At 33.0% G+C, this 576,470-nt stretch overlaps 22 protein-coding genes, 5 long non-coding RNA genes, 1 other non-coding gene and 2 pseudogenes across 33 annotated transcripts; 12 read left to right on the top strand and 18 right to left on the bottom strand.

Annotated features, from left to right (window-relative positions):
* The first annotated feature begins 61,860 nt into the window (after window positions 1–61,860).
* Window positions 61,861–68,732, top strand: LOC140058331 (uncharacterized). The gene is made up of 7 exons (XM_072103894.1): window positions 61,861–61,932; window positions 63,175–63,686; window positions 63,991–64,083; window positions 64,326–64,874; window positions 65,277–65,345; window positions 66,099–66,209; window positions 66,688–68,732. The coding sequence occupies exons 1-7, from the start codon at window positions 61,928–61,930 to the stop codon at window positions 68,730–68,732; spliced, it is 3,384 nt and encodes a 1,127-aa protein (XP_071959995.1). The 5' UTR covers window positions 61,861–61,927.
* An 8,887-nt stretch (window positions 68,733–77,619) lies between these two features.
* On the top strand, window positions 77,620–82,643 carry LOC140058330 (uncharacterized). Its single transcript, XM_072103893.1, has 4 exons — window positions 77,620–78,181; window positions 78,680–78,742; window positions 79,360–79,464; window positions 79,610–82,643. Exons 1-4 carry the CDS (start codon window positions 77,620–77,622, stop codon window positions 82,516–82,518), a joined length of 3,639 nt encoding a protein of 1,212 aa, XP_071959994.1. The 3' UTR covers window positions 82,519–82,643.
* A 38,636-nt stretch (window positions 82,644–121,279) lies between these two features.
* On the bottom strand, window positions 121,280–124,763 carry LOC140058329 (uncharacterized). The gene is made up of 3 exons (XM_072103892.1): window positions 124,360–124,763; window positions 123,330–124,267; window positions 121,280–123,102 (listed from the first exon to the last, which is right to left on the bottom strand). Exons 1-3 carry the CDS (start codon window positions 124,761–124,763, stop codon window positions 121,280–121,282), a joined length of 3,165 nt encoding a protein of 1,054 aa, XP_071959993.1.
* Window positions 124,764–142,711: 17,948 nt separating this feature from the next.
* LOC140059654 (5S ribosomal RNA) lies at window positions 142,712–142,831 on the bottom strand (annotated as a pseudogene).
* Window positions 142,832–144,050: 1,219 nt separating this feature from the next.
* LOC140059461 (uncharacterized) lies at window positions 144,051–144,649 on the top strand. Its single transcript, XR_011847193.1, has 3 exons — window positions 144,051–144,065; window positions 144,249–144,314; window positions 144,579–144,649. It is a non-coding gene; the product is annotated as an uncharacterized lncRNA (long non-coding RNA).
* A 55,726-nt stretch (window positions 144,650–200,375) lies between these two features.
* Window positions 200,376–201,210, top strand: LOC140059214 (uncharacterized). Its single transcript, XR_011847144.1, has 3 exons — window positions 200,376–200,446; window positions 200,799–200,858; window positions 201,136–201,210. It is a non-coding gene; the product is annotated as an uncharacterized lncRNA (long non-coding RNA).
* A 7,152-nt stretch (window positions 201,211–208,362) lies between these two features.
* On the top strand, window positions 208,363–210,765 carry LOC140058328 (uncharacterized). The gene is made up of 4 exons (XM_072103891.1): window positions 208,363–208,456; window positions 208,905–209,422; window positions 209,777–209,836; window positions 210,257–210,765. The coding sequence occupies exons 2-4, from the start codon at window positions 208,912–208,914 to the stop codon at window positions 210,763–210,765; spliced, it is 1,080 nt and encodes a 359-aa protein (XP_071959992.1). The 5' UTR covers window positions 208,363–208,456; window positions 208,905–208,911.
* An 8,579-nt stretch (window positions 210,766–219,344) lies between these two features.
* On the top strand, window positions 219,345–223,351 carry LOC140058894 (uncharacterized). Of its 2 annotated transcripts, none has more exons than XM_072104675.1 (8): window positions 219,345–219,564; window positions 220,289–220,803; window positions 221,071–221,133; window positions 221,428–221,472; window positions 221,777–221,815; window positions 222,080–222,127; window positions 222,308–222,412; window positions 222,532–223,351. In XM_072104675.1, the coding sequence occupies exons 2-8, from the start codon at window positions 220,296–220,298 to the stop codon at window positions 223,059–223,061; spliced, it is 1,338 nt and encodes a 445-aa protein (XP_071960776.1). In that variant the 5' UTR covers window positions 219,345–219,564; window positions 220,289–220,295; the 3' UTR covers window positions 223,062–223,351. The 2 variants fall into 2 exon arrangements, with proteins under 2 accessions (XP_071960776.1, XP_071960777.1); XM_072104676.1 differs by lacking the exon at window positions 219,345–219,564 and adding an exon at window positions 219,724–219,783.
* Window positions 223,352–244,231: 20,880 nt separating this feature from the next.
* Window positions 244,232–249,408, top strand: LOC140059147 (uncharacterized). The gene is made up of 4 exons (XM_072104986.1): window positions 244,232–244,394; window positions 244,528–244,581; window positions 247,199–247,288; window positions 247,428–249,408. The coding sequence occupies exons 1-4, from the start codon at window positions 244,244–244,246 to the stop codon at window positions 248,723–248,725; spliced, it is 1,593 nt and encodes a 530-aa protein (XP_071961087.1). The 5' UTR covers window positions 244,232–244,243; the 3' UTR covers window positions 248,726–249,408.
* A 1,654-nt stretch (window positions 249,409–251,062) lies between these two features.
* LOC140059445 (uncharacterized) lies at window positions 251,063–397,672 on the top strand. 2 transcript variants are annotated; one of them, XR_011847187.1, is made up of 3 exons: window positions 251,063–251,077; window positions 395,740–395,921; window positions 396,799–397,668. XR_011847187.1 is itself a non-coding variant. In XM_072105374.1 (3 exons), the coding sequence occupies exons 1-3, from the start codon at window positions 394,310–394,312 to the stop codon at window positions 397,180–397,182; spliced, it is 729 nt and encodes a 242-aa protein (XP_071961475.1). In that variant the 5' UTR covers window positions 394,295–394,309; the 3' UTR covers window positions 397,183–397,672. The 2 variants fall into 2 exon arrangements, 1 of the variants encoding a protein (XP_071961475.1); XM_072105374.1 differs by lacking the exon at window positions 251,063–251,077 and adding an exon at window positions 394,295–394,472 and having other exon boundaries at window positions 396,799–397,672.
* Window positions 261,062–264,245, bottom strand: LOC140058327 (uncharacterized; annotated as a pseudogene).
* On the bottom strand, window positions 267,523–267,975 carry LOC140058326 (uncharacterized). Its single transcript, XM_072103889.1, has one exon. The coding sequence runs from the start codon at window positions 267,973–267,975 to the stop codon at window positions 267,523–267,525; it is 453 nt and encodes a 150-aa protein (XP_071959990.1).
* Window positions 301,332–304,381, top strand: LOC140058946 (uncharacterized). Of its 2 annotated transcripts, XM_072104740.1 has the most exons (3): window positions 301,332–301,410; window positions 301,751–301,850; window positions 302,264–304,381. In XM_072104740.1, the coding sequence occupies exons 2-3, from the start codon at window positions 301,835–301,837 to the stop codon at window positions 302,827–302,829; spliced, it is 582 nt and encodes a 193-aa protein (XP_071960841.1). In that variant the 5' UTR covers window positions 301,332–301,410; window positions 301,751–301,834; the 3' UTR covers window positions 302,830–304,381. The 2 variants fall into 2 exon arrangements, with proteins under 2 accessions (XP_071960841.1, XP_071960842.1); XM_072104741.1 differs by lacking the exons at window positions 301,332–301,410; window positions 301,751–301,850 and adding an exon at window positions 301,936–302,002.
* Window positions 308,392–314,218, top strand: LOC140059442 (uncharacterized). 2 transcript variants are annotated; one of them, XM_072105370.1, is made up of 3 exons: window positions 308,392–308,428; window positions 308,803–309,376; window positions 310,278–310,396. In XM_072105370.1, exons 2-3 carry the CDS (start codon window positions 308,857–308,859, stop codon window positions 310,346–310,348), a joined length of 591 nt encoding a protein of 196 aa, XP_071961471.1. In that variant the 5' UTR covers window positions 308,392–308,428; window positions 308,803–308,856; the 3' UTR covers window positions 310,349–310,396. The 2 variants fall into 2 exon arrangements, with proteins under 2 accessions (XP_071961471.1, XP_071961470.1); XM_072105369.1 differs by lacking the exons at window positions 308,392–308,428; window positions 308,803–309,376 and adding exons at window positions 310,952–311,056; window positions 311,183–314,218 and having other exon boundaries at window positions 310,192–310,340.
* Window positions 315,058–322,006, bottom strand: LOC140059446 (ADP-ribosylation factor 4). The gene is made up of 5 exons (XM_072105375.1): window positions 321,777–322,006; window positions 321,181–321,261; window positions 320,686–320,795; window positions 316,777–316,974; window positions 315,058–316,435 (listed from the first exon to the last, which is right to left on the bottom strand). The coding sequence occupies exons 1-5, from the start codon at window positions 321,841–321,843 to the stop codon at window positions 316,352–316,354; spliced, it is 540 nt and encodes a 179-aa protein (XP_071961476.1). The 5' UTR covers window positions 321,844–322,006; the 3' UTR covers window positions 315,058–316,351.
* LOC140058645 (uncharacterized) lies at window positions 322,233–325,885 on the bottom strand. Its single transcript, XM_072104338.1, has 4 exons — window positions 325,790–325,885; window positions 325,126–325,306; window positions 324,243–324,447; window positions 322,233–323,668 (listed from the first exon to the last, which is right to left on the bottom strand). Exons 2-4 carry the CDS (start codon window positions 325,297–325,299, stop codon window positions 323,088–323,090), a joined length of 960 nt encoding a protein of 319 aa, XP_071960439.1. The 5' UTR covers window positions 325,300–325,306; window positions 325,790–325,885; the 3' UTR covers window positions 322,233–323,087.
* Window positions 326,183–344,283, bottom strand: LOC140058461 (uncharacterized). Its single transcript, XM_072104082.1, has 45 exons — window positions 343,959–344,283; window positions 343,422–343,588; window positions 343,230–343,302; window positions 343,027–343,137; window positions 342,515–342,639; window positions 342,031–342,214; window positions 341,093–341,515; window positions 340,648–340,773; window positions 340,448–340,530; window positions 340,240–340,351; window positions 339,965–340,110; window positions 339,543–339,816; window positions 339,240–339,337; window positions 338,905–339,144; window positions 338,440–338,680; window positions 338,140–338,340; window positions 337,883–337,992; window positions 337,596–337,686; window positions 337,330–337,467; window positions 337,021–337,167; window positions 336,836–336,895; window positions 336,559–336,713; window positions 336,358–336,451; window positions 335,933–336,075; window positions 335,435–335,606; window positions 335,191–335,288; window positions 334,797–335,000; window positions 334,380–334,601; window positions 333,762–333,885; window positions 333,355–333,620; window positions 332,939–333,261; window positions 332,584–332,752; window positions 332,429–332,492; window positions 331,870–332,094; window positions 331,517–331,759; window positions 331,309–331,408; window positions 331,042–331,198; window positions 330,803–330,912; window positions 330,450–330,592; window positions 329,993–330,163; window positions 329,635–329,730; window positions 329,158–329,392; window positions 328,765–328,791; window positions 327,214–327,377; window positions 326,183–327,033 (listed from the first exon to the last, which is right to left on the bottom strand). The coding sequence occupies exons 2-45, from the start codon at window positions 343,562–343,564 to the stop codon at window positions 326,917–326,919; spliced, it is 6,948 nt and encodes a 2,315-aa protein (XP_071960183.1). The 5' UTR covers window positions 343,565–343,588; window positions 343,959–344,283; the 3' UTR covers window positions 326,183–326,916.
* LOC140058460 (splicing factor 45-like) lies at window positions 344,324–353,714 on the bottom strand. The gene is made up of 12 exons (XM_072104080.1): window positions 353,601–353,714; window positions 353,111–353,209; window positions 352,794–352,984; window positions 352,454–352,620; window positions 352,193–352,344; window positions 351,753–351,821; window positions 351,245–351,458; window positions 350,881–351,029; window positions 350,422–350,519; window positions 345,406–345,504; window positions 345,194–345,266; window positions 344,324–344,984 (listed from the first exon to the last, which is right to left on the bottom strand). The coding sequence occupies exons 2-12, from the start codon at window positions 353,187–353,189 to the stop codon at window positions 344,887–344,889; spliced, it is 1,389 nt and encodes a 462-aa protein (XP_071960181.1). The 5' UTR covers window positions 353,190–353,209; window positions 353,601–353,714; the 3' UTR covers window positions 344,324–344,886.
* Window positions 357,676–359,586, bottom strand: LOC140058844 (uncharacterized). The gene is made up of 3 exons (XR_011847064.1): window positions 359,436–359,586; window positions 358,561–358,671; window positions 357,676–358,386 (listed from the first exon to the last, which is right to left on the bottom strand). It is a non-coding gene; the product is annotated as an uncharacterized lncRNA (long non-coding RNA).
* LOC140059443 (tubulin alpha chain, testis-specific) lies at window positions 365,112–367,687 on the bottom strand. Its single transcript, XM_072105372.1, has 4 exons — window positions 367,555–367,687; window positions 366,635–366,857; window positions 366,360–366,508; window positions 365,112–366,203 (listed from the first exon to the last, which is right to left on the bottom strand). Exons 1-4 carry the CDS (start codon window positions 367,555–367,557, stop codon window positions 365,223–365,225), a joined length of 1,356 nt encoding a protein of 451 aa, XP_071961473.1. The 5' UTR covers window positions 367,558–367,687; the 3' UTR covers window positions 365,112–365,222.
* LOC140059441 (plasma membrane calcium-transporting ATPase 1-like) lies at window positions 367,938–436,501 on the bottom strand. 2 transcript variants are annotated; one of them, XM_072105367.1, is made up of 19 exons: window positions 436,330–436,501; window positions 406,514–406,685; window positions 406,035–406,217; window positions 404,699–404,935; window positions 393,555–393,680; window positions 388,811–388,984; window positions 385,812–385,904; window positions 383,494–383,637; window positions 382,967–383,169; window positions 382,638–382,880; window positions 382,227–382,468; window positions 381,662–381,896; window positions 381,001–381,180; window positions 378,303–378,497; window positions 377,743–377,934; window positions 376,982–377,195; window positions 373,077–373,282; window positions 372,310–372,606; window positions 367,938–371,859 (listed from the first exon to the last, which is right to left on the bottom strand). In XM_072105367.1, exons 2-19 carry the CDS (start codon window positions 406,665–406,667, stop codon window positions 371,686–371,688), a joined length of 3,492 nt encoding a protein of 1,163 aa, XP_071961468.1. In that variant the 5' UTR covers window positions 406,668–406,685; window positions 436,330–436,501; the 3' UTR covers window positions 367,938–371,685. The 2 variants fall into 2 exon arrangements, with proteins under 2 accessions (XP_071961468.1, XP_071961469.1); XM_072105368.1 differs by lacking the exon at window positions 385,812–385,904.
* LOC140059444 (uncharacterized) lies at window positions 395,915–398,366 on the bottom strand. The gene is made up of 3 exons (XM_072105373.1): window positions 398,052–398,366; window positions 397,812–397,927; window positions 395,915–396,726 (listed from the first exon to the last, which is right to left on the bottom strand). Exons 1-3 carry the CDS (start codon window positions 398,335–398,337, stop codon window positions 395,980–395,982), a joined length of 1,149 nt encoding a protein of 382 aa, XP_071961474.1. The 5' UTR covers window positions 398,338–398,366; the 3' UTR covers window positions 395,915–395,979.
* A 4,917-nt stretch (window positions 436,502–441,418) lies between the features above and the next one.
* LOC140059290 (isoleucine--tRNA ligase, cytoplasmic-like) lies at window positions 441,419–454,261 on the bottom strand. The gene is made up of 26 exons (XM_072105156.1): window positions 454,222–454,261; window positions 453,639–453,786; window positions 453,384–453,540; window positions 453,161–453,280; window positions 452,615–452,749; window positions 451,624–451,708; window positions 451,300–451,516; window positions 450,776–450,836; window positions 450,596–450,691; window positions 449,966–450,085; window positions 449,596–449,786; window positions 449,252–449,452; window positions 448,928–449,020; window positions 448,728–448,832; window positions 448,296–448,466; window positions 447,883–448,027; window positions 447,637–447,757; window positions 447,432–447,523; window positions 447,061–447,260; window positions 446,753–446,939; window positions 446,306–446,584; window positions 446,055–446,150; window positions 445,383–445,553; window positions 444,891–445,200; window positions 444,405–444,704; window positions 441,419–442,375 (listed from the first exon to the last, which is right to left on the bottom strand). The coding sequence occupies exons 2-26, from the start codon at window positions 453,755–453,757 to the stop codon at window positions 442,308–442,310; spliced, it is 3,840 nt and encodes a 1,279-aa protein (XP_071961257.1). The 5' UTR covers window positions 453,758–453,786; window positions 454,222–454,261; the 3' UTR covers window positions 441,419–442,307.
* A 258-nt stretch (window positions 454,262–454,519) lies between these two features.
* Window positions 454,520–458,053, top strand: LOC140059292 (fatty acyl-CoA hydrolase precursor, medium chain-like). Its single transcript, XM_072105158.1, has 5 exons — window positions 454,520–454,605; window positions 455,027–456,081; window positions 456,978–457,143; window positions 457,460–457,676; window positions 457,766–458,053. The coding sequence occupies exons 1-5, from the start codon at window positions 454,563–454,565 to the stop codon at window positions 457,956–457,958; spliced, it is 1,674 nt and encodes a 557-aa protein (XP_071961259.1). The 5' UTR covers window positions 454,520–454,562; the 3' UTR covers window positions 457,959–458,053.
* Window positions 458,054–458,115: 62 nt separating this feature from the next.
* LOC140059291 (uncharacterized) lies at window positions 458,116–511,519 on the bottom strand. Its single transcript, XM_072105157.1, has 2 exons — window positions 511,105–511,519; window positions 458,116–463,464 (listed from the first exon to the last, which is right to left on the bottom strand). Exons 1-2 carry the CDS (start codon window positions 511,246–511,248, stop codon window positions 460,747–460,749), a joined length of 2,862 nt encoding a protein of 953 aa, XP_071961258.1. The 5' UTR covers window positions 511,249–511,519; the 3' UTR covers window positions 458,116–460,746.
* Window positions 511,520–514,598: 3,079 nt separating this feature from the next.
* On the bottom strand, window positions 514,599–529,812 carry LOC140059172 (centromere protein P-like). Its single transcript, XM_072105027.1, has 9 exons — window positions 529,640–529,812; window positions 528,621–528,824; window positions 528,171–528,240; window positions 527,605–527,760; window positions 526,244–526,459; window positions 516,827–516,906; window positions 516,374–516,465; window positions 516,137–516,277; window positions 514,599–515,218 (listed from the first exon to the last, which is right to left on the bottom strand). Exons 1-8 carry the CDS (start codon window positions 529,807–529,809, stop codon window positions 516,156–516,158), a joined length of 1,110 nt encoding a protein of 369 aa, XP_071961128.1. The 5' UTR covers window positions 529,810–529,812; the 3' UTR covers window positions 514,599–515,218; window positions 516,137–516,155.
* Window positions 529,782–530,654, top strand: LOC140059173 (uncharacterized). The gene is made up of 4 exons (XR_011847131.1): window positions 529,782–529,828; window positions 530,107–530,163; window positions 530,307–530,371; window positions 530,461–530,654. It is a non-coding gene; the product is annotated as an uncharacterized lncRNA (long non-coding RNA).
* Window positions 530,655–530,737: 83 nt separating this feature from the next.
* On the bottom strand, window positions 530,738–567,974 carry LOC140059174 (uncharacterized). Its single transcript, XR_011847132.1, has 3 exons — window positions 567,772–567,974; window positions 552,393–552,452; window positions 530,738–531,619 (listed from the first exon to the last, which is right to left on the bottom strand). It is a non-coding gene; the product is annotated as an uncharacterized lncRNA (long non-coding RNA).
* A 637-nt stretch (window positions 567,975–568,611) lies between these two features.
* On the bottom strand, window positions 568,612–572,303 carry LOC140058888 (dual specificity protein phosphatase 6-like). Its single transcript, XM_072104662.1, has 3 exons — window positions 571,657–572,303; window positions 570,576–570,959; window positions 568,612–569,968 (listed from the first exon to the last, which is right to left on the bottom strand). Exons 1-3 carry the CDS (start codon window positions 572,054–572,056, stop codon window positions 569,580–569,582), a joined length of 1,173 nt encoding a protein of 390 aa, XP_071960763.1. The 5' UTR covers window positions 572,057–572,303; the 3' UTR covers window positions 568,612–569,579.
* Window positions 572,304–575,093: 2,790 nt separating this feature from the next.
* On the bottom strand, window positions 575,094–575,165 carry Trnat-cgu (transfer RNA threonine (anticodon CGU)). The gene has a single exon. It is a non-coding gene; the product is annotated as a tRNA-Thr (tRNA).
* Between the last annotated feature and the right edge of the window lie 1,305 nt (window positions 575,166–576,470).

Below are 576,470 nucleotides of genomic sequence, written 5' to 3'. Positions count from 1 at the left end.
CAACCCATAAGTCGGCATAGTCCGAAACATGTATAATCTAGTTAAATGTTTGTGAATTTGGTCAGTTTCAGATTCTAAAAACACCCACCTCAATACTTCTTCTGTGTCTTTAATTTTGAGTACTATGTAGACAATCTGTAATCTGTATTTTTATTTCAGATAAAATTATTCGCGACTATTACAGAACTGAACAGAAAGACGGAATCAAACCCTTAAAAATAAAACAATCGACATGGAGATTAGGTATTGATTATTATTATTTTACAGATTGTTGTAGTTCTACATACCACTAAATAGTAGAACACGCTTCCATCATTCTAAGAACTCATGTGTATTATAACTCGTACAGGGACTTATGAAAGGTATTGACCAGAGGCGTAGAGTAAATTTTGGGGATGAGGAGGCGGCTGCTACACTTCTAGGATCGACTATGTCGATTACATGGAGTTGGGAAAACAATTACCACGTTAATGTATCTGTATATTTTATAACTGACGGATTCAGACGCTACGATTGCTGGTAAAAATAGCCATGCCTACACGTCAGAAACATCGAGGCAGGTCAAAAAACATCACATAATTAACAGCTGATAAAGTTAAAATGACCAATTTATATTACAGTAGGTCTACCTTAAACTGAAACATTGTGATATTACCAATTTTCTGTAAAGTTTTTTTTTCATGAAGGTCTTATAAATCTGTACAGAAAATTAACATTTTTAAATGAGGCTAAAAACACATAAAACATAAACTCAGCGTTAATTTAATAGTGAATGACCAGTGATATGACATCTCTGTCCAATTTGATAGCTCCGGATGACGTGTCGGTCAACAGATACAGGGAATTTTCATGAATTCCTTGATTTTTTGACATAAAGAATTTAATTTACTGTCCTGGTATGCGCATGCATCGCCTGAAACAATTTCCGGGAACGTTGCGTCTATTTATTATTTATTGAGTTATTTTATAACCTAAATATTATTTTTACTATTCCAAATCTCACCAAACTATATTTTGAAAATTGTCGGGTACACATTAGTGAATATAATTATTGACTATAATATAATTAGTGAATATATTAAATTTACAATATCAAGCATAACACGGCAAAAGAAGGAATCTTTAATTTAATTGAAACGGCATCTTTACAGCTGTTTACCTGTGTTACGATAAGTTGCAAAATATTACAAAATTTAACATGTTTTCCTTCTTTATTTACAACTTAATTTAATATAATAATAAAGCATACACATTTTTTTTCGTTTCCTGCAGCTTTACGCCTAACGGCCATTGCATTGATTGTCGTCATGGTAGGTGTACTTTACAGTGTGATTCCAGATACCATATTATTAAAAGACGGTAATTAGGATTAATATTTTATTATTATGAATGTAGTTCGCTTAAGTTGTATGGCACTTCTTTAACTCTTTTTTAGATTTAGTGTTTTATAATTTTTAGTAACCTTAATTGTAAATCAATTCTTATTTTACCCTACATCCAACCCAACCAGTGGTGGCGCCAGCGGGGGGGGGGGGGGGGGGGGGCTACGGGGGCTCTAGCCCCCTCGTCGGGGAGCCCTAGCCCCCCCCGTCGGGGAACACGGGTACTTTTTGTCGGGGAATATAATATACAGTAAAAAACGTTCGCGTTCACTTCATATAGCTTCAGCGCCTAGAAAACCACGACGTTCCATTGACCGTGAGAGTACGTCAGAGGGCTATTATGCACTTTTATGCATTCATTATTGCCAGAGATCTAACTACTAAACAATAGCTAGTACGCACTTGTTTGGCGGTATCCCTTTGTACGAATCGTTCACCGTTGGGTCGAGACGCGTGATATCATGTTCCATCCAGGGACCAAAATGTGTAATGTAGTTATTTTCCAGGCGAAGTTTACCGACGGTTACCGAAGGGAACACGGGTACTTTTGTCGGGGAATATAATATACAGTACAGTAAAAAACGTTCGCGTTCATTTGGTAGCTTCAGCGCCTAGAAAACCGCGACGTTTCATTGACATTGAGAGTACGTCAGAGTGCTATTATGCAATTTATATGCATTCATTATTGCCAGCGATCTAACTTACTACTAAACATTAGCTAGGTACGCACTTGTCTGGCGGTATCCCTTTGTACGAATCGTTCAACGTTGGGTCGAGACGCGTGATATCAAGTTCCATCCAGGGACCAAAATGTGTAATGTAGTTATTTTCCAGGCGAAGTTTACCGACGGTTCGGGTACTTTTTGTCGGGGAATATAATTCGTTCGCGTTCACTTCGTAGCTTCAGCGCCTAGAAAACCTCGACGTTTCATTGACCGTGAGAGTACGGCAGAGTGATATTATGCACTTTATATGCATTCATTATTGCCAGCGATCTAACTTACTACTAAACAATAGCTATAGGTACGCACTTGTCTGGCGGTATCCCTTTGTACGAATCGTTCAACGTTGGGTCGTGATATCATGTTCCATCCAGGGACCAAAATGTGTACTGTAGTTATTTTCCAGGCGAAGTTTACCGACGGTTACGTCGTGTACTGTGTCGACGTACGCTACACTACAGCAAAAACGAATTATGTTAATTGTTCGTATGTTCACCAATTTTTTAATTTACAAGTAACCTTCTGTACCGTGGGGCACCTAAAATAAATATTTCATCCATTACTAAACAAAAAAACATGCCATTTTCGCTTAGCCAACATCTTATTATAGCTAAGTTATTAAATTTTCAATGTCCTGTATGTCATGAATTTCTCACCACCCGGAAGGCCAGATGGTACGCAGGCATACACTTGGGAGGAATAAACTTATTTCCCCGACTGAAAAAGGTCTACGCTTGCGTTTTTTAAGCCTCTGGGCCTGATGTTTCCAAAGTATGAAATGCAATTTTTTGAAGACCTGCAGCTCTAGTTTTAAACATTTTCTTAGCTCAGCCCCCCAACAATAAAGCTGGTCATATTTCGAAGTACAAGAAGTGCATTTTCCGGGACCTAACATCTCTATTTTTAAAACATTTCTTAGCTCAGTCAAAACCATGATAGGGACTTATATATTTTGTTTCATGTTTTGAAGTATAATAAGTCCAATTTCTAGGACCTCCAACTCTATTTTTCTAAATTTTCTTTAAACTTTTATTTTTTAAATTGAAAAATATGGATTGAAACAGTCATCGCGCATCGTTTTTTTGCACGCAGTATTTTATTTATGCATTATAAAAAATGGAAAAAATGGCTACCCTAAATCTGATTAAAATGACCTCAAATGACGCTAGAACGCGTTGCTTCCGGGGGCTTCGCCCCCTGGACCCCCAGCGAGGGCCCTTGGCGGCCCCCTGGCCCCCAGCCTTGTGATGCTCGCTTCGCTCGCATAGCCCCCTCGTCGGGGAATGTAGCCCCCGCGTCGGGAAGATCCTGGCGCCACCCTTGAACCCAACCCAGGACTAAGCAGTCAAGTTCACCACACCAATCTACATCGTCAACACATGTAAACTTTGATAATTGTCTTAATTTCAGATGAGCTTATTCGAAACCTTTTAAGGGCAGAACAGAAAAACAAATTAAAAGACCCGAATATAAGACCACCAACGTGGAACTCACAGTTTGAAAATTACAATATTTCGCAGATGTTTACCGATCCAATTATATATACTACTACATCAAGAAAGAAAAACGAAAAGCACACATTGCAAGAATTACTGGATATCATAAAGTCTAGAGACTCAAGAAAGGTGTTGATGACAGGAAATGGGGGAATGGGTAAAACAGCTTTACTTCGATATATATCTTACAATTGGGCAACCGATTCTGATGATACGTTTGCTGGTAAAATATTATTTCTTGTAAACGTGAGGGATATCGAGGCAGGCCAAACCATCACAGATATAATTGCCGATAATGTTAAATGGGTTTTATCTAAAAACACAGATATTTCCCCAATTAAAATAAAATCTTTTATTCAGAAATACCACAACAAATTTATTGTTCTAATAGATGGATTTGATGAGTTAAAATCTGGGGTGGATATTCCAATATTAAAATGTGAAGAACTACCATACAGCACAGTTATTCTTACTTCACGACCAGGTTTTGCTGAAAGTGTATATAAATGTTATGACATGCATGTAAAAGTAGAAGGATTCGATACAGAAAATATAAAGCATTATATTAACAGATATTTCAGATTTATTGGAGAACCATATCTGGGTCATTCATTGATTACTACACATAAGTTTGATTCAACAGAAAATTGGATTGCTGCTAACACCACTAGATCACTCTTATCATCACCATTTATATTACTTAAATTGTGTACTGCGTGGCAATATAACGATACATTATTTTATGAAGATTTTCAACATTTTTATACAGAATATTTCCGTTTAACTTTAAATCAGTATATTAACAGAGGCGATAGACCTACTACAAAACCTATAGGAAAGTTTGAGAGCATTCCACCTAATTATAAATATGCAATTTTATTATTAGGAAACGTTAGTTACATTGCTTTACAGAATAATGCACTTCATTTTACTAAAATACAATTGCTTGAAACCGTAGAAAATGAAAGTTTAGTTGACTTATCGCTGAAATTAGGATTTGTTTACAAAGATCCTCCTACTTTTCAGGATACTTTTGTGGAGACTTACCGATTTCCACATAAGTCATTGTCTGAGGCACTGGCCGCATTTTACTTGTCTAAAGAAATAGAGACTTTAGATTCTGAGGAATGTGAGAAAATAAGGACGAACACTTATTTACACATGACAAGATTTTTCACTATTAGTTTTCTAGGTCCGAATGCCGACAAACTAATGAAACACTGGTGGGTAAATAGGGCTTCTAATTATTATTCATTTTCAAAATATTTCATATATGTAAATAAAACATACCAAGAAAAGGTACTGAATTCATTGGACAACCAAATATCTCCAGAAGTGAAAATACATTTTGAATATCTAAGCAATTCCTTTAAAACTTTTCTTAGAAAAAGGGACAATTTCCACCTAATAAAATGTCTAACATTGTTTTTATACAAACTTAAAAAGGATCAGAATGCAGTATTAAATAATGTAGTGTCAATTATAAAATCAAATGAATATTCACCTGAAAAGGTGAGCAAGATTGTAGCTCACATATCAATCATACTACAACTATACAAAGCAGAATATGAAATTATGCCATCAATGTACGACAGATATTTAATAAAACTATTTGACAAATGGGGCGATAAAGCTCTTACAATTCTCTCAAATGAATGGAAGACATATCATTTAGTTGAGGAAATACGTTCGTTTTATTATATTGAAGATGACGAACAGTTGACTGGATCACAAATGTGCAAATTATTTCAAACCTTTCCTGACTTGGAATTTCTCTATATACGTTTGTCTAGTGATTCGGAAACACTAAATAATCAACGTATTAAGTCAGTGATATGGGAATGTAGTAGTACTTTTGTTAAATTGAAGAAATTTCGCCTCTCTTCTCAAAATTATTCATATGAATGGGACTCGACTTCTTTAGGTCACATATTAGAACTTGCTAAACGTTTGGAATGTTTTGGTTGGGTTTTTGTTACAATCACACAAATACTGTAGTTGATATGCGGGATAATGTAGAGAAGAAATATTCAAAGTAAATCTAAAATTGTATCTTTTTAGAACTGAATGATGTTTCGAATATCGATAGTGACATACATGTGTTATAAATTTCAATTAAAGTATCTTAGAAACATTATATTTTTAGTCAAATAATTGCACGATATTTTGATATCACCACGTAAGAATTACAGATTTAAATAGAATGTTAATCTGTCATCGGAAGAATACTATCTAATATATCATCTTATTTTCAAACTTGATACGTCTTTTTATAAAAAGATACGGTACCGTTATAAATAAAATGCTAGGTGAAGGTTATAAAAATGGTACAGTACATTATCAGACATTATTATTATAAGGCAATGTAATATCTATGAACATAATAATCTATGAACAATAAGGATAGCTCAATAATCCTATTGCATTTAGACAAATAAAACAATCAAGTGTTTTAAAAAATTTACTTTAGCTTTTAATATTAGTTTTTTTTTTAGCTATGTTTTCAATATTTAATGTCTGCGATTGCTTTAAAATTTATATTATTAATCGCAAATCTGTTTTATTATTGATTTGGTTTGGTTTTTATCTATTAGAAATATACGTGAGGTTATATGATAACAAACCATGGAATCGGTTTAACATTTTATAAGACTACACTTGCTGTGTTCTTTGTATTTTTTAATATAATATATATAGTCATTTATCAATTCATTTTACTTGCTTTCATTTATTTAAGTTGCTATTAAAATATACAAGGTGTACAATAATGTAGGATTACCATTAAACAGTTGTATTTACTAGTTATATTGTTGTTGTAAATTTGTAATTTCTATATTTTCTGCTGGTGTCTGTCTGTTTTGATCATTGGTGTCATTCTAAAGTTAATTAAAATATTCAGAAATTTGCATGGATCACCAAAAGGTTAATTTGTGTATTACAAATATCTTTACAACAATGCCATATAGATGGCTGCAGTCGCGTGCTCAAGTTAGTGTTTACCGACCGACCAACCGACCGACCAATCGAAATTGCTGAACATAAAAAAATGTTGAAAATGTTTAAAAACATTTATATTTTTAAATTTGCACGTGCGTAGCCTGTCACTTTTGACGTGCTCGTATAACGTAATTTCGAGTTGAAAAGTAAATCAAATATGATGATATTATTAAAGAAAGGCTGTAAAACAGAAATCGGGCAAAAAAAGTGCATATTAACATTTAACGCGCAGTGCGCGTGCAAAAATCTGCGCACTCATGGCAATTTTTTAACCGCTTAAAATTTCTAAAACGACTCTTATTTCATCGAAAAAAATGTTGAACATTTTGAAAATGTTAAGCGCGCGTACGCATGCGTTACATGCGCTACGCACATAATTGTATTGCCATGATGATTGATGCCCTGAAATTTATGAGTACCAAATTTGATTTAATTGTGATTCATGCTTCTGAAGATATGATTACAAACGTGATTTCGTTAAATCGTGCGTAGACCGCGTAATTTTTGATTGCGCACCGTGAAAACATAACCACATCGATTCCTGGCCATAAGGAATATACTGTGAAAAATGGACTTAGCTACATGAAACTGATATCAAGACAAGGCCATATACAAGTTAGTGTTTAACGACCGACCAACCGACCGACCGACCGACCAACCGACCGACCAACTGACCGACATAGTAAGCTGTAGAGTCGCGTTGCATCCGACTAAAAATGGAATTGTTCAACATTTTAATGAAGTGTTTCATATTCCTTGTGTCATTTTCTTTTCAAAACTATTTGAGCGTCTGATATTATACTATTTCGTCGAAGGGCATAAACACCAATTCATAAATATACGGTGTTTTTAGCGCCATGAGAAATAAATTCGCCTTTGTTGAAGTAAAGCCTTCGATATAATGTCGGACCTGGCATGCATCTGCACCACGGCAGAAAACCATAAAGGTATTGAATAAGAGTATAATAATAATATAAAAGGTGTACTAATATTAAATAAACAACCTACCGTATACAATTCGTTTTGCATCGCAATGGCATTGATTAAATAACATATGCATTGCATTTATGCTTCGTTACGTTTTGTATTGGTTTTAAATTCAATAGGTAAACCTGGAAATTAAATTTGGCATTTTTTAAGGCTACCAATAGGCCTAAACATTGCAAATTCTACAGTTTAGCGGTACTGTTGCAAAATGTAATGCTAACGAAAACAATAATTATAATGAACGACATAATTCATCTTGGAATAACGTCTTAATTACGTCATAGGCCTATTAACATTGACAACTATAACAATGCCTTTGATTAAAAAAGTTTTTTTGGATGTAATTTTGTATTATAATAATATATTTCATTGAAGCAGAGTGGAAAAAAATTTGTAGGAATTCATCACCCATGGTTGTTTTTTTGCACATTTTAAGGGCGAAATGTTTGCACAAAATATGGTTGCTTGTACAAATGACTTTTTGTATATTTTACGGATCAACATTGCTTCATAGTTAATGGAAATGGCATACACAGTTTGCAGGATAATTGCTTAATAATTGATTTTTATCAATAAAAATTATCTCAAAATTTGATCGATTTGCTATAGTTACAGAATACAAATATTTCTGACAATAACCTCTGACAATGTCATGTTATAATGTATATTACTTTCAACAACAATCTATCAAAAGTTATGTTGACTAAAACACATAAGCATGACGTCATATTAAATTCATTTGAAAGAAGTATCTGCTTTTAGGTGTGAGAAAGAGTAGGCCAACACAAAAACAATGGATGAATTGGTAATAATTTTGTTTATTCCCATAGTACGGTGGACAAACACGCCAACAGACGTGTTAATTTTATAAATCATGCAATTGATTTATTGACAATAATTCTCCGAAAACAGCAGATATGATTTGATATGGTGACAGTTACATCTGTCCCATATTGTGATGGGGTGTCTTGTGTGTGCGCTTCAATATAATGATAGTCAATATATTAATCGATCGATGACGTTCTAACAAATGGTTTAGTTGGTTGGTTTGTGTTTTTCAAAAAGTGCCCGTTGTTAACCGACCGACTATTTATACAATTTGTTCAGGTTCATTTGAACATTATTTACTTACATTGGTTTAGTTCATAGTCTTGTTTTCGTTTCAAATGGCCAATTCTCTAAGCAAATCGCTAAACTTACTGATAATATTATGATTTCCCTACTCTGCGAAGTACCACACTGTCACAAAGAATGCGTTATTGTTGAGCTTCAATTAAGCATATCAATAGACGATTAAACATTTTCAAAATGTGCCCGTTGTCAAGGTACCGACTATTTACATAATTTCTTCAGGTTCACTTAAACATTATTAAACTGTTCAGTCTTGTTTTTGTTGGCCAATTCTCAAAATAATTTAACCATAAAAGAAGACTTTAAACTTTGTGTAAAGGACAAATACGTCGGTCCAGTTTCTATACTGTAGCCGATAACACAAATAATACTGAATAAGCCTACCGGGTTCATTAGAAAAATTGAAGAAGCCGCAGGTGATGTAACTTAACAATGAATTAACAATTTCATAACCATACAGCCATGAATTTGACAGTCAGTTTAAAACGTTAGTTTTCACATTAGTAGAGCAATAATTTATTAGGATTACTAGACCAGACAATAAAAAAAAAAATTATTTTAATTGAAATTGAAATAATTAGGGCCTTAATAGTAAAAATTAAAAACAATGTCAAAAAACAACGAACAAACAAAAAAAACTACAACGAACAAATAGTATAGAAAAAAACAACTAAACCATATTTTCATAAAAGTCAAGTTAAACAATAATAAATAAGTAAAAAACAACGGATAATTTGTAAAAACAATCAAGGACGTTTTCAAAGGACGTCATTTTCATTTCATTTTGAGGGCAGTATTCACACGCGCCAACCAGAGCCATATATAGAGAGAGTTACGACATTGAAAATTAGAAGCCATTTTTGTGTCAAAGAATTCGCACGCTGAGGGCGCGCGCGTCTCTTTTGTATAGCGTTTTCCTATAGTTCATGCATTATTTTTAGATTTTTTTGTCTATGAAATAACGCTTATATTCCGTTTTTATTTTAGTAATTAATTTTATTAATGGTATTAATTTGGTAGCATATATATATTGTGTCTATAATAACAAAAGAATAAATGCTAGGGCCTACATGCAAGTCAGAATACATCAAAGCATGAACCAATACAAAAAACACACAAATTCACCCCTCTTTTTATACAGTATATGGCTCTCTGTGTGTTTTTGACACAAACTTTCAGAGACTCGTTCATCAATTCATTTGTAATAATTTTCCTTTATTAATTTAATATTGTTCATACCCTATTCAATATATTAACAAATATATCCACGACACTTTATTATTTTATTTAGTCATCAAAGCATGCATTATGAATTGACAATATTACATAATTGTTATTAATTAATAGGACGTAGTTATGGGATGTTTCGTTCCAAAATCAATCAATCGAACTTTATAATGTACTAGCGCACGCGCGCGCAATATTCTTTGCTGCAAGTACTTCTGTACGCTGTACCAAAGACCGTATAGCGCCACTCGCAAGATATGGAACTGACGCTCGAAAAATGATAATTGCATGGGCAGCAAAGATTGTATAGCGCCGCTACGCGGCGCAAGATAGGTAACTGGGTGAGACCTTTGTAATCCATGGACGCCATTCCGGCGGACAAGTTTGAACCGGAATAAAGTCGTTGTCAAGGCAATATATCCACGATGTTTCGGTTAAAGAACGAAGTTGTCTAACCAAACACATCAATGTAAACACACAGAATTAATCGGAAAGTGTCCAGATCCCAAAGAAACTTTTATTTTACTTTGTTTACATAATTTCTTCCCTTTTCCATGAATCAAACATAAAGATGGTTAACCACAGATACTTCGAGGCGGACCGCAACATTTAAACCATTTACATTTAAATCACAATAATAACCTGTCCGCCCGAATGGCGTCCATGGATTTACTGGGCGCGTAGTGTTATAAGATAGGAGCTTGGCAACAGTTACCTATCTTGCGCCGCGTAGCGGCGCTATATAATCTTTGATGGGCGCGGCAGCCATTCCGGCAAGCGGATTACCCAGTAGGCAATGCGGCACGCCACCAAATCAATGTAAACAAATATAGTCCAGGCAAAAATCACCCTCACCATGGTATAAGAACGTACCCTAATAAAATTTCACCCGTAGGTTCTATGTATATAGGTAATAACATTTCTTGATGTTGCGTCTTGCAAAACTTGGGATTTTACGAGAAAATTAGACTTTTATACCTAATTTATAACCACCTCATGTCGTATTATTGTGTACAGCGAATGCGACGAAGCGTGACTGAAATTACGAGACGCCGTTAGCGCCCGTTGAAAAATGCATTAACAAAGCTAAAAACCTACAAAACTAATAGTTTATACAATGATTTAAATATAGTTTACAATAAATTGTATAATAAAATACATAACATATAGAGAAAACTCAAATATAAACTAAAATATTTACAGATATGTGTTTAAAAATGTACAAATCAAAATGGCCTTCCATAAAATAAAGTGCGCCCTCATGAGTCATACTTTTATCGGACTTGTATATGAATGGTTATACAAGGCATAAATGTACGAAACCCGATGCGGTTTATTAGTAATTGCCTTTTTTTTACGCAAGAGGCAGAATATTTTATTTTCACAAATTTATTTATATTTTTTATCATGGAAAAAAGGATTGTATATATTTAAACACATTACAACCTCCAGTATACCATCATGATGGATAAAGTGTATATTTGTATATCTGCTGGAGCGTAATGATTTACTAGTTCTGCTGGTTTTATTTTGGACATTTTTGTTTCCACAGCATTCCTTGCGTGGATATCACAATGCATTGCATATTTTGAACTGCCATTCGCGATTATAATCTTAATTAGAGTAAGAACCAATCATTTAAGGATAATCAATTACGCGTAGGCCTATACGAAGATACTACCTCAAGTAGGCCTTTCACTTTCCTACAATTATTTAGAGCGTATCAAAGGGGCTGGTCGGGATTCGTCTAAATCAACATTTTTCATTTTCTCTTTTCACCCGCCACCACCAACCACTTCCCCCACTGCCAATGAGGAGGAGTTGCCGGTTTGATCCTCTCTGAATCCGTCTGGCCTCCACATCGTACCGATGTGTGAAGTTTGAGCCAATAAACGTCATTCATGACGATTCTTTAAGTTCGAAGTCGTCTTCCAGAATTCAAAGTATTCTAAAGTTAACGTATTTTCCCGTTTTTCCACCATTCACATTTCACTAAATAAAAGAGAGTGAGATGTGGGAGTGTGATGTAAGATTCGCGAGAAACGACAACATACTGTATTACCCAATTCTCCTTTTTTTAAGACGTGACGTAATAAATACATTATAAAGTTTTTTTGGTGGAGAGTAGTCCTACAATGATAATTATTATTGGACATTTTATACACAAAAGCATGTCATAAACGATTGGTTCACCTCCACGGCCTGACCTGAAAGTTCTAACTTGGGACGAGAAAGTAAAGTCCACAAAAAACTTTTTATATACATTTATTTCAAATATTGTTTTCCGCCGAGTCCGACGCATTTTAATGAATTTGAATAATATTTATAAAGCTTGGAAGAACACTGTAGTTTAATTTGTTGGCTTATTCAATTGCTTATAAATGACGTTTTAAACTTAAAAGATGTAGGCTATTGTCCCAAAAAGTGAAGATGAAGATTAGTTATTAAACATAAAAGAATAACAAAGTTATCCGTCAGACGTCTCAAACATAAAGAATATTCGGTGGCAGGATTACATTTTCTAAAAGACGAAATTGTCTCACACATCATACGATATGGATGAATCAATTCAAAGAAACTTAAACAAAACTAACAATCACAAGGATTAACCAATAAGAAAATATTTCAGACGACTTTATTCATTTAAATCGTATACGCGAAATGGACTGTCATATAAAAATGATTCTCACTCAAATTAACATTGACTATAATCGCGAATATACAATGCATTGTGATATCCACGCAAGTAATGCTGTGAAAAAAAAGAATGTCCAGAATAAAACTAGGTAGATAGGCCCTAACTAGGAGATCATTACGCTTTAGCAGATATACAATACGGCGCAATTTACTTAATCCATCATGATGGTAGACTGGAGGTTGTAATGTGTTTAAATATATACAATCCTTTTTTCCATGATAAAAAATAGAAATATATTTGTGAAAATATAATATTCTGCCTCTTGCAGAGGCAATAACTAACAAATCGCATCGGGTTTCGTATATTAATGCCTTGTATAACCATTCCATACAAGTCCGATAAAAGTATGACTCGTGAGGGCGCACTTTATTTTATGGAAGGCCATTTTGATTTGTACATTTTTAAACACATATCTGTAAATATTTTAGTTTATATTTGAGTTTTCTCTATATTTTATGTATTTTATTATACAATTTATTGTAAACTATATTTAAATCATTGTATAAACTATTAGTTTTGTAGGTTTTTAGCTTTGTTAATGCATTTTTCAACGGGCGCTAACGGCGTCTCGTAATTTCAGTCACGCTTCGTCGCATTCGCTGTACACAATAATACGACATGAGGCGGTTATAAATTGGGTATAAAAGTCTAATATTTTCTCGTAAAATCCCAAGTTTTGCAAGACGCAACATCAAGAAATGTTATTACCTATATACGTAGAACCTACGGATGAAATTTTATTAGGGTACGTTCTTATACCATGGTGAGGGTGATTTTTGACTGGACTAATAGGATTTACATCTACGCGATAAACAGTACGACTTTATTTTATCTTTCGCGTCAAAATGAAAGAACATCTATATAAAATTCGATTATATAAATTTACTCCATTTGATATTACACTTACAGTACATATGCGTATATCACTGTCCAACCTCAAACGGCTACAGAATAAACACTGACTGTATGGAGGACGAATTTTGTATGCAGTCGGTTGAGGCATAGTTATAAATAGTGTCGCGGGGCGCAGCGCGATGATACGCACTTCACGCCCAAGGTCGGCCGCGTTGGCCTAGGCTGGGATGATGGCTTAGTTTATGTGCGAGAGAAGCATTTTTTGGAGATGAATTGTAATAATTGCCAAATATATTGTCCAAAACTGTCTTTATAATTATTTTTTTTTTAAATTGATGGGCAGGGGGATGTTCTTTCCCCTGTTCGGACCCTCTCTTTCTATTTTGTGTGCTTCAGGCCTACGAAGTTATTTCATTGCAAGGGGAATTTTACTACGATCTGCCACAACTCTAGTATACTGTACATACATTACTAGATACAAAAACAATTGTTACATTTTTTTAATTTCAAAAAAGTAAAAGTATTAAATATTAATTTTTAAAATTCATAATCATAATTTGTTCTTTTCAACCCACTTTTATTAGCTCAACTTTCAATATTACAGACAGGATTAAAATGCAATAAAAATACTGAAAAATCTCACTTTATACAATATTAATAAATAAAGATGGAATATTATTAAATACACTCAATAAATAAATTACGAATGTATGGTTTTAGCCTTCTTAAATACAAGGAAAATTCTATTATTTTGATTTCTTGTATTACAAAAGAAGCCAATAGGCCTAAACAACAGTACTGATAATAACTGAATTCTGGTTATTTCCTTTCACTTTAAAGTATGAGGTGTGTGAAAATAGTGATTTTATTTGTAATCCCATAGGATACTGCTCCTTTTCAAGAATCAAAAATATAAACTATTATTACTATTGGCCTTTGTATTTAATTCTTGTGTAAAATACCACTTTGCACTCAATCATCTATCTTCTCAATTTTACAGTATGACGACAGACATCTTTCTGAAATAGGGAAAAATATATCATTAAATTATTTGGTCACTTTTCGAACTGTTACATAATCATTTGATTACTTATTATAGTATTTTAAAATACTATACATTTTTAAATTCAAAACAAAAGTCAATAGCCTACTATTTATTAATATTGTAAGTATTCAAAAATGTTTACATTAATTAACTAAATATTTTTCAAATAAAGATGAAGAACAAAATAAATATGAGGATCAAATTTATAATTTAAATTTATTAAAAAAAAAAAAACAAACAATAACATCCTCACGATTTTTTATTTCATTACATTTAATTATTTCTGTTAATGTTATTATTAATAAAACGCTATATTGTCTTGTACATTTTTATTAAAAACTCCTAATTCCCGAACAGCTTCAGTTTTTTTCTTAATCTTCCATCCATCCAAGCTTTGTTTGATCCATCTATCAAGACGCCAATCAATATCATTCATCCTCCCAGACTTTTTTTTATTAATCATACTAACTAAACTAGGCCTAGTATTCGGCATTAAATATGCCTAGGCCTACTACTATCTAGGCCCTAGATCGGATTGCGCAGAAACGCCTGCCTGAACTAAATTTAAACAACAATTTAATAATTTTGTTAATGTTTACTAACAAAAAAATATATATTCTAAAAACTTACCACTACAATTTACCCAATACAACACGAGAAAACTTCCCGAACAAACAATAACACGTCACACGTGGATGTGGTTCAATGGTTTATTATACACTTCCGGGGTATGTGATCGCGTAACTTGCTTGCCGGAATGGCTGCCCATGGAATTTCACTCATGCGCAGTGTATAAGAGATAGGACTTCCCTATCTTGCGCCACTTCGTGGCACTATAGTATCTTTGCGCTGTACACATCGATATTTCACCGTAAAATGTGCAATTACATTTTTTTTAAATATAAGAAAAAGTTTAAAGTATTTTCTTGCTCCTATACTTTACATGCATTAACGGAGACAAGTTTGACACAAATTGATCTGCATATCACGTGACTATAATCCAATGTCGTAACTCTTTATATATATGGCTCTGGCGCCAACCAGCAGAGCCATGTATATAAAGAGTTACGGCATTTGCGATCACGGATTTTAGAAAGTCACGTGATGTGCACGCCGGCCATGTTTGTGTCCAACTATGCATATGTAGAGTATGGAGTCGAGTCCTTTGCTTTTAAAATGTATAACTTTCACAAGGCTTTAAATATCGAATTTAAGATCAAAACAATCAATTTGTTTAAAGGTTTTTGATAAAGATAATAACGGAACTATAAAGTTACTGCGAACATGATTTTATACAACAAAATGTAAAAACAATGCATTACTAATAGAGAATCGCTGTACAAACTAAACGCGCACGCGTAGAGCGTGCATGGAGCGCACAGCCATAGCCGTTCCGTAATTGCTATTTTTTTTGTTTAAAATCATGTTCGCAGTAACTTTATAATTTTTTTATTATTTTAACAAAAACCTTTAAACAAATTGATTGTTTTGATGTTAAATTCGATAGTTAAAGCCTTTTGAACGTTATACATTTTCAAAACAAAAGACTCCATACTCTACATAGGAATAGTTGGACACAAACAGGGCTTCTAATCCATTCAAAGTCATAACTCTTTATATGGCTCTGGCGCCAACCAGAGCCGGCCATATAAAGAGTTACGACTTTGAAGATTAGAAGCCATTTTTGTGTCAAAGAATTCGCACGCTGAGGGCGCGCGCGTTTATTTTTGATAGCGTTTTCCTGTAGTTCATGCATTATTTTTAGATTTTGTTGTCTATAAAATAACGCTAAGATTCGTTTTTATTTTAGTAATTAATTTATTAATGGTATTGATTTGGTAACAAATATATATATATATATTTTCACTTGCACTGATGAAGGGCTAGTGTTGCCCGAAAGCTCTGCTAACTTTTTTGGCTGTTTTACTTTATCGTTTTAATTTAGCTTTTCGCTTTTTTTAATTTTTGTATCTCCATTGAGATCCAGCCACTGATACCCACAGAATTGTCATTTTTCAGTAATTTGCCTTTGGATTTATATAGTTTTTATAATAATGAAAAATAACATGCAAGTTAGGATACATCAAAGCATGAACCAATACAAAATACACACAAATTCACCCCTCTTTTTATACAGTTATGGCTAGCTCAGCTCTCGCTTAGTGTCAAGCTAGCCAACAATAAGCCAGCCAACAATAAGCCAGCCCACTTTTATTTTTTCCAGCCAACAATAACTATGAAACGCCGTTTGTGCATTCTTTACATTTTCATTTTTACTTATGGCTTTTATGGTATTAGGAATTAAATATTTGTGAGAAAAACGGCGGATTGTTCCTTGGATTCACTTGGTGGGATTATACTAGGGTACCCCATTAGTCGTCCAGTATAAGTTAGAGTGGGACCACTGGTCCCGTTTACTCAGCCCTCATCTTTAAAATTTGAGTGTAACTCAATTACGATTTTTAAAATATAGGCCTAGTTAAATTTGAAACTGTATTTGTGAGAAAATGGCGGATTGTTCCTGGGAGTCACTTGGTGGGATTATACTAGGGTACCTCCTTAGTCGTCCAGTATAAGTTAGAGTGCGACCACTGGTCCCGTTTACTTTAGCCCTCATCTTTAAAATTTGAGTGTAACTCAATTACAATTTTTAAAATATAGTTAAATTTGAAACTGTATTGGTGAGAAAATGGCGGATTGTTCCTGGGAGTCACTTGGTGGGATTATACTAGGGTACCTCCTTAGATAGTCGTACAGTATAAGTTAGAGTGGGACCACTGGTACCGTTTACTCAGCCCTCATCTTTTAAATTTGAGTGTAACTCATTTACGATTTTTAAAATATAGTGAAATTAGATACTGTATTTGTGAGAAAACGGCGGATTGTTCCTGGGAGTCACATGGTGAGATTATACTAAGGTACATCCTTAGTCGTCCAGTATAAGTTAGAGTGCGACCACTGGTTCCGTTTACTCAGCCGTCATCTTTTAAATTTGAGTGTAACTCAATTACGGTAAAAAATGTTAAAATATAGTGAAAATTGATACTGTATTTGTGAGAAAATGGCGGATTGTTCCTGGGAGTCACTTGGTGGGATTATACTAGGGTACCTCCTTAGTTGTCCAGTAGAAGTTAGAGTGGGACCACTGGTCCCGTTTACTCAGCCCTCATCTTTAACGTTTGAGTGTAACTCAATTACGATTAATATTTTAAAATATAGTGAAATTTGATACTGTATTTGTGAGAAAATGGCGGATTTTTCCCGAGAGTCACTTGGTGGGATTATACTAGGGTACCTCCTTATAAGTTGTCCAGTTTAAGCTAGAGTGGGACCACTGGTCCCGTTTACTCAGCCCTTATCTTTAAAATTTGAGTGTAACTCAATTACGATTAATATTTTAAAATATAGTGAAATTTGATACTGTATTTGTGAGAAAATGGCAGACTGTTCCCGAGAGTCACTTGGTGGGATTATACTAGGGTACCTCCTTAGTTGTCCAGTTTAAGTTAGAGTGGGACCACTGGTCCCGTTTACTCAGCCCTCATCTTTAACGTTTGAGTGTAACTCAATTACGATTAATATTTTAAAATATAGTGAAATTTGATACTGTATTTGTGAGAAAATGGCGGATTGTTCCCGAGAGTCACTTGGTGGGATTATACTAGGGTACCCCCTTAGTTGTCCAGTTTAAGTTAGAGTGGGACCACTGGTCCCGTTTACTCAGCTCTTATCTTTAAAATTTGAGTGTAACTCAATTACGATTAATATTTTAAAATATAGTGAAATTTGATACTGTATTTGTGAGAAAATGGCGGATTGTTCCCGAGAGTCACTTGGTGGGATTATACTAGGGTACCTCCTTAGTTGTCCAGTTTAAGTTAGAGTGGGACCACTGGTCCCGTTTACTCAGCCCTTATCTTTAAAATTTGAGTGTAACTCAATTACGATTAATATTTTAAAATATAGTGAAATTTGGTACTGTATTTGTGAGAAAATGGCTGATTGTTCCTAGGAGCCACTTGGTGGGATTATACTAGGGTACCCCCTTAGTCGTCCAGTATAAGTTAGAGTGGGACCACTCGTCCCGTTTACTCAGCCCTCATCTTTAAAATTTGAGTGTAACTCATTTACGATTTTTAAAATATAGTGAAATTTGATACTGTATTTGTGAAAAAACGGCGGATTTTTCCTGAGAGTCACTTGGTGGGATTTTACTAGGGTACCTCTTTAGTCATCCTGTATAAGTTAAAGTGGGACCACTGGTCCCGTTTACTCAGCCCTCATCTTTAAAATTTGAGTGTACCTCAATTACAATTTTTAAAATATAGTTAAATTTGATACTGTATTTGTGAGAAAATGGCGGATTGTTCCTGGGAGTCACTTGGTGGAATTATACTAAGGTACCTCCGTAGTCGTCCAATATAAATTAGAGTGGGACCACTGGTACCGTTTACTCAGCCCTCATCTTTTAAATTTGAGTGTAACTCATTTACGATTTTTAAAATATAGTGAAATTTGATACTGTATTTGTGAGAAAACGGCGAATTGTTCCTGAGAGTCACTTGGTGGGATTATACTAGGGTACCTCCTTAGTTGTCCAGTATAAGTTAGAGTGGGACCACTGGTCCCGTTTACTCAGCCCTCATCTTTTAAATTTGAGTGTAACTCATTTACGATTTTAAAAATATAGTGAAATTAGATACTGTATTTGTGAGAAAACGGCGGATTGTTCCTGGGAGTCACATGGTGAGATTATACTAAGGTACATCCTTAGTCGTCCAGTATAAGTTAGAGTGCGACCACTGGTTCCGTTTACTCAGCCGTCATCTTTTAAATTTGAGTGTAACTCAATTACGGTAAAAAATGTTAAAATATAGTGAAAATTGATACTGTATTTGTGAGAAAATGGCGGATTGTTCCTGGGAGTCACTTGGTGGGATTATACTAGGGTACCTCCTTAGTTGTCCAGTAGAAGTTAGAGTGGGACCACTGGTCCCGTTTACTCAGCCCTCATCTTTAACGTTTGAGTGTAACTCAATTACGATTAATATTTTAAAATATAGTGAAATTTGATACTGTATTTGTGAGAAAATGGCGGATTGTTCCCGAGAGTCACTTGGTGGGATTATACTAGGGTACCTCCTTATAAGTTGTCCAGTTTAAGCTAGAGTGGGACCACTGGTCCCGTTTACTCAGCCCTTATCTTTAAAATTTGAGTGTAACTCAATTACGATTAATATTTTAAAATATAGTGAAATTTGATACTGTATTTGTGAGAAAATGGCAGACTGTTCCCGAGAGTCACTTGGTGGGATTATACTAGGGTACCTCCTTAGTTGTCCAGTTTAAGTTAGAGTGGGACCACTGGTCCCGTTTACTCAGCCCTCATCTTTAACGTTTGAGTGTAACTCAATTACGATTAATATTTTAAAATATAGTGAAATTTGATACTGTATTTGTGAGAAAATGGCGGATTGTTCCCGAGAGTCACTTGGTGGGATTATACTAGGGTACCCCCTTAGTTGTCCAGTTTAAGTTAGAGTGGGACCACTGGTCCCGTTTACTCAGCTCTTATCTTTAAAATTTGAGTGTAACTCAATTACGATTAATATTTTAAAGTATAGTGAAATTTGATACTGTATTTGTGAGAAAATGGCGGATTGTTCCCGAGAGTCACTTGGTGGGATTATACTAGGGTACCTCCTTAGTTGTCCAGTTTAAGTTAGAGTGGGACCACTGGTCCCGTTTACTCAGCCCTTATCTTTAAAATTTGAGTGTAACTCAATTACGATTAATATTTTAAAATATAGTGAAATTTGGTACTGTATTTGTGAGAAAATGGCTGATTGTTCCTAGGAGCCACTTGGTGGGATTATACTAGGGTACCCCCTTAGTCGTCCAGTATAAGTTAGAGTGGGACCACTCGTCCCGTTTACTCAGCCCTCATCTTTAAAACTTGAGTGTAACTCATTTACGATTTTTAAAATATAGTGAAATTTGATACTGTATTTGTGAAAAAACGGCGGATTTTTCCTGAGAGTCACTTGGTGGGATTTTACTAGGGTACCTCTTTAGTCATCCTGTATAAGTTAAAGTGGGACCACTGGTCCCGTTTACTCAGCCCTCATCTTTAAAATTTGAGTGTACCTCAATTACAATTTTTAAAATATAGTTAAATTTGATACTGTATTTGTGAGAAAAATAATGGCGGATTGTTCCTGGGAGTCACTTGGTGGAATTATACTAAGGTACCTCCGTAGTCGTCCAATATAAATTAGAGTGGGACCACTGGTACCGTTTACTCAGCCCTCATCTTTTAAATTTGAGTGTAACTCATTTACGATTTTTAAAATATAGTGAAATTTGATACTGTATTTGTGAGAAAACGGCGGATTGTTCCTGAGAGTCACTTGGTGGGATTATACTAGGGTACCTCCTTAGTTGTCCAGTATAAGTTAGAGTGGGACCACTGGTCCCGTTTACTCAGCCCTCATCTTTTAAATTTGAGTGTAACTCATTTACGATTTTAAAAATATAGTGAAATTAGATACTGTATTTGTGAGAAAACGGCGGATTGTTCCTGGGAGTCACATGGTGAGATTATACTAAGGTACATCCTTAGTCGTCCAGTATAAGTTAGAGTGCGACCACTGGTTCCGTTTACTCAGCCGTCATCTTTTAAATTTGAGTGTAACTCAATTACGGTAAAAAATGTTAAAATATAGTGAAAATTGATACTGTATTTGTGAGAAAATGGCGGATTGTTCCTGGGAGTCACTTGGTGGGATTATACTAGGGTACCTCCTTAGTTGTCCAGTAGAAGTTAGAGTGGGACCACTGGTCCCGTTTACTCAGCCCTCATCTTTAACGTTTGAGTGTAACTCAATTACGATTAATATTTTAAAATATAGTGAAATTTGATACTGTATTTGTGAGAAAATGGCGGATTGTTCCCGAGAGTCACTTGGTGGGATTATACTAGGGTACCTCCTTATAAGTTGTCCAGTTTAAGCTAGAGTGGGACCACTGGTCCCGTTTACTCAGCCCTTATCTTTAAAATTTGAGTGTAACTCAATTACGATTAATATTTTAAAATATAGTGAAATTTGATACTGTATTTGTGAGAAAATGGCAGACTGTTCCCGAGAGTCACTTGGTGGGATTATACTAGGGTACCTCCTTAGTTGTCCAGTTTAAGTTAGAGTGGGACCACTGGTCCCGTTTACTCAGCCCTCATCTTTAACGTTTGAGTGTAACTCAATTACGATTAATATTTTAAAATATAGTGAAATTTGATACTGTATTTGTGAGAAAATGGCGGATTGTTCCCCGAGAGTCACTTGGTGGGATTATACTAGGGTACCCCCTTAGTTGTCCAGTTTAAGTTAGAGTGGGACCACTGGTCCCGTTTACTCAGCTCTTATCTTTAAAATTTGAGTGTAACTCAATTACGATTAATATTTTAAAATATAGTGAAATTTGATACTGTATTTGTGAGAAAATGGCGGATTGTTCCCGAGAGTCACTTGGTGGGATTATACTAGGGTACCTCCTTAGTTGTCCAGTTTAAGTTAGAGTGGGACCACTGGTCCCGTTTACTCAGCCCTTATCTTTAAAATTTGAGTGTAACTCAATTACGATTAATATTTTAAAATATAGTGAAATTTGGTACTGTATTTGTGAGAAAATGGCTGATTGTTCCTAGGAGCCACTTGGTGGGATTATACTAGGGTACCCCCTTAGTCGTCCAGTATAAGTTAGAGTGGGACCACTCGTCCCGTTTACTCAGCCCTCATCTTTAAAATTTGAGTGTAACTCATTTACGATTTTTAAAATATAGTGAAATTTGATACTGTATTTGTGAAAAAACGGCGGATTTTTCCTGAGAGTCACTTGGTGGGATTTTACTAGGGTACCTCTTTAGTCATCCTGTATAAGTTAAAGTGGGACCACTGGTCCCGTTTACTCAGCCCTCATCTTTAAAATTTGAGTGTACCTCAATTACAATTTTTAAAATATAGTTAAATTTGAAACTGTATTTGTGAGAAAATGGCGGATTGTTCCTGGGAGTCGATCACTTGGTGGAATTATACTAAGGTACCTCCGTAGTCGTCCAATATAAATTAGAGTGGGACCACTGGTACCGTTTACTCAGCCCTCATCTTTTAAATTTGAGTGTAACTCATTTACGATTAAAAAAATATAGTGAAGTTTGAGACTGTATTTGTGAGAAAATGGCGGATTGTTCCTGGGAGTCACTTGGTGGGATTATACTAGGGTACCTCCTTAGTTGTCCAGTATAAGTTAGAGTGGGACCACTGGTCCCGTTTACTCAGCCCTCATCATCTTTAAAATTTGAGTGTAACTCATTTACGATTTTTAAAATATAGTGAAATTTGATACTGTATTTGTGAGAAAACGGCGGATTGTTCCTTAGAGTCACTTGGTGGGATTATACTAGGGTACCCCCTTAGTCGTCCAGTATAAGTTAGAGTACGACCACTGGTCCCGTTTACTCAGCCCTCATCTTTTAAATTTGAATGTAACTCATTTACGATTTTTAAAATATAGTGAAATTTGATACTGTATTTTTGTGAGAAAATGGCGGATTGTTCCTGGGATTCACTTGAGCCCCTTTCTCACAGATGTACCTGCAATATACCGGTACAGTGCTGGCGTCGTGCCGGTATCGTTACCGGCATATACCCATTCTCATCGGACTATCGTGCCGGAAATATAACCGGTATATACCGGCTTTCTGTGAGAAAGGAGTCGGGCATATTCGGCCAATAAAAAGTCTCTGACAAAATAATTATTGAGGGCGTCCTTTATTGTTATTATTTTTGTCTAGCGATGATATGGCGGCGAATGTTAAGTTACAGATTATTATCTTCCTTTATAGCATATTTATGCAATACATGCTATGTACAGTATATTGTGCATATATTATACAGGTATAGCAATTAATTTGCCGTCATCGGCAATCTGTAAAACACCTTAGAAGGCTGTAGGCCTACAATTTACAAGGTGACGAAAGGTCAGGCACCAACAAACAAAGAGCTAATGGCCTAGCCTAGCGGCCTATAGATTATGCTACAAATTTCTTCTTGTCCCCTTATTTTAAGCAGCTCTCTTATCTCATTATCCCTCCAGTTCGACATTATTATTGTTAATTGAATTGAATAGGCGCCAAAGTGATACACTTGACCGCGCAAGGTGTCAAAGCCTCGACGGGGAACCCCGGAATATAACGGCGATACGTTCTCACAGAATGCCCGTCTGGCATTGCGGGGAATATCCCTAGAATATTACTATAGGTCTAAAGCAGGTCATGTCGATGCCGGCATGGTGCCGGCATGATGCCAAGACGACCCGTTCTCACAGAAAACGATACCGGCATGGTAATGGTATATTCCCGCAATATTCCTGGCACACAACTCTGTGAGAAAGGGGCTCTCATTTACGATTTTTAAAATATAGTGAAATTTTGATACTGTATTTGTAAGAAAATGGCTGATTGTTCCTAGGAGCCACTTGGTGGGATTATACTAGGGTACCCCCTTAGTCGTCCAGTATAAGTTAGAGTGGGACCACTCGTCCCGTTTACTCAGCCCTCATCTTTAAAATTTGAGTGTACCTCAATTACAATTTTTAAAATATAGTTAAATTTGAAACTGTATTTGTGAGAAAATGGCGGATTGTTCCTGGGAGTCACTTGGTGGAATTATACTAAGGTACCTCCGTAGTCGTCCAATATAAATTAGAGTGGGACCACTGGTACCGTTTACTCAGCCCTCATCTTTTAAATTTGAGTGTAACTCATTTACGATTAAAAAAATATAGTGAAGTTTGAGACTGTATTTGTGAGAAAATGGCGGATTGTTCCTGGGAGTCACTTGGTGGGATTATACTAGGGTACCTCCTTAGTTGTCCAGTATAAGTTAGAGTGGGACCACTGGTCCCGTTTACTCAGCCCTCATCATCTTTAAAATTTGAGTGTAACTCATTTACGATTTTTAAAATATAGTGAAATTTGATACTGTATTTTTGTGAGAAAATGGCGGATTGTTCCTGGGATTCACTTGGTGGGATTATACTAGGGTACCTCTTTAGTTGTCCAGTTTAAGTTAGAGTGGGACCACTAGTCCCGTTTACTCAGCCCTTATCTTTAAAATTTGAGTGTAACTCAATTACGAATAATATTTTAAAATATAGTGAAATTTGATACTGTATTTGTGAGAAAATGGCGGATTGTTCCTGGGAGTCACTTGGTGGGATTATACTAGGGTACCCCCTTAGTCGTCCAGTATAAGTTAGAGTGGGACCAATGGTCCCGTTTACTCAGCCCTCATCTTTAAAATTTGAGTGTAACTCATTTACGATTTTTAAAATATAGTGAAATTTGAAACTGTATTTGTGAGAAAACGGCGGATTGTTTCTGAGAGTCACTTGGTGGGATTATACTAGGGTACACCCTTAGTCGTCCAGTATAAGTTAGAGTGACACCACTGGTCCCGTTTACTCAGCCCTCATCTTTAAAATTTGAGTGTAACTCATTTACGATTTTTAAAATATAGTGAAATTTGATACTGTATTTGTGAGAAAACGGCGGATTGTTCCTGAGAGTCACTTGGTGGGATTATACTAGGGTACCTCTTTAGTCATCCTGTATAAGTTAGAGTGGGACCACTGGTCTCGTTTACTCAGCCCTCATCTTTAAAATTTGAGTGTAACTCAATTACGATTTTTAAAATATAGTTAAATTTGAAACTGTATTTGTGAGAAAATGGCGGATTGTTCCTGGGAGTCACTTGGTGGGATTATACTAAGGTACCTCCTTAGTCGTCCAAAATAAATTAGAGTGGGACCACTGGTACCGTTTACTCAGCCCTCATCTTTAAAATTTGAGTGTAACTCATTTACGATTTAAAAAATATAGTGAAATTTGATACTGTATTTGTGAGAAAATGGCGGATTGTTCCTGGGAGTCACTTGGTGGGATTATACTAGGGTACCTCCTTAGTCGTCCAGTATAATTTAGAGTGCGAACACTGGTCCCGTTTACTCAGCCCTCATCTTTTAAATTTGAGTGTAACTCAAACACGATAACATTTTTAAAATATAGTGAAAATTGATACTGTATTTGTGAGTAAATGGCGGATTGTTCCTGGGATTCACTTGGTGGAATTATACTAGGGTACCTCCTTAGTTGTCCAGTATAAGTTAGAGTGTGACCACTGGTCCCGTTTACTCAGCCCTCATCTTTAACGTTTGAGTGTAACTCAATTACGATTAATATTTTAAAATATAGTGAAATTTGATACTGTATTTGTGAGAAAATGGCGGATTATTCCTGGGAGTCACTTGGTGGGATTATACTAGGGTACCCCCTTAGTCGTCCAGTATAAGTTAGAGTGGGACCACTCGTCCGGTTTACTCAGCCCTCATCTTTAAAATTTGAGTGTAACTCATTTACGATTTTTAAAATATAGTGAAATTTGATACTGTATTTGTGAGAAAATGGCGGATTGTTCCTGTGAGTCACTTGGTGGGATTATACTAGGGTACCCCCTTAGTCGTCCAGTATAAGTTAGAGTGGGACCACTGGTCCGGTTTACTCAGCCATCATCTTTAAAATTTGAGTGTAACTCATTTACGATTTTAAAAATATAGTGAAATTTGATACTGTATTTGTGAGAAAATGGCGGATTGTTCCTGGGAGTCACTTGGTGGGATTATATTTGGGTACCCACTTAGTCGTCCAATATAAGTTAGAGTGGGACCACTGGTCCCGTTTACTCAGCCCTCATTTTTAAAATTTGAGTGTAACTCATTTACGATTTTTAAAATATAGTGAAATTTGAAACTGTATTTGTGAGAAAACGGCGGATTGTTCCTGAGAGTCACTTGGTGGGATTGTACTAGGGTACCTCCTTAGTCGTCCAGTATAAGTTAGAGTGCGACCACTGGTCCCGTTTACTCAGCCCTCATCTTTTAAATTTGAGTGTAACTCATTTACGATTTTTAAAATATAGTGAAATTTGATACTGTATTTGTGAAAAAACGGCGGATTGTTCCTGAGAGTCACTTGGTGGGATTATACTAGGGTACCTCTTTAGTCATCCTGTATAAGTTAGAGTGGGACCACTGGTCCCGTTTATTCAGCCCTCATCTTTAAAATTTGAGTGTAACTCAATTACAATTTTTAAAATATAGTTAAATTTGAAACTGTATTTGTGAGAAAATGGTGGATTGTTCCTGTGAGTCACTTGGTGGGATTATACTAAGGCACCTCCTTAGTCGTCCAGAATAAATTAGAGTGGGACCACTGGTACTGTTTACTCAGCCCTCATCTTTAAAACTTGAGTGTAACTCATTTACGATTTAAAAAGTATAGTGAAATTTGATACTGTATTTGTGAGAAAATGGCGGATTGTTCCTGGGAGTCACTTGTTGGGATTATACTAGGGTACCTCCTTAGTTGTCCAGTATAAGTTAGAGTGGGACCACTGGTCCCGTTTACTCAGCCCTCATCTTTAAAATTTGAGTTTAACTCATTTACGATTTTTAAAATATAGTGAAATTTGATACTGTATTTGTGAGAAAACGGCGGATTGTTCCTTAGAGTCACTTGGTGGGATTATACTAGGGTACCTCTTTAGTCATCCTGTATAAGTTAGAGTGGGACCACTGGTCTCGTTGACTCAGCCCTCATCTTTAAAATTTGAGTGTAACTCAATTACGATTTTTAAAATATAGTTAAATTTGAAACTGTATTTGTGAGAAAATGGCGGATTGTTCCTGGGAGTCACTTGGTGGGATTATACTAAGGTACCTCCTTAGTCGTCCAAAATAAATTAGAGTGGGACCACTGGTACCGTTTACTCAGCCCTCATCTTTAAAATTTGAGTGTAACTCATTTACGATTTAAAAAATATAGTGAAATTTGATACTGTATTTGTGAGAAAATGGCGGATTGTTCCTGTGAGTCACTTGGTGGGATTATACTAAGGCACCTCCTTAGTCGTCCAGAATAAATTAGAGTGGGACCACTGGTACTGTTTACTCAGCCCTCATCTTTAAAACTTGAGTTTAACTCATTTACGATTTTTAAAATATAGTGAAATTTGATACTGTATTTGTGAGAAAACGGCGGATTGTTCCTGAGAGTCACTTGGTGGGATTATACTAGGGTACCTCTTTAGTCATCCTGTATAAGTTAGAGTGGGACCACTGGTCTCGTTTACTCAGCCCTCATCTTTAAAATTTGAGTGTAACTCAATTACGATTTTTAAAATATAGTTAAATTTGAAACTGTATTTGTGAGAAAATGGCGGATTGTTCCTGGGAGTCACTTGGTGGGATTATACTAAGGTACCTCCTTAGTCGTCCAAAATAAATTAGAGTGGGACCACTGGTACCGTTTACTCAGCCCTCATCTTTAAAATTTGAGTGTAACTCATTTACGATTTAAAAAATATAGTGAAATTTGATACTGTATTTGTGAGAAAATGGCGGATTGTTCCTGGGAGTCACTTGGTGGGATTATACTAGGGTACCTCCTTAGTCGTCCAGTATAATTTAGAGTGCGACCACTGGTCCCGTTTACTCAGCCCTCATCTTTTAAATTTGAGTGTAACTCAAACACGATACAATTTTTAAAATATAGTGAAAATTGATACTGTATTTGTGAGAAAATGGCGGATTGTTCCTGGGATTCACTTGGTGGAATTATACTAGGGTACCTCCTTAGTTGTCCAGTATAAGTTAGAGTGTGACCACTGGTCCCGTTTACTCAGCCCTCATCTTTAACGTTTGAGTGTAACTCAATTACGATTAATATTTTAAAATATAGTGAAATTTGATACTGTATTTGTGAGAAAATGGCGGATTATTCCTGGGAGTCACTTGGTGGGATTATACTAGGGTACCCCCTTAGTCGTCCAGTATAAGTTAGAGTGGGACCACTCGTCCGGTTTACTCAGCCCTCATCTTTAAAATTTGAGTGTAACTCATTTACGATTTTTAAAATATAGTGAAATTTGATACTGTATTTGTGAGAAAATGGCGGATTGTTCCTGTGAGTCACTTGGTGGGATTATACTAGGGTACCCCCTTAGTCGTCCAGTATAAGTTAGAGTGGGACCACTGGTCCGGTTTACTCAGCCATCCTCTTTAAAATTTGAGTGTAACTCATTTACGATTTTAAAAATATAGTGAAATTTGATACTGTATTTGTGAGAAAATGGCGGATTGTTCCTGGGAGTCACTTGGTGGGATTATACTTGGGTACCCACTTAGTCGTCCAATATAAGTTAGAGTGGGACCACTGGTCCCGTTTACTCAGCCCTCATTTTTAAAATTTGAGTGTAACTCATTTACGATTTTTAAAATATAGTAAAATTTGAAACTGTATTTGTGAGAAAACGGCGGATTGTTCCTGAGAGTCACTTGGTGGGATTGTACTAGGGTACCTCCTTAGTCGTCCAGTATAAGTTAGAGTGCGACCACTGGTCCCGTTTACTCAGCCCTCATCTTTTAAATTTGAGTGTAACTCATTTACGATTTTTAAAATATAGTGAAATTTGATACTGTATTTGTGAAAAAACGGCGGATTGTTCCTGAGAGTCACTTGGTGGGATTATACTAGGGTACCTCTTTAGTCATCCTGTATAAGTTAGAGTGGGACCACTGGTCCCGTTTATTCAGCCCTCATCTTTAAAATTTGAGTGTAACTCAATTACAATTTTTAAAATATAGTTAAATTTGAAACTGTATTTGTGAGAAAATGGCGGATTGTTCCTGTGAGTCACTTGGTGGGATTATACTAAGGCACCTCCTTAGTCGTCCAGAATAAATTAGAGTGGGACCACTGGTACTGTTTACTCAGCCCTCATCTTTAAAACTTGAGTGTAACTCATTTACGATTTAAAAAGTATAGTGAAATTTGATACTGTATTTGTGAGAAAATGGCGGATTGTTCCTGGGAGTCACTTGTTGGGATTATACTAGGGTACCTCCTTAGTTGTCCAGTATAAGTTAGAGTGGGACCACTAGTCCCGTTTACTCAGCCCTCATCTTTAAAATTTGAGTTTAACTCATTTACGATTTTTAAAATATAGTGAAATTTGATACTGTATTTGTGAGAAAACGGCGGATTGTTCCTGAGAGTCACTTGGTGGGATTATACTAGGGTACCCCCTTAGTCGTCCAGTATAAGTTAGAGTGGGACCACTGGTCCCGTTTACTCAGCCCTCATCTTTTAAATTTGAGTGTAACTCATTTACGATTTTTAAAATATAGTGAAATTTGATACTGTATTTGTGAGAAAATGGCGGATTGTTCCTGGGATTCACTTGGTAGGATTATACTAGGGTACCTCCTTAGTTGTCCAGTTTAAGTTAGAGTAGGACCACTGGTCCCGTTTACTCAGCCCTTATCTTTAAAATTTGAGTGTAACTCAATTACGAACAATATTTTAAAATATAGTGAAATTTGATACTGTATTTGTGAGAAAATGGCGGATTGTTCCTGGGAGTCATTTAGTGGGATTATACTAGGGTACCTCTTTAGTCATCCAGTATAAGTTAGAGTGGGACCACTGGTCCCGTTTACTCAGCCCTCATCTTTAAAATTTGAGTGTAACTCAATTACAATTTTTAAAATATAGTTAAATTTGAAACTGTATTTGTGAGAAAATGGCGGATTGTTCCTGGGAGTCACTTGGTGGGATTATACTAAGGCACCTCCTTAGTCGTGCAGAATAAATTAGAGTGGGACCACTGGTACCGTTTACTCAGCCCTCATCTTTAAAATTTGAGTGTAACTCATTTACGATTTGAAAAGTATAGTGAAATTTGATACTGTATTTGTGAGAAAATGGCGGATTGTTCCTGGGAGTCACTTGGTGGGATTATACTAGGGTACCTCCTTAGTTGTCCAGTATAAGTTAGAGTGGGACCACTGGTCCCGTTTACTCAGCCCTCATCTTTTAAATTTGAGTGTAACTCAATTACGATTTTTAGTCGCGTGGAAGCGACTCTATAGTTCACTATGTCGGTCGGTTGGTCGGTCTGTCTGTCGGTCTGTCTGTCTGTCTGTCGGTCCGGTATCACTATGCGTTTTATCGCTTTCTGACCTTATCTTGATATCAGTTTAATCTAGCTAGGTCAATTTTTCACAGTATATTCCTTATGGCCAGGAATCAATGTGGTTATGTTTTCACGGTGCGCAATAAAAAATTACGCGGTCTACGCACGATTTAACGAAATCACGTTTGTAATCATATCTTCACAACCATGAATCACAATTAAATAAAATTTGGTACTCATAAATTTCAGGGCATAAATCATCATATGGCAATACAATTACGTGCGTAGCGCATGTAACGCATGCGTACGCGCGCTTAAAATTTTCAAAATTTATTTTCGATGAAATAAGAGTACATTTCAGGCAATTTTAAGCGTTTACAAAATTGCCATGAGTGCGCATATTTTTGATAACAATCCATTCAATTTACTTAGTTCACCTAACGTTATTAACTCTACGATATCATGACTCAGTTGTAAAGGAAATATTCGTGAAACGCGTCTGTTTGTTACTAAACACAAAGCACAATGAATAAGTCATGGTTCATTAAAAACCGGGAAATCAACAAGTACAGTTCAAGCCATAGGACAATAACAACGTGTTAAGCCTATATAAAATGTGAAATTTGCTATTGATATTGCTGAAATCCACCAGCCGTTTTACAATGTGACTTTCATTTTGATGTGTGATAGGTCAAGGTCACAACTAACAAAAAACTATTTTACTGCCTAGAGACCACAGTTTTTATCCGATTCTCACCAAACTTAGCCACAATGATCATCATAATCATATAATTGTGGTTAAATTTTGAAGGGTCAGGGTCAAAGATCAAGGTCCACAAAAAACTAAAAAAAAAAATAAATAAAAAAAAACACCTCAGTGGGACTCGAACCAGCGATCTCAACTGTGAGAGGCTGGATACATAACCATTACACCACACTGTCATCCACAACTTTGTAGTGTGCAGTTAACATATTTACAAAAATATTCAGGGGGCATTTTATGTAGGGGAATTTTACAGTAGGCGGAGGTTTGACTCTCGGAGTACCCTCTAGTTTTGTTATATTTTCGACTCTCGACAATGCTGCTGAGTAGATAGTACGCCATCATAATTACGAGGCGGATTGCCTTTAACGAATCTCCTTTTAGGAAACAGACGAGAAAAAACATATCGTGAGCATTAATTTGTATAAGCTTTTATAATGTAATTATATGTAATTAATTAACTTTATATTAGACTGATTAGGCCTAACATATAATAATAATTTGTGCAAAATTCAATATGAAATGTAGTTTAATAATCATATGTAGGCCTATAGTTAGAAATGTAGGCCTCTTTTGTACTTTTATGAAAATGCAGGCTTAGAATGTTCGTTATCATATTATTAATTTAATTCAATATTAGATTAACTAATATAAAGTTGGCATTTAGTTATGTCCTTGATAAAAATTAGTTCTCAATTTTGTTATTTACAGATTAAAAATGGATGAAAATTTAAAATTCCAAATCTTTTTGGAAAACCTTAGCCAACACTATGCTGGTAAGACAGTCCGAGAGTTAAGAATGCTTCTATATGGTATTCTATCTATTGGAGATCTAGATCAATCACACTTAGCCTTAGACCTGTTTAACAAACTTACTAGTCATGGAATTATTTCTAAAAATAATGTGGAACTGTTGTCCGACATAGCTGAAGTAACTGATCTGGCCTCAGCAAGAGATTATATAACAGAATACAAGAACAGTATTCAATGCACAGAGACAGTAAGCCTACTAACAGAATATCGTAGAGCACTGTTTAGAGCGCTTAAAAACGTTGGAAAAGGTGACTTGAAAATAGTGACTGGTTTTTACAAACTGCGTGCCTTCAACTATGACAACATATGGGATGTTGTATATCACATTGAGAAAGCCGGAGGACTGGATTCACAACAGAAGATTGAAGTGTTTGCAAAACTTCTGAACAATGTGGCACAACATATTTTACTAGGTATGTCTACCACATCTCGATAGAGAGCTTTTTTTTGTATTTGCTCATTAAAATTGTTTGAGAAAATAATACAACATTGATTATTAATCACGGATTTACCGTGTATTACATCATGAAAAATGATGGCTTGAGAGTACTTCCTCTAAACAACTAAACTATATCAAAGGCCATGCCATTTATTTAAAAATAATAAATTAAAAATTACAAAGATATTAATTCAAACTAAATTATTTAGGATTTTCATGGGGACTTTGTAGTTTCTGGAAATACTGTATATTTCAGTTTTAGTAACATTTTGGTGAAATTTAAACTTATATCTTCATTTCATTTGTGCATATGAATCTAACTTACAGCAAAACCCTATAAGCCTACATTTATCAGCTACAACAATGGAAGTTCCCACAGGTATGTATCAGACTAGCCAGTGACAAATGCAGAGAGGGTTAGGTTGCAATGGGCATGGTTGCAATACTATACCCTTAAAATGCGTTTTTTGTAGTATAAATCATTAAAACATAAACAAATTGAGGATTTATATATTATGTAGGTATTATTAAATATATATTGACCCCTGAAAAAATATTTTTTTAAATTGAATATGCCATTTTAATGTTACATAATAGTTATTCACTTTGACTAAAAATTATTTCCCTGGAAAATGTAAATTACAGCAAAAGATAGTATGTCAAACAATGGGTTTTTTTGGTTAAAATTGACTGTTTATTTTGCCTTAATTAAAACTGCAAAATTACCTATTCAAAGTCTGATTTTGTAAATCTATATTTTTCATGATTTTGGAGGACAATACATCTTTAGCCAAAGTACACAGTATTATTTTAACTAAAATTTCAAGAATCTTTTCAAACACACCCACCAAGCCCGCGATGAGGAGAAAGGGGAGGGGGATGGTTGCCGTCGGTTTTTCTCGAAATAACCGTCACGCTTTGTTAATTACCGTCCCGATGGATGTAATATAATGCAAAAGTTCCCTATTTATTATATTATAACAAATACAGTAATTTAAATAGTACAATAATGATTGGTTTTGGGTAACTTAAAGTTCCGTTATTAGTGCTTTTTAAAATTGATTACACTTACACTAATTTTATTTCACCATACAGTGCCAAATCTGGGTAACAGAAAATTTACAACCTCCCAAATTTTTTTTCATAATGAATGGAAAATGTCAACAGGTAAGATAAGAAATATTCGAAGGTGTATTTTTAGTTTACAATTCATGTGTACCTCTGTACTTGTAACTTTAGGCCTATAAATAAAGTAAATAAATATAAGACCGTCAACATTTTTTTGTTACAGTACTGATGGTCATTGCCTTCATTGTCGTAGCTGTAGTCGCATACAAACTTTCACACCCCACATTAACAAAAGGTAATACAATTTATTAATACAGACATTTTTTTGAAATTGTATTTACTAGGTTTATTGAAGATTTACTGTTTGCCAGTTTCAAATTTCGGAAAAATCGTCTTCTGTTTGTCTATTTTATTTAAACTTTTCATAAGTTGAATTGAATTACTAAATGCCTTCATTTCAGATGAGCGTATTCGAAACTTTATAACAGCAGAACAGAGTAAAACATTCAAAAGCCCATATATAAGACCACCTACATGGAGAGAAAATACATGGTATGATATTTCAAAGATGTTTACCGATCCAAAACTATATATTATTACACGAGCGGGACTAACAAAGCCCACGTATTTACAACACTTATTAGGTATTATAAAGTCCAGAGAATCGTGTAAGGTATTAATGACAGGAAATGGGGGAATTGGTAAGACAACTTTACTTCAATATATATCTTATAACTGGGCGACCGATTCTGATGATACGTTTATTGGTAAAATATTATTTATTGTAAACGTAAGAGACATCAAGAAAGGTCGAACAATCATAGATATTATCGTTGATTCAGTTAAGTTAAAGAACTTTCAGAAAAAACAGGTATCTATGTAAATGCAACTATTATAAGAACTTTTATAGAGACATACGACAAAGATTTAGTTCTTCTAATAGATGGATTAGATGAGTTAGCATCTGGGGTAGACATTCCACTGATATTTAAAAAAGAAGAATTGGAAGACATCACAGTTATTCTGACTTCACGGCCGGGTTTTACTGAAAGCTTATATAAACATTTTGATGTATATGTGAAAGTAGACGGATTCTGTACAGAAAACATAAAACCATATATAAATAGATATTTCAATTTCGTAAACAACCATAATCTGGGCCAGTTATTGATTAACGAATTTAAACTTGATTCAGTGAAAAATAATTGGGGTGGTGATCACAAAAAAGTATTTGAACTCTTTATATCTCCGTTTCTATTACTTAAAATGTGTGTTATATGGCAACACGAACAAATAATTCCTAAAGATTTTCAACATTTTTTTAAAGAAATCTTCCGTTCCATTTTAAATCAGTACATTAACAGAAGTAATGAGCAAAAACGGATATCAAACATTGACAACATTTCAACTGACTATAAAAATGCAATTGTAAAATTAGGGAAAATTAGTTACATTGGTTTACAGAATAATTTACTTCATTTTACTAAAAAGAAGTTAAATGACCAAGTAAAAAATGAAACTTTAGTTGACTTATCGTTGAAATTAGGATTTGTTTACAAAGATGACCCTACTGTTCAGGATGATTTTGTCGAGACTTACAGATGTCCACATAAGTTATTGTCAGAAGCGCTAGCCGGGTTTTACTTGTCGGAAAAAATTGACACTTTAACATCTCAGGAATACGAGAACTTAAGGACGAGCGAGTATTTACATATGACAAGAGTTTTCACTATTAGTTTTCTAGGTCCTAATGCAGACAAATTAATGAAACACTGGTTGGTGAATAGGCTCTCAAATTATTACTCTTTTTTAGAATATTTTAAATATGTAAATCAAGAGCACGAACACAATGTAGTGAAATCATTGGATAAACACATGTCATCTGAAATGAAAATACATGTTGACAATTTAGAAAATTCTTTAAAGATGCTATATTAAAAAGATTTGCATTTATTCCAACAAATGAAAATGTTTGCAGATGATTTTACAAACAAGGGGGAAATAGTAATATCTAAAACTATAATATCAATCATAGAAGAATCAAACATTGAGTCATCTGGTAATGTATGTAGGTTAGTAGCACACGTTGAAATCTTATTACGATATCTGTCAAAGCGTCAAGTACGAAACAGTAGGTATATGATATCATTACTTCATAAATGGGGTGATAAAGTTCTTAAAATCCTCTCAGACGAATGGAAAAAATACCGTTTTGATGAGGAAGTAGCTTCCTTTCAGTGGTCCATTGATGAATTCAAATATAACACTACTATTGACTCACAGATTTGCAAACTACTTCAAAACTTCTCTAATCTACAAAATCTGTTAATGAAGAACGTCATAATATAGGTGGTTCACATATTAACACAATATTAGAAGAATGTGAACATAGTAAAGCTTTGGTTAAATTGAAGACTTTTAAGCTCAGGATCTACTCACCAGCGTCTATAAATGGATCTTTATTAGGTCGTATATTAAACACTTCTAAAGATTTAGAAGATTTCGATGTGGCGTATTCTCGATTATCAAGCAAACAAATAGTTGACATGTTGAATGAAGTAGATATAAACTATCTAAAGTCAAAAGAAAATGTTATCAAGTTACATGGAAATGATCTCTCAGATATTGATACCGAATTACTTGGAAACATTATTGATTTATTAGAAACACAGCTGGGCCCTCAAAGCCACACTTGGGGTAGTTATAGTATGTCAGCTGAACAATTACACGATTTTTTAATATCACCTAGTCGTTATAGATTTAGATGGAATAGTCTTTTTTTTATGGCATTGACCTATCATCAATCAAAGGAAGTACACTAGCTAATATATTGATTATATTTCCAAAATTAAGACGTCTTTCTATGAATAATTGTAAATTAACAGGTATTATTGTTAATGACATGCTGAGTGAATGGTATAAAAATAATATAATAATCAAAAGTGACCTGATATCTATCAATGGAAATGACCTTACGAAGATTTACAGAACATCATTAATCCGAACATTTGTTTTAGCAATTGAAGGGAATTACACAACTTTAGAAATTAAAGAGAATCGCCCAATTTTAGTAATACCAAGGAATGACAAAACTTTAGCAACTGAAGATTTGAACAGTTGGTATATAGAAACTAGTATACCTATATTTAAAGCGCATTTATTTCGTCTTTTAAATATTTTATATAAAGTTTTAATATGTTTAATAATTATAGCTACATCTTCTAATTTTCTTCTATTCTTACGAGGATACATTTCACTTTTTCTATTATTAATTTTAACTATTTATATTTTCTTATGGGTAGGTCTTGTTATTGTTATTTACCTTCAGTCATAATTAATTAAGCTAAATTTATTTAAATAACATATTACGGTATTTGCGTTTCGCATATTGAATCAAAATGTCGCCTACCCAGTTTAAATACTACCTTCTGAATATCGATGATAATTCAATGATCTTATCTATTATTTGTAGTATTTTTTAAAAGTAAAGTATCAGGACAATCTTACTGTTGCTCTAATTACTAATTACTAATGTTTGTGGTGTTGTATCTATTTTAAATACAGGCTATGTATAAACATTTTTGGCCTATTATTTATCCTAGAAGTATAGGATAACTTTTGAATCTATTTTGTTTTATGTAAGAAAAATCTATATTTATCTATTTATCGTCGATCATTATCGGGCCTCAATATTTTATATTTTAATTTATAATATCGATTATATAAACCGAGGATACATTTTATTGGTTTTTATTAATCGTTTTAAATTATAAATTACTTTTATGAGTGTGTATTTTCTTTTTTTTTTGGGGGTATAATAGAACTTGATTAAATTACATTTGACTCGATTTATTGTACAATTTTGTTTATTTGTCAATGGTCTTTATATCTATACATTATATGTAATAATTGATGTTTCAATACTAAAAAATAATAGAGAACCTGTAAGTGCAAGTTTGTTATGGGAGCTTGTAAAAACAAAAATAAAAGAATTTTCAATTGCATACGGAAAACAAAAAAATAACAAGGCCAACAGCCATTAAGTCGCGTGCTACAATGCATAGTGATACCGGACCGACAGACAAACAGACCGACAGACAGACAGACGGACCGACCGACATAGTGAACTATACTGACCGAAATTACTGAACATGTTTAAAAATGTTGAAATGTTTAAAAACATTTATATTTTTTTAATTTACACGTGCGTAGCCTGTCACTTTTGACGTGCTCGTATAACGTAATTTCGAGTTGAAAAGTAAGTCAAGAAAACAGAAATCGGGTAAAAAGAGTGCGCAATAACATTTAACGCGCAGTGCGCGCGCAAAAATCTGCGCACTCATGGCAATTTTGTAAACGCTTAAAATTGCCTGAAACGTACTCTTATTTCATCGAAAATAAATTTTGAAAATTTTAAGCGCGCGTACGCATGCGTTACATGCGCTACGCACGTAATTGTATTGCCATATGATGATTTATGCCCTGAAATTTATGAGTACCAAATTTTATTTAATTGTGATTCATGGTTGTTAAGATATGATTACAAACGTGATTTCGTTAAATCGTGCGTAGACCGCGTAATTTTTTATTGCGCACCGTGAAAACATAACCACATCGATTCCTGGCCATAAGGAATATTCTGTGAAAAATTGACTTAGCTAGATTAAACTGATATCAAGATAAGGTCATAAAGCGATAAAACGCATAGTGATACCGGACCGACAGACAGACCGACAGACAGACCGACAGACCGACAGACAGACAGACAGACAGACCGACCGACCGACATAGTGAACTATAGAGTCGCTTCCACGCGACTAAAAACCAGAATAAAAAGAAAGAAAAATTACAAAAACAAATAAAAAACTTAAATGAAACAATTATGAATACTCAAAATTGTGATATAACCATTGAAAATAAAATTGAAAACAAAAAAATAGAGCTTGAAAACATTTATAATGTAGAAGCAAAAGGCGCGCGGAATACAAAATACTTTCTTGGTTAGAAAGATCCAAAAGTAAAAAGAAACACATAAAAAGTTTAATTACTAAAGATGGGAGCTTAGCAACGAGCCCAATTGATATTTTAAAGGAACAAATACAACATTTCGAAGGTTTATACGCAAAAAATGTTATAAACCCTGGAAAAATTAATAAATACCTTTGTAATTCTATTATAAACAAGCTTTCAAAAATAGAAAAAGAAAATTGTGAAGGTTACGTCACTATTGATGAATGTAAAAAGGCCATTTCAATGATGGAAAAAAATAAAACACCTGGATCGGATGGTCTAAGTGTTGAATTTTATGTGTTCTTTTGGAATAATATTAAACATTTAATTTGCGATGCGTTAAATGAAAGTTATAATTCTCAAGAATTATCCTTTTCGCAAAAACGAGGTGTAATCACCCTTTTGTTCAAGGATGGAGGAAGAGAAAATTTGAATAATTGGCGTCCCATTACCCTCTTAAACACCGATTACAAAATTCTTGCACATGTATTAAGTAACAGACTTAAAATGGTTATTAAATCAATAGTAAGTTCAGACCAAAAAGGTTATATAAAAGGCCGTTTCGCTGGTGAAAACATTCGGTTAATAGAAGACCTGCTTTATTATACAGAGTGTAATGATATCAAAGGGGCAATAATTACCGTAGATTTTAAGAAGGCTTTTGACTCTATTAGTAGAGATTTTATGTTCAATGTTCTAGAAAAGTTTAACTTTGGAATGTTCTTTTGTAACTGGGTAAAAGTATTATACAATAACGTTGAATGTGTCACAGTTAGCAATGGTTGGGTTTCAAACAATTTTAAAATGGAAAGAGGTATTAGACAAGGTTGTCCTCTATCTGCTCTGTTATTCATTTTAGTGGTTGAAGTAATGGCATCTAGAATAAGAAACAAAGATGACTATAAGGGTATTAAACTTCCAAATAATGAAAATAACATAGAAGCTAGAATAAGCCAATTAGCAGATGATACTGTTTTGTATGTTGGTAATGAAAAAAGTATTAAGTCAGCAGTCAGTGTAATTGAACGTTTTTGTGAAGTATCTGGAATGACACTAAATAAAAAAAAAAAACAATGCTTTTTGGATTGGTAAATGGAAGAACAGAATAGATAGACCTTTAGAATTAAATTGGGTAAAACACCCGATCAAAATTTTAGGCATATATGTAGGGTATAATACAGAAGAATGTACCAGAAAAAACTGGGATGTTAAATTAATAGAGCTAGAAAAGACTTTAAAACAATGGAATGCTAGAAATCTCTCAATTGTTGGTAGAATAATAATCCTGAACAGTCTTGCACTATCTAAATTAACATATGCTGCAAATATCACTGATGTTCCAAAATATGTATATACACAAGTTACAAATCTAATATATAATTTTATTTGGAACAATAAAAGGGAAAAGATAAAAAGAAAAACTCTAATTGGTGATGTTGAGATGGGAGGCATTAAAATGCCTGATTTTACTCTTCATGTTAACGCACTCATGTGTGGCTGGTTAAAAAGAATTATGAATGATGATGGTGCTAAATGGAAAAATATTCCAATGTATTATATTAAAAAAATATGTGATGTTAATGTTTTACTTAATATGTCATGTTATAACATTATTGATGTGAATTCTGATAAAATTCCACTGTTTTACAAAAATATGATAAAAGCCAACATAAATTATAACAGAATCACTAAAAAAAAACCTGAAACTTATAACGATATAATGAATGAGCAACTGTGGGGAAACCACTACGTTAAACTAGCTTTTCTACAAGCATTGGATTGACAGTGGCATTATCAGTATTAAAGACATTGTTAATAAGAACACTTTTTTAACATCAAACGAAATATTGGTGAAACTACAATGTAAAACAAACTGGTTAAATGAGTATTTGTGCATTATTAAGGCAATACCAATTCAATGGAAACGTATTATTAAGGAGGTAGATATTTTCAATTGAGATGATAATGATGAATTAGTTGGGACCAAGTATGAGATTAATACTACCAAACTAATATACTCATGGTTTGTGAAAGAATATTTCATTATTCCAATGTCACAACTAAAATGGGAAGAGTACTTCAATGATAACAACATTGATTGGAAAACTTCTTGGTTACGGAAAGTATGTAAAATGAAAGATAAGAAACTAGCACAATTCAATTATAAGATGTTACATAGAATACTGCCTACCAACAAACGGCTGTATCAAAGTTAAGGAAACACAAACGTGTGACAAATGTGGAGAAATTGAAAATGAAAATCATTTGTTTTTTAGTTGTAGATTTATTCAGAAATATTGGAGGAAAATGCTTAGTATCTTTGTAAGTTTAAATCACAATAATATATCATTTAAACAATTATTACTAGGAACGGGAGATAAGCTAATAGATTATATTTACACTTTTGCAGCATTTACTATTTATAGAATAAAAATGTTATCTGCACTAAATAAGCCAGTTGGTAAATCTTTATGGAATTCATTTAAAAGCAATATGTTATATAACATTGAATGTGAAACATATAACAATAAAGAAACAAGTATAGAAAAATGGGTAGCTTTAAGAAATACGATTATGATAATATAATTTCTAATTTGATACGATTAACAGAAAAAGAATTACAGTGATACGGGTTACTGGTGGTACTGAGCTATTATTGTTTTTTGTTATCATGTATATAAATATATTGTATAATCCGGGTTGTAAAATAAAAACAAACAAATGAAAATGTGTGAACTATTTTAAAACGGGATAGATGATAATGATGATCCTGTCAAGTGTATAACAAAATATAAGAAAATTAATGAAAAAAGGAGTAATACAGAATTCATATATGTAAAAATGTTACTTATGAACTGTAACGACATTTACAAGTTAAATAATACGATTTTATGTAATATGAGATATTCTTGTAGGCCCATTCTAACAACTACTTTTTAGGTCATGACGCTGTTGCTCATATTTTATGCATCAAGTATTACATTGTTATATTTATCGATCTATGAAACTGTGGATATACATACGTCACAAAACGACGAAAGACGAATATGGCGGACTGTTTATTAACGAAGTAGGCAAGCAGACAGCATAACACAAACAAACCGTGAGAGCATTATAGTAATAATAATAATATAGTAAGAGTAATAATTCAAAATAATGAATACTGAATGAATAATGCTGTTTTGGGACTAAATACACTTTATAGGCCTACAGTATTGAAAAATGTGCTGGTATACAGTAGGCCTACATTTTTGGCAATACAGTATTCCTGCTTTGTTAGGCTATACGATCATATAATAATTTTTGGCGTTTATTAATTGTTAAAAAATAATGTTAATAATATTTTGGTTTGGTTAGTCGCACTTTTCGCTGACGTGATCTAAATTCGATTATGGTGCGATCAAAATTCCTAACTAGTCAAAATAAGCCACTGTATGCCTAATATAGACCCTACACTGAATTTGATAAGAAAAACAATTGTTTTTTCTTTAGTAAATTCCGTTTGAAAATTGTGTATCTAATTTGTAGGTCTATCTTCTTCGTTTATAGATTAAAAATGGATGAAAATCTAAAATTCCAAATCTTTTTGGAAAACCTTAGCGAACACTATGCTGGTTATCTCCTTAACAAATATTTTAATACCTATAATCTCAACGTATGATGAACAAAATATTTATCATTCTCGATTTTATCTAAATAAATAAACTATTCTGGTCTTATATTTTAAAATTTTTTTATAATGTTCAGTTTTTTAACATTTAAACCCTCATATATACCCTTATTGCTTATTGAAGTAAAATATCGAGTCGTTAAAACGACTCAATATTTTACTTCACGTGTTATTGTTATATAGACTAGGCTACAAATATATTTATAAAAAAACAAGGCAAATATAATACTACACATTATTATGACTAAAAAAAAAATTATTGATTGAATAAAGCTCACAAGAAACTAAAAAAAAATACAGGTTTCGAGTTTTATCACTAGGACGCCAACCTTTGTTCAGAAAATGAAGGATCTAGGCTAAGCTAAGCAACAAACAGCCTGACCTATAAGCCACCAGCGATGGAATAGCTAATCTAGAGGTTACGCAGTAAGATTCCAAGATCTTTACGTTATACGTTCACTGGCACGTCAACGTAATGTCCACTTAAGGCTGGTTTCCTGTCGACGTAAGAAGTCGAATTTTGCAACGATTCTTGCGTTTCATACGTTTCTTACGTCTCTTACGAAAGTTGAGAAAAAATTGACGTCGTTGACGTTAGTCAAGATCGTGTCGGGCCGCAGAGAAACATCTGTAGTTATGCTGCTCCCGAAAGTTGAAATTTTGGCTGTGAAACACACGTCGTATGCTTACGTCGATTTTAGTGTTGTTACGAAAGTTGAAATTTTTTTCTTACGTCGGTCGGATTATGACGTATTTGAAACAACATCTCTGATTGGTGTTTCTTTTTAGAGCGGGTTTTATCATTTTTCGCGCAAAATGTTGAATGTTGTTATTGTAGCCTACCTGTCAGTGCAGCACACCAACATGTTATTTTCAGTAGATAAGCTAGGCCCTAGTATTAGTAAAATACTTAATTAATACTGTACGGTACCGTAGGCTACTAATAGGAATTGATTTGACCAAATAATCAAACTAGCCTAGGCTAGTAGGCCTATGTATTATTTGTATGAATCAAAATATGAATTAATTATCCTGGCCCTCTAGGCCTAGCCTTAAATAGTTTTCAAAATTAAAAAAAGGCAAATCATTTCGAGATTCCTATTATTATTAGACCTACCTAGGCCCTAGACTATAGGCATTGGCCTATTGGCCTATAAGCATATCTAATCGAGCATGAGATAGTACTACCGCAGTAAGATACCCATTATTTACAGGCCTATAATCTATATATAAATTTACGTAAGGGCAAAATTCGGTAAATCGCGCTTTACTTCTAGAATTTTTACTCGATGGTATATAAAGTTGGTTCGTAGGCCTACTTTCGGTACTGATTTTAACCACCTGATGTAACCCTGTTTACTAATTAAATTAAGTTAGATAATTAGTTATTGACGATTAAAACGAATTTAGGTTCAACGATTTGCCCCAAATAGGGGTGTTTTCCGATCGTGGTATACACTGTCTAATAATGGATGTCCATCTTGAAAAATACCCGCCACAAAAATGCGAGGAGGCTTCGCATTTTCCTATCTCCTCCTACGATAATTGTTTTTAATAGCTGAAAACCGGTTGAACAGCTAGAGTACAGCATCATAATGTTGAAGACAGGCCGATTTTCTTTAAAAAATACTATTTTGATTTAATATACGATTATACAAATGTATTGATTTGCGATGAATGGAACATCCCAATCTCTCAGTCTGCCAGAGTTTGGTTTAACACAAGTAGGTAAATTTATGAGCCCTTGGTTTAACACATACGGTAGGTAAATATATGGGCCCTTTGAGAATAAACTTGAACAATACTGTAAATACCTATTATAATTACCTATTTTTGGTCCTCATTTGAATCGAACATTTCTTACTGTGAATGTTCGTACTGTTAGATGTAATATAAAAATATATACAAATAAACTTATTACTGAGATTGTGGATAGGCTCTACTGTTAGATATATAAACACATTATTATATACAAATAACCTATACTGACAGTTCCTTCTCAACGTTTGTATTAATTAATAATTACCAAAAATATAAACGTCGTAGTGGTGTATCGTGACTATATTTCAATCGATTATGACAGTGACAGTTTTAACAAAGTATTAAATCGCAAATATTTTACTGTATTTAGAGGTATATTATAGGCCTATAAAACATGAAAAAAATATTTCGTTACTGAGTGCATAAAGAATATATTTAAAAATTGTTCCTCTTTGCATCTATCCGCTTTCCCATCCCTCAACCCTAAAACTCCCTGATTAGAACATGATTAGGCTAAAATTATAGTAGTAAATACATACAAATGTTATTGTCCGGCTTTATTTCACTATAAGGACATACACATTACGTCATAACTCTTGTCGCTCATTGGTTGCTTGTTACGATTGCGCTTACGTCTCTTGCGAAAGTTGACTTCAAGTCAACTTTCGTAAGAGACGTAAGAAACATGACGCAAGGGCGTTCATTCAAGCGTAAGATAAAAAATCCCGGTTTCCTGTAAAATCGGAAGAAAACGTCGTAACGCAACAATGGTTAGGTCATCGATTTCCTGTAAAATCGTTTGTCGTTACCATTTTTCTTACGTTGCGTCGATTTTATAAATTTTCGATCGTAATCGGTTTCCTGTAAAATCCGCATTTCTTACGACAAATCGACGTAGTCGCAACAACAGTGATGTTCTTACGTCGACAGGAAACCAGCCTTTAACAGTAGACTACGACCCATGTAGACATGAACGTCGTGCACGTTCACTCAAATCTAAAAGTCCCTAATATCATATTTATATGGCGCTTTTTTCTGTATAATGTTAACACGTTCTTCACAAAAGTTCGTTATTGTGACGTTGACCCGTTCAAACACGCTTCAGTGAAATAGAATAATTACTGAATAATATACAATACTCTACATACAATACTTCAAAATACTTGTTGTCGCCATTATATTCCTAGGCAATTTATTTAGCACGACAAGAGCATTAAAATAGGATCTACACAGGTTCAGGTTCAATAAATCAGTTTTGTTGCAAACTCTTCTGAATTGGATTTAACAGTAGGCATAGGCCTACACTAGGAGAAGACTCATAAAAACGTTTCGTTTCAGACAAAAAAACAAGTAGATATTAAAATGAAAAAACGATAAAGTCAACCCTGAGATGTTACGGTTCAGTGTACAGCAACCATTTTGGAACTTGTCTTGTCGATTTTGAATACGCCTACCGTTACTGTTCATCAGAAAGAAACAACAACTGGTAAAGTATAAATCAGTACATATAGTATTATATAGTTCTTGCACTAAACGTTTCGATCAGTTTACGAGGCATCTGATCAAACTTCAATCAGAAAAAATGGAGATGATCAAAAAAAGAAAGAAATACTGTTGAAGAAAATCTAATTTTAATTTATAAGGCTGTTATTTCCAATACATTGAAATAGGTCAGTGATATTGTTGGTAGTAACTGTAATGTTGATATTGATTTAGTAGGCCTAATGTAGTTTAAACTAAAGATTCTTCAGGTCAGGGTGTGTTGAACATTTGGGACTATGCATAGTTAGAAAGTTAGGCCTACACATTAATTGCTTACGTTTGAACGATTTTTCCAGTCCTTAGCTGGCTAAAATTTATAAAAATTGTTCCAAATTGTGTTAATATTGTGAGTTTTTTACTAGTAATAGATTTTTGTTTTCAGATTAAAAATGAACGAAAATGTTCTTAAATACCGCATGTTTCTGGAAAAACTTAGCAAACTCTATGCTGGCACTGAAGTTCGGAAGTTAAGAATGCTTCTATATGGTGTTATACCTATTGGATATCTAGATCAATTAGCCATGGGCCTATTTAATACACTTACTCGTAACCGATTTATCTCAAAAACTGATGTGAGGCTGTTGTTGGAGATTGCTGAAGTAACTAATCAGATATCAGCGATAAATTGTATAACAGAATACAAGAATACTGTACAATGCAGTAATAACACATCAGAGACAATAATAACCAACTACCGCAGAGCACTGTTTACAACGCTTACTAACGTAGACAAAGATGACTTACGAAATGTGATTGATTTCTATCAACTGAGTGCCTTCAACTACGACAACATTTGGGATGCTGTATATCACATTGAGAAAGCCGGAAACTTAGATTCACAACAACAAATTGAAATATTTGCAAAACTACTAAACAATGTGGCACAACATATTCTACTAGGTATGTCTACCAATCTCGATAGAGAGCTTCTTTTTTATTTACTCATTACATTTGTTTTAGAAAACAATACAATATTGTTCTACAGGTATGGAGCTTAGCCTATCTAGTAACATCATTAACAAATCCAGTGAATACTAAACATTGGGGTGCACGGGTGCAAGAGAGAGGGAAAAGGGCTTGACGAGACTCCATTTTCTGTGATTGAACATTCAAATATTATGTAACTACAAATACTGTAAGATAGATGTATGAGACACAATACAACGTGAGCTACTCATGCACCATTCATTATCATATAATGTAATGATGATATTGACCTGTAGGTGGCGCAAACCATTACAAAATAAATCATAACCGCTCCATCATCTTTGAAAAAAAAACAGTCATAGAGAATGATCTATAGTGTCACAACAGATACTAAAATGATATTATTGGTTATGAGTAAATGACGTTCTTTGGGTAAATGACGTCATGGGTTAATGACGTTATTTTGGTTTGAATTTTGTTACATATTCTATTTTTATTTCTATCCTACAGGTAACAGGAAATATAAAGGTAAACGAACTACACGTTTCAGTAAGTATAAAGAATATCGTAAATGTGTATTAATGAATTTACAATGTAACATTGACCCATGGAGGTATAATGTTATGCAATGTATTCAAAAGCCTCTTTTAATTTATTTTTTCTTTGCTGTAACTAATAATAATAAAAAAAGAAGAAGAAGTAATCATCAAATGAACTTAAACCATGCATGCTCTGTAGTAATCCTGAAATATACCTTAAATTTTAGCTTTGTTATCTAAATTTAATGAAAAATCTCCAACTTTTTTGAAGACATGTTTATATATATTGGATATAGGCCTATATACAGTACTAAAACTGACTATAATGTCATCGTATAAAATTGACGCAACTCCATCAATAGATCAAACCTGATTAATGTTCATCGAAAATCAACTGAATTATTTAGATCAGTTTTAATCATAATACACATTTGATATTTAATTTTATTGTTATAGGCAAAGGAAAACGTAAACCATATATACATAATGGTAAGTATTTTATTGTATTGAATTACAAAGTACAATCATCACCTGTGGGTAGCTGAGGAACTTAAGAATACATTTCCTAACTGAGTAAATAATAATAATGACCGTGTGAAAGTAATTACAAAAATATCAAAATCTAATTAATCATAATTTAATGAAGAAGAATTAGCTATGGAATAAATTTGGAATTTGGTTGCTTATTATCTATATATAAATTTACGTAAGGGCAAAATTCGGTGAATCGCGCCTTACTTCTAGAATTTTTACTCGATGGTATGTAAAGTTGGTTCGTACTTTCGGTACTGATTTTAACCACCTGATGTAACCCTGTTTACTAATTAAATTAAGTTAGATAATTAGTTATTGACGATTAAAACGAATTTAGGTTCAACGATTTGCCCCAAATAGGGGTGTTTTCCGATCGTGGTATACACTGTCTAATGGATGTCCATCTTGAAAAATACCCGCCACAAAAATGCGAGGAGGCTTCGCATTTTCCTATCTCCTCCTACGATAATTGTTTTTAATAGCTGAAAACCGATTGAACAGTTCGAGTACAGCATCATAATGCTGAAGACAGGCCGATTTTCTTTAAAAAATACTATTTTGATACATTTAATATACGTTTTTACAAATGTATTGATTTGTGATGAATGGAACATTCCAAATTATTTGGTTTAACCATAGAGGTATAGATTTAGATTTATGGGCCCCCTTGGAGAATAAACATAAATAGTATTGCAATGCTGTACAATACTGTTAAGGTATTAACCACTTTTGATCGCAATTTGAATCGCAAATTTCTTACTGTGAGTGTTGGTACTGTTAGATGTAATATAAAAATATATACAAATAAACTTTATTACTGTGAGTGTGGGTAGGCCCTACTGTTAGATTATAAACATATAATATACAAATAAATAAACGTTATTACTGACAGTTGCTTCTCAACGTTTGTATTAATTAATAATTAAAAAATATATAAACGTCGTAGTGGTGTATCGTTACATGTACTTTACTATTTCAATCGACTATGACAGTGAGAGTTTTAACAAAGTACCGTATTAAATCGTAAATGTTTTACTGTATTTAGTGGTATATTATTTATAGGCCTATAAAACATTAAAAACAATATTTCGTTACTGAGTGGATAAGAATATATTTTAAAATGTTTCCTCTTTGTACCTATCTTCTTCCCCCATCCCTCAACCCTTAATGTTACATACAAAACACAAATTGGGTTTGTTTAAATGAGTCCAAATAAAACAATTTGACTCATTTTGTTTCTCTCTCGGAAGTAATTCCCAGGGTGCTAATTTTGGTTGACTACATAAATCATTGTGTATATTTATTCGTTTCTGTAAACGACAATGTATTATAGTCCTGCGGTACGTACATTTGAAATCTCTATTTTTTTCTCGCTGGAAATACTGTGTAGGCCTATTCGAGAACCATCTGTGAGCACGACCTAGATGGTACGCGAGCGAAGCGTAATTTATATTAATATTTTAACTTATTTTAGAATTTTATTTTGTGAATTTAAATTTAGAACAAGTGTTAATTAAACATAACTTGGTATCTTCATGTAAGAAGCCTATAGCCATATGTATTTTATACTACTATCTTTACAGATGATATTACAAAATAAACGATACGATGGGTCGATGGGTGACAGTAGGCCTAACTACGCTGTCTAAACAAAGTTTAACGTCTTCATTTGTTTGGTTATGTTTCTTACGAGATACAACAAACGCAAAATAAAAAGTTTATTATAACATTTTATTTTAACTAAATCATTATTTTAACTCAATTGGTATAGAAGTAAATTTAATGTAAAGTAATGTAATTTATGCTTTGCAGACAACACAGTGCATGGAACGGCAGATGATATTAATGGGAAGTTTCAAAGCTTGAAAGCTGAAATCAGTAAATACTATGTTGACGGTGAAAGGCCTAGATACCAATGGTTACGATTCTGCCTCTTTGAACATTTAGATAGACGTCACTTTGACATTACACATCCAGAAATCAGTGGTGATGATCTATTCGATTATCTTGAAAGCCAAGGTTTAATCTCACCTACTAAAGTTAACCTTTTGTTAGAGATTACGAAACTTACCAGCGTTAGCAGTGCTAAAGATTTGGTAGAAGGTTATATAAACGACAATAATATTCAGTATACTTATGAAACTAAGTTATCATCATTTCGTAAGCGACTGTTTAAAGCCATGTTACTTATTCACCAAGCAGCTTTCAGAAAACTTATTGGTACGTACGAACTATATGATTTTACAAATGTTTGGGACTTCGTGCTTCAACTTGAGATTAAATCACGGCTAACAGATAATCCAAAACAATTAAAAATGTTTGCAGATTGTATTGGAACAAGGGCAGAAAGAAAACTATTTGTTGATGGTATGTATATTAATCGTGAGTTCAAAGCTTAAAATGCAAATTCTTTTACTGCAATCAAATAATTATGATTGGATATTACAATATATAAAATACATAGGCCTAAAAGTTAATTAAAAGATTAAAACATTAGGATAAAAAAAAGTTTCACTAAAACACATTACACTAATACATTGCTAAATTAATACATTGAGGGATACATTTTGTATCCACCTTTTATCTCTTTGAATTGAAACGTGTGAAGTGAACAAAATTGACTGCGGGTCAGAGGGCTGCCAAGGGGACTTTTTGAACAAACTTTTCTAGTCGGTTTAAATTTTACTATATGAAAGGGGTGGGAAATCTCATTCAATGAAATCACGTACATGTGTGACCTGGGATTATTAGTAGTAGACCTACCAAAAGCCGTGTTATGTGGATTTTGGTAATACAGACCCACATTTTGATCTTAACACGCATCTCAGTCTATACTATTTTCAGAAAGTTAAAAGAAGCTCATATAGGTATCTAACGGTCATTGGGTTTCAAAATAGCCCCAATAGGTCCAACACGGTCTATGTTAATAAAGTGTATTGGAGCCCGAGGATTCCCTTTTTAATATAGTAATACGCACACGGCACGATAAACAAATGATATACGACGGCGGAAAAAAATCAACAAAAATCCCTATTCTACAGTGTTTTTGCATTTTCATTTCGTTCTCTCTATTTTATTGTTGCAAATGAATATTTATTTTGGTAAATGTCAGTTATATTGATCGTCGCTAACAATTACCCTTCGCTTGCGCTTTGCATGCAGAAAAAGGATGTTAAAACTTTTATAATGCATTAATACTATACACACACCAACAAGTGAGCACTGTATTTGCTTGTATTTTGCACGCTGTATTTTATCTAATTTTAATCTTGTTAAATTCTAACCTCATTTTTGTAATTTGATGTGAATTTTTTACTTTACATTACCAAATTTCAATCCATTTAAATTACTGTGTTTGACAATAAATAAATAAAATATCAAAATAAATCAGCGACGTACTAAAAAGCTTCCTATTTCCGTGTACAGTACAATGCACATTTTAATTCCAACATTACATTGGTGACTGTGCTCTTATTTTTACGACGTGAAACGCATTTTCTTGACATTGTAGTATAAGCATGATCATTTTCAGTTCAGACAAACATGTTGAAGCTTAATGAATACGACAAAATGATACCAAGAACTACAATTTTGTCTTCACTATTAAAAACAGATCTAAATATTTGAATGATTTTACTATTTCAATTTCTTGATCTAATATGTCCATCTTTCACATCTTTTAAGTTTTCCACCTTTCTTGAATACTACAATTTTACTTTTTTCAACGTTTACTGTCAAGCCCCATGTATTACAATATTGTGCTAGCTTATTTAGCAAATCTTGTAAGGCGTTACAGTGTCATTTCACTAATTACTACCAGGTCGCCTGCGTATAACAAATGGTAGACATTTACATCACCTATTTGGATTTTATTTCTATTTTCAGCAGTATGTACGAAAAGCGTTAAACAATGATAAAAAAAAACGATGATAATGGTGACCCCTGTTGGATACCACGTGCGCATTTGAAAGGTTTCCCGATACTATGTCCTATTTTAACATGTGCTGTTAGTTTACTACATTGATATAATAATATTAATAATTTTGCTGGGCGATCTCATTTTCATTTAAAAAAAAATATGGGTACTATTATGCTAGTTGCCCAATGTTGCGGAAAAATAAGTGTGTTGTTTTTAATTTTTGTCCAGAATTGTTTGTTTTGCTGTTCCTCTAGTAGTCTAATTAGTTCATTTTGTGATTGCAACTTATAGTGTATTTTTTCTTTTTAATTAATTCTTTATAATTTCTTTTTTTAAATTAGAAAATCATTCAGTAAATTTGTGTAAACATTGTGGTCGAACCAATTATTACGTTGTTTCATTTTATTTTCATTATTTCCGATTTAAATTTTGTAGTTATGTGTTTGTAATCATAGTCAAAAGCTCCATGTATATTTTGTAAAGCTTCATCTATATTAGTATTATTAAGTTGTGTATTGACCTCTTCTCTGTAATGTTCAATCTCGTTTTCGTTTCATCTATTCGTGACATTTTGGTTATTTAGTTTAGTTCGATAAAATGATTTTTTTCACACCATCATCTATCGATAATTTAAACATTATAGGCATATGATCCGATTCTACTCGATTATCTACATAAATGTCCATTATATTATTATTAAAATTGTCTGGGAATGTAAGGATATAATTTTCCCCTGATGTCCTATGAAAGTAAAGAATTTGCTTATCATTATGATTTATCCTTCCATTTAAAATCTTTAGTCTATTTTCTTTACAAAAATCCAACAAATTTAAACCATATTCATTTAATATATTGTCTTCACTGTTTCTAGTTATATTTTCATCATCTTCATTATACACTTCGTGATCACAATTGTTGGGGCACTCATCCCTACTTATGAAATCATCATTTTCTCCCGTTATTCCATTAAAATCACCTACTACATATATGTTATCCTCACATTTTGCTTTAAATTCAGATAATTCATCAGAAATAGCACCATAAAAACTATTATTATCAATTGCATATGGTGAATTGGGTGGTGGTCTATATATTACTGCAATAACTATAAACATGTTTTCCAAATTAATACGTAACCATACCATGTATTTATATATACAGATAGTGAAGAAGCTGAAGATAGCACGGACGACAATGACTCTACATGCAGTGGGAAAAAAGAAGTAAACATACGAAATAAAACTACAAGAAAACACAATAAAAAGAAGGGTAAGAGTTGAACATATAAATTGAAAATTAAATGTAAAAAAAACCAATGATTCCATGATCTTACTTACCACACTTGATGAGGTTCAGGCCTATGTGACCCTAAAAAACGTAAATCGATATTTACCTGGCTCGATCGTAATGAAAGTCTCACAAATATATCTGTAAATTTACTGATTTTATGTATTTATTACAGAAATGATCTTTAAAATCTTACAAATATATCTGTAAATTTACTGATTTTTTGTATTCATTACTGGCATGATCTTTAAAATATCACAAGTATATCTGTAAATTTACTGATTTTCTGTATTTATTACAGGAATGATCTTTAAAATCTCACAAATATATCTGTAAATTTACAGATTGTCTGTATTGTTTATAAACATCAGTTTGTAAATTTACATAAATGTCTTTAATCAAACACATATATATCTGTAAAACTTGTTAGTAAATTTACAGATCAACTGTAATTTTAAAGAAACTTCCGTAAAAATCTACAGAAACGTCTGTACCTACAGAAGTTTCTGGCATCTCTGCTTCACATACTTTTTATGTAAAATTACTGAATTTTGTTTTACAGTGAGGTCGTGAAAAAGTTAAACACAATATTTTTAAAATTTATTTGGAATAGATCCGAGGGTGTTAAAAGAGGCACAACGACCACCGAATATGAATTAAGTGGATTAAAAGTGAATCGTATCTATTAGTTTATCGTGGATCAAAAAATTGACAATGAAAAGGCGCGGCACTGTGGAAAAATATTGCACTTTACAATTTGAATAAAACATATCTAGGTTTAAATGTGCTTAGGCCTAAATGCAATGCATCATTCAAAGATATTATTAAATACTGTCAAGTGATCCAAAATACAGTAAATCATAAACTATGGCCCTGTTCAGACCCATGGCGTTAGACCGTTTTAGCGTACAACGTTACTATCAAGGTCACGTTACAAACCGCAGAGAAAAAAACGAGGTGTTCAGACCCATAGCGTACGATTATCGTTACAACGGAAGTACGTCATTCGGGTTGTTTCCAGTTGCATATTCATGTGCTCTTACCCACGTGTTTTCATCATTATTTCCACTGTATATAGGCCTAGATCTCAGCCCTACAATTATGACAAAATTTGCCGTAAATAAAACATACCTCAGCATTTATTTAAGAAAAATATAGTAAAGCCAAATTTCTGTTTCTATTGTTTTTATTTTGTAGTAAAAAACATTTTCCCCAGGCTCTTGTGTTACGAAAATAAAGCAGGCCTCGTAATATGATGAAGAAAAAAATGATTGTGATTAGTCTATCCAGTCCAGTCAAAGATATATATTCTTTGGTCCAGTCGGTTGAAAATAACCCTTAACTTGCTAATAAAAGGGACACCCCTTGTTTGTTTACTGATTTTTTTAGGAGTTAGGGGGTTTTCAGCATTAAACTTGTCCAGTCTAGTCTGCCTTGTATGAATGAGTGACTTGATGTCCCACGCTAGTTTTTAGCTTGAATGAAATGCGTGAATGGCTCTAGGCCTAGCTAGGCCTAAAAGCGGATGGGATCATAGTCCCTATGTTTAAATACAAGGTGCATGTATTTATGTCATTTGTTAGAAAATATAATGGTAATCAGTTGATAATGGTTTGTAGCCTTTGTAACAGTTGTATTTGTAGTGTAGTTAGGCCTTATTTATTCTGGCCTTTTTGTTATTGAAATCCATCTCACACATTGACGATACAAGATGTCAGCCTAGGTCAAACCTTGTTTCGCGTCATAACAGGAAACGTTCTGATTGGATACAACGTTGACTTACAGTAGCGTCGTACGCTAAAACGGTACTATCAACCGTTTTCCACTACAACGCTACAACCGTTGTATGACGCGTTGTACGCTAATCCCCAACTGTTCAGACACACATTCTTTTAGCGTCGTACGCTAAACGGTCTAACGCCATGGGTCTGAACAGGGCCTTAAATAGCAAAATATGTATCAGCAAATTTATATACGGGAATTATTTTAATTTAAACAACTTATATTTTTTTTGAATTCAAGGTTATAATACACAAATAGATCATTGACGAATTCAAAATGCAATTTCACACATGGAATTAATATTGAATATGTGATGAAATGAAAGGAATTGGTTACGAAAAGAATATATATTCTAATAAAAATGAACATGTTGAAAAATGAATAAGTTAAAAATGATATTAAGTTAAAGACCCATTCCCTACAATTTGTGACGTTTTGTAAAAATAATGCATATTACTTTAAAAACATTAAACCATAGTCATTCCTTGTCTTAAATGTAAGTTGTATGGTAAATTATGATTTAACAAGAATATTTCTTACAAAAAACGCTGCTCGCTTATTGTTATTGCTAAGGTCACGTCTGGGGGTCACTTCATCACGCCTAGATACTTCAAGTATCCTATTACAAACAAAAACTTCAATGGACTTTTTCGATAATAATTCAATGACTATCTGACAGCGAATTTTAGTAATATCATGGGACTCATAAATACCAGAAATGCTTTGGGATTTGTCGTTAGACTCTTTTCCCAGACGTTTTTTGGATTCAACAGGTGGTACCTATAAATTATAGTCGAGAATCATTTTTTGCAAAAATGTCAGTGTCTAGTACTATAACTGCAGCTATGCTTTATATCTGAATGATTTATCTCTTGTGACGTAGCGGGCTAGAGCAGCAGCGTGAAAAAGAGAAAATAGCGCGCGATACATGTTGGGATTTATAGCGGGCCGCTAAAATTATTAGAATCGCCTTATTTTTCACATTTTTAACGGCGACAAAAACTATCGCATGTAGTATTTATTTTTACATAAAATTTAGTGTGTGAGCTTAAATTAGGTAAAAAAACATAGGTATAGTGTCTTTAATATGCTAAGAAATGAATGTCGTATGCTATTTTAAGAAATTAATATGTTAAAAAAAATGAATTGGGAGATTATTATTAAGATTATAATTATGTTAAGAAATAAATGAAATACGTTAAAGAAATGAAATCGTTAAGAAAAGAATATGTTAAGGAATGAATACGTTAAGGAATAAAAATGCTTAAAAAATAATGGTAAAATGTTTTGTTTGTTTTTTATAGTAGGCCTAGGTGTGGCGACGATGGTCACAATATTTACAGTATTTTTAGGGCTATTCTACATTCCCAACGATGAATTAAGACAAGGTAAGTAGGTCCGATGTTGCTTTTATTGTTTCTCATGTATATATTATATTTATTTTAATAGATGGTAGGCACAATTTATAATCTGTTTTTTTTAATATTTCAGAGGAGATTATTCGCAACTATTTAACAGCACAGCAGAAACACAAATTAAAAATCCACAAAGTAAGACCACCAACATGGAACGTAAACTGTACGAAGAGGGATTATAATATTTCGCAGCTGTTCACCGATCCAATACTACAAACCACTATAGACAAAAAAATTGAAACGCATACATTAAAAGATTTACTGGCCATTATAAAGTCCAGAGACTCATGCAAAGTATTGGTGATCGGAAATGGGGGAATTGGTAAGACAGCATTACTTCGATATATATCTTATAATTGGGCGACCGACAACGATGCTACGTTTACTGGTAAAATATTATTTTTTGTAAACGTCAGAGACATCAATGTAGATCAAAACATCACAGAAATAATTGTAAATGCTAATGTTAAGCTGAATACATTAAATAATAAAACTATAAGGTATTTTATCGAAAGACACGCCAAAGAATTAGTTGTTCTAGTAGATGGATTCGATGAGTTATCTGGGGTTGACATTCCAATGATATTAAAAGGAGAAGAACTGGAAGACAGCACAGTTATTCTGACTTCACGACCAGGTTTTACTGTACATTTAGATACATATTATGACGTACATGTAAAAGTAGAAGGATTCGCTGCAGAAAATATAAAGCATTATATTACCAGGTATTTCAAATTTATTGAAAAACCTGATCTGGGTCAGTCATTGATCAAAGCATTTAAACTTGATTCTCATGATAAACGAGTTTGGGGTGGTGATCACAAAAACATATTTGAATTGTTTTCATCGCCATTTTTGTTACTTAAAATGTGTACTTTATGGCAACACAAGCCAGTAATTCCCACAGATTTTAAACAATATTTAGAAGAAATTTTTCGTTCTGTAATAAATCAGTCTATTAACAGAAGTGATAAATCTACTACAAAGCCGATAATAGCATTTGATGAAATTCCACCTGACTATGAAAATGCAATTTTAATGCTAGGAAACATTAGTTACATTAATTTACAGAAAAATGTACTTAATTTTGATGAAAAACTATTAAATAAAAGTGTAGTTGACTTAACGCTGAAAATAGGATTTATTTACAAAGAAAATATTATTATTCAAGATTGTTTTGTGAATACTTACCGATTTCCACATAGGCTATTGTCAGAGGCATTGGCCGGGTTTTACTTGTCCAACAAAATTGAGACTTTAGATTATGAGGAATGCGAGAAAATCAGGACAAACGAGTATTTACACATGACAAGAGTTGTCACTATCAGTTTTCTAGGTCCCAATGCAGACAAATTGATGGAACATTGGTTGGTAAATAGGGCCTCAAATTATTACTCATTTTCAAAATATTTCAAGTATGTGAATCAAGAATACGAAAAAACAGTATTGAAATCATTGGACAACCCAATAAGCCTGTCTCCTAAAATGAAAAATAATAGTGAATGTTTAAATAATTCCTTTAAAATATTTCTTAAAAGGGACAATTTACACTTAATACAACTTTTAAAATTGTTTTCAGATAAACTTACAAAAAACCAGTCTACACTATTAAATAATGTAGTGTCAATTATAAAATCAAATGAATATTCATCTGAAAATGTGTGCAAGATTGTAGCTCACATATCAATCATATTACAACTATACAAAGCAGAATATGAAAATATGCCACCAATGCATAACAATAATTTGATTAAACTAATTGAGTTACTAATGCATGACAGATATTTGATAAAACTACTTGAAAAGCGGGGTGATGAAGCTCTTGCAATTCTCTCAAATGAATGGAAGAAATATGATTTAGTTAAGGAAATACGTTCTTTTTACTATATTGAAGATCACGAACAGTTGACTGGGTCACAAATGTGCAAATTATTTCAAACCTTTCCTGACTTGGAAGTTCTCTATATACATTTGTCTAGTGATTCGGAAAAACTAAATAGTCAACGTATTAGGTCAGTGATATGGGAATGTAGTAGTAGCTTTGTTAAATTGAAGGAATTTCGTCTCTCATCTCAAAATCGTTCATATGAATGGGACTTCCTTAGGTCACATATTAGAACTTTCTAAACATTTGGAATGTTTTCGTTTGTTTTTTGTATATAGGCCTATGTATAGATGACATATTTAAAGAAAAAATAAATTGCATCTTTTTACAGCTGAGTGATGTTTCGAATATCGATAGTGACGCTAATCGATAGTTATACATTTCAATTACAGTTACATCTCTTAGAAATATCATATTTTATCAATCAAATAATTGAACGATTTTTTGATATCACCACGTAAGAATTACAGATTTAAATAGAATGTTAACGATGTTAATCTGTCACCGGAAGTATACTAATATATTTATCTTTATTTTACTCTTATTTTTATCTATATTTTTCAAACTTGATACGTCTTTTTATTAAAGATACCGTTATTAAAATTCTAGGTGAAGGTTATAAAAATGGTACAATTATCAAAAACAAGTTAATATCTATGAAAAGAAATTATCCTATGAACAAATGAAATATGTACATAAAGTTGTAGCTTTGTTTATGCGTGGTGCAAACTTATATTTTCTATACATTTTTTTGACTTCTTGATTATACATTTTTATACAATTGATAGCAGATCTTTTTTGTTATTGATTTTAATTCGTTTTTTTGGTTTTTATCCATTAAAAAAATACTTGACGTGGGTTTGTTATAGGTATCGGTTTAACCTTTTATAGGCTAAGACTATGCTATAAAAGATAATGCGTGCTAGCCTTTATAATGATTCTTTGTATCTTTTAAATTCAATTCGAAATTGTAAATACAGCCATGTTTATTCTATTATTTATTTCAATTCATTTACTTGTTCTATGTGTTTTTCCATTTTATAGTTATATTATATGCTGATGATAAAAATATTAATAATCTTTTTGAAATACTTAACAGGGAATTACTTTGTGTCTCAAGATCGGTTAAGGCTGATAAACTATCGCTGAATATTGATAAAACTATTTTTTTAAATAGTTTGCAAGACACGTCAGAGGGAATAATAATAATTTAAATTGATAATATTTTAATTAAAGAAAAACAACATACAAATTTTCTTTGAATCACAATTGACATTTCTACTCAGGTTTCAAGAAATGGAGTAATGAGAAAGCTTCAATATATTTTACCAATAAATATTCTTTTTTTCATTATATAATACCACGGTTCTTCCATATTTGTCGTATTGTAATTTTGTTATGGGGAACTGTTACAAATAAATATGTTCAATGCCCATGGACTTCTACGGTTAAACTACAAAGTTGGACCATCTCTTTAAATTACAGAAATAAGCGCTTCGTATTTGTTCTAAATCAACTTATCTAGCCCATACCAAACCACTAAATAGGCCTATGATATCAATAGTTTGCAATCTGCTTTCTTTATGTACAAATACAAAAATAAGAAACTCCAAAATCATTTAATAACTACTTTATGAAACATAGTCAACTACAAAGTCATAATACACGTAATGCAAATGATTATCTTTTACCTAAATGTACACACAATTTGACCAAGAACTCTATTAAATACCATGGAGCTAAATTATAGAATTCAATCCATGTAGATATTAAAAATGCACCTATAATTTCTAAATTTAAATTAGTATACAAGAACTATTTATTTTCAAGATATGATGAACGTTAAATATATATATTTTATAAGACCAGTTAAGATCGGATAAAATGGTTTAAATAGAAATTGTAGCTTTGTTTTTTTTATGTATTATTAGTTTATGTATATATGTTTTTCTTTTTCGTATTTGTATTTAATGTTATATCTTGGGTGGCTCAAACTTAAAGTCTTTATGACTTACATGACCCTCCCCCACATGATTACTTCATTGTATTTATTATTCTGTATGTTATTATATTGTGGAAATAAATTGAATTGAGAAAATAAATTGAATTGAGAAAATAAATTGAATTACTTGTAAATTAAATTGAACAGTATTTACTAGCATTGTTCTATATTTTCTGTTGCGATCATTGGTGTCCTTCTGATAGACACTTTACAATTGAATGATAACTCTACACACTCAGCTATTACTAGCGCGGGTATTTTATTCTTTGGAGAATTCATTCATACAGGAACAAAATCGAACTGATTAATTCCTAATATAAAATTAGTGAGGCGGATGAAAACAACAGTGTGACACTGGAACATGAGATGGATACAACGTAAACTGTGGTAAGAAAAAATAGGTTCATAATTGGATGAAATAAAAAAGGGTATATTTAGCGTGAGAAAATATACGTCTTTGTTGGAGTAAAGTATACGATATGTCGGACCTGGCATCTGCACCACGGCAGAAAACCACAAAGGTATTGAATACAAGTATAATAATATAAAAGGTGTACTAATATTAAACAAAAAACCTTATTTTTATATAATTTATATCCACCAGCCTGTTATAGGCCTTATACTAATCTATTCAGTACATAACAAATATTTGTAAAACACGTCTTTTTGTTATTTAACAAAAAGCAGAATGTCATGGTTCATTGGGAATTAGAAGAATCAACAGTACAGGTAAATCACAAACAAATACAGTATAAACAACATACAGTACAGATAGAAACATAGAGATAATAATAATAATAATAATAATAATTTATTTGGAAAACGCTTTTTGAACAGCGGCACACATAATAATGGTGCATCCTTAAAACAATTAAACATACAATATAAAAATATATGAGTATCAAAATAAAGATAGACTAGATTAAAACAGATAATGCTCAGATAAAACGGAAGTTCGATAAAACCAAATTAAAAATAAACTGTAATACTAAAACCAATTAAATGCAACCCACATACATAAGCTTGGACACTAAATTAGCATATCAATTAGTATATGAACAAAGGAATATACAGTACTTAGAATCTATGTTAAGATATACACATTCTTGATACACAGTGTCTACCAGCAAAAATAATAAGGAACAATAGGAACCCAAATTAGGGACATCAATAAACAGGAAAGCATAGATTAAATTATTTCAGCTGTGGTGAATTATTTGATGACTGTAAACAGAATTGATATAAAAAAAGAAGAAAAAGAACAAAGTAAGATAACTAAACCAAATTACATACAATAAAAAATATAAAAAATCAAAATCAAAATAGATAGTGTCACTATAATATCTCTATGATAGAACATAAATCTATGATATAAATAATTAGTATAAATTATGGAAACTTAATTATTATCTATTTTAGGAGTTAGGAGTAATTGGTCAGATGTTTGCCCTCGGAAGTAAGTTTGTACGTACTAAGCACACGCGAGAGTGTTTTTAAAGTACTTAGTTTAAACTACAAAATTACGTCAGAGTAAACATTTGACCAATTTATTAATATTATTTCCATAGTATAAGCATACGTTGCATATTTATTAATAAATACTCAATTGTACTAATATAGAAACAATTTGATGTAAAACATGGAGTTAAGAACAATTTCCATGACCATACTGTACCTTGCTTTACCCTTTTTACAAGTTATTTAACCCTTGGATTTAAAAGAAGCGAAAAACCAGGTTTCCTAAATTTATTTATTAAATGTCAACAAAAGAATAATGATAACGTAGCCTATGACGCTGCTGCTCATAATTTATGCATCATTGAATACATTGTTATATCGATTCATGGCGTTGTTGTTGAATAGTTCGCCATCTTGATTACAAAAAACTCATTAAGCTCATAAACGAATCAGTTTATTTCTAGCAAACAGACGGGATAAGCATGGGGTAAGCATTTTTAATATTCCAATTCAATAATTTATTTATTTTAGACTGATTAATAGTAATTATTTATGAAAAATTCAATATAAAACGTAGTCATCTAAAGCTTTTTCGGGGTGTGGCGCAGCTGGTTTAGAACTGAGTTAGAGATAGTGTAGTAGTGCTTATTTTGACTTAAAACGGTCATAGGTACCACTTTTATCAAAATTGTTCACTACATTAGGCACTTTATCAATCCAGGATATTATTATTATTATTTTTCATACGTATCCAACAGTAAGTAACTCGCCAATTACAGGATGGATAAACTATTTTATAATTTATCGTACTTATAAACTAAAGTCTTATTTGAAAGAGTCGTGAGTTACAACCCTGGCACTAGGTCAGAGTTGAGCCCTGGGACCTTGGTATTAGAAGGCAAGCACGTTAACCACTAATCTACCTAAATTCACTTTCCAATCCCTTTTTTCAGAATGAACCTACACTAATAGACTTAGAATTATAAATAAATACTTTTTAAAGGCCAGGTGCGGGCAAAAAATTTCTATTGATCATGCATTCCAATAATTATCGATCTATAGTTTCCCCTATGTTTCATAATTTTTGGGATTTTATTTGTGTTACACGAGCTTGTTGAAAATAAGCATTTTCTTATCAGTTCAGATAGTTCAAATTACACAGTAAAATCTCTATTTTTTTGTACACAAATTTTGTAAATAGAGAGGCATTTTAAAAAGCTACGAAAAATAAACAGTGTGGTAACAAATTTTATCAGATGACTAAGTATAGGTAATATAACTTGAATATTACATTTCTGGAATTTTTATTCAACTTCAAATTTTAATTTTCATGCTATAGCAAAAATTATCCACCGTATATCCACCATCTTTTTTCACCTTCTAGGGAGTCACAAGACATGTTATTACATTAGGTTAACTACCTAACTACTGAAAAAAGGTCTTCCTGGTTTTTATGGAAGAATTTTGCAAATTTTGTATTTGGCCATATTAAGGGAAATTCATGTTTTTTTTTCTTGATTTCTGTTACAAATATTTGATTTATGTACAATTAACCAAATATTATATTTAAAATTCATGCCTGTACCTGAGCTTTAAAGTTAGCTGAAATTACGACTAAAATCAAACAACTACACAAATACTGCCTCAATAGAAAGCATGGAACATCTAAACATTTTTAGGTCTCATTGTTTGAAAATATTTTGCTATTTTTACAATTATATTTTTACAGATTAAAAATGGATGGTAATGTAAAATTCAGAAACTTCCTGAAAAAACTTAGCAAACACTATACTGGTGTGACAGTCCGAGAGTTAAGAATGCTTCTATATGGTATTCTACCTATTCGAGATCTAGATCAATCAGACATAGCCTTATATCTGTTTAACAAACTTAATGATCATGGATTTATTTCTAAAACTGATGTGAGACTGCTGTTGGACATATCTGAAGTTACTATGCTGTCCTCAGCGACAGATTGCATAAACAAATACAAGAAAAACAATTGCACAACAAACACAGTATGCCTGACAAAATACCGCAAAACACTGTTTATAGCACTTAAAAACGTTGGAGGAAACGACTTGATAAAATTGACTGCATTCTATAAACTGAGTGCCTTCAACTTCGACAACATATGGGATGTTGTATATCACATTGAGAAAGCTGGACACTTGGATTCACAACAAAAGATTAAAATGTTTGCAACAGTTTTAAACAAAGTATCAGAACATATTTTACTAGGTATGCCTACCTACCACACATTATTAGTCTAAATAAGAAGGGTTTATTATCATACACATTACACAGTAGTTTGGTGGTAATTTGCACATTAATCGACATAAAATTCCATATAAACAAAATCAAATGAACAGTTACTATCATAAAATGCCATGTTTTTTAGAATACAAATGAAATAAAATTAAAACATTAAATAAGTAAACAAAGTATAAATTACTGTTATTCGTAATTACATTTTGGTGAATTATAAGCTTATTATATTTTGGTTTCTTTTGTGTTTCTTGGTGTAACTGCATGTGAATTATAGCAACACCCTATCAGCCTGCGGTTATTCAAACACTGGAACCAACATTGGCAGCAAGACCGGCTTCAGCACCAGAACAAACACAGATAACAACAGGTTAGTGAAAGAGAGCCTTATATTAAAGATGTTATGTATTGTCCCCAAAAACCGAATTTCTCAATAATAGTAACATCAATTCGATGTTAATATTTAGTCTATTGTGAATAGTCTTTTTACTATAGTCAAGATGGTCTTTAATAATATCTGTAATTTCAGATATCAATTCCTCTATGGAATGCGTAATACATAAGAGACTAGAATCCAATGGTTCAATTAAATATTTCATCTTCTTTTCCTAGCCTTAACAACGCATCAATTCATTCAGTTGAAACAAATTGTGGCAGATTGGTTTGACCAATTTCGCCTAATCGGGATGATTAAAGTTTTGTACAAAGACTTGGTGCCAGACAAAGCTAGAATAGAGAATGCTTCATCAATGATGGAATTGTTAAACTTGTTGTGTATTTATAAAGGACTAAATCACAACAATCCCAATCTTATATACGATACCATAACTGTAACAAAACAAGATGGCGTTTGGGACCGAATATATCGGATGCCAGAATTAGAATTGTTACGCCCAAAAACAGAAGAGAGAGATGTGTCATTTAGTGAATACAGACATATGATAATGCGACTTGGCAATAGTATGTCACCAAGTGATACAAGACAGATAAGTGAAATGTATGAAGAAACATATTTAAAACCATATGAAGACAGCTGGAGTTTGATTGTGGACCTTGAACGTAACTTGATTCTCTCGGAAAGAAACATGATGAAATTCATCGAGGTGTTAAGAGAAGTTAGACTGAACCATGTAGTAGAATCTGTTAATTTCGTTGATACAAGTAAGTAAACTATGCCTACCATCCAAATCGGCATTTATATGTCGGATATTTCACTTACTTCAATACATAAGGGAGTCAAGTTTGGTTATTTTTTACCTAATATGAAGATTATAAAATCTTCTCTATTTGAATATTTTCTCAATGTATTTTTTCAAGCATAGATGACCTATAACAACGCCCATAATAATGTCATTGTTATTTCTGGACACTAGACCCTATCTCAACTACACCTATAGTAAATACACTATGAGGCGGGCGTTATGGCATAATGTCGTCTTCATCTTCGTAAATTTGATGTATGTCAACTCTTCTTCCGTGTCATAATTGAAGTGCCTTTCATAGATGGTAGGCCCAATCAATATATTTTTTAATCCACTGAATTAATAAATATTTCTATTTCAGATGAAAGTAGGTCTATTCGAGACTATTTAAGAACTAAACAGAAAGCCAAATTCAAAGAACCAAAAATAGGTAATAATAATAATTATTATTATTGTTATTTCAAATATTTGTACGTCCGATGAACTATAAAAGAATAAATAACAAGAAATATTTCTTACAAAAAAACGCTGCTCGCTTATTGACGTAACAGTTTTAAAGATATATTGTCCCTCTGGAAAATATTTTTATTTCAGATTTGTTTTGAATGTGTCATTTTATTGTCACATAATAGTTATTTTACCTGAAAAAATGTAATTTAAAGCAAAAAAATACTTATATATTGTCTGTCAGACAATGGTTGTTATATATATGGAGTTATAATTAAACGTTTCTTTTCTATTTTTTATGTGAATAAATATTATTGTTACAGAAGTTACAGAAGTGAAAAACTTTGATATGAAACACAGACTCAATTTTTGTCACTTTAGTTTATTTTATTGCTAAGGTCAAGCAAAAACTTTCATGGACTGTTTTGATTATCTGACAGTGAATTACAGTATTATATAATATCATGGGACTCATAAATACCAGAAATGCTTTGGGATTTGTCATTCAACCGTTAGAATCTTTTCCCAGACGTTTTTTTGAGTTCAGCAGCTGGTACCTATAAATTATAGTCGAGAATCCTTTTTAGCAAAAACGCCAGTGTCAAGTACTATAACTGCTGCTTGCTTTCAGTTAATAAATGAGTCATCTCTTGTGACGTAGCGGGCTAGAGCAGCAGCGTGCAAATAGAGAATAATAAAAAAAACCATAAAATTTGTCTTCGTTTATTTTGTATAGCTTGCTCACTAAAAACTGGCTTAATTGTCGGTATTTTCGCCATCGCCATCGCCATCGCCATTTTCGCCATCGCCATCGCCATCGCCATCGCCTTCAAACCTCCATCTGAAGGTAAGTATATTTATTAGAAAAAAAGGAAACACATAACATTTATATTTGGCAATCAGACGTTTCAGTCCTTTTTAAACACTATTATATTAGTCCTTGATGGCCCATCGGGACTTAATGCGTTCCATACTTGGCCTAAATGAACGGCTGTTTGTTTTTATTTTACTAAATCGAAATTTTGGCACACTAAATCGAAATTTCGACATAATGACTTAATTAATTATTTGGTAGCCAGCCACTACAAGTCCAAAACACCAAGTCCAGGGTCAAGCCCACCAAGTCCTACCCAAGCCCTACCAGTATAAAGTGTAAATTATACAAAATAGGATATTGGTTAATTGCATTTTTACTAATACAATTAACATGTTACAACCATGTTAACCACCAATCTAATTTACAGCGACAATACAATTCAAGACAATTATAGATGACAAGCATAATACATTGTTATCGTTGAATTGACAATTGTTTTAAATTTCAGATGAAATTATTCGAACATTTTTAAAAGCACAGCAGAAAAAAATATTTAGACCTCCAAATATAAGACCACCAACATGGAACAAATATGTTGGTAGGTATGATATTTCTAAGATGTTTACCGATCCAGTACTATTCACTACGTATACTGTAAGAAGAGGGAAAAAAAAACACCACATATCATTAAAAGAATTATTGAGTATTATAAATTCTATAAAACCATGTAAAGTATTGATGACAGGAAATGGGGGAAGTGGTAAGACATGTTTGCTTCAATACATATCTTACAATTGGGCAACCAATTCTGATCCTACGTTTGCTGATAAAATATTATTTCTTATAAACGCCAGGGATATCAAGGAAGGTCAATCCATAACCGATTTAATTGTTGATAATTTTAGAAAGAGTTTTTTCAACAACAAAGGCTCCCCTAACAGAACAACAATAAACCATTTTATTCAGAAATACGACAGAGAATTAGTTGTTCTAGTAGATGGATTCGATGAGTTAAAATCTGGGGTTGACATTCCAATGATATTAAAAGGAGAAGAACTGGAACACAGCACAGTTATTCTGACTTCACGACCAGGTTTTACTGTACAATTACATAGATATTATGACGTACATGTAACAGTAGAAGGATTCGCTGCAGAAAATATAAAGCATTATATTACCAGGTATTTCAAATTTATTGAAAAACCTGATCTGGGTCAGTCATTGATCAAAGCATTTAAACTTGATTCTCATGATAAACGAGTTTGGGGTGGTGATCACAAAAACATATTTGAATTGTTTTCATCGCCATTTTTGTTACTTAAAATGTGTACTTCATGGCAACACAAGCCAGTAATTCCCACAGATTTTAAACAATATTTAAAAGAAATTTTTCGTTCTGTAATAAATCAGTCTATTAACAGAAGTGATAAATATACTACAAACCCGATATCAGCATTTGATGAAATTCCACCTGACTATGAAAATGCAATTTTAATACTAGGAAACATTAGTTACATTGGTTTACAGAAAAATGTACTTCATTTTACGGAAAGAGAATTAAGAGGAACAGTAAAACATGAAACTTTAGAATTATCGCTAAAATTAGGGTTTGTTTACGAAGACCCTCCTACTTTTAATGATCATTTTGAGGATATTTACCGATTTCCACATAGGCTATTGTCAGAGGCATTGGCCGGGTATTACTTGTCCAACAAAATAGAGACTTTAGATTCTGAGGAATGTGAGAAAATAAGGACGAACACTTATTTACACATGACAAGAGCTTTCACTATTAGTTTTCTAGGTCCTAATGCAGACAAACTAATGAAACACTGGCTGGCGAATAGACCTTCAAATTATTACTCATTTTCAAAATATTTTAAATATGTGAATCAAGAATACAAACAAACAGTGTTGAAATCATTGGACGAACTAATAACTCAAAAAGAATTGGAAAAGGATTTTGATTATTTAAGTAATTCCTTTAAAACATTTCTTAGAAATGACCGTTTGCACTTAATACAACTTCTAAAATTGTTTTTAGATGAACTTACAAAATACCAGAATATAGTATTACATAATGTAGAGTCAATTATAAATACATCAAATGAACATTCATCTGAAAATGTATGCAAGATTGTAGCACACATGTCAATCATATTACAACTATACAAAGCGGAATATGAAATTATGCCACCAGTGCATGACAGATATTTAATAAAACTATTTAAAAAATGGGGCGATAGAGCTCTTACAATTCTCTCAAATGAATGGAAGACATATCATTTAGTTGAGGAAATACGTTCTTTCTACTATATTGAAGATCACGAACATTTGACTGGATTACAAATGTGCAAATTATTTCAAACCTTTCCTGATTTGGAAGTTCTCTATATACGTTTGTCTAGTGATTCGGAAAAATTAAATAATCAACGTATTCTGTCAGTGATATGGGAATGTAGTAGTACTTTGGTTAAATTGAAGAAAATTCGTATCTCATCTCAAAATCGTTCATATGAATGGGACTTCCTTAGGTCACATATTATTTTCTAAAAATGTGAATGTTTCGCTTTGTTTGTTGTTGGTTTTTTTTGTGTAAATGTTATCTAGTATAGTTTGTTGTTTGCAACATTATTTTATCTCATAAAAAAAAAATATTGTTTATATTTCTACCAAGCTAACTTTTTTTTATATTTTAAATTATTAATAAAACATTTGAAGTTATACATAGTATTAGTTGAGCAGCATGAATTATAATAGTACAATGTATTTTCTTTTACAATAACTTATTATTTTTTTTATTTTAAACGATTATCAGATGACTGCTAAACACACTATGCACATAATGTATCACTTGTTGTTAATACACAATTATTTTCTTTAACTTTACATATCCGAAATAATATTTTGTATCGGTAAAAAACGGTATTTTTAGCGTGAGAAATAAATTCGCCTTTGTTATAATATATAATGTCGGACCTGGAATGCATCTGCACCACGGCAGAAAACCACAAAGGTATTGAATAAATGTATAATAATATAAAAGGTGTACTAATATTAAATAACAACCTTATTCCTACAGTATATAATTCGTTTTGCATCCCAATGGCCTTGATTAAATAACATACCGTATGCATTATATTTATGCTTCGTTACGTTTTGTATTGGTTTTAAAATCGATAGGTCAACCTGGAAATTAAATTTGGCGTGTTTTAAAACTAGGACTACTATTCTAATAGACATTGCAAATTCTACATTTTAGAGGTACTTTTGCAAAATGTCAACGAAAACAATAATTATAATAAACAGACATTCATCTTGGTATAACGTCTTAATTACGTCATAGGCCTATTAACATTGAAAACTATAATTTGAATAATACATTTGAAATTCAGTTTCCAACTTAGTTTCTTTACTGGTGTAATCATAGAGATAATATCTATATCGTGTAATTAAACAACTGAAATGATTATAAATCAAACTTTCCTGATAGAAGATAGTAATAAATCATGATTAGTTTATAATAACAGACATGCTGTGGGTAAATGAAATCTTAATTTATAAGACTGTTAATCCAACTAGATTTGTGCACATTTCCTAACAAAATCGGCTAATACACTTAAAGGCCATGGTTAATTGAATTATTATAACAATATTTATTTATTTATAAACATATTTTACTTTGATAGCATTTACATTATAAAATGTTTTACAAATGGTCCGTGGAAAAAAATATGATAAATGTGCTTATAAATAATTTTTGTAGGCAAAAATATAGATATCACAGTTAACATCAATATTATTTGAATTACTGTAGGCCCACTCTAATATATAATTATGATGAAACCACCACCACCACGAAAATAATATTCGCTTTTGTTGGGATTATAAGTTTCCTATAGTTAGATATAATGGACCTGGAATATACCACCACACAAAGCACAAAAGGATTGATTAAGGTGATGTTGTTTATTGTAAAGTGAGCACGCAATACTATGATATAGTTGTAGTTGAATTGATAAAAGACGAATGGACGTACTGTACCATAACAGTCCTTTCAATTTATTTAGTTCACCTAACGTTATTAACTCTACGATATCATGATTTAGTTGTAAAGGAAATATTCGTCTTTGTTACTAAACACAAAGAATGAATAAGTCATGGTTCATTAAAAATCGGAAAATCAACAAGTAAAGTTTAAGCCATAGGACAATAACAACGTGTAGGCCTATATAAAATGTGAAATTTGCTGTTTAAATTGCAATGTTGATATTGCTGAAATCCACCAGCCGTTTGTGACTTTCATTTTGATGCATTAGCAATTGCAACGATAACTAAACTGTTATAAATATTGCACTTGCCGTTGTTTTCTTAAACAATGGAAAATCATATAAAAAAAATCATATGAAAACATCATATGACAAAAGCAGACATACGGTTTAATTTTCATCATTATATTACTAATTTAACTAATTATTAATTTAATTCAATACCGTATATATTAGTGTGCCATTATTAAACGAATGTTAATTTTTATATTATTTAATAATATAAAAATTAACATTCGTTTAATAATGGCGCACGCTTCCGCTCCGTGAAATTCAACAAGTTTTTAATGTAGCAAAAGTCCATATACATGGCTGCAGTCACGTGCTCAAGTTAGTGTTTACCGACCGACCAACCGACCGACCGACATAGTGAGCTGTAGAGTCACGTTGCACGCGACTAAAATTCATATGAAAACATCAAATGACAAAAGCAGGTCTACGGTTTAATTTTCATTATTATCTATATATAAATTTACGTAAGGGCAAAATTCGGTAAATCGCGCGTAATTTCTAGAATGTTTACTCGATGGTATGTAAAGTTGGTTCGTACTTTCGGTACTGATTTTAACCACCTGATGTAACCCTGTTTAATAATTAAATCGAGTTCGATAATTAGTTATTGACGATTAAAACGAATTTAGGTTCAACGATTTGCCCCAAATAGGGGTGTTTTCCGATCGTGGTATACACTGTCTAATGTATGTCCATCTTGAAAAATACCCGCAGACAATAATACGAGGATGCTTCGCATTTTCCTATCTCCTCCTACGATAATTGTTTTTAATGGCTGAAAACCGGTTGAACAGCTCGAGTACAGCATCATAATGTTGAAGACAGGTCGATTTTCTTTAAAAAATACTATTTTGATAGATTTAATATACGTTTATACAAATGTATTGATTTGAAATGAATGGAACATTCCAATCTCTGTTCCACAAGTGTCTATTCCCTCAGGCGTCGTAAAGGCAAGTACTGTATACTCATAACAGAAATTCGATCCATTTTTTTTTCAATCTGTGCTCATTATTAATTTAATAGATTTTTTTAAACGGATAATGAGCTAGAGTTTTCAGTCGCCGTATATTATGTACAAATCTTTATTATTGTAGTTAAACCACCCACGTGACATCATCACCCTTCCCTCACTGGCATGAGTCGTTGTAAAGCCAGTAGAGGATAGGCCTACGGTGCATCACATGCCCAAAACGCAGAACAACTTTGGTGGGTAGGGTTAGGAACCAACTTAAGTATGAATTGGCTCTAAGAAACAATTGAAAACCATTAAGTTGAGTTAGATAATTTAATATTTATTGACGATTAAATCGAATTTATGATTTGCCCCGAATAGGGGTGGTTTTCACAAATTGTTTTACATTATACAAACATATACACGTCGTAGTGATGTATCGTTATATGTACTATACTATTTCAATCGAATAGGACGGTGATAGTTTCAACAAAGTATTACATCGCAATGTTTTACTGTGTTTAGTGGTATATTATTTGTAAAACATGAAAACAATTAATATTTCGTTACTACATGGATAAAGAATATATTAAAAAATTATTCCTCTTTGCACCCATCCTCTTTCCCATCCCTCAACCCTAATGTTACATACAAAACACAAATTAAGTTTGTTTAAATTTGACTTAAAAAATTGGTCTCATTTTGTGACAAGTTTCTCTTTCGGAAGTAATTCCCAGGGTGCTAATTTTAGTTCAGTACAGAAATCACAGTGTCTATTTATTCGTTCCTGTAAACGACATGTATTATTGTCCTGCGGTACGTACATTTAAAACCGCCAGTTTTTTAACGCTGAAATTATTATGTATTCGAGAGCCATCTGTGGGCACGACCTAGATGGTACGCGAGCGAAGCCAATAATTTAACTCATTATTAATTTAATTCAATATATAATAATATAAAAATTTGCATTCGTTTAATAATGGCGCACGCTTCCGCTCCGTGAAACGCAACAAATTTTGAATGTTTAGATCTTAAAACATGTTTAGATATGAACATGTTTAGGTTCTAAATACATTCTAAACATGTAGTCTGTATCCAACTCAACACATCAGTGACGTATTGATTGTTAAACATGTAGAGCAATATGAAGACAAGTTTAGGTTTTAAACGTGTTTAATTTGCCATGTGTGGAGCTCATGTGTGGAGCTGTTTTTTAAAAACATATGCACGCAACGCTAAACACGTACCTAAACATGTTGACTGAATATAATAGTGACATGTTGACTGTTAAAGGAGTGGAGGAAAACAACATGTAGCTATAAACACGTTTGGGTTTTAAACACGCTAAACATATAACTAGTAGAAATAACACTGTTATTTCCGCATTCCACATTTCTCAGAGACTTTTAGAGGTTTATATTTACAAAAAAAATTGTTAAAATCTTTATTTAACTGCCTTTTGTCGAAAAATAATAGTCTAACTTCAAACACGCCAAGGTTGTTTGAATTGGTTTATTGAAAATGTCCACAAAAGTACACACATTCAGAACTACGTTACTATGACGCTGTTTTCGGACTACGCATAGTTATAATAAATAAATACACTTTACACAGTATTGAAAAAGGTGCTGGTATATAGTAGGCCTATTATTATATTAACTGGATAATTAAAAAAAATATTTGATTACTTTAATTGTTTGCGTTTGATTAAATAAAATATGCATTGTATTTATGGTTCGTTACGTTTTTGTATTGGTTTTAAAATCGATAGGTCAACCTGTAAATTACATTTGGCATGTTTAAAAACTAGGACAACTTTTGTTAGGATTATAAGTTTCCTAAAGTTAGATATAATGGACCTGGAATGTACCACCACAGACAACACAAAAGCCTTGATTAAGGTGATGGTATTTATTTTAAAGTGAGCACGCAATACTATTATATATAGTTGTAGTTGAATTGATAAAAACGACGAATGGACCTACTGTACCATAACAGTCCATTCAATTTATTTAGTTCACCTAACGTTATTTAATCTGCAATATCAATAGGCCTACTCAATGCAGAGCAAATACAATAATTGTGAAGGGTCTCGTTGTGTTACTAAATACAATGGATATGCCTAGCGCCATGGTTTATTGGAAAATGGAAGAAACAAGTTTAAACCAATAAGAATGGAATAAAATATCACTAAATCTGCACATTTCCTGACAAAATCGGCATATTAAATTAAAATAATTATTATCATAATGTTTGTAGGCCTACGTTAACATAAATATTAAACTACATTATGTTATGACTCTTTGTTCATACTGTTTTTATCATGCATTACATTGTTTTTATTTATCGATCTATGAAACTGTGGATATAGATACGTCACAAAACGACAAAATACGAATATGGTGGACTGTCTACTTATTACCGAAGAAAACAAACGCCATAACCCGTAAGCATTTTCATTGAACTTTGAAAATGTTATTTTAGACTGATAGTATAATAAGTAGGTAATATTAATAATACAAAAAATAGATGCTAGAGTCTAGAGTAGTAATATAATAATAATAATACACCATAATATTTCGAACTAGGCATAGGCTGGTAGACCTATGTGATTTATGCGGTTCTGGAAATAGTGGCACTACGCATTATATTTTCTCCTATCGGGAGCAGAAATCATGAATAATTAATGAGATTCATTATCTATATATAAATTTACGTAAGGGCAAAATTTGGTAAATCGCGCGTTATTTCTAGAATGTTTACTCGATGGTATATAAAGTTGGTTCGTACTTTCGGTACTGATTTTAACCACCAGATGTAACCCTGTTTACTAATTAAATTGAGTTCGATAATTAGTTATTGACGATTAAAACGAATTTAGGTTCAACGATTTGCCCCAAATTTTTCGATCGTGGTATACACTGTCTAATGGATGTCCGTCTTGAAAAATACCCGCAGACAATTATACGAGGATGCTTCGCATTTTCCTATCTCCTCCTACGATAATTGTTTTTAATGGCTGAAAACTGGTTGAACAGCTCGAGTACAGCATCATAATGTTGAAGACAGGCCGATTTAAAAAAAAAAAAATACTAGTTTGATAGATTTAATATACGTTTATACAAATGTATTGATTTGCGATGAATGGAACATTCCAATCTCTGTTCCACAAGTGTCTATTCCCTCAGGCGTCGTAAAGGCAAGTACTGTATACTCATAACAGAAATTCGATCCATTTTTTTTTCCAACCAACCCAACCATTTCAATCTGTGCTGCAGAGGTTGGATATACATTTTTCACGCTGCTGCTCTAGCCCGCTACGTCACACGAGATGACTCATTCATTAGATGAAATCAAGCAGCTTTATAGTACTACACTTTGACATTTTTGTTAAAATGGAAAACTCCACTATAATTTATAGGTACCACCTGTTGAATCAAAAAACGGCTGGGAAAAGAGTCTAACGACAAATCCCAAAGCATTTCTGGTATTTATGAGTCCCATGATATTACTATAATTCGCTGTCAGATAATCATTGAATTGTTATCAAAACAGTCCATTGAAGTTTTTGTTTGTAATAGGATACTTGAAGTATCTAGGCGTGATGAAGTGACCCCCAGACTTGACCTTAGCAATAACAATAAGCGAGCAGCGTTTTTTGTAAGAAATATTCTTGTTTAAACAGATAATGAGCTAGCGCTTTCACTCGCCGTATATTATGTACACATCTTTATTATTGCAGTTAAACCACCCACATCATCACCCTTCCCTCACTGGCATGAGTAGCGTTGTAAAACCAGTAGAGGATGGGCCTACGGTACATCACATGCCCTAAACGCAGAACAACATATTATACACGTCGTAGTGATGTATCGTTACATGTACTATAGGCCTACTATTTCAATCGACGGTGATAGTTTCAACAAAGTATTAAATCGCAATGTTTTACTGTGTATAGTGGTATATTATTTGTAAAACATGAAAACAATTAATATTTTCAAGTTTCAAGTTTCAAGTATCATTTATTATCATTTGTTTTAGGAAAAACATAGAAATTCTGTTTGCTCTGTTGGCGGAGCACAATATCCAACGGACACAACACGAACTCAAAAACAAAAACATTACAAAAAAAAGTGTCTACATCATATTTAAGGCTCTAATAGATCCTGGAAAGAAACTATTTGTAAATCGTGCCTTATTGGCCTTAATAGAACGAAATCGCCGACCGCTGCGCATCAACTGGAACATACTAGAGGCCGGATGAAATTGATCATCTTTGATAGCCACTGCCTTTTTCAGAAGACGATCCGAAAATATGTTCTCCAAAGGCAGTTGTGCAGATCCAATTATACGCGATGCGGTCTTGACTTTTCTATTTAGGTCACGCTTTTCATTTTCGGTAGCGCTACCGAACCATACCGTTAAAGAATACGTTATTTCGTTACTAAATGGATAAAGAATATATTTAAAAATTGTTCTTCTTTGCACCCATCCTCTTCCCCATCCCTCAACCCTAATGTTACATACAAAACACAAATTAAGTTTGTTTAAATTTGACTTAAACAATTTGTCTCATTTTGTGACAAGTTTCTCTTTCGGAAGTAATTCCCAGGGTGCTAATTTTAGTTGAGTACATAAATCACAGTGTCTATTATTTATTTGTTCCTGTAAACGACATGTATTATTGTCCTGCGGTACGTACATTTGAAATCGCCTGTTCTTTAACACTGAAATTATTATGTATTCCAGAACCATGTGGGCACAACCTAGCGAGCGTACCATCTAGTGGCATAAATTAGGACAATATAGGGGGCGCTAGACAGTTTGCATTATCATACTGCAGTGGATAATTTAGATTAATATTGTACTGTAATAGGTGAAAATTTAAGCTTTGTTACGATTTATCCTGTCTGATATAGTTTTAAATATTTGACAATTTAGTGGTTGATTAGTTGCAATTTTTGTCGACGTGATCGAAATTCGATTAAGGTGCAATCAAAATTCAAGACTATAGTATAAATCAGCCACTGTAATTTAAACCCCATTTTACCTTCTTTTATCTACAAGTATCACAAAAGTGTATCTATGGAACGCCAAAGAATGTTTAATGTATTCCCTTTATTTTCTTTTTTTTAATCAAGTGATAACATGTCATGATTGATTCTATGTCTATTTTTTTTAATAAGAAAGATAAAGATGGGTATCTAAATTGACGTTTGAAATCTCCTTTTAAATGTGCTTATTTCACATAACCCTTTCTTCAAGCTTCATCCCCTTCATCATTATCAATACACGTTCTATTTAATTGTTGTTATCAAACACAATGTATAGTTAATATTCACAACAACATCTATTCATGCTTGTTAGTGGTTACAAAACGTTCGTTGAAGTGGACCCGTTTAAATACGCTTCAGTGACATAGAATAATTACTGAATAATATATATATAATACTCTATATGCGTTTCATGCTTTTCCAATCCAACAACGTACTTGTTGTCGATAGACTTCTCTTACACACATTATTTAGCTCGACAAGTGCGTTAATATAGGGCATACACAGGTTAAATAATTCAAAGGGACTTTGGAATTTTTGACAAAACCAGGAGAAGACCATTAAATATCGACGTTGTAGCACAGAATAATAAGTAGAGAAACTGAGGCTTGAAAATCAACCCTGAGGTGTTACCGTTCAGTGTACAGCAACCATTTTGGAAACTAGTCTTTGTTAACAGATTTTTTAATACGACTATTCATCATTGTCTATCATAAAAAAACAGGTAAAGTATACATTAAAAATTGATCCTATAAATTCTGAATTGCACTAACGTCACGATTCCAAAGGTAAACTGGAGTAAAAAGTTAAAACTTGATTCCTGAATATATACAGGTATGTGTCGTCATGAACGAAGTAAATCATTCATAAGGATGTTGTTTCCCATATCTTACAAGGATATTGGATATAGTTGAAAACAAACGAGGACATTTTGTAAAAAAGGTGGTCTACCTGTATTTTTATCTTGATTTAAGGAAAAGATAATCTAATGATGCTTTGTTTTTTTTCTCTAATAGTGTTGTTGATGTTGCTATTATAAGATAGTATGAAATATTACTTACACTCATAAATCCAAGAATACAAAACTTTAAATGGCAGATTCTACAATGGAAGAAAGGTTTAATATTTTGAAAGCAGAACTAAGTACATGCTTTAACGGGAACAATTACCTTCGGTTAAGATGCATCTTGTCTGATCACCTAGATCTGTGTGACATTACAAATCCACATTTTATAGCCCACAATTTATTCAATGAACTTGAAGAAAAGGGTTGCATCACACCTACTAGTATTAACTTATTATTAGAGATTACGAAACTATTTGGAGTGAAGAAGGCTAAAGATCTTGTTAGAAAGTACATGAATGACAATGGGGTTCAGGAAGCAGTGGATGGACCAAAGTTGTCGTCTTATCGTAAGCGACTGTATAAAGCAATGAAACAGGTCAACAGTTACCCTCTTCCCTACTGGATCAATCGAGGTGGATTGCGAGGAATTGTTGCCTTTTATGGAATAGGCGACTTTGGCTACACCAATATTTGGGATGTAGTGCTTCATCTGGAAATTGACAAACGGCTCGAAAATGAACCAGAGAAAATACAAAGGTTTGCAAGTTGTCTCAATAAAAATGGAAAAGATATTTTACTTAACAATGGTATGTATTTTATTCTTTATCTCTAAAAATAGATCCACAAAATAAATGATGTTCTAAAAATATAATCTCCCATAATGCTAAATAAAAAATGTAAATAGTTTCACTTTATCAGTTATTTGCTATTAATTTTATTTCTACCTTAACTTGTCAAATTTAGGAATCACAGCTATAATATTATCTAATTCCACGTAAAAGAACAGAAAGCCTAAGTACCGCGCAGGCAGTTTAAGTCACGCTTAAAGGCCTATATAGATAAACATACAAAATGCACGAATGGAAACATTGCTGTAATGTGCACCACTCTTCTTACATTTTGAGTAATTTAGTACAAATATATGAATTATTATTGTATATTTATTTTTGATTGAACTTTCATAGATAGATAGACCTGTTGTATAGGCCCTTACTTATGTGATGGTCTTACCTTTTACTTACCGTACATGTCAATACCTCATGGGGATTGTTTGCAAAGTTTAAACAAAAACACTTATACTTCAGAACGACAGGAACAAGTGCAGGTGAGAGAGAGAGGAACACAGGAACAACCAACAAGTGTTTTTGGTGCGTAGCCTTACTGTCATATTAGGAATCTTAAATAATTACATAATTACATTTTTTGTGATAGATGTATGATTAACAATACAACATGACCTACGTGTACCAGTAATTATCGTATAATTTAATGATGATATTGACCTGTAGGTGGCACAAACCTTTAAAATAAATCATTGGCGGTATTTTTTCATAACCACTTCATCATCTTGGAAACAACTGGTCACAGAGAATGATCTATGGTGTCACAACAGACACCAAAATAATAGTACTGTATTGGTTATGAGTAAATGACGTTCTTTGTGTAAATGACGTCATGAATTAATGACGTCATTTGTATTTGAATTTTATTACGTATTGTAATTTTATTTCTTACCTACATGTAACCGGAAATATAAATGTAAACCAACTACACGTATCGGTAAGCATAAAGAATATCGTAAATGTGTATTAATGAATTTGCAATGTAACAGATGTTATGCAATGTATTCAAAAGCCTCGTTTAATATATTTTTTCTTTCCTATAACTAATAATAATAAAAAAAAAAGAAAAAGTAATCATCAAATAAACTTAAACCGTGCATGCTCTTCAGCAATCCTGAAATATACCTTAAATTTGTTTTTAGCTTTAGCGATGGTCTTTGCATTTAGTGTTGTCATCTTAGCCGTCATACTCTCATACTTATTCCACGTTTTTGCGAACAAATTTTCAGATCACATATTAACAGAAGGTAATTATTATAATATTATAATTATTATTATAATAATTTTTTTTTAATAGACGCTACCTAACGGTCATTAGAAATTTACTGTTTCAAATTTTAAAAAAATCTTCAATGTTATTAATGGTTTATACTTGCTTTTCATTTATTTCAGATGAGCTTATTCGAAATTTCTTATCAGGAGAACAGAGAAAAACATTCAAAGATCCATTTATAAGACCACCAACGTTCAGAGAAGATAACTATCATAATATTTCACAAATCTTTACCGATCCAGAACTATATATCAGCAGTACACCAAATGGAGAACAAAAGCACACATCTTTACTAGAATTATTGGATATTATAAAGTTCAGAGACTCATGTAAGGTATTGATTACTGGAAATGGGGGAATTGGTAAGACAACATTACTTAAATATATATCTTATAACTGGGCGACAAATTCTGATACTACGTTTGCTGATAAAATATTATTTTTCGTAAACCTCAGAGACATCAAAGAAGGACAAACAATCACAGATACAACAGTTGATGAAGTTGACCTAAAACGTTTTCGTAAAAAAACAGGTCTCCATATTAATAAAACAATTATAAAAATGTTTATAGAGGATCACGACAGAGAATTAGTTTTTCTGATAGATGGATTAGATGAGTTAAATTCTGGAGTTGATATTCCAATGATCTTAAAAAGTAAAGAACTGGAAGAGAGTACAGTTATTCTTACTTCACGACCGGGTTTTACTGAAAGTTTACATAAATATTATGACATACGTGTAAAAGTAGAAGGATTTGACATAAAGAACATAAAACCATATATCAAGAGGTATTTCAAATCTATTGGACAGTCTAAAATGGGTCAGTTATTGATTAGTGAATTTAATCTTGATTCAGATGATGTAACTAGTTGGGGCGGTAATCATAAATACATATTTGAACTATTTTCATCTCCTTTCCTTTTACTTAAAATGTGTGTTGTGTGGGAACACCAGCAAATGATTCCCAAAAATCTTGAACATTTGTTTAAAGAAATTTTCCGCACGATTTTAAATCAGTACATTAATAGAAGGGATGAACCTACTACAAAGGCAATAACAGACTTTGACAACATTCCCACAGATTATAAAAACGCAATTATAATATTAGGAGAAATTAGTTACATTGGTTTAAAACGAATTTTACTTCATTTTACTAAAACTGAAGTAAACACTCTAGTTAAAAATGAAACTTTAGTTGACTTAGCACTAAAATTAGGATTTGTTTACAAAGATACTTCTACTGTTCAGGATAGTTTTTTGGAGACTTACCGAAGTCCACATAGGTTATTGTCAGAGGCACTCGCTGGATATTACTTGTCTAATAAAATTGAGACTTTAGATCCATTAGAATGCGAGATAATAAGGCTTCACCCACTTTTACCAATAGTAACAGTTTTCACTATTAGTTTTCTAGGTCCCAATGCAGACAAACTCATGAAACACTGGTTGGTAAATAGGGCCTCTAATTATTATTCCTTTTCCAAATATTTCACATATGTAAATCCAAAATACCAAAAAAAAGTATTAACATTACTGGATAAACAAATCTCTCCACAAATGAAAATGGACGTTAACGATTTAAGGGATTCATTTAGAAAATTTGTTTGCAACGACAATTTGCATTTAATAGAATTACTAAATATATTTCGTAATAGACTTAGAAAAGATAGTAATAACATAACAAGAATGATATCGTCAAGTATGATGGAGTATAATAAACATTGTGAATGTATGTGTAGCATTATAGCTCACTATTCAATAATATTACAATTATATAATGCTGATACCATACAAGCAGACCTAACCCAATATAATCGGGATGGATATTTGATTAAACTAATTGAAAAACATGGTGATGAGGCCCTTGAGATTCTCTCTTTTGAATGGAAGAAATATAATGTAGGCAAAGAAATACGTTCTTTTATGTTTATTGAAGATGATTCACGCTTTTTATATAGGCGCCATACTGGCTCACGCATGTGCAAATTATTTCAAAACTTTCCAAACCTAAGCCTACTATTGATACGTTTTTCGAGAGACTCAAAGGGTGCATCACACAGTTCACTTATTAACTCAATGCTAACAGAATGTAAACACAGTAAAACATTTGTTAACTTGCGGTGGTTTCTTCTTGGGAACAATAATTTGTCAAACATCAACGGAGCTTTATTAGGTCATTTTTTAAATGTTTATAAAGACTTAGAAATGTTTGATTTAAGTAATTGCTCTTTATCAAGCGCCGAAATAGTTGATATGCTGAATGAAGTAGATATAAGCTATTTAGAGTCAAAAGAGAATTTTATCAATTTAGAGAACAATGATCTTTCAAATCTTGATAGTAATTTACTTGCGAATCTTATCAATTCATTAATTATATCTGATGTAAATGATACACTTTATGGATTTTCTTGGTTTCTTCATTCTTTATCCGCCCAACAATTACACGATCTGTTAATATCACCTAAGCGTTACAGATTTAAATGGAAATTTCTTAATTTAGATTTTGTCGACCTATCATCAATCAACGGAAGTACACTAGCTAATATATTTATTAAATTCCCAAACTTAAAACGCCTTTCTATGAATTACTGTAAATTAGTAAATTATAATGTTATAGACTTGCTAAAAAGATATTCTGGAAAGGGAATTAAAGTTGATTTAATATCTCTTGATGGAAATTACTTGTATGATATTCATGATAAATTATTATTCAAATCAATGGTTATCACACGAACAAACAGTAGTATAACATTGAAAGGACAGTCATTGGACCTTAGGCCTTATCACAGTTGTATAATACAAAAACGAAATAAACATCGACTGAACTTGTTTTTAGAAAGTTCTATATATAATCACAAAATAGCGTTCTTAAGTCTGATAACATGTTATTATCTTCTTTTATATGTATTACATAACCGAGGATACATTCGATTTTATCATTTCATTTATTTGATTAGTCTTAGTTTATTTATTAAATGTTTGTGTATATTGTTTACAGTTCTTCTAGGCCTAAGCAGAGAGTTATAAAATAATTAATTTACAACTCCCTGGCCTAAGTTAACTTGATTAATACATAAAGAGATAACTTATTTCTCCATGATTAATATTACCAGGGAGTAACTCCATGTACATTTAGATTTATTATTATCGTTTATGCCCAATGGCTTATTTATAGATGTTTATGTTTACGATATTTTATTAAACTAATTGTTTTTTTCTCTATTTCTGTTTGTAGTCGTTTTTGTGTCTTTACATCTCTTAAGTAGGCCTATTGATACTTTACTTCTGTACTCACTACAGTCACTAAAAGCTAAACGATAAAATGTGTCTAGGCCTAGGAGTTATACATCAACAAGAAAAATAAACAAATGCGCCGCTTACCGTGTGATTGAGTACTTCCTGGCTTGACAAAGGTCGGGCCTAGATTTCGTCTGTACAAAACAATAGCAATAGTAAACACATCTCAGACACGTGGGCTGGAACGCCATAAACATAAAATACATCTGTTGAAGAGAAAATGCAAATGAGCTTACTCAAGCGTGAACACAGCAATATAGGTGGCAGCCAACTCACATTACGAATGAAATTTGGATATAAATTGTGTAGTATTTAACATTTTCCAAAATTAAATTCTCAAATTACTATTTCAGATATTTATTGATTTAAAATTGTATTAACTTGTACAATTTGGTAAATACAATGTTGGTCATTTATTCACAACACACACTGGAAAAGTGTGCCGTACTCCTTCCGCTCAAAATAAAGACTGCTACAACTCGGTCAGATTTAAATTTAATTAGGCCTACAGAACACTGGGAAACATCGGTGATAAGGCGAAGTATATATTATATTAAAAATGTGTATAATTAAAATGCAATGTTGTAAATGAAAATTCGTGATACTATTTTATAATAAGAAATTCCAACTTTCTTAAATGAAATGATTCACTGTGAGCATAATGTGTACAGAAAACTAAGCAACAAAATATCGAATTTTATTTTCAATTATTTATTCTGTTATTGAGATGATATAACTAGAGTTTGAAATGAAGATTCTATAATTGTTATGTAATTAATATACAGCAAAATAATGTCATCAAGTTTACATTTGGGGAAAGAACAGTTTAGCGTTATTGAATAAATTGAGATAAATAAATAGTAAATACATATACATTATAGAGTAGTTCACAGTTGGTGTAAATAACAGGGTTTTTTTCAGCGACACTGCTAAAATGTTCAGGAGTAGTTTTAAATCTATTTTATTTTTTTCTATTCAAATTAAGAAGTGGTGGGAAATATAGAAATTTATATATAAAATGTTGCAAATATTATTATTATTATGATGATCAATTTAGGAATACTACAAACTAAAACGGTTAATTCCACAAAGAGAAACTACAACAAATGTGTATTCGATTTAGAAGTTAATATTAATTTACAAGTAATATTCAAATTCTTTTTATACAACGGCCTTTTAGATTTTAAATGAATTGGTTTATCGAAAATGTCAATAAAGTAAACACGATTATAACTGAATTTCTGTTATGCGCTTATTCGTATTTTATGCACCATTGACTATATTGTTTTATTTTCGATTTATGACACTGGGTAAATGCCATCAGAGTTACGAACAACGCAAAGGTGGACGGTCTCATATTATTTCAGAAAAACATACGGGATAAAACATACCGTGAGCATCTGTATAAACTTTTAATTAATATTAACTTTACATTATACTAAATATATAGTAATAATTTAGTTTAATAAATGTGCCTGTATAGATTCTTTAGGCTGTGTTTCAGATTTTGGACTAATAATGCATTGTGCATAGAAATATAGGCGTATACTGTGTACTGTTAGGGGAAACCAGGCCTACAATTGTATTAATCGTATTATTATTAATCATTAAGTAATATAAAATTATCATTTTAAAATTAAAGTTTCTTATGTTTAAATGTTTTAGCTTGTCTTAGATGATTATTCATGGTTCTTGCTTTCGTAATTAGACCTATATGGTCATTTTTTAGTCATATTTTTTTTACTAATAATTTTTTTTTCAGATTCAAAATGGACGATAAATACCAAATGTTTCTACAAAACCTTAGCAAACACTATGCTGGCACTGAAGTTCGGAAGTTAAGAATGCTTCTATGTGGTATTATACCTATTGGCGGTCTAGATCAGTCAGCCATGGGCCTATTTAATACTCTTAATTGCTATCGATTTATCTCAAAAACTGATGTGAGGTTGTTGTTGGACATTGCTGAAGTAACTAATCAGAAATCAGCGACAAATTGTACAACAGAATACAAGAATACTGTTAAATGCAGTAATAACACACCAGGGACAATAATAACCAACTACCGCAGAGCACTGTTTACAACGCTTACTAACGTAGACAAAAACGACCTAAGGAATGTGATTGATTTCTACAAACTGCGTGCCTTCAACTACGACAACATTTGGGATGTTGTATATCACATTGAGAAAGACGGAAAACTAAATTCACAACAAGAAATTGAAACATTTGCAAAACTACTAAACAATGTGGCACAGCATATTCTACTAGGTATGCCTACCACATCTCGATAGAGAGCTTCTTTTGTATTTTCTCATTAAATTTGTTTTAGAAATCATGCAAATGATGTCTTGAGAGTATTTCCTCTGACAACCATGGAGTAAAACTAAATGCGAAAACTAAATTATATCAAAGACCATGCCATTTATTTGAATATAATTTCAAAATAACAAAGATATTAATAAAAATAATACTGTATATTTCAATTTTAGTAACAATTTGGTGAAGTTTAAACTTTTATCTTATTTCTTTTGTGCATATTACACCTTAATTACAGCTAAACCCTATCAGTCTACATTGATACCGGCTTCAGCAACAACAATGGCAGGTATGTATCAGAGTAGCCAGTGACAGAACAACTATTCAGAAAGGGGTTAAAATGCGATGTTTTGTAGTACAAAATATTAATACATAAATAATTGAGGATTATGTAGGTATTATCAAAGATATATTGTCTTCTAAAAAAAATAATTTTTGTTATTGAATATGCCATTTTAATGTTACATAATAGTTATTCACTTTGACCAAAAATTATTTCCCTGAAAAAAACTGTAACTTACAGCAAAAGAAGTGTGTCAAAATGGTTTTTTGTTTTTTTAATTTGACTGTATATTAATATTTTACCTTTTTATAAGTGAAAGCATAATTTTTCTTCTATGTAAGTGAATAACTTAATTAAAACTGCAAAATTACCTATTCAAAGTCTGATTTTATATATTATTATTATATATATATTATATAGGCCTATATATTTTCATGATTGTGGGGGACGATACATCTTTAGCCGAAGTACACAGTATTATTTAACTAAAATTACAGACTTCGAAGAATTTTTTGAAATACACCCACCAAGCCCACGTTTACAGGGTCTAATGACTACGTTAGGAGGATGAGAAGAAGAGGGCGTCAGGTTTTCTCGAAGTAATCGTCACGCTTTGTTAATTACCGTCCCGACGGATGCGAACGCTCCCTTTTATAAATAAGTAATAAGAATAGTATAGTAATGATTGGTACAGTAGTGAGTGGTTTTGGGTAAATGACGTTCCGTTATTAGTGCTTCTTGAATTGATTACACATTGTAATTTTATTTCACCATACAGTGTCAACTCTGGGTAACCGGAAATCTAAATCTAAAACTACACGTACCGGTAAGCAATTAACAACCTGCCAAAATGTGTTTTATAATGAATGGAAAATAACAAGATAGATAAGAAATAGAAGGCGTCTTTTAGTTTACAATTCATGTGTACATCATGTACTTGTAACTTTATAAATAAAGTAAAGAAATATAAGGCCTAAACTTCAACATTTTTCTTTGTTACAGTGCCGATGGCCATTGCATTCATTGTCGTCATCTTAGCTGTCATACTCGCATACACATTTTCACACCCCACATTAACAAAAGGTAATAACATTTATTAATACAGACAGAACTTTTTGAAATTGTATTTTATAGGTTCATTGTAGACTGTTTGCCAGATTTAAATTCCGGAAAAATCGTCTTTTGTGTCTATTATACTTTTTATAAGTTGAATTGAATTACTAAATGCCTTCATTTCAGATGAGCATATTATAAGAAACTTCATAACAGCAAAACAGAGAAAAAAATTCCAAGACCCAAATATAAGACCACCTACATGGAGAGAAGATCAAGAGTATGACATTTCACAGATGTTCACAGATCCAGTACTGAATATAGAAAAAAGAAAAGTCGACGCATCATTACAAGAATTATTGGATATTATAAAGTCTAAAGACTCCTGTAAAGTATTAATGGTAGGAAATGGTGGAATTGGTAAGACAACCTTGCTTCAATATTTATCTTATAAGTGGGCGACCAATTCCGATGATACGTTTGCTGGTAAAATATTATTTCTTGTTAACGTAAGAGACATCAAGAAAGGTCGAACAATCATAGATATTATCGTTGATTCAGTTAAGCTGAAGACATTTCGTAAAGAATCTGATATGTATGTAAATAAAACTATTATAAGAACTTTTATTGAGAAATACGACAACGATTTAGTTCTTCTGATAGATGGATTAGATGAGTTAACATATGGGGTAGACATTCCACTGATATTAAAAAGAGAAGAATTGGAAGACAGTACAGTTATTCTGACTTCACGGCCGGGTTTTACTGAAAGCTTATATAAACATTTTGATGTATATGTAAAAGTAGACGGATTCTGCACAGAAAACATAAAACCATATATAAATAGATATTTCAATTTTGTAAACAACTCTAATCTGGGCCAGTTATTGATTAACGAATTCAAACTTGATTCAGTGAAAAATAATTGGGGTGGTGATCACAAAAATGTATTTGAACTGTTTTCATCCCCATTTTTATTACTTAAAATGTGTGTTATATGGCAACACGAACAAATAATTCCAAAAGATTTTCAACATTTTTTGAAAGAAATCTTCCGTTCCATTTTAAATCAGTACATTAACAGAAGTAATAAGCAAAAACGGATATCAAACTTTGACAAAATTTCCACTGACTATAAAAATGCAATTATAATATTAGGAAAAATAAGTTACATTGGTTTACAAAGAAATAAACTTCATTTTTCTAAAATACAATTACTTGAACTAGTAAGAAATGAAACTTTAGTTGATTTATCGTTGAAATTAGGATTTGTTTACAAAGATGACCCTACTGTTCAGGATGAATTTGTGGAAACATACAGATGTCCACATAAGTTATTGTCAGAAGCTCTGGCCGGGTTTTACTTGTCTAACAAAATGGAGACTTTAACATCTTTGGAATACGAGAAGTTAAGGACGAGCGGGTATTTACAAATGATAACAGTTTTCACTATCAGTTTTCTGGGTCCTAATGCAGACAAATTAATGAAACACTGGTTGGTAAATAGGCTATCAAATTATTATTCTTTTTTAGATTATTTTAAACGTGTAAATAACGAGCACGAAGAAAAGGTATTGAAATCATTGGATAAACACATGTCATCTGAAATGAAAATAGATGTTGAAAATTTCAGATTTTCTTTAAACACAAATTACCGCGGTTTGCACTTATTCCAACAAATGAAATTGTTTGCAGATGACATTACAAACAAGGGAGAAAGAGAAATATCTGAAACTATGATATCAATCATAGAAGAATCAAACATTGAGTCACCTGATAATGTATGTAGGTTAGTAGCACACGTTGAAATCTTATTACGATATCTGTATCCAAGTCGAAACAGTAGGTGTATGATACGATTACTTCATAAATGGGGTGATAAAGCTCTTAAAATCCTCTCAGAAGAATGGAAAAAATACCGTTTTGGTGATGAAGTATATACATTTCAGTGGTCCATTGATGACTTCAAATATAATACTACTATTGACTCACAGATTTGCAAACTAATTCAAAACTTCCATAATCTAAAACATCTGGACATACATCATATGGGTTATAATATAGTTGGTTCACATATTAACACAATGTTAGAAGAATGTGAACATAGTAAAGCTTTGGTTGAATTGAAGACTTTTAAGCTAATGATCTACTCACCAGCGTTTATAAATGGGTCTTTATTAGGTCGTATATTAAACACTTCTAAAGATTTAAAAGATTTCAGTGTGCATTCTGACTTATCAAGCAAACAAATAGTTGACATGTTTAATAAAGTAGATATAAACTATCTAAAGTCCAAAAAAAATATTATCAAGTTACAAGGAAATGATCTTTCAGATATTGATACCGAATTACTTGGAAACATTATCAATTTAACAGAGGCACGGCATTGCCATCGAAGCCAAACTTGGGGTAATTATAATATGTCATCTAAACAATTAAACGATATTTTAATATCACCTAGTCGTTACAGATTTAGATGGAATAATCTTTTTTTGGATGGGATTGACCTATCATCGATCAATGGAAGTACACTAGCTAATATATTGATTATATTTCCAAACTTAAGATGTCTTTCTATGAATAATTGTAATTTAACAGGTATTATTGTTAATGACATGCTAAGTGAATGTTATAAAAATAATATAATAATCAAAAGTGACCTGATATCTATCAATAGAAATGACGTCGGAAATGTTTACTGTAGGCCTACATCAATAATTCCAACATTTGTTTTAAGAGATGAAGAGAATCACAAAACATTAGAAATAGAAGAGTTTAACTATCTAAGTTGGTATATAGAAACTAATAAACCTATGTTTAAAGCGCATTTACTTTGTCTTTTAAATTTTTTGATTATAGGTTTAATACATTTATTAGTTAAAGCTGCATCTTCTTATTTTCTTCTATTCTTACGAAGATACATTTGGAAGGATCTAAATGTCCCTACTATAATCCAGGACCTCTTCTACTATTGCCTACTTCCCTACTACGTCTTCATATTTAGTGCATTCCACAGTATTTTTTTTTTACAGACGGACGAGACATTTTTGAGAATATAACGAGACATATCTTAAAAATAAAAAAAAATACAAGATTCAAAGTAGAATAAATGTATACATATATGGCCAATGTTAATTATGAAAGTCAAAAAAAGAAAAAAGACTGTATACAAAAAATTGAAAATTGTATGCGTCACGGATGGGACGGCAAATGGACATGACTTTTAAGAAGGTTTACGTATTGTAATATTTCTCCTCATTTAAAAGAGATTTTAAAATTTGTTTTGTATAATTATGTTGCCAGATAGTTGTTTTAGATAACTGAATGTTAATTATAAAAATTTAACTGCAAATTTATTAATAAATATGATTTACAGTATATGTCGTTACGGACGGGACATTTCTAACGTCGCGGACAAGACACTTTTGTCCACGTTAAAAAATTGTTTTGCTATTAAAAAAATAAAAAAATAAGTTTTTACATCAATGTAATCTTTTATTTCCAAATCAAAATATAATTCAACCTTTGAAACACTGTTTAAAAGTTTATGTCAAGTGAAAATATTAAAATTCATAAATATGAAATATTATTTATAAAATTAATTATTCGAAGAGTTATAATAGAAGCAATATTGTTAAATGTTATCAAAATATTTATTTACACTAATATAAAAGCTATGCTTGGCATATTACACAACAGTTCAAGATAGTAACACATTTAAGGCGAATCTTTAAAAATTGGCGTTGGCGTTTGACGTCTGAATTTGTTAGTGGAACCAAGTTGCATCTAAAATTTTCTTCTATCCTTGCTTGGATTTAATATCACTGTAGGCCTATTTCTATTTAAATTAAATCTTAATTATTTAGTATCTGATTTACAAAAAAAAGGTTCTTGGTTGCAAATTCACAAAGAATGAAATCTACAAAGTGATGACCGCACCAAATACTCCCATTCATACTGGTCATGTTGTTTTGGATTTTGGTATTGTTCTTTTGTGGATTGTTATTTTAAACACAGACCGGATTAATAAACAAAAGTTAAGACCTTTGTACAGTACTTACCAGCCTACAGTACAAAACACTTTTTAATTCTTAAAATAATGCAATCCCGTCCATAAAAAAAATGCACCATCCGTAACATTCAATAATTTTTTATAGTAATGTTTTTTTTAAATACATAATACAAGTTTTAAAAAACTTGTTTAATTCCGAAATAAAAAGATGAATGAAATCTATTGAAATTAAATATCCTTAGCAGTTGAAAATTAAGATTTAAAATTAAGAATTAAATAACTATTGTGGAACCATTACTTCAACAAACACAAGTGAGGAAAAAAACCCACTCGAAATGTCTAAGAAGTAACAATTATGAACTTTGAAATGCAAGTATTAAATTTATAAACAATTTAATAAAATACTTGATTGAACTTGAACTACAATATATTTATGGGGAAATGTTAACAAGATGCATGGTTTTATGAAATGAAAAGGATTTAAATGTATGTCCCGTTCTTAACAAAAATGCCTGTCCCGTTCCTACGAAAAATGTCATCAATATATTTTTGAATATGATATTTTCAGCAAAAGTTTCAAAATATTTGTATATAATGTATTGCATATAGTTTTCAAAATGAGAAAACAAAATATTAAATTGTGGTATCAATACTTGTAACTGAAATGTAAAAAACACTATAAAACTACTATTAAAATGTCGCGGATGGGACAATTATTGAAATATATATATGAAATTTAATAAACAAAATATGTATTATAAAATGCCTGACTATGTGCAATAGGAACATAGAGTAGCTATATCTGGTAAAAAAATGTTTACAAGATTCATGGTTTGTGAAATAATTAGGATTTAAATGATATGTCCCGTCCGTAACAAAAATGTCCCGTCTGTAACAATATATTTTTGAAATATGATATTTTCATCAAAATATAAAATTTAAAAAAAATGTGTTCATAATATAATGAGATATAGTGCTCAGGAGGAGAAAATGAATTATCAAGATTTTTGCATCATTACTTTTAAAATAAATGTAAAAAAAACCGCCTACATCGTCGCGGACGGGACATTTATGAATTTGAAATGCATGTATGAAATTAATATAAAAAAAAACAAAATTGTAATTAAATACTTGATTATGTATTATTGATACATAAAGTAACTATATATGTTGAAAAAATAGTAATAAGATGCATAGTCTATGAAATAAATAGGATTAAAAATGTCCACGTCAAATATGTTTTTTTCATATTTAATATTTAACTAAAAAATAAATAGAAAAATAAAAAAAAATGTTATTATAAACTTCAATATGTGTCTATTTTGAGAAATGGCCAAGGGTTACATCAAAATCAGTAAATGAAATGTTTAAGCCCATGGACCAAATACTGTGGAATGCCCCATATATAGAATCCACTGTGCATAAAGCCGTTTGTTTACCTGTCCTGACGGATGACAACTAAGACATTTATTTATTTGTCATCCGTCAGGTCATGTATTGTATGATTCTACTGTAGGCCTACATAGCAACTACCTGCTCTGACGGATGACAAAGAAATGTATTATTTGCCATCCGTCAGGGCAGGTAATTTATGATTCCATTGTACATAGTTATCTGCTCTGACGGATGACAAATAAGAAATGTATTATTTGCCATCCGTCAGGGCAGGTAATTTATGATGCCATTGTACATAGTTACCTGCTCTAACGGATGACAAATAATAAATTTATTATTTGTCAGGACAGGTGTACACAGCCGCTAACGGATGAAATTACGATATATGATGACGTAGTAGATATTTAGGTATGCCTAGAAGAAATCTTGGATTGGAGCAGGGAGATTTTGATACTTCCGATACATTTCGCTTTTTCTATTATTAATTTTAACCTTTCATATTGTCTTGTTTCATAACATTTATTTACTACTCTGATATAAAAGATAATAACGTACAAAGCAAAGACTCTGAGGTAAGAGTATGAATGCAGATGCCCTTGAAGATGAAAAAAAAAACATCTTGTGGTGGGCGAGCCTTAACAAAAAATGAAAAGAAAAAGAATAAATGAATAAATTAGAAAAACTGTATGGTAAAAGACAAGTGAGGTCAATTCATGACCATGGCTAGTATTTAGAAAAGAAACAATTTTTTTAATGGGTAGGTCTTGTTTTCTTCCTGTGATTCATCACTAATTTTTGTGATTTTGTATCTATTTTAAATATAGGCTATGTATAAAACAAACCCAATAAATAAATAAATTATTATTATTATTGTTATTTATTATATTAATAGTAGCCTACTTCATCATATATACGTCGAGTAAAAAAGTTAAATGAAAAAATTATGATACTGTAATCAGATTTTTTTTTAATGTTTAAATAAAGGTGATTCAAATGAAGCTGTTATACAGTTACTTGGTTGAACATTTTCAAACTACAGCATTGAAATGGCGTGCTTGACAATGGTTTTATGATGATTCTTCGTTTTTAGTAAGTTATAAATATAACCACACTGTTTTCATTGGTATCCAGTATGATAAGTAGTATAAAGTCCCATTTGTACTACAACGATAATGATCGACGTAAACTAGAAAATATACATGAAACAAAAAAAATTATCCTAGAATTATAAGATAACCATTTATGCTGTGTTTGATACAAATATAATATTTTCACAATCAAATGACGTCATGATTAGCTAGTACAAAAATATCGTGACGATACAACAACGGTTATATTTTTCTTATTGATCATTATGTCATTTGATTGGATTAAAGATGGTTATCATATAGTTCCAGAATGTAAACTTTTTTAATATATTTTTGTTTTATATAAGAAAACTCTATATTTATCTATTTATCGTCGATCATTGTCGGGCCTTAATATTTTTTATTTTAATTTATAATATCGATTATATAAACGGAGGATACATTTTATTGGTTTTTATTAATCGTTTTAAAAATTATAAATTAGTTTGATGAGTGTGTATTTTCTTTTTTTTTTGGGGTATAATATAACTTGATCAAATTACATTTGACTCGATTTATTGTACAATTTTGTTTATTACGCATTTTTTCCGTATGTAAATATGCGATGCGGACATCATGCATATTCAATAAGGTAGTGATATGAATATTCATGTTACACGCATTACCGACTACAAGGAAGAACACTATAAGAATGCGTCTAGTATTAACAGGCCCTACTGTACTTTACTCGTACGTACTCGTACGTAACCACTGCACTACTAAAATGTGGCTAGGCCTAATAGTTCTACATTAACAAGAATATAAGTTAATGCAAGCTTACCCCGTATTCACTCCTTGAGTCCTGGCTTGAAAAATGTCCGGCCTAGATTTCTTTAAAAAAACATCCGCACAATATAGCAATAGTAAACACATCTCAGACACGTGGGCTGGAACTCCATAAACATAACATACATCTGGTGAAGAAAGAATGCAAATGAGCTTACTCATGCGTGAACACATCAATATAGGTGGCAGCACACTCACTTTAGACGACGAAAGAAGTATTTGGACATAAATTGTGTTGCCTACTTTTATCGTATTCGAAGTTTTCCAAAATAAAATTCTTAAATGTCAACGGTGACAGTATATTTCAGATATTTATTGTTTTAATAATTAATCAGAACTTGTACAATTTGTTAAATAAAATCGTTTATTCTCAACACAAACTGAAATGTGTCGTATTCTTCTGGAAATAAACACTGCTACACTAATCGGTCAGAATAAAAAGAATTTCAAAATCGAAGAACATTTGGGAAATATCAGTGATAAGGCGAAGTATAGGCATTATATTAAAAGTCTGTATAAACTCAAATGTAGTGTTGTAAATGAAAATCTGTGATACAATTTTATAAGAAGAAATTCAACAACTTTATGTCAATGGCGAAATTTATTTTAAATCCTTTATTCTGTTAATGAGATGATATAACTAGAGCTTGAAAAGAAGATTCTATAATTGTTATTTAATTAATATACAGCAAAATAATGTCATCAAGTGACTAACTTTGGGGAAAGAACAGTTTAGCGTTATTGAATAAATTGAGATAAATAAATAGTAAATACATATACATTATAGAGTAGTTCACAGTTGGTGTAAATAACAGGGTTTCTTTTATAATAGCATAATTCGAATATAAAAATCAGATGACGTCAGTTTGCATCATAGACCAACATTTTTTTTAAATACGATGGTGGATAATAGGCCTACTGTCAGTGGTATAGGCCTACAGTGGATAATAGCCCTATAGTGGTATAGGCCTATAGTGGATAATAGGCCTATAGTGGTATAGGCCTATAGTGGATAATAGGCCTATAGTGGTATGGGCCTAACTAAAGAACGCCAAATGGTACACTGAATGTCGTTATATTTCACAATTCATATTATTGGTTTTATCATTTCTAAGATTCTCCTATAACAGTAGTCCTAATTACATATAATTGAAAATAACAATACAGAATACGTAATAAATGAAAATGATAATTTTATGTATTAGTCTACTGCCCTCAACAGGCAGTTTGTTGGCATTTCATTGTAAGATAATGATTATTATATTTCTTTAAACGAAATCACGTTACAAACAAACGTCAAAAACAGCATACGCGGGAGAAAAATAGTTTAGTTAGTTAGTTATAAATAGACCTAGAACACGAAGTTTTCAATGCCGAAAAGAAGTACAATGATTGATTAAAATATTCCACCTAAAATGTTATACTATGATCGATTCCATAAGTTGCAAAACTAAATGCAAAGCTAAAACCGACATAGCATAGAGCAAGCGTATATTTAGTTATACTATGTATGATTCAGTGAACCGGTACATTTAATGAAAAACGATCAATTCTACTGAACACAAGGATGTCGAGATTCTGTATAGTTTTAAATGTTTAATCAACCTCATCATATATCCAAAGTAGTAATACCAAAATACTAATATGGTTACAATTATATACTCATTTAAATGAATGAATATAATACTGTATATATGTGTAAAACCGGACTATAAATTCCTCATTCCATACCTATTTTTTGATACGATATTACTATAAGGCTTTTGATCAGGTTGTTGGTATTCATTAATTGTGACGTGGCTGTGTCGCTTCAATGAAATATAATAATACAGAATTAATATACTGTTAACAAAAGTACTTGTCGACAATATGTTACCGACTATTCTTACAATTTATCTAGTTAGATACGTACATTAATAGGTCTACACCACCAATGTTAAGTTATCGTTACTTTACTGAGTTTTAGATGTCAACTGTGAGATTCAGTCTACTGCACAGGAACAATTTTGCAACTAGTCTTTTGTCAAAATACTATATATACTATATTGAATATAAGCAACCGCCACCTTTGTTCACCAGAAAACATGGAAGGAACAGAAACAGGTAAAATATACTAAACATAAGTAAAAAACGAGATCCCGGTCTCAATAATTTACATTTAAATCAATTAGATGTTTATTCCATTTGTGAAAATGGACATTATATAGTGATTAAGGCGAGTGGCGCCAAATTTGGCATGAGACTTCTTTTGACCTACAAATTGATTTTTGCCTAGAAGCCAGCCAATCAGTTTTCGATCTTCCAAAATGGCGGCCAAAATCCAAAATGACTGCCTGTATTGAATTATCATATATCTCTGACTATAAAGTCACAAATAGACAAACAATGTACTGAATCATTTCATTTCATTTCATTCATTTTATTCATCAAAAAAACATAAAAATCATAAAACATGTCAAAGATAAAATGCATAAAAGATGAAAAGGATCAACAACAAAAGCTAAAAGCTTGTACAAGGTTGAAAACCTAAAAAAACTAACAGCTAAAACTATAAAAGGATATATACAATATATTAACATATAAAAATAAAATAACAATGACATCGGCAGAAATTAAGATTTGTACTTATTAATTAGATTCAACTTATACAATTTTTTAAAAACATTGATGGTGAATCAAGAATATATGTGGTCAGTAAAACCGATTCAGGAACACTTTTGTCCTGTTGTGTGCAGTTGTTAAATAGTTATGAGCCATTATATACTAAATAAAGTCATTGACCCTTGACCTTGTATATCTGACCAATGGAATTATTAAAAAGTTGCAAAAGTTGTATTTATTTTTGTGACTCCTAATGACACTACATTTATCCTTTTAAACCCAGGGGTTGAGGAGTTATAAGACATCAAATGTTACATAAAAGTCACTGACCTTTGACCTTAAATATCTCGCTAACACAATAAAAGTCTGCACATTTTTGTTGTTAATTATTCACACCTTAAGATAATAATATTAGAATTGTTAATGTTATTTAGGATACATGTCACATCCTGTACTACTCCGTGTGGTTGTTTTCTGTTGCAGTTGTTCATTATCATAATATAAATATTAGAAATAAAATAACACAATGATATGTATTTTTACTCTCACAGCTTTAACAGACGATCAATTCATACAGTTGAAAAGTACTGTGGCAAATTGGTTTGACCAATTTTGCCAAATCAAGATGATTAAAGTGTTGTACGAAGATTTGGTGCCAGATAAAGGTAAACTAGAGAACGCGTCGTCAATGATGTACTTGTTAAACTTGTTGTATACTTATCAAGGACTGAATCACAACAATCCCACTCTTATATATGATACCATTAGTGTAACAAAACAAGATGGACTCTGGGACCGAATACACATAATAGCAGGATTAGAAATGTTACAACCAACAGAAGAGAGAATGTTGGAATTTAATGAACACAGACAGAAGATAATGCGGCTAGGCAATGCTATGACAGATAGAGATACAACAAAGATAAGTGAGATGTATGAAGAAACAATGTTTAAACATTATGAAGATAGCTGGAGTTTGATCATAGATCTTGAACGAAACAAGATTCTCTCGGAAGAAAACATGAAGGAATTCATTAAGATGTTAAAAAGAAATAGACTCAACCATTTAATCAATTCTGTTGATGTGAATAACAGTAAGTAATCCAGAATATGGCAATTAATCTATCAATTTTTCATTCCATTATAATCAACCAATCAACCTTTAACTGACTATGTGTTTATATCGTTACATGATTTAAAAGTGCTCGTATGCTTCACTTTGGTGTTCAAAATAACAAATTATTCACAATAAATTTAGAGTCAACACAGTATACTATTAGTGGTTGTGTTAAATATATTTATGAGATTTTGAAATTTATTTAGGCTTTATTGGTTATCCGCTCTTGGCGGATAACCTCTTGTTATTGTCAGGATCTTTTTTTTTTTTTTTTTTTTCTATGTTATTCTTCTTTCTTTCCCAAAATTTTGTGTCACGTGTATCTCAAATTCTGATCAACATTACATCGTATAACTTTGTCAGAAGATTTACCTCTATCTGTAGAAGTGCAGGACAGCTGGTTTTTTTACTTTAGAGTCGCGCAGCGTAAGCTACGCGCGATTTTATGAATTTCGCGTATTTAACATAGACTAAAAAGCAAAAGTCATTTTGTAATGACACTTAGTGAACATTTAAGTCATATCAAGGGCAAACTTTCTATGGATTAAAAATGGCATGTTTGACATAAAGTTACGCGCGCACGCGCGTTTAAAATTTCAAATTGCGAAAAATTCATTTCTAATCAACTTTCTACGCGTTTCAGGTCATTTTGAGCATTTCAAAAATTCCCACGCGTGCGCATATTTTTTACGCGCGCGTGCGCACGTAGCGCAAAAACATCTTTTTTTTGCTTGATTTTTGTTTTTTCAGCCTTTTCTAGTACATTTACCAATTTTCAATCAATTTCGACTTAAAATCACGTCATACGAGCACGTAGAATTGAACAGTTTGCGCGCGTTTTTGAAGAAAAAGTTCAAAAATTCGTCAAAATTATGCCTTTTTTAAAACAGTCATAGATTCTAAACTCCGAGGTGAAAATATTTAAAATTTCAGATTCTGGAAGTAGATGAGTTGTTTTTCTCGAATCATGCATTGATATGGCTAACCAGACATTGTGACGTCATCGTATGGCCACCCGAATATAAAATATAGGATTTTTTTCTCTTTCGTCATAGCTCGTCAATTTAATAGAGCGCATCTCTACTTATCCTTATTCCATTTCACTCAATTTTTTTATATTGTCTAGATCAATCAATTACCTTTCGCATGATCCACCATTTTAAAAATTGTGATGACGTCATCATGTTCAAATGCGTCAATAACTTTGGTCACTTATTTTCACCTATTCTGCACTGTATGTAGTACGTATACAGTATATAGTGTTATACCGTATATACTTAGACGCGACGCAACATAGAGAGCGCACTAACATTTTTCAATGCCATAATCGTTTTATTTTTTTGCGCGCACTATTCTAACGTATGACGTGCACGTGGCTTTTGCACTGCGGATAACCTAACTCGTCCGTAGTGACGAGTTCAAATCTAGTTTTAATTGTATTTACTAGTAATACTAGACAGAAATCATTAGCAAATCCAGTGAATACCAAACATTGGGGTGCACGGGTGCAAGAGAGGGAAAAGGGTTTGATGAGATTCTATTTTCTGAGATTGAACATTCAAATATTATGTAACTACAAATACTGTAAGATAGATGTATGAGACACAATACAACGTGAGCTACTCATGCAACATTCATTATCATATAATGTAATGATGATATTGAACTGTAGGTGGCGCAAACCATTACAAAATAAATCCAATGGTCATAACCACTCCATCATCTTTGATAAACGACAAATGGACTTACTGTACCATAACAATCCTTTCAATTTATTTAGTTCACCTAACGTTATTTAATCTGCAATATCAATAGGCCTACTCAATGCAGAGCAAATAAAATAATTGTGAAGGGTCTCGTTGTGTTACTAAACACAATGAATTCCTAGCGCTATGGTTCATTGGAAAATGGAAGAAATAAGTTCAAACCAATAAGAATGGAATAGAATATCACTAAATCTGCACATTTCCTAACAAAATCGGCATATTAAATTAAAATAATTATTATAATATTTGTAGGCCTACGTTAACATAACTATTAAACTACATTATATTATGACGCTGTTACTCATGTATCATACGGTTCTAGGACACCTACCCCCTAGACAGTTACCCCCCGGATGTTTACCACCCGGACAACTACCCCCTTAGGACAACTACCCCCTTAGGACAACTACCCCCTTAGGACAACTACCCCCCGGACAACTACCCCCCGGACAACTACGCCCCGGACAACTACCCCCCGGACAACTACCCCCCCGGAAAACTACCCCCCGGACAACTACCCCCTTAGGACAACTACCCCCTTAGGATAACAACCCCCCGGACAACTACCCTCCGGACAACCACCCCCTTAGGACAACCACCCCCTTAGGACAACTACCCCCTTAGGATAACTACCCCCGGGTCAACTACCCCCGGGTCAACTACCCCCCGGTCAACTACCCCCCGGTCAACTACCCCCCGGTCAACTAACCCCCTCCCCCATCCAAAAGTAGACAAATATATAGGACCGGTTTCTGTAAAAATGAAATCATCTGTTTTTAACGGTTGTTTCGAAACTAGAGAGACCCGAGACCAGAGACCTGACACGAGACCCAATACGAAAAGGGAGACCTATGGTCTCCCTTTTCGTATATTTGGGTCTCCCATTTTGTATATTTGGGTCTCCCTTTCGTATAACTGGGTCTCCCTTTCGTATAACTGGGTCTCCCTTTTCGTATATTTAGGTCTCCCTTTTCGTATATTAGGGTCTCCCTTTTCGTATAGTGGGGTCTCCCTTTTCGTATAGTGGGGTCTCCCTTTTCGTACGTGGGACTCCCTTTTCGTATATTTAGGTCTCCCTTTTCGTATTGGGTCTCTGGTCTCGGGTCTCTAGTTTCGAAACACCCGTTTTTAACCGATTATTCTGTTTAACAGCACGCAAGAAGACCCTAGATGTGCTAGATTTAAAGTACCGTATTTATTGAAAAAACGGCCTGGGCTGTTTATTGTTTAGGTCGTTTTTAGGTGGACATTTATTGGAAGAAAGTTGTTTATTCAATGGGAGGGGGTATAATCTAATGGAAATAGACGCCGATTATTCCATATGATGTTTCATGGGAGTGACATGGTCACCGTTTATTTGAGGGGAATTTATTTAAAGATCGACGTTTATTCGGTGAGTGAACATTGAGGTCAAATATCAAAAGTGATATTATTCTTCAAGTGTACAAAAATACATATATGACAAATTTGAGACAAAAATTAATTCTTTTAAGACCAGTGGTTATCGAAGCATTGTCCTGACGCAAAAATTATTATTATTATTAGCGAACCCAGTCTTTACAGTAAATACAGGGAGTACTATATAATACGTTCGACTATCCTATGATCATGTGTGACAATCTTCAGTTTATACTAGGCTATATTTATGTTCAATCTTTTACTTTTGTTTACAATAATGAATAGTAATTCGTCAAAGTAACGAATTAAAATATAGTTATTAATTCCTATTATACACTGTTGCAGAGTCAGGTTGTTGAATGGTCTGAGTGGTTAGGGTGTTCTAAAGGGATAGTTTTCTGGGTGGTAATTGTCCGGGGGTAATTGTCCGGGGGGTAATTGTTCCTAGGGGGTAATTGTCCGGGGGGTAGTTGTCCGGGGGGTAGTTGTCCTAAGGGGGTAGTTGTCCTAAGGGGGTAGTTGTCCGGGGGGTATTTGTCCGGGGGTAGTTGTCCTAAAGGGGTAGTTGTCCTAAAGAGGTAGTTGTCCTAAGGGGGTAGTGGTCCAGGTGGTGGTTGTCCGAGGGGTAGTTGTCCGGGGGGTAAATGTCCAGGGGGTGAATATCCGGATACGGTATCATACATTACATTGTTATTATTTATCGATCTATAAAACTGCTTGAGATATATAGATAGAGACGGTACAAAATGACGAAAGACGAATATGGTGGCGGACTGTCTTACTAACAAAGTAGGGCCTATTAAACATACGCTATAAAACAACCCGTAAGCATTAGGCCCTACTTCCATTAAACATTTTAAAATTTCTGTTATATTAGACTGATAGGTATAATAATAGTAAGAGTAATACTGTAATACAAAATAGATGAAGTCTAACGCTTCTTAGGATTTAATACTTATTTACAACTAGGCATAGTAGACTGTTATATATGCACTTTATACGGTTCTAAAAATAGTGCCACTACACATTTTTAGTCGCGTGGAAGCGACTCTATAGTTCACTATGTCGGTCGGTCGGTCGGTCTGTCGGTCTGTCGGTCCGGTATCACTATGCGTTTTATCGCTTTCTGACCTTATCTTGATATCAGTTTAATCTAGCTAGGTCAATTTTTCACAGTATATTCCTATGGCCAGGAATCGATGTGGTTATGTTTTCTTGATGTTTCATCCTACCTAATAATGAGTTTATGACACCCCATGTTTTCTTTATATTACTCTTGTGCTTTTCAAATTCATTTTTGTAATAAGTAGTATACTGACCGAAATTACTGAACATGTTTAAAAATGTTGAAATGTTTAAAAACATTTATATTTTTTTAATTTACACGTGCGTGGCCTGTCACTTTTGACGTGCTTGTATAACGTAATTTCGAGTTGAAAAGTAAGTCAAGAAAACAGAAATCGGGCAAGAAGAGTGCGCAATAACATTTAACGCGCAGTGCGCGCGCAAAAATCTGCGCACTCATGGCAATTTTGTAAACGCTTAAAATTGCCTGAAACGTACTCTTATTTCATCGAAAATAAATTTTGAAAATTTTAAGCGCGCTTACGCATGCGTTACATGCGCTACGCACGTAATTGTATTGCCATATGATGATTTATGCCCTGAAATTTATGAGTACCAAATTTTATTTAATTGTGATTCATGGTTGTTAAGATATGATTACAAACGTGATTTCGTTAAATCGTGCGTAGACCGCGTAATTTTTTATTGCGCACCGTGAAAACATAACCACATCGATTCCTGGCCATAAGGAATATTCTGTGAAAAATTGACTTAGCTAGATTAAACTGATATCAAGATAAGGTCATAAAGCGATAAAACGCATAGTGATACCGGACCGACAGACAGACAGACAGACAGACCGACAGACAGACCGACAGACAGACCGACAGACAGACCGACAGACAGACCGACAGACAGACCGACAGACAGACAGACAGACAGACCGACCGACATAGTGAACTATAGAGTCGCTTCCACGCGACTAAAAATATAAATGTTTTTAAACATTTCAACATTTTTAAACATGTTTAGTAATTTCGGTCAGTATAGTTCACTATGTCGGTCGGTCGGTCTGTCTGTCGGTCTGTCTGTCGGTCCGGTATCACTATGCATTGTAGCACGCGACTTAATGGCTGTTGGCCTTGTTTTTACTCCTATCAAGTTAAGGCAGAAATCATGAATAATTATTGAGATTAATTATGGCATAAATTAGGACAATATAGGGGGCGCTAGACAGTTTGCATCATCATAATTACAGTGGATAATTTATATTAATATTGATTTAACCTATTATAATAATAATGTTACGATTTATCCCGTCTTATCCCGTTTATTTTGCCTCGAAAGTGTAGATTTATCTATACAAATATTACCAGATGTCTAGCTCCGCTGGCAATCAGTTGATACGGATGTTGTGTATGGTAGTCACTAAACTAATAATTCAGATTATTTTTAACTGTATCTATGGAATGCCAAAGAATGTTTAATGCATTCCCCTTTTTTCGTTTTTTTATGTGATAACATCTTATGATTATGATTATAAAGTATCAATATGAGGAATTACAACTATAATATTAACTACACGTAACAAATACAGAAGGGCCACGTTAATAAGTACCGCACAGGCGGCTTAAGTCACCCTTTTTGTCAAGACACACAACATCGAATAAACTATATAAATAATGTATGGATATTGAAAAAAACGAACAATGTTTCTTTAAAAAACATAAATAAACACATTAAAGATGCTAGGAATAAATGAACTCGAATTCTGTTGGTATGGTGTGTACAGGAAGTAATCTAATCACGGTCACGTTAAATAATCGTCTTTTCATGGCCAATATATTTAGTACATATCGTATTTTATTTTGTTTTCGATTTTCAATATTTAAACAATCTTGTTTTACATTATGGGATGGTTTTGTTTATATATTTATTGAAAATCGTGCAAGCAGAAGAGGTGTTATAGGCTTTTATTTATAATTATAATTTTTTTTAAATGTGATGCTGTATCATTGTCCATTATTTTTTTTAAACTATAGTTTGTGTAGGCCTATAAAGATAAACACACAAACATTGCTGTAATGTTTACCGTACCACTCTACAGTTGAGTAATTTTTGTATATTAGGGAGTTTTTGCAACCTTACGAATACGATAACGAAAACGGCGGATACGTCACACATTTGTGAAACTTTTGAGCTGATCCCCATTTCATATTCGTAAAGCGTGTGCGTGTTGACGAATATCACCAGTCATATTCGTAACTACAAAACGAGTATAGTTTTTGATCTATTTTGCACATTTTGCATTTGAATAAAGTAATTTACTAAAATGCCAGGTCAATTTTGATAAATAGCAGTTTTTAAAGTCCTCACTCGCTTTGATGTTACGCTAGGCTTAGGCAGCCAAGCACCAAGCGACACGTACCAGCGCTTCGCTCAAATTTACCAGTCATATTTTGGACGGCGCCCTCAATATTTCGTTGCCATGTGAAACAGATTTTAACTGGCTTACGAAAAACGAATACGTGTGCGTTTTTGTTATCGTATTCGTAAGATTGCGAAAACTCCCTATTTATGATGGTCTTTAACTTGTCTTTTACTTAAATGTCAATAACTCATTTGCAAAGTTTAAAGGCCCATTCACATTCAATCGTTATCGTCCTAGTGTAAATGGGCCTTAAACAAACTTATACTTCGGCACTAGAACCAGCGCCGGTACCGGTACAGGATATACGACAGGAGGTGTCGCATCCTTTTATTTAACTTAAAATGTCAATATGTCACGGAGATGTTTTGTTTATACTAATACATATGAATAGGCCTACATACTTCAGCAGCGGATCAAGTACTGGGACACGCAGGCAGTTTAAGTTACGCATTTGTCAAGACACACAATATCACTCAAACCATATAGGCCTAAATAGTGTATGGATATTGAACAACACTAACAAATGTTTCTTTAAAAAACATAAATAAATTAATTAAAGATGCTAGGAATAAATTAACTCGAATTATGTTGGGATGGTGTGAAGTAACCTAATCACGGTAACGTTAAATAATCGTCTCTTCATCGCCAATATATTTAGTTAGTTATTTTGTTTTCGATTTTCAATATTTAAACAATCTTGTTTTACATTATTGGATGGTTTTGTTTATATATTTATTGAAAATCGTGCAAGCAGAAGAGAGGTGTTATAGGCTTTTATTTTTAATTACAATTTTTAAAAAAACGTGATGCTGTATCATTGTCCATCATTTTCAAACTATAGTTTGTGTAGGCTACCGGCGCTGTTTCTAGTGCCGAAGTATAAGTATGTTTGTTTAAGGCCCATTTACACTAAGACGATAACGATTGAATGTGAATGGGCCTCATTGAAAATGAGTTATTGACATTTAAGTAAAAGACCATCACCTAAGCAGGGCCTATACAATGTTGAAAAGGTTACTCGATCACCCATGTATAAATATACAAAAATTACTCAACTGTAGAGTGGTACGGTAAACATACAGCAATGTTTGTGTGTTTATCTTTATAGGCGATAAAGGATATACGACAGGAGGTGTCGCATCCTTTTATTTAACTTAAAATGTCAATATGTCACGGAGATGTTTTGTTTATACTAATACATATGAATACATACTTCAGCAGCAGATCAAGTACCGGGACAAGCACCGGGACAAGCACCGGCACAAGCACCGGCACAAGCACCGGCACAAGCACCGGCACAAGCACCGGCACAAGCACCGGCACAAGCACCGGCACAAGCACCGGCACAAGCACCGGCACAAGCACCGGCACAAGCACCGGCACAAGCACCGGCACAAGCACCGGCACAAGCACCGGCACAAGCACCGGCACAAGCACCGGCACAAGCACCGGCACAAGCACCGGCACAAGCACCGGCACAAGTACCGGCACAAGCACCGGCACAAGCACCGGCACAAGCACCGGTATTCAATAAAAGAGGTAAATAAATTAATGTCATGCTTTCTGCATTGCTTACGAACTCAGTCTGATCAAGGCCAGTATATAAGGCATTTTGGGACACAAGTAACATAAAAAAAAATTATTTTTCAGTGTCATAGACAATATTAGCCAATATTTTGAATTAGCACCTACTAAATATTATGTTTTTATTAACTTATTTAACAATATTTGAGTATTATTCCTGTTTATAATCATAATGAAGAAAGAATTGATTATACAGTATTTTGGTTGTGACAAAGATTATGGTTTGGAATATTTACAGTTTATTGAAATTATATTTAGATTTTAACATTTTTATTTATTATTCTTTGTATTTGTATATATTCTAATGATGTTAATATTGTTAAACTTTTGAGTTGTGGATATTGTCTACATTTATATTGTTTTTTTCAATTAAAAAAAAATCATAATTTTATTAGTAGTACTGCTGATCATCATCATTGGCATCGTACTCAACAGTTTCTTAAGCCAAGTTTCGGATACACAATTAACAGAAAGTGATGAAGGTATGTATTTGTAACTATGATTTCAATAAAGCTCACTATTTTCCACGTTCAGATTTAATATGTGTTTCAACAGATAATATTCTCTTTTTGTGTGTTTTCAGATAAGACTATTCGAAAATTTTTAACAGCACAACAGAAAGAAACGTTAAAGAACGAAATGATAAGGCCACCGATATGGAGAACACATTTTGAAACTTATAATATTTCCCAGATGTTTACCTATCCAGTACTATACACTACTGTAGAGAATAAAGAAAAGAACACATCTGTACAAGAATTACTGGGTATTATAAAGTCCAGAGAATCATGTAAGGTATTGATTACTGGAAATGGGGGAATTGGTAAGACAACATTACTTCAATATATATCTTATAACTGGGCGAAAAATTCTGACATGACGTTTGCTGGTAAAATATTATTTTTCATAAACCTCAGAGACATCAAACCAGGTCAAACTATCACAGATACAATAGTTAATAAAGTTAAACTAATACATTTTCGTAGAATAGGTCTCCATATCAATCAAACAATTATAAAAACGTTTATAGAAGATCACGACAAAGAATTAGTTATTCTGATAGATGGATTAGATGAGTTAACATCTGGGGTAGATATTCCAATGATATTAAAAAGAGAAGAATTGGAAAACAGTACAGTTATTCTTTCTTCACGACCGGGATTTACTGAACATTTACATAAATATTATGGCGTACATGTAAAAGTGGAAGGATTCGATGTAGAAAACATAAAGCCCTATATTAACAGATATTTCCAATCTATTGAAAAGCCAGAACTGGGTCAGAAATTAATTGAGAAGTTTAAACTTGATTCTGATTCTAGAGATCTTTGGGGTGGTGATGACAAATATATATTAGAACTATTTTCATCACCATTTTTGTTGCTTAAAGTGTGTAGTATGTGGCAACACAAAGAACTAAACCTAGATAATTTTCAAAATTTGTTTAAAGAAATATTTCGTTTCTTTATAAATCAATACAGCGGCAGATCTGATACTACAAACGCAGTAACAGACTTCGACAAAATTCCGAGTGAGTATAAAAATGCAATTCTAATATTAGGAAACATTAGTTACAATAGTTTACAGAATAATTTAGTATCTTTTCCTGAAACAGAATTAAATAAGCTTACAAAAAATAAAACTTTAGTAGACTTATTGCTAAACTTTGGGTTTGTTTACAAAGAAGATCCTATCGTACAGGATAATTATGTGGACACCTATCGATATCAACACACGTTATTGTCAGAAGCATTAGCCGGGTTTTACTTGTTTACCAAAATTGATACTTTGGATTCTGAGGAATGTGAGAAATTTAGGACGAACGCGTATTTACATATGGTAAGAGTTTTCACCATTAGTTTTCTAGGTCTCGATGCAGACAAATTGATGAGACACTGGTTGGTAAACAGGGCCTCAAATTATTACTCGCTTTCAAAATATTTTAAATATGTAAATCAAGAGCACGAACAAAATGTAGTGAAGTCATTGGATAAACATATGTCATCAGAAATGAAAATGCATGTTGACAATTTTAAAAATTCTTTTAAGTTGCTATATGAAAAAGATTTGCACTTATTCCAACAAATAAAATTGTTTGCAGATTTTACAAACAAGCGGGTAATATTTAAAACTATATTATCAATCATAGAAGAATCAAACATTGAGTCATCTGGTAAAGTAGGTAGGTTAGTAGCACACATTGAAATCTTTTTACGATATCTGGATCAAAGTCGAAACAGTAGGTGTATGATACAATTACTTCATAAATGGGGTGATAAAGCTCTTAAAATCCTCTCAGACGAATGGAAAAAATATCGTTTTGGTGAGGAAGTACATAATTTTTGGTGGACTATTGATTCCTTCGAATATAACACTACAATTGACTCACAGATTTGCAAATTAATTCAAAACTTTCCAAATTTAAAAGAGCTCCACATACGTTATATGGAATATAATATAAGTGGTTCACATATTAACACAATGTTAGAAGGATGTGAACATAGTAAAGCTTTTGTTAAATTGAAGAGTTTTAGTCTCAGACCAAATATCCGGAGTTTATCAATGGATCTCTATTAGGTCGTATATTAAACACTTCCAAAGATTTAGAAACTTTCATTGTGGCGAATTCTCAATTATCAAGCAAACAAATAGGTGACATGTTTAATGAACTAGATATAAACTATCTAACATCATCAGACATTTTTATCAATTTAGAAGGAATTGATCTTTCATATATTGATACCGAAGTAAAGAAAAAATTAGACATTATACAAACTGTATGATACTTGGGACAGGTATTATATGTCAGCGAAACAATTACACGATCTTTTAATATCACCTACTCGTTATAGATTTAGATGGAATAATCTTATTTTGGATGGCATTGACCTATCATCAATCAACGGAAGTACACTAGCTATTATATTGATTATATTTCCAAACTTAACACATCTTTCTATGTATAATTGTAATTTAACAGGTACTATTGTAAATGAAATGCTAAGTGAATGTTATAAAAATCATATAATGATCAAAAGTGACCTGATATCTGTCAATGGAAATGACATTACGAATATTTACAGTACATCATTAATCCCAACATTTGTTTTAGTAATTGAAGAAAATCACAAAACATTAGAAATAGAAGAGTTGAACTATTACAGTTGGTATATAGAAACTAAATGTAAAACTATATTTAAAGCGCATTTATTTCGTCTTTTAAATATTTTGTATAAAGTTAGTTTTAATATATTTAATAATTATAGCTACATCTTCTTATATTCTTCTATTCTTATGAGGATATATTTCACTTTTTCTATTATTAATTTTAACCATTATATTTTCTTATGTTTTGTACCTTTAGTCATAACTAATTAAGCTAGATTTATTCAAATAACATATTACGGTATTTGCGTTTCGTATATTGAATCAAAATGTCGCTTACTCCGTTTAAATACTACCTTGAATATCGATGGATATTCAATGATCCTATCTATTATTTATGGTATTTTTTAAAGTAAAGTATCAGGAGACAATCTTACTGTTGTTCATTACTAATTGTTGTTGTTTTGTATCTATTTTAAATACAGGGTATGTAAAAGTACTATTGTTATTTATTATTATTGATATTGGCCTATTGTTTATCCTAGAAGTATAGGATAACTTTTGAATCTATTTTGTTTTATGTAAGACAAATCTATATTTATCTATTTATCGTCGATCGTTATCGGGCCTCAATATTTTTATATTTTAATTTATAATATCGATTATATAAACGGAGGATACATTTTATTAGTTTTTATAATCGTTTTAAATTATAAATTCGTTTTATGAGTGTGTATTTTCTCTTTTTGTGGGTATAATATAACTTGATTAAATTAAATTTGATTCGATTTATTGTACAATTGTGTTTATTGTTATTAAACTTGGTCAATGGTCTTTATATCTGTCCATTACGCAATGTTTTCCCGTATGTATGCAAATGCGGAAATCATGCATATTCAATAAGGTAGTGATATGAATATTCATGTTACACGCATTACCGACTACAAGGAAGAACACTATAAGAATGCGTACAGTATTGACAGACCCTACTGTACTTTACTCGTACGCGTATCATTAAAGCTAACTGTATTGTACTGTAATAAATAAAATGTGGCTAGGCCTAATAATTCTACATTAAAAGGAATATAAGTTAATGCAAGCTTACCCCGTAGTCACTCCTTGAGTCCTGGCATGACAAATGTTCGGCCTAGATTTCTTTAAACAACTTCCGCACAACGTAGCAATAGTAAACACATTTCAGACACGTGGGCTGGAACGCCATAAACATAAAATACATCTGGTGAAGAAAGAATGCAAATGAGCTTACTCAAGCGTGAACACAACAATATAGGTGGCAGCACATTCACTTTAGACGACAAAACTATTTTGACATACATTGTGTTGCTTTACCGCATTCAACGTTTTCCCAAATTAAATTCTTAAATGTAAACGGTGACAGTATATTTCAGATATTTTTTTAAATTTTCATAATTAATCAGAACTTGTACAATTTGGAAAATAAAATCGTTTATTCTCAACACAAACTGACATGTGTCGTATTCTTCTGAAAATAAACACTTCAAAATTGGGAAATATCTGTGATGAGGCGAAGTAAAGGCATATAGGCATTATATTAAACGTCTGTATAACCTCAAATGTAGTTTTGTAAATGAAAATCTGCGATACTAGTTTATAAGAAGAAATTCAATCAACAACTTTATGTCAATAGCTACCAGAATGTATCTTGTAGACGGTTACCTGAACCAGTACCAGTTAATTGAAATGCATAAAACAAATTTAATGATTCATTCCAAGCATAATGTGTACAGAAAACTAAGCAACAAAATATCAAATTTTTATTTTCAACTATTTATTCTGTTAATGAGATGATATAACTAGAGCTTGAAATGAAGATTCTATAATTAATTCTGTAATTAATATACAGCAAAATAATGTCATCAAGTGACTACATTTGATGGAAAGAACAGTTTAGTGTTATTGAATAAATTGAGATAAATAAATAGTAAATACATATACATTATAGGGTGGAGTAGTTCACAGTTGTTGTAAATAACAGGTTTTTTGCAATACTGCTAAAATGTTCAGTAAAGTTGAAAATTTAAGGGTAATAATGTTTTGAAATAAATTTCAAAATAAAATTAAAAGTCACACTAAAATAAGATTTTCTCCCATTTAGTGATTTGAATGTAATTATATTGTAGTCATTGTTGTAGTGAGTCTCATATTAACAAGGATATCTTTTTTTAATCAGAAAAATGTCCTCTCTTGAACCCACATTATAAATACACATTCTTAATTGTTGTGATCACATACAAACAAACATGGTTTTAACAAACAATTTTATTTAAGAAATATTCACAAAAATGTCATACTTGTGTTAGATAAACATACGATACGGATAGTAATTGTATACTTCTTTTTATTGTCTTTTCAACGTTCCTCATGAAATTTTTTTTTGCACGTCCACTGTGACGACTGCTACACTACGACGTCATTTTTATGATATTCCATGCTATGCGCTGCGACTGGCATGTTCACGAAGTGGTATTTGGCGCGTTCGCTATTTGACGAGTGGATGTATGACGTCATAGCTCTGCAAAAGTTTACCACTAATCATGGCGGAGAATGGTCTCGCGATGATTGGCGGAGAATGGTCTCGCGATGATTGGCGGAGAATGGTCTCGCGATGATTGGCGGAGAAGAATGGTCTCGCGATGATTGGCGGAGAAGAATGGTCTCGCGATGATTGGCGGAGAATAATGGTCTCGCGATGATTGGCGGAGAATGGTCTCGCGATGATTGGCGGAGAATGGTCTCGCGATGATTGGCGGAGAATGGTCTCGCGATGATTGGTGGAGAAGAATGGTCTCGCGATGATTGGCGGAGAATGGTCTCGCGATGATTTTCTGAGAATGTAGTAAAGTACATTAATTATATTTACAAACTGTGACTTACCGATTTTAATTGGTAATTTTAAATAAAGAGTTAATTTTAATAATTATAATAAATACTTTATGTTAACACCGAAAAACTTGTGTAATAGAATAGCCTTGATAACTCAGAAGAAAAATAAAGAGAAATCGGTCTATTAAAAAAAAAATGTATTAGCAAATATTTTAATACTGTACCTAAAATCTCAACGTATCATGAACAAAATATTTACCATTCTCGATTTTATCTAAATAAATAAACTATTCTGGTCTTATATTTTAAAATGTTATTTTTTTTTAAACATTTAAACTCTTATTTAAGATTATAATTTATTGTCTCTTTAAAATATTTTACTTCACGTGTTATTGTTATATAATAATAATAATAATAATTCAACATTTATTAGTTTCTATCAATGGTAAAACAATACAATAAAAAAAGAATGATAATTTATAATGAGAAAATACAAAAAAATACCATTAATAGAGGATCTTGCAAGAAGAGAATACTTGTCACGCAAGACCTATAAACCAAAGAAAAAAATACATTTGTATGTAATTATTAAATAAAATAAAAAACTCATGACAAAAACAGTTTGAAGGTCTAGTTTGAGTACAATGATAACAAATTACTTTTAAGTTTTTTACGAAAAGTTGGGAGAGAGGAAGAGTTAACAATACTGGTATCTAATTGATTCCAAATTAAAGGGCCAGAAACATAAATAAAGTGGGAAGAACTAGTTAATCTTACAAAAGGAATAGTTAACTGAAACTTATGAACAGTACTTCTTAAATTATGACCATGGTTGAAATCAGCAGTGTTAAATAAATTCATCATGGGAGAAGGAAGATTGTTAGAAAAATATTGAAAGACAAAAGAGGCACTTTGCAATTTATGTATATCACCTAACTTCAGTAACTTAAGTTCATAAAATAAAGGTTCAGATGGAGTAATGCGAGACGTAAAAGTAATATTTCTAATAGCACGCTTAATCAGCTTATTAAGTTTATCGAGATGTGATGGATAGTCTGCAGCCCAAATAATGTTACAATAATAAAGATGAGGTAAAATTAAAGTATTATATAATGAAAGAAGGATACGCCGGGGAAAAGTGTGCTTAAGATTATTTATAATCCCAATTGTTTTAGAAATTTTATTTGCAATATGATTCTGATGACTGGTCCATCTCAAGTTTTCCTGGATTAAAACACCAAGGAACATAGTCTCTGACGTTTGTTTAATGTTATCTCCATTAATAAATATATTGTAATCAGTAAGGTCTAACGATTGACGTTGTGTATGAAAAAGAATGTAATTGGTTTTCATGGAGTTTATAAGGAGTTTATTTGAGATGAACCAGTCATTATATTTTGACAATTCATTATTAACTATAGAAAATAAAACTTTTAAATCTGAATGATAAAAAAATAGTGTAGTGTCATCAGCAAAGGAGATGACATGGAGGGTGTCACTGACTCTGGATAAGTCATTTACGTAAATTAAAAAAAGGAGAGGGCCAAGAACCGACCCTTGTGGCACCCCACATGTCATCTCCTCCTCTGGTGATATACAATTACCAAACGAGACATATTGCTTCCTCATACTTAAGTAACTACGAAACCAGTTTAAGGTAATACCCCTGATTCCATAATTGTTAAGTTTATTAATAAGTATACGGTGATCTATAATATCGAAGGCCTTGGATAAGTCAACAAAGACAGATAACAAAAATTGTCTTTTTTCAAAGGAGTTTGTTACATTATTTATGAGATCAAGGATTGCATGTGAAGTGGAATGAGATTTACGAAAACCATATTGATGAGCAAAGAGTACGTTATTGCAATCCAGGAACTCATAGAGACGGGAGTACATTAATTTTTCAATGATTTTGGAAAAGGTACTAAGTAGTGAAATGGGTCTGTAATTTGAAAGTATATCTTGTCTACCTTTCTTGAAAATTGGAATAACTTTTGCTAACTTTAAATAATTGGGAAAACTACCTGAAGAAAAAGATGAATTAATACAGAACGTAAGGTGATTAATAATGAATGGAGAAATCAATTTAATAACGTATGGTGTAACTCTATCATCGCCACCTCCTATGAATACATATATGCAAGTTCATTACAAAGTAAGTATTATAAATAAATAGTCAATTTCTTTGCTTCTTTGCTCCGCCAAATAATCAGGTCCATGATGGTCCAACATAACATAATGGTTCTCGTATATGTACATAAAAAACGCAATGCACACGTCTACTAGGCCTTCTAAAGGTAGAATATACGATTATATAAAATAGGCCTACGTGTCAATGTGCGATAAATACTTGAATAGCTATTCAAATTACATTCTGATTGCGTCATTAGGACTATTCACGATAAGGCATTCCATCTATGTACAATGTGCCGTTACGAAAAGACGGGTGCTTGCCTGCTAGATATGCCTTCGACATTACATCCTTTAGTTGATGTTTTTTTTTTCACATCAGATAGGGGTAGGTCTTCCATGACATAAAAGCTTTTTTTCTTAATTTTTTTAGCCTTTGATAGGATAGAGAACCTTTGCGGTCTGTATAGAAATTTCGCTATTATGTGTCTGGGGACTGTTGTTTGCGATCCGGTTTTAGGCCTACCCGTTCTGTGTGCGTTTTCAATGGTAACGCCTGCTAAGTCAAGTTCATTACCTATTAAATTTGATATTTCATCTATCGGATTTTCTCCTTCCTTTTCTGGGATGCCTCCGAATCTTAGATTGAAACTCCTACTGTATCTTTCCATTTTGAGTAATTCCTTTTCCAAAACGCTGATTCTGTCACCCTTTTCTTTCAGTTCCGCTTCAATTAAAGTGACGCTAGCCTCCAGTCCAGTCACTTCCGTTTTTATTTCAGTTGTATTTTTCGAAACAAATTCCAGTGATTTTTCCATAACAGATTGTTTATTTTCTATTTCTTCCATTCTGCTGATCAATACCTGTTGATTATCTTTAATTGATTTAATTCCATTGTCAATTTTTGAGTTAATATCAGCTGCAAATTTCTGGAGCTCACTACGAAGGGCATTTATTTGTGCTGACGCGTCATTTGTAGTAGCGGCAGTTTCAATTGAGTCGGTTGTAGGCGTTGGATCGGCCGATTTTTTACTCTTTCTAGTACTCATTTTAATGATTAAATACTGTTAATGATGTGATTAAAGGTAAGATAACTTACTACTTTATGAAATCCAAAAGAATGACCAGGCGTAATTGGTGTTGGCAAAGTATAAAATATTTGTGGCGGAGCTCCGTATGTGTACGTCTTACCTTCTCGGTCGCATAGAATATAGCTACAAATATAATTTTTTTTTAATTGCCAGTATAATACTACACATTATTATGACTAAAAATAATAATATAATTGATTGAATAAAGCTCACAAGAATATACTACATATACAAAATACTACAGGTTTTGGCCTGAGTTTTATCACTAGGACGACAACATTTGTTCAGAAAATTAAGGATCTAGGCTAAGCCAAGCTACAAACTTAGCCTGACCTAATAAGCCCGTCCACCGACCCAGCGATGGAATACTAGAGGTTACGCAGTAAGATCACTGGCACGTTAACGTCCACTCATAGACTACGACCCATGTAGACGCGCTTCAGTGAAATAGAATAATTACTGAATAATATACAATACTCTACATATAATACTTCCAAATACTTGTTGTCGACAGTATATTCATAGGCAATTTATTTAGCACAAGTGCATTAAAATAGGATTTACACAGGTTCAGGTTCAATTAATCAGTTTTGTTGCAAACTCTTCTGAATTGGATTTAACAGTAGACATAGGCCTACACTAGACAAAAAAACAAGTAGATATTAAAATGAAAAAACGATAAAGTCAACCCTGAGATGTTACGGTTCAGTGTACAGCAACCATTTTGGAACTTGTCTTGTCGATTTTGAATACGCCTACCGTTACTGTTCATCAGAAAGAAACAACAACTGGTAAAGTATAAATCAGTACATATAGTATTATATAGTTCTTGCACTAAACGTTTCGATCAGTTTACGAGGCATCTGATCAAACTTCAATCAGAAAAAATGGAGATGATCAAAAAAAGAAAGAAATACTGTTGAAGAAAATCTAATTTTAATTTATAAGGCTGTTATTTCCAATACATTGAAATAGGTCAGTGATATTGTTGGTAGTAACTGTAATGTTGATATTGATTTAGTAGGCCTAATGTAGTTTAAACTAAAGATTCTTCAGGTCAGGGTGTGTTGAACATTTGGGACTATGCATAGTTAGAAAGTTAGGCCTACACATTAATTGCTTACGTTTGAACGATTTTTCCAGTCCTTAGCTGGCTAAAATTTATAAAAATTGTTCCAAATTGTGTTAATATTGTGAGTTTTTTACTAGTAATAGATTTTTGTTTTCAGATTAAAAATGAACGAAAATGTTCTTAAATACCGCATGTTTCTGGAAAAACTTAGCAAACTCTATGCTGGCACTGAAGTTCGGAAGTTAAGAATGCTTCTATATGGTGTTATACCTATTGGATATCTAGATCAATTAGCCATGGGCCTATTTAATACACTTACTCGTAACCGATTTATCTCAAAAACTGATGTGAGGCTGTTGTTGGACATTGCTGAAGTAACTAATCAGAAATCAGCGATAAATTGTATAACAGAATACAAGAATACTGTTCAATGCAGTAATAACACATCAGAGACAATAATAACTAACTACCGCAGAGCACTGTTTACAGCGCTTACTAACGTAGACAAAGATGACTTAAGGAATGTGATTGATTTCTATCAACTGAGTGCCTTCAACTACGACAACATTTGGGATGCTGTATATCACATTGAGAAAGCCGGAAACTTAGATTCACAACAACAAATTGAAATATTTGCAAAACTACTAAACAATGTGGCACATCATATTCTACTAGGTATGTCTACCAATCTCGATAAAGAGCTTCTTTTTTATTTACTCATTACATTTGTTTTAGAAAACAATACAATATTGTTCTACAGGTATGGAGCTTAGCCTATCTAGTAACATCATTAACAAATCTAGTGAATACTAAACATTGGGGTGCACGGGTGCAAGAGAGGGAAAAGGGCTTGATGAGACTCCATTTTCTGTGATTGAACATTCAAATATTATGTAACTACAAATACTGTAAGATAGATGTATGAAACACAAAACAACGTGAGCTACTCGTACACCATTCATTATCATATAATGTAATGATGATATTGACCTGTAGGTGGCGCAAACCATTACAAAATAAATCATAACCGCTCCATCATGTTTGAAAAAAAAAAACAGTCATAGAGAATGATCTATAGTGTCACAACAGAGACTAAAATGATATTATTGGTTATGGATAAATGACGTTCTTTGGTAAATGACGTCATGGGTTAATGACATTATTTTGGTTTGAATTTTGTTACATATTGTATTTTTATTTCTATCCTACAGGTAACCGGAAATATAAATGTAAACCAATTAGGCCTACACGTTTCGGTAAGCATAAAGAATATCGTAAATGTGTATGTAACATTGACCTATGTTATGCAATGTATTCAAAAGCCTCTTTTAATTTATTTTTTCTTTTCTAATAACTAATAAAAAAAGAAGAAGAAGTAATCATCAAATGAACTTAAACCATGCATGCTCTGTAATCCTGAAATAGGGCCTTAAATTTTAGCTTTGTTATCTAAATTTAATGAAAAATCTCCAACTTTTTTGGAGATATGTTTATATATATTGGAGATATATTATAAAATTGATGCAACTCTATCAATAGATCAAACCTGATTAATGTTCATCAAAAATCAACTGAATTATTTAGATCAGTTTTAATCATAATACATATTTGATATTTAATTTTATTCTTATAGGCAAAGGAACGCGTAATAATAGTAAGTATTTTATTGTATTGAATTACAAAGAACAATCATCACCTGTGGGTAGCTGAGGAAGTTAAGAATACATTTCCTAACTGATACATAATAATAATGACCGTGTGAAAGTAATTACAAAAATATCAAAATCTAATTAATCATAATTTAATGAAGAAGAATTAGCTATGGAATAAATTTGGAATTTGGTTGCTTACTATGATTTAAAATTTATATTAATATTTTAACTTATTTTAGAATTTTATTTTGTTAATTTAAATTTAGAACAAGTTAAACATAACTGGATATCTTCATCATGTAAGAAGCCTATAGCCATATGTACAGGTAAGTGTTGATCATAAAAACTTATAATTATTTTCGATAAATTCACTATCAATCATAAAAAGCAATTCATACTGTGAATTAATCATAATTATGAATTACTAATTTGTTCTTTTTTTATTGTACTTTAATCTACAATTTTGGAGTGAAACTTCACAATTAACTTTGATAAATGTTTGTTTTTTCCTTAATAGTTTTAGCACTGGTCATTGCAATCGTAATAGCTATTCCTAACATATTCTCATGTTTTGTTTTGGATCGCAAATTAACGGAAAGTGATTATGGTAGGTAACTATTAATTTTCACATTAATTCTTATTGTTTATTGCCAACAACAAAACAACCACAAAGTTAGTCGCAGGTAACGCAAATGGGAACTAAATCCCTATGGCTATGGCATATACATGGCTGCAGTCGCGTGCTCAAGTTAGTGTTTACCGACCGACCAACCGACTAACCGACCGACATAGTGAGCTGTGGAGTCGCGTTGCACGCGACTAATAATTTGTATACCGTATGTAATGTAATTTAGACACAGCACAATTCATTGACAAATCCCAAACCGTTCAAACGGGTTTTCCTAAATACCAAGACCTACCAAGACCTACCAAGACCTGTCAATTCAAAGTGTTAATTTAACGAAATATGATATTTATAGACTTCTAATAGCATTTCCAACAATAAAACCTCAATTTTAGCGCGATAGACACAAAAAATGTTAAGTTTAAGCCTACGACACAGTAGGCCTACGACATGAGAGAGCTGCGTCGAGTGTCAGTGAGCCATACTAGTTGACGCAATACGGACATTTGTGACGTAATGTATGCATCAACTCAGTTCGTTTCAAACAATTAACGCTGATCTCAGTACTGTTATTATTTTTGTATATTATTTCTCCTGTTTGTGTATGCCGTTTAATACGATCAAGACCTTTAACCAGAAATAGAAGAATTAATGTAGAATTAAGAATTAATTAATGTATACAATTTGTTGTTTTTTTGCAGACACAATAAAATACAGTAAAATTACAGAATCTAAAATAAAGTTTAAAACCATGAATGCTGATCTCAGTAGATATTATGAGGGTGAAAGATATTATTGGTTAAGATTCTGTCTAATTGACTATTTAAGTGTTAGTGATACTACAGATGCTATTGGAAATGACTTGTTTAATGCACTTGAATTAAAAGGCTTAATCACACCTACTAATGTAAGTCTGCTATTAGAGATTACGAAGCTAACAGAAGTGAAGCCTGCCGAAGATCTTATAAGACAGTATATGAAGGACAACAGACTTCAATATATTGATGATGATACAATGTTGTCAGATGATCGGAAGCGACTGTTTAAAGCCATGAGACAAGTTCATCCAGATGCATTAAAACGTTTGGTTTCTTACTACAACCTAAAACATCATAACTTACAAAATATTTGGAATGTCGTTTTTAAATTAGAAATTGAAGTACTAGCTAATGAACCATGCAAAATCAAGAAAATTCATGAAACACTGGTTGGTAATTAGGGCATCACATCATTATTATTCATTCTCAAATATCTTAAATTGTAAAAGAACACGAAAAAGTGTATCCCTCCAGAAATGAAGGTACATTTACGTACATTTTAGGTAGTTGTCTTAAATACATTAGTGGCAATAGTTTTAACTTTAATTGTTTTCAGATGAAAAAAGAATGGAATAAAATATGAAATTAACCTTTATCTGAAATTGTGGTCTTTTAATATATATTACTGTATTACCGAAAAACATCACTTGGTTTGTACTATTTATTTGTTTTATGGCCAAGTATTTCAAGTTATGTTTAACCAATGCCTTTGATTAAATAAAATATGCATTGTAATTATGCTTCGTTACCTTTTTTTTTATTGGTTTTAAAATCGATAGGTCAACCTGGAAATTAAATTTGGCATATTTTAAAACTAGGCCTACTAATAAACATTGCAAATTCTACAGTTTAGAGGTACTGTTGCAAAATGTCATACTATGTTATAATGAACAGACATTCATCTTGGTATAACGTCTTAATTACATTATAGGTCTATTAACATTGAAAACTGTGAGTGATTAAAAAAGTTTACTGTCGACGAAAACATTTCAAGAATCTTGTTAGATGTACCAATAGGTTTAGCACCGAAAATAAATTTGCTTTTGTTGGAGTAAGTTTTCTATAGTTAGATATAATAGAACTGGAATGTACCACCTCAGACAAGTACAAAGGGATTGATTAAAGTGATGGTGTTTATTTTTCATATCATGTGAATTGATAAATGAGGGACAGAGTCTCTCTATTGTTGAGAGTAAAGTCCACATTGTGACGATCATTGTTGTTTACTCTACGATAATACGCAATGCAGAGCAAATACTGTGAAAAGTGTATATTTGTTACTAAACACAGAATGCAATAAAGACTACTGTCATTGTTCATTGGAAATTGGAAGAAATAAGTAAGTAGTAGAGTATATAAATAATTAGAATATGCCTATATAATCTGCATTTCTGTTAAAATATGGGTTTATTTTTCAATTCATAAGCCATTTTGCGACTGAGTTTGCCTACTACATAATATATGACGGAATGACATTACACAAAATGACGAAAGACGAATGGTGGACTGTTATATAACGAAGTACGCCCTATCTTTTTAGCAAGCAGACGACATAACACACCGTCAGCATTTTTTTTTAAAACTTTCAATTAATATACACATTTTGTATCAGACTGATAATAATAATAAATAGTAATAATAATAGTAGGAGTAATAATAATAGTAGAGTAATAATAATAGTAGAGTAATAATAATAGTAGGAGTAATAATAATAGTAGAGTAATAATAATAGTAGAGTAATAATAATAGTAGGAGTAATAATAATAGTAGAGTAATAATTCAATAATTAAATGATGCTGTTTTGGGACTATGCATAGAATACAATAAATACACTTTATACAGTATTGAAAAAAAGTGCTAGTAGGCCTGGATAGGCAGACGGAATAACACACCGTGAGCATTATTTTGTTAAACTTTCAATTAATATACACATTTTGTATTAGACGGACAGTAATAGTAATAATAGTAGGAGTAGTAATAATAGTTAGTAGGAGTAATAATATTTCATTTCATTTCTTTATTCGAATTCATAAAATAACACAACATAAAAAATACAAAGAATGAATTCAGGGTAACACAAAAAAGTAACCAAAGGTCAAACTTATTTCCATTGTGGCCCTTAAGGATAAAAACACCATAAGAATAAACATTTACAATAAACAATAACACATGTAGCAACAATATAAATATAAATTATAATCTTTCAAGCATAACCTCTTTGAGATGTTTCCTGATATTTCTTTTGAATTGATTGATGGTTTCTGAACACTGTATCAATTTTGGCAGGTGATTCCATGACGTTATTGCCGTGTTAACAAAGGTTGTTTGGGAGTGGTTACCTATATATGGTCTATAAATTGATTGAGTTGCAAATCTAGTATTTTTGTACTGGTGAATTACATTTGCTCTACTAATACCATCATTCATAAACGTAGGGCTTAATCCATTAATAATACGATACATGTGACAAAGTTTTATCTGTTTAACTCTTAAGTCTACTGGGAGCCAATTCAGTTTGTTTAATTCATTAGCCCCAATGTGATCCCTTGGTTCAAGACCAAGAATACATCTGACCGTCTTATTTTGTGCAGTTTGCAATTTAACTTTTAATGTTTTTTTTAATCCAGAGTACCACACGCTACAAGCATAATCATAAAGGCATAACACCAAACTATTTGCTAGTAACTTAAGATCTCTGAAAGTTAAGTACTTTCTATTTCTATATAAAAATTTTACCCTTGAGTTTACTTTCTTTATAACTGATTTACCTATATAATCTCCAGTTAGATTGTTATCGAGTTCAAGTCCTAGATAACTTACTGTAGGTTTGTTTGTGATTATATAATCATTGCATGTAACTTTCAATTCTTGTTGATTTCTGAGTTTACGTTTAGATCCAAATAGAATTGAATACGTTTTGCCTAGATGCAATGACAATCTATTATCTAATAACCAAGAATTAATAGATTTTAATTCTTTTGACAATACATTTTGTATATTGGCGACACTTTTATTAGATACAACTATAGCAGAATCATCGGCATAAAGGAGCAGTTTACTACTCAATGCAGATTCCATATCATTCACATACATTAAGAACAACAGTGGGCCCAATATTGACCCCTGAGGGACCCCACATGTTATTTTTTTCCACGTTGAAAGAGTACCACAATTATCAACTACCTGCCATCTATCTGTTAAATATGATTTAAACCAACCTATTACTGTTTGGGACAATCCTAATGCTCTCATTTTGCCTAGTAAAATCTGATGGTCTACAGTATCGAAAGCCTTTTGTAGGTCTAAGACTATCATACCTGTTAAATTACCTTTATCCCAATTCTTTTTAATATGGTCAGTTAGGTGAATTAAACAAAGATCTGTCGAAAAATTTGCTCGGAACCCACATTGGAAATCATAGATAAGTGAATTAAGGTATTCCATCAATTGGTCATGTACTAGTCTTTCAACAACTTTAGAAAAAGCCGAGAGTATAGACACCGGACGATAGTTACCTACCACCGTTTTACTACCCTTTTTGTGAATTGGGATGACTCTCGCTAATTTCCATTCTTTGGGTACAATACCGGATGTGAAGGACAACTTAATAATATGAGTTAATGGTTTTGCTATTGCAGAAGCCCCATCTTTGAAGAATTTGGCTGGTAAAGTATCTATTCCGGTAGCTTTACTCGTCGATAATTTGGTCAAAGCTTTAAGAACATTATCTTCAGATAATTCTATGAAAGAAAAATCATTAGGAAAGACACCTTTGCTACTGTAAAAGACATTGACATGTTCCAAGTTATAAGTATTACTAGGAGGGTCAAGTTTGTTTACTAGCTCTCCAGCAACGTTGGTGAAGTACGAATTAAACTCTTCAGCAACTTCTTTCTTATCATGAACATATTCATTGTTGATCTCAAGACTAACCTGTTTCTTGTCATTATTATTTGATTTAGAGGTTCCAAGACCTTTAAGAACTTTCCATAATTGTTTTGGTTTGTATTTATTTTCTTGAAGTTGTTCAGAATAAAAATTTACTTTAGCTTTTTTAATTTTATAATTTACACTATTTCGGAGTTTTCTAAAACCTTTGAGATGCATCACATCCTTTGTACTACGATATCTAATTAACATTTTGTCTCTTTGCCTAATAAGATCTCTTAATTCTGAGTCAAACCATGGTTGATCTTTTACTTTAACCCTAACTTTTTTTTAGGAGCAATTGAATCAATTATACGCAGAAACTTATCTTTAAATGTTTCCCATGAAGATTGAACACAAGTTAAACTAATACAATCTGACCAGTCAATACTATTAAGCATATGAGTCAGTGAATCAGAACTGTAATTTTTCATTGATCTAACATCAATTGTTCTGTGTATGCCAGAAATGATATTAGTCCGTTTTCGTCTACAAAACGTTAAAAAGTGATCACTTAGTCCAATAGGAATTACTCCACTGGCCTTAATTTTTAAAGGATCACTGGCAAAGATCAAATCTATTGCTGAGCTATTGTTATCACTGATCCTAGTTGGTTCAGTGATAAGTTGTTCAAGACCGAAAATATTACAGAAGTTAGTCACTGACTCATAGTTGTTACGATTACAATTTAAAACATTTACATTAAAGTCTCCAAGAATAATAATTTCTTGAGCAATGAAGTTTCCAACAGTCATAAGCAGGTTTTCTAAACAGTTAAAAAATGTACCTTGTTTTGGTGGGCGATAGCATACACCGGTTAAAATTGGCTTCGACTTTGGCAAAATTATATCAATCCATTTGCATTCGATATCCTCTCTGTCCAAATCATTTCTGACTGAGTATGAAATAGTATTGCGTATATATAAACACACTCCACCCCCTTTTCCATTTCTGTCTTTCCTTTCTATGGAGAAATTTTCTATTTTTATTTCAGCATCATTGATTGAATCATCGAGCCACGACTCACTTATTGCAATGACTGATGCGTTCGTATTTTTTGCAATATCTCTAATTTGATCGATTTTGTTACGTAGACTTCTAACGTTAAGGTGAATAAATATCAAACCCTTACCACAAAGAAGTTTACATTCCAACTCGTTGAGCAGCCTATCTTCGTTTTCCAAATTGGCATTTAATAACTCTGTGTACGAAACATCAGATATATTAATAGTATCATCTTCAAATAATGAATCACTGAAGATAGGTACCATACATGAGTAGCAATGCCAGATTTGGCAAGGCGATTGTATTCTTTAATAGAGATATTCGCACATTTAATGTGGTACCATGAGTCACATCCATCGCAACAGATACCTCGTTGATTTGATTTCACAGATCCTGAACACAGCCCACATGGATCACAAGTTGTGGGTCCAGGGTTAGACGATATATCTCCACTTAAAACAAGAATCATAAACGCAAAATGTCTCAATAAAACTCCAAGTCGTATTGCCCGTGTTTTAGTTTTTCCTCCGTGACCGTGTTTACGTGGATATACCTTTTCAAAGTATGACGTAGAACATAATTTAAGTGCTGTGATTCCATGTTGGCTAGTGAAGAATTCCTTAAACGGACTCCTTGTACGCAAAACATTGGAATTTCTCTGGACATCCCTGGCATTCCATTTTGTTATCACCGCCAGCAGGATCACTAATAGAGTAGGCAAACCGGTATGTCGAAACGTAGCCATGATAAATCAACAATCTAATCCAAGTCAAAATCCATCAAGAAGAAACTTACCGGCTATGAAATGAGTCAATACGGTACCGTAAACAGATCATACAAAAAAAAAACAACGATACAAATACAGTTAAAATCCGTACACAATTTCAGATTAAAAATGCATGTAAAATTTCAGCATGAAGAAGCATATAAAAATATCATCAATATACAGACAGCTATACAAACAACATGCTATAAAAATATTTTAGTTGCTTTAAAAAATGCGAGGTTGAAAGACACTTGAACTAGGCCCAAGGAGTGCCTTTGTGCCTATCTGTGTCGGCCGGACTCGTTCAAAATTCCCGGGCTATACTGTATATTGTTCAGAGAAATGTCATGCCTAGAGAGCTCGACTGAAACACGTCCGCTGTGTATTGAATTATGCTGTTTTGGGACTATGCAAAGAATACAATAAATACACTTTATACAGTATTGAAAAAAAGTGCTAGTAGGCCTGGATACTTGGATACTTTAAATTGATATTGAATTACGGTACTCTAATTTATAATATAAGTATTCCTGTTTTATTATACGATCATATTTTTGGCGATTTAGCTTGCCTTAAAACACATTCAATATTTTGGTTTGGTTTGTCGCACTTTCGTCGAGGTGATCTAAATTCGATTATGGTGCGATGAAAGTACAAGACTAGTCAACATAAGCCACTGTAGGCCTGACCCTACATTGAATTCGATAACAACATTTGTTTTGTATTTTCTTTAGAAATTCCAGTTTGAAAATTGTGTATCTAATTTTTAGGGCTATCTTCTTCGTTTATAGATAAAAAATGTATATATTCGATGTGATGACTGACTGATCAAACTTCCACAATTAACACAACGTTGAGACAAAAGTAAACTGTAGTAGATAACAAGGCCAACAGCCATTAAGTCGCGTGGTACAATGCATAGTGATACCGGACCGACAGACAAACAGACCGACAGACAGACAGACCGACAGACAGACGGACCGACCGACATAGTGAACTATACTGACCGAAATTACTGAACATGTTTAAAAATGTTGAAATGTTTAAAAACATTTATATTTTTTGTCACATTTGACGTGCTCGTATAACGTAATTTCGAGTTGAAAATTAAGTCAAGAAAACAGAAATCGGGCAAAAAGTGTGCGCAATAACATTTAACGCGCAGTGCGCGCGCAAAAATCTGCGCACTCATGGCAATTTTGTAAACGCTTAAAATTGCCTGAAACGTACTCTTATTTCATCGAAAATAAATTTTGAAAATTTTAAGCGCGCGTACGCATGCGTTACATGCGCTACGCACGTAATTGTATTGCCATATGATGATTTATGCCCTGAAATTTATGAGTACCAAATTTTATTTAATTGTGATTCATGGTTGTTAAGATATGATTACAAACGTGATTTCGTTAAATCGTGCGTAGACCGCGTAATTTTTTATTGCGCACCGTGAAAACATAACCACATCGATTCCTGGCCATAAGGAATATTCTGTGAAAAATTGACTTAGCTAGATTAAACTGATATCAAGATAAGGTCATAAAGCGATAAAACGCATAGTGATACCGGACAGACAGACCGACAGACAGACCGACAGACAGACAGACAGACAGACCGACCGACCGACTTAGTGAACTATAGAGTCGCTTCCACGCGACTAATTATACGAAATAGCCTTTTCCTGAAGTAAATCATTCATATGTCAATGATAAGTTGTATATTTTTGGATAACAAACGAGGACATTTTGTAAAACTGGTTTTCCCTTTGTTTTTTAACTTGATTTAAGGAAACAGATCATCTAATATTCTATGGGTTGTTGCTGTCATAAGATAGTATAAAATATTACTTACACTCATCCAATAGTACAAAAAAATAAATTCTACAATGGAAGAAGGTTTTAAGACCTTGAAAGCAAACCTAAGTACATGTTTTAACGGGAACAATTACCTTCGGTTAAAATGCATCTTGTTTGATCACCTAGATGTGGGTGATATTAGAAATTCAGCTTTTATCGGACACAATTTATTCAATATACTCGAAGAAAAAGCTTACATCACACCTACTAATATTAACTTACTATTTGAGATTACGGAACTATTTGGAGTGAAGAAGGCTAAAGACCATGTTAGAAGGTACATGAATAACAATGGGGTTCAGAATACACTGGATGGACCAAAGTTGTCCTCTTATCGTAAGCAACTGTATAAAGCCATGAGCCAAGTTGATGATCAAGGTGAATTGCTATGTGTTACTGCTTTCTACGAAATAAACCAACATAACTACAGAAATATTTGGGATGCAGTGCTTCATCTTGAGATTGACAAACATCTTGCAGATGAACCAGACAAAATAAAAAAGTTTGCGGACTGTCTCAGACAAAAAGGAAAAGAAACACTAATGCTACTTATTGGTATGTACTGTATGTATCTCGTTATCATTATAATGATATCACGATCCTTGTTCTAAATAATGAAATTCATTGAGATGTTAAGAATACTTAGACCTCAAACATACATTGGAGGTATGTTAATAAGTATTGGTTAATTACCAATTATTATAATTTCCATTAATGTTAGTATTTTCCAGAAATTTGTTCTTAATTGACATGTTTTAATTAATGAATTTACTTCGAAAGGGATTTGATTTACTATTTCAATCTTTGAAGTTTGTATGTAGGCTTGTATTTTACCGGAAAAGGGCCATTAACATATGGGATTTGTAGTTACACATTTTGTTAAGTTTAAACTTGTTAAACCAATAGAAGAACCAGAAGCGAATGCAGAGGAACAACATGGGGAAGCAGAAGCGAATGCAGAGGAACAAAATGGGGAAGCAGAAGCGAATGCAGAGGAACAAAATGAGGAAGCAGAAGAGAATGCAGAGGAACAAATGGAACACGTAGTATCAATAGTTACAGGTAGGTAATTAAGCTTAAATTCCGGAGCATGCATGCTACCAATGAGCAAAACGATCGTATTGATCCGCAGGTAAACACACGTGACTAAAGAGCAAGATAACATTTTGTTGGTGTAAGTTAGTGTGTGTTCTGGTGTGAAACTAGCATGATTGTTTGATCATTTACTCGGTATTCTGTTTTGATTGCCTTCAAGGTCATTGCGAACGTACGTCTAAGCCCCCTAAGGAAAAGTCTATGCTCATTATAGCCATATATTTATTTACATCAATTGTTCGAGGAAATAATTACTTGCCTCAGAAAAAATCGAAGATTCCAAGGGTTTCACTTCCGCCGTTGTAACTCACTTCTGCCATAGCATTTTGTATACTTTGCCGTGATGTTTCATTTATAATTTGCCGTGGTGTTTCATTTTTAAGGTTGCCATGGTATTTTTTTTAATTGCCGTGGCTTTAAAAAAAATACGCATGAGACATTTTTCATACAACTAAACATACGGAACATTCATGTTCCGAAAAAAATAAGCATTATTTCAATAATGTTTCAATAATTTGACAGTATTATTTATATACATGTTATGTTATGTTATTTTAATTGAGTAACAGTTTAATCTTTTATATATATATAGTTTTACCAATGACATTAATTGCCATCACTGTCGTCATCTTAGGTACTTTGTACTTCTATGAATCAACAGGTTAGTACTTATATTTTTATGACTGGCGTAACACACAGAGATTCTGCTATTTGCCAGTTTCAGATTCTAAAATGTTACCTTCCTACGTCTTTTAGGTTTTATTTGGACTGTACTGTTATTTTATTTCATGTGAGTTTTCAATAAATGTAGTTTTTTTGTTCATTGAATAATTCCTAATTGATTTCAGATGAGATTATTAAAAAATATTTAACGGCAGACCAGAAAACAAAATTCAAAGACCCAAGCATAAGGCCACCGACATGGAGAGAAGGGTTTACAACTTATGATATTTCACAGATGTTTACCGATCCAGTATTATACACTACTGTAAAACGAGAGAAAAAAGAAAAATATACATCATTACAAGAACTATTGGCTATTATAAATTCTACAAAATCATGTAAAGTATTGATGACAGGAAACGGAGGAATTGGCAAGACAACATTACTTCAATATATAGCTTATAACTGGGCGACTGACAACGATGCAACGTTTGCTGGTAAAATATTATTTCTTGTAAACGTCAGAGATATCGAGGAAAATCAAACCATCACAGATATAATCGTTGATAAAGTTGAGTTAAAGAACTTTCGTAAAAAAACAGGTATTGATATAAATAAAACTACTATAAAAACTTTTATAGAAGAACATGAAAAAGAATTAGTTATTTTAATAGATGGATTAGATGAGTTAAACTCTGGAGTTGATATTCCAATGATATTAAAACGCGAAGAATTGGAAGAAAGCACACTTGTCCTCACATCGCGCCCAGGTTTCACTGAAAGTTTACAAAAGTATTACGATGTTCATGTTAAGGTGGAGGGATTCACTGGAGAAAATATACTTTACTATATAAACAGATATTTCAAATCAATTAACAATTATACATTGGGTCAGTCATTAATTGAAAACTATAAAGTTGATTTTGATCACACATACATGTTTCCACAACTATTTTCATCCCCATTTTTATTACTTAAAGTGTGTACAATGTGGCAACACCATCAAGTAAGCCCAGATAATTTTTCAAATTTGTTTAAAGAAATTTTCCTTTCCTTTTTAAATCAATACAAAAACAGAGGTGATAGCTGTACTACAAAAGTGATAGACTTTGAAGACATTCCGATTGAGTATAAAAATGCAATTTTGATATTAGGAAACATTAGTTACAATAGGTTACAGAATAATTTGCTATATTTTACTGACACAGAATTAAAAAATGTTGGAAAAAATGAAACTTTAGTTAAATTATCGTTAGAATTAGGATTTGTTTACAAAGAAGAACCAATTGTTCAGGATAATTTTAAGGAGACCTACCGATGGCCATATAAGTTATTGTCAGAAGCTCTAGCTGGTTACTATTTGGCTAATGAAATTGTTAGTTTAGATTCTGAGGAATGCGAGGAAATAAGAACAAACCCGTATTTACACATGACAAGAGTTTTCACTATCAGTTTTCTAGGACCTCATGCTGACAAATTAATGAGACACTGGTTGGTGAATAGGGCGTCAAATTATTACTCATTTGCAAAATATTTTAAATATGTAAGTAAAGAGCATGAAGAAAAAGTAACGACATCACTGGACAATCAAATATCTCCTAAAATGAAACCACATGTTGAGAATTTACGGAATTCCTTTAAAACATTTATTTTTAGTGACAATTTACACTGGATCAAACTTCTGACATTGTTTTCAGATGAACTTATAAAAGACAGTAATACAGTAATATCAAATGTGGAATTAATCATTCAAAGTTCAACTACAGCGTCGTTTGAAAATGTGTGTAGGCTAGTAGCTCACATGACAATGTTTTTAAGATACAATGACAAATATGAATATGCCGTTTTTGTCAATAATAAATGTTTAACAACATTACTTTATAAATGGGGTGATAAAGCTCTTGAAATTCTTTCTAACGAATGGCAGAAATACGATTATGATGAGGAAATACGGTATTTTTTGTTTTTTGAATATATTTTTAGTAACCTTTCTGGTCCACATTTGTTCAAATTAATTGAAAACTGTCCAAACCTAGAAAAAGTCGCTCTACGATTATATTCACAAAGTCAGTGTAAACGTATTAACGAGATGTTAGAACGATACAAACTTAAACAATTTGTCAAGTTGAAAACATATTTGCTCTCGAGTCAAAATCTTCCTTGTATCAATGGGAGTCTATTAGGTCACATATTAAATACTTCTAAAGATTTAAAAAATTTTGATTTGAGTTGGTGTCATTTATCAAGCAACCAAATAGTTGATATGTTGAGGGAAGTAGATACAAACTATTTAAAATCAAAACCAAATTTCATCAATTTAATTTCGAACGATCTTTCAAATGTTGATAGTTATTCACTAGCAAAAGTTATCAATGCATTAAAAGTACCAAATTATTTGAAAGCAAATGGATTGGAATGGTACCATTATCATTTATCAGCAAAACAGTTACACGATCTTTTAATATCACCTTGGCAGTACAAATTTAGATGGAGTATTCTTACGTTGGATGGTATTGACCTATCATCAATCAACGGAAGTACACTAGCTAACATATTTATTACATTTCCAAACTTAATACGTCTTTCTATGAATGATTGTAGACTATCAGGTGATATTGTCAATGCCTTTCTAAACGAGTGTTATAGAAATAAATTAATAATAAAAAACAATTTAATATTGACAAATAATGACAATAATAAAAATGTTAATAATAATTATATGATTCCATTCTTAGTTTTTAGTAGAACAAACAATAAGGTAATATTAGACATAGAGGAATGGCATTTTTACAAATATATACTTTATCGGAGTCTTAGATATAAGATAACTTTATACGAAGCAGTGCATTTTTATATTATATCTATTATAATAACCCTTTGTTCCATTTTATTCTTCTTCGCTCTGATCTACTTTCTTCTTTATTATTTCGATATAAATTATTGTATTTGTTGTTGTATTATTTTCTTTATTTATGTATATTCTGTTAAAAGATTCAATGTACATCTACCTGTAAATATATAGAATGAACATTGTAATTTAAGTATGTATGTATGTCGAGATCAATAAATCACTATAATATTCAGTATTGATATCGTACTTTTGATGGTAATAACAATACAATAACGTAATAATCGCATCACTATTTAAAAAAAAATAACAGAAACAAAAAAAGGAACATAACACATATAACATTAGAAATAGAAGACTTGAGTTGTTATGATAATATAATATAAAATAATTAATATGAATTAGTTAATGTATTTTGTTAATCTATTTTATATTTTTACATGAAAGAGGATAAGACACATTTATTTTGCTCTACCATGTTTTATAGTTTAATCTTTAATCCGTTTTGCAATATTCTTTTTCTAATCTATAGGTTACGAGGTTCTGAAAGAATAGCGACGTGTTTTTATCATTTCATATTGCTTATGTTAATCAGTAATAAGCTTTAAACATCTTTGTTACTGATAATTTGTAATAATCTATTGGTTTAAATGTGTTTTAGATAATTTAAAAAAAATCAATTGAGTGCGTGCTTAAAAAGTATCTTTTTTTTATCTTCTTGAATAATGAATGTCTTTCTATAATCTAAAACAAAAAAAACAAAAAATGTTTTTTTGTAACTTGTAACTTATGACTGTTCATATTTACGCATGCATTTCTTTAATCATGGACCATTTGTAAGAACATTATTTTTAATGAAAATGTCAACCATGTAAAATAAGTTTATAAATAAATAAATAAATGAATGTTGTTTCATTAATGTATTTGTTATGTAACGGTTTACTGGGTTAATTTGATGAAATGACAAAATGGTTTAGGTTTCAATCTTTGTTTACTATTACTATTAAACTTGTAATTTCTACATTTGTCTGTTATTGTTAGTGTCTGTTACTGAGTCTTCTAATTAAACAAAAGTTAAATATTATACAAAAACTACAGAATGGTAAACTTATAGCCTTCACTTTATGTGGCGATGTTAATACTGTAGGCCTACTATTATAACTATATTAGTGGTGTAATTTGTTAACAAACATTTCTCAATCAATTATCAGGCACATAAGCTAGTAATTGATTATTGGAAAATCAAATGAATTTTAACTGTGAAACTGACCACATCATTAAGAACTTTGTAGAAAGCATTTCATCGTCCGAATTAGAATTATTAGAATATTTCATATCATCAATCATTGAAGCGCGCGCATACAAGTTCCGACATCCACGGCGTCACAAATCATGTGACAGATATACTAGTTTGGTGAATACTGAAATATACAGTTAGTTATCAATAGAGCTGGATTACCTGCCATTAGACCTACACAGTTTACAGCGACACTGAGTACAAATAAACGGTTAAAAAGCTCAGAATTTGTAAAAGATGGGCTGATTAACGGCCACAACTACAACTTACAGGATAAAGTTTCTGTCATTGCACATTGCATACATAATGGGGATGATGTCCAACAACTTTTTTCCGTGTGGCTTAATAATTATAGTATTCAATAAAATAGATTCGAATTGTATTTACATTTTTGGTGAAGCTTTTAAATGAGTTTCTTGTTGAATCTGTGTGTACAATAATGTACTTGTACTTTAGCACCGCGACCAATAGCGGAACCAATAGGAAAACCAGCAGCGGAACGGAGAAGAGCACCGAAACCATTTTTTACAGGTAGGTAGCCCAAATAGTGTCATTTTTCCAAGAAATTAGTCAGTGACCGAGAACATCACAAACAACTAATGCACAAAAACTGCCGGAATGTAGTGTAATCGTAATCGCGAGATTAATTCTAACACGCTTTTCTTAACGAATTATCATAAGTTTTGGCTAACTAAAATGCTGAATAATTAGGTATTATTTAGGCTACAACCCACCGGATTAAAAAATGTTTCTTTAAAAAAGATGAACCACTTTAAATAGTACATATTGATTGTAATTTAATTGGGTGACTTTAACATTAACCTTTTAAAATTTCAAAAACAGAACTAATAAATACTATATTATCCATTTTTCTCTACTTTATCTAAAACACACTCGAACAACACATTGATATATCTCACTACCTGCCTATATCACATTTTTAGAATTCTTCTTCATTTTCCATTCAATCTTCAAAACATAAATCATTTAAACAGCCAAACGAATTAATTAATTAAAGATATAAATAATATATATTTAAACTTGTGTAATTTAAACATATTTGAAAACATATCTTAGAAATAAATTTGACATTGGAGCATAACATACTTCCATTGACTAAGCTAAATCTAATCTCAAAGTAACCTGGGGTATAATAAATTCGACAATAAATTCAAACACTAAGGCAATATAAAAGATTTTCTAATAATTTAGGCCTATTCTATATATACTTTTCCAATATTTTATGGTTCCAACCTCTTTAAATAAATATTGACCTCTTTCTTATCAACAATACCGTCTTCTAACTCGTTCTGAATTTGAAGTGTCTGATATAATATGGACTTGAATAAATTACTGAAAAACGTAATTTTATATGCAATTATTATGTCTGAAGCTTTCATAAGTTATGTATTCCCAACAGAGAAGGCGTAATTCGTTTACATAGTTCAATTCGCGTGGCAAAAATAATAATTTTCGAAAATGTTTTAGGCCCTATATTTTTTTGTTTACACTTTGCGGGCTCTTCAACGTCTAGTATACATTTCTTTGAAAGGCGAACGATCATTATAGTGATTCACCTCGTTTCTTTGCTATGTGGGATGTCATCTTTTTTGTTTAAGCATAATTACATTATATGGTTGTCCATCGATGTTTTACTTGTAAATGTTTAAAAAAAATACTGTTATATTATTTCTTTAGTTTTAATGGCCACTGCATTCATTGTTGTAATTTTGGGTGTTTTTGCGAAGGTTTCAGGCCATGAAGTAACAGCATTTAGTAATTATAATGATGATGATTACCAGCACTCCATGGACACAGGTAATTATGTTTAGCACATTAATAACCACGAATTTAATTTACGATAGAATAACACTGACTGTTTAAAAACATTACAATAATTTGCGTCTTATTTTGAGTATTTGTTTCTTATTTTATATGTTTCTAATAGTTTATATAGGCACAATTTATTTGCTTTTTTTTATTTCAGAAACTATTCGAAATTTGATATTAGCGGAGCAGAAAAGGGAATTGAACGACACATGCCTAAGACCACCAATGTACAGAGGAGATACATATTACAATATTTCTGAGATGTTTACTGAACCAGAGCTTTATATCATAGAGAGGGGAAAAAGAATGGGCACATCATTAAAAGAATTATTGTCTATTATAAAGTCCAAAGACTCACCTAAAATATTGATTACTGGAAATAGGGGAATTGGTAAGACAACCTTGGTTCAATTCATATCTTATAACTGGGCATCTGATTCTGATGCTACGTTTGACGGTAAAATATTATTTCTTGTAAACGCCAGAGACATCGAACCAGGTCAAACCATCACAGACATAATCGTTGATAGAGTTCAGTTGAAGTTAGATCTATGTGTAAGTAAGCAGGCAAGTATACAACATTATATAAAGAAACACAACAGAGAATTAGTTTTTCTAATAGACGGATTAGATGAATTAAAATTTGGGGTAGATATTTCAATGATATTAAAACGTGAAGAACTGGAAGACAGTACAGTTATTCTGACTTCACGACCAGTTTCATTTACTTAGCGTTTACACAGACATTGTGACGTATTTGTAAAAGTGAAGAAAGGATTTGATAAAACCAACATAAAGTCATATATAAAAAGATATTTCGAAATAATTGGAAAGCCTGAACTGGGTCAGACATTGATTACCATACTTAAACTTGATTCACTTGATACAAATACTTGGGGTGGTGAACATAAAGAAATATTTGAACTTCTTACATCTCCATTTTTATTACGTAAAATGTGTATTATGTGGGAAAGCGAGCAAAAGATCCCCCAAAATATTCTGATTTTTTTTAAACACATGTTTCTTTCAATTTTAAATCAGCACATCAGCATAAATAAAACAGAAGATACCATAGCATACTTTGACAAGATTCCGACTAAGTATAAGAATTCAATTCTAATATTAGGACACATTAGTTACAGTACATTTGTTTGCAAAACAATGTACTTCGTTTTACGAAAACAGAATTAAACGAAATAGAACAAGATGAAGCTTTAGTTGACTTCTCGCTAAATTTAGGATTTGTTTACAAAGATGACTCTACTACTGTTCAATTTGGTACTTTAGAGACTTACAGTTTTCCAGATAGGTTATTTTCAGAAGCTCTAGCCGGGTATTACTTGTCTGACAAAATTGAAACTTTTGATTCCAAAGAATGCGAGAAAATAAGAACGAACGAGTATTTACACATAGTAAGAGTTTTTACTATTAGTTTCTTAGGTCCCAATGCCGACAAACTAATGAAACACTGGTTGGAGAATAAGGCGTCAAATTATTACTCATTTTCAAAATATTTTAAATATGTGAATGAATCAGACGAAAAAAAGGTTTTGAAATCATTGGATAAACATACCTCTCCAGAAATGAAAATACATTTTGAAAGGTTAAATAATTCCTTTAAACAGTTTATTGATGATAACAATTTGCACTTTTTACAACTACTGAAGTGGATGTCAAATGTGTGTAAAACACAAAAGAAGAGGGAATTATTAGCTGGTATCACGTCGTTGGTAAAAGAATCGAATAAACATACATTTGAAAATGTGTGCAGATTTGTAGCTCACATTTCGATTATATTGCAATTACATCAAGACGAGTCATCCCTTCAAGCCATACCAATGAAGCGTGATAAATATTTGATAACTCTAATTGAGAAATGGGGGGATAAGGCTATTGCAATTCTTTCAGAAGAATGGAAGAAATACTCTTTAGGTGAGGAAATACGTTCCTTTGCATTTCATGCAAGCTTTGAACCCAGGTTTATAATAAACGGCTCACAGCTTTGCAATTTTTTAAAAAACTTTCGTAACCTAGAAATTCTCACCATAAGCAATTTACTGGATTGTCAGCGAATTGAATTAATGTTAAATGAATGTACACTCAGTGAAACATTTCCTAAATTGAAGGTATTTGCTCTCAGGGGTAACAATCTTACCTGTTTAAATGGTACTGTATTAGGTCACATAATAAATACTTCTAAAGATTTGCAATTCTTTAATTTGCAAGATTGTAATATGTCAAGTATCCAAACAGTCGATATGCTAAATGAAATCGATTTAAACTATTTAAAATCAAAAGATATTTTCATGAATTTAGAGCTAAATGATCTTTCAAAAATTAGTATTGATTTACTTGCGAACATTATAAATTCATTTTTGGGATTTGAATTAAATTGGGGTCTGCATAATTTATCATCAAATCAATTACATGATCTTTTAAGCTCACCAAGGCGTTACAGATTTGAAAAGTTTTCTCTTAATTTGGAAGGCGTCGACCTATCATCAATAAACGGAAGTACACTAGCTAAAATATTTATAATATTTCCAAACTTACAACGTTTTTCTATGAATGGTTGTAATTTAAAAGGTAAAATAGTTAAAGACATGCTAAGTGAATGTTATAAAATGGGGGCAATAAATAAAGACAATTTAACAGTTTTAAAACCAAATGTTAAACTTTATGACAACGCAATAATTCCTTTATTTGTTTTTGAAAATGAACACAATAACCAAACATTAAAAATAGATAACAGTCCAGCATCTGGCAGGACATTTATTATGAGATTAGAACTCGTTTTATTTACTGATTTTAACTCATTGGATTCAATTGAGAACCTGCAGGCGCTCTTACAGTACAGCACGATACAGCGGCAAGTCATGCGGCTAGAAAATGGGAAGCTTTCAGTCGGCGGTAAATTACCGACAGAAGGCCCACATGATGTTGATATAACGATAACTATGTACGATACGCCTGTTTTTCCATCGAAAATATTCAAAAATATCATGGTTGTTCGTCACACAATTCTTAAAACCACCAAGTTGAACGAATAACGATAGAACGAAATTTGATATAACGTTTATTATTAGTTAAACCAGGGAAGAGTTAAATTACAATTTTTTTTATAATTTAACTCTTCCTTGGTTAAACGTTATAAAATGACGGCGCACTGCTGCTATATTTTTGTTTAGCATTAACGTTATGAACGTCAGTGTAATGTTGTAACGTTATCGAGCTGAACGTTATGTCTTTGTCAATGCAATTAATAAAAACATCGTTATTCTAACGGTAAATTAAAAACATTACTGTAGAATTACCAATTTAATGTGTTATCCACTTTTGATTTTTATTAAAACAAATAATCTTGTACAATAAATTACAGTAATTTATTGGATTTAGGGCATTGTTCCTTTTCATTCATAAGACATCACTACACCTCAAATGTGTAAGACATAATATCATAATAAATTACAATGGTATAAATAAAAAAACGCACAACGGACTTTGACCCCTCCCCTGTAAACAACATATTGACCATTATGTTATTGTATTTATACACAATTTTTTTTTTAAATAAATTTAAATTTAATTGAACAAATTATGAAGATTAGTGTCAAAACGGTGTGTTTAGCTTTTTGGATATTCTCAATAATTATTTTATTACTGAATTATTACCGATACATTATTTGTTTTGTATACTGTATTTTAATACATTTATTTGATTATTCGTAAACCATTATGGTAACCATTGCTTCTTTCTCGTGAGATAATAACATAGATATGGTTTTATTATTAATCGTAACTCAAGAAAATTTATTATTTTATCTTAATAAATATCAATACAAATTGGTGAATGGAATTATTAGTTAAAGATGTATTGTCCTCCAAAAATGAAAATTAATAAAAAAAATCAGATTTTGAATAGGCCATTTTGTAGTTGTAATAATGTTAATCACTCCGCAAGGAAAAAAACGGAAACAAAATAATGTTTTCACTTATAAAAAGACAAAAAACAAACCGTTAAATTCAACCAAAAACCCATTGGTTGGCAGCCAATTTGACTATTTTTGCTTTAAATTACAGTTTTTCAGGTACGTAATTGTTTTTTTCTGGTCCAATTATTGGTCAAAGCGAATAACTATTATGGAACATCAAAATGGCATTAAACAAAAAAACTTTTTTTTTTTCAGGGGGACAATATATATTTGCATTAGGCCTAGTAGTATGTATTTCAAAATATACAAAATGAAATTGTTATTAAATGGGGTTGATAATGTTTATTTTCTTACTCATGAATACATTTTATTTCTGCTTTTAAGTCTAATTTGGTTATTTTAAGTATCTGTACATAATTTATTTGTTTGTTGTTGAAGAAAGGGCTATTAAAAATTATATTATGAATTATCTTATAAAGTTTAATAATTTGTTTCTGTTTTATCTTCTTATATATTCATTATTATTATATTAAAGAGAATATATTATTTATGTTCATTAATTTGGTATTCAACCTATTGCTAATTTCAATAGCAAATGAATATTAAGTAATAATTTTCGAAAATTATTCTCTTTTTAAATTCTGAAAACACACAGAACCAATAAAAATGGACTATAGCATAATTCGAATATAAAAATCAGATGACGACAGTTTGCACAGACCATCATAAAAACGATGGTGGATAATAGGCCTACAGTGGTATAGGCCTACGGTGGATAATAGGCCTACGGTGGATAATAGGCCTACAGTGGATAATAGACCTACAGTGGTATAGGCCTACACTACATTGGTATAGGCCTACAGAGGTATAGGCCTCCAGTGGTATAGGCCTACAGTGGATAATAGGCCTACAGTGGATGATAGGCCTACAGTGGTATAGGCCTACAGTGGTATAGGCTTACAGTGGATAATAGGCCTACAGTGGTATAGGCCTACAGTGGTATAGGCCTACAGTGGTATAGGCCTGCAGTGGTATAGGCCTGCAGTGGTATATGCCTGCAGTGGTATGGGCCTGCAGTGGTATAGGCCTACAGTGGTATGGGCCTAACTAAAGAACGCCAAATGGTACACTGAATGTCGTTATATTTCACAATTCATATTATTGGTTTATCATTTCTAAGATTTTCCAATAACAGTAGTCCTAATTACATATAATTGAAAATAACAATACAGAATACGTAAAAAAGGAAAATGATAATTGTATGTATTAGTCTACTGCCCTCAACAGGCAGTGTGTTGGCATTTCATTGTAAGATAATGATTATTATATTTCTTTAAACGAAATCACGTCACAAACAAACGCCATAAACAGCATACGCGGGAAAAAAATAGTTTAGTATAAATAGACCTAGAACACGAAGTTTTCAATGCCGAAAAGAAGTACACCAGTCAAGTCAATCAATGATTGATTAAAATATTCCACCTAAAATGTTATACTATGATCGATTCCATAAGTTGCAAAACTAAGTAAAACTAAAACCGACATAGCATAGATCGGGCGTATATTTAGTCATACTATGTATGATTCAGTGAACTGGTAAATGTAGGGAAAACGATCAATGCGACTGAACACACGAATGTTGAGATTCTATACAGTTTTAAATGTTTAATCATCATATATCCAAAGTAGGCATACCAAAATACTAATATAGTTATAATTATATACTCATTTAAATGACTGAATATAATACTGTAAATAATGTAAAACCGGACTATAAATTCCTCATTCCATTATACCTATTTTTTGATACGATAATACTATAAGGCCTATGATCAGGTTGTTGGTATTAGTCTGGTGACGTTCACGTGACATGCGTTATTGTGACGTGGCTGTGTCGCTTCAATAAAATATAATAATACAAAGTTAATATAATACAAAGTACTTGTTGACATTAGGTTACCGAATATTACTACACTATTTATCTAGCTAGATACGTACATTAATAGTAGGTCTACACGACCAATGTTAAGTTATCGTTACTTTGATCACTCTATATTTAATTTTAAAATACATCAGGAGAGGATTACACTTTCCCGAAGTGCAGCACTGAGTTTTAGATGTCAACTTTGAGATTAAGTTACTATACAGGAACAATTTTGCAACTAGTTTATTGAATAAGCCACCGCCACCTCTGTTCATCAGAAAACATGGAAGGAACAGAAACAGGTAAAATATACTAAACATAAGTAAAAAAACGAGATCCCGGTACTGTTAGGAAATAATCAGTGTAAAACGCCACTGGTTTAACTTTCCTTAGATTTATCATGGAGTAAAGAATAAGCATGAAATTACGGACGATTACACCATACTTTATTTATAGACCTATATATTGAAAGGAAAGGCAGTTTCATTATTATTTTTCAATAATTTACATTTAAATCAATTAGATGTTAATTCCATTTGTGAAAATGGACATTAATAGTGATTAAGGCGAGTGGCACCAAATTTGGCATGGGGCTTCTCTTAGTCCTACTAATTGAGTTTTGCCTGGGAGCCACCCAATCAGCTTTCGATCTTCCAAAATGGCGGCCAAAATCCTATATGACTGCCTGTAATATCTCTGGCTGTAAAAGTCACAAATAGACAAACAATATATGTGGTCAGTAAAACCGATTCAGGAACACTTTCGTCCTTTTGTGTGCAGTTGTTAAAGAGTTATGAGCCATTATATACTAAATAAAGGTCATTGACCCTTGACCTTGTATATCTGACCAATGGAATTATTAAAAAGTTGCAAAAGTTGTATTTATTTTTGTGACTCCTAATGACACTTCATTTATCCTTTTAAACCCAGGGGTTGAGGAGTTATGAGACATCAAATGTTACATAAAAGTCACCTTTGACCTTAAATATCTCACATTATCATAATACAAATATTAGAAACAAAAGAACACAATGACATGTATTTTTACTTTAACAGCCTTAACAGAAAATCAATTCATAAAGTTGAAAATTACTGTGGCAAATTGGTTTGACCAATTTTGCCCAATCAAGATGATTAAAGTGTTGTACGAAGACTTGGTGCCTGACAAAGGTAGACTAGAGAACGCTTCGTCAATGATGGAATTGCTAAACTTGTTGTATACACATAAAGGACTGAATCACAACAATCCCACTCTTATATACGATACCATAACTATAACACAACAGGATGGCGTTTGGGAGGAAATATATGAACAAACAGATTTAAAAATGGTATGCCTACGCCCATGCAGAGAAGAGAGAGCTTTGGCATTTAGTGAATACAGACAGAGTGTAATACGACTTGGGCAAAACATGACAAAGAGTGAAAAAAAAAGGTTAAGTCATATTTACAGAGAAACAATGCTAAAATCATATAAAGATAGCTGGAGTTTGATCATGGATTTTGAACGAAACATGATTCTCTCGGAAGAAAACATGAAGGAATTCATTAAGATGTTAAGAATAAATGGATTCAACCATTTAATCAATTCTGTCGATGTAAATAACAGTAAGTAATTCAAACGATGGAAATAAATTCATTCCATTATAATTAACTAAACAACAATAATATCTATGACATATTTATTTTGTCATTTTATAAGTGAAAACATTATTTTGTTTCATTGTTTTTCTACTGAAGTGATTAACTTTATTAAAACTAAAAAATAACATATTCAAAGTCTGATTTAATTAACCTTCATTTTTCATTTTTTGGGGGACAATACATCTTTAAGAGTGTTTCACTTTGTTGTTCAAAATAACAAATTATTCACAATAAATTAAGAATCAACACAGTATACAATTAGTGGTTGTGGTAAATGTATTTTTGAGATTTTGAATTTTTTTAATTTCTAACCTACAGTGTCACTTCGATCGGATAACAGGATATATAACGGTAAGCATTATGAATAACAACATTAGACTCATTTTGTGTCTCAACATATGTTTATTAATATTGTTTATTAATGTCATACATGCATTTCAAACTTATAATTCTCACGTCCATGACCTTTTATTTATTTTTTTAAATATTTTTTTTTACATTTAAGCCTCTTAAAATGTAACGATACAGCAATCCTAATATTTTATTTTCTCCACTGAGGAATAAATCGCAATAAAGTATAAACACACTTTTATTTTATTTTTTATTTTATTCAATCGAAACCAACAGATAATTACCGCCACTAACAGGTTTGATACAAACAAAGCCAGGACAGTTTAAAGCACCTTGATTGGTCCTAACATTGATCAAGGGCTTCTCTCGTCCAGTGCCCACCTTGACCAGAGGAAAGGCATAAGTCAATAGTCTGAGGCAGATACTAGATGCAGGAGCTGCCATAAGAGTCAGCAGTGCTGATTTCAAATGCCTAACGGGACCCCAGCTCCATATACAGCACCCAATATTCCCAGAGATGGTCTCCCATCCAAGCTCTAAGCAGGCCCAACGTTGCTTAACTTCGGTGATCTGACGAGAACCGGTGTTTCAACGTGGTAAAGCCGTATTGCTATTTTTTGGTTATTGAATTTGATACATTTCAAAATCATAATTTTCCGGTCCGCGATATTTTAGTTTGGTTTTTTACATTGTTAAACAGTAATGATAACACAATCTTAATATAATATTGTTTTATCCTCGTAAAGAATATACTTTATCTCAATAGATTTATATAAAATACATTGTATGAAACCTAAAAATTCTGAATATTTAGGTGTAGGCCTAAATAGGCCTATATTTTTTTTTAAAGAATTTATTATAGATGTGATATTTTCGTTACAGATTGATTTGAGTTGGGTTTTTTTACATGTAATACAACAATCTTATAATTGTCTACTCCTAATGATTACAAACAGCTGTTTAAAAACTTTTTAAAATAAAAATATTATATTTCAAATGTCATTGTTAATGTTATGGATGATGTGACATCATTTTTAACATTTAACAAGAGTTTTTTTTTCTTTTGTAGACTTTGGTAAGTACAAGAGTTAACTGAATTGTTTATGAATCACAAAACAATGTGGCTGTATTGAAAACAACAATAAAGTTTTTAAAAAACAAATAGTTATTGTATATTCAATGTATAGACGTATACAAATAATTAATGTTTATGAGTTGAATGGTAGAATATTTCATGACTAAATTGACTATTTAACGAGGTGGACATGAAATATTCTTCCCATATAACGAATACAAAACATCAGTTATTTGTTTTATAAAACACCTACTTTTATTCAAGTTATCCATCTTAAATCATTGACGAATTCTAGCGTGAAGCTAGGCCATTAAAAAAGGCAGTGTTCCAACTTTAGAAGCAGAGTAGAACAGATAAACACGATCAGTCAACAAACATTATCAAAATGTTTACAGAAAGCTGAACGTGAATAGAGCCGTACATTATCGCAATTAAATATCACTTTTCTATGAGATAGGGCTACTTCCAAATGACACGTGATGCCTAATTGACCAATCAAATTGCAAGAACACGAGCAGGCGTGTTAACAAAAAAAATACCTTTCTTTGAAACGTAATACGTACATTTTGTTATTCTCTTTTTATATAATGATTTATTCTAATCAGATGTATCCTTTTTATATAACAGTTGCTATTGCACAGTTGTTGAAGTAGAGTCGCCTAATGATATACAATAGTTTCTATTATACATTTATTTTTTATTTTAGTTATAGGCCTACATGCAGTGACAAATCAACATAACTTGGAATCTATGGCTATACCATTACTCGGTAAGTACAAGCAGTAACAACTCAACTAATGTTTATTTTCAATAAATTTACAATATCAAACATAATTTATTTATTTTGAAGCGTATTACATACTTATATTAATGACTAGAACTGCGTCTTTTAGTTTGCAACGGTCTCATGTCTGCAATTGTAACTAAATTACTTTTGTGTATTTCATTATAGCAACTTTAGTACTGGTCATTGCCGTCATTCTAGCTACAAACCACAAATTAACAGAAGGGGATAATGGTATGTATATAATAATACAATTTGATGATTTTCTAGCTATGCAGTGTATAAACATTATGCGCAGTGGTAGTGTGAACAAAAAAGAGAGTCAAAAATCAGAATTGTTACAATGGCTTCAAACGAGGCAAATGAGCGTAAGAAGGTCATGAACTTGCTGGATAATAAATGTAAAGGAGTACTATATTAAAATATTGATGGTATGGTCAAACCTATTAGGTAATATTTGCTTTTCACGAGATGAATTACAAACTTTCTTGATTTCAGATGATATTATTCGAAACTACTTAACAGCAACACAGACAAATAAATTAAAAGACCCAACATTGAGACCACCGACGTGGACCGAACATTTTGGACACTATGTTGATATTTCCAAGATGTTTACAGATCCAGTTTTAAAAACTACTACAAAGGAAGAAAAAATAAAAAGTCCCACATCTTTGCAAGAATTATTGGGTATTATAAAGTCAAAAGACTCACCTAAAGTATTAATGGTAGGAAATGGAGGAATTGGTAAGACAACCTTGCTTCAATTCATATCTTATAACTGGGCGATAGATTCCGATGATACGTTTGCTGGTAAAATATTATTTCTTGTAAACGTAAGAGACATCAAGGCAGGTCAAACCATCACTGATATGATCATAAATAGGGTTAAGGTGAATGCAAAAACAGATCCCCGTGTAAGTAATACATCTATAAAAACTTTTATAGAGAAACATGACCGAGAATGTGTAGTTCTGCTGGATGGATATGATGAGTTAAATTCTGGGCTAGATATTCCAATGATAATAAAACGTGAAGAACTAGAAGATTGCACGGTCATTGTTACTTCACGACCTGGTCCTACAGTGGATAGCGTAGAAAAACATTTTGATGTACTTGTTAATATAAAGGGATTCAGTGCAGAAAATATAAAGCCATATATAAACAAATATTTTGATTATATTGGAAATTATAAACTGGGTCAGTTATTAATAGATCAATTTAAACTTGATTCTAAATCTATATACTGGGGTGGTGATCATAAGGAAATATTTCAACTACTTTCATCCCCGTTTTTGTTACTTAAAATGTGTACTGTGTGGCAACACAAACAAACAATTCCCAAAGATTTTCAGCATTTTTTTAAAGAAATATTTTGTCTGATTTTAAAACAGAACATTAACAGGAGTAACAAGTCTACTACTACAGCAATACCAGAATTTGACCACATTTTGACTGACTACAAAAATGCAATTGTAATATTAGGGCAAATTAGTTACATTGGCTTACATAACAACTTACTTCTTTTTACTAAAAGAAAGTTAAATGAACAAGTAAAAAATGAAACTTTAGTTGACTTATCGTTGGAATTAGGATTTGTTTACAAAGATGACCCTACTGTTCAGGATGATTCTGTGGAGACTTACAGATGTCCACATAAGTTATTGTCAGAGGCACTAGCCGGGTTTTACTTGTCGGAAAAAAGGGATACTTTAACATCTGAGGAATGCGAGAACTTAAGGACGAACAAGTATTTACACATGGTAACAGTTTTCATTATCAGTTTTCTAGGTCCTAATGCAGACAAATTAATGAAGCACTGGTTGGTGAATAGGCTCTCAAATTATTACTCTTTTTTAGAATATTTTAAATATGTAAGTCAAGAGCACGAACAAAATGTAGTGAAGTCATTGGATAAACATATGCAACCAGAAATGAAAATACATGTTGACAATTTTAAAAATTCTTTAAAGACCCTATATGAAAAAGATTTGCACTTATTCCAACAAATGAAATTGTTTGCAGATGACTTTACAAACTTAGAGAGAGCAGGAATATATTATATAACTATGAAATCAATCATAGAAGAATCAAACATTGAGTCATCTGATAATGTATGTAGGTTAGTAGCACACGTTCATATTTTATTACGATATCTGTCTAAAAATCTAAACAGTTGGTATATGACACAATTATTTAATAAATGGGGTGATAAAGCTTTTAAAATCCTCTTAGACGAATGGAAAAGATACCGTTTTGATGAGGAAGTAGATACATTTTTGTGGTTTATTGATCACATCGTATATAACACTACTATTGACTCACGGATTTGCAAAATAATTCAAAACTTTCCAAATTTAGAAGGGCTCCACATACGTTATATGGGTTATAATATAGGTGGTTCAAATATTAACACAATGTTAGAAGAATGTGAACATAGTAAAACTTTGGTTAAATTAAAGCGTTTTAGTCTCGAGACCAAATATCCGGAGTTTATCAATGGATCTCTATTAGGTCGTATATTAAACACTTCCAAAGATTTAACATATTTCAATGTGGCGAATTCTCAATTATCAAGCAAACAAATAGTCGACATATTTAATGAAGTAGATATAAACTATTTAAAGTCAAAACAAAATCTTATCGAATTACAAAGAAATGTTCTTTCAGATATTGATACCGAATTACTTGGAAACATTATCGATTTATTAGAAACACGGCAGGGCCCTCAAAGCCAAACTTGGGGTAATTATAGTATGTCTTCTAAACAATTACACGATATTTTAATATCACCTAGTGGTTATAGATTTAGATGGGATAGTCTTTTTTTGGATGGCATTGACCTATCATCGATCAATGGAAGTACATTAGCTAATATATTTATTATATTTCCAAACTTAAGACGTATTTCTATGAATAATTGTAATTTAACAGGTATTATTGTTAAGGAAATGCTAAGTGGATGTTATGAAAATAATATAATAATCAAAAGTGACCTAATATCTATCAATGGAAATGACCATACGAAGATTGACAGTACATCATTAATCCCAACATTTATTTTAGCTACTGAAGAGAATCACAATACTTTATCAATTGAACGGAATCACAAAACTTTATCAATTGAACGGAATCACAAAACTTTAGCAATTAAAGAGAATCACAAAATGTTAGTAATGCCAAAGAATCACAAAACTTTAGTAATGCCAAGGAATCACAAAACTTTAGTAATGCCAAGGAATCACAAAACATTAGAAATAGAAGATTTGAACTATTACAGTTGGTATATAGAAACTAGTATACCTATATTTAAAGCGCATTTATTTCGTCCTTTAAATATTGTATATAAAGTTTTAATAATTATAATTATAGCTATAACATCTTCTACTTTTCTTCTATTCTTACGAGGATACATTTCACTTTTTCTATTATTAATTTTAAACATTTATATTTGCTTATGGGTAGGTCTTGTTATTGCTATTTACCTTCAGTCATAATTAATTAGGCTAAATTTATTTAAATAACATATTACGGTATTTGCGTTTCGCATATTGAATCAAAATGTCGCCTACACTGTTTAAATACTACCTTCTGAATATCGATGATAATTCAATGATCTTATCTATTATTTGTAGTATTTTTTAAAGTAAAGTATCAGGAGACAATCTTACTGTTGCTCTAATAAACTAATTACTAATTATTGTGGTGTTGTATCTATTTTAAATACAGGGTATGTATAAACATTTTAAAATTAGAAAAAAAATATTATTGTTATTATTGATATTGGCCTATTGTTTATCCTAGAAGTATAGGATAACTTTTGAATCTATTTTGGTTTATGTAAGAAAAAACGTTTATCTATTTATTGTCGATCGTTATCGGGCCTTAATATTTTTATATTTTAATTTATAATATTGATTATATAGGCCTAAACGGAGGATACATTTTATTAGTTTTTATTAATCGTTTTAAAAATTATAAATTAGTTTTATGAGTGTGTATTTTTTTATATAATATAACTTGATCAAATTCCATTTGACTCGATTTATTGTACAAGTTTTGTTTATTATTATTAAACTTTGTTAATGGTCTTTATATCTGTCCATTACGCATTATTTTTTTCCCGTATGTATGCGATGCAGAATCATGCATATTCAATAAGGTAGTAATATGAATATTCATGTTTCACGCATTACCGACTTACAAGAAAAAACACTAGTCTAACTTCCAATACAAGAATGCGTCCAGTATTGACAGGCCCTACTGTACATTTTTTTTGTCTTGTGTGGGTTCGTCCCACTTTTATTATAGTTCTATAAATATAAATAATATATGTATATATGCACATTTATATAATTCTCTTATTTATAAGGTACATTGTTAAAAAAATACATATCTTTTGAACAGTATATACATAAGACTAAGATTATTTTGATGTTAAGAAGTAACCACATTTACATTCATATACATTTTTAAAAATACAATTAATTAAAATATGTCGATGGCAGTAAACTGACGATAAAAATTGATTTAAAAAAAACGTACTTATGAAAAAGTTATTATTGTTGTTTTATTCTGTTCGTGTCCGTTGTCTGGGTAGAGAGGCTATAAACTCAGGGGAAGAATATAAAGAATCTTCCATTTTCACCAAGAAAAAAATGGATGAGATGAAAACGAAGAATGCAAAAGCTTGAAAAAAAAGGTGTTTAGAATGGATAGGATGGAATGATATATACGCTTAATACCCGGATGACATATCTTAAAACTAATATAGTTACTAGGCCTATATACAATGTATTTAAGAGATAAAAATAGCATTTTTTTTATTTCATTAATTTAAGGAGATTTTGCTTTATATCTCCCCATTTACATTGAGCTTTAAAGTAGTAGCACTTATACTCATTTTCAATTAAATGCTTTACTTCAGTAATAAAAAGATTCCAGATCTTTTTTTCATAGTTGTTTCCTTTTTTTTCAGGTTTTGTTAATATATGCAACTTATATATAGAGAATACAAATAATGAAATCAATTCATTTACAATTATGTTATTTGATCAAGTAATCATTGTAGTCCAAGTTATTGGGTCTTCGTTTGAAAAGCTCTTAGCTATGACACTTTTAAATTTAAGCCATATCCATTGAAATACACTGCATTTATATAACATGTGTTTTTCAGTTTCAACCTTGTTTATACATTTATCACATAAATCATTACCTGCTAAGTTCCAGATTTTCAATCGTTTTTTACATGGTAGTATTCTATGCAGAAGTTTAAAATTAAATTGAGCAACTTTGGGTATATGTTTTAGTCTATAAACTTTATAGTACCAAACATTACTCCAATCAATGTCTACCTTACCTAGTTCTATTTCCCATTTTGTTTGTGAATTTGGTATTTTTGAACATCTATTAATAAAATGATTATAGAAGACGGTTCCTTTATTTTTCATATAAAGTCGTAGACTAGGAATACTATTGTCTTCCTTTTTTGTATTACCTTTTTCAATAATTTCTTTCCACTCTTTTGGTATGGCTTTTAACAATTGCATATATTCAATTAAGGCGTTATGCCGTTTATACAGTTTAGGAAATATTTCACAAGGTGAAAGTACTCTATCATTCATGTAAATATCTCCGATTGTTTTAAACCCAGAAGATAACCATACTTTAAAATACATAGATTTATTGTTCAATACGATATGTCTGTTTTCCCATAATTGTTGGCTCTTTATTTCCATGGTAGTTTTTGGTTTTACATGTATGATATTGTTTAATTTTACAACAGACTTCATCATATTTCTATAAAATAAAGGCATACTGCCCAGGTTAGCATGCTCTTCTAAATTCAACTGTTAACTGTATATTCAATAGGTTGAAGGTAAAACTTTGGAAGGCCCTACTGTACATTACTCGTACGGGTATCATTAAAGCTAACCACTGTACTACTAAAATGTGGCTAGACCTACTAGTTCTACATTAAATGAATATAAGTTAATGCAAGCTTACCCCGTCATTCCTTGAGTCCTGGCTTGACAAGTGTCGGGCCTAGATTTCTTTCTTAAAAACTTCCGCACAACATAGCAATAGTAAACACATCTCAGACACGTGGGCTGGAACGCCATAAACAAAAAATACATCTGGTGAAGAAAGAATGCAAATGAGCTTACTCGAGCGTGAACACAGCAATATAGGTGGCAGCACACTCACCTTAGACGACGAAAGAAGTATTTGACATAAATATACGTTGTCTACTTTTACCGCATTCAAAGTTTTCAAAAATTAAATTCTTAAATGTAAACAATGACAGTATATTTCAGATAACTTGTACAATTTGGTAAATAAAATCGTTTATTCTCAACACAAACTGACATGTGTCGTATTCTTCTGGAAATAAACACTGCTACTGCTCGGTCAGAATAAAAAGAATTTCAAAATTGGGAAATATCGGTGATAAGGCGAAGTATAGGCATTATATTAAAAGTCTCTATAACCTCAAATGTAGTGTTGTAAATGAAAATCTGCGATACTATTTTATAAGAAGAAATTCAATCAACAACTTTACGTCAATGGCTACCAGAATGTATCTATGTAGATGGTGTTACGTGAAATGCATAAAATAAATGTAATGATTCATGCCAAGCATAATGTGTACAGAAAAAAAATATCGAATTTTTATTTTAAATCCTTTATTCTGTTAATGAGATGATATAACTAACTGAAAAGAAGATTCTATAATTGTTATGTAATTAACATACAGAAAAATAATGTCATCAAGTTTACATTTGGGGAAAGAACAGTTTAGTGTTATTGAATAAATTGAGAAAAATAAATAGTAAATACATATACATTATAGAGTAGTTCACAGTTCTGTATGGGCCTATATTGGATAATAGGCCTACAGTAGTATGGGCCTATATTGGATAATAGGCCTACTGTGGTATAGGCCTACAGTAGTATGGGCCTATAGTGGATAATAGGCCTACAGTGGTATAGGCCTACAGTAGTATGGGCCTATATTGGATAATAGGCCTACAGTGGTATAGGCCTACAGTAGTATGGGCCTATATTGGATAATAGGCCTACAGTAGTATGGGCCTATATTGGATAATAGGCCTACAGTAGTATGGGCCTATATTGGATAATAGGCCTACAGTGGTATAGGCCTACAGTAGTATGGGCCTATATTGGATAATAGGCCTACAGTGGTATAGGCCTACAGTAGTATGGGCCTATATTGGATAATAGGCCTACAGTGGTATAGGCCTACAGTAGTATGGGCCTATATTGGATAATAGGCCTACAGTGGTATAGGCCTACAGTAGTATGGGCCTACAGTGGTACATACTATACGGTAATAGTAATTGTAGACTTATTTTTATTGTCTTTTCAACGTTCCTCATTTAATACGGGAGTTTTTTGCACGTCCACTGTGCCGACTGTTACACTATGACGTCATTCTTATGATATGGTCGTGCGCGCTAGGCGACTGGCATGTTCACGTGGCATTTGGCGCGTTCGCTCTTTGACGAGTGGATGTATGACGTCATATCACTGCAAACGTTTACCACGAATCATGGCGGAGAATGGTCTCGCGATGATTGGCGGTGAATGGTCTCGCGATGATTGGCGGAGAATGGTTTCGCGATGATTGGCGGAGAATCGTCTTGCGATGATTGGCGGAGAAGAATGGTCTCGCGATGATTGGCGGCCGAGAATGGTCTCGCGATGATTGGCGGAGAATGGTCTCGCGATGATTGGCGGAGAAGAATGGTCTCGCAGTGATTTTCTGAGAATGGTCTCGCGATTTTCTGAGAATGTAGTAAATAAAGTACATTAATTATATTTACAAACTGTGACTTATCGATTTTTATTGGTTATTTTAAATAAAGAGCTAATTTTAATAATTATAATAAACATTTTATTTTAACACCGAAAAATAGAAATAGGTCTATTGAAAAAAACAATTTATACTAATCTCCTTAACAAATATTTTAATATCTAAAATCTCAACGTATCATGAACAAAATATTTATCATTCTCGATTTTATCTAAATGAATAAACTATTCTGGTCTTATAATTTAAAATGTTATTATAATGTTCAGTTTTTTAACATTTAAACCCTCATATACGATTATTGCTTATTGTCTCTTTAACGACTCGATATTTTACTTCACGTGTTATTGTTATATAGCCTAGGCTACAAATATATTTACAAAAAAAATTGCAAATATAATACTACACATTATTATGACTAAAAAAATAATATGATTGATTGAATAAAGCTCACAAGAAACTAAAAAAAAAATACTACAGGTTTTGGCCTAAGTTTTATCACTAGGACGCCAACATTTGTTCAGAAAATTAAGGATCTAGGCTAAGCCAAGCTACAAACTTAGCCTGACCTAATAAGCCCATCCACCGACCCAGTGATGGAATAGCTATACTAGAGGTTACGCAGTAAGATCACTGGCACGTCAACGTAATGTCCACTCATAGACTACGACCCATGTAGACGTGAACGTCGTGCACGTTCACTCAGATCTAAAAGTCCCTAATATCATATTTATATGGCACTTTCTGTATAATATTAACAGGTTCTTCACAAAAGTTCGTTATTGTGACGTTGACCCGTTCAAACACGCTTCAGTGAAATAGAATAATTACTGAATAATATACAATACTCTACATACAATACTTCAAAATACTTGTTGTCGCCATTATATTCCTAGGCAATTTATTTAGCACGACAAGTGCATTAAAATAGGATCTACACAGGTTCAGGTTCAATAAATCAGTTTTGTTGCAAACTCTTCTGAATTGGATTTAACAGTAGGCATAGGCCTACACTAGGAGAAGACTCAGAAAAACGTCAGACAAAAAAACAAGTAGAGATTAAAATGAAAAAACGATAAAGTCAACCCTGAGATGTTACGGTTCAGTGTACAGCAACCATTTTGGAACTTGTCTTGTTGATTTTGAATACGCCTACCGTTACTGTTCATCAGAAAGAAACAACAACTGGTAAAGTATAAATCAGTACATATAGGCCTAGTATTATATAGTTCTTCGATCAGTTTACGAGGCATCTGATCAAACTTCAATCGGCAAAAAATTGAGATAATGGGAAAAAAGAAAGAAATACTGTTGATGAATATTGAAAAAAAATGGAATTTTAATTTATAAGGCTGTTATTTCCAATACATAGAAATAGGTCAGTTATATTGTTGGTAATAACTGTAATGTTGATATTGAATTAGTAGGCATAATGTAGTTTAAACTAAAGATTCTTCAGGTCAGAGTGTGTTGAACATTTGGGACTATGCATAGTTAGAAAGTTAGGCCTACACATTAATTGCTTACATTTGAACAATTTTTCTTGTCCTTAGCTGGCTACAATGTATGAAAATTGTTCCAAATTGTGTTAATATTGTGAGTTTTTTACTAATAGGTTTTTGTTTTCAGATTAAAAATGGACGAAAATGATGTTAAATACCAAATGTTTCTGGAAAAACTTAGCAAATCCTATGCTGGCGTGGACGTTAGGAAGTTAAGAATGCTTCTATGTGGTATTATACCTATTGGCGGTCTAGATCAGTCAGCCATGGGCCTATTTAATACTCTTACTCGCAATCGATTTATCTCAAAAACTGATGTGAGGCTGTTGTTGGACATTGCTGAAGTAACTAATCAGGAATCAGCGATAAATTGTACAACAGAATACAAGAATACTGTACAATGCAGTAATAACACATCAGAGACAATAATAACCAACTACCGCAGAGCACTGTTTACAACGCTTATTAACGTAGACAAAAATGACTTACAAAATGTTATTGATTTCTACAAGCTGTGTGCCTTCAACTACGACAACATTTGGGATGTTGTATATCACATTGAGAAAAACGGAAACTTGGATTCACGAGAACAAATTGAAATATTTGCAAAACTACTAAACAATGTAGCACAACATATTCTACTGGGTATGCCTACCACATCTCGATTGAGATTCTTTTTTATTTGCTCATTAAATTTGTTTTAGAAAATAATAATATTTATTATTAATCACGGATTTACCGTGTAGTACATCATGCAAAATCAATGATGGCTTGAGCGTATTTCCTCTAAACAACTAAACTATATCAAAGGCCATGGCATTTATTTGAAAATAATAATTTCAAAATAACAAAGATATTAATTCAAACTAAATTATTTAAGATTTTCATGGGGTCTTTATAGTTTCTGGAAATACTGTATATTTCAATTTTAGTAACATTTTGGTGAAGTTTAAACTTATATCTTCATTTCTTTTGTGCATATGAATATAACTTACAGCAACATTCTATCAGCCTACCTTGATACCGGCTTCAGCTACAACAATGGTAGTTCCCACAGGTATGTAGCAGACTAGCCAGTGACAGAAGGGTGCAGTGGGTATGGTTGCAATTGTTAAAATTTTTTAACTTATTTAAAATTTTATTTTAAATTTAAATTTAGGCCTAGAACATAAAAATAACTGTAAGAAGCATAAAACCATATGTACAGCAATTTCAGATAATCTAAAAATGTTCCTGTTTTTAGTTAGTTGGTTAAGTTTAAACTTATATTATATTTTGATTTCTTTTTGTATTTCTATCAGCAAAACCCTATCAGCCTACAGTTATTCAAACATCGGCTTCAGCATCGACACCAACACCGATATCAATTTCTACAGGTATGGAGCTTAGCCTATCCAGTAACATCATTATCAAATCCAGTGAATACTAAACAAGATAGGGAAAAAGGATTGAACATTCAAATATTATGTAACTACAAATACTGTAAGACTGTGATAGATGTGTATGAAACACAATACAGTGACGTGAGCTACATGCACCATTCATTATCATATAATGTAATGATGATATTGACCCGTAGGTGGCGCAAACCATTATAACATAAATCCAATTGCGATATTTTTCATAACCACTCCATCATCTTGGAAAAAAGAGTCATAGAGAATGATCTATGGTGTCACAACAGACACAAAAATAATAGTATTGGTTATGAGTAAATGACGTTATTTGGGTAAATGACGTCATGGGTTAATGACGTTTATTGGGATTTTAATTTTGTTACGTATTGTAATTTTATTTCTAACCTACAGGTAACAGGAAATCTAAATCTAAACCAAGTACACATATCGGTAAGCATAAATAATATCGTAAAATAAATTCACAATGTAACATTGACCTACCACAAATCAAAATAAGAAGCAATGTATTCAAAAGCATCTTTTCTATAACTTAATAAAAAAAGTAATCATCAAATGAACTTAAACCGTGCATGCCCTTCAGTAATCCTGAAATATACCTTACATTTGTTTAGCTTTAGCGATGGTCTTTGCATTTATTGTTGTCATCTCAGCTGTCATACTCTCATACTTATTCCACGTTTTTGCAAACAGGTTTTCAGATTGCGAATTAACAGAAGGTAATGTTTATTATTAATTTTCTATTATGAAATTAGTATTTAATAGCCGCTACCTAACGTTGAAATTTGCAAAAAAAAAAGCCTGTTCGGTTTATACTTTCATAGATTGTCTTCATTTCAGATCAGCTTATTCGAAACTTCATAACAGCAGAACAGAGAAAAAAATTCGAAGACCCAAATATAATACCACCAACATGGGGAGAAAATCATCCGTATGACATTTCACAGATGTTCACAGATCCAGTACTACATATAGAAAAAAGAAAAGTCGACGCATCATTACAAGAATTATTGGATATTATAAAGTCTAAAGACTCCTGTAAAGTATTAATGGTAGGAAATGGTGGAATTGGTAAGACAACCTTGCTTCAATATTTATCTTATAACTGGGCGACAAATAACGATAGTACGTTTGCTGGTAAAATATTATTTCTTGTAAACCTCAGAGACATCAAAGAAGGACAAACAATCACAGATTTAATTGTTGATTCAGTTAAGCTGAAGAAATCTCGTAAAAAAACAGGTATCTATGTAAATGAAACTATTATAAGAACTTTTGTAGAGACATACGACAAAGATTTAGTTCTTCTGATAGATGGATTAGATGAGTTAACATCTGGGGTAGATATTCTACTGATACTAAAAAGAGAAGAATTGGAAGACAGCACAGTTATTCTGACTTCACGACCGGGTTTTACTGAAAGTGTACGTAGGCATTTTGATGTATATGTAAAAGTAGAAGGATTCTCTACAGAAAACATAAAACCATATATAAATAGACATTTCAATTTCAACTCTAATCTGGGCCAGTTATTGATTGACGAATTCAAACTTGATTCAGTGAAAAATAATTGGGGTGGTGATCACAAAAATGTATTTGAACTGTTTTCATCCCCATTTTTATTACTTAAAATGTGTGTTATATGGCAACACGAACAAATAATTACAAAAGATTTTCAACGTTTTTTGAAAGAAATCTTCCGTTCCATTTTAAATCAGTACATTAACAGAAGTAATGAGCAAAAACGGATATCCAACTTTGACAACATTTCAACTGACTATAAAAATGCAATTTTAATATTAGGAAAAATAAGTTACATTGGTTTACAAACAAATAAACTTCATTTTACTAAAATACAATTACTTGAACTAGTAAGAAATGAAACTTTGGCTGACTTATCGTTGAAAATAGGATTTGTTTACAAAGATGACCCTACTGTTCAGGATGATTCTGTAGAGACTTACAGATGTCCACATAAGTTATGGTCACAAGCGCTAGCCGGGTTTTACTTGTCTAACAAAATTGATACTTTAACATCTGAGGAATGCGAGAACTTAAGGACGAGCGAATATTTACACATGGCAAGAGTTTTCACTATTAGTTTTCTAGGTCCTAATGCAGATAAATTAATAAAACACTGGTTGGTAAATAGGCTCTCAAATTATTACTCTTTTTTAGAGTATTTTAAATATGTAAATCAAGAGCACGAACAAAAAGTATTGACATCATTGGATAAACATATGTCATCAGAAATGAAAATGCATGTTGACAATTTTAAAAATTCTTTTAAGTTGTTATATGAAAAAGATTTGCACTTATTTCAACAAATGAAATTGTTTGCAGATGATTTTACAAACAAGGGGGAAATAGGAATATTTAAAACTATATCAATCATAGAAGAATCAAACATTGAGTCATCTGATAATGTATGTAGGTTAGTAGCACACGTTGAAATCTTATTAGGATATCTGTATAAGTTTGCAGATCGAAGCATCTTTTTGATACAATTACTTCATAAATGGGGTGATAAAGCTCTTAAAATCCTCTCAGACGAATGGAAAAAATATCGTTTTGGTGAGGAAGTACATAATTTTTGGTGGACTATTGATTGCTTCGAATATAACACTACAATTGACTCACAGATGTGTAAATTAATTCAAAACTTTCCAAATTTACGAGAGCTCAACATACGTTATATGAGTTGTAATATAGGTGGTTCACATATTAACACAATGTTAGAAGAATGTGAACATAGTAAAGCTTTTGTTAAATTGAAGAGTTTTAGACTCGACACCAAAAATCCGGAGTTTATCAATGGATCTCTATTAGGTCGTATATTAAACACTTCCAAAGATTTAGAAACTTTCAAAGTGGCCAATTCTCGATTATCAAGCAAACAAATAGGTGACATGTTTAATGAAGTAGATATAAACTATCTAAAGCCAAAAGACATTTTTATCAACTTAGAAGGAATTGATCTTTCAGATATTGATACCGAAGTAAAGAAAAAATTAGACATTATACCAAGTGATATGTCAGTTAAACAATTACACGATCTTTTAATATCACCTAGTCGTTATAGGTTAAGATGGGATAATCTTAATTTTGATGGCTTCAACCTATCATCATTCAACGGAAGTACACTAGCTAATATATTTATTATATTTCCAAACTTAAAACATCTTTCTATGAATGATTGTAATTTAACAGGTACTATTGTAAATAAAATGCTAAGAGAATGTTATAAAAATCATATAATGATCAAAAGTGACATGATATCTATCAATGGAAATGACGTTACGAAGATTGACAAAACATCATTAATAACAAAATTTGTTTTAAGAAATGAAGGGAATCACAAAACATTTGAAATAGAAGAGTTGGTGTATGTAAACTAATGTAAACCTATATTTAAATCGCATTTATTTCGTCTTTTAAATATTTTGCATATAGTTTTAATATATTTAATAATTTTAACTATTATTTTCTTCTATTCTTATGAGGATATATTTCGCTTTTTATTATTAATTTTAACCATTTATATTTTCTTATGGGTAGGTCTTGTTATTGCTATTTACCTTCAGTCATAATTAATTAGGCTAAATTTATTTAAATAACATATTACGGTATTTGCGTTTCGCATATTGAATCAAAATGTCGCCTACACTGTTTAAATACTACCTTCTGAATAACGATGATAATTCAATGATCTTATCTATTATTTGTAGTATTTTTTAAAGTAAAGTATCTGGAGACAATCTTACTGTTGCTCTAATAAACTAATTACTAATTATTGTGGTGTTGTATCTATTTTAAATACAGGGTATGTATAAACATTTTAAAATTAGAAAAAAAATATTATTGTTATTTATTATTATTGATATTGGCCTATTGTTTATCCTAGAAGTATAGGATAACTTTTGAATCTATTTTGGTTTATGTAAGAAAAAACGTTTATCTATTTATTGTCGATCGTTATCGGGCCTTAATATTTTTATATTTTAATTTATAATATTGATTATATAGGCCTAAACGGAGGATACATTTTATTAGTTTTTAATAATCGTTTTAAAAATTATAAATTAGTTTTATGAGTGTGTATTTTTTTTTATAATATAACTTGATCAAATTCCATTTGACTCGATTTATTGTACAAGTTTTGTTTATTGTTATTAAACTTTGTTAATGGTCTTTATATCTGTCCATTACGCATTATTTTTTTCCCTTATGTATGCGATGCAGAATCATGCATATTTAATAAGGTAGTAATATGAATATTCATGTTTCACGCATTACCGACTTACAAGAAAGAACACTAGTCTAACTTCCAATACAAGAATGCGTCCAGTATTGACAGGCCCTACTGTACATTTTTTTTTGTCTTGTGTGGGTTCGTCCCACTTTTATTATAGTTCTATAAATATAAATAATATATGTATATATGCACATTTATATAATTCTCTTATTTATAAGGTACATTGTTAAAAAAATACATATCTTTTGAACAGTATATACATAAGACTAAGATTATTTTGATGTTAAGAAGTAACCACATTTACATTCATATACATTTTTAAAAATACAATTAATTAAAATATGTCGATGGCAGTAAACTGACGATAAAAATTGATTGAAAAAAAAAAAAAAAACTTATGAAAAAGTTATTATTGTTGTTTTATTCTGTTCGTGTCCGTTGTCTGGGTAGAGAGGCTATAAACGCAGGGGAAGAATATAAAGAATAAAGTGCAAGTCCAAGGTAATATTTTGGCTCTGTGTGTATGTGAGTCGCTTCATACCCGGATGACTTTTCTTAAAACTAATATAGTTACTAGGCCTATATACAATGTATTTAAGAGATAAAAATAGCATTTTTTTTTATTTCATTAATTTAAGGAGATTTTGCTTTATATCTCCCCATTTACATTGAGCTTTAAAGTAGTAGCACTTATACTCATTTTCAATTAAATGCTTTACTTCAGTAATAAAAAGATTCCAGATCTTTTTTTCATAGTTGTTTCCTTTTTTTTCAGGTTTTGTTAATATATGCAACTTATATATAGAGAATACAAATAATGAAATTAATTCATTTACAATTATGTTATTTGATCCAGTAATCATTGTAGTCCAAGTTATTGGGTCTTCGTTTGAAAAGCTCTTAGCTATGACATTTTTAAATTTAAGCCATATCCATTGAATTACACTGCATTTATATAACATGTGTTTTTCAGTTTCAACCTTGTTTATACATTTATCACATAAATCATTACCTGCTAAGTTCCAGATTTTCAATCGTTTTTTACATGGTAGTATTCTATGCAGAAGTTTAAAATTAAATTGAGCAACTTTGGGTATATGTTTTAGTCTATAAACTTTATAGTACCAAACATTACTCCAATCAATGTCTACCTTACCTAGTTCTATTTCCCATTTTGTTTGTGAATTTGGTATTTTTGAACATCTATTAATAAAATGATTATAGAAGACGGTTCCTTTATTTTTCATATAAAGTCGTAGACTAGGAATACTATTGTCTTCCCTTTTTGTATTACCTTTTTCAATAATTTCTTTCCACTCTTTTTGTATGGCTTTTAACAATTGCATATATTCAATTAAGGCGTTATGCCGTTTATACAGTTTAGGAAATATTTCACAAGGTGAAAGTACTCTATCATTCATGTAAATATCTCCGATTGTTTTAAACCCAGAAGATAACCATACTTTAAAATACATAGATTTATTGTTCAATACGATATGTCTGTTTTCCCATAATTGTTGGCTCTTTATTTCCATGGTAGTTTTTGGTTTTACATGTATGATATTGTTTAATTTTACAACAGACTTCATCATATTTCTATAAAATAAAGGCATACTGCCCAGGTTAGCATGCTCTTCTAAATTCAACTGTTAACTGTATATTCAATAGGTTGAAGGTAAAACTTTGGAAGGCCCTACTGTACATTACTCGTACGGGTATCATTAAAGCTAACCACTGTACTACTAAAATGTGGCTAGACCTACTAGTTCTACATTAAATGAATATAAGTTAATGCAAGCTTACCCCGTCATTCCTTGAGTCCTGGCTTGACAAGTGTCGGGCCTAGATTTCTTTCTTAAAAACTTCCGCACAACATAGCAATAGTAAACACATCTCAGACACGTGGGCTGGAACGCCATAAACAAAAAATACATCTGGTGAAGAAAGAATGCAAATGAGCTTACTCGAGCGTGAACACAGCAATATAGGTGGCAGCACACTCACCTTAGACGACGAAAGAAGTATTTTACATAAATATACGTTGTCTACTTTTACCGCATTCAAAGTTTTCAAAAATTAAATTCTTAAATGTAAACAATGACAGTATATTTCAGATAACTTGTACAATTTGGTAAATAAAATCGTTTATTCTCAACACAAACTGACATGTGTCGTATTCTTCTGGAAATAAACACTGCTACTGCTCGGTCAGAATAAAAAGAATTTCAAAATTGGGAAATATCGGTGATAAGGCGAAGTATAGGCATTATATTAAAAGTCTCTATAACCTCAAATGTAGTGTTGTAAATGAAAATCTGCGATACTATTTTATAAGAAGAAATTCAATCAACAACTTTACGTCAATGGCTACCAGAATGTATCTATGTAGATGGTGTTACGTGAAATGCATAAAATAAATGTAATGATTCATGCCAAGCATAATGTGTACAGAAAAAAAATATCGAATTTTTATTCTAAATCCTTTATTCTGTTAATGAGATGATATAACTAACTGAAAAGAAGATTCTATAATTGTTATGTAATTAACATACAGAAAAATAATGTCATCAAGTTTACATTTGGGGAAAGAACAGTTTAGTGTTATTGAATAAATTGAGAAAAATAAATAGTAAATACATATACATTATAGAGTAGTTCACAGTTGGTGTCAATAACAGGTTTTGTAGTAGATTAAAATCTACTACAGTGATGTTTTTTTTTATCTCAATAGAGGTCTTCAAATTAACAAGGCCAACAGCCATTAAGTCGCGTGCTACAATGCATAGTGATACCGGACCGACAGACAGACCGACAGACCGACAGACCGACAGACCGACCGACATAGTGAACTATACTGACCGAAATTACTGAACATGTTTAAAAATGTTGAAATGTTTAAAAACATTTATATTTTTTTAATTTACACGTGCGTAGCCTGTCACTTTTGACGTGCTCGTATAACGTAATTTCGAGTTGAAAAGTAAGTCAAGAAAACAGAAATCGGGCAAAAAGAGTGCGCAATAACATTGAACGCGCAGTGCGCGCGCAAAAATATGCGCAATTTTGTAAACGCTTAAAATTGCCTGAAACGTACTCTTATTTCATCGAAAATAAATTTTGACAATTTTAAGCGCGCGTACGCATGCGTTACATGCGCTACGCACGTAATTGTATTGCCATATGATGATTTATGCCCTGAAATTTATGAGTACCAAATTTTATTTAATTGTGATTCATGGTTGTGAAGATATGATTACAAACGGGATTTCGTTAAATCGTGCGTAGACCGCGTAATTTTTTATTGCGCACCGTGAAAACATAACCACATTGATTCCTGGCCATAAGGAATATACTGTGAAAAATTGACCTAGCTAGATTAAACTGATATCAAGATAAGGTCAGAAAGCGATAAAACGCATAGTGATACCGGACCGACAGACCGACAGACAGACCGACCAGCCGACCGACATAGTGAACTATAGAGTCGCTTCCACGCGACTAAAAAGTGGTGGGAAATATATAAATTTATATATAAAATGTTGTAAATATTAATATTATTATCAATTTTAGCAATACGTACTATTAAGCCTGTTAATATTTAATAATTATGTCTTAATATACTATTATTTATTATAGAAAGGTTTCTGCATACAAAATTCAAGATAAAATATTTAAAGTGAGCCCTTTATAGAAAAGTCAAAAAACACACTGAAAGTACAAACTTGAATTTAAATAATTGTAACGTTATCGATCTAAACGTTATGTCCTGGTTAATGTAACCATCGTTACATCGTTAATGTAAAATATCGTTATTCTAACGTAAAATTAACATAACTTTAGAATTACCAATTTAATGTGTTATCAACTTTAGATTTTGTTTGTATTAAATTGTTTACCATCGTGTACAATAAATTAAGTTATTGGATTTAGGGCATTGTTCCTTTTCATTCATAAGACATAATGTAATAAATAAATTACAATGGTATAAATAAAAAAACGCACAACGGACTTTCTTCCCATCTAACAACATATTGCACTTTACGTTATTGTATTTATACACAATTTTTGTTTTGTATGGTTTTTTTTTTTTTGGGAAATAAATTGAAATTGAATTTAAGACATTATAAAGATTAGTGTCAAAGCGGTGTGTTTAGGTTTATGGATATTATAAATATACATTTTATTTCTGCTTTTAAGTCTCCTAATTTGTTTATTTTAAGTATTTATACGTAATTTATTGGTGTTGAAGAAAGGGTATTAAAGTAATATTATGAATTATCTTATAAAGTTTAATAATGTGTTTCTGTTTTGTCTTCTTGTATATTCATTACATATTAAAGAGAATATAGTATGTATTCATTCATTTGGTATTCAACCTATTGCTAATTTCAATAGCAAATGAATTAATCATTTCGAAAATTGCTTAATAATCATTTAAATTTTGAAAACCCACAGAAACAATAAAGTGGACTATAGCCTGATTCGAATATAAAAATCAAATGACGACAGTTTGCACAGACCATCATTTTTTAAATACGATGGTGGATAATAGGCCTACAGTGGTATAGGCCTACAGTAGTATGGGCCTATATTGGATAATAGGCCTACAGTTGTATAGGCCTACAGTAGTATGGGCCTATATTGGATAATAGGCCTACAGTGGTATAGGCCTACAGTAGTATGGGCCTATAGTGGATAATAGGCCTACAGTGGTATAGGCCTACAGTAGTATAGGCCTACAGTGGTATAGGCCTACAGTGGTATAGGCCTACAGTGGTATAGGCCTACAGTAGTATGGGCCTATATTGGATAATAGGCCTACAGTAGTATAGGCCTACAGTAGTATGGGCCTATATTGGATAATAGGCCTACAGAGTGGTATAGGCCTACAGTAGTATGGGCCTATATTGGATAATAGGCCTACAGTGGTATAGGCCTACAGTAGTATGGGCCTATATTGGATAATAGGCCTACAGTGGTATAGGCCTACAGTAGTATGGGCCTATATTGGATAATAGGCCTACAGAGTGGTATAGGCCTACAGTAGTATGGGCCTATATTGGATAATAGGCCTACAGTGGTATAGGCCTACAGTAGTATGGGCCTATATTGGATAATAGGCCTACAGTAGTATGGGCCTATATTGGATAATAGGCCTACAGTAGTATGGGCCTATATTGGATAATAGGCCTACAGTTGTATAGGCCTACAGTAGTATGGGCCTATATTGGATAATAGGCCTACAGTGGTATAGGCCTACAGTAGCATGGGCCTATATTGGATAATAGGCCTACAGTGGTATAGGCCTACAGTGGTATAGGCCTATATTGGATAATAGGCCTACAGTTGTATAGGCCTACAGTAGTATAGGCCTATATTGGATAATAGGCCTACAGTGGTATAGGCCTACAGTAGTATGGGCCTATATTGGATAATAGGCCTACAGTGGTATAGGCCTACAGTGGTATAGGCCTATATTGGATAATAGGCCTACAGTTGTATAGGCCTACAGTAGTATAGGCCTATATTGGATAATAGGCCTACAGTGGTATAGGCCTACAGTAGTATGGGCCTATAGTGGATAATAGGCCTATAGTGGTATAGGCCTACAGTGGTATAGGCCTACAGTGGTATAGGCCTACAGTGGTATGGGCCTATATTGGATAATAGGCCTACAGTTGTATAGGCCTACAGTAGTATGGGCCTATATTGGATAATAGGCCTACAGTGGTATAGGCCTACAGTGGTATAGGCCTACAGTGGTATAGGCCTACAGTGGTATGGGCCTATATTGGATAATAGGCCTACAGTTGTATAGGCCTACAGTAGTATGGGCCTATATTGGATAATAGGCCTACAGTGGTATAGGCCTACAGTAGTATGGGCCTATATTGGATAATAGGCCTACAGTGGTATAGGCCTACAGTAGTATAGGCCTACAGTGGTATAGGCCTACAGTAGTATAGGCCTACAGTGGTATAGGCCTACAGTTGTATAGGCCTACAGTAGTATAGGCCTATATTGGATAATAGGCCTACAGTGGTATAGGCCTACAGTAGTATGGGCCTATATTGGATAATAGGCCTACAGTGGTATAGGCCTACAGTAGTATGGGCCTATATTGGATAATAGGCCTACAGTGGTATAGGCCTACAGTAGTATGGGCCTACAGTGGTACATACTATACGGTAATAGTAATTGTAGACTTATTTTTATTGTCTTTTCAACGTTCCTCATTTAATACGGGAGTTTTTTGCACGTCCACTGTGCCGACTGTTACACTATGACGTCATTCTTATGATATGGTCGTGCGCGCTAGGCGACTGGCATGTTCACGTGGCATTTGGCGCGTTCGCTCTTTGACGAGTGGATGTATGACGTCATATCACTGCAAACGTTTACCACGAATCATGGCGGAGAATGGTCTCGCGATGATTGGCGGTGAATGGTCTCGCGATGATTGGCGGACAATGGTTTCGCGATGATTGGCGGAGAATCGTCTTGCGATGATTGGCGGAGAAGAATGGTCTCGCGATGATTGGCGGCCGAGAATGGTCTTGCGATGATTGGCGGAGAATGGTCTCGCGATGATTGGCGGAGAAGAATGGTCTCGCAGTGATTTTCTGAGAATGGTCTCGCGATTTTCTGAGAATGTAGTAAATAAAGTACATTAATTATATTTACAAACTGTGACTTATCGATTTTTATTGGTTATTTTAAATAAAGAGCTAATTTTAATAATTATAATAAACATTTTATTTTAACACCGAAAAATAGAAATAGGTCTATTGAAAAAAACAATTTATACTAATCTCCTTAACAAATATTTTAATACCTAAAATCTCAACGTATCATGAACAAAATATTTATCATTCTCGATTTTATCTAAATGAATAAACTATTCTGGTCTTATAATTTAAAATGTTATTATAATGTTCAGTTTTTTAACATTTAAACCCTCATATACGATTATTGCTTATTGTCTCTTTAACGACTCGATATTTTACTTCACGTGTTATTGTTATATAGCCTAGGCTACAAATATATTTACAAAAAAAATTGCAAATATAATACTACACATTATTATGACTAAAAAAATAATATGATTGATTGAATAAAGCTCACAAGAAACTAAAAAAAAATACTACAGGTTTTGAGTTTTATCACTAGGACGCCAACCTTTGTTCAGAAAATGAAGGATCTAGGCTAAGCCAAGCTACAAACTTAGCCTGACCTAATAAGCCCGTCCACCAGCGATGGAATAGCTATTCTAGAGGTTACGCAGTAAGATCCCAAGGTCTTTACGTTATACGTTCACTGGCACGTCAACGTAATGTCCACTTAACAGTAGACTACGACCCATGTAGACATGAACGTCGTGCACGTTCACTCAAATCTAAAAGTCCTTAATGTCATATTTATATGGCGCTTTCTGTATAATGTTAACACGTTCTTCACAAAAGTTCGTTATTGTGACGTTGACCCGTTCAAACACGCTTCAGTGAAATAGAATAATTACTGAATAATATACAATACTCTACATACAATACTTCAAAATACTTGTTGTCGCCATTATATTCCTAGGCAATTTATTTAGCACGACAAGTGCATTAAAATAGGATCTACACAGGTTCAGGTTCAATAAATCAGTTTTGTTGCAAACTCTTCTGAATTGGATTTAACAGTAGGCATAGGCCTACACTAGGAGAAGACTCAGAAAAACGTTTCGTTTCAGACAAAAAAACATGAAAAAACGATAAAGTCAACCCTGAGATGTTACGGTTCAGTGTACAGCAACCATTTTGGAACTTGTCTTGTCGATTTTGAATACGCCTACCGTTACTGTTCATCAGAAAGAAACAACAACTGGTAAAGTATAAATCAGTACATATAGGCCTAGTATTATATAGTTCTTCGATCAGTTTACGAGGCATCTGATCAAACTTCAATCGGCAAAAAATTGAGATAATGGGAAAAAAGAAAGAAATACTGTTGATGAATATTGAAAAAAAATGGAATTTTAATTTATAAGGCTGTTATTTCCAATACATTGAAATAGGTCAGTTATATTGTTGGTAATAACTGTAATGTTGATATTGAATTAGTAGGCATAATGTAGTTTAAACTAAAGATTCTTCAGGTCAGAGTGTGTTGAACATTTGGGACTATGCATAGTTAGAAAGTTAGGCCTACACATTAATTGCTTACATTTGAACAATTTTTCTTGTCCTTAGCTGGCTACAATGTATGAAAATTGTTCCAAATTGTGTTAATATTGTGAGTTTTTTACTAATAGGTTTTTGTTTTCAGATTAAAAATGGACGAAAATGATGTTAAATACCAAATGTTTCTGGAAAAACTTAGCAAATCCTATGCTGGCGTGGACGTTAGGAAGTTAAGAATGCTTCTATGTGGTATTATACCTATTGGCGGTCTAGATCAGTCAGCCATGGGCCTATTTAATACTCTTACTCGCAATCGATTTATCTCAAAAACTGATGTGAGGCTGTTGTTGGACATTGCTGAAGTAACTAATCAGGAATCAGCGATAAATTGTACAACAGAATACAAGAATACTGTACAATGCAGTAATAACACATCAGAGACAATAATAACCAACTACCGCAGAGCACTGTTTACAACGCTTATTAACGTAGACAAAAATGACTTACAAAATGTTATTGATTTCTACAAGCTGAGTGCCTTCAACTACGACAACATTTGGGATGTTGTATATCACATTGAGAAAGACGGAAACTTGGATTCACGAGAACAAATTGAAATATTTGCAAAACTACTAAACAATGTAGCACAACATATTCTACTGGGTATGCCTACCACATCTCGATTGAGATTCTTTTTTATTTGCTCATTAAATTTGTTTTAGAAAATAATAATATTTATTATTAATCACGGATTTACCGTGTAGTACATCATGCAAAATCAATGATGGCTTGAGCGTATTTCCTCTAAACAACTAAACTATATCAAAGGCCATGGCATTTATTTGAAAATAATAATTTCAAAACAACAAAGATATTAATTCAAACTAAATTATTTAAGATTTTCATGGGGTCTTTATAGTTTCTGGAAATACTGTATATTTCAATTTTAGTAACATTTTGGTGAAGTTTAAACTTATATCTTCATTTCTTTTGTGCATATGAATATAACTTACAGCAACATTCTATCAGCCTACCTTGATACCGGCTTCAGCTACAACAATGGTAGTTCCCACAGGTATGTAGCAGACTAGCCAGTGACAGAAGGGTGCAGTGGGTATGGTTGCAATTGTTAAAATTTGTTAACTTATTTAAAATTTTATTTTAAATTTAAATTTAGGCCTAGAACATAAAAATAACTGTAAGAAGCATAAAACCATATGTACAGCAATTTCAGATAATCTAAAAATGTTCCTGTTTTTAGTTAGTTGGTTAAGTTTAAACTTATATTATATTTTGATTTCTTTTTGTATTTCTATCAGCAAAACCCTATCAGCCGACAGTTATTCAAACATCGGCTTCAGCATCGACACCAACACCGATATCAATTTCTACAGGTATGGAGCTTAGCCTATCCAGTAACATCATTATCAAATCCAGTGAATACTAAACAAGAGAGGGAAAAAGGATTGAACATTCAAATATTATGTAACTACAAATACTGTAAGACTGTGATAGATGTATGAAACACAATACAACGTGAGCTACTCATGCACCATTCATTATCATATAATGTAATGATGATATTGACCCGTAGGTGGCGCAAACCATTATAACATAAATCCAATTGCGATATTTTTCATAACCACTCCATCATCTTGGAAAAAAGAGTCATAGAGAATGATCTATGGTGTCACAACAGACACAAAAATAATAGTATTGGTTATGAGTAAATGACGTTATTTGGGTAAATGACGTCATGGGTTAATGACGTTTATTGGGATTTGAATTTTGTTACGTATTGTAATTTTATTTCTAACCTACAGGTAACAGGAAATCTAAATCTAAACCAAGTACACATATCGGTAAGCATAAATAATATCGTAAAATAAATTCACAATGTAACATTGACCTACCACAAATCAAAATAAGAAGCAATGTATTCAAAAGCATCTTTTCTATAACTTAATAAAAAAAGTAATCATCAAATGAACTTAAACCGTGCATGCCCTTCAGTAATCCTGAAATATACCTTACATTTGTTTTAGCTTTAGCGATGGTCTTTGCATTTATTGTTGTCATCTCAGCTGTCATACTCTCATACTTATTCCACGTTTTTGCAAACAGGTTTTCAGATTGCGAATTAACAGAAGGTAATGTTTATTATTAATTTTCTATTATGAAATTAGTATTTAATAGCCGCTACCTAACGTTGAAATTTGCAAAAAAAAAAGCCTGTTCGGTTTATACTTTCATAGATTGTCTTCATTTCAGATCAGCTTATTCGAAACTTCATAACAGCAGAACAGAGAAAAAAATTCGAAGATCCAAATATAATACCACCAACATGGGGAGAAAATCATCCGTATGACATTTCACAGATGTTCACAGATCCAGTACTACATATAGAAAAAAGAAAAGTCGACGCATCATTACAAGAATTATTGGATATTATAAAGTCTAAAGACTCCTGTAAAGTATTAATGGTAGGAAATGGTGGAATTGGTAAGACAACCTTGCTTCAATATTTATCTTATAACTGGGCGAAAAATAACGATAGTACGTTTGCTGGTAAAATATTATTTCTTGTAAACCTCAGAGACATCAAAGAAGGACAAACAATCACAGATTTAATTGTTGATTCAGTTAAGCTGAAGAAATCTCGTAAAAAAACAGGTATCTATGTAAATGAAACTATTATAAGAACTTTTGTAGAGACATACGACAAAGATTTAGTTCTTCTGATAGATGGATTAGATGAGTTAACATCTGGGGTAGATATTCAACTGATACTAAAAAGAGAAGAATTGGAAGACAGCACAGTTATTCTGACTTCACGACCGGGTTTTACTGAAAGTGTACGTAGGCATTTTGATGTATATGTAAAAGTAGAAGGATTCTCTACAGAAAACATAAAACCATATATAAATAGACATTTCAATTTTGTAAACAACTCTAATCTGGGCCAGTTATTGATTAACGAATTCAAACTTGATTCAGTGAAAAATAATTGGGGTGGTGATCACAAAAATGTATTTGAACTGTTTTCATCCCCATTTTTATTACTTAAAATGTGTGTTATATGGCAACACGAACAAATAATTACAAAAGATTTTCAACGTTTTTTGAAAGAAATCTTCCGTTCCATTTTAAATCAGTACATTAACAGAAGTAATGAGCAAAAACGGATATCTAACTTTGACAACATTTCAACTGACTATAAAAATGCAATTTTAATATTAGGAAAAATAAGTTACATTGGTTTACAAACAAATAAACTTCATTTTACTAAAATACAATTACTTGAATTAGTAAGAAATGAAACTTTGGTTGACTTATCGTTGAAATTAGGATTTATTTACAAAGATGACCCTACTGTTCAGGATGATTCAGTAGAGACTTACAGATGTCCACATAAGTTATGGTCACAAGCGCTAGCCGGGTTTTACTTGTCTAACAAAATTGATACTTTAACATCTGAGGAATGCGAGAACTTAAGGACGAGCGAATATTTACACATGGCAAGAGTTTTCACTATTAGTTTTCTAGGTCCTAATGCAGATAAATTAATGAAACACTGGTTGGTAAACAGGCTCTCAAATTATTACTCTTTTTTAGAATATTTTAAATATGTAAATCAAGAGCACGAACAAAATGTAGTGAAGTCATTGGATAAACATATGTCATCAGAAATGAAAATGCATGTTGACAATTTTAAAAATTCTTTTAAGTTGCTATATGAAAAAGATTTGCACTTATTCCAACAAATGAAATTGTTTGCAGATTTTACAAACAAGCGGGTAATATTTAAAACTATATTATCAATCATAGAAGAATCAAACATTGAGTCATCTGGTAAAGTATGTAGGTTAGTAGCACACGTTCATATCTTATTACGATATCTGGATCAAAGTCGAAACAGTAGGTGTATGATACAATTACTTCATAAATGGGGTGATAAAGCTCTTAAAATCCTCTCAGACGAATGGAAAAAATATCGTTTTGGTGAGGAAGTACATAATTTTTGGTGGACTATTGATTCCTTCGAATATAACACTACAATTGACTCACAGATTTGCAAATTAATTCAAAATTTTCCAAATTTAAAAGAGCTCCACATACGTTATATGGAATATAATATAAGTGGTTCACATATTAACACAATGTTAGAAGAATGTGAACATAGTAAAGCTTTTGTTAAATTGAAGAGTTTTAGTCTCGAGACCAAATATCCGGAGTTTATCAATGGATCTCTATTAGGTCGTATATTAAACACTTCCAAAGATTTAGAAACTTTCAATGTGGCGAATTCTCAATTATCAAGCAAACAAATAGGTGACATGTTTAATGAACTAGATATAAACTATCTAACATCATCAGACATTTTTATCAATTTAGAAGGAATTGATCTTTCATATATTGATACCGAAGTAAAGAAAAAATTAGACATTATACAAACTGTATGATACTTGGGACAGGTATTATATGTCAGCGAAACAATTACACGATCTTTTAATATCACCTAGTCGTTATAGATTAGATTGGATATTCTAATTTTGGATGGCATTGACCTATCATCAATCAACGGAAGTACACTAGCTAATATATTGATTACATTTCCAAACTTAACACATCTTTCTATGAATAATTGTAATTTAACAGGTACTATTGTAAATGACATGCTAAGTGAATGTTATGAAAATAGTATAATAATCAAAAGTGACCTGATATCTATCCATGGAAATGACCTTACGAAGATTGACAGTACATCATTAATCCCAACATTTGTTTTAGGAATTGAAGGGAATCGCAAAACATTAGAAATAGAAGAGTTAAAGCTAAATAAAGGAAAATGTAAAGGAATCTGGATTGGATCAATTCAGAATAACCTAGCAACCCCTTGTGGTATCACTTGGACGAAAGAGCCAGTGAAATTCCTCGGAATTTATGTAGGCTATAAAAAAGGTGTTTGTGAAGAAAAAAAACTGGGATGATAAAATTATGGAGTTAGAACATACTTTAAGGCTATGGGAAAAACGACACCTTACCTTCTTTGGAAAAATGATAATAAATAAAAGTCTAGCAATTTCAAAATTAATATACAATGCTAGTATTATCAATGTACCAAAACATGTATTTCCAATGGTAGAGAAGTTACTGTATAGATTCCTATGGGGAAATAAAAAAGAAAAGATTAAGAGGAAAACACTTATAAATAAAATAGAAGAAGGAGGGGTTAATATGATTGATTTTTATGTAGTTGTGATCTCGTTAAAGCTAAACTGGGTTAAGAGACTACTTAGCCCAGACCCAGGCAAGTGGAAATGTATTCCAAAATATTACATATACCCTATAGAATGTACATTAGAGATAAGTAAGCTTAATTTTGAAGAGCATAAACAATTACAAATTATGCCTGAATTTTATTTAAATATGATTAATGCAATTGTGAAAATAAATAATATTGAAATGTTAGATCCTCAAAATGTACAGGAAATTAAATCTCAAACCTTGTGGGAAAATAAACATATACTGTCAGACGGAAAGTCTTTATACTTCAAAGATTGGTTAAAGTCGGGCTATAAAACAATTGGTGACATTTTGGTCAATAACACAATTGTAAGTCTTAGAGATTTAATTCCCACGTTATTAGTAAAGCATAATGGGATAATAGAATACTTCAAGCTCATGCATGCTATTCCTATTGAATGGAAGGAAGTATTGGCACGACATAGATTAGAGAAAGAACAAGTTAATGTTGATATTAAAAATGAATTATTCAAATCAAATGTTAAAACAGGTTTTTATGATAAGTTTATATTTGAACTAAAGACAGTGCCAATCTCCCAAGTAAAATGGGAAGCAGAGTTTTTAAATACCGGTAAGACTATGGTATGGAACAAAATATGGAATAATAAAGTCAAAGATATGAAACATATGGTAAAAGTTGCGCAATTCAATTTTAAACTTTTACATCGCATACTTGTTTGTAATAAAAGATTACATATTTGGAAATTGTCTAAAACTAATATTTGTGATAGATGTAAGAATGTGATAGAAAACGAAGAACATATGTTACTTAAGTGTAAAGTGATTAAGCCAGTTTGGAGGAAATTCAATATTCTTATTGTTGAATGTTTTCCTAATGAAACGCCAATACATTGGTTTGATATAGTTACTGGTTCCAAAGATAAACTTGTAAATGAGCTAACATCTATCTTTACGTTTTGTATATACAAATCCCGCATAAGGCTTAGTTTATTAGATAACATGATGGGTAACGAATCAAAAAGTATCTTGAATATGTTTAAGTTTGAATTAAAAAAGCTTATAGAAAATGAATACGCATGTAATCAGTATAAAGCAGTTATAAAATGGAATGATGTTAAAATTAAATTATTAGAATTCATAAAATAAGAAAAATATAAAACTAGTACAAGCTGTAGTGTAAAACTAACAAACACCTAGACTTATACTAAAACTAATACATGATAGAAATAAATGTATTAGGGTAAAACATAGACTGAAACACACGGTCAAACATATAAGTAAACAAACTGGTAAATGTAAAGGGCCAACATAGTAAGAAAAGAACTTTAAAGGAATACAAATAGTGGAATGAAACAAATGTTATACAAGGCCAAAACATAAAAAGTAGCATATAATGTGTTTATAATAACTATATTAAACTGATTCGTAAATGTAAATAGGTATATTAATGTGTGTATGTGTGTATATATTTGTAATGGATGTAATATAAGGTCAAAAGAAATAAAGAAAATTGTGAGTACTGATTTAAGATATAATAAAAGAAACAGCTACTTTTTAATACATTTCTTAATATAAAGTAAATTTAAATGATAAATAGTCGTACTTTTACTATAACTTGCAATAAACATAAAATGTACGTTTTTAAAGCATACTTTTACTCCATCGATTTTATGTACATGTATAGATATAGTGCCTTTTTAGCTGTTATATTGAATTTTATTGTTCTTTATTTTATAAAAATGTATGTATGTTATATAATATATATTTGTAAAAGGAATGAATAAATGTGGGTGACCCCCACGAAAGAGAAAAAAAAAAGAAATAGAAGAGTTGAACTATTACAGTTGGTATATGAAACTAAATGTAAACCTATATTTAAAGCGCATTTATTTCGTCTTTTAAATATTTTGTATAGGCCTATAGTTTTAATATATTTAATAATTATAGCTACATCTACTTATTTTCTTCTAATCTCACAAAGATACATTTCGCTTTTTCAATTATTGATTTTAACCATTTATATTTTCTTATGGGTAGAACTTATTTATCATTAGTTATAACTTAATTAACTTAGCTAGATTTATTCAAATAACATACGGTATATGAGTTTCGTATATTGAATCAAAATGTCGCTACCCTGTTTAAATACTACCTTCTTTAATAAATTATTTCAAACGACAAGAACGCGTTTCGATTTTGACCGTCGTTGAAACGTGTTTGACAATCAACCGTTCTAATTAGTGCATCTAATTGAATATTCATGAAGAGGACCACGTTCCCGACACGCCTTTCCAAACGGAGCCGGAGCGTTGTAGCGCGTTTGTGTCACGCAAACGGCTTCCCTTTGTCTTGCCAGTTCAAACAAAACATCGACGTTCGAACACGTTTGTGTCACAGAGTCGCGTTTTCTATTGTCTCGAACTCTTGCAAACTAATCGGGGAACCCCCTTTCGCGGCAAACATCACGGTATAATCGGACAGGACGTATACAGTGAAGCCAAAACAACGTCTAATATTAATAATATGGTGAAGCATAAACAAACGGTTTTCGTAGATTTTAAAGTGAAATAAAATGTACAGTGCTGTATTTGTAGCGCAATGATTATATAACCGATCGGCAGTTCACAAATTGTAAAAATAACCTCAATTTAGCTAGGCCTAGTTGATCGCGAGCGAGTGACAGCAAATCGTCGCTTTGCATTACCTTCTATCTCGCTAGCTACTTGGCGCCAAATCACGTTTACACGAATCAATCGTTTATAAGCATCACTAAATCGTATCTTCATATTATTATTAGGCCAAATAAAAAAACATACTTGTTAAGCGTCTGATTATCCAGCCGCCTCTGTTTTAAAAAAATTTTTTTTTACCCATACGGTATATGACAGAAAGTTCAGCGGCCCGGTCCAGCTCCAGAGCAGGGCTCGAAATTCACGCTAGCAAACTAGCATTTTGCTAGTAGGGGCCTAGATTCTTCATAATTGCTAGTTGAAAATTTCAAACTAGCAAATGTTTGCTAGTGTAATTTTTGAAAAAATACGTACTTTTTAGCTTAGGCACGCTAGCCGCCGATCGCTCTATGTCGACAACGGCTAATAGGAACCAATTTGATGAAAACAATTGTTTCATTTAAGGCTGGTTTCCTGTCGACGTAAGAACATCACTTTTGTTGCGACTACGCCGATTTGTCGTAAGAAATGCGGATTTTACAGGAAACCGATTACGATCGAAAATTTACAAAATCGACGCAACGTAAGAAAAATGGTAACGACAAACGCCGATTTTACAGGAAACCGATGACCTAACAATTGTTGCGTTACGACGTTTTCTTCCGATTTTACAGGAAACCGGGATTTTTTATCTTACGCTTGAATGAACGCCCTTGCGTCACGTTTCTTACGTCTCTTACGAAAGTCAACTTTCGCAAGAGACGTAAGCGCAATCGTAACAAGCAACCAATGAGCGACAAGAGTTATGACGTAATGTGTATTTCCTTATAGTGAAATAAAGCCGGACAATAACATTTGTATGTATTTACTACTATAATTTTAGCCCACTTTACGATGTTGTAGGCCTACATACTTTACAAATGCACAGTAGTTTCAATATAGGCATAATAATGTTCTAATCAGGGAGTTTATCGTTTAATTTTCATGTAAATGAGGTAGCAAACAGTATTTCTAGAATAATTGGTGTCTTAAACAAAGTGAAGTCTATGTTATCAAGTAACATCTTGTTAACGGTATACAATGCACTTATATTACCTAGAATAACGTATGCTATCACAGTATGGGGTGCTACTTCTGCTACAAATTTAAACCGTATACATATTCTCCAGAAAAAAGCACTTAGAAATATTTGTCATGTTCATTTTATGCATCCTTCTCATCCACTTTTTATTTCGACCCAAACATTAAATATTTTTGACCTTTATACGAAACACACTGCTATATTTATGTATCAATATAAACATAATCTATTACCTGAATCATTTAATAACTTATTTAGTACATCTGCCTCATTCCATAATTACTCAACTAGAAACAGGTCAAACTACTGTCCACAACTAAAACGCACCAAAGTCGGACAGCAATGTATTTCCTACCAAGGAACACATATTTGGAACAATTTAACAGACTATATAAAACAATCCCCCACTTTAAGTTTGTTTAAACAGAGATTAAAGCAATATTATAACAATAGAAATATTTAAGTTAAGTAAATCACATTATGTTATTTTTGTTTGTACTAATTGTTTGATCTTTTTGTTAGGGTTACATGCTTAAAGCACTTGTGCTTATTTTGTATCCCATTCCATTATCTTATTATTTGTATTGTATTTGTATATGTTTTTATATTGATTATGGAATAAAAATGTCGATGAATTGAATTGAATTGGTTTACAACTCATATCAAAATCTAATACTCTTATTTATGGACGTGCAATAAACAATCAGCATCGGTAGAAACGTCGCGAAAATGAACATTTGCAACAAGATAAGATATAGAAAGCCCCTTTGTAAGCAATATAATATTATTATGTAACTTAAAAAAAAATTGTTTGCTTGATTTTGTATAATTTATATTGTTTTGTTAAATTTATTCTTATTATAGGCCTGTAAATAATGGGTATCTTACTGCGGTTAGTACTATATCATGCTCGATTAGATATGCTTATAGGGAGGCCCATAGGCCAATGCTTAGCCTAGGGCCTAGGTAGGTCTAATAATAATAGGCTAGGGGCCTAGGCTAGTTTAATTATTTGGTCAAATCCAATTCCTATTAGTACAGTATTAATTAAGTATTTTACTAATACTAGGGCCTAGCCTACTGAAAATAATATGTTGGTGTGCTGCACTGACACTGCTGCTGAGTAGCTACAGGTACAATAACATTCAACATTTCGCGCGAATAATGATAAAACCCGCTCTAAAAAGAAACACCAATCAGAGATGTTGTTTCAAATACGTCATAAATCCGACCGACGTAAGAAAAAATTTCAACTTTCGTAACAACACTAAAATCGACGTAAGCATACGACGTGTGTTTCACAGCCAAAATTTCAACTTTCGGGAGCAGCATAACTACAGATGTTTCTATGCGGCCCGACACGATCTTGACTAAGGTCAACGACGTCAAGTTTTTCTCAACTTTCGTAAGAGACGTAAGAAACGTATGAAACGCAAGAATCGTTGCAAAATTCGACTTCTTACGTCGACAGGAAACCAGCCTTTACACGCCGCCGATTTACGTCAAGGAAACACGAATAGCACCGTGAATCGTGTAATGTGGTAAACAGCAAGCCTTTTCCCAACACATTAAATCACGTGCATTTAGTTTGTCGCTGAGGATTACATCATCAGTCACGTGTTTACAGAATACGCGATTATCAAATTAGGGATTTAACGAAATAAATATTTTGCCTACACAATGGTCGGAGCGCGTTTTTAATAGGTTCGTAAATAGTAAACACCCCATACATAATGGACTCTACCAATTTTGTTTACGATGATCTCGCGCTCGAGATCGGCACACCACGAGGTCCTGCCTGTTGGGCGATGAGTTTTCTTATGCCTGATTTACCTGTGAAATAATTACACACACTTTTGGCATCTTTAAATACTGATTTACACAGCAATGGGAAAAGGATTCATCAAGGAAGAATACGTTGAATAAAAATTCACTTAAGAAATGCCGTAAGCTGTTTTCAAACTATAAATCAGCTCACTATTTAGTATTATTGAGCCCAATCATGCTTCTCGCGATAGGGAATTTATATTTCAGAGTTTAAAAAAGTTTTAAAAAATCGTCGGTAATCTGAAAGAAATCTATTTTTTAACAGTACGGTGTTTGAACGTTATAATTTCCAGCCATTAAATAAATTTCCCACGATGTAAACGAACGTAGAGACACGATCCAACAAAATGAACTAAGCCAACAAATAAAAATAATATAGCGAACGTCCAGTCGATCCAGAAACGATCCCGACAAAAAAGGATCGTCAACAATTTTCATTGTGACACGCGCGCTCATCATTTCCGATCTGTGTTGGTACGCGCGCAGTCGGTCGCTCAAAAAGACTGCCGACAGAAGACCGTAATTAATACAGACCTAGTTTTTTTTGGTCACATGGCATGAAACACGATACTCTCTGTTTACCGCAACCTCTCACATGTTTCTCACTCAGTACCAGGGGTGGCTAATTACGTGTACCTGAATTTTGTGTCACATGACATGAAACGTAATATAATACTCTCTTAGCTGCTCTAAACTGTTCCCGCAATTCACATGTTTTTTTCCCTCCATCCAAATTCTAGTCGGGCATTTTCTTTTTTAATAATTTAAAAGGCATATCTTAAATCTTAACATGGAATATATATTTATCTTGCATATATTTTGTTGGTGTCCTAGCCTAGGTGTTGTTTTTTATAATTCGCTAACCCAAGGTAGGATTAAATCATTTATAATAGTGTAGGCCGCATATTATTACATTGCAATGTTGTTTACGGGCTGTGCGGGGCGCGATTTTTTTTTTCGTACATAAGTTGGGGACCCCCTCATGAAACGTCACACAATAAACATGAATAATTCATCAGTTAAATGTGTTGTTCCGTGTGCACCCAAGCGTATAGCAACAAGAAGCGATTACACAACTGCGATACGATACTTTCTACAGTAGGCCTAGGATTCTAAGTAAATTCACGCGATTGCCTTCGCGCACTCTTCTTCACACAAAATGTGTCGAGTCGAGGCTAATCGACAGCTAGGCAAGACATGAATACTAAGTAGTAGTAATTCATTGGACATAGCCCAAAGAAAGCTTAGACCCACAAGAATAAAGAATATGTATAATTTGTGTACTGTATTTTTTTTAATTCTGCTATTTTATTATCAAACAATGCATGTACTCAAAGGAACTTTAAAAATGCGCGTATATGAACACATGAGATGGGAAGATTAGACCCACGAGAATAAAAACTGTATTTTTGTGTAATGTTTATTGTTTAATTTTGCTGACTTATTACTCGGATTGTGTCATACCTATAACACACACACACACAGCTCTACTACTAGAATAGACATATGTTTAGAGACTAATAATTAGGCCTAGGCCTAATAGTATTAATAGAAACTATAATTTTAACACGTAATTCTTTAGTAATAAATTATATTAAAAACACTATCATAAACTAAAGGCTGATTGTTTCGACAATCCACACAAAACGCCGCTATTCTTCTATGAAATCGCACGCCGCAACAACAGCGCGGAGATAGGTCTAGAATCGTACCGCACTTGTGTAATCACTTCTTGTTGCTATACGCTTGGGTGCACACGGAACAAGAACATTTAACTGATGAATTATTCATGTTTATTTTGTGACGTTTCATGAGGGGGTCCCCAACTTATGTACGAAAAAAAAAATCGCGTGCGGGGCCTTATCATCAAGGAAATCCCCACAGACAAGGAATCGCGTTTGTAGCGATATTGTACGCATTGTTGTTGTATATTTTTCCGTAATTCGGTAAGGAGTATAACTCCATGCATAGTGTTTCTCCATGGTAGGCCTAGGCCTCCTCTAGAGACTAGGCTTTAAAAAGTAATTTCTATGTAAATACGTCTTGACAAACGGCGGGCGTGTGAAGAACAATATACCATTATCTGAAAATTTAATAGTCAATGAAGGAATCGTACAAAATAACAAACAATAATGCTGCTCAGTCAAACGTTCAATGGGGCGGAGCAACATGCCAAACGTGAATAAACGCGTCCAAACGGGGTTCCCCCAAATGGTCTGCCAAACGCGTCTTCACGACCTTTGTCATAATACAATAGCAAACGTGCCTGAACGCGTTCTTGTCGTTTGAAATAATTTACCGAAGGCGCCTAATATCGATGGTTATTCAATAATCCTATCTATTATGTGTGGTATTTTTTAAAGTAAAGTATCAGGAGACAATCTTCCTGTTGTTCATTACTAATTTGTGTGGTGTTGTATCTTTTTTAAATACAGGCTATGTATAAACATTTTAAAATTTGAAAAAAAATATTATAGTATAGGATAACTTTTGAATCTATTTTGTTTTATGTAAGAAAAAACGTTTATCTATTTTACTTCAATCGTTATCGGGCCTTAATATGTTTTTATTTATATTTATTATATCGATTATATAAACCGAGGATACATTTTATTGGTTTTTATTAATCGTTTTAAATGAATTATAAATTACTTTTATGAGTGTGTATTTTCTATTTTTTTTGGTATAATATAACTTGATTAAATTAAATTTGACTCGATTTATTGTACAATTTTGTTTATTGTATATTAAACTTTGTCAATGGTCGTTATATCTATTCATTACGCATTTTCCCGTATGTATGCGATGCAATAAGGTAGCCTAATATGAATATTCATGTTACACTATAAGAATGCGTCCAGTATTGACAGGCACTGCTGTACTTTACTCGTACGGGATCTATCATCTAAGCTAACCACTGTACTACTAAAATGTGGCTAGGCCTAATAGTTCTACATTAACAAGAATATAAGTTAATGTAAGCTTACCCTGTAGTCACTCCTTGAGTCCTGGTTTCTTCACTAATGTCGGGCCTAGATTTCTTTAAAAAACTTCTGCAATAGTAAACACATCTCAGACACGTGAACGCCATAAACATAAAATACATCTGTTGAAGAAAGAATGCAAATGAGCTTACTCAAGCGTGAATACAACAACATAGGTGGCAGCAAACTCATTTTACGAATAAAATTTGGATATAAATTGTGTAGTGTTTTCCAAAATTAAATTCTCAAATAAACAGTGACTATTTCAGATATGTATTGTTTTAAAATTGTATTAACTTGTACAATTGGGTAAATACAATGTTGGTCGTTTATTCACAACATACACTGGAAAAGTGTGCCGTATTCCTTCTGCTCAAAATAAATACAACTCGGTCAGATTAAAATTTAATTACAGAACATTGGTAAACATCGGTGATAAGGTGAAGTATATATTATATTAAAAATGTGTATAATTAAAATGCAATGTTGTAAATGAAAATTCGTGATACTATTTTATAATAAGAAATTCCAAAAATAGATAAAAAATAGTCACACTCAATCTACAACTTTTTAAAATGAAATGATTCATGCCAAACGTAATGTGTACAGAAAACTAAGCAATAAAATATGAAATTCTTATTTTCAATTATTTATTCTGTTATTGAGATGATATAACAAGAGCTTGAAAAGAAGATTCTATAATTGAGATAAATAGATAGTAATTACTTATCCATTATAGAGTAGTTCACAGCTGATGTCAATAACAGGGTTTTTCAGCGATACTGCTAAAATGTTCAGGAGTAGTTTTAAATCTATTTTATTTTTTTCTCTTCAAATTAAGAAGTGGTGGGAAATATATAAATTTATATATAAAATGTTGCAAATATTAATATTATTATGATGATCAATTTAGGAATACTACAAACTAAAACGGTTAATTCCACAAAGAGAAACTATAACAATGTGTATTCGATTTAGAAGTTAATATTAATTTACAAGAAATATTCAAATTATTTTTATACAACGGCCTTCTAGATTTTAAATGAATTGGTTTATTGAAAATGTCAATAAAGTAAACACGATTATAACTGAATTTCTGTTATGCGCTTATTCGTATTTTATGCACCATTGACTATATTGTTTTATTTTCGATTTATGACACTGGGTAGACAACATGCCATCAGAGTTACGAACAACGAATGGTGGACGGTCTCATATTATTTCAGAAAACATACGGGATAAAACATACCGTGAGCATTTGTATAAACTTTTAATTAATATTAACTTTACATTATACTAAATATATAGTAATAATTTAGTTTAATAAATGTGCCTGTATAGATTCTTTAGGCTGTGTTTCAGATTTGGGACTAATGCATTGTGCATAGAAATATAGGCGTATAGTGTGTACTGTTAGGGGAAACCAGGCCTACAATTGTATTAATCATATTATTATTAATCATTAAGTAATATAAAATTAGATATAAAACAACATAATTTTAAAATAAAAGTTTCTTATGTTTAAATGTTTTAGCTTGTCTTAGATGATTATTCATGGTTCTTGCTTTCGTAATTAGACCTATATGGTCATATTTTAGTCATATATTTTTATACTAATAAATTTTTTTTTCAGATTCAAAATGGACGATAAATACCAAATGTTTCTACAAAACCTTAGCAAACACTATGCTGGCACTGAAGTTCGGAAGTTAAGAATGCTTCTATGTGGTATTATACCTATTGGCGGTCTAGATCAGTCAGCCATGGGCCTATTTAATACTCTTACTCGCTATCGATTTATCTCAAAAACTGATGTGAGGCTGTTGTTGGAGATTGCTGAAGTAACTAATCAGGAATCAGCGATAAATTGTATAACAGAATACAAGAATACTGTACAATGCAGTAATAACACATCAGAGACAATAATAACCAACTACCGCAGAGCACTGTTTACAACGCTTATTAACGTAGACAAAGATGACTTAAGGTCTGTGATTGATTTCTATCAACTGAGTGCCTTCAAATACGACAACATTTGGGATGTTGTATATCACATTGAAAAAGACGGAAAACTAAATTCACAACAAGAAATTGAAACATTTGCAAAACTACTGAACAATGTGGCACAATATATTCTACTAGGTATGCCTACCACATCTCGATTGAGAGCTTCTTTTTTATTTGCTCATTAAATAGAAAACAATACAATATTGATTATTAAACACGGATTTACCGTGTATTACATCATGCAAAATCAATGATGGCTTGAGCGTATTTCCTCTAACTAAACTATATCAAAGGCCATGGTATTTATTTGAAAATAATAATTTCAAAATAACAAAGATATTCATTCAAACTAAATTATTTAAGATTTTTATGGGGTCTTTGTAGTTTCTGGAAATACTGTATATTTCAATTTTAGTAACATTTTGGTGAAGTTTAAACTTATATCTTATTTTTTTTGTGCATATGAATCTACGTTTACAGTAACACCTTATCAGCCTACATTGATATCGGCTTCAGCTACAACAATGGTAGTTCCCACAGGTATGTACCAGACTAGCCAGTGACTGAATGAATTATAACTAACAAATGCAGAGAGGGGTTAGGATGCAATGGAAATGGTTACAATATTGTACCAATCATTAATACATAAAGAATTGAGGATTGATATATTATGTAGGTATTATTAAAGATATATTGTACCCTGAAAAAAATTTTTTTTTGTTATTTAATATGCTATTTTAATGTTACATAATAGCTATTCACTTTGACCAAAAATTATTTCCCTGAAAAAACTGTACAGCAAAAAATGGGTTAAAATGACAAATCATTCACAATAAATTAAGAGTCAACTATTAGTAGTTGTGTTAAATGGACTTTTTGAAGATTATTTAATTTGTTTCTAACCTACAGTGTCACCTCGATCTAACAGCACATTCAAATCTAAATTAAATCGACGTAACGGTAAGTATTAACAATTACAACATCTATTCCCAATTATGAATTAAGTCTTATTCTCAAAACAAATAAAAACAAAAAAACAAATAACTAAACTGGGCACTTTAGTCAACACATGTATAATAAATAAATAAATAAAGGCAAGAAATAAATTGTAATGTTTTTTTTTCTTTATAGCGTGGATGGTCTTTGCATTTATTGTTGTCATCTTGGCTGTCATAACCTCATACTCATTCAATGTTTTTGCAAACAAATTTTCAGACCACAAATTGTCAGAAGGTAATTAGGATTATTTCTATAATTTGGACGCTGCCATACGTCTATATAATTGATTACTGATTTCATATATTTTTAGAGATAATACTAAAACAATCTATCTCTTTTTGTTAATTGAACTCATTGCAGATGAGCATATTCGAGACTTCATAACAGCAGAACAAAAAAAGAAATTAAAAAATCCAAATATAAGACCACCTACATGGAGTGCAGATAAAGAGTATGATATTTCAAAGATGTTTACCGATCCAAACCTATATATTAAAAAAGAGGAAGAAGATACTTTTACATCACTTGAAGAATTATTAGATCAGATAAAAGCCAGAAATCCATGTAAAGTATTAATGGTAGGGATAGGAGGAATTGGTAAGACAGCATTACTTCGATATATATGTTATAACTGGGCGACAAATAACGATACCACGTTTGCTGGTAAAATATTATTTCTCGTAAACATAAGAGACATCAATTCAGGTCAACACATCACAGATATAATCGTTAATAACTTTAAGGTTAATGCAAAAACAGATCCCTGTGTAAATAAAACATCTATACACACTTTTATTCAGAAATACGATAGAGAATTAGTTGTTCTGATTGATGGATTAGATGAATTACAATCCGGGGTGGATATTCCAAAGATGTTAAAACGAGATGAACTAGAGGACACCACAGTTATTCTAACTTCACGGCCGGGTTTTACAGCAAATTTACATAAACATTATGATATAATTGTAAACTTAAAAGGATTTGCAGAAAAAAACATAAAGCATTTTATTTTCAGATACTTTGAAATCATTGGAAAGCATGAAATAGGTCAGTCATTGATTAACCTACTTAAACTTAATTCAGGTAATACATTTGATTGGGGTGGTGACTACAAAAACATATTTGAACAAATGTTTCCATTCCCGTATTTGTTACTAAAAATGTGTGTTGTGTGGGAACACAAACAAGTAATCCCTGAGGATTATCATACATTTTTAAAAGAAATTTTTTGTGTGATTATTAATCAGTACATTAACAGAAGTGATAATCCTACTATTAAACCAGCGGCAGACTTTGAAGACATTCCGGATGAATACAAAAATTCAATTTTGTTATTAGGAAATATTAGTTACATTGGTTTACAGCAAAATATACTCACTTTTACAGATAAACAATTGAATAAACTTATACGAAATACAACTTTAGTTAAATTATCGCTGAAAATAGGATTTGTTGACCAACAATATCCACCTCCTGTTCAGGATGATTTTACGGAGACGTACGAATTTCCACATAAGTTATTGTCAGAGGCATTGGCCGGGCTTTACTTGTCAAATAATATTGAGAAGTTAGATTTCGAGGAATGCAAAAAAATAAGAACGAGCGAGTATTTACACATGGTAAGAGTTTTCACTATCAGTTTTCTAGGTCCTAATGCAGACAAATTAATGAAGCACTGGTTGGAAAATAGGCTATCAAATTATTACTCTTTTTTAGTATATTTTAAATATGTAAATAGCGAGCACGAACAAAATGTAGTGAAATCATTGGATAAACAAATGTCACCAGAAATGAAAATAGATGTTGAACATTTTAAAAATTCTTTAAAGATGCTATATAAAAAAGATTTTCACTTATTCCAACAAATGAAATTGTTTGCATATGCCTTTACAAACATGGGGGGAAATGTAATATCTGAAACTATATTATCAATCATAGAAAAATCAAACATTGAGTCATCTGGTAATGTATGTAGGTTAGTAGCACACGTTGAAATCTTATTACAATATTTGTATCAAGATCGAAACAGGTGTATGATACAATTACTTCATAAATGGGGAAATAAAGCTCTTAAAATCCTCTCAGACGAATGGAAAAAATACCGTTTTGATGAGGAAGTAGACATGTTTTGGTGGTTTATTGGTTGCTTCGAATATAACACTACAATTGACTCACAGATTTGCAAATTAATTCAAAACTTTCCAAATTTAAAACAGCTCCACATACGTTATATGGAATATAATATAGGTGGTTCACATATTAACACAATGTTAGAAGAATGTGAACATAGTAAAGCTTTTGTTAAATTGAAGAGTTTTAGTCTCGTGACCGACTATCCGGAGTTTATAAATGGATCTCTGTTAGGTCGTATATTGAACACTTCCAAAGATTTAGAAACTTTCGCTTTGACAAATTCTCAATTATCAAGCAAACAAATAGTTGACATGTTTAATGAAGTAGATATAAACTATCTAAAGTCAAAAGAAACTCTTATCAAGTTAAAAGGAAATGATCTTTCAGATATTGATACCGAATTACTTGGAAACATTATCGATTTATTAGACACACGGCTGGGCCCTCCAAGCCAAACTTGGGGTAATTATAATATGTCAGCTAAACAATTACACGATCTTTTAATATCACCTAGTCGTTATAGATTTAGATGGAATAATCTTATTTTGGATGGCATTGACCTATCATCAATCAACGGAAGTACACTAGCTAATATATTGATTATATTTCCAAACTTATACCGTCTTTCTATGAGTGATTGTAACTTAACAGGTACTATTGTTAATGAAATGCTAAGTGAATGTTATGAAAATAATATAATAATCAAAAGTGACCTGATATCTATCAATGGAAATGACGTTGCAAATATTTACAGTACATCATTAATCCCCACATTTGTTTTAAACGATGAATGGAATCAGAAAACATTAGAAATAGAAGAGTTGAACTATTACAGTTGGTATATAGAAACTAAATGTAAACCTATATTTAAAGAGCATTTATTTCGTCTTTTAAATATTTTGTATAGGCTTATAGTTTTTATATCTATATACTTAATAATTATAGCTACATCTTCTTATTTTCTTCTATTATTACGAGGATATATTTCACTTTTTCTATTATCAATTTTAGCCATTTATATTTTCTTATGGGTAGAACTTGTTTATGTTATTTATCTTTAGTTAACTTAATTAAGCTAGATTTATTCAAATAACATATTACGGTATATGCGTTTCGCATATTGAATCTAAATGTCGCTTACCCGTTTAAATACTACCTTCTGAATATCGATGGTTATTCAATAATCCTATCTATTATTTGTGGTATTTTTTAAAGTAAAGTATCAGGAGACAATCTTACTGTTGTTCATTACTAATGTGTGTGGTTTTGTATCTATTTTAAATACTGGCTGTATAAACATTTTAAAATAAAAACAAAATTATTATTGTTATTTTTATTATTATTGATATTGGCCTATTGTTTATCCTAGAAGTAGGACTATAGGATAACTTTTGAATTTATTTTGTTTTATGTAAGAAAAAACGTTTATCTATTTTACGTCGATCGTTTTCGGGCCTTAATATTTTTATATTTTAATTTATTATATCGATTATATAAACGGAGGATACATTTTATTAGTTTTTATTAATCGTTTTAAATTATAAATTAGTTTTATGAGTGTGTATTTTCTCTTTTTGTGGGTATAATATAACTTGATTAAATTAAATTTGATTCGATTTATTGTACAATTGTGTTTATTGTTATTAAACTTTGTCAATGGTCTTTATATCTGTCCATTACGATTTTTTTCTGTATGTATGCAAATGCGGAAATCATGCATATTCAATAAGGTAGTGATATGAATATTCATGTTACACGCACTACCGACTTACAAGGAAGAACACTATAAGAATGCGTCCAGTATTGACAGGCCCTACTGTACTTTACTCGTACGGGTATCATTAAATATAACTGTATTGTACTGTAATAAATAAAATGTGGCTAGGCCTAATAATTCTACATTAACAAGAATATAAGTTAATGCAATCTTACCCCGTAGTCGCTCCTTGAGTCCTGGCTTGACAAATTTCGGGCCTAGATTTCTTTAAAAAACTTCCGCACAACATAGCAATAGTAAACACATCTCAGACACGTGGGCTGCACGCCATAAACATAAAATACATCTGTTGAAGAAAGAATGCAAATGAGCTTACTCAAGCGTGAACACAACAATATAGGTGGCAGCACACTCACTTTAGACGACGAAAGAAGTATTTGACCTAAATATGTGTCTACTTTTATCGCATTCAAAGTTTTCAAAAAACAGTGACAGTATATTTCAGATATTTTTAAAAATGTTAATAATTAATAAGAACTTGTACAATTCGGTATATAAAATCGTTTATTCTCAACACAAACTGAAATGTGTCGTATTCTTCTGGAAATAAACACTGCTACTGCTCGGTCAGAATAAAAAGAATTTCAAAATTGGGAAATATCGGTGATAAGGCGAAGTAAAGGCATTATATTAAAAGTCTCTATAACCTCAAATGTAGTGTTGTAAATGAAAATCTGCGATACTATTTTATAAGAAGAAATTCAATCAACAACTTCACGCCAATGGCTACCAGAATGTATCTATGTAGATGGTTACCTGAACCAGTACCAGTTAATTGAAATGCATAAAATAAATGTAATGATTCATGCCAAGCGTAATGTGTACAGAAAACTAAGCAACAAAATATCGCATTTTTATTTTCAATTATTTATTCTGTTAATGAGATGATATAACTAACTGAAAAGAAGATTCTATAATTGTTATGTAATTAATATACAGCAAAATAATGTCATCAAGTTTACATTTGGGGAAAGAACAGTTTAATGTTATTGAATAAATTGAGATAAATAAATAGTAAATACATATACAATATAGAGTAGTTCATGTCATCATAATGAAAATGGTGGCAACTCATGATAAAGATAATTAATTTAGCAAGCACATACTGAAATTTGAGCGAAAATCGGGCTCAAATAACGGGGATGCGCTCTATTGAATGTGATAACCTACACAAAAAGATAAAAATTACTAATTTTTAAATTCAAGTGGCCATTTGATGACGTCACAAAATTGTGTACGTCAAATGTGTACATTAATTCATATCTACAACTCAATGGCTTCCCGAATAAGTTAAAAAAACGAGTTTCGACGAAACTTTTGAAGAGTTAGTTTGATTTTAAAAATGCCTTATTTTTTACAATTTTTAGCACTTTGTGAAATTAATTTTAATAATAATAATAATAATAACAGGATTTTTATAGCGCACATACCACTCAAGAGTGCTCAATGCGCATTCAAAAAAAAATAAAAAAAATAAAAACAAATCATACAAATGCCTGACAAATATATAAAATGCAATTTTCGCATTTTGCCATATTTAACGTCCTCGTATAGCGCTATTTTAAGTCCGAATGGACTCACATTCAGTGAATGTACTAAGGATGGTACAAATTTTATTTTTTACGCTTTCTAAGAATCGCGCGCGCAAAGACGTGTTTTTGCGCAGTAATTTTTTAGAACACGCAAATGGCCTAATTCATGCTCTAAAAACTTAATTTTGAGCTTTTTAAGTTAACGCGCGATTTTACGCACATGACTCTACGTGCGCGTGCGTTTTATTAGCTAATATTATTACCCTTGACCTGAAGTTTAATTCTCATATTCTTACTCCACACTTTTGCGAATAAATTTTCAGACCACATCTTAACAAAAGGAAACTGTGGTATATTCATTATTATAGGTTTATTTATAATTAGGAATTTGCATTGAATACAACTTAGTTTATAACAACCAAATCAAACTGATTTCAGATGAGCTTATTTGGGAATACATGACAACGGAACAGAAATACAAATTTAAAAAAACAAATATAAGACCACCTACATGGAGAGCAGATACTAAATATGATATTTCAAAGATGTTTACCGATCCAGAACTATATATCAGTACAAGAGAGGAAGAATATAAAAGAAATCACACATCATTACAAGAATTATTGGCTATTATAAATTCCAGAGACTCACCTAAAGTATTGATAACTGGAAATGGGGGAATTGGTAAGACAACCTTACTTCAATATATATCTTATAACTGGGCAACACATTTCTATGATACGTTTGCTAGTAAAATATTATTTTTTGTAAACGTCAGAGACATTAGAACACGCAAATGGCCTAATTCATGCTCTAAAAACTTAATTTTGAGCTTTTTAAATGTTAACGCGCGATTTTACGCACATGACTCTACGTGCGCGTGCGTTTTATTAGCTAATATTTTTACCCTTGACCTGAAGTTTACAGTAGTAAATGTCATTAATATGTGATAATAAATTATGGAGATATGATTGATAATGTGATTTCACAAAATGGCGTATAAATGACGTCACAGAGAAGTGATCACGCTGAAAAGCTAACTAGGACTAAATTTAATTATTTTAAAGATATTGTGAAATTGTTGTGATTATTGACATTAAACTTTTTGAGATAATTGACAAACAAAATCTGTACAGAAAGAAATAAATAATATTAAAGATTTCATACTATTATTGTTATTGTATCAACAACAATAGGTGATCATTTTATTCTAAATGATCACCTAATAAATGTGCTTATAAATCATTTTAGTTTGTAGGCAAAATATAGATATTACAATTAACATAATTATTGATATAATTCTTGTAGGCCTACTCTAACAATTACTTTCGTGACGCTGTTGCTCATATTTTATGCATCAAGTATTACATTGTTATATTTATCGATCTATGAAACTGTGGATAGATACGTCACAAAACGACAAAAGACGAATATGGCGGACTGTCTTATTAACGAAGTAGGCAAGCAGACGGAATAACACAAACAAACCGTGAGCATTTTAGTAATAATAATAATATAGTAAGAGTAATAATACAAAATACTGAATACTGAATGAATAATGCTGATTTGGGACTATGCATAGTTAGAATAAATAAATACACTTTATAGGCCTACAGTATTGAAAAAGGTGCTGGTATTAAGTAGGCCTACATTTTTTGCAATATTATAATATTAAATTAATATTGAATTACTCTATTGTAATATAAGTATTCTTGCTTTGTTATATCATATAATCCTATAATAATTTTTGTCGTTTATTAATTGTTAGAATGTCTTAAATCAATGTTAATAATATTTTGGTTTGGTTAGTCTCACTTTTCGCTTATGTGATCTAAATTCGATTATGGTGCGATCAAAATTCAAAACTAGTCAAAATAAGCCACTGTATGTTGCCTAGGCCTAATATAGACCCTACACTGAATTGTTTTTTCTTTTCTTTTTCGGTTTGAAAATTGTGTATCTAATTTTTAGGGCTATCTTCTTCGTTTATAGATTAAAAATGGATGAAAATCTAAAATTTCAAATCTTTTTGCAAACCCTTAGCGAAAACTATGCTGGTGTAACAGTCCGAGAGTTAAGAATGCTTCTATATGGTATTCTACCTATTGGAGATCTAGATCAATCACACATAGCCTTAGAACTGTTTAACAAACTTACTGAACATGGAATTATTTCTAAAAACAATGTGGAACTGTTGTCCGACATAGCTGAAGTAACTAATCTGGCCTCAGCAAGAGATTGTATAACAGAATACAAGAACATTATTCAATGCACAGAGACAGTAAGCCTACTAACAGAATACCGCAGAGCACTGTTTAGAGCGCTTAAAAACGTTGGAAATGACGACTTGAAAAGAGTGACTGGATTCTACAAACTGAGTGCCTTCAACTATGACAACATATGGGATTCTGTATATCACATTGAGAAAGCCGGAAAACTGGATTCACAACAACAAATTGAAATATTTGCTAAACTTCTGAACAAAAAGACACAGCGTATTCTACTAGGTATGCATAACAAAAGCATTTGAAATAAGGCCAACTCATGGAGGTATTGAATATTGGTATTACATTGCTGCAAATTACAAATTGAGTGTATTTGCTTTGGTGATTAAACTACATAGTATGCATTTTATTTGAAATATAAAAGCAAAACATCAAATGAGTTAACAGCAATTTATTTAAGATAATTTAAAAATGTTCCTGTTTTTAGTTAGTTGGTTAAGTTTAAACTTCTATTATATTTTGATTTCTTTTTGTTTCAGCAAAACCCTATCAGCTGACAGTTATTCAAACATGGGCTTCAGCATCGACACCAACGCCTATATCATTTTCTACAGGTATGGCGCTATTCTATATAATCTCTATAATAGTGACAGAAATCATTAACAAATCCAGTGAATACTGCGGGTGCAAGAGAAGGGGCGGGGCTTGATAAGATTCCATTAAAAACATTCAGATATTATGTAACTAAAATACTGTAACGCTGTGATAGATGTATGAAACACAAAAATATAACGTGAGTTAGTAACATGTAGGCCTACCAGTAATGATGATATTGACCTGTAGGTGGCGCAAACCTTTAAAATAAATCATTGGCGGTATTTTTCATAACCACTCCACCAACAACTGGTCATAGAGAATGATTTATGGTGTCAAACAGACACTAAAATAATATTATTGATTATGAGTAAATGCCGTTATGAGTAAATGACGTTCTATTTGTATTTGAATTTTGTTACGTATATTTTATTTCTATACTACAGGTAACCGGAAATCTAAATCTAAACCAACTACACGTATCGGTAAGCATAATGAATATCGTAAAATGTGTTTTAATCAATTTACAATGTAACATTGACCTACGACAAATCAAAATAAGAAGGAATGTATTCAAAAGCATCTTTTCATTTAATTTTTCTTTTCTATAACTTAAAAAAAAAGAAAAAGTAATCATCAAATGAACTTAAACCGTGCATGCTCTTAGTAATCCTGAAATATACCTTAAATTTGTTTTTAACTTTAGCGATGGTCTTTGCATTTATTGTTGTCATCTTAGCCGTCGTACTCTCATACTTATTCCAAGTTTTTGCGAACACATTTTCAGATCACATATTAACAGAAGGTAATTATTATAATATTATAATTATTATTATAATATTTTTTTTTAATAGACGCTACCTAACGGTCATTAGAAATTTACTGTTTCAAATTTTAAAAAAATCTTCAATGTTATTAATGGTTTATAGTTGCTTTTCATTTATTTCAGATGAGCTTATTCGAAACTTCTTATCAGGAGAACAGAGAAAAACATTCAAAGATCCATTTATAAGACCACCCACGTTCAGAGAAGATAACTATCATAATATTTCGCAAATCTTTACCGATCCAGAGCTATATATCAGCAGTACACAAAAGGGAGAACAAAAGCACACATCTTTACTAGAATTATTGTGTATTATAAAGTCCAGAGACTCATGTAAGGTATTGATTACTGGAAATGGGGGAATTTGTAAGACAACATTGCTTAAATATATATCTTATAACTGGGCGACAAATTCTGATAGTACGTTTGCTGGTAAAATATTATTTTCCGTAAACCTCAGGGACATCAAAGAAGGACAAACAATCACAGATACAATAGTTGATGAAGTGAATCTAATACGTTTTCGTAAAAAAACAGGTCTCCATATTAATAAAACAATTATAAAAATGTTTATAGAGGATCACGACAGAGAGTTAGTTTTTCTGATAGATGGATTAGATGAGTTAAATTCTGGAGTTGATATTCCACTGATATTAAAAAGTAAAGAACTGGAAGACAGCACAGTTATTCTTACTTCGCGACCAGGTTTTACTGAAAGTTTACATAAATATTATGACATACGTGTAAAAGTAGAAGGATTTGACATAAAGAACATAAAACCATATATCAAGAGGTATTTCAAATCTATTGGAAGGACTAAATTGGGTCAATTATTGATTAGTGAATTTAATCTTGATTCAGTTGATGTGAGTAGTTGGGGCGGTAATCACAAATACATGTTTGAACTATTTTCATCCCCATTTCTTTTACTTAAAATGTGTGTTGTGTGGGAACACGAGCAAGTGATTCCCAATAATCTTCAACATTTGTTTGAAGAAATTTTCCGCACATTTTAAATCAGTACATTAACAGAAGGGATGAACCTACTACAAAAGCGATAGCAGACTTTGACAACATTCCCACAGATTATAAAAACGCAATTATAATATTAGGAGAAATTAGTTACATTGGTTTAAAAAGAATGTTACTTCATTTTACTAAAACTGACTTAAATTCTGTAGTTAAAAATGAAACTTTAGTTGACTTATCACTAAAATTAGGATTTGTTTACAAAGATACTTCTACTGTTCAGGATAGTTTTGTAGAGACTTACAGAAGTCCACATAGGTTATTGTCAGAGGCACTAGCCGGATTTTACTTCTCTAATAAAATTGAAATGTTAGATTCATTAGAATGCGAGATAATAAGGCTTCATCCGCTTTTACCAATGGTAACAGTTTTTACTATTAATTTTCTAGGTCCCGATGCAGACAAACTCATGAAACACTGGTTGGTAAATAGGGCCTCTAATTATTATTCTTTTTCCAAATATTTCATACATGTAAGTGAAAAATACCAGGAAAAGGTATTAACATTACTGGATAAACAAATCTCACCAGAAATGAAAATACACGTTAAAGCTTTAAGAGATTCATTTAGAAAATTTGTTTGTGACGACAATTTGCATTTAATAGAATTACTGAAGGTATTTTATGAAAGACTTACAAAAGATAGTAATAACATAACAAGAATGATGTCTTCAATTTTAATGGAGTATAATGAATCTTGTGAATGTATGTGCAGCCTTATAGCTCAATATTCAATAATATTACAATTATATAGTGCTGACACCATACCACCAGTAGGCCTAACCCAATATAATCGGGATGGATATTTGATCAAACTAATTGAAAAACATGGTGATAAGGCCCTTGAGATTCTTTCGATTGAATGGAAGAAATATAATTTAGGCGAAGAAATAACTTCTTTTATGTTTATTGAAGATGATCCACGCTTTTTATACAGGCGTCATACTGGCTCACGCATGTGTAAATTATTTCAAAACTTTCCAAACCTAAGAAATCTATTGATACGTTTCTCGAGGGACTCAAAGGGTGCATCACACAGTTCACTTATTAACTCAATGCTGACAGAATGTAAAGACGGTAAAACATTTGCTAACTTGCGTTCGTTTCATCTTGGGAACAATAATTTGTCAAACATCAACGGAGCTTTATTAGGTCATTTTTTAAATGTTTATAAAGACTTAGAAATGTTTTTTTTATATAATTGTTCTTTATCAAGCGCCCAAATAGCTGATATGCTGAATGAAGTAGATAAAGCTATTTAGAGTCAAAAGAGAATTTTATCAATTTAGAGAAAAATGATCTTTCAAATCTTGATAGCGAATTGCTTGCGAATCTTATCAATTCATTATTGGTATCTGATGTAACTGATACATTCTATGGATTTTCTTGGTTTCTTCATTCTTTATCAGCCCAACAATTACACGATCTGTTAATATCACCTAAGCGTTACAGATTTAAATGGAAATTTCTTAATTTAGATTTTGTCTACCTATCATCAATCAACGAAAGTACATTAGCTAATATATTTATTAAATTCCCAAACTTAAAACGCCTTTCTATGAATTACTGTAAATTAGTAAATTATAATGTTATAGGCATGCTAAAAGGATATTCTGGAAAGGGAATTAAAGTTGATTTAATATCTCTTGATGGAAATTACTTGTATGATATTAATGATAAATTATTATTATTCAAATCAATGGTTATCACACGAACAAACAGTAGTATAACATTGAAAGGACAGTCATTGGACCTTAGGCCTTATCACAGTTGTATAATACAAAAACGAAATAAACATCGACTGAACTTGTTTTTAGAAAGTTCTATATATAATCACAAAATAGCGTTTCTAAGTCTGATAACGTGTTATTATCTTCTTTTATATATATTACGTAACCGGCCGAGGATACATTCGATTTTATCATTTCATTTATTTGATTAGTCTTAGTGCATTTATTAAAAGTATGTGTGTATTGTTTGCAGTTCTTCTAGGCCTAAGTTAACTTGATTAATACATAGAGAGAGACTTATTTCTCAGTGATTAATATTACCAGGGAGTAACTCCATGTACATTTAGATTTATTATTATCGTTTATATTTGATTAAACTAATAGTTTTTTTCTCTATTTCTGTTTGTAGTCGTTTTTGTGTCTTTACATCTCTTAAGTATTGATATTTTACTTACTGTACTCACTACAGTTACTAAGCTAAACACTAACATGTGTCTAGGCCTAGCAGTTAGTTAGCAACAAGAAAAATAAACAAATGCGCCGCTTACCGTGTGGTTGAGTACTTCCTGGCTTGAAAAAGATCGGTCCTAGATTTCGTCTGTACAAAACAATAGCAACAGTAAACACATCTCAGACACGTGGGCTGGAACGCCATAAACATAAAATGCATCTGTTGAAGAGAGAATGCAAATGAGCTTACACAAGCGTGAATACAACAACATATGTTGCAGCAAAATCACTTTACTACGAATGAAAGACGTATTTCAATTCAATTCAATTCAACTTTATTTCAGACAAACTGTCCATATGAAACACATAAAGTTTACAAAAACAACACATTATTATGGCATACTGATACTAGTTAACACACGTAAAAGTATACATGAGATTAAATATACAAAAGTTCTGTCCATTTTCTATGCAACTTTGAATCTTTTAGAATACGAGAAAAAACACATGTAATTAAAGTATTACAGCTTTTTTCAATTTTTGTTTTGAAACAAAAAATTGATTTCCGAATGTACTCATAGAAGGAGGGAACATGGTTATCAACAAACATAGCACTAGCACTACAGCTCCTCCTTATATTTGGATATAAATTGTTCAGTATTTAAACAATTTGGTAAATAAAATGTCGGTCGTTTAAACACAAACTGGAAAAGTGTGCCGTACTCCTTCTTCTAAAAATAAAGACTGCTACAACTCGGTCAGATTTAAATTTAATTACAGAACATTGGGAAACATCGGTGCTAAGGCGAAATATATATTATATTAAAAGTGTGTATAACTAAAATGCAATGTTGTAAAAATTCGTAATACTATTTTATAAGAAGAATTTCCAAAAATAGACCAAAAAAAAACTATAACTATTAAGTCACACTCAATCTACAACTTTCTTAAATGTATTGATTCATGCCAAGCATAATTTGTACAGAAAACTAAGCAACAAAATATCAACATTTTTATTTTCAATTATTTATTCTGTTATTGAGATGATATAACTAGAGCTTGAAAAGAGGATTCTATAATTGTTATGTAATTAATATACAGCAAAATAATGTCATCAAGTAACTAAATTTGGAGAAAGAACAGTTTAGTGTTATTGAATAAATTTAGATAAATAAATAGTAAACACATACATTATAGAGTAGTTTACAGCTGGTGTCAATACTGCTAACATGTTCAGTAGTAATTTAAAATGTAAGAGTGATATGTTTTAAAATAAATTTAAAAATAAAATAAAAAAGCACACTAAAATATCATTATTATTATTATTATTAATTAATACAACATTAAAGTTAACATATTTAAAGTATATTATTATATGTTATTGTTATATTAACAAGGACATCTTTTTTTAATCAGAAAAATTTCCTCTTTTGAACCCACATTATAAATACACATTTTGGTTGTGATACATACGGGGCAATTTTACTTAAGAAATATTCACAATCGAAATCTTCAGTGTTGCATACTTGTATTAGATAAACATACTATACGGTAATAGTAATTGTAGACTTATTTTTATTGTCTTTTCAACGTTCCTCATTTAATACGGGAGTTGTTTGCACGTCCACTGTGCCGACTGTTACACTATGACGTCATTCTTATGATATGGTCGCGCGCGCTAGGCGACTGGCATGTTCACGTGGCATTTGGCGCGTTCGCTCTTTGACGAGTGGATGTATGACGTCATATCACTGCAAAAGTTTACCACGAATCATGGCGGAGAATGGTCTCGCGATGATTGGCGGTGAATGGTCTCGCGATGATTGGCGGAGAATGGTCTCGCGATGATTGGCGGAGAATGGTCTTGCGATGATTGTCGGAGAAGAATGGTCTCGCGATGATTGGCGGCCGAGAATGGTCTCGCGATGATTGGCGGAGAATGGTCTCGCGATGATTGGCGGAGAAGAATGGTCTCGCAATGATTTTCTGAGAATGGTCTCGCGATTTTCTGAGAATGTAGTAAATAAAGTACATTAATTATATTTACAAACTGTGACTTATCGATTTTTATTGGTTATTTTAAATAAAGAGCTAATTTTAATAATTATAATAAATATTTTATTTTAACACCGAAAAATAGAAATAGGTCTATTGAAAAAAACAATTTATACTAATCTCCTTAACAAATATTTTAATACCTAAAATCTCAACGTATCATGAACAAAATATTTATCATTCTCGATTTTATCTAAATGAATAAACTATTCTGGTCTTATATTTTAAAATGTTATTATAATGTTCAGTTTTTTAACATTTAAACCCTCATATACGATTATTGCTTATTGTCTCTTTAACGACTCGATATTTTACTTCACGTGTTATTGTTATATAGCCTAGGCTACAAATATATTTACAAAAAAAATTGCAAATACTACACATTATTATGACTAAAAAAATAATATGATTGATTGAATAAAGCTCACAAGAAACTAAAAAAAATACTACAGGTTTTGAGTTTTATCACTAGGACGCCAACCTTTGTTCAGAAAATGAAGGATCTAGGCTAAGCCAAGCTACAAACTTAGCCTGACCTATAAGCCCGTCCACCAGCGATGGAATAGCTATTCTAGAGGTTACGCAGTAAGATCCCAAGGTCTTTACGTTATACGTTCACTGGCACGTCAACGTAATGTCCACTTAACAGTAGACTACGACCCATGTAGACATGAACGTCGTGCACGTTCACTCAAATCTAAAAGTCCCTAATGTCATATTTATATGGCGCTTTCTGTATAATATTAACACGTTCTTCACAAAAGTTCGTTATTGTGACGTTGACCCGTTCAAACACGCTTCAGTGAAATAGAATAATTACTGAATAATATACAATACTCTACATACAATACTTCAAAATACTTGTTGTCGCCATTATATTCCTAGGCAATTTATTTAGCACGACAAGTGCATTAAAATAGGATCTACACAGGTTCAGGTTCAATAAATCAGTTTTGTTGCAAACTCTTCTGAATTGGATTTAACAGTAGGCATAGGCCTACACTAGGAGAAGACTCAGAAAAACGTTTCGTTTCAGACAAAAAAACAAGTAGATATTAAAATGAAAAAAACGATAAAGTCAACCCTGAGATGTTACGGTTCAGTGTACAGCAACCATTTTGGAACTTGTCTTGTCGATTTTGAATACGCCTACCGTTACTGTTCATCAGAAAGAAACAACAACTGGTAAAGTATAAATCAGTACACATAGTATTATATAGTTCGTTTCGATCAGTTTACGAGGCATCTGATCAAACTTCAATCGGCAAAAAAATTAGATGATGGGAAAAAAGAAAGAAATACTGGAATTTTAATTTATAAGGCTGTTATTTCCAATACATTGAAATAGGTCAGTTATATTGTTGGTAATAACTGTAATGTTGATATTGAATTAGTAGGCCTAATGTGGTTTAAACTAAAGATTCTTCAGGTCAGAGTGTGTTGAACATTTGGGACTATGCATAGTTAGAAAGTTAGGCCTACACATTAATTGCTTACATTTGAACAATTGTTCTTGTCCTTAGCTGGCTACAATGTATGAAAATTGTTCCAAATTGTGTTAATATTGTGAGTTTTTTACTAATAGGTTTTTGTTTTCAGATTAAAAATGGACGAAAATGATGTTAAATACCAAATGTTTCTGGAAAAACTTAGCAAATCCTATGCTGGCGTGGACGTTCGGAAGTTAAGAATGCTTCTATGTGGTATTATACCTATTGGCGGTCTAGATCAGTCAGCCATGGGCCTATTTAATACTCTTACTCGCAATCGATTTATCTCAAAAACTGACAATAATAACCAACTACCGCAGAGCACTGTTTACAACGCTTATTAACGTAGACAAAGATGACTTAAGGAATGTGATTGATTTCTACAAGCTGAGTGCCTTCAACTACGACAACATTTGGGATGTTGTATATCACATTGAGAAAGCCGGAAACTTGGATTCACGAGAACAAATTGAAATATTTGCAAAACTACTAAACAATGCGGCACAACATATTCTACTGGGTATGCCTACCACATCTCGATTGAGATTCTTTTTTATTTGCTCATTAAATTTGTTTTAGAAAATAATAATATTTATTATTAATCACGGATTTACCGTGTAGTACATCATGCAAAATCAATGATGGCTTGAGCGTATTTCCTCTAAACAACTAAACTATATCAAAGGCCATGGCATTTATTTGAAAATAATAATTTCAAAATAACAAAGATATTAATTCAAACTAAATTATTTAAGATTTTCATGGGGTCTTTATAGTTTCTGGAAATACTGTATATTTCAATTTTAGTAACATTTTGGTGAAGTTTAAACTTATATCTTCATTTCTTTTGTGCATATGAATCTAACTTACAGCAACATTCTATCAGCCTACCTTGATACCGGCTTCAGCTACAACAATGGTAGTTCCCACAGGTATGTAGCAGACTAGCCAGTGACAGAAGGGTGCAGTGGGTATGGTTGCAATTGTTAAAATATTTTAACTTATTTTAGAATTTTATTTTAAATTTAAATTTAGGCCTAGAACATAAGAATAACTGGATATCTTCATCATGTAAGAAGCATAAAACCATATGTACAGCAATTTCTGATAATCTAAAAATGTTCCTGTTTTTAGTTAGTTGGTTAAGTTTAAAACTTATATTATATTTTGATTTCTATTTGTATTTCTCGGTGCATTTGAACCTATCAGCTAAACCCTATCAGCCTACAGTTATTCAAACATCGACTTCAGCATCGACACCAACACGGATATCAAATTCTACAGGTATGGAGGTTAGCCTATTCAGTAACATCATTAAAAAATCCAGTGAATACAAAACATTGGGGTGCACGGGTGCAAGAGAGGGAAAAGGGCTTCATGAGACTCCATTTTCTGAGATTGAAAATTCAGATATTATAAAATACTGTAATGCTGTGATAGATGTATGAAACACAATACAGTGACGTGAGCTACATGCACCATTCATTATCATATAATGTAATGATGATATTGACCCGTAGGTGGCGTAAACCATTACAAAATAAATCCAATGTCGATATTTTTCATAACCACTTCATCATCTTGGAAAAAACGGTCATAGAGAATGATCTATGGTGTCACAACAGACACTAAAATAATAGCATTGGTTATGAGTAAATGACGTTATTTGGGTTAATGACGTTGTTCGGATTATTTTTATTTGGAGTATTGTAATTTTGTTTCTATCCTACAGGTAACCGGAAATCTAAATCTTTTAATGAATTTAGAATGTAACATTGACCTACGACAAATCAAAATAAGAAGAGCAATGTATTCAAAAGCATATTTAATTTAATTTTTCTTTTCTATAAAAAATCCTCAAAAATGAACTTAAACCGTACATCCAATGTAGTTATCCTGAAATAACCCGTAAAGTTTTTTTTTTTTACAGCTTTAGCGATGGTCTTTGCATTTATTGTTGTTGTCATCTCAGCTGTCACACTCTCATCATACTTATTCCACGTTTTTGCGACTAAATTTTCAGACCACATATTAACAGAAGGTAATTATGTTTATTATTAAATATGTTTATTAATTATTATGTTAGGCCTATAATTATTATTATTATTATGTTTCTATTGTTCTAACGTTGTTGACTGTTCACCAGTTTCAAATTAAAAAACAAACACGAATGTGCGATACTCGGGGTACAGCAAAAGAAGTTGTAATGACGTCATAAGACGGGATGTGACGTCACATACACATCAACAACCTCGCTACCAAATACGGCTATATGGTACCATCTTCGAGACGTCATATGGCTGCGTATTAATTATATTAATTAAACATTTTGGCTCTATACCTTTGATGACATGTCCCTGTAGTATATTCATGCCAAAACCCAGATCGATACTACAACGAATAAGGGAGGAGTAGTACTTTATAAATCGCACTTTTTACTCAATAGTGTCGGATGGAAGAGAAAATGAGGGTCCTAGACTCGGGTACCCCGAGTAAAATTCTTCCCTGTCCTATTTGGTGTATACATTTCATTTTTGTTACACTTTTTATTTCTTTTCATAAATGGTCTTCATTTCAGATGAGCTTATTCGAAACTACTTATCAGAAGAACAGAGAAAAAAATGTAAAGATCCATTTATAAGACCACCAACGTTCAGGGAAGATAAATATCATAATATTTCACAAATCTTTACCGATCCAGAACTATATATCATCAGTACACCAAATGGAGAACAAAAGCAAACATCTTTACTAGAATTATTGAGTATTATAAAGTCCAGAGACTCATGTAAGGTATTGATTACTGGAAATGGGGGAATTGGTAAGACAACATTACTTAAATATATATCTTATAACTGGGCGACAAATTCTGATACTACATTTGCTGGTAAAATTTTGTTTTTCGTAAACCTCAGAGACATCAAGGCAGGTCAAACAATCACAGATACAACAGTTGATGAAGTTGACCTAATACGTTTTCGTAAAAAAACAGGTCTCCATATCAATAAAACAATTATACAAATGTTTATAGAGGATCACGACAGAGAATTAGTTTTTCTGATAGATGGATTAGATGAGTTAATAAATGGGGTTGATATTCCAATGATATTAAAAAGTAAAGAACTGGAAGACAGTACAGTTATTCTTACTTCGCGACCAGGTTTTACTGAAAGTTTACATAAATATTATGACATACATGTAAAAGTAGAAGGATTTGATACAAAAAGCATAAAACCATATATCAAGAGGTATTTCAAATCTATTGGAAAGTCTGAATTGGGTCAGATATTGATTAGTGAATTTAATCTTGATTCATATGATGTAACTAGTTGGGGCGGTATTCACATAGACATATTTGAACTATTTTCATCTCCATTTCTTTTACTTAAAATGTGTGTTTTGTGGGAACATGAACAAGTGATTCCCTATAATCTTCAACATTTATTTAAAGAAATTTTCCGCACAATTTTAAATCAGTACATTAATAGAAGGGATGAACCTACTACAAAAGCAATAACAGACTTTGACAACATTCCCACAGATTATAAAAACGCAATTATAATATTAGGTGAAATTAGTTACATTGGTTTAAAAAGAATGTTACTTCATTTTACTAAAACTGACTTAAATTCTGTAGTTAAAAATGATACTTTAGTTGACTTATCACTAAAATTAGGATTTGTTTACAAAGATACTTCTACTGTTCAGGACAGTTTTATAGAGACTTACAGAAGTCCGCATAGGTTATTGTCAGAGGCACTAGCCGGGTTTTACTTGTCTAACAAAATTGATACTTTAACATCTGAGGAATGCGAGAACTTAAGGACGACTGAGTATTTATACATTACAAGAGTTTTCACTATTACTTTTCTAGGCCCCAATGCAGATAAATTAATGAAACACTGGTTGGTAAATAGTGCCTCACATTATTACTCATTTTCAAAGTACTTTAAATATGTAAATCAAACATACCAGAAAAAGGTATTAAAATCATTGGATGTTTTTTGTTTTTGGTGTCAATGGTGACAATAGTATGCATTTAATACAATTAATGAATACGTTTCATACTATACTTATAAACGATAGTAATAAATTAACAAGAATTGTGTCGTCATTTATAACGGAGTCTAACACACCTTGTAAAATTGATTGCAGGATTATAGCTCACCTTTCAATCATATTACAATTATATAGTGCTGATACCATACCAGTAACCTTATCTAATCGTGATGGGTATTTGATCAAACTAATTGAAAAATATGGTGATGAGGCCCTTGAGATTCTCTCGATTGAATGGAAGAAATATAATTTAGGCGAAGAAATACGTTATTTTGTGTTATTTGAAGATGAGCCACACATTTCATATAGTAGCAGTACTGGCTCACGCATGTGTAAATTATTTCAAAACTTTCCAAACCTAAGCCTACTATCGATAGGGTTTTCTCGGGACTCAAAGGGTGCATCACACAGTTCTCTTATTAACTCAATGCTGACAGAATGTAAGCACAGTGAAACATTTGCTAACTTGAGTTCGTTCTATCTTGGGAACAATAATTTGTCACATATCAATGGGGCTTTACTAGATCACATATTAAATACTTCTGAAGATTTAACAATTTTTGAACTAAATAGTTGTTTTTTATCAAGTAAACAAATAGTTCATATGCTGAACGAAGTAGATATAACATATTTAAGGAAAAATTTAATCAATTTAGAGCTAAATGATCTTTCAGGTATTGATACTTATTTACTTGCAAAAGTTATCAATGTCTTAAAAATATCTGTAGAAGAAGAAGTTGGATTTTCATGGATTGGTCATTCTTTATCAGCCAAACAATTACACGATCTGTTAATATCACCTAAGCGTTACAGATTTAGATGGAAAATTCTTCATTTAGATTTTGTCGACCTATCTTCAATCAATGGCAGTACACTAGCTAATATATTTGTTATGTTTCCAAACTTGACACGCCTTTCTATGAATTACTGTCAATTAGTAAATTATAATGTTATAGGCATGCTAAAAGGATATTCTGGAAAGGGAATTAAAGTTGATTTAATATCTCTTGATGGAAATTACTTGTATGATATTCATGATAAATTATTATTCAAATCAATGGTTATCACACAAACAAACAGTAGTATAACATTGAAAGGACAGAAATTGAACCTTAGGCCTTATCACAGTTGTATAATACAAAAACGAAATAAACATCGACTGAACTTGTTTTTAGAAAGTTCTATATATAATCACAAAATAGCGTTCTTAAGTCTGATAACGTGTTATTATCTTCTTTTATATATATTACACAACCGAGGATACATTCGATCTCATCATTTCATTTATTTGATTAGCCTTAGTTTATTTATTAAATGTATGTGTATATTGTTTGCAGTTCTTCTAGGCCTAAGCAGGGAGTTATAAAATAATTAATTTACAACTCCCTGGCCTAAGTTAACTTGATTAATACATGGAGAGAAAACTTATTTTTCCATGATTAATATTACCAGGGAGTAACTCCATGTACATTTAGATTTATTATTTTCGTTTATGCCCAATGGCTTATTTATAGCTGTTTACGATATTTTATTAAACTAATTGTTTTTTTCTCTATTTCTGTTTGTAGTCGTTTTTGTGTCTTTACATCTCTTAAGTATTGATACTTTACTTCTGTACTCACTACAGTCACTAAAAGCTAAACGATAAAATGTGTCTAGGCCTAGCAGTTATGCATCAACAAGAAAAATAAACAAATGCGCCGCTTACCGTGTGATTGAGTACTTCCTGGCTTGACAAAGGTCGGGCCTAGATTTCGTCTGTACAAAACAATAGCAATAGTAAACACATCTCAGACACGTGGGCTGGAACGCTATAAACATAAATGCATCTGTTGAAGAGAGAATGCAAATGAGCTTACTCAAGCGTGAATACAGCAACATATGAGGCAGCAAAATCACTTTACTACGAATGAAAGACGTATTTGGATATAAATTGTTCAGTATTTAAACAATTTGGTAAATACAATGTCGGTCGTTTAAACACAAACTGGAAAAGTGTGCCGTATTCCTTCTTCTAAAAATAAAGACTGCTACAACTCGGTCAGATTTAAATTTATTTACAGAACATTGGGAAACATCGGTGCTAAGGCGAAATATATATTTTATTAAAAGTGTGTATAACTAAAATGCAATGTTGTAAAAATTCGTAATACTATTTTATAAGAAGAATTTCAAAAAATAGACCAAAAAAAAAACTATAATTATTAAGTCACACTCAATCTACAACTTTCTTAAATGTATTGATTCATGCCAAGCATAATGTGTACAGAAAACTAAGCAACAAAATATCAACATTTTTATTTTCAATTATTTATTCTGTTATTCAGATGATATAACTAGAGCTTGTAAAGAAGATTCTATAATTGTTATGTAATTAATATACAACAAAATAATGTCATCAAGTAACTAATTTGGAGAAAGAACAATTTAGCATTATTGAATAAATTGAGATAAATAAATAGTAAATACATATACATTATAGAGTAGTTCACAGTTGGTGTAAATAACAGGTTTTTTTTATCAATACTGCTAAAATGTTCAGTAGTAATTTAAAATGTAAGAGTGATATGCTTTAAAATAAATTTAAAAATAAAATAAAAAAGCACACTAAAATATAATTATTATTATTATTATTATTATAGAAAGGTGTCTGCATACAACATTAAAGTTAACATATTTAAAGTATATTATTATATGTTATTGTTATATTAACAAGGACATCTTTTTTTAATCAGAAAAATTTCCCCTATTGAACCCACAATATAAATACACATTCTGGTTGTGATACATACGGGGCAATTTTACTTAAGAAATATTCACAATCGAAATCTTCAGTGTTGCATACTTGTATTAGATAAACATACTATACGGTAATAGTAATTGTAGACTTATTTTTATTGTCTTTTCAACGTTCCTCATTTAATACGGGAGTTTTTTGCACGTCCACTGTGCCGACTGTTACACTATGACGTCATTCTTATGATATGGTCGTGCGCGCGCTAGGCGACTGGCATGTTCACGTGGCATTTGGCGCGTTCGCTCTTTGACGAGTGGATGTATGACGTCATATCACTGCAAAAGTTTACCACGAATCATGGCGGAGACTGGTCTCGCGATGATTGGCGGTGAATGGTCTCGCGATGATTGGCGGAGAATGGTCTCGCGATGATTGGCGGCCGAGAATGGTCTCGCGATGATTGGCGGAGAATGGTCTCGCGATGATTGGCGGAGAAGAATGGTCTCGCAATGATTTTCTGAGAATGGTCTCGCGATTTTCTGAGAATGTAGTAAATAAAGTACATTAATTATATTTACAAACTGTGACTTATCGATTTTTATTGGTTATTTTAAATAAAGAGCTAATTTTAATAATTATAATAAATATTTTATTTTAACAGGTCTATTGAAAAAAACAATTTATACTAATCTCCTTAACAAATATTTTAATACCTAAAATCTCAACGTATCATGAACAAAATATTTATCATTCTCGATTTTATCTAAATGAATAAACTATTCTGGTCTTATATTTTAAAATGTTATTATATTGTTCAGTTTTTTAACATTTAAACCCTCATATACGATTATTGCTTATTGTCTCTTTAACGACTCGATATTTTACTTCACGTGTTATTGTTATATAGCCTAGGCTACAATACAAATATATTTACAAAAAAAATTGCAAATATAATACTACACATTATTATGACTAAAAAAATAATATGATTGATTGAATAAAGCTCACAAGAAACTAAAAAAAATACTACAGGTTTTGAGTTTTATCACTAGGACGCCAACCTTTGTTCAGAAAATGAAGGATCTAGGCTAAGCCAAGCTACAAACTTAGCCTGACCTATAAGCCCGTCCACCAGCGATGGAATAGCTATTCTAGAGGTTACGCAGTAAGATCCCAAGGTCTTTACGTTATACGTTCACTGGCACGTCAACGTAATGTCCACTTAACAGTAGACTACGACCTAAAATCTAAAAGTCCCTAATATCATATTTATATGGCGCTTTCTGTATAATGTTAACACGTTCTTCACAAAAGTTCGTTATTGTGACGTTGACCCGTTCAAACACGCTTCAGTGAAATAGAATAATTACTGAATAATATACAATACTCTACATACAATACTTCAAAATACTTGTTGTCGCCATTATATTCCTAGGCAATTTATTTAGCACGACAAGTGCATTAAAATAGGATCTACACAGGTTCAGGTTCAATAAATCAGTTTTATTGCAAACTCTTCTGAATTGGATTTAACAGTAGGCATAGGCCTACACTAGGAGAAGACTCAGAAAAACGTTTCGTTTCAGACAAAAAAACAAGTAGAGATTAAAATGAAAAAACGATAAAGTCAACCCTGAGATGTTACGGTTCAGTGTACAGCAACCATTTTGGAACTTGTCTTGTCGATTTTGAATACGCCTACTGTTACTGTTCATCAGAAAGAAACAACAACTGGTAAAGTATAAATCAGTACATATAGTATTATATAGTTCTTGCACTAAACGTTTCGATCAGTTTACGAGGCATCTGATCAAACTTCAATCGGCAAAAAATTGAGATGATGGGAAAAAAGAAAGAAATACTGTTGATGAATATTGAAAAAAAATGGAATTTTAATTTATAAGGCTGTTATTTCCAATACATTGAAATAGGTCAGTTATATTGTTGGTAATAACTGTAATGTTGATATTGAATTAGTAGGCCTAATGTACTTTAAACTAAAGATTCTTCAGGTCAGAGTGTGTTGAACATTTGGGACTATGCATAGTTAGAAAGTTAGGCCTACACATTAATTGCTTACATTTGAACAATTTTTCTTGTCCTTAGCTGGCTACAATGTATGAAATTTGTTCCAAATTGAGTTAATATTGTGAGTTTTTTACTAATAGGTTTTTGTTTTCAGATTAAAAATGGACGAAAATGATGTTAAATACCAAATGTTTCTGGAAAAACTTAGCAAATCCTATGCTGGCGTGGACGTTCGGAAGTTAAGAATGCTTCTGTATAGTGTTATACCCATTGGCGATCTAAATAAATCAGCCTTGTGCCTATTTAATACACTTACTGACAATCGATTTATCTCAAAAACTGATGTGAGGCTGTTGTTGGAGATTGCTGAAGTAACTAATCAGGAATCAGCGATAAATTGTATAACAGAATACAAGAATACTGTACAATGTAGTAATAACACATCAGAGACAATAATAACCAACTACCGCAGAGCACTGTTTACAACGCTTATTAACGTAGACAAAGATGACTTAAGAAATGTGATTGATTTCTACAAGGTGAGTGCCTTCAACTACGACAACATTTGGGATGCTGTATATCACATTGAGAAAGCCGGAAACTTAGATTCACAACAACAAATTGAAACATTTGCAAAACTACTAAACAATGTGGCACAACATATGTTACTAGGTATGCCTACTACATCTCGATAGAGAGCTTCTTTTTTATTTACTCATTACATTTGTTTTAGAAAACAATACAATATTGATTATTAATCACGGATTTACCGTGTATTACATCATGCAAAATCAATGATGGCTTGAGCGTATTTCCTCTAAACAACTAAACTATATCAAAGGCCATGGCATTTATTTGAAAATAATAATTTCAAAATAACAAAGATATTAATTCAAACTAAATTATTTAAGATTTTTATGGGGTCTTTGTAGTTTCTGGAAATACTGTATATTTCAATTTTAGTAACATTTTGGTGAAGTTTAAACTTATATCTTATTTTTTTGTGCATATGAATCTACGTTACAGTAACGCCCTATCAGCCTACATTGATATCGGCTTCAGCTACAACAATGGTAGTTCCCACAGGTATGTACCAGACTAGCCAGTGACTGAAAGAATTATAACTAACAAATGCAGAGAGGGGTTAGGATGCAGTGGGCATGGTTGCAATATTGTACCCTCAAAATGCGTTTTTTTGTAGTACAAATCATTAATACATAAAGAATTGAGGATTGATATATTATGTAGGTATTATTAAAGATATATTGTACCCTGAAAAAAAATTTTTTGTTTGTTATTTAATATGCTATTTAATGTTACATAATAGCTATTCACTTTGACCAAAAATTATTTTCCTGAAAAAACTGTACAGCAAAAAATGGGTTAAAAATGATAAATCATTCACAATAAATTAAGAGTCAACAAGCAAAATATTAGTAGTTGTGGTAAATGAACTTTTTGAAGATTATTTTTGTTTATACTAATACATATGCATACATACTTCAGCAGCGGATCAAGTACTGGGACAAGCACTGGGACAAGCACCGGGACAAGCACCGGGACAAGTACCGGGACAAGTACCGGCACAAGTACCGGCACAAGTACCGGGACAAGTACCGGCACAAGTACCGGCACAAGCACCGGCACAAGCAACGGCACAAGTACCGGCACAAGCACCGGCACAAGCACCGGCACAAGCACCGGCACAAGTACCGGCACAAGTACCGGCACAAGTACCGGGACAAGCACCGGGACAACTACCGGCACAAGCACCGGCACAAGCACCGGCACAAGCACCGGCACAAGTACCGGCACAAGTACCGGCACAAGCACCGGCACAAGCACCGGCACAAGCACCGGCACAAGCACCGGCACAAGTACCGGCACAAGTACCGGCACAAGTACCGGGACAAGCACCGGGACAACTACCGGCACAAGTACCGGCACAAGTACAGGCACCAAGGGAGTTTTTACGTCATGCGCTATGCTTTATATTCAATAAAAGAAGTAAATAAATTAATGTCATGCTTTCTGCATTGCTTACGAACTCAGTCTGATCAAGGCCAGTATATAAGGCATTTTGGGACACAAGTAACATAAAAAAAAATTATTTTTCAGTGTCATAGACAATATTAGCCAATATTTTGAATTAGCACCTACTAAATAATGTTTTTATTAACTTATTTAACAATATTTGAGTATTATTCCTGTTTATAATCATAATGAAGAAAGAATTGATTATACAGTATTTTGGTTGTGACAAAGATTATGGTTTGGAATATTTACAGTTTATTGAAATTCTATTTAGATTTTAACAGTATCACTTCGAGATAACAACATTTTTATTTATTATTCTTTGTATTTGTATATATTCTAATGATGTTAATATTGTTAAACTTTTGAGTTGTGGATATTGTCTACATTTATATTGTTTTTTTTCAATTAAAAAAAATCATAATTTTATTAGTAGTACTGCTGATCATCATCATTGGCATCGTACTCAACAGTTTCTTAAGCCAAGTTTCGGATACACAATTAACAGAAAGTGATGAAGGTATGTATTTGTAACTATGATTTCAATAAAGCTCACTATTTTCCACGTTCAGATTTAATATGTGTTTCAACAGATAATATTCTCTTTTTGTGTGTTTTCAGATAAGACTATTCGACAATGCTTAACAGCACAACAGAAACAAACGTTAAAAGACGAAATGATAAGGCCACCGATATGGAGAACACATTTTGAAACTTATAATATTTCACAGATGTTTACCTATCCAGTACTATACACTACTGTAGAGAAACAAGAAAAGAACACATCTGTACAAGAATTACTGGGTATTATAAAGTCCAGAGAATCATGTAAGGTATTGATTATTGGAAATGGGGGAATTGGTAAGACAACATTACTTCAATATATATCTTATAACTGGGCGAAAAATTCTGACATGACGTTTGCTGGTAAAATATTATTTTTCATAAACCTCAGAGACATCAAACCAGGTCAAACAATCACAGATACAATAGTTAATAAAGTTAAACTAAAAAGTTTTCGTAAAATAGGTCTCCATATCAATCAAACAATTATAAAAACGTTTATAGAAGATCACGACAAAGAATTAGTTATTCTGATAGATGGATTAGATGAGTTAACATCTGGGGTAGATATTCCAATGATATTAAAAAGAGAAGAATTGGAAGACAGTACAGTTATTCTTTCTTCACGACCGGGATTTACTGAACATTTACATAAATATTATGGCGTACATGTAAAAGTAGAAGGATTCGATGTAGAAAACATAAAGCCCTATATTAACAGATATTTCCAATCTATTGAAAAGCCAGAACTGGGTCAGAAATTAATTGAGAAGTTTAAACTTGATTCTGATTCTAGAGATCTTTGGGATGGTGATGACAAATATATATTAGAACTATTTTCATCACCATTTTTGTTGCTTAAAGTGTGTAGTATGTGGCAACACAAAGAACTAAACCTAGATAATTTTCAAAATTTGTTTAAAGAAATATTTCGTTCCTTTATAAATCAATACAGCGGCAGATCTGATACTACAAACGCAGTAACAGACTTCGACAAAATTCCGAGTGAGTATAAAAATGCAATTCTAATATTAGGAAACATTAGTTACAATAGTTTACAGAATAATTTAGTATCTTTTCCTGAAACAGAATTAAATAAGCTTACAAAAAATAAAACTTTAGTAGACTTATTGCTAAACTTTGGGTTTGTTTACAAAGAAGATCCTATCGTACAGGATAATTATGTGGACACCTATCGATATCAACACACGTTATTGTCAGAAGCATTAGCCGGGTTTTACTTGTTTACCAAAATTGATACTTTGGATTCTGAGGAATGTGAGAAATTTAGGACGAACGCGTATTTACACATGGTAAGAGTTTTCACCATTAGTTTTCTAGGCCCCGATGCAGACAAATTGATGAGACACTGGTTGGTAAACAGGGCCTCAAATTATTACTCGTTTTCAAAATATTTTAAATATGTGAATGAATCACACGAAAAAAAAGTGTTGGAATCATTGGATAAACATACAGCTTCAGAAATAAAGAGAGATTTTGAAAATGTAGGTAATTCATTAAATATATATTTTAGGCGCAACAATTTGCACTTGATACAACTTCTGAAAATGTTCTCAGATGAACTTACAAAAGATAGGAATAAGGTAATAAATAACGTAGATTCAATCATAAATGAATCTAACAATCAGTTATCTGATAATGTGTGTATGTTTGTAGCACACATATCAATGATAATAGACGACAATGTTGAAGAACACGCCGTTTTTGACCGTATACCAATGTATTATGATAGAAGTTTGATAAAGCTACTTGAAAAATGGGGTGACAAAGCTCTTGAAATTCTTTCAAACGAATGGAGAAAATACAATTATGGTGAGGAAGTGTGATCTTTTATGTTTTATGAAGATGACAAATACTATTCAAAAAGGTTTACTAAGGGCTTACAGATGTGCGAATTATTTCAAAATTTTGCAAACCTAGAAGCTATCGGCATACGTTTATATTCACAAAGAACAAAACGATTACAGTGTGAGCGCATTAAGTCAATGATAATAAAATGCGAACATAGTGAAACATTTATCAAATTAAAGAAATTTAGTATATTTGTGCAAAATCTTGAATGTATCGACGGAGCTTTATTAGGTAAAATATTATATAGTTTCAAAGCTTTACAATATTTTGATTTGAGTTTAACAAGCACACAAATTGTTGATATGCTGAATGTAGTAGATATAAACTATTTAAATTTAAAAAGAAACCTTATCCCTTTAAATCAAACTAATCTTTCAGAGTTTAAAAGTGATTTATTAGGAAAGGTTTTTTATGCATTTATAGTACCAGAATACGTAAAAAATGGATTAATTTGGCATCGTTATTCTTTATCAGCCGAACAACTATACGGTCTGTTAATATCACCTACGCCTTACCAATTTAAATGGAATATTCTTAATTTGAATTATATCGACCTATCATCAATCAACGGAAGTACACTAGCTAATATATTTATTATATTTCCAAACTTAACACATCTTTCTATGAATTATTGTAATTTAACAGGCATTATTGTTAATGATATGCTAAGTGAATGTTATAGAAAGGGTACAATAATCAAAGACGACTTAATATCTGTCAATAGATATGATCTTAAGAATATCAATGATAACTCAATAATCCCATTGTGTGTTTTACGAAAAACAAACAGTAATTTAACATTAGTAATAGAAGAATGGGGTTATTACAGTTCTTTAATAGCATTAACAATAGTATCATTATCACAAGAATACATGACATTATGTATGATAGGGACGACCTGTTTTGTACAGCTAGTTATTTTGAACAATCAGCCATCTGTTATTTTTTTAGTGGTGTACTTTATTGTTACACTAGAAAATGATTTAACTGTTACTTCTAACTGTGACTATATGAATAATTATTCACTGACTTTACTATCATATTCTAGAATGGGGAAATCATTTAGATTTGTTTGGGTAACTACGCTTTTTAGTAAGTATTCACAAATGACTTTGAAAATAAGCGACTTGGCTCATCATTTCTGTATTTTTCTGGTCAATCATCACTTATATGGATTTAATGAGATTGTTATAGGGTATTTGGATGTATGTGTTATGTTAATATGTTTATGGTTGCTCAACTTTGATTAGGATAATATGACCGAGTAGCGTATTCATTTTATAAAATTATATACATTCATATCAAGGATCAACTTTCTATAAAGTAAAAATGACGTGTTGAACACAAACGCACGCACGTTTAAAAAATGTGCGAATCAACCTTTCCACATTTCAGGTAAATTTGAGCATGTCAAACAATAGTTGTTTTATGCGTTTCGCGCAACGCATATGTACCGTAGAATTTTCCCATTAATTTCTGTTTTTCATACTTTTCATGTTCAATTCTATCGATTTTCATAAACTTCATGTACAAATTAGCGACACACATGCATGTCAAACTTATCGCGCGCTTGAAAATAGGCAATTTAATGCAAATTTATGTAAAACTAAGCCTATTTTTATTCTATTATAGGTTCTATTAAAAAAAAAACTTATGAAAGTTGTAGATATGAATTTGTTCTGTTTAACAATATATTTATTGGCAGCGAATTATATGTCTTTATATATTTCGTTCAGTATTGTTGTTGTTTAAAGTATCACGCTCAAAAAGTAATATTTTAATTTATTAATAATGATTCTTACACAAATATATATGCATACATATATTGTGTATATGTAAATCAATTGTGTTGCGTAGCACTGTGTAAACTATATTTAAATCATACTGTCAAATTATAGAAACAATATATATATACGCCGATCCTCTGCTCAAAGGGAAGCATAGACAAAAGATTAGGTTCAGGAACAAAAGAAGTCTCTGCTTAGGGCGAAACAAATCTCTGCTTAGGGAGAAAGGGAGATAAATAGGACAATTGATTTGGTCCCTAAGATTCGATGTAGAGAAATGAGATGAGGAAATCTGTGAGAATGAAAAAAAGTCACCCAAACTCGGAAGCTTCTGCTTGATATGCAGATGTCCTAACCATTAGACCACTGGGGCTTTCATGGTATTGTTCAAACTCGATTGGATAGCGACTCTTTAACACTCTCGGCGTGGTACGGCGGAACAGCACTAGTCCCTCAATTGTACGACGCACGCGAACCAGAGATCAAATTGATACGCCCTCATCTTTCAGTAATTTATTCACGAAGCGGAATCTCCGAAGAGATACTTTAAATAAAGATAAATATAGAGGATATAATTATATATAGATAAAATAAAGATGAGGAAATCTGTGAAAATGAGAAAAAGCCCCAACCGAGATATATATATTTAATATTTTTTATTGTCTTTCGTGGAAACAACCCACCTTTATTATTTCCACTATGTTTTTTTTTTTTATTACTTCTTACAAATAAGTTGACACCATGAATAAGAATGTGTTAAAATGATAAAAGGCAATTAGTAACACACAAAAATACATATATACCATGAATGTAAACAATGCATTAATGTTTTATACATAAAAAAATAAAAAATTTGGCTTATCAACGTAAATAACGACAATAGTTCATTTACGTTCCAACAATAATGTTTAAAAAAGTAATTTCTTGGATTTCAGGAAAACATTTTTTGATTAATTTGTTGAATTGTATCAATACTGGTTGGACAACAATACATAAAAGAAACATATCCTGCTCATTTTCGATACTAATACCACAATTGTCACATAAATCACTCCTTTATCCCAGTTAATATAATTGTCGTTTAGCTTCAAACACCATTTAATTTGTGATATCGGAGCAATACTTTTGCTAATGATCAAATGATTATAATAGAAAGTTGCTTTACGGTTACTTTTAATCAGAAAATCACTATTTCTTCTAATATCTTGTATATTAACTTCATTTGTATCAGTATAGCCATAATAATGTGTTTTTTTTTTCACTCCTAGTTGAAAACCGACGGTTTTCCGACGGCATTATTATGTGCGACATGTGGTATACTACTTTACTTTCATCTATTTATTAAATATTATTATTTGTTATGATATGGACTTTGTTCTGAAATAAAAGTGAATTGATTGATTGATTGATTGATTGAATCATCTTCCATTCATTTGGAATTTCATTTACAAAAGAAATGTATTCTATTAGTCCATTTCTTTTTTGCGAAAGTGTAATCCAGAGTTTATCCAAGATTTAAAATATTTGTTTAAAGTTATTTTCCCATAAATTTTGTTTTATAATTTCATAGTAGTTTGTTGGATTTATACCAACATTATTATTCAACTTAACTATGAATGAATGAATGAATATTAGGGTTAAGCTAAGGTGTTTTGTACATACAATGATTCGGAATAACTTTCAATTTTCCAGGGTGTGGACTTAGCAGACGCTTAACCCAAGTTAATTTCAAAGCGTTTACCATTGATTGAAAATCAATCATATTCGGTCCTCCCTCTTCTACTCTTTGTTGAATCATTATTAGGAATCGACTATACTGTAGTTAATCTGACAAGGACCCAATTAACACAATTATATATTAATTTATAAATATATGTAGGATATGTCAATGTTGACCTTCAATTATTATAAGTTTATATAATATATGAAAACATAATGTGGAATAAGTATTTTAAAGACTTTTATAATAGTACAAAAAATAAATTTATGTTTAAACATTTATTTTAATATATTTCAATTTGTAATAACTAATTTGTGTAAATACGTGTCTGTTTTTCTTTTCAATTATTTAACTAACTATATAATGTACAGCTTCGTATGGTTTTATATTCAATGTAGGTAGATGTACATGTAAATTGAAATTGGTAGTTTTGTCAGCATCTGACCATTGATTTATATTTGTTATCTCTTCAGTAAAGATATCGTATTGTCCAAAAAAACTATACACCTTAATTACTGCACATTATGAACACACAAACACAAAATAATTTAAAACGAATTGCTAAAATTGAAAGTAGTGGCGTGAAATGTCATAATTTTAGAACCCAATTAATATTACACAAGCCTAAACCTGACAATTCAATTGTAGGGCCTCCACAATTACAAGGTGACATTTACAGACATATTACACATCTAATAGTTTACTGCACATGTTGGGGCAAAGTTAGGACAAATATATCCAACTAACATGGAACGCGAATAGGGTAACTATTTATAGATAGACAGATAGACAATTTATATCCTTAGAAACATTGTATACAGTAAGCCTAAAATAACATTTGAAAATACAAAAATATTTTAAAATAAAATACTTTTAATGAAAAAAAATTATTCGTTTCCTATTTGTTAGTTTGCTGTCAAAGTATGTATTGTCTGAATAGGCTATTACAATTGAGTATTAATTGAAGAAGCGCATAACAAAACCACGTCGCAAAGTGTAACGGCAAAAGAAACTGTAATTCTATAGTCTAAAAGAAATTTGCCTTTGTTGGAGTAAAGCCCCTACAGTTATAATTGGTCTGGAATGCACGATATCACGAATCTTTCAACTCCACTCCTTAAGCCTTAAATGATACTATTAAACAGTTTATCCATCCTGTAGGACTAATTGGCGAGTTTGTGCTCGCTGTTGGATGCGTTTGAAATAACAAAATAATTAAATACAACAATAAAATAAAAGAAACTCCGTTGTAAAATGGCTTATGAATTTAAAAATAAACCCATATAACAGCAAAAAAAGTGTTGGTATACAGTAGGCCTATATTATATTAAGTGGATAATTTTAATTAATATTTAATTTCTTTAATTTATAATATAAGTATTCCTGCTTTACGATCTTGTTTGCGTTTGATTAAATAAAATATGCATTGTATTTATGCTTCGTTACGTTTTTGTATTGGTTTTAAAATCGATAGGTCAACCTGTAAATTACATTTGGCATGTTTTAAAACCAGGACTATATTCTAATAGACATTGCAAATTATACATTTTAGAGGTACTGTTGCAAAATGTCAACGAAAACAATAATTATAATGAACAGACATTCATCTTGGTATAACATCTTAATTAAGATAAGATAACTTTTATTGATCCTCAAAAAGGAAATTACATCATAACTAACATTGAAAACTATAACAATGCCTTTGATTAAAAATAATTTGCTGTCGACGAAAACAAGAACCTTGTTGTATGTACCATACTTTAATTTGGTATTATAATATTATATTTCATTGAGGCTGAGTAGAACGTCATACAACAAAACAGTATATTTAGCTCCGAAAATATATTCGCTTTTGTTGGGATTATAAGTTTCCTATAGTTAGATATAATGGACCTGGAATGTACTACCACAGAAAGCACAAACGGATTGATTAAGGTGATGGTGTTTATTGAGCACGCAATACTATTATATTATAGTAGTAGGTGAATTAATAAAAGACGAATGGACGTACTGTACCATAACAGTCCTTTCAATTTATTTAGTTCAGCTAACGTTGTTTAATCTGCAATATCAATAGGCCTACTCAATGCAGAGTAAATACAATAATTGTGAAACGTTTCGTTGTGTTACAAAATACAATGGATAAGCCTAGCGCAATAGTTTATGGGAATATGGAAGAAAAAAGTACACACCATAGGCCTAACATAGAATATCACTAAATCTGCATTTTAGATAATCATTTCCTGTTAAAATATGGGTTTATTTGAAATTCGGTTTCGAACTGAGTTTCTTTACAGGTGTAATCATATAGACAATATCTCTATGGTGTAATTAAACAACTGAAATGATTATAAACCAAACTTTCGTGATAATATATGATAAATAAAACATGATTAGTTTATGATAACAGACATGCTGTGGGTAAATGTAATTTTAAATTATAAGACTGTTAATCCAACTATATATTTTTTTATTATAAAAATATTTATTTAAAAACATATTTTACTTTGATAGCATTTACATTATAAAATCCGTCCGTCGAAAAAATATGATAAATGTGCTTAGAAACATTTTTTGTAGGCAAAAATATAGCTATCACAATTAACATAATTATTATTACAATCCTTGTAGGCCCACTCTAATATATAATTATGATGAAACTACTTTTTAGGTCATGACGATGTTACTCATATTGTATGCATCAAGTATTACATTGTTATATGTATCGATCTATGAAACTGTGGATATACATACGTCACAAAACGACGAAAAACGAATATGGCGGACTGTCTTATTAACGAAGTAGGCTAGCAGACGGAATAACACAAACACAAACCGTGAGCATTTTACTAATAATAATAATAATAATGTTCAATTTACTATAGCGCAAAATGCAGGACGCTTCTAAGCGCTGAACAATCAACAGAAAAAAGAAGAGCAAAAAATGCAAATTAAAAAGGTGGGATTTCAGGAGTTGTTTGAATGTGGTGAGTGATTCAGCATTCCTGATATAATTTGGAAGGGCGTTCCAGAGAACAGCAGCTGACCACGAAAAGGCACGTTGTCCATACAATTTTGTTGAAGGCCGTGTAGGTATAGGCCTGAGTAAAACCTCAGATGATGACATCAGAGTTCGTTTTGGCTTGTATGGAGAAATGATATCAGATAGAAAATTTGGAAATTTAGATTTTCTTTTATTTAATATAGTAAGAGTAATAATTTTTCTATTTAATATAGTAAGAGTAATGAATAATGCTGTTTTGGGAGTATGCATAGTTAGAATAAATAAATACACTTTATACAGTATTGAAAAATGTGCTGGCATACAGTTGACTTACATTTTTTGCAATACAGTATTTCTGCTTTGTCAGGTTAGTCGCACTTTTCACTGACGTAATCTAAATTCGATTATGGTGCGATAAAAATTCAAAACTAGTCAAAAAAAGCCACTGTATGCCTAATATAGACCCTACACTGAATTCGATAAGAAAAAAAATTTTTTTTTTTTTTTGATTTGAAAATTGTATATCTAATTTGTAGGCCTATTTTCTTCGTTTATAGATTAAACATGGATGAAAATCTAAATTTCCAAATCTTTTTGGAAAACCTTAGCGAACACTATACTGGTGTGACAGTCAGAGAGTTAAGAATGCTTCTATATGGTATTCTGCCTATTGGAGATCTAGATCAATCACACATAGCCTTAGAACTGTTTAACAAACTTACTGAACATGGATTTATTTCTAAAAATAATGTGGAACTGTTGTCCGACATAGCTGAAGTAACTAATCTGGCCTCAGCAAGAGAGTGTATAACAGAATACAAGAACATTATTCAATGCACAAAAACAGTAAGCCCACTAACAGAATATCGTAGAGCACTGTTTAGAGCGCTTAAAAACGTTGGAAAAGGTGACTTGAAAAAAGTTACTGGTTTTTACAAACTGCGTGCCTTCAACTATGACAACATATGGGATTCTGTATACCACATTGAGAAAGCCGGAAGACTGGATTCACAACAGAAGATTGAAGTGTTTGCAAAACTTCTGAACAAAGTGACACAACATATTCTACTAGGTATGCATAACACAAACATTTGAAATAGAGAGGGTACAACTCATGGATACTTTGGTATTACATTGATGCAAATTATAAATTGAGTTTATTTGCTTTGGTCATTAAACTACATCAAATTTGTAATAGTATGCAATTTATTTTAAATATAAAACCAAAACATCAAATGAGGTAACAGCAATTTTAATCTAATTTAAGATTTTAATTTTCCTATTATAGTTTTTGGTCTAGTTTAAACTTATATTTTATCTTGATTTCTTTTTGTATCAGCCAAACCGTATCAGCCGGCAGTTATTCAAACTTCAGCATCGACACCAACATCAATTTCTACAGGTATGAGGCTTAGTCTAATCAGTGACAGAAATCATTAGCAAATCCAGTGAATACCAAAATAATGTAATGATGATATTGAACTGTAGGTGGCGCAAACCATTACAAAATAAATCCAATGGCGGTATTTTTTTATAACCACTCCATCATCTTAGAAACCACTGGTCATAGAGAATGATCTATGGTGTCAGACACTCAAATAATATTATTGGTTATGAGTAAAAATGACGTCATGGGTTAATGACGTTGTTTGGTTTGAATTTTGATACGTATTATATTTTTGTTTCTATCCTACAGGTAACCAGAAATCTAAATCTAAACCAACTACACGTAGGCCTATCGGTAAGCATAAAGAATATCGTAAATGTGTATTAATGAATTTACAATGTAACATTGGCCTATGTTATACAATGTATTCAAAAGCCTCTTTTAATTTATTTTTTCTTTTCTATAACAAATAATAAAAAGAAAGAAGAAGAAGTAATCATCAAATGAACTTACTCTGCAGTAATCCTGAAATATACATTAAATTTTAGCTTATTTTGTTAACTAAATTTAATGAAAATGATCAGACCTGATTAATGTTCATCAAAAAGCAACTTTTTTAATCATAATACACATTTGATATTTAATTTTATTCTTATAGGCACAGAAAAACGTAAACACTATAGGCCTATACATAATGGTAAGTATTTTTATTGTATTGAATTACAAACAAAGTACAATCATCACCCGAGGAAGTATTTCTCAGTTAAGTGAATACATTTCCTAACTGAGTAAATAATGACCGTGTGAAAGTATTACACAAATATCAAAATCTAATTAATCATAATTTAATGAAGAAGAATTAGCTATGGAATTAATTTGGAATGAGGATGCTTATTATGATTTAAAATTTATCTTAATATTTTAACATATTTTAGAATTTTATTTTTAAATTTAAATTTAGAACACTGGATATCTTCATCATGTAAGAAGCATATAACCATATGTACCGGTAAGTGTTGATCATTAAAACTTATCATTATTTTCGATAAATTCACTATCAATCATAAAAAAGCAATTCATACTGTGAATTAATCATAATTATGAATTACTAATTTGTACTTTAATCTAAAATTTTGGAGTGAAACCTTACAATTAACTTTGTATTTTTTGTTTGCCTTAATATTTTTAGCACTGGCCATTGGTATCTTGATAATAGCTATTCCTAACATATTCTCATATCCATCTCACTATTTTGAAAGTCAAGTTTTGGATCACAAACGAAAAGGAACGGAAAGTTAGTTATTATTTTTGTATATTTCTTCTGTGTGTTTAAAACGATTAAGAGCTTTAACCAGAATTAGTAGAATTAATATAGAAATAATGTATACAATTTGTTTTTGTTTTTTTTGGCAGGCACAACAAAATACAGTGAAATTACAGAATCTAAAAAGGAATCTAAAACAAAGTTTCAAACCTTGAATGCTGATCTCAGTAGATACTATGAGGGTGAAAGATATTATTGGTTAAGATTCTGTCTAATTGATTATTTAAGTGTTAGTGATATTACAGATGCTATTGGAAATGACTTGTTTAATGCACTTCAATTAAAAGGCTTAATCACACCTACTAATGTAAGTCTATTATTAGAGATTACGAAGCTAACAGAAGTGAAGCCTGCAGAAAATCTTATAAAAGAGTATATGAAGGACAACAAACTTCAAAATTATGATGACACAATGTTGTCAGATGATCGGAAGCGACTGTTTAAAGCCATGAGACAAGTTGACACAGATGCATTAAAACGTTTGGTTTCTTACTACAACCTAAAACATCATAACTTACAAAATATTTGGAATGTCGTTTATAAATTAGAAATTGAAGTACTAGCCAAGGATCCATACAGAATTAAGAAAATTCATGAAAAACTGGTTGGCAATTATTAGGGCATCACATTGATTCATTCTCAAATATTTTAAATTGTAAAAAACACGAAAAAGTGTATCTCTCCAGAAATGAAGGTACATTTACGAGACATAATTAACTTTCTTTTTGTTCTTTCTCTTTGTTTTATTTTCCTTGTTTTCTTCGTTTATCTTGATGTTAATTTTATCAAATTTGTTTTGATGTATTAAAGAATTTGAATTTACGTACATTTTAGGTAATTGCCTTAAATCATTATTAGTGGCAATAGTTTTAACTTTAATTGTTTTCAGATGAAAAAAGAATGAAATAAAATATGAAATTAACCTTTATCTGAAATTGTGGTCTTTTAATAATATTACTGTATTACCGAAAAACATCACTTGGTTTGTACTATTTATTTGTTTTATGGCCAAGTATTTCAAGTTATTTTTATTTATTTATTTATTTATTTATTTATTACCATCTTTACTGAGGGTAGCCTATCAAGTTCCTAATGGAACTGATCATTTAGGGCTCAATGGCATTGATTAAATAAAATATGCATTGTAGTTATGCTTCGTTAAGTTTTTTTATTGGTTTTAAAATCGATAGGTCAACCCGTAAATTAAATTTGGCATGTTTTAAAACTAGGGCTACTAATAAACATTGCAAATCCTAATTTTAGAGGTACTGTTGCAAAATGTCATGCTAACGAAAAGAATAATTATAATGAACAGACATTCATCTTGGTATAACGTCTTAATTACATCATAGGTCTATTAACATTGAAAAGCGTCTTTTTGTTACTAAACACAAAACAGAATGCAATAAAGACTACTGTCATTGGAAATTGGAAGAAGTAAGTAAGTAGAGTATATAAATAATTAGAATATGCCTATATAATCTGCATTTCTGTTAAAATATGGGTTTATTTTTAAATTCATAAGCCATTTTGCGACTGAGTATGCTTACTCTATATATGACTGAATTACATTACACAAAATGACGAATGACGAATGGTGGACTGTTATATAACGAAGTAGGCCCTATCTTTTTAGCAAGCAGACGGAATAACACACTGTGAGCATTATTTTTTTAAACTTTCAATTAATATACACATTTTGTATTAATAAATAGTAATAATAATAATAATAATAATAGTAGGAGTAATAATTCAATAATTATATAATGCTGTTTTGGGACTATGCATAGAATACAATAAATACACTTTATACAGTATTGAAAAAAAGTGCTAGTAGGCCTGGATATTTGGATACTTTAACTTGATATTGAATTACTATAATTTATAATATAAGTATTCCTGCTTTATTATACGATCATATTTTTGGCGTTTTTTTAATTTTTCAATAATGATCAAGCCTGTCTTAAAACACATTGAATATTTTGGTTTGGTTTGTCGCACTTTCGTCGAGGTGATCTAAATTCGATTATGGTGCGATCAAAGTACAAGACTAGTCAAAATAAGGCATTGTAGGTCTAATAGAGACCCTACACTGAATTCGATAAGAACATTTGTTTGTTTTTTCTTTAGAAATTCCGGTTTGAAAATTGTGTATCTTCGTTTATAGATACAAAATGGATGAAAATAAAAAATTCCAAATTTTTTTGGAAAACCTTAGCGAACACTATGCTGGTGTGACAGTCCGAGAGTTAAGAATGCTTCTATATGGCATTCTACCTATTGGAGATCTAGATCAATCACAGATAGCCTTAGAACTGTTTAACAAACTTACTGACCTTGGATTTATTTCTAAAAGTAACGTGGAACTGTTGTCAGACATAGCTGAAGTAACTATGCTGACCTCAGCAAAACATCGCATAACAGAATACAAGAACACTGCTCAATGTAGCAGTGACACAGAGACAGTACGCCTAACAGAATACCGCAGAGCACTGTTTAGAGCACTTAAAAACGTTGGAAATGACGACTTGAAAAGAGTGACTGGTTTTTACAAACTGAGTGCTTTCAACTATAACAACATATGGGATGTTGTATATCACATTGAGAAAGACGGAGAACTGGATTCACAACAACAAATTGAAATATTTGCTAAACGTCTGAACAAGAAGACACAACGTATTCTACTAGGTATGCATAAAACAAACATTTGAAATAGAGAGGGTACAACTCATGGATACTTTGGTGTTACATTGATGCAAATTATAAACTACATCGAAGTTGTAATAGTATGCAATTTATTTTAAATATAAAATCAAAACATCAAATGAGTAAACAGCAATTTAAGATAATTAAAAAATGTTCCTATTTTTAGTTAGTTGGTTAAAAGTTTAAACTTATAATATATGTTGATTTCTTTTTGTATTTCTCGGTGCATTTGAACCTATCAGCGAAACCCTACCAGCCCACAGTTATTCAAACTTCAGCATCGACACCAACACCAATTTCTACAGGTATAGAGTTTAGTCTAATCAGTGACAGAAATCATTAACAAATCCAGTGAATACCAAACTTTGGGGCAGGTGCAAGAGAAGGAAAAGGGCTTGAAAAGATTTGATTATAAACATTCAGATGTTATATGTAACTAAAATACTGTAACGCTGTGATAGATGTATGAAACACAATACAGTGACGTGAGCTACTCATGCACCATTCATTATCATATAATGCAATGATGATGTAGGTGGCGCAAACCTTTAAAATAAATCAATTTTCAATCTTGAAATATACCTTAAATTTTAGCTTATTTTGGTATTTAAATTTAATGAAAAAATTCTCCAACTTTTTTGGAAACATTGGATATATATTATCATTACTTATTATATATTATTATCGTATAAAATGATGCAACTCCATCAATAGATCAGACCTGATTAATGGTCATCGAAAATCATGTTCATCGAAAATCAACTGCATCATTTATATCAGTTTTAATTTAATTTCTCAGTTAAGTGAATACATTTCCTAACTAAGTAAATAACACATAATAATTACCGTGGTAAATAGAATTCTGAATTTTTTTTTCTAACCTACTGTACAGTGTTACTTCGATCGGATAACAGGATATATAACGGTAAGCATTATGAATAACAACATTAGACTCATTTTGTGTCTCAACATATGTTTATTAATATTGTTTATTTATTAATATTATACATGCATTTCAAACTCATAATTCTCCCGTCCTCGACCTTTTATTTATTGATTTTTTTACATTTAAGCCTACATATATAGATACAGCAATCCTAATATTTTATTTTCTCCACTGAGGACTACATCGCAATAGAGTATGAATACACTTCTATTTTACATTTTCATGAAAACATCATATTTCGAAAATATATTTACGGATTGGAAATGTTGGTTTCGGACATATCACTTAAAGTTTAATTTTTTTTATAAACCTTGCATCTTTTAAATATTTATTTTGCCAGATATGTGATACATTTCAAACTTCGCGACATTTTAGTTGTTTTTTTTTTACAATGTTAAACAGTAATGATAACACAATCTGAGATAAGCTACTTCCAAATGACACGTGATGCCTAATTGACCAATCAAATTGAAAGAATACGACCAGGTGTGTTATAAAAAAGAATACTTAAAATGTATCATTCATTTATTCAGATCCTTTTTTTAACAGTTGATATTGCAGAGTTGTTGAAATACAGGCCTAATGATATACAATAGTTTCTAGTATACATTTATTTTTTAGTTATAGGCGTACATACAGTGACAAATCAAGATAACTTGGTATCTATGGCTATACCAATACTCAGTAAGTACAAGCAGTAACAACTCAACTAATGTTTATTTTCAATAAATTTACAATATCAAACATAATGTATTTATTTTGAAGCGTATTACATTAGTGACTACAACTGCCTCTTTTAGTTAGCAACGGTCTCATGCCTGCAATTTGTAACTAAATTACTTTTGTGTATTTCATTATAGCAGCTTTAGTACTGGTAATTGCCGTCTTCCTAGCATCAAAGAACAAATTAACGGAAGGTGATAATGGTATGTATATAATAATTTGGTGATTCTATAGCGATGCAGTGTATAAACATTATGCGCCGTGGTAGTGTGAACAAAAAAGAGAGTAAAAAATCAGAATTGTTACAATGGCTTCAAACGAGGCAAATGAGCGTAAGCAGGTCATGAACTTGCTGGATAATAAATGTAAAGGAGTACTATATTACAATATTGATGGTATGGTCAAACCTACTAGGTAATATTTGCTTTTCACGAGATGAATTACAAACTTTCTTGATTTCAGATGATATTATTCGAAACTATTTAACAGCAGTACAGACAAATAAATTAAAAGACCCAACATTGAGACCACCGACGTGGACCGAACATTTTGAACACTATGTTGATATTTCCAAGATGTTTACAGATCCTGTATTATATACTACTACAAAAGAAGAAAAAAATAGAAAGCTCACACCGTTGCAAGAATTATTGGATATTATAAAGTCAAAAGACTCACCTAAAGTATTAATGGTAGGAAATGGTGGAATTGGTAAGACAACATTACTTCAATATTTATCTTATAACTGGGCGATAGATTCCGATGATACGTTTGCTGGTCAAATAGTATTTCTTGTAAACGTAAGAGACATCGAGAAAGGTCAAACCATCACTGATATGATCATAAATAGTGTTAAGGTGAATGCAAAAACAGATCCCCGTGTAAGTAATACATCTATAAAAACTTTTATAGAGAAACATGACCGAGAATGTGTTGTTCTGATGGATGGATATGATGAGTTAAATTCTGGGCTAGATATTCCAATGATAATAAAACGTGAAGAACTAGAAGATTGCACAGTCTTTCTTACTTCGAGACCGGGTTTTACTTTAAGCGTAGAAAAACATTTTGATGTACTTGTTAATATAGAGGGATTCAGTAAAGAAAATATAAAGCCATATATAATCAAATATTTTGATTATATTGAAAATTCTAAACTGGGTCAGTTATTAATAGATCGATTTAAACTTGATTCTAAATCTAAATGTTGGGGTGGTGATCATAAAAAAAATTTTGAACTACTTTCATCCCCGTTTTTGTTACTTAAAATGTGTACTGTGTGGCAACACAAACAAACAATTCCCAAAGATTTTTTAGCAGTTTTTTAAAGAAATATTTTGTCTGATTTTAAACCAATATTTTGTCTGATTTTAAACCAGAACATTAACAGGAGTAAAAAGTCTACTACTACAGCAATACCAGAATTTGACCACATTCCGACTGACTACAAAAATGCAATTGTAATATTAGGGCAAATTAGTTACATTGGTTTACATAGTAATTTACTTCAATTTACTAAAAAGAAGTTAAATGAACAAGTAAAAAATGAAACTTTGGTTGACTTATCGTTGAAATTAGGATTTGTTTACAAAGATGACCCTACTATTCAGGATGATTTTGTCGAGACTTACAGAAGTCCACATAAGTTATTGTCAGAAGCTCTAGCCGGGTTTTACTTGTCTAACAAAATTGATACTTTAACATCTGAGGAATGCGAGAACTTAAGGACGAGCGAATATTTACAAACGGTAACAGTTTTCACTATTAGTTTTCTAGGTCCTAATGCAGATAAATTAATGAAACACTGGTTGGTAAATAGGCTCTCAAATTATTACTCTTTTTTAAAATATTTTAAATATGTAAATCAAGAGCACGAACACAATGTAGTGAAATCATTGGATAAACACATGTCATCAGAAATGAAAATGCATGTTGACAATTTTAAAAATTCGTTAAAGATGCTATATGAAAAAGATTTGCACTTATTCCAACAAATGGAATTATTTGCGGATGATTATACAAACAAGGGGAAAAGAGTAATATGTGAAAATATAAAATCAATCATAGAAAAATCAAACATTGAGTCATCTGATAATGTATGTAGGTTAGTAGCACACGCTGAAATCTTTTTACGATATCTGTATCAAAGTCGAAACAGTAGGTGTATGATAACATTACTTCATAAATGGGGTGATAAAGCTCTTAAAATCCTCTCAGACGAATGGAAAAAATACCGTTTTGATGAGGAAGTACGTTCTTTTTGGTGGTTTATGGATTGCTTCGAATATAACACTACAATTGACTCACAGATTTGCAAATTAATTCAAAACTTTCCAAATTTACGAGAGCTCAACATACGTTATATAGAATATAATATAGGTGGTTCACATATTAACACAATGTTAGAAGAATGTGAACATAGTAAAGCTTTTGTTAAATTGAAGAGTTTTAGTCTCACGACCGACTATCCGGAGTTTATTAATGGGTCTGTATTAGGTCGTATATTAAACACTTCCAATGATTTAAACAGGTTCAAACTGACAAATTCTCAATTATCAAGCAAACAAATAGTTGACATGTTTAATGAAGTAGATATACACTATTTAAAGTCAAAAGAAAATCTTGTCATCTTAGAAGGAAATAATCTTTCAGATATTAATACTGAATTACTTGGAAACATTATCAATTTAATAGAGACACGGGGGGACTATCGAAGCCACACTTGGGGTAATTATAATATGTCAGCTAAACAATTACACGATCTTTTAATATCACCAAGTCGTTACAGATTTAGATGGAATAATCTTATTTTGGATGGGATTGACCTATCATCAATCAATGGAAGTACACTAGCTAACATATTGATTATATTTCCAAACTTATACCGTCTTTCTATGAGTGATTGTAACTTAACAGGTACTATTGTTAATGACATGCTAAGTGGATGTTATGAAAATAATATAATAATCAAAAGCGACCTGATATCTATCAATGGAAATGACGTTACGAAGATTGAAAATAAATCATTAATAACAACATTTGTTTTAAAAAATGAAGGGAATCACAAAACATTTGAAATAGAAAAGTTGGTATATGTAAACTAATGTAAACCTATATTTAAATCGCATTTATTTCGTCTTTTAAATATTTTTTTATATTATAGTTTTAATATATTTAATAATTATAACTATTATTTTCTTCTATTCTTATGAGGATATATTTCACTTTTTTATTATTAATTTTAACAATTTATATTTTCTTATGGGTAGATCTTGCTTATGTTATTTACCTTCAGTCATAACTTAATTAAGCTAGATTTATTCAAACTAGATGGTACGCTCGCTTCGCTCGCGGACCATCTAGGTCGTGCCCACAGATGGTTCTCGAGTATGGGCGGTCATTAGGGCCATAATAGTAAAAAATTTAAACAAAGAACTACTTCAAAAAACAACGAACGTTTTCAAAAATCAACGAACAAACTCAAAAAACAACGAACGTTTTCAAAAATCAACTAACAAATATAGAAAACAAAGAACTAAAACATATTCTCATAATAGTCAAGTTAAACAGCAAAGAATAAACAAAAAAACAACGGACAATTTGCCAGATCAAGTGACAAGTTTTCGCAATAGGACAATTTGTCAATTTAAAGGTCAAGTCGAACAATCGAAGGACAAGCTCAGCAATCAAAGGACGTTTGCAAAAAAATACTAACTAATTTTCGACGTTTGAGGGCAGCATTCACTTTTTACAGAAAAACTCGAGGTACATACACATACAGTTTTTTGTTTTAATATTTGTAATATTATCATATGAATCTCAACGAAATAGCTAAATTGCCTCAACACACTCCACTGGGACATGAATACCACTGATTTTGCATCGTGATATTCTAAAAAAACACTTGATTTTCATGTTCCCACCTAAATATCTCGGCTATTATAAATCGGATTCTTTTGGATAGTATAGCTCAAAATAAACTGTAGACAATACTGAACATTATGATATATGTTTTAAATTGTAAAGTTACAAAATAAAAGTATGTGTCATTTTACAGTGTGGGGTCAATTCTGTACCTGGCTATTTTCTAAAGCACCAAAGTGTTTTATTTGCAACTTAAGATCACTTGTATGTCATCAATCATTTTAAATAGTATCTTAAAAGAAAGATAGATAGATAGATTCCTTACATATTTTTCTAAAACATCCTAAAAAACGCGGCAAAATGCAAATAGGGTTTGCCTGTGTTATCAGCCTTCACTTGAGAGACCGTTGGATTGTAGCGAAGTTTTCCCTATTTTCTTGATATAAATTGTAAGTAGCATTTTAATGTTTATATCATTCTAATGTTTGATATATAAGGAACAATTATTGGGTGTTATTTAGTTCTATATATCGTGTTTTCACGCTGCTGCGGACTAATCTAATAAACGTCACGTCACATTCATAATACACAACACTGTACCATAACACATTTCTATGTAAAATTTGTACTGTATTTTATCACGTCTTGGTATTAATTTATTATTTTTCTCATATCAAGGGGTGTTATTTTGCTTATACATATTATGTTACCAATTTAAGCCCAAAATAAAAATTAAGGCCCACCCACTCGATAAACGTCTCCATCGAATAAAGCCCCCCCACCCCTCCCCCACCCCCTAAAAAACCCTGAACAATAAACGTCCGGGGTGTTTATTTGAATACATACCGTTTGACGGTATTATGTAATAGTAGTTTACGCAGTGATATATGTTTTAATCACTTTCCGTTAGCAGAAAAGACGAAAATCAACATAATTATGCAATGTATGCCCTATGTTATATATTTTCAGAAATTGATGGTCAAGTCTGATATTAATACATTTATTCATCAGTGGAAAATTACTTTGATTTTTGTCATTTGCATATAAAATATACATAGAATTTATGTTTGCTCTGACATAAACAAAAACATTCATTTCTTTTTTTTTCATTTCCTTTCAGCATATTACAAGAGCATAGCCGTCTTTTTCGTGTAAGCACAAGTATTTTTATTATGTATACAATCACAACCTAATTGTATTGCTCATTGATTATAATTTAATTCTAAATTTCGTATTTTTGTCGTCATAAATATTAATGTATTATTCATTCGTTAGCTTAATAGGCCTTCCAACAGCGCAACCGGCAAGCCTTTGACCAAAAGTGAGTACAACTTTAATTAAAAAAAAAAAAACTTTCTTTCTTTAAAAAAGGTACCAAGTCATTCGCCTATTATAATAATTGGGATTTTTCTGTTCACCCGGTACCCACTATGGTTTGTTTATGGAGTAATGTGCATTAGTAATTATAAGTCATTCATTATTATTAGAATTATTAATAATTATAAACATATTTACTGCTTTGTGATAAGTCATATGAGTGAGAATTCATGCAGCTAGATATATTTGGTGTAGCATTTTATTTTGAATACACTGTCAACCAATCACAGTTACGTACTAAAGGTTTCTTTTGATGTGGATTATTATTATTCCATTTCCTTTCATATTTCATTTTAGAAAAATGCCGATATTTTTCACGGCTTGTTGTTTGTCTGGCCGACTGCGGTGATTCCACTATCCCATCGCGGGAGGAAAAGGCCATTTTAAGTGCCAATGGAATTGGCGAAAAGAAAATTCAATTTGAGGTAGACGGCTGCGAGGAACATGTCCAATCTCAAATATTCAGGTATACTATTAACATTGTATGAATATTGACGGTGTATAACAATCAAATGTAAAATAAACAACAAAAAAACCACATTTTACATTTTATTCACAGTGCATTCAATAAACCACAACTCCTTGACGGCTTCGATTTTCTGTTGCCTGCGAAAGGCAGCAGAACATTGCTGGAGCTAATGCATAACGGGCCATGTACAGCCGAGTACCTAAAGTTGGCCTGCAGCAACCGCGTGTACATGAGGTTTGTTTATTATTATTATTATTATTCCCGGCTCATATGATAATATAAAAATACATCAAAATATAAAAATAAAATTAAGACAAAACCAGAGGACAAAAACATATATATGACGATGAATCAAGAATACATAAATAATTAAATACCAACAACATTTTAAACGTAACCAAAATCAAAGTTAAAAAAAGAGAATGCAAGACAGAGCAATAGACGAAATGCCAAAAAGGAGCAAAGACAACCCCTCCGGAGGTTTTTATCCTGAGGGGTCTGTAAAGAAAAAGAAAAAAAAAATACTAATACAGTATATTAAAAATGTGAGTCGATATATGGACATCTAAAAAATGGAATAAGGGAATAGGCATAATGGTGATTTTATGTTATTCTTTTAAAAATGTCAATGTGCAATTTGAAAGTAAACTTTACTTGTATTTCTTTAATAGTCTGACACATGGCTATTTTAAAGAATTATTTTATTATTATAAAAAAAAATGCAATACTAATAGATTATTTTTTTATAAACAGACCAATCCAGACTTCAATTATACTTGAAGACATTGTTTGCCCATCGTCGGGCATTCAATTAAAATGTCGCATATGTGGGATATTATTCGATGCCGGAGAAATTCGCTCTCATGTGGAGTTTTGCCAGGCGAATGTGAGTATTGGATATATTGTTTATATGGCGCATTATTTGTTCCGATTTAACAAAACCCTTTACTATCAATTACGTATGTGAACAATTAATAGAAATGATTGTGTTGGAAAATGACTAGTTATTGGTATTCGTGGTTTTGGGCGTGTGTGGAAAATGAATATACATCGATGCAGCATACAATATCAGGCTCCTCAATAACGTGTTTTTTTTCTCCTTGCAGACTGTTTCCGACAGTGATGATAATGGATCCCAGTCTGTAAGTAGGCCTATGGCTAATTTATGGATATTGACAATAAACAGAAAATAATGTAATAAATTAAAACAACAGTTCATGTCTTTTAATCGACGCGTGTAAATTATGATAAATAATGGAAATCACAGAAAAACCTTCCAATGTTGTTACAAAATAATTTTATTTATTTCAGATCGACGTTCCAAATACTGAACAGACGGTGAGTCAATGTCAACTTCGGTTTTAGTGTGTTAATGTTCTGTTTATGTTTACCCTAAAATGCAATTTTAAAGAACATCTCAGTCCCTCATCGCCCCTTTCTCCCTATTTCATGCCTTATTTTAACAGTGAAACATTAAGAACAATTGTTGTTGTATAGTCTATTGAAAATATAAATACTCAAAATGTAGCCTAAATTTCTTATTTGTTTGCATTTGCTGTACCATGTTTATATGATTTGTAGACAAAGCCATGTTCTATAATGGGTTGTACAGTACTAAAACAGTATTTCTCTGTTCGATCACCTTCGTAAAGTGGCGGTGTTTGGATTTTGTTTTAACGAATATGTCATTTGGTTAGTTGTCGTTTTTTAATAGGACTCACAAAGTATTGTGTTGGACGATAACGAAGTTTATGATTGGGAACTACCGTTCTTAGAAATTGACAGGTAATGCGTTATTATATCATCGTTCACATTTTGTACAGTTAAGTTACATGGGTATTCTTTAATTAACCAGTATTTCACAAATAAGCCTATACACGCATGGTACTAATGCGTAATTGTGCTGGAAATTGTTGGTGCAAGCATGCAGAGACTGGAGGGGTTTTTCCCATAACATTCCCACTTCAATTATAAGGAACGTAGAACATTTCTGGATATTTATTATTTGCAATCAGATACTGGTTGACACACTATACTCTGTCAGTGTGCCTAGCCCGGTTCACAGTATCTTCACCATTTGGCGCAAACAATTTTAAATTAAAATATAACACCATCTGTTGTTATAGGGATGTTCCAAAGGCAGACCAACATTTAAACCCCTTGCAAACACATATTCACGAAGCCGTCACAAAAACGCTGAATACAACGTAAGTTATTTCAATTCAAATAACGTTTATGCAAAATATTCTATGATAATAGTGTAAGTATAAACAATAATAGAACACGACTAAATTAGAAGTCAAATTAGAAGGTAACAAAACTTCCACATTCTTTCATAATACTGTAATAATAATAACAATTAAGAAAAGTGGATAAAACTGAGAAACTAACATTTAATATTAGCATAGCTTAAAATAATTTAATAATCGACTTGCTGCTAATCACAATTACAATGGAAATACACCTATTTAACTATACCTTTACTATGTTTGTCGATCGAATTAGTACCGAAACTGACAATCCTGTGGAAATTCTAAGAACGTTTCAGAAGAACGTAATGCGTGGTCGCCCACTCGACCTCACAACCGATGCCGAAACTATTGAAGGCGACACATTTCCAATGTTTATTGCACGGTAATTACAATTTTACATGTCTAATTTATATTTACACCCAAATCAGTAGGCCTACGAAATCTAGTTAGTCTTTCATATTATATTAAAATTACAAATCAAGTACGCATATGTTGTTGCTATAAACCGTTTTTATTTTGTTTTTTATAAACGACAGATAAAAACTACATACCGACATGGTTCGTTATTTAAGAAAATCATAGTTAAAAACAATTTTTCCCTCTAGGAACACCCTATTCGCTGACGGAGTTGTCGAACTCATGGCGCCTAACCCTGACTTAACAGTTCCACTGGAAGTTGAGTTTTTGGGCGAAAGAGCTAAAGATTTAGGGGGGCCGAGACAGGAATTTTTGAGAGAAATGTTGCGCGCATGCAAAGAAAGGATGCTAGACGACAATGGTCAACTTATCAGTGACGGCCTTCCGAATAACTATTATTATTGTATGGGGTTAGTAATGGGTACGTTTGCAGTATTATTGTTATTCTGATATTCATATGATTCACATCCATATTTTGTGTCATCCAGTGAATAGATACCCGGCATGGATAATAATGGTGTATTAAAATGCAACATCGTAACATACATCTGTTCATTGTGTATACTTTGTTATTATTTCGTAGGGCTCTGTCTCTTACAAAATGGCCCTACTCCCTCACTACTTAGAGAACACTTGATGAGTGTAGTAAAGGGCGAATGCCAGGCAAATGTTGTAGAAGCTGAATTTCTTAAAGGAATCAGCTATTTAGGTTTTGTTGAGGTAGGTTCTTCTTAACATTATGTTCAAAACAGTTTTTGTGTTGGTGCGCATATTTGCTTATTTATTGTTGTGGTCCATCACTCCAAACATTTTGCATTCGACATCATGAGAACATTTTCGTTTATAAAGATTTAGGAATTATGATATATAGGCCTAAGTAATAGCAAAGCGTTGATTATTAGTGTCACCGTCGGAACTCGTCCGATAGGTAATAATTCAATTGAAGCGATAAATAAGTGGGAGTTTAATACCAAAGCTCCTGTTCAAACACTGGACAGACAGAGAAGGCGACTGAATTAATGCAACTATATATTTTAGTATTAAGTTTAGAATTTAGTTTAAAGGTCACTATTATTATTAAAGTGTTATAACGTAAACTAAATCAAACGAAATGAAAGAATAGGCCTACAGTAAGATTAGCAATATTAAACAGATGCCAGGTCGCTGTTGGACGAAGATAAAATAACAATAGCATGTTTCTTTTGTAGGTGCTGCGCAAACGGCCAAGTATGGTTTATTTGGTACAGCAAGACGAACCAAAACCCCTAACCTTTAGAAAAATTACGCACCTACTCAAACCTATGTTTAGCGGTGAGGAGGGGTCAAACACCAGGATGTTGGAAGAAAACGCGTATAAAAACTTCACAGCATATCTCCGCGAAGTTGCCGGTAAATAGAAACATATGCAATTTACAAAAATGCACTGTAACAAATGATTCTTGTTGTATATATGCGGATGTTATATACGTATCTGATAAAATGATTTTTAAAAGTTAACTATAATATACAAAATACAAATGATAGTGTACAAGAGTGGTACATGCAAAATAAATTTTAAAATAACTGATAAAACTAAGAGCACGTTTGAGCTAGAGCCTTTTATTCAAAGTAAAATTTCTATTTCTGTACAACAGTAATATTAACTAACATTTCCAATTATAACAATCGTTTTTTTCCTTATAGCTGGAAGACGAAACGGAATCGATTTGGGCCGTGTGTTGCAGTTCTGCACAGGAGCTGCAAACGAACCATTACTCGGTTTTGGCTATGCCCCCGCTGTCTCTTTTTGCAGAAGAGACGACAGTTGGCTACCTTGTAGCAACACGTGTATAAATAGGATAACTCTGGTCATTGGTCAACCCATGCCAGAAGATATATTCAATTTATTTGACATGGCATTTTTGTGCGACTCCTCAATCGATTTCTGAGCACATAAAAATTCATTGTGTTCCTGGGGTATCATTTTGGGTATATGGAACACAATGCATTATATATGATGAATAAACCACTGTAATATGAGGCCGTTTTCCTATGTTAAAGCATTGTGTTCCTGTGGTATCATTTTAGGTATATGGAACACAATGCATTATATATGATGAATAAACCACTGTAATATGAGGCCGTTTTCCTATGTTAAAGTATTGCGTTCCTGGGGTATCATTTTGGGTATATGGAACACAATGCATTTATGATGATTATTATGATTTATGTACTGAACTAAAATTAGCACCCTGGGAATTACTTCCGAAAGAGAAACTTGTCACAAAATGAGACAAATTTTTTAAGTCAAATTTAAACAAACTTAATTTGTGTTTTGTATGTAACATTAGGGTTGAGGGATGGGGAAGAGGGTGGGTGCAAAGAAGAACAATTTTTAAATATATTCTTTATCCATTTAGTAACGAAATATTAATTGTTTTCATGTTTTACAAATAATATACCACTATACACAGTAAAACATTGCGATTTAATACTTTGTTGAAACTATCACCGTCGATTGAAATAGTATAGTACATGTAACGATACATCACTACGACGTGTATATGTTTATATAATTTAAAACAATTTGTGAAAACCACCTCTATTCGGGCAAAATCATAAATTCGATTTAATGGTCAATAAATATTAAATTATCTAACTCAACTTAATTAGTAGGCATAATGGTTTTCAATTGTTTCTTAGAGCCAATTCATACTTAAGTTGGTTCCTACCCTACCCTCCAAAGTTGTTCTGCGTTTAGGGCATGTGATGTACCGTAGGCCCATCCTCTACTGGTTTTACAACGCTACTCATGCCAGTGAGGGAAGGGTGGTGATGTGGGTGGTTTAACTGCAATAATAAAGATGAGTACATAATATACGGCGAGTGAAAGCGCTAGCTCATTATCTGTTGAAAAAAAATGTATATCCAACCTCTGCAGCACAGATTGAAATGGTTGGGTTGGTTGAAAAAAAAAATGGATCGAATTTCTGTTATGAGTATACAGTACTTGCCTTTACGACGCCTGAGGGAATAGACACTTGTGGAACAGAGATTGGAATGTTCCATTCATCGCAAATCAATACATATGTATAAACGTATATTAAATCTATCAAAATAGTATTTAAAAAAAAAAATCGGCCTGTCTTCAACATTATGATGCTGTACTCGAGCTGTTCAACCGCAAATGACATATTACGGTATTTGCGTTTTGTATATTGAATCAAAATGTCACTTACCCTGTTTAAATACTACCTTCTGAATATCGATGGATATTCAATGATCCCATCTATTATTTGTGGTATTTTTTAAAGTAAAGTATCAGGAGACAATCTTCCTGTTGTTCATTACTAATTTTTGTTGTTTTGTATCTATTTTAAATACAGGGTATGTATAAAAATTAAAACAAAACAATTATTAATGTTATTTATTATTATTGATATTGGCCTATTGTTTATCCTAGAAGTATGATAACATTTGAATCTATTTTGTTTTATGTAAGGAAAAACGTTTATCTATTTTACGTCGATCGTTATCGGGCCATAACATTTTTTATTTTAATTTATTATATCGATTATACATTATACAGGATACATTTTATTGGTTTTTATTAATCGTTTTAAATTATAAATTAGTTTTATGAGTGTGTATTTTCTTTTTTTGGGTATAATATAACTTGATTAAATTACATTTGACTCGATTTATTGTATAATTTTGTTTATTGTTAATTTAATTTAAATTTTCTCAATGGTCTTTATATCTGTCCATTACACAATGTTTCCGTATGATGCGATGCAGAAATCATGCATATTCAATAAGGTAGTGATATAAATATTCATGTTACACGCATTACCGACCGACAAGAAAGAACGCTATAAGAATGCGTCCAGTATTGACAGGCCCTACTGTACTTTACTCGTACGGGTATCAAAGCTAACCACTGTACTACTAAAATGTGGCTAGGCCTAATAGTTCTACATTACAATGAATATAAGTTAATGCAAGCTTACCCTGTAGTCACTCCTTGAATCCTGGCTTGACAAAATGTCGGGTCTAGATTTTCTTTCTTAAAAACTTCCGCACAACATAGCAATAGTAAACACATCTCAGACACGTGGGCTGGAACGCCATAAACATAAATACATCTGGTGAAGGGAGAATGCAAATGAGCTTACTCATGCGTGAACAAAACAATATAGGTGGCAGCAAACTCACTTTAGACGATGAAAGAAGTATTTTGCATATTACAATCTAGACTTGCCCCAAGTCTGTATTTATTGTCTTTTTTTTTTATTTATTTGTTTTTATTTCGACCGCGATTTTTGTCTGAAAATACAGACTTGTGAAACACGTATAGAAATCGATTTGCAGACCGCAAACGTCCGATAAGAATGACGTAGGTTATCATACCGTATTTGGCTATATGGGGCGGGCGGTATGTAAATATGGATTTCGAATCAACCAATGATCATTTTGTTTCAAAATGAAAAAGATCGAGTACGTACAGTGCTGAATGTACGATCCAGACAACTGTTGATGAAATATAAAATCGTGTTGCCAAGTTGTTTTGTTTATTAATTGTTCAGTCCTGGCCTAGGCCTCCTTCGTAGGGCTACTCAACTCGTACGTATGACCTGCCAATAAATAAGGTACATACCACCACCGACCGGCACACAATAGGGCTACACCACCACAAACACAGAACAGGACAGGGTTTGGGTGGGAATTATAAAATCAAATTATCTCCGAATAATAGGATCCATTCAATGTTTGATTTCGCGGAGAAGCTATGCCTACCATATCAAGACGAGTTTTCATGTTCTTGGGAAAAATCCCATCAAATGTTTACCAGACTACTGGGCATATAAAATCATTTATAGCCTTCAGAAACTGTCATCAATGTACCCAAGTACACATTGCCTAAACGTAGCATAGCGCATGCGTATCATCTTAGATGTTGAGTCTTTGAAATTCTGAAATATGAATATTAAAACTGCCTGCGAGTGAGTAACCAATGGCATGCGGCTGAAACTAGTCAACTGGATAATTTATGCACCAAGAATTCTTGGTGTCAAACCACGTGACTTATGCGTGTTTCCCCACCAGACGGAGTATCCAAACTCAAGTAATACACGTATGAAACGCCATATGTGCAAAAATATTTATATTTTTACTAATATTAAGACAAAACACCGTCTGGAGCCCAGACTAATTACAATCTACAGAATTATATATTATTTAAAATGTTCGGGTAGCTTCCATGGGATGCATGCGGCTTTTGGCCTTAATGGAAGTCTCCCTGGTCCTTTTCTATATTTTTTGCTTTGTATTTTTTTTTTCTTTATGGATCAAATAAACTGATTTGTGACTTGCGTGTGTGTGACATAAATTGTGTTTCCTACTTCTACCGCATTCAAAGTTTTACAAAATTTAATTCTTACATGTAAACAGTAACAGTATATTTCAGATATTTATTGTTTTAAAATTTTAATAATTAATCAGAACTTGTACAATTTGGTAAATAAAATCGTTTATTCTCAGCACAAACTGAAATGTGTCGTATTCTTCTGGAAATAAACACTGCTACTGCTCGGTCAGAATAAAAAGAATTTCAAAATTGGGAAATATCGGTGATAAGGCGAAGTATAGGCATTATATTAAAAGTATGTATAAACTCAAATGTAGTGTTGAATGAAAATCTGCGATGCTATTTTATAAGAAGAAATTCAATCAACAACTTTACGTCAAGGCTACCAGAATGTATCTATGTAGACGGTTACCTGAACCAGTACCAGTTAATTGAAATGCATAAAATAAATTTAATGATTTATGCCAAGCATAATGTGTACAGAAAACTAAGCAACAAAATATCGAATTTTTATTTTCAATTATTTATTCTGTTAATTAGATGATATAACTAGAGCTTGACAAGAAGATTCTATAATTGTTATGTAATTAATATACAGCAAAACTAACTTTGGGGAAAGAACAGTTTAGCGTTATTGAATAAATTGAGATAAATAAATAGTAAATACATATACATTATAGAGTAGTTCACAGTTGGTGTCAATAACAGGGTTTCTTTTATAATAGCATAATTCGAATATAAAAATCAGATGACGACAGTTTGCATAGACCAACATTTTTTTTTAAATACGATGGTGGATAATAGGCCTACTGTCAGTGGTATAGGCCTACAGTGGATAATAGCCCTATAGTGGTATAGGCCTATAGTGGATAATAGGCATATAGTGGTATAGGCCTATAGTGGATAATAGGCCTATAGTGGTATGGGCCTAACTAAAGAACGCCAAATGGTACACTGAATGTCGTTATATTTCACAATTCATATTATTGGTTTTATCATTTCTAAGATTCTCCTATAACAGTAGTCCTAATTACATATAATTGAAAATAACAATACAGAATACGTAATAAATGAAAATGATAATTTTATGTATTAGTCTACTGCCCTCAACAGGCAGTTTGTTGGCATTTCATTGTAAGATAATGATTATTATATTTCTTTAAACGAAATCACGTTACAAACAAACGTCAAAAACAGCATACGCGGGAGAAAAATAGTTTAGTTAGTTAGTTATAAATAGACCTAGAACACGAAGTTTTCAATGCCGAAAAGAAGTACAATGATTGATTAAAATATTCCACCTAAAATGTTATACTATGATCGATTCCATAAGTTGAAAAACTAAATGCAAAGCTAAAACCGACATAGCATAGAGCAAGCGTATATTTAGTCATACTATGTATGATTCAGTGAACCGGTACATTTAATGAAAAACGATCAATTCTACTGAACACAAGGATGTCTAGATTCTGTATAGTTTTAAATGTTTAATCAACCTCATCATATATCCAAAGTAGTAATACCAAAATACTAATATGGTTACAATTATATACTCATTTAAATGAATGAATATAATACTGTATATATGTGTAAAACCGGACTATAAATTCCTCATTCCATACCTATTTTTTGATACGATATTACTATAAGGCCTTTGATCAGGTTGTTGGTATTCATTAATTGTGACGTGGCTGTGTCGCTTCAATGAAATATAATAATACAGAATTAATATACTGTTAACAAAAGTACTTGTCGACAATATGTTAACCAACTATTCTTACAATTTATCTAGTTAGATACGTACATTAATAGGTCTACACCACCAATGTTAAGTTATCGTTACTTTACTGCGTTTTAGATGTCAACTGTGAGATTCAGTCTACTGTACAGGAACAATTTTGCAACTAGTCTTTTGTCAAAATACTATATATACTATATTGAATATAAGCAACCGCCACCTTTGTTCAACAGAAAACATGGAAGGAACAGAAACAGGTAAAATATACTAAACATAAGTAAAAAACGAGATCCCGGTCTTAATAATTTACATTTAAATCAATTAGATGTTTATTCCATTTGTGAAAATGGACATTATATAGTGATTAAGGCGAGTGGAACCAAATTTGGCATGAGGCTTCTTTTAGACCTACTAATTGATTTTTGCCTGGGAGCCACCCAATCAGTTTTCGATCTTCCAAAATGGCGGCAAAAATCCAAAATATATATAAGTATTGAATTATCATATATATCTAGCTGTAAAAGTCACAAATAGACAAACAATGTACTGAATCAAGAATATATGTGGTCAGTAAAACCGATTCAGGAACACTTTCGTCCTTTTGTGTGCAGTTGTTAAATAGTTAGGAGCCATTATATACTAAATAAAGGTCATTGACCCTTGACCTTGTATATCTGACCAATGGAATTATTAAAAAGTTGTAAAAGCTGTATTTTTTGTGACTCCTAATGACACTACATTTATCCTTTTAAACCCAGAGGTTGAGGAGACATCAAATGTTACATAAAAGTAACTGACCTTTGACCTTAAATATCTCGCTAACACAACAAAAGGCTGCACATTTTTGTTGGTAATTATTCACAGATGTATTGTCCCTTTGACTAATTCCAAAAAATAAAAAATAACAGATTTCGAAAAAAGGTGGGTCATTTTGAAGTATCATAATAGTTATTAACTATCACCAAAAATTTGTCGAAAAAAAATCATTTAACTGAAATACAGACGTTTTTTTGTTAAAAAAATAACTCTGACTTCCAGTCAACGTTTTCGATCAAAACATACCCCATAATGAAACGCGCTTGTTTGGCTACTCTGTATGCATAATCATAAAACTTCCTCACGATCTGTGTGAAAATACCTTCTCAACCATGACGAGTTATAAACAATCCTAATTAGCATATGCATAATGCGTACTCATGGTTTGAAATCTTTGTTTACTTTCGCTCGCGACGATTTTCCAGACGAAATAATCAAACTAATTTACCTGTTAATTACGTAAACTTGTTGCTTTTGGCTCGAATGTTCGACTTAAAGTGAATAACTTTAATATTACTTTGATATGGTCAATTTAAATTTAGAATATTTTGCCCTTCATTTTTTTGTGCTTCAAGGGACAATACATCTTTAAGATAATATTAGAATTGTTAATGTTATATAGGAGACATGTCACATCCTGTACTACCCCGTGTGGTTGTTTTCTGTTGCAGTTGTTCATTATCATAATATACATTTTAGAAATAAAAGAACACAATGATATGCATTTTTACTTTCACAGCTTTAACAGACGATCAATTCCAACTGCTGAAGATTACTGTGGCAGATTGGTTTGTTGAAAACCGTTGCCCAATCAAGATGATTAAAGTGTTGTACAAAGAGTTTGTGCCAGATAAAGGTATACTAGAGAACACGTCGTCAATGATTGATTTGTTAAACTTGTTGTGTAAACATAAAGGACTGAATAAAGACAATCCCAATCTTATATATGATACCATAACTATAACACAACAGGATGGCGTTTGGGAGAAAATACATAAAATAACAGATTTAAAAATGGTATGCCCACGCCCATGCAGAGAAGAGAGAGCTTTGGCATTTAGTGAATACAGACAGAGTGTAATGCGACTTGGATATAAGATGAAATCTAGCGATACATTAAGGTTACGTCAGGCTTTTAACGAAACAATGTCTACTGAGTATAAGGATAGTTGGAGTTTGATTATGGATCTTGAACGAAAGAATATTCTCTCAGAAAAAAAGATGATGGAATTCATTGAGATATTAAGAACAAATGGACTAACATTTTTAATCAAATCTGGTGATTCTGTAAATAACTGTAAGTATTTTACCAAAAGGTAATTGTTTCTTTTTATCTTTAAATCATCATTTATTTTCCATTTTAAGTTTAAGTGTTCAGAATGAGTGTTGTGGGTTATGTCATTTGATATTTGTTATATTTTCTACCATAGTGTCAATTCGAGCTATTAACCGGAAGTCTAAGGTTAAACAACATGCATGCAAAGGTAAGCTCTGTAATCTCCTAGCAAAAATGTCTGTTTTTAATGAATTAACAATATCAATTCATATAATACATATATTTTTTGGAGAAACAAAAAACACTCTCCGTATGAGAATGACACAACATAGATCAGCTATCAAAACATTAAAGCTTGATCAACCTGTAGCCGAACATTTTAATTCAGCTGGTCACTCGATTGCAAATTTCAGAGTTATTGCAATAGACCACGATGTCAAATGGAGCAACAAAACTCGCAAAGACAAAGAAAACCACTGGGAATTACTACTTAAAATCACAAAACCTTTTGGACTTAACATTTGGAACATACTCCCAGATCGGTAAAATTATTCCATTGACTACCAAAATTTAAGTTTCAATATTAAACACCATTTAAGCTGTTTTTTAGTCTCATTCCAAAATTGTTTATATCTCTACCAAGCTACCTTCTTTGTTTTCTACTCTTATTCAGACTCCACCCTGGCTCCCTTTGTTATATTTCTTTTATTCCTGTCCACCCAGGCAGCACTTGCCAGCTTTATACTATGACGTTATCCAAATTCCTTCACTTGCACTGATGAAGGGCTAGTGTTGCCCGAAAGCTCTGCTAACTTTTCTGGCTGTTTACTTTATCGTTTTGATTTAGCTTTTCGCTTTTATTTTTGTATCTCCATTGAGATCCAGCCACTGATACCCACAGCATTGTCATTTTGTTCAGTAATTTGCCTTTGGATTTATATATATGTATATATAAACACATTAGGCAATGAACATTAATTCGAAACCGCCCGGTGATATACTGAAATTTAATTAATTAATTTGAAACGATAAAGATGAGGAAATCTGTGAGAATGAGAAAAATAAACACATTAGGCAATGAACATTAATTCGAAACCGCCCGGTGATATACTGAAATTTAATTAATTAATTTGAAACGATAAAGATGAGGAAATCTGTGAGAATGAGAAAAAGTCGCCCCAACCGAGACTCGAACTCGGACCGCCTGCTTGATATGCAGATGTCCTAACCATTAGACCACTGGGGCTTTCATGCTATTGTTCAAACTCGATTGGATAGCGACTCTTTAACATTCTCGGCGTAGTACGGCGGAACAGCGCTAGTCCTCAGTTGTACGCACGCGCACCAGAGATCAAATTGATACGCCCTCATCTTTCAGTATTTTTATTCACGAGGCGGGATCTCCGAAGAGATACTTTTATATATATAAACACATTAGGCAATGAACATTAATTCGAAACCGCCCGGTGATATACTGAAATTTAATTAATTAATTTGAAACGATAAAGATGAGGAAATCTGTGAGAATGAGAAAAATAAACACATTAGGCAATGAACATTAATTCGAAACCGCCCGGTGATATACTGAAATTTAATTAATTAATTTGAACGATAAAGATGAGGAAATCTGTGAGAATGAGAAAAAGTCGCCCCAACCGAGACTCGAACTCGGACCGCCTGCTTGATATGCAGATGTCCTAACCATTAGACCACTGGGGCTTTCATGGTATTGTTCAAACTCGATTGGATAGCGACTCTTTAACATTCTCGGCGTGGTACGGCGGAACAGCACTAGTCCTCAGTTGTACGCACGCGCACCAGAGATCAAATTGATACGCCCTCATCTTTCAGTATTTTTATACACGAGGCGGGATCTCCGAAGAGATACTTTTATATATATAAACACATTAGGCAATGAACATTAATTCGAAACCGCCCGGTGATATACTGAAATTTAATTAATTAATTTGAAACGATAAAGATGAGGAAATCTGTGAGAATGAGAAAAAGTCGCCCCAACCGAGGCTCGAACTCGGACCGCCTGCTTGATATGCAGATGTCCTAACCATTAGACCACTGGGGCTTTCATGGTATTGTTCGAACTCGATTGGATAACGACTCTTTAACACTCTGGATATAATGAATGAATGAATATCTGGATATATATATATATATATATAAAAATCCAAAGGCAAATTACTGAAAAAAATGACAATGCTGTGGGTATCAGTGGCTGGATCTCAATGGAGATACAAAAATAAAAAGCGAAAAGCAAAATCAAAACAATAAAGTAAACAGCCAGAAAAGTTAGCAGAGCTTTCGGGCAACACTAGCCCTTCATTCATATATATATATATATATATATATATATATATATATATATATAAATATATAAACACAAGAGGCAAAGAACATTAATTCTAAACCGCCCGGTGATATACTGAAATTTAATTAATTAATTTGAAACGATAAAGATGAGGATATATATATATATAAATTGTTTATATCTACCAGGCAAGCTATCCTCTTTGTTTTCTACACAATACTATCTACACCCTCTATTCACCAGCCTTATGCCTCTTTTGTTTTATTTCTTTTATTTCTGTCCACTCAGGCAGCGCTTGCACTGCACTGATGAAGGGCTAAGTGTTGCCCGAAAGCTCTGCTAACCTTTTTGGCTGTTTTACTTTATCGTTTTGATTTAGGTTTTCGCTGTTTTGTATCTCCATTGAGATCCAGCCACTGATACTCACAGAATTGTCATTTTTTCAGCAACAGTAAATACAAAATAAATGAATCATGTACTTTTTAAAATGTGTTTATAGCTTTACTAATGGTCGTTGTTTTGTTAATCTTGGGTGTCATAACAATCCACGTTTTTGCAAACAAATATCCAGACCACAAATTAAGAGAAGGTAATATAATTATATTAATTAAGTTGAGCTTATTTTATAATTTTAAGCCTATTTCAAATGTGACGTTGCTATTTCCTGCACTATAGGCCTATATTTTCGATTGTATTTTTTTTTCATTGCGAATATTCGTCATTTTCAGATGAGACTATTCGAAATATGTTAACAGCACAACAGAAACAAGCATACCAAAAAAAAATACGAACACCGCCGATGTTGGATGTAGAATCTAACTATGATTTGTCACAGATGTTTACTGAACTAGAAATGTATACCACTACAAAAAAGGAAAATTTTAAAGATAAAACAAAGCACACATTTCAAGAATTATTGAGCTTTATAAAGTCCAGAGAACCATGTAAGGTATTGATTACTGGAAATGGGGGAATTGGAAAGACAACATTACTTCAATATATATCTTATAACTGGGCTACAAATAACGATACTACGTTTGATGGTAAAATATTGTTTCTTGTAAACGTCAGAGACATAGAAGTAGAACCGCAAAGCTTCACTGATGTAATCACTGATGTAAATGAGGGAGGAAAAACCTTTATAGAGGAACACGGCAGAGAAATAGTCCTTCTGATAGATGGATTAGATGAGTTGAGATTTGGGATTAATTCAAAAGTATTAACAATAGGAGAAATGGAATACAGCACAGTTATTCTTACTTCACGGCCAGGTTTTATTGAATATTTGTATAATCATTATGACGTACATGTAAAATTAGAGGGATTCACCGCAAAAAACAAAAAGCAATATATAAATAAATATTTCAACTATGTTGGAAATTTTGAACTAGGTAAGTCATTGATTACAGAATTGAAACTTGATTCAACTGATACAAGCATTTGTAGTGGTGATCACAAAAACATATGTGAAATAATTTCATCCCCAATGCTGTTACTTACAACGTGTATTATTTGGAAAAATGAAAAAATTATTCCTAAAGATTTTAAACGTTTGTTTAATGAAATTGTCCGTAACATTTTAAATCAGTTCATTAACAGACCTGATGAGCGTAAAGAAAACGCGATACCACATGGCAATCTTCCGACTAAGTATAAAAATGCAATTCTAATATTAGGACAACTTAGTTATATTAGATTACAAAAGAATTTACTTCATTTTACTAAAGATGACGTATGTAAACTAGTATTAAATGAAACTTTAGTTGACTTAGCCTTAAGCTTAGGATTTGTTTACAAAGATTCTTCTATGGTTCAGGATTCTTTTATGGAGATTTATCGATATCAATATAAGTTATTGTCAGAGGCACTAGCTGGATTTTACTTGTCTAACAAAATTGAAACTTTCAATTCCGAGGAATGCAAGAAAATAAGAACGAACGATTATTTACACATGGTAAGAAAGTATACTATTAGCTTTTTAGGTTCTAACGCAGACAAATCTATGAAGTGTTTAGAAACAGAATAATAATATAACATTAGAAAAAGAATGATTGCATGGTGATTAGCAGAAACCTAATACTGTTCCGTTCTGTCGCCTTGCACGGTGAATGTATTCATACATAATACAATAGGCCTCTGGTCCTGAATGTTTACATAATTTAATACATTATTAGTGCATCGATAAAGGTCTTCTTTTAAATGCAAAATAAACAAATTTAGATAATACGTTTGTTATTATTTTAAATTAATATTTAACATGAATAAACAAAAGTTCAAACATTTAAAACTCCCGATTTACGTTATGTTGTTATATTATAGCGCTTTTAACCATCAAAGCAGATTGTCCAAAAGCGCTTAAAGAACTAAACAGTACTGTATTTTCAAAAGGGCTTCGAAAACTTCAACTGAAGGTGCAACAGCATATTCCAGTATAGGATATATATAACCTTTGTACACTACAAGAATATCACATTTATTACTCAACATAAACTACTTTTTGTTGGCTCTTTTAACCATGTAATCAACTTTCTCCCATTTTAAGTTGTTTTGAATAACAACTCCTAATTTAGCCTGGTGGCGCCAGGATTATGTAGGCCTAGGCCTATACAGTATACCATATTCGAACGATACTGTGTCGTTATGTATTAGGCTTACAGTATTATTTTACTAGTCCTACATTATAAGCGTTTTAATATTTGTACAATAAACTACAACAAAAGGTTCGTTCTTGTTTTTATATTTCTTTTTCATCACCAATACATTGGAATATACAACAAACTGCAGATAACAATATATCTGGATTAGCTATCTCCGCGACACAAACAATATCATTTTAAAACCACAAATTCTTCGAGAATAAACATGCAGTTACAAAGAACACACGTACTATGGGAGGCCATTAGGGCCAAAATAGACAAACGTTGCCGTACGAACAATTCCGCTCCCGTAAGGCAAACTAATGGCGAGACATAATTCCTCGAGTGACAAACAAATATTGCCGTACGGACACACAGACACATTGCCATATGAACAAATTGCTGTATGGTTAAATTGGCGTAAGGACAAACATTGGCGTAAGGAAAAAAATTGGCGTAAGGACAAAAATTGCCGAAAGGACAAAATTGCCGAAAGGACAAAAACTGGCGTATGGACAAATTGGCGTACAGTCTAACTAAATATAAACGTTGAGGGCAGCATAGTATTTTAAAAACACGTGACTGAAACCACTCTGCGTCCACCAGTCCTGCTGGGGAATAAAAACATAATCAAGCTAGCCAACAATTAGTCTGGGTTCCAGACGGAGTTTTGTCTTAATATTAGTAAAAAGATAAATATTTTGGCACATATGGCGTTTCATACGTATACTACTTGATTTTGGATACTCCGTCTGGGGAAACACGCACAAGTCACGTGGTTTGACACCAAGAATACTTGGTGCATACGATTATCCGGTTGACTAGTTTCAGCTGCATGCGATTGGCTACTCACTCGTACACCGTATTAATATTCATATTTCAGAATTTCAAAGACTCAACAACTATAAAGATGATGCGCATGCGCTATGTTACGTTTAGACAATGTGTAGGCTACTTGGGTACATTTATGAAAGTTTCTGACGGGGTTTCTGAAGGCTAGAAATAATTTTATATGCCTAGTAGTCTGGTAAACATTTGATGGGATTTTTCCCAAGAACATGAAAACTCGTCTTGATATGATAGGCTATGCTTCTCAGCTCCGCAAATCAAACATTGAATGGATCATTATTACGCGGAGATAATTTTGATTTAATTCCCACCCAGACCCTGTCCTGTTCTGTGTGGTGGTGTAGCCCTGTTGTTGTGTGCCGCCGGTGGTGGTATGTAGGCCTACTTTATTGGCGTTTTATTTGGCAGGTCATACGTGCGAGTTGAGTAGGACCTACGAAAGAGGCCTAGGCCAAGGACTAAACAATTAATAAACAAAACAACTTGGCATTACTATTTTATATTTCAACAGTCTCGATCGTACATTCAGCACTGTACGTACTCGATCTTTTTCATTTTGAAACAAAATGATCATTGGTTGATTCGAAATCCATATTTACATACCGCCCGCCCCATATAGCCAAATACGGTATGATAACCTACGTCATTCTTATCGGATGTTTGCGGTCTGCAAATCGATTTCTATACGTGTTTCACAAGTCTGTATTTTCAGACAAAGTCGCGGTCGAAATAAAAAAAAAAAAAAAAAAAAAAGATAATACAGACTTGGGGCAAGTCTAAAGAAAAACATCCTCTGAACCAACACAATGGAGTAAATATATACCAACAAACAACCCGTCAAGTTTGTTTGTTGTAAAGAAAAAATATACATTTACTCAACGGGCGAAAATAATGTGAGTTTATCTATGTTTTGCGGTAGTATTAAATTATATTTATGGTAATAAATGAAACCTACTGTGTTTAAAATTATGTATGGATAAACAAGTATTGTTTTTAAGCTGTAGTATATCTTAGTATTTGTAATCTTAGGTGTTGGGTCTTAGCTTTCGTGATCTTAGGTCTTAGGGGGTCTGAGCTTTTGTGGTCTGAGCTTTCGTGACACCCCTAGGCCTAGGCCTAGCCTAGGTAGGTGGCCTACCATTAGAGGCTAGTCTAATGCTAGCCAGGCTAAACATATATATTCAACTTGTATTGCCACAAAAATATATAGGCCTAGCCTAGGCTAGGCCTACCTAGGAGGCCTATATTAAAAACCTACACAGCATGGCAATGTTATGCGCGATTTGCGCAATTTGAAATTGCGCAAAAAAAATCCTTGCGCAATTTGAATTGAAACATGTGTTTCAAATTGCGCAAGCAACGTATTAAATTGCGCAAGTAATCTGCAAATTGCGCAAGGTTTTTCGACAGATTGTGAAATCATGCACACTCATATTTGTATAGTAATTTCTAAGAATCTATATATAAATTTACCTAAGGGCAAAATTCGGTAAATCGCGCGTTATTTCTAGAATGTTTACTCGATGGTATATAAAGTTGGTTAGAATCTCGGTACTGATTTAAACCACCAGATGTAACCCTGTTTACTAATTAAATTGAGTTAGATAATTAGTTATTGACAATTAAAACGAATTTAGGTTGAACTATTTGCCCCAAATAGGGGTGTTTTCCGACCGTAGTATACACTGTCTAATGGATGTCCTCTTAAAAAATACCTGCACACAATAATACGAGGATGCTTCGCATTTTCCTATCTCCTCCTACGATAATTGTTTTTAGTAGCTGAAAACCGGTTGAACAGCTCGAGTACAGTATCATAATGTTGAAGACAGGCCGATTTTCTTTAAAAAATACTATTTTGATAGATTTAATATACGTTTATACAAATGTATTGATTTGCGATGAATGGAACATTCCAATCTCTCAGACTCCTGGTTTGTAGGTAAATTTATGAGCCCTCCATGGTTTAACACAAGTAGGTAAATTTATGGGCCCTTTGAGAATAAACTTAACACTGAGATATGGCATTGCAATACTGCTATTATTTGGTCGCCATTTGAATCGAAATTTTCTTACTAAATTTTCTAGACTTGCCCCAAATCTGTATTATCTTTTTTTTTTTTTTTTTTTTTTATTTCGACCGCGATTTTGTCTGAAAATACAGACTTGTGAAACACGTATAGAAATCGATTTGCAGACCGCAAACATCCGATAAGAATGACGTAGGTTATCATACCGTATTTGGCTATATGGGGCGGGCGGTATGTAAATATGGATTTCGAATCAACCAATGATCATTTTGTTTCAAAATGAAAAAGATCGAGTACGTACAGTGCTGAATGTACGATCGAGACTGTTGAAATATAAAATAGTAATGCCAAGTTGTTTTGTTTATTAATTGTTTAGTCCTTGGCCTAGGCCTCTTTCGTAGGTCCTACTCAACTCGCACGTATGACCTGCCAAATAAAACGCCAATAAAGTAGGCCTACATACCACCACCGGCGGCACACAACAACAGGGCTACACCACCACATTTTTTAGTGCTTTATTTATGATGATTATTTTGTGTATGATGATGTGTAGATAATTATAATACATCGTAGGCTACGAACAAAACATCGTAGGCTACGAACAAAACATCGTAGGCTACGAACAAAACATCGTAGGCTACGAACAAAACATCATAGGTTACGAACAATACATCGTAGGTCACAAACAATACATCAGTTTTAAAAATACATGAAAAATGAAGATTAATAAAATAAGATTTTATTAGGCCATTTTGAAGGTTTAATGAAGTTATTCACTTCTGTAGAAATATACGGGAAAAAAAACAAATAAAAATAATTATTTCACTAATATAAAAAGACAAAATAAACGGTTAATTTCAACCAAAAACTCATTGTCTGACAGACAATTTTAAAAGTATTTTTTTCAGGTAAATAATTTTTTTCAATCCAGTTATAACAAACTGTCATGTGACAATAAAATGACATATTCCCCAACATTTAAAAAAAAAATTTTCAGGGGAACAATATATCTTTAACTTTGTTTAACTGTTTATTTGAAAAAGGTCTCAAGATCCTAAATCATTTGTAATTTGTAGTTTCATATATTAAGTAAGTAAACATGAAACTATATTTTTTGTTATCTTTGTTGAAATTGAAAATGTGTGTTCTATTTCAAATTTACCAACAAAGGTGACCTAATTTTTGTACTAAACAATAAAAGTACATTATCATTCAATTGAAAATGAAAGTATAGTCAAGTATAGCTGTTATCTAGTATGAATTACACAACAAATTTAACAAACAAAAATACAATAGATTTATTGATGACAATAAGTGTTGGCAGGAACAGAACAGGACAGGGTCTGGGTGGGAATTAAATCAAAATTATCTCCGCGTAATAATGATCCATTCAATGTTTGATTTGCGGAGCTGAGAAGCATAGCCTATCATATCAAGACGAGTTTTCATGTTCTTGGGAAAAATCCCATCAAATGTTTACCAGACTACTAGGCATATAAAATTATTTCTAGCCTTCAGAAACCCCGTCAGAAACTTTCATAAATGTACCCAAGTACACATTGTCTAAACGTAACATAGCGCATGCGCATCATCTTTATAGTTGTTGAGTCTTTGAAATTCTGAAATATGAATATTAATACGGTGTACGAGTGAGTAGCCAATCGCATGCAGCTGAAACTAGTCAACCGGATAATCGTATGCACCAAGAATTCTTGGTGTCAAACCACGTGACTTGTGCGTGTTTCCCCAGACGGAGTATCCAAAATCAAGTAGTATACGTATGAAACGCCATATGTGCCAAAATATTTATCTTTTTACTAATATTAAGACAAAACTCCGTCTGGAACCCAGACTAGTTTTTTTTACGCACCTGCCTTTCTTGTATTTTGACTCCAAATTTGTTGACTAACTTTATCCTGAACACCACACTTTAAAATTAGGACTTATAAGTACTTTCAGAAGGAGAAACACATAATAACAAATAAATAAATCCTTTAAATTGATGATTTTACAGATGTGTTTCTTTGTATACTGTAATGACAATTTAACTCCTCGAGCTCCCCATGCTCAATGTTTTTGTTTCTATGGAGCGCCAAAAGAGCAACAATAATAGTACAAGTATAAAAACAGAAAGAAAACGAAACAAAAAAACTTATCATGATTTTTAAATTAAAATTTATTTGCCAGTATCTATTTCTTCGTACTTGCATGATTATACTATTATCATTACAATTTTAATTTTACATTGTTCCATCCACACTGTAGATGGACTCCACAGAGTTTTCAGCCCTCTATATAATTTTTGCTCTTTTGACGTTCCATAGAAACAAAAACATTGAACATTGAACATGGCCCATGGGGTAGGCCTACTGTACTGTAGGCTAGTCATTTTGTGTGCGAGAAAAACGTCTGTAAAATCATCAATTTCAAAATGTATTTGTTACTTTTTATGTGATTCTTTTTCATGAAAGTGCCAATTCTAAGGTGTGGTATTCAGAATAAATGTTGGGAGTTAAAATACAAGGCAGGTGCGAAAGATAAATATTTGTAATCTTAGGTGTTGGTCTTAGCTTTCGTGATCTTAGGTCTTAGGGGGTCTGAGCTTTCGTGACACCCTAGGCCTAGTTAGTAGTATAGTACTAGCTATATGCTAGTAGGCTCGAGCAAGACACACAAATTTAGCTTTTGGCGCAACCCATCCTACTTCTACTAGAGACTAGCTAGGTCATACCAGTCATTTTTCATCCAGACCTGTCTACATTGGTTATACCAAGACTTGGTTTGAGGCCTAGCCTATAATATACTGAGCTATCTATAACAACATCAATGACAGAATACTTTTATTCTGTAGTGTTATTGATTAATATTACATACATTTTTTATCCTATTGTAGCAGACCTACCACATAGCTTTTAAACAATTCAACATTTACTTTTAATTTGATTATTTATACATCCTCTATATATCTCTTTATTTAACCTCACATTGACAGGTTACCTTCCTGTTACCTTCACTTTTCTAGCTAATGGATTTTAAGAATGTTAATGACTCTAACAGAAAACCACATTAATTCTCTTAATCCTAATTGGTCAGATGAGATGGGCCAAGCCCAATATTACCATGCACTGACCACATTATTAACACACTCTTTTCTCAACCAGCATCTTAGCTACACCGTTTATTGCTCTGTCTTATCAAACATTGTATATTGTATATTTTATCTATTTATTGAGAATCCTCACTTGATTCACTTGGAATAAATTGCATAGTTTACTGTATACATTTAGTAGTTGTTTTATTTTACCGTTGCGCCGACAATTACTAAAGTGGTGACCCCGACGTAGGAAGCATGGAACTAAAGTGGTGACACCCGACTAAAGAAGCATGGAACTGAGAGTGTCATTCATCCATACTAAAGTGGTGACCCTCGACTTTCTTATACCGAATTTAACTTAAAATGGAAGGACAACAGCAACAACGACAGCTACCGCAACCTCCAGCACAACCCCAGCACCAGGAACAACCTGTGGTGCCCGCTCCTGACGCAGCAACCGTCAACAGGCCAATTTCTTCGGTAGCGTTGAAACTGCCTCCATACTGGCCCAATGATCCGATATTGTGGTTCACCCAAGTGGAAGCACAGTTCACAACGCGTGGGATTACAGTAGATGCTACAAAATACGCTTACTTAGTCGGATCATTGCAACCTGAAATTGCGCAGGAAGTTCGGGATCTACTTCTCAACCCGCCTACTGATAACAGGTATGTGAACTTGAAAGATACCTTAATACGTCAGACAACTGACTCCGACCAACAGCGCCTCCGCCAACTCCTGACGGCCGAGGAGTTGGGGGATAGGAAACCGTCGCAATTATACCGACGGATGTTACAACTCTTAGGCGACAGGCCACTTGAATCTTCAATTATGAAACAACTATTCTTAAGTCGCCTCCCAACTAATGTACAGCTTATCCTAGCTTCAACCAAGGATGAGTTGGACCTGGGAAGCTTGACATCATTGGCTGACAAAATTATTGAAGTATCTGTAACTGCAACTGCGCCAACAAGTGTATCGGCAGTACACACGGACAATACACCCTCCTTGTCTGCGACCCTTGAAAACCTGCAAAAACAGATTCAACAACTGTCAACGCAAGTTAATTCCTTGCAATCTGACCGACGGCACAACAGATATCAAAGTCGCAGCACAAGTCGACATCGAAATCGATCGAGTGGTAGGCATTCATCTCCTGCTCAACCTAACAGTACCAATCGCTCAGCTCAACATTCAAACAACACTCCTCAACTCTGTTGGTACCATGAAAAATTTGGAGTAAATGCTCGAAAATGCAATCCGTCGTGTTCGGAAAACTCCAACGCCGACAACTAAATGCGACGAATGTTGCTGGCCGTCAAATCGTAAGTCGCCTTTTCTTTATTGTTAATCAATTATCCAAACAACGTTTCCTCATAGACACTGGGGCAGAAGTTAGCGTTGTTCCACCTACTCGCCATGAGCGTCTACATAGGCGACAAGAGTCTACTTTGACTGCCGCAAATAATACATCTATCAACACTTATGGACATCGCTCTGTAACCTTAGACTTAGGTTTGAGACGAACATCTCAATGGTTATTTGTTGTCGCAGACGTCACACACCCCATCATAGGGGCTGATTTTTTAAGACATTTTGGACTGTTAGTCGATATGAATAATCGACGACTCATTGACACTACCACCAACCTGAGTATTCAAGGTGTCGCCTCCAAAACTTCGCCTCTCGGTCTTATATTTACCACCCTTGAGGCTAAGTCCAATTGGGACTACATTCTTACAAAATTCCCAGACATTACACGCCCTTGTTATCAGGAAGCGTCGCTAAAACACGATGTGACACATCATATTCAGACCCATGGTCCACCAATTTCGTCACATCCTCGACGGCTCGCACATGACCGCTGCAAAACAGCCAGACATGAATTTGAACACATGATGCAGCTTGGAATTATACGCCCCTCTAAAAGTAACTGGGCATCACCTTTACATATGGTGCCTAAGAAAACTCCTGGGGATTGGCGTCCCTGTGGGGATTATCGAGCATTGAACAATGCTACTGTTGCAGATCGGTATCCTATCCCGTACATGCACGATTTTACAGCATCTCTGCACGGATCCACTATATTTTCTAAGATTGATCTCGTCCGAGCTTACCATCAGATACCAGTTGAACCTGCTGATGTTCATAAAACAGCAATTACTACACCATTTGGACTTTTTGAATTTGTTAGAATGCCATTTGGCCTCCGCAATGCCGCTCAAACTTTTCAACGTTTTATTGATCAGGTAACGCGTGGATTGGATTTTTGCTACGCTTATATCGACGACCTGCTTGTTGCAAGTTCCAACGCCGAGGAACACGAAACTCATCTTCATCAACTATTCACACGTCTTAATGAGTATGGCGTTGTTCTCAACCCAGCGAAATGCCAATTTGGAGTTTCGTCACTCGAGTTTCTTGGACATCATGTTGATTCGCAAGGTGTCCGACCACTTCAAGTAAAGGTCGAAGCGATACAAAACTTTCCACAACCAACTTCTTTACGCAAACTACGTGAATTCCTTGGACTTATTAACTTTTATAGGCGATTTATACCGCAGTGTGCCCAGATTTTACAACCTGTCACAGCTCTACTTGTTGGGGCAGGTAAGAAACAGGATCTGGTATGGACCGACGCAGCTTTATTGGGATTTAATAATATTAAAGTCGCCCTCGCAAGTGCTACATTTCTCACCCATCCGCAGCCAGATGCACCTTTAAGTATCATGGTTGACGCTTCTGATGTGGCCATAGGGGGTATACTACAACAATGCATTGACAACAATTGGCAACCTATTTCATTTTTCTCACAGAAGTTGAAACCAGCGCAGACGCGATACAGCACATTTGGTCGTGAACTTTTGGCGGCATACCTTTCAGTTAAACATTTTCGTCATTCACTTGAAGGACGCTCATTTCATATTTTTACTGACCATAAGCCACTTGTGTATGCTTTACTCGCCAAACCAAATCGTCACTCGCCACGCGAAATCCGTCATCTCGATTTCATATCTCAATTCACAACGGACATACGCCATGTGAGTGGAAAAGCTAATGCAGCAGCTGATGCATTGTCGCGAATCGAACTTAATACTTTCAGTCACAACACAACTAACATTGTTGATTTTAGTCTTATTGCTGCTGCACAAAAGAATGACGATGAATTGCACAAGCTACTTGAATCACCGTTTTCACTACAATTTCAAAACTTTCCAATTCCAACTTCTGACTCTACAATTCTTTGTGATATTTCCAAAGGCAATCCACGTCCATATATCCCACAAGAATTCAGACGCATAATATTTGATACTCTACATTCGCTATCACATCCTGGTATACGAGCAACACAACGTTTAATTACTGACCGTTTCGTATGGCCAGCAATCAATCGTGATGTACGACGATGGTCTCAAACATGCATTCAATGTCAACGTTCCAAAGTACACCGGCACACCGTTTCGCCACTCTCTACTTTTTCTACACCTGACGCCCGTTTTGACCATGTACATATAGATATTGTTGGACCTCTCCCTCCGTCAAATGGTTTTTCTTATTTACTCACTTTTATCGATCGTTTTACTCGATGGCCCGAAGCCGTACCTATTCCGGATATCACAGCCGATACTGTCGCACACGCATTTGTCAATCGATGGATCGCTTCATTCGGAATACCTTCAACCATTACAACAGATCGAGGAAGACAATTTGAATCTGCATTATTTCATTCACTCGCCAACTTACTAGGAACTAAGCACATTCATACAACTGCCTACCATCCTATTGCGAACGGACTTGTAGAACGTTTTCATCGACATTTGAAGGGTTCTCTCAAAGCACATAATGATCACACTAAATGGACAGAACATTTACCTATAGTACTTTTAGGCATTCGTACAGCCCTTAAGGCTGATCTAGGTCATAGTGCAGCTGAACTTGTTTATGGCACTACTTTAAGATTACCTGGACAATTCTTTAATTCAAACTCTGAACATTGTGATTATTCTAATTATATTGATAGATTGCGTGATAATATGAGTAAACTACGTCCCACACCTACCCGCACCAACTCTAACCGTAAATCCTATATCAATCAAGAAATATTTAATTGTACCCATGTTTTTGTGCGAAGGGACTCTGTTCGAAAACCCTTACAACGTCCATATGATGGTCCATTTAAGGTATTAAGTCGAACAGACAAACACTTTGTTCTCGATCTAAATGGTCGACAGGACACAGTCAGTATTGATCGCTTAAAGGTAGCTCATTTGGATACTGATATATTTAAAAGCCAAGAGCAAACCCTCACTCCCAAGCTACAAGCATCACCCCTAGTCAAACCAACCAACCCGTCACCCATTTTGGCAACCCCTCCCCGTACTACTCGTTCTGGTAGACATGTTCATTTCCCTCAGCGTTTTGTCTCGTTCTATCATTAATTCTTTCACTGGAAGGGGGCTCCTGTAGCAGACCTACCACATAGCTTTTAAACAATTCAACATTTACTTTTAATTTGATTATTTATACATCCTCTATATATCTCTTTATTTAACCTCACATTGACAGGTTACCTTCCTGTTACCTTCACTTTTCTAGCTAATGGATTTTAAGAATGTTAATGACTCTAACAGAAAACCACATTAATTCTCTTAATCCTAATTGGTCAGATGAGATGGGCCAAGCCCAATATTACCATGCACTGACCACATTATTAACACACTCTTTTCTCAACCAGCATCTTAGCTACACCGTTTATTGCTCTGTCTTATCAAACATTGTATATTGTATATTTTATCTATTTATTGAGAATCCTCACTTGATTCACTTGGAATAAATTGCATAGTTTACTGTATACATTTAGTAGTTGTTTTATTTTACCGTTGCGCCGACAATTACTAAACTATTTTAGCAAAAAAAATATCTCCAACTAAGAAGTGGTCTCCAGAAAAGGATGACCAGTTAGTGAAGGAAATGATTACATTGGATCCTTTCCAGTACAGAGAAATAACGCAGCAACGCGGAAAAGTATGGAAAGACATTGCAGGCAATCTTTCACCATCTTTCGACTTTAACTTAGATGGAAGAAATGTAAGGGATAGATGGAATCTATTAAAGGACAAGTTGAAGGCAAAATTGAATAATGAGATAAGAGGGTCTGGTATCGCTCCATCAGCATTATCAGAAACAGAAGCTGCAATAGAAGATTTGCTAAGTGAAGTCAGGAGTAAAATGCCTTAAACATAAGATCAGAGAGTGGTGATGCAGCCACAGCACGAGCTGCAGGTGAAGAGGTCGTGAGGTGGTTTCCCGAATGATCGTAAAATCAAAACGGTACTGGGTATGACCAACTAGCGTTATTGTCACCGACTAGTCATCCATTCATATAAGTACTACTTATGTAGTAGCCTACCTTTACGGTGACCATATAATGTGACTCGAGGCATGACTAACTACGACTTTTAGTTGATAGAAGATTGAAAAAATTGTTAAGAAGAGTTGTACTGTATGTGGATGTTTAATGAAATTATGTCAATAATGTTTACACACTAGGCATATAAATAGGGATAAGAAATTGTTTTTTTAGGTTTCTTCTATAGCCCTCTCTGTTTTTGATAAAGGTGGTCTCCCATCTAACTTAAAACCATTAAAAGATTACTTGCTAAGTCCTTTAAAGTGTACATATAAGGTAATTAATAATTGTGCAATATTAAAAACAATGCAATATCAACAAATTTTAAAGTAAATATGCTTATGTATTCTGTAGTAACATTAATATATTTTAATGTTCAATATAAAGTTTAAACAGTTGAGTTCATTTACAGTACTACTATAAATAAAATTGCCCTGAGACTTTACAGTATACCTAACTTACGTGTATCAATCTGATTGTATAAATATGATCCAATGTATTACTGTATTAAAATTATTAACTTTTAAAAAGGTGTAAAATGATTTATTTTATAATTACTTGTATTGCCTGTATAATTTATCGGAAATATTCCTCAAGGGCAGGCGGATCTAATTTAAAGGTTTTGGATGTAATATTGCCATAAAGACACGTGTGAGCATTTGTTAACAGACAACAAACTACATAGATCTTCCCAATTGCACTTAAGCCTATTTTTTGGGTTTTCTTGAAGTCCACAAATTTCCAATTTTCTATGATATCTCTGAATAGCCATTCAACAGACACCCTAGCCTGGCTCATGGATCTGTTAAAATCCTGTTGACCTTGTGTCAAGTTTCCTTTAAAAGGAGCCTGTAAATGGACACGAAGGGGATAAGCCGGGTCTCCATAAATGCAGAGAGGATCTCCATTTAGCCGTACGGCATTTATATTTCGGTATCTTTTATTCATCAAGTATACATAAAACAATTCATGGCAGTATAAACTGAATTGCGAACTGAGTAGTTAAATACATTATACAAAACTAGATGGTACGCTCGCTTCGCTCGCGTACCATCTAGGTCGTGCCCACAGATGGTTCTCGAATACATAGTAATTTTAGCGTTAAAAAACTGGCGATTTCAAATGTACGTACCGCAGGACAATAATACATGTCGTTTACAGGAACGAATAAATAGACACTGTGATTTATGTACTGAACTAAAATTAGCACCCTGGGAATTACTTTCGAAAGAGAAACTTGTCACAAAATGAGACCAATTGTTTAAGTCAAATTTATAGAAACTTAATTTGTGTTTTGTATGTAACATTAGGGTTGAGGGATGGGAAAGAGGATGGGTGCAAAGAGGAACAATTTTTTAATATATTCTTTATCCATGTAGTAACGAAATATTAATTGTTTTCATGTTTTACAAATAATATACCACTAAACACAGTAAAACATTGCGATGTAATACTTTGTTGAAACTATCACCGTCCTAGTCGATTGAAATAGTATAGTACATGTAACGATACATCACTACGACGTGCATAATATGTTTATATAATGTAAAACAATTTGTGAAAACCACCCCTATTCGTGGCAAATCATAAATTCGATTTAATCGTCAATAATATTAAATTATCTAACTCAACTTAATTAGTAGGCCTAATGGTTTTCAATTGTTTCTTAGAGTCAATTCATACTTAAGTTGGTTCCTAACCCTACCCACCAAAGTTGTTCTGCGTTTAGGGCATGTGATGCACCGTAGGCCTATCTGGCTTTACAACGCTACTCATGCCAGTGAGGGAAGGGTGATGATGTCACGTGGGTGGTTTAACTGCAATAATAAAGATTTGTACATAATATACGGCGACTGAAAACGCTAGCTCATTATCCGTTAAAAACAAATCTATATCTAACCTCTGCAGCACAGATTGAAAAAAAATGGATCGAATTTCTGTTATGGGTATACAGTACTTGCCTTTACGACGCCTGAGGGAATAGGCACTTGTGGAACAGAGATTGGAATGTTCCATTCATTTCAAATCAATACATTTGCATAAACGTATATTAAATCTATCAAAATAGTATTTATTAAAGAAAATCGGCCTGTCTTCAACATTATGATACTGTACTCGAGCTGTTCAACCGGTTTTCAGCTATTAAAAACAATTATCGTAGGAGGAGATAGGAAAATGCGAAGCCTCCTCGCATTTTTGTGGCGGGTATTTTTCAAATTGACATCCATTAGACAGTGTATACCACGATCGGATAACAAATCGTTGAACCTAAATTCGTTTTAATCGTCAATAACTAATTATCTAACTTAATTTAATTAGTAAACAGGGTTACATCAGGTGGTTAAAATCAGTACCGAAAGTACGAACCAACTTTATATACCATCGAGTAAAAATTCTAAAAGTAAGGCGCGATTTACCAAATTTTGCCCTTACGTAAATTTATATATAGATATACAGAATTAAACAAAACGTGCATAACGTTCTAACTGTTGTAATAAGTTGGATTCTCTTAACATGAAGGCATCATGGCGACATCCCTCTATTGGTCCGAACAGGTTTGCGATTAGTCCATGGGCGTGACAACTGACTGAAATTTTAATGAATGTACACGCTTATGGCCATTATATACAATTCTTTGGTGTTCACCAGGCCTACAAATTGAACGCACCGTCCCATCCACGAACCCCCAACAATTGTCAATCGCAGCACCAGAATCATAGATTGCAGCAGAAAAACGTTCCATATTGCCAGGTGATAGCCAAGGCTGTCGAAAACAATTGCTAAACAGATGCTCGAATCCGTTATATATGTAATTCGGAGCCATATTCGTTATCATGCAGAGTTGGGGAATGGGCCTGGCAAACATTGGCACCATATCAATGTACTTGCATGGATATGCAAACCTTTTCAGCAAAATGCACAAAGTTTCGATGCCAGTAACTTTAAGACCGTTAACACATTTAACATCATCCTCTATCTGTAGAGCTCTCTGCAGTCGATAAATGTCTTCTTTTCGAAATCTTTAAATAAAATTGAAAGCATGTGCTGTAACTAAACTAAGTTGAATACCTAGCCTAGCCCTAGTAGTATAAATAAGTAGCCTATATTGGCTATAAATCATGAATAGGAGAGGCCTAGGCTGCGCCTAGGCCTATAATAATATTAAAAATACTGTATTATAGACAGACCAACAATTTATTAAAACAACTTGGTGACAATAAATTAGCCAAAAAGATTAGCTCATAATTATGCCAGACAATACTACTTTCTCTAAAGCCTACCCTACTGCCTAACTAAGTCTTAGTTCATGATGAATGATTGGCTTGTGGGTGACTTACCCCCTGGACTTACCTGAAAAACGCATTACATTCGTCGTCATTGTAAGATTCCAGATTAAATTTATTGTAATCATTGTACTGAACATTTAAATTATTTGTTTTATTAAGATTATATAAAAGCAAATATTCCTCAGGGTCAATTATATCTTCATAAAGTGCGATATTTAATGCATCTTGTACGAAAGCCATGATGATTGTTTACAAACATATCAAGCCGAGCGTGACGCGACGTCGTCGTCCCATCGCGTATCGCGTAAACGAACTTTTTAAACTGGGACGTCAACCAGCATTTCACGCGTCAGCGCGCATGGTAATCTGTTGTCGTCCTAGCTACCGTCGTGTTTCGTAAACTCTCTAATGATATTTGGAAGGACAGATTTTAGCCTATCTGCTATGGCCGATGAAGCAATTTTGTAAGCAACATTTAATAAAGATATAGGACGCCAATTTTTTAAATCTTTTCTTGATTTATTCGCCTTTGGGATTAGAGTGATTGCTCCCTGTTTTTGATTGACTGAAAGGTTACAAGTTTTAAAGCCATATTTCAAAGAACGAAGAAGTAGAGCACCCAGTTTCCCCCAAAAAATCTTTAAAAATTCAGACGTAAAGCCGTCTGTTCCAGGTGATTTGTTGTTTTTCATTTTATTGAGTGCATTTGTAAGCTCAGCTAAGGTCAATTCACTCTCGAGCTTTTGAGATTCTTCTTCTGAAACTTTTTCGAAGTTCTGGTTGTTTATTAATACGTTTAAATCTATTTGCTCTATATCTTTTTTTTATATAAAGAACTGTAAAATGCTCAACTTCCTTTATTATAAGTTTATTGTCCAATATAGTTTTTTTTCTTCATCTATTAATTCGTCTATTAATTTGTTCGTAAAGTTAGTTTTCTCGAGACCTAAGAAAAATTTGGTTGGCTTTTCAGCCTCTTCTATCCACTTAGCACGAGATCTAATAAATGCCATCTTTAGCTTTTCGTTTCGAATGTCTTCTAGGCGTGCTTTTTTTTTTGTTCAATTTCTTTTAGTCTGTGTTCTGTGACTGTAATATCTAATGTTTGTTGTGCGAGATCGTTTTCCATCTCTTCTATGTTATTAATTAATTCTTTTTCCACATTACGAATGGCTTTATTTTTTCTTGAACTATATTTTATTGTACCTCCACGAATATTGCAAAGCAACACCTCAAAAAATAGTTGGTCATTTATAGTTAGATTTAACTTATTATTCTTTCGGTCTTTAGGTGTGGTGTTGGTATAGCTTTTAATCGTATTTTCTATAATTTCATTTATGAGTGTAACATAATCTTGGTCATGGAGAAGTGAATTATTAAATTTCCAAAACCCCTTTCCTCTTTCTATACTTTTTAAATCAAGTGTTATTGTCACTATTGAGTGATCAGACTTATAACTTGGTAGGATGTTTGCATTTGACACTAGGTGCAATAAATTGTTTGAGGTCAAAAAGTAATCAAGCCTTGCTTGTTTAAAAGGATTTTTTGATCGCCACGTATAGCGCTTTGTTACAACCGCTATAATGTAGAAAACGCCAGCTAATGTCGAAACAACCGTTAATGTAGAACAACCCACCGCTTAGTAAAACCTCGAGCTTATGTAGAAACACCAACAGATTATGTAGTAAATAAAAATCAACACCAGCTAATGTAGAAACAGTCAACAGCTTATGTAGTAACGAAAATTTCCCCCCAGCTTATGTAGTTACTATCGCCAGCTAATGTAGAAAATGTTATATATTTTACAAAAATGTCTATAATTCATGTGCAAGCATCGATCTTTACTTAGCTATCAGTCTTTCCACCTCTCGTAAGCGACCACCTCTCTTAACGACCACACCTCTCGTAAATGACCACCTCTTTTAAGGGACCACGACCTCTTTCTCTCTATTAAAGGACCGCTTCTCATAATCGACTATCTCCCGTCACCTCTATTGAACGACCACCGTCTCTTTTAAGGGACCATTTATCATAATCGACCACCTCTCGGAAGTGGTCAATAAGAAGCGGTCCCTTAATAGAGGTGGTGGTCCTTTAAAAGAGGTTGTCACTTACGAGAGGTGGGGACGTTAAGAGAGGTGGTCCTTTAAAAGAGAGAAAGAGGTCGTGGTCCCTTAAAAGAGGTGGTTATTTACGAGAGGTGGTCGCTTATGAGAGAGGTGGTCGATTATGAGAAGTGGTCCCTTATGAGAGGAGGTGATCCCTTACGAGAGGTGGTCGATTATGAGAAGCGGTCCCTTAACAGAGATGGTTGGTTACGATATGTGGTCGTTTTAGAAAGTTGGTTGCTAATTACGAGAGGTGGAAAGACTGATAGCTAAGTCAAGATCGATGCATTTGCACATAAATGAGACATTTTTGTAAAATATATAACATTTTCTACATTAGCTGGCGATAGTAACTACATAAGCTGGGAGGCAATTTTCGTTACTACATAAGCTGTTGACTGTTTCTACATTAGCTGGTGTTGATTTTTATTTACTACATAATCTGTTGGTGTTTCTACATAAGCTGGAGGTTTTACTACATAAGCGGTGGGTTGTTCTACATTAACGGTTGTTTCGACATTAGCTGGCGTTTTCTACATTAACGGTTGTAACACGCTTCTCGTTTGGGTTTTTTTTCTCCATACGTCACATAGATCCAAGTCTAGCATAATTTGTTGTACAATTGTTTTAGCTTTAGGATTATTTACATGTCGATAGTTAAATAGGTCTAGATTTTCATTTGAACTAGATTCCAGTCACCGCAAATCAGAATATAAGGGCTAGTGAATAATTCGATCACTTTTTTAACTTCCTGATAGAAAGAAGGATAACCTTTATTAGGTCCGTAAACATTCATTATTATTAAGTCAATATCTCTCACTCTAATGTTGATCGCGATCCAATTACCATAGTTATCTTTTTTAACATCATTTATGGAGTATTCGAAATTGTTATTTAGCAGAATAGCGACTCCCCTAGAATTTGATTTTCCATAGCTAATAAAACATTTGTGTCCCCACTCGGATTCTATTTGCGTTGTTTGTGATTCTAACCAATGAACGTCTTGTAAACAGTATATTGATAAGTGTTTCTCCCTCAAATAATTAAAAACGTCATTTCGTTTTTTCTTATCGCCTAGGCGCGCCTCTGCAATTGGCAGACATACATTTAATGTTACTTAACATCTACCAATAAAAAGTGACTCCACTTCATATGAAAATATTCTGAAATAAGTTAGACCTGACTGCGTGCACAAACGACAGTTTACAGTATGTTTTATGACTAAGGTTAATACATTAGGAAAATTGATAAAAAAAACACAAGCAAAAAAGACATTTAACAACAATAATATAAAGCCTCATCATATTATAAGATGTTTAGATTAGAACAAACTTCCGTCCATCAGGATGAGAAGGAAAGAATCACCCCCAATACAAAATCCAAAATATTCTTTTCTCTTTATTCAATGTTTATTCCTTGTAAAGTTTTCCATTAATGTATAGACTCCCTTTCTTGAATAATACACGATCCCCTTTTTCATAAGCAGTTTTCATAATACCCTTAAATTGCTTTTTTGAGTTTAAGTCTTTATATGGTAGATCATCAGTGACAAAAATATCGCTATCCTTAAGGCAACTCCTAGCCATCTTTAGAATATCTGTCCGATCTGGTCGGGCTTGAAATCGCACAATGATATGCCTTGGCTTGGGTCCTTTTCTTCCTATTCGATGGGCATTTTCAATGGGTACCCGTTTTTTGAAGTGGGAGGAAATTATTTTATCAATAGTAATTGTACATACCTCCTCTGGGTTTTCGGCTATGCCACCAAACCTTAGGTTGAAGGACCTAGTATATCTTTCTAGGCTAAGTACTTCATTCTCTAAACTTTTTATTCTTTTGTAATTTTCATCCACTTCAGCCATTTTCTTGTTTGATTCTTTGATAAATTTGTTCAGGTTTTCCGAAGCTTTGACTACCTTATCCAGGCGTTCACTTTCAAAATCCAATGACAATCTGTAGTTTTCCTGCTTTTCTTCTACTGGTTTGCGGGAAGTTAGCAATACCCTGTTTTTCCCGCCAAATTGGACGCCATATTGGATTCTGCCATGATGATGTCATTGTTATCGACTCGATTTATCAACTACTATGAGAAGTAGTTATTAAAGTAAGCCTCAGCTAATTTTAATCATCATAACACAACTCCAAGTAAAAAAAAACGTGGTTGGTTTTCCCTATCCCCTATATATAGGTATTTGTGTGTGTTAATAGGCATTTGTGTGTGTTATATAGGCTAGGCCAAAATTTAAAAGTGCCGTACAAAATTTTGCCAAAGACCCTGGGATGGGGATTTTTTTTCTGACATTCTATATGGTAGGCTATACTCTATCAGAAAACCCCCCAAAAAATTTTCCTATACTTTTTTCCCGCAAAATTTGTACTGCACCCAGGCTACTGGTCCCGTTTACTCAGCATTTATCTTTTGAATTTTATACTGTATTTGTGAGAAAACGGCGGATTGATTGATTGATCGAATTTCACTATAATATTAAAAATCATAATTGAGTTACACTCAGATTTAAAAGATAAACAAGCCTTCCATGATTATGTTTTTATTTACCAACAGGACTGGACACAGAGTGGTTTCAGTCACGTGGTTTTAAAATACTATGCTGCCCTCAACGTTTATATTTTATATGTCCTTACGCCAATTTTTGTCCTTTCGGCAATTTTGTCCTTTCGGCAATTTTGTACTTTCGGCAATTTTTTTCCTTACGCCAATTTTTGTCCTTACGCCAATGTTTGTCCTTACGCCAATTTAACCATACGGCAATTTGTTCATATGGCTGTGTGTTTGTGTGTCCGTACGGCAATATTTGTTTGTCACTCGAGGAATTAAGTCTTTAACGCCATTAGTTTGCCTTATGGGAGCGGAATTGTTCGTACGGCAACGTTTGTCTATTTTGGCCCTAATGGCCGCCCATAACGTACTTCTTGGCTCCACGACGGTCACACATGACTTGCGTTATTGCATAGATATAGTATAGTGAACCTCAATGGTTATTGTGACGTGTGTCTTCAAAAATGCTTACTACAGGTCCTCAACATTCTTCTGCTCGACGTCAACATATTCGGTACCCTGAATAAAATTCAGAATAGTTTTTTGTCTCAACGGTAATTCTTGAAGTAAAATTCACAATATCAATAATATTCTACATTTTAAACGTCGTGTAATTGAACAAGAGCCGGGGCTAATGGAGGAAGCATCAGGTAGGCCACTTTAAGGTTTTTAATCATCAAAAATATTGTTTCTTATTATAAATGCCGACATTAATCACTTTGTTAGGAGCACCTTTTTAGTTATATAATTATTATTTTGTCATTATATTCGTCACAGAACTGTGTGCAGGGAATATACGGGGAATATTATATTACCATGCCGGTATGGTTTTCTGTTAGGTATAGCCCCTTTCTCACAGACGTGCCTGCAATATACCGGTATGATGCTGGCGTCGTGCCGGTATCGTTACCGGCATATACCCATTCTCATCGGACTATCGTGCCGGAAATATAACCGGTATATACTGGCTTTCTGTGAGAAAGGAGTCGGGCATATTCGGCCAATAAAAAGTCTGACAAAATAATTATTGAGGGCGTCCATTATTGTTATTAAATCATAATATGGCCAAGTATGCCTTTGCTCCCCAGACCTGTTGTTTTTGTTTTTTAATGACATGGTACCTGGCCTAACGTTTTCAGCTTGCTTACGACTTGTTTTTGTCCGTTTTACGCCAACCACAGCCAGCTTGCAAACAATATTAACGTAAACAGCTCCCGACCTTATTGTTCCATCCATTTGTCTACAAATTTCTTCTTGTCCCCTTATTTTAAGGAGCTCTCTTATCTCATTATCCCTCCAGTTCGACATTATTATTGTCAATTGAATTGAATCGGCGCCAAAGTGATACACTTGACCGCGCAAGGTGTCAAAGCCCCGACGAAGAAAATTATGCCTATTTTGAATCTATTATAGCTCGTCAGGATCAAAGGTGACCCCAATTTGTTTTAACTTATTATGCAAGAAGATAAATTGTAGATATAAATTCATGCAGAATTTTTTCCTCTCGGAAGTTATGACGTCATCGTATGGCCACACGAATGTAAAATATAGGATTTTTGTCTCTTTCGTTATTGCTCAGGGCGTCCATTATTGTTATTAAATCATAATATGGCCAAGTATGCCTTTGCTCCCCAGACCTGTTGTTTTTGTTTTTTAATGACATGGTACCTGGCCTAACGTTTTCAGCTTGCTTACGACTTGTTTTTGTCCGTTTTACGCCAACCACAGCCAGCTTGCAAACAATATTAACGTAAACAGCTCCCGACCTTATTGTTCCATCCATTTGTCTACAAATTTCTTCTTGTCCCCTTATTTTAAGGAGCTCTCTTATCTCATTATCCCTCCAGTTCGACATTATTATTGTCAATTGAATTGAATCGGCGCCAAAGTGATACACTTGACCGCGCAAGGTGTCAAAGCCCCGACGAAGAATTAAATATAACGGCGTTCCCGCAGGATGCCCGTCTCGCATTGCGGGGAATATCCCTAGTAATATTACTTGGTCTAAAGCAGGTCATGTCACAGAAAACCATACCGGCATGGTAATGGTATATTCCCGCAACATTCCTGGCACACAGCTCTGTGAGAAAGGGGCTAATGTGTCACAGTGGGCCAGAATCAATTCAAAGTGTGCCAAAAGTCCAAAATGGTCAAATGTGGCAATCCAAACTTTTTAATATTGTATTAGGAAGAAGACATCTTAAACTATATAAATCCACTAATAATGTTATATTTGGTAAATTCTAATAGTGTCTTCTAACCATGGAAACTGGAAGAACCATGAAATTTCATTTGAAATGAGTAAAAACAACAGTTTTGATAAATTTGCTTTTATTTTTTTCTAGAAAAAAACAATGGATTTGAAATTGCATGAAATTTGTATCTGTTATTAACCATATTAGGCAGTAAAAATAAAATGTCCATTATTGCTTTATTTTGGGGTTAAAGGTCACCAAATATAGGCCAAAAATACCAAACAATCTTATTTTTTTATAAACTTTTGTTGAAAACGTTAGAAGTGAAAAATGACAAAATAGGGTGCATAGCATTCATTTCATAAATAAACAATCTCTAGAATTGAATTGTTCCGCGCCATAATTGCTAATCTAATACAGTTGATAGATAGAACAACAACATGAAATAAATAAATAATAGTTTAAAAAAAAACATTAAAAAAAAACACATTTTAAAAATAAATTAAATTAAACTATCACAGTAGAGAAGTAGTTTGAAAAGCATTTTCTCACAAATATGAAAACATTGTTGGGTATGTTATAGCATGCCAAATTGTATTTCCCGTTAAAAAATATGGCAACAAAAAAATGAAGGCCTATTATAGTGATTAAATTCAAGTATGTTAGAAATGAATGTTCTTGTTCTATCTATCAAATTACTAAGATTACTGTATTTTTAGATTCTGTTTCTGATTTCATATGCAATGATAACTTATTAATTTGTAGTTGAAATATTGAGGTCGTAACCTTTTGTGCAAAATGCGAACAATTCAGTAGTCCATATCTCGAAGACCGATGGTCCAATTAATAAATCTAAAATTTGGAATTTTAGCTTAGCGGCTCGTTGTGTACTAAATTTAAGCAAAATATGACGTAACGATGTCAAATACAATCTTTTTAACTTGAGCACGCGACTTCAGCCATGTATATGGCCTTGTTTTAGTGAATGCGAGTACATTTTATGCCTTGATTTACTTTTCCAGGCTTAACAGAACGTAAGTTCATACTGCTAAAAAATACTGTGGCAAGTTGGTTTGACCAACATTGCTCAATCAAGATGATTAAAGTTTTGTACGAAGACTTGGTGCCAGATAAATCAAAACTAGAGAAAGCTTCTACAATGATGGAATTGTTAAACTTGTTGTATACTTATCAAGGACTGAATCACAACAATCCCAATCTTATATACGATACCATAACTGTAACAAAACAAGGTGGAGTCTGGGACCGAATACACCTAAATAGCGACTTAAAAATGTTACGACAAATAACAGGTGAAAGAGTGGCATTTAGTGAATACAGACAGAAGGTAATGAAGCTTGGCAACAGTATGTCACCTAGTAATACAAAAGAGATAAGTCAGATGTATGAAGAAACAATGTTTAGACGATATGAAGATAGCTGGAGTTTGATCATAGATCTTGAACATAACAATATTCTCTCAGAAGAAAGCATAAACGAATTCATTAAGATGTTCGAACTAGATAAGAACGGTAAGTCATTTAATACAGTTATATCTTTATTAATCAATTACTCTGTAAAAACTTCTTTTAAAGAAGCCCATTAAAAAAAATATCCATAGTAAATCAAAAGAACAAGGTGATTTAATGCCAGATAACTTGTGATGCAGATATATATTTTACAGTTTAAAATGGTGTTTTGATCCTGTGAATACTGTTCCGGCGCTGGAGAACGGAAGGTGTAAATGCTTACTCTGCTTTTCTTCATTTTTTTTATTGGTTATCCGCAACGAAGTTGCAGGATAACCTCTTGTGATTGTACGAAATCATTCTGTATGATTTTTGTGTAACGCTTTTCTCTAAAACTCGCAAACATAACATTTCGGTAACTATCTTAACATATTGATATTTACGTAACGTCGTCAAGCGAAGCTTTTCATGAAGTTTACAATTGCGCAACGTGACTTACGCGCGATTTAACCATTTTGTCGTATTTAACATAGCTCGACAACCAAATAACATTTCAACTTGAAACTTTGCAAAAGTTTAATTTATATCATGCGCTAACTTTCTGTTGAAAAAAAATTCCGTGTTTTACACAAAGTTACGCGCGCACGCGCATTTAAAATTTCAAAATGCGCAAAATTAATTTCTAATCAACTTTCTACGCGTTTCATGTCGTTTTAAGCATGTCAAAAATTCCCACGCGTGCGCACATTTTTACGTGTGCGGTGTGCACGTAGCATTGAAAACGTATTTTTTTCGCGTGATTTATGTTTTTCCAGCCTTTTCTAGTAATTTTTTACCAAATTTTAAACAATTTCGACTTAAACATACGTCATACGAGCACGTCGAATTGGACAATTTGCGCGCGTTTTTTATGAAAAGGTTAAAAAATTCGTTTAAAATATGCCTTTTTTTAAACAGTCGTAATTTCTAAACTAGACGGTCAAATTTTTGTGGATGACATATTCTAGAAGTAGATGAGTTGTAGATATGGGATCAGGTATTAATATGGCTAACCGGACATTGTGACGTCATCGTATGGCCACGCGAATATAAAATTTAGGATTTTTGTATCTTTCGTCATAGCTCATCACATTGAATAGAGCGCATCTCCACTTATCCGTTTTCCATTTTCACCCCGATTTTGATATTGTCTAGGTCAATCCACTATCTTTCGCATGAGTTAAAAATATTTTAATTTTTTTGACGTCATCATGCCTAAAAATTTAAATCACGTGTGGCATCAATTTCATCTTTACAGTAAATTTTAATCTGTTATAGCTCGTAAAAATAAAATGTGATAATCACGATTAAAACTTTTTCTGGAAGCTATTGGATTGTAGATACGAAATTATGTAAAAATGTTGCCAATCGGATGTTGTGACGTCATCATATGGCCAGTTAAATAAAAAAGGTCGTATTTTCATCTTTTGCGTCATAATTCATTACATTTAAAAGAGCGCGCATCAATATTTCACGTATTCAAATTTCTCCTACACGCTAATACGTACGTTGTTGCTGAGATAATTTCCTTTCGGAATTGCTACCTTCGCGTTTCATTTTAAAACTGTCAACATGTTAAAAATTGCAATAAATAGCGGGTCCCGTAATTTCACCTATTCTACACTGTATGTGATATGGATACAGATTATACTGTGTATACTATATATGAATTTAAATAATAAAATTCAGCAATAACAACATATCATATTCTTCAGTTCAGGTCATAATGCCAACGTGAACACTTCCTTTTGTCCTCAACCTATCCCCTTAATGTTAATGTTGCACCACTTGCGCGGCGGATAACCAAACTCGTCAAAGTGACGAGTTACATGTCTAGTTTTTTAAAGATATTTTATGGATCACTTTTGTGTGTAAAGCGCTTAGAAATATTATTATTATGTAAAATTGGCCGCTAATGTTTCAAAAATCCTATTATTGTAGTAGCAATTCACAACATTTACAGCCCATCTCGAAAAGAAGCCTATCTCAAATAGAGATTTTACGGTATGTTATTAAGGTCCATTTACACTAGGACAATCGACGATACATAGATACGCATGTTATATAAAACAAAAGAAATTTAAAATGTTTTCATCCTAGAACTGGATAATCATATATGCTGCCTTTGATAAGAATAATATTCGCAAGTCCAATCAAATGACGTCTTGATTAGTAAGTACAATAATATCGTGACGGTAAAACGGTTTGTATTGTTCTTATACTGATCATTACGTCATTTGAATGGATTTAAAAAATCTTATTTTTATCAAAGATAGCGGAAATTTATGGTTGTCCTATAGTTCTAAATGAATTTTACATTTCTTTTGTTTTATGTAAGAAAAATTAATGTTTATCTATTCATCGTCGATCGTTATCGTCCTAGTGAGTAGCAGCCTTAAGCGTTTGATCTTTTCTTTTCTTTGTGACTATTTTACACTACAGTGTCACTTCACCCAATTCCAAGTGCTGTATCTCCACATACTATCTATTTCCGAAGTATCATAGGAATATTTGGTAATACAGCATCACATGGTGCCTGTATCATGTAATTTTAGGTCACAATTGTTCATACATACACATACTTTTGCTTTTTCAATGATTTCTTATATTAATTCCTATCTTTTACATGCAAGGAAAAAGATCTTAAATTCAGACTAAAGGTAATATATAGCCAACAAACTCTACTATTTTTTAAAAGTTGTATACAATAACTAAATGAAGACTGCATGATGGCGACTAATAGGCCTACTAGGGCAAATACTAAATCAATTGACTTAACAAGAAAAGCTAGACCCTCCGAAAGTCCAGAAGCAGATGATCCAATCGAAGCCTCCGGCGATCGACAGGGGGAAATTCAAACGCTTGCCGATCAACTAGGTAGGCTATCAGAACAACTTAATGGTAAACTAGATAAAGTCCTAGAAAATCAAAAAAACTACAACAAAAGGCTTACCAAACTGGAAACAACTGTCAAAGATCTAGAAAAAAGTGTGGAATATGCGCATGATTCAACTAACAAAACGAAGGAACAAATAAAAAAAATTGGAAATGAAATCAAGAAAATGGAGGAGTATGAAAACAAAATGGCGGCTTATCAGGATAAAATGGCGGACATGGAAAATTCAATCCTAAAACAAGAAAGATACAGTAGGAGTTTTAATCTAAGGTTTGGAGGAGTTATAGAAAATGCTACAGAAAACACCGAGGACTTATTGCAAAAAGTACTACGCGAAGAACTCGGACTCGTGAGGACATCGAAATTGAAAATTGCCATCGCACCGGGAAACGCCGTTTAGATAACAAACCGAGGCATATAATAGCTAAATTTCTGTACCGTCCACAAAGAAACCAAGTCCTAAAACTAGGAAAAGTAAAATTAAAAAGTAAATCACAAAACGTATTTATTACTACTGAAGATTTACCTGACGCGGACATGAAGAAAAAGAGAGAATTATCTACAATTATGGCGCAGGCATATGCCGAAAAACGTAAGCCCGTATTCAGAAATGGACAACTGTTTATCGACGGTAAGCCATACAAGCCACTAAAATAACTATAATTAAGTCATTAAGCCAAATTAATTAATGTTCAATTGAACACAATTAGTTAATGTTTATGAATTATATTTCATACCTACACTACCGCAGAGTCTATCATTGTCTTGTAGAACGTAGACTAATTATGTGATTGTAGTAGTATTTCTACCGTTATAAATTGTAAATAAACGAAGTTTGTTTGTTTATGTCGCGCACCTGGCTGTTATGTTCTGGATATCTCTGTCCATTCAAACTTCAATCATGTGACCCACGGCAGGTGTGCGACGATAGTGTTACATAATGAGAAATACCAACAACAATTAAGTGGCTGTTGACCAGGGAAGAGTTGTAATTTAACTCTTCCCTGCTGTTGACGATGTAAGTTTCAACGTAGTTGTTTACTGGTAATTCATCGATGAGTTACTGGGTTGATCAAACTCGTAAACGTTAAACACATCGTTTTAATGAAACACAACACAACTAAATGTATTTAAGTTATACTATCCGTACTTCACTAGTGATGTATAATGACAGATTATAACAATAACAACATTAAGTGGCTGATGTGATTAATAAGTGAGCGCCGTTATTGAGACATCATATTCTAGACCGTTTCAACGTAGCTGTTTACCGGCGATGCTTTGACTTACCAGTGAGTAACGATAACTTGCCATAATAATACATTCTGGACATCGGTGAGTTAGATTGATCAAAATCGTTTAAGTTAACCAAATACTTAATTGGCGTCCATGATCATCATTATTGTTTCACTGCCTGTCGTTTAGTTGTTGTTGGTATGTCATGATAAAACAATTCATATTACATTGTATATATTGTAATTTATTGTACATACTTGTTAACTTAGGCTATATAGTGTTAACTATTCTCTGCTGTAAGCAGCTTGCTCAATTTTATTCATTTGTCATTTCCTTTTCTGTCTAATTTAAATGTTTGAATGTGACCTTTTTGATAATGTAAATGTGAGCACAGAATATTTTAACGAAGATAACTTAATTTCTTCACTTGAACATTCTAATTTATCATCAAACTTTTCTATATTTGGACTAAACTGTCGTAGTGTTGTTAATAAGTTTGACTTAATCTCAAACTATTTAGACTCACTCGTACATGCCTTCTCCGTCATTGCCTTCAGTGAAACCTGGTTAATCGAAAAAGATAATATTAATCTATACCAGTTACCAGGCTACAGTTTGATTCACAATGATAGGAAAGATAAGAGAGGTGGTGGGGTAGCGTTCTATGTTACCAACAAACTAACATATATTATTAGAAATGATCTGTCATCTTGTATGACTGAAGCAGAGACTATTTTTATTGAGATTGAGTTAGAATCAGGAAATAATGTTATTTGTGGTATAGTTTATAGACCACCCTCACGTTCCTTGCAAAAGTTTGATGATGAATTAACATGTGTAATGCAAATGATTAATCTAGAAAAAAGGAAAGCTTACCTTGTGGGAGACTATAACATAAACTTACTCCAACAATCTACCGACAACACTATCCAATCACACTTAGACACAATATTTTCTCAGTCATTTCAGCCAATCATAAAAAGTCCTACTAGAATATCCGATAATTGTGCTTCAATAATTGATAACATTTATTGCAACATCGATTCTTTTACTACGTCCCTTAAAAGTGGAATACTTATTACTGATATTTCTGATCACTTCCCAATATTCTGTGTAGATACTTTGGAAAAACATAATAAGCAATATCCTCGATTTGTATATAAACGACAATACTCTCCTCAACAAACGGAGTATTTTTTGCAAGAATTACAAAGCAATCAGTGGAATGATGTGCTATCCTCAAATAATGCGAATGTTGCTTATCAAAATTTTACAAACACTTTAAATAAAACAATTGATAATGGTTTCCCTTTAAAACGAATTAGAAATAAGGCGAACAAGTTAAAATCTCCTTGGATCACAGCTGAAATTGCCAGAGCTATCTCTCAAAAACATAAATTATATAAAAAGTACAAACAAAATAACACCACTACTAATAAAAGTACGTACATACATTTTAGAAACAAGTTAACCACTACTATTAGAAATCGGAAAAAAGAATATTATATGGTCCAGTTTGAACAAAATAAACAAGATATTAAAAAAACGTGGACAATCTTAAATGATATAATGGGTAGGAAAAAGACTACCAATTTGCCTACAAAAATAAAATTGGGTACTGAGACTTTCTCTGATAATGATGAGAAAGCTGATGCATTCAACTCTTTTTTTATTAATATTGGAGAAAAACTAAATAATAAATTTAGGCATGAATGTCAAAATGATCAAATCACCCACAGAACTTTCTTAAAGGGAAATTTTACCTCTTCAATGTTTTTTAAGCCTGTTACTGAACATGAACTTAACCACTATATTAAAAACACAAAGAATACTTCTCCTGGCCATGATGGTATAAGTGCCCAACTCATAAAATCTGCTTCCCCGTTTATTTTAAAACCTTTATTGCATATTATTAATACGTCATTATCATCGGGCTGTGTCCCGGCTGATATAAAAATTGCTAAAGTTATCCCGGTATTTAAGAATGGTGACATCTCCGATATAAATAATTATCGGCCTATTTCCATTTTACCCTTTTTTTCCAAAATATTTGAGAAGATTGTGTATGATCAAACGATTTGTTACCTCTCAAAATATAACGTACTGAGTAAAACACAGTATGGATTTAGACAACACCATTCAACTAGTCATGCTTTAATACAATCGATTGAAAAAAATCACAAACGCTATTGAGAATAAAGAGTTCACACTAGGAGTTTTCCTTGATTTATCAAAAGCGTTTGATACAATCGATCATGATATATTATTAGATAAGTTAAGATTTTATGGTATAAGAGGAGTTCCGCTAAACTGGTTCTCAAACTATCTTAAAAAAAGACTACAATACACATTTATTGTTAATACTGCATCTATATATAAATTTACGTAAGGGCAAAATTCGGTAAATCGCGCGTAATTTCTAGAATGTTTACTCGATGGTATGTAAAGTTGGTTCGTACTTTCGGTACTGATTCTAACCACCTGATGTAAACCTGTTTACTAATTAAATCGAGTTAGATAATTAGTTATTGACGATTAAAACGAATTTAGGTTCAACGATTTGCCCCAAATAGGGGTGTTTTCCGATCGTGGTATACACTGTCTAATGTATGTCCGTCTTGAAAAATACCCGCAGACAATAATAAGAGGATGCTTCGCATTTTCCTATCTCCTCCTACGATAATTGTTTTTAACTAGAGGGTGAGCTCGCTTCGCTCGCTCCCCCTCTAGGAAGTGTAGACGATGGTTCTCGGAATGATAATGTTCTCCTTATACATTTTCTGTCGGTTACCATTATTGAAAATGCTTGACATTCGTAAAACTGAACTACTTTGTTTCACAGTGTTTTAGATGATTAATAAAATTTTAAAGTATAGTTTTTATTGTTTGGTAGGGCCCTTTGGGGAGGCGGAGGTCATTCGAGGGAGGTGCTTATTCGAGGGATATATGTTAAATTTTTTAGTTCTAATAATATGGTAACATTTATAATCAAATGAAATCCTCTCATAGATATGAAAAGTGGTAAAAAAGAATAACAAATGCTTGGTAAATTGCAGATAACAGTGCGGTGAATTCTACTACAAATAGTATAATTGTGTTATTATAAATATGTGGATGGACGTTTATTTAATATTAGATAGTTGGGGGGGGGGGGGGGGGTTATTATTCAAAGTGATGTTTTATTGGAGAGGCGTTTATTCAAATGAATACCATCCTAATAATTAATAGCCTACAGTTATTCCTGCAAGCTTACTCAATAAAACTCAGGATTTCGGGATTTCACTCGAAAAATGTCTTATCAAATCTCCCTATGTAATTTTATAATACTATCCCCACAATATATTCTGATTCTTTATGGCGTATATTTTATTTGATCTTTATTAATTTGCAGTATAATTCCTATTATTTAACTACTGTACCTTCACACACGTGTGGTATGTTTTAAAATAAACAAAAAACTGAAATGGCTATGATTAATGGCCAATTTTTTTTCGTCTTCCAAAGGGACACTGTATTGATTGATGGAAAGTGCCTGTTTCCAGTCACCTTTAGGGTCAAATCTATTATTTTAACTGCTCCCTTGTGTATAAAAAAGAGAAAATATTTGAAACTAAGGTGAACTTATCTTAAACCCGGAAATTACTTTGACCGGGAAGAATTGAAATTGAGAGGAAAATCCAATGTTGAAATCATAAATGTTGTTAAAAAACTCTTTATAATATCTTCCTAAGATATATTTATGGAACAATAGCGTCGGCGTGCACACTAATGTTATCAAATCTACGTTTCGCGGTACATCTCGGATAGATAAGGTAGGTATCCAAGGCGGAGATTTGTACCGAAGTTTTTGCATTGTGCTCGCCTATGTCAGAATTAACCATAATTTATATATAGATGGCTAAAAACCGGTTGAACAGCTCGAGTACAGCATCATAATGTTGAAGACAGGCGGATTTTCTTTAAAAAATACTATTTTGATAGATTTAATATACGTTTATACAAATGTATTGATTTGAAATGAATCTCTGTTCCACAAGTGTCTATTCCCTCAGGCGTCGTAAAGGCAAGTACTGTATACTCATAACAGAAATTCGATCCATTTTTTTTTCAATCTGTGCTGCAGAGGTTGGATATAGAATTTTTTAAACGGATAATGAGCTAGAGTTTTCAGTCGCCGTATATTATGTACAAATCTTTATTATTGCAGTTAAACCAGGGAAGAGTTAACTCTTCCCTGGTTAAACCACCCACGTGACATCATCACCCTTCCCTCACTGGCATGAGTCGTTGTAAAGCCAGTAGAGGATAGGCCTACGGTGCATCACATGCCCTAAACGCAGAACAACTTTGGTGGGTAGGGTTAGGAACCAACTTAAGTATGAATTGGCTCTAAGAAACAATTGAAAACCATTAAGTTGAGTTAGATAATTTAATATTTATTGACGATTAAATCGAATTTATGATTTGCCCCGAATAGGGGTGGTTTTCACAAATTGTTTTACATTATATAAACATATACACGTCGTAGTGATGTATCGTTACATGTACTATACTATTTCAATCGACTAGGACGGTGATAGTTTCAACAAAGTATTACATCGCAATGTTTTACTGTGTTTAGTGGTATATTATTTGTAAAACATGTAAACAATTAATATTTCGTTACTAAATGGATAAAGAATATAGGCCTATTTAAAAATTGTTCCTGTTTGTACCCATCCTCTTCCCCATCCCTCAACCCTAATGTTACATACAAAACACAAATTAAGTTTGTTTAAATTTGACTTAAACAATTGGTCTCATTTTGTGACAAGTTTCTCTTTCGGAAGTAATTCCCAGGGTGCTAATTTTAGTTCAGTACAGAAATCACAGTGTCTATTTATTCGTTCCTGTAAACGACATGTATTATTGTCCTGCGGTACGTACATTTGAAATCGCCAGTTTTTTAACGCTGAAATTATTATGTATTCGAGAACCATCTGTGGGCACGACCTAGATGGTACGCGAGCGTACCATCTAGTCTAGTAAAATGACAGTAAACACTGGAGTTCCTCAGGGATCCATATTGGGTCCATTATTATTTCTTATATTCATTAATGATATTAGTCTAGCATGTAACCATGTAGACATGATTATGTATGCAGATGACACAAATGTGTTTTATAGTCACAATGATATTACTCAAGCTTTTCATACAATGAACCAGGAGTTATCTATACTTTCGGACTGGTTTATTGCTAACAAATTAACGCTAAATGTAAACAAATCAAAATATGTTATATTTAAGGCCGGCTAGAAATAAGTCAGCTGACACTACCTCACTAGAATTGAGGATGGGAAATGAATGTATTGTAAAAGCTACTGAAGTTAAATTTCTAGGCTTATTTCTGGATGAAACTTTATCGTTTAATTTTCATGTAAATGAGGTAGCAAACAGTATTTCTCGAATAATTGGTGTCTTAAACAAAGTGAAGTCTATGTTATCAAGTAAAATCTTGTTTAGAAAAAAGGAATAATAGAAAAAAACAATGTAAAAAAATAATAACAGATGCAGAGATAGAAATAACTAATCCACAAGATATATTAAATTTACAAAAAGATTATTACGAAAAAATATACAAATCGAATACTCAAATAAATGAAAGTCTTACAGATAACAGTTTTTTCAATAGCGAAAGTATCCCAACTTTAACTGAAGAAAGTAATATAATCTGTGAAGGAGACCTGACAATTCGAGAATGTTACAATGCCCTAAAAAGCATGCCACAAAATAAAAGCCCTGGTAATGACGAATGGTATTTAAAATTCTGGGATATTATAGGTCCAATAATGGTAAAAACACTTAAAGCCCCATTCCCTACGTTTTTTAGATCTAATTTAAGATCACAAACTATATTTAATGTAAAAATAATACTATATGGTCCTATTGCGATAACTTTTTTCGTCTTTAAACGGTTAAAAATGTGAAAAATAAATCGATTTTAATAATTATAGCGGCCCGCTATAAATCCCAAAATGCATTGCGCGCGGATTGATATTGTTGTTTTTCACCTGTAATTCGCCCACTTTTCGATCGATCGTGAAGCCAAAACAAATGGAAGACTCCTAACTTTTCAGCGAAAATACTGGGTTTTCCCCAATTTGTATCAACGGAGTCTGGCAAAAATAGAAAGACAATTAATGCAGCAACTATACAACGTCAGACTAGGTATATAGCTAGCGTACGATGTTCGTACGTTACCGATGTTTACCAGCTAGGCCTACAAAACTAAGCCTAGCTAGGCTAGGCCTGAGACCGTCCACGAGAGGTCGATCGCCGCGAGCTACTTAGGTAGTGCATTGTTTCTCACTTTTTATCATAATTTACCATAAAACGTACATTTAAGACAAGGAATGACATGGTTTAATGTTTTTAAAGTGATATATATGTATTATTTTCCAAAAAACGTCCAAAATTGCAGGGAAGGGGTCTTTAATATAGGTTTAAATAGCGGAAAAATGAGTACCTCAGAGAGACAGGCGGTAATAACTCTTATTGAAAAAGAAGGCAAAGACCGATGCAAATTAAAGAATTGGAGACCCATATCATTACTAAATGTGGACTACAAAATAGCATCGAAAGCACTATCCACTAGATTGAGCCAGTTTATTCCTTCCCTTATCCACATTGATCAAACCGGTTTTGTAAAAGGCCGATACATTGGCGAGTCAGTACGAACAATTGAAGATATTATGGAGTTTACCAAAATAAAAAATATTCCAGGAATTATGCTTTTTTTGGACTATGAAAAAGCATTCGATTCGCTTGAATGGGGTTTTTTGTTTCAGGTTTTAAAAAAAGTAAACCTCGGAGAAAAATTTATTCAATTCATAAAAGCATTATATACTGATATAAGTAGTTGCGTGATAAATAATGGGCAGTCATCAAGTTATTTTCCAGTTGGAAGGGGTGTACGACAGGGTGACCCCCTCAGCCCTTACTTATTTATCCTATCAATAGAATTACTAGCATGTGCCATACGAGACGATAAAACTATTAAGGGGATTGCAGTAAATAATAGAGAAATTAAAATAACTCAATATGCAGACGACTCCACATGCTTTTTGAAAGATGAAGTGTCAGCAAAAAATATAATTAACTTAATAGAGAAATTTTCAAAAATATCGGGCTTGAAATTAAATATAAGCAAATCGCAGGCTATATGGCTTGGTTCAAATAGGCGATGTAAAAACAAACCAATACATATGCAATGGCCACAACAACCAGTAAAAGCATTAGGAGTTTACTTTTCTTATAATGAAAGACAACGGGAAAAATGTAATTTCGAAACGAAAATTAAACAACTAAAAACAATATTAAACATATGGAGAACCAGACAACTAACCTTAGCAGGAAAAATAATTTTAATTAAAACATTCGCAATATCCCAATTTATATATTTAGCATCTGTCATACATATACCGCCCCATGTAGTTAAATCAATTGAAACAATTCTATTTAATTTCTTATGGAACGGTGGTAAAGGTATGATAAAAAGAACAACATTAATTGGGAATATTGAAGAAGGCGGCTTAAAAATGGTAGATATCAAAAGTATGTTTAAGGCATTAAAGATAAAATGGATACAACGATATAACATAAATGTCAATGCAGCATGGAGATCTCTACTACATAGGTTCCTAAATAAGCAAGGAGGCGACACTATTTTTTATTGTAATGTAAGCGCGGACTGTGTCCGTAGTTGGAAAAATATTCCATTGTTTTATAAGGATATGTTAAACGCTTATTTCGAATTAATACATCCTGATACAGTAAACGAAGGGTCCCAATATATATGGTTTAATAGGCACATGCATATACATGGCAAGCCATTTTATTACAAGAGCCTCAGAGATGTTGGGATATGTTTAGTAAGCGACCTTTTTTATGAAAACGGTAATATCATTCCCTTTAATACGTGGATAAAGAGAGGCTTATCGACAAGTAATTTCATGCACTGGAGAATGACGATATCTGCAATACCCCCACAGTGGAAAGCAAACATGAAGCTAGGGTTTTTACGAACAAATTATAAAAAGAGAGGGTTTATAGTGGAAGTAAAGAATGAAGAGAAAGAATTAGAAAGTATGAGTACAAAAAATATATACAGAGCCTTAATTAAAAAAATCTTTAAAATACCAACATCTCAAAGTAAATTGCAGGATGAATTAGGTGTAGATAGCGATAAATGGGAAAATATCTATGTATTACCATTTAAATGTTCTCAGGAGGTAAGAACCAGAATATTTCAGTATAAAATTAATGTGAATTGCTTGTCAACTAATAGTAGACTACATAAAATGAATATTGTACCGAGTAATATGTGTTCCTATTGTGAATCAAATAGTGAAACTATGACCCATCTTTTGGTTGAATGTAACATTGCAACCAAACTATGGGATGAATTCACAACTTGGTGGGAAAACATTTCAAAAACAAAGATTTACCTTGATAAAACCTCCATATTATTTGGTTACAATACAGAAAATCCTGATATGTTATTAAATCTATGTATTTTGTTGATTAAGAAAATTATATTTAGTTACAAATTAACTCACAAAAAGCCAGTCTTCCAGGTTTTCTTTAATCGGTTAAAATTTAATTATAACGTAGAGAAAAACATTGCTTCTAAAAGAAGTACATTGTATAATTTCAGACAAAAGTGGAGATTAATAGAAGATTATATTTGATAACTTAACGATACTGTTTCTCGAGGAAATGACTTACTTTTGTGTATTATTATTATTATTACGCTTGCTCTTTATTATTGTATTAAATTAAAATGTAAACCAGAAATTATTATTTGCACTTGTTAGATATATTTAAGTATTTATTATAGGCATACTATTAGTTCCTTGGTTACAATACAGATAATTAAAAATATGTATTTTATTAATATATATGTATTATTTTAAAGAAACAAAAATGGTTATGTTGTTAAATGTATGTATCTGATTTTAATTAACACAATTATATTATAGTTCCTTGGTAATAGTACAGATTAAGATATATTTGTGTGTATGTATGTGTATGTATAAATATGAGTATTATTTATTATTGCTATGTAAAGACAAAAAAAAAATTAATATGTTAGTAAATGTATATCTCTGGCTAATTTGATTAATACAATTATATTTAGTTAGATTAGTTACATAATTGTGGAAAACACAGCATTTACCAAATTAATTAATTATTTACTTTTAAAAAAAAAATGGAATTAATAATTTATAGTTTTTAATATTGTTTGATCACTGTAAGTTACTTTATTTAAACGTTCATATCTTTTTGATACCTATTACTTTATATTTAAGTGATTTGTGTTATGGTTGTATTTTTTGAAATGAATAAAAAAAAATGAAAAAAAAAAAAAAAAAAAAAGTAAAATCTTGTTAACGGTATACAATGCACTTATATTACAGTACCTAGAATAACGTATGCTATCACAGTATGGGGTGCTACTTCTGCTACAAACTTAAACCGTATACATATTCTCCAGAAAAAAGCACTTAGAAATATTTGTCATGTTCATTTTATGCATCCTTCTCATCCACTTTTTATTTCGACCCAAACATTAAAAATGTTTGACCTTTATACGAAACACACTGCTATATTTATGTATCAATATAAACATAATCTATTACCTGAATCATTTAATAACTTATTTAGTACATCTGCCTCATTCCATAATTACTCAACTAGAAACAGGTCAAACTACTGTCCACAACTAAAACGCACCAAAGTCGGACAGCAATGTATTTCCTACCAAGGAACAAATATTTGGAACAATTTAACAGACTACATAAAACAATCCCCCACTTTAAGTTTGTTTAAACAGAGATTAAAGCAATATTATAACAATAGAAATATTTAAGTTAAGTAAATCACATTATGTTATTTTGGTTTGTTCTTTTTGTTTGTACTAATTGTTTGATCTTTTTGTTAGGGTTACATGCTTAAAGCACTTGTGCTTATTTTGTATCCCATTCCATTATCTTATTATTTGTATTGTAGGCCTATTTGTATATGTTTTTATTTGATTATGGAATAAAAATGTCGATGAATTGAAAAAAAAAATTTATAATACAATCTTTTCTTTTCTCTTTTCTTAATTGAAGTTTATTCACTTAATTATTTACTTTTGTTTTTCAATCTATAAATGTTGATCACTAAGAGTTTAGTGTATATATATACAGCCAAATAATAAATCTTATAATTGTTTTTTGTTTTGTAGTTTTACCGATGGTCTTGGTATTTATTGTTGTCATCTTAGCTGTCATACTCTCATACTCATTCCATGTTTTTGCGAACAAATTTTCAGATTACGAATTAACAGAAGGTAATTACATGTATTAGACTTGAACAGTAATTTATAATTAAAAATTAAATTAAAATCAGTTCTGATTTGTGTCTAATTAAATTGTTAGATTGTGTTTCTCACTTCATAGATGTTGTTCATTCATTTGGTAATTGTCTTTATTTCAGATGAGTATATTCGGAACTATTTAAGAGCAAAACAGAAAAAAGAATTTAAAACGCCATATGTAAGACCACCGCCGTGGAGAGCAGATACCAGGTATTTTATATCAAAGATGTTTATCGACCCAAAATTATATTTATATGATTACACAGAAAAAAAACACAAAAAAAACAAAAAAACAGTAAAACAATTATTGGGTATTATAAAGTCCAAAGATGCATGCAAAGTATTGATGATAGGAGATGGGGGAATTGGTAAGACAACCTTACTTCAATATATATCTTATAACTGGGCGACTGACAACGATACTACGTTTGCTGATAAAATAGTGTTTCTTGTAAACGTCAGAGATATCAAAGAAGGGCAAAACATCACTGATGTCATTTTTAATAGTGTGAAACACAAAGATAACATTATAAATGAGGCAATTATAAACACATTTTTAAATAAATACGACAGTGAATTGGTTATTTTGATGGATGGATTTGATGAGTTAAGATCTGGGATTAAAATTCCAAAGATAATGAAAAAAGGTGAACTTAAGAAAAGCACGGTTATTCTTACTTCGCGACCTTGGACGTGTGGAAGTGTCCATGAACATTATGACGTACATGTAAAATTAGAGGGATTCGCCAAGGAAAACATAAAGCCATATATAGAAAAATACTTCAAATCTGTAAACAATCCTACATTAGGTCAGTTATTGATTACATCATTCAAACTTGATTCACCTTATTTAATGGATTGGGGTGGTGATCACAACATATTTAAACTGTTTACTTCCCCGTTTTTGTTACTTAAAATGTGTACTTTGTGGGAACACGAAAAAGTGATTCCAAAAGATCTTCAACATTTTTTCAAAGAAATTTTCCGTACCATTTTAAATCAGTACATTAATAGACCCGATGAGCACACAAGTAAGCCAGAAAGAATAGCAGACTTTGACAATCTTCCGACGAAGTATAAAAATGCAATTCTGATATTAGGACAAATCAGTTACACTGGGTTGAAAAATAATGTTCTTCATTTTACTAACCAGGAATTACTTGGCCTTGAAAGAGATAATACTTTAGTTAATTTATCTCTAAGAATAGGATTTGTTTATAAAGACGAAAATTTAAATATTAAACTGATTAGTAATAATTTTGTGGAGACTTACAGATGTCCACATAAGTTATTGTCAGAGGCACTAACCGGGTATTACTTGTCTAACAAAATTGAGACCTTAGAGTTTAAGGAATATGAAACAATAAGGACGCATGGGTATTTACACATGGTTAGAGTTTTCACTATTAGCTTTCTAGGTCCTAATGCCCACAAATTAATGAAGCACTGGTTGGTGAATAGGGCCTCGAATTATTACTCTTTTTCAAAGTACTTTAAATATGTAAATCAAGAACACGAAAAAAAAGTATTGAAATCATTGGATTATAATATGTCTCAAGAAATGAAAACTCATGGTAAAATGTTAAGTAATTCTTGGAAAAGAATTCTTAAAGCCGACAATTTGCACTTAATGCACTTCATACAAATTCTTAAATTATTTTCAGATAAGCTTACAGATAATAGAGATTTATTATTAAATAATGTGGAGTCAATTATAGATGAATCAAATGAACAGTCATATAAATATGTGTGTAAGATTGTAGCTCACATTTCGATTATACTACAAAGATATAATAACGAACTTGAACATATCACTGATAAAATAAATGGTGACGCATATCTAATTAAAGTCCTAGCAAAATGGGGTTATAAAGCTGTTGCCATTCTCTCAGACGAATGGAATAAATATAATTTCGGAGAGGAAATACATTCATTTATGTTATTTGAAAATGACAATTCTGTGAGCAATAGGCCTATCAATGCCTCACATATGTGCACATTTTTTCAAAACTTTCCAAACCTAGAAACACTCAAAATTAGTTCTGTTGATTTGTATCATTATAAGGATAGAAAAAGTTATAGTGAACGCATTAACTCAATGTTAAAAGAATGCAAAACATTTGATAAATTGAAGACCTTTACTTTCTCGGGTAACAGTCTTGACTATATAAGTGGGTCTTCATTAGGCCACATATTAAATAATTCTAAAGATTTGGAAAACTTTAAATTGGTTAAACATGCATTTTCAAGCGCACAAATGGTCGATATGCTGAATGAAGTAAAGTATTTAAAATTAAAAGAACAGTTTATTGATATAGAGCACAATGATCTTTCAAATATTGATAGTGATTTATTTGCGAGAATTATTGATGCATTATTGGGTGTTGAGTTATCTTGGGGTGTGTATAATTTATCAGCGAATCAATTACACAATCTGTTGATATCTCCTAATCGTTACAGCTTTAGAAAGTCTGTTCTTAATTTGAATAGAGTTGACCTATCATCAATCAACGGAAGTACTCTAGCTAATATATTTATCATATTTCCAAAATTGAAACGTCTTTCTATGAAGAATTGTAATCTAAATGGTACGATTGTTAAAGACATGCTCAATGAATGTTATAAAATGGGAACAATAAGGAAAGACGATTTAAAAGGAAATGACCTTATGAATATTCATGATAACTCAGCAATCACATTACTTGTTTTTAGAAATGAATCAAACAAAATATATTTAAAAATAGATAAGTACAGAACAGAAACTAATGATAAACGTATAATACATGAAGCTCAGGATAGGTTATCGTGTGAAAAAGTAAAAGAAGATGAAGGGGTTGATAAGTACAGAACAGAAACTAATGATAAACGTATGATACATGAAGCTCAGGATAATAGGTTATCGTGTAAAAAAGAAAAAGAAGATGAAGGGGTTGATAAGTACAGAACAGAAACTAATGATAAACGTATGATACATGAAGCTCATATTAGGTTATCAGATAAAAAAGAAGGAAGATGCGATCAGATTGACATGCTGCTGCTGCTGATGATGACGATGTTGATGAATCGGTACTTCCTGATCTTCCCTTTAATCTTATTTTTGTTTTGTCTTGTGTGGGTTAATCTCATTTAGCCTATAATCAACTAGAATCCATTGGCTGGGATAATGGAGAGCTCGAAACTGAAAGTACTGTACCTACAGTACCGAAGCTTTTGGCTAATAAAAATAATGGAGATGATTATGAATATGTTTTGAGCTTCTTGTATCTCATTATATTATCAAGGATACATTCCCTTCAGTCAAGATAAGTAAACTGATTCACTGAATTTATTTTATTCTTTCTGTGAATATATACCGTTGTCAATAAGAGATTAGGTGAATTTATAAAATGGGAACAATAATCAAATCTCTCAATAGTATAGGCCTAATAATATAATTTGGATTTTAATAACATATCATTAGAGATGTATGCATACAGTATATATAACTACCAATCTAACACTTTTAATGAACATATTTTAAAATTAGAATATAGTTGATAATATGTATTTGTTTGTTGTATTTTAGTGTATATTTATTGGTTTGATATCTATTTAGTAAAAAGGCGTTTCTTTTTTTAAATTGAAATAACTAAATATAATTAGAAGTAAAAATAATTGTTGTGTTGAGATCTATATATTTTGTACACGCCTTCTATTTCAATTAATGCAATATTGTAGGGAAAAACATTTCCGATTTCATTGGAACAAATAACGCAATATTTTTTATTTAATTCTATATTTTAAATGTTAACGCTACTAAATGACGCAGTTGATAATAATAAATTAGTATAATGGGTTTCTATTTTGATCTTATGGTATGACATTTCTTTAAATTACTTAATTTGTGTTCATTTATATTGTGTGTATAGGTATTGTGCGTACAGGTACATGTATTGGGTTTACATTCAATATAGATCTGATAGATTTTGTGTATTACAATAAACTTAATTTCTATATTACTGTTATATTGGTGTCTCTAACATTATTAGCAGGGAAGAGTGAATTTTACTCTTCCTTCTATCATAGGTATATTTGGTAATACAACATCACATGTGTTTCACATGTATCTAGAGTAACCTTAACCTAACCGTACATGATACAGGCACCACATGTGATGCTGTATTACCAAATATTCCTATATACTTTGGAAATAGATAGTATGTGGAGATACACCATTTCTACACAATTATTTCAACACATTTAAAGAGCAATTGTTGGAGTCCATAATGGGAAAGGTAAGTAATATATCTAACAATCATATGGAACGTTAATGACGATATTAATACGTGACAGCTTATATCAATTGTTTATTAAAATTCTCAAAAAGGAACTGTTAAACTAAACAATAGTAAATTACATAGGCACGTAATCTTGAAAGAAAATGTAGTCCTCAGACTAAATGTGTACTAGAAGTAAGACACTATTTGGATTCCTTTTCTTGTATGATAGTTTGCTGTTGAAAACCAGTACCGTTTTTGACGTCGAACTATAATTAGGTATTATAATATTTCATCAAAGCGCATACAACACCACGTCGCAAAGGCGTGTAACGGAAATAAAAACTGTATTTTTAGAAAATAAATTTGCTTTTATTGGAATAAAGCCTCATACAGTTAGTTATAATGGGGATGTAATGTATGACCTGCGGCATTGCAGACAAGTACAAAAGGATTGATTAAGGTGATGGTGTTTATTGTAAAGTGAGCACGCAATACTATTTTATAGTTGTAGGTGAATTGATAAACGACGAATGGGCGTACTGTACCATAACAATCTTTCTAATTTATTTAGCTTGTTTAACATATTAATTAAAAGTGTTCTAATGTCGTCATGGATGGAACTTAACCCAACTCGACTCAACTGAAAGGAACTAGTTGCGCAAGGGGAATGAGTGAGTGAGTGTATGTCGAACAACTGACTGTAACTAGTCGTGGTTACCATAACGCGCGCAATTATTATAAAGAGTTACGACATTGAATTAAATGATTAGGAACCATTTTTGTGTCAAAGTGCATGCGCGTTTAATTTGTATAGCGTTTTCCTGTAGTTCTTGAATTATTTTTAGATTTTTGTGTCTAATATTAAATAACGCTTATGGTTCCGTTTTTATTTTATTAATGGTCTTGATTCGGTAGCCTATATATTTTTTTATAAAAAAAAATAAATAAATGCTACATGCAAGTTTGGATAAACAACATGAGCCAATACACAACACGTCATATAACACAAATTCACCCCTTTCATATTATGGCTCTGCGTTTTGACACAAACTGCACCGCAAATTTCAGAGACATTTCATTTGTGATCATTTCCTTTTCAGTATATTAACATATATATCCACGACACTTTATTATTTTATTTAGTCATCAAAGCAAACATAATGAATTCAAAATATTACATAACTGTTATTAATAAGACGTATTTATGGGATGTTTGTTCCAAAATCAATCAATCGAACCTTACAATGTAGGCCTACTAGCGCACGTGCGCAATTTTTCTTTGACGCAAGCCACAGTATGCAAGCAGGAATGTGCGATACTCCGGGTACAACAAAAGAAGCTGTAATGACGTCATAAGACGGGATGTAATGTCACATTTGTAAGTAGGCCCTAATGTGTATTTACTACTGACCTATTGCATCGATACATTGATTTGCTCATTATACAATTGCTTTTAAGTATCTATTCAAGTGTGCAATTACTACTGTACATTTGTTTTTTTGTTTTTTTTTTTCAATGTAAGTTAATTATGTAAGTTTTATCATCATTTACCTTTTATATGTTGTTGTTTATATTTGTATGGACGCACCACCGAAAGGTGTGTGCCACTGATTCGAAAGTGAGTATCAATAAATACTGTGATACTGTGATACACATCAATAACATCGCTACCAAATACGGCTATATTCCGAAAAGTTACGTCACATAACCGGAAATGGCATAATAATAATAATAATAACACTAATAATAATAATTTATTCGGAAAACGCTTTTTGAACAGCGGCACACATAATAATGGTGCATCCTTAAAACAATTAAACATACAATATGAAATATATGAGTATAAAAATAAAGGTAGACTAGATTAAAACAGATAATACTCAAATAAAACGGAAATTCGATAAAACCAAATTAAAAATAAACTGTAATACCAATTAAATGCAACCCACATATATAACCTTGGACACTAAATTAGCATATCAATTAGTATATGAACAATTGAATTAGTATACAATATACAGTACTTAGAATCTATGTTAAGATATACACATTCTTGATACACAGTGTTTACCAGCAAATAAAAAGGAACAATAGGAACCCAAATTAGGGACATCAATAAACAGGAGGAAAGCATAGACTAGATTATTTCAGCTGTAATAGTGAATTATTCGATGACTGTAAACAGAATTTATCAACAAAAAGGATAAAGAAAACAGTAAGATAACTAAACCAAATTACATACAATATAAAATATAAAAATCATTCAATAATGTTAGACTTCACACGTTGTCTAATTACGGTAAATTATTAATTATTTTGCTATTTCCGGGAGCAGAAGTGACGTCACATAAATAGGTTTTACTGTATATATTCTTATTCTCCAAGACCTTTGAAATGACACCAAACACGGCTATATTACGACGAAAATCGTTTGGCACCAAGGTACCATCTTCGAGACGTCATATGGCTGCATGAAATTAAAAAATCCGGCTCTATAGCTTTGAGGACATGTCCCTGTAGTATACCCATGCCAAATCCCAGCTCAATACTACAACGAATAAGGGAGGAATAGTACTTTATAAATCGCACTTTTTGCGATTGGTACCATGTTTATGACGTCATGACGTTCTGCATCCGGTTGAAATACGAACATTTTCTCTCTTATAGCCTTGTTACCTATTACCCTATAGAGTATATGCATGCCATGTTGGCTCAATAGTGTCCAGATGGAAGAAGAAGAAGAGGAGAAGATGAGCGAGTCCTAATAAAAATTATTAGTTACTGTAATATCACTATAACATATTTTGTTAAATTAACCGTTATTGCAGGATATTCAGTCAAAAAATCAGTCATTTTATAACGGTGCTTTCTTTTTGAAATTTACTAACTCAAAAATTTAGCGTAAAATTATAAACAGTCGACATAGCCGTTTTATTAGTTACGCACCCGGCTTGCGCGAAGACGACTACGACCGGCAGTATCTCTCTCCCTCCCCTGTCTCGCGGCGTGGCGTGTTACAACCGTTAATGTAGAAAACGCCAGCTAATGTCGAAACAACCGTTAATGTAGAACAACCCACCGCTTATGTAGTAAAACCTCCAGCTTATGTAGAAACACCAACAGATTATGTAGTAAATAAAAATCAACACCAGCTAATGTAGAAACAGTCAACAACAGCTTATGTAGTAACGAAAATTGCCTCCCAGCTTATGTAGTTACTATCACCAGCTAATGTAGAAAATGTTATATATTTTACAAAAATGTCTCATTCATGTGCAAATGCATCTATCTTTACTTAGCTATCAGTCTTTCCACCTCTCGTAAGCAACCAACTTTCTAAAACGACCACACATCGTAAGCAACCATCTCTGTTGAGGGACCGCTTCTAATAATCGACCACCTCTCGTAAGGGATCACCTCCTCTCATAAGGGACCACTTCTCATAATCGACCACCTCTCGTGAGCGGCCACCTCTCCTAAGGACCAAAAATTGGCCTTGGATTATGGAATGGAAAACGCAATAATTATGGACAAATCGATTATTAGCCTTGGTTATATGCCTAATATTTAAAAGGAATGAATATAGGCTATATTTCGTTTGTCGATGAATTTTTGAATTCATGTGTGAATGCTTGATCCATGAGAGGTAATCTGTGATGATGCCAGTAAAACTGCTATGCGTGTGAATGACGTAGTAGGTTACATACACGAGCCTATAGGGAAGATCTGTACTGCCGTTCATGGCGTGAGGAGGGGGAAGTCCGGTAATGTGTCATGATAATGTAACAAGCCAGAGATGAAATAAAATCACGAATACATTTAGCTGATTGTCGTTGTTTTAGTCGTCATCAGAAGTTTATCGACCGACATCTATTTCTCATGTGTAGTAGAGCGTTTCTTTGATTGAATAATTTTATTTGTATATAACACAAGTTCATTTTGGATTTTCAGTAAATTACCAATGGTTTATTCAAAGTCAACACTGTAACTAATCCCTCACTATTCAATCAAAATGTTATTATACTACTATATTGTTGAAAAATGTATTGCGTGATATGAAAATGAATTGATAGTAAAACGTAACAAAGATTCGTTTTTGTCTGGTTATTAGGTATTCATTCAGTGATGAAGCGGAGGATTATTTTTGTAGCATTCCATTTAAAATAAATTTTGTTACAAAGAAATATTTTGGTTGTGAAGGACGTTAAATTCGTTGGCGCTAGCAAATTACTTCTTTGTGACCATAAAATGCCCTGCAACTCTGTAACTACTTTATGACTAAGCCTATCAAGTTCCGAGTCCGGATGGATATTGTATACGATGAAATGGGACTCAATTTTAATTTAGTGGCAGAAACATTTAGTGTGAAATTAAGGGTGTTGCCCGGGCCGCGATTTTTTTTTTCGTACATAAGTTGGGGACCCCCTCATGAAACGTCACAAAATAAACATGAATAATTCATCAGTTAAATTTTCTTGTTCCGTGTGCACCCAAGCGTATAGAAACAAGAAGTGATTACACAAGTGCGGTACGATTCTAGGCCTATCTCCGCTGTTGAAGAATAGCGGCGTTTTGTGTGGATTGTCGAAATAATCGGCCTTTAGTTTATGGTGTTTTTAATATAATTTATTACTAAAGAATTACGTGTTAAAATTATAGTTTCTATTAATACTATTAGGCCTAATTATTAGTCTCTAAACCCATGTCTATTCTAGTAGTAGCTGTGTGGATGTGTGTGACGTGTGTGTGTGTTAGGTATGACCAAAGATAGTTACACTATCTTTGGTAATAGTTACACTATCTTTGGTATGACACAATCCGAGTAATAAGTCAGCAAAATTAAACAATAAACATTACACAAAAATACATTTTTTATTCTCGTGGGTCAAATCTTCCCATCTCATGTGTTCATATACGCGCATTTTTAAAGTTCCTTTGAGTACATTGCATATTGTTTGATAATTGATAGCAGAATTAAAAAAATACAGTACACAAATTATACACATTCTTTATTCTTGTGGGTCTAAGCTTTCTTTGGGCTATGTCCAAGAACGCTTGGGTGCACACGGAACAACAACTGCGATACGATTCTTTCTACAATAATAGGCCTAGGATTCTAGGTCAATTCACGTGATTGCCTTCGCGCACTCTTCTTCACACACACGTCCACTATGCAAAATGTGTCGAGGCTAAAGACACAAGTCACACACACCGTACCCACACAGCTACTACTAGAATATACAGGGGTTTAGAGACTAGTAATTAGGCCTAATAGTATCAATAAAACCTATAATTTTAACACGTAATTCTTTAGTAATAAACTATATTAAAAACACCATAAACTAAAGGCTGATTATTTCGACAATCCACACAAAACTCCGCTATTCTATTATGAAATCGCACGCGGCAACCACAGCGGAGATAGGCCTAGAATCGTACCGCACTTGTGTAATCACTTCTTGTTGCTATACGCTTTGGGTGCACACGGAACAAGAAAATTTAACTGATGAATTATTCATGTTTATTTTGTGACGTTTCATGAGGGGGTCCCCAACTTATGTACGTACATAAGTTGGGGACCCCATGTGAAAGATAGCCGAACTACTTCCTAAATATAGCTAAATCTAACCCTCTAAATAATCTCTCTCTCACTATAAAGTAAAAGAAGTAGCTCATGTGATTCGAACCCCATACATCGACATGTAAAGTTCATAGTCGTATTCACTCGACTACACAGACGGCTCGACAGAAATCGTTTGCATTAGCGAATTGTAGTTAGCTCAATTCTTACGTCAGACCTTATGGATATGACTAATGAATATTTATGTTTATTTTGTGACGTTTCACGAGGGGTCCCCAACTTATGTACGAAAAGAAATATCGCGCCCGGGCCACTAGGGCCAAATGTGACCCAGTACTTAGTGTCCGAACCACTCCCTCCCACCCCTTGACAGATCCTGGATATACGGCATTTAAATTATCATATGACGTACCTATGACACCATATGGTAAATGTGATGTCATAAAATGTCACAATACTGTTTAAATGACATATCCTATAGGGAAAATCTAAAACCCATTGAAATTTATCATTGTCTTATTTACAAAATCTCTTGAAAATAGTAATTCTACAGAACAGTTATGAAAGGTTGTGATCATCAACTGTATTTCCACAACTGATTTGCACACATCTTGTTTTGTGTTTCCTACAACTGCATCTTTTAGAACTTCATCTCTTTAAATAAAAAAATATTGTAACGAGGCCATTGTCTGTGGGTCAGGTTATTCAAACCCATCCCACAAACACATCTCAATTCCCCAACTGGGTTTATCACAGTTTCCCATCCAAAATTGAGATGACACATTGATAAATGTCATACTGCAGTTTCGGTATAGTCAGCATCTCCATTCTTCTTTTAAAGTTACTATTTCATTGCCAGAAATTGGATCTGGTTGGTGTCGATCATTTATTAGCCAACAACTTTTTATGACAGAATTTAAAGATACTGCTTAACACATCAACGGAATTCAAAAGGGGTTGTTAAGGTTATAAAGTAATTTTCAAACTTGCCACTACTAATTACAGTATTTAATTTTTTGACAACAAGCAGTATTCAACTTCTTTTACAGAAAATGTCAAAAAATGGAATACAAACTTTGAATGCAGATTTATTAAATCTTTTACTTTGCCATCATAAAAAAAAAATTGCGTTTTAAGACAGAAGAAGCAAGCAGTAGTGGAATAATCGGTAGTTATAGAAAGTATGGTGGAAGTATTTTGACGGCACCAACTATTACATTTTCTATGTATGTACTTTGGATAGGAAACTCTGATCCAACTCCATATTATGGGGTCGAATTATTAAACCACAGACTCATTACAGACTTAAGAATCTCTTTTCTTTAAATATATATGAGATTGCAGTTATAAATAGATGCAGTTACAGAAAATGGAATGTTGCAGTGTATGTTGTGAAGGGTGGTCAAATAACTTCAGATACCCATGATCTTAACCTGAATGTGTTAAATGTTCTACTACTACTTTCCTACGGTTTCTATATTTTTCCCTTGGAATAATGGCAATTGAGCATTATTGTGACATCATATGACGTCATAACTATCTTATGACATCATAGGTACATTATATGGTAATTTAAATATGCTAATTGGAAAGTTTAATATCACATTTATATCTACTCGCAATGCACTTAGGTGGTCTAAAATCAACCGTTAAGGAGATACGGAGCTTCAAAATGGTATGAAAATAGTAGTCCAGATCCCTATGTATTTTCGTGTGCAGATCATGGGGAAAGTGTAAACATTGTGTTTTATGAATATTTCAATCATGCTGGTTATAAAAACCCATGTTGTCAAATTTCTAAAATTCATCTTTGACCTCTGACCTCAATTTGAATGTTTTGACCCATTTAAAACAAAATGATCATATCTTTGCAACGCTTAGATTAAATGAAATAATTTTAGTGTCAAATTATTTGGGAGATGCATATTAATATTCGTTCTAATGGAAAAGTTTGTCAAAAAATGGCTGGAAGTATGATTTTTGGCATATTTGACCTTTGACCTACATATCATATAACTCCGTAACTAATAGTTGGACAAACTTTAAATAGGGCTCAAATTAATCTGAAGGTATATGTTTCTATTCAGTCTAATAAGAACTTTTACAAGAAAATGACCCGAAATATTTTTATTGACCTTTGACCTGTACTGGTAGTACATATTTCTATAATCTCAAAAACTATTGGCCGTAAAATGGTTGTTTTTGTGAAATGGTTCGAACAATTTACATTTATATGTTGTATAATAACAACATTTTATAGAAATGTAAAAGAATTCTATTTATGATCACTAACTTTATAATTTATTAACATCACTAGCATTTGTTATAATATTAAAATGTGTTATATTTGCTGATTTTAAGCACTTCACATGAATTTATCAGAATTATGTGTATTTAATATAAAGTTGTTTTTTTTTATTTATAAAGAAAATTTAATTGTCTATCAAATAAGACTATTTTCAAATTATTATGGCTAAAACTTAATTAGATACAGGCAAAAAAGTGTATTTTTACTTGTGTGAACAGCGCCCTCAATCTTCATTTTTTCCCAAAAAATACCACATTTTTGTGCTAAAAATCCATCTTTTTGGTCCAGTACAAACAATCTTGTACAGCCATTCTTACACAAACAGCATATTTTATTGGAAAGATAACCATAATATCTATCCAATAAAATATGAATTTTGTGTATTAATATCTGCTAGATAGCTTTTATTAAACCAAAAAGATGGACTTTTAGCTCAAAATTAAAATTTTTTTTTTGTGTGTATCATGTAATAACCTCAACAAAAATATCAAGCTATCGGAATATTTTTCTCAATTTTTTCAGAAACTGACCTAGTACGTTATAAAAGAGGTATGTAAATTACAGGTTACTGTAAAAAGTCTTTAAAACAAAGTTATAACCTGTTTAGTTCAGGAAAACACATAAAAATGTGGTATTTTTTGGGAAAAAATTAAGATTGAGGGCGCTGTTCACACAAGTAAAAATACACTTTTTTGCCTGTATCTAATTAAGTTTTAGCCATAATAATTTGAAAATAGTCTTAATTGATAGACAATTAAATTTTCTTTATATATAAAAAAAAACAACTTTATATTAAATACACATAATTCTGATAAATTCATGTGAAGTGCTTAAAATCAGCAAATATAACACATTTTAATATTATAACAAATGCTAGTGATGTTAATAAATTATAAAGTTAGTGATCATAAATAGAATTCTTTTACATTTCTATAAAATGTTGTTATTATACAACATATAAATGTAAATTGTTCGAACCATTTCACAAAAACAACCATTTTACGGCCAATAGTTTTTTGAGATTATAGAAATATGTACTACCAGTACAGGTCAAAGGTCAATAAAAATATTTCGGGTCATTTTCTTGTAAAAGTTCTTATTAGACTGAATAGAAACATATACCTTCAGATTAATTTGAGCCCTATTTAAAGTTTGTCCAACTATTAGTTACGGAGTTATATGATATGTAGGTCAAAGGTCAAATATGCCAAAAATCATACTTCCAGCCATTTTTCGACAAACTTTTCCATTAGAACGAATATTAATATGCATCTCCCAAATAATTTGACACTAAAATTATTTAATTTAATCTTAGCGTTGCAAAGATATGATCATTTTGTTTTCAATGGGTCAAAACATTCAAATTGAGGTCAGAGGTCAAAGATGAATTTTAGAAATTTGACAACATGGGTTTTTATAACCAGCATGATTCAAATATTCATAAAACACAATGTTTACACTTTCCCCATGATCTGCACACGAAGGCACTTTTTTTGACATAGGGATCTGGACTATAGCGGCCATTGTGAATTTATGCTAATTAAGCCACTTCCTGACGTCCGATTTTGGTAAACTTTGAAAATGATGTTCATTTCAACAAGGAGAATGTTAAGAAACATGTTTTCCTTTAGTTCCTAAATTGTTCACATAGTATAATGTCATTTAAGCAGTTATAACATGATATATGACGTCACAACTACCATATGACGTCTTAGGTACGTCAAATGTGAATATGCTAATTAGAATGTTTATTATCACATTTATATCCACTCGTAATGCACTTAGGTGGTCTAAATCCAACCGTTAATGAGATATGGGGCTTCATAAAAGCAAATGGCGGCCATTTTGAATTTATGCTAATTAACCCACTTCCCGATGTCCGATTTTGGTCAACTTTGGGATATAATGTTCATTTGAACCATATTTACCAGACAAAAAAAAAGTTCTGTTGCAATTTGTTCTAGGTTCACCCTATTTTTGATTAATCTTTACTGGACTAATAAGCTGTTGGCGTTTCTACATAAGCTGGAGGTTTTACTACATAGTAATATCGTTAAAAAAATTAAATTAGAATTTGAACTGTATATTTAAGGTTATAGTACATTATTTCTATTCATTCTCCGGAAAATGGCAACTTAACTTTATCGTCCTAAAAAATTTAAGACGACGAAATTTAACGCTAAGCTCCGCCCACTTTGTTAAAGCTCATGCATAATTTATTTATGAGCACCGTCCTGTGGCTTCCCGTCGTATTTCGTAAAGTCCCTAGTGTTTACCGACCGACCGATCGACCAACCAACCAACCGACATAGTGAGCTATAGTATATTTGAATATACACGCATGCCGTATAAAAGTAGGCCTCATTCTAATTATAAGGTTTTTAAGGGTTTCAATTAATAAGATTGTTGAACACCGTATGAGTTCAGGTTGGGACTATTATTATATAATATGCTTTTGTTTTAACAATTTAGCTTGTCCTTATATAAAAAAAGATTCTCAATTCTAATTTTGTTTTGGTTTTTCCCCTTAATAGTTTTCCTATATAACACAGCATATTGTTTTATGAATATGAAGTTCTAATCGCGTTTATGTCACGTACATTTCAACGTCCACAAATGTATATATCCACCCTATTGTCATTATTATTATTATTATTATTGTTATTCTGACATGGTGTCGATTATGACCTTCAGTAATTCAATATAACAACTGCATCAACCGAAATCAATAGAAATAGACTTCTCTTTCCAACGTCGTGTGTGAGCCGAGGCTTAAAAATGAAGAAAGAATCAGGTAATTATGTTTTTAAAATTACTAATTCATGTTGTGTATGGTAGTCGTACACCTATTCAATTTATTCAACTTGACGTGTACGTATACGTGTGTTCGGTTTGCAGTTACAGTTGCCTAGCTCAAAGAAAAACAAATACCTGCGGGTTAATAAAGTAAGAAATATAAAAAATATACGTGAAAGTTCTAACGAAATGGTCTAGGTTAGACATGGACAAATGTAGAGACTTCTAGGTAAAAATGATTAGGTTAAATACGCAATCTGCTTATCATATGTTACGTTTGTACGAAATCTTTTCTCATTACTTTCTTATCTCCCAGAGTTTCTTCTGTATTAATTATGCATTGTATTTTGTGCTTTTATAAATAAAGGAAAAGAAATACACATTATTATCTGCTTTTTTTTTTAAATATAGATTCCTTAATGGTCGTTGCTATTAGTGTCGTTCTTCTAGGTGTCATTTATGCGAACGAATGTCCTGGGAAAGATAAACATATAATACATGAAGCTCAGGATAATAGGTTATCGTGTGAAAAAGAAGAAGAAGATGAAGGGGTTGATAAGTACAAAACAGAAACTAATGATAAACGTATGATACATGAAGCTCAGGATAATAGGTTATCGTGTGAAAAAGAAGAAGAAGATGAAGGGGTTGATAAGTACAAAACAGAAACTAATGATAAACATATAATACATGAAGCTCAGGATAATAGGTTATCGTGTGAAAAAGAAGAAGAAGATGAAGGGGTTGATAAGTACAAAACAGAAACTAATGATAAACGTATGATACATGAAGCTCAGGATAATAGGTTATCGTGTGAAAAAGAAGAAGAAGATGAAGGGGTTGATAAGTACAGAACAGAAACTAATGATAAACATATAATACATGAAGCTCAGGATAATAGGTTATCGTGTGAAAAAGAAGAAGAAGAAGAAGGGGTTGATAAGTACAGAACAGAAACTAATGATAAACGTATGTAACATGAAGCTCAGGATAATATTAAGATAAGGTTTCCACCAATAGAAGAGTTAAAAGACTCGTTAAAGTTGCTGGAGCAGCGCAACCAAAATATTTGGGAATTTAGGAATTCGTTGAGACGCTTTGCTAATGATAACGGTGATAGCGGTTTAACGGATGATACAAAAGAACACATAATAAAGTTTAAAGACACCCTTCAACAGTTAGATCAAGATTTGGGGAAAGCAAAGAGGTCGATTAAACTTCCTGATGATGATAGCGATTTTATCTTAACGGATGATATGAGGAATCAATTAAAGACGCTAGTAGGCTCCGGTAAGCGTCGCGTAAAGCAGATGCGGTCAGAATTTGCTGCTGCTGTTGCTGCTGCTGATGATGATTCTGATGATCATGCTTTTGAACTTCCCAATCTGAGCCACTTAAAGGATATGGAAAAAACAGATCCATTTGCTGCAATGATGGAGTACACGAAGGTGCTAGGAGAGGACATACCGAAAATATTGGCTAAAATAATTAAAGAAAAACATGGTGATTATGATGATGATGATGAATAAGGTTTTAGCTTCTTGTATTCTCATTGATATTATCTTGGATACATTACATTATTTAGTTTTCAGTAATTACCGATCAAGATAAGCAAACTAGCTAATTTTCTATATCTATTTTACTTCCAAACTTAGCACGTCTTTATGTGAATTAATGTTATTTAGAGATACTCTTGTTAATGAGATCCAGTATTATTATAATGTTATTTGACCACTCAAATAGAAATTACCCTTTCAATGTAAAAGAATGGAGCTAAAATATCAAACAAATTTTTAAAACAGGTATTTCAAAAATATTATGAAATTAGATTTATAATAGGATTGATAATGTGTCTTAGTATATATCGTCTTATAGTTTATAACAGTGGGTACATTTGCTTAATTTTATTTAAAGTAATTATTTTAAATCATTTATTGGTTTGGTATTCATTAGAAATAGCACAAGCCTAATAACATTATTTGTGTTTTTATTATATGCCTAACATCCTTATAAATTAATGAATAGAGCTAAAATATAATATTAATCAAACAATTTAAAAATAAAAGGAATACATTTATAATACTAATAAGAGTTGATAATGTCTTTGATTATTTTGACAGTATTTATTTTAAGTCAATTACTGGTTTGGTATTTTTATCTATAAGAAATATAAGTAAGGCGTTTATTTGGTACAGAACTAAATATAGTAATGGTTATCGGTTTAACCCTTTGTCCTATACTACTGTATACACGATGCCATTGAAAAGGAGTGTTATAATGAGTTTCGATCTCCTTGAATATCTACCGTACTGTGTTGCATTTCTTGGTATACTATAATTACATTATTTTCGTTAACCTATACTTGTGTATTTTGTTATCATAATAATGTCGCCCAATTTAATTAAGAAGCTCATTAATTATATATTCAATATGTATTCGTATTGGTTTTAGATTAGATAGGCCTATAATTATTGGTATAATGTAAATTAAATTTGACAGTAATAAACTTGTACTTTCTAATCTATATATTTCTGTTGTATCATTGTCTGTTTTGGCCAAGGCTATCTGTATTCTTGAACGTCCTGGAATAACTAGTCCCAGTACTAAAAGTTAGTCCGTCCTCTTTCAAGACGGGCCATAACTAATTATTTAATTTCACATTATAACATTTTTAAAAGTGAACTATTATAGGCCTAATTCTGTATGCTTTGTATGATAGTTTGGCTGTCGAAAACCGTTGTTGGAATTAGGCCTATTTAACTATTGGCTATACGTATATATTTATATATTGCATTGAAGCTAAATGCAAAGTCATGTAAAGGAAATAAAAACTGTATTTTTAGCGTGGAAAATAAATTTGCTTTTATTGGAATAAAGCCTCATATACAGTTATAATGGGGATGGAATGTGTGACCTGCGGCACTGCAGACACAAGTACAAAAGGATTGATTAAGGTGATGGTGTTTATTGTAAAGTGAGCACGCAATACTATTATATAATTGTAGGTGAATTGATAAACGACGAATGGGCTTACTGTACCATAACAGTCCTTTCAATTTATTTAGTTCACCTAACGTTATTAACTCTACGATATCACGACTCAGTTGTAAAGGAAATATTCCGAAAACGCGTCTGTTTGTTACTAAACACAAAGCACAATGAATAAGTTATTGTTCATTAAAAACAGAAAAATCAACAAGTCAAGTACAAGCCATAGGACAATAACAACGTGTAGGCCTATATAAAATGTGAAATTTGCTGTTCAAATTGCTATTTTGATATTGCTAAAATCCACCAGCCGTTTGTGACTTTCATTTCATGCAACGATAACTAAACTGTTAGAAATATTGCACTTGCCGTTGTTTTCTTAGACGATAAAAATCATATGACAACATCATATGACAAAAGCAGGTCTACGGTTTAATTTTCATCATTATATTACTAATTTAACTAATTATTAATTTAATTCAATATATAATAAAATAAAAATTAGCGTTCGTTCAATAATGGGGCACGCTTCCGCTCCGTGAAACGCAACAAGTTTTGAATACTTTACAGCACTATAAAAAGAGTGTTTAGATCTTAAAACATGTTTAGATATGAACATGTTTAGGTTCTAAATACATTCTAAACATGCAGTCTGTATCCAGCTCAACACACAGTGACGTGTTGATTGTTAAACATGTGGAGCAATATAAAGACACGTTTAGGATTTAAAGGTGTTTAATTTGCCATGCGTGGAGCTCATGTATTGGGCTTTTTTCCAAATCATATGCCCGCAACGCTAAACACGTACCTAAGCATGTTGACTGAACATATTAATGACATGTTGACTGCTAAACGAATAGAGGACAACATGTAGCTATAAACACATTTAGGTTTTAAACACGCTAAAGATGTAACTAGTAGTAATAACACTGTTATTTCCGCATTCCACATTTCTCAGAGACTTTTAGAGGTTTATATTTACAAAACAAATGGTTAAAATCTTTATTTAACTGCCTTTTGTCGAAAAATAATAGTTTAACTTCAAACACGCCAAGGTTGTTTGAATTGGTTTATTGAAAATGTCCACAAAAGTACACACATTCAGAACTACGTTACTGTGGTTATGACGCTGTTTTCGGACTACGCATAGTTATAATAAATAAATACACTTTACACAGTATTGAAAAGGGTGCTGGTATATAGTAGGCCTATTATTATATTAACTGGATAATTTAATAAATATTTGATTACTTTAATTGTTTGCGTTTGATTAAATAAAATATGCATTGTATTTATGGTTCGTTACGTTTTTGTATTGGTTTTAAAATCGATACGTCAACCTGTAAATTACATTTGGCATGTTTAAAAACTAGGACTACTATTCTAATAGACATTGCAAATTCTACATTTTAGAGGTACTGTTGCAAAATGTCAACGAAAACAATAATTATAATGAACAGACATTCATCTTGGTATAACGATTAATTACGTCGTAGGCCTATTAACATTGAAAACTATAACAATGCCTTTGATTAAAAAACAATTTGCTGTCGACGAAAACAAGAACCTTGTTGGATGTAACATACTACTATTGGTATTATAATAACATATTCCATTGAATCCAAGTGCAAAGTCATGCAACAAAACAGTATATTTAGCACCGAAAATATGTTCGCTTTTGTTAGGATTATAAGTTTCCTAAAGTTAGATATAATGGACCTGGAATGTACCACCACAGAAAACACAAAAGCCTTGATTAAGGTGATGGTGTTTATTTTAAAGTGAGCACGCAATACTATTATATATAGTTGTAGTTGAATTGATAAACGACGAATGGACGTACTGTACCATAACAATCCATTCAATTTATTTAGTTCACCTAACGTTATTAAATCTGCAATATCAATAGGCCTACTCAATGCAGAGCAAATACAGTAATTGTGTAGGTTTCGTTGCGTTACTAAACACAATGGATAAGCCTAGCGCCATGGTTTATTGGAAAATGGAAGAAACAAGTTCAAACCAATAAGAATGGAATAAAATATCACTAAATCTGCACATTTCCTAACAAAATCGGCATATTAAATTAAAATAATAATTATAATATTTGTAGGCCTGCGTTAACATAACTATTAAACTACATTATATTATGACGCTGTTACTCATAGTGTATGTATCATACATTACATTGTTATATTTATCGATCTATAACACTGCTTAGATAGAGACGTCACAAAATGACGAAAGACGAATATGGTGGTGGACTGTCTTACTAACAAAGTAGGCCCCATTAAACATACGCTATAAAACAACCCGTAAGCATTAGGCCCTACTTCCATTAAACATTTTAAAATTTATAAACAATTTATATTAGACTGATAGGTATAATAATTAACAGTAAGAGTAATACTGTAATACAAAATAGATGAAGTCGAACACTTCTTAGGGTTTACTACTTATTTACAACTAGGCATAGTAGACTGTTATATGCACTTTATAAACGGTTCTAAAAATAGTGCCACTACACATTTTTTTTACTCCTATCAGGTTAAGGCAGAAATCATGAATAATTATTGAGATTAATTATGACATAAAAAATTAGGAAAATATAAGGGGCGCTAGACAGTTTGCATTATCATAATTACAGTGGATAATTTAGATTAATATTATTGATTTAACCTATTATAATAGGTGTATATTTATGCTTTTTTACGATTTATCCTGTCTTAAATATATATAAAATATTTGAAAATTAGTCACTGGTTAGTTGCAATTTTTGTCGACGTGATCGAAATTCGATTAAGGTGCAATTAAAATTCAAGACTATAGTATAAATCAGTCACTGTAATTTAAACCCCATTTTACCCTCTTTCATCTACAAGTATCACAAAAGTGTATCTATGGAACGCCAAAGAATGTTTAATGTATTCCCTTTATTTTCTTTTTTTTTTTTAAATAACAAGTGATAACATTTCATGGTTGAGTCTATGTCTATTTTTTTAGGAGAAAGACGAGACGATGAAGATGGGTATTAGTTGCCGCTTGAGATCTCCCTCAAATTTGCTTATTTCACATAATGCTTTCTTCAAGCTTCATCCCCTTTATCCTTATCAATACACGTTCTATTTAATTGTTGTTATCGAACACAATGTATAGTTAATATTCACGATAAACATCTATTTAGCGTTTCATACTGGTTCGTGGTCACAAAACGTTCGTTCGTGTGACGTGGACCCGTTTAAATACGCTTCAGTGACATAGAATAATTACTGAATAATATACAACAATACTCTACATACAATCCAACAACGTACTTGTTGTCGATAGACTATTCCTAGTCCTACACAATTTATTTATCACGACAAGTGCATTAATATAATTCAGTCTTGCATGCTGCAAATGGACTCCTCTTTAATTGGGTTTTTAACAACACCAGGAGAAGACACGTTGTTGTACGTTGTAGCACACAATAAGTAGAGAAACTGAGACTTAAAAATGATATGTTACGGTTCAATGTGCAGCAACCATTTTGGAACTTGTCTGTTATTATATTATGTTCTGTATCATCATTGTTAGAAACAGCAACAGGTAAAGTATAAATCAAAAACATTGATCCCTATAAATTCTTAATTTTAGGGAATCATTTATATAAATTCATCAGTCAGTTTACGAATCAGCTGATAAAACTAATTAGGCCTATAATTAGCACAACATTGAGACGATTACAAAACTAAACTGGAGGCATAGTTGTCATGAACGAAGTTAGTAAGGCTGTTATTTCCAATAGCTTACGCTAAGTCAATAAAACTGTGGGTAAATACAATAACATTGAGTGAATATGTCAATAACAATGGTGTATGTGTGATCTTTAATAGTTTGATTTTTAAAGGATTTAAAAGAAACGAAGACATTTTGAAAAAGTTGTCTCCTGTGTTTTTAACTTTGGAACTTAATTTTTATAGCTCTTCGCTAAATAATCTTAACATCATCCAAGAATTGAACAACAAAATATCCAAATGACAGAAAGGTTGAAGATCTTGAAACGTGATCTAAGTAGATGCTACAGAGGTGTGAGGAGGTACCGTTGGTTTAAATGCATCCTATTTGATCACTTAGCTACGGGTGACATTACAAATTCCTCTATCGGACACGATCTATTCAATAAACTCGAAGAAAAAGGTCTCATCTCACCTACTGATATTAACTTACTATTAGAGGTTACGGAACTAAGTAGAGTGGAGCGTGCTAAAGATCTAGTTAGAAGGTACATGATTGACAACGATGTTCAGAATACACTGGATGGACCAAAGTTGTCATATTATCGTAAGCAACTGTATAAAGCCATGAGACAAGTTGATCCAGGTGAATTGCAACAAGTTATTGCTTTCTATGAAATAGCCCAATATAACTACACAAATATTTGGGATGTAATACTTCATCTGGAAGTTGAGAAACAGCTCACAGATGATCTAGATCAAATACAAAGCTTAGCAGGCTGTCTAAATCAAAGAGGAAAAGACATTCTACTTGGTAATGGTATGTATATTATTCTTCAATCTTTAAAAATAGATCACAAAATAAATTATGATGATCTAAAAATGTAACCCCTCCATAATGCTAAATTTAAATGTAAATAGTTTCACTTTATCAGTTATAGTTATCAGTTGTATTTCTACCTTAAAGTGTCAAATTGAGGAATCACAACTGTAATATTATCTAATTCCACGTAAAAGAACAGAAGCCATAAGTACCGCGCAGGCAGTGCTTTTTGTCAAGACACACAATATCACTCAAACCATATATAGGCCTAAATAATGTATGGATATTGAACAACACTAACAAATGTTTCTTTAAAAAACATAAATAAACACATTAAAGATTAAACTCGAATTCTGTTGGTATGGTGTTTAACAGGAAGTAATCTAATCGCGGTCACGTTAAATAATCGTCTTTTCATCGCCAATTTAGTATGATTACATATCGTGTTTTTTGTTTCAGATTTTCAATTTTAAACAATTTCGTTTTACATTAGGGCGGAATGTTTTTGTTTGTATATTTCTTGAAAATCAAGTAGCAGATAGTTTTTTAATTTTTAATCACAATTAAATGTGATGTTGCTTTCTTTAAAGTATACAATTCATGAAATAAAAGGGAAAGTAAGTGAGGAGTTTGTGTAGGCCTATATAGATAAACATACAAAATGCACGAATGAAAACATTTCTGTAATGTGAACCACTCTTTTTACATTTGAGTAATTTACTACAAATATATGAAGTATTACTGTATAATAATATATGAATTATTATTGTATATTTATTTTTGATTGAATAGACCTGTTGTATAGGCCCTTACTTAGTTGATGGTCTTACCTTTACTTACATGTCAATATCTTATGGGGATTGTTTGCAAAGTTTAAACAAAAATACTTATACTTCAGAACGACAGGAACAAGTGCAGGTGAGAGAGAGAGGAACACAGGAACAACCAACAAGTATTTTTGGTGCGTAGCCTTACTGTTATTAGGAATCTTAAATAATTACATAATTACATTTTGTGATAGATGTATGATACACAATACAACATGAGCTACATGTACCAGTAATTATCGTATAATTTAATGATGATATTGACCTGTAGGTGGCGCAAACCTTTAAAATAAATCATTGGCGGTATTTTTTCATAACCACTTCATCATCTTGGAAACAACTGGTCACAGAGAATGATCTATGGTGTCACAACAGACACTAAAATAATAGTACTGTATTGGTTATGAGTAAATGACGTTCTTTGTGTAAATGACGTCATGAAATAATGACGTCATTTGTATTTGAATTTTATTACGTATTGTAATTTTATTTCTTACCTACATGTAACCGGAAATATAAATGTAAACCAACTACACGTATCGGTAAGCATAAAGAATATCGTAAATGTGTATTAATGAATTTATAATGTAACAGATGTTATGCAATGTATTCAAAAGCCTCGTTTAATACATTTTTTTCTTTCCTATAACTAATAATAATAAAAAAAGAAAAAGTAATCATCAAATAAACTTAAACCGTGCATGCTCTTCAGCAATCCTGAAATATACCTTAAATTTGTTTTTAGCTTTAGCGATGGTCTTTGCATTTAGTGTTGTCATCTTAGCCGTCATACTCTCATACTTATTCCACGTTTTTGCGAACAAATTTTCAGATTATGAATTCACAGAAGGTAATGTTTATTATTAATTTTCTATTATGAAATTAGTATTTAATAGCCGCTACCTAACATTGAAATTTGAAAGAAGAAATGTTCCTGTTCGGTTTATACTTTCATATAATATTGTCTTCATTTCAGATGAGCTTATTCGAAACTTCATAACAGAAGAACAGAAAAAAAAATTCGAAGACCCACTTATAAGACCACCAACGTTCAGAGAAGATAAATATCATAATATTTCACAAATCTTTACCGATCCAGAACTATATATCATCAGTACACAAAAGGGAGAACAAAAGCACACATCTTTACTAGAATTATTGAATATTATAAAGTCCAGAGACTCATGTAAGGTATTGATTACTGGAAATGGGGGAATTGGTAAGACAACATTACTTAAATATATATCTTATAACTGGGCGACAAATTCTGATACTACGTTTGCTGATAAAATATTATTTTTCGTAAACCTCAGAGACATCAAAGAAGGACAAACAATCACAGATACAACAGTTGATGAAGTTGACCTAAAACGTTTTCGTAAAAAAACAGGTCTCCATATTAATAAAACAATTATAAAAATGTTTATAGAGGATCACGACAGAGAATTAGTTTTTCTGATAGATGGATTAGATGAGTTAAATTCTGGAGTTGATATTCCAATGATCTTAAAAAGTAAAGAACTGGAAGAGAGTACAGTTATTCTTACTTCACGACCGGGTTTTACTGAAAGTTTACATAAATATTATGACATACGTGTAAAAGTAGAAGGATTTGACATAAAGAACATAAAACCATATATCAAGAGGTATTTCAAATCTATTGGACAGTCTAAAATGGGTCAGTTATTGATTAGTGAATTTAATCTTGATTCAGATGATGTAACTAGTTGGGGCGGTAATCATAAATACATATTTGAACTATTTTCATCTCCTTTCCTTTTACTTAAAATGTGTGTTGTGTGGGAACACCAGCAAATGATTCCCAAAAATCTTGAACATTTGTTTAAAGAAATTTTCCGCACGATTTTAAATCAGTACATTAATAGAAGGGATGAACCTACTACAAAGGCAATAACAGACTTTGACAACATTCCCACAGATTATAAAAACGCAATTATAATATTAGGAGAAATTAGTTACATTGGTTTAAAACGAATTTTACTTCATTTTACTAAAACTGAAGTAAACACTCTAGTTAAAAATGAAACTTTAGTTGACTTAGCACTAAAATTAGGATTTGTTTACAAAGATACTTCTACTGTTCAGGATAGTTTTTTGGAGACTTACCGAAGTCCACATAGGTTATTGTCAGAGGCACTCGCTGGATATTACTTGTCTAATAAAATTGAGACTTTAGATCCATTAGAATGCGAGATAATAAGGCTTCACCCACTTTTACCAATAGTAACAGTTTTCACTATTAGTTTTCTAGGTCCCAATGCAGACAAACTCATGAAACACTGGTTGGTAAATAGGGCCTCTAATTATTATTCCTTTTCCAAATATTTCACATATGTAAATCCAAAATACCAAAAAAAAGTATTAACATTACTGGATAAACAAATCTCTCCACAAATGAAAATGGACGTTAAAGATTTAAGGGATTCATTTAGAACATTTGTTTGCAACGACAATTTGCATTTAATAGAATTACTAAATATATTTCGTAATAGACTTAGAAAAGATAGTAATAACATAACAAGAATGATATCGTCAAGTATGATGGAGTATAATAAACATTGTGAATGTATGTGTAGCATTATAGCTCACTATTCAATAATATTACAATTATATAATGCTGATACCATACAAGCAGACCTAACCCAATATAATCGGGATGGATATTTGATTAAACTAATTGAAAAACATGGTGATGAGGCCCTTGAGATTCTCTCTTTTGAATGGAAGAAATATAATGTAGGCAAAGAAATACGTTCTTTTATGTTTATTGAAGATGATTCACGCTTTTTATATAGGCGCCATACTGGCTCACGCATGTGCAAATTATTTCAAAACTTTCCAAACCTAAGCCTACTATTGATACGTTTTTCGAGAGACTCAAAGGGTGCATCACACAGTTCACTTATTAACTCAATGCTAACAGAATGTAAACACAGTAAAACATTTGTTAACTTGCGGTGGTTTCTTCTTGGGAACAATAATTTGTCAAACATCAACGGAGCTTTATTAGGTCATTTTTTAAATGTTTATAAAGACTTAGAAATGTTTGATTTAAGTAATTGCTCTTTATCAAGCGCCGAAATAGTTGATATGCTGAATGAAGTAGATATAAGCTATTTAGAGTCAAAAGAGAATTTTATCAATTTAGAGAACAATGATCTTTCAAATCTTGATAGTAATTTACTTGCGAATCTTATCAATTCATTAATTATATCTGATGTAAATGATACACTTTATGGATTTTCTTGGTTTCTTCATTCTTTATCCGCCCAACAATTACACGATCTGTTAATATCACCTAAGCGTTACAGATTTAAATGGAAATTTCTTAATTTAGATTTTGTCGACCTATCATCAATCAACGGAAGTACACTAGCTAATATATTTATTAAATTCCCAAACTTAAAACGCCTTTCTATGAATTACTGTAAATTAGTAAATTATAATGTTATAGACTTGCTAAAAGGATATTCTGGAAAGGGAATCAAAGTTGATTTAATATCTCTTGATGGAAATTACTTGTATGATATTCATGATAAATTATTATTCAAATCAATGGTTATCACACAAACAAACAGTAGTATAACATTGAAAGGACAGTCATTGGACCTTAGGCCTTATCACAGTTGTATAATACAAAAACGAAATAAACATCGACTGAACTTGTTTTTAGAAAGTTCTATATATAATCACAAAATAGCGTTCTTAAGTCTGATAACATGTTATTATCTTCTTTTATATATATTACATAACCGAGGATACATTCGATTTTATCATTTCATTTATTTGATTAGTCTTAGTTTATTTATTAAATGTATGTGTATATTGTTTGCAGTTCTTCTAGGCCTAAGCAAGGAGTTATAAAATAATTAATTTACAACTCCCTGGCCTAAGTTAACTTGATTAATACATGGAGAGAAAACTTATTTTTCCATGATTAATTTTTACCAGGGAGTAACTCCATGTACATTTAGATTTATTATTTTCGTTTATGCCCAATGGCTTATTTATAGCTGTTTACGATATTTGATTAAACTAATTGTTTTTTTCTCTATTTCTGTTTGTAGTCGTTTTTGTGTCTTTACATCTCTTAAGTATTGATACTTTACTTCTTACTCACTACAGTCACTAAAAGCTAAACGATAAAATGTGTCTAGGCCTAGCAGTTATACATCAACAAGAAAAATAAACAAATGCGCCGCTTACCGTGTGATTGAGTACTTCCTGGCTTGACAAAGGTCGGGCCTAGATTTCTTATGTAAACACATCTCAGACACGTGGGCTGGAACGCCATCAACATAAAATACATCTGTTGAAGAGAGAATGCAAATGAGCTTACTCAAGCGTGAACACAGCAATATAGGTGGCAGCAAACTCACATTACGAATGAAATTTGAATATAAATTGTGTAGTATCATGGAGAAATAACTTATTTCTCCATGGTAGTATTTAACATTTTCCAAAATTAAATTCTCAAATAAACAGTGACTATTTCAGATATTTATTGATTTAAAATTATATTAACTTGTACAATTTGGTAAATACAATGTTGGTCGTTTATTCACGACACTGGAAAAGTGTGCCATACTCCTTCCGCTCAAAATAAAGACTGCTACAACTCGGTCAGATTTAAATTTAATTACAGAACATTGGGAAACATCGGTGATAACGCGAAGTATATATTATATTAAAAATGTGTATAATTAAAATGCAATGCTGTAAATGAAAATTCGTGATACTATTTTATAAATAAGAAATTCCAACTTTCTTAAATGAAATGATTCACTGTGAGCATAATGTGTACAGAAAACTAAGCAACAAAATATCGAATTTTATTTTCAATTATTTATTCTGTTATTGAGATGATATAACTAGAGCTTGAAAAGAAGATTATATAATTGTTATGTAATTAATATACAGAAAAATAATTTCAACAAGTAACTAAATTTGGGGTAAGAACAGTTTAGCATTATTGAATAAATTGAGGTAAATAAATAGCAAATGCATATACATGATAGAGTAGTTCACAGCTGGTGTCAATAACTGTTTTTTTTTTTATCAATACTGCTAAAATGTTTTGTAGTGGTTTAAAATCTAAGGGTTACATGTTTTTTTTCCTCAATAAAGGTCTTCAAATTAAAAAGTGGTGGGGAATATATAAATTTATATATAAAATGTTGTAAATATTAATATTATTATCAATTTTATATACGTACTATTAGGAATATTAATATTTAATAATTATGTATCAACATACTATTATTTATTATAGAAAGGTTTCTGCATACAAAATTCAAGATAAAATATTTAAAGTGAGCCCTCTATAGACAACAGTCAAAAAGTCTACCAACAAAAATTAACACTAAATGAAAGTACAAACTACAATGGTTAAATAATGTAAAAAATACAATATTTTTGGGAATTTTTGGAATATTAACATTTGCTTTTATTTAAATCGCATCACTATTTCAACATTTACAGAGCGGACATCAATAAAACAGGACAAAATCTTAAAACAATCATGGGCATGGCTAGGATGCAATCATGGGCGCGGCCAAGATGCACTCATGGGCGTGGCTAGGATGCAATCATGGGCGTCGCCAGAATTTTTAAAAGGGGATAAAAATGAAAATCGTGTTTGGGTTTGAGATTCCTGAAAAATGTCTTAATAAATAGCATGCAGAAATTGAATACGCTGTACACGAACATCAACATATTTTCTGTATTCTTCAATTCACTTGAATAAGACAAAATATGAATATCTTTATGTTTTGAGAACATTACAGGGCTGTTTCAACCCAACCCACTTTGGCGGCACCTGTGTAAATTCATCCTTAATACATTCATTACAAATTTTAGCAGATAATCTTGTATTTATATATATATATATATTATAGCATAAAGAAAATAAACCCAACCCAAAATAAAAAAAACATCAAGTTAATACAAAAACGTTTGAATAAAAAGACAATGTATTCAAGTCATGAAGCTACAGTATTATAATTGTCTTTTTTCAGTAATATTGTCTTAATATTTCTGTTTTGTGTTTCGTTCTTTTGAGGATAACACTCGATGAGAAACAAAACATGTGCTTAAACGCCGTCAGCCAACTTTCGGGTCTTCTTTATGTCGCCATTTTGTTTGACAGCCAATCAAGACCTTCGTAAAGTCCGGTGCCGTTTGTTGCACACGCACTTTGGACGTACCACTGAAAAAAAAGAAGACAACTTTAGAAAGTGTTTAAAATGATATGGTTCTCTTAGCCTGGATTAAGCATACCATCATACAGTACTATATCACTATACCAAAATGGTTGATATAACCTAAATTTCAAGTGCCTTGGATTTTATGTACACATTAAATGACCCACACATTTTTGGCAACTTAATACGTCAAATAATGCATTGTTTTCTGTGCAATTTCCGTTCCTTAAAAGTGTGTACTTTTCTAGGCCTAGTGGGCGAACTTAAGGTCAATTTGGAATTTACGGATCCTTTGTCTGGTGAGGTAAGTAGGTCTACAGTTAACAAACTAAAAAAGAAAACATACTTCTCTGCCTTTTAAACTGGTAAGTCCAAGTCTTTCTGTAATTTCCGATATTGAAAAGGCGTTCGGTAGATCCTGCTTATTGGCAAATACTAGAACAATTGCGTCTCTTAATTCGTCCTCATTCAGCATCCTTGTTAACTCCTCGTTAGCTTCCTCTATCCTTTCCCTATCGTTGCTATCAACTACAAAAATGAGACCCTGCAAAACAGACAGTATATAATATAGTGAAAGTATAGAAATGAATAATTAAGGTAACTAGATGGTACGCTCGCTTCGCTCGCGTACCATCTAGGTCGTGCCCACAGATGGTTCTCGAATACATAATAATTTCAGCGTTAAAAAACTGGCGATTTCAAATGTACGTACCGCAGGACAGTAATACATGTCGTTTACAGGAACGAATAAATAGACACTGTGATTTATGTACTGAACTAAAATTATTAGCACCCTGGGAATTACTTCCGAAAGAGAAACTTGTCACAAAATGAGACCAATTGTTTAAGTCAAATTTAAACAAACTTAATTTGTGTTTTTTATGTAACATTAGGGTTGAGGGATGGGAAAGAGGATGGGTGCAAAGAGGAACAATTTTTAAATATATTCTTTATCCATGTAGTAACGAAATATTAATTGTTTTCATGTTTTACAAATAATATACCACTAAACACAGTAAAACATTGCGATGTAATACTTTGTTGAAACTATCACCGTCCTAGTCGATTGAAATAGTATAGTACATGTAACGATACATCACTACGACGTGTATAATATGTAATAATAATGTAAAACAATTTGTGAAAACCACCCCTATTCGTGGCAAATCATAAATTGGATTTAATCGTCAATAAATATTAAATCATCTAACTCAACTTAATTAGTTGGCCTAATGGTTTTCAATTGTTTCTTAGAGCCAATTCATACTTAAGTTGGTTCCTAACCCTACCCACCAAAGTTGTTCTGCGTTTAGGGCATGTGATGCACCATAGGCCTATCCTCTACTGGCTTTACAACGCTACTCATGCCAGTGAGGGAAGGGTGATGATGTCACGTGGGTGGTTTAACTGCAATAATAAAGATTTGTACATAATATACGGCGACTGAAAACGCTAGCTCATTATCCGTTAGAAAAAATCTATATCCAACCTCTGCAGCACAGATTAAAACAAAAATGGATCGAATTTCTGTTATGAGTATACAGTACCTGCCTTTACGACGCCTGAGGGAATAGACACTTGTGGAACAGAGATTGGAATGTTCCATTCATTTCAAATCAATACATTTGCATAAACGTATATTAAATCTATCAAAATAGTATTTTTTTAAGAAAATCGGCCTGTCTTCAACATTATGATACTGTACTCGAGCTGTTCAACCGGTTTTCAGCTATTAAAAACAATTATCGTAGGAGGAGATAGGAAAATGCGAAGCCTCCTCGCATTTTTGTGGCGGGTATTTTTCAAGACGGACATCCATTAGACAGTGTATACCACGATCGGAAAACACCCCTATTTGGGGCAAATCGTTGAACCTAAATTCGTTTTAATCGTCAATAACTAATTATCTAACTTAATTTAATTAGTAAACAGGGTTACATCAGGTGGTTAAAATCAGTACCGAAAGTACGAACCAACTTTATATACCATCGAGTAAAAATTCTAAAAGTAAGGCGCGATTCACCGAATTTTGCCCTTACGTAAATTTATATATAGATACAGTAGCTTATATATATACATAAATAAATTGCAAGCGCGAAGCTGGGGAGGGGACCACTAATGATGAGGGGATGATGAATGTCTATAGCCTGGCAAGCTGGGGAGGGGACCACTAATGATGAGGGGATGATGAATGTTTATAGCCTGGCAAGCTGGGGAGGGGACCACTAATGATGAGGGGATGATGAATGTCTATAGCCTGGCAAGCTGGGGAGGGGACCACTAATGATGAGGGGATGATGAATGTCTATAGCCTGGCAAGCTGGGGAGGGGACCACTAATGATGAGGGGATGATGAATGTCTATAGCCTGGCAAGCTGGAGAGGGGACCACTAATGATGAGGGGATGATGAATGTCTATAGCCTGGCAAGCTGGGGAGGGGACCACTAATGATGAGGGGATGATGAATGTCTATAGCCTGGCAAGCTGGAGAGGGGACCACTAATGATGAGGGGATGATGAATGTCTATAGCCTGGCAAGCTGGAGAGGGGACCACTAATGATGAGGGGATGATGAATGTCTATAGCCTGGCAAGCTGGAGAGGGGACCACTAATGATGAGCTTGAGGGGATGATGAATGTCTATAGCCTGGCAAGCTGGGGAGGGGACCACTAATGATGAGGGGATGATGAATGTCTATAGCCTGGCAAGCTGGGAAGGGGACCACTAATGATGAGGGGATGATGAATGTCTATAGCCTGGCAAGCTGGAGAGGGGACCACTAATGATGAGGGGATGATGAATGTCTATAGCCTGGCAAGCTGGAGAGGGGACCACTAATGATGAGGGGATGATGAATGTCTATAGCCTGGCAAGCTGGGAAGGGGACCACTAATGATGAGGGGATGATGAATGTCTATAGCCTGGCAAGCTGGGGAGGGGACCACTAATGATGAGGGGATGATGAATGTCTATAGCCTGGCAAGCTGGGAAGGGGACCACTAATGATGAGGGGATGATGAATGTCTATAGCCTGGCAAGCTGGGGAGGGGACCACTAATGATGAGGGGATGATGAATGTCTATAGCCTGGCAAGCTGGGAAGGGGACCACTAATGATGAGGGGATGATGAATGTCTATAGCCTGGCAAGCTGGAGAGGGGACCACTAATGATGAGGGGATGATGAATGTCTATAGCCTGGCAAGCTGGGGAGGGGACCACTAATGATGAGGGGATGATGAATGTCTATAGCCTGGCAAGCTGGGAAGGGGACCACTAATGATGAGGGGATGATGAATGTCTATAGCCTGGCAAGCTGGGGAGGGGACCACTAATGATGAGGGGATGATGAATGTCTATAGCCTGGCAAGCTGGGGAGGGGACCACTAATGATGAGGGGATGATGAATGTCTATAGCCTGGCAAGCTGGGAAGGGGACCACTAATGATGAGGGGATGATGAATGTCTATAGCCTGGCAAGCTGGAGAGGGGACCACTAATGATGAGGGGATGATGAATGTCTATAGCCTGGCAAGCTGGGGAGGGGACCACTAATGATGAGGGGATGATGAATGTCTATAGCCTGGCAAGCTGGGGAGGGGGCCACTAATGATGAGGGGATGATGAATGTCTATAGCCTGGCAAGCTGGGGAGGGGACCACTAATGATGAGGGGATGATGAATGTCTATAGCCTGGCAAGCTGGAGAGGGGACCACTAATGATGAGGGGATGATGAATGTCTATAGCCTGGCAAGCTGGGGAGGGGACCACTAATGATGAGGGGATGATGAATGTCTATAGCCTGGCAAGCTGGGGAGGGGACCACTAATGATGAGGGGATGATGAATGTCTATAGCCTGGCAAGCTGGGGAGGGGACCACTAATGATGAGGGGATGATGAATGTCTATAGCCTGGCAGCTTCATTCGTCTATCAGCGGAAAATTACTTCCATTTATTGTCATTTACTTAAAATATATATAGAAATTCATTTTTACCCCTTCTGTAAAAATGGTGGCTATAGGCTTGAATAACTTAGTGCATTTCAAAACATTTTAGTACTGTTGTAATAGAGAAAATATAGGAGGTGGGATTAACAACAGAGGTAATGATGGGTAGTACAGTACAGTAGAACAAATAACATGGCTACTTTTAGATATCCCAAGGCTTCAGCGCGTGCTGAAATAAAACTGGGTTTCCCTGCCTTAGATCACTTACTGTATTTCTCAAGACTAAATACTTTATTAAAATCTTACTTGTGTATTTTGAAAGTAATGTCTCCAGAGTGGTCTAATTTTATCCTGACCGCCGACGTCCCATACAGTGAAACTTATATTCTTGTATTCTACGGTTTCAACATTAAATCCTGAATGATGGAAAAAAATAAATAAAAATATATACCCATTGGAAGAATACAAAATACAGTCTTATACATGGTAATGAGTTTAGGGGAAAGCAAAACACTACCATTGATTGATTGATTGAGTATTCTTTATTTTCCACATAAAATTCATAAAAATATCAAAAGAAGATAATATTAATAAAGTACAATAAAGTGTGAAAAACAGGATAACCACAAGAAGCACAGCTTTTAATCTGTGGCACCCATAACTTAAAATGGCACCGATTAGCACACCAAAAGATAGTCAGTCAGTGGTAGTACTTGTTTGTGTCTGAAGGATAGGGTAATAAATAGTAGAAGGACAAGGAATTCAACTAATTTTAACTCGCTAGTAAAATAAAATACTTGCCAATTGTTGGAATGGTGGTGACAATTTCTCCAAGTTTCAGTTTGTAAAGGATTGTGGTTTTTCCAGCTGCATCAAGTCCAACTTGAAATAAAAATTATAATATTAAATTATTTGATGCCTTTATATAAATACAACTTTATCCATTCATTGTTTCTTGTACGCTGTATAAAAGGTATCTTACACTGTCCAGAATGTATTTTTATGGTACAAATATATAGTATTTGTAGGCCTATTTAATAGTATTTACAGCTGGACTATAGAAAATGCAGTAGTGGTTTCGCAATAACCGAATAATAACCACTTTTCTAAAACCATATAATTATAAATTATAATAAAAATAGAAATAGGCCTATAGTAGTAGGTCCGTGCTAAAATAAATCCCCTCTCTATCTGTTCTGCCCTACTACTACTACTGGCCGTGGTCAATTTTGTAAATGAAAATAATAATAGGCCTCGGCCTAGTTGTTCCTCCGACTATTGAGCCTACGCCAGAGTTTAAAACCCCACGCCGTATCACCCTTTCTTCTACCAGCCTCCTCCGTACAAATAACGAATTACACAACAGAACAGGTAACAACAGCCTACGATTTCCTTACCCATCAATATCCTCATTTGTTTTTTGCCAAATAGCCGATTAAATAAACCTGAAACGGTTAACCCCATGTTGATATTTATTAGTTAGAGTTGATATACAATCTTCAAAAAACGCTAATTATGGTTGATTTCTGTACAATATACAATATAAACACTTATTCAATCCTCTCTGCCACGTCAGTCAAGCCAAGTTGGCGTACACCACATCAACGACGACACACAAAAACCGGCCGGGTGTCACACCGTTAATTTTCCTGTTCGCTCGAGTTTTCCGAAAGAGTGCGGTAAGATGACGTCATAATTTCAAATCATGAAAATGGCTTTTAAAACATAATTTTAGTACAAAATATATCGATAGAGAAAATCAAATCGATTTTTACCGCAATTTCTTGAAGCCGAATTAAAAAAAAGAAATTTTTTTTTATATACCTTCCAAAAAAAAGAGACAGGAAACAAAAAAACCATACTAACAAAAACACATATTTATTGTCCAGACCCTCCTACAGGGCCACACCCCTGTCGAGGTTTATTTACTATCATTAAGAAATATAAATAATATCTTTATGCTACCATACAACACAAATTAAATACCTAACCATCCAATTTGGGACCAACCAATAACTGTCTAATTCCTACCTCAACCTCAAATTACTATAGGCCCTATTATTGCATAAGATACACATACTTCATTGCATTCCATATGTTATACACACATAAATGAAATTGAGGGAGACTGCTTACAGTATACAGTCTATTATAAGGTACAAGGTCTGTCAATAAACAAATACATACAAATGGTGGGCTTTTCACCAAGTATGGGATACACTATTTCTTACTGTAATTTTTGTTTCAAAGTACTGTATACATGATTCAAAGGTAACAGCAAACCTAAGCAGGGCCACTCATTAAAGGGACAGTTTGTTTGGTCCTCAAGCTGTCCCCTTAATAGAGTTACAAACTAAGTCACTATTGCATCTATACTACATTGCATAGATTAAAATTAATCAACTTTAAATTACTAATTAAAGCTGCTTCTAATTTATATAATTAAGTACTTAGTACTTATTAGTTATCCATTACTTTTTTAAACCAAATTAATCAAAAATGTGGTTAAAACATTCTAAAAAAAATCAAAGTACTGTTAATATTGATTATCTATGATCAGAATAATTGTAAAATAAATCATAAAACCTGTAGGGCTACTTCTTTTTACTGCAGTATTCATTTTACTGGAGTAACACATCAAGAATCAAGTACTATATGGCCATAATAAATAGTAAAGTGAATTTCTAATTTTTCACACAATTATTTTTTTACAGAAGGACACATGAGAATAATGCAAATGTTATGAGCCATGTGACATACTCATTAGCATTACTTGCACCTGTGTCATCTTTAACTTCACAAAGTTGCAAGGCTCCTTTGGACACACAAGTATTTTCTACGTCAGTCGTAAGAACCGACACAGAATATGGATGATTTTCAGCGTATTGGCACGGCCCACACGTGCTATTGTCTGTGCAGTGTTCTTGTGGCGTACACCAACCATACACCCCGATAAAGTAGTGCCCGGCATAAAATTCCTTGTCGTCGGGATGAAGATAAACGCTACGTCTTTCGATAGAGGCTAATTTCCAAGCATGGTCTTTGATGGTTGGGTTGACGATGGAGCGCGAGACTAACAACTCCGGCCAAGCGTAACTGGTAGGACATTCTTCTGGGTCAATACAGTTCTCTAATTTCACCTCAATATATTGACATGTTGTTGGAACACAGAATCGATAATATGTATAATCGTTTGCAGAAATGTTAGCATTTTTTTTCCCGTCTACTACGATTTCATCACTTGGGTGTTCAGTTTCAACAGACTGAACCAGCAGAGTGAACTTTGCATCTTCAAAATATAAAGCAGTTATTTTTTATATCATATGAATATATATACGGAAGTGAGAATGATAGAATATATTACAGGAAACATATGTTTCTTAAATTAACATATAACAAAAGCCTTTTACAGAAGTTTTGGAAACATCATCCACTGAATCTTGTTGTTATTATTAGGCTAAGTTCGCTCCATACAAAATAACTGGTATTATTAGAATACACCAGACACACACACAAGCATTGCTTTAGATGTCCAATATCAAGGTCAAATATTATATTAATGCTTCTTTTATCGGTGCAAGGAGGCCCATCTGCGACCCAAAGTATATTGAGTGCAGCCTCTTTGTGGGACTCTGCTTATCCCACAAAGCACTAAAATTACTTGGAGATTTTTTTTAACAACATGTCAGCTATGGGCCCCCAGGCTACTAACTTTCTTTTTTCGGTTGAACACAACTTTGTCACAGACACAACCCCGCCCCCCCCCCCCCACCTTTCTACCTATTTCTCACCAACATGTGGTATAGGGTATCGCCAACTTAGCGCCCTCTAGATAATTCAAACTCAATACAGTCAATCATTACCTGTGAATCCAGTTGGTACATCTGTTCCACAGTAGGCATGTGTACCAATATAGAAGGTACCAATGGAAAACTCTGGATCCCAACTGGAAATGGTCAGACTCTCCGACCCCCAGTTATACGATGTCCATGCTAGGCTCATCTCATCAGGAAATTTTGTGTTGCCGCGGGACACATACAAGTTTGGTTCTCCTTCTAGAACATCGAGCTATTATATAAAAATGGTTAAATAAAATGTTTAAACTGTTATTTATGTAATAATAATATACCACATTTATATAGCCCCCTTTTCATGACAAAACATGCTCAAAGGCGCTATCATTTTACATAGTAGTAAATGTATATTTCTTAAATTTCATTTAGACTCTTGTTGTTGAAGAAATTTAAAGCTGGTTGAAAAGAAAGTAGTCAGCCGTAATATTCAGGCATGGACAACTACATTGTTAGATATAATGCAGGAATAGCAAGCCACAATAGCAAGAATATGAATAGAGATTTGCATGAAACAGCAATTCACTCTATTTTTTGAATCAGTGTTTTTGAAGTTGCTTTGTTTTATAACTTCACAATAAAAAAGTTTAAAGAGAGCAAGGACATGCTTCTGTTAACAAGAAAATACTTTTAAAATTAAACTGTTTCATCCTCATTCAAATCTATGTAATTTTGTTATAAAAATATCATCCAAATTTATTAAATTATCAAAATTGCTGTATAAATGATTTTGCATAATTGCCTGTTTTTATTGAATTTTATATATATAATAATATAGAGATATTATAGTGAATAGTAATAATAGTAGATTACAAATTTAATGAAGAATTATTTAACTTTATTTGATCATTCTCTTGAGAATAATGCATCATTTATAAAACAGAAAAAAACGTACATTTATCCTGAGATCTTTGCAAGGGTCCGTGACTTCTATAGAGTAGTACGTATATTGATTGCATGGTACGGTTTGTGGAGCTGTCGTGGTGCCCAGGGTTAGAGGAATGTGGGTTGCTCCAAAAGCCTCACAGACCAGGCAGAACAACAGCATCAACTTGCAGACTATATCCATTCTGCTGCTGAAATAAATAAAAAAAAATCGGATTAAAAAAGCACAGACGAGATGAATAACGTACTACTACTCTACTGATAGAAGATGATAGGTCTACTAGTATAATTAATAGTAATAATTAATTAATACTAGGGGGGGGGGGGGGGGGTAACTGCACCAAGGGAATATAAGAATTATATTTATAAGGAAACAAATTATTTATCAGAACAGATTGTAATCTGACCTACCTATGCTAAGTATAATATAAAACATTCCTGTTCGCTATTCATTGATAAAACCATTGTAGGGTAATCCCCTATTGTGAGGTTCGCTAGCCTGGACGACGATCCGAGCTGCAAATTAAAATACGCCTAAAATATCCAGCCTAGCTAGTAGCTAGCCTAGGCTTGAGGCCTGCTAAATATGTACAGTACATTATTTTGTTATGCCATGATGCTAATAATGATTATAATTAATATTATTTACCTTTTTAAAATAATATATTACATACCTCGCTTCTGTTTTTTATCGCACGTTTGTTGAAAAACTTCCTTCTCTCGCTGAAGATACAAACTAAATGACGTAAGCCGGCCTGCATATTACACCATGTGCGCGGCATCGTTATTTGATCTCCAACTGTGTGCAGGTCATTGACCTACATTCCTGGTTCCCTGGTACGTTTCGATTGCGCGCGCATAAAATATTGTAGTAAATTGGAAACACATATGTTACAAATATATAATAAAAAATATATGCCTATATTTATATTTTTATATTTTATTAATTTGCCAGCTCACGCATTGGGACATTAAATTTATTTTCTGAATAAATGTATATATATTATAAACTTTACAAAATTAGTAAAATTGAGATTTTATTATCTCCATATCACTGTATACTCATTTGTTTTTAATTTACTTATTTCATAGGCAATCACATCAAACTGATTATTATGTATAATTTGTATTTCATCATAATTCATTTATATTATGTTACAGAAATATAAAATTTCATAAATCATGATTACAAGTAGCCTTGTATAATACATTTAATTTAACAAAAACATAGCTATACACCATGAAAAAATAATATACAATACTATTACTATGGTGGGAAAATTATATGAAAGACAAAATAAATTGGTTTTAATGTATTTATTTACAATTTATTTGTGTAATTAGGTAGAAAAATGTGTCTTGAAAATAATATATTATTTGTTTTATTAAAGAAATTAGTGAAAACCAGTTCTGTCCATGGAGGTTTACCTCCATGTTCTGTCATATTCATTGTAAGCATACTCCATGTTCTGTCATTCTCATTGTAAGCATACTCCATGTTCACATCAACAGTGTGACTTATGAATAATTTGGCACAATAAGGTATAGAAAGGTCAAGTGACTAAAAACAATCTTCATGGCTGAAGGGGGAGGAGGTGAGAAGGGAGGGAGGAGGAAAAGAGAGGATACAGATGCCTTCTAGAAAATTATCGTCCCGTAGATGGACGAGAATTCCTTTCTGATGAGATAGACAATACAACACCCTGCACTGACATCAAACAAAAGGTTAACTTTAAATAAGCTAACATAGTTTTGCGCCGACTTGGCTATTCATTAGTACCTTCAAACATCCCTTTTCTTTCTACTTTTTCTGGTACTGTTGTTCCCAGGCCTGCAGCTGCATTATGGTCTGATGGTGATCTGGCTGTAGTGTGGTTAACAACTGCTCCGCAATTCGGTTCCTAAGCTTACTGCCAACCTGAAAAAAAAAAAGAGGAAACGTTACAACTGTCACGCCTGGAGTGAACAACACCAACAAGGTCATGGAGACCTCATTGGTCAGATAAAAACACAATGCCCTACTTTGCTTTGATTCTTGACGGGGCCGGGCAGGTGGTAAGAACTCTATCACATTATTTTCAAACCTGATTCAACTTACAGTTTGAGGTCGCTGTGTGGCACGAGTGTTGTCTTTATTCTGCGATGACCAAGGGTCAGGGGTTATTGACCTTTGCTGGTAGTTGGGTGGGAAGTTGTTGGTTGGGTGTGGGCTTGGTGAAGGCTTGCCTCTTGACCGCTTGTCCGAGGATTTTGATCGCATGGCTGAAGAAAAAATATCAAGAAATATTAAAAAATGACCTATATTGCAACAACACTATACTAATGTTTTATTAATTCATATCTACGAGATGTGTTCATTTAGACCCTGTACAAGCTCACTGCAGGCACACACACTAGTCTCTTGTGTAGGTAGATAAAAATCGAACTATTATGATCAATCAATCAATAAACCAATAAATAAAAGCAAGACGTATAACATAATGATCACAGCAAAAAAACCACAAAAACCAGTGAATACAGTAGAAGCTTGAGAGAGAACTAAATATATGTTATGATTGATACAGTGAACAGTGATTGAGGTGCAGAATAGATAGGCTAAATGATGGTGAATTTTAACACGGTATTGTCATCTCTAAAGCTCTGTCTAGACTATAAAACTAGACAAAAAAGTGTGCAAATATGGTATTGATATAACATCACATTTTTTTTTGTCATAAAGTTTGATAGTTTGATAGTTTCACTTGATAGTGTATTGAACTTCCTGGGGTCTTTCTCGAGACAAGGAACTTGATTTCTTTTAGAGAAGACCCCAAATGATGGCTTATTACCTTGTTTCATTTAAATAATGTACACACCTATATATTACACTGTAAAATAATATGCCATTGTTGAACAAATAAATGTTTTTTGAACTTGGAACTAGTGTAGACAGAGCTTAAGGGTACTGAGAGTACCAGAGTTCCTCTGGGGCACAACTATTTAAAATCCAACAATGTTCATATTTTTTTGTAGAGCCTAGACACCAGTTGAATCACCTTGTTAAGAATCATTAATATATACAACACCAACACAGTATAAATATAACAACAAACAATGATATATATTGTATTACTAAAAGAACAACACATAATGCCATTATTTTGACAAAGGGCACCCCTTGAAAGAAAATTGAACAGCTTAGGCAAACCAACCAATCAGCTTTCACACAGAGATCATGTTCACATTTTCTTTTCAATTCTAAAAATGTATTTACATAATATTTGACTTGTACTAAAAATACTCAAAAACTGTTCAAAAGTTTAAAAGTTTAGGCCTAGGCTAATGTTAGCTAACGATCCCATAATGGCATAATTGCGTCACTCTTTAATGATAAAATAACATGAAATAGATATTTAGTGTGTAAGGTATTAGTAAATTAATAAAGTTTTCAAATGAAATCTCAGAATTACTACTGAAAATGAATGAACAAAGAATGGTTTGTTTACACCTAACAACTATTGTCATGGTTATGACTGTTTACATTGTAACTATGCATAGAATACAATTTGTTTCTGAGAGTTCAAAAAACAAATGCATGACAGTTGTATGTTTAGGTAAAACACTTTGAAATGATGAGTTTAACAACACCCTTGTTAGTGTGTACACTTACGAGGTAACTTTGATGAATTCATAATGCCTGGATTAAGGGTTAAAAAGATTACATTTAAAAGAAAAATACATGCATTTTGTTTCTAAGTACATTTATTTCATGCTCAAATTATACTAGGCTAATCTAGAATCTGTTTTGGTAAATTTAAACAAATTATTATTTTTTTATTTCATGCAGTAAGACATTTTTAATTCATGCATAAAATAAAATTGGTTTAATAATAAAAATTGCCTTAAATTGAGTAATTTTTAAAACTAAAACTGATGTTATTTTGAGATACAATATTCTATTGAGATGCAGTTAAAACCCATCTATAATTTAAAATTTTTAACTCACAGTATAGCACTATAAAATTAACTGAGTTTATGAACTGAATGGTTTTATACTACTTACTCATGGACGTGTATGGTCTGCTGATGTCTTGTTCATAGTCGTACACTTGGGTTTGAAGTTCGTCCACTCTAGAGAACGCGTCCAACTTCAATGTCCTTTCATGTTCCAATTGATGTCGCATCTGGTTGACATCCCTCTTGGACTTCTCCTGATACATCTGGTTCAGTCTCATACTCCTTGTAAAGTCGTCTGTCAGTGCTTTCAATTTTTCTTCCTTCACATCTGCTTCATAAATCTTTATACAGAAATGAACAATATTTATGAAGTTTTAAGAAAAAATAGAAATGGCAAATATCTATCCTTGAACTTTTACTATTTAACGTTTCTCATAGAACACAATAGTACTCTGTCACACGACTTTGCGTCCACACTAAAAAGTAGTATGTATTGAAAGTTTAAATTTCAACACCAGAGCCCACCTTTATGCTGTTAGTAAGACAGCAGAAGCCAATTAAAGTTGAGTTTAAAATAACTTACCAATTTTGACATGTTTGCAGCTTTGGCAACTTCCAGTTGCTTTGCATTCCTGGCGTCTTGCTCTTCTTTGTGCTTCTTCTCTTTCTTTATCTGCAACTGTTAAAAGAAAAGAAAAAATATAAATAAAAACAACACTCAACAAAATAAGTTTTTACTTAGTTGGTAAATAAAAGACAAATCACGCTACAGGTAGGTAACATGGCACTCACGGCCATAAAAAAAGAGAATATCAAAAGAAGCTTTGAAATTCTCTTTTCTCTACCCTTAATTTGGAATAGTTCGAAAATATCTTCTGAGATGGATCTCATGAAATATGGATTCTTCAAACAAGGCAGTTACAAAACATTTAAAACATTACTTCTCTATCAATTTGTTTCTGAATCGTTTCACGGTCTCTCTCAGATGTACTGAGAGCCTTCTTCAAAGAAACAAGCTGTTGTCTTAGGAGGATCACTTCCTCTTCTGCCATCAATTTGATCTCCAAGTAGTCTCTCTTGCACTGGTTTGCTTCTCCCTTCAATCCAGCAATCTACGAACCATTTAAAATTACAAGCATGGTTGTTTAAAGTTACATAGGTAGCTCTCTTCTTTGTTAAAAATCAAGAAGAGAATCAAATACTGAAACCATAGTTGTGATAGCTTACTTAAATAAATATGCCCAGATTTGTGCTGTTTCATAATTGTTTGGACCATGTAGCAAACTTCTGCTTTCGCCTCAAAAGCAAAGTTGTGATAGCTTACTAAACAACCACAATAGCAATAACAAGAACCTATTAACAACCCAAATTGTAATTGAAACATACTAAATGACTAACCTCTTTCATATATTTAGATCTCATCTTAGTAAGCCTCCAGCCATTGACGGCTCTCAGCTTACGAAGCATTTTGTTCAACTGGTCGTTTTCATGACGCATCATACGTAACTCTTCTGCCTTCGCCAACTTGTGTTGCAACACATCTAAAAAGTAACAAAGAGGAAGCATTTTATTTTACTATAAACTACATAAATAAAAAAATAATTAAACAAAATATGTAACAGACCTAATACATTGGTTCTCAAGAAACAGGAACACCACCAAGCCATCCTGCACAAAGGCAGCGTTAATACAGTCTTCTAAACATGGATCTCAAGTTTAAACAGTGAAAAATGAAACAAATCTGATCTTACCGTCTGCTTTGACGTTATCATGTTTGATGGTTTTCAGTTTGCTCATCGCCATAACCGCTTCTCTTCGAACATCACCAACTGTTGTGAACACCTGGTCATACAGGTGGGTCCTATTGAAATCAGAAAAAAAGATATAAATGTTATGCAAATTAGGAATCTAAATCCAGTGACACTTGACAAGAAGATATTGTGGGATTGCCAAACAATCATCATTGATCCACTAAAGTCGAACTTCTTACCTGAATTCGTCCAGCTTTTCCTTAAGTCCAAATGCGACAGTGAACAAGTTATGAACGAGGGCGTTATATTCATCCTGAATACGTCGTCGCAACTCCCGTTCCTTCTCCGAAGACTCTTCTCGCATTTCAGCTATCTTAGCTCGTAGTGAAGTCACTTCTGTATTTTATAAACAAATTTTAATGATAAACGTCAAAGAGATATTTTATGACTAAAAGCACTCATACATAATATTTAGAAACTAATAAAATAAAATAAACAAGTTTTACCAAGTATTAGGTCATGGCTTTTATCAGCCAACTTGCATTGCACGTCAACTAGAGTAGACTCACTAAGTCCAGACGCTGATTCTACTGCATGCTTGATTTCCTACATTAAATAAATAATGAAAAAATTGCGCAAGTTAGCAAATGCTAGAAGTTTTAAATTGCTGGTTCTATATTTATATTAAAACGATTATGTTTAATGAGGGCGTACCTGTTGCCGTTTGTAGATAACCTGATGCTGCTGACGAAGAATGTTCTCGTAAAACATTGAGTAGTTGTCGTAATTACTTCGTTCTCTCGTCATTACCATGGAAGCAAGTTGAGACAGGGCGCTGTTGAGGTTGTCGGCTGATATAACAAACTCTTCTCCTTTCCTCTGACCGCTGCTAAGCAGGAGTCTGGTGAAGTCTTCAGCAATGTGCGGTTGAGAAATTGTTAGTCTTTGATTAATTACCTGAAAATTAAAATATAATATTTACAAAATAAAGAAACATTTTAAATAAAAATGTAAAAAATATATATAAATGTTATAAACCACTTAAAAATATATACAGTATATCTTACTGGTTTTTTCCATAAGTCTATAGGCAAATTCCCTTCCTCACGCCCTCGTTCAGCAACTACCAACGCATGTTCCCGAGCTACTTTTTGTCTTAGTTCGTAGACCATGTGGTTCTCAAAGTTGTCAAGAAGCTTAACAAGCTGTTTAGCGCGAATTTCCATAGCAGAAGCGCCTTTAGGTGTAACAATGGGCTCATTGTCAGACACCAGTCCATCATAATTATCTGCCTAATTAAAACAAAATAAAAATGTTCAGATATTGGTAATCTAAGTCCATATTAAACGTTATATTAGAAAGCTTGTATTAATTTTGCAACCTGTAAAAGGTGAAATAACAACACTTTCAAAGTTATATATAAATAATAAAAACAATAATATTATAATATGCAAATTGCATTCGTATATAGTGCTTATAAACAAGCTCTTAGAGTGGAATACTGTAGATAGCAACACTTTGAAATACTATTCTTCTGCCACTGGGGTCTTGTCATGTCATGTCGCTGGTAACCACGTACAATCATTTCTGTTTGCTATTCACAAATATAAACTACTATTATTTTACCTGTCCATATTTTCTTGCAATGCTTTTAATAGTTGGATACAGGATATCTGTCTTGTACATTTTACTGGAAAAAAAAAAGTTAAATATGTTACTAATACAAATACTGTACTTAAAATAATAAAAGTAAAGAATTAAAGATTTATTGATCTTATTACCAAAATTGTCTGTAAACCCTGGCTGATCCTACTGTCTCCACATGTAGCTTTCTTCTTCCCCATTCTTCTTTGAATACTTCCAGTCTCTTCCAAAGCAACAGGAAGTTCCTCAACAAGGCGTAAGCCTCCATTGGTTGAATGGTACGTGAAAGAGGCCCTTTGTTTTGGTCTGCAAAATAAAATGAAGACTTTAAGTTAATTGATTCCTATTATATGATTGATACCCTATCTAATTATCATGCCCTTTATACAAGTAGTGTTTTACTCAATACACAATCAACCAAAAAACAATACTGTATCAATTAGTCATTGATTTTAACAAAAATCAGTTAAATTCTTCACACCATTAACTTACATTTTTCTTTCTCCATTTCATCCTCTTCATCTTTCTTGGCACTTGTCGGTCTGGATGTCGGTCTACTGCTGACCGCACTCCGGGGACGAGAGCGTGATTGCTTCGTTGGTCCTGCAAGATTTTGGTCTTCAGAATCACTATCATCAGCCACCATGCTGATGTCTTCGTGACCACTCTGCAATACATCTTCCATCAGGAGAGATACACCCAGTATCTCTCCATTAGACACATGTCGATCTACATCTTTGAGACTTGCCAAACACAACTGCATCTGACTTTTGATCTGGTGCCATTGCCAAAACTGAAGATGGAAAGGACCTCCTCTGAAATACAATTCATCAATATTAAATTTATACAAAAGAAATTCAAAACAAGAAATTCAGACTATTGTACTGATTTTTATTAAAATGACTGACCTTCCGAGAAATGACCTCCAAGGAAATAAAACTTTAGCCTCCACATCTCTAGGCTCCATTGGTTCAGGCACTGGAAGGTACATGCTGTTCACAGTTGGTAGCTGTATGTTGCTTAGGTTAGGCAATGCTGAGTAGATATTGTCTGTGACACTTTTGTATCCTGTCATATTAGACGTTGAAAGGAAAGTGTCACGTAAGGAATGCCGAATACTTGTCTCAAACTCCAAAAACATTACTGCTTTTCGTAAAGCCAAGAATTCTGCAACCTAATCAATGGAAAAAAAGAAGAGCATTATACATATATTGCCTGCTTAGAGGTAAAATATAACATTTGACATCCCCGAAGGAATGAAATTTCCTTGAGGGAATATATACTTTAGGCCTAAAATAACATGTTTTTCTCGTACCATGGATGGATTCTTGGGGTCTTCCAAATTGTTGATTTGTTTCTGAATTTCCCGTAGCTCAGCTGAGATACCTTCTGTGCCACCCCAGTCAGCTGACACAAACTCTAGCCTTTGAGAGCCAAGTCTATACAAATAAAGCAATATATTATGCTGTTTAATTGGATTTTACACAGTAATAATTAAAGACACATTTATTGAGGGAAAACCTTTCAGTGGAAAAACAAAGGAAAACTAAGGTCAAACCCTTTTATGAAAACTTCTGTTGGTTCTGTAGGCCTTTATTAGAGTTTCTAACATATAACTCACCTTGCATGTGAACTTCCAAGTTTTGCATGTGCACATCTAGCATATCACTCACCTTGCATGTGAACTTCCAAGTTTTGCATGTGCACATCTAGCATATCACTCACCTTGCATGTGAACTTTAAGTTTTGCATGTGCACATCTAGCATATCACTCACCTTGCATGTGAACTTACAAGTTTTGCATGTGCACATCTAGCATATCACTCACCTTGCATGTGAACTTTAGTTTTGCATGTGCAAATCTAGCATATCACTGTACTCACCTTGCATGTGAACTTTAGTTTTGCATGTGCAAATCTAGCATATCACTCACCTTGCATGTGAACTTCCAAGTTTTGCATGAGCACACAAATATTGAAGAATATCATGAAGTGAAGCCACAATCTTGAGAGTTAGCAGTAACCCGTTGTTGCAAGAGACTTCATCCAGGTTCTTAAACATTAGTAGAACTTCTGAGTGATGTGGTAGAAACCAGATATTCAAAACAGTAGTGCCATCTGATGACAGGAGACGTCTTGGTCTTCGTTTCAATGTCCTGTAATACAAATAATACTGTATTAATAGGCTACTGGGACCGTAGATGAAAGCAAGAGACATGATACCTGTCATCTAAGGTAGTTGGAAGTCATTGGGTTTTTGTTTGTCTATGCTCTGACAAATTATCGTTTTTATTTATTTTTAGTTGAACTGTTTATTACGTAATCTATTTTGAAATTTCAAATGTTCATACCTTGGATCTTCTAACAAGCCTTCTTTGTCATCGAGTTTGGTTTTCTTTTCTCCCGGCATTCCAACCATAAAATGCGAGTTCCGCAGACTTGGAAATCCATCTAGTAAATCTTCAATGGTATTCAAGTATGCAATGATTTGACCCCGCATTGAATACTGAGATATTCGCCGCAGAAATCGATGACAAAAACCACCAATCAGTGTTCTGAAAGACAATGGAGGAAATCATAGTGAGGTCTAAATAGATTTGTGATAGATAGTGTTTTGTACTAGGATGATATACTACCAATAAGCTACTTGAGCAGTACAGAGAAACAATTATATACCGTACGTAGCCTATAAAATACCGATTCTATAAGTTTGCTTGCTTAATTCAGGATAAATTAAAAGATTACCTTTTCAGTTTCTCAACTTCCTCTTGGTTTTTAAGTACAGTACCCATTGAAGACTTCTTGTTCAGATAATTGTTCAACATAACATCGCGAGAAGGAGCCTAAAAAAGAGAAATAAAAATTATAAACGAAAAATTTGACTGTTTAAGGATGCTAAAGTAAAGAGCATTATCTCAATTCTGCTTACGATGCATGCCATGTTTTACGATTCATTTTGCTCTGATAGACTCCACATTTAAGTACTTACCTTTTCCAGTTGTAATGACACAAAAGCCTCTGGCGACCTCCGTCCCCTTCCAATGCTTGTCTTTAGTTTTGCTGCATACATGACAGACTGTGTCACACCCATCACTGATGTATTTGGCACCTTAGGGACTTTCAAGGAAATCTTCTCACTCTTTTCTTCTGGCTCCCTTTCACTGGTGGTAACAACATTTGTACAAATATCAATGTGCCACCAATATGGTACAGTAGTAGTAAGATAATCTAACAACAGGATGCTGAGCTCCAGAGATCAAAGGGATTATCTGTGGCTGTGACACGATCAGTTCTACGTCCCTTAACAGACACTGTGCACCACAGAAAATATGCACATATTACAGTACTGTTGGTATTTGTCGCAGCCAGACATAAGATCAAAGTTCTTATCTTAATTTCAAGTTGTCTTTCGTTTCGGTTTCGGAACAAAACTCAGACAATAGGCAGTGTTGTTACAATATATACCGCAAACTTAAATGCTACTTACGTTTTTGGGTTTTCTTGCAAAATTGCTTCTCTAAAGTATGAGCAAACACTAGCCTGTTGCACGGCACACAAGAGGGCGTTCTTGTGCGCAACCTGAACTGCTAACACAGTCTGTAAGCTTTCCATACCACTGCCTCGAAGTACCTAACAACCGGAATAAAAAAGAGATCATTACTTAAGATCTGTCTACACTATCAAACTAGTTTGACAAAAAAACTGTGTGGTGCCCAAAAAGGTAGTGATATGACATCATCATGTCCATATATGAGCACACCACATTTTTTTTTGTCACAAATTTGTAGTGTAGTTAATATTATGGAAATAACAAAAGAAATACAGAATAATCAGTTTAAAAATATCTGTCAATTAAATGGGAACTACAGATATTTAAACTTCAGAAAAGCTTAGTGTTACTGTTAGTCTTACCTTCAAGTAGCCCTCTCTTGTTCTGAAACTGAAGGAACCAACATGTTTTTCATCAAGTTCATGAATTGCTAGAAATAGTTTTGCAGGAGTATATCTAGTAAAAAATAAACAACATATATTAAAGGTATCCAAGTATAGTTGGAATATTTTAATAATTTTTTCATGATTTGGGAAAATTAAGTTTGGGTGAACATATGATACCTGTCAAGATTGGAGTCATCCTCTTGTAAAGCAGTGATAAACAGTGGTGGCGGTTGGTCGGCATTGTCTTTGAAGTTTGCAAACTCAAACTGGACGCATCTCAAGAACAAGTGACAATCGTCAAAACCAAGCTCATTTGCATGTTGACGATAAAGCTGTAGAGGGCAGCAAGTAAATACCATTTTCACGATTTACTAAAGTATTAGTTTTGGTAAACATTGATCTATAACTACTATACACTTTAACGACTCCTCAATAATTGAAAATTAATACTTACATTGGATAAAACCTCAGTTTCAAATGACGCATCCATCAAACGAAATCGCAATGTAATGGTCTACAAAATGAAAAATATAAATCTATTATAATCTTATGTTACTTCTTTCTTTAAATTACATTCATCAACCTTAACAGGAGTTTTAAATTCTAGGAGTTGGAAAAGAAGATAATTTTAATATTTGCCTCGAGTAAGCGGCTCCACACTTTAAGAATATCCTGCTGTTTTTCTTTCTGACTTCTTCTACCTGCTGTAGCCTCTATTGCATTCAACATCGACTGACCCATTTCACACATAAACAACGGATCCTCCGCAAACACATCTGAGAACACCTGTAAGAATGAAAATAATTTCAATAAAAAAAATTAGTCTTTTTTAAGCTCCTAGGCCTACCATATATCAATCACACTGTCTCTGTGGGCAGGTTCAAGACTGTCTTATATTCAGAGTGGTGTATGTGGTATATGCAAACTTCTGAACAAAACTGTACGCACATCTCGTTGTATTTGATTGGTAAAGCTGGTGCCAATTGGTTCCAACGTTTCCCATTCTTTGTTGGCAATTTCTAGCAATCTCTTCTCCATGTAGATTTGTTCAGTGACCGTCTTTGGCATATGAGCGTTTGTTAGCTCCTACAAAAACAATACTATTATTAGTGTCACTTATTATTTAGTTTAAAACTGCACAATGGAAATACATAGACAAAATGTTCAGATCAAGAAATGACTTGGAGTGGTAAGTAATAACAAAATATACCTACATTGTATGCATACTTGAGAGCTGTTGGAAGCCTACTTGCCAATGCCAAGGAGGGATGGAATTCCAGAAGATATACATGACTAAGTGCTGGCCTAGAAACGAATAAGTTAACAATTATTAGACAGTGAGAGTCATTTTTTCATAATGTTTTAAGCATAACCCATTCTGAGAACTTTTGTAACATGTCTTTTAAATACAGCTATAAATAAATGCTTTGAGTTGAGTTCAGTAACATAGATGAATGCTTGTCATTATGTAAATAATCAAAGGTGTTACTGCAAGATTTACCTGCTAAGATTAATAGCAACTGGCTGTTTTGGTATGATACGATGGGGTAGTCCAAATTCAGTATCACCATCTCTACACACACGTTGAATATACTCTCTCTGATCTTGAATCTAGAAGATAGTAAAGTGGATTTAGTTAGAGCTAGATCATATTATTCCACCCAGAAGAGATGCTAGGCCTCACATTCAGTAAGTATCAACCCTAAACAACTTAATAACAGCCTTCATATTCTCTCTGTTTACTTCATTTAGGCCTACCTGTTTGTCCAGAATAGATTTGATAAGTTTGCAGTTAAGCCTCAACACTATTGTCTCCATTCGGTAATTGCTGATAAAATAATTTGATGAGAAATCCAAGCGAGGGCGTCTGTACATGATGTCGGTGATAGTTTGGGCCAAGGCTCGCTTCTCATGCATGTCAAATACATGTTGGTAGGCTTCTAGATAGCAGTCTAGGAGCTAACCAAAAAGAAGTAATAAAATTAACATAAAAACTAACAAAAAGTAGCAAAACATACATAAATATATTTATAGAGAAAAACTAAAAACAGATAATACCTGTCTCTTGTTTTCAAGATATTCGGCTTCGTTCGTCCACAGGTCAAGTAAAACTGCAAACCGGTCAATTTGTAGATGACCATAGCTGGGTAGATCAACTCCGCCTGAAGCTGCTAATACCGCGTGTTTGACCCTTAACCTGTGAGTCCTCGGAAGCCCAACACCATTTTCTTTTAGTCTTCGTTCTCGATCTTTCTCCAAATAGTGACTAGCTACCAATAACAGGTCATGCTCTAGATTTCTGTATACACATATAAAATATTATTATTATGGTCTGGTGGTAATGTCACCCATCCTCATAAAACAAATGGCAGGTTCAAATCTCATCCTAATCAATTTTATATCCATTGGAAGAAAATATTTTATAGATGATCAGACTCCTTTAGTATATTATATATTTAATGTAAATATTAGTTATATTTATAGAAAAAAAAGGACCAGAATGAAAAATTGTGAAATACTAACTTAAGATCGTTGACTGCTACATCATATATAACATAGTACCCTCTCTGATCCTGTACATGTACTCTGCCTTCATCAATGCTGTAATAATCATCATGATTTTCGATTTCGGAAAATTCCATGAAAGCACTTTCTTGCACCTTAAAATCTGCTGGAGTATAATGTAAGTAGCCATGGTTACCGATTCCAATACTTCCTCCAATCATACCTCCATCTGTGGTAGACACACGGTGATTCTGTTGGCTGAAAAATAAATAATTAATGCATGGTTATCTTTATATCTATTTCTATCACTATCTAAATCTTAGCTTTCAGAATTATAATTATTTATTCATTACCTGGACCTCTTTTGTTGTCCAGCCTCCAGTGATAGTCCACCATCATTAATGGTCAAAGTTCTTTCCACAGACCTGAAGTAATTCAATACACTCAAACACTGCAAAGAAAAGAATCAATGACACAATTGGCAGGAGAAGAACAGACAGAATTTTCTAAGAGAATGCTATGAATATAAGTCAACTAGTATACACTTAAAACTTCATACAGTGTATACACTTTCTTGTCAAACAGACAGAGCTTAAGACTGCAATGGCTTAATTTAAAAACTATGAAGATAAACAACAAAAATAATAGTGTCTCACTGTTCTTTTAAGATCCCGTATCCGTAGGTGCCTAAGGTTCAGGAGAGACAGGTAGCCACCCTGTAGAGAGGTTGGATTTTGACTTCCACTATCATCATCGTCTAGGCCTAGCATCTGCATCGCACTCTGATAGTTGAAATCACCATCGTCATCACCATTCCGTCTATTTGATGAGGATAATGCCGAGGATCTTGAAGATCGACCAGCAAAGTTGACATTGTCTGTTTCTTTTTCGTCAAACTCGGTTACTGTATAATCAACTTCTTTACTGGAACTAAAAAAACACCAACATTTGCATTATAGATAATATAATAATTGTCTTTTGTAGAGTGTAATTTTTCTCTAAAGCGCTACCACCACAATGCTTGAACTACTGTAGGTAGAAATTACATCAAAGTTTGATAGTGTACACAGATCTTTACCCATCATATAGTTTGTGACTGCAGTAGATCTTTCTCCATATTGCATTTGTGTTTTTGCTAGTGCGGTGTGATGTCACAGACACGGGGTTGCATTCTGGGGTATCTTTCACAACTGCTGCATGGCTTTTCAATGCTTCTTGAACTTTCTACATGAAATTTAAAAAAGCAAAGACATTCTAATTCACTTCAATTTAGAAAATAGTCAAATCTAACTAACCAACAACCCTCCCTAAATGTTCTCAACTCTTCTTAAATAATAATGCAAGTTTACTAACCACTGAATCAGAAATTGAAAGAAACTTTGTTTGGGCTTTCAGAAGCTCATCAATGTTGTTTTTCTGACGAAGTTTGGTCATGTTTCTTTCTTGTATAGGTTCCTTTGTTGGCCTGAAACAAATAAAAGTACAGAATAATTGAAATAATTTTGTCTGCCTTCGTACTTATTACCTGTAAAAATATATCTTGTATAAATATTTGCCATACTTCAGTTTAACAAATGACAACCAGTTTGCTTCTTTCTTCAAAGAATGTGAGGACATATCAGCACCCCAGGATTCCTGTCCGATCTGAAATTACAAAAAACAACAATACTATGTTAGGTTCTCTCTCACAATTTAATAGATTGAAAAGATTTTATTAAAATAAAATATATGAATACGAGAGAGTTGTTTTTCTTAACCTACCTCAAATTTATCGTAAGTAGGGAACGTGTTTTGTTTTTCTTGTTTAGCAAAGATAGTCTTGAATCTGCGATTGACGTGAGTAATCAACTCCATCTCATCAGAGGTGCTGTTAATGGAATTCAAATCCTAAAGAAAAAGATACTGTAATGTTTAATAGTAAAGAGATTGCAAGTTGACCTTTATATACAGTTACATTACCTAGAGTAACACATGGTTTCGATGTTGGAACAGATCCCTGGACTTACTGTGTATAAGATCATAGGAAACACTAAAGTATAGGCCTAAAGCTCTGTCTACACTATCAAAGTTTATGTGACAAAAAAAATGGATGTGCCAATATATGGACATGATGATGTCATATAAATACCATATTTGGTCATATCACTACCATGTTTGGTTTGATAGTGTAGAAAAAGCTTCAGGTAGAAAAGAGCTTAAACCATACCATATTAATGCCATAGCAGGTGCACAAGAACTCCAACATAGGTTTTATTGCTGTGAAATCACACTCATGAAAAGGAAGCCTCAATGTGGTTCCGTCAGATGCTGGGCCTCCCCCTGCTGCAGCAGCGGTAGCAATCCCAGCTGCTGTGGGTGGGACTGTGTTTGTCCCTGCTATGAATGATGCCGGTGGGGGTGAGTTAGGTACAGTCATTGAACTTCCAGAGGTCGGCCGGCCTAAGACAGATGCAGGGTTTGATAGACCAGGAGACCGCCTAGAAGAATCAAACCACTTCGATTTAACTTCTAAAACTGAGGTAGAAATTTTGTTTTCATCTTTATCTTGTTTCTCTAGGCTTTGTTCAATGTCTCGTGGAACTGGTGGTATAGTGTCGTGCTTGTGAGCAGAAGGGATGTATTCAAGTACCTGTTAAAATTAAGCGAAATATTCTACAATCAAGTAACAATCTTTTGAAAAATATATCCGCTGATAAGCTAGTTAATAAAGTAAGACAATATAAAACTGAATTTTTAATAATTTTAACATCTTAACTAACTCTGTCTTCTTTGAGACACCTCTATTCAGAGGACACTCCTATAAGAGATAAGGCTAACCCAACAGGGCATCTATCACACATTGTTGGGTCCTAGTAAAGGTTGTTCATAACTGATGGGATATCTATCACTCTATTGCCCAAATGAATCCTCTTCGGCAGTCACAAATATTCAATCATCTTGAAAGAAGTAGCGTACTGTACCTTTAAGAAGTAGCGTACTGTACCTTTAAGAAGTAGCGTACTGTACCTTTAAGAAGTAGCGTACTGTACCTTTAAGAAGTAGCGTACTGTACCTTTAAGAAGTAGCGTACTGTACCTTTAAGAAGTAGCGTACTGTACCTTTAAGAAGTAGTGTACTGTACCTTTAAGAAGTAGCGTACTGTACCTTTAAGTATGAATTGATGGTCTTTGTAGCGTGGAAATGACAGGTAAGCCATCTTGTATAAATCATCATATCCTCTAAGTTGATAGCATTCTTTGCTGTACCTTTACCCAACAAATGCGACTCATGAGCTACGTGCAGTCGTCTGGCACGAGCAATTGCGTCATTGTACTCGGACATTATGTGCCTGAAATGAATTCACAATATAAACTCTTGACCTATTATAAGGTATAATAATAATACAAGTCAAGGAGGGGTTCTATAATCTTTTTTGCACTTGACCTCTGACCAATGTACATGATAACCAGCTATAGTGTTTGTACGTCATACAGATACAGAAGGTTGCAGAGCTTGGGATTTTTCAAAACATCTTTTAAATTGTCTTCTAAATATACAATAACAAGAACATATCAATACATCTATCCATGTGCGATCAATGACTGCACAGTGTTGGAAGATGAGATGATCTATACAATTGTGTACTTACTCTAATCTTTTCTGGTAAATTGGAAACAAAGACTCCAAGACACGAGTATGCTCACAAAAACGTTTCCATCGTAGCATGTGCATATGCTTACACTGCACTAACTGCTGGATTCTATCACAGTAGAACTATATGAAAAAACACAAGAGCTGTGAGAAAATTGATAGGATAGTATTGATAGAAAAACAAGAAGTGAGGATTGTCCCATATTTGGATGTTTTAGTTTCAATTCACCATATATTTAAGGGGCTTTCATACATTTTTAGATCCGTAGCCACCAGTACGGTTGGTAAGGTTTCCAACCTGACCACTTTTTCACAGAGGCCTTTGACAACCAATTTAAACAGAGATTGTTCCCTTTTCTTGCGAAAACCGCACTACTGCATTTCTTGTGGCTACTGTACATCACTGGTTTGGGTATACATTTCTACTGATTTTTTTTTTTTGTATTTTAGGGAGAAGTCTTACCACTCCCCTCCAAAGCAGTTATGGGTGGGGGAGGGGAGGGAGCCTACCTGGTGTAATATAAGTGGAAGACTTTCGTCCGTATATTCCAGTTTGGTACAATTATCCAATTCGTTTTGCATCACACTGGCTTGAACTACCAAAGGTTTACCTTCACTCACCTACAAAAAAAAGATCAAACAAAATTTGTAGATGTTTGGTTGGGATCTGCTTGGTTTTTGTTTATAGTTTTTTCATATAAGCATTTTTTTACCTCCATTGTTCTCTTGATCGTCAACTCTCTTTGTTTCCGAAAGTGTTCAACACTTTGCGGCAGTGGCACCGAGCTATGATAAAAAAACAATACAGATGAAATGTGATGGTACATCACAAAATAACTAGCTTAATTAAAATTTAGCTATTTTGTGAAAAACTAATAAAAATCGCTCATGACACATATATTTACCTTGCCACTCGTGAAGATGGTCCAAAAGCTTCATTTTCTTCAATGTCATTTTTCAAGTCCGTCAATTCATTTTGGAGTTCATCTTCGATGTTCTTAATTCTGTCGCTTCCACCGACTTGATATAAATCAGTGATAGATACCATAGTTGACGCTAATAACTATTCATTCTAAAAAATTATATATTTAAAACATTTGTTTTATAAGTTTAATAACATAATTTCAGTTTTAAAAAATAAAATTTAAAACCTTTTATTGGTAAATTTACTGAATCTGATCAAATCATATTTTAATTGTTTTCTTCATCTTACAATGTATAACATAAAATTAAAAACAATGCCTAGGCCCTGAGGCCTGACACCGCTCTGAAGGCCTCGGGCCGTGGTATGAAGGCCCTGGGCCGTACTACTTTCCACACCAAAACAAAAACAAGGCAGCCTGGCCGACTTCCTTAACTGTCAACTAAGTCCGGCTAAGCCATTCGGTAATTGATTTGGATTTCACTAAAATGAAAATAAAAACAAAACCTGATCAATTTACTTAAATATAAACCATCTTTTTCTTGTTTCTTGCAAATATTTTACGCTGTATACCATCGAGAAAAAAAATTAAGACTCGTACTCAGTTCTGTAAGACGAACTCTGATTTGAGTTGAACTGCTCATGCGCAATTTACACTAGCAACCGACTTAGAAACATTATAGAGGGCGACATAATGAAAAACCCAATGTTCTGGTGTACAAATTGCATTAAAAAACATAAATTGTAGGCCTACTGATCATTAAATACAAAAATAAACTGATTTTTAAATAAGTTTATTTATTGTGTGAATCATCATCACATTATTACAATATTATTACTGTACTCAAGTATTTATAAATTAGTTTAAGAAATAACTATCTTAACCATTTATATTGGAAGTGACCAGCAAAAGAAGAAAATATTTGGCTTTTTTATTTATGTACTTTATTATGACACACTATTTGAATTCATTTAAGTTCAGAAAAAATAATACATAAAAAGACCGAATACTGACAGTATATTAATATGTCCATTTTAAAGCATGGTTCCTACTAGAACACAGCGACATATGTATTGCATAATCACATGTGGGAACTGACGACGCAATGCAGGTGGGGGCACAATCATTGGAAGGGTATTTTCTTACGTTGCGTAGGTTGCGTCGCTAGTGAGAACCATGCTTGAGTATATCAGTTCTGCAGTGTTGCCTCCACCAAACAAATATTTTTTAAATGTTTAAATGGTCTTCACAGATTGTTTAAAAAAACGTTTATAATATCTGATGCTGGATACTAGATGAAAGTTGTACCAAATATGTATCCCAAGCATAAATACCCACACCAGGGCCATGTCTGCATTCCTCTGAATGAATACAGTATGTACACATTTTACGAGATGTGCTCAGTCTATAAAATGACAAGCTAAGGTTTATAAATAAAGTTTATTAATCATTCATTTAGTTGGTAGTTTTTGTATTTTTCCACAGAATAAAACGAGGCTTTCACGACCCTTCCGCCAAAATACCTTCCATTTAGATCTACAACAGCTGTTGAAAAAAAAAACACACAATTATAAGCAAATCACAACTTCAATGTTTAATCCTATATTCTCAATACATGTTTAATCAACACATTAATCACAAAAATACAGCAGAACTCCTCCTATAGGATACCTCTATTAGGGAGAAACTATCCCATGACACAAAACTATTTTGTTTGGTCCCGAATACTGAATTAAATTTTTTAGAAAACAAACCTTTGATTGCCGATTCCATTCTGGCAAATTCAACAAAGATTCTCACAGCCTCCTCTTCCACTTTTTCTGGCTCCTGTAAAAAATAAACACTTATTATTAAAAACTCTTTCCAAAGTACTCTCATTAGTTGAAAAAAAAAAATAAATAAATAAATACAAATAAAATGTATGCATGTATGTAGTTTAAATGTTTGTTTAAAAAAACTGACTGACCTCATATATGACGACCTTTGTGACCGCTCCGTACTTCGTGCATTCTTCTGCTGTCTCAGGTTCAAGATCTCCGTCAACCTCACCGGGACCGACCATGTTCTAAAAAAATACAAAAATGCATTACAGTAGTAAATAATATACACATAATGAATGTTTATGAGTGGAATGGTACAAATAATGAATGTTTATCATCATTCGCGGTACTATATACGTACCATTTATTTGTATCAACAACAAAATAATACAGTATTTCTTTCACAAGAATATTTCTATAAACTTATTTGATACAAAACGGGTATGCAATGAGCCGAAGCTCTTAAACGCATTACCCTATAATACAGATATCTAATTAGCAAATAAAACAATAAAAGTACAAATAGAAATAAAAAGTAAAAGTAACAAAAGTGAACTCTACATGAGTGAGTATTTATTTATTAATAGTTGTTGTATTTCCTTTTTAAATTTTCCGATTTTAGTTTCACACTTTATGTTTTCAGGTAAACGGTTCCAAATATTTGCCCCTCTATAGGCAATACTTCTTTGTCCTATATTTGTTCTTTTTAGAGGAATACGGAAATCACTCTTCTTCCGCGTACCATACTCATGTACAGATTCCATTTTTGTAAAAAAAGAGTTAAATGAAACTGGTAAATTGCCCATACGGAATTGAAACATAAATACAGCAGTGTACTTTTCATACAAGTCAAAAATATTCAATAGGTTTTTGTTATAGAATAAATTTGCTGATGGATGCTGATAATGCACTTTACATATAATTCTGATCGCTCGTTTTTGAAGTATATGTATTCTCTGTAGCTTTGTTGCCCCCGCAACTCCCCAAATAGTTATTGCATATATTAGGTGAGGTAAAATTAACGAGTTGTACATTATTAACAAAACATCTGATTGAACAATATATTTAAGTTTGTTCATTACACCAATGACCCTTGCAATTTTCATAGTAATGATATCTATGTGATCATGGAATGTTACAAACTCATCAAGAATGACACCTAAGAACTTAATTTTACTAACTCTTTCAATTTCAACATCATTAATAAATAAAGTATAGTTATTGGTATCTTTTTTCTTATACATGCTTCTAAATTCGATAAACTTGGTCTTCTTTGTATTCAGACTCAATTTGTTTGCAGTAAACCAATCACTTAATTTACTTAATTCTGTATTTAAAGTGTTAATTAAAAGGTTTATATCTTTGTGCTTAAAAAATACGTTAGTATCGTCAGCAAAAATGACAAATTCTAAATATTTACTACTTTCAACAATGTCATTTGTATAAATTATAAAAAGTAACGGCCCAAGAATTGAGCCTTGTGGTACTCCATATTCAATCAGTTTTAATTCTGATTTACAATTTCCCATGTGAACATATTGTTTTCTCATATATAAGTAGCTCTTAAACCATTCAAGAACAATGCCCCGAATACCATAAAATTTGAGTTTTTGTAAGAGAATCTCATGATCTATCGTATCAAATGCCTTAGAAAGGTCTAGGAAGACGCCGATACTTATCATTTGTTCATCTATTGCTGAAGTAATTTTTTCTATTGTTTGTGAAAGTGCATGACTCGTAGAGTGGTTTTTTCGAAAACCAAACTGTGATTTATTAATGATGTTAAGTTTGTCAAGGTATTGAGTCGTTTGATCATACACAACCCTTTCATAAATTTTAGAAATACAAGGCAAGACTGAAACAGGTCTATAATTTGTTATGTCATTTTCATCGCCACCCTTAAATATAGGCACAGTTCTGGCAATCTTTAATTCATCTGGAAAGCAACCAGTTGTCAATGATATATTAACAATATGTTTAATCGGTATTGTTAGGCATTGCGAAAATGGTTTAATATAACGAGCACCAATTCCATCATTACCAGGTGACTTACTTATATCTAGATTATCAATATATTTCTTAATGTCATGTTCATTTACTGGCCTAATAAACATAGAATTGGCGTAATTGCCAGACATTAACGTTAGTGGATCTATTCTATTACTTCTTTTATTTTTTATATCAGTTGCTATATTTTTGCCAATATTAATAAAATATGAATTCATTGCTTCCGCTTGATCTTGTTCATTGTTGTAATAGTTTGTATTTAAGAACATCTTTGACGGTTTTCCCGAATTGTAATTTTTTCCTAATAAATTGTTAATATTTCGCCATGTTTTTTTAGAGTTATTTTTATTTTTCTCAAATTCTTCATTCAGGTAATTCGTTTTTCTTAGTCGTATTAGTTTAGTTAATTTATTTCTGTAGTTAGTGTATTTAGATTTTCTATAAAGTGTCGGATTTTTTCTATACAAACTGTATAGTTTTTCTTTCTTACGAATTGATATTGCAATACCTTCAGTGATCCACGGAGATTTATTTATATTTGCTCTCACGTGTATATTTTTTAAGGGAAAGCATTTATCTATCAGTCTATTTAGTGTGTTATGAAAGTTAACGTACGACTCATTTGCATAACAGCTGCTAATTACATTCTCCCAGTCTTGCCGTTCTAGTTCAGTTCTGAATAGTTCTTGATTGCGACGGGAGTAGCTACGCTGTAACTTATATTTGTGTACATGTTTTGTTGGAGTCTTAACCGATTTATTTATGCAAAAGATAGGATAGTGGTCTGAAATATCCGTATAAATTATTCCTGATTCTATCTGATGATATTGCTGTGAATTCGTAAGAATATTGTCGATTATTGAAGCTGTGTTTGCTGTTACACGCGTTGGCTTGTTTATGATAGGGATAAAAGAATGTGAGAAAAGGGTATCTGTATGCATCTGTACGTTACTTTCTGTGTGATTAGCTAAATCAATATTATAATCTCCTACGAGATATGAATCTTTATTTTCACTATTAATAATGTCCATAACTGTACCCAATTGTTCGTTAAACTTTTTAGAACATTTATCCGGGGGTCTGTATATGACTCCATATACAATGTTCTTATTTTGATGTTCAACTTCAACAAATAATGATTCTGATTGATCCATCATAGCCGAGAGATCTTCTCTTATAGCATAGTATGCATTGTCAGGTAAGTATAATCCAATTCCGCCACCCCTTTTATTATGTCTGTTTTTGTAGATAAATCTGTAACTTGGTAGGCTATACATATTAGGTATATCATTTTTCGTTAGCCATGTTTCAACTAGAGCTATACAAGAAAATTCTCGGTTTAATGAGGATATAAACTCACTTATGCTATCAAACTTGTTTACAATACTCCGACAATTCAGACATAGTATTGAAATAAAATTTTCTCTATCAATATTAAATTTGGAGACAAAATCGTTAACAAGATAGTAATTAGTTTCTGTAGTTCCTATTGTTTCATTTTCGTACTCATGTAGACTATTATAAAACATAACTTAGATGATTATTCCTACTCTATATAATTGTATAGTGAATAACCTTCTCTGTGATGTATTTAGTCTCGAAAAGACAAGTTAAACGGTAAGTACAAGGTAATAAGAGGTAAGTATAAACATAATACATACATACATACATACGTACGTAACCCGTAAAGATACATATACATACATACATACATATACAAACACTCATATATTGTATATACACATATTATTAACGAGGATATGATTATTAAGGCATGTAATTTGTTGTGAGTACCTGTGTGGTTTGGTATAAATACAGTGGAGGTACCATGATCTGTCCCATAATCTGTCCCATAATCTTAACTAAAATTACTAGTAGACAACTATGACATTATATCAGAGAAGTCATTGTTTGTGTATCATGCCATTTATGTATAATTTTCCATTTCTAAATACCGGTTTCCTCCCTTCGTTGTATGCCTTAGTCATCACGTCTCTCAACCTTCTCTTCTCTTGAACGTCCGCCCAAGGTAAGTCTTCTGTTACGAAATAGGTGTGATCCCGTCTCAACAGTTGTTTTGCCGATTTTAGTACTTTATATTTTTGAGGCCTATATAAAAATTTGGCAATAATTTGCCGAGGCTTACCGTTCTGCATTTTACGTCCAGTACGATGTGCATTCTCGATGTTCACTTTATTATGAATATTCAGCTTGTCTTCAATAAAATGTTTCAGGACCGTAAAAGGATCTTCTTCATTATTTTCTTCGATTCCACCAAACCGTAAGTTAAAACTTCTTGAATACCTTTCAAGTTGTACAATTTCTTGTTTAATCGTTGTTAACGAGCCTTGGTATCCTTCAACAGTGGATGACAGCGTTTCATTTTCTTCGGTAAGTTTCTCAATATCCTTCTTGTTTTGATCACTTAATTCTTGGGCAAATAAGATGGATGCCTCCATAGTTTTCTGGATCGATTCAACATTGGTAAGTCGACTTTCAACCTTGTCTAATCTCGCCAAGATGGTAACTTGGTTTGCTAGTATAGCGTCAAGCTTCTCATGCATTGTTTGTATTTGGCGCCCGTCGACATCATGTGATTCGGGATCCTGTGATTCTGTTTGTTTACCTTCGCAACCAGGTGGGCTAGCGTTATCTTTCACATTTTGTTTGTCTTTTCTCGGCATTTCGATCAATCAGCGTAAGTATGTTGTTTAACGGTAAGTAAATATTAATTACCTATAGGTTTTCACTGATGTAATCAACAATTGACGATGTTTTTTAACTGTATTTTAAGACTGTTCACAGAGAGAGAGAAATTCGCTTGTTAACGCATTGCAGGTCAGGTCATTTATGAGTGGAATGGTACAAATAATGAATGTTTATGAGTGGAATGGTACAAATAATGAATGTTTATGAGTGGAATGGTACAAATAATGAATGTTTATGAGTGGAATGGTAAAATAATGTCATGAGGTGAATAAATAGAAGAAAATAAATTGTAATGATCGTTAAATAGTGCATACTATTGCACACCATTTGACTCACAATCGTCCAATCAAATGACGGGAAAATATTTAAATGTTATATAACATAGTATAAAACTTACACCAAATATTTTGTATGTTCTATGTACAAGATTTGAATTCTTAACTTACCGCAAGTAATACAATTTTTGTTGGATTTTTTAACAATGTCGGCACATTTGTGGTCTGTTGCCGTGGAATATTTGGTAGCGGAAATTGAGGCAGCGGATCTGCAAAATAATAAATCATTGTAATAATATTGAAAATGCAATATTATATTTATAATACTACATACTACATTTTTCAAGTTTTACTTGAAAGTACAGTAAAACCTGGATTTTACGTACGCATAAAATGATCGATGACGTTATCATTTTCAGTAATTTTTTACATAAATAGTGTTATTTTTTACATTGAGGGCGCAATTTAACAACAAACCACAAAGCCATGGGTCTGTGAGACAAGACACACACATGCATTCCCCCTACAGTGGCAAACAATTTATTTAAACATCGCACATCTTTCGGTCAAGTTTCGTACATAAAATGAAGATTCTACTGTAATGCAGAATTTGTAACTAATTTCTCTTACCTGATTTGGATGCGTCAATAATCTTCCCACCTCGTTTACTCGTCTTTTCCACGGATAATGCCGTGCTTATTCCCTGCTCTGATTTTCCTAAGCCTTTGCCTTCTTTAAAGCCATATTTGGCCATAATCTTAGCAGCCACTGATGCAGCTCTGAAAATAACAAACATTTACTGTACTAATAAAGTGTTGATTTTGAAGTTGATTACAAGACAATCTAATGATATCAAGAACTTACATGGAAGGCATGAAACTCATGTCTATAATTCTGAAAAATGCCCAGAAGCTCCAGGGCCATATCTATTTCCTCCAGGGATGGTCAAAAGAATTAGTTATTACCCTTTTTGTTTTTATCTATCTATTCTTACCCTAAGCCAACTGGAGCTTGAAAATTTTGCTGTTTTGCGGCTTGTGTTGCCATTAATATTTCTTGATCATCAAAATCGCTGCCTGGGGGCGGGGTTGTTGACCTTTCTGGATGGATATCTTCTTGATTTGCGGCTGCCTTATTTTTCTTTATGATGTCCCCAAAGTTTTTCGGCCGAGATGATGGTGGCGGCAACATCTGTGGTGGCGGAAGCACTAGAAAACAGATGTCATGAAATTCATAATTAATTGTATTTTAAAGCATAGATTTTAATTATTCTACAAACAGATGCATATCCATACAGTTGAATCCCTCCCTTGGAACACCTAATAGGATACACTTTCCTGTGAAACGAACAAGGGGAAATTATTCCTATTAAGGGTCCTCTATTGAAAGGTAATTTGCTTGTCACAAACAATATGTTCTCAAGTGCAGTTTATTTAGCAGTGTCTTGGCTTAATATACTCCAGGGTGGGCATATATCAGAATTATTGTGTTATAAAACTCACTTTCTTCCTCTTTGTCTTCGTCGTTTATCAAGCATGAGGGTGGAGCAATCATAGCACAGGCACCAGCACCTAAGAAAAACATTAGAATTCATTAAATTATCTAACATTACATATATCAAAGAAAATATTATGTGTAAAATCCTCTATCCATGTTGCATCAGTTTTTTTTTAACTTTAAAAAAATGTATTTATAGAGGGTGATCCTAAACAGCGTATGCTGACAATCAATGGGCCCTCTTGATGAGTTATGATAAGTGTCTGTGTGTAACAGTGGATATGTGCTAGTACACCAGCGTTTTTACTTACAGATACAATACAAAAGTGGTTGGTTTTGGCAATTTTAGGTGGTAGCCAAATATATATTCACATTCAATACGTAGCTCAATCCTTACAATTTCACCAAAATCATCCACCAACCAAAATTAATAAAATCTCATTACCTCTTCTCTTTTGTTTTTCACGATCTTCGTCATCTTCTTCATCGCTGTCAACTGGTCTTCTCGAGAATCCTTGCGGTGAACGGTCACGCCTTTCTCGATCTCTACGATCACGATCCCGGTCACGCTCTCTATCTCGTTCCCGCCGTTTCCTCCTAAAATTAAAATAAGTGCGTGTTGGTAAATGACCTTGATTATGCCAACTTTTTACTAGCCAACCAGGAACAAAATTTGCTAGCCCAAAAATGTTTTTTATCTACGTACCTTTCTTCGTTTTCCCTTTCTCTTTCCAATTGTCGTTCTTTCTGTCGTTTCTCTCTCATTTTCTTAACTGCTTTCTCGTATTCATTGGGATAAGCAGGGTCATACTCGCTTGAAATATCACTACCCATACTGTCATTCCTATCACTTGTAAACATTGGCTGTGTGTGCTAAAAAAAAATGAAAGCTTGTTAGGTAGGCCTTTGGTGACAAGGGACAATTAACAATAATTGTATAAGTGTTTTGTCTTCTCCTAATGATAATGTAAGGGTGATGTATTATGTTTAACTGGAAAGGGTTCACAGTAAAATTTGTAGAACAACATATCTTAAGAATCAAATACCTTTAAAGGTGTGAAAGACGGTGCTACTGGTGGTGACGGTAATGTGCCTTCCTCCGATCCGATACTTTGACCTTTCAGGTCAACTACAGGAGCTAATGTTGCCGATCTCATCTTCCTTTGGGCCTCGGTCAAAGCTGCTTTCTTTAACCGTAATTGTGATTGCATCATTCGGATACCAGCTGACCATCCGGCTATAATTGTAAAAACATTCCCAATTTAGATGAGGAAAAGGAATGTAATAATGCTATTATTAGGTATTGATATATACTTAATGATTGCAAACACCACAGTTTATGAACACAAAAGGAAAAACTTACAAACATCTGACTTTTTACCATCATTGGTTTTTTCTTCTTTCGCACCCAGTTCCACACCTAAGCCATCATACAACGACATATTTCTTTTGTATTTTTGGTCTATAAGTCATAAAAATAATATAATAATAATTATTAATAATAATAATTAATAATGAATTGAAACAAACAAACAGTAGACTTAATAATAAATAATACTCTAGGCCTACTGCTGTACTTTTGTACCTCTCTCTAGCATACTCAATATGGCGAGTGGCCGTGAGGTCTTATAGCCAGTTAGGTGCGATAGTACAGTAGCGTGCAAAGGCCAGTACTACTAGCTAGGCCTAATAGGCCTACCTCAGTCTCTCCAGAAGTCTAGAGAGAAGCCTAGCCTAGCTAGCTGCCTCTCCTAGCCTACTAGACTAGCCTTAGTAGGCCTATCTGTGCTGTGTCCGTACCATTTAAGTTTACCTAGGGAGGCCTAGTAACTAAAGCTCAATGTAATACTTACATTTTTGTCACGGTGTTTTTTTCTATCAACTAGGTGTAGTTTTTGAGTATTTTAACTGGATTTATCAACAAATAAAACGCACAAAACAACACATACTTCTTCCATAATTTTTATAAACAGCGCCCTCAACCGATGATCAAAGACGGTCCTTTGATGACGTAGTAGTATGTTGCTGCATGCAGCCAATTGCGGTTTGCTGCAGCACGTCGCTGAGAGTGAGGCATACATATATTGTATTTGTCTTGAGGTATTGCCTGTTAAAGAATAGCACGGGCTATTCCATTTTACTGTGGGTAATTGCAGTCAAATTTATAATAAATATTGAAAAACTGCAGGTATATACAAACGATTTCCTGATTGCTGCCCTCTATATATTTTATTCCGTGGATTTTTAACTGTATTCAAAGATACTATTTGCTGTATATTGTAGAAACCTACTGTAAAGTTTGTTTTTTTTCTCTCTCGTGTTTTCTTTCACATTTCTACTTTTACGGTGTATTTTTGTAGTATGATTTAAGGTTTTATTTCAATTGCCGTACGTATACAAGAAATAACACGAGGTCAAAATATGGAGATATAAATTCGAAATGATCAAGGCAATTTTCCATCGACGGTATCAAAAAGAAAATACCCGGCACGGGTCATACTATACTGGATAATTTTTTTAAAGCATAACATGGCACAGGCGTACATGCATAGGCTATAAAAGTGTTTAAATTTCATATAAATATTATTTTGATGATTTGCATCTCTAAGTATGATTATTAAGAAAATCGGTTTTAATTCAATTTAAGTTTCATCTTACTCAATGACAGATTCATCTTTTTAACATGCTCTTTTTACTGCAAAGTCCCAAGTTAAATATGCAATTTTTGTTATTTTTAGAGCGAGTTTGTTTTGTTGTACTTATTTTAATACATACAATTAAATACTTAAAAGTATTTAATTGTTGTTTAAACAACCAATTTAACGATGACCACCATACTTACCAACCTGCGTGATCGGACACATACGTATTTACAGGCCCCACCCCCTCGTGGCGACTTGCGATGGAAACAAATTTAGTTCACTGGCACTCCTATGGCCGGAAATATTACTCTCGCACGTAAAATTCATGATGAATGGCACCTCTTGTATTCCGGTACGGTAAACGAAGCAAATATTATTAGATTGTATATTACTCTTTTTTTGTTAATCTATAATTCAACGTTTTTCATGCGGATTCATGAATTTATTTTATTAAAAAACATTTTTTGGAGGGTAAAAATTGAACTGATCCACCAACCAATAGCAAGAAAATTGGGTTTCCTTTTATAAACGCACACAAAATCATGTCATGTGTAATTGCGATCATGACAAACGCCATGGTTATAGGCCCATCCTCGTCACGGCGAGCGACCACGGACACATTAATTGTAACTTTCCCTGATATTACGTATTTTATTGATGCGTGGTGTAATAATATAAATAGGCCTACTCGTATAATGTTCTATACTTTTAAAATATACCAATTAATTTAAATGCATTTTCCTCTCAAATTGTGTTAAAAATGATAACGCATCGTATATAGGCCTACTTAGGTTTAAACGCGTGTTTCATTAAAAATCACTTGAAATGCGAGACCGGCCCAAACGATGCGAGAGGGTTGGTAACTATGGACCACATAAATAATTTTAAGTAGCCCTACCACTTGTTTGTTGTAATTAATGGTATCGATTCATTACAAAATTATTGAATAATACAAACAATATGCATACATAGTGGATTAATACAATTTACAGCTTGCCCAGCTTGTTTAAATGGACCCGAACTCATGGTGGTTACAAAATGGAGATTTGAATTGAATGTTATTTAACTAAAAAACACGCTCTCAAGAAAAATCACAGAAACTACGTAACTGTACCTTTAAATTTATTTTTATTGAATGAAATTATTAATGTTCATCACATGGAACTAAATTAAACTCAAACAAGAAAAAATCAGGTCTATTTAAGCAATCGAATGCTGTTTAATTAAAAAACACGCTCTCAAGAAAAATCACAGAAATTACGTAACTGTATCCTTTAAATTTATTTTTATTGAATGAAATTATTAGTGTTCATCACATGGAACTAAAGTAAACTCAAACAAGAAAACATCAGGTCTATTTAAGCAATCGAATGCTGTTTAATTAAAAAACACGCTCTCAAGAAAAATAACAGAAACTACGTAACTGTACCTTTAAATTTATTTTTATTGAATGAAATTATTAGTGTTCATCACATGGAACTAAAGTAAACTCAAACAAGAAAAAATCAGGTCTATTTAAGCAATTGAATGCTGTTTAATTAAAAAACACGCTCTCAAGAAAAATCACAGAAATTACGTAACTGTACCTTTAAATTTATTTTTATTGAATGAAATTATTAGTGTTCATCACATGGAACTAAAGTAAACTCAAACAAGAAAAAATCAGGTCTATTTAAGCAATTGAATGCTGTTTAATTAAAAAACACGCTCTCAAGAAAAATCACAGAAATTACGTAACTGTACCTTTAAATTTATTTTTATTGAATGAAATTATTAGTGTTCATCACATGGAACTAAAGTAAACTCAAACAAGAAAAAATCAGGTCTATTTAAGCAATCGAATGCTGTTTAATTAAAAAACACGCTCTCAAGAAAAATCACAGAAACTCCGTAACTGTACCTTTAAATTTATTTTTAGTGAATGAAATTATTAGTGTTCATCACATGGAACTAAATTAAACTCAAACAAGAAAAAATCAGGTCTATTTAAGCAATTGAATGCTGTTTAATTAAAAAACATGCTCTCAAGAAAAATCACAGAAATTACGTAACTGTACCTTTAAATTTATTTTTATTGAATGAAATTATTAGTGTTCATCACATGGAACTAAACTAAACTCAAACAAGAGAAAATCAGGTCTATTTAAGCAATTGAATGCTGTTTAATTAAAAAACACGCTCTCAAGAAAAATCACAGAAACTACGTAACTGTACCTTTAAATTTATTTTTATTGAATGAAATTATTAGTGTTCATCACATGGAACTAAAGTAAACTCAAACAAGAAAAAATTAGGTCTATTTAAGCAATTGAATGCTGTTTAATTAAAAAACACGCTCTCAAGAAAAATCACAGAAATTACGTAACTGTACCTTTAAATTTATTTTTATTGAATGAAATTATTAGTGTTCATCAAATGGAATTAAATTAAGCTAAACAAGAAAAAATCAGGTCTATTTAAGCAATCGAATGCTGTTTAATTAAAAAACACGCTCTCAAGAAAAATCACCGAAACTACGTAACTGTACCTTTAAATTTATTTTTAGTGAATGAAATTATTAGTGTTCATCACATGGAACTAAATTAAACTCAAACAAGAAAAAATCAGGTCTATTTAAGCAATTGAATGCTGTTTAATTAAAAAACACGCTCTCAAGAAAAATCACAGAAATTACGTAACTGTACCTTTAAATTTATTTTTATTGAATGAAATTATTAGTGTTCATCACATGGAACTAAAGTAAACTCAAACAAGAGAAAATCAGGTCTATTTAAGCAATTGAATGCTGTTTAATTAAAAAACACGCTCTCAAGAAAAATCACAGAAACTACGTAACTGTACCTTTAAATTTATTTTTATTGAATGAAATTATTAGTGTTCATCACATGGAACTAAAGTAAACTCAAACAAGAAAAAATCAGGTCTATTTAAGCAATTGAATGCTGTTTAATTAAAAAAAACGCTCTCAAGAAAAATCACAGAAATTACGTAACTGTACCTTTAAATTTATTTTTATTGAATGAAATTATTAGTGTTCATCACATGGAACTAAAGTAAACTCAAACAAGAGAAAATCAGGTCTATTTAAGCAATTGAATGCTGTTTAATTAAAAAACACGCTCTCAAGAAAAATCACAGAAACTACGTAACTGTACCTTTAAATTTATTTTTATTGAATGAAATTATTAGTGTTCATCACATGGAACTAAAGTAAACTCAAACAAGAAAAAATCAGGTCTATTTAAGCAATTGAATGCTGTTTAATTAAAAAACACGCTCTCAAGAAAAATCACAGAAATTACGTAACTGTACCTTTAAATTTATTTTTATTGAATGAAATTATTAGTGTTCATCAAATGGAACTAAATTAAGCTCAAACAAGAAAAAATCAGGTCTATTTAAGCAATTGAATGCTGTTTAATTAAAAAACACGCTCTCAAGAAAAATCACAGAAATTACGTAACTGTACCTTTAAATTTATTTTTATTGAATGAAATTATTAGTGTTCATCACATGAAACTAAAGTAAACTCAAACAAGAAAAAATCAAGTCTATTTAAGCAATTAAATTCTGTTTAATTAAAAAACACGCTCTCATGGAAAATCACAGAAATTACGTAATTGAATGCAATTACGCAATTGAATGCAATTATGCAATTGAATGCTGTTTAATTAAACAGTTTAATTAAACAGTTTAATTAAACAGCATTCAATTGCTCAAATATGCTAGATTTTATTAGTGTTCATCACATGGAACCAAAATATATATAATAATAATTTTTCCTTGATAGTGTGTTATATTAATATTTATAATATGTGAATAAAAGATACTGTACATAAATTGACCCGATTAAATAATACTGTAGAGTAACAGACAAATATATAACATCTTGCACCTTGATATTTTATATCATTGCAAATTTGTTTTCAACAGATGCTGAAGTTTGTTTAGGAGCCAACAAGCTATGCAAGACAAAATAATTCAGCTACCATACACTCTAAAAAGAACAAACAAATATTAAATGTCAACCAGGAACTAGATTGATGCACCAAAAAACAAAAGTATTATATCAGCCACATAACAGTTTCTCTTAATATCATATAAATAAAACTAAACATTCTTATTCACCAGGTTTTATTGTAGGACATTTTAATATTATAAATCCATTTACCTGAAAATGCATTTAAATTTCTTGGGTAAAATCACAAGTCCTTACGGCATTATCAACTGCAAGTCCAATCAAGGTCAGGAAAGTGTTTTGGTACAGCAGATTTTTATTACCCTATGGTAAAAAGAAAAAAAATCATAAAATAAAATATTCTATATAGAAGTCTGCAACATGTATACAAATAACACACCTATGCACTTGTTCTGACGAGTATGATGATATGAATATTAATTATACCATAATTAATTTTTTTTTTTTTTTTAAATACAACACGACCAATAATTACTTCACAATCTATTTTATAGGTCTAGTAGTAGGTAGTTATAACACTAATTTACAGTAAAAGAGATGCTACAGTGGTCACATTAATCTATGATATAAAAGGATATAGTATCTAGTACATTAATATTAAAATTTAACTTTATAGGCCCTATACATTTTTCTTTCAAGAAACAAGTTAAAATAAATATTAATATTGTTAAACTTTTTAGTAATTAGTATTTTTACTGTTTTTTACATTAAATTGTAAAAATGTATCTATAAATTAAAATGTACATGTATAACATTGATTAATAATAATTGAATGTTTATTGTTAGCTAGCATTTACTTGCTTGCTTGCTTCATCCCGCCTAGTAGTAGTATAGTACTATAGTAGGCTACCTGCTACTACTACTAGCCTAGGCCTACTTTACTATCTAGGCTTACTAACTGCTACACTCTTCTATTTCTACTACTAGCTAGTAGGGCTACACTATAGTATAGGCGTAGCTAGGCCTTAGGCTAGGCCCTATTCTATATAGATAGATATAGCAAGCCTAGGCTAGGCTTAACATAATTAATCAGGCCTAGCCTCTAGGCTACAACAGTTAAAAACTACCATGAATGAATTGAAAAGATAGCCTAGCCTAAACGATCCGCCTAGACTAGGTTTCTTCGACGTTAAGTCCTGCCCACCCAAGCCTTCCTCTATAGTACTAGGCCTAGTACTAGTAGGCCTAGGCTAGGCCCAGGGCTACATCATCCCCCGTCATCACCCGTTCCTCGAAACACACGGCAACAGTCAATCTTTGCTGCTGTCACGTTCCTCTTTCATCACACACACGATACGAAGAAATACTGTAATCAGATTTATATGACGGTTTGCGGGAGTTACAAACACAAAAGTAACGCCACTTGACGCGAAATTACAGTGGAAAACAATTACCCACGAACAAATGGTACAAGCAATACCTCAAGAAAAATGCAATATATGTAGGGCATATCCTCAGCGACGTGCTGCAGCAAACTGCCTATCCATGCAGCAGCTAATTTTGTTTCAGCAACTTTTTCATCAACACATTTATTTATTTTTATATAGTCCATATCCCTATGTATTTTCGTGTGCAGATCATGGGGAAAGTGTAAACATTGTGTTTTATGAATATTTGAATCATGCTGGTTATAAAAACCCATGTTGTCAAATTTCTAAAATTCATCTTTGACCTCTGACCTCAATTTGAATGTTTTGACCCATTGAAAACAAAATGATCATATCTTTGCAACGCTTAGATTAAATGAAATAATTTTAGTGTCAAATTATTTGGGAGATGCATATTAATATTCGTTCTAATGGAAAAGTTTGTCAAAAAATGGCTGGAAGTATGATTTTTGGCATATTTGACCTTTGACCTACATATCATATAACTCCGTAACTAATAGTTGGACAAACTTTAAATAGGGCTCAAATTAATCTGAAGGTATATGTTTCTATTCAGTATAATAAGAACTTTTACAAGAAAATGACCCGAAATATTTTTATTGACCTTTGACCTGTACTAGGTAGTACCGTATATTTCGGTGTATAAGTCGCACCTGTGTATAAGACGCACCCCCAACTGAGAGTAAAATATCGGTATTTTTTATATCGTCGATGTATAAGACGCACCTTATATTTCATCAAAACAATGTTTTTTTAAATTGTAATCAATATTATTGTAATTATATATTTTGTTATATCTACAACGGCGTCCTTTATTTAGGTTTTTTCTTACCTAGGCTCGGCCGCGCCCAGCCTCAACAAGTTCTTTCTAACTTGTTATTCATGAGTTTCGCCGCAACATCGAGTGCATGACCGTGTGTGTAACACGCACGTGTGTGGGCTAGCCTCGCTCGATCATTTCGAGAGGGCGCACGTTTTCACGGACAATCGTATTCGATTAGTATCTATGTATCCGAGAAGTGTGTACGCTAGGTCCATGCTATAATCACCTGGAGAATATACTAGTCGAATACCGTACACCATGTGCCACCAAAAGAAGGGCTTGCGCTTGGGGTACGGCGATCGTGCGTATAACTACTGTATAAATAAATACTATTCCAATCGTACGACGTAAACGTTTACAAATGAAATTTTATCGGAGCGCCATAATGAACAAATCTTTTCATCATATTTAGTATAACATCATGCTAAAATGACTTGAAAACTAGGCCTAGGCAGAAGCAGGTTGCCGTTACGTTAGTTAGTTACTGTAGCTAGGCCTAGCCTACTCAGGCCTAGCAAACGAGGTGACGATAGCCTAGGCCTATGTACAATTTGTGTGGTGAGGCATTTATGTTCGGTGTATAAGACGCACCCTTAATTTAGAGGTCAAATTTGCGTGTCAAAAGTGCGACTTATACACCGAAATATACGGTACATATTTCTATAATCTCAAAAACTATTGGCCGTAAAATGGTTGTTTTTGTGAAATGGTTCGAACAATTTACATTTATATGTTTTATAATAACAACATTTTATAGAAATGTAAATGAATTTTATTTATGATCACTAACTTTGTAATTTATTAACATCACTAGCATTTGTTATAATATTAAAATGTGTCATATTTGCTGATTTTACGCACTTCACATGAATTTATCAGAAAATATGTGTATTTAATATAAAGTTGTTTTTTTTTATATAAAGACAATTTAATTATCTATCAAATAAGACTATTTTCAAATTATTATGGCTAAAACTTAATTAGATACAGGCAAAAAAGTGTATTTTTACTTGTGTGAACAGCGCCCTCAATCTTCATTTTTTCCCCAAAAATACCACATTTTTATGTGGTTTCATAAACTTAGCTGGTTGTAACTTTTTAAAAGATTTGTTGTCAGTGACGTGTAACTTATAACATACACCTTCTACCATATACTAAGTAAGTTTCTGAGATAAAATGAAAACAATATTTTTATAGCTTGATATTTTTCCTGAGGTTATTACATGGTGCATGCTAAAAATATTTTGATTTTGTGCTAAAAATCCATCTTTTTGGTCCAGTACAAACAATCTTGTACAGCCATTCTTAAACAAACAGCATATTTTATTGGAAAGATAATCATAATATCTATCCAATAAAATATGAATTTTGTGTATTAATATCTGCTAGATAGCTTTTATTAAACCAAAAAGATGGACTTTTAGCTCAAAATTAAATTTTTTTTTGTGTGTGTATCATGTAATAACCTCAACAAAAATATCAAGCTATCGGAATATTTTTCTCAATTTTTTCAGAAACTGACCTAGTACGTTATAAAAGAGGTATGTAAATTACAGGTTACTGTAAAAAGTCTTTAAAACAAAGTTATAACCTGTTTAGTTCAGGAAAACACATAAAAATGTGGTATTTTTGGGGAAAAAATGAAGATTGAGGGCGCTGTTCACACAAGTAAAAATACACTTTTTTGCCTGTATCTAATTAAGTTTTAGCCATAATAATTTGAAAATAGTCTTATTTGATAGACAATTAAATTTTCTTTATATAAAAAAAAAAATAAACTTTATATTAAATACACTTAATTCTGATAAATTCATGTGAAGTGCTTAAAATCAGCAAATATAACACATTTTAATATTCTAACAAATGCTAGTGATGTTAATAAATTATAAAGTTAGTGATCATAAATAGAATTCTTTTACATTTCTATAAAATGTTGTTATTATACAACATATAAATGTAAATTGTTCGAACCATTTCACAAAAACAACCATTTTACGGCCAATAGTTTTTTAGATTATAGAAATATGTACTACCAGTACAGGTCAAAGGTCAATAAAAATATTTTGGGTCATTTTCTTGTAAAAGTTCTTATTAGACTGAATAGAAACATATACCTTCAGATTAATTTGAGCCCTAATTAAAGTTTGTCCAACTATTAGTTACGGAGTTATATGATATGTAGGTCAAAGGTCAAATATGCCAAAAATCATACTTCCAGCCATTTTTGGACAAACTTTTCCATTAGAACGAATATTAATATGCATCTCCCAAATAATTTGACACTAAAATTATTTCATTTAATCTTAGCGTTGCAAAGATATGATCATTTTGTTTTCAATGGGTCAAAACATTCAAATTGAGGTCAGAGGTCAAAGATGAATTTTAGAAATTTGACAACATGGGTTTTTATAACCAGCATGATTCAAATATTCATAAAACACAATGTTTACACTTTCCCCATTATCTGCACACGAAGGCACTTTTTTTGACATAGGGATCAGGGGCCGGATTTATCAAACTTGCTTAGCAAAAAAATCGTCTTAACTTTGCCTTAAATCCTTGATTTTGCCTAAGTCAGATTTATCAATATATCTAAGCAAAAAAATTTGCTTAATTTTGTCTTAAATCTAAGACGAAAAACACCCTGCCTTAAGATGAAAAATTTCGTCTTATCTCATTTCTGCAACAGAAACATTCTTTTTTGACAACGCGAGCGCGCTAGGCCGGAACATTGAACATTCGGAAAGGCTACGCTAGTGCGTTTTACGCTGTACTACGGACGCTAAAATAATGATATCGATTTTCACAAAGATGGCCTAGAAATTGGACGAGCAAAACTAATATTTTCGGGATAGGTACGACCCAATTGACTAGCTTTTAGAAAACTGTATCGGCTGCCAAGGGTCGCTGTCATTGATAAAAATAAATAAATGTTGATTTGATTTAAGTTTAGAGCGAATGATTTTCGTATATATTTCCGACTGTTGTGCTCTTTCTCTATTTCAAGTAATAAAAACAATAGTAGCCAGAATGCGCCCTCTCTTGTTGGGAGTGAAAATACGGAGATAAAATGTTATAGCGCCGCCATCGCTAAGAGAAAAAAGCTAATACGCATGCGTAAGCAAGAATTTTTCGTCTTAAGACATAATTTGCTGCCCTCTAGAGTTTAATTTTGCGCATGTGCAAAGTAAAATTTACCTAAGACAATTTTTCTGCTAAGACATTGCTAAGGGTCTGTTTCTGCTGAAAAAATCAAAATAATCGATTTTTTCCAGTCACCGCAAACCACAAAAATAATCGCGTTGCAATTGAAAATTGCTACGATTTTAATCGGTTATTCAGGTAATCGGTTTTTAAAATCACGTCATCATTCCCCCACAGCGCAGTTCAAGTTATGAAAGGCCGATGATGAGAGTTGGTTTGTTTACATCCTATCGCTGCCTAAAACTCTCACATGTAGGATTAAAAATTACTCTTACGTAAAGCTTTATTATTTCTAAAATAAACATCTAGGCCTACTACCGATGATGTTATATTAATAAGGACACGTCGGCGAAAAAGGTTCGTTTCGCCGTTCGTTGGTTCTACCTTCGGCCTGCTAGGCCTAGAGGCTATTATATTTCTACCGAAACAAGTCAACAGACAACAGGCCTACTAACAAATGACATGTAAAACATCGTTAGCCTGAACTGGTGGTATGTAACGGGTGTACTTGTAACACAGAATCCCGGAGTCTCTCGGTATAATTCTCCCCCACAAAATAATAAAAATCAAATGTTTAACATTTGATTTTTATTCGGTCTACATCGCGATCGTGGTTTTGCTGATCGTCGTCGATATCGCGCAAATAAACAGCATGCTTTGTGACGTGAATAAGTTTGTCATACTCTAGAGGTCAAAGTGAGGTCAATAATCGCTATTTGTGTTGCAGCTCAAAACTGCTCCGCAATAATCGGTTAAAACAAGAAATAATCGATTAAAACACGCAATGGATTGAGTGTTTTTAATCGGTTATTTTTAATCGGTTATTTTATTTTGCGCCGTTTCTGCTGCCCAAAAATAATCGATTAAAAAAATAAACGGTTAATAATCGATTATTTCTGCTCAGCAGAAACAGGCCCTAAGACGGTTTGATAAATAAGATTAAGTTATTTGCTTAAGCACTTCTTAAATATTTCACCTTAAGCAAAAATATAAGCAAATATTGATAAATGCCAACCCTGGACTAATAGGCTATTTGCGCAAAAATATCTTCTCTCATTTTTGGGTGGTGGGGGAAAAACATCTTTATGGATGGATATTGTTGATTATTATTATTAAAAATAGCATTAAGATTTCTCATAAAATCAGCAAAAAATATGCACATAAATTGTTCATAATTTTCATTATTACTACATTTTAGCATTATTTCTATAGCATCATATTTTATTTTTTTGGGTGGAGGTGGTGGGATAAACTTCATTTATCTTGAATGATGATACAGCTGCTTCATATCCCAGAAATTTCTTCTTAAAAAAATACAGCAAAATCAATTTCACTATTATTTAACTTTTATTTATTCAATACAACTCTGTAAATGTAAAACTATATAACAATTTTAAAAGTATCCTTTAAAATTTTAAATGTTCAAAGTGTTTAAATGTTTAATATTCCTCGCCTTCCTCTTCGGCTTCTCCTTCCACTGAGTCTACACCGACCTCTTCGTAGTCCTTCTCCAAAGCAGCGAGATCTTCACGTGCTTCTGAGAATTCTCCTTCTTCCATGCCTTCACCAACGTACCAATGTACGAAAGCACGCTTGGCGTACATCAGATCAAACTTATGATCGAGACGAGCCCAAGCCTCGGCAATGGCTGTCGTGTTACTCAGCATACACACGGCACGTTGAACTTTAGCTAAATCGCCACCGGGAACAACAGTTGGTGGTTGGTAGTTGATTCCGACCTTGAAACCGGTTGGACACCAGTCAACAAACTGGATGGTTCTCTTGGTCTTGATGGTAGCAATAGCGGCGTTAACATCTTTTGGTACGACATCACCACGGTACAGCATACAGCAGGCCATATACTTTCCGTGTCGTGGATCGCATTTCACCATCTGGTTAGCAGGTTCGAAACAGGCATTGGTGATTTCAGCAACGCTTAATTGTTCATGATACGCTTTCTCAGCAGAGATTACGGGAGCGTATGTTACCAAGGGGAAATGAATACGAGGGTAGGGAACCAAGTTAGTTTGGAATTCGGTCAAGTCTACATTAAGGGCACCATCAAAACGAAGGGAGGCTGTGATTGAGGAAACAATTTGGCCAATAAGACGGTTAAGATTGGTGTAGGTTGGGCGTTCAATGTCCAAGTTACGACGGCAGATGTCGTAGATGGCTTCATTGTCGACCATGAAGGCACAGTCTGAGTGCTCCAATGTGGTGTGAGTTGTCAGGATTGAGTTGTATGGTTCTACAACTGCTGTAGAAACTTGAGGAGCTGGATAGATGGCAAATTCAAGCTTGGACTTCTTGCCATAATCTACGGAAAGACGTTCCATCAACAAGGAAGCAAAACCAGATCCAGTTCCGCCACCAAAGCTATGGAAGATCAGGAATCCTTGGAGGCCTGTGCACTGATCAGCCTGTTAATAAAAATATAAATGTCAGTGTTATTTTTATACATGTCACAATTATCTGAGAGGAAATTGGTCTGCATTTATTATAACAGTAACACTCTATTCAATAGCTAAGAAGATATCACAAATATTATAGAAATAAAGAATTAACTCTAGTCTTACCAGCTTCCTAATTCTGTCCAAAACAAGATCAACAATTTCTTTGCCAATCGTGTAATGGCCACGGGCGTAGTTATTGGCAGCATCTTCTTTGCCAGTGATCAACTGCTCAGGGTGGAACAATTGACGGTAGGTGCCAGTTCGGACCTCATCTAAAATTCATTGTAAAAAAAAAACATTTTTTTTATTCAATCTTTATTTGAACTATTGGTTTAAATTAATGTATGTATTACTATTAGATAATTTAATTGAATAATGTATATTGATTGTGTACTTACCAACCACAGTTGGTTCAAGGTCTACGAAGACAGCACGTGGGACATGCTTTCCAGCTCCGGTCTCGCTGAAGAAGGTGTTAAAGGAATCATCTCCACCACCTATGGTCTTGTCACTTGGCATCTGACCATCAGGTTGGATACCATGCTCCAAGCAGTACAGCTCCCAACAGGCATTACCAATCTGAACACCAGCTTGTCCGACATGAATTGAAATACACTCACGCTGAAAATTGAAGAAAAAATCATCATCATATCATTAAGCTATATCATCATATTTATTATGTTAGGCTGGAGTATACAATTACAACCAAATTTAACATTTTCATTAAATAATGATGGCAATTAATACACCAAATAATTGGGGCCTCGGCCAGCTAGAAATACTGTAGTTTTAGGCCAAGAGTAGTAGGCCTAGCCTGTATGGTGACCGCTAGTATAGGCCTACTATTAATAATGATATTATAGACAGTATAGGCTAGGCTAATAATATTAATTAATCTTAAATTCATAATATTATTTAAAATAATAATAGGCCTAGCCTAGGCCTATCTAAGCCTGATATTAAATTTTATGACCACCCACCCACCATCTGACATCAAGCACAACAGAGGCCTAAAACTCCTAGGCTAGGCCCTAGGCTATTTATTACTAGCAACAGCATCATCGTCTCCATCAATCATCATGTCATGTGCTGCTCCTGCATGCTGCTGCATGCATCGCCATCGTCGTGCATGTGGTCGTCAGAGAGTAGGATCGAGAAAGGAGAAGCGCGGCGGGCAGGCTGACGATGCTCGCTCTGGATGCTGGGTGGAAAGATCAAGCAAGAATGGAAAGTTTTTTTTTAGAAGAAAGTGTGTAAAATATCCTATCCTAGCCCTAATATAATCTACATAATAACAACACTGAATCAAGCAACTAACCATGTTGAAAGTTTTAAAATTAGTTGAAACTTCACGGGAGAAAAACTATAAAAATGTGGTTCTTGGTAAGGTCGACGTGAACACTCGATGAGTCTGTCAACTGGAATGACACTTTTTTGGCGTGTCGTTTCTGAAGTAGCGTGTTCCATCACTTCTCAAATGTAATTTACGCGCAACTCAGACTTGTGATTGGACGACAATATTGAAACGCGCACAACCACCTTAATTGACGCGCGATGTTTTCGCGGTCTTCAACTTTTATCCAATCAAATGTCACGCTTGTATATGGAATATTCCATTTTTCTAAAAGGTACATTTCTTGGCCAATTCTTCTGTTTTTCTTTCTCTATCAATAAAATAATGATAAATATACACAGAACAAATTTGATTTTGCAACTGTTTTTGTTTTAATTTGTGCTTAACATTTTTACATATATAATTACATGAGGAGTGCTAACAAATAAAATAAAAATTAAAAACTTACAATAATAATAATATAAACAATCCATCATGTAAAACAAAAATCATATACAAGAAAAAAAATTAAATATAATTATGTATAATAGATTTTATTGGCGATTGTTTATTTTATTTTTTATGTTACATTAAGAAGTATCTATTGCATTTCATGACTGATTGAATGTACGTACATAGAAGTTCAATAAACCCTGGTTTCGACATTTCATTTAATAAAATTAGTTCCCGATAAATACACCAAGTATGATATGTTAATTGCAAAGGTGTTGTATTCTGTATGGGCTAATTCACTGATATTAAAAGATTAGCAACTTTATTACAAACATTGCAAAATTTGGAAAACCCTTACAAAATGTTACAGCTTGTACACCTAGGTGACAGACCAGGGCAGGTGTCCAGTGAAAAACTCACAGGTGGTTAACAATGCATCGGTAGGTAGAAGAAATTCTAACCATTCATTATGCCCTTTTCATGAACCAATTCTCTAAAATAGACAAACAAAGACGATGGTACAATTAAAATACTAACGAAGACCGATTAACGTCCACAATCTAGTAGAAGTTGTGCCTTCAGTTCCATCTCTACATCTAGCAAACGTAAAAGCACTCAATTTCTAATCAGTTTTGTTAATTTATGCATAGAAATTAATCAACTAAATTTATAATGAATACCTAAACACCTTTGCCTAAACCTAAAATGTAATTAAAAAGAGTCCTTTAGTAATTGTAGTTTCGTCCACAAATAATATATCCCAAACTTTTATAGACGAAACTGTTATATAAAAGTCACACCTACTGCATGCAAATACACACCTGTTGGGATAATAATGATTATGTAAAAACATTTATGCATAAATATTCTAATGACATGTATTATCCTTGTACAAATATGCAAAATACACATTGCATATGTATAACTTTATTAATAATATGCAGATTATTCGCATATTTAATTAAAACAAATCATTGCACATGTAATTACCGTAACAACTTTTCACCAGGTGTAACACTGCATGCAAATTAAGAGCCACACCACACTTACTATTATGTATATGCCAGGGGGATATGTTTTATGCATATGTAAATAGGTAAATTTTATGGCATTTACATAATTGCCAGGTGTCGGTTATACACGTACATAGCTTTAAGGGAATTTTCAGCAATCACACCTTGGAAAATGAAAGATCTAAATAAAAGGGATTCCAATTTAATTCCTTGCGGATAGACAAGCTTGATTAACGACGATTACGTTGGATCAATATATGTTACATCTATCAGATTAAGTGAAACATGAATCACTGTTTCCTATCTGAACCTTTAAAACAGTATCACACAAACAATTTCACAACAAATGGGCACAAACAATCCAAGTTAACTCTCTCTACAAATAGTTGCTACATTGCCATGGCAACTAGCAATAGCCTATATACAAAATTAGTTAGCTATTTATCAACATTACACACTTTATATTATTCACTGTTGCAAATATCTGCTGTTGTTATGGTTACAAAAACAGATACTCGCTGTTGTTATGGTTACAAAAACAGATAAAAACCAATCAAGGTTTGTTTTTATATCTGCATTAAATTTCACCCTAGCAACAAATATATATTACAAGGAGACCACCTGTTTATTCAGATAACCCCACGATATATGCAAATTATCAGTTACAAGAGGAACACAACACCCAATCATATGCTTCTCTCGGGATACCTTATAAAAATTTGAACACTAGAAAGAACGACAACTATTCTAATCATTCCTAAATTACCAAGTTATCGACTCTGCTAATATCCGAGCGTCATAATCTCATTTGATCTAGTTCACATAAATTCTATAGTTAAACACCTGAACCACCTGTAATTATATGCAAAATCTACATGCTAATTTTTCCTTAAAAACATTGTTAGTTACTACATTGGTCAGGGGTACAGATACCTATTTAACTGATAAAAAGAATTCTAATTTCGTTACCATCTCAAAATAATCATTTTTATTTTTCTTGTATATTGGTGTAGGAAAGTTAAAACTCTGGATGACACGAGGTCAAAAGGTCAAATTGTATTCCATATCATCATGCAATGACCACAATGGACATTGGAGGTTTACTGTATTTAATGTGTGGCATACTGGATGCATTTCAAACTATATAAACACCTGTGTTTACTATACATATGGATATCTGATTGGATGGGTATTTATGTCCTATATAAGGTCATTCAATTACTTTATATGGACATCTGACTTTAATATACTATACAATGTTGATCAAACTTCATCACAATACAATAGTCTGTACAGTGTACAAATATACTAGGATATCAAGGTTTGTCCAAACCCACTGACATAATAATTATACTAAATCCCAATTACTGGACTAGATAAGACTAATAACTTTCTTTTATAAAATAACAAGACAATTATATATATTACAATATGAATTTATCATGTTTTTTAAAGGTATTACTAAACTATCATTGTATATAAAACCACCTATTTTACTGGCTAAAGAAAATGTATGTAAAAAAATTAAGGTATATAATAGTATACTAATAGGTCAATTATGATGTTATATTTTGTTTGTTATATAATAATTAGAATATTTTGTAGTATCAAGGTTAACTAAGATATGTATATACCACTTTAGTATTTTACACAAAATTCATTACAATCTATTTATGAAAATATGAACCTACCGTACCAAACATTTTTAATAAGGTTGTAATTTTACAGATTTTTCTAAACATTTAAACTAAATTGAATTAAAAAATTGTTTATAAATTATTTGTTAAAAAACATACAACTAAATTCACCAAATATATTAAAAAGATAATTAATTTTTATTAACTATAATTGCTGATATATTTGTAGTAAACGACCTTTGTTTCTGCTAAAACAGTACAGCCATCCAAAGTTACTCTCCTTTCGAAACGGAAAACACGCAAATCAAATAAACAATTATTGCTATAAATCAAACTAAAAAACAAAATATGTATACATTAAAAAATGTAATATAATTAATATACAACAAAACATTTTTTAAAATAAGAACTGAATACAGTAAGAAAAATTCATTGACAATCTATACATAGTATATACCACTCCACTTTCTACTGGAGGAAACAAATGAGACACTCACGACAAACATATTAGAACCGGAGTGATTACTCTTGTCATGCTCAATCTAACCAAGTTCCCGTTTCCGCTGAAAAAACGAAACAATAAGTACGAACTTACGGTGATCGCATGAACGACGTCATTTCACACACGCAAGATAACATTTCAAATTGTACGTACACACACGATAAATTTATCACGTAATTTTCAAATGGAAAACAGAAAGAGTTTAACTGAAACACACAGACATACATAACGACAACTCGTTCTCAAGTTCGTGTCAATCACGTTAAAACATCTCATTCTTAAAAATCCCAGTAATTTGTGTTAAAAAACCTCTAAAGAACGGGTAAATATATGATGGTATGTACACATTGAGGTTACGATACACCACTGCCGTATCACCTCTGTACCGCTCAGTAGGGTTCTTAGACCACCTCTGATTCCATTACCAGTTCCCTCTCTGCATAATAAAACACACACTTTCTTAATTATTGTTGTCCAGTATCTTACGATTGAAATCATGTCATACAGCCTCTTAAAGAGCAGTTTCCGCACTATTCACGGTGGAGTTCGGGGCACTATCGGCATCATGCTTAATACTTCCAATATCGTATTTGCTTTGATTTGACATGAACTCGTGGATTGAGTTATTAAGACTTTTGCGTTCTATTGTCCTGAGACCATCTTGGAATGCGTGAACTACTCTTATCTAAAAAAAAACAAAAAAAAAACATTACTTCTACATTTTAAGGTTCCTCTGCTTTATAGGATATTTTATGGATCTTTTTTCTGTGTAATGCGCTTAGAAACATTGTGTTAGGCGCTATATAAAGCTTTGCCTACACTATTAAAATTAGTTTAACAAAATAAGTGTAATGTGCCCAAATATGGTAGTGATATGCTCAAATATGGTAGTGATATGCTCAAATATGGTAGTGATATGACACCATCATGTACATATATGGGTACATCACATTTTTTTTGCACATAAAGTTTGATAGTGTAGACAGGGCTTAAAACTACAGTACCATTATAATTATTATTACAACAGAACCAACTGTTTCCAAGAAGAGGCCTACTATAACTTTTTAAAATTATGTAGTTAGTACTCATCCTCAGTCCAAGTATGAATAAAAACGTAAAAATCCTGATATAATACCTGCTGCTGCAAACGTGTGATTCCTCTCATCCATAATATCTGGCCACGTCTCAATTCGGCTCGTGACTCTGACCGGCTTACGTCCGCCTGATCGCTCACGTCTGCCGTGGTGATGCGGATACCGGTGTCGGCCTCGCGGCCAATAGCCAGCAGCCTTGGCAGAGATTTCGTCGGTATGGAGCAGATTAACTGTTGCCACAGAAGAGTGCCAAGACCGAACGCTATACACCACAGCCACTGGACTATGTCCAATGCTTTACAGCTAAATATGATGTCTCCAAAACACACTAGTAGGATCTAAAGAAACAAACAATTCAATTGCATTCTGTTTATCTAACAAAAGATATCAAATTATAAAAAATTGAAAGACAAATGGTTTTTTCATTTATTCAGTCATCAATTACATCATAATTGCAATACAACTGATAACAAGGATCCTGCATAAAAAGCTGTAGCTTCGTTTTTTTTTAGGACCCTTTTACATAAGAACATACAATCCAAATTTAAGCTAAATTCTGAAATGTTATTGGTAATGTAATCCAAGTATAATTCTAACCCCAAATTTTTATACCCAGGCCAATGGGACTATTGTACTCAGTCAAATAAAGTAGAGCTCTGTCTACACTTTCAAATTTTATGTGACAAAAAATATCCTGTGCCCATATATGGACATGATGTCATACCACTACCATATTTGGGCACATCCAACATTTTTTTCTCAAACTAGTTTGATAGTGTAGACAGAGCTTAATATCCGAGACACTTACCTGTGCAATTACAGTTGCTACAACTACTCCAACGAAAATGTAGTTATTTAATATTCCATCGAAAACATTACGTTCTCCATGTACTTTCCTTGAATTAACTTCATTGAAAATTTGCATGAATACAAAGGTGTTAAATATAATAGTAAAGTGTTGAGTTGGCCCACCATGACTACCTCGTCCATTATCAATGTCAAACAGTTTTTCACCTGCGAAAAAAAAAAAATGGAACTTGTGTGTAAAACATATATATATCATACAAGTTCTGATTAAAAAAAAAATAAAAATAACTAGACATGAAACTCGTCACTTTGACGAGTTAGTTATCCGCACGACAGATGCCACGTGCACGTCATACGTTAAAAACTATAATAAGAGGTGGTCCTGTATTTTCGCCTTGTATTATAATTATACAGTACACTGTGTATAAAAGGAGACATTAATTCTACATGATACAGAGGGCGGCAAACAACAATTTGCTCACATCAGAGACTATGCTGGTGTACATTGTACTACTGTACATATTAACTGAATTATGGGACCTGCTTTTAATTCAAATATTTAACATGATGACGTCATAAAAAAAACAACACAACGATAGCAATTTCTGAAGAAAATTATCTTAGCAACAACATATTAACGTGTAGAAGAAATTTGAATACGTAAAATGTTGGTGCGCGCACATTTAAATGTGATGAACTATTACGCAAAATATGAAAATATGACTTTTTTTATTCAACTGGCAATATGATGACGTCACAACATCCGATTGGCAAAATGTTTACATGAATTCGTATCTACAATCCTATAGCTTCCAGAAAACGTTTTAATCGTGATTATCACATTTTATTCTTACGAGCCAATACAGATTAAAATTTACTGTAAAGATGAAATTAATGACCCAAGTAATTAAAATTTTTAGGCATGATGACGTTATAAAAATTTAAATATTTTTATCTCATGCTAAAGAAAGTTGATTGACCTAGACAATATATAAATATAGGAGAAAAAGGAATACAGATAAGCGTGATGCGCTCCATTGAATGTGATGAGCAATAACGAAACAGACAAAAATCCTATATTTTACATTCGTGTGGCTATACGATTACGTCACAATGTTTTTTTAGCCTTATCGATGCATGATCCGATATCTGCAACTCATCAACTTCTAGATTTTGTAATAAAAATAAACGGTTCACGGTTTACTTTAGAAACTATGACTGTTTAAAAAAAGACATTATTTTGATGATTTTTTAAGCTTTTTCATAAAAAACGCGCACAAATTGTCTAATTCAACGTGTTCGTATGGCGTTATTTAAACTGGAAAAGGTCTAAATTGTTTTCAAAATTACTAGGAAAGGCTTCAAAAATATAATTCAAGAGAAAAAAATATGTTTTTATCGCTACGTGCGCACCGCGTGCGTAAAAAATTGCGCGCCCGTGGGAATTTTTGACATGCTCAAAATGACATGAAACGCGTAAAAAGTTGATTAGAAATTAATTTTGCGCATTTTGAAATTTTAAATGCGCGTGCGCGCGTAACTTCTTGTGAAACATGCCATTTTTAATCCGTAGAAAGTTTGCCCCTGATATGACTTAAATTTTGTCAAAGTGTCAATACTAAATGACTTTTGGTTTTTAATCTATGATCAATCATTGAAATTCATAAAATTGCGCGTAAGTCACGTTGCGCAACTATGACGTCATTCAAAAATAGGAGGTGCACAACTTCACGTAAATGCCCATATGTTGTCAAAGTTATGAAATGTTATGTTTACACATTTTAGAGAAACGCGACTCACAAAAAGGAAGGAAGGAAAGAAGAATAATACAGAAAAACTAGATTTGAACTCGTCACTTTGACGAGTTCGGGTTATCCGCGCATACGCAACATGCACATACTTTAAACTATATGAACCTCGACAATTATTATTCCATCCTATGACATGAAATAAATATGTTTACAGTGCTGAATTGTACCTATTTTGTAGCATACATCATATTACAGTATTTACAGAATACGCTGTATATGTTATATACAGTGTAGCATAGACGATATTACGAGACCCATCTTTGAAATCCAATTAATAACACGATGACGTCATCAAATCGACGTCTAAAGATAACAATTTTAGAAGATAAGTATCTAAATAATTACATTAATTCAAATTTTAAGAAATTTAAATCCGTAAAATATAGATGCGCGCTCTTTTAAATGTGATGAACTATGACGCAAAATATGAAAATACGACTTTTTGTATTCAACTGGCCATATAATGACGTCACAACATCTAATTGGCAAAATATTCACATGAATCTGTATCTACAATCCAATAGCTTCCAGAAAACGTTTTAATCATGATGATCACCTTTTATTCTGACGATCTATAACAGATTGAAATTTACTGTAAAGATGAAAATAGGTGACCCACTTTATTTACATTTTTAGACATGATGACGTCATAAAAATTAAAATATTTTTAACTCATGTGAAAGATAGTTGATTGACCTAGACAGTATTAAAATATCTGAGGAAATGGAATACGTATAAGCGATATGCGCTCTATTTAATGTAATGAGCAATCGCGAAACAGTCAAAAATCCAATATTTTACATTCGTGTGGCCATACGATGACGTCATAACATCCGAGGGGTAAAGATTCTGCATAAATTCATATCTACAACATATCTGCTTACATATCAAATTTAAAAAATTGGGGGTAACGGTTGATCCTGAGGAGCTATAATAGATTCAAAGTAGGTATAATTTTGACAATATTTTGTCACTTTTGCAACTAAAACGCACGCAAATTGTCTAAATCAACGTGTTCGTATGACGTCATTTTAATTTGAAATGATGTAAATCTTTTTTTAAATGACTAAGAAAGGCTGTAAAATCATAATTCAAGAAAAAAACACATGATTTTCATGCTCCGTGCGCACCTTACGCCTAATTTTTTTCGCGCGCGTGGGAATTTTTGACATGCTAAAAATGTCATGATCAGCGTAGAAAGTTGATTAGAAAATAATTTTGCGCATTTTTAAATTTTAAATGCGCGTGCGCGCGTAACTTCTTGTGAAACATGTCATTTTTAATGCATAGAAAGTTTACCCTTGATATGACTTAAATTTTCACCAAGTGTTAATACAAAACGACTTTTGGTTTATAATCTATGACCAATCATTGAAATTCATAAAATCGCGCGTAACTTATGCTGCGCAACTCTAACGTCATATAACGAAGTTTCTTGCACATCTACAGCTACAGGTCAATCTTTTGACAAAGTTATACAATCTTATGTTGACAAGGATGAGAGATATGCGACGCACAAAAATCCGGGAAAGAAAGAAGAATAACAAAGAAGATGAAAAAAAAGATATTTACAATCACAAGGGTTATCCGCAACTTAAAGTTGCGGATAACCAAAAATGTTGATCTCATACAATAACAAGGAGTTATCCGCTTGGTAACCAAGCGGATAACTAATAATAATAATAATAATTTGATAGTGTAGACAGAGCTTAAGACCAACTAGTGTCCCCTGAATGTTAACAGAATGTTAATTTGTATATATAAATATTTGTTGATGGATTCAAACATGTACTACAAATGGAGAGAGGCATTATATACCAATAGATAAAAGTTTTGGTCCTCTCTCCTTCATCTTTTTTTTTGTAATGTAAATACCATATGGAAAATTGTCTGAAATAAAAGTTGAATTGAATTGAATAGTAGTGTCCCCTAAATAGAGGTTTGTTGTATAGTTACAACATATGGCCTCTTGTTCATTTCACATGGATTTATTTATTTTTTCATACAGTTTGAGAGTGTAGACAGAGCTTAAGATTGGCCAATTTGTCGATTCTGTTCTTAACTCCTTGGAAATAAAATATATATTTCCGCTTACCTGCGAAAAGCAACACCATAATGACGATAAATTGGTAAATGAAGTGGCCTAGAATGTTTTTCATCATAGTACGTGAGATGAGTGGTTTGGTACGACCATACGGCTTTCTAGTAAGCAAGGCTGGCGTAGGTGGCTCTGTAGCCAATGCTAACGAAGCCAGCGAGTCCATGATTAGGTTCACCCACAACATCTGGATGGCTTTCAACGGACTGTCCTGTAAAGGCGATAGGAAAATTAACTTTTAAAACTATTCTTATAAACTCTATCTTTACAGTTAAGCTCTGTCTACACTATCAAACTTTATATGAAAAGAAATTGATTTGCCCATATATGGAAATGATGATGTCATATCACTACCATATTTGGGCATACCACTATCATAATTGGGTACATCACACTTTTTTGTCTAGTTTATAGTGTAGACAGAGCTTTAGACAAGATCTGTTTGAGACAGTTAGAACTCAGCTATAATTAAAATGTTTTAATCTCGTACAAATGATAACTAGCGTTGTCCTACCATACCACATAAAGGGTGTGAAAGAGTCGCTATCGAATCAAATTTGAACAATACTATGAAAGCCTCAGTGGTCTAATGGTAGGATTTACTGAATATGCAGCAGAAAATTCTGGGTTTAAATCTCGGTTGGGGAAGCTTTTAACAATCTCACAAATTTCTACCCATTCAGAGTTAAATTAATATAATAATTAATTAGTTTATGGTGAAGTTATATATATCAACTGTGTAAAAAAATCATACTTACTCCAATGGTCATAGCACTAATGACAGTGACCGTGATAGCGGTCAAGTTAACAGTCAATTGGAACTGTAAAAACTTAGCGATACTGTCATAAACATTCCTTCCCCACATGACTGCCTTCACGATACTTGTGAAGTTATCGTCAGTTAGGATAATATCTGAAGCCTCCTTGGCTACGTCTGTTCCAGCAATGCCCTGCAAGAAATACATTAAATGGAATTAACAAGAACTTTTACATGAAACCTTATCAAATAATGGAGTATAAAAACCACAATAAAGGTAATAATAGTTCATTCTTATAAAGCGCATATAAGCAAGCTCTTAATGCACTGCACATTATTACCCCGGTCACTTTTGGGGATCAAACATGTATGGAAACATACTCCCATCATGCAGCTAGTAATCAGAACGAAGTTGTGTCTTGATCTAGCCCATTTTATACACCTGGGTGGAGAGAGGCAAATGCAAGTAAAATGAGGATACAATAGAGTTGGATTCGAACCACGATCAGTAATCCAACTACCCACACACTGCGTCACACGCCCTCACTAGATACTACTAACCATAGCAAATCCCACATCAGCTTTCTTCAAGGCAGGAGCATCGTTGGTTCCGTCTCCTGTGACTGCTACAACCTCTCTGTTAGGATTCAGCTTACTGTCAATGATCCCCTTTACCAGGGTGTGTTTGTCAGTGGGTGAAGAGCGGGCTAGCACTCTTAGCTTAGGCCAAACCTTGTCAAGAAGGTGTTGCTGAATCTGATAACAAGAACAAATAATATATATCATATAATGTGTTTATGTGTGTGTGATGTGCCCATGGTGGTGATATTCCCAAATACAGTATAGTGGTGATATGACATCATCATGTCCACATATGGGCACATCACATTTGTTTGTCACAAAAAGTAGACTGAGCTTTTATACATATGTTTGATCTACTCTGACATACAGTAAAACAACTCCTTTAGGACACCCCTATTCAGAGAACACACCTATTAATAGGACAATTTAGAGGAGTCTCCTTAATAGGGGGTCTACTGTAATCATACTTAATTATTAATTATATATACAGTATTATATGCAGATTGTTTATAACAGGGAATAATCATATTAAAAGCAACCCACAAAGTGACAAAACATTGAAATGATTGTACTAAAGTCATACCATTATCTCTCCCTGTTAGTCACTTTTAAGTGTAGTCAATAGCATTCAAACATGTTCTGTTAAACTTAAGAGATTCTAATAGTACTTTTAAAGCTTTGTAAGTGCATGTATCCATAAACACTGATATTGCCTATCCTAATCACAAATACTTAACATTAAACAAATCAAAGCCGATGACAGAGTGTTATCATCGTTATGATGATGGTACATGTGATATATGTTCACCACTTGTCACAAAAATAACTGGATAATTTATTAGAATTTAAATCCGACAAGTATAATAAATCACAACACAAAATGTTAAATGAAGTAAAGTTGTTAAGTCTATACCTTATAAAACTTACATGCATTACTCTTATACAGTACAACCTTAATAGAGAGGTGTCCCCTTAATAGAGAGGTGTCCCCTGAATAGAGAGGTGTCCCCTGAATAGAGAGGTGTCCTCTGAATAGAGAGGTGTCCTCTGAATAGAGAGGTGTCCTCTGAATAGAGAGGTGTCCCCTGAATAGAGAGGTGTCCCCTTAATAGAGAGGTGTCCCCTGAATAGAGAGGTGTCCCCTTAATAGAGAGAGGTGTCCTCTGCATAGAGAGGTGTCCTCTGAATAGAGAGGTGTCCTCTGAATAGAGAGGTGTCCCCTGAATAGAGAGGTGTCCCCTGAATAGAGAGGTGTCCTCTGAATAGAGAGGTGTCCTCTGAATAGAGAGGTGTCCCCTGAATAGAGAGGTGTCCTCTGAATAGAGAGGTGTCCCCTGAATAGAGAGGTGTCCTCTGAATAGAGAGGTGTCCCCTGAATAGAGAGGTGTCCCCTGAATAGAGAGGTGTCCCCTGAATAGAGAGGTGTCCCCTGAATAGAGAGGTGTCCTCTGAATAGAGAGGTGTCCTCTGAATAGAGAGGTGTCCCCTGAATAGAGAGGTGTCCCCTGAATAGAGAGGTGTCCCGTTAATAGAGAGGTGTCCCCTTAATAGAGAGGTGTCCCCTGAATAGAGAGGTGTCCCCTGAATAGAGAGGTGTCCTCTGAATAGAGAGGTGTCCTCTGAATAGAGAGGTGTCCCCTGAATAGAGAGGTGTCCCCTGAATAGAGAGGTGTCCCCTGAATAGAGAGGTGTCCTCTGAATAGAGAGGTGTCCCCTGAATAGAGAGGTGTCCCCTGAATAGAGAGGTGTCCCCTGAATAGAGAGGTGTCCCCTGAATAGAGAGGTGTCCCCTGAATAGAGAGGTGTCCCCTGAATAGAGAGGTGTCCTCTGAATGGAGAGGTGTCCCCTGAATGGAGAGGTGTCCCCTGAATGGAGAGGTGTCCCCTGAATAGAGAGGTGTCCTCTGAATAGAGAGGTGTCCTCTGAATAGAGAAGTGTCCTCTGAATAGAGAGGTGTCCCCTGAATAGAGAGGTGTCCTCTGAATAGAGAGGTGTCCCCTGAATAGAGAGGTGTCCCCTGAATAGAGAGGTGTCCCCTGAATAGAGAGGTGTCCTCTGAATAGAGAGGTGTCCTCTGAATAGAGAGGTGTCCTCTGAATAGAGAGGTGTCCCCTGAATAGAGAAGTGTCCACCTAATAGAGAGGTGTCCTCTGAATAGAGAGGTGTCCTCTGAATAGAGAGGTGTCCTCTGAATAGAGAGGTGTCCCCTGAATAGAGAGGTGTCCCCTGAATAGAGAAATGTCCCCTTAATAAAGAGGTGTCCTCTGAATAGAGAGGTGTCCTCTGAATAGAGAGGTATCCTCTGAATAGAGAGGTATCCTCTGAATAGAGAGGTATCCTCTGAATAGAGGTGTTTCCTTAATAGGTGTGTCCTCTTAATACTTAATATAGGTGTCCCCTTAATAGAGGTGTCCCCTTAATATAGGTGTCGCCTTAATATAGGTGTCGCCTTAATATAGGTGTCGCCTTAATATAGGTGTCGCCTTAATATAGGTGTCGCCTTAATATAGGTGTCCCCTTAATATAGGTGTCGCCTTAATATAGGTGTCGCCTTAATATAGGTGTCGCCTTAATATACGTGTCGCCTTAATATACGTGTCGCCTTAATAGAGGTGTCCTCTGAATATGGCGGTCCCACCTACTGCATAAACATGTTAAATTGTTTTATTTACATACTTTGCCACTCCTATCTCGGATTTTTCTGTTGAATTCCTTTCCGTCCAAGACAAGAAATTCATCTCCAGGAACGAGGATGCCACATTTGGTGGCGATTGAACGGGCTGTGTTGATGTTATCTCCCGTGACCATGCGAACGGTGATACCAGCTTGTTGACATTGTAATATGGCATCTGGTACCTACGAAACAAGATTCATAAAAAAGCCATAAATAACAATCTTTACAAGTACTGTACCTTCTATTCTACAAACATTTGTATTTTCAGGGGCCAGATTTATCAAAATTGCTTAGCAAAAACAAATCCCCTTAACCTTTATCAAGTCAATGATAAGTTATTTTCAAAAATGTGTATGTTTTTCATGACAAAATCCATTTCTTAGGATAAAAAGAACTGGTTTGATAAATAAAGTTTCTGCTTTTTACTTAAGCACTGTTTTTTACTTAAGCAAAATATTTGTAAATGCCAGCCCAGATCTACATACAAATCAAGGTTCTCAGCAGCAACTTTAGAGTGCCGATCAGTAATTTTTAGCTCCCTGCTTGGATCACAACATCAGGCCTAACCAATATCAAAACCAGCAGATAAGTCACCTAAGATTAGGTTGACTAGCTTTATGAAGTCGAACATTATCATACATTTTATTCAAAATGTGTTCTTACCTCTCCTCTGACCGGATCTTCAATACCAGTTATAGCTAGAAATGTTAAAGCCTGCACTATGTTAGCTTCATCCTCCCAGTCTGGGCTCTCTTTTGGGCCAAAGTCACGGTACGCTAGACAAAGGGTTCTTAAACCCTCCGATGCCATTGGTTCAATTACTTCGCTTTGAATCTTGTTCTTCATGTCAGGGGAAAATGGCTGAGGTAATCCCTGCTCATCTATTATCTGCACACACCTATAAAACAAGGCCAGGTTGGGTCGTGTCAGGTCAATTTCAATGAGTTTCATATGCATATCAAAAATACAATTTTAAAAAACTATTAAAAAGCAAAATAGTAAACTCTGAAAGCAAGGAATAGCTAAAACAATGTAAAAGATACCGCTATTAAAGGGACACCTTTGGGACCGAACAAAGTGTTTCCTTAACAAGGTTTTTTCCTGAATAGAGGTTGGTGGTAGTGTTAAAACATATATTGACCCTTTTTCTCTTCTTCTTCTAATCACAGATAAATCGACCGATGTATATACTGTATGTATATATGTTTTTTACTCTGACGACACTTACTTTCTCATAATAACCTCTGAAGCACCTTTAGTGTAAAGACGATATCCACCAGTTTCTAGTGGTATCACCGTGCTCATCGACTTTCTCGACGAGTTAAACGTGTACATGTGAATGAATCGTTCTGGTGGCCATTGGTCACGCACCATCTGATAATCATCTTCCATCGCTAAGATAAAACCTAAGAGGGCACACTCTGTCTTGTTGCCGACTTGGCGTGGAAGATGTCCTTCTGATTCTGGTGGCTGCAGAATAAAAAAATATCGGGAAAAATGAAATTAACCGAAGGAACCAGGATTCCATAAACAGTTAATAATAATTTTTATTTTTTATTGCCAATTTATTATATTACATATATTGACATTTTGTGAATAAGTTATATATGAATGAATACATTGAATATGAATATCTTACCATTATTTTAGATGTATATCCACTATTAATTGAGATTGACTGAAGTATACTATTATAAACACTCTCTGGTATACTCTCACGGTCAGGAACCTCTTTATGGAGCTTGTTACAGAAATAGCTCTGTACAACCGTCATTCGGTTCGTGGTTAATGTGCCCGTCTTGTCCGAACAAATTGCTGTCGCGTTTCCCATTGTCTCGCAGGCGTCAAGATGCCGTACCAAGTTGTTATCGTACATCATTTTCTAAAAAGTAATCACAAAAAAGTTATTCATTCATCAACATTTATTAATTTGTTCCATGAATTGTTTTGAAATAAAAAATTACCCACCTTGACGGAATACGCCAATGAAATGGTTACAGCAAGAGGGAGCCCCTCAGGAACTGCGACAACTAAGACTGTTACACCGAGAATGAAACTATCAACAAAGTCTGAGATGTAATCTGTTGACCATTCATTCTTCTCGATACCAAATTCAACGATGCATAGCCGCACAATAAGGATGATTGTCGTCAATACAGCAACCGTACAACCTGCAAAAAAATGAATACAAAATACATAATATACGGCTTTACCACGTTGAAACATCGGTTCTCGTCAAGGTGGGCACTGGATGAGAGAAGCCCTTGATCATTGATAGGAACAACCAAGGTGTTTTAAACAGTGCTGGCTTAGTTTTTCATCCATAATTTAGATGAATGGAATTGACTTTGTAATCCATCTAATTGGCTAACTTGGTTAGTTTCGCTTGAAGTACAGACTTACATTGCTGTAGACTTACCTACATAGCCAATCTGAATGGCTTACTTGGTTAGTTTAGCTTGAAGTATAGACTTACGTTGTTGTTGTAGACTTACCTACATAGCCAATCTGAATGGCTAACTTGGTTAGTTTAGCTTGAAGTACGGACTTTCCCTCAGATTCTCCTGGTTCATCCCTATCCTGCAGCAATTTCTCCAACTCCTCCTCTTGTTTGCCGTTCCTCGCCTCAGTTTCATGAACTAAGAAAAAAAAAATCATACAAATTCATTTATTTATTTCAACAATATTTTACGAGGGTGGTAATGGAATAGGCAAAGGTATTTTTTGGTATTCATCCACATAAATAATTATAATTAATGGCGACTAAATATTCCATTGCTTTAAAAAATAAAGTCAAGCATTATAGGAATAGACCATGGCTATAATTGATAAAATCTTGTCTCTCCAACGAATGAAATATAATAAATATGATATTGAAACAATACCTTAAGCTCTGTCTACACTATCAAATTTTATGTGACAAAAATATGTATGGACATGATGATGTCATACCACTATTATATTTGGGAATATCACTACCATATTTGGGTATATCACACTTTTTTTTGTAGTGTAAACAGAGCTTTCAGAATTTACTTATTTACTACAAAAATGGTCAACAACCTTCAACAATGCACATTTCCTTTGTCAAATTAAAACATAGTTCTTTCATGCAGCAACCATAGATATTTTAGGCAACCAACAATAAATGAAATAATATTGTACATTTCTATAGATATAGACATGGTATACAATTATGGTTGTAATGGAACAGGCCAATTGGTACAGTATGTATAATATTCATACCTCATCAAATTAATTTTTAATAAAATGGAATATTCCATTTACTTTCTTTGACATCCAATAAAATTTATTATTTTATTCAGAGAGAAAATAGGTTAACATTGGTTTATCCAAGTAAGTACACTATTCTCTGTCACATGACTGAAAGTGTGTAATAATATCATCTTTATACTGTATAATTTATTTATGAATATGAACTATATAATATGTGTTCTATATATATTACATATCATATATTTGTAAAATGATGATATGAATAATAGATTTAAAATTATTTGTAATGTATTCTGATGCACATACATGAATGAATATATACCAAGGAATGCTAGAAAACTTCACATTTATAACAAGGCTAAATGAAAAATGACCAAAGAAACAGAATATATTAGCCTACCCATGAAAGAGATACCCATGAAAGAGATACCCATGGAAAAATGTACCAATGGAAAAAGGTACCAATGGAAAAAAGTACCAATGGAAAAAGGTACTGTACCAATGGAAAAAGGTACCAATGGGAAAAGGTACCAATGGGAAAAGGTACCAGGGAAAAAGGTACCAGCGAAAAAGGTACCAATGGAAAAAGGTACCAATGGAAAAAGGTACCAATGGGAAAAGGTACCAATGGAAAAAGGTACCAGGGAAAAGGTTAATTCCATGAAAATGTACTTCTAGAAAGATCTTCAAGGCAGATGAGGAGCTTGTCTTGTTGGAAATTTTAAATTTTCACTATCCACCCCAATTCCCCAGCACAGATCGTCATTTTATATTAAATATATAATAATATAAGTATCTCTCCCTCGTCTGTTCTTTTTTTCTGAAAATAATATGCTATAAATATTTCAGAGAGTACCATACTGTATCATCAGTAAACCTCTAGTAACCTTCACACACCATCAGGAATATAACATGAAAACATTATTACACAACATTAAATTTTAAGACACATCTAAAACATGCTTATTATCTAAACAAAAATAAACCAGTAACGCGTTAATGTTATAGTTAATGTAAAATATTAGAAAATAAAACTACAAAAAACAGCTTAATATTATGGCTTCTGAAATTATGTTTTTGAAGAAACTTTCTCAATAAAAAAAAACATGTACAAAGCAAATGCGTCTATGTTAACTGATTATTGTTTCAACTAAATTACTCAGAAGACGTTCAAGCAACGATCACGTTTCTTAAATTATTACATTTTGGGGAAAAAATCAGACTAATAACTTTAAATATCATGTACAGCTTCCGTCAAAAAGGTAAATTAAGTATTATTTACAATAAACATCACATAAAACTGTTAGATATGGGTACAATTTACAAATATAGCCTTCTCATGCATGCCAAGAACTCCCTACCATTTTCTATACAATGAATACAAAAAAATATATTATGAATCCATCCAACATGCAGACAAGACTCAGATTAGAAATAATTATTTTAAAACAGTTTTAAACTAAAAGAACAGAAATTAGTTCACAACTAAAAAGATAAAACTGAATCTCGTTTTGATTAGTAAAAAAATATCTAATATATCAGGCAATACAACGCATTCTCCATTCATAGTTCTTACGTTTATTGTTGTCAGAATTTTCTCGTACAGCGTTTTCATTATTTTCGGAATTCTCCGCTTTAGTTTGCGACTCCATGTCGTCGGGCTGTTTACCTGATTAAGTGTGCAAAAAAGATATCTGTATTGTTTACCAACGGTGGACATCCTTTAAATGTCATTGGTGTTAAATTAACAGATAACTAATACAAGATGGTATGCGATAATATAAATCAATTGCGAGACACACCACCACAATAACACGGGATCTGAAATATTAATGCTGGTTAACATTGAACTTAATTAATGTATTACTATACATACAGCCTTCAGAAAATACACTACAGAAAAAAAATGGATTACACATGTTGAAAAAACAAAACAACGAAATGAATGACTCAGTTAAAATGTACAGTAGTACGCCTTTCGTAAAACCGTTTTATATGCTGTGTACCCAGGTGTGAATTAATTCTACAGTTTTGCAGGCCATGTGAAAGTGGTGTAAGATTTTAATGCAAACTTACAAAAACTAATACTATTAAATCCTAAGAAAAAAATATACCTAGACAAAATGAAAATGACACATGTACACAGTACAACTGACAGTAATTAATATAGTATGATTATGATATTAATCATGATTTCGAACATGAGATTTAAGATGCAGGAGGTACTGTAACACACACCTCCTCCTATACCTTATTGACAATGACAGCTAACATGGCATATAATGAACTACTGTACTATACTGTACTTTTATTAAAATCTATTTTTGACAGACTATTATGTTTATACTCTCCCCTCCTTGAAGACATCTTGGATTCAACCCTGAGTAATGATTTATTTGATGATGATGATGATGACGATGATTGACGACGACGATCGACGACGACGACGACGACGACGACCGACGACCGACGACCGACGACGACGACGACCGACGACGACGACGACCGACGACGACGACGACCGACGACCGACGACGACGACGACGACGACGACGACGATGATGATAATGATACTGATGATAATGATACTGATGATAATGATAATGATGATGACGATGTTGATAATGATACTGATGATGATAATCATGATGATAATGATTATGTTAATGTTGATAATGATACTGATGATGATAATGAGGATGACAATGAGGATGACAATGTTGAAGATGATGACGATGATGTTGATAATGATACTGATGATGATAAAGATGATGATGATGATAATACTGATGTTGATAATGGTACTGATAATGATACTGATGATGATGATGATGATGTTCAAGAACATACATAAAGTGATGTACTGATAACAAAAATAATGTTGATAATAATCAAAATATTGACTATGGTACTACAATGACAATTAGAAGAAGTGTGTAATTACTAATATTGAAGGAAAGAAGACAGACGTACTACAGTAAATCTCCTTAAACTGTGATACACTGTCATCTGCTTATATGCCATCTCTACATCCATTATTAATACAAGATTTTCCAACACAGATTACTTACATTACAACATACATTTTTTATATAACATACTTAGGTTCAACTGAAGATAACACTGTTAATGTTAATATCTCTTGTTACTTTCATATATTGTATTTGTATATATAATTTTCTGGCTGTTTTTAAATTGTTTTGATTTAGCTTTTCGCTTTTTTTTTGTATCTCCATTGAGATCCAGACACTGATACCCAGAGCATTGTCATTTTTTCAGTAATTTGCTTTTGGATTTATCCAATCGAGTTTGAACAATACCAGGAAAGCCCCAGTGGTCTAATGGTTTACATCTGCATATCAAGCAGGCAGTTCGAGTTCGAGTCTCGGCCGTTTAAAATTAATTAATTAAATTTCAGTATATCACCGGGCGGTTTAGAATTAATGTTCTTTGCCTGATTTGTTTATATATATAATTATATACAAATGCATTTTCTTTTTTTTTCGTTTATGGATCTAGCGTGACAAGAAATTTCTCTTCTCTAAGATCATCTATTATTAATGGTATTGTTGTATTGTTTACCATTATATTACCATTGTTTTTTATTGTATTGTTTACCAACCATTGATAGAAATTATTAAATGTTGATGTTACTTTATTACCTCCGCCAAGGAGGTTATATTTTCACCCCTGTATGTTTGTGTGTGTGTGTGTCTGTGAACAGCCTGGAGGCCACAGTTTTTATCCGATTCTCACCAAATTTGGCAACAACAATCTATGCCCCAAAAGCTTGGACGAGTTCGAATTTGAGGGGAAAAGGTCATAGGTCAAGGTCACAACTAACAAAAAACTATTTTACTGCCTAGAGACCACAGTTTTTATCCGATTCTCACCAAACTTAGCCACAATGATCAATGACACATCATATAATTGTGGTTAAATTTTGAAGGGTCAGGGTCAAAGATCAAGGTCCACAAAAAGCTAAAAAAAAAGAAATAAAAAAATAATAAAAAAAAAACCTCAGTGGGACTTGAACCAGCGATCTCAACTGTGAGAGGCTGGATACATAACCATTACACCACACTGTCATCCACAACTTTGTAGTGTGCAGTTAACATATTTACACTAAGAACTAATTAAAAAAAATGTAAAAAAAAAATATTCAGGGGGAATTTTATGTAGGGAAATTTTACAGTAGGCGGAGGTTTGTACTCTCGGAGTACCCTCTAGTTTATATATACAAATACATTTTTTTTCTTTTCGTTTATGTGTCTTGCTTGACAAGAAATTTCTGCTTGCAAGATCTTCTATTAATGATTGTATTTTTTACTATTGATAGAAATTAATAATGTTGATATGTAAAATACAACATCTATTTTAATTTCAAAATGCCTAAATCTTTCATTGGAAAGAAATTCATAACATTAACAGAACGACAAAAATATTAGGCGCTGCGCTAATGAAATCAGTCTCTCTGAAATCAGTCATTGATTCCAAACAACCATTAAGAACATTTCAGGTAATTAACAGTCCTATAATGCGTCCTAAGGCTAAAACAAACACATCATTGTTTACCTTTACTGTAGGTACCAACAGCTGCTTCCTCATTGCCATCTTCAACTTTGACCTTTGCCGGCCCACTTTTTTTCTTGTCTCCCCCTAGCAGGAGGGAGAAGATCTGACCCGTCTGTGAGTGTAAGCCGACTGCGGTTACCACAAACTTACCACTGCCTTCCATAACATGTGTACCTGAGGAAATAAAAAACAAATGTTAAATATCAAATAACTACAAGTGGAATCAGCTTATTTATTACATAAATATACCGTATTCTATCTACTAAGATTTTATGTTAAGAAAGCTGTTGTTTGTAAAGGTCACCTATAAAGTTGTAGAAAAAAAGAAAAAATATTAATTAGAATAATAATGCTATGCACGGGCAATCTGATGTTACACCGTGCTCAAAATCTAATGTAATAACCAATATTTACATATCATTTAAAATTGTACAATTTTATTTAAAAAAATGTAAATACAGACTATGAATCTTAGCCCTCTAGAGCACCTAATATTTCGTGTAAAAGCCAAGAAATACAATTCTAATTTCCCTCCTCTTTCCCAAACATGGAATTGGAATTTGGTAGATGGAGTTAATACCACTGTATTCAGAACTAAAAAACAGTGTTTTTTTTTTGTTTGTTTTTGTTTTTTTTTTTGTGGATTTTTACTTTTATGTTGAACCAAAGAAACGATAAGGAATAAATTACCTTTATTCAATATAAAAAACAGTGCTATAAGTATGGTACACTGAGTGATTTTACATGTGACTTCTGGTAACAAAGTTCCATTACCATCTACACGAGGGGAGGGGCGCGTCAATTAAATAGACTTGTTTATTCAATTTTTGTTTGTATTATATTATAGTACAAACTAAAATACATTTTCCAAGGCATTGGAATGTAAAATGAAGTAATAACTGGAGTTGGTACGGCTGCACGATTCAAGGAACATTGAGCACATATCTAGAGTTTTTACGTTTAAAGAAAATATCGACAAATGATTTGCAGTTAATGAGCTAAGCAAACATACATTGTGACACTAACATTTAGAACACATGTAGAAAGCCGTTGTACGACTCTCTCACGTCTTCAAGCATTAATTATATAATTTCGTATTCCATAATATTTTTCAAGAGCATCCCTACAATAAATGTAGTATCAGAATTAAGCATGTTAATTTCTGTACATGATCCCTAAAATATTGATAATTAAGGTCGTGATTGTGGCTAACTAGTTTTTGATGGAAGGGTTTAGGAGGACCCCCGCCCCTGGTTCTTTTTTTAGCCCGAGGCAGGTGCGCAAACGCAAGATTTGCAAAGATAATCTGATTTGACATGTTAATGAGATTGCCACTTAGCTATTTCCAGATATGAATAGATATTGTCCTTGCCAATTTGATGGAATTTTAATATATAAAAATAATAATTTATGAAGAAGTGACAGTGATATTGATAGATAATAATGAGGTCATCATATTGATTATAATGATAATGATGATGACAGTAAAATCATCATAAATGAAGGCATAGATGAATAGTTACTGATATAATGGGAACTGTGTTTATACAAATGATATCGATGCTAATGATTATGATGCTAATGATTATGATAGCAATGATTATGATGCTAATGATTATGATGCTAATGATTATGATGCTAATGATTATGATAGCAATGATTATGATGCTAATGATTATGATGCTAATGATTATGATAGCAATGATTATGATAGCAATGATTATGATGCTAATGATTATGATGCTAATGAGTATGATGCTAATGAGTATGATGCTAATGATTATGATGCTAATGATAGCAATGATCATGATGCTACTAATGATTATGATAGCAATGATTATGATAGCAATGATTATGATAGCAATGACTATGATGCTGATGATTACATGGTGCTGATGATTATATGATGCTAAATGATTATGATAGCAATGATTATGATAGCAAAGATAATGATGGCAAAGATTATGATAGCAATGATTATGATGCTAATGAATACAATAGCAATGATTATGATGCTAATGATTATGATGCTAATGATTATGATAGCAATGATTATGATAGCAAAGATTATGATGCTAATGATTATGATGCTAATGATTATGATAGCAATGATTATGATAGCAATGATTATGATAGCAAAGATAATGATAGCAATGATTATGATAGCAAAGATAATGATAGCAATGATTATGATAGCAAAGATTATGATAGCAATGATTATGATGCTAATTATTATGATAGCAATGATTGATAGCAATGATTTTGATAGCAATGATTGATAGCAATGATTATGGTAGGAATAATTATGATAGCAATGAATGATAGCAATGATTATGATAGCAAAGATTATGATAGCAATGATTAAAGATGATTCTCATAATAATGTACATGTTGATTGTATGCATGATTATGATATTGATAATAATAATTTTATGATAATTATGATGATAATGTGTATATTTCATAATAATGATACAGTAATATACAGATTATTTAAAATGATGAATTATTTGATTAAATATCGCATTATATATAAATCATATTAAACAAATTTGATTGTAAATATCACTAGCCCATGACAGATTACCGACTGATAAAAATAGCTATAAACTATTTTAATGAAACTCTAAATTAACGTTCTGTGTATATTTAAACAGAAAAAATAATGTCAAAACACTGTAAAACGATTACTTATAAAATTTTCATAGAAAAGCAAGAAAAAGTACACATTTAAATGTCAGACGTCGTAATTACAAACAAACTTAGTAAATTATTCTAATACTCATTGCTTGAAGTCGCCAGTAAACAGCTCTTGTACTTTTTTATTCGTTATTAATATTATAATAACACATTTTTTTTCTATATTTAACCTTTGCAAGGAACCGAGCTGTGTTAATTGTGTATGCCTCTACGATAACAACTAAAAAGTCAAATTATTATTAATTTCTTTGTTTATAACAGTGACAAAAAAAAAATCAAAAAAAATATTACATTTAAATGCTACAGTTTATCCCATTATGTAAAAAAACTATAAACAAAATTTCTAAAGGTTGTCAGAACAATTATTAAATGTTGGTAATTTGATAGCTATACTTTTTATATTGTAAATGGTGTGTAAAGTATGAACCTCCATTCCCACCATGATCTTGTTTAATATAATCAACCAACTGTGATTCTGAGTTTTGATAATCCTAATTAACGCAGAAATAACGAAATAATTTCTTTTTTCTTTCTTTCCTTCCTATGAATTCAGAAAGGTTCAAGAATATTCTTTATAAATCGGAAGTACTGTTTTGTTCTGCGACAATTTGCCCTTTTATTTCATAACTTTAGTTCACATTTGCTGGTATTCTGACGCTATAAGGACCCTTAAGACGCAACACTTTAATACCTGATATTCATCAACCATCTTCGTTTCAATTTTCATGGCTCAATTTTAAATGGATGATGGTTGTTCATTTTTAAAGTATTCTAATAAAAAAAGAATTGTTTATGAATTATTGCAAATGATAGACGATGATCTTCATTGGTAAAAATATTTTCTCCGTCGTACTGACCATTCTACAATTAGTATTACGAATATTATTTGGTCAAATTTGTTTGCCAAGAAATCAAACATTTTGACAGTAAAATCTGCACGAATATACTAATATTATATGCCACAATTGTGAAAAAATTGTTCATTTGACTAATAAAATTTATATAATAAAAAATTGAGTATGACAAGTCAATTTGTAAAGTTATTTTTCATCTTAATAATTTTGTTAAATAAAAATTTTTTTTTTAAATACACTTCTAAATTTATGGAAGTATGCCATGCTCAACATTAGTAGAATTATGTGACGAGAGGATAAAGCTATATTTAGAATCAAGAAAAAAAAAGTTCAAAGTAGCACCCTCAAATAAAGGTCATAGTTCATGTCTAGCATACTGGCTGTCTTGCCACTTTTCTCTAAAGGGCAATTTACACTAGGAAAAATCGTTACCACGTATCAAAAATGACGAAATTATGTATGAACGTTGTAATTCCATTCCGTAATGAAGATGACTCGCATACCCTTGTGGCGAATTTAGAAAAAAAAGTGTTCTTACAAATTTGTAAAAACAAATTCCTTACAAATTTGAAAAAAAAGTATACAGTAACTAGAGCAAAGAAAATTAAACTGAAAATTGGCCGTTTAGAAAAAAGATTGAAAATCTAATTAAACACTTTTTTTGAAAAAAGCAAGGAAATTGGAAGTTTTTATGAGGACTAATCGGATGGTAAAAATAAACATTTCAATCAGTCATAGAAATATAAATCAGAAAAAAATATCCACAGTATTAAAAGTATTAAAAAGAGTATTAAAGATATTGTTATTATATAATTAAGTGTTTCTTTTAGATAATTCTGTGTTGTTATTTTTTATTAAAACAGGTAAACAATTTAATGTGACCTCCTCTATAATACATGCATTTTGTTAGGGCAAGTTCTTTAGGTGTAAACTTGAGATACTATAAGATTTAATCATTAGCGATATACTGGGCTAGTATTGTACTGGGCTAGTGCTGTATTGGGCTAGTAGGCTAGTGTTGTACTGGGCTAGTTGGCTAGTGTTATACTGGGCTAGTGTTGTACTGGGCTAGTGCATTAGTGTTATACTGGGCTGGTGGGCTAGTGTTGTACTTATTTTACAATTAATTTGAAAAAATCCAATTTATCCTTATTTAAGATTAGAAGGGACTAAGAACAAATTGTACCGACCTGATAGAAGCATGGGGTCAGTATCGACCCCTTTCTTTATGCTGTCAGACTCGCCTGTGAGGGAGCTCTCATCTATCTTTAAGTCGTTGCTGTGAATGATAACACCATCGGCTGGTAATAGATCACCTGACAATAAAGAAACAAACACCTTATTATTTGTATTATAGAAAATAATTTATATTGAGTAGAATATTGAGTAGAAAATTGACTAAGTATTGTATAATTACAAAGCAACAAAAATTATTTTCACTAATTTGGGACACCTAAACAAGGGATGCTTTCCAAGAAACAAGCACTATGATCATCCACAATTCAGGGGACATCCTTATTAAAGGGACACATTGTTGGGTCCAGAAGGTGTCACTTTAAGTTCTATGTTAATTTACTAAAATATTAGTTCAATCTTTAATTTATAACATTTGACTGTAGAACACCTTCCTTTGGGATGTCAGTATACATCCCAAGGATAAAGGGGACACTGTCCAAGAATATACGAGAAACAATAGTTTAAAGCTCTGTCTACATCATCAAACTTTATGTGACAAAAAAATTTGATGTGCCCATATATGGATATGATGACATCATACCACACATCATCAAATTGTATAAAAAAAAGTTGAACATGTTCAACTTTTTTTGATGTAGTCTATCAAAAAGTTGTCAAATTTTTATATTGACCAATCACAGTGTGTTATTTTTTTGATCAAATTTATTAAATCGAGCTCGCTCTCTCCGTATTTTTGTTTCTTGAAAAAATGTCTTCGCGACGATTGTCAACCGAAGAAAATGAAAAGTTTATTTCCCTGCTATTTGGTTCCCCCTGTTTGTGGGATACCAAATGCAGGGCCTACCATGATAGGGTCAAACGACAGCAAGCTGTCCAACAAATTGGAAAACAATTTGATCCGGAAATGCCTGGTAAACACTATTTTATTTAGTCATTATACAGATAGCGCATAGTAGGCTTAGCCCCTAGCTCTCGATACATTAGTTACGTAACTAAGTACACGTACGTCCCTAGAGTACGCTCCGCCCCGCGACGACCCATAAATAGGTCAACCACCCTTGACGTTCGACCTGCGACCTTGCACGCATATCAATTTATTCTTCCGGCGGCGGTGGGATAAAGCATCGCATTGCCTCCTCTCTCGCAAGCTACACCACACGCGGAACACTAGCTAGGCCTAGGCCGCCTATTTATATACTCTCTAGCCTAGGGCCTAGCTAGCCTACGTATTACCATGCATGGAGGAATTATTTCAAAATATTTTAAAATAATTCCTCCAGGACCATTCGCCAACTAGGCCTAGGCTAGCCTAATCTGATCAGGAGTAATAGGCCTAGCCTAGGCTAGAGGCCTAGCTAGGCTAGGGCCTAGGCTAGGCCTAGATTGAATTTTTTTTTCCATTATGAATCCAACGAACTAGGCTATGCCTAGCTAGGGCCTAGTATTACTTAGTAGGCTAGGCCCTACTTACAGAGTTACAGTATTCCCCGCGTTAGAGACTCTCTTTTAACAAGGAGAAATACGGCGGTAGGGCCTAGACTAGGCTATATAGTAGGCTGGGTCTACTAGGGCTAGCCTAGGCCTAACTAGATAGGGTATGCTTAGCTAGGAATGATTATATGAGTGAATAATATTTATAGTTATTTATTATACTGGGCTAGGCCTAATTTAATTATTATAATAACTACTACTCCTACTTCTAAACTACTACTCACTCTAAATAACGACTACTAGAGTAGGCCTCTTTTTTTAGGCCTAAGAAAGTAGCCTAGTTAGTATATACTATAAGTAGGGCCTATTAATTATTATTAACATGTAAGGACTTAGGGCCTATGTTTTAATTAATTAGAGTAGGCCTAGGCCTAATTTTACCTAATAACTACTAGGCTAGAGTAGGCCTCTTTTTTTTAGGCCCAAGAAAGTAGCCTAGTTACTAGTTAGTATAAGTAGGGCCTATAAATTATTATATAGTATGTAAGGACTTAACTTTATTATCTAGGTAAGACCATATGTTTATTCCCTGTTTATTAAATGTTTAATCTAGTATGTATGTACTGTATGAAGGAAAATATATGAATGTGAATAATGATTAATAATTAGGCTAATATATAAATAAATGAATAGTAGGCCTACTATAACATCATATTTACCACATTTATTACATTTTTTTATTCACAGAAACTGAAGTAAAAAACAAAATCAACGCACTGCGGACATATTATCGGTGTGAGAAAAGAAAAGAGAAAGAAAGCAAGACTAGTGGGAGTGGGTCGTTAAATTGCTACACATCAAGATGGCCCTTTTTTACAAGCCTATCCTTCTTGGCAGATCATGTAACTCCAAGAAAATCAACATCATCTGTAAGTTGTTTTTTTTTTATAGGTGAGGGTTAAGATTGGTCCTTAAAGTTTTTAATGGTCAATTATATTGCCATGGAAGAGGTTGCACTTCATTTACATAGTGACAAAATTGTTCTCTAATATCTTTAGCAATTGATGTACTATTATTGCTGCCTTGACTATCTAAGTTCTGAAGCTTTGATACTGCTTCCGCTGACATTTCCTCCCCATTTGCCCTTAAGTAATTGTGCAGCACACATGTGCATAGCACAACCTTCTGGCAATTAGACGGGACTAGCATTATTTTAGAGTGAAAGATTCTGAATCGGTTAGCAAGATGTCCAAATACATTCTCTACTACTCGGCGGCCCCGGCTTAACCTGTAATTGTAGGCTCTCTTCTCCCTTGATAATCCTCTTTGAGGGTATGGCTTCATGATGTTCCTGTGTAGAGGAAAGGCATCATCGGCAAGTATGACATGAGGTGTGACTATGTCAGATCCTGGCAACTTGCAAGGTTCTGGAATATTTAGCATGTTGCTTTCCGATGTCAGTGCCTGCCAAAGCGTTGAATTTCGCAGCACACCGCCATCACTTATCCTTCCGTTGCATCCAACATCAATGTATAGAAATCTATAGTTAGCATCCACTAATGCCATCAAGACGATAGAGTGGGTCCCCTTGTAATTATAATAGAATGAACCAGACTTGGGAGGACACTGCATAGTGATATGCTTTCCATCGATGGACCCAATACAATTGGGAAACTGCCATTTTTGGAAATAGTCATTGGAAACTTTTCTCCACTCATCTTGTGTTGATGGAGTCTAAAAAAAGATGAAAATTAAAATGTATACAGAATGTATTATTATTAATATATTTTATTTTTTTATTTTTAGATGAACCCATGTATCTCAGAGCCAAGCCAGGAACAACTTAATTCAGATTCCCCTCTACAAGAATTTCCCCCTCTACAAGAATTTCCCCCTCTATCAGAATTTCTCCCTCTATCAGAACTTCCCTCTCTACCAGAATTGTCCCTCCTACCACCAGTTTCAGCAATTCCCCCTCCATTAAAAAAATCCAAAAAAGAAAAAAGGTCAAATCAAGATGATGAACTAATAAATAAATCACTTCAAGTCTTGCTGTCAGCTGATAATAATGGTCCAGAAGAACGTTTTGGAAGCTATGTGGCCGCTGAACTTAAGAGAATTGGAGATCGCAAAAAAATTAACCTAATTAAATTAAAAATTCAGGAAATTATTTGTCAATCCGAAGACTAATATAATAAATTAAAGACACTTTTTACTAAATTTTTTAAATCTAATTTTAAAGATATATTGTCCCCATGCCATTTTAATATTACATAATAGTTATTCCCTTTGGCCAAAAAAAGTGTTTTACCTGAAAAAACTGTAATTTAAAGCAAAAAATAGTCAAATTGTCTGTCAGAATATGGGGTTTTTGTTAAAAAATACAATATGAGCCTATTACAAAATTTGAAAAATAAGTTGATTTTAATAGTCTGCTATAAATACAAGCATGCATTGCGCGTAGATAGATATCTTTGTTTTGCTTCTGTGATACACCCATTTGGTGTGATATCGTAAAGGAAATGATCTGGTTTAAGGTTTTTAAATAAGTTTTTAAATATAAGTTGCAGTGAAAGTGTCTTTAACAAATTCGACTTCTTAATTATTAATTTTATTTTAAAGTATTTAATGAGAACAGGTAAGGGTGGAGTGCAATAAATTGATAAAAATGTTATTTTTATGGAATGCGTCAATAAAGTGTTTTTGCACATTATAGGTGTTCTGTTTTATTGTACTACCATGATGACTTTATCATACAGTATTGAGAAAGTAGATATTTTTTAATGTGTTTGACAGTTTTTTTGAAAGCGATGGCTTACCTTCATGTACTCATCTTTTAGGCTGTCATATATTGCCTCGCATACTTCAGGTATCAACTTGCTGATAGACTGCTTAGAAATGCGATGTTGATAGGCCAAGCTTGTGTAAGATTCTCCTGAAATAAAATATTAATGTAAAGTACTAAAAGTTATACAATGAAGCAACTACGCCAGGTAACAGATTAAACTGAAGTAGAGGATTGGCCATTATTACTATTTTATAATAAAATTAATACTTACCAGTGGCCAGGAACCTCAAAGTTACACTTAAACGATGGTGTGCTGGGATTGCTTCCCGAAAGACTGTGTCCTTCCTACTAATAGTAGGCCCCACAAGTTTCAATAAGTGATCAAATAGTATGTGATCCATTCGTATATAATTCTCAAACCCTTTTCTGTCTTCCGTTCTTAACTCTCTCATTAGTGTCTCGCATGCTCCCAATTCATTTCTTCTCGCAAGCCAAGGTTTAATCCACATCCTCTTTTCTTTTTTCTTTTCTTCATTCTCTCTCTTTCTTTTTAACATAATACCAGTAATGAGACACACAGCAGCCACCTTCTCCTGCTCCATCTTTCTACTATTTGATTAAATTTGATATTAAAAAATTTGATAGTGTAGACGTTTAAAATTATGAAACACCTTTTGACCAATAAAAAAACACTAAAAGTCATACCAACCAATCAGATTTGTTAATTACGTTTCATCAAAGTGCATCAAATTATTGATGTATTTTGACGATATTGTTTCATCAAATTTTATTTGATACTTTTTTGATAAATTTTGATGATGTAGACAGAGCTTAACACTATAGCCAATCTCTAATTAAGGAACATTTTGTTGGGTCCTGTAGGTATTCCCTTAAAGGACAACTTGACCGAGGTGCATCACAAAATCTACTTAAAGAGTCCAGATAAGCAAAAGAAACAATAACAAAAATCAAAATTTATATTTTTTACGATTTATTTACTATGTGTTTACTATAGATAGAGATTCTACTGTACATCAAATACGCAAATAAATATTAAACTCAATCCCATTTATCACAAATAACAAAATATAAAAAAAAAAATCATTAATACTATTTGATATCAACACTAAATAATATATTGCATTATTTAAACTTTAAATTCATTTGATGAATACAGATATAAATTAATGTTTTTATGATTAATTTTTATCAAAATGCATCCATATTGCTTATAAATGACCTTTAAAAAAGAAGATATGAAATATTCTGACCGCAAGTTACTTGTGTAAAAAAAATAAAAGGTAAATAAATTCAATGAACTCTCATATTTATTTCTTGCAGCATATTCCAAGTAGTCAGATCGATCTCTGACTCTGCTATGCTACAAAAGCTGAACAATTATCATCACACGATTTTCACACCACTTTTTCTTGCTAACTTGCAGAGTTTTCACAACCCAACATTGCTTCTCCACAAACTATGTCTGGTGTCAGAAGGTACAGGTCTGTCTGCTGAATAACGGTGCTGTATATGGAGCTGGGTCCCATTAGGCATTTGAAATCAGCATTGCTGACTCTTATGACAGCCCCTGCATCTAGTATCTGCCTCAGAACTCTGCTCAAGGTGGGCACTGGACGAGAGAAGCCCTTGATCAATGTTGGGACCAATCAGGGTGCTTTAAACAGTCCTGGCTTTGTTTGTATCAAACCTGTTAGTGGCGGCAATTATCGCTGTTGGTTTCAATTGAATAAAATATTTAAAAAAAATGTTTTTTGATGTGCTACACTCTTTATGTTGTTGTGCAGTGTCCTCACTTCAGAAGACCTTGTCTGGCACAAATGTCTGATGATTCTTTTATATTTGGATATTTTTTCTCTGTGATTGTTGTCAACTTGCAGCTTCATCACGTGCCAGAGTTGCTTCTGTACAACAACTTCAAAATGTCCAGGCCTTAATACCTAATTTTTTCCTTATAAACTTCATATTTGGATGTCTTCTTCACATCTTTGCTGTGATAAGATCTTGTTAAATGTCCTCTTTATTAAAAATAATAATAGTTCATTCTTATATATCGCATATAAGCAAGCTCTCAATGTGCTGCACATTATTACCAGTCGTTTTTTGGATCAAACACATAAAAACTTCAACACAGCGGATTAAAAATTATCTAATCCTCTTTCCAATACTGTTTAAAACTTTAAAAAGATATTGTCTTTACACTCTGTCCTGTATCTTGTAAATTGCAAGATTTCTTTAATGAACTTATGCAAGGTCAAATGATAACCTTTTCAAAATGACTCGCTTATTTGACAAATTGCTGCAAGTTTTAATTCATTATCTTCTATGTAACTGTGATAATGTTGGTGGATGACAGTGAAACAGACATCAACCTCACCCTCCTACTAATAACACGAGGTTATTCAATCGACATATTTAATCTCTTTTGGATTTCTTCGAACAAAAAGTCAGTGACATAAAACGAGTTCTGAATTGCTTTGTTTCAATTAAGGTTTAGTCTCGCGAGAGTTTGAAAAAGGATCTTGACTCGCAACGATACGATGATAAACGTGATCTACCGGTACAGTCCACCACATAAGTCTAGTTATAGCAGACACTGGTATGTATGTTATTTCGCAGTCAGATTTTTTTCATACATACAATTACCAACAAAATAATTATATATCAGACTGTACACTATTATTGGTAGAGAGATAATTAAATATGGCATGCAAAATGTGCCTTAAGTTAATTAAAGTTGAACAGGTAAGTTTCAGATTAACAATAAATACTCTGGTAAGCTAGAACAGTAATTCACTTAAGTCTTTATTCACTATAATTACTTCTATTTTTATTTATTATGTAACATGTTATTTTCACCGTTGATAATGTGAGAATGTTTTTAATAAACATTCATCCTTCAATCAACTATTAAATGGAAACATCCTGAGATGTTCAATCTCGATTGGTTGCGACCTTTCTTATCTCAGCAATTTATTGGGCATGCTGTTTTGTATGGGAGTGAATTTGAATTGTTGTATAGTGTGGATAAATGACGACGAAACTTGTTGTATGAATTGATAAAGCAGGGGATGTCTCTACACAGGGGATTCCTAACGACATATAACGCAATGCCGTACGCAATGGTTGCTAACTACATAAAGTAATTAAGTGTGTCTTTAATCAATTAATTTTACATTATGCAACTAACATAGACAGAATACACAAGTAGGAACATTATTAAACTGGATGGTTTTAAGTCTGACAGCTTCTAGCTGAGATACCTGCCAGGAATACCACTTTTCTATAAAGGAAATTCGACAAGCAAAACGTTCATACCATTAAAAATGCCATCCTGAATACCAGACTTCCCAGAAAACCAGACATATTTGGCCAGCACAAAGGTGTCCAGTATTGTGAGAGTTGACTGTGCATGGAAATTGAATATAGAAATTGATTGGCATGGGTATGTTGATGTTTTTCCCATCTCAATAAATTCCTAAAGTCACAATTATGACCATTATGCAACGGTCATTACATTCATCACAATTACACTATCTCTCAAGGTCTCATTTGCTTGCGAAATGAAGTGCTAAAATGAACTATCGACCATTTACTAACGGGTCAACCAACTAAGTCACTTAAAAAATAAACTGTTTAATTTGATCGGCAGAACAACAACGGGCTAATATCTGTATTATTATCTGAATTTTTTATACCTATAAGAAAAAAAGTGTCGAGCAGAAAAATCCTTTTTTTTTGTACGTTGGGATTACATTTAGACCATGATTCTGGATACTAATTATAAAAAAGATTGTGTCTATAATGTTCACCAAATTTTCGAATATTTCAACCAATTTAAGTCCCTAGATTACGTTTCATAAGAACTTTAATTTGTTTCTACGCAACAATGAAACAAAAACTGAAATTACATATTTCAATAAATATTAATATTGTATAAATGCTTGTACAGTACTAAACTATAATGCAATGTATATACAGGTAATTAAATGTTATAATATACAGTCATTTATATATTTAATTTTAAATATTTCAAATTATACTATAATGATTTAAAATATATTATTAATAAAACATGATATAAGTTTTAATATGATACTGCAAATAGAAATCTCGCAACCTTTCATTCATATGGTAATTACCCATCATTACCATACCAAATTTAGAAGGTCATTTTCTGTGGCCATTTTCTGTGGTCAGCTGCGAAAAACAAAACCACATTCATTGGTAGCAAGTGTTGCTTAATTACCTTGATACCGAATCTACAAGTTATTTTGAGTAAATTTAAATATAGCTGTAACATAGTAACATATTGTAAACAGGTTGTGTGAGATATTAGACGGACTGACATTTGATAGTGGTTTGATTTTCATAGAACAATAAATTAACTATTTTATGTTTTCCAATTTTACAAATTCTATGAAAGGCTAATCAAATTTGGTAGAAAACAACTTTCTGTAATAAAAAATTCAAATATCAATCGTGTTGCTCATTCTATCTTGCGCATCAAATTCATCCAGTCACTGTCCTAAAATATCTTTTGGTCATCTTTAGTCTTTTCAATGTGTGTGAACTTTCAGATGTTGGTACCATTCTGTTCTCAAGGTTTCCTAATAACTAAATATTACAAGACTTGTAGTAGAGGTTGTTTTTCCAGAGTTTCTGGTCCCGAAAGAGTTACATTTATCAATAAGGCATTCAAGTATATTAAATAAATGTGGGTTTCTCTCTTTTTTAAAAAAAGAAATGGAACCTGGTTTAAAAGAAAGAGTTGGCAGAATACAGTGCATACCAAAATAAACACCATTTAACAGATATGTTATGAAGCCTTATGGTTTTTACTATACTGTATACTAAAGAAGTCCATGATGCCAAAAGAAGATGGAATAAAAAAATAATCAACAGGCCTACGTCATCAATGTCGAAATAATGTTTTATTGGATAGTTTTAAGTAAAAATCTATTTTAATAATTACTATTTATAGACAGGACAATAAAAATATGATATTGGCAAACATATGATCAACTATCTTATATAACACAATAAAAAGCTTTTAAAAATACCAAAAAATCTATAAATCTTTCATACATATAATTGTAATCAATGAAAAGTGGATGAATTATGATTTTAAAAATCAATAATTACGATAAGTAAGAAAAAAAAACAACTGCTGTGGTTGTAAAAGATAAAAAGGAAAATCTAACAAAATTGAATTCTTTGTTCATAAAGTGAGATGTAAATTTGACTAGAATTGAAATTGTCAATATGCTTGTAATTACAATAATCGGCATTAATAACCAGAGCAGTTTCCATGGAAACATCACTTCCGTGCATCTGTTGTTGGTACATTGAAAGAAGAAAATCATGATAATCTTTAAATGGCTTCATGAATACAAGGTCTACGTTAATTGTACATGATACTGCATCGTCGAGGCTGTTACAATCTTACTTATCTCTATGAATCTTGGCAACCTGTGCGCTTTATGGCGTTTAATGCCACGGTTAGTAGCGATATTGTGAAGCTAACTGCCAGATTTGAAAGACCTTTACATTGAGTGAATTTACAAATCATAGTCTTTAGTATATGACTTCATACAATTAGTAATTCAAGAGATGTAGTCTGCTCGTAAGGTCAACATTGGACGTACTAGTGTATCTGACAATTGTCCGTGACATTTGTAGCGTATTGCATAATCATGCCATTTTACTCAATCTTTAAATTTGAAACATTTTTTAATCAATCAATGAAACATTATCTGTACAATATCAGTATCCTTTAAAGATGTATTGTCCCTTTGACTAATTCAAAAAAATATTTTTTTTTTTTCGAAAAAAGTGGGTCATTTTGAAGTATCATATCGTTATTAACTTTCACCAAAAATTAGTTGAAAAACAATTAATTTAACCGAAATACAGACGTTTTTTGGTTCAAAAAATAACTTTTACTTCCAGTCAAAGTTTTCTATCAAAACACATCTCATAATGCAATGCGCTTATTTGACTACTCTGTATGCATAATCATAAAACTTCCTCGCGATCTGTGTGAAAACACCTTCTCAACCGCGACGTGTTGTAAACAATCCTAATTAGCATCATGTATAATGCATACTCATGGTTTGAAATCTTTGTTTACTTTCGCTCATGACGTTTTACCAGACGAAATGTAATCAATTAATTTACCTGTTAATTACGTAAACTTGTTGTTTTTGCCTCGAATTTTCGACCTAAAGTGAGTAACTTTAATATTACTTTCATATGTTCAATTTAAATTTAGAATAATTTTTTTTTCATTTTTTGTGTTTCAAAGGACAATACATCTTTAAACTGTGAATATGAGATAGAGATTGTTACAACCGACACATTCCTTACCACAGCCTGGCGTGTGCCATGCACGAAATATATGTGAAACACCGTAATATGACACGCAGGCAATATGAGTGACACGCATATTATCTGCGTGACACACATATTGCTTTCATACTACATTGAACAAGGTCCCAGATATCCAGATGGGAATGTGGCACAAAAAAATCCTGTGATTAGCCCGGCTATAGTAAAAGATAATTGACAGGGGTCATTTCAAAGTTATTCTACTGAAGTTACTGCAGTAATATATGAGTAATTTTAATGAGGCAGTCTCTGTAATATATAGTAACTGCAGAATATAAACATGGACCCTTACTCCATGCTACAATATTTTTATTGTTAAGATCTACTGCATTAAGCATTAAACATTTTATGTGACAAAAAAATGTGATGTACTCATATATGGACATGTCATATCACCACCATATTTGGGCACATCGCACTTTTTTTGTTAAACTAGTTTAATAGTGTAGACAGAGCTTAAGAAATAAGACAAAACCTTTACGAGACAAATAAACATGGGACATATCTTACCGTATTTACAGATGGCAATATCACCGACTACTATATCGGCAACGATGATTTGAACGATTTCCCCGGCTCGTATCACCGACATTTTATGTTCCTGGTCGAGCTTGTCTTTCAAACCACGGAACTGACGCTCTTTGGAATAGTCATTGAATGCGGTTACTAATACAACGATTAAAATGGCAACCAGAATGGCAACACCTTCGAACCACTCCGCCTCACTTTCAGCGCCCCCTTCCTTATCTAAAAAAAAGGAGAAAAAAAAAACAGATTTAAATTTAATTAATTTTATATGTCAGAACTACTGGAGGATCGCTATATAAACATGCGTGCATATAGCATGTAAAAAATGGTTTCTAACTTCGTTTCAACCGTTCCAGATGGAGCTGTTAAGGTCTGTCTACACAATCAAACTTTATGTGACAAAAAAATGTCATGTGCCCATACATGGACATCATGATGTCATATCACTACCATATCTATGTATATCACTTTTCCATATATGGGCACATCACATTTTCTTGTCACATAAAGTTTGATAGTGTAGAAAAAGTTATAGGAATGAGAAAAGAGCATGTCTGTTGGAATGGTCACATACTGACAGTAATTACGGACATCACGAATCGGATATGGTAAACCATTTTTCCCCCCAGAGAAAACACCTTTTTTGAACCTCACGTTTGAAAAAGAAGTTAGTTGTGAGGAGAATACATAATAATAATCATTGTTGCGCAAACGTTACAGATTTAAATGATGGTAATGTACATGCTAAAACCCATAACATGTAGTTGACTAAACCACTGTATATAACATCACACAATGCTAATTACTCTACTCATTCAATTTAGCTAAATGAAAATGAAGAGAGAATGCAGAAACAACTTTTACACATTAGTGAGAAACGTGCTCAACGTCTTACAAATATGTTGCTAAGCTGCGATCAGAATAATTTATATTAGTAATAATTGGAATGTGTTAACATAGATAATATAAAATGTTCAACATAAACAGTGTTTTGTATTTATCTTTATACACAGTATAAACCAGAAATGGTGTTGCCTGTCTGTGAGTGCAACTATACCCGAATAAACCAACATTAGTCCTTTCCCACATTAAAGAGTGGAAGAAAAATTATTAGTGGAGCACCCCTACCTGCCCATGAGACAGTCAGCTAGGGCACATTACTTTCAATAGTGGAATTTAAACCCTCCCCCCAAAATATTGTTTACAAAGTAGGTGAAGCTTGTGCATTGTATGTTGGGAAATAGCGTTGAAGTTAACGTTTACGTGTTCCTGCGAAAATTCCCTATAGTATTACCCAGCACAATAGCGTTTCACTTACGTTGTTTAGGGATAAATGAAAGTCCCAATGATATAAGAGCAGCTATTATTAACATGATCAACGTTACATCTTGTATGGCTTCCCACATTAGCCGCAGAAATGTTTTTGGCGGTTTCGGCGGAATTATGTTCTTGCCGTATGTCGTAACTCTGCGGGTCATATCAGCAGCTAATCCCCTTAAACCTACAAATAAATGAAATAAAATCGATTAAAAAATTGTGTTTATTTAGGTTTTCAAAATTTTAAGTAATCTCCAAAATAATGGAGCAACCCAAATATTTCAATTCTTTGAATTACTGTATTCATCATATTTTATGATTTTTTTTTTTTACATCAAAATGTAATATTCAATCAAGCATAAAACATTTATTTTCAACACAAATGTAAGTAAGTTCAAAGCTCAGAGGTCATAGTTCACATCCTAAGGTCGCTTAGTTTAAGGGTCTATACCTCTTCCTTTTCTAATGGGGTAACTGTACCTTGTGTAGGTGACGTTTTTAACCTTGAACAAAGTTCTTGCACATCCCCGTACCGGTTCTTTATTTCTGTTATTGCCTCTCCTCGTCTTAATTCCATTAACTCCCTCAGCTCCTCCACCGTGGCCTTAAACGGGCCATCTATCTCGTCATCCATATTGCCTTAACTTCTGACCTGAACAAAATTTAAATTATTTTGAAAATTAATATGATGAAGCCAAAAAACATCACTCTTCTCCCTCCATCAGAAGCTTAATTTCATTTAAAACAAATTCAGGATATAAAGCTCTGTCTACACTATTAAACTTTATGTGACACAAAAATGTTATGTGCCCATGTAGACATGATAATGTCATATCACTACCATATTTGAGCATATCACTACCATATTTGAGCATATCACTACCATATTTGAGCATATCACTACCATATTTGAGCATATCACTACCATATTTGAGCATATCACTACCATATTTGAGCATATCACTACCATATTTGAGCATATCACTACCATATTTGAGCATATCACTACCATATTTGAACATATCACTACCATATTTGAGCATATCACTACCATATTTGAGCATATCACTACCATATTTGAGCATATCACTACCATATGTGGGCATATCACTACCATATTTGGGCACATCACACTTTTTTTGTCAAACTAGTTTTATACTGTAGACAGAGCTTCAGTTATTATTGGTTCTTTAAATAAAAAGATCAAATTTTTGAGTTTTGAATAATTTATGTGTTTATGAATTTTAATGGTCATTGTGCAATCATGCAGAACGAAAATTAAATATCATATCAAGAACATAATACCAAGACAGTGATATTATAAATAATCACTGAAATTATTATTTTTAAATACATATTTTCTGCGTATTTAATTATAAATACTTCTGATGGTCATTAGTGTCATTTCAATAAACACAGTGACAGGTAAATATGCAAATTAGATATCAAAAAAGTATGGAAGATTATATTTAATCATTTGCATAATGACTGTTTAGCAGAGGCAACACTTGGCAAGTTCTATGTGTACTTAATGTGTCCATTCATCAATTTCTGACATCCTGAATAAATACTAACACAACTCTCCAACAAAATGTAGCTAAGGCATTTGCTATGCTGAAATAATCTCAACACTATTACATAATTTACTCAATTCTAATGTGGTCGGTTACCAACTAAACAACACGTTTTTTCATAAAAATGACAAAATTTATAATTAAATTACAAATTTTATAGAAATTTACTTATTAATCATTAAATCAAGAATAATTTAGTTGATTTTGATAATAAAAATGACAAAATAATTAATAATTAAATTACAAATTAAAAATAAATTGGCTTTTTATGATTCAAGGATCCTTATAATGATCAACAGCTTGAGAGTATTAATAAAAGCATTGTTTAAAAAAAGCAACAATTGCACAAAGGTTGACGGCCAAGCAGGACACCTCTACAGTAGTAAAATTTTAAACATAAACATAATATAATTTTCCTAAATTTGGCAACTTTTATGATGGTAAATAATTTGAACTATCGATAATTTTCAAATATATTTTTTGGATTCAAAGAATTAGTTTCAATTTAAAAAATAAATAAATTACCAACTAAATTTCAGTATTTTAAATTGGTTAAATTTAACAATACATAATCCTAAGACAGTACATCTTTATATCACATTCCAGGGGTGGAAACCGGAGGTTTGGCATTGGGCATTCTCTCCCCCTTACGACGGTAAAAATTAAATTTGAAAACTATTTTTTTGATACATTTTTGACAGACAGTATTATTAATTCAGTGTACAGTATTTTGAAACAGTTCATTTCAAAAGTCAACTAAACCTATAAAGACATGGAACAAATTTAGTGATCGAAATTAGAAGTAAAAAACTATCATAAGTCTCTTTAACAGAAAAAGAGATAAAAAAAAGAACACATGCTGTTGCTAAATTATTGTATTTATATACTGTAGTTATGTTAAAATATAATATACAAATATAATTTTATCAAATACTGTTTTCAGTATACATTCCTATAACGTCGTGAGGTAATTTCCCGATTGATCGTAATCAAAACGGTACTGGGTATGGTCTACTAGTTTTTCTGCTCCCAACCAGTACATCCATTCATAGAAGCTTTGATGAAGTAAGCCTACCTGGTGGTGGCCATAGAACGGTCCCGAGATAACGACTATACTTCGGCTTTAGTCGATAGAAGATTGAATAAATTGTTAGAGATAGAGTATACGATGTTATGATTATGTGTAGATATGTGATTTGTTCTTTTTATTCAAATGATGTTATGTATTCAATAAATTTGTTATATCAATTAATTAAATTATCGTAGATTGCATATTACTGTATGCGATAAATATTATTTAATAAATTTTTGATATATTACTATTATTATATTAATAAAAAGATATTTGTTAGTATAAATTAAAAATATAGATATAAAAAAAAAAATAAGAAAAGAAAATATTGTTTAAGTTAATTAAATATTCTTCTATTTTTGCAGTCACTGTAAAAATACCTAAAATGATTATTTAATTTTAGGTCATATTTTCTTAATTTGTCAAGATATTTTAATGAAGATCCATTCTAACCGAGACGAGAACATAAAGTAAAAAGTTTGCTTAAATATTTTAATGACGCATTTAATGGTCAGCAATACAAATACAATGAAGCTCTTGAAAACATACATATATTAAGAAACTTAAACAGCATACTATTCAATGTTTTCTGTTTATTAGGAATTTTAAAGAGCAGCGAATTAGAGGGAGGCGAGTAACTAGAGCCGCGAGTTCTACTTAAGAGGAAGCGGCAACGATATCAAATGCTACGTAATAAGTAGCGAACAGTTCGTTCTTTGATTTGATGATGGGAGTAAAACAACAACGAAGATGACAACCAACACAAAAACTTTCACAGAAAAGGTTATGTCAATAATCTTTTAGGTTAAATAAATAGCAAACTGATTATCTACTACAGTGATGTACACTTCAAATCACTGTGATATTATACATTGTTTTACACAATTCATAATAGTAATATTTTAAAAATTAATATTATACATTGTTATACACAAATCATATTAGTAATATTTTTTTAATTAATATTATACATTGTTTTACAGTATGTTTATTAAGTGAAAAATCTGTTCCCTGTTTAGACACTAAGGCGTGCGGTGGACGCACCTTTTCTGTTACTGCATACTCTCTTTGGAGCGAACTACCCCCTTTTGTCAAAACTTCTGGATACAATGGGTCTTTGATATTTTTTTGTGGAATTGATGCTACTGTACTGTATATAAATGTTTGATTATTATTTTAAAATACTTACTTGTGTTAACTCTGAATGAGTTTCAGGGGAGGTTGGAAAAAAAAATCCCCCAAAAGTACTATATTTTAATATGCTCATTCAAATTGATCAGAACAAATTTTAGTGCTTATATTCCTTGAAGTACCCTTTTCGGTGGTTATTATATTATATATGTAGCACTCTTTATATAAATGACACAGACTGTTGTTATATTCTCTCAATGGTACTTTATTTACACTATATACAGGTACACAGAGAGTGATTAAGTTGTAGCTATCGGTTCAAGTTATTTCCAAATTGTGTTAATCTACAAGAAGTGTTAATTACAGAACATACATGACTATTTAAGTGAGGTGACTTGTCAGTTCAGTGACCCTCCTTGTCCCCTCCCAAGAGCTGGTATATCCATTAAGATCACACCCAAGTAATCATTAGTAAGTTATTACCAATTCCATAGAATAAGGCAATTAATTATTAGGAGTTGACACCTTAGTGGTTACAGCCCAGGTCTATAGTCTACATCAGTTAAGTATGGAAAACCACATGAATTCCAGGAGAGTGAGTGACCTGCTACATCCACCCTGGCTTTCTGAACATCGCCCTCGATGTTAAATAAAAAACATAAATCTTAAGCCAAAACAGTATGAAATATTAAAACAACTTACAAACTACAAAATTAACACAAAAATCAAATGAAAAGTACAAGCAAACTTAAGTAAGAAAAAAACATAACTTTCCGCTGCCGTATGTTCAAGCATATAAACATTAACGGAATAAGCAACACCAATATATAAGATAAAACAAACTAGAAAAATACATGTTTGTAGAGCCGTATTCATGTCGCAGGACAACCCACTAACAGCGGCATATTGGCAAAATCAAAAGAAAGAACAAAAAACTTAACTATTTAGCATACAAAATATAACAGGAATGAACATCTCATTCCAGAAACAAGTGCCACACTAAACCACTGACAATACAGCGTGTTCAAGGCACGTACGTATTACCCGTACATAAACATCAAAACAATCATGTTTCAAACAAATTTAAAGCAAAATACTGTATATCAGAAAATCAATCTTAAATTATTAAAAGAAATCAAAGCAAAATAAATCAAACGTAAATAATCTAATGTTATTTATAATACAAAATGTTTTGAGGGTCCGCTATAACATAACCTCAAGTAATAAAAGAAAAATTAAGTATAATGTAATCATGCATAAATAACAAAAATTAGCTTCAACATTAAAAATCTATGAATCAGTAAGAGGAGGTTGTTTACTCTTCCAAGATTAAAAAATTTGACGACCCTTCTTAATTTTCCAACTACGTGACTTAATAATGTGTTGGTTTACATCGATAGGGTCTTCAATAGGCAGAAACATACAAGGGGTTAGGAGATTCCTATGAAGGATACGCTTATGAGTATCATTCTCAACTGTATACACAGGTAGAGTGGGGTGTTTATTAACAATAACATATGGCTTCTCTTCCCATTGGTCAGCGAGTTTCTGTTTACCAACTATAGCTTTCTTTTGAACAAGTACCCTGTCACCCATTTTAAGTACTGAATTGGTAGCTCGTTTATCATAATTATGTTTTTGCCTAGCCTTGGCTTCACTAGCTGAATTTTGGGATGTGAAATAAGCATGATTCAGTTGTTCAAGTAACTTAATTACATAATCGTCATATTGTTCCCCATCCGTCGGACCATTATTATTTACTATACCAAATAGTATATCAACAGGTAATCTCGCGTGTCGTCCAAACATAAGATAAAAAGGGGCATAACCAGTGGTTTCGTGTTTTGTGCAATTATACGCATGAGCCATGGGACCTACATAATCCTTCCAGTTTAGTTTCTTCTCTGCTGGTAAAGAGCCTAACATGCTTAACAATGTACGATTCCAACGTTCTGTAGTACCATTACCCATGGGGTGATAAGGGGTTGTACGTGATTTTTCAATGCCTGTTAATTTACAAATTTGTTTAATAATGGCACTTTCAAAATTACGGCCTTGGTCGGAATGGAGGCGTTTAGGAAACCCATAATGTAAAAAGAAATTATTAATTAAAACTTTTGCTACAGTAGTTGCTGTTTGATCCTTTGTAGGGTATGCCTGAGCATATTTAGTAAAATGGTCTGTTACAACTAGAACATTTTCAAAACCACCTGCTGAACGTTCAAGTTTAAGGAAATCAATACATACCAACTCCATTGGTTCCGATGTGAAAATTGGTACTAAAGGAGCTTTAGTTTTACTTTGAGGCGTCTTACGTAAACAACAACGTTTACAACTTATACAATGTTGTTTAATATCATCAGCCATTTTAGGCCAGTAAAACCTACTACGTATCATATCTAGAGTCCTTTCATAACCTAAATGTCCAAGTTCATCATGTAATTTTGTCAAAACAGTTGATTTATGATCAGCCGGAAGTACAAGTTGAAAACGCGGAAAATTGTCAACAAAAGTTTTACGATAAAGTACATTGTCCTTCCATTCTAAACGATCCCATTGGCGAAGTAAAGTAAGCACAGTTTGTGATTCATTGATGCGTTCAGTATGAGTCGGACGAGATCCGCGATTAAGATATACAATGACAGGACCAATAGTTGGATCATTACGTTGCATATGAACAATTTCTGTGGGGGTGTAGGAGGAAACTGCATCACACCCTCCCTGCACATTAATGACGTCCTCGCTGTTGCGACTTGAAGAATTAGCTGAGCTTCTTGTCAATACGTTACACTGTACAGACTTTTTCGGAGGATGAGTAAATAAACAAGAACTATGGTATCCGGACAAAACGGCTGAAACATCATTTGGGCATAAAACAGTTGAATTAGAAAAGTCTAATGTCATCTATAGCTGATAGTAAATACTCCATATCTCGAACACAGTCCTCTATTAGTATACCACCTGTTGTTCCTGTGAATATTGGAACACTTTTAAGTTGATGCACTGGATTGTATGGCATATACCCAGCACCCACATTATTCCGCTGTATTGGAGTATATACATTTGAAATATTATTATGACGTTCGCTTACCCTTCGTGGTGTTGAATGTGATGGAGTCCTTTCAAAATGTGATGAAGAAGAAGTATCGTTGACCATGTCTACAATTGTGTAATCCATTCTATCGCTATTTTCCGTATAATGAATTAAAGAAATAAACTTGTCCGTACAATTAAAGAAACAAAATTAAAAATCTGCTGTGTCAATGTCTCGGTAGAACCTCCAATTTGTAGCACTCTTTATATAAATGACACAGACTGTTGTTATATTCTCTCAATGGTACTTTATTTACACTATATACAGGTACACAGAGAGTGATTAAGTTGTAGCTATCGGTCCAAGTTATTTCCAAATTGTCTTAATCTACAAGAAGTGTTAATTACAGAACATACATGACTATTTAAGTGAGGTGACTTGTCAGTTCAGTGACCCTCCTTGTCCCCTCCCAAGAGCTGGTATATCCATTAAGATCACACCCAAGTAATCATTAGTAAGTTATTACCAATTCCATAGAATAAGGCAATTAATTATTAGGAGTTGACACCTTAGTGGTTACAGCCCAGGTCTATAGTCTACATCAGTTAAGTATGGAAAACCACATGAATTCCAGGAGAGTGAGTGACCTGCTACATATATATTATTTCTTTTCATGTATTATACATATTTGTAGTGTATGTAAACATTTTGACTTAAAAACACAAAGAAATTAATCACTTCGTATATTTTCAAAAATTAAACACAGTGTGAAATCGACGACATATTCATTCATTTCTTAAACCCGTTTTTTCTTTGTTTATGTTATAGTGAATCATGCGCACACATCATCTAGGATAGAAAGTGCTAATGTTTGAATGTGATATGTTATAGTGAATCATGCGCACACATCATCTAGGATAGAAAGTGCTAATGTTTGAATGTGACGACAGGTATAATTATTCTGTTATTGAGAATACAGTGATAGGAGGACGACGAGTTGATTGAGTAGAAGATGAAAAGTTGAAAGTCAGCTAGGCAGCAGCTACTGTATATTAATTATGCAGAACATACAATACAGTAAATTCTCCTAATGTAATATGGGACAATCTTGTGCTGGCCTAATATTTCTAGGTTTTCTACACAAATTCTGATATACTATATTAGTTTAATGGTAAAAAGATTTTGGATCTTTTGGACTTCAACAAAAAAAAAATGTTCTTCCTATTCCAATTTAATGATTAACTAAAAATGTAAAAAACAAAAAAAGATAAGAACAAATGTCAGTGTTAATAATCCTGAAGTATTTTTTTCAGGGGAAGTTGAACATTTTTTCTTCTGATTTTATTGGTTTTTATTTTTTTATTAATTATACATATTTGTATTGTAGCGTGGTAACTAATATTCAACCTGTAACTAGCCTAGCTCAGGACAAATATTTGCCCATTTTAATGGGAAAAAAGAACCCATGGCTACAGCTTGCTTGACTCTACATTATATTATACTTTGAATTTTAAATTATTTTTTTATAGATGCACTGTAAAAGAAAAAGACACATGGCTTGTATTACATTAAGAAATCTTTCTCGTCATAATAATCTTTATATCAAATAAACAGTCAGTTATACTTTAAAAAGCTTTAAATTTATATTCACCAAGTGTCTACGTTAAAGGGCAAAATATTCAGAATTCGAGCATTTCGAAAAATAGCTGTAATAATAATCATATGTAGCAGCATATAATAAAGATGAAAGTTAATGAACAATACTGTATAGTGATAAAAGCCAAACAAAATGCACCGTACTCATTACTATAATGTACATATAGGTCGGGTGATAAACAATACGAGATACAGAGAAATCTGTATACGACAACGACAAGAAACAGTATAATGAATATCTTATGATACTAATACTCGTAGATTGAGTTGTTATTGTGAATATTATAACATCATACAACATCAATATTATAAAGAATGTATTTATAATTAAATGTTTTAATGCAGGATGCTACATGAGATATCCCTTCATTTAAATGTAAACCGAGGAAAAAAAAATTGTACTGACATTTAGAAATTCAAAACTTGATATTTTGTTTAACAAGTGAATGGAAGACATAGAGGCGCCAAGCTATTGCATAATTCGGAACATTTGGGATCAAGTTCAGTAAAACCTTAAAATTACCATGCCATGTCTAAAGGGCCTAGACAAAATTATATTAAACGCATTTTATTAATTCAGTGTCCTTTTTTATTACAATTATTTAAAAAAAAAATTCCCTGAAACATTGGTCATAAAAGGCGAATTTAGGATTAAATCTATTTGTAATATTATAATTCTTTAAATTTCTTTTTCCCCTTAAAAACGTTACTCATAAAGTCAGAAAAATTAAATATTAATATTAGGATCAAATAAGATTATTAAAATGTTACCTTTTAAAATAATTAAGAAAATATGCAAAATACTGAAACTGTAATAATAAAATTACTGTAGACAGACAATGACAATAATAATATAGCGACTCATCATCAAATGATCGAGATTTTGATCAAGGTGATAACCATAATTATGATGATGATGATTATGACATGCTACTGTAGTAAGTGATGGTATGACCTCTATTAAAGGATCCTTTTGACCTTCGTGCCAGACAGACGATGTTTTTTCATACATGAACTAACAGATTCTGTACCCATATAATATAATAATATGGATAACAGTGTTTGGGAAGTTCAGTACAGTAGTTAAAAACGTATACAAAAAATCTTAACGACTATTTTACACATTTATTATCACATGAAATGGAAACAAAAGTGCTAGCAATAGTTACGTTACGACAACGACGACGCAATAAATCACAAGAATTACATGTGTGATTTTTACTTTCAATCCTGTGCCACAATTCATTATGACTACACAAATCAAAACTTTTCAATGTACTGTATTATGAAATCTGGTTATGTATTAAAACATTAAATATACAGTAGAGTTTATTTATTTCTTTCTTTATGCTGGGTGTGTAAGACATGAGGCCCGGTATACAAACAACTACTGTAACAAAAGAAGAACCACACCCACCACACCTATCTATTATTAGCATTCCAAACCTTAGTCCTTTTGGAAAAAAATCTCTCCCTACAAGATTTAGTTTTAGCTTTGATAAATGTGTAAAAAGCTGTATCGAATGTTACAGTATTATTGTATACACATCTGTCAAGTGCCCATCGACACCTACAAAATCAAGGCATTAATTTTGGTCTTTTAAACATACATTAAAACTATGCATTTTACCCCCTTTTCTCTGTTCACAATTATAAGGGCCACTTCACAATTAATTTCCATATGGAAATAACCCAACACGATAATGTCCAAAAAAGAATGAGAATTTAGGTAACACATAACAATTTTAAATACAGAATCACCGTAAAGAATTGATGGTTAAAGACGCTAGAGAATTAGTGTGTAGTAAAGAAATAATTATAACTATGATAATTATGAGGACATAATCAACAGGGGATTTGGTGGAGTCAATCCAACTAAATGCCATTGCACTATGTGTACATGATAAGATTTCAATACCGTCAAATACGGCAATGTGAATTAATATCGCGGTTACTTACGACAAATACAAATTAACATATTTTAAGATCTGCACATACTGTACTTGGTTTATAATTTAATACAACCCAAACTATTTTCTTATATTAGAGATGGAACCCATCGTTTATACAGTGTGGTCTACAGTCAACTTTTCCAAACCGGAAACTCTCCAAAACCAGACTTTCTGGAGGTCCAAAATGTTTTACAGTACCATTGAAATATATTTCCTCCATGTGAATACTTGTTTTTCTGGGAAACCAGACATATTAGGCCAACTAATCAATAAAATCGGATGGAGCTTTTCTGTTCTAACAAATAACACAAGCGTTTAAAAGAAAAATATACATAACAACACTTACCGTATTAGTAAGTACCTACAGTAGGTCTGAACAGGGAGCTACAGTTGTCTGAACATGGAGGAACAAGTTAAGATACTGTAACTTATTTCTACATAGTCTGAACAAGGCCTTAAATCTGATTACTTTTGGAAATGTACTGTAGACTAGAGAATATTTAAGAGCAAGTGCTACTGTAGCTAACAAAGTAGGTGACATGACATAGTTCTCAAGAAATGCTGTGTGTCTGTGTGGAATGGAAGCCGTTAGTTGGGGTGCATGGTACAATTTAGAAATGTTGAATACATAATACTAAACATGGAATTAACCACATAAAAAAAAAACAGACGGTAATACTAGGCAAGGACAAATTAGTGAATTTAGGCATACAAAGTTGGCGTTAAGCTATTTCTATCAAACTTTATGTACCACAAAAATGTGATGTGCCCATATATGGACAGGATGACATCTTATCACTACCATATTTAGGGATATCGATACCATATTGGGTACATCATTTTTTTTATCAAACTAGTTTGATAGTGTAGACAAAGCTTTAAGGTTTCTTAAAATTAAATTTATCCTTGCGTCAATTTGTATAAATAGATTATGTAGGATCTTTATCATATTGTAACAGTATGAAAAAATTATATCTCCTCACTGACTAAAGCATACATTACTTCAACCTGTTCGAAAGTGTTTAAAGTTTATTTGAATAATAATAAAAAATAGTAGTAATCTGTATCCATTTAAGTTATTTGTCAGGCAGCAAATCCCTCGGCTCGCACACTGAATGTTCTTAGCACTGGTTTTCACAAAATTGACACTTGATTTCAATTGCTTTTTGAAATATCTCATTTCGAAGAATAGTATAGCATTCATTTTGCTTAATTCATCCAACGTGCAGATATAAAATGTCACAGATTGTGAGTTATGCAATAATGTGTGCTTTTTTAGTTCTTTATGCGACGACGTCATTTGAGAACATCTCTTCAATTGAAGTGAAAACTGTGAGAAATACTATAAAAGAATGATTTTAATATTGTAGACTTCTAAATTACAGATTGTGAGTTTTGCAATATATTGTCAACTTACTAGTTGCGAATCTCATTTTAGAGTAAAGTATTTCTTCTATTGAAATGAAAACTGTAAGAATTACTGTAAAAAAAGCGATTATAATATCGTAGATTTCCAAATTAGGTTTTGCAACATATTATACAGTTTCTACAGTAGTTGCGAATCTCATTTTAGAGTAAAGTATTCTTCTATTGAACTGAAAACTGTAATAATTATTTTAAAAACAATAATTATACTGTAATATCGTAGACTTCCAAATTACAGATTGTGAATGTGAGTTTTGCAATATATTGTACAGTTTTTTACTTGCAAGAGAGAATTTATTTCTTCAATTGGAGTGAAAACTGTGAGAAATACTGTAATAAATCGTTATAATATCATAGATTTCCTTTCTGTTCTTTCTTAATATTATTACATGTATAGAAGGTTTATAATATGGCAGATTTTCTATACCTTGTTTTTTCGTAGTTTTATTTATGCGCATAAAAACTTGTTGAAACCCACTCTAATCTAAAGCTCTGTCTACACTATCAAACTAGTTCAACAAAAATGTGCTCAAATATGGTAGTGACTTGCCCAAATATGGTAGTGATATGACATCATCATGTTCATATATGAAGTTTGATAGTGTACAGTAGACAGAGCTTTCAAAATACTGTATAGAAAGATTGTATACCTTGTTCTTTCTTATTTTGATGCACAAAAACTTGTTGAAACGAGCTCTAAGGTTTTTGTAGAGGCTACAGTACAATTCCACCCTTTGTAATGGACCACATGGTTCCACCATGAACAATAATACCAATTTCTTACAACACAGTAAGTAGGAACTTTCAAACAATACATTTTCATTAAAAATGAATGGTGTTTCACTTCAGGCTACATTATATCCAGGGATAAGCTAGGTATGACATAGATGGTAAATTTAATTTAAAATTAAGAAAGCTAGATGGATTTAATTAGCCTTCTTCATGATCAAATAATCCTAAATTATACCAGTATTCAGCAACTGCCTAATAAAACAGGTTTCAATTAAGTCAAGCAAGATTCTACCTGAATTAGTAACCACATACTATAGATAATCATCATTTGTAGAATGTGATTAAATTACTCTGTGTAGTAATTGAGCTGGACATTTATACTGTAACATGACCTAAAACATGATGTAAACATAATTATACAACCAATACAAATCACAAATACTATGACAAAAAAAACCAGCTTCGCGTAGTAATTTATTCCTTGCACAGTCTGTGACTGGTAACTACAAACAGGTACAGTAGCAATTGAAAGACCCCTATTAAGGGGACACTCAGGCCTGGTCTTTTAAGGCAAGTGAGTGCGATCACTCACCTAACACACTCCTAAACTGCCCTTGAGGAGTGCGATTTACAACACGCCTTAATAATTTGGTAAACTTCCACACACGAAAATACAAACAGCACACCTACAGCAACCCTGAATGTATTGAGGAGTGCAATTTGTAGCACACCTATGATTTTCAAAGACAAGGCCTAGACACTTCCATGTGAAACAGATGATTATGTTTTTAACACTACATGTACATTCAACCCAATTCAAGGGACAGACTTAAAGGGGACACACTTTATATAATTGTTAACACTAAAGCCATTTCTAATAAAGGGATGCTTCTATTAAGGGGACACTCTTTCCAGTGAAACAGATGATTATGTTTAAACACTACTGTACATGCAATCCCTATTCAATTTCAAGGGACAGTCCTATTTCTTAAGGGGGCACACTTTCCTATGAAACAAACAAGGGTAACATCTCTATACTACATCTCTATTCAAGGGACACTCCTATTAAGGGACACTTTGCTACAACTATAATCAGGGATTTTGCTACAACTATAATCAAGAAAGAGGAAAGAAAAACAAGTTTTCCTTTTAAACAAAATGCCAGTTGATCGGTTTATCATCATCTGATTTTCTTAAATATTCAAAATCTTTAATATGCATTCTGAAGTAAAACCAACCATTTGAGACTAGAAAGAGTTGAATGTTTCCTAGCATGCTCTTATTATAAACTAACTGGATTTAAAAATAAATGAACTGAATAACTCATTGTCCAGATATTAAATTTAATCAACCTAATTGGGCATCCTTACTGCAACTGATGGCGGGATAAAGCGACGTATTCCGCAGTCAAATTACGACGCAATGCAGTAGCTGTACAGTGGATGTTAATATGTAAAATCAATGTCACTACAACCTTATTAGCAATGCATGATTAGCAAAAGAACACAGGTTAGGTTATTGCTCATTAGTGTATTGGCCACTGGCTTAATAGATGCATGAGCATTTGGCAACTTCTCATTAGTTGGCCACTGGCTGGCCTTTAATGTCAGAGAGGGGGTGGGGTAGCTACACTGTACTGTGCTTATTACTAAAAGTACTTAAATAGATGAGGATTTGGTAATTTCTCATTAGTTGGCCACTGGCTCGATGGCCTCCAATGTCAGGAAGAAGGCGGAGGTACTAGAGATACACTGAACTGGTACTGTAATTATTACTAAAAGTACTTTTGACCACACAATACACTTATTAAGTCCATCACTAATCTAATATAGTCAAATTTATACAGAACATTTTTCTAAAAACAATGATGAGGACATCCAGCAATAGGCAAATGGCATAAAGCTCTGTCTACACTATAAAACTTTATGTGATGTACCCATACTGTATATAGACATGATGATGTCATACCACTACCATATTTGGGCACATCACACATTATTTTGTCAAACTAGTTTGATAGTGTAGACAGAGAGCTTAAAAAGTATGGATTGGAAAAGTATTGGACAATCGGCATCATCAGTTCTGGACCTAAGAGAATGCGATAACCAACGCAGAATGATTCATACCGCCTGACAAAGACAGAAGAATATTTTTCTCTAACATTAATTTGTATAGGTAATTGATAATTGATATTATGTGAGATATTCAAATAAGATCAATTCAATCAATCCATTTAGCGTATGTAGGCTGATTGACAGTCGGTCATTACGTGATGACCTACAAACGCAAGTAAAAACTCCGGGGAAAAATGATTTAATGATTATGACAACAAATACAGCTAATGAGGGATACTGTCATGAATGAAATACAGAAGATGATATAGTTATTTTGATATTAATTATACAACAGATAAAATTTCCTATATGTTCTGAGGCAGTATGCCAAGATTGGTAAAGAATGAAATATAATATTAACAAGATAAACCAACTTCATTTAATGAATTATCAAAATTGTGACTGTGCTAACATTTTAAGAATTTCATTTTTGCTTTTATAAATAATATTAATTATTATTAACATTTCAGTAAAGGGACATCTGTAAATTTAAATAATATATATTTATACAATTTCTTGAAGCACATGGCCGAGGATTACCAATAATAAATTAATTACGCAACTGTCTTATCAAATGTGTTGTACAGCTAGTAATTCACCTGTCATGGGTGATTTTTTGTAAACCAATTCACTGGGGTAACCACCTACTCCTCTCGAATGATGAACTAGGTTCTATAAAGTGGAAACAGGCAAACTGTACAGTTTATAGTCCTTATCCAACCAAGAAGACTTGCTCCACCATCAGAACTAAGAGTGAGTTGGCCTCGAACCCATGCCGATATTGTTGGCTCTTTAGGTACGGCAAACCATTCTACCATTTCACTCGCTACTGTACGTACTGTATGAAGGTTTAGAATATTTACTTGTATGTACTTGTATAGTGCTCTAAGAGAAATATGCTTAAAACATTTGCAAATCACTAATACCTACTTTGGGAAACAACCAAATTAAATTATAAACAAAATTTAATTACAGTCAAATTTTAATTACGTAAAATCACAAAAACTACACACAATTGTTTCAAATGAACATTAATTTGTATTATTTCGACGTGGTTTATTTTGCAGGTTTTTTTTATTCGAATCTTTTTATGTGCTATTTTATCACTTATATATTATAACCTTTGGCATTCTGCTTGCCATGACATTAACATAAGTTTCATTAGATGCCTTGTTCAGTAATAAATGTTTCCTCTTATACTACTACTATTCTACATTAATTTTCGCTGCTCAAATTATTTCTTCAACAAATTCATTGGTTATTAAACAGTCCAATTTGAATCCCGAGACATCTTACAGCAGCAATATACATTATTAAATCTATAAGGGGAAGCCAGACGCCATTAGTGAAAAATACTTAATCTCTGATTATAATGTACATTCGTGATTGTTGAATTATAATTTACATAATATGCTATACAGTTAGATTGTATTGGTATTAAATAACTGTTTTAGATAGAATATTACTGAATGTGTTAATTAAATACCTTTGTTTATGGTATAAAAATCTTGAGAGTGATTGTACGGATTATGTATAGTACGACAACACAATTTTCATAATAGTTATTAAACCATGATGCGTAGGAACATGTAGAATCTAAGTTAACACAAACCAGTTTGTGAATGGCAGTCTATGAGTACTGATATCTACCTGGATAAACAGACTTTGGCCCTTTCCTTGCTGAGGAGAGAGTACAACTCAAAATTTAAATACCCTTCAACAAAGAGAGTATCATGCATGATCCACGCCTCCATGTGGGTGACTACGCCCATACATACAAATTCCTTTCTGAGGAAAGTATAAACTCAAAAAGTAAAATTAGACCCTTGAAAAACTAAGGTATCATGCCTGAGCCACGCCTTCATGTGAGAGACCACGCCCTATCATACAACTACAGTACCCAAACCAAACCAATGGCTTGGGTTCAAATCCTGTACAAGGTCGGACAAGTGGAATACCAAGTTTGTAGGTCACATTTTGGAATTATTCAAAATAAAAACAAGCAAGTTGATGCAAAAGATGTATAAAGAACAATGTAAAAATATCTAAATATTATTATAACACGGAAAACAAATGATATTGCATGTACTATAACATTTCCAGTTTAAAAAATAATTCAATGTACACAATTTATGCAAACATTTTTAAGATTCTTTGAAACATCAGACGATAAATCAAAATTATAAGAAATCATAATATCATAATAAAACAAAATTATGAATTTGCTGAAGAGCCACAATCTATTCTACTGCAGTTACTGCAGCTAACTAAATTATTCTACTGCAGTTACTGCAGCTAACTAAATTATTCCACTGCAGTTATCTAAATTATTCTACTGCAGTTACTGCAGCTAACTAAATTATTCTACTGCAGTTACTGCAACTAACTAAATTATTCTACAGCAATTAGTGCAGCTAACTAAATTATTCTACAGCAATTAGTCCAGCTAACTGAATTATTCTACTGCAGTTACTGCAGCTAACTAAATTATTCCACTGCAGTTACTGCAGCTAACTAAATTATTCTACTGCAGTTACTGCAACTAACTAAATTATTCCACTGCAGTTACTGCAGCTAACTAAATTATTCCACTGCAGTTACTGAAGCTAACTGAATTATTCTACTGCAGCTACTGCAACTAACTAAATTTGTCTACTGCAGTTACTGCAGCTAACTGAATTATTCTACTGCAGTTACTGCAGCTAACTAAATTATTCTACTGCAGTTAGTGCAGCTAACTAAATTATTCTACTGCAGTTACTATTGTACAGCTAACTAAAGTGTTCTACTGCAGCTTACTAAATTTGTCTACTGCAGCTATTGCAGCTAACTAAATTATTCTACTGCAGTTACTACAGCTAACTATACTAAATTATTCCATTGCAGTTACTCCAACTACACTATATTCTTTGTTTTTTTAACTAGTTTACGCAATTATTTAACTACCATAAAATGTTAATTTTCAATTAAAGATAAACTGTATTTTAGATGTTTTTTTTTTTTTGCTGGCAAGGCATAATATAGGTAGAACTCATTTAAGTGTGCAATATGCAAATTAGCAAAACAATTAGTGAGTATTAATACTACAACCATATTTGCTTTGAGAAAAGACTCTGGTTGGCTATTAAGGGTATTACAGTAAGGTTGGAACATATACTGTAGGAGTAAGTAACATTTAGCGTGTTTGATTAAATATTAGTATTACACAATTAATATTCTAGACTGCATACACGGTACGATGTTTCGAATTAAATAATTATTTATCGTTTACGTAAATTAATTTCTTTAAATCTTGAATTTACTACAATCTGAGAACATAAACATGTAATATTATTTTTACATAAATTATAATAATTTGTATATTAATGATTATTAGTGTTTTTTTTAAAATCTGATTTCTGCACATTAATGGTCAGTACAAAGAAACCCCCAAAAAATGTATTTTCGATTTGATTCTTAAGTTTCAAAATGATGACCATTATTAATAATGATTATAATTATAGTACTTTATATGGATTATCCTATATTAATTATCAAAAAAACATAGAAATATCATATAGCAAACAAAAGGCAATATAACATTGTTAATTTTCAAAAGTTGGCCTCATTAGCATAACTATGATATTCATAATCAAATTAGCATAACACCTGGTGCTATGTAGTTTAGTATTAATTGTGTTCTATATTATGCATACTCACTACTGCCTACAGTAAAACAAGAAAGCTGTTCATATTATTGTAAGAAGACAACAGTATTATAAAAATCACTTCGCAAAGAGTGTTGTCCGTCGAGATAATTCGAAACAAAAACATTCTTCCAAAATACGCATGGGATTAATCAAGTTAAACAGATTTAATAAGCACAATGATACATATCAATTAAAGGTTTATGACACACGATAGATGACAATGTACAGTGTTTAGTATTTCATCACTGCAGATAATACAAAGACACAATACAATATGTGACTCACTGTTTAAAATACAGCAGTAGTGATCTTCTAAAACCATACATCAATGTAAGAGAATTAGGAGTTTATGTATGCGGGTATGAGATGATCAAATCCAACACGCATTGTATGAATAGTGTTACATAAGGAGAGACAATAGCTACATTTTTCTCCTTTAAATTAAATGATAACTTTTATATTCTATTCAAAAAATGAATATAAAAAGATCCACTGAATAATTTCAGATAAAATCAAAATTCAAATATTTTTAGCTTTCGGCGACACTTTTTGTAAACAATTTGTGATAAAGAAAGGTACAGTATGAGAAAAGATGAGTAAAGCTCATCAGACTCTTCAAAAATTCAATTGAATTTTTATAATTTGTTCTTTAATCTGGAGTTCATCTATTTTACTATTATTTACAGTACATATTTTGTTTTTAAAATTATTAAAAATTCTGTATAAAGAATATTTCTAATACACTGTATATATATTCAAAGAAATAAAGAATGTATTCTGTAATAAGTATTAAATATTCGTTGTTCCTCGAATGACCCTCTAAGCCTTGAGTAATATTAGAATTATTATTCATATTAAAGGTCACAGAGAAAGACTGCTAATAGCTTAAATGCAAGTTTATTAACATCTCATACATAAACTACAATATAAGGCACACTCCAGCATACAATTCAAGACATCAGAAAGCACAGACTAACTTCAAAAGATTTTAGAGTGGGTAAAAAAAAATGTTTTACAATACTTGGACAAAATTGGGTTGGAATGGACTTGAAGCAATATAGTACTGTGTATATTAGCTCAACAGCTTAACATCTAATCTGAAAAACTGTCGGCTATAAAATTCAGTCAGAAGACGACAATAAACCAATGCGGGGAAAATTGATGGTATACTGTAGTACAACACACTTTACAGTCATCAGATTGTGTCCATCAGACAGATAGGATTGACAGCATCATTTTCCTTTGCTGTTAAAAACGAGGGTTCTATCCATCGGCGCTGTTCAAAACCCTAAAATTAATGCTTGTCTTATATGTGCCGCCTACTGTAGTGCAATACCAAGGTTTTTACGGTAAGAGGAGCTTTGCACACAAAAAAAAAAGACGAAAAGAATTCTACAAAATATCCTACAATAACCAAAACAAATTTTAATACTATACTGATAATGCAGAGAAACCAAACCTAATCCCACTAAACCACCTAACATCAATTTTCAAAAAAATATGAAAAAGAATATATGTTTCTTCTGTGTGTGTTACATTAATTTCACTACAGTAAAATAAAATGATTTTTATCATTCTATTTTATTTAAGTCAACTTTTCCAACAGCCACAAGACATTTTACGATTTATTATACAGATTGGCGATAATTCCGAAGCCATTTTATACCCCATGATGAGATAACGAAACAAGCAAAAAACATAATTGTTCTCATTATGAAAAGAAAACGAAAATGCTGACACACCTTTTTTTCAGTTGACCTTAATACACTTAAGCAAAAACTAAATGCGACTAAGAAAATTTAATTAAAAGTGGTTTAATAACTCATCATATTTTTAATCTAAACCTTCTTTATCAACCAGGTATAAATAAAAATGTTTAAAATATTTATTATAAGGTATTACTATCCTGCCATCTGGGAGATAAAAGTGAAAATGGTGTCCTTGCTTCTTAAATCAAACGTCATTCTGAGGCTTAGGGAATATGTTTCAATGATAAACTCCTTTCCAATTCTATTTCATTTATTCACAAAATATTTTTTTCAATATATTATTTTGAGTTAATGTTTACATTAAAAATTATCTTATTGTCCCTTTGAAAAACTATTTTTTTTAATTGTGTTTGTTGGATACAGTAGGCAAAGCATTGATTTGACCAAGAATTTGATTTTTTTTTAAATCTGGTAACTGAGAAAACAATAATAGCCAACCGGAAGCCCATTGTCTGAAAGTCAACAGCTTTTTTTTAATAAGCAAAATCATTACTTTTAAAGTATTTTTTGTTAAAAAATTAAATATTTAATTTCTTTCTATAGTCTTCTTGTATTTAGACTACTGTAGATGCACACACAATAGTTTTACGAAAATAAATAAGAACGAAAGATGCGTGCCTCACCAGATGCCGCTGTTAAACATACTATTCCATTATCCGACAGGGGTGTGAAATTTAATGTATTCTTATTTTTGTAATGTATTTCTATCTTCGGAGAGAAGGCTGTTGTTGGTTTATCCAGGTGATTTTCATCTTTTTTTTCATGTTTGGGGGATAATCCATCTTTTCAATAAATAACATTAAAAGAAATCTGATATTTCCATAAAATCTTTTCCATGCAATGAATATGAACACATACAGTATAGATGAATCACATTATCCAATTAATATTTAACTGTATCTAATACAACATTGTCTTAATTATTAATTTATAAAACAATCAGAAAGGTTCTATAGGAAAATTGTGTTTATTCTTACAATTACACATTTGAAGTGGTTATCGAATTAATTTTTAAATATCAAAGTATTTGAAAAAATCATAGGAAAATATTATTCGTAAGCACACATACAAAATGCATGAATCCGTCGTAGTATAAAAGACGCATTAATGAAAAGAAAGAGACGTTAGCCAATAGGAGGGCTACGAAGAAACCAATGGGTATACATAAATTCTCTATTAAATTTGACATTTTGCTATATGGGGTTACTGTCATTCTCATAAGAGATCCAATGTATTACATTTATATGATGCATTAAAAAAAAGTCGGAATCAAAATGGATGATGTTGGTGATAATTTATAGTGAAAAAAAAATTCAGATAAGCAAAGCATAAAATAGACCCACATTTATAATAAAGCTCTGTCTACATTATCAAACTACAGTACAGTAGTTTGACAAAAAAAGTGTGATGTGCCCAAATATGGTAGTGATATGCCCAAATTTGGTAGTGATATGACATCATTGTGTCCATATATGGGCACATAACACCTTTGTTGTCATATAAAGTTTGATAGTGTAGACAGATTACAAAAATACAAGTACTATAATACTGTATGCATGATGGACAGTGGTCGTACTGTGTGTGAGTGGAAAAAATTTTAAATTGTGTATTTTTACTCATTCTTAAAAAGGAAGACTTTATAATGGATACAAAATAAATTTAAAACAAAAATAAATAGAACGCAGAAATATATTTGGAAAGAATTCTTTGTCTCTTCCTGAATAAAAGCATGTTTCTCAAAATAAAATTATAAGGCTTACTTATTAATATGCATTCAAAAATTTAGTTTACATAATAAGTTAAGGCTCTTTTCTCTTTATAAAAAAGAAATATGTTAAGTTATCACTTGACCAACATCATTAATTTTAAACAAAGAAGATTATTTAAACTAAGTTACGTTAAGGGATATTAGAGCTAGAAATTGAAAAGGGCAGATGGGAGGGTGTAGAAAGATATAAGAGAACGTGTAAATTATGTAAAAAGCACATTGTTGAGGATGAATATCATTTTATTTTGCAATGCACATTTTATAATGATTTAAGAAAAAGTTTTATTCCAAGATTTATTCGTGTTTTTCCTTCTATTAATAAGCTATGTTTATTACTTTCCAACACAAATTTTACTTATAATTTAAGAAAATACATCTACTTTGCCTTTGAAATAAGAAACCATTATCTTAAATAGTTATTTTTTATTTGTGTGTATTAGGGCCAAAGACAATATACATTGAACCAATAAATTCTCTGAAAAGGGAAAGAAGAAGATATTAATATTATAGAAACACTCAAAAAGCCAAACTTAACCGTCTGTTTACAACTTCTGGTCTAATACAGTAAGCATGTAAAAATAGAGGATCCAAAGCCTTGTCTACACTATCAAACTTTGTGACAAAAAATGTGATCTGCCATGGACATGATGATGCCATACCATATTTGGGCATATCACTACCATATTTGGGCATATCACTACCATATTTGGGCATATCACTACCATATTTGGGCATATTACTACCATATTTGGGCATATCACTACCATATTTGGGCACATCACACTCTTTTTGTTTACTCACATTCATTATTTACCAGGCTGTTGGTGATGACACTACCTGTAAACATTACAATGTCCTTGGATTTATGCTAACTACCTGCTTACATTCAATAATAACTATCATTTCAAAGCTATGCCATCTTAATTAAAGCTCGTTTAGCATTGTCGTACATAACTATTACTACTGCAGTGTACGCTCACATTCCAGTAAAGTGATTTAAATATTATTTATGTTATTTTCATAAAATAAAAATTATTTATACAATTAAATATATTCCTATATAATATGCATTAATGTTAATATACAGTATAATTTCACATCAACCGTACAGAGTGTAGAGTATGTTAAATTCTCCCTGAATTTTTTTTTTTTTTGGGTCAGCATTGTTGTTTGATCCAAGTGTACCTACACGTTCCAATGTCCTTTTAAAAATGATCTTGGCAGTTTAGAAAAAAAAAAAATGTCAACTTCTCAAGTAATAATATACTTATACAGTATTTCCCTGGCCCAGTTCTGTATTTAACACCTATTTAAGGGACATTTTGGGACCAAACAAATTGTCCCCTGAACAAATGTGTTACTAGTCTAGTAATTATAAAATAATTTCAATGTATTCATACTGCTGTACACTATAGTATCAGTTCTTCTTCTTTTGTTAATGATTTTTATTTTAGCAAGTTCAAGTTTAACATTATAATATTTATTATAACAATCAAACATGAGTCATACACTTCTACTATTGATTGTTCAATAATGAAATATAAATCATGATGTCATTATGGTTAGTAGTGATGTCATCAAATATACAATGATGTCATCAGTACAGCATTGACATCATGAATACGAATCATGAGACAATGATTGATCAATGATAAGGTTCTAATTGCAATAACTCTGGTTGTGGTTTTGTATATTTAATTAATAATAAATGCAATATCCTTTAAATATTGATGATATTGAAGCAGAAGTTTCACAATATCTTTCAATTTATCGTGGTTTTTTTATGAATTTAGATTTCAAATTTTCTTGAATTCAGAGAACTTTCTAATGTGGTAGCATATTGATTCATGGCTCACATAAAAACAACTGTTAGATAAAAATGCTGTTAAGATCTCTCAATCAAGATACAGTATTTTCAAAAGCATCTAGAAAGAAAACTACGCTAACTTCATGTTTATAAATTTGAATCTAAAAGTTAATCCAATTCCATTCACATTTTTTTCTCAAAAAAATTAATTCAATTAAATCTTTTTCTATATTTGATAAAAATATAATTTTCTTGTGTTATTGGGAGCTGTTTTAGAGTGAGCTTTTCCCTTGATTGCAACTTTTCTGGTTATTTTTTCCCTGTGTGCCTTGTTGAAAGTTTAATCAATTAAAAGGTGCGCAACTTAAATAAAAAAATATTTAATTGTGGGGTACAAGCAATAATAAATTATTTATACATTTTTTTTCTAATTTTTATAAATTCTATTTCTTTAAATGTAATTATTAATTGTTGTAATTTTTAATGTTAAATTTAAATTGCCATTTATAGTAAAATACTGAAAATATTGAGCTTTACTAGCAAAAATCAATTATTTACTGATTTTTAAAAATAGTTATAATATAAGCGCTATTTTTTTAAAACTTAAAATGTCAAATTGTATTTTTAGGGTCGCTAATGATTAGCTTTTGCTGGATGGACCACTCTCATAAAATATTTTTGAAACATTTTTTTTTATAAATATCGGTGAATCAATTTTTTTTTTGATAAGAATTGAACAAGCAATAATCAATTATTTATTAATTAAAACAAATTTTATAAACTCTTTTTTTTTACAAATTGTATTTTTGTGACAGTCTCTAATGATCAACTTCGGCTGGATGGACCACCCTCATAAAATATTGTTAAACATTTTGTTTTTTTATAAGAATTGGCAGCATTTATAGAAAAATACTGTACTGTAGATGAGCCTTTACAATGCGTAATGCTGTAGGAGTATTTCTTGCTTGCGTTATCATCAGAATAAGTGTCTTAAGAACGTATCATTTGCCACAGCTGGCTCTATTTGAAGATCCTCAGATATTTGTAGTTATCTATTCATCACTTAGCATAATAACCGTCTTGAAATTGACATGGACCACTAGGCTTACTTGCCGACGACGCCGCATACCGCTGATGTCAGCAAAAATAATTTACTATTATCACAAATAGAGACTACAGTTCAATAACAGGGGTAATTAATATGATATTAATCTATAACTATGTCCACATTACAGTATGTGGCAGTGTTAATTAATATACAGTAAGTTAAATTATAATATAGTTATTAAATATTTAATAACAAATAATATATTATTGTATACTGTAGTGTAAAAATACAGTATGTCATCACATATTGAAAACAATTTAAAAAAAAGTTGGTTTTTCTTCCTTTTCAGAGAAATTAAACTATAAAAAGTACTAATTCTGTTTTATTATTAAATTAATAATAAACAACAAATAAAGAGACAGAACACATTTTTATTGAGAATTTGATCAATTTTCAAGGTCAATGATTGAAACATAAAATGATACCATTAATGTGTTCTGATCTGATCTTCTGGTCACATGTTCACTTTAAAATGTTTCTTGAAACATATTCCTGATTGTGTCAAAGGTCAACAATGTGACAAAACTTCAATAAATTTACCATTACTTCACTATATAATGAGCAATTTATATTAAGTGGTCAATTTGAGTAGCCAATGGCATGAAGGGTCTTAAAACGTTATTCCTGTTGACATCTTTAATTTATTTTGTTGATAACAAGAGGTATTTTAGTTTAAATTGATAACCATTGTGATTTATTCTGTTGAAAGAAGATTTCAAGGTGTTTTTAAAGATTACCGTAAATGAATTGTGCATTAAACTTATCAATTAACTTTAGTAAAGTACTGTATCTGTAAAGTAAACAGGTTTTTAAATGTCTGTGTATGTAACCCTATTCAGAGATTTTGAAGGTGGGAGTTTTTGGGGGTGGCGGGGCTACAAATTGTAAAATTACAATAGGGACCAAACTAAAGCGTGGTTCCCACTAGAACGTAACGCAAGCGTTTTAACCAATGACAGGCGAAGTTATAGACAGTTAGCAATCACAAGCGAATAAGCCATCGCTTGTTTGTGATTTGTCAATTCACTTGCGTTGCGTTACGTCCTTGCGTTGCGTCGCTAGTGGGAACCACGCTTTACTATAAATGCCCAGTTAGTACTACATTCATTAGCTAAGCTTTGTTTACCGACACCTTTTTTTAGCAACTTATTATTTTCATTAATGTTTACTACAACTACTATTGATAATATTAATAATGATGAAGAAAATAATTATTTGTTCTAAATTATTCTAATGAAGTATTTATGACGCTTTTTCGAAAATATTATTCAATAAGGCCATTAAAAATAATTATTTAAAGTTGCATGCTGCCGAAATTTGGTTCTGATGTCACAAAATAGAACATTCAGTGGAGTGAAGCCCACCAGACGTTAGATGACGTACAGAATCAACTTTTATTGATAATCAGAAAAAATATAATTGGAAATTTATATTTAGCTATTCTGTATCTGATTACAGTAGCTAGTTAACATACTACATGACCACATTTGTTAAATCACAGAATACCAATAACAAAATATTGTACGATGATTATTATTTTGTCAGTCTTCGAAATAATTAATGCCCTGTGCGTTACGCCAATGATGGAGGGACACACAGGCACACAGCCTCAAATGTCTCAAGATATATCAAGGTACAGTACATACATTGATAAATATTCATACTGTACAGGATCGTTGTTGCAGCTATTATACAGTACTGTAATCTACAGTATCACATTGTACTACATGCAGTTTGTAAATTTGTCTACTATTGAAACAAAATATCGCTCACTTTCACTCAGTGATTCTGCAATAAAGATAAGATAAATCTTTATTGTCATGAACACAACAAGGCGAACATGAAATTTGTTTTTATTGATGCTTAAAAACACATACAATATATAAAACAACAAAAAATATCAATACAATACATTAAATGTACTGTGTAGTATAATAATAAGTACACACTTAGGGCACCTGCAATGGATGACACCACAAAACTGACACTGTCATTATGCTGGTCAATCAAGCCAATGACAGGACATCCACAAACAGCTGCAGTAAATTCTGATCTAACAAGGAACTACATATCTCACATACCAATAGTATAAATCAAGGTACATTAATTCAATACAGAATATTATCATGTACTGTACACTAAAGGTCAATTTACACAGACGAGTGATTAACGGTAATAAAAATATAGAATCGACTGTACAGTATGTTATTCCTCATGACCATTTACACAAAACGCAGAGCGGACGGGCAGTTTCCGCTCAGGATAGACACAGATTGTACGTGAGACAACTAGTAACAGTACTGTACAGTACACTGTACTACAAACCATGTACTGTACTCAGACATGCTGAGGATGAACTAATGCAAACTAACCATTCACCAACATAAAAATAAATGCATTTAATGAATAATTAAATACAATTACTAAACAAAACCAATTTTATGGCCAGTCCAATTGAATTGTTGTAAAGCAGAAAGATTTTAGAAGACAATGGGATAGTCAAGTTAGTGAAATACAGGTGCTGTACTGCAGTGTAATACACAACACTACCTATTATCTTGGAGTACTGTCATACAGCTTTGATTTGCGATATAACCAAACTACAGTATGTTTGAATTCATCGTGCACGTGCAGGGAAGATGTGATGTTTCATGGCACCCACCTCAACAGTTTTGGTAGTTTCTATCTACTGTACTGTAGGTCAACGCAAGGACCGATGACACATCGATTGACCCGACCTGAATCACCCACAATGACCGGTTGAGGCACAATGCAACTAGGCCTTATCATCTTTACTATCAATCTACAGTATGAGTGAGACCGACTTTCATATCACAATTGCCTAGGGATTTTTTGGGGCAAATACGTTCTTTAGGTAGAGACCAAACTTGGCCTAATGTAGCAAAATAACTGTATTCCATGAATCTAAAAAACGCTGCTGTCAGCCTTAATTAAGCTCTGTCAACAGTACACTATCAACCTTTATGTGTGATATTCCCATATATGGACATGATGATGTCATATCACTATCAAATTTGGGTATATTAATACCATATTTAGGCACATCACACTTTTTTTGTCAAACTACAGTAGTTTGATACTGTTAGTATAGACAGAGCTTTAGAACAACACTAGCATAAGCATAAACATACAAATAAAGTAAATATTTATATTATTATTATTGTTATACTGTAATACCCTGTTGACCTTACTGATTACCATATTGAATACAATCACCTAATAATACACTTTACTATAGAAATCAATAACATTTACAAAACAATAAACAGTCCCAGTAAATTACAATGAAAGGTAGAATAACAATAAAACAATAGCAACGTCTATGAAATATTAATAATATCATTCCAGGGTCCTTTATTAAAAAAACATACTTAGAAAGCTACCAGGTAATAAATAAATAAATGACTTAATACTGTACTTAATTGCTGTAGTTTAGTATTGATTTAGTAAAAATGTTTAAAAAAGCAAATGATATTCTTGTATACTACCTGTACAGTCATTTGTTATTACAAAACTAATTTGATAACTTCATAATATCAGCACTGATTTTTTTTTATATACTTCACAAAACCATTATTAATTAAGACTTTAATTGTAAAATAAGCCGCTTTACAAATTAAGCTTACAGCAGCTTGCAGTGAGTGAGTTGCTGAGCGGTAAGACAGTGGAACTGTAATCCATAGCCATAACATCAGCAAGGGTTCGAGGCTCACTCGCTCCATGGTTCTGGTGGTACAGTAGAAACTGTCTTCTCGGATAATGACTATAATAAACCGTAGGTTCAAAGTGTACACGTCTAGTACATGTACACTTTAAAGAACCTAGTACATCTTTCCAGACGGGTTGGGGGTTACTGATCATACTGTAACTGGGCCCTCTGGTAGACCAGTCTTTGACTGAAGAGGTCACTGACACCTAAATAATAATAACAAACAATTTTTTTTCTTTCCTTTATGAGTACAGCAATTTATTTTGAAGTATGAAGGAAGGGGGAAAATGCTGTAGAGTACATAATCAAATGGGGGCGCATCCCTACTCCCACGAGATCTGACAATGTTCAAAGTACATAAATAGTTTTCTAATTTATACAGAATGTATTTTTTAAAGTATTTAAAGGAACACAGGCATAGTCACAGTACACAATAAAATCATTGGCCGGAAAAGTAGATATAATACAGCAGAGTACAGTATTATTGTGCAAAGAATAACAATCATAACAGTAGTTAAAAATAGAATTTCAAAGAAATTGCAACAATGCAGTTAAGTTTCATTCTGGTGTTTCTAATTACTCACACTGTAACATAACAGGAAAAAAAATCAATTTAATTGATATTATTACATTTTTTGGTGAGAATTTCTTTTAAAAAATCGACGTCGGCCTAGCTAGCTAGGCCTACCTCTGTCCTAATGATAAATTATACACTGGGACTTTGCCCGGGGATATGCTTGCGTGCGAAGGTAATCGTAAAGTCGGGGGTGGGATTATACTCGAGGTGGGATTATACCCGAGGAACTACGGTAATAATATGGAGGTATTCAAAAAGCTAAAAATAAATGTTGGAACAACTACAGTGAAGAATGACAGAAAAAAATATTAAGTTTAATCAACTGATACTCTAAAAATAGAAATCTTCTATATAAATATTAAAATTGCTTTTTGCATTTATTGTAATCTATGTTAAAGTAAATGAATGAACAACCATGCTGTATTTATGTCAAGGTACTGTATTATTAGACTTTGACCGTATTTTGAAAGGGAATATACTACGGTGTAAAGAATAGAATAAATTTAAAAAAGTCTGATTGAGTTCATCAACAATGATGACTGAAAGAATGTGGGGTTGTGTTCATGTTCAAAAAATTATGAATTGTCTGTTTTTATTATTATTGATGGAGAAATCAAATGGGGTTATGCTTGTGAGTACAATAATGAATGTACTACAGTACTGTGTGTAGAGAATACAGTAGTTAGAATTTCAAGTACTGTCCTAGGCCAGTCCTGGTCCTAGCCTAAAGCCTGGGCTGAGTGTTTGAACCACTGTACCCCTCAAATCAGGATGTAGCGAGTAGTGTCTGCCTCTCAATCCAACCGTATTTACTATTTGTGTATTAACAACTAACAAACAACATTAAAACTAACATTTTAACCATTTTAATCCTGTCCTTTTTCTAATGTGTTAACTATCAAATATGCTGTATTGTTTAGATTTATACAATACAACATTTTGGATATGAAATAATATGTGACTGAAATGCAAAGTCAAGACAACAAGTGCATAGCTAGGCCTAAGTATCCTAGGCCTCGATTGCAAACTAAAAACAAAACATAAGCAGTCCGATCAGCTGTGAGAGCCGCGGACAAACGAAAAACAACCGCACGCATTATTGTCGCCCACAAACCAAAATCAGCATTGGTTTTGCATTGCAAAAACAAGTTACCTTACCTTCTCTATACCTGGTGTAAATCCCTCAAATAAAGGTAAAACATGTAACACAGCTCCGACCAGCTCCTGGAATGCTAATTAGTTACCTGAATGTAGTAATTCATTAAGATAAATAAGTGATATTTTCAAAGACACAAGGTAAGCACCGGTACTTAACTCATCCACACAGCAAGTAAAATCAACCCTTTTCCGTGGCCGCCCTACGCGCTGTCACGTGATTAGCAATGAGTACCGTCTAGTTCTGTAAAACGTCCTGTCATTGGTTGCTCCATGGTAACATTGACGTCATTCAGTTAATGAACGACGGTGGTTTCAATTCCATCTTTTTGCATTCTGTTAGTCCCTCGATTTTTTACAAATTATAAACTATAATAAATTAATCATTGGACCATAAATACACATATTTTATTTTTCTAGAAATAAAATAATATTGACGTTTGCAACAAACTATTGAATGGTTTCTGTTGCGGCATTAATCTGAGCTGAGCTAAGCTGAAAACAGCAACAGTGATTATTGGGATCCATTTTTTATGCTTGATTCATTTGTATCGTAATATATAAACATATGTGATATTACTGTCGCGGCCTCATATTATAATGACAACTAATGATATTAGTGAATAATAATATCAACAACAGTTACCGGTTTATTATCATCGTGACGCTATGCAATAACGTATATTCAACAACTATTATGCGTAAAGAAATTGTTCCCGAATATCAAAGCATTTAATAAATAAAAAAATAAAAGATATTGATAAATAATAACAATCCCGCGTTTAATCTCTATAATGTTTAAGCACTAAGTATGCCTATATTATGTTCTTTGTTCGTTAAAAAACACATCGGAAAATTCGGTAATTGGTGGTATATCGGAAACAAAAAACTAGGGCACTCGGGTACCACGACCATCCAAATGAGTAAATATGAGGTCTATTGAAAAATCAAATTAGTACACGAGTCGGTTCGATAGCGTTTGACCAGCTGGTATTGAAAAAATAATTGACTGACACAGACTGACTGATGGTAAGTTATAGTGATTGTGAGTTACGTGAGTCAGCCATTTTGTTCTTCCATCCAATATTATTATTACTCTACTATGGTCTGTTGTATTGTATTAATATTTTAAAGTAATAATAATAATAATAACATCCTGGATTTATATAGCGCCCAATGTTGTAAAACCTCTAAGCGCTTTACATAAACTAATACGATAAAAGGGATTCCAACCATTCTAAATAAAAAACCCCAAACCGAAGTAAGGTGATACGCCTTCCGTCGGTAACCAGTAAAAGCCTTCCTAATAACTCCGGGGGGGGGGGGGAATTCACAGGGAAGGGGATACCCCTATCAACAGTTCTTGGAATCAGGGTAGAGTAAATAACTCTTTTCTCTGCTGCCTGAAACGAATAGTGGCAACAGGCTTATGTGACGACTATAAGGCCGGGGACACTTGATGGATAGGTTTCCTAAAAGTTTCCCCTTAGTAAGAATTCTGTATGTCAATTTAATTCTTTTCCCAATGTAAAAAAAATCGCTAAAAACGATCATGTATAAACGTACGACGCACTAAATCAATTAAGTTAAGTTCAGGTGCTGCGTCAACAAAGCATAACACAGTAACAATCAACCGTCAATGATAAACATGTTTTTCTTTTTATTTTTTTTGGCGAAATGACACCTATAAAACAATAACAGTAAACGCAATCTGATTTGCTAAATAGCGCGTATGATGTCACTACGGTAGGTTTATTGGTCCAATAATATCGAGCACGGTTGAGGAGTCATTATGTCACCGCACGTCTAATTGGTTCAATATCGCGTATTATGTAATTATGTAAGAGATGAACTATAGCTTAGTGTGTGACGTCATCATATAACAAACAGCACATTATTTTTATACTAATCGGTACGGTACCGTAGGCAGTGACGTGTAGTAGTCACAATATTGGTGTCCAATAATGAAGCATTTCGGGTATACCATCATGGCATCAGCCACGTTAGGATGTGGCTACAAAAATAGACAATTAAGGGGTTTCGCAATAATGAAGTAATGATGACCCCCATTTTCACAAAAAATTTGTTTCCAGTATTTTACAACTTCTTGTCGCCGTTTGGTTTTGAATGCAGGAAAAAATAATGGTAAAAATCAATATTTTGTTTGGCAAAATATAGTTAGTTAGCACAGTGTCTTAATACACATTGAGCTACCGGCATCTTTAACAAGTGGTTGACCGAACTTTTACGCGTTACATTTGCGTCAAATGTTGACGCACCCAAACGAACAATTTCATAATATTTAATCAAGATCAACGATTTCTGCAGAGATATCTTGTTCCTATTTTAGCACGATGTGCGTGTCAAGCATTACTTATGTCACAAATAATGTGATAATAATATTCCATACAGTAAGTATAGGCCTACTAAATCTGTCCGTTGTCTGACGTGTGTAACAAGTGTTCGCGTGTCGCATAACGTCGTCTTGTATTATGTTTCTGAACAAATCAGTAAATCGAAATGGGAATGGACTATTACTGACTCGTGGTTGCGACGGATTTACCAAGGTGTAACGAGAAGTGACGTGAATTAATATAATACAGCATTTAGACCTGCTGTAAACCCCATGTGTCAAGACTCCTATTATAAGACCATTTTACAAATTACCAATCGCCAAATTTGTCAATGAACCGTCAAAGCTTAGTTATTCCCAGGGTCACAACAAGCCGTCTGGGCCATTATCGCTAGGTCACCGACTTACCCGGGTACGTAACTAACTTACCCTGGTACGTAACTAACTTACACGGATGCGTAACTAACTTACCCGGGTATGTAACTAACTTACCCAGATAAGTAACTAACTTACCCATGTAAGTAACTGACTTACCCGGGTACGTAACTAACTTACCCGGGTACGTAACTAATGAGTAGAATTGGATATTTGAGGTAGCCTAACATTATTTTTTAAATAAATTGCATCAAAGACTAATATTTTAAATTCTGTAAAAGGTGTTTACCGTTCTTAAACGCATAACGAAAAACATATACTATCGATAGTCGAAAAAAAAATCATTGTAGAAAAAAGGAGCAAGCGTTACATGAATAGGCCTACAGATTATGATTCTTTAAAACAATTGCTTTAATTTTGCGACCTTTCGCAATAACGGATAGTAGTTGAATTATCGGATTAACTGCTTACGTGGTATGAATTGTTTAAAACAAGTTATTGTTGATCATCGTAATCAAATAGGCCTAACACAGATTGACCGCGCTTAACCCGCTTATAGTATCAATATCTTATAACAATAACAATGTTTCTATTTGTTTATCTATGGACCTATTCTAATTTATAAGTCCATGGTTTATCTATAGATTATTTCTGTTGAAATGTATGTAGCAATAAGTGAGTTGAGGGCGTACCATTTCCATACCTGTATTGGTATCTTTTTTTTGACTTCAAACGTTCACACATACGTACAGCTAGTTGTTCGTTTTAAAAGTATTTTAATCAACGGATTCCAATGACAAGGTGGGTGTTCACACGATCCGAACGGTCGTTCCGTATGTATTAACTGGCGTTAAACAACAAAGAACAGGCCTATTAATTTATGTAGGCCTATTCATTTAATATTTTACGGGTTATTTTTAGCCCGGGTCCCTTTATTTTAGTTTGCAAATCATGGATGGTTGATGTGTAGGTCTACTTTTAAATGAAGAGATTCCCACATAAGCTCAATACTTTAGAAGTTTAAAGGCCTAAGTATTTTTATATCTTGACCTATTTACACTTGTCAAAATACAGTGTCATTACAGTATTCCGCCAAGTTTTCTAAAAACAGACAAATCACGGCATAACATTTTCTATTAAGTTAGTTATTTAGACGATTCCAGAATCCCCAGGGTCTCCTCGGATTTCTGTATGACATCATCAGTTTGGCAGCTATCTGAACTTTGTGAGACGTCACGCGCACACTTTACACATGACTCAAGTTGCTGCTTAAAATAATGACGTCAGAAAACTGTCACGACTGATTATAAGACTGAATTTCCTGGCCAAAAATAGACGCGTGAATCTATTCTTGGTTTGAGGCCTACGTAGATAACAATTGTACACCTATGACTATACAGACACGTGTCGTTTAAATATTGATAAAAAAACATAAATTTAGATCTATTGATATTTTTGTTTGTTTTGAAAAACAATCAACTTGTTATTCGTAAAATCGTTGACATTCACCAATCACCACATAAACTATTTCGACTTTCGCAGTGACGTGATAATTATGTAATTTAATAAAAGATAATTGAAAAAGGTCGAACCGGAAAATTAGCGTGTTTTCTAAAGATCGGACAATAACATTTGTATACAGTATATAGTTTATCAATATCGTGTAGGCCCACTAATTAATTCCGACGTGTGCAGATAAAACTATGAAAAATAGCTACAAAATCGATTGTGAATACATTACGAGATATACTAATTAATACTTTGCTTGCCCTGTTTCTCTCGCGAAAACGTCGCGTGACATCGTAAAAAACTGACGGAAACGCGTCAAACTACTCAGCACGACGCGTTTTCATCTAAAATTACGTCAGCAAAAATGTATAAAACATTATTGGTAGGAAAACAATTAAGCCTACGTTTTTGATAACCTTTGGATAACAGCTGCTTATACAAAAACGAAAATTAAATTTTCATTTAATTTAATTTAATTTTAAATGATTTAAGCATGACTTTACAGAATTGACTCAAACGGAGATTCGAACTACCGGCTTTGAACTTGATGACGGCCTAATTATTAGACCACTAAATATAGTTTACGAGTTTTGTTACGCAACGATGTGCATATTGTTATATCGTCGAAAATCGGCACTCTCAATGATCAGATGGCTCACGGTTCATAATAATATTCGCGCCAAAGTAGAATATAATTCGCGTTGGCGCCAAAATAGGTTCTTCGCGCTATTTTTTGTAAATATTGATATGCGTTATTACATTCGTATGATTTGAACTTTTGATGAACTTTTACAAATAGTTTTGACGTCAACATTGACCTACTAATATTGTTTTACAAAAGAAAAAATATTTGTTACAATAGTTAAATTACTTTTAATGATGTCACTAAGCACATTATAAATTGGCTATAAGATTTTACAAGTTTTTTAAATTCAAATTTTGGAGCGTTCCATACCTTTAAACCACTACATCATCCTACACAGCTGCGTTATGTAACATTATTAGTTATAAATTAACTTTTCTGATCAACTATTAATCTTAAGTAGATATGCTTAATGTTAGGTTTTCAGTAAACAAACAGCAAATAAAGTTTTATCCCATTTTAGACCAAATTATTTAATACATTATTTAAAATTAAATATATTTAGAGTGATATTTCATTCAGCTCTATAATTTCATAGTTTTTTTACCTGTAAATTTTTTTTTTTACATATCTTTAATTAAGATTATTCCACCAAAAAACCCTTTAACCAATATAATTGTGATTATAAAAAATTGTACTTAAAATCTACCAATTTTAATTGCATTTAATTTTTATCTGATTTGGCAAGTAAATAGGAAATTCAGTACATAAAAAAAAATGTGTATTAGTAATGTATCTGTCAGAACCTAATCCTGGGAGAGAATTTGAGGAAAAAGTTCGGGAACACGTATCTTCAGCAAGTGATGCCTAAAACTTTTACCTCGGTAAAAAAAACCTCAATATTATCTTTTAGGGAAGCATATCTTTAGCAAGTAATGCCTAAAACGTTTACTCCAGCTAGTAAGACACAAATCTCTCCTGCAGGAGTTATTTTTTTAAATACATCCATAGAGAATGCATATATCCTAGTAAAACATCAGAAAAAAAACCAAAATAATCGAGGGCATGTATACAATTTAATTGTCGGATTATCAAAGTATTTTTTTTTTTCTATTTAATCTTCTACACTAAGGAAATACAATTTAGTTACTGTCATCAATTTCAAACAAATGCGTGTAGAGTTTTGCCGTGGAATCGTAAAACATCTTCTGGTGCGCTGCACGTCAAACCTGCAAGATAGATTGAAATCTTTGATAAGAAAAATTGATAGTCAACAAATGGTAAAGCGAATGTATGTTCAATAACAAGGTTAATCTTTGTTCAAGTTTTGTTAAAAAAAAAAAAACACTATACAAATATTGTTTACCACCTTGAGAATTATGCCATTTTTAATAACGAGCCTACAAAAAATCCTGGAAAACAGCATAAATGTCTGTAACAGACAAGACATTATGTACACCGAAAGGAAAAAATGGATGGAAACGCGTAAAACTGTATCAGTACTACGCGTTTGCATCTCAAAAGTTCATCAGTGGAAGTGTATAAAAATTATTGTTAATAGAAAAAATTAAGCCTACCTTTTTTGGAATTAAATTAATTTTAAATGATTTTTAGCATGACTTTACAGAATTGAGTCAAACGGAGATTCAAACTCACGTTTATATTGCTACATAACATGCTATGAAGATGATAGCATCTTAACAGGGTACAATAAAAAGTATAGCCATAATATAACTATGACTTCCATATTTTATTATAATCAGTCTACGATTTTATAAACCATTCCAAGAATTCCAAAAATATATATCTAAAAATAGATGAGATGTACGACAGCTCAAGGTTAAATAACTATTATTATTATCTCTTATATTTTCTTCTATAAAAGATACTACAAACTAAAATATCTTCAAAAATATATAAATATTTGTTATCCAGCCTCTCTGCAAAAAGGAACGGGTGGAAACCTAACAAAATTATATCTCTAAAATACAAGCAATAATATTTAAACTTGCAACATAATTGATAAGGACTATAAACCGTAGGTCCAGTGTAAATATCTAGCTCGTGTACACTTTAAAGAACCTAGTACATCTTTTGAGACAAGTATAGGGGGTTACCCTGGTGTATTAGTACATCACAGCCACTGATCACCAACTGGGCCCTCTGGGAGACCAGTCTTTGACTGAAGAGGTTACCCAGTATAAATATATATTTCAATCAATCAATCAATCTACTTTATAAAAAAAACCTTGTATAATATTTTATTTATCCAACCTTTAAAATATGTATATAATTACTTAAAAATATAATAGGTGTATATATTATTTGAGAGAATTTTCAAACTACTGGAAAGTAATTAAAGATGTGTCCCTTTGACTAATTCGCCAAACATTTTAAAAAAAATATTTCGAAATAAAGTCAGTCATTTTGAAGTATCGCAATAGTTTTAACTTTCACCAAAAATTAGTCGATAAAAAAAAAAAAAAATTTAACTGAATATTTTGACCTTCATTTTTTGTGTTTCAAGGGACAATACATCTTTAACTATTTTATATATTATAAATAAATCATGTTTAAAATAAACAACAACAATATACATGTAACATAAGTGAAATTCACCATATTTATGTCAGACTCCTTTCAATATTCACTTTTCTTAACATATCATTATCATAACTTATGTTTTAATATAAAAATTATCTTGATATAGATGAATACAAAATCATTGAAATGAATGAAACACCTGCCATGATATATATAAATATCGTGGTACAATCTTTAGGTATGTTAAAATAAAGAATATTCTAGACTAAATGAAAATCATTTAATAACAACAAAAAATGTCATAATAACAACAATTTTCTTTGTAATTCTTTATACATTATATATTTTGTAATTGTTGTTAATTTTCATAATTTCTTTTTTTATTAGTTGAATTTTCGTCATTAAGATAATAAAATAAAATTTACATGCCTTATTTATATTTTATCTTTCATGAATTACAATAAAGTGTTATAAACTCTTTAAAAAATACAATACATTTTGTACCATCAACTGGACATTATTAGTTTAACGTCTAAATCATTACCTAAAACAAATTGGATATCTGAATAAGGAGGAAAAAAACACCCTGAAAACAGATGTGAAAAAATGTATTTTGAATCTAAATGGATGTAAAAGAGTAATTATTAAAATATAATAACTAATGAAGTTAAAATATTAAAATATAAAAAATTAAATCAAAAAAATTCAACGTACCATTCTGCTTTTTATTTGAATCACAGAGAGTCACCGATTTCCCTACGATGCCAAAAATAGCACATACTTGTTGTTTGAGGGCAGCAAAGTCCATGGGAAATTCTTGCTGCGGATTTTCGAGTAGGACCATTCCAGATTTAGTGGTTGATTTGTCGTGAAATTCTATGTTTATGAACCGACAAAGAGGGTTTGACGCCTTGATGGGCGTGTTGAAGTTACTAGAAGTTATTGATGCGATGAACACGTAGAGTGTTGAACCCGACAAGGCATCTAGGTTACCTAAATCGGATGATGTCAATTCTGAAAAGGAAAAAATGTAAGTAGGGTTTATATTGAGTAGCACAAAGCTGCACACAAGATAATCAAATATCTTAATATAAAATGAATTGTCCGCAATGTTACTTTTATGTGACTGTTTAATGGTTTATAAACACAATTATAAGTTATATCAGCAAATGAAAAAGCATAAAAGAAGCATATACATACCCTTTGACCTATCGGGTGATTTGCATATCTTCACTTCCTTTCCACGAATGCCAAACACAACTTGAGCTTGTTGTTTCATGACATCATAGCTAATAGGGGATTTCCCTTTTGGATTTTCCAAGAGCAGAGAGCCAAACATACTTGATGTACCCGTCTCTGGTGTACCATTAGATAGAACTAAGTTTACATATCGGCAAGCTGGTTTGGTTTGAGGTTCGGGAACGATCTTGGGTTGCACAACGGCTGAGGTAGACGAGCTGGAAGTTTCTTCTCGTTTTACAATAGTTAGATGTAATTTGGTTCCTTTGAGCTGAATTTTTTATAAATTATGTTATAAAAAATGATACATTATATGATTTAATATAGTATTATGAAATGCACAATACAGTACAGACTTAGAGATGGAGCTTACATGTGTACTTTGAAAATTAAGGTCAAAGTTCAACTTAAGTAGTGAATAAAAAGCATGGATTACTGCTATGTCATACTTACATCAGTGGTCTCTGTAATGATTTCTGGCCCCACTGGTGGATAGGCACTTAGCGGTTGCTTAGTTGTATTAAAGATGTATTCTGAGTGACTAGGGATGATGGATGCTAGACTTGCAGTGGATGGCTCAACATCGTAATATATAGTGATCTTATCAACCGGTTGAAGGCTAGCCTGAAAAAGTAATAATAAATATGAAAGCTAGTTTAAAAAAGTAATGATAAACTTGAAATATAGGCTAAAAAAGTAATGATAAACAATATACGTCTTAATTAATAAGTCAGGTTTGAGGTACAACCTGGGTTCTCAAATGGAATAAAAGTCAAGAATATTTTAATGTTTCGCATGTTATGCTACAACTGTCTTCAAAAACTCTGTCTACACTATCAAACTGTATGTGACAAAATAATGTGATGTGCCCTTATATGGACATGATGATGTCATATCACTACCATATTTTAGCATATCACCACCATATTTGGGCACATCACACTTGTTTGTCAAACTAGTTTGATAGTGTAGAAAGAGCTTAACGTTTCTAGTATAAATTAGCCATGCAAATCTATCAACACTATTTATTATCATAAACATAATTATAAACATTCAAGATTTTAAAATTGAATCCAAATTTTTTGGGAGTTTCTATGGTTTAACAGAAATAACAGTATTCTTTACCTTCTTGCGTAATTTCTGTATACGGTTGATGACTTCTCTGGCGATACCCTCATCCAGCATAGACTGGTCAGGTGTCACATCAAGCAGAACTAAAATCTGCAAATAATAAAAAAAAAACAATTAGACAACTAAACATTTTTACCAGCACAAGAGTGTTTAGAATTTTAGCATTGAGTGTTTTCATTTTAATTTTTTTGCCCAAAGTTATTACATATTTTTTTTATATGTGTGGTACCAGTTCAAGAACTTACCTCATTATCAGAATGGGCCTCATATTTAGAATCGGCTCCCTGGGCGAATGTGTACGTAAGTTTCAAATCGTCCTCTCCTAGTTTGTGGCCTAGAACATCAATTTCCCCGGTCTCACGGAAACGCTTCAGTTGATCATTCGTTAATTTTCGTATGGCTTGTGAAACCGCCTTGAAGTCCCCCTTTAATCGTTTACCTATCGTATTATCTGGTTCGGCTTTGAGTGATACGCCATATTTCAACTGATCTTGAGACGTTGTAAGGGAACGTACATTCAATTCCTGTGTAAGAATTCATTATAACTATGATAATAGGCTAGAGAATTATTTCAAAATCGTCATTAGATCGGCTATTAATGCTATGACTTCATTTTCTTTATTACACTTATTGCGTTCCATACTTTTGACACTGATTAGATACTTGTACAGTATATGTAAAGCAAAACAAACCTCTAAGATATATTCGTCTAGGCTTGACAAGTCTTGTAGGCACTGCTGGTCAGGGTGGATAATCACCACTTCCCTCAGTGGGTACTTAGTTGGCATGGTCCTACGATCACGGATAACCCGGCCTAGCTCAATGGTTGACTGCATGCGAGCTACGGCTCGTTCAATATCCGGGTTGATGAGGTCATCTCTGTAAATAAACAACATATATGTCTACAATTACAACAACAGACATCTATCTCCTTATAAAATGGTGGGCCTAAATAATTAGAAATTAAGTTAATAATGGAGATGATATTTAGTCTATTTACCTTGGTTTTGGAACCATTAAATAATGAACACTGTCCACATTTACCCCCTTGATGCTTTCAGGGTCGATAAGATGTCGCAGGTTCTGGTAGATAAGTTCTGTTAAGAACGGTGTGAATGGCGCCATCACCTTCACCATTGAGAACAGAACCATGAAGAGCGTCTCTAAAGCGTGCCGGCAGTCCTGAACACCGCCCTCACCCTGAAAATGAGAAAATTGTTAGGACTTGGTACACTGAAATATTTTGTAAACAAAAGTGTTATGTGCTCAAATATGGTAGCCATAATAACCATATATGGGCACATCACATTTTTTTGTCCCATAAAGTTTGATAGTGTAGACAGAGGTTAACACATTCTTCAAAGGGCTCACCTTAATACGTTTCCTGTTTGAACGCACATACCAATTTGTCAGTTTATCAACAAACTTCACCAATTGCGGAATCACAGTGTAAAGTCTATATGCTGAAATAAGAAGAAAACCGGAATACTATCAACTCAATTAAAATTATTACCAATTTTTTTTATATAAAATTTTAAAATATTTTCTTAGCTTCCTTTTGGAAGTTGTAACTCACCAGCCATTTCTTGCCGCACAAATTTGATAAGACTTTGAGTAAAAGACAGAATCCATTTGTCCATAAAGTTATTGCTCGCGACAAACTCATCCTCATTCAACATAAGTTGTTCTCCGTCCTCCTGAAAAGAAAAAAAAAGGAAAGACCGGAGCTTAGATGCTTGCTTAGGAAGACCAGGGCCATGGGTTCAAATCATTTAGAATGCAAATAAGTTATTTTTCTTTTTGGATGAGTGTTGGAACTTACGATTTGAAATCGTTGAACGTTTTGGATCAAGAACCGGTATGCATTGTACCATGGTAGAAAAACGTCTTTCAGGATATCTTTCACGCCAGTTTCTTTAAATCGAAGACTCTCAGCTCGTACAACTGGTGAGTTGATAAGGTAAAGTCTAGAAAAAAAGTACATAATAATAATATTATTTTGCTTAAAAAGTCTGTAATTGGAAAGATTGATATTATATTGTCTTCTAATAAACTGTGGAAGTTCGAAATCAATGTACTGTACAACCTTGCCTACACTATCAAACTATATGACTAAAAAATGTGACACTACCATATTCCGGCATATCACTACCATATTTTGTCACATCACACTTATTTTGTCACATTAGTTTAAATGATAGTGTAGACAGAGCTTAAAGGAGAAAGTTGACTAACCTGAGAGCGTCAGCACCGTATTTATTAACTACGTTCAGCGGGTCAGGGTAGTTCTTTTTACGTTTACTCATTTTTTGTCCATCTGACGCCAACACAAGACCATTAGCAATGAGGTTCTTGAATGGAGGCTGATCAAACAGAGCAGTTGATAGAACTAGCAATGTATAAAACCTGGAGGAATAACAAAAATGAGCAAATGTTTTAGAAGGGTTGTATGGGTTTTGAAAAACTTGGTTAACCGTTTCTCTATGACATCATTTACAAACAGGTAAGATGTTAGGTCTAAATGTACTTAGTCCTGAGGTAATTTCCTGAATGATCGTAATCGAAACGGTACTGGGCCTACTAGCGTTCCTGCTCCTAACTAGTCATCCATTTATAGTGTTGATGAAGCGAGAAATAAGGAAGGAGGAGAGTGAAAGAAGAACTCACCATCCTCTGGTTTGATCGATTCCTTCTGCAATGAAATCTGCTGGGAAGCAGTCCTCAAATTCTCTTTTATGTTCAAATGGATAGTGTTGCTGTGCATATGGCATACTGAAAAATAAAGGAGATTCAGTAACTAATGTAAAATACCTATAAAGCAAAGATGGTAGTGGTTACATGCTAGAAATTGGAACAAAAGACTGTACCTTCCACTTTCAAACCAACAGTCAAAGACCTCAGAGATCCTCTTCAACGGTGGTTGTCCTGGTCGTTTTGATGGAATGGTTATACCATCAACACTAAAAGAACAAATAAAAACCATAACTTTCTGAATTCCTGAGTTTTTCCTGGATGCAATTGTGAATGTACAACTGCAGTATGAGGAGGATATAAATTCCGAATTCTGACCAGCCAATATATGGACATGACATATCACTACCATATGTGGGCATATCAATACCATATTTGGGCACATCACCCATTTTTTTGTCAAACTAGTTTGATAGTGTGCAAAACCTTTGTTCTCTTACCTTTCCCGATGTAGATCAGTAACTTTCTGTCCAGACAACTCCTCCAGTTGCTGGATGGATTCAATGCACACAATTTCCTCAAAGTCGTCACTTGCCCAAAGTGGTATTGGTGTTCCCCAGTACCGGTTGCGTGACACTGCCCAGTCATGCGCATCACGTAACCAATTTGCAAAGCGTTTCTCCTTGACGAACTCTGGTACCCTGTAAGCAAAATGTTACATTTTGAAATTCACTATAAAAAATTAAGAAAAAGTAAATTTTGTACAGCTGATAACATAATAAATAGATACACAAAACAATGTTACAAAAGAAATGAGATCAAAGGTCAAATTTCATATATTTACCAGTACGTCTTCTGATTATTAGCCAATAGTTTTTGGACAAGTACTTCTACTCGGATAAACCAACTTGGGACGGCTTTGTAGATGAGAGGTGTTTCGGAGCGCCAACAGAAGGGGTAGCTATGCTTGTATGTGCTCTGATCGACAAGACGCCCATTCTGCTTCAACCAACGGATGATGTTTTTGTCAGCATCCTGAGAAAAAAAAAATGGTTAAAAATATCATGCCTCGATTGGATCTCATAAGTATTTAAAGTGTCATTTTAACCCATAATTTAGTTTCCAAGTCTCTGTTTAATAAAGCATTGAAATTCATGCTTTTACAATACTGTATCACGTTTTAAAATACTTCTTCGTCTAACTGATATAATTACCTTGACATATTGGCCAGCAAAATCGGTCACTTCCTTCGTAAACTTGCCTGACTCGTCAACAGGACACACAACCATTTCCTTTGTGATGACGCCATGTTCTAGGCAAACACGGTAATCGTCCTAAACAGAAAAGAAGAAATTCTATGTCAGTTGACAAACACATAGTTTTTTAATTGGCTGCCGAGAACTATGTACAAACATTTTTTAATTAAAAAAAAATATATATTTAGGCAAATTGCCTTGATAACCATAAGTGAATTCATTCAGTATCCTTCTCAAAGGTGGTCAAAGGAGGTCCCGCACACAAGACAAACATATACACAAGATGCTCTACATAAACAAGTCTTATTACAAGTCTTCGGGAGTGGGGTTGTAATTTGTCATTAATAAAAAATCATGACATAAGACAGGACTTGGAACCCAGGACCCTTGGATTGGTAGCCAAGCATCATAACCGCCAAGCCACAACTAATGACTCTAATTTATTTATTTAGTTATTCAATTTCTGCCATATACATAAACAAAGAAGACAAAACAATTATAAAAGGAGGCACGGAAAGACCAAACAGGTGCTAAACACCTATGCTAGTTGGTCAACCCTAATAGCTACTGTAGATAATGACAACTTACAGCTCCAAAGTAGGCAGCCTGATGGACAACTCCTGTACCGCTATCCTCTGTAACATATGTGTCATTACAAATCTTAAATGCTCCCGTCTTCTTCAACTAGAAAACAATTTAACAGCTAATTAGGATATAGTTTCAATGTTAAGTGAGGTGTATGTGTCTGTAATTTAATTATTTTCTTACCTCAATAAAGTAGTTAAATAATGGTTTATACTTCTTGCCCTTTAAAGTACTTCCCTTAAATCTGAAAATAAATAATGCATACATTATGTTCTATTTCTATCTACTATTAATGTATATCCTCGGGAATAATCCCACTTTGGGTCTAATCCCACTTTGGGTCTAATCCCACCCCCTACTGTATGTCCGATTTCACAAACAGGCATATCCCTGGGTATAGTCCCAATATTGACTTTTGGTCTGGATGTAGGCCTCTCTCTAGCCAGTTCAGATGACTTTTTACAAGAAATGCTTACTAATCATTTTTTTCTGAACCAAGTGTTCCTCGAGTAAAGTCCCACCCCACAAAGTCGGCTCAATTTTGTGTTCTGGGGGTTACACTAGAGGATATACAGTAGTACACTAGTATGAGACACCCTCTATTCAAGGGACACTCTGTATTGCCTGGGTCTAGAAGGTATCCCCTATAGAGGCTATACTGTAATATACACTTAATTTGCATTATGTGAAAATAAGTGTTAACATACTTTCCAATTATTTCATATTCCGCTTCCTTCTTGAAGAGCGCCCCTAATCGAGCTTCCATCAAGATGTAGACTTTACCATCTTTAGCATGTTTGATCTTCACGTAATCTAAATTTGGATGGACACACAAGGCTAGGTTGCTTGGCAACGTCCACGGTGTTGTTGTCCAGGCAATCACGGATACATTTGGGTCTTCGTCCAATGGAAAGCTAACAATTACTGAAATTAAAAATAAATCATTTAATTGTAAATTAAATTACCTAAAAACATAAAATAGTTAATAATTTTTTGTTGGAAAAAAAACAACACAAGTTTGTAATACTAACCAGCAGGGTCAACGACATCTTTATAATTCTGACCAGACTCAAAGTTAGACAGAGGAGTGCTACAGGCTGTTGAGAATGGCATCACCTAAATATAAATATCATTTTAAATATGTAATATCAGTGATCAAATACAGAAAATACAACAATCATACAATTCAGCAGCTCTATAAAGCTCTGTTTACACTATCAGCAGCTCTATAAAGCTCTGTTTACACTATCAGCAGCTCTATAAAGCTGTCTACACTATCAGCAGCTCTATTAAGCTCTGTCTACACTATCAGCAGCTCTTTAAAGCTCTGTCTACACTATCAGCAGCTCTATAAAGCTCTGTCTACACTATCAGCAGCTCTATAAAGCTCTGTCTACACTATCAGCAGCTCTATAAAGCTGTCTACACTATTAGCAGCTCTATTAAGCTCTGTCTACACTATCAGCAGCTCTTTAAAGCTCTGTCTACACTATCAGCAGCTCTATAAAGCTCTGTTTACACTATCAGCAGCTCTATAAAGCTCTGTTTACACTATCAGCAGCTCTATAAAGCTGTCTACACTATCAGCAGCTCTATTAAGCTCTGTTTACACTATCAGCAGCTCTATAAAGCTCTGTTTACACTATCAGCAGCTCTATAAAGCTGTCTACACTATCAGCAGCTCTATTAAGCTCTGTCTACACTATCAGCAGCTCTTTAAAGCTCTGTCTACACTATCAGCAGCTCTATAAAGCTCTGTCTACACTATCAGCAGCTCTATAAAGCTCTGTCTACACTATCAAACTCTATGTGACAGTAACGACTGATGGACATGATGATGTCATATCACTCCCATTTATGACATCATATTTTTTTTGGTCAAACTAGTTTGATAGTGTAGACAGAGCTTTAGATTTGGAAGCCTTGAATGCTCTGATCATCAATAAGCCAAATTACTATAGCTAATTGACCTTTACACTGCATGACCTTTGCACTGCATGACCTTTACTCTATGACCCTTACCTTAAATCCTCTATACACCAGTCCTTTTTCATACAATTGTTTAAACACCCACCAGATGGATTCCATGAACCAGGGGTACATGGTCTTGTAGTCGTTTTTAAAGTCGATCCAACGTCCCAAACGGTTTACAATGAACTGAAAGAATAAAATAATGAAACTTAATTAAAGTTTGTAAGAAATTAAATTAACATTTATAAAAATAACTATTTATTTGTTTCATAATTTGAACATAGAGAATAATATGCAATATAAAAAAGTGGTTTGGTGGGTAGGGTGCTTTGTTCTAGGTTTCGAATCCTAAATGTGGTTCAGAACTGCATTATTCCAGTTCTCATACTGTTAATCAATTGGGATTGGGATGAAAAAGAAATATTACAATTGTAGAATAGTTTAAGCTCTGTCTACACTATCAAACTTTATGTGATATGCCCATATATGGACATGATGATTTCATATCCCTACTATATTTGGGCACGTCACTACCACACATTTTTGTCAAACTAGTTTGATAGTGTAGACAGAGTTTTAGAGAAAAATATAAACTACCTCCCATTCACTGGAATATCTCATGACAATCTGTCGGCATTCTTTATTGTAGTTTTCGATTCCCATCTTCATTACATCCTCTGGGCCAGTGATACCAAGCTTCTTGTCAATCTCGTACTCCTAAAAATGCAGTGGAAAAATGCTTAATACACTGCCAGTATAGTGATACACAATACAGTAATGTGAATTGTTTGTAATTTCAAAAAGTGACATCATTACTTACCACTGGCAGACCGTGACAATCCCATCCAAAACGTCTTTCAACATGGAAACCGTTCTGATGCGCGTAACGAGTAACTATGTCTTTAATGGTGCCGGCAAGGATGTGACCGTAATGCGGCAGACCTGTAGCAAAAGGCGGGCCATCATAAAACGAATACCTGTAAGAAAAAACAAATACAGGCTGGTTACAAATCATTATGTCTTGATAGCTTCCATTTCTACCCCAGATTTGTTTATGTTAGCAGTACTGCTGTACCTTGGTTTGTTTTTAGACTGCTTCAGACAATTTTTAAAAGCATCAATCTTCTTCCAAAGTTCTAAAATCTGCTCTTCTTCCTTCGGGAAGTTGATGTGATCAGGAACCGATTCAACCATGCTTCTAACGTGTGGTGCAAAATGAAAATCTAAAAAAAAAAAAAAACCAATAATATTAATTGTCACATTTTTTATAAAAAGTATAAAAGTTTACAAATTCTTGTATTTAGTAACCAAGTAAGCCTAAACAAACCTGAATTTTCTTTTCTGCGGTCTCAATCAATCAACAAAAGTTGACTTGCACCTAGCCTAGATGCCACCCTTCTCTTTCTGAGCTACTCCACTCTACTATAGTACAGGCAAACGCTGCGGTAATACAGCTGTTGCCTCCCGCTAGCTATCTACACTACAGTTCTAGGCCTATAGCTAATGATGCTCACAATTTGGGTTCTTTCAATATTGATTGACTAAGTAAATGAACCTGAACATTTTATATTTATATCTTAAACATAACCGTTTACCAATACCATAAAAAACCTTATGCAATGTTGTATTTTGATTAACAAATTTCTGACGAAACTCACCGAAAGACCGGCGTGAATCCACGTGTAAAGCGCCACCAACCTAAAAGTTTGATTTAAGTGAAGGTGTGGCATTTTTATAGTTTTACACTATTTTCGCCTTTAAAACGTACATTTGTAAGTATAAAAGGGTATAATAAAGTAGTTAACATTATTAGACCATAATTACTGGTAAATACGTACATTATTACTAGTGAGGATACAAACTAATTATTAGTAATTGCTCATCACCCCTTTTTATTTATAGTAGATTCCAAAACAAAGGTTCAAAGGTTATGTTTAGAACATCAACAAAGCACATGCAGTGCAGAGTGAGAGAGGCTGACTGATTTTTTGTAAACAAAATGTTTTTTAAATTGTTTACTCCGATCGCTCTATTTACACTATGTAAGTTTACTTACACTTTTCAAGAACTTGCATCAACTGCAGATGAATATGTAGCTTTTGTTGTTCAAATGTATTGAGTAGGAGGACTAGCTAGTACTAACTATTTGTAGGCCTCTCACTGCTAACTAGGCTAGGCCTAAAAAACAAACATGTGTGTGACAGGATACACATCTGGCCGACATGGATTGGTTGGTTCATCCAGGACCAAATACTTCTGGAAGTATAGTGGTGGCACTGCTCTACTACTGCTATCCATCTTAATACTTCAAGTCCTAAATAACAATAAGTAGGCCTACGTTTTAATTAAACATTAAACTCAACAACAAAATATATCAAAAATGTATTTCTTTAGGGTAAGTGGTCCAATTATAAATTACTAAAATTATTGCATACGCATTTGTTATTACTGTTATGATTTCAGGCTGTTCTGGTGAGAAGCCACCTGAAGTTGAGATGGGTTACACGTATGTGTCAGGCAAAGTTGTACATGCACAGAACAGCTCTAAACCAGTTTATGCTTTCCTTGGCGTACCATACGCATCACCACCTGTAGGAGACCTAAGATTTTCATACCCAAAGCGCTTACCACCGATGGATAGGGAGTTTGACGCGACCAATCATCCACCTTTATGTCCCCAGGATGTTAACATTCTTGAAAAAGCATTCTCAAATTATTATTTTCCACGAACAGATATTAGCGAGGACTGTCTTTATCTAAATATATACACACCAACCCTTGACAAATCAGCAGAATTAGCAGTGATGGTGTGGATTCATGGTGGGGCATTCATGAATGGGGGTGCAAGTGCATATGATGGATCAGCCTATGCAACTTACCAAAATGTCATCTTTGTTGCCATGAACTACAGACTCGGTGCTCTAGGATTTTTATGCACCGAAGATGCAAATGCTCCAGGAAATTATGGACTTCTGGACCAACAAATAGCTTTAAGATGGATTAAATCAAATATTAGACATTTTGGCGGGGACCCATCGAAGGTTACCATATTTGGAGAGTCAGCGGGTGGGATGAGTGTCGGATTACACTATTTATCGCGACACAGTCGCGGAGTCTTTGAAAGAGGCATCGCTGAAAGCGGTTTTGCAAACACTCCTATTGCTTACACAAAAAATCCTAAAAAATGGGCATCTGTTCTCGCAAGAGAACTAGGATGCCCCGATGAGTCCAACGAAGATCTTATTAATTGTTTGCTTGAGAAACCAGCCAACGAAATCGTGCACGCTAAGCTTGACGTTCCTAACAAGCCTGTTATCGTCTTTGGCCCGGTCGTTGATGGATATTTTCTTCCTGACGATCCAATAAAGTTGACATTTTCGAGCTTGTTTCATCGCAAAGACGTCTTAATCGGGATAAACAACCATGAAGGAGGATACTCGATGTTAAAGACAAGAATTTCTCCAGATTTAGCGGCGCAGTTTTCTGTGGAAATGTTTGAACCAGCTCTCAATCAAATGGTTAGAACTTAGAAAATAAAAGAGGAAATTAGTTTAAAATGCAAGATGTTAGCATTTTATTTATCATTGACTTGTAATATCACATTTTCAAAATTCTGAAAAATTAATATGACTTCTGACCTCAACTCTGTTTCTTCATAACTTCTGACCTCCACTCTGTTTCTTCATGACTTCTGACCTTAACTCTGTTTCTCTGTCTGCCTTTTTAAAACATTCGTTTTTTAGGTTGAGAATGTGATCCAAAAATGCACTAAATGCTTTTTCATGAGGTGCAATAAATAAAACGTTTTGTTAAGTTGTTTACTCAAGGAGCTTTCACCTGCCACATTCTCTCTAGTGAATTAACATTTTGCAACTTGCAAGTCAACCTTTCAACAGCATTCTAGCTTTTATGATTCATTATGACGAACATGAAACTATTTTCAGGTTCAAAACTGGTGAGGCGCCAAATATCATAAATTACGTTCCCACCATTAACACCATTGTTTCTCATTTTTAGTACTTGGAAAAACAGGTTTCAAAATTCTTTTCAGGTCTCTGAATTCTTACAATGTAAAAACAACTCTATAAAAAACAATGCTCAAAAATGTGTAAAATAAACAACAAATGTTATTAAAATTGGATTATAGAATGAACTTGAGACCCGACAGGGGTTGACATTTTTAAAAATAATATAGTTATTGTTACAGAACAGTAGTTATAATAGAGTAAACAAGTTTGACAAAAATGTGTGATGTTCCCAAATATGGGAGTGATTGATACTTTATATGGTAGTATATAATAGTGATGACATCATCATGTCTATATATTGGCACATCACATTTGTTTGTCACATAAACTTTGATAGTGTAGAGTGATTCCGTAACTTACAAAAATTGCCATTTTTATCGCCTCAGATATCAAGTTTTTTGCCCGGGGATAATCAAAACATTGTGAAGAAGATTACCAAAGAATATTTACTTGACGATAAAGATGATTTGAATGCTTTGGTGAAACTGACGGAGGTCATAGGTGACAGCTTCTTTCTGACTCCCGCAGTAACATTTGTAAAGTTACTCACTGGTAATATTTGTACAGTATTTAATTTGTATTTACTTACCGCAACATATTGAGAAAAAAAAACCAAAGGAAAAAATGACATGATAATTATTCCACTTGACACTATTTTACATTAAGGTTTGTCTACACTATCAAACTAGTTTAACAAAAAATGTGTGATGTGCCCAAATATGGCAGTGATGTGCCCAAATATGGCAGTGATATGCCCAAATATGGTAGTAATATGTCATCATGTCCATATATGGCCACATCACATTTTGTTGTCACATAAGTTTGATAATGTAGACAGAGCTTTAGTGCACTTTCTTTGACTTTTCAGCTGCTGGTGGTAAAAGCTTTTTATATGAATTTCAACATAGGCCATCCTTTGCTACATCCCCTGAGTGGGTTGGAGCAGATCACGGGGACGAGGAGAGGTTTGTTATCGGTTTTCCGTTAATGGTACAAAACGAAGAAAGCCCAATTGCGTACACTACAGAGGAGGTTCAACTTGCGCGTACGATTATGACTTATTGGGCAAACTTTGCTAAATATGGGTAAGTGATGTAAAATTCAACTATTAATCACCAAAAACAAAATTATTATCATTGAAAAAATATTAATGCTATTCACTGTCTATTTACAGAGACCCAAATGGTGACCAAGATGGTACCTCACTTGCTCCTCATTGGCAACCTTATAATGTTGATGAGCAGTACTATATGAAATTAGATGTGACCTCGGAATTGTCCCAGAATTTAAAAGATGACAGGGTGGTTTTTTGGACAGATATACTAGCCAGTCTTGTCTCTACACCCTCTACTAAAGATGAATTGTAGAAAAATCAATTAATATACAAAAATGTTTAAAATAAAGATTTCCAAAAAAATGCTATGTTGATGATTTGCAATAAATCTTTTTATTTTATACAATACAGTACTGGTGGTGGTTTCATTTGTTGGTAGCAATTATACTTTGTGTGTTACCCACATTCAAGTTCCAATATCATTTATTCAATAAAAACGGAGTATTTGCCAAAACTAGACCCTTGCGGGGATCGCGGTTCTTACCATTGCGGGGATCGCGGTTGTTACCCTTGCGGGGATCGCGGTTCTTACCATTGCGGGGATCGCGGTTGTTACCCTTGCGGGGATCGCGGTTGTTACCATTGCGGGGATCGCGGTTGTTACCATTGCGGGGATCGCGGTTGTTACCCTTGCGGGGAATCGCGGTTCTTACCCTTGCGGGGATCGCGGTTGTTACCCTTGCGGGGATCGCGGTTCTTACCATTGCGGGGATCGCGGTTGTTACCCTTGCGGGGATCGCGGTTGTTACCATTGCGGGGATCGCGGTTGTTACCATTGCGAGGATCGCGGTTGTTACCATTGCGGGGAATCGCGGTTGTTACCCTTGCGGGGATCGCGGTTGTTACCATTGCGGGGATCGCGGTTCTTACCCTTGCGGGGATCGCGGTTGTTACCCTTGCGGGGATCGCGGTTGTTACCCTTGCGGGGATCGCGGTTGTTACCCTTGCGGGGATCGCGGTTCTTACTGTCAATAAACACATTACATGTTAATGACAAAAGTAGGCTACACACATGCATTAAAAGTCAAGGAAACAAGAAGAAGAACAGAAATGATAACTGAACAACACAAAGTTCATGCAATTAAAATATTTATTTAGTGTAACATAATGATATAAGAAGTAAGAACCATGTCAGATGTATCACAATCTACATACCAATGTATCTACTGGCCATTATCCATGCAAAAACGTCATCAATTAAAACAACTGTTTTTAGATTTACAAACGATCGTTAATAACCACAAAACATGGATCGTCATATCGCATACGAGGTGCAGTTTGGGACATAAATAAATAGCTATAAAAAAAAGCGCTCAGAGAAGGCACAATTTTATTTCACGAAATAACGATGTCTCAAATGGCGCCCCGTATTACTATTTGCGCCCCGTATTGCGTTACGCGAAACATCGCTACTCGCTGTTTTACGGAGTTTTATTTTTGTATTTATATTATTTTCTAATGGTAATACAAATACTATGTTGTTTTCTTCATTAAATACAATAATGTTGTACAGTTATTAAGCACCCACAAACAAATTGTTTGAATATGTGATGTGACGTACCGAATTACGTCACATAATTAAACACCAGAGCACCATCTTGCGCATCAAAAACAAATTTTATTAAGTTATGTTAATTATTCATAGTTTATGAATTATGTATTATTACATATTTGATTGTATCCACGCAAGTTATTTTCACAGCAATAGACTGCAGTTGAAGTTATTTTACTAAAGACATTAAAAACCCACTTTTTTACGGCACTCCTCTTAGATGCACCGAGAGAGTAACATAAGTTATCAATTACCAAAAACTCAGATCAAAACAATATTTTAAGGGTTTTCAATACATTTTATAAGTCTGGATTTTTATCGTATGGTGGCGGGTACACCGTGTCCCCTGTTCTGGATCCGCCCAGAACCGTATTCCCATCAACTTTTACGTAGTAATTAATGTCACTATTTATTATTATTACTGCACTATAAACAAATTAAACTACTGTATTGTTATTAATCTATAACAGAAAGTAGACTACTTATACGTTCTTCTTTGGATTTTTGTTGTAGAAAATCCCCTAAAAATCGGATTGGATACCGGTAAAACATTGCACTTAAAATAAAATATCATTTCAATGAGAATCTAACCAATGCTTTCAATTATAGAAAAAGAAAACATTCTACTTTTCTACTGCCGGTTAGGCCTATTGCACAATAAAACGGGAAAATGATTTGTAAAGACCTTTGACCTGGGAAAATTCAACCTTTGACATTCTTTTAACAACCTGGATAGAATCTATTGAATTCACTTCACCGGAGTGTGGCACTTGGTCTTTCTTTTTCAAGACGCGGCACGCAGCCTACGCAGTTGTCGAGTCGAAAAGTCATTCTGAATCAGAATGACTTAGACTTCATAGCAGCCGTGAGGTCGCTAACCTCACAAATGCTTTCTCTTTTCAACGCAACTCCTTGTAGTATCTCTCCCTCCTACTCCCCGAGTGTACATAATTCCATTCTAGACGGTAATCAGGCCTAAATTTAAACTAGCATAAATAAACAACTGTCTTTCTTCCACATAACCACACCCCTGTAAGAATGTGAATTCAATGTAGCTTTTTATCTGTCTGATTATCAACAAGAGAGTAAGGTTGAAATATTTTTATTTTTATCGAGCATTATATAAATAAAATATATAAATCGATTTGTATTTTACAATATTTTAATTATAATAAAGCATTTGCAAAAATGATAAAATAATATGCTTTATACATAATACAGTCGGCATTATACTTTTTTACTTCCTTTCTATTATCCACAATCATTATAGTTTATTTATTGGCTGCGATATAGTTGATTTTTATTAGTTTTTAATTATTTATTCATTTAGGCCTCTTAAGCAGGACGTTAAGTCCACTCAAACGTCCGCTGAAACCATTCCCAAGTGTGGTACCGTACCATAACATCTGGCCCATGTCACATTCTTCACAATTAATACTGTGTTCACTTCATTTCAACTTTCCAATAATTACAACACATTTTATCCTATTCACGTAGAATCTTGTCTTGTGTTAATTATTCTATATTTCGTGGTAGATTTAGCCTGCTGCATGCGAACGGTGCCACCACCGCCGCTGACGCTTTTAAGTTGAAACCGCGGAGTCTGTCCTGCAGTTTGAATCGGAATCACGGTAATACGCTGTTGTCCAGTTTGTGTATCCATTTGATGGTTTTTAACAACGATTCTCGGTGCCGATGACTGGTTACTGTAACTCTCACTTGGCGTTACTGTTATGTACCTCTGTCCCGGCTGAACTGGGGCGTCTGAGCCGTTGACATACGTCGTGATTGAGCTTGTTGACATTTTCCTAACGGGTACTTTGGTGTCATTCATCCTTGCTGGAACTGAAACTCTACGATGCATATTGGCAGCTTGTGGAAAGATATTCTGATTGCGAGTAGATGTCGGTGAGACGGGCACTTGAGCAAGCCGCTGGATTGGTATTACACGTGTCTGTTGAGGTATATGTGGTACTACACGTTCCTGTTGCGGCGTGTATGGTGAAATCTTTCGTTGGGGTTGAGCCACCTGTGTTTTTGTTGTACCGTGGTTTGTAATATTCTGCGGCACAACAATATGGACTTCGTCTCCTAGTTCTATTCTCTGTTTAGTTTGCGGCACCACAAGTCGCATTTCATCGGACGCAGCCTTTTTGGAACCCTTTTCGTTGTGCTTATGACAACTTGGGCAAACTTTAACATCAGCAGATTTGGTGTTCTTGCCATTTGGATTTATCTTCAACGTAACAACAAGACCATTTCCTCGTAATTTAACGGTTTTATATCCGTCTTTATCGGTTTCTGTTGTCTGTCCAATAATTACTTCACCAGATTCCGAATTAAATTCCATCGTTTTTGGATCATTCTTTTCCTTTTTGTTCATATGAATAACAGCTCTAGAGACGGCTCGTTTGCTACCTTTAGGAATACTCGAGTGCCCGGTATTAAGTGCAGCTTTCTGCAGCCGTTGTATCCGTTTTTGTAGCTCTGGCTTTGTTTGCTTACCAGACGCATTCACTACAAGTTTTGGTTGCCACATATTTTGCAGCTCTTTGAACTTTTTCTTAGCGGCAACTTTGTCTCTTTTCTCGTAGTCAACATCTGGTGTCTCGTCACCTGGTTGTATAGTGTCTTTAGAAGCCATAGGTCGTGGCAATGACGACTTTCCACCAGAAGGTTTTGTAGCGATATCTCCTTTTGATTCATTATTCTTTTTATTTGTCTTCTTAGAATGTTTATCGACCGATGGAACAGACAAGAGCTTGCCCTGATCTGCACATTTCTTTTCTTTAGTCTTTGTTTGTTTCAATGTACTTTTTGGCGAGACGTGGTTTTGGTTTAAATCTTTCTCAAACACTTGTTTTAGTGCATTTGATACTTTCTTAGATGCTTCCAGTTTCTTTTGCAACGCTCTAGATTCAGATGTAGATTTCAGAGTGCTACTATCATCACTTTCTTCCTGAACTTTATTTTCAATAATTTTGATCTTATCTTTTATACTGTCCCTTCTTCCTTTCGCACCGAGGTTCTCACGTAGAGCAGTTCCAGATGTCTTGGCATCTGAACTTTCAAACTGAGCCTTAAGTTTGTCCATCATTGCATTTCCAATAGAATCTTTTCGTTTAAGAGGACGTTTGGTTCTTTGTTCAGCTTCTTTCTGTATTTCCTTTTCAAACAACTTTCTCTTGTCTGATATGTTAACAGAGTTCAAAGAGGAATCGCTTTTTAAGCTCAGGTCAGCTTCGTTGTCACTTTTATTACCATTTTCAACTAGGCCTACGATAATGTCCTGTTCAAGTGATATGCTATCTTTAGAAAGTTTCCTCATTTGTGTCCTTTTACTGATTTCTTCTTTACAATGCTCAAGTTCTACGGTAAGTTCCTTAACTTTGTCTTCTAATGATTTGTCATCGCTTTCATTCTCAGAAGGCACACTCACAACATTTCCGTGTGAATCATAATGTTTTGGACTTTCACATCCAAGTGGACTAAGACGTTTCTGCAGTGACGTCTCACTGTCTCTATCAGAAAACTCTTTAGTCACGCCATGAGGTGTTAATAAATTATCCATATTATCTTTGCATATATCTTCTTCTTCGCTGGACGAATTGCCATCCCCAGGGTTGTAAAATGGACTATGACGCTCGTGCAATGGCATGGTATTCCTTTTAATAGGTTCCTCATAGTCACTACATGAACTACTAGAGGTGTCGTCTGCTCGAGATCTGTCTTCAAAATAATATCGCTTGCTCGGGGTTACAGATCCAAACGAGCTCCGTGACATACAGCAAGAACACTGGTCATTATCACATTCAGAATCTGAATCAGATTTGACGTCAGAAGATTGTCTTTTAATACGATGTGTTAGTCGTTTTCTTTTCTCGTTGCAAGTATCCGAGGGGTCACGTGACATCTGGTTATATCCATGTTTCTTTCTCTGCCCTGAGCTGGCTGTGCTATCAGTGTCCAGGTCACTGAAATCTTCTAACTCGTCCTCTGTGTCCATGGCGTCATCTGCTGAAAACGATCTATCATATGATCCTATTCCAGTGGTGTCACTTATTCTGGAATTGGGAGATGACAGCTCTTCTTCGTCTATCTCAATCTCAACGTCACTGATCTCTCCAGCTTCTTTCATCTCTTGAAAGGTTCTGTACATAGACGCCATTTGCCGAGAAAGACTGTTACCAGAATCTTCTAAACCCGTCTGAAACAAAAAGAAAAAAGATACATTAAATAAATTAAATATATCGAACAAGCGTAAAGCTCTGTCTACACTATCAAACTAGTTTGACAAAAAAAAGTGTGATGTGTCCAAATATGATAGTGATATGACATCATCATGTCTATATATGGGCACATTAAATTTAATGTCACATAAAGTTTGATAGTAAAGCTCTGTCTACACTAAGACTTTGTTATGCTATACCGGTACTTTTACCTTTTATATAAACACATTTAAAGAATTTTCCTATTTCTCTTCAACCTCGTTGAAACAAGGTCATACTTTAGTGTAGGTCATATTTAATAAACCAACCGTCACTCGACAATCTATTTTAAACTGTGGGAAAGGTCTTCAGCCTACCACCCCTTGCTTTTTTAACAGAAACTTTGTGACCCGCAACAACTATAGGTGGCAGTATTTGACATACATAATACTTCTCATTTCCTCACGGAGCGGGTAGATTATTATCTTTACTGTATATTTCCACTGGGCCTAATACCTATGTGAATAGTACATATACCCAGTATTTCTCTATGTAACCCTGGGCCGAATTCCAACGTGTATCAAGTGTGGTCCAAAGAGGGTTTGTAGATAATTATTTGATCGTGGCAAAGTACTTCTTATATTTATGCAAGATATTTATACAAGATTTTATAACATATATTTTGTTAACACGAGCTTTAGAGTGTCACTCAAAACATATCTGCTATTATTTATATACGAATCTAGCGTCATCAACACAGTGTACTTCGACTCAGTCTCTCGCATACCGGTAAAGATCGTTTCCACGTAATATTTCTACTAATAATAGTATCATACCAGGTCGACGAATAAACAAAAAGGTATTTAACAAAATCAGACAGTGCATTTTAAATCATATAGTACTGTAATTGCTTACTGATTTGTGAGACAAAGACAAGGTGTATTGACGTCATAATGACCTATTGTAATGTTCCTTTCTATATATCCACCTGTTTGAGGTATGTTGTGAAACCAACGGGATGGCAATTTATAGACATCACGCTTTTAAACGAATACATGCTTATCGTGTAAGTACTATAGTTTATGATAGACTATAAAAAATAAAATGGAATAATTGGATTTATGATTGATTCAGTGCTTACAGATTGATTGACACGTGTCAGAAACTAGAACGTATCATTTGTGGGTTTGCGTGAAAGGGTAAAGCTTTTTTCTAACTATGACGCAGCGCAAGGGCGTAAGAAGCGGTAACGTAAATATTTTGACCAATCACGGCGGGATATAGTTCATAATACATCGCGTCAAATTACTTGCGCTGATTTATCGTAGGAACCATGCTGAAGCTTGTTTCCCACTAGGACGCAACGCAAAGACGTAACGCAAGTAAGTTGACCAATCACACGCAAAAATTTAAATAATCTATCGATTGTGACTGGTCAGTTTAATTGCGTTGAGCTTACGTTCTTCATGGGTTGCGTTCTTATAGTGTAAACCGAGCTTTGGCAGGCAAGCCCTATCAAACTATAATTTTAAACACAAAAAGTGTGATGTGCCCAAATATGGTAGTATATGATATCACTTTTTTTTTGTCACATGAAGCTAGGAGAGGGCCTAAATTCATATGTTCTAAAAAAAACAGTTTGTCCAAATTGAACATTGAAAGCAGCCTGGGTAAACAAAAATCATTGAATCTTAAAACGCGAATATATTCATTCATGTTAAGAGATCAACAATCCACATTCATGATTGTTAGCCGATGTTAATGACAAAACGACTAAATTAATATAAAACGAATGTAATATGGACTGACAGCGTGTCAACTAGTGTTAATATTGTGTTACATTCTATATACAAGAGTACTGTGTTAAACATATTCATTAGGGAATGCTGACAAATCTCGTAAGAATGCCATACGTCACCCTTCAATTTAGTGGTTAACGATGTCCCGTCATGCAATTTTTCCTCACTGCTGGAGTGACACGCCAAAAGTGTTATAATACAAGAAAGAAAATAAATAAAGATATGTTACAATACTGGAACAGGTGTATCAGATTTGGTTTGATAAATAAATTGTTATAAGAAACTCTTATATTTCAGGGTCAATTGAAAATTGTGTAATGAATGAGTGAGGAAAAATCTTATTACGAGCTGCGCGTTCTGCAATCAGGGTTGTAATTTAGACAGTACGCATATTATGCTCAATTGAAATCGACGGTTTATATACGTAAACTTATATTTAAAATGATAAATGATAAAAGTTCTCAGTGGTGGATTAAGAATTTTGAAATAGGGTGTGGTCACGGGGATAGGGATAATATTTGAGAATTGAATTGAACCAAGGCAATCTAACAAGCTCCGGAGATCAAAGAGTTTATCTGTTGCTGCGGCACGATCAGAACCGCGCGCCGCGGTTACGAGTTCTTGACAAAGCGAGCTTAGTGTCCTGTTGTTAGATTGGTTTGATTGAACATAATGTCAAATGTGGGGCACAATATCCATACTTTTGTGGGTTGTGCAAGAAAAGGAATTTAACAAAGATGCATTCAAAGTACTATTACATTATTAAATGAAGACGTCATTTAAAACAAATACTGCAATAGGCCTACTTCATGTACCATGTCATGTACACTGTGTCGCCAACGGTTGGCTTGCGATATATCAAATGTGTAATAACCACACCACTGGGATTCATTATGCAATAACCACTGTTGTATGCCTAGGTATAAATTACGACCCACCTACTTTCAGCTTCAATATATTTTACACTAAACGAACGGACACCGGTATTTCTTTATTAAAAAGTACAAGATTTAAACCTTTTGATTGTATGGTGTGCAATGAAACTAACCCAGCATCGCATAAATCTATGTAATTTATAGTGTTGTCCACCAAAAGTACCAAACTAGAACTAAACTGGGTTCCAAACTAGTTATTCCATCGCCAATGAGTATATGCTACGTCTAGTCTATCAAATATGAATGAAAAGTATATCCTATCGCCCATATTCTATTTAAACTTAATTAATATTGCGTAACTATTGAGTTCTTAATACCAGAAGGATCTATAACATATAATTGTCTATTTACACAGTGTACTGTAGTGATTCACAAGATCAAACTTCTAAAAATGTCATATGGTTTTGCGTTTCAAAATTCATAATGGATAACATATTCGGAGAATCTTAGTAAAAGGTTACGAATAAGCCTACCAAGATTACCAAATACAAGAGGAAGAATTTGATCTATTTAAAATATGAAATGAATCACAAATCAAACAATCATCTTTTAATTAAAAGTTTATTTCTCAGTTCTAAGAGAAAGTTCCTTTAACGGATGATGCATCTTTAATTACTAGTTAATGAGTTTCTAGAAACAGCTGTTGCAATGCACTGTGGGATTTGTTTATATTTGTAAAGCCATAAACGAAGGACGAAGGAAACGAACGGTAGAAGCATCGATAATAAAGACAATATTTCTACAAATAACATGTCGACATAACAGCTGGTATACCGCAGAAACTTGCATTAACTCCGACACAATACATAATACCAGTAGGCCTAGCCCACAGCAGAAAGTACGCAAAAACTTGCATTAACTCCGACACAATACATAATACCAGTAGGCATAGCCCACAGCAGAAAGTACGCAAAAACTTGCATTAACTCCGACACAATACATAATACCAGTAGGCCTAGCCCACAGCAGAAAGTACGCAAAAACTTTTAATTGTTTCTATGTCTATGGAATCAACTTCAACTTCCCTTTCAAAAAATCGTCTTCTGATATTCAAATAACACTTTTGATTGGCTAGAAGTTAAACCATGTTCTGATTTATGATGACCTCATTGCATAATTCCGAGCCCGTCTTCATCGTAACATGACCTCATTTGCATAATTCCGAGCCCATGGTCGTCGTAACATGACCTCATTTGCATAATTCCAAGGCATTGGGTCGTCGTAACATCGAACTTTCCCCATGTACCGTACCATGTACAGATGTAGTAGTTTGACAAATTTGTTGAGTTTTCGAAGATTTCCGCAAAGTGCCTTTGCATGGGGCATTTTGAAGTATAAATAAAAAGGGAAATCTATATTATTTATACCATTTAAGTTATAATTCAGCTGCTAAAAACACTGTAATTGGTGCGATTGGGAGTAATTGAATTGTGTTTGTTAGCCCTGCGGCACGTTTGCAGAAAAATGCAAAATATTAACCTTTAGGTTTAGAAAGAGCACGATGTCAAGTGCTAGGCCTATACCGATGGGAACAGCTAATTACCTTGTGTCCACTTCTTGGTAAAAATGTAACTCACTACTGTTTACAGATAAGACTTTACTAACTAAATTTGTGCAGGGCAGCAAAATAGTTATTTTAAACATTTGTAAATTGCCCCGAGGAGGAAACTGGACCAAACTTAATGCAGTGTACTACTGCACTACCTATCAAGTTGATCAATCAGAAACACAATTGTTCCTGCTGGGTTACGGCACAATAAGGACATGCACTGCTACTATCACCTCTTTTACCAACTCTGCGGTACTTCCTAAATAAAGACCACTCATGGGAGGCCACGCAAGGGCGTATGATGCGTGATGACGCAATCACGAGTTTGGGCATCGGAGTTGCGTTAGTGGGAAACAAGTTTTTGCGTTTTTCACGGTTCTTAAAATTACTGCAGTAACTTCTCCTATTCTAAACTAATTAACACTACTAATCTATGTGATTATGAGACATGTGTCTAATACTAGTATGAGAAATGTACCTAAAGCAGCAGATTTGTCTTAAAGTAGGCCACCTTTAACACATGGTAACGTACGGGTGTGATCTTTCACATCTTGTTGCATTTATAGTATACTTGATAGGTTAATTAAAGTCGGGATTGATGATAGGATTGGCTCGAAAATTAACGCTTTTCATTTTAAATATAGGTCAGTTTGAACTACTGTACAATAATATCAGTAGCATCACTGCGAAGATTAAAGCTATCAATTTTGCTCTAAAATTGTCGGCAATTGCCGTACAAAGGGTTTACGTCCAGGGCCAGGACATGTAGGCCTATGCCCTTATTCCTCCATAGCTGCTGTACTACTACCAATTTCGGTCGGAATTTGGCGTGCGAACCACATCATACAGTAGTCGAGTCGTCACAGCCGTAATTATAATTGCTTACGCTCTATGGCAAAATTATAAATAGCGCAATTGGATTGACGCACCGCCGACAAACTGGCAATATTAAATAGATAGATGTAGAAAAGATACAATTTTGGTGTTTAAAAAAATATTGTTGCTGCGCATGACTACAGATTTGATGTTGACGGTTATAGAGTACTCCGCTGGTTTGTGGTATATACACAGCAAGACATTAATTAACCAAGTAAACTACAGTGTGACGTAACTACGATAGAAATAGTCTGTTATGAAAACATTCGTATCATGTGACCTAAGGTCGTGATATTTTATCAAAGCAGCTGGCTATACATAATTCTCCGCGCGACATCTTCTTCTGTCATGTCATTAATACTATTAGTATTACACACATCGCATACAACGAGGAAAAGCTTTGTATCTATGTTAATATTATACAGTAAGATGTATTGTCCCAACAAAGATGATGAATAAAATCACTTCTGAAAAAATGTAACCAAAAATCCATTGCCAGATATGGGCTTCCGGTTGACTATTTTGTCTTCTTTAAATTAGGCCTACAGTAAATTACAAATAATTGTTCGATCAAACTTTTGCAGAAAGTCAATAACTGTTATGTGACATTAAATTGGCCTATTCAACAATAAACAAAATTGTTTTCAGGGGAACATATATCTCTTGGAAGTTATATGACTATGGCGGGCCGAATAGTCATTTATTCAAAAACAAATTATCAGCACGCCATACACAAGCGTACATTCACCTCCTTGTGGTATGTTATTAACTCATCTCGCTTACGTCATAAGCGCATGTTACCTGCTAAAGATACCAACCATTTTTTCAACCACAAAAATATATTTGAAGGACATACCAGTTGCCTATAAATAAACACCAACTGTAAAAATATATCATGTTCTCGCCATTTTGATCAGTAATGCGTGTTTTATGAATTGACCGGAACGGTAGAGTTTAGTTCAATAAACCTATCGTCAACGTGACACGTGCGAGTACCACTCCAAAATCCAACGGAAGTATTGTAATATAGCCGGGGAAAAAACAATAAAATTCTTGATAATCAAACTTATAGGGCTTATAAAATGTACGGTACCGTAATAGGCCTATATAATGACCATACCTTCCTAAACGAAATTCAGAAAGAAAGTTTGAAAATAAAATGCTGGCATTGCCGATAAATTATCATGGAATATATGAATTTCAACAGACACATTTCCAAACACGTCAACTTTGTGTCCAAAAGCGTCAACCTCTTTTCGGTATGGTAGAAAATCAATCAGTTTCATATTTTATCCGAAATGCATGAACCGTCAACAAAGTACAGTCAAGGCTATCAGTGAAGGGGACTGTCCCACAACCAAATATGGCAATTCTTCAGCCCTTTTAGTTTTGTGGTAGTCAAGGGTATATGTCTCTCATTAAAATACTTGAGTTTATTTTTGTTTTGTTTGGAAAGGTTGGCGCTACTAATGTCCCTTGGTATCTCTTGCGGTTGGCAGTATGTCAAAAGTAATCCTCGCTTTATATTTTCTACTTAAAAGTATCCAAAATGAGAATTTAAATGATATTCTATTTTGGTATACGTATTATACAGCCGGGCATATGATATTGCAGTGTTTTGACATGAAATTTTCGACATGGGCGTCGCCAGACAATTGAAAGGGAATCAAAATCGACCCATGGTCCAATGTTCGTAACGCTAAAACCGAACGAGATTCAATACACTTTCATAAGCTTGTTTCCACTACGCGTCGGAAGTAATTTGACCAATCACGACGGCGACGCAATGGGCCAACCGAACTGTGATTGGTCAACTCACTTGCGTCATGACTACGCCGTTACGGTGCAAGTAAGAAAAAAAGCATATTAATATGTCACGAGAATCCGTTTCGTTCAACCGCACTAGCAGACAATGTTTAGTATATCTGTAATTATAGGTTGAGTCTAGACGAGATTTTGGTTTTTAAGACAGAAAAAAAAAGTACTCCACATGCAATGATAGCATGCGGAGAGGCCTACAGTATACGAAATTTAACACCATAGTGTGAACAGACTATAGAAAGTGGGTCTAGACCTATCACAGGTGGATTCTCTTGTATTTCCGCAGGTGTATTCTAAGTTTACGCACGTAATCAGTGAATTTAAGGTATGAATTTACGGCCTTTGTTTAATAGAGAAATTGGATATCTTTTATAACTGACTTTATGAATACAAACACAACAATGCGTCAAACACCTGAACATTTCGATTTTGGAAAATTATAATCAATTAAAACAATTTTTTCGTCCGTTCTACTGAATTAAATTGTAGGACACGATGGGGTTTTCAATAGATCAATTTCAATGCATATCGGTCTTCGGGCCGGTCGTAATTTGAGTGACCTAATACACAGTTACCATACCGTAATAGCATAATTTACCTTATAAACCGTACAGTACAGTGTATGCAAAATGTTCGAGTTACGGTATTCTACGCAGCTCGAATGACGTCATGCGTTAGGCGCCATGTTATGTCCATTTGGGTCTAAAGAATTTCTGATCGAACCGAGTTTTTCCGGTCTCTAGTCCCCAGTAAAAGTGGTTGGTCTTAAAAGACCTGTTTTAAAATTCAATCATTGTTTTATTATCTTGATCAAGACAATATCCATGTAGGATTGTTCTCATCTCTACCCTAATGGCATCTAAAAATAAAATCACCATTGATTTAATATACGCTAGTTGATCACTATATTTCATGACAAATTTAGATAAGCCGATTGGCAAATCCATTCAAGTTAGAGCTACGGAGAGATATCACATTCATGTTTGATAGGTGATTTAATTGAAAGAACATATCTATAACAGGGTTCATTACAAGAAGACATGAAAAGTCACGCCCGTGCCCCCATAAGTCATCAGATAAAATTTATCTAAATAAAATCAAATCCCTGCAGTAATAACGAATGTAGAGCAACGATAAATCACGCGACTAGGCCTAACCATTGATATTAATATAGTGTACTATAATATCGCTATGGCTATAGACAATTTTAAAAAGAAAAGATGCTGTAATTGAATAAATAGGCCTATAAATTATTTTCATCTACCTAGGTAGTTTTTCTTTAGTTGCTTACGTTTGCACTTCCCCTTTTTGTGGAAAAAAATAACCCCCTAGCTACGGGCTTGTCTGATGGGATGGAGGTTGACGATTTAAAAAAGAAAAGATGCAGTAAATGGCAGAATTATTTTCACCTAACTTAGGTAGGCCTAAATCTATTTTTTTAAAGTTGCGTACGCTTGAACTTTCCCATTTTTTTGTGTGGAAAAAAAGAACCCCTAGCTACGGTCTTGCTTGATGGAGTGGAGGTTGAAGGTTGTGAGCAGGGAGATATTGTGTTTTTACTTTGGCACGGCGAGTGACCCTTATTCAGGGGAACACACTCATATATTATACTTGACCAACTTCTATATTACAGGGGAGAGACACTCTATATTACAGGGGAGAGACACTCTATATTACAGGGGGAGAGAGACACTCTATATTGCAGGGGGAACTCTATATATTACGGGCGGGACACTCTTATTACGGGGGAACTTTGTCGTTTGTTGTTAAAACTGTATTTAAAAAAACTAAAAGCTATTTCAAAATTCTAGCTGTAATTTCTAACCGTGAATATCATGATTCCACTTCACACTACAAACCAGTCTTCAAGTTCCGGTCGTAACCAGCAGACGGTAACAAATTAACACCAGATATTAACATTTCCACCAATTATTTACAATATGGAAGTGGGATCCACACCTCAATGAACAAGAAAACAAACTGTTCTCATACCGGATTGTCTTCGAACAAGCAAACAGGACATACGAAATGAAATACATTCCGCTTTGGTCTTTGGTTTATGTGTCACTTCAAAGTACGTTTTGGTCGTCGGGAACATATTACAGACCTTTCGCAAAATCAAATCCACATGTATACCATTTAAAAATAAATTTGTAGGAATTTTTGCCAGCTTCGAAATGATATACATTTTACCGGACACTTTTCAAGATTTAAATGATTTATTGTCGCATAAAATTGATGTGAAATTTGTTTTCCGAGCATCTCGGGACATTAACATCTTTTAAAAACATCTATTGAAAAATAGACTTTGCCCCTACTGTGTAGTTATTGTCTTATTCTTGTCTACAAATACAATAATGCGAGTATTATATTATACGTTTGAAACGCCATATGTGCCAAAATATTTATCTTTACTATATCACGGGCTGAACCTATAGTATACATCTTAAACAACCTTTTTGAAAAAATGTACATTATAGGCCTAAAGCTAAGTATAACTCAGTGGATTTGTCATCCTAACACCTTTGAAATAAGATTGCAAATCCAAGACGTGTGAAAAATTACATTTTCGAATTTTACCAGCCTGTCTATTTACATGTACGATACAATAATTATTAATTGGTTATCCGCACTTGGCGGATAACCCCTTGTTATTGTCAGGATCTTTTTTTTTTTTTTTTTATTTTTTTTCTTTTTTTTCTTTTTTCTTCTTTCTTTCCCAGAATTTTGTTGCGCGTGTATCTCAAAATCTTCTTAACATAACATTGTATAACTTTATCAGAAGATTGACCTCTATCTGAAGATGTCGTAATAAGGTTTTCGGTCCAGTCTGAGTTGCGCAGCGTAAGTTACGCGCGATTTTATGAATTTCAATGATTGATCGTAGATTAAAAACCAAAAGTAATTTTGTATTGAAACTTGGTGAAAATTTAAGTCATATTAAGGGCAAACTTTCTATGGATTAAAAATGGCATGTTGCGGAGAAAGTTACGCGCGCACGCGCGTTTAAAATTTCAAAATGCGAAAAATCAACTTCTAATCAACTTTCTACGCGTTTCATGTCATTTTGAGCATTTCAAAAATTACCACACGTGCGCAATTTTTCTACGCGCGCGTGCGCACGTAACGCAAAAACATCATTTTTTGGCTTGATTTTTGTCTTTCCTGTCTTTTTTTAGTAGATTTACCAACTTTCAAACAATTTCGACTTAAAATCACGTCATACGAGCACGTAGAATTGAAAAATTTGCGCGCGTTTTTGATGAAAAAGTTCAAAAATTCGTGAAAATTATGCCTTTTTTTAAAATGTCATAGATTCTAAACTACGTGGTGAACTTTTTTAAAATTACAGATTCTGGAAGGAGATGAGTTGTAGATATCGAATCATGCATCAATATAGCTAACCGGACATTGTGACGTCATCGTATGGCCACTCAAATATAAAATATAGGATTTTTTTCACTTTCGTCTTAGCTCATCACATTTAATAGAGCGCATCTCCACTTATTCGTATTCCATTGCCCTCCATTTCTTTATATTGTCTAGGTCAATCAATTATCTTTCGCATGATTCACCATTTTAAAATTGTTTATGACGTCATCATGTGCAAAAGCGTCATTAACTTTGGTCACTTATTTTCACCTATTCTGAACTGTATGTAGTACGTATACAGAATATAGTGTTATACCGTATATATTTAGACGTGACACAAAATAGAGAGCGCACTAACATTTTTTCATTGGCATAATCGTTTTTCTGTGCGCAATATTCTAACGTATGATGTGCACGTGGCGTTTGCGAGGCGGATAACCTAACTCGTCCGTAGTGACGAGTTCAAATCTAGTTGGTTATCCGCACTTGGCGGATAACCTCTTGTTATTGTCAGGATCTTTTTTTTTTTTTTTTTTTTCTTTATTAGTTATCCGCTTAGTAGCGGATAACTCCTTGTAATCGTCCTGTTTCATCATATTTTTTTTTTTGGTTATCCGCAACTTAGTTGCAGGATAACCCATGTGATTGTAAATATCTTTTTTTTTCATCATCATCTTCTTTGTTCTTCTTTCTTTCCCTGATTTTTGTGAGCAGCATATCCCCTATAGCTTATGAATATAACTTTTGTATAACTTTGTCATTATATGGGCATTTACCTGAAGTTGTGCACCTCCATATTTTGAATGACGTCAGAGTTGCGCAACGTGACTTACGCGCGATTTTATGAATTTCAATGATTGATCATAGGATAAAAAATAAAAGTCATTTTGAATTGACACTTAGTGAAAATTTAAGTTATATCAAGGTCAAACTTTCTATGGATTAAAAATGGCATGTTTTACAAGAAGTTACGCGCACACGCGCATTTAAAGTTTCAAAATGCGCAAAATAAATTTCTAATCAACTTTCTACGCTGATCATGACATTTTAAGCATGTCAAAAATTCCCACGCGCGCGAAAAAGATTACGCGTAAGGTGCGCACGTAGCATGAAAATCATGTGTTTTTTTCTTGAATTATGATTTTACAGCCTTTCTTAGTCATTTTAAAAAAGATTTACATCATTTCAAATTAAAATGACTTCATACGAGCACGTTGATTTAGACCATTTGCGCGCGTTTTAGTTGAAAAAGTTACAAATATTGTCAAAATAATGCCAATTTTGAATCTATTATAGCTCCTCAGGATCATCCACGACACCCAATTTTTTTAATTTAATATGTAAGCAGATATGTTGTAGATATGAATTCATGCAGAATCTTTACCTCTCGGATGTTATGACGGCATCGTATGGCCACACGAATGTAAAATATAGGATTTTTTACTCTTTCGTTATTGCTCATCACATTAAATAGAGCGCATCTCACTTTTACGTGCCCAAAATTCTTCAAATTTGTTTTAATGTAATTATTTAGATAATTATCTTTTAAAATTGTTATCTTTATATGTCAATTTGATGACGTCATTGTGTTAATAATTGGATTTAAAAGATGGGTCTCGTAATTTTGTCTATGCTACACTGTATATAACATATACAGTGTATTCTGTAAATACTGTAACATGATGTATGCTGCAAAATAGGTACAATTCAGCACTGTAAAGATATTTATTTCATGTCATAGGATGGCATAATAATTGTCGAGATTCATATAGTTTAAAGTATGTGCATGTTGCGTTTGCGCGGATAACCCGAACTCGTCAAAGTGACGAGTTCAAATCTAGTTTTTCTGTATTATTCTTCTTTCCTTCTGTCATTTTTGTGCGTCGCGTTTCTCTAAAACGTGTAAACAGAACATATCGTAACTTTGTCAACATAACGACATTTACGTGAACTTGTGCACCTCCTATTTTTGAATGACGTCAGAGTTGCGCAACGTGACTTACGCGCGATTTTATGAATTTCAATGATTGATCATAGACTAAAAACGAAACATAATTTTGTTTTGACACTTTGTGCAAATTTAAGTCATATCAAGCGCAAACTTTCTATGGATTAAAAATAGCATGTTTCACAAAAAGTTACGCGCGCACGCGCGTTTAAAATTTTAGAATACGAAAGATCAACTTCTAATCAACTTTCTATGCGTTTCATGTCATTTTGAGCATGTCAAAAATTCCCACGCGCGCGAAAATTTTTACGCACGCGGTGCACACGTAGCGTTAAAAACATATTTTTTTCGCGTGATTTATGTTTTTTCAGCCTTTTCTAGTAATGTTACCAAATTTTAAACAATTTCGACTTAAAATTACGTCATACGAGCACGTCGAATTAGATAATTTGCACGCGTTTTTGGTGAAAAAGTTCAAAAATTCGTCAAAATTATGCCTATTTTTAAACAGTCATAGATTCTAAACTACATGGAGAACTTTTTTTTAATTACATATTCTGGAAGTTGATGAGTTGTAAATATCGGATCATGCATTAATATGGCTAACCGGACATTGTGACGTCATCGTATGGCCACGCCAATATAAAATATAGGATTTTTGTCTCTTTCGTCATAGCTCATCACATTTAATAGAGCGCATCTCCACTTATTCGTTGTCTATTTTCACCCCGATTTTAATATATTCTAGGTCAATCAACTATCTTTTGCATGAATTAAAATTTTTTTAATTTTTTTAACGTCATCATGCCTAAAAATTTAAATTACGTTGGTCATTAATTTTATCTTTACATTAAATTTTAATCTGTTATACCTCGTAAGAATAAAATGTGATAATCACGATTAAAACGTTTTCAGGAAGCTATTTTATTGTAGATACAAAATCATGTGTAAATTGTGGCAATCGAATGTTGTGACGTCATCATATGGCCAGTTAAATAAAAAAAGTCGTATTTTCATCTTTTGCATTATATTTCATTACATTTAAAAGAGCGTGCATCAATATTTCACGTATTAAAATTTCTTCTATACGTTAATATGTTGTTGCTGAGATAATTTCATTCAGAAATTTCTACTTTTGCATTTCATTTTGAAACCGTCAAGATGTTAAAAATTACAATAAAATACGGGTCCCGTAATTTCACCTATTTTACACTGTTTGTGATATGTATACAGATTGTACTGTGTATACTATATGACACAAAATAACAGAATTCAGAAATAACAACATATCATATTCTTCAGTTCAGGTCATAATGCCTTAATATTTTTCTGTGTGCAATATTCTAACGTATGACGTGCACGTGGCGTTTGTCGAGCGGATAACTAACTCGTCAAAGTGACGAGTTTCATGTCTAGTTCTTCTTTCTTTCCACGAATTTTGTTGGGAGCGTATCTCTAATTCTGGCAAACATAAGATTGTATAACTTTGTCATAAGATTGACCTATATCTGTAGATGTGCAAGAAACTTTGTTTTTTGATTTTTGAGTTGCGCAGCGTAAGTTACGCGCAATTTTATGAATTTCAATGATTGAACATAGATTAAAAACAAAAAGTCATTTTCCAATGAAACTTGGTGAAAATTTAATTTATATCATGCGCAAACTTTCTATGGATTAAAAATGGCAGGTTTTACAGAAAGTTACGCGCGCACGCGCATTCAAAATTTCAAAATGCGCAAAATTCATTTCTAATCAACTTTCTACGCGTTTCATGTCATTTTGAGCATTTCAAAAATTCCCACGCGTGCGCAATATTTTTACGCGCGCGTGCGCACGTAACGCAAAAACATGTTTTTTTTGCTTGATTTTTGTTTTTTCAGCCTTCTCTAGTAATTTTACCAACTTTCAAACAATTTCGACTTAAAATCACGTCATACGAGCACGTAAAATTGAACAATTTGTGCGCGTTTTTTAAAAAAAATTTCAAAAATGTGTCAAAATTATACCTTTTTTTGAACAGTCATAGATTCTAAACTACATGGTGAATTTTATTTTTTTTTACATATTCTGAAAGTAGATGAGTTGCAGATATCAAATCATGCATCAATATGGCTAACCGGACATTGTGACGTCATCGTATGGCCACTCGAATATAAAATATAGGATTTTTGTCTCTTTCCTCGTAGCTCGTCACATTTAATATAGCGCATCTCCACTTATTTGTATTCCATTTCCCCCCATTTGTTTATGTTGTCTAGGTCTATCAATTATCTTTCGCACGATTCACCATTTTCAAAATTGTGATGACGTCATCATGTTCAAAAGCGTCAATAACTTTGGTCACTTATTTTCACCTATTCTGGACTGTATGTAGTACGTATACAGTATATAGGGTATACCGTATACACTCAGACGTGACGAAAAATAGAGAGCACACTGAAATTGTTTCAATGCCTTAATCGTTTTTCTGCGCGCAATATTCTAACGTATGACGTGCACGTGGCCTTTGCGCTGCGGATAACCTAACTCGTCCGTAGTGACGAGTTCAAATCTAGTTGGTTATCCGCACTTGGCGGATAACCCCTTGTTATTGTCAGGATCTTTTTTTTTTTTCTTTTTTTTTTTCTCTTTTTTTTTCTATTTTCTTCTTTCTTTCCACGAATTTTGTTGCACGCATATCTCTAATTCTGGCCAACATAAGATTGTGTAACTTTGTCATAATATTGACCTGTAGCAGTAGATGTGCAGGAAGTTTCGTTTTTTGACTTTAGAGTCGCACAGCGCAAGTTACGTGCGATTTTATGAATTTCAATGATTGATCATAGAATAAAAACTAAAAGTAATTTTGTATTGAAACTTGGTAAAAATTTAAGTCATATCATGCTCTAACTTTCTATGGAGAGAAAATGGCATGTTTTATAGAAAGTTACGCGCGCACGCGCGTTTAAAATTTCAAATTGCGAAAAATCCATTTCTAATCAACTTTCTACGCGTTTCAGGTCATTTTGAGCATTTCAAAAATTCCCACGCGTGCGCATATTTTTTACGCGCGCGTGCGCACGTAGCGCAAAAACATCTTTTTTTTGCTTGATTTTTGTTTTTTCAGCCTTTTCTAGTAAATCTACCAACTTTCAAACAATTTCGACTTAAAATCACGTCATACGAGCACGTAGAATTGAACAATTTGCGCGCGTTTTTGATGAAAAAGTTCAAAAATTTGTGAAAATTATGCCTTTTTTTAAAAAGTCATAGATTCTAAACTCCGAGGTGAAAATATTTAAAATTTCAGATTCTAAAAGTAGATGAGTTGTAAATATCAAATCATGCATCGATATGGCTAACCGGACATTGTGACGTCATCATATGGCCACTCGAATATAAAATATAGGATTTTTGTCTTTTTCGCATAGCTCATCACATTTAATAGAGCGCATCTCCACTTATCCGTATTCCATTTCCCCCATGTTGTTATATTGTCTAGGCCAATCAATTATCATTCGAATGATTCACCATTTTAAAAATGGTGATGACGTCATCATGTCCAAAAGCGTCAATAACTTGGGTCCCTTATTTTCACCTATTCTGCACGGTATGTAGTACGTATACAGAATATAGTGTATACCGTATATACTTTGACGTGACGCAAAATAGAGAGCGCACTAACATTTTTTTCAATGGCATAATCGTTTTTCTGCGCGCAATATTCCAACGTATGACGTGCACGTGGCTTTTGCGCTGCGGATAACCTAACTCGTCCGTAGTGACGAGTTCAAATCTAGTATTTATTTCTTTCTTTACACACTTCTCTCCCATTTTTTGTTGGCAGCGTATCTCTAATTCTGGCCAACATATGATTGTATAAATTTGTCAAAAAGATTGCCCTGTAGCTGTAGATGTGCAAGAAACTTTTTTTTTATGAATTTTGAGTCGCGCAGCGTAAGTTACGCGCGATTTTATGAATTTCAATGATTGATCATAGAATAAAAACTATATGTCATTTTGTATTGAAACTTGGTGAAAATTTAAGTCATATTATGCGCTAACTTTCTATGGAGAGAAAATGGCATGTTTTACAGAAAATTACGCGCGCCGCGCGTTTAAAATTTCAAAATGCGAAAAATCAATTTCTAATCAACTTTCTACGCGTTTCATGTCATTTTGAGCATTTCAAAAATTCCCACGCGTGCGCACTTTTCTTACGCGCGCGTGCGCACGTAGCGCAAAAACATCTTTTTTTTGCTTGATTTTTATTTTTCCACCCTTTTCTAGTAAATTTACCAATTTTCAATCAATTTCGACTTAAAATCACGTCATACGAGCACGTAGAATTGAACAATTTGCGCGCGTTTTTGATGAAAAAGTTAAAAAATTGGTGAAAATTATGCTTTTTTTTTTAAAGTCATAGATTATAAACTACGTGGTGAACTTTTTTTAAATTACACATTCTGGAAGTTGATGAGTTGTAGATATCAAATCATGCATGAATATGGCTAACCGGACATTGTGACGTCATCATATGGCCACTCGAATATAAAATATAGGATTTTTGTCTATTTCGTTATTGCTCATCACATTCAACAAAGCGCATCTCGCTCATACGAATTCCATTTCCCCCGAGATTTTATTATTGTCTACGTCAATCAATTATCTTTCGCATGAGATAAAAATATTTTAATTGTTATGACGTCATCATGTCTAAAAATGTAAATAACGTGGGTCACTTATTTTCATCTTTACAGTAAATTTTACTCTGTTATAGCTCGTCTGAATAAAAAGTGATAATCATGATTAAAACGTTTTCTGGAAGCTATTGGATTGTAGATACGAAATCATGTGAACATTTTGCCAATCAGATGTTGTGACGTCATCATATGGCCAATTGAATAAAAAAAGTCGTATTTTCACCTCTTGCGTAAAAGTTCATTGCGTTTAAACGAGAGCGCATCTCACTTTTACGTGCCCAAAATTCTTCAAATTTGTATTGATGTAATTAATTAGATAATTATCTTCTAAAATTGTTATTTTTATATGTCAATTTGATGATGTCATCGTGTTAATAATTAGATTTAAAAGATGGGTCTCGTAATTCCGTCTATGCTTCACTGTATATAACATATACAGTGTATTCTGTAAATACTGTAATATGATGTATGCTACAAAATAGGTACAATTCAGCACTGTAAACATATTTAATTCATGTCATAGGATGGCATAATAATTGTCGGCGTTCATATATTTTAAACGTATGTGCATGTTGCGTTTGCGCGGATAACCCGAACTCGTCAAAGTGACGAGTTCAAATCTAGTTGGTTATCCGCACTTGGCGGATAACCCCTTGTTATTGTCAGGATCTTTTTTTTTTTTTTTTTTTTTTTTTTCTATGTTATTCTTCTTTCTTTCCCTGAATTTTGTTGGCAGCGTATCTCAAATTCCGGCAAACAAAATATTGTGTAACTTTTTCATAAGATTGACCTGTAGCTGTAGATGTGCAGGACGTTTCGTTTTTTGACTTTATAGTTGCGCAGCGTAAGTTACGCGCGTTTTTGTGATTTTTGCGTATTTAACATATATCAAAAACCAAAAAGCAATTTTAATTGAAACTTGGCAAAAGTGTAGTTTATATCATGCGCTAACTTTCTATGGATTGAAAATCGCACTTTTCCATAAAGTTACGCGCGCACGCGCGTTTAAAATTTCAAAATGCGTAAAATCAATTTCTAATCAACTTTCTACGCGTTTCAGGTCATTTTGAGCATTTCAAAAATTCCCACGCGTGCGCAAATTTTTTACGCGCGCGTGCGCACGTAGCGCAGAAACATCTTTTTTTTGCTTGATTTTTGTTTTTTCAGCCTTTTCTAGTAAATTTAGAAATTTTCAATCAATTTCGACTTAAAATCACGTCATACGAGCACGTAGAATTGAACAATTTGCACGCGTTTTTGATGAAAAAGTTCAAAAATTTGTCAAAATTATGCCTTTCTTAAAACAGTCATAAATTCTAAACTACGTGGTGAACATTTTTTAAATTACATATTCTGGAAGTAGATGAGTTGTCTTTATCGAATCTTGCATTAATATGGCTAACTGAATATTATGACGTCATCGTATGGCCACTCGAATAAAAAATATAGGATTTTTTTCTCTTTCGTCATAGCTCGTCACATTTAATAGAGCGCATCTCCACTTATCCGTATTCCATTTCCCTCAATTTTCTTATATTGTCTAGGTCAATCAATTATCTTTCGCACGATTCAACATTTTCAAAATTGTGATGACGTCATCATGTTCAAAAGCATCAATAATTTGGTCACTTATTTTCACCTATTCTGCACTGTATGTAGTACGTATACAGTATATAGTGTATACCGTATATACTCAGACGTGACGAAAAATAAAGAGCACACTGAAATTGTTTCAATGACTTAATCGTTTTTCTGCGCGCAATATTTTAACGTACGACGTGCACGTGGCCTTTGCGCTGCGGATAACCTAACTCGTACGTAGTGACGAGTTCAAATCTAGTTGGTTATCCGCACTTGGCGGATAACCTCTTGTTATTGTCAGGATCTTTTTTTTTTTCTCTTTTTTTTTCTATTTTCTTCTTTCTTTCCACGAATTTTGTTGGTCGCATATCTCTAATTTTGGGCAACATATGATTGTATAACTTTTTCATAAGATTGATATGTAGCTGTAGATGTGCAAGAAACTTTTATTTTCAAATTTCGAGTCGCGCAGCGTAAGTTACGCGCGATTTTGTGAATTTCAATGATTGATCATAGAATAAAAACTAAAAGTCATTTTGTATTGAAACTTGGTGAAAATTTAAGTCATATCATGCGCAAACTTTCTATGGATTAAAAATAGCATGTTTTACAAAAAGTTACGCGCGCACGCGCGTTTAAAATTTCAAAATGCGAAAAATCAATTTCTAATCAACTTTCTACGCGTTTCATGTCATTTTGAGCATTTCAAAAATTCCCACGCGTGCGCAATTTTTTTACGCGCGCGTGCGCACGTAGCGAAAAAACATCCTTTTTTTGCTTGTTTTTTGTTTTTTCAGCCTTTTCTAGTAAATTTATAAATTTTCAATCAATTTCGACTTTAAATCACGTCACACGAGCACGTAGAATTGGATAATTTGCGCGCGTTTTTGATGAAAAAGTTCAAAAATTCGTCAAAATTAGACCTTTTTTTAAACAGTCATAAATTCTAAACTACATGGTGAACTTTTTTTAAATTACATATTCTGGAAGTAGATGAGTTTTATTTCTCGAATCATGCATTGATATGGCTAACCGGACATTGTGACGTCATCGTATGGCCACCCGAATATAAAATATAGGATTTTTTTCTCTTTCGTCATAGCTCGTCAAATTTAATAGAGCGCATCTTTACTTATCCGTCTTCAATTTCCCCCATTTCTTTATATTGTCTAGGTCCTTCAATTATCTTTCAAATGATTTGCCATTTGTAAAATTGTGATGACGTCATCATGTCCAAAAGCGTGAATTACTTTGGTCACTTATTTTCATCTATTCTGAACTGTATGTAGTACGTATGTATAGTGTTATTTTGTATATACTTAGACGTGACACAAAATAGAGGGCACACTAACATTTTTTCAATGGCATAATCATTTTTCTGAGCGCAATCTTCTAACGTATGACGTGCGCGTGGCGTTTGCGATGCGGATAACCTAACTCGTCCGTAGTGACGAGTTCAAATCTAGTTAGTTATCCGCACTCAGCGGATAACTCCTTGTAACTGTCCTGTTTCATCATCTTTTTTTTTTTTCTGTATTATTCTTTCTTTCTGTCATTTTTGTGCAGAGCATATCTCAAAAACGTGTAAAGTTAACATTTCAAAACTTTGTCAACATATGGGTATTCACCTGAAGTTGTGCTTTTCTATTTCTGAATGACGTCAGAATTGCACAACATGACTTACGCGCGTTTTAACGAATTTCGCGTATTTAACATACATCGAAAACCATATAACAATTTAAATTGAAACTTAACAAAAGTTTTAGTTATATCTTGCGCTAACTGACTTTGTAAAAAAAATGGCATGTTTTACACGAAGTTACGCGCGCACGCGCGTTTAAAATTTCAAAACGCGAAAAATCAATTTCTAATCCACTTTCTACGCGTTTCATGTCATTTTGAGCAGGTAAAAAATTCCCACGCGTGCGCATTTTTTTACGCGCGCCGTGCGCACGTAGCGTTGAAAACAATTTTTTTCACGTGATTTATGTTTTTCCAGCCTTTTGTAGTAATTTTACCAACTTTTAAACGATTTAGACTTAAAATTACGTCATACGGGCACGTCGAATTGGATAATTTACGTGGGTTTTTGATGAAAAAGGTAAAAATTTGTTAAAATTTGTCAAAATTATGCCTTTTTTTAAACAGTCGTAATTTCTAAACTGGACGGTCAACTTTTTGTGGATGACATATTCTTGAAGTTGATGAGGTGTAGATATCGGATCATGTAATAATATGGCTAACCGGACATTGTGACGTCATCGTATGGCCACGCGAATATAAAATATAGGATTTTTGTATCTTTCATCATAGCGCATGACATTTAATAGAGCGCATCTCCAATTATCTGTGTTCCATTTTTACCCCGATTTTTATATTATCTAGGTCAATCAACTATCTTTCGTATGTGTTAAAAATATTTTAATTTTTATGACGTCATCATGTCTAAAAATGTAAATAACGTGGGTCACTTATTTTCGTCTTTACAGTAAATTTCAATCTGTTATAGCTCGTCAGAATAAAACGTGATAATCATGATTAAAACGTTTTCTGGAAGCTATTGGATTGTAGATACGAATTTATGTAAACATTTTGCCAATCGGATGTTCTGACGTCATCATATGACCAGTTAAATAAAAAAAGTCGTATTTTCATCTTTTGCGTCATAATTCATCACATTTAAAAGAGCGCGCATCAATATTTTACGTATTTAAATTTCTTCTACACATTAATATGTTGTTGCCGAGATAATTTCCTTTCGAAATTGCTATCTTAGTATTTCATTTTGATACCGTCGCTATGTTAAAAATTGGAATAAATGGCGGGTCCAGTCATTTCACCTATTCTACACAGTATGTAATATGTATACAGATTATATTGTATATATAATATGACACAAAATAACAGAATTCAGCAATAACAACATATCATATTCTTCAGTTCAGGTCATATTGCCAAAATCTTTTTCTGTGTGCAATATTCTAACGTATGACGTCTACGTGGCCTTTGTCGTGCGGATAACTAACTCGTCAAAGTGACGAGTTACATGTCTAGTTGGTTATCCGCACTTGGCGGATAACCTCTTGTTATTGTCAGGATCTTTTTTTTTTTTTTTTTTTTCTTTATTCTTCTTTCTTTCCACGAATTTTGTTGGGAGCGTATCTCTAATTCTGGCAAACATAAGATTGTATAACTTTGTCATAAGATTGACCTATATCTGTAGATGTGCAAGAAACTTTGTTTTTTGATTTTTGAGTTGCGCAGCGTAAGTTACGCGCAATTTTATGAATTTCAATGATTGATCATAGATTAAAAACCAAAAGTCATTTTCTAATGAAACTTGGTGAAAATTTAAGTTATATCATGCGCAAACTTTCTATGGATTAAAAATGGCAGGTTTTACAGAAAGTTACGCGCGCACGCGCGTTCAAAATTTCAAAATGCGCAAAATTCATTTCTAATCAACTTTCTACGCGTTTCATGTCATTTTGAGCATTTCAAAAATTCCCACGCGTGCGCAATATTTTTACGCGCGCGTGCGCACGTAACGCAAAAACATGTTTTTTTTGCTTGATTTTTGTTTTTTCAGCCTTCTCTAGTAATTTTACCAACTTTCAAACAATTTCGACTTAAAATCACGTCATACGAGCACGTAAAATTGAACAATTTGTGCGCGTTTTTTTAAAAAAATTTCAAAAATGTGTCAAAATTATACCTTTTTTTGAACAGTCATAGATTCTAAACTACATGGTGAATTTTATTTTTTTTTACATATTCTGAAAGTAGATGAGTTGCAGATATCAAATCATGCATCAATATGGCTAACCGGACATTGTGACGTCATCGTATGGCCACTCGAATATAAAATATAGGATTTTTGTCTCTTTCCTCGTAGCTCGTCACATTTAATATAGCGCATCTCCACTTATTTGTATTCCATTTCCCCCCATTTGTTTATGTTGTCTAGGTCTATCAATTATCTTTCGCACGATTCACCATTTTCAAAATTGTGACGACGTCATCATGTTCAAAAGCGTCAATAACTTTGGTCACTTATTTTCACCTATTCTGGACTGTATGTAGTACGTATACAGTATATAGGGTATACCGTATACACTCAGACGTGACGAAAAATAGAGAGCACACTGAAATTGTTTCAATGCCTTAATCGTTTTTCTGCGCGCAATATTCTAACGTATGACGTGCACGTGGCCTTTGCGCTGCGGATAACCTAACTCGTCCGTAGTGACGAGTTCAAATCTAGTATTTATTTCTTTCTTTACACACTTCTCTCCCATTTTTTGTTGGCAGCGTATCTCTAATTCTGGCCAACATATGATTGTATAAATTTGTCAAAAGATTGCCCTGTAGCTTTAGATGTGCAAGAAACTTTTTTTTATGAATTTTGAGTCGCGCAGCGTAAGTTACGCGCGATTTTTATGAATTTCAATGATTGATCATAGAATAAAAACTATATGTCATTTTGTATTGAAACTTGGTGAAAATTTAAGTCATATCATGCGCTAACTTTCTATGGAGAGAAAATGGCATGTTTTACAGAAAGTTACGCGCGCACGCGCGTTTAAAATTTCAAAATGCGAAAAATCAATTTCTAATCAACTTTCTACGCGTTTCATGTCATTTTGAGCATTTCAAAAATTCCCAGGCTTGCGCAATTTTTTTACGCGCGCGTGCGCACGTAGCGCAAAAACATCTTTTTTTTGCTTGATTTTTGTTTTTTCTGTCTTTTATAATATATTTACCAATTTTCAATCAATTTTGCCTTAAAATCTCGTCATACGAGCACGTAGAATTAAACAATTTGCGCGCAATTTTGATGAAAAAGTCCAAAAATTTGTCAAAATTATGCCTTTTCTTAAACAGTCATAGATTCTAAACTACGTGGTAAACTTTTTTATAATTACATATTCTGGTAGTAGATGAGTTGTAGATATCGAATCATGTATCAATATGACTTCCAGGACATTGTGACGTCATCGTATGGCCACTCGAATATAAAATATAGGATTTTTTTCTCTTTCGTATAGCTCATCACATTTAATAGAGCGCATCTCCACTTATCCGTATTCCATTGCCCTCCATTTCTTTATATTGTCTATGTCAATCAATTATCTTTCGCATGATTCACCATTTTAAAAATTGTTATGACGTCATCATGTGCAAAAGCGTCAATAACTTTGGTCACTTATTTTCAATTATTCTGAACTGTATGTAGTACGTATACGGTATATAGTGTATACCGTATACACTTTGACGTGACACAAAATAGAGAGCGCACTCACATTTTTTCAATGGCATAATCGTTTTTCTGCGCGCAATATTCCAACGTATGACGTGCACGTGGCTATAGGACTGCGGATAACCTAACTCGTCCGTAGTGACGAGTTCAAATCTAGTTGGTTATCCGCACTTGGCGGATAACCCCTTGTTATTGTAAGGATCTTTTTTTTTTTTTTTTTTTTTTTTCTTTATTCTTCTTTCTTTCCACGAATTTTGTTCGCAGCCTATCTCTAATTCTGGCCAACATATGATTGTATAACTTTGGAAAAATATTGCCCTGTTGCTGTAGATGTGCAAGAAACTTTTTTTTATGAATTTTGAGTCGCGCAGCGTAAGTTACGCGCAATTTTATGAATTTCAATGATTGATCATAGATTAAAAACCAAAAGTCATTTTGTATTGAAACTTGGTGAAAATTTAAGTCATATCAAGCGCAAACTTTCTATGGATTAAAAATGGCAGATTGCGCTAAAAGTTACGTGCGCACGCACGTTTAAAATTTCAAAATGCAAAAAATCAACTTCTAATCAACTTTCTACGCGTTTCATGTCATTTTGAGCATTTCAAAAATTGCCAGGCATGCGCACTTTTTTTACGCGCGCGTGCGCACGTAGCGCAAAAACAATTTTTTTTTGCTTGATTTTTGTTTTTCCAGTATTTTCTAGTAATTTTACCAATTTTTATACAATTTCGACTTAATATCACCTCATACGAGCACTTAAAATTTGACAATTTGCGCGCATTTTTAAAAAAAAGTTCAGAAATTCGTCAAAATTATGCCTTTTTTTAAACAGTCATAAATTCTAAACTACGCGGTGAACTTTTTTTAAATTACATATTCTGGAAGTAGATGAGTTGTTTTTATCGAATCATGCATTAATATGGCTAACCAAGCATTATGACGTCATCGTATGGCCACTCGAATATAAAATATAGGAGTTTTTTCTCTTTCGTCATAGCTGGTCACATTTAATAGAGCGCATCTCTACTTATCCGTATTCCATTTCCCTCAATTTTTTTATATTGTCTAGGTCAATCAATTATCTTTCGCATGGTTAACAATTTTTAAGACTGTTATAACGTCATCATTTGCAAAATCGTCAACAACTTTGGTCACTTATTTTCACCTATTCTGCACTTTATGTAGTACGTATACAGTATATAGTGTATACCGTGCACACTTAGACGCGACGCAAAATAGAGGGCTCACTAACATTTTTTCAATGGTATAATCGTTTTTCTGCGCGCAATATTCTAACTTAGGTGTCATGCGCGTGGCTTTTGCGCCGCGGATAACCTAACTCGTCCGTAGTGACGAGTTCAAATCTAGTTGGTTATCCGCACTTGGCGGATAACCCCTTGTTATTGTCAGGATCTTTTTTTTTTTTTTTTTTTTCTTTTTTTTCTTTTTTCTTCTTTCTTTCCCAGAATTTTGTTGCGCGTGTATCTCAAAATCTTCTTAACATAACATTGTATAACTTTATCAGAAGATTGACCTCTATCTGAAGATGTCGTAATAAGGTTTTCGGTCCAGTCTGAGTTGCGCAGCGTAAGTTACGCGCGATTTTATGAATTTCAATGATTGATCGTAGATTAAAAACCAAAAGTAATTTTGTATTGAAACTTGGTGAAAATTTAAGTCATATTAAGCGCAAACTTTCTATGGATTAAAAATGGCATGTTGCGCAAAAAGTTACGCGCGCACGCGCGTTTAAAATTTCAAAATGCGAAAAATCAACTTCTAATCAACTTTCTACGCGTTTCATGTCATTTTGAGCATTTCAAAAATTACCACACGTGCGCAATTTTTTTACGCGCGCGTGCGCACGTAGCGCAAAAACATCATTTTTTGGCTTGATTTTTGTTTTTCCTGTCTTTTTTTAGTAGATTTACCAACTTTCAAACAATTTCGACTTAAAATCACGTCATACGAGCACGTAGAATTGAAAAATTTGCGCGCGTTTTTGATGAAAAAGTTCAAAAATTCGTGAAAATTATGCCTTTTTTTAAAATGTCATAGATTCTAAACTACGTGGTGAACTTTTTTAAAATTACAGATTCTGAAAGTAGATGAGTTGTAGATATCGAATCATGCATCAATATAGCTAACCGGACATTGTGACGTCATCGTATGGCCACTCAAATATAAAATATAGGATTTTTTTCACTTTCGTCTTAGCTCATCACATTTAATAGAGCGCATCTCCACTTATCCGTATTCCATTGCCCTCCATTTCTTTATATTGTCTAGGTCAATCAATTATCTTTCGCATGATTCACCATTTTAAAATTTTTTATGACGTCATCATGTGCAAAAGCGTCATTAACTTTGGTCACTTATTTTCACCTATTCTGAACTGTATGTAGTACGTATACAGAATATAGTGTTATACTGTATATATTTAGACGTGACACAAAATAGAGAGCGCACTAACATTTTTTCATTGGCATAATCGTTTTTCTGTGCGCAATATTCTAACGTTTGATGTGCACGTGGCGTTTGCGAGGCGGATAACCTAACTCGTCCGTAGTGACGAGTTCAAATCTAGTTGGTTATCCGCACTTGGCGGATAACCCCTTGTTATTGTCAGGATCTTTTTTTTTTTATTTTTTTTCTCTTTTTTTTTCTATTTTCTTCTTTCTTTCCACGAATTTTGTTGGTCGCATATCTCTAATTCTGGCCAACATAAGATTGTGTAACTTTGTCATAATATTGACCTGTAGCGGTAGATGTGCAGGACGTTTCGTTTTTTTACTTTAGAGTCGCGCAGCGTAAGTTAAGTGCGATTTTATGAATTTCAATGATTGATCATAGATTAAAAACCAAATGTCATTTTGTATTGAAACTTGGTGAAAATTTAAGTCATATCATGCGCAAACTTTCTATGGATTAAAAATGGCATGTTTTACATAAAGTTACGCGCGCACGCGCCTTTAAAATTTCAAAATGCGAAAAATCAATTTCTAATCAATTTTCTATGCGTTTCATGTCATTTTGAGCATTTCAAAAATTCCCACACGTGCGCAATTTTTTTACGCGCGCATGCGCACGTTGCGCAAAAACATCTTTTTTTTGCTTGATTTTTGTTTTTTCAGCCTTTTCTAGTAAATTTATAAATTTTCAATCAATTTCGACTTAAAATCACGTCACACGAGCACGTAGAATTGGATAATTTGCGCGTGTTTTTGATGAAAAACTTCAAAAAATCGTCAAAATTAGACGTTTTTTTAAACAGTCATAAATTCTAAACTACGTGGTGAACTTTTTTAAAATTACATATTCTGGAAGTAGATGAGTTGTTTTTCTCGAATCATGCATTGATATGGCTAACCGGACATTGTGACGTCATCGTATGGCCACCCGAATATAAAATATAGGATTTTTTTCTCTTTCGTCATAGCTCGTCAATTTAATAGAGCGCATCTCTACTTATCTTTATTCCATTTCACTCAATTTTTTTATATTGTCTAGATCAATCAATTATCTTTCGCATGATTCACCATTTTTAAAGTTGTGATGACGTCATCATGTTCAAATGCGTCAATAACTTTGGTCACTTATTTTCACCTATTCTGCACTGTATGTAGTACGTATACAGTATATAGTGTATACCGTACACACTTAGATGCGACACAAAATAGAGGGCTCACTAACATTTTTTCAATGGCATAATCGTTTTTCTGCGCGCAATATTCTAACTTAGGTGTCATGCGCGTGGGTTTTGCGATGCGGATAACCTAACTCGTCCGTAGTGACGAGTTCAAATCTAGTTGGTTATCCGCACTTGGCGGATAACCCCTTGTTATTGTCAGGATCTTTTTTTTTTTTTTTTTTTTTTTCTTTTTCTTTTTCTTTGTTCTTCTTTCTTTCCACGAATTTTGTTGGTCGCATATCTCTAATTCTGGCAAATATAACATTGTATAACTTTGTCATAAGATTGACCTGTAGCTGTAGATGTGCAGCCAAGCTTTTGGACGATTTCGGAGTTGCGCAGCGTAAGTTACGCGCGATTTTATGAATTTCAATGATTGATCGTAGATTAAAAACTAAAATTCATTTTATATTGAAACTTGGTGAACATTTAAGTCATATAATGCGCAAACTTTCTATTGATTAAAAATGACATGTTTTACAAAAAGTTACGCGCGCACGCGCGTTTAAAATTTTAAAATGCGAAAAATCAATATCTAATCAACTTTCTACGCGTTTCATGTCATTTTGAGCATTTCAAAAATTCCCATGCGTGCGCAATTTTTTTACGCGCACGTGCGCACGTAGCGCAAAAACATCATTTTTTTGCTTGATTTTTGTTTTTCCTGTCTCTTTTAGAAAATTTACCAACTTTCAAACAATTTCGACTTAAAATCACGTCATACGAGCACGTAGAATTAAACAATTTACGCGCATTTTTGATGAAAAAGTTAAAAAATTAGTCAAAATTATGCCTTTTTTTAAACAGTCATAAATTCTAAACTACGTGGTGAACTTTTTTATAATTACATATTCTGGTAGTAGATGAGTTGCAGATATCAAATCATGCATCAATATGGCTAACCGGACATTGTGACGTCATCATATGGCCACTCGAATATAAAATATAGGATTTTTGTCTCTTTCCTCGTAGCTCGTAACATTTAATATAGCGCATCTTCACTTATTTGTATTCCATTTCCCCCCATTTTTTTTATATTGTCTAGGTCTATCAATTATCTTTCGCACGATTCACCATTTTAAAAATTGTGATGACGTCATCATGTCCAAAAGCGTCAATAACTTTGGTCACTTATTTTCACCTATTCTGAACTGTATGTAGTACGTATACGGTATATAGTGTATACCGTATACACTTTGACGTGACACAAAATAGAGAGCGCACTCACATTTTTTCAATGGCATAATCGTTTTTCTGCGCGCAATATTCCAACGTATGACGTGCACGTGGCTTTAGGACTGCGGATAACCTAACTCGTCCGTAGTGACGAGTTCAAATCTAGTATTTATTTCTTTCTTTACAAACTTCTCTCCCATTTTTTGTTGGCAGCGTATCTCTAATTCTGGCCAACATATGATTGTATAACTTTGTCAAAAGATTATCCTGTAGCTGTAGATGTGCAAGAAACTTTTTTTTATGAATTTTGAGTCGCGCAGCGTAAGTTACGCGCGATTTTATGAATTTCAATGATTGATCATAGAATAAAAACTATATGTCATTTTGTATTGAAACTTGGTGAAAATTTAAGTCATATCATGCGCTAACTTTCTATGGAGAGAAAATGGCATCTTTTAAAGAAAGTTACGCGCGCACGCGCGTTTAAAATTTCAAAATGCGAAAAATCAATTTCTAATCAACTTTCTACGCGTTTCATGTCATTTTGAGCATTTCAAAAATTCCCACGCGTGCGCACTTTTCTTACGCGCGCGTGCGCACATAGCGCAAAAACATCTTTTTTTTGCTTGATTTTTGTTTTTCCACCCTTTTCTAGTAAATTTACCAATTTTCAATCAATTTCAACTTAAAATCACGTCATACGAGCACGTAGAATTGAACAATTTGCGCGCGTTTTTGATGAAAAAGTTAAAAAATTCGTGAAAATTATGCTTTTTTTTAAAAAGTCATAGATTATAAACTACGTGGTGAACTTTTTTTTAATTACACATTCTGGAAGGTGATGAGTTGTAGATATCGAATCATGCATCGATATAGCTAACAGGACATTGTGACGTCATCGTATGGCCACTCGAATATAAAATATAGGATTTTTTTCTCTTTCGTATAGCTCATAACATTTAATAGAGCGCATCTCCACTTATCCGTATTCCATTTCCCTCCATTTCTTTATATTGTCTAGGTCAATCAATTATCTTTCGCATGATTCACCATTTTAGAAATTGTGATGACGTCATCACGTCCAAAAGCGTCAATAACTTTGGTCACTTATTTTCACCTATTCTGCACTGTACGTAGTACGTATACAGTATATAGCGTATACCGTATACAATTTGACGTGACGCAAAATAGAGAACGCACTAACATTTTTTCAATGGCATAATCGTACTTCTGCGCGCAATATTCTAACGAACGACGTGCACGTGGCTTTTGCGCTGCGGATAACCTAACTCGTCCGTAGTGACGAGTTCAAATCTAGTATTTATTTCTTTCTTTCCACACTTCTCTCCCATTTTTTGTGGGCAGCGTATCTCTAATTCTAGCCAACAGAAGATTGTATAACTTTGTAAAAAGATTGCCCTATATCTGTAGATGTGCAAGAAACTTTTTTTTTCAAATTTCGAGTCGCGCAGCGTAAGTTACGCGCGATTTTATGAATTTCAATTATTGATCATAGATTAAAAACCAAAAGTCATTTTGTATTGAAACTTGGTGAAAATTTAAGTCATATAAAGCGCAAACTTACTGTAGATTAAAAATGGCAGGTTGCGCAAAAAGTTACGCGCGCACGCGCGTTTAAAATTTCAAAATGCGAAAAATCAATTTCTAATCAACTTTCTACGCGTTTTATGTCATTTTGAGCATTTCAAAAATTCCCACGCTTGCGCACTTTTCTTACGCGCACGTGCGCACGTAGCGCAAAAATATCTTTTTTTTGCTTGATTTTTGTTTTTTCTGTCTTTTATAATAAATTTACCAACTTTCAATCAATTTTGCCTTAAAATCTCGTCATACGAGCACGTAGAATTAAACAATTTGCGCGCAATTTTGATGAAAAAGTCTAAAAACTTGTCAAAATTTTGCCTTTTTTTAAACAGTCATAGATTCTAAACTACGTGGTGAACTTTTTTATAATTACATATTCTGGTAGTAGATGAGTTGTAGATATCGAATCATGTATCAATATGGCTAACAGGACATTGTGACGTCATCGTATGGCTACTCGAATATAAAATATAGGATTTTTTTCTCTTTCGTATAGCTCATCACATTTAATAGAGCGCATCTCCGGTTATCCGTATTCCATTGCACTCCATTTCTTTATATTGTCTAGGTCAATCAATTATCTTTCGCATGATTAACCATTTTAGAAATTGTGATGACGTCATCATGTCCAAAAGCGTCAATAACTTTGGTCACTTATTTTCACCTATTCTGCACTGTATGTAGTACGTATACAGTATATAGCGTATACCGTATATACTCAGACGTGACGAAAAATAGAGAGCACACTGAAATTGTTTCAATGACTTAATGGTTTTTCTGCGCGCAATATTTTAACGTATGACGTGCACGTGGCCTTTGCGCTGCGGATAACCTAACTCGTCCGTAGTGACGAGTTCAAATCTAGTTGGTTATCCGCAACGAAGTTGCAGGATAACCTCTTGTGATTGTACGAAATCATCAACATCAACTTTTTATTGGTTATCCGCAACGAAGTTGCAGGATAACCTCTTGTGATTGTACGAAATCATCAACATCAACTTTTTATTTGTCTTCTTTCTTTCTGTATGATTTTTGTGGATCGCTTTTCTCTAAAACTTGCAAACATAACATTTTGTAACTTTCTCAACATATCGTCATGCACATGAAGATGTGCAGCGAAGCTTTTCATGATGTTTACAATTGCGCAACGTGACTTACGCGCGATTTAACGATTTTGTCGTATTTAACATAGCTCGACAACCAAATAACATTTCAACTTGAAACTTTGCAAAAGTTTAATTTATATCATGCGCTAACTTTCTGTTGAAAAAAAATTGCGTGTTTTACACAAAGTTACGCGCGCACGCGCATTTAAAATTTCAAAATGCGCAAAATTAATTTATAATCAACTTTCTACGCGATTCATGTCGTTTTAAGCATGTCAAAAATTCCCACGCGTGCGCACATTTTTACGTGTGCGGTGCGCACGTAGCATTGAAAACGTATTTTTTTCGCGTGATTTATATTTTTCCAGCCTTTTCTAGTAATTTTACCAAATTTTAAACAATTTCGACTTAAAGATACGTCATACGAGCACGTCGAATTGGACAATTTGCGCGCGTTTTTTATGAAAAGGTTAAAAAATTTGTTTAAAATATGCCTTTTTTTAAACAGTCGTAATTTCTAAACTAGACGGTCAACTTTTTGTGGATGGCATATTCTGGAAGTAGATGAGTTGTAGATATCGGATCAGGTATTAATATGGCTAACCGGACATTGTGACGTCATCGTATGGCCACGCGAATATAAAATTTAGGATTTTTGTACCTTTCGTCATAGCTCATCACATTGAATAGAGCGCATCTCCACTTATCCGTTTTCCATTTTCACCCCAATTTTGATATTGTCTAGGTCAATCAAGTATCTTTCGCAGGAGTTAAAAATATTTTAATTTTTTTGACGTCATCATGCCTAAAAATTTAAATCACGTGTGGCATTAATTTCATCTTTACAGTAAATTTTAATCTGTTATAGCTCATAAGAATAAAATGTGATAATCACGATTAAAACTTTTTCTGGAAGCTATTGGATTGTAGATACGAAATTATGTAAAAATGTTGCCAATCGGATGTTGTGACGTCATCATATGGCCAGTTATATAAAAAAGGTCGTATTTTCATCTTTTTCGTCATAATTCATTACATTTAAAAGAGCGCGCATCAATATTTCACGTATTCAAATTTCTTCTACACGCTAATACGTTGTTGCTGAGATAATTTCCTTTCGGAATTGCTACCTTCGCGTTTCATTTTAAAACCGTCAACATGTTAAAAATTGCAATAAATAGCGGGTCCCGTAATTTCACCTATTCTACACTGTATGTGATATGGATACAGATTATACTGTGTATACTATATATGAATTTAAATAATAAAATTCAGCAATAACAACATATCATATTCTTCAGTTCAGGTCATAATGCCAACGTGAACACTTCCTTTTGTCCTCAACCTATCCCCTTAATGTTAATGTTGCACCACTTGCGCGGCGGATAACCAAACTCGTCAAAGTGACGAGTTACATGTCTAGTTTGTCTTCTTTCTTTCTGTATGATTTTTGTGGATCGCTTTTCTCTAAAACTTGCAAACATAACATTTTGTAACTTTCTCAACATATCGCCATGCACATGAAGATGTGCAGCGAAGCTTTTCATGATGTTTACAATTGCGCAACGTGACTTACGCGCGATTTAACGATTTTGTCGTATTTAACATAGCTCGACAACCAAATAACATTTCAACTTGAAACTTTGCAAAAGTTTAATTTATATCATGCGCTAACTTTCTGTTGAAAAAAAATTGCGTGTTTTACACAAAGTTACGCGCGCACGCGCATTTAAAATTTCAAAATGCGCAAAATTAATTTATAATCAACTTTCTACGCGATTCATGTCGTTTTAAGCATGTCAAAAATTCCCACGCGTGCGCACATTTTTACGTGTGCGGTGCGCACGTAGCATTGAAAACGTATTTTTTTCGCGTGATTTATATTTTTCCAGCCTTTTCTAGTAATTTTACCAAATTTTAAACAATTTCGACTTAAAGATACGTCATACGAGCACGTCGAATTGGACAATTTTCGCGCGTTTTTTATGAAAAGGTTAAAAAATTTGTTTAAAATATGCCTTTTTTTAAACAGTCGTAATTTCTAAACTAGACGGTCAACTTTTTGTGGATGGCATATTCTGGAAGTAGATGAGTTGTAGATATCGGATCAGGTATTAATATGGCTAACCGGACATTGTGACGTCATCGTATGGCCACGCGAATATAAAATTTAGGATTTTTGTACCTTTCGTCATAGCTCATCACATTGAATAGAGCGCATCTCCACTTATCCGTTTTCCATTTTCACCCCGATTTTGATATTGTCTAGGTCAATCAAGTATCTTTCGCAGGAGTTAAAAATATTTTAATTTTTTTGACGTCATCATGCCTAAAAATTTAAATCACGTGTGGCATTAATTTCATCTTTACAGTAAATTTTAATCTGTTATAGCTCATAAGAATAAAATGTGATAATCACGATTAAAACTTTTTCTGGAAGCTATTGGATTGTAGATACGAAATTATGTAAAAATGTTGCCAATCGGATGTTGTGACGTCATCATATGGCTAGTTATATAAAAAAGGTCGTATTTTCATCTTTTGCGTCATAATTCATTACATTTAAAAGAGCGCGCATCAATATTTCACGTATTCAAATTTCTTCTACACGCTAATACGTTGTTGCTGAGATAATTTCCTTTCGGAATTGCTACCTTCGCGTTTCATTTTAAAACCGTCAACATGTTAAAAATTGCAATAAATAGCGGGTCCCGTAATTTCACCTATTCTACACTGTATGTGATATGGATACAGATTATACTGTGTATACTATATATGAATTTAAATAATAAAATTCAGCAATAACAACATATCATATTCTTCAGTTCAGGTCATAATGCCAACGTGAACACTTCCTTTTGTCCTCAACCTATCCCCTTAATGTTAATGTTGCACCACTTGCGCGGCGGATAACCAAACTCGTCAAAGTGACGAGTTACATGTCTAGTTGGTTATCCGCACTTGGCGGATAACCTCTTGTTATTGTCAGGATCTTTTTTTTTTTTTTCTATGTTCTTCTTTCTTTCCACGAATTTTGTTCGCAGCGTATCTCTAATTCTGGCCAACATTAAATTGTATAACTTTGTCATAAGATTGACCTATAGCTGTAGATGTGCAGCCAAGCTTTTGGACGAATTCGGAGTTGCGCAGCGTAAGTTACGCGCGATTTTATGAATTTCAGTGATTGATCATAGATTGAAAACCAAAAGTCATTTTCTATTGAAACTTGGTGAAAATTTAAGTTATATCATGCGCAAACTTTCTATGGATTAAAAATGGCATGTTTTACATAAAGTTACGCGCGCACGCGCGTTCAAAATTTCAAAATGCGCTAAATTTATTTCTAATCAACTTTCTACGAGTTTCATGTCATTTTGAGCATTTCAAAAATTCCCACGGGTGCGCAATATTTTTACGCGCGCGTGCGCACGTAGCGCAAAAACATGTTTTTTTGGCTTGATTTTTGTTTTTTCAGCCTTCTCTAGTAATTTTACCAACTTTTAAACAATTTCGACTTAAAATCACGTCATACGAGCACGTAGAATTAAACAATTTACGCGCATTTTTAATGAAAAAGTTCAAAAATTTGTCAAAATTATGCCTTTTTTTAAACAGTCATAGATTCTAAACTACGTGGTGAACTTTTTTAAAATTACAAATTCTGGAAGTTGATGAGTTGTAGATATCGAATCATGCATCAATATAGCTAACTGGACATTGTGACGTCATCGTATGGCCACTCAAATATAAAATATAGGATTTTTGTCTCTTTCGCATAGCTCATCACATTTAATAGAGCGCATCTCCACTTATCCGTATTCCATTGTCCTCCATTTCTTTATATTGTCTAGGTCAATCAATTATCTTTCGCATGATTTACCATTTTTTAAATTGTTAAGACGTCATCATGTTCAAAAGCGTCAATAACTTTGGTCACTTCTTTTCACCTATTCTGCACTGTATGTAGTACGTATACAGTATATAGTGTATACCGTATACATTTGGACGTGACACAAAATAGAGGGAACACTAACATTTTTTTCAATGGCATAATCGTTTTTTTGCGCGCAATATTATAACGTGTGACGTGCACGTGGCTTTTGCACTGCGGATAACCTAACTCGTACGTAGTGACGAGTTCAAATCTAGTTGGTTATCCGCACTTGGCGGATAACCTCTTGTTATTGTCAGGATCTTTTTTTTTTTCTTTTTTTTTTTTTTCTATGTTCTTCTTTCTTTCCACGAATTTTGTTCGCAGCGTATCTCTAACTCTGGCCAACATATGATTGTATAACTTTGTCAAAAGATTGCCCTCTTGCTGTAGATGTGCAAGAAACTTTTTTTTATGAATTTTGAGTTGCGCAGCGTAAGTTACGCGCGACTTTATGAATTTAAATGATTGATCATAGATTAAAAACCGAAAGTTATTTTGTATTGAAACTTTGTGAAAATTTAAGTCATATCAAGCGCAAACTTTCTATGGATTAAAAATTGCATGTTTCACAGAAAGTTACGCGCGCACGCGCGTTTAAAATTTCAAAATGCAAAAAATCAACTTCTAATCAATTTTCTACGCGTTTCATATCATTTTGAGCATTTCAAAAATTCCCAGGCTTGCGCAATTTTTTTACGCGCGCGTGCGCACGTAGCGCAAAAACATCTTTTTTTTGCTTGATTTTTGTTTTTTCTGTCTTTTATAATATATTTACCAATTTTCAATCAATTTTGCCTTAAAATCTCGTCATACGAGCACGTAGAATTAAACAATTTGCGCGCAATTTTGATGAAAAAGTCCAAAAATTTGTCAAAATTATGCCTTTTTTTAAACAGTCATAGATTCTAAACTACGTGGTAAACTTTTTTATAATTACATATTCTGGTAGTAGATGAGTTGTAGATATCGAATCATGTATCAATATGGCTATCAGGACATTGTGACGTCATCGTATGGCCACTCGAATATAAAATATAGGATTTTTTTCTCTTTCCTATAGCTCATCACATTTAATAGAGCGCATCTCCACTTATCCGTATTCCATTGCCCTCAATTTCTTTATATTGTCTATGTCAATCAATTATCTTTCGCATGATTCACCATTTTAAAAATTGTTATGACGTCATCATGTGCAAAAGCGTCAATAACTTTGGTCACTTATTTTCACCTATTCTGAACTGTATGTAGTACGTATACGGTATATAGTGTATACCGTATACACTTGACGTGACACAAAATAGAGAGCGCACTCACATTTTTTCAATGGCATAATCGTTTTTCTGCGCGCAATATTCTAACTTATGTGTCATGCGCGTGGCTTTTGCGCTGCGGATAACCTAACTCGTCCGTAGTGACGAGTTCAAATCTAGTATTTATTTCTTTCTTTCCACACTTCTCTCCCATTTTTTGTGGGCAGCGTATCTCTAATTCTAGCAAACAGAAGATTGTATAACTTTGTCAAAAGATTGCCCTATATCTGTAGATGTGCAAGAAACTTTTTTTTTCAAATTTCGAGTCGCGCAGCGTAAGTTACGCGCGATTTTATGAATTTCAATTATTGATCATAGATTAATAACCAAAAGTCATTTTGTATTGAAACTTGGTGAAAATTTAAGTCATATACAGCGCAAAGTTTCTGTAGATTAAAAATGGCAGGTTGTGCAAAAAGTTAGGCGCGCACGCGCGTTTAAAATTTCAAATTGCGAAAAATCAATTTCTAATCAACTTTCTACGCGTTTCAGGTCATTTTGAGAATTTCAAAAATTCCCACCAGCGCGCATTTTTTTACGCGCGCGTGCGCACGTAGCGCAAAAACATATTTTTTTTGCTTGACTTTTGTTTTTTCAGCCTTTTCTAGTAAATTTACCAATTTTCAATGGATTTTGACTTAAAATCACGTCATACGAGCACGTAGAATTGAACAATTTGCGCGCGTTTTTGATGAAAAAGCTCAAAAATTCGTGAAAATTATGCCTTTTTTTAAAAAGTCATAGATTCTAAACTACGTGGTGAACTTTTTTTAAATTACATATTGTGGAAGTAGATGAGTTGTAGATATCGAATCATGCATCAATATAGCTAACTGGACATTGTGACGTCATCGTATGGCCACTCAAATATAAAATATAGGATTTTTTTCTCTTTCGTATAGCTCATCACATTTAATAGAGCGTATCTCCACTTATCCGTATTCCATTGCCCTCCATTTCTTTATATTGTCTAAGTCAATCAATTATCTTTCGCATGATTTATTAGTTTAAAAATTGTGATGACGTCATCATGTCCAAAAGCGTCAATAACTTTGGTCACTTATTTTCACCTATTCTGCACTGTATGTAGTACGTATAGAGTATAATATAGTGTATACCGTATATACTTAGACATGACGCAAAATAGAGAGAAAACTGAAATTGTTTCAATGGCATCATCGTTTATCTGCGCGCAATATTCTAACGTACGACGTGCACGTGGCTTTTGCGCTGCGGATAACCTAACTCGTCCGCAGTGACGAGTTCAAATCTAGTCTATGTTATTCTTCTTTCTTTCCCAAAATTTTGTGTCACGTGTATCTCAAATTCTGATCAACATTACATCGTATAACTTTGTCAGAAGATTTACCTCTATGTGTAGAAGTGCAGGACAGCTCGTTTTTTTACTTTAGAGTCGCGCAGCGTAAGCTACGCGCGATTTTATGAATTTCGCGTATTTAACATAGACTAAAAAGCAAAAGTCATTTTGTAATGACACTTAGTGAACATTTAAGTCATATCAAGGGCAAACTTTCTATGGATTAAAAATGGCATGTTTGACATAAAGTTACGCGCGCACGCGCGTTTAAAATTTCAAATTGCGAAAAATTCATTTCTAATCAACTTTCTACGCGTTTCAGGTCATTTTGAGCATTTCAAAAATTCCCACGCGTGCGCATATTTTTTACGCGCGCGTGCGCACGTAGCGCAAAAACATCTTTTTTTTGCTTGATTTTTGTTTTTTCAGCCTTTTCTAGTACATTTACCAATTTTCAATCAATTTCGACTTAAAATCACGTCATACGAGCACGTAGAATTGAACAATTTGCGCGCGTTTTTGAAGAAAAAGTTCAAAAATTCGTCAAAATTATGCCTTTTTTAAAACAGTCATAGATTCTAAACTCCGAGGTGAAAATATTTAAAATTTCAGATTCTGGAAGTAGATGAGTTGTTTTTCTCGAATCATGCATTGATATGGCTAACCAGACATTGTGACGTCATCGTATGGCCACCCGAATATAAAATATAGGATTTTTTTCTCTTTCGTCATAGCTCGTCAATTTAATAGAGCGCATCTCTACTTATCCTTATTCCATTTCACTCAATTTTTTTATATTGTCTAGATCAATCAATTACCTTTCGCATGATCCACCATTTTAAAAATTGTGATGACGTCATCATGTTCAAATGCGTCAATAACTTTGGTCACTTATTTTCACCTATTCTGCACTGTATGTAGTACGTATACAGTATATAGTGTTATACCGTATATACTTAGACGCGACGCAACATAGAGAGCGCACTAACATTTTTCAATGCCATAATCGTTTTATTTTTTTGCGCGCACTATTCTAACGTATGACGTGCACGTGGCTTTTGCACTGCGGATAACCTAACTCGTCCGTAGTGACGAGTTCAAATCTAGTTGGTTATCCGCACTTGGCGGATAACCTCTTGTTATTGTAAGGATCTTTTTTTTTTTTTTTTTTTTTTTTTTCGATATTCTTCTTTCTTTCCATGAATTTTGTTGCAAGCATATCTCTAATTCTGGCTAACAAATGACTGTATAACTTTGTCATAAGATTGCCCTGTAGCTGTAGATGTGCAAGAAACTTTTTTTTATGAATTTCGAGTCGCGCAGCGTAAGTTACGCGCGATTTTATGAATTTCAATGATTGAACATAGATTAAAAACTAAAATTCATTTTGCATTGAAACTTGGTGAACATTTAAGTCATATAATGCGAAAACTTTCTATGGATTAAAAATGGCATGTTTTACAAAAAGTTACGCGCGCACGCGCGTTTAAAATTTCAAAATGCGAAAAATCAATATCTAATCAACTTTCTACGCGTTTCATGTCATTTTGAGCATTTCAAAAATGCCCACGCGTGCGCAATTTTTTTACGCGCACGTGCGCACGTAGCGCAAAAACATCATTTTTTTGCTTGATTTTTGTTTTTCCTGTCTTTTTTAGAAAATTTACCAACTTTCAAACAATTTCGACTTAAAATCACGTCATACGAGCACGTAGAATTAAACAATTTACGCGTATTTTTGATGAAAAAGTTCAAAAATTAGTCAAAATTATGCCTTTTTTTAAACAGTCATAAATTCTAAACTACGTGGTGAACTTTTTTATAATTACATATTCTGGTAGTAGATGAGTTATAAATATCAAATCATGCATCGATATGGCTAACCGGACATTGTGACGTCATCGTATGGCCACTCGAATATAAAATATTGGATTTTTGTCTCTTTCGCATAGCTCATCACATTTAATAGAGCGCATCTCCACTTATCCGTATTCCATTTCCCCCCATTTTGTTATATTGTCTAGGCCAATCAATTATCTTTCGCATAATCTACCATTTTTTAAATTGTGATGACGTCATCATGTCCAAAAGCGTCAATAACTTGGCTCCCTTATTTTCATCTATTCTGCACTGTATGTAGTACGTATACAGAATATAGTGTATACCGTATATACTTTGACGTGACGCAAAATAGAGAGCGCACTAACATTATTTCAATGGCATAATCGTTTTTCTGAGCGCAATATTCTAACGTATGACGTGCACGTGGCGTTTGCTCTGCGGATAACCTAACTCGTCCGTAGTGACGAGTTCAAATCTAGTATTTATTTCTTTCTTTACACACTTCTCTCCCATTTTTTGTTGGCAGCGTATCTCTAATTCTGGCCAACATATGATTGTATAACTTTGTCAAAAGATTGCCCTGTAGCTGTAGATGTGCAAGAAACTTTTTTTTATGAATTTTGAGTCGCGCAGCGTAAGTTACGCGCGATTTTATGAATTTCAATGATTGATCATAGAATAAAAACTATATGTCATTTTGTATTGAAACTTGGTGAAAATTTAAGTCATATCATGCGCTAACTTTCTATGGAGAGAAAATGGCTTGTTTTAAAGAAAATCACGCGCGCACGCGCGTTTAAAATTTCAAAATGCAAAAAATCAATTTCTAATCAACTTTCAACGCGTTTCATGTCATTTTGAGCATTTCAAAAATTCCCACGCGTGCGCACTTTTCTTACGCGCGCGTGCGCACGTAGCGCAAAAACATCTTTTTTTTGCTTGATTTTTGTTTTTCCACCCCTTTCTAGTAAATTTACCAATTTTCAATCAATTTCGACTTAAAATCACGTCATATGAGCACGTAGAATTGAACAATTTGCGCGCGTTTTTGATGAAAAAGTAAAAAAATTCGTGAAAATTATGCTTTTTTTTTAAAAGTCATAGATTATAAACTACGTGGTGAACTTTTTTTAAATTACACATTCTGGAAGTTGATGAGTTGTAGATATCGAATCATGCATCGATATAGCTAACAGGACATTGTGGCGTCATTGTATGGCCACTCGAATATAAAATATAGGATTTTTTTCTCTTTCGTATAGCTCATCACATTTAATAGAGCGCATCTCCACTTATCCGTATTCCATTGCCCTCCCTTTCTTTATATTGTCTAGGTCAATCAATTATCTTTCGCATGATTCACCATTTTAGAAATTGTGATGACGTCATCATGTCCAAAAGCGTCAATAACTTTGGTCACTTATTTTCACCTATTCTGCACTGTACGTAGTACGTATACAGTATACACTTTGACGTGACGCAAAATAGAGAACGCACTAACATTTTTTCAATGGCATAATCGTTTTTCTGCGCGCAATATTCTAACGTATGACGTGCACGTGGCTTTTGCGCTGCGGATAACCTAACTCGTCCGTAGTGACGAGTTCAAATCTAGTTATAATCATTATTACACATATTTAAGCAGCTACCTATCCTTTGCAACGAAATTTGACACACGTATATGAAATATAACTCGGTTACGATTATATATTATATTATGCATTGGTCAACCGAGATTGGCCATCGTGGTGCAAAAATGCAGAACTTAATACAGTTAATTTAAACAGTACATACACTGTATTTCAAAATTAATCTGGCACAAAGGTTGAAAATTGTTCTATTTAGAGCTTATTCTTGGAAATATTATATTGACCTTTGGCGTTTCATAAATAAATATCGTTTAAAAATAACGTGGAATAGGGGGGGGGGGGAATTAACAGATGACTGTATTATAGAAGAACTACCCTCTTGTCCGCCCCGCACCAAACTCCCCCCCTCCCCCACCTCATACTGCAAACAATGCTTTAAACCCAGATATTAACACTACAGTACTAAAGCTTGGTTCACATTAGGAGGCAACGCAAGGACGACGAAAATTCGGAGAATCCATCGCTGTGATTGGTTAAATTGTTTACGCCGTCGTCACGTCCTAGTGTGAACCAAGCTTAAGCTATAACAATAAGTAGTTTGGAAATGTTGAACTTAAAAATATTACGTATATTATGTTCGAATGCAATTGATGACGTGTTCAGTAGTAAGAAACCAGGATGTACCGGTAGGCCTTACAACATCACGAAACCAAAACAAAACATCCAAAAACGACATTCCTAATTTCCAACTTGCAAGGTTACCACAGAATGTTCACATCACGTGCAAATCTAAATATAGTAAAATCATGCTATTTTTAGGCCGACACCCCAAAGCGCAAAAAGGCACACGTACGCGTAAGGTGATCCGGCAGTACGAGACCGCTAATCATCTTCATGACACCCAACGCGTGACGTCGTGTCAAGAAAAACATGCCACCGATATCAAAATACAATCTGGTTTGGGGTCAAATCTGAAGGTGATGCCCGGCACGTCAATACTGTTTTCCGCGTACACGTTTTTATAAGATAACAATTGAACGGGGATAGCTGGAGATAATGACCATCAAGGCTACTGTAAAATATGTGCTATCATAACATTTCTCTAAAAAGTATTTGAAAGAAAAAATTAACGAAAACGCATAGAGTAGAAGCCCTTCTTCAGGGTACTCATAGGGGAACACTTTATTGTTTTAACAATTATACGGCCGAACACAATTCGAGTCCCAGGACCGGGACACACCACCAACAAAGTTGTCCTCTTCATATTGAGGGTTCTCCGTGTTGTAGGCCTACATACAATAATGGCGAATGGCAATATACTTTTATTGGCCCTTTAATATAATAAATTATTTGTTAAATAGTTAAGTATTGTTTCCATCATCACTAAAATAAAATGCGAGACCCTTTTCCCAGAAACTTAAGTTGACCGGGGATGGGTGAAATAACAATTTCACTCTTCCCTGGGTTGACCTGGCGTGTGACCCGAGAGTCTGTCAACATTGGTCATTTGGTTAGCAGACGATCACGGAATGCAGGATTGCATGCATGTCTTGGGACAATAACATACCTCGACGTGTCAGTTTGTCTGTTTAATTATGTCCCTTTTACTCAATCGACACCATCTAAACTTACAATTTTGTTGAGCGAAACTACAGAAAAATGTTGTTTACCGATCGCAGACTTTCGACCAATGGTTGACATACCGAGACGACACCGTGGTAACAATTTGACCAGATGACGTCAACAAACAAATACGAAACCAATAACAACAGCTATTGTTAAATATTAACAATAGTATTTAGTAGTAGCCCTACTAGAATAAACGCATTTGAGGGTGAAAAATTCAAATGTAGAATTAAAAAAATTTTTAGGTTATCGTGATGTATTTAGAACGTGACGTCATCAGTAGAGTGTTGTTTAATTAGCTGATGTTGATACATATTAATATGAAGTTTGTTAAAGCCGTCGGCACAGCAAAATATATTTTATTTAATTTTCTTATGCACTTATGCGTTGACAATGCACTTATTGCGTTGACAATGAACTTATTGCGTTTGACAAATATATTCACCATTAATATGTATCTCTTTAGGCTGAACATACATCAACCTTCAACACATCTGAACCAAGGCTTTCTCGCCTGATTGATGCGAGTTGAGGAGATCATTTATCGAAAGTCTACTTGCACTTCGTAACAAACAAGAACATTAACTCATCATGTTGCAAAAATTCTTTTTAGTAATACAGTACCACATTTTTTATGTCAATGTCATCTGAAAGAATGTTGGAACATTTTGAATGAGTTTAGGTTATATTTGCCAACAAACAAACAAACATAATGACGTGTGCGTGGAATGTGACGCTTCAATTTTGGATAAAGAGATTTCACTTTCTTTAAAACATTTGCTTCGTAAATGTAAACATGCGGAAACGCACAAAACGACACGTATTATTCTCGAGGGGAAAAAATGAAATAATTATGAAACGTCCAAATCACAAAGTTAATTAAGTTGATTGTTGTTAACTATTGTAGAATATTGGTATAGCGTTTCATAACTGTCGGCTAACCCCAACAATACGATTGAAAATTATTACGATTACCCTAAAGTATAGCACTTGAATCGGTAAATACTTGATACAAATGAGGTAACACGTCGTCCTGACAAATGATGATATAGCAAGATGGATTAAACAAGAGGAGGTCAAGATTATTTTGACGCCATCTTGAAGATTTACGATGACGTGTCCATGAGTACGCGCTACTTGATCTGTGTCATTTCTAGCATATGGCACACTTCCGTCGAATCCCTTCAAAATTGACCATGTGTATGTAGTACATTATTTTGATTGCTCAAATTACTATTAAGCCCAGGTCAGCATCATACTATACCGTTTCAGATACATAAATGGTCTAATGGACTATAATAGATATTAACGGTAAGGATTTGTTACGTCACCCAAAAGCCATGTGGGTGTGTGTTTGTTTACAAAGTAAATAATGGGTTTGACGTCATCAATACTATATAACGTTGTTGTTTTTAAATTAACCTCAACTCAATTATAATTTATTAACTCCGAATTATTTTAAAAGTGACTTTATAATGGAAAGATGAACAAAGCTACTGTACAGAAACTAAAACCTATAGCTTAATTTGTTTTATTTTGATTTTTTTTCTATCTTTTCTGCATATGCAGCTCTATGATTTAAAATAGTACATTGATATACATACAGTAATGGGTATACATTTAATATAATGACGACACAGTGACCGGGTTTGCCCCTATACATCTTAGGATTCCTCTCTACCAAAAAGATTGCAATTAAAGTCTACAACCCAATTCAACTAAAATTTATTTAGTTTGGGGTATACGGTATGTGACCAACCCAACACACGTGTTGCGAATTCCTGCACGAATTATGACAGATTTCGTGTGGTTTTACGGCAATGAAAAACAAGGTACCAATGCACTGTTCTTGAACAATACGGCCAAATTGGGGATTTCTTTTGTACTTTAAAAAAGTACATAAGATATAAACACAATAGTAAGTTCACTGTGGCGACAGTGATACGCTGTCCCCAACAGAAATAACAAAGAAAGATGCATAAGTTATTTCAAGTATTGTAAAGTTGATTAGGGACCGGTAGATATTTATCAAAAGATTATTAAATAGCGTATTAATAGTAGCCTAACGTAAAAAGCATTATGCAGAAAAATAGATTAGAACCAATGGAAATAATTGTAGGCTATCGTACAAAGCATACGTAAAAATACAGATTAAAACCGATGAAATGAAAACAGGCCAGGCCTACAGCAATAATTTATTGATGTACACGTCTCCCAATAATATTAGACCACTATTTCAAAAGGGTTATTTCATCACAATACTTTAAAGCCCTGTCCACACTATTAAACTTTGTGACAAAAAAATGTGATGTGCCCATATAGACATGGTGATGTCATATCACTACCATATTTGACCATAAAGTTTTGTCACATAAAGTTTGACAGTGTAGACTAATTCTAATTACAGCAGACTGAAACTTTCAAAAACTACAAAATATTGGCGCTAAAATGACATCTTTACTTGAAGAACTATTTGGCATAATATTAAATAATCACATTTACAGCTGTACCGTATTATTAGAGAAATTCGTAGGTTTAAATTGAACAATCCAGGCAATCAAACGACATTTAAACCGCTAAAATTGTTGTTGATTATGAGGCTTAATAAGTCAATTAGTTTGAAACCACTGTGGATAATGCGTAAATCAGGTGTATTACGGACGACCCGATATAGACGGACATTGGTGTCTACTGAGTTGTTTCAATTAAAGGATTGTAACACTTTGTCGCATGAAAACTACAGGAATGAACCACCGTGGTACGAATACCATGCCAGTGAATGTCTGTCTCTGACTAAACCCAAACACATGCCAACACAAAACACGTGCAATGCAAAAAAGTGGGGGTTTACCGATTAAGGAGTGTTCAAAATAAACACAATTTGATGTCTCACTCAGGCAAAGATCAGGGGGTAACGAACGAAAACCGCGATCAAGTCCACTGCGCGAGAAAACACAAGTACGCACGCATATTTCATCACGGACTGTACATGGTAGCCTCAACAAATTAATGATGACATTGAAAAGTCTTGCATTTCGTCACACATCATTACAACGCGTTGCTAATTAAAGTAATTACACGATCGTTGATTAATGTGAATGCTATGTAATGCACCGATGGTTTATCAACAGACATTGCGAAAGACACAACGTACAACTTTCATCAATGTATGGCGCGCCAAGTTTATTCAAGCAACCTCCGAGTTTTTAGAGGGTTATCCTTTGCTCCTACTCGTTTTTTGTTGTTGTCTTTGTTCTGAATTTTGTTGTTTGTTAAGTCTGCGACTTTTGATGTATATATATATATTTTTCTGTACCACGGTTATTTTTATATGAGCAAGAAATAAAAACAAACAAACAAACAAACAAACAATAGATAACTAAGCTATCTTTATTTCCCAATAAATGACAGCATGGCGCGCCATATCAATGGGTGTCTGTGTTGTCACTGACGACTTCAGGAATCTAATATAAAATTCTTGCTTAGGCTTATAGCTTTGGGCATTAGAATTCATAGAATTAGTACAGTAGTGCATCATCCATGGTTCAAGCAACCGCAAAGAAATAATTATATGAAAGTATCAATATTAGTCAACGCGATTACAATATTAGCACTTGTGACGTCACACAACATTAGATTATGTAATTGTTTGCATGAATTTCAGTTTTACATCAGAGTGATGGAAGATTTGAACCTAAAACGCTACAAAATTAATTACCGAAAACGTCCTTCCGATGGCTACCACTATTTTGACTCCATGTCAATGAGTTTATCGTATCCTTGTAGTAGCCTAACACTACGACGAGTAAATTGAATTAATCAAGTTTGCAGCCGTTTCTGTCGCTTTAGTATTGTTACACACAAAATGTGTGTAGCTACACGAAATGTGTGTAGGTATATCAATTACTGTACATAACTTGATTGATAAAAGGTAAATGGCTATGTCTACTGATCATTACAAACATAAAATTACCGAACTCTGACTGACATGACACATACAGGCATGGGGGCATCCTTGTTTCCTTATCTATAGGCCTATAGTTCCTTTTATACCTGATATTGAGCCAAATAAATTATCCTGTTGTTTATAAAAATAGCTCCATTGATATCAGATTACCACAAGGAAATCAAAAATAAGAAGCCCTATTGTAATAAATAATAACAATATCACGTTCATAAAATATGTATGTATGCAGGTTTTCTGAGACTTTTTTTGGTAAGCAAAATGAAATACAGAGAACGTAAAGTAAACTTCAAGAAATGTTACCGTACAGACCCCCCCCCCCTCTCCCCCATTTCTTCATCGCGTACGCCTAATCAATAATAAAGTTAGGGATTTTCTTTTCGTATATCTCAAAGGGAAACATTAAAAATGGCACGTATATGGTTAACCTCATTCGCACTGTACTAAATTGTAGGCAGATTGATTTACCGAGATCACGGTTAAGTTTCCAATGATAAAATCTTAATGAGGCGAGTACCCTGAATACTAATACAGAAGGAAGAGGAAGAACAAGTATGTTTTTAGAATTAGTGAGGAGGGTACGACCCAACGGTCTTACTCTTGAATTAGGAGAAGTACTTAACTAGAAAAACGAAAAATAAACTTTACTTACCAATTGATCTTTCAGTATTTTTAAGTTCCAGTTCATCTTCTTAGTGTGGAATTTGAGCTTATTAAGAGCCTCTGATGAGTCCTCTTCATCTTTGGCAGCAGCAGGAGGGGGGACCAAAAGCTGCGTCTCCTCACCTGACGTCATAATGCACAGTTTAAAATGTTATCACCAACAGAAAAACACGTAAAATGAGTTGTTTTCAAGCAATACTAATATTCCTTTACACGATGAATACGTTTTGTATAAAATAAAATAATCCAAGAGACAGATACAGCACTGTTGACGTTTGGTGTTGGTTTATAAGGCGTTTAAGACCTTGCCTTTTGAGGACTTGACAACTACTGGATGAATATGTGTACGGCTCGCTAGTGTTTCTTGAAATATGACGCGGAAATCAGGCCGATATATTACCGGTGAATATTTTGAATGCCTGAGTAGCGCTCCAGCAGCAGCACGGTTGGTTGGCTGCCAGCTAATATCCACGCCTACAATTTCTTCCGCTCGTGACCTTACGTTTCCCACTTTTATGTTTGGCATTTTGAGGGTAAATTGTTCGGATTAATAAATAATAGAAATCTATTTAGGAGGGCATATCAATAAATTTCTGTCGACTTTAATTGATTACTTTAAATACTATTGTATTTCAATTAGTGATATAATGAAGCAATAATTCAGTTTTTAACATTTTTAATGAGTACATAATTGACCTACGTGGCGAATATATAGAATTTTTGACCAGCGCGTTAAAACGTTGATAAAACGGTAACGACTTTTGTACGCGCCAGTACGTATGCGTTACTTTTGTACGCGCGCACGCGTTGAATTTGTGTTACGTGGTGCTTTAGCTTTATCACTACACACGCAGAGGTGACAATCGTTTCATTGAAGAAAAAAAATGATATTGATAATAATCAAAGAGCAATGATGCGAACCTTTTGTGTAAACAACAGCAACTAATTCCATTAATTGATAGAGCAATTTTCTCACGATTTAGTGTTTTGCTTCATTCGTTCTTGAAATACAACTCAGTCAAAATCTAGGGCACGGTACTTTAAGACCCCAAACTGAACGCGCGATAGGCCTAAATCGATTGTTTTTATCCGACCACGGGATTGGAATTCAGGGCTTATAGTTTGAACGGAGCTTTATCATTCTTGAGACACTGAAATGGGTATGCTTATGGATCTCTCTTATAAATAATAATATAATATTGAGAGATTATCAAATAGAATATTTCCCTTACGACTGGCGCAACGTTGATAACATTCTACGTATGTATGCGTGAAGCAATGCATTGCACCGCGCGCGCTGGAAATTCACAATGACGCTAAATTCGGTTCATGTGCCGCACCAACAAGGGTGTAAGCTGCACATAGGCGTATTGCGTGCATGTATTGCACCTCATGGGTGTCATTAAACTCTCTACTAAAATACCCACAGGTGCTAGAAACGGAAACGATCAATTTAAATTACGAATTACGTTGTCATCACTTAAGCCTGTACAAGTAGCGGCCCTATCAGCTTAATCAGGAAAGCGAGTAGCGTAGGAAACAGCCTTTTCCCGGCTGTTGTTCTTCCATGATGATGAGTCAAGATAAATAACGGTCTAGACTGTACGATATTATAATATAAACTTTTTGTGTTTGTTTATTATATCGGTGGTTTTCCTTTTTTTTTTTTGGTATATCTACTAGTAGTGGGTGTTTCCGTATACCTTTAACATAGGCACGTGCTACGCACAACTTATGCCCTATACAATACAAGTGGATGTGTATATATGCACTTTACACGTCATAACAAGTGTATGTATTTACACTCCAAATCAGAAATTATATTTCACTATGGGCAGCATTTAGGGCCAACAGTGACAATCATTTACAAGAAATATTTTACAGTTAGATTGACTTTTAGCCCCATACGCTTCCCATATATACTGTTCTGATAAAACATACATCTTTTAAAACGTTCTGCACAATCATAGGCCTATTGTACGAATGACTGTTATAAAACTGCAAATGTAAGCGAGATTGGTAAAACAATGGAAAACGCATTACACAGATATTTTTACACGAGATATTTAATGAAAGCAAGGCGGTACCCTTGATTGAAGATTACCGAACTTGTTCGCTGATTATCTGTGGTTTTGGGACCACCGGAGTAGTGACGTGTTTACCTTTTGTCGTGTACATGTCATGTTAATGACAATCAATATGTCATTTGAACCCAAGGGAAGTGCGTTACCGGTACCTTTTAAAAATGATACTGATAGGTAAAACGTGAAAGTGTCTTTCATTAACTATGTAAAAAACACTAAACAAAACTACGTTTTTTATTAAGGTATTGAATCTTGCAATTGATGAAGCATTTATCGCGCCTTCTTTTGTCGGCAGGCTAAAAGTAGTACATTATATTGGCGCCTTTTTTTGTCAGTTGAAACTGTCCATTTCTCCAACAAAAACGAGAAAGGAAAACTACGCTTTTTATTAAGGTGTTGCATCTTTTAAATGATGAAGCATTTATTGCGCCTTTTTTGTCGGCAGGCTAATAGTACATTATATTGGCGCCTTTTTTTTGTCGAGTTGAAACTGCCCATTTCTCCCAACGAACACTAGACAAATTAAGGCAGTTGATAAAGTGTCCGTCCACCCTCAATAAAACACAACCGTGATTTAGTTTGAGTGATTCTCAACTTGTGTAGGATTAGTGACGGATGCCGTCCTGTCAACTGCTATCAATCACCTGATACACTCACGTGACTTATCGTTTAATAATCACGAAAATGACTCAATTTTTTGGAGAATTCTAATGAATCAACACAACATGGAAATTGAAGATAACCCGACGAATAAACGTTGTTAATTTAATTTCAATGTGACCGAGAAAGACCATTGCCTTGTCAACTGCTGCAAGGCTCAGGGCAGCCCTGACCTGGTCAATCTGGTGAGTGTGACATGTATATCTCAATGAGAACGCGGCACTATGAACCCGTCAACCGTAAATGCGTCACCGTGAACGCGGCACTGCCAACGCGTCACCGTGCACTTACACAGATATACCGACACTAGCCCAGATACCAGTATAAAGAAAAGTACATGCGTCGAGAATTAGGCCTATGCTTTCTTGCAATGGCTCAGATAGTTAAAATATAGCATTTGCGTCGAGTATAGCTATTATTATATGCTTTTTCTGCGTAAAACATGCAGCATGTTGGCATTACGGAACACAGACTGTCTTTTTTACCCAAAAGTGCGTGCTGATACGTGATCACGCGACGGCTACAATGACGTAGACAATTTTAGCTTGTTGCGGTGATAATGTCTTTAATATTTTTAACGCCACTTTGACACTTTTACTATTTAATCTTTGTTGACAAAGTTTAAGTAACAACTGCTATTGAGTCATATGTATGGAACGCCGTTCATGCAAAAATCGAATGGCAAATGAAAGTGAGTGAACAAATGTGTAATCAGTTTAAATACAAAAATTAATGGGTTTTTTGTTTTCTTTTTAAGAAATGATTTACAAACATGTATTAGATAGTGCTGTACAAATACAAATTTATATAAAGATTTACAATTATTTACACTGTGCTAAGGTGAACCAATGGATCACAATATATTCTTACAATTAATGTGGTTTACAATGTATTATAATTATAGTCCATTAATATTAATAGGTCAAATATGGTATTTGGTCTGTACCTGCATTTTAAACTAGATAGTTCAATATTATAAAAAAAATCTAAATTAATATATATTATTAGTTAAAATATCTTAAATACTGTACAGTGGATACACCTACCATAATATATACATAATACCACGTACTGTACAGGTACATAACCTGGGAGGAATTGACCCCTTACATTGCAAGTACATTACAGTAATGAACTTTAAATGTACCAGTGATGATAGATACAGGGACGAAATGACTACTAATAGTCAAAATTACTTAGTTCAAATCTAAACAACTCTCCCAAAGAGAATTTTTTCCTTCGCCAGCTTTTAAATCTTCAGACTGATCTGCTGCGCTCTACACAAACTCATCTACATTTTCTGTATAGATGTGCTCTTTTTTCCATGACACGAATTGCACCAATTAATTAATGATCCATCTAAAAGTTAATAAGATATTCTTTGGTTAAAAACAGGGTTGTTGAAAACTATAAGCATATCAGCACATACAGTACAATCATACAATTTGAACAAGAAATATTTCTCACAAAAAGCGGAACAGATTTATTTATTGTTCTTTCTTCTTTAAATGATGCTTTTTTTTTTATATTCTATTTAATAATTTAAGAAATAATAATACTTTTGTTTAAAAATCATTTTGTATAGTGTAAATATAGTCAGAAATGAATAAAGTCCTAAACTAAATGTACATATTTAAAAAACAAAAAAGAAATCTAAGGAGTTGTTGGTACCACACTTATCGTGAGAAGATATATCAAAGTAATACATTAATCATAATATGATAACAGCTACAATTATATATCTATATTATTCAAATCCCAACCATTGTTTATGTTCAACCCAGCTGTCAGGCCTATCCATGTGCATTAAATATTGTGTATATTGAATGAAGTGGAAGGTCCCTGGTGGAACGAATACAATAATCTATGTATGTCTGAGCAGTTTAATCATTCTAGAATGAGGAAGGGACAACTACAGCTAAGAGGTGTGCTGTAACATTAACAAAATAAAGTTTTTAACTACAGTTGCTACCCCTTCTTTTGGACACCCCTTATTGAGGGTGAAAGAATCAGTAATTTTAACACTACAACCAGTTCAATGGAATGTTCTATTCAGGGGGCACTTTCCCTGTGAAACATGAGGAAATAATTACGCTGTATCATTACATCCAATACCTATCAAGGGGACAGACTTTTTGAGGAGAACCTTTGTTTGGTCCTGAAGGTATTACCTTAGTAAGGGATCTTAGAGTTATATTTTATGTAAAAAACTGTTTGAAAAATGTTTGTGTTGCGCTTAAAAACTGCACTAAGAACAAATCATAATCATTTACTCACATATTTAATATCTGACAAATTATTGTTCACAGACACTTTTAAACAGAGTACTAAGGGCGTGCTCCATGCCAAGGGTCTTCACCATCAACAAAAACTTTTCTGGTAAACTTTTTAAAATGTCATTTTCATCAACATCATAAACTGCAAAGTAGAAAACAAAATTGAAACTTTAAAAAAAAATTGAATTAATTATGAAGTCAGCCAATATCGACCAATCAAAACCACTCATTAGCTTACCTGTTGACGATGCTTTTGGAACAAGGTCAATGACCTGGTGAACTTTGTCCTCTTCATCAATGTGGATGTCCCAACTCAAAAGGAACACGATCCTGGAAGACAAACATATTTAGAGAGTTCAAATGTAATCATTTTTTTAATAATTTAGCAAGCTTTAAGTTTATTACAGTGACTGACTGCCTCTACACAAACAAACTCATGAGTAAACCTCTGTCTACACTATCAAACTAGTTTGACAAAAAAAGTGTGATGTGCCTAAATATGGTAGTGATATACCCAAATATGGTAGTGATATGACAAAGTTTGATAGTGTAGACATAGCTTAAAACAATGTAATACTGTAATACAATAATTTTTACATGATTCTTCTATTACATTACAGTATGTTAATCACATTTTAGGACAAAATCATACAAATAGTTTTAGCGAAATAACCAATTTCCTAATCCCCACCTTGTCTGACCTGGCAACGTGAACTGAAGAAGAGATCCTGTACTCCCATTGGGCAGCGATATTTCCTTGTCGAAAGCCTCCTAAAAGAGAAAAGGAAACACTAGAGTATTATAATTAGAGAAACCATATTTTAATGTCATTATTAGATACTTAGGGGATAGAAGGAAATCCACCCCATATTGCCCTTTTGACTCAAAACATTTTTGTCCGAATTACCTACGGTACGCTATCATTTTTAAAAGTCTTCCTTGTGTTTGTTAAATGATAATATTCTTTTCATAAACATAATTATACAAAATTGGTCCCAATTTCTTGTAACCAGTACAAACATTTTAAAGTTTAAACAGATTCAAATGGCTGAACTTTGTACAGTATTAAGTTACAAATTCTCATTTTATTTTTACGGTTTAATATTTTTAAATTGTTTTTCTCTATAACATTTGATTTTAATTTAAGTTATTCTACCTTCTAATCATTTTTAAAATTATGCCACAATTTCAGCGTTGTGCTCTGATCATTTACTTTTACCATGGAAGAGTGAAATTACACTCCTCCCTGCTTTTACAGTAGTTTTACCCTTAAAAAATTTAACTGTCTACCATCAACCCAGAAACATAATATCCACATTTCTAGAAGGGTTTTAAAGTCAACAGCACTATCAATAATTCACAATACACTTTTAACAAGACAGCCAGCAATTACAGGCCAAGATTGATAGCCTAGAGGTAGCATAAGACATTCATTTGTACCATTCCTTTCAACAAATTGAATTTATCCATCATTAGAAACATTCCCATTGCACTTGGTATTGGTATTTTCATTTTTGTGGATTAAATATCATTTGAGTTTATTGATTTTATCACTGGCAATAAATTCACAATTTAGACCTTGACCAGCGGCCAGTTAACACTAGTAAGACTTAATAAATAATGTTTGGTAAGTAATAACAAGTGTATTGTGTCTGCAGGTGCCTGTAAGTAAAAGGTAGGCCAACAGGAACATTCCTATCAAGTGCCACTATATTCAATCAGTCTACAACCCTAACACCACTAGGTTTGTATGGTATGAGTACAATAAAATAGAGAACCTTATTAAAAAAGTGTGTTGTGGCTAAAGGGGACACGTTTAGGATCCAATAATGTGTTCAATTAAAATATAGGAAAGTCGTGTCACATGAATATGGGTGTCCAATTATATGGTTTGGCATTAGTGTTTTATAATGTATTATATTTCCACTCATTATAAGTTTACTCTAAATAGTGGGCTAAAGAAAGGTTCTCTACAACTGTATGTAAAAAATCAATATTTGTTCACCTCACATGCAGTGGTGATTCCACGATTTTGAAAAAGGGGGCCTTCAAGGCCTATAAATTGTAAAATTAGGTTCTGAACCAAAGCTCTGTCTACACTATCAAACTAGTTTGTCAACAAAATTGTGATGTACCCAAATATGGGTTGTCCATATATGGGCACATCACATTTTTTGTCACATAAAGTTTGATAGTGTAGACAGAGCTTTAAACTAATCATGTCTTATCTTTGCATTGTAATATTAACAATTTAAAGGGGAAGCTGGGCCCATGAAACAGCATCGGACTAAATAAATAGAGTATTTTAATATTATTCTGGCAGATAGAATACAACCAATGTGTAAATGGTATTGCTTTACTTGTGGTCAAATTAAACTTGATTTGTTCACTAGTGGTCAAGCCATGTCCACCTTTACATTTTTCAATTAATTACTAAAACATGTTACCAAGTACTTGTATCATATATTTCCATAAAATGACAGTAAGCTACCCACAGTCCAAGTCTCCAGGTACCATAAGTCACTCACATTGGCAAATTTTAGGTATTTTTGTTACTAACAATACACTAAAAGATGTCATAAGTGAATTAGGTGACGACCTTTTAAAGTTAATTTATTCATTTTTTGTTTGTCTTTGCATTTAAACTTTAATTTATGACATAAGTTGTCAAATAGCCTACGCCCCTGCCTACACAAAGTTCGAAAAACTACCTATTAATATTACAAACGCCTCAAATTTTTTTTTTCCATAAAACTAAGTAATGTATTGGAATGTCAGTTTAATACCATTACATGCTTTGCAGTTAATAAATTACTTTTTTTATAATCTAACAAAAAAACCTAAAATTAATATTTATTTTAAAAATTCCATGTTTTAAATTGACTGTTACCAACTTTTTTTTTTAACAGATATAATAGACAAAACATTCTTCCAAAGTCAGACTAAAAACGACTTTCATGGTTTGTACAATTTGCAATTATTTTACTAAATATAGGCAGATCTCATGAGAGTTATATTCAAACCACAGGAACACAGACAGTGAGCAGTAATAATCATATCTTTTTACTGAGCAGAGCAGACAAAAAGAAGATATATCAAACAAGAGACAGTAAATGTTTTATCATGTAGTTTAAATGTAATTTAATTTTATATTGAGACGTACTATTGAATGTTTCAAATGGTAAATCAATATGGGAAGGGAAAAAAAACAGGAGAATGCTGTCATACTAAATGCTTTCACACACTGTTAAGCTCTGTCTACACTATCAAAGTTTATGTGACAAAAAATGTGATGTACCATACATATATAGACATGATGATGACATATCACTACCATATTTAGGCATATTACTACCATACTTGGGCATATTACTACCATACTTGGGCATATTACTACCTTATTTGGGCATAGCACTACCATATTTGGGCATAGCACTACCATATTTAGGCACATCACACTTTTTTGTCAATCTAGTTTGATATTGTAGACAAATTTTATAGGAGGAAATCTGTAAATCTGTTCTCAAACATTTCAACCAAGGGTTTTTGGATCTAAGATGACCTGTTTACGAGTCGAGATAGGGGGGAATTAGGCAGGTGGTAGGCTCATCAGCTGGTCACATGATCAAAACAGGTTAATCCAAAAATTTCACTGGAGCAGAACTTTTTAAAAAAATCATACAAATATCAAAATACCATAATTCATTGAATTCCTAAAATAATTGGCCTGAAAATTGAATTTAGTAAACATGATTCTGGACTGAATGCTTCATTTGAGCTGATGAATTTTGGAGTTTTTAAATCAGTTAGAATTAGAGGTTTTCAGGGTGATGTGGATTTCAAAAAACTATCTTGCTTTAGAGAAGGGTGTGGGTGGGGGTCTCTCTAATTTGGGAAGTGTTTAAAGTCACCCATAGCAACAAAATCTATAACCGTTTAGAAATTAAACTGTTTAAAAATGTCAAAACATTTAATTATCTAACTCTTAGGTTATTAAATAGAAATAATGCTTTATGACAATCCCCTCTGATCTTGCTTAAAAATACCATTGAGTTTTCTCTGGGGAAGGGGGGGTAAAAAACACAGAAATGAAAGAGTTACATTCCTAAATTTGACTCCAGTATCAATAATACAGTTACAGTTTTAAAGAAGGGTAGCCTATTTTGAATTCTCCCTCTTTATTCTGTCATCATGGACAGCTGCTAGTGAAAAAATGGGCGAATTCATTTTTCATGGAGCCTCCGTTGGTAAAATATTTTTGGGATGGGCGAAGAAAATATCAAAAGCTGTCAGTTTGATTTATAAATTTAGGAGTTAACAGGCAGAAGAAAAATGGGTTGAGAATGATAAACTGACAACAGGTCAAACATACAAATATTTAAACTTTTTTATTGTCATTGATGTCGACATAAAAAGAATAAGGAATTAAGATTCAGATATGTCAAACGAATTTAAAATTTTTGTTTGGTGGTATATGTTTATATAGTTTTCATAATAAAGCTCTGTTTACACTATCAAACTTTATGTGACAAAAAAATGTGATGTGCCTATATTGGACATGTCATACCACTACCATATGTGGGCATGTCACTACAATATTTGGGCATATCACTACCACATTTAGGCATATCATTACCATATTTGGGCATATCACTACTATATTTGGGCATATCTTAGGCATATCACTACCATATTTGGGCATATCACTACTACATTTGGGCATATCACTACTACATTTGGGCATATCACTACTACATTTGGGCATATCACTACCACATTTAGGCATATCACTACCACATTAGGGCATATCACTACTACATTTGGGCATATCACTACCACATTTGGGCATATCACTACCACATTTGGGCATATCACTACTACATTTGGGCATATCACTACCACATTTGGGCATATCACTACCACATTTGGGCATATCACTACCACATTTGGGCATATCACTACCACATTTAGGCATATCACTACCACATTTGGGCATATCACTACCACATTTGGGCATATCACTACCACATTTGGGCATATCACTACCACATTTAGGCATATCACTACCACATTTGGGCATATCACTACCACATTTGGGCATATCACTACCACATTTGGGCATATCACTACCACATTTGGGCATATCACTACCACATTTAGGCATACCACTACCACATTTGGGCATATCACTACCACATTTGGGCATATCACTACCACATTTGGGCATATCACTACCACATTTAGGCATATCACTACCACATTTGGGCATATCACTACCACATTTGGGCATATCACTACCACATTTGGGCATATCACTACTACATTTGGGCATATCACTACTACATTTGGGCATATCACTACTACATTTGGGCATATCACTACTACATTAGGGCATATCACTACTACATTTGGGCATATCACTACCACATTTGGGCATATCACTACCACATTTGGGCATATCACTACCACATTTGGGCATATCACTACCACATTTGGGCATATCACTACCACATTTGGGCATATCACTACCACATTTGGGCATATCACTACTACATTTGGGCATATCACTACTACATTTGGGCATATCACTACCACATTTGGGCATATCACTACCACATTTGGGCATATCACTACCACATTTGGGCATATCACTACCACATTTGGGCATATCACTACTACATTTGGGCATATCACTACTACATTAGGGCATATCACTACTACATTTGGGCATATCACTACTACATTTGGGCATATCACTACTACATTTGGGCATATCACTACCACATTTAGGCATATCACTACCACATTTGGGCATATCACTACTACATTTGGGCATATCACTACTACATTTAGGCATATCACTACTACATTTAGGCATATCACTACTACATTTGGGCATATCACTACTACATTTGGGCATATCACTACTACATTTGGGCATATCACTACCACATTTAGGCATATCACTACCACATTTGGGCATATCACTACCACATTTGGGCATATCACTACTACATTTGGGCATATCACTACCACATTTAGGCATATCACTACCACATTTGGGCATATCACTACCACATTTAGGCATATCACTACCACATTTGGGCATATCACTACCACATTTAGGCATATCACTACCACATTTGGGCATATCACTACCACATTTGGGCATATCACTACCACATTTGGGCATATCACTACCACATTTGGGCATATCACTACCACATTTAGGCATATCACTACCACATTTGGGCATATCACTACCACATTTAGGCATATCACTACCACATTTGGGCATATCACTACTACATTTGGGCATATCACTACCACATTTAGGCATATCACTACCACATTTGGGCATATCACTACCACATTTGGGCATATCACTACTACATTTAGGCATATCACTACCACATTTAGGCATATCACTACCACATTTGGGCATATCACTACCACATTTGGGCATATCACTACCACATTTAGGCATATCACTACCACATTTGGGCATATCACTACTACATTTGGGCATATCACTACTACATTTGGGCATATCACTACTACATTTGGGCATATCACTACTACATTTGGGCATATCACTACCACATTTAGGCATATCACTACCACATTTGGGTATATCACTACTACATTTAGGCATATCACTACCACATTTAGGCATATCACTACCACATTTGGGCATATCACTACTACATTTGGGCATATCACTACCACATTTGGGCATATCACTACCACATTTGGGCATATCACTACCACATTTGGGCATATCACTACCACATTTGGGCATATCACTACCACATTTGGGCATATCACTACCACATTTAGGCATATCACTACCACATTTGGGCATATCACTACCACATTTGGGCATATCACTACCACATTTGGGCATATCACTACCACATTTGGGCATATCACTACCACATTTGGGCATATCACTACCACATTTGGGCATATCACTACCACATTTGGGCATATCACTACCACATTTAGGCATATCACTACCACATTTGGGCATATCACTACCACATTTGGGCATATCACTACCACATTTGGGCATATCACTACCACATTTAGGCATATCACTACCACATTTGGGCATATCACTACCACATTTGGGCATATCACTACCACATTTGGGCATATCACTACCACATTAGGGCATATCACTACCACATTTGGGCATATCACTACCACATTTGGGCATATCACTACCACATTTGGGCATATCACTACCACATTTGGGCATATCACTACCACATTTGGGCATATCACTACCACATTTGGGCATATCACTACCACATTTGGGCATATCACTACTACATTTGGGCATATCACTACTACATTTGGGCATATCACTACTACATTAGGGCATATCACTACTACATTTGGGCATATCACTACCACATTTAGGCATATCACTACCACATTTAGGCATATCACTACCACATTTGGGCATATCACTACCACATTTGGGCATATCACTACTACATTTGGGCATATCACTACTACATTTGGGCATATCACTACTACATTTGGGCATATCACTACTACATTTGGGCATATCACTACCACATTTAGGCATATCACTACCACATTTAGGCATATCACTACCACATTTAGGCATATCACTACCACATTTGGGCATATCACTACCACATTTGGGCATATCACTACCACATTTGGGCATATCACTACTACATTTGGGCATATCACTACTACATTTGGGCATATCACTACTACATTTGGGCATATCACTACTACATTTGGGCATATCACTACTACATTTGGGCATATCACTACCACATTTGGGCATATCACTACCACATTTGGGCATATCACTACCACATTTAGGCATATCACTACTACATTTGGGCATATCACTACTACATTTGGGCATATCACTACCACATTTGGGCATATCACTACCACATTTGGGCATATCACTACCACATTTGGGCATATCACTACCACATTTGGGCATATCACTACCACATTTAGGCATATCACTACCACATTTGGGCATATCACTACCACATTTGGGCATATCACTACCACATTTGGGCATATCACTACTACATTAGGGCATATCACTACTACATTTGGGCATATCACTACTACATTTGGGCATATCACTACTACATTTGGGCATATCACTACCACATTTGGGCATATCACTACCACATTTGGGCATATCACTACCACATTTGGGCATATCACTACTACATTTGGGCATATCACTACCACATTTAGGCATATCACTACCACATTTGGGCATATCACTACTACATTTGGGCATATCACTACTACATTTAGGCATATCACTACTACATTTGGGCATATCACTACTACATTTGGGCATATCACTACTACATTAGGGCATATCACTACTACATTTGGGCATATCACTACCACATTTGGGCATATCACTACCACATTTGGGCATATCACTACCACATTTGGGCATATCACTACTACATTAGGGCATATCACTACTACATTTGGGCATATCACTACTACATTTGGGCATATCACTACTACATTTGGGCATATCACTACCACATTTGGGCATATCACTACCACATTTGGGCATATCACTACCACATTTGGGCATATCACTACCACATTTGGGCATATCACTACTACATTTGGGCATATCACTACTACATTTGGGCATATCACTACTACATTAGGGCATATCACTACTACATTTGGGCATATCACTACCACATTTAGGCATATCACTACCACATTTGGGCATATCACTACCACATTTAGGCATATCACTACCACATTTGGGCATATCACTACCACATTTGGGCATATCACTACCACATTTGGGCATATCACTACCACATTTGGGCATATCACTACTACATTTGGGCATATCACTACTACATTTGGGCATATCACTACTACATTTGGGCATATCACTACTACATTTGGGCATATCACTACCACATTTGGGCATATCACTACTACATTTAGGCATATCACTACTACATTTGGGCATATCACTACTACATTTGGGCATATCACTACCACATTTGGGCATATCACTACTACATTTGGGCATATCACTACTACATTTGGGCATATCACTACTACATTTGAGCATATCACTACCACATTTGGGCATATCACTACCACATTTGGGCATATCACTACCACATTTGGGCATATCACTACTACATTTGGGCATATCACTACTACATTTGGGCATATCACTACTACATTTGGGCATATCACTACCACATTTAGGCATATCACTACCACATTTGGGCATATCACTACCACATTTGGGCATATCACTACCACATTTGGGCATATCACTACCACATTTGGGCATATCACTACTACATTTGGGCATATCACTACTACATTTGGGCATATCACTACTACATTTGGGCATATCACTACTACATTTGGGCATATCACTACCACATTTGGGCATATCACTACTACATTTAGGCATATCACTACTACATTTGGGCATATCACTACTACATTTGGGCATATCACTACTACATTTGGGCATATCACTACTACATTTGGGCATATCACTACTACATTTGGGCATATCACTACCACATTTGGGCATATCACTACTACATTTAGGCATATCACTACTACATTTGGGCATATCACTACCACATTTGGGCATATCACTACCACATTTGGGCATATCACTACCACATTTGGGCATATCACTACTACATTTAGGCATATCACTACTACATTTGGGCATATCACTACTACATTTGGGCATATCACTACTACATTTGGGCATATCACTACCACATTTGGGCATATCACTACTACATTTAGGCATATCACTACTACATTTGGGCATATCACTACCACATTTGGGCATATCACTACCACATTTGGGCATATCACTACCACATTTGGGCATATCACTACTACATTTGGGCATATCACTACCACATTTGGGCATATCACTACAATTTCTGGGCATATCACTACCATACCTGGGCACATCACACTTTTTATGTCAAACTAGTTTGATAGCGTAGACAGACCGTTTAATTTGGGTAGTTTGATATGAAGACATGAAAAAGACAAACTATACCTTAAAATGTTCGTAGGTCCTCTGTCGGTGGTCATACCATTCGGCGTATTGTGAGTATGTTTGAAAGAATGGTTGCAGGTTCTGCCTACTTTCACATTTCTCTATAAATTTCTTGAGATGTTCTTCAATTTTTGGGTCAACTTTTATTTTCAGTTGCGTGACAATGATTTCAGTTTCGGAGGTCGTTGAAGCATGCCCTGGTATTCTTGTAATCGACTAAAAATAGTTTCAGAAAGATTTTTAATTTTAAAACTTGAGAATGCAATTTGTAATGACTTCATAGAGTAGAATCTCTACTCTATTTGACAATAGTGATTTTTATTTTCAACTGAAATTGTCTCTTTAATAAGGAATTCTACTAAAATTAAAATAAATAGTTGGACTTCACCATATATATCAATTGAAAGCCTATAGCATATATATAAACCAAAATACTGTATTGGCAACACTACACTATTTACACTACATTACATTGACACTAACCTAGTACCAAATCAAACTATTATAAAAGTACTATTTAACGATCGTTGAATAGTGCGTACTATTACACGCCATGTGACCCACATTCGTCCAATCAAATGACAGGAATTTATTTAGGTGTTATATAATAAAAGATATAAAATGCTATTGTTGTCAACAGAGCATAAAACATGTTAATAATACTATATAAGTGATAAACACCATATTAGGCAATTAATAACCCTGGACAGTCTATGTTTCCAAATTTAGTCAACGTAAATGTCATTCCAATTATTTTAAGTTCAATAAGTAATTAACACCTTATTAAGCACAGGTATAGCGAGCTAATTAATAATTTTCAAGGTTTTCCATAAATTGTAGTTAAATTAAGCAATTATCGTTTTAATTGAGTGAAGATTGTGAAAATAAGCATAAGCCTACTTTATTTTGTGTTACAACAGGATTTTTCTAATTCCAAATACTAAATAACTTTGGGAATTCTTGGAGAGACTTTAAGATATTTGCAAGAATTTTAATTGAATGGCAAAAAGTCAATTCAAAATTTATATTACTTAAAATAGAGGGCACTGTCAAAGATGTTGTTGAAAGATAGCTTTATAAAAAGAGGGGGCTAGTCATAATAGTTTATTTATCTAGGATGTGTGTTGGGGTACAAGTTTTAACATCCTACATTTGCAATACAGGATTAAAGCTCTGTCCACACTATCACACTTTGTGTTACAAAAATGTGATGCCCATATATGGACATGATAATGTCATATCACTACCATATTTATGGCATATCACACTTTTTTTTGTCAAACTAGTTTGATAGTGTATACAGAACTAGAAAATCTTGTCATCTTGTACACTTTATTTTTATCATCTCTATGGTCTCTTACCTGTACTTCAGCTACATCAAACACGACATCAAATTCCTGATTGTAGCAATGACCTTGAAGGTGTTGCCTAATAATGATGCTGCCGTCCTCTTGACCAATTGATTTCCGGGTAAAATCATCAAAATGAATGCCAGTAAGAGATGCCATAAGAGAATTCTGAGAGAAAAATATTTAATACGCAATGAGGCGATATGCTTGGAACATAATGACTCTCATTTGAAGGTAAAGTTTTGACAGGTTTGTTCAAAGTTAAAAAAACATTCATTTGTTCAACAATGGGATTATACAGTATAATATAGTTGTTTAGAAGTTAGTGTTTTGTTGGAAATAGCCTCTACTATTTAACTACTAATTTATAAATTATTATTATTTATTGTGTGTAATTTCAAAATTTTATGTAATTTTTTAAATAATTTTATTATGATATTTATTATAGGTAGTCAGTGCAGGGGCAGATCCAGGTTTTTTTCAACAGTGCTAATAATTATTATTATAGTACTATCAAAAATAGATATCAAAGTAGTTCATAACTTCATTTTAGCTACCAAAAGGTCTTGGCTACTTACATCATGTGGTTTCAGCTGTACATTCACTGGTCTAAAACCATGCTTATCTTCTACAACTTTAAACATTTCTCTGTGAATTAAACCATAATTTCTTTTACATTAATCCATAACATTTCCTTATATTCAAAGGTTATTGGGCAAAACTAAGGGGAATGGGTGAAAGCATACACCTTCAAAATTTACTGGGAGAAGTGGGTGACCAAGCCTAAAGTTATTTTAAGGACTTCCACCCAGTCTAATTTGAACATGATAGCACCCAAACAAGAAACGTCTCGGTACTAAAAGTAAGCAACACCCACCTCTAAGACAACACAAAAATCCTTGATAAACTATATACAGTATTATTATACTATCGAGGTATTTATAGGGAGGTTTGTAATAGTTTTGGTGTGTATAGTAATAAGAGGAACACTGCAGTTATTGTAACATATCGTCTCATGGCAAACTTACTGAATGGCATCAAGCTCAGTGTTTGAGAATCCGAGAAGTGACTCGTTCTGTGAGTCGAGTTCAGACTCTAAACTTTCAATTTCCATCTTCAATTGCTCCACCAGTTTCTCACAACTCTCAATGTTTCTTGTCCTTTTCATACTGTCCTCGAGAAACTTGTCAATGTGTGGAGACATTCCTGATCCCTGTTGATCATTTGGAAACCTTTTAAAAAACAAACAAATTAGTAGGTGAACTTACTAGAATAGACTAGGTAGACAGAGCCGCTAGTTAGTAGTGTTAGACTATTAGTAATAATATCATTATTAGGCCTACTGTAGCTCTAGTTGGAAAAGCCTTTCCTAATACTAGTAGTAGTAGGCTAGCTACTTAGCTAGAGCCTACTACTATTAGTAATAGAGTAGTTAGTTAAGCCTATCTAGTCTAGCTACATACAGTACTACAGTACTACTATAGCCTAGCTAGACTACACACCACACAGTCTTTATGTAGTAGGTAGACTAGCTCTACTAAGGTAGCTAGCTAGCTACTACTACTAGCCTACTAGCTAGGCATACTCCTACTACTTTACTAGGCTAGCTAGCCTATAGATAGGGCCTAACTAACTAACGTACCTGTCCTGGTCCTAGCTAGTGTAGTACTAGTAGGCCGCGGCCTATTACTTTTACTAGCCTCCTTGCTTGCCTTGCTAGTAGCCTAGCTAGGCTAGGCCTATAGGCCTAGTCTACACACTGTCACCACACTTAGCACTAGCTAGGCCTACTATACTACTACCTAGAGACTAGGCTAGACCTACTGAACTGTACTGACACGACACGCTACTACTGCTGACACTCACTCACTGTCTGTCACTACTACTAGCCTAACTCCTAGCTCTAGTACTAGTAGGCCTACCTAGCCTTATAGGCTAGTGTAGGGGCCTAACTAAAACAAATATATTCGACTGGACTATTTGACAGGTCAGAAGGTAGCTAAGCTTTAATTAAGTTTTATTTAAATATAAATTGTCATAAACTCACTCATGTATTAGGCGTTGAATGTTTGTCATTTCTTTTAAGAAATCACCATCCGAATAACCCGCCATATTTATTATTGTTATTTCATTGTTTACGTTTCTCTCCTCTCCCATTTCCTGAAGCAGCATTGGTGGCAGTATAATGCGCCCTCTATCCTCCTTTCCTATCGCCATCTTTGAGACGTAAACAGTGGTGAGAATAAACTTGTTAAATATCACTAAATATCTAATTACTTAGAATAAATCGAAAAGTAATTGTTACTTTAATCTATTTAATGGATATTATTTTAATACTTTTTGGTAATTTTAAAGCACTATTGTGACAGTAAGTGCTATTATAAATATCGATATTGCTCGACTTCCCCGTGTCGGATATTTTAGGCCTAGCTAGTCTTAGGCCAAGCTAGGCCTAGGTTCTATATAGTGTATTTGGACAGTTTGTATCTTGGTGACATCATTCTTTCTATTAAGGTTGATACTGTGTGCGTACCATGGCCAAGTCAAAGAACCATACAAGTCATAACCAAAGTAAGTTTCCTAAATAAGAGAATGCACTGTACAAAAAGAAAAAATAGTGTAACTGTAAGTGTTGGCAAGATAATCAAGAAATTCTGTGGCAAATAGCTATTATTATGCATTTTAATTTTACTATAATTTTTTCCCCCAAACAGGTAAAAAAAACCACAGAAATGGTATAAAGAGGCCGAAAACACAAAGATACCCATCATTGAAAGGGGTAAGGATTTTGTTATTACACCACTCAACTTTTTAGTAATTCCTGTATGTAATGTAATTTTAATATAATTTCTCATATTTCTTTTCTAGGTTGATCCAAAGTTTTTGAAGAATATGAGGTTCGCAAAGAAACACAATGTACGTCACCCTAAACCGAAGGCATAGATGGATTTTGCAGATACCTGTAACATAGAACTGTTTATTACAAACAATTAGATCAAAAATACTACTGTTTACGAGTAATGCATTGGCAAATAAAACACTTGGTATAAACAGTAATAAAATGTCTGTTGCTTTTTTTTTCAAACTTTCGTATTACAGTAGTATATATTGTTACTGGTCCTGTGAGGTCGCTTCGCAATTGAACATTCACCACTTCCCTCTCCAAGGGTAGTTAAAATTCTTGTATCTTTACGCAGTTAAATGTGGACTCTTGAGTTCATTTAGTCCATTCTACATTGCAAAATGACCTTGTTTGTGTAAAATGAAACATGGACTAAATTTTTCTTTTTGTCTAAATTCATAAACATGTACTGTATTGTAATATCCCCCAAAATGACACATGTTTTTAGTAATCCTGGATATGGGAAAGAAATATGTATACATTTATTGTTTACACTCTACCTAAGACCTTTAAACAACAATTTCTTACAAAAAACGCCCGCTCTAGTCTACATGCATCTCAATATCTATCGGCAAATGTTTTCATAGACTCTCTTTTCCCAGACTTGGTAGGGTGTGCACATGCCCAGTCCCATTCCATTTTTTTAGCCGTAGTGAACTATATGGTAAAATTTTCCTAATGCTTCTGTTCTCTTGAATATATAACTGATAAAAGATGCGGCGTGACAAAACATGGAATATTACTGCTGAGGTCCAAGATTTTATACATAGCGCCCTCTACAATTGATGCATTTTAAATATACTGCCATGCTTTCCTATTCAGATATTTTATCATTAAAAGTTTGGACTTTCTAAATTCTAAAGTTTAATTTGCTAATCTTTTAGATAGGGTACAATACTACAATACAAAACGATGAATATTGACACATTTCTATAATATAGAAGGTATGATACATCATTCTGTAGTATTATAATACTGTATATCTTTTAAACATAATTCTTAAATCTTATCTATTAAAAGAGATCTCCTTCAGAACTTCAAAGGCATTGTCTGAAAACCCTGACGTCAATTTGGGAATCATGTAACATTGACTCAACTTCCGCTTTAGTTACGAATCGTCAATACCTATTATGAAAAAACAGGTAAATAAGAATTAAAGATCAATAGATGTAAACACTACCAAAACAGGTAATGTCATTGAATATAAGGTCAGCGAATTGTCACCTGTGAGGTCAGCGAATTGACACCTCTAGGATGTTTTTAGTTCAATGTAATTAAGGTCACATTGAAGGCTAATTAATCTGTATACAACAAGTATTGTGGGCTGATTTAATTCATAAACTTTTGAGTAATACAGTACTAATCATGGAGGTTTACCTCCATGTACTAATTATAAAATAAAAATTGTCTTATTTTGTGTACAGCCATAAACCACAATTAATAAGGGACCACAACAAGGTTTTTTTTCTACCGCAGTAACAACAGTACAGTTTCTTCTCCTCAATTAATGTCTATATATATCATATACAGTATTATTGTTATTTTGCCATTATTGAAATTAAATAAATAAACATTTTCTGCCATACACAATACAAAGAAGACAAAACAAGTATAAAAGGCAAGGCAAGACCAAACAGGTGCTAAACACCTATGCTAGTTGGTCAACACAGAACAGAGCACAGAAATAAAAAAATAAAAAATTACGTTTTACAATTAAAGCAGCTACAAAAAACTACACACATTTTCAATATCAAAATTATTTTTAAAATAAAATATTGAGATAATTTAATAATTTGGTTTTAAAAGAAAGACTTAGTTGCGAATTTCTTTTATTGTTTAGTTTGTGTCAATGTAGAAGTTTTAAAGATAATTAGCTACAATCAACAGTACAGTAGGCCTATGTATGATTACTACGAAAAAAGTTTGCTAAATAATCCAATGAAAAAATTAAAGAGTAGACAAGGTGTAGTTACTGCAGTAACTGCAGATGAATGATTTTGAAATGATTCCTAATATCTAATTCTATCATGGAGGAATAACAATAAATACTTTTATTAAAATTACTGTATGATATGCTTTTATTTTACAGTGACCCCCCCACGGTACCACACTTTCTAGAGGTCTAGAAGCCCTACAACTATTTTACACTAAAGACGTATAAATAGACATATATAATATTCTTTTACCAAGGCTAATACTTTAATGAGATTGAGTTATTGATCATAGCAAAATACAAAGCGTTTTTTTATTCCGGTCGATACTCGATATTGTAAAAATCCCAGATCATTACCAAAACAATCTAAAGAAACTATTAATATCACTTAGTGAATTATTTTTGTCATCTTCTATCGATGCTGTGTCAGATAATCAATGCTGTCACACTTTCTGTCAGGTTCGACAAACTTTTAATAAGTAAAATATTGATCTGGTGCTTTTTGTGAGTGATCAATAACTCAATCTTAAGTAAATTAATTTATATAATTATTCAAATATTATTGTAATAATAGAGGAGAGAATATTGTTCTTTACTTCTGTCAGACCATGAGGCATAGATGACATTGTCCTTGTCAGTTGTCTGCCCTTCCATCAATGTTTTTTAAATAAATATCAAGATTTATTTTTTTTTTCTTTTATCTAAAGATTTTCATTTCTTTTATCTAAACATGTCATTGCTGTAATCTTAATCCAATTTTTTTTAGGCGTTAAGCTATGCCTACATTATCAAACTCGACAAAAAATGTGCCCAAATATGGTAGTGATATGCACAAATATGGTATTGATATGATTTCATCGTGTCCATATATGGGCACATCACATTTTTTTGTCGCATAAAGTTTGATAGTGTAGACAGAGCTTTAAGTTTGGTTCCCATTTGAACGCAACGCAAAAACATAGATGCAACCAAAGTGAGTTGACCAATCACAAGCCACAGTTGGATGACTCATAAAGTCATGATTGGTCAAATTACTTCCTATTACATCCAATTGGAACCAACTTTAATTAGACTAGACTTGGTTAGATTGGCCACATTAAGCATATTGGAATTGACCAATTTAACCTAAATTTATACTAAATTAGAAGGTAGGATTGTAACTCAATCATCCACAGTGATGTATTTCCGTTGGTCTAATATTGTAATATCAAGGCTAATATTTAGATGAGATTGAGTTATTGATCAATCATAGCAAAATACAAAAGCGTTTTTTTAGGTCAATACTAAAAATTGTAAAATTTCCTGATCATTAACAAGACAATCTATAGATACTATTAATATAATTTCATGAATTATTTGTAGTCTCATCTATTGGTTCGTGATCAGATAATCGATGCTGTCACAGAAACTACCAGGTTCGACAAACTTGTTATAAGCGACATACAATAAAACGTATTGTTCCTCATTTCCGTTAACACGTCTTTGAACTCGGGTAATTGAGAATAATTTTCTAAAAATGTCAATATCTAATTGAAATCAATTAACTTCTTCACTTATCCATGCAAATCGTTACAAAAGAAATTATTTCTAGATGAAATTGATTATTCTAATTGTACGCCATGTTAAGGTAGACTTGTTTCTAAACTTATAATAGTATAATTACAAATTGGAAAAAGTAAACCTAATTTTAATCCCTGTTGTTTAAACTCTGTCTACACTATCAAACTTTATGTGACAAAACTTTATGTGACAAAAAATATGTGATATATATATGGACATGATAATGTCATATCACTACCATAATTTGGGCCTATTACTACCATATTTGGGCACATCACACTTTTTCAAACTAGTAATATGATCTGATAGTTAGATAGAGCTTAATCAAAAAAATGGGATGTGCTCAAATATGGTAGTGATATGACATCATCACATAAAGTTTGATAGTGTAAGTAATACAGTAGGACCTCTATTAAGGGGACAACATTAAAATGTTCCCTGAATAGGGATGACCCAAAGGAAGGATTGTCATGTAGTGGTAATCCACCTACAGGTAGTAGATTACATTGCCTTGATCAGGAAAAGATTCCAGGAGTGAAGCCAATTTTTGACATGATTGTACACTAACTAATATCTTGTACTGTTCATTAATACAACATTACCTTAAAAAATCTACCAATTATTGCCTATACAAAAAACATACAAATGGTGTTTATATGCTACCTGTGACTAGATATTAATTTAAGACAGAATTGGATTAAGAGATGGTTTATGGTGTGGGAGGATATAGATTTTATGTCTCAGATTAACACACTGTACATTTAATCTGAGTAAGTCTTCCTATTTACATACCAATTGGTCTAAAAGCAGTTTGTAGATGAGAATAATGGCTTTATTAACAGTGCAGAGTAGGCCTACATTTACAGTGCAGAGTAGGCCTATTATCAAATCACAAACTTCTATCAGGCAACATAAATCTGTTATAATATTGCCCTCTTCAGTTACAAATACTAGCAAACTATATGAAATCATAAAAACTATTTTCATTGGTTTGCAATTGTATGCAGCACATCCTATGTTGGCTGTGTGCCAAGAATTATAGAAATAAACACATGTAAATAACATAATTGTTATTTTTGTATGTGCACATTGGCACATTGTGGTACTGTGGCACAGTGGTTTTCATTATAAGTAGGTCAAAGGTATCAATGACGTCATAGTAAACATTTTGAGAGAACAAACACCTACAAATAAATAGATTTGCAGGCCCGTATCCAGCATTTATAATGGGGGGGGGGGGAGGGGGTCAGGTCATCAAAATTTGCGTTATTTGACGTTCTAAAGACTGATTTAAGACTCTTTGTTGTGGCTTGGGCTAGTTGAACGATGGACACCAGAACTTAACGCTTTCATGATGTTTAAAGGCCAACTCAGACAGCGTCGTACAACGCTGTCTGAGTTGGCCTTCCTTCCATGTTTAGGCGCCGTATTCGATAGTGTCTGTATTTCCAAACACGTCTTTACCGCCGGTTGTCTGTATTTCCAGCAAACACTTTGCCGCGTACCGCGTACATGAAGCGCTAAGCTATTGCTTATCGTCACATGATCGACTCCGCATGTTTTACATCGAGTTTGTAGTAATTTAATTACCGGTATTTTTTCATTTTATATTAACGTATTTTTGTTTGTATACCATTGATAATGTAAATTTTGTATATATATAATGATATTGTCTTTAGTTAAACAAGACAAGAAAAAATACCAACCGAGGAAATAGTGGACCTTTTGGGACTTGGACCCAACGCACCCCCCCTCCCCCTGGATACGGGCCTGGTATGTAATGATAAAGAAATAATAGGCCTACAATGTTATGTAACATCATTTGTCAATTGATTATATTACCTAGGCCTATGTATTGTGTGTATTCAGTCAATTCTCGACAAATATATTTTTATGTATCTCAATTGTCTTTGGGCCCGTTTCTGCTGCCAACCCAAAATATACCGTATAAATATACCGTATAAATATACCGTATATATACCGTATATGAAATTCGTGCACCGTTTCCGCTGCACATACTTCGTGGGTGGGTTGTAAAAAAGTTGGCTTTCATTACCCAAAATGCATTTCGTGAGACGGAAGTATGGATTGACCTCGTGTAGTGAGGTTTTTACCTACCGGTACATGCTGACAAAAACAAAACAATGATGGTTTCTCAAAACGTCGTAGCATTGCTTTCTATTTTAAATCTAATGAGCAGAAGTGGCAACGAATTTACACCGCACATACAAGCACAATCTAGAAATGTCACTATAAATAAACTCTGTTATTAGTTATCCGCTTGGTATACCAAGCGGATAACTCCTTGTTATTGTACGAGATCAACATTTTTTTTCTGTATTATTAGTTATCCGCTTAGTAGCGGATAACTTCTTGTAATCGTCCTGTTACTTTTTTTTTTTTTTTTTCTTATTTCTTTCTCCTCCATTTTTGTGCCTCACGTATCTCAAAAACTTGTAAACTAAACATTTCATAACTTTGTCAACATATGGGCATTTACGTGAAGTTGTGCACCTCCTATTTTTGAATGACGTCAGAGTTGCGCAACGTGACTTACGTGCGATTTTATGATTTTTTATGATTGATCATAGACTAAAAACCAAGCATAAATTTGTTTTGACACTTTGTGAAAATTTAAGTCATATCAAGGGCAAACTTTTTGTGGATTAAAAATGCCATGTTTTACAAGACGTTACGCGCGCACGCGCATTTCTCCTCTCTTTTTGTATCTCGCGTATCTCAAAAACGTGTAAACATAACATTTCATAACTTTGTCAACATATGGGCATTCACGTGAAGTTGTGCACCTCCTATTGTGAATGACGTCAGAAATGCGCAACGTGACTTACGCATGATTTTATGAATTTCGCGTATTTAACATAGATTTAAAACCATATAACAATTTAAATTGAAACTTAGCAAAATTTTAATTTATATCATGCGCTAACTTTCTGTGGAAAAAAAATTGCGTGTTTTACACAAAGTTACGCGCGCACGCGCATTTAAAATTCAAAATGCGCAAAATTAATTTTTAATCAACTTTCTACGCTGATTATGACATTTTGACCATGTCAAAATTTCCCACGTGCGCGAACAATTTTATGCGCGTGGTGCGCACGTAGCGCTAAAAGTATTTTTTTTTTATTGAATTATGTTTTTCCAGCCTTTTATAGTAATTTTACCAATTTTAAAACAATTTCGACTTACAATTACGTCATACGGGCACGTTGAATTGGATACTTTACGTGCGTTTTTGATGAAAAAGTTAAAAAATTTGTCAAAATTATGCCTTTTTTTAAACAGTCATAGATTCTAAACAACGAGGTGAACTTTTTTTTAATTACATATTCTGGAAGTTGATGAGTTGTAGAAATCGGATCATGAATCAATATGGCTAACCGGACATTGTGACGTCATCGTATGGCCACACGAATGTAAAATATAGGATTTTTGTCTCTTTCGTTATTGCTCATCATATTCAATGGAGCGCATTACGCCTATCTGTATTCCTTTTTCTCTGAGATTTTAATATTGTCTAGGTCAATCAACTATCTTACGCATGAGTTAAAAATATTTTAATTTTTATGACGTCACCATGCCTAAAAATTTTAATTAACAGCGTCATTAATTTCATCTTTACAGTAAATTTTAATCTGTTATAGCTCGTAAGAATAAAATGTGATAATCACGATTAAAACGTTTTCAGGAAGCTATGGGATTGTAGATACGAAATCATGTGAACTTTTCGCCAATCAGATGTTGTGACGTCATCATATGGCCAGTTAAATAAACAAAGTCATATTTTCATCTTTTGCGTCATAGTTCATTACATTTAAAAAAGCGCGCATTAATATTTCACGTATTCTAATTTCTTCTAAACGTTAATATGTTGTTGCTGAGATAATTTTCTTCCGAAATTACTACTGTACCTTCGCGTTTCCTTTTGAAAATTAAAATAAAATACGGGTCCCGTAATTTCACCTATTTTACACTGTTTGTGACATGTATACAGATTATACTGTGTATACTATATGACAGAAAATATACAGCATTCAGCACTAACAACATATCATATTCTTCAGTTCAGGTCATAATGACATAATCTTTTTCGGTGTGCAATGCAATATTCCAACGTATGACGTGCACGTGGCGTTTGTCGTGCGGATAACTAACTCGTCAAAGTGACGAGTTTCATGTCTAGTTCTTCTTTCCTTCCTTCCTTTTTGTGAGTCGCGTTTCTCTAAAATGTGTAAACATAACATTTCATAACTTTGACAACATATGGGCATTTACGTGAAGTTGTGCACCTCCTATTTTTGAATGACGTCATAGTTGCGCAACGTGACTTACGCGCAATTTTATGAATTTCAATGATTGATCATAGATTAAAAACCAAAAGTCATTTAGTATTGACACTTTGACAAAATTTAAGTCATATCAGGGGCAAACTTTCTACGGATTAAAAATGGCATGTTTCACAAGAAGTTACGCGCGCACGCGCATTTAAAATTTCAAAATGCGCAAAATTAATTTCTAATCAACTTTTTACGCGTTTCATGTCATTTTGAGCATGTCAAAAATTCCCACGGGCGCGCAATTTTTTACGCACGCGGTGCGCACGTAGCGATAAAAACATATTTTTTTCTCTTGAATTATATTTTTCAAGCCTTTCCTAGTAATTTTGAAAACAATTTAGAACTTTTCCAGTTTAAATAACGCCATACGAACACGTTGAATTAGACAATTTGTGCGCGTTTTTTATGAAAAAGCTTAAAAAATCATCAAAATAATGTCTTTTTTTAAACAGTCATAGTTTCTAAAGTAAACCGTGAACCGTTTATTTTTATTACAAAATCTAGAAGTTGATGAGTTGCAGATATCGGATCATGCATCGATAAGGCTAAAAAAACATTGTGACGTAATCGTATGGCCACACGAATGTAAAATATAGGATTTTTGTCTGTTTCGTTATTGCTCATCACATTCAATGGAGCGCATCACGCTTATCTGTATTCCTTTTTCTCCTATATTTATATATTGTCTAGGTCAATCAACTTTCTTTAGCATGAGAAAAAAATATTTACATTTTTATAACGTCATCATGCCTAAAAATTTTAATTACGTGGGTCATTAATTTCATCTTTACAGTAAATTTTAATCTGTAATAGCTCGTAAGAATAAAATGTGATAATCACGATTAAAACGTTTTCTGGAAGCTATAGGATTGTAGATACGAATTCATGTAAACATTTTGCCAATCGGATGTTGTGACGTTATCATATTGCCAGTTGAATAAAAAAAGTCGTATTTTCATATTTTGCGTAATAGTTCATCACATTTAAATGTGCGCGCACCAACATTTTACGTATTCAAATTTCTTCTACACGTTAATATGTTGTTGCTAAGATAATTTTCTTCAGAAATTGCTATCGTTGTGTTGTTTTTTTTTATGACATCATCATGTTAAATATTTGAATTAAAGGCAGGTCCCATAATTCAGTTAATATGTCATATAATATACAGTAGTACAATGTACACCAGCATAGTCTCTGATGTGAGCAAATTGTTGTTTGCCGCCCTCTGTATCATGTAGAATTAATGTCTCCTTTTATACACAGTGTACTGTATAATTATAATACAAGGCGAAAATACAGGACCACCTCTTATTATAGTTTTTAACGTATGACGTGCACGTGGCATCTGTCGTGCGGATAACTAACTCGTCAAAGTGACGAGTTTCATGTCTAGTTCAAATTGAGTTTATATTATGCTATATTATCCTATATTGCCGTTTTAATTTCCATTTTTCCAGTATTTTACCATGATTTTACATCACGTTGTTGTCGTCAGGGAGTTGTTATTAGACTCCCTGTTGTCGTGTAAGAACATTCGATTTATTGTAATTAAAATCTCGGTATCTCTTCTGTTGCCATGCAGTCTCCCCCCAACTTTCGCTTCCCCCCACAATTGAATTGCAAAAATAGTGATTTGTTCGGTCCACAGTGACATTTTGATCTGTTGCTTGCTTTTACACGTGTTTTTCAACTTTCAATGCAGCAGAAAAACCAAAACAAACGCGTCGCGCTCTGTTAGTTTTTGACCTCGTGTCATGAGTCGGGTCACATTTACGGTATATTTTGAGTGCAGCAGAAACGGGGAACAAAATATACGGTATATTTTGGAATATACCGTATAATATCCACAAACGATGGGGATATTTATGCAGTATATATACCGCAAATATATACGGTATATTTTTTATGAGACCCATTTCTGCTGCCAAAAAATATACCGTATATAAAATATACCGTATATATACGGTATATTTTTGGCAGCAGAAACGGGGCCTTTGGGGCTGTCTAAACAAAATTGCTAAAATGGTGTTTTTTCATGTTGGAAGTTAGGGAAAAGGAAGCTACTATACATGTACACATTAAAATTCACAAACTTTTCAAAATTAAATTTAGAGGTCATACAAAACCTAAAAGAAACAAAATGAGAATTGTCCTTGTGATTAGTCACTTTTTTTATATTTTCTTGCGGTCCTAAAAAGGTGTGCTCTACAACGATTAGTACCCACTGAATAATGTGTTACGCACTGTAATACTCAGTTTACATAAGATATTTAAAGTCTCATTATTGTAAAAGGAAATGACATTGGTAAAAACAGAAATCTGCAGAGAAGATCTACAATGATTAGTACTCATTGTTCGGGATAGAAGATTTGTAAGCACGCGTGTATAGCTAACACGCCCACATACTATTCACAATTCACACGTGGGTGTGTGATCCGTTACTTCTCAATAGAAAAGGTCGTTCTTAGTTAAACATTGTCTTCTAGGGATTCTTGAATAGAGAAGGCCATGCTTAACGAGATGAATCCCTTTTTAAGTAGTTAAATATAGGTAGGTTTTAATATACTACTGCAAAGCCTATTATGTTTATAGCAATCGGTGTATGTTGATTAACTATAGCCTACTACTACAGTTCAATTAAAAATAAATATATATATATAACAGTTTAATAATAACAGTTCAAAAAAATACTGTGCTTCTGACTGTAGGTTCCAATATATTACTGCAAAGCTTGTTTTTAGCAATCAGTGTATGTTGATTAACTATACTAAGTTTATTCATAACAGTTCCAAAAAATAAATACCTCCTACAGTATGTACTTCTGTCTGTTTTAAAAATTAGTTGATTAACTGTATCCTACTACAATTCAATTATCAAAAATAAATATATGTAATTCTGTCTGTTTTATAAATTTGATTCATAGTTTACAGTGTTCACACCATACTTAGTCTAGTCATAAGCGAGTCCAAGTAAGCACGTACCTCCAGTCGCGCATCTAGGTTACGCCATACTTAGTCTAGTCATAAGCGAGTCCAAGTAAGCACGTACCTTCAGTCGCGCATCTAGGTTTTTTAGATCAGTGGCCATATTCACACTTGGGCTAAGGGAAACACACTTAAAATTTAGAAAAATCTAAGTCAATACAATTTAAAGGAAAATATCTCACTTAAGTGAGGCCCAGCGGCCTATGAATATTCTAAAAAAAAAATCCTGAACCTAATCTTTTGCATTATCATTTTCAGTGATCTTCCCGCAACAGTTTGGAAATTATATCTAACTTTTGCAATATTTAAAGCTTTTGAAATAAAGAATAAATAAAGCATTTAAAATTGACAGACTCAAAAGGTCAATGAAGTTTTAATTGTAATTAAAAAATTACGATTAAAATGATTATTTTTAAAATGGCCATTTGATATTTTGTTTTCTTTAAAATTGAGAATTAATTATATTCTTTTAAAAAAAGATTTTAAAATGTGACACAATTTACTTGGAATTTACCGCAGCCTTCTTTGCAGATTAAACAAATACAAATGAAAGATGAATGAAAAAAATCAACAATCAAGCCATACAAAGAAGGGATTAAGTCACATAAAATGAAAGTCACTTTCAACTTACTGAGAAAATATTTTTAAAACTCAAACAAATTTGTGTTGTGTTTTTTTACTATAGTGCACGTACAACATGGCAGGATTTGAACTTGACAACTCTGGTCTTAGAAGCCGAGCACCTTATAACTAATAATAATAATAATAACTTTTAAACTAATTATTAGGCCAAATATACCAATTTATTATCGCATTTTGGAGCCACTTAACTTGCGCTATTTATTTATTTATTTATTACCATATTTACTGAGGGTAGCCTATCCAGTTCCTAATGGAACTATCAAGTACCAGTTATTAATATTTATTTAACATTGTTTTATGTCCATTTTATGCTCTTAATTTAATAAAATAATTACTTTTAATATTTTTATTTTATTGATTTTTATTATTTGTTTTACTTTAATTGTGTTTATTTTCTCGAAACTTTAAAAACAGTATACAGTATAAAGAATAAATAAACAAAATCTTATATAAATATTGGTGAATACAATATATGTTGCAAGGTCAAATAAATCGGGAGTATTTGTAAAAATAAAAACACAAATTCTACAATGAAAGAAAACAACTCATACTACGTCCGTCCGTTACTATATCTTATAATGTTAAGTCCATGTCGTATATCTTTCTGCATGTTTAAAAATATAACCTATTTGGTTTTCTAAAAACATTTCTTCGTAATACAGAAAATTTATGACAGTAATATTGGCAAGGACTTTTGACAGTTATGGCTAATTTCTTCCTTTACAATCTCTCTTGGGTGTTACAGCACAATACATAAGCAATCATGCATACTGTATTTCTCTGTGTCAAAATATAACGATATAAACTTAATAGTACTGTACTAGAAAATGTCCATTGATCATATAATAAGGGCAAAATCCATATTAGCAATATCTTTGAATACATGCCAACACTCCCGTTTTGGTCGAGAGACTTCCATGTTTTAGATTCGTCTCCCGGCCTGACATCGTGCTCCTGGTTTTCCACATTTTCGCCTGGATTATAAAGACAACTGAATTTTAATAATGTGTTGTTTTCTGCATTAAAATTTACCAAAAAGGTTTATACACAAGCAAATTTACGATATTTATTCATTGTACAACCATAATTTTTTAATTTTTTTCTGAACGGAAAAGGGATCCCTTCACATAGCCATCACGCGATTATCTCGATAAATAGTTAAAGGATGCTATTGACAACAACAAAAACACCACCTCCCTTCAGATGTTGGCATTTGTATGTATATGATACCAGACAGGTGTTGCAATAAATTGTGAGAACAAAAATGCACACACATAGGATTTGAACTTACGTCTGTGGTCTTAGAAGTCGGGCACCTTATATTTGAACTTAGAAAAGAGCATTTAAACATTATATTAGCTATAGTATGGTAAGTTTCTTCCAATGATCAGAATTAGGGCAGAGAGCACAGGTCTATAAATTCACAGTATACAACATATCATAAAGTTTGTGTAATTTATTATAGCATTGCTATGCACGTTATAATTGGATGGAGTTTTATTTCATTTCTAGATGTGCTTCTATGAGACTTAACACTATCATACGGTAACTGTATCCTTTAAGGTTTAATAAAAACCGTCAATTTTGCTTTGGATCGTTAATTTCGGTATAACGTTCAGTAATTAATGTTTGAATATCCAGTTTCCTGATAACAAATAAATGTCATTCTCTTTTTTTATGTAATCTTTATCTGAATGATATTTATTACGCGATCATTTTTACTTAAAATAACAGCAGATGAACTAACCGTCAAGAACAAAATCAACTTTGGGATATAAAAAAAAGCATTAATAATATTATCATATGATTCTCGATAAAATATGATTCTCAAAATATTATTATTTATACACAAATATGCTTTAAGGAAATCATCTTGTGTACAAATCATATATCAAAGTTATACAGCCACTAGACAGCCTCTGATTGGTTGAGATGGATTTATCAATCAAACCCTGTTATCATCGTGGTCAGTGATCACGCTGTTAATGTTAGTTATTTCTACCAACAGCGCTGAACACCACTGAAAGATAATACCTTAATCCTAGCGTGACCAACCCCAAAAGTTCTGAATAATTAACCTTATTTCTTCTGGAGCAAGTATGGTATTTGAGTATAAATATGATTATTATCTTTGCACTAATTAAACTGTATTGAAATTCAAATAATATCATAGGCACATTCTGTGATACATCATCATGTTTTTCACATGTGATGATGCCTCATAACTGACCCTTAACCTAACCTTCCATGATACAGGCATCACATGTGATACACATGGTATGCTGTATTACAGAAATCGCCTATGATACTGAAAAATATGTGGAGATAAAGCACCAAGAATTGGAAGATCTGTGGTCCTCCAGGGGTGTCTCCATATTGTGATGGTAGGCCTACTATTAATGTGAAATTGACAAAGAATGTTTTGTTGCTATGTACCATAGAGTGCAAATATTTATCCTTGCGAACAACAATTGATTCATTTTTAAGATCAGAGTATCTTTTTCATTTTGATCTATGTGGTACACCTCAACAATTTATGACTCAATTTAACTATGGCCTGTTCACATCAATATGTTATTTTTGGCGTGGATGTTATGAAATAACTATTACAGCATTTCACAATGCCTATTGCTCTCCAAACCGCTGCAATGCTGCCAAACCACATAGATGACTATACCCACCATGTATTTTTTTTTTTGTGTGTATAAACCTCACAGAGAGCATTTGACTCACAGGTGTATAGACCAACCACATGACTATGGATAACTAAGACAATACCTCACAATTATACTGACTCTGATCTAATGAATTGGGTTGTTTCGTTTTACCAGGTAGTTGTAACGGTTTTACAAAACAAATATACTACAATGCCCAGAGTACCAAATCACCTCACAGAGAGACCAAGTTGTTTAAGTATTATACCGCCTTGGGGATGCTCATCTTATTATATACTGACAGTCATATAATAAGCCCATCTTATTATAGTTTGGGGCAAAAAAAGAACTGTATTAAACAATCCTGTGTTATTTAGGTGTAATATCCAGTGGTCTACTCATCATTCTACTTATAACACCCGATTCCCATGTACTGTCTCCACATACTATCTATTTCCGAAGTATCATATTTGGTATTAATACAACATCTCATTCATATCACATGTTGTGCCTGTATCATATAAGGTTAAAAAGGGGTAGGTTAATACTAGATACATGTGAAACACATGTGATGTTGTATTACCAAATGTTCCTATGGAAATGGATACACTAGCGAAAATCGGCTGCATTTAAGAAAAAAACAGTGTTAGATATTTAAAAATGTTCTTATCTAACTGAATACAAGGGAAATTCTTAATGTGTATTGACTTAAGTGAAATACAATTAAGGGAGATATTTGTCAATACAACCACTATAGCAATTCTTGTTGTTACTGTTTATTAACTGAAAGAACACAGTGGTCATTAAAAGTAGATAGGGATTAGGGATGGCACCAGAGGGGATGAACCACTTCCTGTCAACCTGTTTCTGGGCGAACTTCAAGTCAAGAAATCTATGTGATTAAAAAAGATTTCAGTAATGGAGAGAAAATTAAAAATTGGGATTTGTTCAGATTACCATAATAGCACAATACCACCTAAGCCTAGACAATTTCCCCAAGTTTTTGCCTTTTTATTTAAATTCCTTTTTAAAAGTAACCAGCAGGTATTTTGATTTTTTTTTAATTCAGCAGTATAGGTATGACACACTATGTGTGTTATTTTTTTTCAATGTAAGTCAAATTGCCTTCTAAAACATAACTAACTAAGCCCACAAAATTTGGGACATTTAAATTTTAGTCGGTCTTAAAGAAAATGAGAGCGCGAGGAGTCGGTTATGGTTGTGTTGGATCAAAGCATATTATTAAATGTTCCAAAATAGATACTGTGAGAATCTAAAATTTTAAGTTTTTATCAGAAGGATTATTGATATCAAATAACATTAAAAAATATAATTTTTACTTTAAAAATTGTCAACAAAGAAAATATATTTATATTCCAAAATGAATCGCATCAGTTATAAGAAAATACCCGCAATAGACGCTCACGTTAACCGGTCATCAACCCATCTCGTTGATTAATCAACATGGGTGTGGTTCAAGTGCGTGCTATTAATATACTAATAATACCAACGTCTTCTTTGTTAGTGTATTGATGAGCATATTGACCTTTGACACGTAACAAAGCATCTTCACTTACTCTGAGTGCTCTTAGTCTGTGTGTGATTAACGCAAAATGATGACGAATCGGTCTCTTTCAATTTCTTTAATTATCTATAGGGATAACCTATATTAAGTTACTAGACATCAATAATTATTTTCCCATTATCTGTACATTATATATTTGTTATTAATATTTTTGTTAATATTTTGACTGATGATATATTAAAAATTATTTATTACGCTAAATTTTTGTTTAATATATGCATGACGAAAAACACACAAATAAGGTTACTTAATTAAAGAAGGACAAAAGAGATTTGGTCTCTAAATTTTGATTCATCAAGGTAAGGAGATCGTACCATTACCAATAAATGTCCTAGTTTATTGACTACAATTAAACTATATTAAATTATTTTACTGTGTTTAAATTAAATTATTATTATGTTTACCAATGTTCCTATACTGCAAAAAAAAAAACATACTCTCTAAATTTTTTAAAAATCTTACTATAAAACAATCAAAATTTCAATCAACTTTAAAAACAATGTATTGAATTCCAAAGGTGTTTCCTTAATAGAGATTCTACGTACCGAACAGCCTCCTCCCCCACCCCCTCTTCATCCCTTATTTGGAATTTCTCGGTTCACCTTTTCAGAACATCTATAAAACTTTATGTAATAAAGACATGTGATGTGCACATTTATGAAACATGATGATGTCATATCACTACCATATTTTGGCCATGTCAAACTAGTTTGATAGTGTAGACAGAGCTTAAGACCAATGACTATCAGATAGATCAAAATTTGTAAAAGTAGGCTAACTCGTTGAAGCGTGTCCATCAACGCCGGATGTAATCCTGCAGGGGACATGAATGTCGCTCACAGGAGGCCTCAACATGGATGATGATCTTAACAACAGTTGGCAATTCCATGTTTATGCATCTGTTGCCAGATAAGATCCGATTACGTTTCTGTGTCGGCAGGACTCCATCATCCGAACGGCGTGAGATGTACTAGCGCACGTTTCTTCCTTTTATACTCTTTGGTACATGCAAGCAATCTGAATATGGTTACTTGGTTTTTTTTTGAATGACATAATGTTGGGCTCAGGGTAAATGTTCACCCTGTGGATACATTTCCAATATCTTTTTAAGGCTACTAATAATCTTATTGCAGGTTAAGGTCAAGGATTTTAAATTATATCAAGCTGAGGGACTGTTTATTAATTTCGTAATAATAAACACTTTTTCAGATATATAAAAATTTCAATCATTACTAAATTATTATTATAATAATTTTTACTACTGTAAAAAGATGAAGTGGACATGATGATAATGATGACAATGTTGATAATGATACTGATAATTATGATAATAATATCTATACCTTTATAGTGTAGAGAGTCATTATAAAAGTTGTTTTTTAAATTTCAATCATTACTAAATTATGATTATAATAATTTTTACTACTGTAAAAAGATGAAGTGGACATGATGATAATGATGAAAATGTTGATAATGATACTGATGATGATATATTAATTATGATAATAATTGCTATACTTTTATAGTGTAGAGAGTCATTATAAAGTTGTTTTTTAAATTTCAATCATTACTAAATTATGATTATAATAATTTTTACTACTGTAAAAAGATGAAGTGGACATGATGATAATGATGAAAATGTTGATAATGATACTGATGATGATATTATATTAATTATGATAATAATATCTATACCTTTATGGTGTAAAGAGTCATTATAAAAGTTGTTTTTTTTCTATATGCCTTCTGCAGCTCTAAAGCTTCACGCAAGCCGTTTTTCGAAAATGAATATTTTCAACGTATTAAGAAGATTATATGTAAAATTCCTTTTAAATTCCGTCTTATGCACAACATTTAAGTGAATGAAATATCAACAAGATATATACATATGAAACTTGTGACATTTGGTAATGGAAAATGAATGTATTGCAGATGTATAGGACTCAAGAAGAACGTATTGTAGCCTACGGCAAAATAGTAGATGTAAATGAGTGTTGAATGAATTGCTTGATCTTCAAGTTGACCATGAGACGACACATAAGTTGGCATGCACATACAAATATGGTGTACAGCAAATATTAACGTTTCCTTGCACTTGAATGAAGTATAAAAATATGTATAAAGACTATTAGATCTTAACACATCTAATATATAAATAAGGCAAATTACTAAAAAAATGACAATGCTGTGGGTATCAGTGACTGGATCTCAATGGAGATACAAAAAAAAACCCGATAAAGTAAAATAGTCAGAAAAGATAGCAGAGCTTTCGGGCAACACTAGCCATTCATCAGTGCAAGTGATACATACATATATATATATTTTGTAACCCAACAAATCTAGCGGTATTGCCTAAATGTGAAATAATATATAACAATCCTAAATAAGAGTACCTTAATACTATAAAACTACAGTGTCTGGTGATATACTAAAAATGAATTAATTCATTTGAAACGATAAGATGAGGGAATTTGTGAGAATGAGAAAAAGACAGAGATTCGAACCTGGAATCTTCTGCTTGATATGCAGATTTCCTAACCATTAGACCACTGGCGCTTCCATGGTATTATTGAAACCCAATTTACTATAATATAATTAAACAGACTCTTGATGTAGATGGAGAAAAGTTACTAATAACGTATGTAAATTCCTGTCTTTATAATAAATAGTAAATTTGGTAGTCAAATAACACAAAATTAATAGTATTTGTGTGTGAAACATCTCAATAACAATATATTCTTGGGTTTTAATTAATTAGAATGTTAAGAATTCGTCACAGAAATCCAATTCCCATACACAGTCACTAATTAACATAGTAACAGGAAATGAGAAAAAAACAATACACATGCCTATGCTATTATTCCTACTGATTGCAGACAACCAAAATAAATAATAACATATTAAATCGTTCAAGCATGACACGATTCCCTTTAAGTTGCTGGAAGGTGATATTTTACCACCGAATAACAATTACAGCATTCCGTTTTCCTCTCGCACTATCGACCAATCAGCAATTAATACGACCATCACATCTTACGCTCTAATAAGTAATTAGTTAGTTGTACAATAGTACTTCGACCAATGAGCGAGATGAATGGCTGTATTTAGATCGATAGCAACGTGCCAGGCGAAGTGGTTATTTCCGGTGGTAGGAGTCGTTCATGAGTGAACAATTGTTATCGCTGATTAGGCCTAGATCATGGGGGAGTGCAACTCAAGCCGTGGTCAACAACACGAAATAGATCAGGCACAAAATCATGACATATACATGTCACGTTCATTTATTTCAAAACAAAATCTCACATTCCAATCTACAGTAGGAGTCACAACTTTCATATTTCTGATGTTATGAATGAAAATACATAATGGTGATTTGATTATCATCATCCTATACCATAGAGCTTATTGACTGCTTGAATAAAACAGTTGGGGGAGGCCTAGAGAAAAACATTATACCAAATGTTTAAGTATACATTAATAGATATGCTAAAAACTATTCAGGGACACTCCTAATAAAGACTCTGTCCCTTGAGAAACAAACAAAATGTTTTGACGCTACATCACGGGACATCATGTATTTTCCCCCAAAAACATGAAAAATGAAGATCAATAAAATCATAATTTAATAAATGTAATTTAAAGCAAAAAAATGGTCAAATTGGCTGCCAGCCAATGGATTTTTTTGTTGAATTTTAACATTTTTGTTGTCATTTTATAAGTGAAAATGTGATTTTTTTTCCGTTTTTTCTCTATTGGAGTGATGAACTTTATTAAAACTACAAAATAACATATTCAAAGTCTGATTTAATTAATCTTCATTTTACATGTTTTTTTAGGACAATATATCTTTAAGGGAACATTTTGTTGCATTCTGACAGTTTTCTATCGCTACTGTATTAACAATAACTATGTGTTTTGAGCTTGAAGTTGTTACCCTCGATTACATCTTCTCTGACTACTGATAATAGCGGATTCACAAATTAAAAAAATGACATAATAATACAAATGGATGAACAATTAACAAAATCATTAAATCTTTTCAAGCACATCGTCCATTTATGTTTTATAAACAGGATCTAAATATCATGACCAATTTTAAACTGCATAAAACAAATCAAGCTAAAAGATTACATCCAGTAATGTTTTCGAAATAATCTGTATTTTGCAAGAGTTAAAATGATTTTCCTCTCAAAATTCTCATCAATAAAGTATTATATAATCCAACAGGGATTGTAAACACAGGAACAAGTCATGTAGAAAAGTGAAAAGTAACAACACAACACAAATCAGGCAGATAAAATGAGAAAGGTAACAACACGAAAACAGATCAGGCACAAAATCATCACAATATCTTGTCACGTTCTAATCAAAACCAGAGGATTCCATTCTTGTTCAACAACTTTCACATTTTCAAATTGACAAGTAAGTTGAAGACAAATATTTTTCAAAATGAAACTTGTTCATAATAAAATTTAAAAACAATCAAACAGTTATCCCCAAACAATTGCGCTATCAATCTATTATGAGTCGATTACTGTAAGCCAGATACTGTACTGTAAGAACAAGGTAAGTCACATGTGACACACATACAATTCTGTATCAAGGAACGAGACCATGATACTGGATAAATAATGATAGATACAGTACCAAGAACCAAGTGCCTCATCTTTCCGATAGGATGTAAAGCTGTTGGTCTCAAATACATACAGTGAATGTTACTAAAAATATTAGGGAAGTCGTTTGCTGGGGTTAGGCGCTGCACTGTGGCTACCATGGTTATGTAGAGGGCATAATCAAAATTCCCTTAAATTTATAATAAAAAAAAGGGTTTACCAATCTATATACAGTATTTACATTTTTATATGATTGTATTAGGCCTATAAATGTATATACAGTATTATAAAGTACTGATGACAAATATTAAGTACCGGTATTGAATATTTTGTTTGTATTCCAAGATCATTATAAACCTATTCACTGTATTGTAGCTTTCTGACCTTTGCCTTCAAATTAAGGTGTCAATTAATTAAAAACAAATATTAATTAGAAAATTTGTTCTGTGTTTTTAATTCTCCGAAGGTTGAGCGGTTGGCAAACACCGGAAACCAAGACCCAAGGGGTAATCTTGAGAATTTGCGGATATGATTCAATATTGATAGCAACGATGTGATATGAAACCTTTCACAATCCACTTTCAGTGATAGGAATCTGAGTTTCTCATCGAAAAAGAACTACACAAACGGTAGTACCTCAGGGAAGGTTGATAAAAATCAAACAACAGTTTATTTGAACGTCAACAACTAGGCAAGAAAAGTTTAGAAAGTTTTGAAATTATGTTATTATGCAATCCCTAGAGGGGAGGGGATTTGTTAATTTTGGTAAAGCAACAATCAACAGAATAAGTGACGAAATGTTGTTATTGTTTTGTCAAACTTCTTATATAAGGTGGTGTAGCTTAATAATAAATAAGACAATGTTTCTAAGAGCTTTACACACAAAAATGATTCATAAAATAACTTAAAATAACCAACAACAAAAAATAGAAGAAGAGCAGAGAACCATTGACACCCCTTCCGTTCTCCAGCACTTTGACTTGCATATGAGAGCTCACCAGAACAGTATTCACAGGAGCTTGACTAAAAAAGGTATCTGTCTATCCTATCATACCATATAAATAAAAAGGCCTATAGATACCAATATCCCTTTTCTATCGCCTACCGATAGATTTAGCACATCTGCTCAAATTTTTTTGTTCATAGCATATGAGTATATGTATCGATCATACACCTTTTTTGGTACTAATAACACTTTTCGAATCTCTTTTCATCTCTGATTTATTTTGGCACATCATACATGTACTTTGTTGGCTACATATACACGACAACGGAAATCATAAAATTTATTGCCAAAGGCAAGTCACCTAAAAGTTTATTAGTTGGATATTATTGTTGTTCAAACCAACCAGCATGTCCATATAGAAATATCATTCAAAATAGTGGCTGGCTTATCTCTTACATAGTGAAACAACACTGAAAGGAAACATTTTTAACTGTTTCTTATCCAAAATTATATTATGAACATTTTTGTTTTTATTGGGATTTTGCCAAGGGATATTGTTATTGTATCCTAACTTGTTTATCTTACATAATATTACACTGTATAAAATGTATTTATGGGAAACATACCTTAATATTATGGTTGATTATTCAAAACAGAGTTATATATTCCTTTCATAGCGTTGTTTTCTAAATGTAAAGAAATATATAATTAAATAAAAATGCAATTATTTACTAAAATCAGAAATACAGTCGAACCACCTCTTTGGGACACCCCTATTAAGGGAACACATAAGGGGATAGTTTTCTTGAAGCAAATGAGAGAAAATATATTTGTTAATACTAATATGAGAAGAAATATATGTTTCAACAAAATGACAAACCCATACAGAATTTAAAAAAAAAACACCTATATGAGGGTACACTTTGCTAGATCCCGACGGTGGCCCCTTCATAGAGGGTCTACTGAAAATACTAATTTATTTTAAAGGTAAATCTCAGTAGATCAATTATCACTTACAAATATAAGAGGATTTTACTTTTAATATGCTGATGCATATGGAAATTGTTTTAACAGAACATTTTAAATCTGTACACATTTGAAACATTCCAGTCTAAAAATGTGCTTAGTTACTATGGAAACGTTATTTGTACATAATCCATTAGGTTTTTTACTTGGGTTATAACCTATGGCAAAAACCTGTCCTTTACCACTTGCCAGCTGTTACCAATGGGTGTCAGTGACCTGGCGCGACCTGCTTGGCTTCTCTTCATATTTTATTTGAGTAACCTGAAAACTGGGATTAGGGGAGAATTTCAAGGGAAATTTTTGTCAATAATTAGATCCAGTCTGCCTTTTCATGCCAGGCCCTTAACCTTGCAGCACAAAAGATTAAGGTTATGAGGCATTTTTACTTTTTCTGGGTCAGTTAAGCAAAACCAAACAATTTTTCTTACAGTCTGTTTTGCAAACGACAAGGACATTACACGCCACACTAACTCGCTTATTATTCGCTGTGTTTCGGAAATTCTTTGCATCCAGATCCGAAATGACTTTTCACAAGTTATATTTTCTTTGATTAGTGTTGGCAAGCCGCCAAACAAACAAATCGTGTAAGATGTTAAATAAATATTCTTTAAGAGCAATTTTCTGTAACTGAGTGCAAGCGGAAATACTTGACAAGTACTTTTACATTTGTTTATTTCAGTATAAACACATCCCATAATTCACTGTTGCCCTGAAGCCCACCTAAGTTCAGAAATAAAGTTACTAGTAAACATTTTTACTGAATGTAAATTCTGTAACTAGAAAACCTAAAACTTTATTTTTTAAAGCAAGCCAAGGGTAGCACATGAATGTAGCACGGAAAGTATATTTAGACCGAAAGTATATAATTTTATGTTGGCTTGCATTCAGAAACATACAGATATACTGTATGTACACAGTATTACACTTTTCTGTTTAAAAATTAATTTCCAGTATCAATGGGTGGTTTACACTTTCTCTATGAATGTGATTTTATATTACTTTTTAAAAATAAAACCGAAGTCACTCGGCCTACTTTCTGCTGGAAACTGAACTGAAAGCAAACTCTCTTGCCAATTTATTGATAATAGCGTTAAAGTACTTTATGTTGACATTCAACTTAAAATAAAACATATTTTAAAGAGATTTATCTTATAAATATACTTTAACAAAGTTCAACCACATCAACTTCAAACGAATCCAAGAAATCCATCCAGGCCTTAATATTTTGAAGGAAAAGTAATTTCCGAAAGCTTAGCACCTCTGTTTGTCTGTTTGTAACTTATTGTTGTTTGGCTATTTCACTTTTTATATCGTTGTAATTTAATTATAGCTTTTTTCTTTTTTTTTTTGTATCTCCATTGTTGCAATCCAGACACTGATACCCACCGCATTGTCATTTTTTCAGTAATTTGCCTTTGGATTTAAATTTTTTTTCAAGTTTAATCTTTACTATTTGTTGGATTTGAGGTGATGGAGACATACTTATTTGATTTTTACAAAAAGCAGTACTATAATATTATAAACTAAAAATAAAAAGCAGTTGGTAATAAAAATAATAATAGATTTAGAAATAAACCAGGTCTCTAACCTCTTAAATACAATGTATACAATTGGCTATTATAATAGTAAAGAATTATATAGTTATATTACAATGAATGGCTTAATATATTCATATGATAAAACGAAAGCTTTCATGTAAGGATTACCGCAACAGGAAAGAATGCTTGGATTTGGATGGCATGATTTTAATCTGTATGGAATGGTGTTTCCGCTATATAAGGTTTTCCTGTGTTTAATCTACGAGTATAATTATTATTAGAGTATTTTTTAAATTTTGATAGGTTTTGCTCATGAGGAAAATATCATGAGCATTATAAAACTTGATATACTGTAAAACATCAAAAGTATGATGTGCCCATATACGGACGATGATGTCATATCAATACCATTATTTGGGCACATCACACTAGTTTGATAGTGTAGACAGGACTTAAGAGAGTTAACTAATGTTTCTGATATGATTGGGATCAGCTCTGTAATGCACGTAGTACATGTGAGCACAGCTGAAGCCTCACTAGGTTTTTCTCTCTTATGATTTACGATCTTTGCAACCCACAATTGAAATTTTGCCAGCCATTTATGATCATGTTTGCTTTTATAGCTGTAGATGTCACAAACATACAGTGCAACTATCTTTTAAATTAGGTATTGACGGCTCATTAAAATCTACTCATCTACTACAACAGATACCAACAAATTCCTTTTTACATCTTAATTGTCATAAAAATATACAAAATTCTCTTTTGCAATATCGTATTACTATAGGACGCATGCTTTTTTTTGTCTGACTGGGGGTTGTGGAATTGCATCGAAGGCTGGATTATTTTCATTCAATCATTCATGAAAAATTATTTCCATTTATTGTCATTTGCATATAAAAAATACTTGTTTGTTTGCTCTGATAATAGATAAATAAATAAGTAACAAAAACCATTACAATTGTCAATGTGTCACATATAAATATGATGCTCTGTTTTGTCTGGTTTGCGGTTGAATTGTATTAATAAGGAAAAAATATATTTTTTTAGCTAGAATAAAGAACAACATTACTGTACACTTTTTAGTTTACATTGCTTTTAAAACGTTGTTTGAAAATATGAAAGATTTAGAAGTATACATCTACAAGGTCGTTCAGTTAATAATGCAGAATGCTTGACTTTGATGGAGTGATGATAATTAGAGATTTTAAGATTTGGCAAAGTGCCAGTCGCAGATTTAAAAGTTCTTCACTTCTGTTTATTTTCTCATCCTATAGATAGGATATTAAACTGGTGATCCTGTCTATAATATACCTAAATAGTACATTTTTCTAGTCACATATTAAGTTCGGGACTTAATTCCTGGACTAATTAAGTAAGTAAGTACATATTCATAAGCAATCTTTGCCATTTGTACTTGTTACCACATTACTATAGTATGTTCAGACTTAAAGCACTCAACTTACAATTAGCAAGGAACTGATTCTAATAAAAATAGATATGACAAATGAATGAAAGAATTATGAGAATTTAAACACCAAACAAACACATCAACACATGTCATGTTTTTTTCTTTTTTGACCACACCACAGTTTTAAGGTGTGAAGTTTCCAAAATAGACAAACAAATCTGAGCAAAGAACAGAAACGATTGGCTAAGGCATGAAGAGGGCTACATCAAATAGAGAAAGAGGGAGTCATGAATAGATGAAAGAAAAATTGGGTATCATAAAAAAATTGTGTGAAATTGACATTAAGCCTGTCTACACTATCAAACTTTGTGACAAAAAAATGTGTTGTGCCCATATGGACATGATGATGTCATATCACTACCATATTTGGGCACATTACTACCATTTTTGGGCACGTTTTTTTGTGTCAAACTACAGTAGCTTGATAGTGTAGACAGAGCTTTAAACATCCAACAGCCAGAACACGATTTGAAATTGCAAAATGGGAAACAAATCCAACAATCACATGATCGAAAGTAGGACTCTGACGCACCAACATCTTGATAAATTAGCCAAAGAGCAATCTACGACCACGAAATTACCATCAGAAAGACGAAAGTGTTAAATCTGATAACCGGCAAATTACGATTAATCAAGCGAAATCTTGAACATGAAATTATTAAAAGAACTTTTTGATTAGATAGTGAAGTAAACACAAATGACATAAAACAAGAATGATTGGATTAAAGCATATGTATGTTTGTATGGATGATACGACACCTTGCCACGGTTCATTTACCATGTTTATGACATTATTGAGAGTTGTATCCACAAATTGGATTTACAGCCTAGAGGCACTGGAGTTCAAACTTACAAGACTTAATTCATCTTTGGTTTACCAGGAAGAGTAGAAGGAATAAATAAATAAAATAATAATAATGGAATCAATAGTGGATGGATGAAAGTAAATACAAAAGTGTAATGTTCTTTATTTTATAGGAACTATAGGAAATTTGGAATTAGGTTTTCTATTGGTCCATGGTGCCTATAAATGTTTAAGAACTATAAGAAATTTGGAATTAGGTTTTCCATAGATCCGTAGTCGTTCTCAGGGGCGGATCCAGGATTATTTTTGCGGGGGGGCACACGTGATCGCAGAGAGCAAATACACTGGGCGAAGCCCAGAAAAAAAATGCATTTTATGGTGTTCAAGATCACTAACGCACTCTGATTTGATCATCTGTAAAGGGTCTTGCACACCTCACCTATTCACAGTTCCGAACTTCAGGGTGGCGAAAGTATTTTTCCCAAAGACTTTCTCTGAAAATCTGAGTGAGGGCGTCCTATTTCGTCCCATTTTAGGGGAGCATTATTATGAATATGCATTTCTCTGCGCTCGCCTTCTGAATGAACATTTTAGTACACTGCGCTTTCCGAATGAATTGCTGATTCTTACAAATAGGGAGGATATCGCTTTGTTGTAACTACGTATTGGTCCCTGGATGTAGGGCATGACTCAGATATCGACGCCCGCGGCGGCGTAAGCTGGGCCAACTTCTAAATATAGAATTATAACTTTAATTAATTCGTACAAAGGGACACCACCAGGGTAGTGCGTAACTACACGCTTTGGCCCTTGTAACTTGATACAGTCTAGATATCGACGCTTGGACCGCAATGAAAATAAGTTTGGATCGTTCACCTTTGTTCCCGGCCTCAAATCCCTCCCGCTCATTGCGCACATTCCTCTACTACTAGGCCTAGTACCAGATAGAGAGTACTACTACTCTAGACTATTCATATCGGTTATCCGTGGGTCTCTTATTTTATAGCAAAAATATCGCAGGATAGCCTAAATACTATATTATTATTATACAGTAATAGTAGGTTAAATGATGTTGCACCTTCTGTTTTTTAGACATGATGAATAGTGTGTGTCACGCAGACTGGTGTCACGACGGTGGAGGCAGCAAGCAAATCAAACTTGTTACAGCACGTGTGCTTGGTTTTGTCTAGACAAATATTAAACGTGTCTGTTGAGCTATCGTATTTCGGCAGTAAAACAGACTGACAGAAGTTACCCAGTTTCTAATCTAAAAACTTTTTTTTTTTACTTTTTCATTTACAAATTTTTTTTCCGTGTTGATGACGGGGGGAACGGGCCCCCGTGGCCCCCCCCCCCCCTTGAATCCGCGCCTGGTTCTTTAATAAATGTTTTAATTTGTATATACACACCAACAGCTAAACATCTCACATACCAATGTATGATAGATAAGGGAACAATAGTTAAAAAACAAACAACAAATAATATATCTATTTAATATTTAGAATGTTTTTAAAATATATATTACATTATAATATCATAAAGTTTTATGTTTGTACATTGAAATGATATCATAATGCATATATGCTATGCTATTTGAAATTTATGATTACCAGCTAATATACCATAATTTTGTGCAGCAATTTATTCTTGGCAATATGCCAACAACATTTCCAATTCATAACTACAAAGACAAAATCTATTGTTTACGAATATTATCAGCAATGCTTCAACGATTTTGGAAAAAAAATAGAAGCGTTACTAACTTGCGTTATTGATGGATTGACAAGGGTTAACAACCTGCTGGTAATTACTTAAGTCTAATTTAGAAAATCTTAAACTCAAGAATTTGAAATTTAATGTTGGTCTACTATAAGTGTCTTATCAAATTAAAGACTATTTTTAGGTTGGGGCTTCAGTAATATTGTCTTTATCAGAATTAGAACGAACTTTTAATTAAACAGATTCGTTCGCAACAACCATGTTGTTAATCCTCGTGTCCTCATTAAATTCAAAGCAAAAGTTTACGTGCCATGTTGCATTGTGGGATATTGGCGACAAAATGCAAGAAGGCTTTTCCCAGAGGGAGGAGTGGAGAACGTTAAAATTGAATGGAATTGGTTACTAACAATATTTTGTAGCAAAATTGCACAGGCAGCTGTGTGGATAGCTGTTTTAGAGTATGCACGTAAATACGGCCGATAAAACATGAAAACACTATGTAGGACGCTATGTACAATTTGTGACTATGAATCGAAGAATTTATTTCAAACCCTGGGGATGAAACGCGACCACTAGAAACAACTGATTGCCTAATAACATCAGATTGGATGAGAATTGTTAATAAGAATATTTCCTAATTACAACATTCTCTCCACATGGCAGCGACCCAGCATACATAAGTGGGCCAATCTGGCTAAAGAATACCACACGGTTTATAATTGAAAAAGTATGTATATGATTATTTAGACAGTATGGAATGCCAAAAGGCCTGTAGCTGTACTAATGGGAAATGTGGTTTAGCATGGAATATAATTAGTTAGTCCCATGACCAAAGATAGGGATATGACTATCCTACACTCTGTGCATTGTATATTATGATACTTGTGGAATTAATTTGGTACATATCATCATTCATCATAAACCCTAAACCACCTAGTAATATTCTGGAAATGAATTAATTACTTTGTAAACAGTAAAGATTAAAGCCCCATTCCCTACGTTTTTTAGATCTAATTTAAGATCACAAACTATATTTAATGTAAAAATAATACTATATGGTCCTATTGCGATAACTTTTTTCGTCTTTAAACGGTTAAAAATGTGAAAAATAAGTCGATTCTAATAATTATAGCGGCCCGCTATAAATCCCAAAATGCATTGCGCGCGGATTGATATTTTTGTTTTTCACCTGTAATTCGCCCACTTTTCGATCGATCGTGAGGCCAAAACAAATGGAAGACTCCTAACTTTTCAGCGAAAATACCGGGTTTTCCCCAATTTGTATCAACGGAGTCTGGCAAAAATAGAAAGACAATTAATGCAGCAACTATACAATGTCAGGCTAGGTATATAGCTCGCGTACGATGTTCGTACGTTACCGATGTTTACCAGCTAGGCCTACAAAACTAAGCCTAGCTAGGCTAGGCCTAAGACCGTCCACGAGAGGTCGATCGCCGCGAGCTACTTAGGTAGTGCATTGTTTCTCACTTTTTATCATAATTTACCATAAAACGTACATTTAAGACAAGGAATGACATGGTTTAATGTTTTTAAAGTGATATATATGTATTATTTTCCAAAAAACGTCCAAAATTGCAGGGAAGGGGTCTTTAAGTGAGGAAATCTGAAATTGAGAAACAGCCGCCCAAACCAAGAATCAGACCCAGAATCTTTGACTGCTTGATATATCATCTATTGCATACATAATAATATACAATTTTATGGTGTGCTATTATCTTGTTTAAAATAATGATTAAATTGAAATTGGCCAATAGTGGCATACCTGAATTCCCATATAAACTATGAGCTACTATGAATAAAATTTGACAAAAAACTACTCTAAAATAAATAAATAAATAACTATTAAACCTCACAGAAAAGGATTGATACTGAAGCTCCTAGTTAGAGTAGACATTTTTCCATTCAGTTTGGTATTGTAAATTTGGAAATCAATCTCAATACAAATTTCTTAATACGTATTTTACAACTGTATTTAAAAGCATTGAAAAATGTTGTATATCATCGAAAAAAAACCAATTTTATATACATATATATTTTAAATCAGAAAAAGAAAATACTTTGTAAAACCAAATACACGAAGATAAACAGCATAGCCAAAATGATTTATCGACGAGCAAATGAAAATACGCTAAGAAGAGACACATGGAATCATTTGAGTAGGTCAAAGCATTACGTTAAAGTTATTTTTGCCCGAGGAGCCCGACGATTTAGTATTAATGGATAAGTACAGACATTTTATACCGGTAGATGTAAACCTGGTTTTTTAAGTGCACAAACTTAGCAATATACGAATGGTAATTACACTTGTAATCGGCTAGTAAAATGTACATTTGTGTTTTTCATGTGAAGAAATGGAAATAGTGTCATGTTTGATACATTCGAAGTGTGATGTACACAAATACGGCAGTGATGTGCCCAAATATGGTAGTGATATGCCCAAATATGGTAGTGATATGTCCAAATATGGTAGTGATATGTCCAAATATGGTAGTGATATGCCCAAATATGGTAGTGATATGCCAAAATACGGTAGTGATATGCCCAAATATGTAGTGATATGCCCAAATATGATAGTTATATGCCCAAACATGGTAGTGATATGCCCAAATATGGTAGTGGTGACACAATCATGTCAATATATGGGCACATCACATGATTTGTTGGTCACATAAATATTGATAGTGTAGATAGAACTTTAATGCTCATAATACTTTACAATCAAAATAAAATATCCAAGAATATATGAAAATGCAAGTGATTCTGGAAACTAAAAATTACTAGGCCTATACTAATTGCAATCAAGAAAATATAATTATTTAATATAATACTGATAAGTATATAAAATGTATAAGATGTAACCATTAAGGTGATAAGACAACCCATCTCACTAGTGTAACATATACTTTATACAAACAATGAATGTTTAGGCAGGGAGTTGTAAAATAACTCACTAGTTTAAAAGTGGAATATTTTTATGAGTTTCAAAATGGACTGGTCTATTTAATGAGGTGGACAAATACAAAACATGTATTATTTCTTAAAAGCTATCAATACCACATACAAATTAAAATTTACCACATCAAAATATACAGGAAGTCACAGAGAGACAATTCTCCAAAAAACAAATTTAATAATGTACAAAACAGATGAACAAAAAGTCATAAAAATGTTTACTTTTTTTAAACAGAATATTTTGAATGTAATATATTGATTAATAAGAAAACATTTATACAGGAAGTCACGGAGAAATCAAAGACAATTCCCCAAAAAACAAACAGTACTGATGTGCAAAAAAACAGACGAACAACAAGCAATAAAAGTGTTTACTTTTTTAAATGTTGAATGTATCGTATATTGTTTAATAAGAGAGCATGATGGGAATGTTGATAGACAACAAAGGGTAATTATATAATGTACTCTTGTCTATTTATAGCTCGCAAGGGATATTACAAACGAAGCGTGTAATCCCGGTGAAGGGCTTACGAGCACAGGTTGTAGTCGCTTCAAGTATTATTACAACATTAATGTCACATGTTCTGCCGATGATAAGCCTGTTGGATTTTGGTGTATTATATCGCAAATGTACTTGTGAATGTATTAAGCTCTGTCTACACTATCAAATTAGCTAAACCTAAATAATGGTAGTAATATGACATCATCATGTCCATATATGGGCGCATTACATTTTTTTGTTAAGTAGAGTTTGATAGTGTAGACAGAGCTTTACTATGTTGAAGATATTTTGTACTGTTTTCAGTCAAGAATGTATTATGTATTTTATAATATGCAAACAATACATGATGATGAAACTACAGCAGTCTTTCCCTAACACAAGTCACCATACGTTCAGATTAAAATAATTTATATTCAATTCAAGTTTCAAATTCCATTATGTTATCATAGTATTAAGATATACTGTACTATCAAATTTGATTGTAGTTAAAATAATAAGCAACGAAATAGTATTGATTACAAAGGTAGCCGTCCAATTCTGAGGCTCAACTACTGTTTATAACATTCTAATTTCATCATGGATATCGTATTGTAGATTTTTGCTATAGGCTATGTTATCTTCCCTATATAACCTATATAACCTATATATATGTTATGTAAATACACCTATAATTATAGACACAATCCGATTTACGCTGCGATATACTGATTGTTAAACATAGAAAATGCATGGAGAAAAATTTAACCAACCTACTGTAATGTATTGAATTGAATGCTATAGGCTATGACCTTGTAATCCACTGTATTCTTATCTTTTAATCTAAAGAACACCAAAAGGCTAGAAGCGTACATACAATTTGTATTTTGCGGTTTGCTTTGATCTTTTCCCTGTCATAAGAAATCTAATGGGTCTTACCTACTACCCTGCGTACACACACTAGGCTGATGTAATCAAAGCGGGTTAGAGAATCGATTGATTTTGCAAATGAAAGCATTATGTGTGCGTATAAAAGGCCTGCGCAATATTTAGTATTAAAATTACTTCTTCTAATACTTTCCTCAATAGGGCTTCTGCTATAATTGTTTAAATCTAAAGCTCTGTCTACACTATCAATCTTTGTGACAAAAAATGTATATGGATGTGATGATGTCATAGCATTACCATATTTGGGTATATCACTACCATATTTGGGCACATCAAACTTTTCAAACTACTGTATTTGATAGTGTTAGTGGTTTGTGATAGTGTTTGCACCTGTTTTGATCCACCTATGTAATGTCCTATCTGAAGGATTAGGCATGACAAAAATATCTTGTCAAAACACATGCAGCCATCCTTAAGGAGTGAATATGGTTTGTTACTAATTGTACAATTTATTTTTTTCTTTAAATCAAATTGAGTAGGCCTCCATATTAATAGTAAAAACGGTTCCTAACATTCTAATGTTAATAATTATCCCTATTATTTTAATAACGCATTACATCATCTGGATTCTTACACATGAGCCATGCCCCTACACACCTAGAATCATACTCCATGCTAGAACTACCAAATCCTCCAAGACCCAGAATTTAACACTCAAAAAACTACCTCACTTGAACCATGGATACCTCCATGCTTGAACACAGTTTAGCCCTTACACTGGGCCCCTGAAACCAGCGTCCAAAGCTGTCTGCAAGCTTCTGTTTTGCACATTAATTAATGCAATAAATCAAAAAAGCATTAATGTATTGCCTGGCAATATAACAACTTGGCTAGGGCATCATTAGCTAAAATTAGTGTCATATGCTAGTACCATTGTTATTAAGATCTCCGCTTCCTGTGTGATCTCTGCTAACAACTGGACAACATCCGGTTGCTGATATCCTAACGGAACAGAATAGTTTCCCATTAAACAGATACTCATCACAACAACAACTATACATTTCTATTATAGGCTGCCTACCTTTGAGGCTGCCAAGGCTAATATCGCTTGAGATCTTTTTCTGATGTCATCTTCCAATATATTACTGTACTGTGTGTCTTAAACCATGGAGGTAAAAAATAATAATCAAAAATGTATTGTTTACTTCTATGCTTAAACTGTACTAATAATTTTTTCTAACCAGTATTTAGATTTTTTTTATATATATTTATTTAGTAAATATTACTAACACTTTAAAAGTAACATTAACAATTAATACATAATCGGAAAATAACTCTTAAAAAAGAACAATGTTCATCAACAATGTTCATGGGGTAATTATCAAGTCCAATGAAGAACTACACAGTCAAGCATAAAATTAAAATCAAGTTTGTAAAAAAGATTTTCATTCATGCTTTTTTAAATCAATAAACTGTTCATCTTTAAAAAAAATTAAAAACTTTTTATACCTCCATGTTCTAAACATGGTCTGAACACTCTGAAAATGAGAAAACAACAACATCTTGATAGTACCTCTGACCTCCCTGGCTAGGCTAAAAAAGTTGATACACACATACTTACACTCAGGTAGGCCACCCAGACGATGTCTGGATGCTGCAGCCAAGCATCTGGACTTATCTCTCTACTTAGGCCTAGCCTACTTAACATTTCTTTCTACAAACATGTAGTTATTCTAAACTGTATAGTGATAAAAACGAATTAAAGAAGAGACACTCTACCTTAGCAACAACGATGTTGGTGTCAAAATACATGCAGTTTTGGAGGGTTTTTTTAAACAAACACATGGGGATAGCTAGGCCTCTCCTAGTATAGTCTGCTTAGTATGAATTTGGGCAGTAGATTTAAATTAAGCAATTTCAATCAAGCAATTTGATTGGCTAAAACTTTCGAGGTCTGAAAATGGAAAATAATATTTGGTATTGTTTTAAGATAATAATATTTATAATCTCATAAATTATTCATAAATTTGTTTATTATTAAATTTAAAAATAATATATTATGTAATAATATATTTTAAGTCATTAGAAATCGTAAAATAAATTATGTAATTTCCATTTGGGCTAATTATAGTTGTTTTCATGTGACTACTATATTACATATTTCTATTTTTAGCCAACTTACATCATAAATTTTAGTAATTTTTAATATACATCTTTTATTATTAAGTATTAATATTGTACAATTATCACAAATACATTATAAATAAATAAAAATTAAAATTATAAATTATAAATAAATTATAAAAATCATTAATAAGTTATTGATACAATTTTTTTTTAACCAGTACATTTTCCGGATTGCCCATTTTCCCAATGATCATTTTTCAATATGATCTTATGTTATTTTATTTATTTATTTCTCAAATATGTAATTTTATTTTAATTTGGTTATATATTTATTAAAGCCAACTTACATCATCCATTTTAGTAATTTTTAATACATCTTTAAGTATTAATATTGTACAATCACACATAAATTATAAAAATCAGTAATAAGTTATTGATACAATTTTTTATTTATTAATATGATTATTTATTAACATATGATCTTATGTTATTTTATTTATTTATTTCTCAAATATGTAATTTTATTTTGATTCGGTTATATATTTATTACAAAAATTAATTTCATATATTACACTGTATAAAAGACTTAATCTGTAATATGCTGGTGAAATAATTGAATATTGATGTAATAGTGTGGTGTAATATATTACTACTGTACACACAAATTGTAAACAGTGAGGAGGCCAGGCACAATTCATTTACATGTCTCTCTAGAATACTACAGTGTTGCGCTTCAGCGATTTTCATTCATAAATTTCGAAAAAATTAATATTCCGCCTAACGATGACTCAACCGTTGAAAACAAAGGGTTCGCCCCATGCTACCAAGTTGAGCCACAAACTAGACAATGTCAACAAAATAACAATGCATTATTTATGATAATTTTGATCCAAATGCTAAAGCTCAAACAATGCAAAACAATTCTATTAGGACAATAATATTTTTAATAATGATAAAAAAAAAACATTGTTATATCTTGTTTGGGTGGAAGTTTATACAATTCGTACTATAAACAGGATATAATATTCAAAATATTATGATAGCAAAATAATTTTATGAAAAATGTTTGTAAACTTTATCTATTTAAATTGTTGTTGATAAATAATATTTAGTTTTGGGTATAAAAGTATAAATAGTTTCAAAATAATAAGAGGTATTATTTAACAATAATATTACTGTATATACATTTGTTTGTCTTCTACATGTCTATCAAAAGAGCATACACCATTCTGCATTTATTTTCATTTATTAAATGGTATATTGTTTGCAGAACTGCTATTAATAATTTGTATAAAATAATATTATACAGTAATATCTTTGTATAATACCATAGGACATTTGTTTTGTTTCAAAAATACAAAACAATTTGTGTTATGAAAACTTACAATTTTTCATTTCTTTCATATTTGTAAATACTTCATGATACGAATTAGTATGTTGCATTTTTTCACGATCTACAGCATCGCAATAAAATAAAAAGCAAAACATACACATTATCATAATGTGATGTACACAAAATGTACGCAACTATGACTATTTGCATCTCATATATTGATCACATGACCTTTAATGGTATATTCCAATTACATGCGGTAATAATCCGCAAGCATAAATTATGAAACACCGAGTCAAACTGCTATGCGTTGCTATTTATAGGAATAATTTCACACAAGCGGCTCAATGCTATTTCTAGTAAAATTACGCTTTATCGTGCATTTGGCTAGGCTGCTGTGATAAAACCCATTTATGGTGTGTGTGACAAGTAGCTAAAATAATATTATTTTCTCCATAGATTCCTAAATAAATTCAAATTTTGTTCATTATGTTTTTCCTTTACAAACAGCTAATTTCCGAGTCAGTGTGTATTATTATATAAAAATATTGAGAAGTCAATATAATTCTTTATTTTTATGATTCATGAAAAAGTTAAATATTCAGTTATTTATGATGTTCTACATTTAAAAGAAGAGAAAAATACTTTTATAAATAAAAAAAAAACATGTATTATTGTTGGATAAATAATGTTTATTTGCTTAGAAATGTTTAAAATCAAAACAGCACAATATGCGTAAATAAAAACGTTGAATCATTTCAAAATACTTGAGTATACAAACATTATCTCCGACATTTGAGATCGATCACATGACTAAAATAAACAGAGAGCAAAATCAACTCATATCGAAAATTGCAAAGCGTTTGTTGACATAATCGGCAATTTTTAATACTCCACAGCTAAAGGCATTAAATTCGCATTTTGTAATGTATCAGGTTTCGCACAAGACACTTAGCATATTCTTTGCAAGAGTCTTTGTATGATCAATAAAGAACGAATGCAACGCATTGTATATTGTAAATGAACGCACTGTTTACACAATCTCTCATGTACATCCGGCATTCTTCAGTTTCGGCTTAAATCAAAATTCTGTTCTGGAAACTGTCCAATTAATTGGAAAACTGGAAAGAAATTATAATTATATGTAAAATTTATAGGGAAACTATTAAATTTAGAAGGAAAATGGTGGGTCTATAGTAACTCACAGGTTTCCTATTAATATTATAATCATGAATTATAAATATAATTGTTTATTATCTCATTGAATATTCAAAAGAATTTGGAGAAAAGCTTAGAAAAATAATACAGAATTTGTTTTGTTTTATTTTTTTTTCTACTGAATCAAAACTAAATGTGAATTTAATATTTTAAAATAGACTTCTGGACTAGCATTTGGTTTCCAAAGCTGTTTACAATATTACATCTATGTGACTAGAGTGGTATGTCAATCATAATGGTAAGGAATATCATGCATGTGAGAGGCATAGGGTTGAGTCCTGTTTGTGCCATACTCTTTGTATATTTAGACTTTTCTCTTATTGTCTCATTCTTCAGATGGGATACAAAGTTGTCAGTTCAGTGTATAATAAAAAAATGATTTAATGTCACATGTTGTTGAACAAACAGAATAAAATTAGAAAAACTAACCACTTTTTTGGAGGATGTTGCGAAACATGTTTTCATTCTTTGCTTGCCAAACCAGAAATGTTATTTTCATTTTCCATCTACTGATGTATTGTAAAGAACCACAAATTCCTTTAACAAATCCATTCTGTCCCTCATTCAGTAGTGGTTGCATTTTATCTCCATTAATAATTCAATTACCACATTTTGGTCCCATGGTGGTGTCACAGGTGGGTCACAGTATATACCAAATACATAAATCTTTTACCGATCCAATCAGGCAGAACCATTTCAATGGCAAATTGTCTTGCTATTTTAGCATAAAATGAAACCAAAAATTATATAAATATTTTTATGATCTGTCATCATTAGTAACAATTTTAAAGTAAATCTATTTCTAAAGCTACAAATTAAGGATTTTCAACACTTCGATCAAAAATTTATCTTTGGTAGATGCATTTCAAGTTTTAATATTTCATTATTTTGCCATGAAAGATTGTTGCCTATATCTTTATACTCTATACAACTACTGTATGATGAATAAAGTTACCTACAGTAGACTTGGCCCAAGTCTGTATTTATTGTCTATTTTATAGTCCACCAGTCAGCGTTTCAATTTTTGCCTGAAAAACGAGCTTACGTACTATACGTATGAAACGCCATATGTGCCAAAATCTTTTTACTAATTTCGGTTTAGAACCTAGGCTAACCATACAGGTATGTCACGATGTTTTATGGACGTTGAGTACTGTACAGGTTGTCTCTTCTCAAACTGTTTTTAATTGCTCAATTTTGATTTTTAAAAAATAATTTGATTTTTAAAAAACATTTCTTGTTAAGTATCTCAAAAACGGTAAATAATACAAAATAAAAGAATTACAATTCACTCATCTTCTTTATTTTTTCTCAGGAAAATCAACTGTACAAAATATCTTACAAGAACCAATAATACATACAGGATATACAAAGTCTTCAGCATCCTCTCACTACAATTATCTTTTCAGTTACAAATAAAATTTATACTTTATATCTTTTAAATATTTCTCTTGCAAAGCTGAAAACATTTTCAAACATTTTAAATCGGTTTCATTAAAAATAAATTATTTCTGAGCATGTTATGTAACAAGGGTGGTATAAACAAGACAATGTTCAAATATACTTGATTATTAAAATTTAACAAGTTTTCCCTACAAATGAAAAAAAAGATATTTGAGAAATATCAGTTGTGTTACTAAAGCAAATACACAAGGAAATGAATTCAAAAGATGCTAATTTTGCACACATGTGACCCAGTTATACATGTTGACCTTTGACCCACCTCATTCCAAGTTGAAGATGGTGAGTTAAAAATCGTAAGTACATGTGTTTGGAGTACACATAATTTCAGTATCAAATGTCAAATTGTTCTCGTATAAAACGTTGTATAAATGGCATCCCTTATTACAAAACCCCCTAGCTATTTCTTGCATACATTCTCTATAATGAGTTGTTTATCTTTTAATTTCACAATCAGTCTAACGAGAAACTAAATTCTTTTGCTCGAGAGAAAGATATCAATTAAACATACAAAAGAAAATCATGGGCCAATTACATTGTATGGTGGGATGATCTGTTAAAAATCGATTAAATTCAAATTAATTTATTAAAAAATCTACTTTTAAACTTCATAACAATTTAACAAAATATCATCTTTAAGATGCAAAATTACATAACAATTCAACAAAGAGTATCAGTCCTATTCATTACAAAATCAGCACCAATTATATATATATTATATATATATATATTAAATATTAGAATATTTTTGTATCTGAGGGAAAATAAAACAGGTCTCACAACGACAGGTACGGGGGAAAATCGAATTCAGATGGGGACGAACACTCCGTGCTACTTGGCGTGGTGGGGCAATTATCCGTAAAATGCATTTCTTCTGTGTACTGATTCAAGATTTTCGGGCTGTAGCATTTGCGTCCTTCCGCAGCACAATGACACGTTCCTTTTCGACACGGACTGTTTATTAATCGTCGTTCAAAGTCTAATAATTGTCCCATAAAGTTGAAGTTTGGCGAGATGTTCGACTTCTTAAGCTTTACGTAATCGTAGGCTTCGTTTAACGATAACGACATTTTGTGCATCAAATACGCTACGGTCACCGTTACGGATCTGCTGATGCCAGCTAAACAGTGTACTAATACTCCGCACTTGGCTTCTCTGGCTTCCTCTGTAAAAACAAATAATATTGAAATGTTACGCATGAATGACTTTATGACCTATAAAGGTCATAGATGAAATTAGTAAATGAGATATAGATTTTTTCAGTGAACGATTGAGGCATAATTTAGTACTAAATACTCGACAAAGACATTGTCTGAGTGCAGATATGCATAATACATTTTCATTGAATTCAATAAGGTTGTATATATGAATATTTATAAGCCAAATTGTTCAGAAATAAATGTAATTTTGGGTAAAATTTTATTTACAGGTGTGAAGAACATTGGATTTAAATTATCCATATCATGTGAATTCATTGTCATTTCCTACGTCATTATAAAAACCAAAACAAATAGTGAACTTCCGGAAGAACACAAGCTTAATTTATTTAATTTTAATGAGATTTCCTTGTTAACTGCTAACTAAGTTATTTCCGTGATTAACAGATTTGGCAATGCCCCAAGTTTTTAATATAAATAAACCAACATTATTGGAAAATTGAAATTTAAACTTTCTGTCAAAATTTAATTTTAGATTAAAATATTGTGTTTTTTTTAAATTTATTATCTGTAAATTTAACGATTTCTTATTTTGTGATTTTTAAAAATACTTACCAATAAATGATATTGCTTCTGGAAAAAATGCAGCTAGGTTTTGGCTCCAATGGTCGGATATTGGTATTTGTTTGTACTTTATAAGTCCATTTTTCTCAAAGCTATTGGGAATATTTGGCGTAACGTTCAAAATGTATTTAATATTGAGTTCTTGGAGCATAGACAGATTTTCAGAGTCTTTCTTAGATCCCAGGAATAATGCTGGTAAAATTTCAACCGGTAAAAGATTGTCTAATGGTGGTTCTTGCTCGGACTCGCTGCCACTGCCGCCACAATTTATTCGTAATCTACCGATTCCTTCAACCATCGGCTCGTCGTCCGACTCACTTTCTCCTTGTCTGTCCAACAAATTCGGGAATTGTGAAGCGAAAGAAGCAAATCCTCCTAAAAAAATAAATTATATTTTAATTTATCATACAACTTTAAAAAACACACTTAAAAACAAGTAGATTAAAATTAATTAAAAAAAATGTGGACAGATTAGTTGGTCCTTAATTAGAGGCTATACATAATTTATTGTATCATTCAATACTTTATAAATTGATCATATTTCATTGACAAAAATAAATAGGCAAGCTGTAATAACTAACGGTTCAAATGTGAAACTTCCGAAATAGTTTCGACTACCCCCTGCTGAGAAAGGATTGTCGTGGTTTGGTGTTTGGTTACACCATTAAAACGGAAGTAAATTTTTTCGAGTAAATCAAAATACCATCTGTTAAGACGCTTTAAAGTGGCCGTCCAAGAAAATTCGGTTACAGAAATTCAATTGCTTTTCTATTCAATTAACCCCTACGATCGATAGTTTAAAAAGGCGCGAGAAAATCGAAACTGCACTCGCCCAATTGAAACAAATTCTAAACATTTGTTAACGACTGTGGTTTTTAAGCATTACACTGTTTTAAACGCAATCGATTCCCGTATAACAATTTGAATGTGTAATTATGCCTAGCTACAAATAAGCCGCTCGGATAAACTTCACACTTAACTGATAACAGTCTAAAACAATAAACAAAAGATACACATAGCATAAATTAGCATTTGTAAATAGCCGTTAAACTATGATGATGAGATCACTTACCTTCGAGATAGTAAGATCGGAAGCCATCTTTGGCCAACTTCTTTAACAACAGCAAGAACGTTGAGTCCGTGTTTGCGTTGAAATCTGTGGTATTCGTATCGTACAAAATAATAGGAACATTCTTTGATCTTTTTGCAAATGTTTCTTTGCCTTCATCGCCGGCTATAAAGCATTTGAAAGACACTGTACCCTTCTGAAGTCGCCGTAATAGAATACCCCCGCTACCGGGCAAAGATAGATGAATCGCTCCATCGATGTGTGATTGACCAAATTCATCTGCAGACCGGAGGTCTAAAACAAGCAAGTCGTTGGCAGCCAAATGCTCCCTAACCCACTTTGGCGACCGACCCTGCGCCAAAAAATCCTGTTGATCTAGGCTGCTTTGAGTTGGCATTTTCATCTTACAAGTGTTGTAAAAAAATATGAGTTCAACTTGAATAGATTCCCGGTAAAATTCCAAACAAAATTCGCAAAAAACTGAAATATAAAAAGTTCGACAAAAACACACTCAGCTTGCAGAAATCATATGTATGTCCGTGCAATGCTAACACAAGCTAAGAGCATAAATCCTAAATGCTGTAATTTAAGTACTTTGAGTGAAAAACTCAAAATAACTTCCTTTTATTGGTACAAACAGCCATGAAATCTACCAGTAAATACTGAATGCATGGCCTCGCTTTGCTTTTATTCTTATAACATGATTGACAAACAGCGGAAGTCACCGAAGTCACTGCCAATAGCCAATCAGCACAGCGTATTATGAAACGTCACAGACTTATTCTTTCAATCGTTATGGAAACCTTCCATTCAATAGATAAGGAATAGGAAGGAATTACTTGTTTACCAAATCATATACATAACTCCGCCTACTTAAAAAAAAAATCTGAATGGGAAATAAAGAGTGAACTTCCGTTCTGCTTCCACATCATAGGTGGCGCTATACCGAAGTTTGTGAACGAGATTTAGTTAAACCCCTAGTTTTCCCTAATTTTGAAAATATCGAATTAATTTATCAGACATTTATTAGTCCTAATTACTTGTAGACCTATTCTTTCTCCGTTCATAACTATTCCTGATTGAAATATGCATATTTAGGCTTATTAATGTCGGTCGGTACTTAGCTAGGCTAATAACGTGACTTTAATGTGTTACGTAATAGTTTCCGTTTTGTTGTTTACTGTGTGTTAAGCTTTTATGGCGCCCTACCAAGAACAGAGCGCCTAACAATGCTTAAACCATGGAGGAAGTATTTAATTCTTCCATGCCTAAACTTATGTTAATTAATAAGATACAGGTCTTCGGGTATATTAAATTAAAACATTGTATAAAATTATTATATGAAATTCGAATCACTTTTATCTATATTAATATTATTTATAGCTAGTTCATATACTTTAAATGTTAAATATGTGTTCGTATATTAGTTGTTACTCCAGTTATGTAGTTTTGGTCGTTATTCTTTTTTTGTATTGACGAAATTCATTGAAATTGTGTGTTTGAATTTACAATAAATTAAATCATTTTAATAAATGAGTCACATGCCTTATTATTTTTCTAAAATTCAATACCATTTGCATCACTTTTTATTATTATTATTATAAATAGTTCATATACTTTAAATGTTCAATATTTGTTCGTCTCTTAATTTGCAGTTACCCCAGTTATGAAGTTTTGGCCGTTATTCTTTTTTGTATTGACGAAATGTAAAAGCAGCACATTGTGTGTTTGCATTATAATAACCGGAATTATATTAACAAATGAGTCACATATTTACTCATCCTCACTTTTCTCCGGAATAGGCCTATCCTAATAATATAAATGGGCAGAAACAATGATGTAATCACGTTTACACAGTTCTACACGTAACAGCAATCATCAATGATTTCAAATTGCTAACATAATTACTGTATCCATTATTTACACCTTACTTTAAAGTGAGATTTCGTTAATCACTTTCATTGTGGTATCTTCACGTCATTGTCATGTCGGCGCCTTTGATGCTATAGCCGTGAAAACTCTATTGTTTTATAAGAATAGATTAGACAATTCCAATCTTCAGTGTTAACATAGAGATATACAGTATAATATCTCTATGGTGTTAATAAAGGTATACAGTCTAGTAACTCGGACAAATAGACGTTACCCGGTCCCAGTAAACCGACATGGACAAATAGACATCCCGTTCCCACAAACCAAACATGGACAAATAGACATTTCTCCTCGGTACGGTCCCATCAAACTCATCCAAAAATACCAAAATATATACTAAAATTAATTACTTAATAATTAGCAAGACGGACCCCAAGATGTCGATTAATTACCTTTATATTCTATAACCTCCCTGAATCACTATCCATAGAGATATTATAATAATATCTAATGGTTTCTCGCATGTTATATTGCATGGAGTAGGCCTATTGTAATCCATGGTTATTATAGGCGGAAATAGTAAACATGGCGCGCGCGTCTAAATTGTTACAATTCCATTTCCTATCGGAAATGCATTTTTACGCGCGAAAATTACAACAAATTAATCAAAACACTTACCTTACAAATAAGACTGATTTACCGACCTTGGCATTAAAACTGCAATTCCAGGGTGTTTATACTTCTCTAGCGTTGTTGTCCATAAATTATATTCAAAATGCGAGCTTATTCCTGTTTGCAGCACATGCCGATTGTTTTATAATTAAATGACAATACAAAACAATGTTTTTTACAAGTTCGAGGCAGCACCTGTTTTTGCATGCTAAGTAATTTTAAAGCACTGGCGTCAACGATGACAAACAATTGTGCGAAAAAAAACAATGGTAAAAATAACAATGCTATGGAATAATTGTATACTATCCCAGATTATGAACAAATTAACAGACAGAAGAAATTAATTACTATTATAATAACCGCTCTATCTTTTATATTTACAGTTCATATTATAGGCCCATGGGCTTAATCGCAGTTTGTCTGTTTCATGTGCGATGATTATAATGATTGATATAGGGTATGGTGCGCGTATATACCAATACTGTACTTGTGATATTAACATAAATCATTATCAATCATAGAGTTTTTATAATGGAAATAATACGTAATGATAATGATCGATATATATATATATATGTACGTTGCATGAGCAGCCAGTTATCTTTGGTTTGGATAAGAGGACCGCATCGAAATACAACGTTGCAAAACGGGAGCCTACGATCGATAAATCGATTTTAATTTATATTAAGAGCTTGTAAAGTTTACTTCGTGTACTTAAAACCATTGAATGTATTCAATTATCCTCTTTTATCCGTTTGTAGTCCTCTGTAACATGTATTATCACTATTTGTCAAACCGTTGTGGTTTATTTAAACAATATATATTTAAGGATATGGTTAACGCCTATAGTACTGTATATAGTTTAAACTAAGAGGAGGAAAAATATCATAAAAAATAGGCCCGAATGGGGTTTGAACCCATGATCTTCTGTTTACGAGACAGACGCCTTACCACTTGGCCACCGAGCCAACTGAGGTTATGTAACTATAGTTGTAGGATGTAGGCTTAAGCCTTATATGAAGCATATCAACTATGAATAACCACGAAATTGGTATGCGCGCGTCAATGAACAATAACGCCCGTATTCTTAAACCGGACTTTAGTCGTAGTTCGAGCTAAAACTAAAAAAATGACGTCATTTTAATTCATAAACCGAACTTCAACTAAATCACCGACTAAATCAGGCCAACCTCGACTAAATCGAGACGGATTTTGATCGATTTTTTTAGTCCTGGAGGGGGAAGACTAAATGGTCGACTAAATGGTTTTTAAACGATGTTTATAAAAAACGTAACAGTCATTAAGTTGTTATATTGGCCAGATATTGAAGAATGAAATATCTATATTTATATTAGCTTAATTAAATATACATTGGTATAGATTATAATAATGAAAATCATCTTTATTTACAACTGTATACAAATTACATTATTTTCTTCGCGCAAGTCCGACTTGAGCTACGTCACGCCATAGCGACAATGGGAGATGCGGCAATTCACCACGCGATGGAATGTTTAGGGGGCCTAGCGCTTTCTTGTCACGCTATGAAGTGCGTGGTTCGTGGCGATCATAGTTTGTTGGGGGCCTAGAAAATATAAAAGTTACCGTACCGCCATGGTTCCTAAATATATTTTTAAGATTTTATTTGTTGTTAATCAAATATACTTCACTGTTAAATTAATACTGATATTGTTCTAATAATTAACGATTAAAATTATTTTTCATGTATATAGTCCTGATGCGTAAAAAGTGTTGTAAGAAATGGAAAGTGATATCAATGCGCAAAATTTCGTCTGCTCCTCAAATACTCTCTTGTCATTGGCCAATGTATAGCCTTTGTTACCCAGACGTGTGCAACTCGACTAAAAGTTCGACTTCATTAAGTCGAACTGCAAACTTCGACTACTTCGTTTTTGAATCGAATTTGAAGTAATAGCTCGAACTACGACTTTTCCAAGTCGAACTTCGAACTACGACTAAAGTCCGGTTTAAGAATACGGGCGTATGAATAACCATGAGCGTCAATATACGCGCGCGTGCATTTGAGTGCGTGTACATTGACGCGCGCGTGCGAATATCGTTGTCATATGTACGCGCACAAAAAATGTCTTGATGGTTTCACTACAGAAATTGTCACTTATCCATGGAGTTTGTCTAGAGATTCACTGATTAAATAAAATATTCAATATTTCGATACCTCTGGAATCGCTAGGAATAGACCAGTCATTTGGATTAATTACGTCATTGATATTTAGGCCTATAAACCTATACAC

Source organism: Antedon mediterranea, chromosome 9 (assembly GCF_964355755.1).
Source record: "Antedon mediterranea chromosome 9, ecAntMedi1.1, whole genome shotgun sequence".
NCBI lineage: Eukaryota > Metazoa > Echinodermata > Crinoidea > Comatulida > Antedonidae > Antedon > Antedon mediterranea.
The sequence above is the reverse complement of the archived record's forward strand: the minus strand, read 5'-3'. Positions and strand labels throughout refer to the sequence as shown.

Excerpts from the sequence above, each read along its gene's own strand:
- LOC140058331 (XM_072103894.1), top strand. Across the intron at positions 64,875-65,276 it reads TGTTAATTTCGTTGATACAA|ATGAAAGTAGGTCTATTCGA; the intron begins GTAAGTAAACTA and ends TTTCTATTTCAG. Across the intron at positions 65,346-66,098 it reads ATTCAAAGAACCAAAAATAG|CTTGCTCACTAAAAACTGGC; the intron begins GTAATAATAATA and ends TATTTTGTATAG.
- LOC140059441 (XM_072105367.1), bottom strand. The coding sequence starts at position 406,667 with ATGGATGACGAGATAGATGGCCCGTTTAAGGCCACGGTGGAGGAGCTG. Across the intron at positions 383,170-383,493 it reads CATTCAGATTGGCTATGTAG|GTTGTACGGTTGCTGTATTG; the intron begins GTAAGTCTACAA and ends ATTTTTTTGCAG. Across the intron at positions 373,283-376,981 it reads TATGGTGTTGCTTTTCGCAG|GTGAAAAACTGTTTGACATT; the intron begins GTAAGCGGAAAT and ends TTTTTTTCGCAG.
- LOC140059292 (XM_072105158.1), top strand. The coding sequence starts at position 454,563 with ATGTTTTTTAAATTGTTTACTCCGATCGCTCTATTTACACTAT. Across the intron at positions 454,606-455,026 it reads GATCGCTCTATTTACACTAT|GCTGTTCTGGTGAGAAGCCA; the intron begins GTAAGTTTACTT and ends TTATGATTTCAG. Across the intron at positions 457,677-457,765 it reads GCAAACTTTGCTAAATATGG|AGACCCAAATGGTGACCAAG; the intron begins GTAAGTGATGTA and ends GTCTATTTACAG.
- LOC140059172 (XM_072105027.1), bottom strand. The coding sequence starts at position 529,809 with ATGGCGATAGGAAAGGAGGATAGAGGGCGCATTATACTGCCACCAATG. Across the intron at positions 526,460-527,604 it reads TTGATGTAGCTGAAGTACAG|TCGATTACAAGAATACCAGG; the intron begins GTAAGAGACCAT and ends AACTATTTTTAG. Across the intron at positions 516,466-516,826 it reads ACGTTGCCAGGTCAGACAAG|GATCGTGTTCCTTTTGAGTT; the intron begins GTGGGGATTAGG and ends TTTGTCTTCCAG.
- LOC140058328 (XM_072103891.1), top strand. The coding sequence starts at position 208,912 with ATGGACGAAAATGATGTTAAATACCAAATGTTTCTGGAAAAACTTAGC. Across the intron at positions 209,423-209,776 it reads GGCACAACATATGTTACTAG|TAACGCCCTATCAGCCTACA; the intron begins GTATGCCTACTA and ends TCTACGTTACAG. Across the intron at positions 209,837-210,256 it reads AACAATGGTAGTTCCCACAG|CAGCGGATCAAGTACTGGGA; the intron begins GTATGTACCAGA and ends TACATACTTCAG.
- LOC140059445 (XM_072105374.1), top strand. The coding sequence starts at position 394,310 with ATGTCTTCGCGACGATTGTCAACCGAAGAAAATGAAAAGTTTATTTCC. Across the intron at positions 394,473-395,739 it reads ATTTGATCCGGAAATGCCTG|AAACTGAAGTAAAAAACAAA; the intron begins GTAAACACTATT and ends TTTTATTCACAG. Across the intron at positions 395,922-396,798 it reads CAAGAAAATCAACATCATCT|ATGAACCCATGTATCTCAGA; the intron begins GTAAGTTGTTTT and ends TTTTATTTTTAG.
- LOC140059443 (XM_072105372.1), bottom strand. Across the intron at positions 366,509-366,634 it reads CCTTGAACCAACTGTGGTTG|ATGAGGTCCGAACTGGCACC; the intron begins GTAAGTACACAA and ends AATGAATTTTAG. Across the intron at positions 366,204-366,359 it reads TGGACAGAATTAGGAAGCTG|GCTGATCAGTGCACAGGCCT; the intron begins GTAAGACTAGAG and ends TTTTATTAACAG.
- LOC140058326 (XM_072103889.1), bottom strand. The coding sequence starts at position 267,975 with ATGGCTGAAGTGGATGAAAATTACAAAAGAATAAAAAGTTTAGAGAAT.
- LOC140058329 (XM_072103892.1), bottom strand. The coding sequence starts at position 124,763 with ATGGCTACGTTTCGACATACCGGTTTGCCTACTCTATTAGTGATCCTG. Across the intron at positions 124,268-124,359 it reads TGCGATGGATGTGACTCATG|TGATTCATTATTTGAAGATG; the intron begins GTACCACATTAA and ends ACCTATCTTCAG. Across the intron at positions 123,103-123,329 it reads ATTTAAAGATAAGTTTCTGC|AAAATAAATACAAACCAAAA; the intron begins GTATAATTGATT and ends AACAACTTCAAG.
- LOC140058460 (XM_072104080.1), bottom strand. The coding sequence starts at position 353,189 with ATGTCGTTGTATGATGGCTTAGGTGTGGAACTGGGTGCGAAAGAAGAA. Across the intron at positions 352,345-352,453 it reads GAAAGGGAAAACGAAGAAAG|GAGGAAACGGCGGGAACGAG; the intron begins GTACGTAGATAA and ends TTTTAATTTTAG. Across the intron at positions 344,985-345,193 it reads AATGGAATCGGCAATCAAAG|CTGTTGTAGATCTAAATGGA; the intron begins GTTTGTTTTCTA and ends TTTTTTCAACAG.
- LOC140058888 (XM_072104662.1), bottom strand. The coding sequence starts at position 572,056 with ATGAAAATGCCAACTCAAAGCAGCCTAGATCAACAGGATTTTTTGGCG. Across the intron at positions 570,960-571,656 it reads CCGATCTTACTATCTCGAAG|GAGGATTTGCTTCTTTCGCT; the intron begins GTAAGTGATCTC and ends TTATTTTTTTAG. Across the intron at positions 569,969-570,575 it reads AGAAGCAATATCATTTATTG|AGGAAGCCAGAGAAGCCAAG; the intron begins GTAAGTATTTTT and ends TTGTTTTTACAG.
- LOC140059147 (XM_072104986.1), top strand. The coding sequence starts at position 244,244 with ATGTCTACTGAGTATAAGGATAGTTGGAGTTTGATTATGGATCTTGAA. Across the intron at positions 244,395-244,527 it reads TGGTGATTCTGTAAATAACT|TGTCAATTCGAGCTATTAAC; the intron begins GTAAGTATTTTA and ends TTTCTACCATAG. Across the intron at positions 244,582-247,198 it reads TAAACAACATGCATGCAAAG|CTTTACTAATGGTCGTTGTT; the intron begins GTAAGCTCTGTA and ends ATGTGTTTATAG.
- LOC140059442 (XM_072105369.1), top strand. The coding sequence starts at position 310,220 with ATGTCAATATCTTATGGGGATTGTTTGCAAAGTTTAAACAAAAATACT. Across the intron at positions 310,341-310,951 it reads ACAACCAACAAGTATTTTTG|CTTTAGCGATGGTCTTTGCA; the intron begins GTGCGTAGCCTT and ends ATTTGTTTTTAG. Across the intron at positions 311,057-311,182 it reads AGATTATGAATTCACAGAAG|ATGAGCTTATTCGAAACTTC; the intron begins GTAATGTTTATT and ends TCTTCATTTCAG.
- LOC140058894 (XM_072104675.1), top strand. The coding sequence starts at position 220,296 with ATGGATGAAAATCTAAATTTCCAAATCTTTTTGGAAAACCTTAGCGAA. Across the intron at positions 221,134-221,427 it reads ACCAACATCAATTTCTACAG|GTAACCAGAAATCTAAATCT; the intron begins GTATGAGGCTTA and ends TCTATCCTACAG. Across the intron at positions 221,816-222,079 it reads CTATAGGCCTATACATAATG|AACACTGGATATCTTCATCA; the intron begins GTAAGTATTTTT and ends ATTTAAATTTAG.
- LOC140058330 (XM_072103893.1), top strand. The coding sequence starts at position 77,620 with ATGGCAGATTCTACAATGGAAGAAAGGTTTAATATTTTGAAAGCAGAA. Across the intron at positions 78,182-78,679 it reads AGATATTTTACTTAACAATG|AACGACAGGAACAAGTGCAG; the intron begins GTATGTATTTTA and ends CTTATACTTCAG. Across the intron at positions 79,465-79,609 it reads AGATCACATATTAACAGAAG|ATGAGCTTATTCGAAATTTC; the intron begins GTAATTATTATA and ends CATTTATTTCAG.
- LOC140059291 (XM_072105157.1), bottom strand. The coding sequence starts at position 511,248 with ATGACGTCAGGTGAGGAGACGCAGCTTTTGGTCCCCCCTCCTGCTGCT. Across the intron at positions 463,465-511,104 it reads AAATACTGAAAGATCAATTG|ACGGGTTTAGAAGATTCTGG; the intron begins GTAAGTAAAGTT and ends TTTTTGTTTCAG.
- LOC140059444 (XM_072105373.1), bottom strand. The coding sequence starts at position 398,337 with ATGTTAAAAAGAAAGAGAGAGAATGAAGAAAAGAAAAAAGAAAAGAGG. Across the intron at positions 397,928-398,051 it reads TTTGAGGTTCCTGGCCACTG|GAGAATCTTACACAAGCTTG; the intron begins GTAAGTATTAAT and ends ATTTTATTTCAG. Across the intron at positions 396,727-397,811 it reads TAAAAGATGAGTACATGAAG|ACTCCATCAACACAAGATGA; the intron begins GTAAGCCATCGC and ends ATCTTTTTTTAG.
- LOC140059446 (XM_072105375.1), bottom strand. The coding sequence starts at position 321,843 with ATGGGGTTAACCGTTTCAGGTTTATTTAATCGGCTATTTGGCAAAAAA. Across the intron at positions 321,262-321,776 it reads ACAAATGAGGATATTGATGG|TTGGACTTGATGCAGCTGGA; the intron begins GTAAGGAAATCG and ends TTTTATTTCAAG. Across the intron at positions 316,975-320,685 it reads ATTACTTTCAAAATACACAA|GGTCTCATTTTTGTAGTTGA; the intron begins GTAAGATTTTAA and ends TCTGTTTTGCAG.
- LOC140058645 (XM_072104338.1), bottom strand. The coding sequence starts at position 325,299 with ATGGATATAGTCTGCAAGTTGATGCTGTTGTTCTGCCTGGTCTGTGAG. Across the intron at positions 324,448-325,125 it reads GCAAAGATCTCAGGATAAAT|CTCGATGTTCTAGAAGGAGA; the intron begins GTACGTTTTTTT and ends TTTATATAATAG. Across the intron at positions 323,669-324,242 it reads TGTACCAACTGGATTCACAG|ATGCAAAGTTCACTCTGCTG; the intron begins GTAATGATTGAC and ends TATATTTTGAAG.
- LOC140059290 (XM_072105156.1), bottom strand. The coding sequence starts at position 453,757 with ATGGTTGAATCGGTTCCTGATCACATCAACTTCCCGAAGGAAGAAGAG. Across the intron at positions 453,541-453,638 it reads CAGTCTAAAAACAAACCAAG|GTATTCGTTTTATGATGGCC; the intron begins GTACAGCAGTAC and ends TTTTTCTTACAG. Across the intron at positions 445,554-446,054 it reads TACAGAAATTACGCAAGAAG|GCTAGCCTTCAACCGGTTGA; the intron begins GTAAAGAATACT and ends TTACTTTTTCAG.
- LOC140058461 (XM_072104082.1), bottom strand. The coding sequence starts at position 343,564 with ATGGTATCTATCACTGATTTATATCAAGTCGGTGGAAGCGACAGAATT. Across the intron at positions 340,111-340,239 it reads TTTCAATTTCTGATTCAGTG|AAAGTTCAAGAAGCATTGAA; the intron begins GTTAGTAAACTT and ends AATTTCATGTAG. Across the intron at positions 332,753-332,938 it reads TGAAATGGAGAAAGAAAAAT|ACCAAAACAAAGGGCCTCTT; the intron begins GTAAGTTAATGG and ends TTTATTTTGCAG.